The sequence below is a fragment of the Hemicordylus capensis genome, chromosome 1 (assembly GCF_027244095.1).
Source record: "Hemicordylus capensis ecotype Gifberg chromosome 1, rHemCap1.1.pri, whole genome shotgun sequence".
Taxonomy (NCBI): domain Eukaryota; kingdom Metazoa; phylum Chordata; class Lepidosauria; order Squamata; family Cordylidae; genus Hemicordylus; species Hemicordylus capensis.
Genome location: NC_069657.1, coordinates 72,977,065 through 73,430,494, shown reverse-complemented (window position 1 = coordinate 73,430,494; position 453,430 = coordinate 72,977,065). Strand labels below are relative to the sequence as shown.

Below are 453,430 nucleotides of genomic sequence, written 5' to 3'. Positions count from 1 at the left end.
CTCCCAGCAAAAAGGGGTGCTGTAGGTTATGGGGCATCTGGGTGCCTCCGATGTCCTCCGCCCACCAGGCAGTTGCCTGAGCACCCGCTCACTCACCCGGGCACCTCCTTTCTCTCAGCAGCAACTCTTTTGGCTGCCAGACCTGCCCTCCCAGCAGGAAAAGGAGACTAGTTGGTCTGCTACATTCTTGATTTGCTTCCTGGTCACTCCACATTTGAACGTGTGTGCGTGGGAAGCCAGGAGGAGCTGAATGGGAATGTGGCAGACTAGCTGAATTTGTCTTCCTCAACTTCAAGGAAAGTTTTAAGAAACCCAATTCTTATTTGTTTGGTGTGTGTGTGTGTGTGTGTGTGTGTGTGTGTGTGTGTGTGTGTGTGTTTTGTTCCCCTTGCTTAAGCCACTGTGTTCCCCACCCTATGAACTGTGTGTGTGAGAGAGAGAAGTTGCACCCCAACTTGAAAATCTACATCGTTGTGTGTATGTATTTCTTCCCTCCCAGTTTGAAAACTTGTATGTGCCTGTGTGATTTGAAAGCCAGTTCGCTTGTGTGTGTTCTCCTTCCCCACTTCCCTCCTTGGTTTGGAACTCCTGCATGTGTATGTGAGAGAGAAATCCCCACCACACACATACATGTTGCTGAAGCCTCATTTTGTGTCCATGTGTTTCTTCCTGTGTGTGATTTACCATGTAATGGCTGGTGTTGGATTTACTTTGAAGACACCAAACTGCTTATAACTCTAATCTGGTGGACTATTTATTTCCCCTTGTGTCTTTGCCTTATATTTATTATTAAAAGTATTTATATACTGCTTTTTAGCAACAAAGTTTCAAAATGGCTTAAATAGCAAAATAGATGAGAAAATGGTTCTTTCGCAATATGCTTCTCCATATAAGAAATATTTTATTTTGTTTTGTGCTAAGAGTAGCTCATCTATAAATAACTTACACATTGTCTTTTAAATATGCTTGTAATGGACTAAAATGTTCCAACTTCTTGAAAGTGACTTCACAAATTGCTAAAATGAACATTAAGCATTTTCCCCTCCCATAAGAATCTATTTTTATACACTTGATTTAACACAGGAAACCCATTTTAAAAGCCCGTGAAATGCTTTCTTGCCTTTGAATCCTAATAAATCGGGGTATCTCCAAACAGTATCTGACATTATGCTGTCCTGTGAAATAAAATTGGTAGCTTTTCCTTCTGTAGTGGATAGACATACACTATAGTTGTATATGCATATGCTTTTATTATATATTTATTTTTTACATTTCTATCCAGCTCTTCCTCCAAAGAGCCCAGAGCAGTGTACATGGTTATGTACAACAACCTTGTGTGGTAGGTTGGGCTGAGAGATACATGACTGGCCTCCTCTCTCTCTCCCCCCACTTACTTCCTGAGTTAAAATATCTTGTTCATCTTGTTTCCTCTAATTCACACAGTGACAGCCTCCTTCTCCTTAAGGGGCTCTTTTCTCCCTCAAGTCCCCTCGCTTCCCAGACCCCTGCCAATCCGCTGGGTGCCGGGACGCTTTCCACCCATCAGGATGGGAACGTCTATGAGGATTAAATATATAGATACTAACTGGGCCGGGCGCAGAGCATCTGTGCCTCTGCCGGCCTGCCCAGCATGCTTCTCCCCACCCCACCCCACCCGCTGCTGCCTCCTCATTCTGGCGGCCAGGCCAGCTCACTGCCACCTCCTCATCCTGGCAGGCCGAGCCGGGCCGCTGCCACCTCCTCATCCCAGCGGCCATTTTCTCCCCGTCAGTGTCACTAGTCCGGCAGCTGCTTGCAAACTCTTGCGAGAGCTGCCACACATGGGATATATATATGGACTCCTGTTTCTTTTATTAATTTACATTTAGACCATCTTTTGGTAGAATATTTTTTTAAAGTTCTCAAAATGAAATTGCTCAAATAGCTAAGGAATAAAATAAATGCCAAGCCAACAGAGGAGTGGGGGAAAGGAACATACACAAAATCTGCTTGAATAACTGGAGACATTAATTTAAAATACAAGAATAAATACTATACAAAATACAAAGAAGCAGCAGTAGAGACAATCATATAAAAGCCTGGGTTAAAAGCCAAGATTTAACACGCTTTCTAAAAACTGTGATGGAGACTGAGGAACGAATAACCATCGGGAGAGCATTCCAGAGTCTGTGGGCAGCAACAGAGAAGGCCCTGTGCTGCATGCACGACAACCGAGCCTCCCTCATTGTCGGCACCTGGAGCAGAGCCTCCTCAGATGGCCTCGTCAAGTGAGCAGCAACTCTTGGGAGCAGGCGGTCCCTCAGGTATCCCAGGCCCAAACCATAATGGGGTTTTAAAAGTCAAAATGAGCGCCTTGAATTGGACCCCAAAACAAACTGGTAGCCAGTGCAGGTCTTTCAAAATGGGTGTGATGTGATCCCAAAACTTCCAAAAGGCAGCTCCAGATAAAACCCTAGCTGCCGCATTTTGTACTAGCTGCAGTTTCTGGATATTTTTCAAGGGCAGCCCCATGTAAAGCACGTTACAGAAATCCAGCCATGATGTGACTAAGGCCACATCTGTGGCCAGATCTGCCTTCTCAAGAAAGGGACACAGCTGGCACACTAGCCAAAGCCATGCAAAGGCACCCCTAGCCACTGCCTCCACTTGAGCTTCCAAAAGTCGAGCCAGGTCCAGTAATACCCCCAAGCTGTGTACATGCTCTTTCAAGGGGAGTGCAACCCTATCCATAACCAGTAAAATCTCCTCATCCCAACTGGCTCTCCTACTGACCAACATTACCTCCATCTTGTCTGGATTCAGTCTCAGTTTATTAGCCTACATCCAGCCCATCACAGCCTCCAATCCCCGATTCAGGACATATACTGCCTCCCTAGAATCAAGTGACAAGGAGAGATAGAGCTGAGTGTCATCTGCATATTGCTGACAACTCAGTCCAAGTCCCCGGATGACCTCTCCCAGCGGTTTCATATAGACGTTAAACAGCATGGGGGACAAAACCGAACCTGCGGGACCCTACATGCCAATGGCCACGAGCTGAGCAGTAGTCCCTCAGCACCACCTTTTGGACCCTCCCCCTCAAGAAATGACTGGAGCTACTCCAACGCAGTACCTCCAATTCCCATACTCAAGAGGCGGTCCAGAAGGATACCATGGTTGATGCTATCGAACGCTGCTGAGAGGTCCAGCAGAACCAACAGGGATGCACTCCCCTTGTCTAGTTCCTGGCGTAGGTCATCCACTAGAGCAACCAAGGCAGTTTCAGTCCCATATCCAGGGCAGAAGCCAGATTGAGAAGAGTCCAGATAATCTGTATCATCCAAGCTGGGATACCACCACACGCTCTATCACCTTGCCCAAAAAGGGAAGGTTAGAGACAGGTCTATAGTTGTCCGGGGTGGAGAGATCAAGGGAGGGTTTTTGTCATAATGGTCTTACCATTGCCTCCTTGAGGCACGATGACATCCTGCCCTACCTTAATGAGGCATTAATAATCACCTCCAACCATCTGCCTGTACCCTCCCTGGCAGCTTTTATTAGCCATGAAGGGCAAGGGTCAAGAGCACACGATGTCCCCCGCACACTGCCCAGGATCTTGTCCACATCCTCAGGCTGCACCAACTGAAAAGAATCCAACTTGTTGTAAACTGCCCTGAGCCATTTTGGAAGGCGGTATATAAATCAAACAAACCAACAAACCAAACACAATAGGACCAGATGGTACAAGAGGCACGTCTGCTGGAACTGCCAAAACTCTGGAGTCCAAATCAGAATGGATGCAAGCTTCTTTATCTGCAAAATGACACACAAACTGATTACAACGGGCTGTAGATGATTCCTCCCCCATTACCTGGAGGGATGTGTGGAGCAATGTCTTTGCTACACGAAACAGCTCCCCCGGTCTGCACTGAGCAGATGCAATGGAGGTGAAGAAAAGCATTTCTTCGCTCCCCCCCCCCCACGGAGTAGTCTCTAAAATGGGCTCTAGTCTGTGTTCGGTTGGATTCGTCACGACTCTTCCTCCAGCGTCGTTCCAGCCGTCACCCTAGTTGTTTCATCACCCTAAGCTCAGAGGAAAACCAAGGGGCAGAACAGGCTCCACCAAACAGCAGAGGGCATTTAAGAGCATCTGCGTCAACAGCCCGTGCTGTCTCTCCTTTCCAGAGATTCACCAGGGCCTCAACAGGATCACCAGCTCTGGACACTGGAAACTCCTTGAGGGCCATCTAGAAACCAAGCAGACCCAGAAGCCTCTGGGGGTGGACCATTCTAATCAGTCCACCACCACTGCAGAGGGCAGATGGAGCAATCAAACTAAACCCCACTAGATGATGATCTGTCTATGACAAGGGGGTTATCTCAAACTCCCCCACCTCCAGATCATTTATTCCCTGGTCAGCAAAAACCAGATCCAGAGTATGTCCTGCCATGTGGGTAGGGCCTGATACCAGCTGAGACAGGCCCATGGTTGCCATGGAGGCCATGAAATCCTGAGCTGCACCTACCAGGGAGGCCTCTGAGTGGACATTGAAATCCCCCAAGACAACAAGTTTGGGGGAACCTAAGGCCACCTCCGAGACCACCCCCGCCAGTTCAGGTAGGGAGACTGAAGTGCAGCAGGGTGGTCGGTACACCAGCAGAATCCCCAGCCTATCTCAGAGGCCAACTCTCAAGGACAAACACTCGGAATTCTGAGATTGCCTGACCGGGGACCTGGAAATGGGAAAGATCTCTCAATAGATGGCTGCAATGCCCCCTCCCTTACCCTCTAGGTGGGGCTTCTGCATGATCAGGAAACCTGGAGGACAGAGCTGAGAGAGACCAACCCCACCCAGCTCATCCAACTAGGTCTCTGTCACGCATAGCAGGTCAGCATGCTCATCCACAATCAAATGGTGGATGAGAGATGTTTTAGTGTTGACTGACCTGGCATTCAACAGCAACACCCTAATCCTTGAGGAAGTGTTCTCAGAGCTCCCAAGGGCCACAGGGTTGGGAAAGGATCTGCAGAAAGCAACAGGCCTCAATTGCCTGAACTGTTTCCCCCGTAACGGCCTGCCCAACTCCCATCACCATACCTCCCTCTGCCCGCTACCTGTGATATTGCTGGCCCCACACCATCCCCACTTTTCTGCTCTCCCAGACACAGCTCCTCAGCCCAAGCAACCACAGCAACTCTGTTTGATAAAAACCAGGTCTAGGACTCGTGCAGTCAAACTCCTGTCCTGGCTTCTAAATGGAAAGATGAGGCCCCAGGCAGCCCGCCCCACAGCTGAGAGCCAGAAGGACAAGAGCCCTTGGCCCAGCCTGTTCTTTTAACAGGAGCAGCAGCAGCCCCACAGATTACACACACCTGGAGCCAAGTGGGGCAGAGGCAAACACCAGAGTCAGTGCCCCGCCCAAGCTGTTCTCTCTTCCTGATGCAAAGGTACGTCCGCAGGAGACACAAACTCATTTAATAGCAGAAGTTGCTCTGATTGCATTAGGGTGTGGCCTGTTCTATGTCCTGGACCCCCGTTTACTCTGTATGGAGATTAAGCCTCATCCAAAATGCAGAAGGATGGGGTGCAGCCCTGCTCTTCCCAGGTTCAAAGTACAGCACTGAGCCTAAATGACTCACTTCTTTGCCATTCATGGAGGCCAGCCCTCCTGGCAAAAGTGTTAAAGTCTGTGTAGCAGCCTCGCTCAAGATGGAGGTTAAATTCCCATACTGGTGGTCGGGGGCAGGAAATGCTTGGCAACACCATCTTGTCTTCCCCTTTCTGTAGACTGCATGCGGAAGTGCTTCAACCCCCGGACCTTGGGGCCTCAGCCCGTGGCCTCCAAGGCCCGGGGGCCCTCCCACTGCCGCGAGCCCTCCTCCCTGATATTCCAGCTGCCCATGTGTGCGGGTGGGGGATGAGGTGAACAGGCTTGCATCACAGGCTTGCAACACTAGATTCTAACTGCGCAGGTGCACCGGAGCACCTTACAGTTCTCAGAGGCTGCTGAGCTGGATGGCCAAGCTTAGCGGCCATTCCTGCTCTGCCCTCTGCTGCCCCGCTGCCACCATGGATGGAAGGAGGCCTGCTCGCCTCACCCCCCACCCACCTGGCTGCTTACATGGGCATCTGGAATATCAGAGAGGAGGGCTTGTGGCAGCAGTGGGGGGCTTTGTGGCAGGGGCAGTTTGGGCACCCAGTTTGCCTAGGTGCACCACTGACTGCATGTATTCACTTATTACTCTCCTCCAAGATTATGCTTTCTAATTTTGTCATCAGCATAATTTTTCTTCATGGATTAGCTGCAGTGATAGAGCAACCAGAAACATTGCCGAGTACTACATCATCTGATCACTGCAAAATAAAAGGAAATGAAATGGGATTTCCTAGATGCTGTTATGCTTCTGTTTCTTAATGCTTGTTGGAATAACATTTCCTGTTGTGCAACAGCATCATGTCCAAATAGTTTGACTCATGTTTGTCAAGAGCCATAGCCCCAAGTTGATCTTACCAATTATCATCCATTTTTCCTATTTGGATTTGAGGGATACACATGTATCCCTTACACATGTATCCCAAGTCCTTACTTTTGTGGGGGCGAGGAGAGATTAAGAAGAAACATAGATGACACATATAACTGCTTGTTCAAACATTTAAATCTTTGTAAGGTGTGCAACGGTGCAATGGACATAAAATGACTGCCTACAAATGAAATGTTTTTTTAATAGCAGTTTTGGTATAGGGACCCATGCTCCAGAAAAATTAAACTCCTGCTGGACTGATTTGGACAAGATATCCAAGCCAGCATGATAGGAACATAAACAAACAAGCCTCACTCACAGGAGAGGAGAGCTGGTCTTGTGGTAGCAAGCATGACTTGTCCCCTTAGTTAAGCAGGGTCTACGCTGGATGCATTTGAATGGGAGGCTTGATATGTGAATACTGTAAGAGATTCCCCTTGGGGGTGGAGCCACTCTGGGAAGAGCAGAAGGTTCCAAGTTCCCTCCCTGGCATCTCCAAGGTAGGGCTGAGAGAGATCCCTGCCTGTAACCTTGGAGAAGCCGCTGCCAGTCTGTGTAGACAATACTGAGCGAGATGTCCCTATGGTCTGACTCAGTATACGGCAGCTTCCTGTGTTGCTATGTTCCACTCATCTTCCTGACTTGTGATCCCCTTCTCCTTATGGTGTGGAGAGAACACAATTCTGAACAGCCCTTCTCATTTGCCATATAAATACCTTATTGAAATAGTGTTTAGATTGTGTGTTGCGGGGGAGTCAGAACAACTCTCCCGCACCTGCAATTAGGTAAAGGGGAAAGACACACCAGGGTGATTTCTGGACTACGAGCTTAAGTGTGGGAGGAAGTGATGTAAGATCACACGGCTTTGTACGATCATATGCAAATTGTAAATATAAGGAAATAAACTGATAGTTGCATAGTTCAGAGTAAAGCTGGTGTCATTCATATTCCCATGTGCTATGAAGTTTAGCCACAGGTTCTTACAGTTTTTCCAAGCAGGCGCTATTCATATGGCATGCTCTCCCTGCCCCGCCACTGCCCCATTTTTTGCCAATAGGGTTGCAGAAGGTCACCTTTGGGCAGGTAGCAAAGGATGAGGCTTTACTCCCACACGAAATAAATAAATCTCAGTGAATTTGCACAAGATCACCAGTAGGGGGAGCTTACACTTCTTCTTCTGTCAGGTTTGCCACAAGCTTTACAATTATCTTGCTGTGATTTCTTCTCCTCTATTAAAAAGTCCCTCGGTTCTTACAAAGGGTGAGAGAAAATTGGCTGGGCATTGTCCCTGGTAGGATGCCAGAAGCCATTGTAGGATTTACCATAATGTTTTTTGGGGGCCAACTAGGGGGTCCCATTTTGGACTGGCTGCTTTTTTTAAAAGGTGCTGGATAGGAGTCAAAAGGCAATTTTGACAGCATGGAGAGGATCACTAGAAACCATACGGTGCGCTTGAACCCAACCAGTGATGCAGCTGCAAATTCAGAAGTGCAGGTGCTCTCCATGCATGCCCACCCCAACAGCTAGAGAAGCTGAGAAGTACCAGTGCTCCGTCCCTGTGCGTCCCACCTCCACTACACCCCTGAACCCAACCCATAGCTGAAATCATGACCATTGAAGTTCAACTCATGCCTTGCAGGCAGTGTTTTGCTCATTGAAAAAAATGTATTTTGCATTTAAACACATAAAGATATATTCTTTTTAAAAACACATCAAGCAGTTGGTCGGTTCTTTCACCTACTAGGCAGTGGATAATTAACGAGGGATATATGGCACCATGGCAAAGATCCCAACCATTGGGAGAACTTTGGCGGTGGCGGCGGCAGCAGCCCCCTGCCCCCAAATTGTTACCCACTTAATGCCACCCACCCCGTTTGATTGAGTGAGTGAGTGCCGTCAAGTTGGTATTGACTCTTAGCGACCACATAGATAGATTCTCTCCAGGATGATCTGTCTTCAACTTGGCCTTTAAGTTCTCTCAGTGGTGCATCCACCCTGTTTACGGTCCTAATTCTGGAGTGCTGATTCTGTATTTTGTTCTCCCATCATTCTTGTGCAAGCGCACACACCCCTTGCTGAACCTGGCAGTGGAACTGTTTTCTTTTTCTTTCCTTGTAATTTCCCAAACTGTGGCTCGGGCAAAAAGTGGTCTCTGCAGCCCAAAGTGTTAGTGGTCACAGCATAGGAAACTGCTTGAGGGTCATTGTGCTGATAAAAGGGAAATCACAGCACGTACTGGGGAGAAAATGGAGATGTCTAGCCATCGTCTATCTGCAACATCCAGCAGGTAGTGGGGTGTGTGTGTGTGTGTGAGAGAGAGAGAGAGAGAGCGAGAGAGAGCGCTCACACACACACACACACACACACACGTATCAACTCAAAGCTATAATGAAACTTTGCAAGACAACTTTATTAATCAGATGCTGGAATTAAATATATCCAAAGTAAATCATAAATGAAAGAGGCACATTAGCAAAGGGGGTTGGATACACACACGTTTCAAAAAAGGGTTCAGAATTAAAACGTAATGCTTAAATCACTAAAGGAGAAGACAGGGGTTCCCAACCTGTGGTACTCCAGATGTTGCTGAACTACAACTCCCATCATCCCCAGCTACAGTTTATTGTGGCTGAGGATTATGAGAGTTCATCCACTTCTGGAGTAGCACAGGTTGGGAACCTCTGCAATAGAGCAAAGACCATTAAAAAATAGGCTTGAAGCCAAGACAGTTGATGAACATCAGAGAGGGAGGAGAAAAGCACAAAACCTGCTTAAACAAATAAAGATATGAATATCTGATGCTGCCTTATGGAAACCCTAATCATTGGTCCATCAAGCACAGGACTCTGACTGGCAGTAGCTCTCAGAGAGCTTTTCCAGCCTTGTTTCCTGAGATCCTTTTAATTTGAGCCAACAGAGATGCCAAATTCTTGTCAACATACATCACTGTTTGATTGAAAAAATGAAAGAACATTATAGAATGAAAGAACATCATCTGCACAACTTGCACAGAAACACAATTTGCTACAACTAGGAATCTTATAGATATTGTCTCTTGTCATATTTCATACAAACTATTATGTCTCTTCTCACAACAACCCTGTGAGGTAGGCTAGGCTGATTGATAAGTGACTGGCCCATAGGATGTTTGCATGCAATCAGATGGCAATCTGAGTTCCCTGCCAGGTAATTGAAGGGGTGTGGAGGGTTCTGCTACACAACCGTAAAGGGGCAGTCAATGAAAAGTTTGTCTGCCCCCCTCCCAGTTCAGTCTGCAATTCTAAAGACTTGAACATGCCTCATTCCGCCCAAGTATCACAAAATACACTCCGAGCTGAATTCTAAATTAGCTTTCCCTGCAAGATACCTCTTTTTTCATTAGTTGCACATCTATAAGAAATCTGTCATTTACTTGGTGACTGGTTGGCAGTATGTAATGGAATCAAAACCACTAGCTGTGCATGGTGCGGGGGGCGGCGGGGGGGACCAATTTTATGCGAGTGGCTGAAGTTGGTCCCAGAGGCCCCACTCCTCTTCACAGCTCATTCAGGGAAAGTGTGTTCTTGGCGTTCCTTGAACTCTCTTCTTAACCTTCCTTGCAGTGTTTTGCAAGGCTGGTTGCAATTCATCCAATGCAATCCATCCTTAAAGCGCTGCAGCAGACTTCAAAGTGTTCTTTGGGGGCGGGAAGGAACCAAAAAGAAATGAAGTACTACCCCAAAATCAAATGGGGGGAAAGTAACTGGCCCCCTGCAATCCTGAAGTGCCTATGTGCAAAAGTTCATAGCTATCGGATCAGACATTGTGGGATTATGATTTTTTTTTTCTATTGCCAGCCCATCTTAATGTACTGAGGAAGAGAGTGCATTCCCATGGACCTCTAAGGCAAAATGCCATGTTGCTGGGATGTTACATATGTACAATTAAATTAAGGAGATTCAAAAGGCTATGACAGTGGTTAGAGTGTTGGACTAGGGCCGGGAAGACCCGAGTTCGAATCCCCATTCAACCATGAAACTCTCTGGTTGACTCTGGGCCAAGTCATGTATCTCTCAGCCTAACTTATCTCACAGGGTTGTTGTGAGGATAAAAATAAGCATGCATACCTCTCTGAGCTCCTCGGAGGAAGAGCGGGTTATAAATGTAAAAATAAATTTAAAAGATGGGCAGATATGCATGGGTTGTCCACCTCTGGAATGGAATTTGGGAGAATACCAGCAACATAATAACTTCAAAGCACTCTACCATTTACAGGCAGTTTAAAGGCGCAACATCTCTCCTCTATACAGTGAGCATAAGAACATCCCTTCTGGATAAGGCCCAAGGCCTGTCTAATCTAGTCCAACATCCTGTTTCCCACAGTGGCCCACCAGATGCAGGCAAGAGCTGAGGGCACACCCTCTCTCCTGATGTTGCCCCTCTATAGCTGGTATTTAGAGGTATCGTGCCTCTGAGGTCTATAGTCACCACCCTAGTATCCACTGTGGAGCTTGTGCAGTTTTCAGCCCCTGCTGGATCCAGGATCCAGATATGGTTCCTCTCCTGTAAGAGGTGTGGGTGGGGTGATTGTATGCGCTCTCATTCCTGAGCAACTCTGCAAGATATTTGTGAGGCTGAAACTCCACCCCCCGCAAGGCTGGGGGAAAATGAAAAGCAACTTATGGGAAACTCCTATATCAGGCAGCAGTGATATAGGAAGGTCTGAAAAGCATCATCTCATACTGCATGGGAGATGGCAATGGTAAACCCCTCCTGTATTCTACCAAGAAAACCACATGGCTCTGTGGTCACCAGGAGTTGACACTGACTTGACCAAATTTTCCTTTCCTTTTCATTAAGGAACAAGTTGTGGTGGGCCAAAACCACTACTGCTATCTATAACAAAGACAGTTTACAGGGGGACCATTAAGTCTTAGAATTACAAAATAAGCTTGCATAAATAGCAGGCTAAATTGAAAGGGTTGGCCAGAAAAGTGTGGAGATACCTCCAGGATGGCAGACCTAAAGGAAAACTGTTTAACAGAGACTAACCTTTGAAACAAATACAAATGCGTGGAAGTTACATTCGTAAATCTAACCACCTCCAGTTGTAAGTGAGCTTAACAAAATTCAGAAGCTGAGCCAGGGCACAGGAAGCAAATATTGTCATTCCCAAAGCCACACCATCATCTCCATGCAGAGAAAACAGAAGGTAACGCTTCAAATGAAATAGTACATGTGTGTGTTTTAGACTGGCTGGAAAATAACAGAGAGAAAAGAGGCAGAAAGCCGAAAGGGAAACAAAACAAGTTCCTCCCTAGTCTCTACCAATAAAAGCAATAAAATTACAAGACAGAATTCCCCTCACTCTCTCCTAAGGAGATACAAATCAAAAGGAAGGGAAGTGTTTTTAAATGGGAGTACCTACCAAAGCCGGTACTTTTGCACACAGCTGCTGGTGGCCCGGGACCTTTTAAAAAGATACCCATTTCAAAAATGCTTCAGAAGAATTTTTTTTAAAAAATGGGAGTCCATACCAAAGCTCGTACATTTGCCCAAAGCCACTGAGGGGGAATTATTTACCAAAAAGGTAAGTGGCCATCTGAATGATCAAAACCACATCACTGCAAATAAAGGAAATCAAATCACATAAATCAGACTGATAAAAAGAAAGTTCAGCACTTCTTCCCCTCTCAGCTCAATCCACAATTCAAAAGAGCACAATAGAAGTGAGTTTTGGAGGGAGGGCACTAATAATGTGAGGTAATTCTATCTCTGTGAGGGGCTGAAGCTGGTACCAGAGTCTGCATCTTCCTGACTTAGCTTGCAGGGTTGTTTTGGGGAAGGAGGGCATGGTGAAACATGGGATCATGGCAAGGAAATGTTTTGGGGCACAAAATCAGCTGTCCCGAGGCACAAAATCTGTGCGAATGACTGATCACAGTGAATGCAGCTACCTTGGTTTCAGCCTGTCACCTTGTTAGAATTATTGATTACTAATATTCCTCAGTAGCCAAGTTGAAGCTATGAGGTTATTGGGTCCTGAACAGCTGCTTGCCCACTGCCCAGAAAATAAAGCACACACTCCAGAAATCAAGTTAACATTTTATTTATTACATTTAAAATAATTTGGAAAAGCTGATCCTAAAAAGTCCAAACATATTCAGTAGGCATCTCACCACTCCAGATAGCCTGCAAATCAGCCTCAGCAGCAACACAAAGGATCGAACCTTAAACAGGAGACAATGCAAAATTAAAAGCAAAATCGCACAAAAACTACAGCCAGAGCTTCAAGCTCAAGTTCAAAAAGGAGGAGGGAAATCTGCAAAAGGGGGAGAAAAGTCCCACAATCTGAAAAATCAGAGAAATACTCTGAGGTTTTTTCCCCACACACAGGAAAGAAGATGTCCAGCTTCTTCACATCACTGCAGTAAAGAATTAGACAACTCATCTCTGCTCTGTTGGTTGCACACCACATGGGAGGCTACAACCATCATTTGGAGAGGTGTGGCCTACTACCTGTTCTCTTGACCCTTGCCCGACCCACTATCTGGTAGGGAGGTTGTTGTAGAAGGTCTAGTAGAGATCATAAATGCTTCTCTGAGGGAGGGCAGGATGCCTCCTTGCTTTTATTTAATTATTTAATAATTAAGGCAATTATTAAACCACTTCCGAAGAAGCCTGTCTTGGATTCCTCAGAGTTGAGCAACTATAGGGCTGTCTCCAACCTTCCGTGGCTGGGCAAGGTAATTGAGAGGGTGGTGGCCTCCCAACTCCAGGCAGTCTTGGATGAAACTGATTATCTAGACCCATTTTAGACCGGCTTTCGGGTGGGCTGTGGGGTTGAGACTGCCTTGGTCGGTCTGATGGATGATCTCCAATGGGAACTGATAGAGGAAGTGTGACTCTGTTGGTCCTTTTGGACCTCTCAGCAGATTTCGATATTATCATCCATAGTGTCTGAGGGAGTTGGGGGGTGGGAGACACTGCTTTGCAGTAGTTCCACTCTTACCTCTCGGGAAGAATCCAGATGGTGTCCCTCGGGAACTGTTGTTCTTCAAAACTGCACTTCAGTATAGCATCCCTCAGGGCTCCGTATTGTTTCCAATGTTGTTTAACATCTACATGAAACTGCTGGGAGAGATCATCAGGAGATTTGTTGCAAGGTGTTATCAGTATGCTGATGACACCCAAATTTATTTTTCCATGTCAACATCATCAGGAGAAGGCATAACCTCCCTAAATGCCTGCCTGGTGGCAGTGATGGCTGGATAAGAGATAACAAGCTGAGGCTGAATCCAGATAAGACGGAGGTACTTATTGTGCAGGGTTGGAACTCAGGAGATGATTTTGATCTGCCCATTCTGGATGGGGTCACACTTCCCCAGAAGGAACAGGTATGCAGTCTGTGGGTGCTTCTGGACACAAACCTCTCCCTGGTGTCCCAGGTTGAGGCATTAGCCAGAGGTGCCTTTTATCAGCTTTGGATGATATGCCAGCTGCATCCATTTCTTGAGATAAATGACCTCAGAACAGTAGTAAATCTGCTGGTCACCTCCAGACTTGATTACTGTAATGTGCTCTATGTGGGACTGCCTTTCTACATAGTCCAGAAACTGCAGTTGGTCCAGAATGCGGCAGCCAGGTTGGTCTCTGGGTCATCTCGGAGAGACCATAGCACTCCTATCTTAAAATATCTATGCTGGTTGCTGATAAGTTTCCGGGCAAAATACAAGGTTTGGGTTATAACCTATAAAGCGCGAAACAGCTTGGGCCCTGGGTATTTAAGAGAACACTTTCTTTGCTATGAACCACACTGCCCATTGAGATCATCTGAAGAGGTTCATCTGCAGTTGCCAACAGCTCGTCTGGTAGCTACTCAGGGACAACCTTCCCCATTGCTGCCCCGAGGCTTTGGAACACTCTTCCTGCTGAAATAAGAACCTCCCCATCTCTTACAACTTTTTAAAAGGGCAGTCAAGATGCATTTATTCACCTAGGCTTTTAATTAGATATTGTTTTAATTGTGTTTTTAATAGTTTTAATGTTTTAGATTTTAATTGTTGTAATGTTTTAATCTTTTTATCCGTTGTTTTTATTGTTTTGTTGTAAACCACCCAGAGACTTGTGTTTTGGGCATTATACAGATGTGTTAAATAAATAAAATTATAAATAAATTAAAGCAAATAAAAAAGCAATTACAAATGGAATGGAAAAGGAGGTAAATGAAAGAAAGCAGATGTAAAAATTAAAATAAAGTTTAAAAATAAAATAAATGAGAAGTTTGAAAGAACGGATGTCCACAGAGGACTTCATTCTATAAGCAGTGCTCCTCCACATGCCTCCAAGGAAAAACTAGAGCCGTCCAGCAAACTGTTCTCAATACAAGGGAAACCAGCTACTATTTTCTGACCCACATACACCGCTGTAACCCTGAAATGACAAGATAAGATCCGAATACAGACTGCGGCTGTGCCAATGGCACCTTGCTGTTCCTATATGCAAGCTGGTGTCAAAACACAGCTTGTACCAGAGCCAGCTTATATGAATGTATACCAAGCCAATATGCAACAAACCAAGTGTAAGTTGCCATCTGGAAAGGCCTTTGTTGTGCAACAACATCATGTCCAAATACTTTGACTAATGTTTGACAAAGGGTAAGACCCTAAAGAGGTCTTACCAGTCATCACCCATTTTTCCTATTTGGATTTGAGGTGGTGGGGAGATTAAGAAGAAACATAGATGACACATATAACTGCTTGTACAAACATTTACATCTTTGTATGGTGTGCAATGAACACAAAATGACTGTCTACAAATTAAATGTGTCTTTAATAGCAGTTTTTGTATAGGGGCCCATGCTCCAGAAGAATTAAATTCCTACTGGACTGAATTGGGCAAGATGTCCAAGCCAGCATGATTAGGATCATAAACAAACAAGTCTCACTCATCCTTCTGACGTGTGTTTCCCTTCTCCTTATTGTATGGGGAGAACACAATTCTAAACAGCCCTTCTCACTTGTAATATAAATACTGTACAAATGCTTGACTAACAAGCAGAAGTTGTCGGTTTGATCCCCGCTGGTACTATATTGGGCAGCAGTGATATAGGAAGATGCTGAAAAGCATCAGCTCATACTGCGCAGGAGGAGGCAATGGAAAACCTCTCCTGTCTTCTACCAAAGAAAACCACAGAGCTCTGGGGGCTCCAGGACTCAGGGCCGGATTAACATAGTAGCACATGTAGCATTTGCTACGGGCCCCGTGTTTTCTAGGGCCCCGCACGCCTGGCTTGAACGTCTGCCCCTTCTTTCTGCTCTCTATTTGGTGCTCTCTGCTGACTCTCCTAATTGCCTGCTGCTGCCCATTCTCATCTCCACATTGCTAGAGGCGTTTAAGCAAGGTCTTCCTGGCACCATGGTGTTGATTGGGTTATCTATTATGTTAAGCAGCACGGGAGGGAGTAGTAAGAACAACAATAGGAACAGATAGCTTGCAAAGGGGTCTCAAAGATAACTTAATTGCCAGGGAGTTGGCCCTTATTTGTTTAAACTGTAAAGTTTTAAAAAACATACACACAGAGAGAGTAAAAGAAATAAAAGTAGTTTAGATTAAAAAAACAACCATTAATGCCGGGTGGAAGAAAGGAAGCTAAGGAAGATGCTAGTTGAATGTTGCCAGCGTTTTCCAACTGACTGGGAGAGGGCAAAGATAAACAATGAGAACGAATACCTTTAAGAGGAAAAAGAAAGCCGGAAGTAACTCAGATTCACGGCAAGAGGAGTCTCAAAGTTTAGTGGATCAATTGAGGGGAGCTTATATCACAGTCTTGTTGGGTAAGGTCACTTATATCCTCCTTTAGTATCTGTTGGGAGGGAATTTGTGATCATTGCTTTTCAAGGAACTGCCAAATTTAAGGTGAGCTCCTTTCCTCTCCTCTAGAACTAAAATAACTACCGCTGCGTTGCCAACTTCATTAGCTTTACATTGGGATGCCCGTTGAAATTGTCCAAAGATAAATGGAGGCTGCAAACCTAAACATGCTTACTAGAGAGTAAGGCTCATTTAGTTCCGTGGGACTTACTTCTGAATAAACATGCTTAGGGTTGCACTAAATGATTTGTGCATTTCCTCTTTTTAATATTAAGCATGTTAGTGTAATTTAGTTTGAAAGAGGCTGTGCCTCCTGCAAAAGATTGTCTTTTGGATACTTCTGTTTTCATATAAGTTGCTAATGCACCTCATCATAATCACATTCATTTGCAATGCATCAACTATTTTAAATATGCATCTGCTTTCCTGTCAGGCTTGCACATATATTCTTATATATATATATCTTCTTAATATTGTCAAATGGCCCTTTTAATGTGATGGCTGCTGGGATCCAATATATTCTGCACACATTGGAATCAAACATCCACTGTTGTGTGCCAAAATTGCTAATAGGTTCAGATTTCTCAAAGTACAGAATTCCTGAGAACTTTTTAATTTAAACATTCAGAGTTTTGTTCCCCACCCCCTTCCTCTTTGTGAAAATAACTCCAAAGAAGAACCCATGGTCAGGAGTCACAAAAGTGTGTGTGTGGGTGTGTGGGTGTGTTTTGCAAAGTTTGTTGACTGGCTGGCTCAGCTGAGTGGAGGCATGGGGCGGTTGGTGGGGGCGCACTAGGCAAATGAAAAAATTGAATTACTTTACTATGCAAGTAAATAATTTATGTTTCAATATTTATGTGCTTTTTTTTTTAATTTGGGGCCCCTTCTTAACATATGCTACAGGCCCCACACTAGCTTAATCTGGCCCTGCCAGGACTCGAAATACTTGAAGGCACACTCTACCTTTTACCATATTAAAATAGTGTTTAGATTATGTGTGAGGGGGTGGTTGGAGCAACTCTCCCATACCTGCAATTAGGAAAAGGGGAAATCCACACCAGGAGGGCCAATGGGATGCGCTCATGCATAGTCCTAATGTGCGCGGTAGGAGAGCTAGCGCAGACATATTGCCTGAACCAGCCTGTTAATTTTTTTTATTATTATTTTGCAATCAAATGAACATGCTTCTTTATTGCTGGGTAGGACACACACTGTTTTATAACCTGAAAAGAGCAAGACATAGAAGTCCAAGGGTCAAAGGTGGAGTATTCCTCCAGCCCATAACAGAATGGTCTAATATTTAATTCTTTAAAGGATGTGTCATTGCATTAGTGTTAACAGACACTCATCCTCAAGCGTTCATCTCATCAGCTTTTCCCATTTCATTTTTGTGAAAGTGTTGCATTCTCTGCAAACTTTCATGGGAGCTGAAGGGGAAATGCCCCTTTCCTTCCAAATGCCGAATGAGCGACACTTGCTTTATATGATTCCAGGCATTCTTCTCAAGCTCCTCATGCTGCACTTAATTTACTTTTGGGTTGAGGACTGTGGTGGCAGCCCCTCCCCCACCTTCCCAGGAGTACTGAAAGACCTTTTGTGCATTGAGAGGAAGGCCAGAAAAGAGGTCCCCAGCTCTTGTCCTCAGCTCCTGAAAAGACCAACAGCATGAGACATTTTTATTAATCTTATGTAATTTGCTTGTTGTAATATTGTAAACTGCTTTGGGTGCCTTTGTCAAGGCAGAAAGGCAGTATAAAAATGTAACAAACAAATAAATATATCAAATCATTGACACACTGGGAAGAACTTATTTTTACTGACTATTTTTAAGAAGTCAAGTACTTTACTTCAACAGGAGTATGATGTGCACAAAAGGAAGTAGTTCTTCAGGGTTTTTCCTGGGGAAATGTAATTCCAGCTGCCACTGCCATTCTAGGATTCCTGTCAGAGTTTGAATATGTTAAGCAACCATTGTGTGATTTGTTATCTATGCATGTTATTCTATGAAGTCAATGGTTAATATTCACAACAAAATCCCATTGAAATTAATGTAATTTAAGTCTCATTTTTAAAAAAAGTTTGTCATGACTACATGTCTTATTAATTTCAATGGTGCTTAGTCATGACAAACTAGTCCGGATGTTGCCCAGTGATAATATCCTGTGGCACTGTGTAGGGTTGCATATATCTTGAATTCTTTGTATTGCAAAATGGATTTTTAAAAAATTTTTGTTCATTTTTACACTTATATCCTGCTCCTCCTCTGAGGAACTCAGTACATGGTTATTTTTATCCTCACAACAACCCTGTGAGATAGGTTAGGCTGAGAGAGACATGACTGGCCCAAAGTTATCCAGTGAGTTTCATGGTTGAACGGGGATTCAAACTCAGGTCTTCCCGGTCCTAGTCCAACACGCTAACCACTACAATACGCAACACAGTATCAGTCAAAGTGGTCCGCATTGCAACTGAAATAGAGGCCTCATTAGCATATGGATCTGTTTGTCTCAATTTGCTAGTGTATCAGGCGATTTCCCGTCCAGGTGCAGTCTCAGACCTGCTCAGCATCAGCACAATTGCTGCATCCTGTGACCTCAGACCATGCTCTGGGAACATATGCCTTAATGTCCTATTGGATTAGTTGCACCGCATGCTACAATGATGACAAAGAATATTTAAATATCACCATTGGTGGCTCTTACCTGAGGGCAGAGTGGGTAGCGCCCACTTGAAAATACCTGAAAATATTTGTCAGCCATGCATCTTGCTGCATAGCTGCAGCAAGCATTATTGAAAAACCTGTCATTTTTCTATTATTCATGTACGCATGTTTTTAAGCAGGCAGGCACAGCTGTCCTTGTCACTTCAGAATGCATTTGTTGTCCATTTTTGTAGCTGGCCTCTGCTTTACCTGTGGCTTATATAATAAAATAATAATAAACTTAATAAAATAAAATAATAATTATAAAATAAAATAATAATTATAAACTTTGTTAGCTGCCCCATAACAAATTGTTCACAATTTTCTAACAATTTTCTAACTATCTGTTAGAAAATAAATCTTAACTAGCTGATCCGGCACAGAGCATCTGCACCCCTAGTTCTCCCTGTGTCTTCATCCCCCCCCCCTTCAGCCCTAGTCCATTCTTCTCCCCCCCCACTTCAGCCCCAATCCGTTCTCCTTTCCACTCCCTCCCTTCAGCCCTAGTCCATTCTCCGCTGCCCCAGCTGGCGCTTTCCTTTCCCTCTGCCCCACCAGCGGCAGTTTTCCTTGCGGCCGGCCTGGCCGGCACTTTCCTTTTCCTCTCTGCTTGCCAGTGGCAGTTTTCTTCACCAGCAGGCCACAACTGCTATTTTCTTCCTTCCCACCCATGGCTATCCTGCAGCTCTCTGAACTCTCGCAAGAGCTGCCACGCAAGGGATTAGCCACGGGTATGCCTTAGAGAATTAAATATATAGCTATATTGGTTCATTTGCTTTTACATGTATAGCTTGTGCTTCCTCGAAGAAGTCCAGAGTGGTGCAAATGGTTACATTTATCCTCCCAAAAGCCCTATGAGGAAGTTATGCTGCGAGATAAGTGACTGTCCCAGAGTCACCCAGTGATTTTCATAGCTGAATGGGGATCTGAACTTGGACTTCCCCAGTCTAGGCCAAAAATTATGCTTTTAGACTAGAGATAAAAGGCATTTCCCATGTCCATTTTGTTTTCAGCAGCCATTTTTAATTTTTTTTAAATTTTACAAAATGGCATCCCCCTTCAAGTGGCGCCCGGGGCACATGCCCTGCCTGCCCCACCCTAGATATGCCTCTGCTGGCCAACATGACAGGCAGCGGAGCTCTCCATTGACATTAGGGAGCCGTTGAGGCTGCCTTTCAAGTTGTGCAGCAGCCCTGGTGAGTCCCTACCTTTGACAGAGCACTGCTTATTACATCAGCCACCGTCTCCAAGAAATATGTCTTGCAGTGGCTGCATCACTCAAAGGACAATTTTGCTGCATTTCCAAGAACAAGGCTCTTATTTGCATTGTTCTTTTATTCTCTGGCCTCCTTAGTTGCTGAAGAGATGAGAACTACTCTCTTCTGGTCTCTGCATAACCTGTGGCTTATAAAATAAAATAAAATAAAATAAAATAAAATAAAATAAAATAATATAAAATATAAAATATAAAATAAAATTATAAAATAAAAAATAAAAAATAAAAAATAAAATATAAAATAAAATAAAAAATAAAATAAAAAATAAAATAAAATAAAAAACTTTGTTAGCTGCCCCATAACAAATTGTTCACAATTTTCTAATAATCTGCTTTCTAATAAGCGACTGCCTTTTTTGATACAACAGCTTCATAAAAATTCAAATATTAGAATAAGACCTCATTCTAAAGGAGTTTTATTTCAGCCAATTTCTACCTGTAAAGGAGTCAGACAAGGGTGCATTTTAGCTCCTACGCTTTTTAATATTTTTATTAATGATCTTGCCCCTTGTTTACAGGACTCTAGTTTTCACTCTCCATCTATTGTAGGAGTAAGTATGCCTCTACTATTATATGCGGATGATGCTGCCATTATGGCTAGATCGCCAGTTGGCCTCAGTAGAGCCTTGAAACGTCTGGCTCTTTATTGTAGAACTAACCAGCTCTCCATTAACTATCAGAAGTTGAAGGTTATGATATTTGCAAAAAGATCCAGACTATTACGTTGGTCGATAGATAATCATCTGCTTGAGCAGGTTTATACCTATAAATATCTGTGAGTAGTTTTGCATGCCAGAGGGACCTGGAAGGCTCACATAGAATATGTTACATTGATGGCTCAGAGAAGTTCTCCGGCTATACGGAGGGGTTTTTTATACTGGAGAAGGGGAGATCATACTGGCAGCTCTCAAGCTGTTTGCGGCCAAAGCTAGGAGTCAGTTACTGTAGGGCACGCAGTTAAGCCCCTATCCTTCTTATAAACCCCTGAAAGCTGTGCAAAATAAATTTACTAGAGCAACACTAAGAGCACCAAGATGTGCTTCTTCTGTGACGTTGAGATTTGATTTGGGTGTTCTGAGAATTGAGGCTAGAGCCTGGATGTTGATCCTAGCATTTTGGCTTAGGATAAACTTCTTTCCTCAGGGATGGATTTTGGTGATTTTGGCTGATAGTTTTCAATCTTCTTGGGCCCAGGTAATCCATGCTAAAATTCTTTCATTGGGATTCTCCATGGATTATCTGGTTTTGTTGAGCTATAATCAAGCTCTACATGCTCTGAAGCAGAGAATCCTGGATATTGAAAATCAACACAAGCTTTCCATGATCCCTGAATGTTCAAGAAGGAGGCTGGGTTTATGCATTGCTGTCAGGGGTCCCACTACTTATCTGTATACCCTAGAGAACCCGCGCTATCTGAGGGCTTTCTTTAGAGCAAGGTATTACATGCTCCTGTCGGCTGTGCTGGCGAGGAGAATAAAGAGTATACCTAGGGAAGACAGAATCTGCCCTTGTGGTTATAAGGAGATTGAAACCATCCAACATGTATTGCTATGTTGCCTGTTTTACAGAGAGTTAAGATGCTCCCTGATATCTCCTTGTCTGGCACCCTTTCCAGGATGCTCAGAAGATTTTTGTGTTTCTTATCTTTTGGCAGATCAATCTCCATCTATTACATATAAGGTGGCAAAGTTTTGCTCTAATGCAAAACTTTTTTATTTCATAAAAGGAGAGGAGAGCTGGTCTTGTGGTAGCAAGCATGACTTGTCCCCATAGCTAAGCAGGGTCTGCCCTGGTTGCATATGAATGGGAGACTTGATGTGTGAGCACTGCAAGATATTCCCCTCAGGGGATGAAGCCGCTCTGGGAAGAGCAGTAGGTTTCAAGTTCCCTCCCTGGCTTTTCCAAGATAGGACAAGATTTTTTATTGAACCAACAAACAACCAAAGCATACAGTACGATAGGCTGAGAGAGATTCCTGCCTGCAACCTTGGAGAAGCCGCTGCCAGTCTGTGAAGACAATACTGAGCTAGATAGACCAATGGTCTGACTCAGTATATGGCAGTTTCCTATGTTCCTATGTTTCCTATGCATATGTTCTTCCTGAATTTTTAGTTTATATTTATATTTTATTGTTAGCAATTGCTAGTTAAGTCTTCGATTGGTACTGTATGACTGATGTTTTGTTATTTCCTAGCAACTGTTAACCCCTTTTGGATTCCTTTTATTCTACCATTTCTAGCTGATTTGTAAGCTGACCATGGGTCGTAAATAAATATATCTATCTATCTATCCATCTATCTATCTATGTTAGAAAATAAATCCAAATATATTGATTCATTTACTTTTACATGTATAGCCTGTGCTTCCTCCAAGAAGCCCAGAGTGGTGCACATGATTACATTTATCCACCCAAAAGCCCTATGAGGAATGTTATGCTGAGAGATAAGTCCCAACCCTAATAGGTTGGCACTAATAGCATGATACATGAAAGTCATGAGAATGCCTAAAAATGTGTGGCCTCCTTACCCTCTTTTGCAATCTGTTCCTAACATATGAGTCAGGATCATGACTGGGTTTTTTTCTTAATTATGTGTAATAAATGAGGAGCAAAGGGTTCTATTCAGAGCAACAGTGAAGAAAGAAAGGGTTTCTGGGAATCCTGTTTAGTCAAGCAAACTGTCTGTCAGACATGATGAATATCCATGAAATGTCAACACATCCCTCGTTGTATTTATTCGCTCTAATGCAATATTGGGATTGGTATGTATGATATGTAACCTACTGCTGAATAAACACTTTGTAACTTCATAGACAAGTTGAACAGAAAGGAAATTGCCCAAACACCAGAGGCACAAAAGACCAGCTGCTGATTGACAAAATGATTTTAGAAAATTGCAAAAGAAGAAAAACAAATCTAACTGTTGCATGGATTGACTATAAGAAGGCCTTGAACTCATTGCCTCATACATGGATACTAAAATGTTTAGAAACAACTGGTGTCAGCAAAAACATTCAGATATTTATATTTTTTTAAAAAGCAATGAGCATGTGGAGTACACAGTTAACAATCAATGATGAGACACTTGAGCAAGTTAGCATCAGAAAAGGTATTTTCCAAGGGGTTTTGCTATCCCCTCTGTTGTTTGTAATCGCCATGACTCTACTTTCACAAATACTCAACAAAACAGGCCTTGAATACCAAACATCTAAAACATCAAGTAAAATAAACCATCTGCTGTACATGGACGATTTGAAGTTGTATGGAAAGTCCCAATCAGAAATCTAATCTCTGCTAAACACTGTCTGCATTTTCAGTAGCGATATATCAATGGAGTTTGGACTAGATAAGTGTGTCGTATAAATAATGAACAGAGGACAAATAAGAAAAACAGAAGGAAAAGAACTGCCCAATGGAAACAACACCAATAACTTGAAAGAGAAAGAACATTACAAATACTTGGGCATTCTTCAGGCTGATAACTTCGCACACACTGAAGTTAAAAGAAAAATGGGAAGTGAATACATCAGGAGAGTTAGAAAAACCCTAAAGTACAAACTCAATGGTGGGAACACCATACAAGCCATAAACACCTGGGCTATACCTGTTATCAGATACACTGCAGGAATAATAGACTGGACCCAGCAGAGCTAGAGATGCTAGATTGCAAGACCAGAAAAATAATGGCCATCAATCATGCTCTGGCAGAGCATGATTGATGGTCATTATTTTCCTGGTCTTACAATCTAGCATCTCTAGCTCTGCCTGGGTCCAGTCTATTATTCCTGCCAGAACCTCAGGGGTATACTCGTGAGTCAAATGGGCCGTAACCCAAAATTTGGCTTTAAAAAATCCAAATCTGGCAACAGAGCTCTGCACCCCCGCAGTGAGGTAGATAGACTAAACCTCCCTCGCTGCTTAGGTGGAAGAGGAAAGCTGCAAGTCCATCAAACAGTAGAGGAGGAGAAAAGAGGTCTTGTAGAATATATAAAAGACAGTGAAGGAGATGCACTTAAAATGGTCAACAATGAGAAATTATTAAACACCAATGAAAGAAAGCAGGCCTACAAGAAAAAACAAGTCAAGAACCTAGCAAAAAAATGGAAAAACAAACCACTGCATGGTCAATATTTGCACAATATAACCGGAAAATCAAACATCACCAAGACCTGGCAGTGGCTCAAGACAGGCAACTTGAAGAAAGAAACAGAGGGTTTAATACTGGCTGCAAAAGAACAGGCATAGGCGTAACGATAGGGGGGGCGGGGGGGGCACGTGCCCCGGGCGCCACCTTCTAGGGGGCGCCAAAATGTGCCCCCGCCGTCCCCGAAAATTCTCAAAAAAAAAAATTCTTGTTTGAATTGCCGCCGCCAACATAGACTGACCGAGCAGCCAACCACACCAGCCGCCTCTAGAGAAGCCCGGCGGGCGGCGGCCGCGAGCAGCAGGAAGCGGGGGAAAGGGAGGGCGCCGGGCGGCTCTGCGCGGCTGGATTGGGTTGTTTGCCTTCGCCTCCTCCCTCTGCCTTCCCTCTCGCCCTGCCCACCTCTCTGAGGGTGCCCCGTGCAGGCAGCCGCTCAGAGCCAGGCGCCGCGCCTGAGCGCTTCAGCCCGGCGGAGAAGGAGCCGCATAGAAGCCAGCCAGAGTCCAGAGCGGGCAGCTTCCCCGGGAAGCCAAGGAAACCCGCCACCCACCCTGTGAGCCCAGCCCAGAAGCAACAGCCGAGCGCGAACGGATGCTGCCGCCCGAGGTAACTTTTGTTACTGTCCTCCCGCAGCCAGGCTTAAAGCCGCCCCAGCAGTCCGGGCAAGAGAGTTTGTTGGGGTTGCTGCTGGAGGCAATGAGCAGTTCAAGCATCTTTGCGTTTTAGATAGGCGGACCCCTTCTTTACAAGCTTAGCCTTAAGGTAGCCTGTCCTCTAGCTGCTCTTTTGCAGCAGGAAGCAAAGAAAACTCACAAGAAAAACTCCTCCCTTCCCGGAGCGCCGCTTGGGCTACAGCACTGCAGCAGCAGCAGCAGCCCGTATTGGTCTTCTCTTTTCTGTTCTGTTCAAGGCTAAGCGCCATTAATTTTTTGGAAGTAAGCGTTTATACATAAGAATGATGAGAATCAAACCCGTATATGTGATAATCACACAGGGCTCCGTTTCGTTTTGTGCAGGACAAAGCCAATGTGCTCCTTTGGCTTTTTAGAGTAGGTGCCCTGCAAGTTCGCGGAGCAAAAATCTGTGCATGTACGATCAGTTTGGAATTCTGAAGCTTGCAATCCTTTGCATAGCTCCTCAGAAGTTCATTCCACTGCATGCGATGGGGTTCCTCCCTAGTCAGGTTGTGCAGGACTGTAGCGTAGCCATAAAGTACGCCCTCATCTCGGTTCCTTCTGGAATCCTGCAGAAAACCAGAGCCCCTTAACCCGATTATCTCCTCCCCGCTCCGTGTCCGTGTGTTTACATTGGAAGGCAATCTAGCAGCCCGTTATAAAAGTTGTACATAGCTGGCTGTGTTTGTGTGAGGAGGAGAAGGGTGGGGTGGCTTCTGGAGCTTGCGTGGGCAGAGGAAGGTGCGGGGCCGCCATCTGGCAAGGAGAGCCACCGGAGTTCGGGCCGGGAACAAGCTGCAGCTCTGCTTCCACCATGGGTGTGTATCTCCGCTTTTTTCTGGCTGTGTGGGGCCCCTCCTCCCTGTGTTTTCTCTTGCCTCCCTAGCCGCTTTCTGTTGCCGATAACAAGCTATTTCTCCTCCGTTACTTTCGGGCGGGGGAGAGAGATGTTTCCACTTTTCTCCCTTTTCAGACTTTTATTTATCAGGTGTGCGTTAGGAGTATCCACACGCCCATGAGTCTCTGCTTCCCAGAGCTTGCCGCTTTGTATGTGTTATCTTCTGCACGTCCTCATCATCTGGTGGGTGGTGTAAGCCTGTGCTCCTTAATTTCTTCTAGCTCTTTGTTTCGTGGTTCCACTTCAGAGCTTATATATTTTAAAAATCTCTGTGCCGCCTCTTTCTTCCATTTTATTTTTAGTGCCCTGCATACTTCCCGGCAGGAGCGTAACAACGATAGGGCAGGGGGAGACAGTTGTCTGGGGGCCCCACTGCCTTGGGAGGCCCCCCAGAGGCACCTCACGTGACTCCCCATTGCCCCCTGCCCAGCCCTAAGGCCCCTCAGCCACTTGCCCTGTTCCCCATCTCTCCAGCTTGTTCTCCTGGCCGGCAATCGAGCAGCAGACAAGCTGCAAAGAGCTGCTTTTCTCCCGCCTCTCAGCTGATCGGCGGGTGGGCGGGGCTTCCACGGAGAGCCTGGTGTAGGCCTCTGTGAAGCCTGAACTGCAGTAGGGCCCAAGCCAGCCAGGAAGGAGGAGGCAGCCAGACTGGCCACCACTGTTCTCTGCAGCAGAAGACCCCTTGCTGCCAGGTAGAGTGTGAACTCCTTTTTGTGGTTACCCCCCTCCCCCCCCCATATATAGGCATCTGCTTGCCACAGGGCTTTGATATGGGGGGGTGGGAGGGACTGAGAAGTCTCTGAATATTTATTTTTAAACAGCTTGGAAAATTTGTTGGCTTTAAAAAAACTATCTAAAAAGTCCTATAAGTGGCTTGTTTCACGGCAAAAAATTACAAAAACTTCTGGAAGAAACAGTATTTATTTTATTCATTCATTCATTCATAAATGCACTTATGTTCAAGTTGTTTTGCAACCCAGAAGGTCTGAGTGAGAACTGTGAAGCATGTCTTGTGCTTTTATTTTATTTTATTTTTCTTGTGTGTGAACTGCTCCCCAATAACTTGCAGGGACTTCAGGGTAAATCTCGCCAACATGTGAATGCAGCACCTCTATTCCAGAGGAGATGTGTGTTAAAGGGCTTTAAAAGCCTCCTGTGAAAAACCTCCTGGAATCAAACTTGACTGAATTTGTTCAGAATTCTGAGAAAACAAACATAGGCTCACCCTGCATGGTTGAAAGTCTCCTTTGCTAATCTGCAGCGAGGGGGCCATTTTAATCATTCATCTTTCTAGTGTGTTCTAGGCATTAAAAGTAAAACAAATGTATAGTACTCAATGTATATCACTATATATTGTGATGTGTGCGTGTGTGTATTCAGTGAAATGTATTTCCAGGCAGCATACTTATTTTGGAATATCAGACTTAAATCCTTGGGGGCCTGGGGTGTGCGGAGGCCCTGGACTTTGAGTGTGGGGGGGCCCATTTTAAAATCTCGTCTCTGGGCCCACTCCAACCTTGCTACGCCCCTGCTTCCCGGTGTGTTTATCTTTGCAATATTGGGGCATTCAGAAACAAATAAGCTCCCTAGAAGCTCTGTGGCTGATGCATGTCAGACTCACAACTGGTATTTCAGTGTTGAAAACGTGCATCTTTGAATGCAGTCTCACATGCTGCTGTGCTAACTTTTTTCCTCATTGTGATTGTGTGCAGAGATTAAGCAAGGCATAATCTCCAGACTGTGAAACGTTGGGGAAGGTGGACTTGTCTGGGCAGAAAATATACCTGAGTTAAACTGGATCTAAATGACTGATTCTGTGCACACTTAGTAATAAGCATCTTTGAACTCAGTGGGACTTGTTTTTTTAGTAAACATGCATAGGATTGCATGTAGGCAAAATGGATGCAGCATTTAGTTTGTATGTGGGTGGGTAGGGTATAAACCAGTGTTTTTCCTCATTATAATTAGTAATCTCTTGCCTGTCCTTTCTTCAAGAAAGTTACATGGTTCCCGCCTCCCATTTTATTCTTTGAGCAGCTTGTGAGGTAGGTTAGGTTGTGGAGATAACTGGCCCAGGGTCACCTAGTGGGCTTTGCAGCTGAGTAGCGTTTTGAATTCAAGTCTCTGGGAGAGCTGGAGAGGAGAGCTGGTCTTGTGGTAGCAAGCATGACTTGTCCCCTTAGCTAAGCAGGTTGCATCTGAATGGGAGACTTGATGTGTGAGCACTATAAGACATTCCCCTTAGGGAATGGAGCTGCTCTGGGAAGAGCAGAAGGTTTCAAGTTCACTCCCTGGCTTCTCCAACATAGGGCTAAGAGAGATTCCTGCCTGCAACCTTGGAGGAGCCGCTGTCAGTCTGTGAAGACAATACTGAGCTAGATAGACCAGTGGTATATTTCAGACCAGTGGTGTATTTCAGACCAGTGGTATATTTATTGCATTTTTGGTTATTTATTGCATTTTGAAATTTTTGGTAATTTTTGTAATTTTTAAAATTTTTAAAATAAAAGTCTTCTGAAACATGTGTGTCAGTCAGATGTATGCTGGGGGCGGCGGCGGGGGGGCGGCGGCGGCAGGGGGGCGCAATTTCAGTGCTTGCCCCGGGCGCCATTTTCCCTAGTTACGCCTCTGAGAACAGGCACTAAGAACAAATGCAATAAGAGCAAGTTGAAAAATCAACAACAAATAGCAAGTGTCGCCTCTGTAAAGAAGCAGATGAAACAGTGGACTACCTAATCAGCTGTTGTAAAAGGATTGCACAGACTGACTACAAACAAAGGCATGACAAGGTAGCAGGGATGATACACTGGAACATCTGCAAAAAATATAAGCTACTGTACCTGTAGCCAAAATTGGTGGGACCACAAAATTGAAAAAGTTGTAGAAAATGAAGATGTAAAAAATATTATGAGACTTCCAACTACAAACAGACAAACATCTGCCACACAATACACCAGATATAACTGTAGTCAAGAAGAAAGAAAAACAAGTCAAAATAATCGACATAGCAATACCAGGTGATAGCAGAATAGAAGAAAAAGAAACATAAAAAATACCAAAATACAAAGTTCTACAAATCAAAATTGAAAGACTGTGGCAGAAGTCGGACCTCTGAAAAGTATAAGCATGCATATGTATTCAGTACTTGGTTTGGGCCCCTTTTGCAGCAATTACTGCCTCAATGCGGCGTGGCATGGTTGCTATCAGCCTGTGGCACTGATGAGGTATTATGGAAGACCAGGATGCTTCATTAGCGGCCTTCAGCAATTTTGCATTATTTGGTCTTATGTCTCTCATCCTTCTCTTGGCAATGCCCCATAGATTCTCTATGGGGTCAGGTCAGGCGAGTTTGCTGGCCAATCAAGCACAGTACACTGTATACTTTTCAGAGGTCTGATATTGTTCTATTCTTCAATCCTTGTCTTCTTGGTTCCATGTAATATTCTAATTTTCTGAGATTGTGGATTTGGGGTTTTCATGAGCTGTACGCCATGATCATCACAATTATAACAAATTAAGGCTTGACTTATCTCGCTTTGCATGTAATGCGCCTGTCTCATATATCAGTTTCACCTTTTAATTTGCATTACTGAAATTAATGGACTTTTGCACAATATTCTAATTTTCCGAGTTTCACCTGTATATCATTCTGTGTGAAACATAACTGGACCTGACTGAGTACAGGTAGAGGGTGTGAATTAGGGTCCGTTCTGAGAACAATAGAGACAGCTAGACAATAGATCTGAATGAGTTCAGGTCAAGAGCACAGATTGGGGTTGATCAGAAGAGTGAGAGAACAGAGGCAGTCTCAGTCGGGTAAAATCCAAACAAGATCAGGAACAGGGAGGTGACAGGATCAGTCAAGAGGTCCAGAGAAAGAGTGTAGAGAAGGACAAGACAGACCTGAGTGGGTTTGGGTAAAGATGGAGGGAAGCGTTGGTCCAAAATAACTGGCAGAAGAACGGGAGAGAGCAAAAGACAAGCCTGACTGAGTTCAGGAAAAGGTTGGTTAAAATGCCCAACAAGAAAGTGAGGACAAGAGCAAAAGGCACCCAGGCGAGTTTAAGTGATGAGAAAGGGAAGGATCAGTCTAGTCTTGGGCAGTGTTTCTCAACCACCAGTCCGCAGACTGGTGCCAGTCCATGAGGTGCTGGTTACCGGCCCGTGAGGCATCACTAATAAAAATCACTACCACCACCCAAAAAAAATTTGGGGCTGGTGGGGGCCGCCACTGGGAGCTCTCTGAAGCTCATTTCCAAGCAAGAAATGTTCATTTTGTGGAAACGGAATGAACATTATCCAGCAGCAAGGGCTGCCTGCCTAGAAATGAACTCTAGAGAGCTTGCCTGAGCTCGTGGACCCTGCCCCCCCCTGCACATGACATCACTGGGGATAGGGATAGCAGCAAGGGGGGTGACCCCTTTACTAACTGCTGGTCCAGGAAACTGCACACAAAGAATGTACTGGTCCATGACTCCAAAATCGTTGAGAAACACTGGTCTAGGGGACTGGAAAAATAGCTGGAGAGGCAAGAGTTTGAATAAAGGAAGAAGGATGGCACCTCCTGGAGGACCAGGCAAGCATGAAACGGGAGAAGCAGAAGGAAAGGGTTGAACCTGCAAAAGGAGTGAGGGAGGGAAATTGACCAAAAGGGAAATGGCTTCCTTGACTGAGGAGGAAAGTGGCTGCCCACTCTCCAGTGCAAAGCATTTCTGGGCTGAACTTGTGCTTGAATTAGTTGGCTGAGAACCAAGGAGTGTAAGTGGAGAAAGAAGCCACTCCCTATGTCAGTGGAAGCTGCCAAGAATGAGGCTGAACAGAGTTTGAAGTTTGCTAGAGTCCAGTGGAACAGAAAAAACAAAAAGGTTGCTGTGAGCAAGCTTGGCGGGGATACCCAATGGATGGCCCTCCATGGCTGGTGGATTTAGCTAGAGGCAACTTTCTTTTCCTTTTTGCCCTAGGCTGGGTAAAAGGTGACACATAATAGACACTCAAATAGTCCTCTGTTGCTGATTACCTGAAGTGCTTCCTGTGGAAGACAGCGGAAAAATGGGATGGAAAAAGGGAGAAGTGGAATCAAAATGCACTAGACATGGAGGCAAGCTTATCTAAGTGATCAAAACTGGTTTTTGAAAGATGGACTGATTTTTATAATTAGAACTGGTATCAGGGGGGCATCCTGTTGCCTCTGTGTGCTTAGAGATCCAGGAAGGAGGACTTATCAAGACTATCAAAGGTTTTAACACCTATGTGAAGAGTGCAGATGAATTTTCAGTTGGTGCGGCCTGAGGATGTGGACAAGATCCTGGGCAGTGTGCGGGCAACTTCGTGCGCTCTTGACCCTTGCCCTTCATGGCTAATAAAAGCTGCCAGGGAGGGGACAGGCAGATGGCTGGAGGTGATCATTAATGCTTCGTTAAGGGAGGGCAGGATGCCATCGTGCCTCAAGGAGGCGGTGGTAAGACCACTATTAAAAAAGCCCTCCCTTGATCCCTCCAACCTGGACAATTATAGACCTGTGTCTAACCTTCCCTTCTTGGGCAAGGTGATGGAGCGTGTGGTGGCGTCCCAGCTGCAGAGGGTCTTGGATGATACGGATTATCTGGACCCTTTTCAATCTGGCTTCCGCCCCGGGTATGGGACTGAGACTGCCTTGGTCACTCTAGTGGATGACCTACGCCGGGAACTAGACAGGGGGAGTGCGTCCCTGTTGGTTCTGCTGGACCTCTCGGCGGCGTTCGATACCATCGACCATGGTATCCTTCTGGGCCGCCTCTCGAGTATGGGAATCGGAGGCACTGCGTTGCAGTGGTTCCAGTCCTTTCTTGAGGGGAGGGTCCAGAAGGTGGTGCTGGGGGACTACTGCTCGGCCCCGTGGCCGTTGGCCTGTGGGGTCCCACAGGGTTCGGTCTTGTCCCCCATGCTGTTTAACATCTACATGAAGCCGCTGGGAGAGGTCATCCAGGGATTTGGACTGAGTTGTCAGCAATATGCGGATGACAATCAGCTCTATCTCTCCTTGTCATCTGATCCTAGGGAGGCGGTGGATGCCCTGAATCGGGGGCTGGAGGCCGTGATGGGGTGGATGTGGGCTAACAAACTGAAATTGAATCCGGATAAGACGGAGGTACTGTTGGTCAGTAGGAGAGCCAATCGGGATGAGGAGATTTTACCGGTTCTGGAAGGGGTTGCACTCCCCTTGAAGGAGCAAGTACGCAGCTTGGGGGTACTACTGGACCCAGCTCTGCTTTTGGAAGCTCAGGTGGAGGCGGTGGCCAGGGGTGCCTTTGCACGGCTTTGGCTGGTGCGCCAGCTGCGTCCCTTTCTCGAGAAGGCAGATCTGGCCACAGTTACCCACGCCTTAGTCACGTCGCGGTTGGATTACTGTAACGTGCTCTACGTGGGGCTGCCCTTGAAGAATATCCGGAAACTGCAGCTAGTGCAAAACGCGGCAGCGAGGGTGTTATCTGGAGCTGCCCGTTGGGAACATATCACCCCCATTTTGAAAGACCTGCACTGGCTGCCGGTTCGTTTCCGGGTCCAATTCAAGGTGCTGGTTTTGACCTTTAAAGCCCTTAACGGTTTGGGCCTGGGGTATTTGAGGGACCGCCTGCTCCCAAGGGTTGCTGCCCGCTTGACAAGGACATTTGAGGGGGCCCTGCTCCGGGTGCTGACAATGAGGGAGGCCCGGCTTTCGTGCACTCGGGACAGGGCCTTCTCTGTTGCTGCCCCTAGACTCTGGAATGCTCTCCCGGTGGCCATTCGTTCTTCAGACTCCATCACGGCTTTTAGAAAGCTTTTAAAGACTTGGCTTTTTACCCAGGCTTTTACATGATCATTTTTACTGCGGCTTCTCTGTTTTTCTCTATCTGTTGTCATGTTTTTATGCTTGTTTATATGTTTTTAGCTTGATGTTTTTATTGCTTGATGTTTTTACTGCTTTTATTGTATGTTTTAATTTTTGTAAACCGCCTTGGGGCTTTCTTTTAACGAAAGGCGGTATAGAAATGTAAAAATAAAATAAAACAAACAAATAAATAAATAAATAAATAAATAAATGTGCTGTGAAAGATAAACATGTCTTGGGCGCCTGGTATGGAAATGCACAGAAAAACTCTGGAATGGCCATGCAGGACATCTGGATTTTTAGAATGTCAGGGGCACTTTTACAGACCGCCACAATAGCCAAACCCTTTCCCAGACAGCAGGCTTTACCGTGGGATTAAGAAGGATGAAGTACTGTGAGTTACAGGACATATTTAATATTTTGAATTTTAAAACTGATGCAAAAAAAGTGGAATTTTTTACCCCAGACATAAATCAGGCTAAGCTCCAATGCACAATGAAAACCCCAAGCCATGAATGGAGTGCTCCTGGATAGCTCGCAGGTATTTCAACGTAAATCTGGATGATATGTGAATGCACACCTGCCCTTCAAAGTAAAATCGCCATGTGGGAACGGCCCAGGCTTCCTCCCTCCCTGATTCCCTAGGTTATTTTCAGTTTACATAACAAGCACTGTGTCTTCTGGACTTCCTAAACACAGGTCAAACCAGGCTAAGCATCTCCTGGATTCAGGCTCGGACTGGCAAACAGGGCAACAGGGCTTATTCCCAGTGTGCCCTACCCACGGGGCACCCCTGCACCCCGACTCCCACCCTTAATTACCCATTCTGCTCAAAATTTGGTGCCCTCCCCACATACATCCCACCACCCTCTCAGTGCCCCCAGTCCGGCCCTGCCTGTAGGAGTGCCGGGGATGCAGAGATTCACCTAGGTAATTTTGGAGCCTGGACCTAAAGGCCTGTGGAGGCCACCACAAGTTAAGCATCATTTTTTAACATGTAAGTTCTGTACGGCACAAACCACACCACCCAGGACAGACTAAAAAGGATTTGGGGGCCCCCAGGAGGTGTGGAGGCCCTAGACTTTGGCCCCAAAGTCCAGCGGTAAGAGCACCTCTGCAGGGGTGTACAGAGAGTCCAAAAATGAGACCCTGTAACAAACTGAAACATTAAAAATGAATAAATGAACTGGAACATAAATGTAATAGTTTGACTCCTGCAGCTGCTCCTAAAATGTAGTGTAGTGGTTAGAGTGCTGGACTAGGACCACGGAGACCTGAGTTCAAATCCCCATTCAGCCATAAAACTAGCTGGGTGACGCTGGGCCAGTCACTTCTCTCTCAGTCTAACCTACTTCACAGGGTTGTTGTGAAAGAGAAACTCAAGTATGTAGTACACCACTCTAGGCTCCTTGGAGGAAGAGCAGGATATAAATGTAAAAATAAATAATTAAAAATGAATAAAGGCACTAAAACTATATGCTGGAGAGAACCACATAGTTCTCGACAACGTATATATTGTATATGTTGTGAAATCTTCTCGGATCCTCTTGTCTGATCATGTATGTACAGTTTGAGCTCTGAGCACTAAATCTTTCTTCATCTGTAAGATGGGAATAATGGCAATCATCTATTTCATAATATTGTGCAAGGCAAAATTAGTTGAAATTATTGTAACCTGGGGTGTGACATTCAGCAGCAATGTTAAAACAATATGCCTTATATACTAGCTTTATGTTAAATCCCATAAAATCCAATGGACTCCTAGGAAACTGTGTATATGATATTAGCCTTCGAGCTGGCATATCCAATAGTAGTCTTAAACACCTTAATCCTGCTCAGTAATTATTGTACAGTGTGTGAAGGTACAGCATGGGTGCAGATTCCCCCTAGACATTTGTGTCCCCCCTCATTTTACTGAACCCCCCCCAACCTAGTAAACCCATATTTTATCTTCAAAAAATGTCTTTCCCCCCTCACCAAACTTATCTCTCCCCCCAAACATGTATTTCATCTCCCCCCCACCCAAAACCTAAGAGGCAGAAGCATATCGGCTAGCCCCTTCCTGTGTCATCATGCTCTGTAGTCACATCTCCAGCTCTCCTCAAGCACAGCACTTGTCTGTAGAAACAAACAGTGTACCCAAGGAGAATTTCTCCCCATGATCTGAAATGCTGTGCAAGGTTAGTTTCCTGGAGAATTCCAGAACTGTATTTTTTTTAAAATTGTTTGCTGACATCCAGACTTAATGATGAAAATGAAAATCACCTCTTTTTTGTTGCACATGTGAAACTCTGTTCCATACCACAGTGCATCGTCCATGAGAGGGGTATGTGCCCACACGGCTTCCACAGCTGCCGACAACCAAGGGCTGCTGCGGACATGCTAAATGGTGTGTCATCATTCCTGCGCCATGCCTACCATTATTCTCATTGGGTGCATCCCTTTTGTATGGGTGATGTACTGTGCAGTATGTAAGCCTGTATATTACTTACTTATTCCACTTTTCAACAAAAAAATTCTCAGAGTGAAAATCAAAATATATCAAAAGAATATCCTATCAAAAGAAATGAACAAATTGTTTCATATCCCAGGGGCTCACAATCTAAAAAGAAACATAAAGGTGACACCAGCAGCAGCACTGCAAAAACTATACTATAAACTATAGGGTTTGAACAAGGAAAATATCTCTGCTAAATATGAGAATATGAGAATATTTAGATTGTGAGCCCTTTGGGGACAGGGAGCCATTTAATTAATTTATTAGTTTATGTATGTATGTATGTATGTACGTAACTTCGTATGTAACTTTGTATGTATGGAACTTTGGTTGAAAAGTGGTATATAAATATTCATTGTATTGTATTGTATTGTACCATTGCTTCAAAGTTGTCTCTTTGCTCAGTTAGTAGGAACAAAGCACTCCTTAAAGACTTAAAGAGATTGTCATGTGTGACTAAACCAACTAACTTCCATGAAATTTATAAGTGACTAGGTGCAGGATAGCAGCCTGTCTTTGAACTGACCTGATGAATTTCACCAGGGACCAATTCTCACTTGACAGCAATTAGATAATCATTTAGCAATGCAAAAACCACACTCCTGGCTGTCACCTGGCTGTTTCATTCCCCATCACTGCAATGTTGAATGCAAATTGCTAGAGGGAACCAATTGCTCAATGGGATTGTGCTGGGACAAAGAGTTTCAGGATTGCAGGCAAAGCACCTTCTTAAGTAATTACCTTTCAGGTTCTACACCCTCCCACTATACATATAATCGTGTTAGGGCATCTGTTTGCTACATTACACACATTTTGGAAGCTTCCCCAGTCTGTATCACTTTAACCCAGCTGGAATAATCATAGACATCAATATGGCAGTCCCTTCTTTGTGTTTGCTTCATAATAATAAAGTAACTTACAAAAATATATATATATACAGGAAGCTGCCCTATACTGAGTCAGACCATGGTCCGTCTAGTTCAATACTGCCTACACTGACTGGCAGTGGCTCTCCAAGGTTTTAAGAGGAACCTTTCCCAGTACTATCTGGAGATCCCAGGCACTGAACCTGGGACCTTCTGCATGCAAAGTAGATACTCTGCCACTGAACTATGGCCTCATCTACAGTGTTGTTGATTTAAAGGATGTGTAGTTCTAAACAAGTGCATTTAGGATTGCAGCTTTAGCGGCTAACTAGTTACGTGAGAATTAGAGGCCTGATACTCATTTTTTGTTTTAGGAAAACAGCTTTGTAGGGGGTGATTGAGAATTGAGAAGCAGCGGAGGGGGGCGGTCACAAGGCTTTCCCCACCTGCCATTTCCCTCCTCTACATGCCTTGCCCCAAGCAGCCTCCCCCATGTGGGATTTAAACTGTGCTTTTAAAAAAACTTTTTGAAAAGGGTTACTTTCATAACAATAGCTCTTTCCAGACAAGCTGCTTCCTCCTATTTTTCAGTGATTTCCCACTCCTTCTGTTGTGTACTCTCTTGTTCAGTCTTTAACAAACAGCTCCAGAATTGTAAATTATATTAAGGTCTTTAATAAGTTACATTTAACTTAACATATTGATGAAACTTTTTTGATTCCTACCAATCACTGAAGCTCTTCTCACAATCAGTGAGAAGAGCTTCTTCCAGGTCTGCGGGGAGAGCGGGCTTATCCCGCTCTTCTCGCAGATGATCCAAAGGCACCCCTGGGTGGCCGGATCAGCTGCCCACACGACTGCTGGATCCATCATGGAGCCAGTGGGGATCGGGGGCTGCATGGCCCTGGAAGTTCCAGGATGCTCTGTGCGAGTGTATGGGGCATCCTGGAGAGACCCCCAAGCCCGGGTGGCTGCATGCAGCCTCCCAGTCAGGGGTCTACTCATGTGTTGCCGCATGCCGCGGCAACACACGAGCAAAATGATGAGGTTAACGGAGCGCTCACTCCATTAACCTCATTTAAGGGGAGGGGTATTTATGGCGGCTAGCTTCCGGGAGCTGCGCGGCTCTTGTTGCTGCACACGATCACCCAAAAGCAGGCTAGGCTCCCTTAGCCCACTTTTGGGCAATCATAAGAATAGCCTCATTGTCTCTGAGGCTCTGTTTAAGCTGCTACTTCCTATCTCACTACTTCCACCAGCAGTGCTCTTTGGACTGGATGTCTGGGACGAAGTCCAGCCCTCAGCACCAGGTGGGGGCCTCCAAATGTCTGGGGGGAGGGGCCTCCCCATCAGCCCCTGCCCTGCCCCCACCCTACCCCGCCCCTCCACCATGATGATTTTTCCCATTTTTGACACCATATACACTGCTGGGGGGGAGGAGTCGTGGGCCCCTTCCCCCATGACAGTGGCAGTGGCTGGTGGGCCTGTCTGGGCCTGAGCACAGGTGAGCTGCTCCCGCACACCTGCACAGTGCGAGTCTCGAGTGTTGCAAGTCCATGACATCACAGGCTCACAACACTCAAGACATGCACGGCACAGATGCACAGAAGCATCTTGCCTGTGTTCAGGCCCAGACAGGCCCACCACCTGCCTCCACCATGGGAGAGGCCCGTTCAGTTCTCACCCTCACCCCCTGGGCATGCACGTGGTGGCAAAAATGGGAAATATTGTTGCGGCAGCAGGGGGCACAGTGGGGGACTGCTGGAGAGGTCCACCAGGACAGCTGGAGGCCCCCAGGGGCGGGCAACCAGTTTATGCACACCACACAAAATGCTGTTTCTCTCCCACCACCACCACCACCTTCCCTAAAGTGGGGGTGGGATTTGCAGGGGAGCCTTCCAAGTTGGATCCCTCTGAAGCCCTTTAAATGCCTAGGTGTACCACTGGCTGCCACTTCCTGTTTCCATAGACTACTGCAGGAAATTCTTTAAGCAGCTAAACTATACCTCCTAATGTCCCTTATGCCCTACCCCATTCCTGATGGTCTCCTGACTGGTTTGGGGAAGTTACAAAGGGCTGTTGTGGGGAAGAGGAAACATGGGATACTTAGGATCCAACTCATAGTAATAAATGCAGTTGGCTGTAATCCTGAAATTACAGTAAATTGCATGTAAGTCTGTTCCACCACAATTCCCTTCAGATATTTTTCTAATTGCACTTCAGAAAGAAGAAATATGAAATGTTGAACAGATTAAGACAACAGCAGTTCAAAGACTTAGAACTGAGACTTCCCTAGTTCAAATTTCGCCTTTGCCAGGTACTGAAGGCCAAGCCACTCCCTCCCTGCCTTAGCCAAGCCACTTCCTCTCAGCCTCAGATTCCCAGCTGCATTGTGGGGATAATAATACTTACCATAAAGGGATCTTGTGCAGATGACAAGATAATACATGTGAAGTACTTTGTGCATGCAAAATGTGCTATGCAAATGTATATCATCATCATCAATCATCATCATCATCATATAAATGAGGGTTCCTATTTCATATATTTACAAGATTCAAATTAAAGGTTTATAATATTGTATCTGTGAATCTCACTGTTTGGAGAGAGAAAAAACATTATAATGGTTATGGGAAAGAATTGTATTGGGAAAGGAATGCTCCCTGATCTCCCAGTTAACCCCATCCCAGGGGTGGAGCAACCATTGGGCAAATGGGTTCAAAGAACCCAGGCCGCCGCCAATCAAGGGCCACATCTCACGGCCCCAACACGCCCCCCCCCCCCCGGGTCTAGCATAAGACATGAAGGCGTTATTTCACTTCCAAACAGGGCCGTGCAGCCCCGTTTGGGAACAAAATCTCCCTCCCAAACAGAGCCCAAAAATCCCTCCCAAAATCTTCCTCCCAAATGGAGCCGTGTGGCCCCTGTTTGGGAGGGAGATTGGCCCATGCTACATTGGCAGCATGGCCAGAATGGCTCTCCCTGCCTTTAAAGGGAGCGAGTTGGGCAAAGATCCCTGCTTTTAAAGACAGGGAGAGTCGCTCCGGCCAGCACTTCCCAATGCAGCATGGGCTGATCTGCCGTCCAAATGGGGCCACATGGCCCCATTTGGGAGGGTGACCACGCCCCCCGCATCTGACATCTGATGTGGTGGCATGGCTAGCCAGGCCCCTGCATCTGATGTCAGATGTGGAGGCGGAGCCAGTGGCTGTGGTGGCGGCCAAACACAAGCCACCACCAGCCTCGCTCTGCAGCTGCCCAGTCCAGTTGCTTTTTGCCCTGTGAGCAGGACTTTTGTAAACCACCTTGGGGTTGTCTTTTAACGAAAGGCGGTATATAAATGCAACAATAAACAAATAAATAAACAAATAAATAAAATAAAATAAAATAGACACATACCCACATGCTACCTGAAAAACGTCGCACCACAAGGTAAATAGCAACTTTAGCAAGTGGGGTTTTAATTTAAAGCATACAAGAGCAAAAGATGAACATCTTCCCCTCAGTATCATGGTCCTGATCCTATCTGAGTCCCTGGCAGCTAAATTAGTTTGGTGGGTTTTTTTAGTGCAGAAAATCCTCTAGTTTGGCCTTTAGAGGACTTTCTACATGCAACTAATGAAAAAGATGACAGAAATAAATGGAAAATTCCCAGACTGTCAGTTTGGGACAATTGTACAGGAAATTCACAGATGAATGTCAGTTTCAGTTATTGAAGAAGCTGCTGTTTCAGTGAATGGATGGGCAACATCCAGTCAGATTTTGGATTCTCTTGGAAATAATCCAAGCTACTTCTCAAAACCCACACCCAGCAAAAAACAACATGCAAGTAGTTTGGATTATTGTGGGCGGGCGGGTCCAAATTTAATTCTGTTCGTTTTCAAAATGTTTGAATTCTGGTCCAAAGGTTAAACAGTTTCAGCTGGCATGCCAGGGAAGAACAAATGTTTGGCTGATGCTTTTTGTCTTCCTTATCTGGTGCTTGTTGTCAGTTAGAAATATAAAACTATGGCTACGAGATTAGCTTCAACACAAAATAAGAAGTTAGGGAAATATTTTTCCAAATCTAACTAGATCCATCTTGACATGTAAATTAATGGATAATATCTGAAACATGTTCAAGTTATAAAGAAGCCTACTGATTTGGCAGTGCTCGGGTTTTTTTAGACATGAAAGAAGATAGATTGGAAATATCTCCATCACACTTTTTAATTCTGGTAATCTTTTTGTAAAGTAGATTAAATTCTCCATGTCCTCAGGCAAGATTAATGGCAACAGGTTCTATAGCAGGTATAAATTGTTGTTTCTTTATCAAATAAATGACTGTATATTTAACATCCAAAGGCTGCCCTTTATTGGCTTTATTATTCACAATGGCTGATGTCCAAATGGCATCATGATGTCTGAGGGCTATAGGCCACCTCAAGCCTAAGAGGCAAGATGCCACTGGATATCAGTTACAGGGGAGCAACAGGAAGAGAGTGGGCATGCCCTCTTCTTAAAGGCATCCGGTGGGCCACTATGTGGAACAGGATGCTGGACTAGATAGGCCTTGGGTCTGATCCAGCAAGGCTCAACCCTTCCTAAAATATGTCCCTGGGAGTTGTGCATCCCCAAATTGCTCCTCTGGATGTGAGCCATTAATTTTAGAATATAGGTTAGGCTGCTCATGTGCAGCATCAAATTGGGGCAGATCCTGGCACTGGGGCCACTCCTAGCCCTACTTTTAACCCCAGCCTTTAGTAACGTGATGTAACGTAAAGTAACGTGATATAATGTGGGGCTCCAAAATTATACAGCAGGTTAAAATTGTGAGAGTTCAATGGCTCACATTTTGTGCAGCTTAACGTGGGTGTTGCCCATCCACCCATACTGCTGAGGGCTCACCTTGTATCCACCCACATATCAGTGACGTATTTTCAATTTAACTACTGCTTCTGGAGTATGCAGGCAGGCACTTATTGAAGTATTGTCTTTTGGGGTTTATTGGTCACCTCTCCCCCCACCCAGGAAAACATGATGGGGAGTTAGGTTCCTAAATGCCCAGGTGGGAAACCTCCCTTTGTTCCCCCAAAGGTGCCTTAAGCTGGGGTGCAGGGAGAAGCGTGCCTGAAAGCTGGGGTGCTACTGGGTGGGGCTGGGTAGCTGCTGGTGGAGGATCTGGTGCCTCTGCTTCATCCTCTGAGTCTGAGGACAAGGGTAGGGGAGTGTTGAGAGGGTCTGCAGGTGTGGTGGACACTGGTGCTGGAGGTGGAGGACCCTAGAAACCTCCGCCCTCCTCCTCCTCCTGGTCTTGTGGTAGCAAGCATGACTTGTCCCCTTAGTTGAGCAGGGTGTTTGCATATGACTGGGAGACTAGAAGTATGAGCACTGCAAGATATTCCCCTCAGGGGATGGAGCAGCTCTGGGAAGAGCAGAAGGTTCCAAGTTCCCTCCTGGGCTTCTCCAAGATAGGGCTGAGAGAGATTCCTGCCTGCAACCTTGGAGAAGCCGCTGCCAGTCTGTGAAGACAATACTGAGCTAGATAGACCAATGGTCTGACTCAGTATGTGGCAGATTCCTATGTCCCTATGTTCCTCCTCCAACACCTCCTCGTCCTCTGAGTCTGACCCTGGCTGCTGGGGGGCAGGTTCAGGACTAATGACTTCCTCCTCCACTGACTCTGACCAAGGTAGCAAGGGGTAAGACTTGGGGTTCATGACAGCCAGCGGGTGGGGTGGGGGAGCATGGAGCTCCTACCCAGGAAAGGTGCTTGGCTGAAGGTCAGAAACCATGGAGGCCTTGTCTACCTCTCCTTGGTCCCCCAAACATCAAGCCCAGGGGCCAGGAGCTGGAACATAGGAAGCTGCCATATACCGAGTCAGACCATTAGTCCATCTAACTCAGTATTGTTTACACAAACTGGTGGCAGCTTCTCCAAGGTTGCAGGCAGGAGTCTCTCTCAGCCTTATCTTGGAGATGCCAGGGAGAGAACTTGGAGCCTTCTGCATGCAAGCGCTCTGCCCAGAGCAGCCCCATCCTCTGAAGGGAGTATCTTACAGTGCTCATAATGTAGTCTACCATTCATATGCAACCAGGGTGGGCCCTGCTTAGCAAAGGGGACGAGTCATGCTTTCTACTGCAAAACCAGTTCTCCTCTCATGAGGTGTGCAAGTTGGCTTGGCAAAGGGAAGAACCATGGAACTCCTACCCAGAAAATGGGCCTGGCTGCCAGGGGCAGAGAATCTGGATGCCAGGTCAACCTCCCCCTGATTTCCCTTCCCAAGCAGGGAGTGGTGAATTAAGCCCAAGAAGGCAGTTGGGTGGGGGAGTGGGAAATTAAGCACAGGAAGATGGTTAGGGAGGGTGGTGCCAGAAAAAAGAACCACATTCTATCCACATTGCCTGAAAAGAGCAGGAAGGCTAGGTCTACTGGCCAGGTGGAGGCCAGGTCTACCCATGGCAGCTGGCCAGGGGTAGACCTGGCCTCCAGTGTGGACTTGAGCATAAAGGCCAGGTCTACCAGCCAGGTAGAAGCCTGGCCATAGTCCTGAGACTAACTTAGGGCTGCTCAACTTTGGCCCTCCTGCAGATGTTGGCCAACAATTCCCATAATCCCTGGCTATTGGCCACAGTGGCTGGGATCATGGAAGCTGTAGTCCAAAAACAGTTGGGAGGCCTAAGCTGAGCAGGTTTGCTCTAAATCCTCATTTAACTCTCTTTAAGTTCCTTAATTTGCTCTTTGAAAGTACTATTTTTGGTGGCAAGTAAATCTCTAAACAATTCTGTTTCTCACAATTAAGCTTGGCATTGGCCCCTTTACCAAGAGAGCCATTGCCTTCGCTAATTCAACACTTAAAACCTTCTCACATTCCAAGCAAACATACACCAAGCTAGACTCAGACAATAACTTTCTCCTTTCAGTCCACAAGACAGTCTCCTTACTGACCATAATGCCAAATTTAGTCCAGTCACTATGACTACCAATGCAACTAGTAAACCAAAAAGACCAAACTCATTCTAGACAGACATTAGTGTGTGAAACACCCAAGCTTTAACATCAAAGCAACTTCCTTGTAGAAGCCACAGGAACCGCCTGTGGCTTCCATCTCCTCTCTGGAGACAGCAGACCACACACCATAGAAACTAGAAACCATACTCATGAAGGTTTCAACTGTGACCATGTATCTTGCAAACATGGCTAGCAGGTCAATCTTGAGCCAAGTGGAAAGGGCCATAAGGGAGCTTCCACAGATCTGCACATAGACAAGGCATGAGTCCGGGATACTGGTTCTGGTTCTGCCATGCACTCAGGTGTATTAAACCTCAAGAGGTGGTCAATGGATAGGGAGTCCAATTAGGGGCACACTTGTTCATATCTGTGCAGCAGTAGGGTTGGCTTTCCTGGTACTATGCAACAAACAAGAAATTCTCTGCCGCCTCCGCAACTTATGCAGCAAGGAGATTAAGTCCCAAGTGAGAGTTTTCCTCCTCCCAAACTGTGAGGCTCAGTTTACCAAACTACTGGGGCATAGCATGTGCTGGTCTAATGGCTTTGCAAACACAGCATGTATTTGGAGGCTGTGCGTAGCACTTCTCTAACGAAGTCTGCAAACTAGGGCTCTAATGGTGAGGGGAACAACCCTTGCCAATACACATACAAATTTTAAAGCAACTTAGGGACAGTGCAAAAGTTTTAAGGGACAGCTCATCTAGTTAAACTCTTTGAACCCAATAACCCAGAGTTCTATGCTAACTCCTCATTCTCCATCATGTGAGGCAGGAGGGTTAGTATCCCTCCAATAGGTGGGAGAGACAGAGAGAGAAATCAAGAAGGAAAAATCAGACTTTCCCAGACCAAGGTTTGTCTTGCCAATTTTTGGATCTTGGAATGTTTTAACAAGTGTGCCTCCCGGTCCTCGAGCCAGCCATTAACACTTCTGTTAAAGAGAGAGATGAACCTACTACCTCTTATCTTATTCCTTCCTGTGAAGGTGATAAGCTTGAGCTGATCCAATGTGCCAACACAGAGGGGAACATTTGGCTATTTTTTTTTAGAAGAATAGTGCTCAATTAACTCTACTTCAGGTTCCTCACTTGGGTTGCAATCAGAGAGGAGAGCAGAGGAATAGTCCTCTTATAGTGATGAATTAAATTTGACCTGGAGCCACCTTTCCCGTGCTACTTGCCAAGTAGGGTTGCCAACACTGTGTTGGCAGAAATCGGGGGCGGGGACATGGCCACCTGGGGCGGGGATTTTTGAGCATTTAAAGCTGCCGTTGAGCAGTGGTGGAGCGATAGCTCCCAAACTGTGAAGGAAATGGCTGCAAAGGCCAGGGCTGGCCTGGATGGGTGGCGTGCTGGTGAGCTGCTGCTGGAAGCAAGCCTGGATTCTCAGAGAGCACTCACCGCTGCAGCCGTGAGTGCTCCTTCTTCCAGTCATACTAAGTATGTCTGGAAGAGCCAGGAGGGAGGGCGAAAAGCTCCCTTCCTCGGCCCTGTCTGCCTCCAAATGAGGCAGACAGGCCGATTTCAGGCTTCTGCACGCACAGAAGGTTTAGACCTGTCTGGTTGGAAAACACCCCTAGGAGACAATGGATGCTGGTACAGGATGCATTCAAGTGCCACAGAATGCCATCCATAAAATCAAAACTATACTAACCTCGAAATAATCCCGGCGGGGATGACAAGCCAGTTGCAGGTCATGGATGTGAGCTGCAATCAGCCCTTCAAGCAGCTATTGTGGAAGAAATGCGTGGAGTGGATGTACGTTGGGCCAAGGGCACTCACCCCATCAGGCTGTCAGTAATGTTCTGTTATTGTCTGGTGGATCAAAGAGGCGTGAGAGGCAATAGATCTTGCCATTATATGGCAGGGGTTCAAGAAATGCCGCCTAACGAATGGGATGGGAGAGAGATTCTGAAGAAGGTAGCCTTTAGGCAATGTTTGAACCCACTGATTCAAAGATGTAATTTGAAGGTTTTGCCAAAGATGACGGAAATGGGAATCCCAGTGAGTCATCCAACAATGAAGCCCTCGCCTCACTGTCAGCTCTAAGCCCAGAGGCTGCCCCCTAGATCTCTGAAAACAATCAGGTTCATGATTAAATATGTTCATAACTGAAGTTCTTGATGTTACCTACTCTCTGGTTTCAACCACTACAAGCTTACTCCCTGTCACAGAAGTCATAGAAACATAGGCAGCTCCCTCATGTCCATGTAGTGCATCTGATTCATGTGGGCATTTTAGAATCGGGGGTGTGTGTGTGGTATTTGCGCTTTTGTGCAAAAGCACAAGACCGCTGTCACTGTGCTAGGAACCTGCAGCACTGCAATGGATCCAAAGTAAGGCTGTAGCCAGTGCAGGCGGATGGGCACCAACCACGTTATGTGGTGCAACAGGTGGGTCATTTTAAACTGAATTCAAGAATGGCCCACTTATAGGGGTGTGTGAGCCGGCCCGATTCGAACCACGGTTCGAATCAAACCAGCCCAGTTCAGCCAGTCTGAGGTTGAACTGGACTGGCCCCCCAGTGGGGGATGGGTGCCAGGTTAAAACCAGACTGGCCTTATTTCTAAGAAACAATTTGTGGGCTGGTATGGGGGTACTTGAGGATTCCCCTATACAAGTAAAAGGGGCATTCCCTAATCCCTATTCCTAAAGGCATGGGGGGAGTGAGCAAAAGGGTCCTTATTAACTTCAATTTTCAGGCAGCAACAGCAGACAGTCTCCAAAGACATTGGAGGCTACGGGGGACAGCAGTGGGTGCTCCTCCAAGCCCCCCTCCAGCCTCTCAAATGACCATCTGAGTCAGCTGTGGCCCGATTCAGGCCTCTGCAGCATACACGGAGACCATTTGCATCACCACACAAATGACAGCCAGCCTGGACTGGTCATTTGGGAGACCCACTGCTGTCCCCCAACACCTTCAATATCTTTGGAGACTTGCCACCACCTGAAAATTGAAGGTAATAAGGAATCTTTTGTTTTCCCCTGCCCATTGTGGCCTTTAGGATTAGGGATTAGAGAATGCCCCCTTTGCAAGTATCCCTGAACCAGTTTGTGAACTGGTTCGGCCCAGTTCAATGGCTGAACTGGGCCAGACCCAGTTCGGTTGAGCCCAAAGCCAGGGTGGTTCATCTCCAGTATGGATTCGAAATGAACTGGCAGCATTCTTACCCACTTAGTTAATGTGGCCTATATTGAATTTGTAACCATCTTTAACATTTGTGATAACATCACACAAGGTAAATATCAAATGATTTGCTTTAGCAAATGCACTTCTGAGAATATTATATCTCTTCCTAGCTTTTCAGCCAGGACAAGTTCCCAAAGCAAAATTTAAATACTAATACTGGTAAAATGCAATAATTTAAGCAGAGATGGTTATGAGAGTCTAGCTCCAGATGGATTCAAGAGCTGACTGATGTTAAAGAGGAATACTTATTCATGAGTACAGACCAATTATTCTCTTCTGTGTAATCTCTGGAACACAGATTTCTCTAGTTTCATTTCCACAGTGACCATACATAGAAAAACCCAATTTCCTTGCAACAGACCTGTACACGGTGTAAATTAAGTGGGTGGGGATTGTTTGGGCTTTTGAAATCCCATAGGGGTGGAGCTCTGACTCAATTTATATTACCTGCTGAACATCTTTCACAATTTCATAATCTTTTGTTTTCCCCTGCCCATTGTGGCCTTTAGGATTAGGGATTAGAGAATGCCCCCTTTGCAAGTATCCCTGAACCAGTTTGTGAACTGGTTCGGCCCAGTTCAATGGCTGAACTGGGCCAGACCCAGTTCGGTTGAGCCCAAAGCCAGGGTGGTTCATCTCCAGTATGGATTTGAAATGAACTGGCAGCATTCTTACCCACTTAGTTAATGTGGCCTATATTGAATTTGTAACCATCTTTAACATTTGTGATAACATCACACAAGGTAAATATCAAATGATTTGCTTTAGCAAATGCACTTCTGAGAATATTATATCTCTTCCTAGCTTTTCAGCCAGGACAAGTTCCCAAAGCAAAATTTAAATACTAATACTGGTAAAATGCAATAATTTAAGCAGAGATGGTTATGAGAGTCTAGCTCCAGATGGATTCAAGAGCTGACTGATGTTAAAGAGGAATACTTATTCATGAGTACAGACCAATTATTCTCTTCTGTGTAATCTCTGGAACACAGATTTCTCTAGTTTCATTTCCACAGTGACCATACATAGAAAAACCCAATTTCCTTGCAACAGACCTGTACACGGTGTAAATTAAGTGGGTGGGGATTGTTTGGGCTTTTGAAATCCCATAGGGGTGGAGCTCTGACTCAATTTATATTACCTGCTGAACATCTTTCACAATTTCATAATCAGTGTAGATAGGTTTTACGAGCTGCTGCCACGTTCTGGTTCTTGTAGTAGCACATGACTGGAATTCACTGGAGTCCGCAATGGAATCACCTACTTTTTTCCTTCAGGTAAGCAGCATATAACTGAACAGTTGCTTTGGGGGTTCTAATTGTACTGCACTTCTTGGAATGCATGCTGTTTCCTTCTTTTCTTTAGGTAGATAAGCCTCTAAGGAAACTGGATTGCTGATCTTGAGAGATCAAAAGTCCTATTTAGGCATTATGTTATATAAGTGTACAGAAGTACCTGTTAAGGAAGCCATAAGAAGACTTCCTTCCAAAATTGGAAGGCCTGTCCAAATGAAGAGAACAGAAAGGAACACAAACTCTGGCAAAAGAAATGCAAGGCAACAATAAGGGAGGCAAAAAAAGAGTTTGAGGAACATTAAGCTAAAAGCATCAAGGGGAATAACAAAAACTTCTTTAAATACGTCAGAAGCAGGACACCTGCCAGGGAGGCGGTTGGACCATTAGACAATGAAGGAGTGAAAGGGATTATTAAGGAAGATATGGAAGTTGCAGAGAAGCTAAATGAGTTCTTTGTATCCATCTTCACGGCAGAGGATACTGAGCATATACTTGTACTTGAACCAGGCTTTTCGGGGATGGAGGCTAAAGAAATGAGTCAGATAGAAGTGATGAGAGATGATGTTCTAAACTGTCTGGAAAAACTGAAAACTTATCAAGAGTCCTCAAAACTCAAATGTGAAATTGCCGACCTCCTTGCTAAACTATATAACTTATCCCTGCAATTGGGCTCTGTACCGGAGGACTGGAGAGTAGCAAATGTAACACCGATTTTTTAAAAGGGATCCAAGGGTGATCCAGGAAATTACAGGTCGGTTACCTTAACATCCATTCCAGGCAAATTGATGCAAAGCATCCTCAAGGATAAAATTGTAAAGCACATAGAAGAACAGGCCTTGCTGGGAATGAATCTGGGCACCCCTCAAACACATGGTACAGATGGAAGTTTACTGCTGAATTTGTGTTCAGTGTGATGTGTGCATAAAAGTACCTGTGTACACTGTACACTCATTGTACAAATGTCTGAAAAGGGCTTATGAAGCCACTGCTTCTACTCACACATGCTGCTCAGTTCCCTTGTTCCAAGGCTCAGCCTTTCTGTAAATTGCCTCAATTCCTTCCTTGCTTCCCCAGTACTCAGGCAATGGACCAGGAAGGCTGTCTGGTGCGAACAGGTGGAACTTGTCAAGCCATGTGAGAAGGGAAAACAGCTTTTACAACAATGAAATACAAATGAAATGCCCTTTAAAAGAAAACATGTGAGATGCTGTGAATAAAACAAGCACTTGTTTTATAGCTGCTACACACACACATGGAAATCTTAGGTAGATTTAACAAAGGTTTATTCAGCAAGAACTCCATTTTCTCCCTCTCCTTTCTATCCCTTTTCCTTTTTTTGACTCCTTCCACACACACTCTACTAGATCCCCCTTGGGACAAATGTCCAAACAAACAAACTGAAAAAGACAACTGGGTAGGAAACAACAGCACTTTAAACGGTCCTTTATTGAAAATGATCCTACATTAAAAATGAGGTGAGGCTGCATAGGTACTGCTGCTGTTCTAGCTGCCGTAGAGATCAGGAAGTTGCCGTAGAGATCAGGAAGTTGCCATAGGGATCAGGTCCTTCACTGAAAATGAGGTGAGGCTACATAGGTATTACCTCTGTTCTAGTTGCCATAGGGATCAGGAAGTGCAGAAGGTTTGGTAACAGCAAGCAGAAAAGCCATAGTACATAGAATCGGGGCCTTTGAGCTGCGATCAAAATTACACAGAAATATGCTTCAGTGATGAACAAAAAAAGTACTTTGGAGAGGGCTGCCTGAGACCAACTATCATCTGGCTCCTCCCTCTTAGATTCAGCAGCAGCCATTCTACCAGGTTGCAGCAAAGAGAGAAGTCAGAGAGCTAGGTCCCTCCACTGGTCTGCCTAAGACTAACTGTTGTCTTCAAGGATGTCTCCACCTGTAGCCATTCCAATTGAGGAATGGAGCCAGCCACCCTCCATCAGACGTTGATGGAAGTTTTTGTGTTTTTATTGCTCTTCTTTAAACTAATATTATAACCCACTTTGGGAGCTTCAGTTGGAAAGTGGGATAAAAATCTAAATAAATAAATTAAATAAATAGTTGGGTGGGGGCATCTTTGGGGATGTGTCTGTTTGCTCATTTTCTAATGGCTGATATTGTTTTTTATCAGCCCAAATTTTGGTACCATCATGCTGCAGAAACACTCATCTGAACCACATGCAATCTGTAACTCAACACACATTCCTCAGTGGGGGGATTATGGAAATACAAGTCAATTTTAAAATGTATTGGGAAGAATGACAATATATTTTTCAGGACTGCAGTTGCTCTTCTCCACCCCACCAACAGGTTCCAAACAGCAAAACAAATCTATTGGGAGCCCTAGATGCACCATGGTTGCACCTGCATGATGTTCATCAGGATGCTGAATGTGAGGTACTGTATCTGGAGAAGAATATTAACAAAAGTGATTTAATTAAGGGTTTGTCTTTGTTTTCAGGATGAGGCATATCAAGTGTTTGATCACACACATGGCAATCTCTCTAGATACTTATTTAGCAGCTGGCATAATTTCACTGGTGGCATGTCATCAGCATAAATAATAACTTTATCATTTTACCAGCATTAATTATGTTGTTGCACAGAGAGTGTATATTTGACTGCTGAAGGCGTGGAAGTCTGTTTACATGCACATTTTGCCCTTTCAGGATCAGGACTAATGCATTTATCCTTATATTTTCACAAACACACACACACACACACACACACAGATTACAGCAAAAGTAGATGAACATCTCTTAGCTTCAAATATTGTTAAAGGCCTATTGAGTTTTAGTGCTCCTGCCTATATTAAAGTGGAGATTAAGGGCCTTTTCTGCCTTGACCCTATTAATGACATGATGAAGAAATTTACTCTGAGTAGTCCTGTTGAAATTAAAAGGACAAGTTAGGAACAAGACAGATGGATATAATCAGGGTTGATTCATAGATTATAGTCTTCAGGTGGAAGTTATTGGAGACCTCCACATGATTATGTAGTAGATGGAGATACATGGAGATACACACTAGAGATGTGCGGTTTGGTTCGGATTCGGCGGTTCGTTCCCGGACCGAATCGGGCCCTTTTGGGACCGATCCGGACCGATTCCGGGCCGGTTCGGGAGTGCCAGAGGCTTCAATGGAGTGTCCTGAGTGTCTCTGTGAAGTTAGAAGTGTGTCCTCCATTTTGTGGCTCATTCCTGAAATTTTTGCTCCTGGCATCCATTTTGTGATGCTATTTTCAGGCATTGTATTGGCTGCACTATTGATCCTTTGATTGGCCAGAATGAGTCCTTTGGTCTGGTAGGCTGCTTGGCTGTTGCACTGTTGAGAGCTGGCACCCTGTTGGCAGTGGGGGGGGGGTGCAAAGGTGGGGGCTTCCAAAGGAGGGAATTTCAAACCTATATAAACCCAAGCCTCTTGCCTAGAAACTTCTCTTGGCTGCAGTTGTGGGATCATCTCTGAGACCTTGCTCTTTTGCTGCTGGTGTCTGCTGTGAGTCCCTGACTGTGTGTCATATTAGTGTGTGTCTGTCTCTCTGCTCTCTCTGTGTGTTGTTGTGTGCCACCTTTTGTCCATCTGCCCTCTGTGTCTGTCTCATCTGTCCAAAGTTACCTCTTTACTTTTCCCTTAACTTTTCCCAACTTTTCCTGTTGTGTTTTCTTCTGTTCTCTTCTCCCTTTACCCTTTCTCTCTCTCCCTCACTCATTCCTCCCAAAGTTTTGGCTTGCCCTCCCCACCCCCACCCCCACCCCCACCCATCTTCTCTGCATTGCTTTGCTGTTTTTGTGCCTTCTTGCCTGACTTTTGTTCCACTTTTTGACTTTCATTCAATTTGATTGTTTATTGCTTCTGTGTAAATTTATATATTTGCTGCTTTTGGTTTTTAATTAATAACTTGTGCCATTGTTATTGCTGGCTGCTTGAGTTCTGTTTCTGAGGATTTAGTTTATATTATTGCTGCAATTGATTCCTTGGGTTCTGATTTTGATTGTTAATTTGTTCCCCTCTGGCCCTCTGCTCCTAGCTTCCCTCCTTCCTCCCTCCCACCCAGATAAGATTGTTTCCCTCCTCCCTGGTGCTGCTGCCTGTTGAGTCTTGCATTCCTTTGGATTTTGTTGTGGAATTAGGTTCTTCTGGTTTTGGTTTTGCTCGCTGTGTGTGTCCCACCCACTCCCCAGTCCCTCCCTGGTAGTTGTCCCCCACCCCCGAGACTTTCTGACTGCCTTTTTCCAAGGTTTCCTTTTTTTACTTTGCATATAGATTGTTTTGATTCAAATTTTTGATTGTTCCCCTCTGTGTGTGGTCCTGCTCCTAGCTTCCCTCCTCCCTCCCCTCCAGAAACCCACTCCCCCCACCACCGCCACCTCCTCCACTCCTGCCCTGCCCCCTCCCACCCAGACTGAGTGTGCTGCTGCCTGTTGAGTCCTGTCTTCCTTTGGATTTTGTTGTGAGATTAGCTTCTTCTTTTGGTTCTGGTTTTGCTGTGTGTATATCCCACTCCCTGTCCCTTCCTCCCTGCTGGTTGTTGTTGGTTCCTCCCCCACCCCACCCCAGACTTTCTGCCCAGTTTGGTCCCAGGTTTTCTTTTTTGGACTTTTTTTCATTATTGATTGGTTTGGTTTCATTGATTGTTCTCCTCTGTGTGGTCCTCTGCTCCTAGCTTCCCTCCTCCCTCCCCTCCAGAAACCCACTCCCCCCACTGCCACCTCCTCCACTCCTGCCCTGCCCCCTCCCACTCAGTTTCTGCCCCCTTGACGCACACTAATCCCCCCCAAAACACACCCTGCCCTCTGGTCTCTCCCCTCTTGCCCCCCCCGACTCCCTGCTACATACCCCAGACCCCCTGAAACACCCCCCACCCCCGACTCCCTGCTACTTACCCCAGACCCCCCTGAAACACACCCCACCCCCCAAACACCCTCTGGTCTCTCCTCCTCTTGCCCCCCCGACTCCCTGCTACATACCCCAGACCCCCTGAAACACCCCCACCCCCCAAACACCCTCTGGTCTCTCCTCCTCTTGCCCCCCTGACTCCCTGCTACATACCCCAGACCCCCTGAAACACACCCCACACCCCAAACACCCTCTGGTCTCTCCTCTTGGGACCGCTGCTGCTGCTGTCCTCCCACACCCCAATCCCCCCCTGCTGCTACATTACAGCTCCTCCTCTCTTCTTCCCCTCTCTCTCTCTTTCTCTCTCCTCATCCTTCCCTTCACTTCTTCTTCCTCCCACAGCTGCAGCCACACAGTAGCCTACCTCCGACCTCACCTGGAGGTCCCCGCCATTGGGTTTTTTTCTTTTAAAAGTTTTTCATTTAATTTGTCTCTGCTTGGGGGTGAGTTGAGCGACACAAATAGTGTTGTCTGTCTCCTCACTTCTGCCCCTCCATCATTGACCTACCCCGGCTGCCTGTGCCTCGTGCGGCCGCCCTGTTGTGTCCCAGCCCAGGGGTGGCTGGCTGGCAGCGGCGTATCCATGAGCGGCAGGAGAAGGACCGGAAGAAGAGGGGTTAGTGCGTGTGCAATTGTGCACCTTTTGTTGCCCCCTTTCCCTGCCTAGTTGGCGGTTTTAAATAGGGACACACCTATTTTGAAATGCATTTGGGTGTGGGGAGGAGGGAGGGACCCTTGGAGAGGAGATGTACTGTTGTAACTTGTGTCTTTTTGCTCAATGAAGAAATTGCTGCTGTGTGCTGCGTTGCATTGCATGCGTCTTGCAGTTGGTCTTTGAACAGGTGCCTTCCAGAGTGTTTCCTGGCCTCTGGGTGGGGCAGAGTGGGGTCATGGGTTCCGATGCTGCCACTACATGCTGTGTGCCAATGCCATGCCAGAGAGTTTCCTGGCCTCTGGGTGGGGCAGAGTGGGGTCATGGGTTCCGATGCTGCCACTACATGCTGTGTGCCAATGCCATGCCAGAGAGTTTCCTGGCCTCTGGGTGGAGCAGAGTGGGGTCATGGGTTCCGATGCTGCCACTACATGCTGTGTGCCAATGCCATGCCAGAGAGTTTCCTGGCCTCTGGGTGGGGCAGAGTGGGGTCATGGGTTCTGCTCTGATGCTTGCTGCTACTACATGGCTGCTGTGCCAATACACATATATGATGATGATGTTCCATCCATGCTGCCATCAAGTGTTTGCTGCTGCTTGCTTGCCATGGTGGGCAGAGTCACAGTGTGGGTGGGTTCAACTTCTGTGCAGGTGCGACTGGGTTCTGGTTTTGGTTGTGTGCAATTTAAAGTCACTAAATAGGCTGCATTGAGGTTGATGCTCCCCCCATAGGAGCATTACTTGAAAACCACCCCCCAGAACCATACCACACTGTGTGTTTCAGTTCACTAAATAAGGGTTTCCTCCTTTGATCTGCAGGTGCCCAAGCTTTGACTGCATCCCTCCCTCCCCAGTAGGTGCTGTGCCCTTCCCCCATCCACTCTCCCCCCCCCAAAAAAAAACTTGCCACCCACACCACAACTACTCCACCCAACTGCCCGTGGTCCACCCTTTAATCCCCAATTTTTAAAAAAACCTCCCAGTCCCATCTCCCCAATTGGCTTGACTCACAAATTTTAAAAGGACACCCTCTCCCCCTCAATTCAATTGGCTTCCCCCCCATATCAAAAAGTCTTCCTCCCCCCCCAATTGGCTTAATTTTTCAAAAACAAACTCCCCCCCCCGCCAGCTCCAAATCAATTGGCTTTTTTTTTGGCCCCTCACAACCCCCTCCAAATTATTTTTTTGACCCTTTCTGGCCTTCCTCTTAAAGTCTTCCTCCTTGTATGTCTGAGCGCCATGTGGCGGGCAGGGCTCGCTCAAGGTTAGCAAACAGAGGTGGGAGAGGCCAGGTGCGGGGTGTGCCTGCGGCACGGAGAGAGAGAGGACGCGGGGAGCCCGAGGACACCCCGCTCCTCCCCATTGGGCAAATCTACGCCCCAGCTCCTCCATCTTTGGTGCGCAGGATCACTTTCCCCCTGCCTGCTGCCGGCAATCGCGGCAGAGGCAGAGGTGTTGTTAGGGCTGTGGCGGGTCCCTCCTCGGCGGCACCAGGTGCTGCTGAGGTACCGCCAGTTGTTGTGGTGGAGGAGACTGTGGAGGTGGAAGAGCAGGTAGAGGGTGGGGAGGATGTAGCCAGGTTCTCCCTCCCTCTGGGGCCCCTTCCACCTATCCTTTCCCCGCTCAGTGGGGCCCCCCCTCATGAAGCCCGACACTCTGGTGGGGAGCGGTCTGGCGATGTGGTGGAGGAGAGGCCTGCCTCTCCGATGCCAGTGGAGCCGGGCCCTTCCTCTGGTGTGGAGGGCGGAAGGGGCAGGTTGGGTGGCAGCAGTGGGCAGGCAGCGGCAGCGGCCCCCCCCCCCCCGGACTGCAGCCACCCAGAGAAAAATGGCCTAGGACGGCGCCCAGGGCGCAGGAGGCCAAGGGCAGTGGTGCATGGGTGCATTTTGAGGTCCCTCAAGATGCCCCATTCCATGCCCGCTGTGTACACTGCAGGATGCTTGTCAGCCGTGGAAGGGACCCTGCGCACCTGGGTACGGCGCCTATGTGGAGACACATAGAGCGTCACCACCCAGGTCTCAGGGGACAGGCTGGCAGCGCTAGTGCGCCTTGTGCATCTGCCACTAGGGCGGGCAGCGGCAGTGTGCCAGCCAGCAGGCAGGATACACTGCCTGTCCAGCGGTGGACACAGTCCTCGGGCAGCCAGCGTATTGTTCGCGTGGACCATCATCACCTCACCCGCCTCATAGGGGAGATTATTTCCACCAATGACCAGCCGTTTCAGGTGGTCGAGAACAACGGCTTCCGCCGGATTCTCCAATACCTGGTGCCCGAATACGTTGTCCCCTCAAGGACCACGTTCAGCCGGAAAGTGGTCCCCTCCCTGTACCGCCAGTGCAGGGAGCTCGTGTCAGCCGAGCTGCGTGCAGCTCCGGCGGGCACCAGCGTGCATTTCACGACTGATCTCTGGACCAGTTTCAGTGGGATGCACGCTGCTTTCCTGGCCCTCACTGCCCACTGGTGGGGACCGGAGAGTGAAGGGACCTCCTCGGGCGATGCTTCCAGGTCCGGCGCAGCTCCCGCTGCACTACGGCACAGGTGGGCTGTCCTGCACGTGGAGACGATGGACACGAGGCACACCGGGGAGGAGGTGGCGGCCGTACTCGACCGCCAGATAGAGGAGTGGATTGGCGGGTGTCCACACCTCTCCCGCGGTTTAATTGTCACCGACAATGGAGCCAACGTTACCGCTGCTGTCGAGACGTTCATGGACTGTGTGAACATACGGTGTATGGCACACACGCTCCATCTGACCGTCAGGGACGCCCTTGGCCTTAAGGAGCTGAAGGCGTCCCAGGAGAGGGGGGGGCCGCCCCGTCCCAGTTGCTGTTGTTGCCACGGCCATGCTTGTGGATAAGTCCCACAAGCTGGCCGCCCACTTCCACCGCAGCGAGAAGTCCAGGAGACTGCTTCGCCACAAGCAGGATGACCTTGGGCTTCCTCGCCATCTCATCCCTTCGGATGTTGAGACGTGGTGGAACTCCACCTTCCTCCTGTTCCAGCACCTGTTGGAGCAGGAGAGAGCCCTTGTCGCCCTGGCGAGGGACGAGTCCTTGGATGTCTGCGACCTCTCGAATGCAGAGTGGAAGCAGATGTCCGAGGCGGTGTCAGCACTCCAGCCCTTCCAATTTGCCACGAAGGGCTTGTGTGCCGACACCACTCCCTTGAGCCAGGCACTGCCCACAGCTATGGGTCTGGATAAGCTGATGGGTGAACTCCAGATTTCTCTGACCACGCCAGAGGGTCGTGCTCTGGCTGGGAGGCTGAAGTCTGAGGTTGACAGGCGGCTCATTGGGGTGCTGGGAGAGAGGGAGGAGTATGTCCTCGCTTGTCTCTGTCACCCAGCCCTCAAGGGCAATGCTGTGAGTGCCGATGAATTGCCCAGGTGGAGGGGCATCCTGGTAGAGAAGGTTAGGGAGGAGGAGGCCGCTAGGGCCCGCAGAGACCAGGATGTTGGTAGTGGTGCGGGGGCAGCCACCCAACCCGCACCCAGCAGCAGCATGGGCGGCCAGCCAGCATCAGCTTCCCCTTCCTCTTCCCAGTCCAGCAGCGCAGCATCCCAGGCGGCGCCATCGCAGCAGCCACTTGCTACCAACTCAAGATCCGCCCAGTGGTTTTAGCGGTTCTGCTATGGCGCCATGCCTGGTATGCGGGAGGCTCGACCTGCCAGGCCCCCCTCCAGTGCTGAGCAATGTGTTGTGCAGTACTTGGAGGAGCCTGTGGAGGAAGACGGCATGGACTGCGCACAGTTCTGGGTGAGCCGCCGCCAAGTCTGGCCGGACCTGGCGGTGGTGGCTGTGCGCCTCCTCTCCTGCCCCCCAACCAGTGTCCAGAGCGAGCGGGTGTTTTCACGTGCCGGGGACGTGGTGACACCCTCTCGCTCCCGCTTGGACCCTGGTCTGGTGGAGCAGCTGGTCTTCCTTAAGGTGAACCTCCCCCTGTTGGGCTACCCCAAGCCAGAGTTTGAGCTGGGCGAGTGATTACCGTGGGTTGCCCTATGGTTGGTCACCTGCCTGGCTCGACCTCTGTGCTTATCCCTCCCCTCCCCACATCCAGCTCTAGCTGAGCTGACGTGCCAGATGCTGAGCCGTGCCAGCCAGTCGCAGCGTGTAGTGTGCCACACAGAGATGCATTGATAGTAGTAGTTGTAGTGCTGCGACTGGCCAGACGTTTACAATGCCCACGCCCACCTAAAAAGAAACCCAATGCTGACCAGCACAGGCCCTTATCTCTCCACCTGTCAGCATTTAGGGACCTGGCGTGGGCACGGCCTACACCCCAAAAGTAGCACAGCCCAAATGGTACTAGACTCAGCAGCAGCGGCGGGTATACGTTCTAATGCAGTGTAAATATTGTAAATACTTGTATGTAAATAAACATGTAAATAATTTTTTCTGTAAAACCCCATGTTAAAACCAACCCTCAAAATTATGCAAAAGGGGAAAAAAAGAGATAACAAAGGGAGAAGAAAATGATTGATGAATGCTAAATGAATTGATTTTATTGAAAATGTTACCAGAAATCATGTGTTTGGGGGGCTTGGTTTACATGGAGAAAATAATTTGATGATTTTTTATAATGAAACAAATGAATTATTATCTTATGTTCATCTTGATTGTGGTCACTGTTGATGTTGGCTGATGGCAAAAAAACCCCACCCAAAAACCATCAGAATAGCAATGAACTGGCTGCCAACACAACATATTGATTGATAGCTATGCAGGGAGGGAATTGGGTCTGTGTGTGTGTTTGTGTGTGTGTGTGTGTGTGGTGCAGGCTCAGTCTGTCTCTTCCTGTTGTGTGTCTGTCTGTCTGTGTGAATGGATGCGTAGCACTGTCTCTGTGTGTGGGTGCTTTCTGTGTAGTGTGCTGTCTTCTGTGTCTGTGCTGTGTGTCTGTCTACCTTTTTTTTTCCTCCCCCCCCATGCCTCCCTCCATCCCTCCCCTCATCCTCCCCCCTTCCTCTTCACCACCCTCCATCCTCCCTTCCAGCCCACCACCACCTCACCTGCCCCCAAACCCCGGCCTGGCAGATGATGAGAATCTGGTCTCCCACCGAAGCACACACATGATCACGTGTGTGCATAATATGTGGCTGACCCAACTCTGAGCCGGACCCTCCTCCCCCTTCAATCCCCTCTGCCACATCCCTCTCCCCCTCCCCCCTCCTATCTAAGCAGCGCACACATACACACACAAAACACCTGTGGTGGCAAACACCACCAGCACACATGCACTCACACTGGTGCCACCACCTGCCTTGGGCCTCTCTGTGTCCTTGAGCAAATATGTGGTGGTGAACCAGAGAAGCATTTCTTTCAAGTAAGGCAAAAGGCATGCACTCACTGCACAAACACACACACACGAAGAAGAGGTGAAAAGACGAGAAGAGGCAACTTCTAGAACCAGCAGCAGCAGGTAAGTGCTGTGTAATTGTGTTGCTTCCTTCCCAATGCCACTGCCCATGCTCAATGCTCAGTCTGCTGAAACTAAACTAGCTACTATCATCCTCACACGCAGCTCAGCTGAGCTGCTGCGTGCTGCACAGCACTCACTAACTAGACAATACAGCTGGTGGTGGTAGAAAAGAAGAAGATGTCCTGTCCTGGTGGATTTTAAACTTTCAAATCTCTGTGCTAGGATTGCCTCGCCTCCTCCTCCTGCCTGTAATTGCGCCCTCTCCCCTTGCAGTTGCGTCGTGATGGGTTGGTGTGCGTGCGCCATCTACTTAGGTCTCCTCCTCATGTTGGCTTGGCTTGCTAGGCACTGGCTGGCAGCAGCTGCTGGCTGTGTGCTAGGCTCAGGCTGTGGCGCGCGTGACTGGAATGAGAATGTTAGTGTAGCAGCAACACTGGATGTGGTGGTAGCAGTAGTAGTAGTTGTTGTTGTTGTTGCTGGGCTGGTGGCTGCTGGCCTGTGCTGACTCTGCGCACTTGGTCTGGTTTGGATGCGGATGTAGGTTGTGTGTGCATCATCCATGGGGAGCAGCAGAGCAGAGCAGGTTGGCTGGCTTCTGTCTGTCGGGCCTAGTCAGTGGCAGGCACTGAGTGAGGCGGTGGTTTCTTTGGGCATCACATCACCCATCATGCAGAGCAGCAGGTCTGCTGCTCTGCTGCTCCGCCTCCTGCTTCTTCTCTGAGTGTGTGCTGTTGTGCTTAGTGTGCTGCTCCACTGCTGCTGCTGTGCTGGCAGGCAGCAACAGCAGTGGCCTTTTTGTTAGATCAGAGAGTTGGTGTTGTCTCTCTGAGTGTCCTCTTAGTTGCTTGGATAGGTGTGGTGGTAGTAGGATTAAGGTGGACTGACTGGGTGTTACGTGTTAGGGCGCCCAGAGAAAGGGGCAAAAAAGCTGGGGTGGCAATTGTTGGGTTGCCCATAGTATTATTGGTGAATTTTTGAAAATAAAAAATTTCCCATTGGCTAGAATGGGGGTTTGGGGCTGCCCCAGACCCGCCTCTGTGGGGTGGCAGCGCCCCCAAAGTGGGTCCGGGGCCATGGCAAAAATGGCCTGAGTCCCTCCCAGCAATCCCCGGAGAGATAGGAGTGATGGTTTTTTTATTAGGATTTCCTAAGGCATTAAATGAATAACTGTCTCTCTATGTGGCTTTTTATCACCTTTCACCCAGTGACACACATTCTATTCTTTCCAATTAGATATTATTTAATGCCTTAGAAAATCTTAATTTTAAAAAAACCATCACTCCTATCTCTCCGGGGATTGCTGGGAAGGACTGAGGCCATTTTTGCCATGGCCCCGGACCCACTTTGGGGGTGCTGCCGCCCCACAGAGGCAGGTCTGGGGCAGCCCCAAACCCCCATTCTAGCCAATGGGAAATTTTTTATTTCCAAAAATTCACCAATAATACTAGGAGCAACCAATTGCCTTGGGATTTTGGGGGTGGGGGACACCCATGGGTGGCTACCACCCACCCCAGCTTCTTGCCCCTAAGTGCTCCACATTGGGAGTTATGGGCAAAAATTGAATTTTTTTTAAAAAAATTGTAAAAAATCAGAGGAAGGTCCAATCGACCTGAAATTTGGGTGGCAGGTAGAACACAAGGTCCCCTTCAAAACCAGCTACTTTCTGAAATCTGAACCATTTGGTTCGGATCCGAACCGGACCGGGGTGGTGGTCTGGCAAAACCAAAACCGAACCACCCCGGTCCGGTTCGGATCCGAACCAAACGGGGAGAACCGGTTTTATGCACCTCCCTAATACATACACACACACACACACACACACACACACACACACACACACACACCACCTTTGGGAACTTTTATTGAAAAGTAGTATATAAATATTAGTTGTAGTTGCAGGAGGCTTGACATGTATCGGTACCAACAGGCGTGATTCCCTATGATAAAAATAATGCTTCTTGGACATGTATGTATGACTGGAAAAGGTCATTTAGGTTGCCATTTTGGACTTTATTCTTAATCATTTATCAATGCTAGTCAGGGTTTTAGCACTGACTCTGTTTTAGCCAATATGATTACATGAACAGGATAACTGTGATTCAGATAGATAAAATTTCTCATTGTTATTCCAAGGATTTGAACATAACAAGTCAGTAAGTATAAAATGCTGATAAATTACAAGGGCTTGCAGAACAGTATGAGTGGGCGGGGGGGAGACAGATTGTGATTCCCTATGGCTATCCAAACTTATGTTGAACTCCCATGCCAGAAAAATCTATGTTCCAGATAGTTGGGTTAACTATTTGGTTAGTTATTTAGTTGAGAACAAGCCCCCATTACAACTGAGTGAACCACCTCAATTCCTGGATGTTGCTATTGCTGCCAATCCAGTTGCCCCTTCAGCCTTGTGCTTAAAAAATCCATAAAGCAAACAAAAAGGAGTCTTGTGGGCTTAAGTGACTCAGTGTTATGCTGTGCCATTTGGGAAACAAGGAAGAATGATGATCCAGTCATTTCAGAGTATTGACTTGTTGGAACGTTACTTGGATCCTGAAAGGTAATCACTAGTTAGAAATGTAGTTGTGGGGAAAAGCCCACTTCATGAGATGTGTTTGGCAGAGAGTTTCTAAATGTTGTATTATTTCATGTTCATGTACACTCTCCTATTTAGACAATCAGTTTTTTTATTATAAATCATAGACAGTACAATTAGCACTTAGAAGGCTCATTTGTGTTCTTTTGTCTTGTTTTGCAGAGAGAAGAATCACCTTGCTATATGCTGACAGTAAGAATCATACGAATGCGAAATTTCCATAGACAAGATCTTTGTGAGTATTTTGATCTTTTGTTATAGTCCCTCATAAATTTATTGAATATGTCTTAGCAATAATTTTAACCAATACCCTAGGTATCTTTATTAACAGCATTTCATGGGTGAAATTCATTATTATTTATTATTTGATTGATTGATTTGATTTGATTTGATTTGATTTCTATACCGCCCTTCTCAAAAATGGCTCAGGGTGGTTTACGCAGAGAATAATAATTATATTATAATTCATGTCACTGAAATTTGACATCGCTTTCTAAAGATAATCTGTACGCTGATTGCTTTCTAAAAAATATATGATTGGCCACATGCGCACATCACATGGAACCACAGGTCCAATGGACCTGCAGTTTGGCTCTCCCCACCCCCATCCCACTATCCTGTCTGCATTCAGACAATGGAGAGTGCATCCTCTCTGCAGTCAGCGAGACTGCAGAGAGGGCTGGTTGTGTGGGCTTCCTTCTTGCTTGAAGGATAGCCCACACAGCCAATTAGGGAGGGAGGGAGAGAGGAGCTTCCTCCCTCAACTCCAGTCCAGCCAAATGCTGAACGCAACCTTGGGTCTAAACCTCTGGATAAAACAGATGGAAACAAAACATAATTTTTAAATCCAAAAACCAAAAAAAGGTTAGCAAGAAAAAGAAGAGCAATACCAAAATGTGGTGTTGGTAGTTGATAAACCAACATTGTGTGAATAAAACAGATTTAACTTTCTGTTGTGAAGAAAAACAGGTGCCAAGCAAATGTTTGAATTCTTTTGATTTGAATTTGAATTTTTTTATTGGCATTTAGGAGAGCCCCAAAGACCTCCCTGTTCGGCCTGGCCTTCCAGGATTTTAAAAATGTTTTAAAGGGTTTTCAATGGTATCGCGTTTTTATAAGGTTTTGAATTATTTTATTTTTAGCTGTTTTATTGTGTATTAACATTTTTATTCCCGATCACTGATTGATTTTAACTGTTTTATGATATTTGTGAACCACCCTGAGCTATTTTGTAAGGGCGGTCTAAAAATAGAACAAATAAATAAATAAAAAATAAAAAAATGTTCCAATGAACATCATTCAGAGGCTGGTAACTGACTCACCTTAAGTGGCGCAGTGGGGAAATGCTTGACTAACAAGCAGAAGGTTGCCGGTTCGAATCCTCACTGGTACTATATCTGATAGCAGCGATATAGGAAGATGCTGAAAGGCATCATCTCATACTGCGCAGGAGGAGGCAATAGTAAATAGTGATGTGTGCGAACCTGTTCAAAGGCCCTTTTATGGGCCTCTGAACAGGTTCAAACACCAGGGAGGTTAGAAGTTCGAGGTTGGGGGGGTGCTACTTTAAGGGTGGGGGAAAGTGCACTTACCCCTCCCGCCGCTTTCCCCCCACTGGCACTCGTTGCCAGTAAAAGCCTTCGGGACGGGCCAGTAAAAGCCTTCATATCTCCCTGCCACCCCTTCCCCCTCCTCGGTTGGAAGTGGCTGGAAGTACCCGGTGCGCATGTGCACGTCATGTGCACGCGCACCTGTCTGACATGCATGCACATGCACGTGATGAGAGGGAGGTACACTGCTGCCCCGAAGGCTTTTTACTGGAAATGAGCACTGGCAGGGGACTACCCAACAACTATGTGGGACAGAAAATAATATCAAGAAAGACTGGGAGGCTTTTAGCACATATTGAGGCTATTCTCACGATTGGCCAAAATCGGGCTAAGGGAGCCTAGCCCGATTTTGGCAGAACGTGAGAACCACTGGGCTTGCAGGCGAGCCCGGTCTCTCCAAAGCGGGTAACCCGCTAACTTACCCCTCCCCTTAAATGAGGTTAGCTGGGCGAGCGCTCCGCTAACCCCATCTTTTTAATCGTGTATTGCTGTGGCACAGCTCTGCGCCGTGGTAACACACGCGGAGACCCCCACCGGGAGGCTGAAACAAGACTCCCAGCCCTGGAGGTCTGTCCAGGATGCCCCGTGCACTTGCGCAGGGTATCCTGGAACTTCCGGGGGCCATGCAGCCCCAAATCCCCGCCGATGTGGGAGGCTGATCCGGCTGCCCAGGGCTGCAGCCAGGATCATCTGCGGGGAGAGCGGGCCAAGGATTAGGTTGGTTGGTGGTTTTATTAATGGAACTGCCCCAGGGTGATTGGTAACCCCCACAATAATTGGTAACCTCCCAAAAAATTGTGTTGGGACTTTGTGTGGGGAAACTAGCTCTGGGTAGGACAGTTCCACGTCAGATAAAATTTACACAAAGTTGTGGACCCAGGAAATAACTGGACTTGAGGCAAGGTTGAAATTTCAAAAATCAAAAAAGGGGTTTATTGAAGGGAGGAGTTCAGTGGAAAGAAATGTGTGGTTAAAACAATCCTATTAAAAGTATGTTCAACTGCAAAGAGGTGTTTTAGCTTAAGTCCTAATTGTGTGAATTCCCAGGTGGGCAAGAGAAAGTTTTTAGAGAAGGAGGCAGCAGGATTTAAGAAAGAGGAGTAGGTATAGAGATGGGCCCAGCGAGGGGCAAATGTTCGTATCACCTGATCTGGGCGAAGAGACCTCAGTGCTCCTGGAACAATTGAAGGACCTCATTCCTCAGGGACAGCTCGGTCATAAGCGGGGGTGAGAAGACCAGAGAGGTTAGATGATAGAGGTGAATCCACAAGGCTGCCTCCTCCATGGAACCAGCTTCCTATGTTGGGAAAGAAGACTGGGCAGATCAGGTTAGGCAAGAAAGCTGAGCAGCACAAAGAACTGGACACAGCCTGGCGTGATGGTCTGTGAACAGTAAATCGCCCTAGCAGCTGGTGACTCCAAGTTAGATGGTATGCTAAGAGCACAGTTGATCATGGAATTGGGGCTTGATATACCCAAGAACACATCCTGGAGGCAACGTTCCTGTTGCCCCTCTTTGCTGGGTAGAACCTGCAAGGTTCCTGTATGAAAGGTGGTATATAAATGTAGTAGTAGTAGTAGTAGTAGTAGTAGTAAATAATTTGAGATGGAGGAGCTTGCATTATTGTATTAATTATTATTATTATTATACAATTATGCAACTTCCTGCATCTCAAATTATTATTATGCTATTTACACATAGTCTACCAGACGTTATTGACTGGATTTGGTACTTTGATTATCAGGCCCTTTCCAGGATAACTAAAGAAAATTTAAAAATGTTGTCATAGTATTCATGCTGTCCCAAGTAGTGCAGCCTTCTGTAGTTGATGTGTTGTAATTTTATTGATGCCCAAGGTGTCAAGATGGTGTTCAAGTTCTTTTGTTACTGCACCGAGGGCACCAACAACTATTGGCACCACTACTGTTTTCTTTTCCCAGAGCCACTCAATTTCAGTCTGAAGGTTCTTGTATTTAGATATTTTCTCCAGTTGTTTTTTGTTGACTTGTCTATCTCCTGGGATTGCAATATCAATTATCAGAACTCGATTCTTCTCAATGACTGTCAGATCAGGCATATTGTGCACTGAATGCCCTATCAGTTTGTATTCAAGAAGCCCAAAGGATTTTTGCCTCTTCATTTTCTGTAACCTTCTCAATTGGATGGTTCCACCAATTCTTGCTTGCTGGCAACTTGTAATTGTTGCAAAAGTTCCGGTGGATCATTGCAGCAACTTTGTTGTGTCTTTCCTTATAATCAGTCTGTGCGATTTTCTTACAACAACATACAGTTCCTCAACCGTCTCATCTGCTTCCTTGCATAATCAGCACCTACTGTCTTTCTGTGTCTTATCAATTTTTGCTTTTATAACATTTGTTCATAGTGATTGTTCCTGGGCTTCAAAAATGAGACCTTCTGTTTCTTTCTTTAACCCTTCCTTAACCACTGCCATGTTGTGCTATTGTTGACTTTTGATTGTATGTCATTAAAGAACTGACTGTGCAATGTTTTTTAATGCCATTTTTCTTGTCGATTCCTCATCTGCTATTTTTTGTATTCATCCTTCGATTCTTTTATTTTCAGCAGTCCTGTCTTACTCACTTCCTGTAGCATTTCTTCTTGGCTTTCATTGATGTATTCCGCCAATGCTCATTTTTCCTCTTCAACAGACTGTCTGACTTGCAACATTTCACGTCTACCTTCATTTCTTGGCAGGTACAGCCTATCAACATCACTTCTTGGGTGCAGGGCATGATTGATGGTCATTATTTTCCTGGTTTTCCTATACAGTGCATACAATTCTGCTTGTGTCCAATCAATAATACTTGCTGTATTTTGGATTACAGGTATTGCCCATGTGTTGATTGCTTTGATAGTGTTACCACCATTGATTTTGGATTTCAGTGTCTGTCTTACTCTCCTGATATATTCCTTACTAACTTTGGTCTTCACTTCAGCATGCTTGATCTTTGGAGAATGCCCAAACACTTATAACCTTCCTCAGGTGGCAGACTCTTTATGTTGTTTCCATTTGGGATCTCAATTCCTTCACTAGTTGTCATTTTCCCTCAGTTTATTGCCAATATAGCACATTTGTCCAATCCAAACTTAATTGCGATGTCACAGCTATAAATTCTAACTGTATTGAGTAATGACTCGGTTTCAGATAGTGACTTTCCGTAAAGCTTTAGATTGTCTATGTAAAGAAAGTGGGGAAGCTTAACTGATGTTTTTGAAGTTTGGTATCCATGGTTTGGTTTGTTCAAAATAATGGATAGCAGAATTAGGGAGATTACAAAAAGTAAAGGCGACAATGAGTCTCCTTGAAATATTCCTCTCCAGATGTTAACTTCTCCCACTTCTTCTCTGATGACTAGCAAATGAGTCTTTCATGTGTTCATTGCCTTTTTAAACAAAGTTTTTAATGATATCATTCACTCCAGTCATATCCAGGCATTTTAAAATCCAGTTATGTGGTAATGAGTCAAATGCTTTCTTATAGTCAATCCAAGCTACATTTAGATTTGTCTTCCTTAGTTTTCAATTTTCCAAAATCATGTTATCAATAAGAAGCTGATCTTTTGTGCCTCTTGTTTTCTGACGTTTTTCCTTCTGTTCCATTGGTAACAAACTGTTCCTTTCTAGATGGTCTTGCATGGCGTCTGCTACAATTTCTGTTATGAGCAATTTTTGAAAGCAAGTTATTGCCCTATAATTTTGAAAGCAAGTTATTGCCCTATATTGCTTTGGCACTGTGCCTTTTTCATAGTCTTTCAGAAGTAGACAAGTGTTGCCAGCTGTCATCCATTCATCAAGTTCTCCACCTTCGAGTATATCATTCAATTGCTCAGCTAATCTTTTATGTAAGCTGATCAGATGTTTGAGCCAGAAGCCATGTACTTCATCCATTCCCAGTGCTGTCCAATTCTTAATCTTTTTTGCTCAGTATTCAACCAGTTGGGACGTTATTATCAAGTCATCCATTTTGGTTGACTTGATTGACTTTGATTATTATGGTTGGATGATGATGATATTTGAGATGCAAAAACTTGCATAATTGTATAATAATAATAAAATATGTGGGGCCAGCCACATTGGAGAGAATGCCACCTTCAACCAGTAGTAAAAGGTGGTAATTCACATCTACATACTTGTGACTACCAATTCCAATCTTAGCACTGTATTAGAGATGCATCTAGGGGCTTGCATAATTGATCTTAAAAACTTGGATTGTACCATCCCTACCAGGGCAAGGTTAGAGTAAGGACCGAATTGTGCATTGTATAGTAACTGTGCCACTACTATTGCCTCAAATATTTTCAGGATCACAGAGACAAATCACCCTCCTTTGGTATGATAGTAGGATAAAATAGCCGAAGCACTCCTCTGTGCTACTTGTGAGGCATAATCTAAATGTGCATCTCTCTGACCAGATGAATGGAAGGTTATTCCTAAATAATTAATACAATATGCCTGGTCTATTTTATTGCTATTAATAAACCAACTATTCTCCTTGACCCTCCTGGCAAAGGTCATTACTTTCATCTATTTGTAACTTATCAGCAACTTTTCATCCTCACAAAATATCGTACAAGATCTTAGGCCTCTTCTTAGTCCTATAGCAGATCACGAAAGGATGACTATATTGTTGGTGTACAGAAGCAGTGAGCTATGCCTATCAGCTAATTTGGAGAGATGGAATTCTTTTTTATCAAGATGTTGTACCACTGAACATATATAATAATTAAATAATAAGGGGGCAAGCACACACCCTTGTTTGATTCCTCATACTGAAGAGATTGAATCAGTTGATTGACATTGTATGCCACATCTGACTCTCAGCTTGGTATTTCTATGTAACTTATATATCATCAATAGAAGTCTTTTCTCAATATTAGTTGCCAATAATTTCTTTCATAGCCTCTCTTAGGGATAGTCCATCAAAACTGGACTTTAGGTCTACAAAGGCCGTGTGAACTGGGATCTTGAAACCGTATGCATACTTCTCCACTAGATGTTGCAAAATAATTGCTTGATCTATAGTAGCTCTTCCTGGCCTGAACACTGCTTGTTCTTCAGCTAGAATATTATCTTCTATCCAATCTTAAAAGTTTCTAAACAGATGCTTTGTGTAAAGCTTGCTGACTACATTCAAAAGGTTGATCAGGCGATAGTTGGCAGGATCTTTCCTTTGCCCTTTCTTATAGATTGGGACAATAATTGCCCTATCCCAGTCTTCTGGGGTATGGGTGGATTTATCTATATATGTAAAAAGTGCTGTCAGTACTGGTGCCCACCAGTCAATCTTAGATTGGAATACCTCAGCAAGAATAAAATCACAACCAGGGCTTTGTTCCTTTTCAGTTGTCCAATTAGTTGCTTCATCTCTCCAATAGATACAGATGGTCAGTTTGGTAGTGTCTGCATGGATAGCTCTATCTCTAGGGACATATAGTCCATTGCATCACTTTGTTGTACATATATTGAACAAAAGTGAGCTTCCCAGCCAGCTGCGGATATATGGCATTCCAAATTACTACCTGATCTTTGTGTCACACTAAGCCAGAAAGTGTGAGAATCTTTCGATGTTACCACCTCTATCAGTTGCTGTCAACTTTCTTTGGTTGCCTTCATTTTTAATCTAAGCGTAATTGTTTATATTGGCCTTTTTTTTTAACAACAAGTCTTGTATATTTGTGGCATCTACCTTTTCTCTATAATGCCTCTGTGAAGGATCCAAGGGAATGGAGGCAGAGGGCAGGGAGGAGCAGTTGGCCATCTGTGGTGAAGAGCAGCCACTTACCCAAGCCTTGGGTGGTGATTGCAGCGCTCCCGCCCATGGCCTCGCTAATCAGCCCAAACAAGGGATGAGGGAGACCTGGCAAGGTCTTGCAGGATCGTCCAAGTGTCTCATGAAAGCTCGGAGGGATCTCACAAGACTTCAGGTTGAATTCTCGTCCCAGGCTGAGATCTTGCAAGGATTGCCCTGATTGTTAGGGGCTTTATAAGGATCAGTTGGCCCATGGTGCAGGGCCAGACAAGGAGGAGGGCTTGGAGCTTACAGAGCCTTATGATTCCTGTTGGAGCTTTTGGGCAGTAAATGGCCAAAGGTGGGACTTGTGACAGAACAAGCCCTGTCCGAAAAGGGCAGAACCATGGACTTTTCTGTATGGGGCGTTATATAAATGTACTAAGTAAAATAAATAAATAAAGAACGTTCAGACTTAGACAATAGGCCAGCTAAGCCAGGCAAAATCCAACAAAATTTGAGACATTATCCTTAAACTGACATTTTGGTTGGATGTTCACTTCACATAGATCAGGAAAACAGCAGTAGTATCATGCATATAGAGCCATACCATCAGATCCCTTTCTGGCATTAACATCTCCCCCAATTAGCACATATACTGTAGGAAGTTCAATTAGCATACTGCCAATATATTTTTGTAAGTTGTGCCAGTTACTCTTACATCGAGCTTTTTAACCACTGAGGGGAAATCGACATTAATAGTAGACTGCTAGTATCATAATGAACAAGAATAGCCATTGCCTCTTGATCATATCCTGGAAGAGTCTGTATTGCAGCACGTAGAGATGTAGATACCATTATACCCAGCCTCCTACTAGCTCTACCTCCCTTTGACTTGGTGTAGCATTTACACAGAGGTGTATCTTGGGAAAATATCTCCTAGGGCAAGCACTGAAATTGTGCCCCCTGTCCAACCTTCTGACACCCATCTTTCAGATAACTTTACCATAGTATCAGCTGAAAAATACATGTCAAGCTCGTTAATCTTTTAATATTGCAAAAACTATTTAGCAGGGAACATAGCCAGGCCAAAAACTGCTGGAAAACTACAAATTTCAGTATACTGGGGCTCATGAAATACCCAAATACTTTGTGGAGCTGTACTTGGAAAACTAAAGAGAAGTGCCTGTCTAATTCTCTACTATGCATTGTAGCATCACTATTACATGAGTTTTAAAAATAAATGGAGAATTTGACTTTTCCCAGATACTCTGAAAATAATTAAGGGCTATGCAGAGTAAACTGTGTCACTGCTTGGAATATATTCTAGTATTTCAGAAAGACAGTTAAAACGAGAGAAAGAGAACAAGAAACTCCCAGTGGGCCTTAATACTAAGGATTTCACACTGATTCAAAGACAAACTCACCATTAATAGCCATCTTATTAAGACATCACATTTAACTCACTTATCACAAGAAGCAAAGTAAGAGCAAATGAATACAATCCTAGCTCATAAGCTTCATCTCAGTATTCACAAGCCCTGATTCTCTGTACATAGTGCCAAACTGAATATGTGTACAGTGACTTATATTATATTAATTAAAAAAAAAAAATTACCTGTAGCCCCTTCAGGGGGCTTCCTAAAGGCCATGAGGGAGGGGGGTCTTCAAAGGTTCCCCCTTCCCCCCACAGGCCTCTTAATTCATCGCTGCAGCCCATCCCAGGCTGATTTTCAGGCCTGTTCGGGCCTGCAAAGATTGGTGTGGTGGCCATTTTAGAGGCTGCCACACATGCTCAAATGGCTTCTGTGAGGCCTGGCAAGGCCTAGGGCCTCGCAGGGACCATCTGAGCATGTGCAGTGGCCATTTTTAAAAAAAATTATTTTTTAAAAAATGACCACCAAAAACAAAATGGCCACTGTGCATGCTCAAATGGCCTCTGTGAGGCCTGGCATGGCTGAGGGCCTTGCAGAGGCCATTTTAGCATGCATGGTGGCCAATTTGTTTTTGGCAGCCATTTTTTTTAAAAAAAATCATTTTAAAAATGGCACCCCCCTTCAAGTGGCACCTGAGGCACATGCCCTGCCTGCCCTACCCTAGATACGCCCCTGCATTTACTGTAAATGTATTGAACCCATGGCAATCAATATCCTCTGTCGCCTTATACCAGTTGCAGAGGAGCAACAGCAGGAGAGAGGGCATGCACATATCTCTTGCCTGTGGGCTCCCCAGAGGCATCTGGTGGGCCACTGTGTGGGCCACTGTGTGAAACAGGATGCTGTATTAGATGGGACTTGTGCCATCTAGCAGGGCTGTTCCTATGTCATCCAAGTTTCTTGCAACAGTCATACTTGGTTAACTAAGTTATGTCATACTTATTTAAGATATCACTTCTTAGCCAAACCAGCAATATGCCAGGAGATAAGCAATAAGGGGTGCTGAGGTGTAGAATGTCAATCCAGTGAAAGGGGAGAATTTTAGCAGGTCTGCTCCACAGGCATGGTATCAACATCAGTATCAGGAGAGAAATTAGGCATTACTGTCCCCTTGCTATCTAAATTGGTACAGATCTGTGGAGTGACATCTCCTTTAAGCTGTCATACCTCTAAGATTTGTAAAAGGTGTGAAGAAGTCAAGCCCCCTGGGCTTCTTGGTTAGCCCAGAAGCTGTTACCAGAGAAACTGGGGGCTCCTCACTTGGTATAACTGGGGAGTTATTCGAGGCAGGGGAGGAAGCAACCACCAAATGAGTCAAAAGCTGTTTCCTATGGATCTGGCCAGGTCACATCCACCACTTGCCTGTTGCCTGGCAAGGGTTTCAGATGTGTTAGGTCAAGCTGCACAGTATCATCCTTTGTTTTGTGATATTCCTTCGAGAGGTTGTCCCTATCACTCTGCCAAGCTAAGGTCATGAGTGATTTATTCCACCATCATCCCCAGTACGCTTGGCTCCCGAGTCACACCAGAATCAAAGCCCTCCATAGTATCTGTAGTCAGATCCAGCTGATTCAATGCCTCTACTCAAGCCTCTGAGCTCTCTCTCATGGCAGCTGTCGAGGTAGACAGTCAGCTTTCTGGTAGCTGGCATGCATGGTGTCAAATGCCTTCTCCTTAGATAACTGGCCAGACAATGGACATTATACTAACAGTTTAGCTATGTCCCTTGTTGCGTATGTGCAGACAGTGGTTCTTTCAAGTCCAGGAATCTTTCAAGTCCTTAATACTTTCACTAATTTTCTGTTGTTCAACCATTTGCAAATCAAACAAAGTTAACTTCCATGCCTTCAGGAGTTTCAAAGAGGAGTTTCCTTTGCTTATCAGTTAAATTATGCATGTTTGAATTTCCACTCCTTCAAGGCCATTGTTGCAAGGGCCTGGTCTCTCAAAATAGTTTCTTTCTCCGCAGCTTTTTCTTTTGGTTCATTAACTCTTTCTGGTATCAATGGCCGAGGTGGACCATCAGAGAATACACATGTAACTTGGATCTCAAAGGTCCTAAGAAGTGGATATAATTTAGTGGTCTGAGAGAAAGTCAGAAGGACCCTCTTAATGCCAGATTTCCCAGGAAGATATTGAGGCTCTACACATGAGTGGTGTGTAGAGTCTTACTGGGCTCTGTGGGAAGAGTGGGCTTAGCCCACTCTCCCTGCAGACTATCACCACTGCAGCCCTGGGTGGCAGGATTGGCCACCCACATGACTACCGGCTCCGTCACAGAGCTGGTGGGGGCTGCAGGGATCAGGGGCTGCTCGGCCCCTAGAAGTCCCAGGATGCCCTGCATGAGTGTGTAGGGCATTCTGGGGGGACCCCCGAGCCTGGGAGACTGCTTGTAGCCTCCCGGTTAGGGGTCTACTTGTGTGTCGCCACATGCTGCGGCAGTACACAAGCAAAAAAACAAGGGAGTACTCGCTCTGTTAACCTCATTTAAGGGGAGGGGAATTTAGGTAGGTTAGCTGCCTTGGAAGCACCGGGCTCACCTGCGAGCCCCATGGTTCCAGTTCCAATGATCACTGGAAAGTGGGCTAAGGGAGCTTGTATGTTAGTGAGGGCTAGGGAAAGCACTTGACATTGGAGCAATTGAGACAGAGAAAGAGTTATTAGATAATGATCATTCCATCTCCATCAGTTTCTCAAATTTTGAGAAAAGAAAAACATGGCAGTCCAAAGAGTCCAAGATATTCATGGACATCAAATATCCAGGAGAAAAAACAATCCAATTCACTCAAGGCTAATTAAAAAACTTTTTCAGCACACAATTTGGCCATAAGAGGATGAAGAAAAAACAGGAGCTCTCTGACGAAGCTGTTACTCTGTCGCCATGTTGGCTCCACCCCACCCATGCATAGATGGAATGATGTGCCAAGTTGATGAGGGAAATATATGTGCACATGAAACTCCCCGTATGATTGGGTGGCCAGTTGGAGAGTATTGACCCAAGTAGCCCTTTGGGATTATGAACCTGAGTCTACATTTGTAGATAGAAACTGAGCAGTCTTGATTTCTTCATTGAGGTGCAGTACTCTCATATCTAAAAAGTGTTGAGAACTGGTTTTACTTCTGTTGCTGAAAATATACTTGAATTGGGAAAGGGAGAATATAATAAAGTGTTTCTGCTAGGGCTTTTATAAATGTTACGCCTGTTATTGCGTGCCTATTCATTGAGTTGCATCTACTGGAGAGCTGCTGAGCCCCTTGGCTCAGGGAGGCATTTGGCACTTACTGAGGCACTTCACACAATCAAAGTGAAGCGCCTCAAGGTGGTGTGCAGGGAGAGCGGGCTTAGTCTGCTCTCCCCGCACACAAGCAGACTGTTCATTCTGGGTGGCCAGATTGGCCGCCCACATGACTACCGGCTCCGTCGTTTTGGGGTTGTGGGGATCGGGGGCCGCCTGGCCACTGGAAGTCCCAGGATGCCCCAACACAAGTGTGTGGGGTATTCTGGAGAGACCCCCGTGCTGGGAGGCTGCTTGTTGCCTCCTGGTCGGGGGTCTACTTGTGTGTCTCCGTGGCACAGAGCCTCACCACAGCAGCACATGATCAGCCAAATGGGGTTAGTGGAGAACTCAGTCCGCTAACCTCATTTAAGGGGGAGAACTTAAGTGGACTAACTTAAGCGGCCTCGCAGCTCCCACGACTACAGGAAAGCAGGCTGGGTTCCTTTAGCCCTCTTTTCTGCGTTTGTGAGAATAGCCTCACTAAGTGAGATTGCAACATGAGAACTTGCTATGATGTCATGGCACAAAGATGCAAATATTGTGACACAAATAATGTTGCAACAGTGTAATAATAATAATAATAATTACAGCTCCTATTTAGTAAACAAAAGTTAAGCACATTGGTTCTAATGACATGCTTAATGTAACATGTAATTTCCCTCTGAGCTAAAGGTTGCAGAAGAGCAACTCTATTTATTTCCAGCTGTGACACTGAACACATTCTCTTTATGTTTCTATCTTGGAAGTTCACCAGTCCAATACAAAACATTTTGGAGCAGCCTCTTTGTCCTCAAATTACTAACCAATTACCTTGGGTGAGAGTTCCTATCACATTGAAATGTAATTCTAGAAAGGAAACATATGTATAGTTTAAAAAAATACAACAATTATTTTTTTCAAAGGACATCATGCCCTGGGGATCACCTGGGTTTTATGAAAATGTACAGTGGGTGGCCTGTCTGGAGGTTTTACTTGAAGCTGTGTCCGGAACATAGGAGAACCCATGAGGCACAAGGTAGCATCTGTGAGTGTGAGGTCAGAAAGGCAGGGCAGAGTTGCAGAACCTCAGAGAACATTCAATGAACAACTTGTGCCAATAAGATCTGGAGACAGCCTGAGGCCTTACTTTCCCTAGGCCCGGACTAATCTTCCCAAGCTCAATTTCAGTGCTAGAAGTCTGCATTTTAAGAGACTGCATTTTGCGATTCCTGGAGGCTGGGCCTCATTTTCCCTCCAGAGATCTGTGTTGCTCAGAGCAGTGTGGATTGTGTGGGCATGCAAGTCATGCGCCTACACAAAGAGCCGGATCATTTGGGGATAAGGTACCCATATCCTCCCTGCCAGGCTGCAATGGTGGTGCAAACAACCTTACTGTCCTCTAGCCCGGAGTCGCAATGCGTCCTGTTGCCACACTGGCACTTTTCTCCCAGCTTTTTCTGTTATTAGAGTCAGACTTGGGGTGGGGGGTGGGGAGTTTGGGCATCCAATGGTGGGGAGGGGAGGTGCAGGAGATGGTGTGTTTACTCCCTTCATTCCAATGGCCCTTTGGATATTAAAATGGGACCCTCCTACTCCTCACTTTACCCTTAAATGGAGCAGACATGGGATTAAACAAGTGTGGCCATCACGTGTAATTTATGCCTTAGACTTCACACCCAATCATTTAACCACATTCCTGAGAATGTTGGTATAGTCAAATAGGACTGATGTGATTACCAGTGCATACAGCCAGTGTGGTTGTTATTAACAATTTACTAATTGTTAAAATTATTGTTGTTAATAAAGCACCATAGTGTAAATCAGGCCTGCTCAACTTAGGCCTCTCAGCTGTTTTTGAACTACAACTCACATAAACCCCAGCCACGGTGGCCAATAGCCAGGGATTATGGGAGTTGTAGGCCAACATCGGCAGAAGGTAATATGGAGTTACATAGGCTAAATAGAGAGGCATTGCCCTCAACAAGCTTACAATCTAAAATTCAATCTAAAATTGACAATGAGGGGTTTTTTTGTTTTTTGTTTTTTTTAAGAGGGAGCGGAGGGATAAGCAATGGAAGGCATATCACACAGATGTTGTCAGGATATTTACATTTATTTAAAACTTGGTTACAGTTGGTTTCAGGGCTGTCCCTAGAGAGATGCAGGGCTGGGGACGAATCCGCATGTGCGGAGGCTTCTTAGCATTTCATATCATTACAGAATCATACTGATTGATGACTTTTTGCCCCAACCTTTAGCCAGGGTTTAAGAGCACAAATGTACCCTCAACCCTGGGGTCAGGGTAGTGTGTGTGCTCAGGATGCACGCAGCCCGAGCACACCCACAGGCCCCTAGAGCGCCCTACTCATGGGGACTTTCCCCAATGCACGGTGCTTGTCATGCAGTGCATTGTGGGATATCTGGAGGACAGGATGCATTTTCCCAGCCTCCAGAATGCCGTGCCACTAGGAGCAGCGCAGCTCGTGTGGGCACCCGATTCACACATCCCACACATGCCTGGTGATTGTCTGGGAGGAAGGTAAGTTTTCCCCACCACATCCTCCCTGTCTACCGCGAATCGTTGTGTGCACAACCTCAGTGAGAGCAGCTAGGAATTAAAGGATAAAGTTAGGTCAAGGGAGGGTTGTAGGCCTTTGTTTTTAGAATGCAAAAGGCATTCTTAGAATGCACAAGGCAGTGATATGTTTAATACAATGGGGAAGCAGCCAAGGAGAGTGATAGGTTGATGATATGGTGAAAGCGAGATAATAGCAGGAATGTAAGGAGGGAATAAGATCAAGGGGACATTTGGAGGGGACAGAAGAGAACCGCAGAGTGGCCATCTCATCAAGAGATACTGTAGAGAAGAAGGAAGGCCTGAGAGAGGTGGAGGAGGTGTGGAGAGGAGTGATAAAATGGAGAGGGAGCTAGAAGGATTGTGGCATATGACTTCATGTTACTGAAGAATGGGGCAAGTTCCTGGATGGAAAGTGGGAAGCCAAAGGTGTGGTCTTAACAGAACAGCAAAAGCAGAGAAGAGACTCCATGGGTTGTTAGAATGGGTGTGGATCAGGTGGTGCAGTAAAAGTGCTTACCCAGATAAATAGCAGAGGAGAAGCAAGGCTGCATGGTTTTAAAGTGATAAAAAGAAGCCAGGTCTTTTGTTTCCTCCAAAAGTGCTCAGCAGCTTGAGAGTATGAGTGGAGAAAAACTGAGGATTAGTAGTGCAAATAGTGTGGTGGGGCAGTAGGGCAAACCAACCAAGCTGAGGATAGGAAGGAGTTGAAGATGGAAACCAGTGTCTAGGGAGTGGTTGGAAGTGACCAAAGTGAGGAGGGGAACAAAACCTCATAGAAAGCCACCATGTTGATAGACTGGAAGGATTAAGGATCATGGAAGGATCAAGAAGAAGAAAAGATGAAGAAAGATGGAGAGTGTACAGTACTGAAAGTGATGACCAGAGAAAGGGATTTCCATAGCAGAGAGATTCAACACAAAGCAGTTATTCAAGAACACAAGATCAAGAGTGTGATCCTGGGGCCATTCACATGACCTACCAGGTGGGCAGAAGGCTTCCCAAACCTCTTCCCTCCAGATGATTGTTTGTTGCTTGGTGGGAGCACAGAGCATGCTCCCACATAACCAGCCTTGCTCCATGCAGAGTGGAGCAGGTCAGATCGATCTGAGGTCGAGACTATTTGTCCTGGTCTCTGTGAATCTCACAGTGCATCATGTGACACAAATGATGCATTGGGGGATTCCCCAAAAGACAGGCACCCATCTCTGTGTGCAGCTGGGCTGGAACATGGGCTGGGTGGTGCTGGCCCACCGGGATTGGGCCCGATACCAGCGGTTCTCATGTGCAGCCTAACCCAGGCTGGGCGTCCCTAGCCTGGGTTAGGCTGTGTGTGAGAACAGCCTCCCTGACAGTAAATGGGGGAGGCAAACCAAAACTGCAGGTCAGGAAATTAGAGAAATAAATTAGAGAAAGGCAGCTGGATCAGTGAGGTTGTCAACACAAATACTGAAATAACCATGAAGCAAAGTAGGAACACGGACAGAGAAAAAGAAGACAAGACAAGCATCAGGGTCAGATGAGAAAATTGGAAGGAGGCCTCAAGGGACAACAACACACACCTGCAATGCAGTGTAGAAACATAAGCAATGAACAACAAAGCTCAAAACTGAGAAGGAGGAGCAATCAGATTCTTGAAGTGGCAGGGTATGGTAAGAGAAGAACCAGTTTCAGCATCACAGCTATCAAGGCAGAGCATGTGGAAGAAAGGGAGGTCTTCAGTGAGAGGGCAGCAGCGGTGGCAGTATTAGGGGATTTGATGAGAGCAAAGAGATAGAGAAAATGAGAGAGGAAGTGGTCATGGAATAGTATTGCTTTCTGAATGAGGGAGCAACAGTTCCAGAGGAGTAGCAGGAGATTCAGCAAATGGAAAAGAGAAGCAAAGCGATTGTCCTGCATGCTGTGTGGGTGAGATGTGGCAAGACACAGAGAGCCTTTCCATGCAAAGGTTTCAGTGTGGATTCAGCCAAGGCATGCTTCTGTGGCTAATGTAATTATCTTAAAAGAAGAAATAAAATAAAGGAGGATCTTGTTACTTGTGGAAGTTCTGTTCTTCACCTACTACTGTGAGTAATGGAACCGTAACAAGGCATTATATCTATGGGGAAAGAGGAGGTTAAGTTCCAGGCTGGAAGGAAAATGGCAAAAAAATTGTGGGGGGCGGGGGGCGGGACTTAATTTGGTGTATTCTGCAACATCCCCATGTGCCCAGGAATGCCTCCAAAAGGATGCAATGCCCCCCAAACTGCAGAGAATCACAGAGTAAGTCCATTTTAAAAAGAAATGAGCCACAAAATGGCTCCTCCTGTCTCCTCCTGGGCTCCTGCAGACAAAATGGCAGGTGAAAGTGACTTCTGTGGTAACTTCCAGCCCTCCAGGAACCAGGGATATGTGGGTTTCAGCCCTTTCGTATCTGCAGATACTGGAAATGAGTGTCTATTAGTCACCCTGTGGATACATAGAACCGCAAATAGTAGCGGTTCTGTGAATAACAAGTCCTATTGATAGTATTTGGCCAACTGCAACCACATATGGAACCATGGAGTCAAAACAAACCATGGAGTTAAAATGAGACCTTAACATTTCAATATTTTACATTTGTTGATGTTCTCATGTACTTTGATCAAGTGATCTGCAAGAATGCTTGTGATCTTGGCCAATAAAGATAAGGATCAAAACACTCGTTGGGCAGCCACTATGAGAGGTAACTCCCTAGAACAGGTGTTCCCACCTTGGGTCTCTTATGTTGTTGGACTATACCTCCCATCAGACCCGGCCACAATGGCCTTTGGGAACCTTTGGCTAAGAACTTCTATCTATAGTGGTGCCTGTAAGCAATTCTAAGTTCATCTTTTAAGTTCTAAGTTTACCCCAGAAATTCTATTCTCTAAGTCTCTAAGGGTAACTTTTAGGTTCTAAGCTTCTTTCTTATTCCTTACATGTGGTATTAATATCACTTTAGATCCTTGATTCTGATGTCTTTGATTAAAATATCCAAGAATCCTTGATTCTTTGATATTTGGTTAGAAATATGCTGGGAAATGGGCTGAGTTTTCAAGGCATGAACTTGAGCTTAGAAAAGGAGAAGCCTATCTGAGGCCAAAGGTTCCCTCTGATGAGCTGGGTGATGAACACCAACCAGATTTAGCAACCACCTTGGCTGGTAAGGGTCTGAGGAAGCCAAAGCAGCAGCCACACCTCTTAGTCCAAACAGCAGCCAGATCTTGATGGGAGGCAAGCCAGCAGGGTGGAAAGCAGAGCACACCTACTTGAAGTCCTTTGCCTACTTGGCTTTAAAAGGGGGGGGGGGCGGCGGCTGATGAAGCCAAAGATGCTGCCACACCCTTTAGTTGAAAGAAGCAGCTAGAAGACCTCAATAGGGTGCAAGTGGGAGTAGAAAGTAGAGCACGCCTACCTGGGAAATTATTTGTTTCTTGACTAGAAAAGCAGGCACTGCTGCTGCTGTTCCTCTGATTACTACAGAGATAATACAATCTCATATTCTTAAAACCTTTTGTGTGGGGCTAGATTGGAGTAAATAGCTACAGCTGCCATCCTCTGCACTTTCTTGAAAACAAGCCCCATTCAACTCAGTGGGACTTACTTCCATGTAAACATGCATAGGATTGGGCTGCACAACATACACAGTGAAGCCTTTCACATAATGGAAAACTGGGTAGGACAAGTGTCCTATTCAGGTTTGGGAGCTCTGTGTGCTCTCAATATTTGGTTGTGTGGGAGCAAACAACTAGGTAGGAGGAGGGAAAAGTGATTGTGTGGAATCAAGTTAGGAGGGAAAGCTGAGTAGGACTATCCTGCCCAGCTTTCCCTCCTACCTTGATTCCACACAATCACTTTTCCCTCCTCCTACCTAGTTGTTTGCTCCCACACAACCAAAAATTGGGAGCATACACAGCTCCCAGTTTTCGGTTGTGTGAATGACCTCATAATGTAGCCTGAAGTCTTGAAAGCTTTACTCTAAAGCTTCTCTCTAGAAATCAGATAATTAAATGAGACTATTCACCTTAAGTGGTGCAGCAGGGAAATGCTTGACTAACAAGCAGAAGGTTGCCAGTTTGAATCCCTGCTGGTACTATATAGGGCAGCAGTGGTATATAGGGAAGATGCTGATATAGGTCAAACTGTGTGGGAGGAGGCAATAGTAACTCATCTGTATTCTACAAAGAAAACAGGCGCTCTGTGGGTGCCAGGAGTCAAAAGGCTCTGTGGGTGCAGAGTCTAATCGACTTGACGACTTTACGATTCTAGCACTGAGAAAATCCACAGGTTTTAGAAAGCAGTATCTGCAAAGTATGTATGTGCATCTCTGGTGTTCTTCCTCTCCTCTCCCCACTCTCTTTTGTTTGTTTGCCTTTGATCAGGGTCATCACACCAGAACAAGACAGTTAGGGTTGTTTGGGTATGTTTATGCATCTTTATTGCAATACTTATGGCTATGTTCTCATAACCAAGGTGAGCACAGTTAAAAAATTAACCATGATCACTGAGCCCCATACACTTCCATGGAGTGTGACATGAAAGCCCAGAATTTCTGGGCAATTCCGGTTTAACTGCAGTAGTTTGACCTCAATTGCCTGGAAATTCAAAATTCTCACATCATGCTCAGTGGGAGCATGAAAGGCTTGGAGACCACAATTAACTCTAACTGCCGTTGTTGTGAGATTGCAGCCTAAATTATTAAAATTAGCATCAAACATTTTTTCAACTGCCACTGCATGGCTGGGAAGGATGCTGCGCTGCAGGGACAAGGGTGGTCGGCAGAGCTCTCGAGGGGAGACCAAGGTGGAGGTGGGAGGTGGCTATGGCCATAATGATGATATAACTTATTGAGCAAGAAGTGAAGTTGAAGTGGGATTAGAAATAATCCTATTGGTCAATGAGAGAAGGGATGAACCTCAGCATTCCATACTGGCTTCCACTACCTGCACAAATCCATTTAAGTAACAGTTCATTATCAGGAGTATGCACTCTTCTCATGCAACAGCTGTAACAGTGTTAGGTATTTCCAAGGCAATCAAGGAAAATGTGCTTCGAAATTCATTTTAATCTTTACCTGCTAGTCCACCAAGCATGTTTGTCAGATGCTACCATTTCCCCATCTCACTGTAGTGCTGACTTATAGAAAGCTGAAACAGCCCTTGGAGGTTTTACACACAGGGCTTTTACTTTGAATCTCCTCCGGAATGGAGTGGGCCAGTCCACATATTAGCTGCATTTACCCCGAAATAGCTGCAGGCTATCAGGGGCCAGTATAGACAAGACTGCTTCCCCCAGAATCGAGGCTGCGCATTCTGGCTTAGCCTACAGTATGTCCAGCTTTAAAAAATCCTCTAGTTTCATCGGCTTTGAGGGGGAAAATCTGAGGCTTCTGTTATGCCCCGCCGCTTCTCCTTGATGTGTAGAGTGGCCATGCCAGTAATTCACAGTTTTTCAGAACTCAATGAAGGGGAGTCTACATAGGCTTTAGATATGCAGAATGGATGTTACCTGAGCCTTTTTGTCTGTGCTCATTCCATTAGCCTGCAATTTTCTTCATGACAGAGAGAAAGCTCTGATTTCTGCTTTAAACTTCCCTGCCTCTTAAATCATCTGTGATGTGTGTGGGCAGGTGGGTGAACATGAGGTGATTAAAGCAGTCACTCACAAAGGCAAGGGTTGAGCGTTATGCTGTTTGATCGAGCTTTTGGCCACTTGTCATGCCGGTCTCCCACTCCTCTGTAGCTCAAACTAACAACAACAAAAAAGCTCTCTCTTCTCCTCTCCGTGATGTGATTTGTGATTGGTTGGAGAAAAAAACCCAGAGTAAGTCATTCGGAACACACAGGAAAAAGATCTGCCAGGGATTGCGGAGAGGAGCCAACCCTATGTGAACTGTCCATTTAATCTCCCGAATTAAACATCTTGTGGATCTTGCAAATCTTGGAAAGGAGAGCTGGTCTTGTGGTAGCAAGCATGACTTGTCCCCTTAGCTAAGCAGGGTCCACTCTGGTTGCATTTGAATAGGAGACCACATGTGAACACTGTAAGATATTCCTCTCAGGGGATGGAACCGCTCTGGGAAAAGCAGAAGGTTTCAAGTTCCCTCCCTGGTTTCTCCAAGATAGGGCTGAGAAAGATTCGTGCCTGCAACCTTAGTGAAGCCACTGCCAGTCTGTGTGTAGACAATACTGAGCTAGATAGACCAATGGTCTGACTCAGTATATGGCAGCTTCCTATGTTCAGATACCCAGGAAGGCATGTGTGAATAACTCCCTGGTGAATCAGATGGACCTGCCTTTCTTTGTGATTCACCAGTGTCTGCTTCTGTTTCTGCTACCCAGAGATCAACACTATCATGCTGTGAGAAAGCAGTAAAATCGCCAGGTATACCCTCAAGTTACAATTCAAAGATTGTCATGCAGTATCCAGTTAATGTGAAATGAATGGGAGGACTGGTGGACTGCTGTTCAGCTCTTAAAAGAAAAAGAGATTGCTTGTCTGGGTATCCTAGTGATGCACATTTATTGACTTTTAGAAGCTGAGGGAGGAGACATAAAGAACAAATAAAGCTGATGACTTCTGATCTGACCCAAGGAGATTGCCTGTGCCTTTAATAGATGTGCATGCATGGACCATTTTTGTTTCACCCATAAGTTAAGGGTTAAACTAAGCTTGCTTTATGTTCACCTGCCATTCACCTATTAAAGATTTGAATGTTAAATGATCCCTCCAAATCCATGCGCTGACAAATAATTTTAAAATAACCAAACATGTATATAAGGCTTCCAAAGAATTATCACCTTACAATACCTGAGAGAAGAAAGATGTATAATACCCACAAAATATTGGATCTGCTGCTTCTACAGGATTAAACTAAATATTCAGACTACTACAGCATGCTGACCTTAAATAAAATTACCAATTATTACCAATTGCTCTTTTTTCCCCCTACAGTAAGTGAATCGGATTGCTATGTAAGCTTGTGGCTGCCTACTTCATCACCTGAAAAGTTTCGGACTAAAATGATTCCAAACTGCAAAGATCCAGTGTGGAATGAAATATTCTACTTCAGGATCCAAAGTCAGGTTAAGGTAAGATAAAAAATGGTATGTATTCTGGTAGAGGAGGCAGAATAACGATCTTCAGGCCTTTACTGATTATTTCTGCTTCTTGCATTCATTTATTATTTATTTATTTACACAGTCAGACAGGTGTTATTGACTGGTTTGTTTTATCCAGAGATCGAGTCCTTCCCAAGGACCTGGGATGCCAGAATTTTATTATCAGTGTTGTTGCTGTTAGAGATATCGTCTCAAAATATAGGCTGTTTCCAGTAAAGTTGCTTTTTGTAATTGGCTGATGGTGATTTCTGTGTCCCCTATGGTGTTGAGGTGCTCTTCAAGGTCTTTTGGAACTGCACCCAGGGTGCCAATTACCACTGCGATTATTTTAGTCTTTTTCTGCCACAGACTTTCAATTTCAATTTGTAGATCTTTGTATTTTGTTATTTTTTCTATTTCTATTTCTTCTATTCTGCTATCCCCTGGTATTGCTATGTTGATTATTTTCACTTGTTTTTCTTTCTTCTCGACTACAGTGATATCTGGTGTATTGTGTGGCAGATGTTTGTCTGTTTGTAGTCGGAAGTCCCATAATATTTTTACATCTTCATTTTCTTCAACCTTTTCAATTTTATGGTCCCACCAATTTTTGGCTAAGGTAGCTTGTATTTTTTGCAGATATTCAATTGCATCATCCCTGCTACCTTGTCATGCCTTTGTTTGTAGTCAGTCTGTGCGATCTTTTTACAACAGCTGATTAGGTGGTCCACTGTTTCATCTGCTTCTTTACAAAGGCGGCACTTGCTGTTTGTGGTTGATTTTTCGACTTTTGCTCTTATTGCATTTGTTCTTAGTGCCTGTTCTTGTGCAGCCAGTATTCAACCCTCTGTTTCTTCAAGTTGCCATTCTTAAGCCATTGCTAGGTCTTGCTGATGTCTGATTTTCCACTTATATTGTGCAAATATTGACCATGCAGGGGCTTATTTTTCCATTTTTCTGCTCAGTTCTTGACTTGTTCTTTCTTGTAGGCCTGCTTTGTTTCATTGGTGTTGAATAGTTTCGCATTATTGACCATTTTAAGTGCATCTTCTTCACTGTCCTTGATATATTCTTCAAGGCCTCTTTTCTCCTCCTCTACTGTTTGATGGACTTGCAGCATTCCTCTTCCACCTGAGCTGCGAGGGAGGTAGAGCCTATCGACATCACTGCGGGGGTGCAGAGCATGATTGATGGTCATGATTTTCCTGGTCTTACGATCTAGCGTCTCTTGCTCTGCCTGGGTCCAGTCTATTTTTCCTGCAGTGTATCTGATAACAGGTATAGCCCAGGTGTTTATGGCTTGTATGGTGTTCCCGCCATTGAGTTTGGACTTGAGGATTTTTCTAACTCTCCTGATGTATTCACTTCCAATTTTTCTTTTAACTTCAGCGTGTGCAATGTTACCAGCCTGGAGAATGCCCAAGTATTTGTAATGTTCTTTCTCTTCCAGGTTCTTGATCTTGCTTCCATTGGGCAGTTCTATTCCTTCTGTTTTTGTTATTTTTCCTCTGTTCATTATTAATGCAGCATACTTGTCTAGTCCAAACTCCATTGCTATATAGCTACGGAATATACGGACAGTGTTTAGCAGTGATTCGATTTCTGACTGGGTCTTTCCATACAACTTCAGATCGTCCATGTACAGCAGATGGTTGATTTTACTGGATGTTTTAGATGTTTGGTATCCGAGGCCTGTTTTGTTTAGTATTTGTGAAAGTGGGGTCATGGCGATTACAAACAACAGAGGGGATAGTGAGTCCCCTTGGAAAATGCCTCTTCTAATGCTAACCTGTCCAATTGTCTCGCCATTGATTGTTAACTGTGTATTCCACATGCTCATTGCTTTTTAAATAAATATCTGAATGTTTTTGCTGACACCAGTTGTTTCTAAACATTTTAGTATCCATGTGTGAGGCAATGAGTCAAAGGCTTTCTTGTAGTCAATCCATGCAACACTTAGATTGGTTTTTCTTCTCTTGCAATTTTCTAAAATCATTTTGTCAATCAGCAGCTGGTCTTTTGTGCCTCTGGTGTTCAGGCAATTTCCTTTCTGTTCAACTGGAAGCTGTTTGTTAGTTAATAAGTGTTGCATCACTTCATCTATTATTCCAGTTAATAATTTGAATATGGTTGGCAGGCAGGTTATCGGTCTATAATTACTTGGAACTGCACCTTTTGCTGGGTCTTTCATGAGGAGATGAGCTTTCCCAGTTGTTAGCCATTGTTCAATATCACCTCCTTGCAAAATGTGATTGAACTGTTTTGATAGTTGTTTATGAAGGCTTATTAGGTGTTTAAGCCAAAAGCCATGCAGTTCATTGTCGCCTAGAGCAGTCCAATTTTTAATTTTCTTTGCTCTTTCACTTATTAATTCTGGTGTTATTATTAGATCTTGCATTTGTTGGTTACATTTTTTTGACCTCTTTCATCCAGCCTGCTTTTTTATTATAATCTATTGGATTGTCCCATAATTTCCCCCAGAAGTGCACTGTTTCTTCTTTATTTGGTGTTTCTACGTTTCTTGCAGTTTCTCCTTCTATGCTTTGGTAGAAACGTCTCTGATTAAACTGGTATTGGAGATTCTGACTGTGTTGTGTAATTCTGGCTTCGTATCTGCTAATCTTCTTTGACACTGCTGTTATTTGCTGCTTTATTATTTCTAGGACTTCTCTAATTTTCCTTGAATCTAGGTGGTATTTTTGGATCAGATACTGTTTGGTGTTTTCATTCTTCAGCTTCTTGTCTTTCATATCTTTCAATTCACTAGCATCTGATCTAAGCCTGGAGATTTTATTTTCTAATCGAATCTTCCATTTAGGTGATGTACTACTTCCTTTTTTTACAGGTCCACTGATCTTATATCCGAGCTCTTGTGTTGTTATTGTTGCTGCACTGTACATTAGTTGGTATGTTTCTTGCAAATTATTCGTTGTTATTTCTGCAAGTGCAGCATTGACATCTTTTAATGCCGGAGCAAGTTGTTTTTTGGCAACTGTTTTTAGAGCTGGAAGTCGAACCCTGGTGGTTGTTTGGTTCATGTGCTCAGTTATTTTTTGCTTTAGTTCTTGTTGATTTTCTGTTAAATGGCATTCAGGTTTTTGAGGTGAAGGCAAAGGGGAGGTTGCCTGGTTTTGATTTTGAAACGGTTCAGCAACAGTGGCATCCTCTATTTCCAACACCTCCTCCTCATTATTATTATTATTATTTATCATCTAACCCTATTCTTTTCAGTCTCACACAACATCCTCAACCATTTCTTTCCTGATGGAGTTGCATTTTATCTTTCCCTGTGGTGCCTTCCTTTGCTCTGCTGGCACCATTATACAGGGTCCATTTAGCCCAGTAGTATCTGCTCTGATTGGCATAAACTCTCTAGAAGTCTGAAACAGAGGTCTTTCCCAGCCCTGCTACCTGAGAACCTTTTTACTAGAGGTTGAACCTGCAACCTCTGCAGGCAGAGCAAACACTCTACCACTGAAGTACTGGCCCTCCTAGTAGGCATACTATAGTATGCAATGGTCTGGGGGTGTGCATGGAACCCATTTGGCCAAACCGGTTTCAGTTCAGTTCAACCACCAAACCAGGCCGAACTGGTTCAGGGGACATACTTATTTTATCTATCTACCTAACTACCTAACAAATTTGTTCACTGCCCCAAACCTCCATCTCTGGGCAGTTTACAACAATATAAAACAAGTTAAAACACAAAAAATAAAAACCTTTAAACAATTTAAAACCACAGTCAAATTAAAAAGCTTGGGTGAAGAGATAAGTCTTCAAGTACCTTTTAAAAATTGTCAGAGAAGGGAAGGCTCTTATTTCATCAGGGAGTGCATTCCAGAGTCTTGGGGGCAGCAACTGAGAAGGCCCGTCCCTGTGTGGCCACCGGATGAGCCGGTGGGAACTGCAGACAAGCCTCTCTGGATGATCTCAATGGATGGTGGGGCTCATGGTGAAGAAAATGTTCTCTTAAATAATGGGCCTAAGCCGTTTAGGGCTTTATAGGTTATAATCAGCACTTTGTATTTTACCCAGACGCTTATTGGCAGCCAGTGTAGTTCTTTTTGTATAGGAGTAATATAGTCTCAACAAGATGACCCAGAGACCAACCTGGCTGCCTCATTCTGTACCAACTGCAGTTTCTGGACTATGTACAAAGGCACTCCAAAATAGAGTGCATTGCAGCAGTCAAGCCTGGAGATTACAAGCATATGTACCACTGTTTGGAGGTCGTTCATCTCAAGAAATGGATGTACCTGCCGTATCAGCCGACACTGATCCAGATTGGTCTCTGGGTCATCTTGAAGAGACCATTTTTATTTTATTTTATTTTATTTTATTTTATTTATTTTATTTTACTTATATACCACCCAAACTTTGATCTCTGGGCGGTTAGCAGTGACATAAAAACAATTAATACAAATATAAAAGGTTAAAACAGTTTAACAATTTTAAAACAGCATAAAATAAAAACCTAGAAATTTAAAAAGCTGAAAAAGCTTGGGTGAAGAGATGGGTCTTCAAATGTTTTTTAAAAATAGTTAGAGATGGGGAGGATCGTATATCAGCAGGGAGCGCATTCCACAATCTCGGGGCAGCAATCGAGAAGGCCCATCTCCGTGTGGCCACCAGATGAGCTGGCGGTAACTGGAGACAGACCTCCTCAAGTGACCTCAATGGGCGGTGTGGATATTACTTTTATACCTCTGGCCACTGACTCAACCTGAGATACAGAAGCACTCCCAGACTGTGTACCTGTTCTTTCTGGGAAAGTGTGACTCCATCTAGAACCGGCAGATTAAAATAGTCTCTGGAGTTCCAACCCCGCACAATAAGTACCTCCATCTTATCTGGTGAGGATTTCCCTTTACAAGTAAAGGGGCATTCCCTAGGCAGTGGGTGGGGGAAGAGAAAGAGTACCTGCTGGTGGGGATGGCAGTGGCGATGACAATTACATTTGTGATGGGTGGAGGCTCCTCCAAATCCCCCGCCAGCCTCCTAATGACCAGCCCAGGGTACACAGTGGCCAGAACCAAGCTACTACTGAGCTGGTGGCTTGGTAAAGGGGAGGAGCATGGTGCTTGGGGCCATGCTAGGTAAGCGGCAGAGAGCAGCAGGGCTGGTAAGAGATTTTTACCTCTCTCGCCACCCCCACCCAGCCACCCCTTACAATCCTGAACTGGTTTGCCTGACTGAACCTCCAAACCAGCCGCAGTTCAAGGCAAACTGGTTTGGGATGAACCATTTTTGCACATCCCTACAATGGTCAAGATTGGTCCTCCTGTTTGGTGCAAGGTTGTACTAAAGGAATTTTTTGCTCACTTTCAGCTTGATAATGCTGGACTTCCATAATTCATTTGTTTCTGTTTCCAGAATGTCTTGGAATTGACTGTCTGTGATGAAGACTTCATTCAAGATGATGACAATCGTATCATTTTATTTGACATAGCTAACGTCCCTTTAGGAAAACCATTTTTAAAGAAATTTGAATTGAATCCGCAGGTGAGCATATACCACCATCAATCCTCTGTATTAAATCTGTGAAATTTCCATCTCCTGTGCTGATTTCCTACCCCGCTCCCCTCAAAAATGAAATGAAAAAAAATATTGATACTGTGAAAGACATTCACAAAAATCTGTTTTGCCAGGACATTTTGACGTCAGTTTTCAATTTGCAATTTTTATTTCTACAAGATTTAACAATTGATTCTTCTTGTTTTCATTTACCTCTTCCATGCCTGAGAGAGAAATCTTTACATGACTGATAAGGCCAAGGTCCTTGGAAAAGTTATTTGTAAATAGGGATGTGCAAATTAATTCAGGTACAAATCAATTTGTACCTGAATCTAGCTGATTCGGGAGAGTTGGAGAAAAAACAAATCACCTCTGTGGTCCATTGGCTAGATTTGGGTCTAAATCGAATTGTACCTAATTCGATTTGAATCTATTTGAGATTCGGATCCCTCCCATTAATTTCCCCAGATTCTCAGCTTTCACTTTTTAAAAAAGCAAAGCTTTAGCCCTTGTAGAAGTGGAGTTATGGAGCAAAATGTGTGGTCACTATTTTTTAAGTGTTTGGATTCTTTAGTGTATAATAACTTTTCCTCAATGAATTCCTATGAGGATTCATTACACACCTTCATTTCTTCTATTCATTTTGATTGTCTTTTCGACAGTGTCAAATGTCAACTGCCATGTGCCAACTACACCCCCCTCCCACCCGCAAGGCAATGGGGGTACTACTCAGTTTATGTTCTAGGAATTTTTTCAAGTGTTTAGGCTCTTTGGTGTCTAATAACCTTTCCTCAGAATGAATGCCTATGAGGACTCATTGCACACCAAAGAGTCTAAACACCTCAAAAATTCCTAAAATATAAACTGAGTACCCAGTGGCTTGTGGTTTTGGGGGTAATTGGAACATGAGATGCCACTAATTCCCCACCCCCACCTGCAAAGCAGTGGGGTCAAAATGAACAGAAGAAATGAAGGTGTGTGATGAAGACTCCAAAGAATCTAAAAACTTCAAAAATTCATTAAAAAAATAAACTGAGTACCCCAGTGCGCGCGCGTGCGCGTGTGTGTGTGTAGGGGGTAGTTGACACATGGCAGTTGACAGTTGGCACTGTCCAATGACAATCAAAATGAACAGAAGAAATGAAAGGCGTATAATGAATCCTCACAGGGATTCATTGTGGGGAAAGGTTATTAGACACCAGATAATCTAAACACTTCAATATTCCTAAAAATAAAATGAGTACCCCACTGCCTTGCAGGTGGTGTGTGTGTGTGTGTGTGTGTGTGTGTGTGTGTGTGTGTGTGTGTAGTTGGCACATGGCAGTTGACAGTTGGCACTGTCCAATGACAGTCAAAATGAAGAAATGAAGGTGTGCAATGCATCCTCATAAGGTTTCATTATGGGGGGAAATTATTATACGCCAAAGAATCCAAACACTTGAAAAATAATGACCGCACATTTTGCTCCTTAACTCCACTTCTACAAAGGCTAGAGCTTAGCTTTTTTTAAAAAACATGAAAGCTGGGGATCCATATTTAGGGTTGGGATAGGGCAACTTCGAATCCCCATTATTTCCTATGGCGGAAATATGCAGAATCTAAAGAAAACTAAAAAATAAAAAATAAAGAAATGCATTAAAAATCAACCAAGTGCCCCACCACCTTGAAATATGGGTGGTTGGTGGAACCCATGGGGACCTACCCACCATCCAAATATGGTGCCCCTAGGACCTTGTTAAGTGGTCCAAACTGATCCGAATCCAAATAAAATACAAATCAAATCTGGGGGTGATTTGGTGGGGGTAGATTTGGACACAAAACAAATCAGGGATGGTTTGTTTGGGGCACAAATCAAATAAAAAATCAATTTGTGCACATCCCTATTTGTAAAGTTATTTCATTTGTGTTACATTTTCATTTTCAGAAACAAGAAGAACTGGATGTTGAATTTACACTGGAGAGTATGTGAGTTAACCAAGCACCGCAGAAACAAATGATTATAGAATTGATAGAAGCTGCAGATCACAGGATACTCAATCAACGATAAGATCCTTATATTCACTTGTCTCTTGTTGCCTGCTGAAACTCATAATTCAAATTAGTTACCCTACCCATATTCACTCCTTGGAATGAACAAGTAAGGCAGTTAAAAAGTTATTAAAGGATGAAGTTTTCCTGTCTTTCAACACGTGTATGAGTAGTGATTTTAAAAAATCCACTTTAGTGTTCTTTCAGATGTCAGTTTTGCCAGTGATGGCTGCCACAAACCTGCAAGCAAAACAGGAAGTACCTGGTATCAGTATCCATCATTATAAGGAATTCAGTTACTGTTGCTGGTTTCCTATGATGGGTGCTGTTCCTTCTGAGCTGATCTTGCTGGTGCATTTGAACTAGGAAAGGTCAGCATTACCTCCATCAAAACATACATCTGCACTAATTTCCTCAGCTGATGTCTGTTTTCCAGGTGTCTAGCACACTGGCATGTTAAAGTGTTGGTCTCCCACAGAAATGCTACAATCCTTAGAGAAAGCTGATACTGGCATATTGCACCAGGAAACCCCCCCCCCCCCTCCAACACCACCTGCCCGGGCTAAAACAGCATGATTGGAATCTTTCCTTAGGTTGCTTTTTTGTAAGGAAGAAGAGTATTTAAAATGGATTAGCAATACAATTTGGAAATCGTTGGCCAGTGTCAGTTAAAAGGGTTAAGCAGTTGCCTATTCCAGACAAAGGTAATGGGTCACACTGTTCCAGAGATGTGAATTTCCTTCTCCTGTGAATTTATCAAGAAACAACAAACAGTGTGTTGTTTCACACAACCTGTAGAAGCAAAATAGGAAGTGTTGGGCATGGGAAAGTATAGTATGGAGAGAACTGTGGTGATCAGGCAGAACATTTGACACAGATTTCAAATACACAAGCACTGAATGTTCTAGTCTTGCAAAATCTTGCCATCTTGCATAAACATAATATGCTGTTCTGTTCATATCTTGTCCTGAGCATCCTCTTCACATTGCCTTAATTTCTCCACTCCCTCATTATTGCTTGGCTTTGGATCTTCAGAAATATTCATAAACAAAATAGCCCTCCTTTTTCTGTGAAAAAGGTTCAACATGACTCTTGCCATCTCCACTGCCACGATCCCTTTCACAAGTACTTCCTTGCCATCTGGTTAAAACTGAACATTTCCTTTTGCTGAGCAGGCAGAATTTGGGTCTCCACCTTCAAAGTCAACATTTCTAGTAATGACTAGATAGCAAACAAGGCCAAAGGAAATGGCAACAGGCTACACTATTGCACTTGTGGAAATACTATGCTTTTGAAAGCTGCTCAGGGTGTACAGTGTAGTAGCTGTAACATTTTTGTTTGTTTCCTAGATGGGGAAGTGAAACAATAACTACTAATGGAGCAATAGTGGTAACTATTTCTTACTTCTTTTGTATTGTACAATTATTCATACTGCATGAATTAAATAAATAAAATAATTAGATTTATAGTTTTAATACTTTTTAAATATTGGATTTTAAATGTTGTCAATGATTTTAATTGTTGATTGATTTGAAGTTGTAAATGATTTCAATGTAAACTGCCCTTTGCATCCGAAAAAACTGCATCTTTTCAATTGTAAGATGCAAGTTTGGGGCGGTATAGAAATATTTTAAATAAATAAAAATAATAAAATAAAAGTTTAATAGATGTTACATATAATACTGCCAGGTGTAGAGAATCTGTAAGCAATTCTATAGCTATAATTCTTGCACATTGTGTATGAGGCTGGTGGGGTTGATAATTAATCAGGGCCATTTATGAATTTCATAAGGCCCAGGAACAAACAATTTGCAGAGCTCCCCTACAAAGCAATTCTGTATGTTCTTCTAGCTTATTTCAGTCGGTCTTGATGACATTTGGATATCAAAAACCACAACAAAAGTCATATAGAATAATAGAATTTTAGAGTTGGAAAGGACCTTGGAGGCGTCACATCTAACCCCCTGTTCAGTGCAGATGTATCTTATATGGATTGTGTCCAGAGCAAAAAGCAAATCAAAAAATATAATAGTTGTGGAACTTGTGCAGGATGTAAGCTTGACCAGTTGTTCAAAACTTAATATTACACTCTTCAGAGGTATACTGCCGCTGAATATGGAGGGCCCACTTCTCCTCCTCCTCCATGAATTTGTCTAATTCACTTTAAAAGGCATCTAAGATATTGGTCAACATCATATTTTGTGGCAGTGAATTCAAGAAGTTAGTTCTGTAATCATATGAAGGACTTCCTTTAGTCCGTTCTGAATCTCCTGCCCATCAATTTTGTTGCATGACTCAAACTTCTAGGCTTATGGGAGCCAGGGGTGTCCTTAGGGCAGGGCAAGCAGAGTGACTGCCCCAGGCCCCACTCTTTTAACCCCACCCATGAAAATTAATTGGAAGTGGGGGGGTGCATTGGCTGATTTGCCCCAGACCCCGCTCCCTGCCAGTGCTCTCTAAGGACAGCCCTGATGAGAGCGGAAGAAAAAGGAGCCCCTGGTGGCGCAGTGGTAAAACTGCCGCCCTGTTACCAGAAGGTTACAAGTTCGATCCTGACCAGGGGCTCAAGGTTGACTCAGCCTTCCATCCTTCCGAGGTCGGTAAAATGAGTACCCAGAATGCTGGGGGCAATATGCTATATCATTGTAAACCGCTTAGAGAGCTCCGGCTATAGAGCGGTATATAAATGTAAGTGCTATTGCTAAGTACACGTTCTCCACACTGAGCGGGGGGGAAAGAAGTACACGTTCTCCACACTGTACTTCATCTTAGATACCTATATCATCATCATATAGACATTCCTTCATGCATAGCACAGAGGAGGCTTAAAGGAATGTGTCACCTCCATGTGCAAAGGCCACCTTTGGGTTTTGTGAAAGACAGGGCAGGGCTGTGGAAACAGTCACTCCCCCAGCCTACCATGTGAAGGAGCCCTCCATTGGAAAAAGAGAAGAGGGGGGTTCTTTCCTTGCCTCCTAATTCCCTCAATGGAGAGCTGCAGGCTGACAGCTCGGGCTATTATTTTTGCTTTGCCTCTTGCTCTTGACTCAGGATGGACAAGTGCTCCTTTGCCCGCCCATCCATTCTAGACCTACAGCTTGACACTCTATTTATTTATTTGTTACATTTATATCCCGCTCTTCCTCCGAGGAGCTCAGAGTGGTGTACATGGTTATTTTTATCCTCACAATAACCCTGTGAGGTCAGTTAGGCTGAGAGATACATGACTGGCCCAGAGTCACCCAGTGAGTTTCCTTTCACTTTGCAGTTAATACCAGCTGCCAGTCCTTCTGGCAGCATCTTGCTTGTGCAGTTTTCTAGGAGACCAACAGCAGCCCAGATCAAGTCCAGCCACATTCCCAGGGGTGGGGCAGCTTTTGTGCCTGCCATGGCCACTGCTGAAGTGGAGCTGGTGAAAGGGCCAGGGCAGATGTGGCCCTGGTAAGACCAGGTGTGGTTTCAGAAGGAAAGCTGCAGAGGTAGATGAAAGGAGAGGCCCTTGGAGGAGCAAAGTGCCCCTGCAATGAAAAGAAGTCACCTGGGAGGGATCCCTTGGCTGGGGCTGCTGGGGCTGAGCCCTCCTCTTGGGGGATCCATCATCCTACCATCTGGCTGTTTAAATCAAACTGACACTTGCAAATGTTGACAGTGGCCTCTTTGTGAGTTCCGCTGCGGCCTGCAGTGTGGGACCCCCTTAAGTGTGGGGCCCAAAGTGGTGGCCCTTAAAGATGGCTTTGTGGACAACCATTTGTGAACTGCCAGTGTTCAGTGGGGCCATCAAGGCCAGCCCTAGAACAAATGGCTCCTCTGGCAAAGAGCACTATGGTCCAGTTTTATAGCTGCTTCCCTCATACACACAAGGAAATCTTCTGTAGATTTAACTAAAGGTTTATTCAGCAACAACTCCATTTTATCCTTCCCCTATCCCTCCTAACTCCTCCCCCCACCACTCCTCTACAGGTTAATTACCATATATTCTTTCCAGAATTGAGCTTTTCAGGTTTAGCAGCTGAGGAACTGGGCCAATTTGAGGTGACAAGGGAAGATGTTCTCGAAAACTGTCTCGAAAAACTAAAAAGTAACAAATCGCCAGGGCAAAATGGCATCCACCCAAGAGTTCTGAAGGAACTCAAATGTGAAATTGCCAATCTCCTAGCAAAAATATATAACTTGTCCCTGCAATCAGGCTCTGTACCAGAGGACTGGAAAGTAGCCATTGTGACTCCAATTTTCAAGAACGGATCCAGGGAGGATCCTGGAAATTACAGGCCAGTCAGCTTAACTTTGGTGCCAGGTAAATTTATGGAAAGCATACCTAAGGACAACATTGTTAAGCATATAGAAGAACAGGCCATGTTGAAGGAGAACCAGCATGGCAGCTGTGAAAAAGGCTAATTCCATGCTAGGAATAATTAGGAAGGAGATTGAAAATAAAAATGCTAATATTATAATACCCTTATATAAATCAATGGTGCGGCCACATATGGAGTACTGCTTACAGCTTTGGTCACTATATCTTAAGGATATTGTAGAACTGGAAAAGGTGCAGAAGAGGGCAACCAAAATGATCAGGGGCCTGGAGCACCTTCCTTATGAGGCTAGGCTACAGAAACTAGGGCTCTTTACCTTAGAAAAGAGGCAACTAAGGGGAGACATGATTGAGGTATATAAAATTATGCATGGAGTGGAGAGGGTGGACAGAGAGAAATTTTTCTCCCTCTCACAACACTAGAACCAGGGATCAGCCCATGAAACTGAAAGATGGGAAATTTAGGACCGACAAGAGGAAGTACTTTCTCACACAGCACATAATTAATCAATGGAATTCTTTGCCACAGGATGTGGTGATGGCCACCAGCTTGGATGGCTTTAAAGGGGGCTTAGACAGATTCATGGTGGACAGTTCTATCAATGGCTACTACTCTGGTGGCTGTGGGCCATCTCCATCCTCAGAGGCATGATGATTCCCAATGCCAGTTGCAGGGGAGCAACAGCAGGAGAGCGGGCATGAACATACCTCTTGCCTGTGGGCTCCCCAGAGGCATCTGGTGGGCCACTGTGTGAAACAGGATGCTGGACTAGATGGGCCTTGTGCCTGATCCAGCAGGGCTGTTCTTATGTTCTTATCCCCCTTGGGACAAATGTCCAAACAAACAAATTGCAGAAGATTACTGAATAGAATACACCATCCAGCTTTTGAACACCTAATTTTTTTAATTGCATGTCTATCCCCTTTCACAGCTTTGACACACAATCGTCATGTATGATTTATCCCACCACCACCCCTCAACTACCTTCCACTGTACACAACTGTTGGTTGCCCTTTCCACTATGCTTGACAGTTAGATTGCTACTGAGCAGGAGTCCCTCCCTGGGTTCCTATAGAAAGAGAAGGGACAGAGACAGAGGAAATGGGGGAAAGGTGCTTGGCTTTCTGTCTCCCCTTTTCCATTACAATCATACATATTTGGTTTAGCCCCAGGGGAACATGTTTGTTGTGTGCACAATCCTCTCAGAATGAACTGTGAGATGAAAATATTGGTTATTCACTGTTTTATGGGTTGTTTCTGCTGCAGTGCCGTGAACTTTCCTGCTTGGAGGTTCAGATAAATCGGAAGAAAAGGAGGAAGATGAAGAAAACACATTCTAAACGTGAGGTTATTGTTTCATTAAATGCTTCTTCCCAATTACCATCTTTTAGGCTGAAAAAGAGAAGCTTTGGTTGGACTTCAAATGTTAAGTAGGGGTGTGCAAACTTATTTTAGACTCAAATATGGCTTGGCTGTCATGCACTCGGGACAGGGCCTTCTCTGTTGCTGCCCCCAGACTTTGGAATGTTCTCCCAGTGGCCATTCGCTCCTTGGACTCCATCACAGTTTTTAGAAAGCTTGTTAAATCTTGGCTTTTTATCCAGGCTTTTACATGATTGTTTTTATTGATGCTTCTATGTGTGTTTACCCATGTATAGTTTTTTATGCTTGTATTTCATAGATTTTAATTTTGGTTTGTTTTTATATTTTTAGCTTAATATTTTTATTGTCATTTTATTGTATGTTTTTTTTAACTTTTGTAAACTGCCTTGAGATTGTTTTTAATGAAAGGTGGTATATAAATTCAACAATAAATAAATAGATGAATAAATAGATAAATAAATAAAAAAAATTTGAATTGCATCACCCCTTAAAAGGACAATTTGATTCACATTTGAATAGAAATTTCAACATTCAATTCAAATTCAATTTGAGAGACATTTGATACCTTTTAAAAACCATTCAGGCCCCTGATTGGTTTTAAAAGGTGCCAAAAAGGGGTTGAATTGATTCAAATTTGAGTCAAATTGAATTTTCAGACCAGATTTGAATTTTTGAAATTTTTGAAATTTGATTTAAATTTGAAACAAATCAATAAATTTGTTTCATGCAAATCTCTAGTGTTAAGTCCAGATTGGATTGAGTACAATTGCTGGAGAAACTGTAGTAATGGAACAGAAATTTGTCCCAAGTTAAATTCAGGGAGCATTCCACTGTTCCTCTAAAGAGAAGGTGACATTTGAAGAGAATATCCTGGTTTCTTCCAAGGAGAAGCTTTGGAGAATTGTCCTGGATGGTTTCTCCACATCCTTGGCATTTGATGACATGAGTTGCAGATTAGATTGTAAACCTATTCTCTCCAAAATCCCAAGACAATGGATGTGTTTCCCTGGAGCCGGCAGGGGCTGGGGAGTTCGGGGGGCACATGGCCCCTGGAAGCCATACTGGGGAGACCCCCGAGCTGGGAGGCTGCTTTTAAGCCTCCCGGTCGGGGGTCTACTCATGAGTAGCTGCACCACGGAGCTACGCCACGGCCACTCACGAGCACCCGCTCCGCAAACCCGGGCTAAGGGGCGGGCTACAGGAGTGGGTTAGCCATTCCAGAACCACTGGGCTCGGCTGCAAGCCCGGTAGTTCTGACGATCCTCAAAAATCAGGCTAGGCTTTCCTAGCCCAATTTTTGTGATTGTCAGAATAGCCCCATTGTCTGACTGAGGGAATAAATTGGGGAGCTGTGTGGGGAAGGAACAGATCTTTGCATTCTGCCTTCGCCAAAAAATAATAATGAGAGGTCAGATGAATCTCCACCTATCCTCCCACCCCAAGCCTTTCTTTCAAATCTAGAGCCATGGATAGCATATGTACTCTACCTACAGCTTGTCTGAAGAAGGTTTGTTTACTGTGATGTTAATTTGAGAGGAAGCAAAACAACTGCCCACAATCATTTAGAAAAGAGAAGAAGTTGGCCAAGCCTGCTTATTCATCTGATTGCTCTTCCCAAAACAATTGAGAATGTTTGAGCTCATTATCCTGCATCCTTAGGCAACAGTGGTTTTCTTGGGTTCAGAAAAGTGTGTCCTGCCATTTCCTTTTCTGAAGTCCAAGCCATGTCCATGTTATCAACTCCCAGTACAGACCCACAAATACTTCCTTTCTGCGAAGGAGGAGAGATGGCAAGAACCTTTGCTTCCAGCTAACACCTCACCCTTCCCATGTACTCCAGTGGGCAATGAATCTCATTGGATTCCACACCATAACGATCCAGAAGAAAGTGGTCCTGTGTTATCCCAGAGTACTGTTAATTGCTAAAATAAATGGATTTGTTTCATTGGCAAACCTTTCCTCAGCATGTTAGTGAGGGTAGTTATGGACAATTTAGGGCTCAAGATTCTACTTCCTTCTGAACTGATACTTTTGTTTCTAAGAGGGTTTTTTTAGTACTGCTGTTAACACTTTTTCATGTGTCCTCTTGCTTTAGATGTTAAATGTACATTGAAAGGATCCTTTGAAGAAACCCAAAACATTTCAGTCAGCTGTGCCTCCAGCTTGCATTTCACCGATCCTACCCCTTTCTACTATGCCAAATATAAGCAAGCAGAACTGGATGTTCTACTCCTAAGGAAGAGGTCACTTCCCTCCTTTGTATGTCATAACTGAGCATGGTAGTAACTTGAATAATTTTAGCTAGCAACATCTTTTATTGGGAGAGTCGTTACAGAAAGCAATCCTATTTTCACAAAATAATCTTATTTATTTCCAGTGTTCTTGTATGTCATGTGGACGAGAGGTATACAGAAACAAGAATCTGACCCTGCCTGTGAATACATTTCCTGAGGATCAAGAAGTAATAAAGGAAGTAAGTACTACCAAACTTTCAGGATAAAATTGAATGAAATTGAAAATATTACTATTGCAATAGTCCAGGATTCTAAATGCATATTCCTGGGCGCTGCTGAGGCTGTAGGGAAAGACTCTAGTGCAGTTAAACTCCAGTTTGTTTGCATCTCCTTGGGGCTACTTCTGTTTTTGTACCCTGCAGAGAATATCAGCCATTAAAAATTCATGACACAAGTACAAACACCTAAGATTAAGGGACAGGGGCAAGCTTGATATGGAGCTGCTGCTTTCAATGGCAGCCATTGTCTAGTGTGCCTAAACATTAGGTGACAGGGGGCCGCTTTTTTCACTGGCAACCCTGTGTCAAGTGTAAGACCACTCACAGCATATAAGACCACTCACAGCATGTGGAACCAGCAAGGTGCTGAGAGATACAGGTGCTCCTAAGGAATAGCTGCAATCTGAAACTCATGAAGGATGTCCTAACCCCACACTCCTTAAATGGCACACCAGTCCTTGAACTACAGTTGCATTTTCCAAACAAGGTTGGAGGCACCCTAAAAGTCTAAGATTGCTAGGGTCGCAGGCTGCAGAACTGCAACTAGAATTGTCTACATATGGCTATGAATGCTAGAAACTGGGAACGGTCACTTTCCACCAGAAAGGCTATTCAGTCTCCAGTTGCTGACATTCAAAACAGCATAAAGACACCTGTCAGAGAACAGGTAACATCTTTTATCTGTCTTGGAGGAAGGCTAGAAAGATTTTTAATAATGCTGCAGCATTTGTGATATTTATATTCTTGATTTACAGGACAGAGAATTTAATTTACTCTTCAAAACAAAGGACTGGTAAGATAGACACATGTATTCCTTTGCTCTTTAGATACTTCTGCTATATCCATTGTAAAGGACAGAGGCGTAACTATAGGGGGGCAGGGGGGCACGTGCCCCGGGCGCCATCTTTTCTGGTCATGTGGGGGGCGCCGCCATGACAAAAAAATTTTTTTTTAATTTTTTTAATTTTTTTGTTTATACAAATGTTTCCTGCTCAGTGCAGCAGCGCTGCAGCAGTCAAGGGAGGGTGTCGGCACCCCCTCCCCCATGAGCGGTCCCTTCCGCGCCGCCCGTGCCCCCCCATTGCTTTGCTGGTGCCTGGCGGCCAGTCAGTGGCCTGGCTTGGCGGCGGCAGGCGCTTGTGAGGAAAAACCTAAGTATAATGTAGTATGTTGGGGGGGTGGGGGGGGCGCGGGGGGCACAATTTCAGTGCTTGCCCCGGGCGCCGTTTTCCCTAGTTACGCCTCTGGTAAAGGATGTGCCTAAAATATCTTTCTGCATCTTTTCCAAATAAAATAATTTGGCATTGTGATTCTCAAAACCAAATGTCAGGTCCTGCATTCCAGGCTGAGCAAATTCATCTGACATTTGCTTGTGATTTTTTTGACCTGTGAGTTTGAAAAACCTCTGGCTGTCATAACTCAAAAGTAAATATAGGATCACAGTGTGAATGAATATCTCTGGCCTTAAACTCTAGTTTTCAATGCCTTTTATTTCTGAATTAGTTCCTTTTGCACAGCATCCAGACTAGTGCTGCCTTCATGTTAGAATGTTTTGCACACACCAGGGGCATAGCAAGGTTGGAGGCAGCCCTGCAGCAAGGTTTAAGGATGGCTCCCCCTGCCCCACCACCTAGCTTCACCACAGACACCCATCTGCCCACACTGCTGCTGCCCACTGGCTGAATTCACCACAGCCACACACTGGCCCAGCCTACCTATAGCTACCATGGTCTGATGTCATGGGCTACACAGGTGCCAGTGAAAACAGGCCTGCCTTAAAGGGCCCACCTGCTTTCTCAGATTAGGGCAACTCTGCATGCCTCAATGGTATTGGAGAGCAGCCAGTGGAGTACCCAGTGCAGAGGGTGGGGGTGGGGTGGCAGCTAGAAGTCCCCAGAGATCCACAGCCCCAGGACACACACACACCCCATTTGATTGTACCTTTGCACCTGGCACACACAACTACTTTCGTTCCTGCCCCTAATGTATATCTCTGAGGGTCTCCCAGCCCTCAGGGACATGTTTTCAAAGGGCTTCAGGACATCAGAGGAGAGGTTGGCAAAATTGTTGGGAGTGAAATGGGGATGTGATTGTAGCTCAGTGGTGTTAATGTTAATGTTAAACATTCTAACATGAAGGCAGCTTTTGCTCAGCTTTGCTGCCTTTTTGTTTTTACTGGGGTTTCTGCAAAATCACTGAATTGAAGATTGTAGTATTCTGCCAATACTGTACTCTCCTTTTTATGCTGTTTGCTATTATAGACAAGGAGGGAGTCTTACTAGATTTCATGTTCAGGTTTTTGTGCCCTTGAGACTAGGATTTGAGTTGTGTTTTTCCTGTATGTGCATGTGGGAGCTGGTTAGCACAATACTGTAATGGTTCAGCTTCATGTATAGTTTGGATCAGAATCCATTATTGCCCAGTTGAGTTGTATCACACAAGACAGGTACAGGTGGACCTCCGTTATCCACCGGGGTTGTGTTCTGGCCTACAACTGTGGATAACAAGACCTTGAGTCAATGGGAATTGGGAGGGTTAGGTTCCTTAAGGTTAAAAAGGGCTTAAAGATTCAAAAAGAGGCAGAAATAAGTGAAATACTCTCCAGGTCTCCAGCTGTCCAACAATGCCCACCCCCCCAATTCCTCTGATGTTCTGTGAAAAATCACAGGAACCTTTTTTTTTTTTTTAAAGGAAGAGCTGCAAAATGGCTCTATCCTGCAAAATGATGGCTGGAAATAACATCAGAAGTCATTTCTGGCCAGATAGGAACCACAGATAGGCAAATTTTACTTGTTTTTAGAACCAAGGATAATGAGGTCAGGTTTCCATTGCCTGGACATGGATATGTGAAGCCGTGGGTCCTGGAACCACGGATAATGAGGGTCACCTGTATACGCTTTTGAGGAGTATACACTGTATACACTTTTGAGGAGCATTGGATCTCCTCAATTTCAACTGGATGCCAAACGTATGGTACCTCTCACATCTTACAGCTGCATGAAGTAGGGTGCTGCATAAAATGTGCGCATCATCACAGTCAAAAGACAAAGCTGCAGTTCCTGCTGTGCCCCATGGAAGGCTGGACACAGTTTTGTTTTTTGTTCTGTTTTGCTGAGGTCGTGGTCTACTTATTCATTACACATCACCAGTGTTCCCTCTAACAGGGATTCCCAGATGTTGTTGACTACAACTCCCATAATCTCCAGCCAAAGGCCATTGCAGATGGGGATGCTGGGAGTTCTAGTGAACAACATCCGGAAATCCCTGTTAGAAGGAACAGTGCACACCATGGTCATCTGCAAGTTGTGATGCACAATATATAAATTTGTGTTTCAGCACATCAGGTTTAGATGTACGTTTGGGATTTGATCTCTGTACAGAAGAGCAAGAATTCCTGCAGAAACGGAAGAAAGTGGTTGCCACTGCTTTGAAACGGGTACTTCAGCTTGAGGAAGATCTGCAGGATGATGAGGTGTGGGAGGCCATATCAATACTTCTTTCTGTGACCCTTCAGTCTATTGGGAAGCAAATGTTGAATTTTTACTCTATGCCAGTTTTTCTCAGACTTTATGATATTCTGCTCAGCACCAATGGTAATGGAGGATTCCTACAGTCTTCCTCCCCTGCCTGTAACCCTGCACTGCTTCAGTAGTAGGCTGCAGTGTTGCCAGCTGTTGCATCCTACCCTGTGCAACTTCTGTCCCCAACTCATATACACTTTTTCATACATCTCCAAGTCTAAGGTATAGGTCCTGCTGCAATTAGGGACTCGTGACCCCATTCCCTCCCTTCAATGTTCTGGTTAGGTTGCAAGCCACAGTCTGGGAAACCCTGAAGTTTGATTCTTTAGAGCCCTTTTAAGAACAAGACAGAAAATCATTTATGCCATCTACACATCAAGCTCAGTGTTGTCTACTCTGATTAGTTGCAGCTCTGCAAGATTTCAGGAAGGTTTTTTCTCAACCCTAGCTGGAGATGCCAAGTATTGAATCTGGGGTCTTCTCCGTGCAAAGCAGGTGCTCTTCTACTGAGCTATGGCACCTCTCTTTCTGTTACAGGCAGAAATACTGTACATAAACATACTTTGGGAAACACTGCTCTAGAAATGTGTATGTATCCACAGACTTATATAGAATCACATATAATCTTATAAGATTATAATAATATAATCTTATATACCGTGTTTCCCCGAAAATAAGACAGTGTCTTATATTAATTTTAGCCCAAAAAAATGCACTAGGGCATATTAGCGGTACATCAGAAATTACTGCTAGGTCTTACTTTTGGGGTAGGTCTTACTTTTGGGGAAACATAATATTAAAAATAATATTATAAAAATAATATTATAAGATTAAATAAGAGCCCCTGGTGGCGCAGTGGTAAAAACTGCCGCCCTGTAACCAGAAGGTTACAAGTTTGATCCTGACCAGGGGCTCAAGGTTGACTCAGCCTTCCATCCTTCCGAGGTCGGTAAAATGAGTACCCAGAATGTTGGGGGCAATATGCTAAATCATTGTAAACCGCTTAGAGAGCTCCGGCTATAGAGCGGTATATAAATGTAAGTGCTATTGCTATCCACAGAGTTACATAGTCATTTAAAAATGTATCACATGTTGGTTCCTTCCCGCCTTAAGATAGCCTTTTATTATTTATGTCAGAAATGAATTTGACCTAATCCTGTATTTTTATGTTGGTATCTTGGATTATATTTTTCTTTTCCCAGCTGAATTCAGTAATGATGTTTCTTTTCAAATAAGCGTCTGTGATTTGGCTCAGTTTCCAGCATGGAAATGGCCTTGTGTTCCCTGGTGATGGATGGGCAGCCCTGATGGGGGTGAAGTACCTTACCACCACCACCACCACTACCATTGTCTGTGGAGGCTGTCAGTCTGAGAAAATGAGTTCCCCTAACTTCAAGACAGGAGATGTGTCTGAGCTGGGGGCGGGGGAGAGAGGAGTTAGTGCTTTTAGTCCTTCTTGTCAAGGAGACTCTAGCAGTGTGCTAGGAAAGTCAGCTGGGATAGTGCTGTTTCCTCAGGCTAGCTAGAATATCTGTGCCATACACTCCAGAGGCAAGGACTGGAAAGCTGCTTTTCATCCCTTCTGTCTTTCTTTGGCTTTCATTCATAGAGCTGCTTTCATCTCCATGAGTTCAACACCACTCCAGCTGGTTTGCTCTCCTATAAGGTCCCTGCTGGGAACCTGAGTAAGGGTCCAGGAAACAAGGGTTGACATCCAGTCTCACGTTGTGCATGAGCATACAGTGGAGGATGGGGTGGGATTTTCACCAATCCCCCCTCCGTTTGCAGCCCTCTGTGCCTCCAACAAATATGACCCTGAGAGTTGCAGGATCCCCGGGGACATATTTTCAGGCAGCACAGAGGGCTGAAGAAAGAAGAGGGGGTCAAGAATAATTACCTTTCTCCCTTTGTGCATGCAAAACATTATTTTGTGTGCACGGTGGTACTCTAGATGTCAGCCAGGGCCTTCATTTGAAATGCTATGACTGTTGCTTGCCAGTGATTCAGCAGTAATAAAAGTTTAATTCAACAGCAATTTCCATCTTTCTGTTTTAATTAAAAGACAACCAAATAAAGCTCTTCATCCTGTTAAATGCTTTTCTTTTCTTGGTATGTTCAACAGGTGCCAGTGGTGGCAATAATGACAACAGGTGGTGGGATGAGAGCACTGACAGCATTGTATGCCCAGCTGTTGACTATGCAGCAGTTGGGTATTTTGGACTGTGTAACTTATTTAACTGGCTTATCTGGCACAACATGGTAAGGATATGTGAGAAAGAGAGTCAAGTAATCAGTTTTTGTTCAGGATACAATGAAATGCACTAATACTTAGATGGTTCTTGGTCTTCATATGGATATGAGGTGGTGGATGAAGCCAACTTGTGAACCATTATGGATCCCTTCAAAGAAAAACGTAAGTGGATGGATTTCACTCCACTTCTTAAGTCACCATGTTTGGGATCAGAAAGGTACTTTGCACAGATCAGACTGCCAAGTGATCTCTCCAGGTTGTCTTCCTTTTCCCTGCAGATGAGTTGACTTTGCTTAGTCACCCTGTGCTATTAGTTCTGCAGGCTCTTTGAAGTATGCACACATGGCACTCACTATTGGTCTGGCATTTATGAGTTAATCTGTGGAAATTGATATTGGGAGGATTCCTCCTTGCAGCAAAAAATTGGCTTTGATAAAAACACTCTAGACTAAGTCTGTCATTACTAAGTCTCACTTCTAAGCAACACAAAAAGGAACACTATAATGTAAAGTTTTAGGCATGCACATATGTCACTTCTAGAAAGCCCCTTTAAACAAACTTCATAAATAATTTTTATTTAACAAAGAATATTGTAAGGATAATCCTGTTGGATCAGATCAAAGGTCTAAGTCATTCTGCTTCCATCAGTAGCCATACTGCTGCCTTTATGAAGGTAACAAGCTGCAATTGAAGGCAATATTTCTTTCCCACTGTTGTTTCCCACTGCTTCTGAACTTGGAGATTCCATTTAAGTTTCAGGTAGCCATTACAACTAATAGCCACTGTGAAACTTGTCCTCTACAAATTTGTCTAATTTCCCCTTGTCACATCCTCAAGGCAGCACACAACCAAGCAGCAGTGTTGTTCCATACTGGAAACCGAAATTGCCTTCCAAAGGCCCAGAAATTCATGATTTGCCTTTGAAATTCCCTGCAGGAATTCCTTTTTTGCCTTTGAAATTCCCTGCAGGAATTCCTTTTTTGCCTTTGAAATTCCCTGCAGGAAATAAAAATTATATATGCAATAGACAGGAAATTGATCCTTTATTTCTTTCATATATATGGTTTTCACTCAATTAGTTGATATATTAGTTGATTAGGTGATGCAATATGCATGTTGGATCTGCTACAAAACTTCTCTCCAGACCTTTTTTATTGTGTAAGTTAAAACATAAAAAGGGAACTGCAACAAAGAACAGACATTTTGACGTCAGCTTCAGAGTTCTATGTCCCACTGTTTAAAATCCACACACTTATATCCACAACTTTCCCCATCTAATTAAGCACCTGGTTAATACTAACAGTAGGGGCATAGCAAGATTGGAGTGAGCCCAGAGACAATATTTTAAAATGCCCCCCGACACCCCCCCCCCTCACTGAAGCTCAGCTCATGAAGACATGCTGTTCTGGTAGCTTCAGGTCTTAACACTCACATCAATTTTGGAGGACGAATACAACTAAAGGAAGCCTGGGCGGGTGCGCGGCTGGGGGAGTCAGTCATGTGACTTGCCTCTGGGGACACCCCCCCAGGCAGTGGGCCCCCAGACAACTGTCTTCCCTTGCCCTATTATAGTTATGCCCCTGTAATAGAAAGGGGAGTAGAGAGGAAGATTGATGACACAGCTATGCCAGTTTATTGCTGACGCTGGGAGAGAAAAAACCTGGGAGAGGGAGGGTATGAAACATAAATGTTACTTGCACCCTTTAATGGCCTATGTCCTTTAAGATTTCCTTCATTTCTTCTTTGCTGTTGACCTCAGGCCATAGTTTATCCAAACATAATGCTTCCCTTATCTTTCTTTTCAGTGTACACTGTTCAGATTCCAAAATGTTTACTTTAAGAGGCATTGTTATTCCATTTCATATGTATCGACCATGGTTTTTCCCTGTTTATGTATTTAGAAATTGCTAGGTGTTCTTTGAATCTGATGACCAGATGTCTTCTTGTCTCCCCTATGTAATTTTCACCACACAAGTGATTCTATAGACAACCTCTTACTGCTTGCAATTGTCTTCTCCATTTTCAGAGACTGGGCAGGCTTTAGTTTCACAATTTTTGTTGTATAATCTGGATCTTACTAGCTGCTGCTTCAAGGTTTTAGTGGCTGAGAACACTACATTAGCCTTGATCCCATAGAACACTGAAGCTGACGTATATACATCAAAACGTCTGTTCTTTGTTGCAGTTCCCTTTTTATGTTTTAACTTACAGAATAAAAAAGGTCTGGAGAGAAGATTTTTACTCAGCAAAAAGCTGAATAATGAAGCTGCATTCTTATGCTTTGCAGTTTTAGCATGTTTTCAAAATCACTTTTCCCACATTTTATTATATCACATGCTCTGCACAATGCTGTAGTATTACTTTCCCCACTAAACTGAGGCAGTTCCAACCACTCTTTTCTAAACTTCTTAACAAATGGCTTTCTTTTTTCTTCTTTTGTCAGTTCACCTCAAATTAGTCTTGTTTTTTGAGGGGGTAGAAGGACCTTCATTTCCAGAATTTGTATCCTTCATTCTTTGCACTACAAAATAAAATTCACCATGATTACAGAAAAAAAAATGTTATGCTGATAAAAACTCTCATGTGAGGTAGTTGCTTATTATGCACACTTATTCCAGTACAACTCTTTCTGGCTATTCCCTTCATAAAGAGACTATTGAATTCCTTTGTTATACGTAGTCTACTCACCCAAATGCAACACAAACCAGATACGTGGAAATGCAATCATATGATGCTTACTCATGTCTCATGAGTTTGAAACTCAAAGTAGTGAAACCACAACAGGGAAAGGAACTTTATCTAATATGCCCTGCATCGCCTGATTTTTTCCCTGCATTTCACCTCCAATTACCCCTTGCATGACCCAGGACACACAGAGGCCCATTACACAGGAGCGGCGGCCTCCAAAATGGCCACCTCATGGGGGCCAAAGAATGGCCAAATGGGCCAGTTCTGGGTGAGGCCGGAAGGGGGAGGGGGAACCTCCGTGGACCCCACTGCCACCTCAGAGAATCACCAGTCCCAAGGGGGTAAGTTTAAAAAAAATTAGTTTAGTTTTGAAAAAGCTCGAGACCAAAACCGAACCAGGGGGAGGTCAAGGGGGAGCCGGACCAAACTGGCCCGGTCCAGTTCAGACTCGGACTGGACCAGCCGGTTCCATGCATACCCCTGCATTACACCCCTTTAATGTCATCTGAGGTAGTGGCCCTCACCACATTCAAATACAATTGTGCCTTCAACAACATCTCTTATCTGTCAAAAGTATAATGACAAGATTAAAGCAGATTTATCTTCACTACACCTTTAGCAATAGCAATAGCAATAGCACTTACATTTATATACCGCTCTATAGCTGGAAGCTCTCTAAGCGGTTTACAATGACTTAGCATATTGCCCCCCAACATTCTGGGTACTCATTTTACCAACCTCGGAAGGATGGAAGGCTGAGTCAACCTTGAGCCCCTGGTCAGGACCAAACTTGTAACCTTCTGGTTACAGGGCAGCAGTTTTACCACTGCGCCACCAGGGGCTCATTTGGAGGTAATTTATCCATTAGAGTTTCCAGAATGTTCACAGGTAGTACAGTATGCATTCAAACTGCTGAAAGAAAAACCACATTGGATTTTAATTTTAGAACTCTCATTTCCGCAGTTCTTAATCAAAACTGAATGATCCCCTTTGGCTAATAGGGACGAATCATAGAATCACAATTGGAAAAAGCATTGTAGATCATATACTACAGCCTCCTGCTCAATGCAGGAATCCAGAGCTAGAGCATCTGCAACAGATGACTGTCCAGCCTCTGTTTGAGGACCACCAGCAAGGGAGAACCCACCCCACTCCCTAGGAAATTGGTTCTACTATCAAGAACTTTCTCCTAATTTAGGAGAAATGTCATATAATGAGGTTCAGTCTGGACTGAATCATTTCAGTGGGTATCTGTGAGAACCCAGTGCTCTCAGCAGATTTCAGATAGACCCCAAACATAGAACCTGAAGTGTGAAGTCTCAATGAAGTAAACAAATGATGGCAATGTTTCAAAAATATATACAATTCTTGTTATTTCTATTCTGAATAATCCAAAGTGGTCTGTATTGTTTTTCTTTCCAGGACAATGTCAGATCTATACAATGATCCTAACTGGTCACAGAATGATCTAGGGGAGCCGCTTATTCATGTCCAAAAACATATGGAAAAAAACAAGTTCCTGGCCAGTTTTGCTCCAGAACGCTTGAAATACTATGTAGAGGAGCTATGGCAGCGCCACAAAGAAGGGCATTATATATCTTTTACAGATCTATGGGGACTCATCATTGAAGCCATGTTATGTGATGGGGTACTATATCATTGTGTCTTTTTCAAATTCCTATTTTTCCAGTTAATAGTTAACTCTGTTTAAAGCAGGCCTGCACAACATGCGGCCTGGGGGCCGGATGCGGCCCGCGAGGCCTTTTTCCTGGCCCCCAGGCTATTTCCTCTTCCTCCCCCTGCTGCTTACAAAACACCTCCTCAAAAAAAATTCCAGCCACTGCACGGCCGAGGAGATGGCTGCGGGGGTGCGGGTGTTCTTCCTTACCCTCCCCCACAGCAGCAGTGGCGCACAGCGACAGAAACCAGAGCAACACTCGGGCCTGTCATTTGGTGCGGTGTTGCTTCCCAACTGCGAGGCGCGCCTGCACAGTTAAGTCTCTTAAGTCTCTCTCTCTCTCTCCCCCACCAAGACTGCGCCATATTATCTCTCTCTCTCTCTCCCACCCCCACCAAGACTACTCCATTCTCTCTCTCTCTCCCTTCCACCGACTGCTCCATTCTCTCTCTCTCTCTCCTTCCCACCAAGACTGCTCCATTCTCTCTCTCTCCCCCACCATGACTGCTCCATTCTCTTTCTCTCTCTCTCCCCCACCATGACTGCTCCATTCTCTTTCTCTCTCTCCCTCTCACCCACCATGACTGCTCCATTCTCTTTCTCTCTCTCCCTCTCACCCACCATGACTGCTCCATTCTCTTTCTCTCTCTCTCTCTCACCCACCATGACTGCTCCATTCTCTTTCTCTCTCTCTCTCTCTCTCACCCACCATGACTGCTCCATTCTCTTTCTCTCTCTCCCTCTCACCCACCCTGACTGCTCCATTCTCTTTCTCTCTCTCTCTCGCACCCACCATGACTGCTCCACTCTCTCTCTCCCCCCCCCCACCAAGACTGCTCCATATTCTCTCTCTCTCTCTCTCCAAGACTGCTCCATTCTCTCTCTCAGGCCAAGCCTCCTGCTACATCCTTTCCATCTTTCTTTCCCCTCCTCCATTCTTTTCCAAAATTATGAGAAGAGGTTCTCTTCCCCCCCACCCTTAAAAGTGTTCCATGTTTTGTGTGATGATTTGGCAGAGGTGGAAAGGAAGAACAATGCATTTTATTATGTATTTTGTACAGATTGTATAATATTTATATTATTAGAATGAATTTTAATTCAACTTATTTCATGTTAATTTAAATCAGTCTTGGCCTGCCAGAACATCAAAAGTTAAATATTGAGTAAATTCATTTTAAATTCATTTTTAATTCATTTCACTTTAATTCAGTTGATTGGTTGATATTAAGTGTTACTTTAATAATCAGCACCCTAGGAATTGACCTCGGCCCCCATGAACCAAGTCACGGTTGGTTTCGGCCCGCCAGGTCATTTGAGTTGTGCAGGCCTGGTTTAAAGGCATAATCCAGCAACAAAGTGCATAAATCCCTGAGGTTCATTGTTATATCTGGAGTACAATATCAATAAAAAAGATATGTGCATTGACCATATTTTGATGCTCACGATAGAGACTCACCACAGATGTAATACATACAGTTATTCCTCAGAGTGCTCCGATTGCAACTATCTCAAGCATCTAAAAACTTTATTTGTATGGAAACTTTGAGCAACATGATACTAATAATTTGTAAACACCTTGGAATCATCAGATGAAAATTGCTAGATTAAGCTGAAATGATACATAATTGTGTCCATGGTATCATTGTGAAGATGTAAACATTGACAATTTACACCTTTCACAAGCCATTTTTCTCTGCAGAAAACCTGCAACTGCTTTTTAACAAAACAAAACCTCTTTGAATTAGGCCTGACTGAGTTTAAGTATATTTATTGAGTGCCAGCTCCAGGTTCTGGGATGCCCTTGGTTCTTGGAAGTTCTTGCTGGTTCCATTCCTTGCAGGGGCCCAACTCTTCCTTGTAGGGATGTGCACAAACCAGCTCAGCAGCCGCGGGTGGGGCAGGAATAATTTCCTTTTAAAAGGAGGGATGCAGGTGCTTACCTGCTCCTCTGCTCTCCCAATGCTCATTCAGGACCAGAGCTGGTGTGTAAGACTGTGTGCGGCTGCTTACCTGTTCCCAGCAGCCTGTGCGTGGCATTGGCATGCACATGGCCACTGCGCATGCTGGGAACAGGGAAGCAGCCGCACGCAGTCTTTTGCACACCAGTGCAAGTCCTGGATTAGCAGTGGGGTGGCAGAGGAGCTGGTCACCACTAGATCACTCAAAGTGAGGCAGATCAATGGGCAAAGACAGCAAGGAGAACCAGGAGCAGTAGGGCCAGAGTCCTTCAGGAGTTGGCAGTGGGCTCTCTTCTGAGGCATGAGCTTTGGCAGGTGCCCAATTATTATCTCAAAAGCCAGCCCTGTATTTATCCTGCTTGTTTAGAATGGACAAATGCAGTAGAGCCTGCACTTCTATTCAGAGACTCTGGCTAAAATATTAATTCCAGATCTTAGAACAGTTTATTACGTCTTTTGCAATTACATTATCTGTTTTTCTACTTTCACAAATAGAAGAATCACAACAAACTCACAGATCAGCAGCGAGCATTGACACATGGCCAGAACCCTCTGCCTATTTACCTTTGTCTCAATGTGAAGGAGAAAATGAGTAATCGGGGTTTCAGAGGTAATAATTATGTTCTAGTCTTATGACTCCATTTAAAATTCAAAGGATATTATTGAAAGCTACAGTCTGATTCATAGAACATAAATATTTAAAGCTATCAATTTAAAAATATATTTGAATTTGACACCTCTAATCTCCATGTTTTTGATGGGACCAAGAGACTGAGAGCAGATTATATTACTATAGAATACATAACCACCCCCACACCTTGATATCCCTTGTGCCTTGGCTGTAAAGCCATGCATTATACATGCCTATTACTAAAGTTCAGTAGAAGATTATACACAGATAATTATCCAACTTTGATTTAACAGAGGGCGGTTTGGGACAATACATCTAAGATGACCCCACCACACGTGGACCCTGCCTTGCTCACACATCCACTGAGTCAGCCTGGCTTACCTACAACTCCACTCCACACAATGGTCCTGTCCTTCCATTTACTCCTGCTGACCCTGCTAAATGAGCAAAGAGGCACCATTTAAAGTGGCAATTATTTATTTATTTCCCTATATAAACTGCTTGGAGAACTTTGGTTGTAAAGTGGTATATAAATATTTGTAGTGGTGGTGGTAGCAGTGTTCCCCCTTCCAGTGCATCATTTCCCTTCTCCTAATCATGTAGCGGGGTGGGTTCACCCATCCACCCCCTCATGTACAATTTAAATTTTACTTCACATTTGTATTTAGATCAGTCAAAAGGGATGGTTTGCCCCTCCCCCCTGCACACACGATTATTAAAACTAGAACAGAGCACTGGAGGGGGAGTGGCCCAGTATTGATCTTACCTGTGAAACATTGTGCCGTTTCTCTCTTGTGGCCTCCTTCACAGAATGGTTGGATTTCACACCCTATGAAGTGGGATTCCAAAAATATGGAGCCTACATTCGTGCTGAGCATTTTGGTAGTGAATTCTTCATGGGTCATTTGATGAAGAAAAAACAAGAATCACGGATCTGCTTCTTGGAAGGTAATTTAATACAATATTTATTATCATGTGCACGTACACTGACAATGCCACTAGCCTCATGAGTGCAGCAATCAATTACAGTAACTTTCTCCACAGATGCAGAAATATGTGGCAAATTACTTAGTTTCAACTCAGGATTGAAACTTTGGACTGTTATTGTGAGTAGGCACTATGCTGCCTGACAAGCATCTCCAGCAATTCAATTATTGTTCTTAAACAAAATGTTTTTATTAGTGACCCACAAGAAGCGGATCACTTCTCATTGAAAAGGTTTTTAAAGCTTTACAAAAAAAACTCCTGTTTAATTGCCTATTGTGGCTCTTTACCAGCTGGTCAAGATGTGGTTAATCTGACAGAATTTCAGAAGCAGATATGATTGGTGATTCTTAGAATTAGGTGTCTGTGGTTTTCTTGTTCTTTGATTACTTGTTCAAATCACTCTATCTTTTTTCTGTTTTAAAGAACGTTGTCCACTGCCTTGAGGCTTTTTGTGTGTGAAAGGCAGTATATAAATAAATTATTTTTCATTTGTCACAGGAATCTGGAGTAGTGTATTTTCCGTGAATCTTATGGATGCCTGGTTTATGTCCGTTAGTTCAGAAGATTTTTGGGTGAAATGGGCACGAGACAGAGTAACTGACTTAGGCAAGTTATTGTTACGTTGTTGTTTTTCTTATTACTGTGGACAGTAGAAGTGTATACTCCCCCTATATGTCTTGATTGATATGGATATTTTGCAATTTATTTGAAGTATTACTATTATATTAATATTCTTCCACCCCATTCTTCAGAAGGACTCCTGAAGTGATACTACAAAGAAATGCTTCACACACAATTGTTAGTATCCTATACAAAATAATCCTAAAATGTGTTTCTAAAATAAATTACATAGCAGCAAACCCAAACAAATATAGACTCCAGGCAGCTGCAGCCTAATAAGGCTCACTGGAGGTATGATAAATATGTATCCAAATAATATTTATTTTATGTACATATTATATTAAGTGTATACTTTAACAAAAATAGATGTTTTCCTTAAAAAAACATAATGGCTTACCTGTTCTGTTGTGTTAAATGGGCCGAATAGGGGCTGCGCAACCCACAGGGGCATGTTCCTGGCAGCCAAGTAGCACTTTTAGAAGGAGAGGAGATCAGCAAAAATGTTCCCCTCCCACTCTGTGCTGCTTGGCAACGCTCTGGCTGAGCTCCAAAGCAGCCTTTTGCAAGGATGGAGCGCCTGTTCTGCCCTTCTAATGTTGTGGGAACATGTCAGCCAGTGTATATGGAATGACCCATTGACTGCCTTTTCACAACGTACCTTGAAGAATCTACAAGCTAGCTCCTGAACCTTGATGAACTTTGTCTCCTTCTGCAAAATGTGAAATGGTGTTCCTAGAAACCAAGACCATAATGATAGCACACAGCATGCATTAATTTTTGGAAGGGAAGGCACCTAACTCAAAAATTTATGGAAAAGGTGATGTTTTATCCTATTAGTACCCCAGCACTGACAATTCATACAAGCATGGGGGCACAAAGACTTTGGGGCTGTTCCAATTCAAAGGGTTTGAATAGGACAGATATGTTTGAATCAGATTAGCACCAAACAAGAGCACATACAAATGGTTGCCTCCTGTAGTGATGGTAGCATATTTGCAAGTGACAGATGTGCTGAATCAGTGCACCTGACACTTTCAATATTGACAGGGTATATGCCGGCCCCCGTGAGGGTTGCTGCTAGTCCTAATGGACTAGCACAATCAGCAATAATGGCAGAAGAAATGCTATACCTACATAGCAATGGCCATTGTTATAGTTGTTACATCTTCTGTGACATATTTATGGTATGGTGTGAGGCTGGTGTGGAAACATTCTACCTGGTGCAAAAAAACCCAAAATGATACAATGCACTGTGTTGCACACACATAATGGCAGCAGTGGCATGAAGGAACCATCAGGTGGAGTTTGCTTCCATCTTCCTCCACATGATAATGTGTAGACCAGCCCTGAGACAGTGCTGTGAGATTTTAGCAGACTAGTGAAAAAAGTAAACTTGTAAGAAGCCTAGATGGAATGAGAAAAGGAAACTTTTGGCAATTCCAAGAATCACAAAACATGGCGTTGTCACTACAAACATTAAAAAATTGTGTATTTAATATGTGTTTTTTCTCCTGCAGATGAGTCTGTTCAAAATACATGGACACATAAACTACCAACTCGTGTGCAATATCCTCCGGATAGCCTTGCCAGTGTTTTTCAAGATATTGTTATGTGGCGGCCAGCGGTTACAGTGGTCCCCAATTTTCTAAAAGGCTGCTCAATGCACAACAACTACCTAGAGAGTGAATTTTCAAAGTGGAAAGGTATGAGAGTTCCCTTTTTAATGAAGAATCTCTTGGAATAACTTATATGAGCAATACCTGAATCCAGAGGTGTTGCTAGGTACTTAAACTATCTGAGGCCTGGGCCCACAGTGCCCTTTTTTGATAATTAAACACAATCACACCCCTCCCCCAAGAATAATTCTGCATTTAAAAAATTCTCTAATATTATAATGCAGCACCTATGAAGGTGGAAGCAGCAGAGAGCTAGGTGATGCTAGAAGCTCTATCCTGTGCTCTGTGCGGGTGTCTCTATGGTTGCACTTCCATTCCGGAAAAGGTCATCGAGGAGAGAGGTAGCTGATGAGATTCGGGGCTTTGAGCAATTCACTGGGGGCCTGTGCCCCATGGGTTACTCCTTAATGACACTCCTGCCTGAAGCCATGGTATGGCAGAAAGTCTTTAAAGGGCAACAATATGGTGTAGTGGTTAGCATGTCAAATCTCCAGCCCACTCAGCTATGAAACTATGGGTAACCTTCAGCCTGTCATTGTCAGCTTAGAGTACAAGGCTAAAATGGTGGGGGAGAACTATAGAAGCCATGCTAAGCTTCTTTGGAGAGATTATAAATGTGTTAATAATTATTCAAAGACTGAATGTTTGCTCTACTTTCAGAGGGTAGACAGAAGGAATTATCTTCTCTACCCACTTACCAGAATACTATTATTTGTGGGGTGGAGAGAGAACACCTGTTTAAATGCTTTATGAATATAGTGTAGGAGAAGGGGAGCTGCATTTGCATTATGTTTTTTGTTTCTCCCCCCCCCCCCCGCAAGCATCAGCATTACCTACTTTTGACCCCAAAAAATCAATTATTTTAGACTGTGATCTTGACAGTTTTCCAAACCAGCTGACGGGTGCTGAAGATCATCTCTTTCTAGTAGATAATGCATTCGCCTTTGATAGCAGCTACCCACCGCTCATGAGGCCTCAGAGAAAAGTGGATGCCATCATACATTTAAATTACAGCTCAGGATCCCAGATTGCGGTGAGAAAATGCAAACAGCTCCCCTCCCCACCCCACCCCCCAGTAAAGACTGTTTATACAATTTACTGGCTTTTAACAGCAAAGAGGAAGTTGATGGTCAGAACCCATGGCCTTCTCTTCCGCTGGAATCTTCTTGCAGCTGCTTCCTCCTCTTCTGTCAGCAACTCCAAAGCAATGAAAGGGGAAAATGACAAATGCTACCTTCCCTGTTAGATGAAAGTGAGATAAGAACGGTGTAAAATGATGAGTGAAATAGTCTGCAATCTCCATGCATCTCTTTTCATGGCTTCTCTGGAAGCAATTTGTTCTACCAAATCACTTTTTTTGAGTTTAACACCTTGATCTTATTGCCGGGGCGGATTAAGCTTTTTACCGTCTGAAGGCAGCCAAAGTTTTGCCACCCCTCCCTCTCACAGGCTCACATGCTGCCTTTTGTACCCCCCTCTCTGACACTCTTCCCTCTACTAAAGTTCTGCAGCTGTTGCACACATCGACAGGGTTCACCTTGGCTGCGGACCAGCTTCCAAGGAGGCAGGTAGTAGCTCAGCAGGCAGGAGCGAGCAGTATTGAGCAGGGGGTGTTCCCAAAAAGCTTCCAACAAGCTTTTGATAAAGTCCCCCACCAAAGGCTCTTGAGTAAACTTAGCAGTCATGGAATAAGAGGACAGCTTCATATGTGGATTGGTAACTGGTTGAAGGGCAGTAAACAGAGAGTAGGAATAAATGGACATTTTCACAATAGAGGTAGGTAGAAAGTGGGGTCCCCCAGGATCAGTACTGGGACCAGTGCTCTTTAACTTGTCCATAAACAATCTAGAAGTTGGGGTGACCAGCGAAGTCAAATTTGTAGATGACACTAAACTATTTAGGGTAGTGAAATCCACAACAGATTGTGAGGAACTCCAAAAAGATCTCTCCGGACTGGGGGACAAAATGGCAAATGCAGTTCAGTATAAGCAAGTATGAAGTGATGCACATTGAGGCAAAAAACACCAACCTCATATATACACTGATGGGATCTGAACTGTTGGTGACTGACCAGGAGAGATCTTGGGGTTGTGGTGGACAGCTCATTGAAAGTGTCATCTCAGTGCATGGCAGCTATGAAAAAGGCTAATTCCATTCTAGGAATCACTAGGAAGGAGATTGAAAATAAAAATGCTAAAATTATAATGTCCTTATACAAATCTATGGTGCGGCCAAGGCCACATCTGGAGTATTGCTTACAGCTTTGGTCACTGTATCTTAAGAAGGATATTGTAGAATTGGAAAAGGTGCAGAAGAGAGCAACCAAAATGATCAGGGGCCTGGACCCCCTTCCTTGTGAGGCTAGGCTACAGCATCTGGGGCTCTTTACCTTAGAAAAGAGGCAACTAAGGGGAGACATGATCGAGGTATATAAAATTAGGCATGGAGTGGAGAGGGTGAACAGAGAGAAATTTGTCTCCCTCTCTCACAACACTAGAACCAGGGGACACCCCATGAAACTGAAGTTTGGGAAATTTAGGACTGACAAGAGGAAGTACTTTTTCACACAGTGCATAATTTAATATATGGAATTCTTTGCCATGGGATGTGGTGATGGCCACCAGCTTGGATGGCTTTAAAAGGGGCTTAGACAGATTCATGGAGAACAGTTCTATCAATGGCTAGTAGTCTGCTGGCTGTGGGCCATCTCCAGCCTCAGAGGCACGTTGCCTCTGAACACCAGTTGCAGGGGAGCAACAGCAGGAGAGAGGGCATGTCCTTTCTTCTTGGCTGTGGACTTCCCAGAGGCATCTGGTGGGCCACTGTGTGAAACAGGATGCTGGACTAGATGGGCCTTGTGCCTGATCCAGCAGGGCTGTTCTTATGTTATATGTTATGTCCCACAAAAGGGTGTTTGAACAAAAGGCAGGCAGCTGTGTGGGCAGGAAGGAGCTTGCAGTTGTAGCTGGCTTCTTTATCATACAAGGCAGGAAGTGTTCTGCTGATGTTGACGTCCCCTCAGTGTTGCATGACAGGTAGAGGGGGAAGAGTGAGAAGTGCTGGGCAGGCCGGTGGCAAGCAAGACGGTGCTCTTCCTCCTCAGAGAGAAGAGGAGAGTTGCCAAGCATTTGGTCACCTTGCCCTTAATCAAAACAAAACATCTTTAAATTTAAGATCTCTGCAGTGTGATCCTCCTCCCCCGCCTCCATGGTTTCCTCCGAAGTAAGTCCCAACTAATCTCTGTGGGGCGGGGGTCAAAAATTTGCTGCCCCTCAAAATTTGCCACTGTAGGCAAGTGCCTACTTTGCCAATGCATTAATCCACTCTTGCAGATTTGCAATAACAGAGTTCTGCAGATTTGTTTGTGCAGAAAGACTCCACCATTCATATGGAAGTATGCTTGGATATTATTTCTGGTTGCACATATCAGAGGTGATCTCATCCCCTACAGATGGGATGTATGCTCTCAGATCTCTTTGCAAGAACAATATAAGACAGGCGGAGTACAGCAAATACATGTATAAATTCAGTTCAATTGTCTTTATCAAGGACCTTATTTGGATTTTCCCCCCTGTGATTACACAGCCTCTGACCAAAGCCTCAGAGTATTTCTCAGAATTAGAAATCCCATTTCCAAAGATTATCCCAAGCAAAGAAGAAGAAAACAATGTAAAGGAGTGCTACCTGATTGGAGATAAAGAAAGCCCTGAAACTCCTATAGTGGTTCATTTTGCCTTAGTTAATGACACCTTCAGGGAGTACAAAGCACCTGGTAAGTATGTATGTGCACTCTTTGCTCTTTGTGTTTCACTCTGACTTTGTTCTTTGACTGGCCAAGGGGAAAATCTGAAGGAGTTAGTTCAAATAAAAGTGAAATAGGAATTCCAACTTGGGATTGTTGGAACAAGTTGAGTACTGGACGGTAAGCTATTGAGAGAAGAGACGAGGATCAGTCAGGGAAAATGCTGAAGCAGGAAGAGAAAAATATTCATGCTCAGGACATTCTGCTACCCAAAACAGCTGTGCTCTATATCAGAAGATCTACCCCAGGATTACCTGCAGTGCTGCACAGGATACGGGGCTATATGTCTCAAATCATATGCTGCTTCATTGGTGCCCCTAAAAATATTACCATCCCAAGCAAACCATTTGAGAATTGCTTCTGACATTCTACTGATTCTTGGGAGATGGAGGTGGCATAGGTTTTTTACATACACTAGTGATCGAGTTCTGCCTCAGTAGCTGGATAAAAGCATTGATTTTGGAGCAAGCATGACTCACTATATATATATATTATTGAGATTGGACTGGAGCACCAGTTTTAAATCCTATCTCAGACATAAATTAACAAAGCAGTCTTGGGCAAAATATCTCTCTCTCTCTGCTTCAGTTTCGCTTCACTTTCTTTTCTATCAACAGGGTAGTTTTCAGAATGAAAGGGCTAAATATTGTCATGCATTTTGATTAAAAGCAATAACTATGCCTTGGCTACAATTAGTCCATAAATCTCATTTGTCCTCACCAAGAAGACATCTCTATTTCCTGATGTTAGATATAGCTTTAGATGTGTAGCTGGATGTAGAACTACATTAGACAACTTAGTCATTTTTAGTTCATGTATTTGCACAACAAATGTTTTGCACATGGGGAAACGGCACAGAACAATGTAAAAGGGAATATGCTGAGTTGCACAGGAAAGTAGCAATGCATAATGAAACTGAATTTGGGATTCCTGAGGTCCATAATTTGACCTTCAATTGCCATTCCTGTTATGGTTTCTCATTATGGATTGGTGCTTCAATTGTTTTCAGTGGAGGATATACTTGTTCCCTCCCTTAACCAAATCACCAAGCTAGCAGTATGTGTATATACTAGATGAGGGAGAAGAAACTGAATCTGAATCCAAGCAAGACATCCAAGCAACCTCCCATTGTGGGAGGTTGAGACAGGAAGTGCATTAGATTTGCCTGTTCTGGATGGGATTGCATTCCCCCGGAAACAGCAAGTATGTAGTCTGGGAGTACTTCTGGACCCAAACCTCTCCTTGATTTCTCAGGCCGAGACAGTGGTCAGGAGTGCTTTCTGTCAGCTTCAACTGATTTGCCAGCTACATCCATTTCTGGAGATAAACAGCCTTAAAACAGTGGTGCATATGCTGGTAACATCCAGACTTGACTGGTGCAACGTGCTCTATGTTGGGCTGCCTTTGTATGTAGTGCGGAAACTGCAGTTAGTACAGAATGCAGCAGCCAAGTTGGTCTCCGGGGTTGCCAGAAGAGATCATATTATACCCATTTTAAAAGAACTACTCTGGCTGCCAATTAGTTTCCGGGAGAAATACAAAGTGCTGATCATTACCTATAAATCCCTAAATGGCTTGGGTCCAATGTATTTAAGAGAACACCTTCTTCATCAAACCTGCTGCCTATTAAGATCATCTGAGGAGGTCTGGTTGGGGTTGCCACGGTTGCCTTTTCTAGAGTTGCCCTGGGACTCTGGAATGCACTTCCTAACAAAATTAGAGTTTCCCCTTCTCTGAATTTTTAAAAGAAGGACCTGAAAACATACCTGTTCAGCCAGGCTTTTAGTTTATAGTTTTAAAGCTTCAGGTTTTAGCTGTTTTTAGTTTTAAAATTGTTTTAATTGTGTCACTGTTTTAATGTTTTTTAGATTGTGAACTGCCCAAGGACTTTTTTTGATAGAAATGTAATAAATATATAAATAAATGTGTGCGTGCATATATGTATATATAGAGAGATGGGGGTGAGGTGGGGGGGGGGGACAAGAACACCAAATAAAAATTCAGATTCATAGGGTTCCACAAGAGAGAAAATTTGTCAAGTTTTGGTATAGAACTCAAGAACATAATTATGGTTCAATAACAATCAGCTGTTGCCCCCCCTTTTTTTAATCACAGGTATAAAGCGTAGTCCTGAGGAGATGGAAGATGGAGAGGTGGATCTTATAAGTACCTGTAGCCCTTACAATATAAATGCTTTGAGATATTCAGAAAAGGATTTTGACAAACTTGTAAAAATGAGTCAGTACAACATGCAGAATAACAAAGATATGCTTATTAAAGCGTTACGTTTAGTCGTGGAAAGGAAAAGGATACATAAAAAGGGTCAAAAAGCTTGATCAAATTTAAGTCTTTTAGCAAAGTGAGAGATTCAAATGTTTTACATACTGTCCAGCCCTATAGAATAGAAGCATGATTTCATTCCGGGGGCAGTGGGGGACGGGACAAGACATCATGCAGAAAGTAATCAATCAAAGGAATACTAAAGACACTATTCAACCTGTTCTGGGGGCTAGGGAGGACTGCCTTTTAGGAAATGAATCAATCATAAAAGCAGAAGTAACTTTTAAAATAAACAAATGGGGGGGGGGGTTTGCAAACAACTGTGATGGACTGACCAAACCATGCATAGACAGGTCAATCTATTTTGAAACTACTTGGATGTACTCTAAATAAGTAGAATTCCACTGTGAATAAATTGGTTTTAGCTTGCAGTACTGCTCTATTTATTTTATGCATAAAATCTCAACTTTTCCAAAAGATATGAGCTTTTAAAATGTATTGTTTCATAGTTTCTGGGCAAATGATGAATGAACAAGAGTTTCAGTTATGCCCTTAGTTTTGGAATGCCCTCCTGGATGAGCTTCATCATGCTCCCTCCCTCAGAGTTTTTAAGAAACACTTTAAAGTTCATCTTTTTAAAGAGGCTTTTTAGTTTTTATCTTCTGTCTGCTCCAGTGGGTTTTTAAAACATGTAAATCTGGTTTTAACTGAGTCTAGTTTTTAACTGAATTATATTAATTTTATATTTTATTATTCTGTTGTCTTTCTGAGTCTCCCCAAGCAGTATTGCACTGGAGGAGCAAGCTACAAATAGCTTTAAATAAATAAATAAATAAATTGCATTAAAATTGTTTTGCTGCAATACAAGGGGTGCTATGAATTATTTATTTCAAATAAATAAATAGATCCTGTTAGCTAAATCACTATTTTAATCAAGGAAAGTCCTTACATGCAGGAGCATGCTGTACACATTGCTGTGTAAGAGAACCTTCATAGAACCTAACACTTATTGTGGGGAAGCATGTGAGTCTGGGTTCACCATCACCATCAGGCACAAGTCACCAAAATTATCAGAGACCATAATGTTAATCATATTCTTATGCTGCCTCGCTTGCCCTACTTCCCCAAGCAACGCTACTTGGATTCTGGTTTCTCTTAGAAGGATGTCACTACAGACTTACGGTGTCTTCATGTTTGGTTTATTTACACACTCGCACATATAAAGGCTGAGCATTGGATGAAGTTGAAAGACTACAGATCATTCCTAAAAGTTAGCAATAGGTTATATCAGATAGCCCAAAACTCTGCATCTTAAGATGCCTCTGCTTGACACGTGCCTCTTTTAGGCTCTTTAAAAAGCTTTTCTGCCTTTGCTAGAAATGCCTATTTTTTTTCACTGACTCACAAGTACCTTACACCTTCCCATGAGCATCTGCTATGCAGTGGGAGAAATGTGCCACTTGCAAGCTTCCGGGGGGGCGGGGGGAGCTGCCTTCAGAGATGACAGTAGCTGTTCAGGAACATCATCTAAGTCATCAGGCAGTGATTAACAAGCCACCATTTTGTAACAATATATTTGGTGACTGTGGGTGGAGTTCAAGGAATCCTTACACATGAGAGTGTAAAATGGGAATACTGAGTACAATTCTGGTCACCACATCTAAAGAAGGACATTGAAGAGCTGGAAAAGGTGCAGAAGAGGGCAACCAAGATGATCAGGGGCCTAGACCACCTTTCTTATGAGGCAAGGCTACAACACTTGAGGCTATTTAGTTTAGAAAAAAGACTGCAGAGAGACATAATAGAGGTCTATACAATCATGCATGGTGTGGAGTTAAGTGGATAAAGAGAAATTCTTCTCCCTCTCACATACCACTAGAACCAGGGGTCATCTTATGAAATTGATTGCTAGGAAATTTAGGACCAATATATAGAAGTACTTTTTACATAACGCATAATCCACTTGTGGAATTCTTTGCCCTACCGAGGCTGTGGCGGGATCAGAGAGTGTGCTTTGCATTGTGGCACATTTATGGATGGCAGCCCCTGTAGCCACAGCTTTCTATTGTTTCCAGGCCTGCTGCTTACTGAACAGGTGAGTGGATACTCACGACAGTAGTTCGAGAGCTCTCCTCTCCTACTACCTTGATTATGAGCAAGTTTTAAAAAGTGGGCTACCCTGCTTTGAGCAATCTTGATTGGAGAGATTTTCGTGAGTTCACACAGCCATTCAAGCCAGGGTACACAGCCTCCTATCTTGATTCTGATGGTTGTGTGAACATGCCTAATATATATTTTAGTCCTTTTAAAGGAACTTTCACACATATATAGGGGTCACCATAAAATACTTTGCCATTCACCTTAGGGTGTTAAGTATAAGTTTTTGTTTTTAAATAGACTTACGACATACAAATTTCACCCAACTATTATTGGCTTGCATTATCTTGCAATATTACATTATTGCATTATTATGGAACCTTCCACTGTGGCTTTTTTCCCCCTTAGTAAATTTTTCTGTCTGAGTTCCAGCACTGCAGCCACCCTCTTCTCTACTGCATGAAATTAGTGCTATGTATATTTCACTGTTTTATCAAAAGCAAATAAGTGAAACTGGCATAAATCTCAATCCCTATTGTAAAAGGAAGGTTTAAAAAACAACAACAGCCCAGTGAAAAACACCACAATAGGAAGAGCTGTGAAATAGTAGAGACATTGCTATGGGTAGAGGAGACCAGTTCATCTTGCTGTTACTTACCCCTTTGCTAGTTGTGTATATGTAATTTAAACATACACACAATAATACTGACCAGTGTAATAGTGCAATGGTCAGCCTCTAAAAAATAAAATAAATGTTTTGCATATTGCAAGTTGTTGCAGGAATACATGGAGTTAATCGGTAGGGTATCAAATACTAAAAAATCCTGCCAAATAATCCAATGGGTCAAATGTTAGAAAGTGAAGAGTATTGCCCTCACTTATGACACTGCTGTGTGTCTTGCTTCTAACTAGCTTTCCTTTACAAAAGGGAGCTTGCAGCCAAAGGCAGCAGCCTTCCCTGTGTGGATGCTATCTGTCTGGCCCAACCGCAGAGGGAGGCCAGCAGCAGCCTGGGTTCTGCTGCCATTGTCCCCCTAGCTTCGCCCCCTGCATCTGACATCAGACGCAGGGAACGTTTAGTCATGCTTTAGGGCACCATCCGCAATGCAAATGCAGCACTGGCTGATTTAGCTCAAAAATGGGGCTGCGCAACCCCATTTGGGAGCTAAATCACGACCCCCACATCTGACATCAGATGTGGGGGGGTGTCTGGGGTGTGAGGCCCAGCCTCTGAGGGGTGGCAACCTGGGTTCTTTGAACCCATCCACTCAGTGGTGGCTCCATCCCTGGTCTGGCCCCTACCTTGCTTGGACAAGCTTAATGAATCTTTGATTCCTCCACTTTAAAATTGGGCTGTTGACGAGACATGTAACCAGCGGGGCTATGCTTTTATTTTAGCTACTAATGACGCAGTGGTGAAGTAACTTGCCTAGAGAGCAAGAGGTTGCTGGTTCGAATCCCCACTGGTATGTTTCCACCTATATCAGGCAGCAGCGATATCGGAAGATACTGAAAGGCATCCTCTCATACTGCGTGGGAGATAGCAATGGTAAACCCCTCCTGTATTCTAACAAAGACAACCACAGGGCTCTGTGGTCACCAGGAGTCAACACCGACTCGATGGCACAACTTTACCTTACTCCTGGAACAGTGTGTTAATCTTAAGATCTAGGAAGAAAGGTCCTTAGCAAGACCTGTGAATTTTCCCTGCTTTCAAGAGTGTTCTAGATGGGGGGGGGGGGCGGGGAGGACAGATGGAAATCACACAATACTTTCTCCAAAATGAGGCACAGGGAAGTGAGAGCACTATCTCTTCCAAATCTTATTTTAAAGTGATCTGTGAATTACACACCTGTCATGTAGAAAATCAAACAGGAAAAAGTAGCTATTGAGCTAGTATCACAGCCCTGAAAATTCAATCTATATAGACAGGTCAGATGAAAGAGAAAAGCAAAGGATGTGAGATGAGATAATGCAGAATTAGGTGACAGAGTTGGCACCTGGCCCACAAAAGCAAGATGTGAGACCTCTATGAGGCATGATGAGTTGGATTTAATAAATGAATGAATGAAATTGGTTGTTAATGACTTTAGTCAAGTTTTACAGAAAGGATGGGATGGGGAAATGCCAAGCTGGTCCAAAGATAACTCCTGCTCAGAGTGTATATCAAACACTGAACATTATACCAATAGGCAGGGCTGTAGAAATCCACTAGTCTGTGTTGAGTTAAAAAATGATGCCTGACGAGTGAAAAAAAGTCATGCTAAACAATGTACCAACATAGCTTGACAAGTAAAATATTTTCTGTGGCTGATAAACTGAGCAAACATTTCTTCACCTCTGCCAATAGGAAAAGTGCAAGGGGGGGGGAAACTGTTCTAAGAGAGGAGTCAATAAATCAGAAAAGTAAAAACACTCAACAACTCAAGGAAATTATACTTGAACTAGCTGGCCCGGGTGCAGATCATCTACGCCTCTAGTTCTCCCTCTCCTTCTCCCCTCCCTCTCGGCTCTCACCCCATTCTCACACACATACCCAGCTGCCTCTGCTTTCTCTCCTGCCGCACCACCGCTGTTTTCTCCCACCACCAGCCACTGCCACCATTTTCTTTCCCCCACCCCGCCGTTTTATCTGTCCAACGCTGTTTTCCTCTCCTCCCAGCAACTTGCTCGCAAACTCTCGCGAGAGCTGCCACACATGGGATTAGCGACAGGTACGTCTTAGAAAATCATATATAGAGATAAGAAATCAAATTTGAGAACTTATGTACATTGTTGGAGGAAATATCTAAGGAAGAAAAGAGGCCAGTGACAGAGAAAGAAACAAAATGCAGAGTTACTAGATTCTGCTAACAAAAATATCTGCTGAATCTCTATCTTCCGTGCCTGATGTATGGAGGCAGATAAATAACAGTCTTAAAATCAAAAAGCTATATTCAGTCATAGAGTCAGATAAATATGTACATTTTGGCTGAAATCTGGTAGAGGCTGAGCATTAGTACTGGTATGTCATAAACTGGTCACTGTTGGTTACCTATAATCTAAAGATATGCTCTCTCTCAGATTGAACACCAACTGACTGTATTATGTACATCTTTGATTCACTTACCACTGCTGACATTAAATGTGTGGATACTAATTCTTTAACTATAAACATGTTCATACTGCAGTCCCTTTTAAGGGCTAAGAAACAGCTAGCTTTGTGTATTATAAAAATAATGAGTTTCTATAGTCGAAATCTGTCTTGTAAGAATCCGGCCCCATCTTTATCCATGCTAAAAGGAAATTCAAGGTGCATTCAGACTCATGAATGTCAAGATAAACAAGATAAGACTATAAGTTAATTTTGGATACACAACATAATGATATGAACATAAAGGATAACTTAAATGTAAAGTTGTGTTGTCAAATTGGTGCCGACTCCTGGTGAACACAGAGCCACATGGTTTTCTTGATAGGATACAGGAGGAGTTTACCACTGTCAGCCACCTTAAGTGGCACAGCGGGGAAATACTTAACTAACAAGCAGAAGGTTGCCGGTTCAAATCCCTGTTGATATTATATTGGGCAGCAGCAACATAGGAAGATGCTGAAAGGCATCATCTCATACTGTGCGGGAGGAAGCAATGGTAAAGCCCTCCTGTATTCTACCAAAGAAAACCACAGGGCTCTGTGGGCGCAAGGAGTCGAAATCAATGTGACAGAACAGTTTACCTTTACCTTACCATTGCCATCTCCCTCACAGTATGAGATGATGCCTTTCAGAATCTTCCTATATCACTGCTGCCCGATATAGGTGTTTCCTATAGTCTGGGAAACATATCAGCGGAGATTCGAACCAGCAACCTCTTGCTTCCTAGGCAAGTTACTTCCCTGCCTTACTTCTGAAAATATTCTTTTAGATATTTTTACACTCTGGCATTGCAGGTTCAGGATGATATAATAGTGAGATTCACAAGTTTGTAAAAAAAACCCTGATGTACATCAAGATGAAGCCACCTAATGGCGCAGCGGGGAAATGCTTGACTAACAAGCAGAAGGTTGCCCATTCGAAACCCTGCTGGTACTATATCGGGCAGCAGTGATATAGGAAGATGCTGAAAGGCATCTTCTCATACTATGTGGGAGGAGGCAATGGTAAACACCTCCTGTATTCTACCAAAGAAAACCACAGAACTCTGTGGGCGCCAAGAGTCGAAATCAAATTGACAGAACAGTTTACCTTTACATCAAGATGGGAAATGGTTGAACTTGGCTGAAGGAACATGAGGATTTGATTATAGCAATAGCAATAGCACTTACATTTATATACCGCTCTATAGCCGGAGCTCTCTAAGCAGTTTACAATGATTTAGCATATTGCCCCCAACATTCTGGGTACTCATTTGACTGACCTCGGAAGGATGGAAGGCTGAGTCAACCTTGAGCCCCTGGTCAGGATCGAACTTGTAACCTTCTGGTTACAGGGTGGCAGTTTTACCACTGCACCACCAGGGGCTCCATTTACCACTGCGCCACCATTATCAATTAACATTATCAATTATTTAATATTGATAAAGTTAAATAAGACTGTGTGTAAGATATGGTAGTGCTTCTGGGCAAACAATTCCAATGGACAGTATGCCAACAAAGGAGCTAGCTCTTCTGATCTCTCTAAAGCTGACCGCTTTGGGGGAAACTAGTGGTGGTTTTTCTAGTGGAAGTTAATTGACTGCCAAGAAAGACTGAACAGAGCAACAGACAAACTTGACTGTTCCTCCCCTTATCCTATAAAATTTGACATGTTCCTTCCTTGCATGCTATGCGATATCAAAATGAAATTGGAACTCTTGACTTACCAATTAATCAGGACGATTAAAGGCAGCTGATTTCATATGTTCACCAGAAAAGTTGAATGTTTGGAAAATACATTCTTCCACGAATAAAATCATTTAATCTATATGGGTTTAATAACCCTATTAAAAGACACAGATTTAGATTGCATGGGCTAAAGAACATCCTGATATCTTATTTATCCAAGAGATGAACATAAAACATATCCATAAGAAATAATTGAAGATACTATTTAGAGGAAAGCTTCTGAGAAAGAAGGGGTGAAGATAGTTTTCCATAGGAAGCTTTCATTTCAGTTTATAGATTACTGAAAAATTCAGATGGAATGTTTATCTTCCTGAAAAATCTGTGGAACAGAAAGAAAGGCACACTTGGCCTACTCTCCTAAAACAACTCATGTCCAATTCTATGATAATATGGTTAAGCAATTGGAGTCATGGATAGAGAAAAATTTTATTCTGGCAAGATATCTTAATGCAATATTCTGACAAGATTTAGATACATCAATAAGGGATGTATGACAGAATAATCCCTGGTATTAAGATAAAGGCTGGAATATAATAAATATTTGTAAATATTTTTAGTGTACTCAGAAGGGATTATACCTTCTGTTCCAAGGCACTTGGAGTCAGTAATGGGCTGGATGAAGGCAAATTAACTAAAGTTTAATCCAGATGAAATGGAGCTAGTGGTTTGTCTGATTTAGGTGGTGCTGTTATTCTGCTCTGGATGGGGCTGTCCCCCTTAAAATGCAAGTAAGTGGCTTAGGGTTACTGTTAGATCCAGTGTTGACTTTAAATGGCCAGGTGGTATCTATGGCACAAAGCACTTTTTGCTTGCTATGGTTTGTGTGCCAGCTGCAACACCTCCTGGGTGGTTTCCAGATAGCAAGCCTTACAATGCAAAAAAGTGGTGTAAACTGCAATGTTTTGTGTGCTGAATTCAAACCGCAGTTGAAATCCATTGTTAAGCTACAATGGGAAAATACAGCTATTTTTCTGTGACGCATATGCAACATTATAGAGCTTCAACACGGCAACAAAATCCAAACGAAGGCATCAGAAATGTGAACAGCATCTTGCTTATAGTGCAGCGACCGCGCTGGCAGTGCGGAATCACACTTAAGGGATACGTTATGACACTAAGTTGGCATGCAATCAGGAAAGCACCCTGGACAGAGATAATCTGGTCTCATTTATCCATGCCGTGGCAGCATCCAGGTTGGATTACTGCAATGCTTTCAGATGAGACTCTGGAACAACTAGTTTGAGGGAGTTAAGGGGTGGCAAAGAACATTATTAGGGAAGTGAGGCTACATTAAACACATATAAAGGTAAGGTAGTTAATGTTATAAGTTTATTTGCCTTGTTAGTGAAACTGAATACGCCTGTTTGTTGTGACAAGCAAATTGGTCTACAACTTTCTTCAGATCAAGGAAGATCTGAAGGCCAAACCTTTCAGTCTGCTTGCTAGGCTAGTTTCCTCTTCCTATTCAAGACCATGTGGCAGCAAAGAGAGAGTAGAGGTATAGAGAGAGATCAGTACCAGAGTAGCTGAAATCTGCACTGGAGATGACCCTGTACCCCCACCCCTGCACCCAGTCCAGTACCGGGCCACCACGTACTTCCGCTCCGACAAGGTGACAGGGAAGTACACTGCCACCTGGCTGGACCGGTTTACAATGGAATACCAGTGAGGGGAAGCAGCGGGGTGGGGGGAGCAGCGAGGGGGGAAAGCAGCAGGAGGGGGGTGGAAGCAGCGAGAGGGATAACTGTACCCTCCCCCCCTTAAAGTCATCCCCCCCCTTCAAACTTTCCTCGCACCAGTTCTGTGCACATCCCTACCAACAGCCTCCTGCTCTCTAGGCATGTTGCTTCCCCGCTGCACCATTAGGTGGCTTACACATCACTAGTCCCATTGAAATTTACAGGATAAGTTTAACTTAATGATTAAATTGTCCATTATGTTTTCAGTGGGTCTATTCATGAGTAAGTCATCTTAAGTGGCACAGCGGGGAAATTCTTGATTAGCAGCAGAAGGTTGCCGGTTCAAATCTCTGCTAGTACTACCGGTATATCATGCAGCAGTGATATAGGAAGATGCTGAAAGGCATCATCTCATACTGCATGGGAGGAGGCAATGGTAAACCCCTCCTGAATTCTAACAAAAGAAAGCCACAAGGCATTGTGGGCACCAGGTGTCAAAATCAACTTAAGGCACTCTTTACCTTACTCATGAGTAACTTAGTTTGGCTCTCAGACATGGTCTTTTGTGTGGCTCTTTTGGAGTTTTTATTTTTCTATTTTTCTGATTTTAATATGAGTTTGCATTAAATACTTTTAATGAAGTGTTTATGCTTCGTTTGGAAGCCACTTTGAAAATATTTTAAAACGTTCAATTAAAAAGTATTAAAAATGGTCCCATCTAGTGTTCAGTTCTCATAATGAGGTGTACAATTCCAGCACATTTGAAAAATTCGCTCTTCAATAAAACGTGGGATTTTGAGTTGGCTGGGGTCTCTGAGCAGTGGGTAAACTAATGGTGAACTGTAAAAGGTAAAAGAGGCAGGGACACAGACTTACTGGGAGCGACCCTTCGGGTTTCACTCCGATGTGCGAGAACACAATTGTGGCTCCTCAGTGGCGACTAGGGTGTCAATTCTGACGGAAGGCATTCTTAAAAGATCTTTCTCCAGTATTTTTCATATGAGATGGAGGCAGATTCCCTTGGAGATTTAAGGGTCCGAGGAAAAGAATCTCTGCAGAAGATCAAAAGGCAGTCTTTTCTTGCTGTGCTGTACTGCACATGCTCCAGAGCTGCTCCCCGACATTAAGAACACGTTTCTGCGGCTGAGCTGTTGCCACCAGGCTCCACTCTCCTTTTTCTTCACGTTTCCCAACTTCCAACCAGTTGGTACCCAAAGCAGGCTTCCAGGCGAAGGTTTCCAGGGTCCTCGAAATGCCCGTCGGGCTGCCTGCAGCAGGAACACTCGCTCTGTCTGCAGCGCTTCCAGCTTCCGCCGAGAGTCCGGGGCGTCACCGCTGCTGCTGCTGCTGCTGCAGTCGACCGAGTGAGGAAGGGAACGAAGGAAGGGCGGGGCTCTTCGTCTGCCGGCTCGGCCTTTCAGTCTGGGTGGCGACAGCGCGCCGGAGAGGCAAACGAGTGGCCGGGCATTGGGCGTTGGGCTGGCGGTCGAGATGTTTAGCTGGCAGGGCAAGCGCCATCGGCCTGGGGACGGCGAAGACGTGGTGGACACGGTGACCGGCGGCCTGAAGGCGCTTTACTCGAAGAAGCTGCTGCCGCTGGAGGAGTATTACCGCTTCCATGAGTTCCACTCGCCGGCCCTGGAGGACGCCGACTTCGAGAACAAGCCCATGGTGCTTCTCGTGGGCCAGTACAGCACGGGCAAGACCACCTTCATCAGGTGAGATGCCCGCCCGCTCGCTTGTGCCTCGTGGAGACGCCGCCTCCTCCGACCCGCCGTGGAGGGGAGCGCGCGTCGCCCGGCACCACGTACGTCTCCCTTCCGCCTCTCTAGGCAGAGGTGGACCCTTATCTCGCCTTCCACCCCAGGTGTAGAGCACATGCTGCTCTGCCGCTAGGGTTGCCCTCCCTTTTCGTTTCCTGGCTGGGCTACTGCAGGCATAAAATCAACAGTTCGACTTTTCCGTCTCCACGCCGGGGCAAAAATGTCGTCTGATCGGTTGCGGCTTACCCAGTGCTTAGAGACAGGGGTTGTAGCCTATAATTGAGCTGATGGGTCCAAAGAATTCCGGGCTCCTGAGGGCCTCCCAGGTCCACCCCTCCCTGTTTTCTTCATTATCTCCCTCGCTCTGAGGGGCCTCTGGGGAGAGGGGTGAACATGGCCTCCTCCTCCCCTAGCTACACCCCTGCTTAGAGGCACAAGAATCATACTGGGCTAAAAAGTGCCCCAATAACACTTTTGTGCTGCCCCACCCAAGTAATTAAATACTGATGATCTCCTGAAAAAATAGCTTATGATCTTTAAAGGTAAAGTGTGCTGTAGAGACGGTTTCGACTCCTGGTGCCCACAGAGCCCTGTGGTTTTCTTTGGTAGAATACAGGAGGGGTTTACCATTGCCTCCTCCCGCATAGTGTAAGATGATGGCTTTCAGCATCTTCCTATATCATGCTGCCCGATATAGTTACCCAGTAGATAATATATTCCAAGTTGATTCATCTTGGAGCCTACCCCATCTCCACGGGTAAAGAGTGCTTTTTGTTAAACTGTAAACCAGGGTGGATTTGATTTAAATCAAACTGATTTAAATCACTAGCAGGGTGGATAAAAATCAATGATTTTTTTTTTAATCAAAAAAATCAGATTTTTTTGATTTAAATCAGATTTTTTGGATTTAAATCAGATTTTTTGGATTTAAAAAAAAATCATTGATTTTTATCCACCCTGCTAGTGATTTAAATCGTGATTTAAATCAGTTTGATTTAAATCAAATCCACCCTGCTATAAACTAGACCCGTACCTATCCTCGCTATCCTGGACTAGTTGAACGAGCTGAATTTAGATCTATATAATATAATATAATATAATATATAAAAATGGAGTCCATAAGATGATCAGGACTGATTTAGACTTTACCAGTAGTAGCATATATATGGGTGAGCTATGGGATTGTGTGCATTCGTCACTACACACAGAAAGTAATGTGTGATGCAAGAGGCCTAACCATTGCATACAGACTGTTGTTGTGAGAGTGAGTATGTAAATTGGCCCTAAGACTTGGAGACCTGTCAAGTCTCTGGGGATGAGCATTTTGTAGCCGAGGGCTGAACAATGTGAGAAGGCCTCCGCATGCCCTGGTCAGCTGTAACTTGGCACACAGGCTTAAAAGGCATTTCTCTCCCACCCTCACACCTTTATTAAGAATGTGTGAGTATTTGCTTTTGGGGCAGTGGCTTGGACTGGATGACCTTCAGTTCCATCTAGTTCTGTGATGAGGGATATGTCTGTGATGAGGGATACTGAACCAGTATCCTCCTTCCTGGGCAAATACCTAAAGACAGACCAGTAGTATTTTAATGCTTTTTAAGGTTTACAGTGGGTATTGAAAAGAATCACCCCCTTCGATAGACCTTAAATTCTGGTTCCCTTACATCCTGAAATGAAAACACAAAGAAAATTCCCTTCACCAGCTGTACTTATCCAATGCAACCTATAACATCCAACTGAAAAACATCACAATTACAATCCAGAAAAAGTGTCAGAAATAAAAAACAAGAATTACTGAGACTGAAAAAGGATCAACCCCCCCCCAAATGTCAATATTTTGTTGAACCACCTTTTGCTTTAATAACAGCCTTGAGTCTGTTGGGATACTTCTCTATCAACCTTGCACATCTAGGCGGAGCAATATTTGCCCACTCCTCCATACAGAACTGTTCAAGTTCGGTCACATTGGATGGTAGGTGTTGGTGGACTGCTATCTTCAAATCTCCCCACAGATTTTCTATGGGATTTAGGTCTGGGCTCTGACTGGGCCACATGAGGACGTTCACTTTTCCCCCCTTCAGCCACTGTGTGGTCAATTTTGCTGTGTGCTTCGGATCGTTGTCATGTTGAAAGGTGAATCTTCTGCCCATCCTCAACTGTCTGGCAGAGGGTAGCAGGTTTTCTTCCAGAATCTGACGGTATTTTGCCCCATCCATTTTCTCTTCTACCCTAACGAGAGCCCCAGTCCCTGAGGCAGAGAAACACCCCCACAACAGGATGCTGCCACCTCCATGCTTCACTGTAGGTATGGTGTGTTGTGGAAAAAATGTGGCTTGTTCGGGAGGGTCGCAAGGAGAAAGCCACTTCTCAAGAAAGGCCACATTAAAGCTCATTTGAGTTTTGCCAGAAGGCACCTTGAAGATTCTGATGCCAAATGGAAAAAGGTCTTATGGTCAGATGAGACCAAGATTGAACTATTTGGCCTCAACACCAAACAGTACACCTGGTGTAAATCCAACTCAGCTCACCATCCACAACAAACCATACCTACAGTGAAGCATGGAGGTGGCAGCATCCTGTTGTGGGGGTGTTTCTCTGCCTCAGGGACTGGGGCTCTCATTAGAGCAGAAGGAAAAATGGATGGGGCAAAATACCGTCAGATTCTGGAAGAAAACCTGCTACCCTCTGCCAGACAGTTGAGGATGGGCAGAAGATTCACCTTTCAACATGAGCACGATCCAAAGCACACAGCAAAATTGACCACACAGTGGCTGAAGGATAAAAAAGGGAACGTCCTCATGTGGCCCAGTGAGAGCCCAGACCTAAATCCCATAGAAAATCTGTGGGGAGATTTGAAGATAGCAGTCCACCAACACCTACCATCCAATGTGACCGAACTTGAACAGTTCTGTATGGAGGAGTGGGCAAATATTGCTCCGCCTAGATGTGCAAGGTTGATAGAGAAGTATCCCAACAGACTCAAGGCTGTTATTAAAGCAAAAGGTGGTTCAACAAAATATTGACATGGGGGGGGGGTGATCCTTTTTCAATCTCAATAATTCTTGTTTTTTATTTCTGACACTTTTTCTGGACTGTCATTGTGATGTTTTTCAGTTGGGTGTTATAGGTTGCATTGGATAAGTACAGCTGGTGAAGGGAATTTTCTTTGTATTTTCATTTCAGGATGTAAGGGAACCAGAATTTAAGGTCTATCGAAGGGGGTGATTCTTTTCAATACCCACTGTATATTGTTCTTCTTTCCAAGTAGCCTGTAACTAAGTCCTTTAATGTTCTCATTTTGCAGACTGAGAGCTAGGGCCATGAAAGCTTGACTTGACTAGAGTTGGATGGGCTAAACCAGAACTCATTATAGTGGCAATAGTACCCATACACTTTTAATCCAATACATGCCACCTTGTACACTGGGCAAACTTTCTTACACCTACTGTCTAGTTTCTTTCTTTCTTTATAATGCCAGTGTTCTTACTGGCATTATAACTTAATCTGGCTTGCGTAAATAAATATACACAGCACCAGTCCCTTTTATCTTATGCTTGTAATGTAATGGAAAGATTCTGGAACCAAACTACAGTAGTAGTTCCACCACAGTCCACAGATGCATAATAAATAACCTGTCACTCTTTCTGTATATCTTTTTATAACTCCTGCATTCTCTTTCTTCCCTGTGTATCTCTATTACCCATGTTTAGCACTCTCATGTACTGAACATTCACCCTCCAGCAGTCCCTCAGAAATATCATTAGCTTATTGGTTAGTAGAAAAGCCACCTAATGGCACAGCAGGGAAGTAACTTGCCCAGGGAGCAAGAGGTTGCTGGTTCTAATCCCCACTGGTATGTTCCCCAGACTATGGGAAACACCTATATCGAGCAGCAGCAATATAGGAAGATGCTGAAAGGCATACTCTCATACTGTGTGGGAGAAGGCAAAGGTAAACCCCTCCTGTATTCTACCAAAGACAACCATATGGCTCTGTGGTCACCAGAAGTGAACACTGACTCGATGGCACAACTTCATTTTACTTTATTGGTTAGTAGACTAGTATACTTTTTTCCACAATTTGCCTTTCTGACAACTCATCGTCCAGTTATCCTGAGCTTAATATTTGCTGTCACAAGGTCAGCTGTACACCCAATAGCTACATAATCCCACCAGCTTTATATATGCCTACAAGATAACATTTGCAAACATTTAAGGGCAATCTTGTTATCTTGGGAGTAGAGATGTTGCAGGAAAGTGGAGAGATTTTTCCATAAGGAGCACAATGACCTTGAGAGCTGATCCTGACTGAGTCACTTGTTTCGTTTCTGTTGTGAAGAACATAATGCGGGGTGCCTTGTGTGATTTAGAAAGGGTGTGCAGTATGTATGATTGAAATTATGTAACATAACTTTTAATAAAATTCTGCACTTTAAAAGTTAGCAAAAGCATAATCGTAGGCTGCAGAAAATTATGCATTTTAATACATTCTAGAGGAACTGCTTTCTTGACTTCAGACCACAAAGTCTATTCTGCCCATGTGTTTTTCTGCTAAAAAGAAATTATTCTCCATTATTTTCTTAAAAGCTTTTCAAAATGATTATCAAATTGTATTTAGACTTTGGGCCCAAAGCTTAATGCCCAATTCTCTTCTGCATTCACCATAGATAGCTCTTATGGAAAACATACATTTATTTAAATAAAGCTCTCCTTTTTAGTTTGCTTGTAGAGGAAAAATGCAACCAATTTTTTTCTATGCTATACATAATACAAATAATATATAGCAAAACTGAATGACATTGATGTTTGTTTTGTCATTTTTTACATTATGATAAACTTTGTTTGGCAGACATACAGTACTTATAAGTTTGCTACCAAGCCCATGTAACAAATTCCAACCCTACAATATTGCAATCTTATTTCACTATTTAAAAAATTGCATTGACATTCAAAATGTTCACTTTAACACAAGAGTTCACAAATGTGAGTCCCCAGATGTTGTTGGACTACAAGTCTCATAATCTATTCCATAGCCAAGTTTGAGAACCCCCTTTGCAATTAACATATTACAAAGATAATTGTATGTGTTAATAGACTACAGTATAACTTTGACCGGTTAATTTTTAATAATGATTTGCATACAAGTTGGGGTTTTTTTGTCTTCACAAACCTCTCATCTTTCTTTACCCAATAGTGAGAAAAAATGAGAGGAACAGGGTTGTTTTTTTAATGAAGTGTTTGTATATGTGTGTTAACAGACTCTTGTATTGCCAAACAAAAGTCATCCGAACCTCCAGTATCAGGTGGACTACGTTGGGTCTCTTCTACCAACATTCTCTGCCCAACTTCAAATGTTGGCTACAAATGTTGTCAATGGAGGGGAATCCAATAAAGGAATGCCTTTCTAAACAAGCCTTAACAGATTAAATCAGTCATTTTCATCAAAATGTGAAAGAAATACATAATACACTTGTCTGAAAACTGGCCAAAAAAGGAACAGTGTGTCAGTTTTCAGCACTTTTTAACTTGCTGTGCCTGTGGCCATTTTTATCAGATCACTTTGAAATTAGGCATATTTGTCGACTTTGCCTAATAGATCATGCACGCCAAGTTTCAAGTTAGTAGCTCAACAGGTGTCATATTTATAAGCAATATGATTTTGAGGCTTATAATGTTAGAAACCACCCCCCTTTTGTTTACTTTAACTAAAGAGGTGCTCACATGCCCCTTTAAGAGCTAGCATTTTGAAATGTGTCATAGATTAACTGAAAAAGTGGAGAGTTGGATGTCATCATCATACTGATGAACACCTTGCTCCAAACTCCCGAATGACCTTTTCCAGTGGTTTCATGTACATGACAAAAGAGACTCTATGGATTCTTGCAGAATCTCACAGTATAAATGCCATATGTTAGAATAGTTCTCTCCCAGTATCATCTTCTGAAACTGATCACCAGGTTAAGAATGAAACCACTGAATTACATCCCAGATGGACATTCCATAAGGATCTGGACCCTAGCCGGGTAAGTTCATGTTGTGGGGGCTGGACTGGACATTGACATTAAGAACAAATCTACACAGTATCAGTCCACAAGCACCTTTAATGTGGCACACATAAGATTGTAGTGTCATTCTGCCAGCATCGCATTAGCTAGGCCCCGGTTGCTTGTTTCATGGCCAGCAACACACTGAAGCATGGCTCTTACAGGGAAGTCCAATGTCCCGCATCCTGGTCGTAATCTCACCTTGAAAGTCTGAAGTCTCCAAGCAATGTGCCCCTGCAGCTGCTTGGTCATCTCAATTAGTTTTGGGATCTCCCACGTTCTTTGACTATAAAGAAGGTGTAACATACTTGTGATGAGATTTAATTCTAACCATGTTATTTGGTGTGTTTTTAAAATTTTGAACAATCAGCTTGCAAGGTCTTTAAAATGGTACTGTTGTGAGGTTTGTTTGTTTGTTTGTTTGTTTTTTAATTGCATGCGACAGTGAGTTCTTGCCTCAGGCCTCTTTCCTTCCCCCTGTAAAAGTAGGTAAGTGCCTTATGCTAGCTAGATATGTATTTCTTGCCCCATGCTCCAAGATATGGAACAGAAACAAGATAGAGAGAGGAGATCTGGTCTTGTGGTAGCAAGCATGACATGTCCCCTTAGCTAAGCAGGGTCCACCCTGGTTGCATTTAAATGGGAGACTACGTGTGAGCACTGTAAGATATTCCCCTGAGGGGATGGAGCCACTCTGGGAAAAGCAGAAGGTTCCAAGTTCCCTCCCTGGCATCTCCAAGATAGGGCTGAGAGAGATTCCTGCCTGCAACCTTGGAGAAGCCGCTGCCAGTCTGTGTAGACAATACTGAGCGAGATGGACCTATGGTCTGACTCAGTATATGGCAGCTTTCTATGTTAAATGAGAAATTTCTCATTTTATTTGTGGCGGGGATATATAATCTCTTTATGGTGGGGCCCATTTTTTTGCTTTTGAGTCCAGAGTCTGTCAGATCTGTAGTGTGTTTCCAGTTCCACAAACAGATAGGAACAAGAATGCAAAGAGGAAGGATGAAGTTGCATCTCTATATTGTAGGTCTATGTGTCCTACAGCTCCGAGTACTATGAAAATTTGCACTTCTCATCTGTTAAATTGCACAGGGGTGGAGGGGGGTTAGACTGTCTTGCATTGTTCTTTTATCTACTCCTGCTGCTCTGTAGTCGGATGTGTTAACGGCTAGGTCTCCCTTCTCCATTCCCCCCACCAGACATCTTTTATTTATTTTTGAAAAGGTTATATGTCCCTGTAGGTGAGCATTTCTCCTTATAAAACCATGGATACTTTCTCTGGGCAGATTTACATTGCCAAATCTTTCCATGTCATTGCATTCATGTCTGAATGGGTAACATGCAAAAAGGTTAGTATGCAAAGCAAACAATACATCGGTGAGCCAGTAGCAGTCTGTGACAGATACAGTTCCTTTGCCAGCAGCCATAGTCGCAAAAATGCTTGCCAGTTCATTGTGGGTTCTGCTGTCAGTTGTGCACCTACGTATGTGAACATATAAATTCATGAGTGTGAACCACCTTTCTAACGTTGATGTTTCATTCTGATTTTTGAGACAGAGCAGTGGGCCCCTCTTCACCACTGAAACTGCCAAGCTTTCCAGTACTTGTGCTGAGATTTCTTGCTCTTTTTAATCTCATGGCTTCATAAACATGGGACTTCCTCCTTACTGGTTTCACATGTCAAGAATTTTATCACAAACAGGATTCCCACCCTTCACAGGATTCCCACCCTTCCTTATGCTTGTAAGGTAAAAATAGTTTTCAACCTGGAGTGCTCTTAAGAGAGGAAAGAGATCTTCCCTGCTTGTTGTGTGTCTGTCCATCAGAACATTTGCTGAGGTGGCCTTGCTTCATCCTCCGAACCAATTCATTTAGGCCAGCACAGGGTTTCAACACTATTGAAGATAGTATGTTTCAGATCAGCAGCTTCCCGACCTTCAGATAAATGTTTATTTGTTCATTTTTCTTCTCATAGGTCTGCCATGGAACCTCAGTGCATTACAGACTTTCTGGTTTTATCTGAATGGAGCTTCAGTCAGTCTTAGCTCAGGTGGAGCTCTAGCCAGGCTTGCTGGACCTTATCATTGTTTTCCCTGGAAAATATTCGACATTTGTCTTTGATAGTGCATTGCAGGAGATCAATAATTATAGGCAAGTTCAGCCAGCATTGCCAGTTTGTCCCATTGAGAGAACTCCTGGTGAGCTTACAAGGAACCCCAGGGCTCCCTAGAACACAGTTTAAAAATGAGCCTGGGATAACTTTTGCCTCTGCAGTAATTTTATTTAGGAATATTGTGACAAACTTGCTCTGTTCAATGGCAAGAAGAGCAGAAAGCTTGGATGACAGCAGGTGACAAATAATCAGCCTTTTAACATCTGCAGGATGTATGGTGTGTAAACTATCTTGCAACTTGCAAATAGACGACAGTATCTTAAAATAGTCTTCCTGTATGGCATGCTGTTCCTTTAAACTCCTGCTCTTGCAGTGTCTGCTGGCCTCATAAATATATGCTTTTCCTGTGCTACTATTATAGAATGAAGAAAGCATAAGAATTGGCCTTTCCCCACTTTAGTTGGTTCTGTAATTTGCCTTCATTTATGTGCCTGGCTGAGGCATTTGTAAGTTGAGAGGAAAGAAGGTAAAATATATACATAATCGTTAAAGCACTAGTTCTATCTGCATTGTAAGGTTAATGACCTCAAGCAAGTTAGTACTGCCTGAAATGCTGATTTGCAGTACCATAGGAATTTAGGAGTAAAGTTCGAGACTTTTTGAAAGAGAGAACATGGAGCAAAAATATAAAGTGAAGAGACTATTTAAAGTAACTCTCTTCAGGATGCTTTCCAGACTAGAGCCCGCAATGGGGTCGTGGCACATCTCTGAAGTGTGCTTCCACACTTCCTGTGCCGTTCATATGTCAGATGCCTTGTTTCAAATGTAATCACTGCAACTTAGTGCTATGACATCATTTATCCGGTGTTAAGAAGGTGTTGTTTTTTTGGGTTGTTGGTTTTCACAAGACTGCTCCCCCTTCAGGTTTTACGTTTTGAAAGTGATTTGCCTGAACGGAGCATTTTGCGGCTTTTGAGCGGCTAGTCTGGAAAGTGCCCAGGTTTACAATTCTACACCCAGTTTTATGTGCTCAAGTTCCATTAAAGTCAGCAGAGGGACTCAAGTATAAGACCATAAGAACTTACTAACTCAGACCAAGAGATCTAGTCCACTTTTCTGTTCCCCATAGATGACCATTGATATGCTTTGGGAGGTAGCACATGATGATGTAGCTGTGTCCTATTTGCCCCAAGGTGTTGGGGGTGTACTGACTGATATCCTGATTAAATTTACTCAAGGAAGTCCCATTTAAATTAAATGGACCAGTTTGGCATGCCTTACTTGTCCATTTAATTTCAATTGAACTTCCTCGAACAAATTTAGTAGGATGTCAGCCACTGCTTGTAATCATGGATTTCCACCCGCCTTAGAGAGGAGAGCTGGTCTTGTGGTAGCAAGCATGTTACCAGGGTCTGCCCTGGATTGCATTTGAATGGGAGACTGCATGGGAGCACTGTAAGATATTCCTCTTAGGGGATGGGGCCGCTATTGGAAGAGCATCTCTGCATGCTTGCATGCAAAAGGTTCCAAATTCCCTCCCTGGCATCTGCAAGATAGGGCTGAGAAAGACTCCTGCTTGCAACCTTGGAGAAGCTGCTGCCTGTCTATGTGGACAATACTGAGCTAGATGGACAAAGGGTCTGACTTGGTAGAAGGCAGCTTCCTATGTAGGTTCCATTTGGTTCCATATCAAATGAAAGATGGCTTTTTAAAAGGATTAGAAAATTCTAAGTAGCCATTGCCACATGTTGTGGTAATAATTCATACCCTAAGTTAATTATGTTTTTGCAATGAAGAAAATACTTAGTGTTTCCTAGCTATTCCTTGTACATGTTGCTCCTGAATGCTCAGGTGGTTGCTGTAGCCAGCAGTGCCTTTGCCCATTAAATCAGGTGCACAATCTGCATCCAGTCCTGGAAAAAGCACACTTCTCCTAGGTTATCAAAGCACTAGTCCTATTTCTGAATGTTCTGTACATGGGGCTGCCTTTGAAAATAATATGGAAACTGCAGTCGATGCAAAATGTCTCTGCTAAACTGAGGGGTCAGTTCTCAGGAGCATGTTATTCCATTATTATTATTATTATTAATTATTTATTACTATTATTAATTGGATTTCTATACTGCCCTTCCAAAAATGGCTCAGGGCAGTTTACACAGAGAAATAACAAACAAATAAGATGGAACTCTGTCCCCAAAGGGCTCACATTCTAAAAAGAAACATAAGATAGGCACCAGCAACAGTCACTGGAAGTACTGTGGTGGGGGTGGATAGGGCCAGTTACTCTCCCCCTGCTAAATAAAGAGAATCACCACGGTAAAAGGTGCCTCTTTGCCAAGTTAGCAGGGGTTATACCAACTTCATGGACTCCTGGTCCATTTTTAGGTGCAATTCAAAGTGTTGGTCATAACCCTTAAAGCCCTAAATGACTTAGGATCAGGATACCTATAGGACAGGGCTGCTCAACTTCAGCCCTCCCTGTTTGTTATCTGTCCCCCAGGACTGGCTGCTATGTTGAGGTTAGTCCTTGCAGGATTGGGGCCGAGGAGGAAGGTGACTTGGCAGTTTCCTGCATCCCATCTGCCTAGAGCTGCCTGCTCAGGGCTATATAGGCTTCTGCCAGTGGCGGCAGGGTCGCCACCGAAGGGGCGACACCAAAGGGGGTTGCCCCCTTGGGGGAGTCACTTCGGGGGACAGTGAGGGTGAGGGCCAGGTCTCTTGGCCTAGGTATTGGGGGGGGCATTTAATAGTGGAGCTTCTATTTTAATTTGTCCTGGGTGAGACAATCTTAGAATGTGTCTGGGCTTAACTGGAGATGGGGAGACGGGGCGTGTCCACTGACTGTGGGGCGGCCATTCCAGTCGTGGTGGGGAACAGAAGAAGTAACATTGGCAGGTCAGCTGGCTGTTATGTATGGGGGAAGGGGACTTGGAAATCTAATAGGTGTTTCCCCTTCTGGCTGTCCTGCCAGCCCTTTGACCTTGGGGAGCAGTGCCGATCAGCCTTGGAACCTCACCTTGCTCCTCTGTAATGCCAGGTCGGTCCAGAACAAATCAGAAACCATCCATGATTTGATTCTGGATGAAGGTGCCGACCTGGTATGTATTACAGAGACCAGGGGCCCAGTGTGGTCCCAGCTTCTTCCTCCAGGCTACTCTGTTGAGGAGCGGGTGAGGGACTGTGGGCAGGAAGGTGGACTGGCTGTGGTGTATAAGAATAACCTTTCCCTCACCAGGATCCCTGTTAGAGTGTCAGACCATATTGAATGTGTGTACTTAAGTCTGGGGACCAGGGATAGACTGGGACTTCTGTTGGTGTACCGATCGCCCTGCTGCTCAACAGAGTCCCTAACTGAGCTGGCGGACTTGGTCTCGGACTTGGTGTTGGAGTCCCCCAGGCTTGTGGTGCTGGGGGACTTCAATGTTCACTTTGGGACCAATTTGTCCGGGGCGGCTCAGGAGTTCATAGCGGCCATGACGACTATGGGCCTATCCCAAGTGGTCTCGGGGCCGACGCACATTGCTGGTCACATGCTTGATTTGGTCTTTCACTCTGATCAGGGTGGTGTTCTGTGGGTGGGAAAGCCCTGAGGCTTTGGAATACGCTCCCTAGTGAAATAAGAGCCTCCCCATCTCTGACAGCTTTTAAAAAGTCTTTAAAAACACATCTCTTCACCCAGGCTTTTGATTAATGTTGTTTTAATTGGTTTTAATGCTGTTTTAAAATATTATTTTAAATTTTTAAATTGTTGTAATGTGTGTGTGTGTGTCCCCCATTTTTGTCTTAATGAATGTTTTATTTTGTTTTTATTTTGTTGTAAACCACCCAGAGACGTAAGTTTTGGGCAGTATAGAAATGTTTTAATAAATAATAAATACATAAAAAGATGCTAGCCTACAATTCCCATAATCCCTGGCTATTGGCCACTGTTCTGGGGATCATGAGCATTGTAGTCCAAAAACAGCTGGGGGACCTATGTTGAGCAGGGCTGCTATAGGACTACCTCCTGCGCCACCACCATATGAATCTGCCCATGCATTAAGTACTGTGCTAGGGAAGACCTCTTGAGTGTTCTCCCCCACTTCCTAGAATTCAGTTGGTGGTAACACATGAGAGACCTCTCTTCTGTAGGGCCCCCATGAGTTTTCTAAGACAGCAGGCTTCACTGTGAGTTTACTGCAAGGCTTTACTGCGAGTTCAGGGGATATTGGATACTCCCATGCAAAAAGTGGATTTTTTTTACCCTGGACATAAATCAGACTAGGCTCCAATGAAAGTGAAAGTGTGCCATTGAGTCGGTGTCGATGCCTGGCAACTACAGAGCCCTGTGGTTGTCTTTGTCCAATACACAGGGGAAAACCCGAATCATGTATGGAGTGCCCTCTGATATGTTGCATGACTTCAGGGTAAATCTGGCTGATATGTGGACACACACCCTCCATTCTGGTGGAGATGTAAGCCAAAAGCCCCGTCTTGGAATGCTCCAGGTGATCTGCCTTGCAGCCAGCTTGCCTACTCTTCAACAGTTATTGAAGACCTGGCTTTTTCCACCAAGCCTTTAATTAACCATGCTTTTTTTGTTTTTTCTGCTGGTCTTCGTCCTCAAGATTGAAAGATAGTACATTTTGTATTGTACATTTCTTTTGTCTTTTTGCTTTTAAACTTTGTTGTGGGCTGCCTTGAACTTTCATAGGATTGGAAAGATAGGATATACAGTTTCTTAAATATATACATCTCTCTCTTGTTGCCTTTTTTCTAATCTAGAGAGGCTCTTCATCTTTAGCCTTTCTGCATATAGAAGATATTCCAGCCATGTAATATTTTTAGCCCCCCCCCCCTTTTTGGTACCTTCTCCAGTTCTGATATTCATTTTGAACTGGGGTGACACAATTCTTCTACATATGGCCACACAATAGATTGGTATGATGCTTGTGATTTGAAATTAAATTCCTTTTGCAATAATTCAGAAGATTGGATCCACATTACCTAAGCTGCAGCAAACTGAGCTGACTGTAGTGAATTATTCGTTAGTGTGGATAATATCTATGGCTGATCATCATATGGATGCCAGTGTGCATGTCTGTGATTTAAAAATGAAAAAAAATTGTATGAAGTTACTTGGGTCAGTTACAGGATTAAGATCTAGACTGGTGGCTTTTTGAACTGAATATTTTCCTAGAAGTGCGCGAACACACACACACACACACACACACACACACCCCACACACAAGCCTCCCGCACAGCAAGCCCTAACTGCCGCTCACTTCCTCTGCGGTGGCTGCTCCCCCTCACTGCCTTTCCCCATCGCCACTTACCTCCGCCTCCCACGCCCTCTGGGCTCTTGTGAAGGAGGGAATCGTCTCCCTCCAAGACCCACTTACTGCCACTTGGGATCTAGCAGCGATTGGGGAGAGGCAGAGTGGGTGAGTGGGAAGGGAGGCATTCTCCAGGATGGAAGCACCCTGTGGAACCTTGTTAGGAAAAGGGGTGAAGTTGCATGCTCTCCTGAGTTTTTCTCTCTCTTTCCACCCCCTGAATCATTGTGGCTGTAGTTGGCAAAGGAGCAATCCAGGGCAGTGGGTGCGGGGAGGTGAAAGGTTACGCAGGAGATTTCACGCAAAGGTGAAGGAGGCAGAGGCTGCAAGCCTGCTAAGCAAGTCCACACAGAGCTGGTCTGCTGGGAAGGTGGGGGTGGGGGTGGGGAGAGAGACCTGTGGCACAAGATCCCTGGACACAAATGCAGTGCTCAAAGGCAGGAGAAGATAGCATGAGATTGTACTTTTTTCCTCTCTCCTCCATATGGGGGTGGGGGGGGAGTGAGTGACAGCTGCCAGGCAGGGCCAGATCCTGCCCACCAGAAGGTAGGGGGATTTATGCTTCAGCCTGCGATGGGTAGCATCAAAGTTCCTGATCAGTTCTCGTTCAAGCGAATGTGCCTGGTGTGTGTGAGTCAATAGAACATTTTTGTGCTGTGCTCTTCCGACTTAGGTTGTGCCTTGCCTCAACAGTAAGGCTTTTGTGTATTGATCACCTCTGTTTTTTAAAATTCCACTTTTTCTCTTTGAGGAGCTCAGGGTGGCAAGTGTCTGGTGGGGGCCACAGTTGGACTTCCTGTTTCTGAGAAGACACCCTGGGCTTTTCAGCCCAACAGATAGCGTTTGGGCATTTTAATGTCTTAAATTGCAACCATCCTGTCTGTTCTCCAAAGAGAAATCCCTGTCCATAGCATTGGGTATGTCAAGACCCTTGGAAATCATAGAGTTCAGCTTTGTTCTGGGGTGCTTCCCCCACCCCCAGATTTAGAAACACCCACTGCTTGATCCCACATGGGATCAGCTATGCTGGCCTTGGGCCGAAATAAACAACAACAACAACAACAACACATGGGATCAGCAGTAAATGGGACTTGGAGGGAGACGATCCCCTCCTTCACAAAAACAGAAATGGCAGGAGGAGGAGGGAGGGGGATGGGCAGGGGCAGCTCCCCCCACAGCTCAAGCAGATTGGTAGAATGTCTAGCTGGGGGCGGGGGAGATCTAAAAAAAATTGTGCGGTGTGTGTGTGTGTGTGTGTGTGTGTGTGTGTGTGTGTGTGTGTGTGTGACACACAGAGAGAGATGTGCACATTGCCTTGATACTGCTGACCAGAACGAAACTCTTTCCACTCACTAATAATAAAAATTAGAGGGAAAACAAGCTATAGGGATGTAGAACATGCCTGCAAAATTTAATTTAATAAAATCTATATTTATCCCAGGCAACCCTGTTTCTGTTCTAAGTACTTGTAAAGGGGTTAAAGAGAAACTTCTCTACTACAGTGTCCATCATTAAGTTCAGTAATCCTGTCAAGTGTCCATTATCTGGCTGCTAAATTTTCATGCTGGCTCCTAGATCTAAATAAAATTTGTCAAGGCCTGAGGTAACCCAATAAACTGCTGCTAGGTGAATGTTTAGAAATATTTACAGTAGAGAGGAAATTGTTGTCATGTGGACTTATTTGAAAAGAGATGAAAAATAATGTTGTTTGACGTTCCAGAGGCGAACAACTGTGCTTATTTTAGAAATATGAATAGGATTGGTTCTGTTTATCCACAGCAGGAATTAACGAACTTAGTCATTTTTGTGAGTGAATGTTTTCATTGGCAAGAAGTGTTTTGTTGGTTTCATTTCGTTCTTGAAAGTTGACATACCTCTCAGTTGATTGGTCATATATTATTAACCACCTATTATTCGTCAACAGACATGCATTCCATGAAGTTGAGTGCCATTTTGTTAGTGGCCACTTTTGAATACATTATGGTGTCACTTGTTAGCAAGGGCAGTAGTGAGATCCTCTTGCCAGCACCTCCTCCGGCTGCATCAGCCAAGGGAAAACCTAGAAGCATGGTAAAAACATCTACAGTACCCTCCTAGAAAGCCTCACAATTTAGTTATGATGAATTGTTGACTTTGCTGATTGTTTCCCCACCACACTTAGGTACCTGTTGGAGCAGGACTTTCCAGGGATGAGGATTGGTCCAGAGCCAACTACAGATTCTTTCATTGCTGTGATGTATGGAGAAACTGAAGGAAGTACTCCTGGGAATGCTCTTGTGGTGGACCCTAAGAAGCCATTCCGCAAGCTCAGCCGTTTTGGCAATGCATTTTTGAATAGGTAAGGAAAGGCTACACACTACCTTATTTAAAATATACTTGCTTCATCCTTCTTGCTGCTTGCACTCCTATTCTCTGCTATTGAGACTGTGCATTAAATCAATACTACAAGATGGAGTGTTGGGCTGTTGTGTGGGCTGTGCATCGCCTAATTATGTGGAACTTTCCAGGTTTTTCCCGCTTGCACAAAATAGAAAAATTTAAAAAATCTCTTTGAATTCAGTTTTTAAAAATCAGTTTTTGTTACAAGCTATAGAGTTAGGGTAAGGTAAAGTGTGCCGTCAAGTCAATTTCGACTCCTGGCACCCACAGAACCCTGTGATTTTCTTTGGTAGAATACTGGAGGGGTTTACCATTGCCTCCTCCCATGCAGTATGAGATGATGCCTTTCAGCATCTTCCTGTATTGTTGCTGCCCGATATAGTACCACCGGGGATTCGAACTGGCAACCTTCTGCTTGTTAGTCAAGCATTCCCCTGCTGTGACTCTAGGGTTAGGGTAGTGGGGCTTAAATATGCTTCAGGTTTGCTTGACTGTACTGTTTGGCATCATGAGAGATACATAAGCCCTGCTTTCTTAAACAGTAATAAACATCTGCCAGGGTAGGGAGCTGCAGCTATGTGTTTTGTTTCCAGTTTTCCTATATGCTTAATGGAAGATGCTCAAAATAGATTTTATAATTCTATAAGGTCATTCACATGATTGCTGGGGCTGGGGGGAAAGCAGAGACTTACCTACTTTCCCCCACTGACCTCTGCTGCTCCTGGGCTGAAACCAGAAGCATTTTTTTCCCCAGGGAGGGGGGCATAAGAGGTATACTGGCTTATCTTTTGACTGATAATGTCTCAGGCTGGACTGATAACGAGTCTCATGCTGTGAAACAGAGTAAGAAATATTAGATTAAATTCCATAGCAATGCTCTGGGTTTTGTAGGGTGCATAGGTGCTTTTTTTAAAAGTTTCCCAGATATCACACTGGATGCCTAAACTACTAAATAAGTATTAAAATATCTCTGTAGCACTTCACTCCTAACCATTCATTCCCATTGAACCCCAGTTGAGATGCTTCAGTATTAAATCTAGGATAGAGCTCCATCCTTTTCTCAGTGATAACAGTTTGAAGGGTAAACCTGAATTAATAAAGCATATTAAGCAATGGCAGCTGGTGGTTCCTGGGACTGGGGAGGGAGGGCACTAGGCCTGGCAGGTGATGGGTGGAACAACAGGTAGTGAGAAGTGGAGCCAATTGTGGGCAGTGCAGGAGGCAAAGCCAATTGCAGAGGTTGAACCAGACCTAGGAGAGTGCCTTAGCAAGAACTGGTGAAGAGTAGATTTGTAGCTGTGGGATCAAAATACAAGCACACACACAAGCACACAAATCTCAATTGCTCACCAGCAGGGATACAGAGAAATATGGAAAACTTCAACTTTATAGTGCTTAACAGGACTACAGTAGTATATAGATTTGTAGCTAACACAATGGGATCAAAACACAAACACACACACACAGGAAAAGAACTGTACAAACCACAAGTAAATAACAGACCAGCTACAAAAGGCAATGAACACTACTACTAATAAAGAACAAGAAAGAACTCTGCGCCAGAATTTCACTAGACTTGGATTTCCCCAGTCTAGTGTGCTAGATTAGACTGGGAGAATCCAAGTTCAAATCCCCATTCAGCCATGAAACTCACTGGGTGACTCTGGGACAGTCACTTATCTCTCAGCATAACCTTCCTCATAGGGCTGTTGGGAGGAAGTGCACCACTCTGGGCTTCTTAGAGGAAGCACATGTAAAAGTAAGTAAAACTATATAAGCTACAGATAAAGCAGAGACCAGCTACACAAATGGAGAACAAATGCGTTCTGAAGTTACAAGGGCAGCTCTGTCGGCCTATTTAAAAAAATGCATACACAAATAATAGAAAAATCTTAGAGGACACCATGGGAAGTTAAGATGCATGGGGATATCTTCCATGCCTGTTGGACAGCTTGGTGTCGCTCTCTACCCACCTTGGGTGCCCATCACATAGCCTGTGTGTCCATCCTAGCAAGCAATAAATGTTTTGGTTTTTTAAAAGAGATCACTTCCTTGATCCTTGCCTAATGAACCATAACTGCCAGTGGACATATCAATGTTACCGATACTGGCCACAATCCAGAGAAAAACCTGGTTAGCTCTCTGCATAGCAAATGGGTTTTAAAATTATTTTCCTTCCAACAGAATCCATTCCTTATCTACACACCACATGGAAAGCCACTTGGTGCAATTGTTTGAAAAGAGGTTTGGACTCAGAAATCCATGAATATGCCCTAAAAGAACTTTCTGGCTTCTTATGCCAGTTTCTATTCTAATTAGTCCATGCTTACAGTGTGTTGTTTCTTGCAGTGTTTTGTGGCATGCCTTTTGGGAATGGGCCATAATGCTTTGCATACAAATCAGATCAGAGAACAAGGGAGAGAAGGGAGAGGTTGCATCCCCCCCAAACAGACACAAAGAAACCAGCAAAAAATCAGACTTACCAACAGCCAGCCAGCCTGCCTACTCTCCAACCAAAATGGTGATTGGATTATTCTGAGTAGCTAAAATAAAAAGACTTCCCTCACCCTCTGGGCACTCTGATTGGCTGCCTGAGGAGTCATTCAGCCTGATCTCCTTCTGATTGGCTTATAGGGCAGTCCTAGGACTGCACACTTTGCAAAAACAAAAGTGATCATGCTTTTTGACTCCTGCCTTATTAATATTTTTAAAAGATCTAGGGCTTTTCATTTGCTCTTTACTACTGTCACCCACCTTTCAACTCTTGCAAGGCAGCTTCAGGCAAAAGCAGCAGGGAACAACAGAGGGAGGCAGTAGGCATACAAGATAAACGCAGAGACAACATAGGTGACAGAAATTTAAGGTGAGCGCCGCCCACTTTGCCCATAGTTAAGATCCACTTCTGATATTACGTAAAAACACTGGTTCCATTGGCACTAGTATTTCTGTGACTTCTTATAAGCTACTGTCTGTTTTTTAAGCAGGGTTGTTAGCCTGTATTATTAGTACCGTATTATTGAGTATTGCATTATCTATGGCCTGGCTGTGGGTTCATAACATACTGCAAGCTCAGTGATCAAAGAGAATATGATAGATGTCTGAGCGTTTCTGGCTGAATGCACAAAGTAATCTAACTTGGCTTTTCTGCTTGATTACTGCATCTTGTGTCCCGGCCTTGCTTCAGGTTGACAGAGTGATTTAACTTATGAAATACATGAGATGGCATCCAGGGTAAAAGTTGCACACGCAGAGCACTTTGCTTGCTCAGTGGGGGGATGGGTAACTTCCAGCAACTTCCCCTTCCCTCTGCAGTGCCCTGCAGCCCTCCAATATATGTTCCCGAAAGCCTCCAAACATATTTTCAGGGGGCTGCAGAAGGAAGGGGAATTGCCAAAATTTGCCCCCCTCCTCCCTGCATGAGCAGAAGCATTTTGCAAGCTCCAGCTCTGCTGCTATAGCAAGAGCAAAAGGAAGCTGCTAAGGTTGGCCCCAGCTTCTGTCTTCACTAGTCTTGCTTTGCTACTCTGTTCACACACCATCGCTTCTGTCACTCTTGCCCCGAACCAGCTTCTAAACACCTGCTTTTGTAGACAAAAGGAAAGGCATGGGGTGCCTGAACCCAGACACACCTATTCTGTAGCTTTTCGTGGTTTTTAAAACTATTTTTCTCTCTGTGTGGTTTTTCCCTAGAAACAAACTTCAAATCCTGATTTGCCTAGCCTTTTTCTCACCAGCTCATTTTAAAAGAAATGTTAATTCACATGGGGTAGTGCTTGTTGCCCAGTACCAATACCAACTTCTGTGTCTATACTCCTTCCTCTTTTTAATATATTTTTAAATGAAATGCTATGAACAATTTGAGATGGCTTGCCATTTTTATAGACGTAAAAATTACTTTTTCTTCTTTTTCTGATTGTCCTTGTTCCATGTCTACTAATAGCTCTTGTGTATCCGTGCTGTCTCCATACATAACTGCTGCTCTTGTTTTTCCTGTCAAACCTGCTGCTCCTATGACACTTGGCTTCTGGAAAATGTTAAACACTGTGTCATTGTTTAGCTAGAAAAAGGAACTGTCTTCTCTGAAAACTGACTTATCCAGTACTAAGCCAGTCAGACAGTTTGCAGAAAATGAGATGGTGTGAAATAAGGATGTAAATATCATTTTAAAATATTCCTGTACAAGTTATTAAATTTATATTGTTCAATCATTAAGCTTGCAACTCTGATTAGAAAATATTAATGAAGAAGAAAAGAGGTAGGGCTGATCAGCTGACCTCTGTCCTGTTCCCCCAAGGGGTTGCCACCTGGCGTTGATGACAATATTAATCTCATTTGTCTTGATTATTAAAAATGGTGGAGAAGAAAGGAGTCTGCAATCCACTTTTAAAAAACCATTTTATTAAAAACAAACCCACTTCTCTCATACTTATCACAAGCGACTAGGCCACAACTTCTCTTCCTCAGTGCCTGCTTCATTCTCCATCTTTTCTAGGCAGTGCTACTGACAATGGCAGGGTTAGGTGAGGCTGGCCCAAATATGATTTATGCTTATTGGTTAACCATTTTAATATTTTACATCCCTTGAATGAAAGTGCATGAACAGGAGAATGCTGGGCATTAAAATAATTTTCCCCCAGTTAAAACTTCTTGTGGTTTTGTAAACTGGTGGAAAAGACTGCAGTCAAAACCACATCAAATGTTAGTACCAAATAGAGATGTGCAAATTGATTTGAGCTCGAATCAGATCGTTTCAAGCTCAAAACAAAACACCCTTAAAATAAAAGGCCTGTTTTGAGTTCAAAATGAAATATCCCCATTTCTACTTGAAATGTTTTGTGTGTTTTGAGCACCATTTTGAGGCCTGTTTTTCCGGGGAAAGCTAGTCTACCAGTTGGGGTCAGTGTGCAGACCAGTCCTCCGAGGTGGGCCAGTGAGCTAAGTCCAGAGGGCTAGTCTACCCAACAACCCCAATTGGTAAACCAGATCTCTCCGGAAAAGCAGCCCTGATTTTCTGGGGAGGACTGGTCAACCAATTGGGGTTGGTAGGTAGACTAGCCCTCTGCCCCGGACTTAGCCTGTTGGCCCACCTCTGAGGACTGGACCAGTCCTCCGAGGTGGGCCAACACACTAAGTCTGGGCAAAGGGCTGGTCTACCTGCCGCATGAGGTGGGTAAACCAGGTCTCCGGGTGGACTTAGCACATAGGCCCACCTCAAAGGACTGTTCTGCCTGCCGACCCCAATTGGTAGATCAGCTCTCCCCAGAAAAACGTTTTGTTTGACCATTTGAGTGCCTCAAATGGCACTCAAAACGTTTCAAATGCTTCAAGGTTGATTTGTTGAAACAGCCAGGTTTGGCTGCTGTTTCGATGAATCGATTTGAAGATTTTGCTATTCATTTTGAGCTTGAAACAAACCATAAAATCAGTTTCATGCACATCCCTATTACCAAAAGTTAGGGATGTGCATGGTCCGGAGTAGTCCGGACCAGCACCGAAGGGGGGCCTTTCTTTTAGGGCGGGAGGGCTTGCTTACCCCTCCCACCTCTTTGCCCCCGCCAGAGGCCGTATTGTACCTCGTAAATGGGGCGCTGGAAATCAGCCGCCCCCGCCTCCCCCTCCACCCGCGAGCGGATTAGGGCCAAAAATTAGTAAAGTACTGCCGCCGTCCCGCCCCCCCCCCCCGTGTGCTCACCGCATTGTTTCCAAAAAAAGAGAGGAGCTTGCGAACAGAGCTCCTCTCTCGGCAAAGTCTGTGGCCCAACTGGGGCCTGGGGCGCGCACGCGATATGACGTCTAAATGAACTTCCGCCGGAGGCCTGGTCTACCCGGCCTCGTCCCGCCGGGTAGACCGGGCCTCCGGCAGAAGTTCCTTTAGACGTCGTATTGCGCACGCGCACGCCCCAGGCCCCAGTTGGGCCACAGACTTTGCCGAGAGAGGAGCTCTGTTCGCGAGCTCCTCTCTTTTTTTGGAAACAATGCGGTGAGCACTCGGGGGGATGGAGGGAGGGACGGCGGCAGTACTTTACTAATTTTTGGCCCTAATCCGCTCGCGGGGGGGGCAGGGGCGGCTGGTTTCCAGCACCCCATTTACGAGGTACAATACGGTAGGGGTGAGTCCGAACCGGTCCGGCGGCCATTCTAAGGAATGGCCGAACTGCCGGACCGGTTCGGCCCTTGCTGGTTCGGGTCCGGGTGGGGGGTATAACCTTAAGGGCGGGAGGGCTTTCTTACCCCTCCCGCCTCTTCACCCCCTCCAGCGCCCGTATTTAACTGAATAACGGGGCGCTGGAAACCAGCCGCCGCCGCCCCCCCTGAGCAGATTCACATACAAAAGTGCCCATGCCCCTGCCGCCGTCGCCCGCCCGCCCTCCAGCCAGCCAGCCCTCCCTCCCTCCCAGCTTCCCGCCCGCCCGAGTCCTTACCCAAAGCTGCAGGAGAAAACGAGAGTTGCTCCCGGACAGAGCTCCTCTCGTTAGAAAGGCCTGCTGCAGAATGAAGGCGCTTTGCGCGCGCGTGCATGCGCACGCCACAAAGGACGCCGGAGGCCCGGTCTACCCGCCGGGAAAAGGCCGGGTAGACCGGGCCTCCGATCGCCGGAGGCCCAGTCTACCCGGCCTTTTCCCAGCGGGTAGACCGGGCCTCCGGCATCCTTTGTGGTGCGCGCATGCGCGCGCGCGCGCAAAGCGCCTTCATTCTGCACCAGGCCTTTCTAACGAGAGGAGCTCTGTCCGGGAGCTCCTCTCGTTTTCTCCTGCAGTTTTGGGTAAGGACTCGGGCGGGCGGGCAGCTGGGAGGGAGGGAGGGAGGGCGGGCGGGCGGCGGCAGGGGCATGGGCACTTCTGTATGTGAATCTGCTCAGGGGGGGCGGGGGCGGCTGGTTTCCAGCGCCCCGTTATTCAGTTAAATACGGGCGCTGGAGGGGGTGAAGAGGCGGGAGGGGTAAGAAAGCCCTCCCGCCCTAAAAGAAAGGGCCCCCCTTCGGTGCCGGTCCGGACTGGTCCGGACCGTGCACATCTCTACAATACGGCCTCTGGCGGGGGCAAAGAGGCGGGAGGGGTAAGCAAGCCCTCCCGCCCTTAAAGGAAGACCCCCCCCACCCGGACCCGGACCGGCCAGGTCCGAACTGGTCCAGCAGTTCGGAGGCCTTTAGAATGGCCTCCAGACCGGTTCGGACACACCTCTACCAAAAGTATATGGAAAACACTGTAAATGCTTAAGTTACTCTGATTCTTAATCAGAAACTTACGTTCTCTTAACTTTGACTCAACATAATGAATGTGTTTATTTAGTATTTGGATTAGAATTTGGTGAAAATGATAGACTTTTCTCATTATCTAATCATCTGGGTTACTCTTACTAGAATAAAGACGGCCTACTTGTACGTTGGTGGAGCTGGCTCAGATGTGCAATCTGAACCAGTCCCAGGCCCTTCAAAAACAAATACAACTTCCTGATGAATTTGTAACATTTGAGTAATGGCATTAAGAACTTTTCCTGTTTTTTGTAGCTGAGAAACCTAGTTTCAGATCCCTTTCAGCTATTGATCAATCTTTATGGCCTACCTTTCATGATCTCAGGTTTATTGTGTAGTTCAAACAACTCTAAACTTCATTTAACTCAAGATTCAGCTCTAATACGTGCTCTTCCTGCAGCATGTTCCATACTACATCAGCATACGTTATCTGTTTCTACTAAGTAGTTGCCATGGGAAATCCAAGAAATGTTTAGATAATGTTCACAGGAAAGCAATTTGTCACTCTCTACTTACCTGCCTATATGTGTTAATCACTAGGCATGTGCCCGAAATGTTTCGGAGGCCATTGTAAAGGCCTCCGAAACATTTCGGATTTGGGGCCGTTTCGGCGCCGGCGGGGGTAGCGCTTTAAGGCCGGGGGAGGGTGTACTCACCCGTCCCGCCGCATTTCCCCCGCCGGTGTGCTGTCGGATTTAAGCCCCTCGGGGTGGCAGCATTCCTCCCTGCCGCCCTGTTTCTGCCATCGGCCGGAAGTGGCCAGAAGTCACGAGTGCGTGTGCGCCCGTCGTGCAAGCGCACAACGGGCACACGTGCACTCGCGATTTCCGGCCACTTCCGGCCGATGGCAGAAACGGGGCGGCAGGGAGGAATGCTGCTGCCCCGAGGGGCTTAAATCCGACAGCGCGCCGGCGGGGGAAATGCGGCGGGAGGGGTAAGTACACCCTCCCCCGCTCTTAAAGCGCTACCCCCGCCGGCGCCGAAGATCTCCGTACACATCCCTATTAATCACTAGTTATATTGAAGAACAAAATGTCTATTATTAAGTGATACTCTTCATATTTCTTCTTGATACAGAGTTGTATAAACACTTTTTTAAAGTATGAAAATTGGTGTAATGAAAGTATCGTCATTTTACATAATTTTGTGTGTTTTATCCAGATTGGGGGGTGTGTGTGTGTGAGAGAGAGAGAGAGAGAAAGAGAAAGCATTTGTTTCCCTGTAGGCCTAAACAAAATTTGTTAAAATAACCACCACTTTCTTCCTATTCTTAATAGATTCATGTGTTCTCAGTTACCTAATCAGGTTCTGAAGAGTATCAGCATCATAGATAGTCCTGGCATTCTTTCAGGAGAGAAACAGCGTATCAGTAGAGGTAAGTTGCATGTTCAAAAACAGTTGCAGGCATGAGTGACCTGTTTTGTTGTGTAGACTAATCCAGCTAATCTTTATAGAGCTTGCTCTAGTGGCTTGGCAACAGCATAGTCCAGCCATATTCCAGGATGCCTCTGTTTGCTGTGTTGTAAGCCTCTGTCTGCTGGACAGATGGTGCCAGGCTAATTAAATCAATGTTTCATGCTCTGTAGTAATTGTCTGGATTAGTATTGCTAAGGTGAAAAAAACCAAAAAAAACCTTAAGCCTGCAGCTCATTTTAAAGATACACCATAATATGAATCTGCCTTATAAGGATTCAGACGACAGGGCCATCTAGATCAATATTTTTGTGTCTACACTGACTGGCAGTATATTTCTATACCACCTGATATGTACATTTCTAGGCGGTGTACAAAATTTAAAACATGTAAAAGTCACAAATTAAAATATATGTCACATGACAACAAAAACAGCAAAATAAAATAGGAGTCTTGAGGTTCTTCCTGAAAAACAAACAAAGTATTTCAGTAGGGAGCATATTCCAAAATCCTGGGGCAGCCACAGAGAAAGCCCGGTCGTGGGTCACCACCAAACGAGCTGGTGGCATCCATAACCAGACCTCTCCAGAAGATCATAACAGGTGGCAGGGTTTATGACAAAGAAGGTGCTCTCTTACATAGCCTGGACCTAAGCTGTTAAGGGCTTAATTGGTAAAAACCAGCACTTTGTATTTCACCCAGAAGCATATTGGCAGCCAGGGTAGTGCTTTCAAAACTGGTGTTATGTGGTCCCTTTTTGTTGTCCCAGAGACCATTCTGGAAATAACCTCCAGGGCTTAGTCATAAATCTTTCCCAGCCCTACCTGGAGGTGCCAAGAATGGAACTTGGGACCCTCTGCATTTCAATCCTATTCTCTAACACTGAGCTAGACTTCACCCTCCTTGTGAAGCCTAGAAGCAGGAAAATTCCCTCCCCCTCTCTGCAGAGGCTGCTTCATAAAACGATGGCTACTCACAATGTAAAGCCAGCTGCTGTGCTTTCTGCAGCTCCCTTGCAGCCCTCCGGGCCTGCTGGTTCTCCCTTCTGCATCTGGGGTTGCTGTGCTCACACTTCCCCAAACACAGAGCCCAATCCTCCCTGGGTAGCTGAGGCTCTGCTGCCTGAGGGTGCTGTGTGCTGAAACCAGCCCTGATGGTAGTGCTGGAAATGCCATACTACCACATTCTTGATTCTTGTTTTCATTTTTTCAACAGGAATGTGTCCGTGTTCTCATATTGCTTTAAAACCATTAAACAAGGTTTTTTGTTATTTTACTAGCCTAAGGCCTATCTAGTCCAGTATCCTGTTTCACACAGTGGCCTACCAGATGCCTCTGGGAAGCCCACAGGCAAGAGGTGAGCACATGCCCTCTCTTTCTTGCTGCTGCTCCCCTGCAACTGGTATTTAGAGGCATCTTGCCTCTGAGGCTGGAGGTGGCCCATAGCCACCAGACTAGTAGCCATTGATAGACCTGTCCTCCATGAATTTGTCTAAGCGCCTTTTAAAGCCATCCAAGCTAGTGGCCACATCCTGTGGCAGAGAATTCCATAGACTAATTATATGCTGTGTGAAAAAATTACTTATTTTTGTTGGTCCTAAATTTCCTGGCCTTCAATTTCATGGGATGACACCTAGGTGAAAGTGATTACATATTACATACAGACTTACGTTTTGAGCGATATACAAATATGTTAGATTAATTAAAATTTCAGGATGCTAAATCCACCAGTAAATGGAGAGCAAGTAATGACTGTGGAATTTATCCTAAATTCCAGAAGAATTAATGGAAGCATAACAGTTGATTGCACTGTTAATGTCTAGTATACCCCTTTGGTGCTTATCAGTAATAAAACCTATGTGTGTAATATCTGCTTAGTAATGTGCACACGGAGAATCTGTTTGAATAATATTGTTGAATGTGTTCTAATATATTCATAAACATTCACTTGAATATTGGGAATTGAAGGACTTGTTTTGCCCTTTCGCGCTATACTTAACTGCTTCTTGGAAAAGAAGTGATGTCATTAATAATATTGTAACCTATATAGAAGTTTTTAACTTCAGTTTATGGGGAGCAAATCTCTCCTTTTGGAAACCTGTCAATTTTTGCACAACAGAAATCTAGGAATTCTTTTCTGGCTACTTCCATAATCTGTTTGATAAGCAAGTCTACTCTTTGAGCTGTTGTTATTCTTAAATACCGCTTTTTGATAAATTTATCAAAGCGTTTTACACAAAAGAATAATAATATTATGGTCCACTATTCCCAAAGGACTCACAAGCTGAAAAACAAAACAAAAAGGTAGACACCAGCAATAGTCACTAAAGGGATACGATGAATATTTGAAGGGGTGTTCTGCTAGGGTTGAATGGGGTCAGTTGCCCTCCCCCTGCTAAATATAAAGAGAATCACCATTTTGAAAGGTGTCTCCATGCCCAGTTAGCAGGGCCATGTAATACCACATATGCTGTTGGATACATCCTCTCAGAAGTGTTCATTGTAGTAGAAAGTTGGCTCAAAGAGTCCACCTAAAGCAACACATTTGGGGATCTGGCAAACTGACCTGGGGAGAGAAAGGTTCCAGTGCTGCCGTACCCGTGTAGGAAAAACTCTGTCCCTGATTCCTGCCAATTGAATTTGTGTCAAAGGCTATCTTGCAAGGCCGATTGTAACGCCTGGGTAGGTTCATGTTGGTAAAGGCAGTCCTTAGATAAACCAGCATCAGGCTATATAGGTCTTAAAGATTAATACCAACTCTTTTTTAACTGGGCCAGCAATACCAACCAGCAACCAGTGCAACTGAAACAAAATTGGTGTCATGCTATCATGCTGTTGAGGTCCACAAGCATCTTTGTGGTTGAGTTTTTGCATCTGTTTCTAAACTGTCTTCAAAGGCAACTCAATGTAAAGCACATTACAGAAGTCGATCCTGGATGTGGCCAATGCATGTGTGACCAAGGCCAAATTCACCTTCTCTAGACAGATTTACTCACCAGTCAAAACAGGCAGTATTTGTGTAAGTTTATAGACAGATAGTGTGTTGCCCGACAACAGTCCTTTACTGATCCATATCATATCTCTGGGTAGAGACTGTTCTGCTCTTGCATGCTGTTCATGGGATTACACTGATCAATTCTGAGGGTATTGCATGTATATATATGCTGCTTCCTGGAGATTTCAGATTTCAAGAGACTTCCATATTATTTGCTTGCTGGGGTTTGTTCCTCATAGTGCATGGAGTAGAATATAGTATTAACTGATAACAAACTCGTTCCCCTTCCTGTGGTTTAAATGTGTCATTTTCAAAGTTGGTCATCTGCTTCTGTGTGTGTTTTGCTTTGTTTGATACTTGTTTTGAAGGAAGAGGCCGTAGTTCAGTGTTGGAACTCCATGCTTTGTAAGGTCAATCCCTGCTTCTCCAGTTAAAAAGTATAGGTAGCATAACTGCGAATACCCTCTGCCTGAAACCTTGGGGAGCCAGTGCTAGTTGGAGTAAGTGCTGGGCTAAATGAACCAATTGTGACACTGTATGAAAATCAAACCAGATGTGAACTTCATAGTCATTTGGGCTTGTGATTTTCCCCCCTTAATTACAAAACAGTAGTAACTGCAGGGGGTCCCAGTTAGCTTCAGGACCATGATGCACAGGGAGGTATGCTTAACTGTCTCCCCTCATGCTGCAGTCCCAACAAAAATACGCTCCCCATCCCAAACTACTACAAGCCTCGGGAGGGAAGCTTTTTTGTTCATATGACACTCCGTATACATTTGGAGTCCATGAAGAGCAGCTACTGTGTACTCTAAGGGACTTGAAACATGTCCCTACTGCAATAATGGAATATCTTATTCTTTCAAGAACTGGATGGTCACATTCAGACTAGAACTGATCTGAAATAACCCTTCCACGTCGTCCACCAAATTCTCAGGTTAAAACAAAATAGGGGCCAATTCTGCAGCTTTTCTCATCAATTTCTCAATTTGCTGGCAACTTCCATTTTCCTACAGAAAGTCCCTTAGAATGTTGTTAGAATTATCTAATAACCTCTTATTGTTTGCTGTCTCCCTTTCAGGCTATGACTTCTGTCAAGTACTGCAATGGTTTGCTGAGCGGGTGGATCGCATCATCCTCTTATTCGATGCTCATAAACTAGATATTTCTGATGAGTTCTCAGAAGCGATCAAGTCGTTCCGGGGACAGGATGACAAGATCCGGGTGGTGTTGAATAAGGCAGACCAAGTGGACACACAGCAGTTGATGAGAGTCTATGGCGCGCTTATGTGGTCCCTAGGAAAAGTGATTAACACTCCAGAGGTTTTGCGGGTCTACATTGGTTCATTTTGGGCTCAGCCTCTGCAAAACACAGAGAACCGAAGACTGTTTGAAGTGGAAGCACAAGATCTGTTCCTGGACATCCAGAGCCTACCGCAAAGGGCAACAGTGAGGAAACTTAATGATCTTATCAAGAGATCACGACTTGCAAAGGTAAAATGGTAGAAGGGTGAAACTTAGCTTCCGGCCAAAATGGCTGAGTTGCTTTCTTGGCTTCTTGACCTGTTATGCAGCAATAGATAGTGTGGAATGATCTAACTGCTCTACTACTGTTACGAATATTTATATGCCGCTTTTCAACAAAAGTTTCCAAAATGGTTTATATAGAGAGAAATAAAAATAAATAAATAAAGATGGCTCCCTGTCCCCAATGGACTCACAATCTTAAAATAAACATAAGATAGACACTAGCAACAGCCACTGGATGGATGCTGTGCTGGGGTTGGATAGGGCCAGTTGCTCTCCCCGTGCTCAATAAAGAAAATCACCACTTTAAAAAGGTGCCTCTTTGCTCAGTTAGCAGCAATAAGCTCTTCAATGTGAGCTTATTCCTCCCCCCTAAAACTAATGCTAAAAATGCACAGTTCCAACAACTTGCCCATCCCCAACCTAGTTTACTTCTTTTTAAAAAAACAGTTTCTGTGTAGTTACTTATTACATAGACTGAGGCAAAGATGGAGGAGTCGCCTTCATCACTGACTTTGTAGGGTAGCGGGGTTTACTCCAACAAAGATTCTGGCTGACATGATACACAGTATTTCTGGATCCTGCCAATGCAGCAGGGCCACTAGAGAACCAGTGGTAGCGCTCTGAGTATTATTGTATTTATTCCCATTCACAAAAATAGGAAGAACTATGGTAGCACTACAAGCGTTACCACTGTTTTCCCCATTCTTTGAATGGGAATAAAAATAGTAATGCTTGTTGCATTATTACCAGTTCCCCCAGCAGCCATGCTGCTTCCAGGTCTTCAGTAGCAGCAGTGCTAATGTCTTCTGGACCCATATGTACCACACATCATGTCGGCCACCATCTTATTGGTGCATAGTGGTCTCTATACATATTTAGATTGTTCCTGCCTTTAAAGTATTGCTCATCCTAAATAACATCCCACAGTCCCCAAAAGGAGGGAGTCCATAAGAAAGCTCTTAAGAGGAGAAGTTTGAACATTATATAAAATCTGTGCAGATCTTAACAGATTTGCTACTAATTTTGCAAATACTGTAATATGAAATTGTTTTTCAGTGTACGATATTAAAACATCCACTGAAAGTGCTTACATAACTCATGCAAATGCTGTTTATGGCGACACAGTTTTAGATGCGTCCAAAGTTATTATATGAACAGAGAATAGACATTTGAAATCTATTTTTCCTACCTGTTAGAAGTTTGAAAAGTGGAAAGCGATGGAGTGGTTAAGCAGAATTCTTTATAATACACTTAGAATTTAGAAATAAAGTGCATAAAGATATGGGGCTCCTATCATGGAAGGAATGGGAAGCAACTTATCCTTAGAACACAAACAGCTGTTAATTGTTGAAACTGCAGTTCCAGTGTGGTAGGTAAACTTAAAATAAGTTCAGTTATTTGTAAATTCAGTTAAATAAGCCAGTTTAGAAGATTATGTAATTAAGTCTGGATAGTCTTTTCTTAAGCAGAACCATTATGTAGTTTCCTACTTACCCTTTCCTTCACCTCCTAAGTTACGCCAAACATCCCTGTCACATCAGAATAATAAGGCAAGCAAACTGCCAACTCCCTGTCAACTGCTCCCTGTGAACTGCAGTTCTTATCACCCGCTGCCTTCCTGTAGTGCTTCAGCCCCGCGTGATACTTGTGTCATATTTAAATGCTCTGAAGGCTGAAAGCATTCTTATCTGTTGAAACGCACAGGGCATTTGAAGGAATGTAATCTGTTCAGTAGGACCAGGAAAGTACTGAGGAAGGCATTCAACATTTAATATGTCCCATGTCTTTCATAAAAGTGTGTCACCCTATTAGTGGTTGGCATTTATTGTGTATTAAAAATGTGATGTAAACGGGGCAGCAGATTTGACAGCAAGTGACGTATAGAAAGTATGTTTCTTGACATACTGCATAAGGTGTTGCACAAGCATATCAAACATCGATATTGTAGGGAGTTCTCAGCTTGGTTATAATTAGCCTGACTAACAAGTACCTCCTAAAAGATTAATCATTAAATACTATATGTGTAAACTAAGAATGGTGCTTGTAGGTGTATCTCTTTAATGACTTTTGAACAAGCTACTTTCTTCAGTGTTGTTTAACGACATATAATATAAACTGAGTCTGACATGCCCTATTAATAGCATTTGAATGGGAGACTACATTTGTGAGCACTGTAAGATATTCCCCTTAGGGAATGGGGCCACTACGGGAAGAGCATCTGCATACTTGCATAAAGAAGGTTCCAAGTTCCCTCCCTGGCATCTCCAAGGTAGGGCTGAGAGAGACTCCTGCCTGTAACCTTAGAGAAGCTGCTGCTAGTCCGTGAAGACAATACTGAGCTAGATGGACCTGTGGTCTGATTCTGTATAAGGCAGCTTCCTATGTTCCTGAGTTGGGTGACTATTGTGTTTCTCCAAGTAGATCAAGTGTAATAGTATAATATTGGTATTTTTAACCTAGTGGATTTAAATGTATTGTATTTATAGCCTTCCTTCTCTTTTTTTAATCCAAAAAAATCCAAGGCGCTAACAAGAAATATAAAATGCAAATGAGGCAGAGCAGGCCAGTGGAAGAGGCCTTACTGTTTCTCCCTCTTCTGCAAAGTGACACATTGCTGATGGAGTCTGGAGGGTAGGGGCTGGGGGTCACCAGGGCACTTAAGGCAAGCGCAATGGTTGATGCTTCTCTCTGCTTCGATGCTGTAGAGTGGCTAGAAAAAGTCTAGGATAGTCTCAACAAGAGCAACGTTGTATGTTTGGTATGCTGAACTAGTGTCTCTTGTTGTACTTTGCTTCAAAGAGAAGAGTTTAAATGGGTGGCATTTATATAGGATGCTCACAAGCTGTATTTCTCCAGGACTTAAATTTTCTCTAACTGCCTACATCCCCAACTTCCATGTTATATCTTCTATCCAGGCCTCTAACTGCAAGCCTCTTTCAACACCCCTTTCTCTGTTCAGCTTCAGCAACACTTTGAATAGAGAAGGCTAGGACTTTATGATGTGGCTATTTTGATTCTGATTGCAAAGGAATTTAAAGCAAAGGTGGGAAAGTTTCAACACTATTTAGCGCTTAGCTTACTTTTGGCTAAGAGCTAAATAGTGTTGAAACCTTCCCACCCTTTAGCTCTTAGCTTGCTTTTATGTGAGTGTGTACGTGTTTCTTCAGGTCATTTCTTCTTCAGTCTCAGAAGAAGAAAATGCTTACAATTTGGTACTGAAGATTCAAGCTTTTCCAGTTGAAACACGGTGTTATTCAGTTCCCCTTTTTGTAATTATTATTGTTACATTTCTATCCCAGCCTTCCTTCAAGTTCAGGGTGCTGTGCATGGTTCTTCCCTCACTTGTGTTATTTTATCATTGCAACAACTCTATAAGGGAGGTAGGCTGAGAGAGAGTATCTGGTTTAAGGTCGCCCAGTGGGTTTCATGGCTAAATGGAGATTTGAATCTAGGTCGTAACACTCCTAGTCCTACTCTAACCACTATACTACACTGGCCTCATGAGTGATAGACCCTGGTCAAGTTAATGTTCCCTAACAAACTGCTAATGTTAAGAGCACATAGACTTCATTTAGCAAATCTGAGCCATCCCAGAGCTTTCCACCCTGTATAACATGGACTGGTCATGTTCACCACCCTTTAAAATGCATCAGTTTTTATTCAGCAAGGTAATAGCTTCTGGGAATTTACTGATTCAGGATGATAGCGTTTATATATAAAATGCCTACACTAAAATAATTTTACAATCAGATTAAGTACAATAAATGACAAATATTTTAATTTCTCTTAGTACTTTAATAGCAAGCGGGAACTGGTATGCTTTCGTTCTTACATTTCTTAATGGCACTCAAGCAATGCTGTAATTACAGCATGACATAAATTGTCACTTCTTCATGACTGTTATAAATACAGAAGTTACAGATCCCGTTTCTATATATGACACACATTCCAGGTTTTCTTATGTTCCTTCAAGTCACCATAGCACCTGACTGCCTCAAGATTGAGAAAATCTGTAATTTGCTTTCCTGCAAATTGGCATAGGTAAATTGTATTAATAACTGAGCAAAGAATATGCATTCCCTTAAGAAGGCCACAACCTTCCTTAACTTGGCATTATTTGCCTACCAAGTCCCCCTGTCGTTCCACTAAATTCTGCAAGGTCACGTGCCTGTGGTTTTCTTGGCCACTGAATGGGAAGAGGCCCTTTTGCATAGCTTGCAAAACTAGAACCTTGTTTCTTTCACTTTCCCTGAGGAATATGCCCCTTTTCCTTTCTTCAGATTTTATGAATGGCTAAAGGTAAAGTGTGTCGTTGAGTCGATTTTGAATCCTGGCGCCCACAGAGCCCTGTGGTTGTCTTTGGTAGAATACAGGAGGGGTTTACCATTGACTCCTCCCAAGCAGTATGAGATGATGCCTTTCAGCATCTTCCTATATCGCTGCTGCCCGATATAAAGGGCTACTTATTTATTTTTTAATTTTATTTTTACATTTATATCCCACTCTTTCTCCGAGCAGCTCAGCACATGATAATAATCAGCACATGATTATTTTTATCCTCACAACAACACTGCGAGGTAGGTTAGGCTGAGAGATAACATGACTGACCCAGAGTCACCTCTGAAAGAAGTATGTCAGTAATATCTGAAGCTTAACTTTATCTTTAGATATGTGCACTTTTCCTATTCTACTAAATATAATAAGTTATATCTCTTCAGGCTTCTTCCCTCCTAAATATAAAAAGAGAATAAACTTCTATTGTCATTGTTCTGTTTTAGGTGCATGCTTATATCATTAGCCATCTGAAGAAGGAAATGCCTGCTGTGTTTGGAAAAGAAAATAAGAAGAAAGAGCTGATCAGCAAACTGCCTGAGATTTATGCTGAGTTGCAACGAGAGTACCATATCTCAGCAGGAGACTTCCCAGAAGTCAAGAAAATGCAGGTACAGTGCCTTAATAGGTTGTTTACTTGCACTTTGATTCTGTCTATCTAACAGTAGCTTCACGGCATGTCATGTCATGCTGCAAGCAAGTTTCCTTCAAGGGTTGGTTTTTGGGGGTTTGGTTTTAGTTTTGTTATTGCTTTCGCAAAATGCAGTCACTGAGACTCCAATATGAAATGGAAGACTGGCACACAGGGAAGAGAGGGGTTAACCTTTCCCTTCCAATGGTTTTTCTGCTGAAATTTGCCCTCTCCTCCCAAGCTGCAGATGTCCACATGATTTGCAATAGGGGAAGGATTTTTAACAGAAAAACCATCAAAAGATTCAAAACATACTCCTTGCATAAGTCTTCTGTTTTGGATTGCAGCCTCGGTGGATGCATTTTGTGAGGGGTGGAAAAAAAACCTTGGGGACATCACTTGCTGTCATGAGTAGTTTGGCCTTCAGAAGCTATGCAACTAGTGAAAATGACACCAGAAACTTAATAATATATGTCTTTGTTACTGTTTGGGTCTGTCAGAACCCTTGTGAAACAGAGAACAGAAAAGACAAATAAATGAGTCCTTAATGTATGATACACTTATTTATTACTGTATTGAGTTTTTAGAGTGACTGCTTCCATTAGCCATACCACTTAAGACTAGATAAATATGTGTTTCATGGTGAAGGCTGGCCTGGCCTGATGGAGTGGAATTCTCCCACCATTTCTTTATTGCAATTTTGGAAGGGGAAAAAATGGCAACACTTTGAAAAGTGTGTTTATAAATTTCACAAGTTTGTGCCACTAGGCCAGAATTCATGGAAGCAACTTATAGTGACTTTGACAGGCCTATTATTTTATAGCAGTTCGTCCTTTTGAAGTGGCAAATAGTTAAGTAGGGCTACCATACACAATAGTAGTTAGATTACTGTTTAAGTGTTTGTTAAGCACAAGTTCTGCCTTTATGGACACTTCATGTTCACACTTCAAGAGTTTTCATTTCGTTTTGAAGCTTTCATTTCTAAAGTTCAGTGAAAAAAGAAATGTTAGACAATTTTTAGTTTTCTTATCGTCACATCTATGTTTTATTTCACAGGAATTGCTGGAGAACTACGACTTCACCAAATTCCATTCTCTGAAACCAAAGCTGATTGAAGCTGTAGATAACATGTTGGCCAATAAAGTTGCCTACCTGATGAATCTGATTACCCAGGAAGAGCGTTCCATGCCTATGCAGAAGGTTCAAGGTGGGGCATTTGATGGCACCACAGCAGGGCCATTTAACCATGGCTATGGGGAAGGTATCAAGGAAGGAGCCAATGAAGAGGAGTGGGTTGTTGCCAAAGATAAACCTGCATATGATGAGATCTTTTACACACTCTCTCCAATCAATGGCAGAATCTCTGGGGCCAGTGCAAAGAAGGAAATGTTGACCTCCAAACTGCCAAACAGTGTCCTGGGGAAAATATGGAAACTTGCTGACTATGATAATGATGGCATGCTGGATGAGGAGGAATTTGCATTAGCAAAACATCTAATCAAGATAAAACTAGAAGGATATGAACTCCCCAGTAGCTTACCCAGCCATCTGATACCTCCATCACACAGAAAATCTTTGAATGGGTGATAAACATGTTTCTGAAAATGTTTAAATTCAAAGAGGTAGGATCCTGTTACAGCAAAGCCCATCTATCGATTTTTTTAAAAACTTGGAATTAGGGTTATTGGCAAGCCTTTTCAAGGTCATTTCTAACATTCAACCTTTCCTGTACAAATACCATGCTTGTGTAGGAAGAAGCATGAAAACTATTGTGTGTTGGGTCTGATTCATTGCACACGTACATATGTGTACTTGAAAGCTTTTATTGTAGCGTGTGTGTGTGTCCACACACACACACACAACATTCGTAATAGATAAGCAGGGTATAAATTTTTAATATAGAAATAAACATTTTATATACACAGTAAAATAAACACATCTACCGCACATATCATGATATCTTTTATGTCATGAATGGAAACACTTTCTGGTATTTGAAATGGCGGCCCTAAATTGGATGTTATGTTCCATGCAAGTTACGGGAACCAGAAATGTTGTGTGGAATGAGCATGTTAATAGTTCTAAAAGCACTCTACTAAAAAAAAAAAAAGTTTCAAGTGCCTTTCAAATTACTACAGTAGGGTTTTTTGGTTTTTGTGAGTAGGAAGAAAATTCATATTTGCCATTTTTTAAAACCATGTTTACAGTCACAATGCTGAAATGAAATGCGGTAGCTATAAAATCATTTCAGCTATACCAGTGATTTATACTTTGATTATACAATGTGAAACTCCCCTAGGTTTTCAAAAGGATCTCTAAAAATGTTATAGTTATCCTCTTTTGGAAGGCATCTATCCTTCACTAACGATACTTGAAATATCGTCATGACTATCGGAATCTACCTATACACCTGGAATTCCATCTGCTCTTTTAAGTATTTTAAGTTCAGCTTTATTACTTTAGGCAAACATTAAACATACTAAAACTTGTACTAGTTTAAAAATTTATGCTTACTTTGAGAAAAAGAAGAGGACAATATGCTCGGAAGGATCTTTTGTATGAATCAAATTCAGAAAAATCATGGAATGATTAAAATGTCAATTTAAATATATACAATTTAATTACAAAGTGTACTATCATCTGTAGTGACTATGGTGGCTACTTCTTTTGCCTCTTTATATGTAGAACATATAAAAAGAGACCTGCTGAATCAGACCAATGGTCCCTCTAGTTTCAAAGGAAGCCTAAAAGTAGGGCATGAAGTCAGTAGTCCTCCCAGTATCTGACAGCCAAAGATATATTACTTTTAAACATGCAGGCTCCATTTAGCTGTCATGGCTGATAGTTTTAAAATTAGATGAACATATCACTTGTCTAAGCCAGCAGCCTCATCACCACATTTGCAGCAGTTAATTCCATAGATTAATTGTGTGTTGTGTGACGAAGTCCTTTAGAGCACTGTGAAGTACCTAGCAGCATACATGAAAAGCAACAAGAAAAATGTGGTGTTGCTTTGCACCTTTTAAATGTGCGGTACATACAAAAGTCAGCGCTTTTATTTAATCCATCCACTGTAGTATGGTTTAGAAAGGTATCCAATTGAAGAGCTTAATCCCATAGAGGCATAGCTTTAAAAAGAAGATGACACATGCATTTTATACAGCTGCCTTGTAGGTATATAGTGAGGCTATTCACACACGCGTGCAAAACCGGGTCAAGGGAGCCCAGCCCGGTTTTGCACGCATGTGTGAACCACTGGATTGGGCCCGATCCCAGCGGCTACACGGCGGCAAACCCGCCTAAGTAGCCTCCCTTTTAAATGAGGTTAAGGGAGCAAGTGCTCCCTTAACCCCATTTATTTGCTCATGTGTCAGCCATGGCTGGCACATTCGGGGGGGGGGTGTTCCCAACAATGCACCATGCGCTTGTGCGGTGCATTATTGGAGCTCCAGGGAGTGGGGTGACATGCGGCGGTGCATCCTGGCACCCTAAACCCTCAAGAGCTGCAGGGAGTAGCTGCCAATCATCTGGGTGAGCAATCCGCCCGCCAGCGAAGCAAGGATGATTGTCTCTGGGGAGGGTGAGTGTAACCTGCTCTCCCCGCAGACCGTCCCAGAACTCTTCTCACTGTTTGTGAGAAGAGCTCCATTTTGTGTCAGTCAAGGGTGTTCTAACTTAAAGTAGCTAATAGCATTTTGTACAGGGCAAATTGGTTTGGTCATAATTGTAGGTCTCTTCTTGACATGCACAGCAGATTTTCTGGCATCTTCAAGCCTTCAATGCATTCCTTTTCAGCTATTTCATTTATGGGTAATCAGGGGCGTAACAAGGCTGGAGTGGGCCCAGAGACAAAATTTTAAAATGGGCCCCTCGCTGATACACACACACACTTGACAATATATAGTCATGTGACTTGCCTCGGGGGGGCCCTCGAGGCGTGGGGGGCCCCAGGCAGCCACCTCCCCTTGCCTAATAGTGGTTACGCCCCTGTGGGTAATGTTGACGCTGTCAGGACTTGTGGCATCAGACCTGTTTAGTGAATACCCAAAGGTAGGGTAGAACAGTCAAGTCAAAAAGGCTGTGGGCTTTGGGTGTAAGGATCCTCTCATGAGGCACAGCAAACATAGCAAGCACACAAGATCAGTCATTCCTGCTGCATCACCAAACCACATTTCTTTGGCCTGTTCTCTTCTGCTACCACCTGTGGATTCAGTCTGATCAGTGAGAAGTTATGGTATTTAGGGAATAATCTCCAGAACCTCCACACTTTGTATGAAGCTGCCTTACAGGCAGGCCATTGATCCAGCTATCTTCATATTATGTGCTCTGACTAGAAGTGTCACTGCCAGGCAATCAGGCAGGTGTCTTTTTCAGCCCTGTACCCAAAACACATTTATCTGCAATGCCAGGGATTAAATCCTGGACCTTCTATATGCAAAGCATGTGTTCTGTCACTGAGCTATGGTCCTTATCTGTTTGTGTCTTTGTGTGCTGTTATTCTGTGTCTCTGATTGCAGCTATGTGTTGCATTCATCTTAAGATCAGCTCATAGGCTGCATGGCGGCTGAGAACCTGGAACTGATGAATTTATTTTAATGCACTTTTTAGTATTGGTTCACTAGGAAATCAAATAATGAAGGCCACATCTGGTATACGCCAGCAGCCCTACCCCTAATCTTGTTAACAGGCTTGAGTATATCCTCTTTGCTTGCATGGACATATGTAAGTATAAATAATTCAAATTAAGCCAACTCAGTATAATTTTTATTTCCAAGGTTCAGATTTTCCATGGATTTTGTCATGTTTTAGCAAGGATTGTGATAGCACAGGGGAAAGAATGCGGGGGTGGGTGGGGAGTAATTTTGCACAGCAAGTGCAAGAATGTAGATAACAGCTATGGAAGGAGATGGACAGATTGGGAAAAGGCTGACTATTGGAAGATGTTTTTCTCTAATTCCTCACTTGCATCTTTAGCAGCTGCTGCTCATTCATTTCAAGACTCTCTTCTGAAATTATGAAGAGTGGAAATTTCAAAAACATGTTCCTAGGATGCTAAATAATGTCATGACATATCAAATTCTGTCTGAAATCACATAGCTTTATAGCTAAGAAATTCAATTACATTCATTGTTAGTTGACTCACTCTATGAAGACTCATGTCTATTGTGATGAGGTCACACTCAGTTTTTATTTTAAACGAATAGGTAAAAATTTTCCAGGTATCTTTTTTTCCTTTGCAGGGAGGTGTGTGTGTGTGATGAAATGACTGTCCCATTATTTCCTTTTTTATTCTACAAGGCTTTTAAATGGCTTGTTAAGTGTCACTGTTTCTTTCTCCTCTTGGACACTTTGGCACACCTTAAGTTGCCAACCACAATTGTTCCAATTTTTTAGTGTCTTCAGAAATAGTGGAGGCATGTCCTTAAGCTCTTTTTTGATGCTACAAATGATAAATGTAGTTTTGTGTTCAGCTAATGTCATGATCCTTATGCTTTCAACAGCTGAGGACTTATAACAAACATCCTAAGATTCTCAGGGTGATTTCAGACATGAAAGAAGACACATGAGGGACGTGTGTATCTTCCTGTGTTTCTAGGGCCTTGGGCAAAGAGCCACTCAGACATTTTCCCTATAGGAAGATATATGAGCTTTACTCACATTGGTGGTATACACATAGTTTCCTAGGGAGGTGTGGCGTGTCATCTCATAATAACAAAGCCATTGCAGTTATGTAATATAGCCAAATGCTTTGTGAAACAGGCAGCAGAACATGACCACTTCAGATCCCTCTTAATTTTTTTCTGAATCTTGTGAATACCCAAAGGATGCTGAATATTGCTTTCATCCAAAGTGACCCTGGTGCCTGCAGAAGGGAACCTTCTTACACAACAGGGGTTTTGATTTCTGTTGAGTCCTTCCCCATGCTGCATTGCAAGTGTTCAGGAGGGTCTCCTGACTCTCAGGGGCAGTTTTTCAACAGTCTCAAGGGACTGCAGCAGGAAGGAGTGTGTGGAAAAGACCCTTGGCAAGGCAAAACTCCATAAACCGGAAAGAATCGAGCCTGTAAATTGTTAAAAGTAAACTTGTGTGTCTGACTTGGAGAACAGACATGTGTGATGTTTCCACAAGCAGGGCTTGGTGCTGAATTGAAAACCTCCAGTTCACAAATGATATGCCCATTGATTGTGTAGGAGGTACTGTGATCTGAAAGCTTGGCGAAGTTGATGAATCCGGATTTTGAAGAATTCCCAACCTCTCTTCTCCCACCATCCCCACCTTGTATATGAACCATATGTCAAACCAGAGTGAAACTAAATTTTGATTGCCATAAACTTGGCCCATGCCATATTAAGTATGTTGTTTAATGCCTTTGTGTTCTTTTCACAATCTAATAGCTTTAAACGGAAAGTTGGGATATTCAGTTTTAGATAAGTAAACAGATGTCCTCAAAGTGGACCTTGTAACTTAATCAAAGCATTTAGGACACCATTTCTATTCAGTTACTGTAACCTCTTTAGCACAGAGAACCAGGGGGCTTTGCTTTTTCTAATTTATACACTGATTGGCCAGTCCCACTATTTAAATATTTCAGGTAAAATCTGAAGATTGTATTATTTACCTTACTTTCATTAAAGCTCAAATAACACACTTGATGCACATACTAATCTGAAGGGTTAAGTTCATTAGTGTTGCACTTTGGTTATCTGAACAGAACATTATGGATACTGTAAATTTTTATGCATACCATATGCTTTTTAATCATTATTTTGTCATGGTGATAAGAATATTGCTGTACAATAAATTTAGAATGCATATTTGTGGCTGGTATTTTTCTATCTGAAAATGAAAATCAATTCCTGTGGAAAGCTGCCACCCAGTGGCTAAGAGTGCCTTAATCATAGTGCCCGAACTACCTGTATATACAAATTTTAAAGCTAAAACATATGTTTTAGCTTTAAAATTTGTATATACAGGTAGTTCAGAGGGAAATTCTGCAGCAGAATTCTCCAGCAGAAATTACCAGAGGGAAATTCTCCAGCATACTCTTCTAACTGGAATATTTCCCCCCAAGATATTAAATGATGGAGACTGTTGCATGAGGGGTGGGGTGGGGTGGTTAAAGTACCAAATATTGCATGTTACTGCTTGACATTGCCATTTCTCCCCCAGGCTAAGTTTTGGAAATATGGTACAGATTTAGAATGCAAACTGGAAAATGTTCAAAGTTGGGGGGGAAATTCAATTCTTGCAGTGTGTTTGTAAATATTTAGTCTAGTCTGCTTAACAGTGTGCTTTAGTTCTATGATGCTCTGGGTGTTTTAAAGTGCAGTGATACAAGGCATTTAGTGTCCAAGACTGTGAGGAAATATTGTTGATGCCAGTCCTAGACTGTGTGTCCCCCTCCCCAACAAAAAGAGGATTTAAGATCTGCAACAGGGAAATGACTTGCCTAGCAAGCAAGAGGTTGCTGGTTCAAATCCCCGCTGGTATGTTTCCTAGAATATGGGAAACACCTATATCGGGCAGCAACAATATAGGAAGGTGCTGAAAGGCATCATCTCACACTGCGCGGGAGGAAGCAATAGTAAACCCCTCTTGTATTCTACCAAAGAAAATCACATGGCTCTGTAGTCGCCAGGAGTCAATATCAACTTGAGGGCACAACTTTACCTTAGAAGTATCAGTAATTGTTGTTCCCACACTTATCACATTATTGTTCCCACACTTATCCCACTGGCAATTTTTAAAAAGGCACTGAGGACATATTTATTCACCCAGGCTTTTACTTAGATTGATAGTTTTAATACTTTTAATGTTGGGTTTTTTAAAGTTTTTAATGTTTAATTAATTTTAATTGTTTAAATGATTTTAATTGTAAACAACCCAGAGATGCAAGTTTTGGGCAGTATAGAAATATGCTAAATAAAATAAAATAAAAACATTGTCTCTCTTAACAGGTCTTACAGGCTTTTGCAGCACTTCAGAAGTCTGCAAAAACTTTCATCAGGGACAACAGTGGGACAAAACTGAGTATTCATTCTTTCACTCACTCACTCACTGTGAGATTTTTCTTTCTTTCAGTGTGGAGGAGCATTTTTAAAAATGGTATGCCCACTTGCAGCCTCAGCAGTTATGGTCCATTTTGCCACCTCACCTGCTAAATGTGCAGATCTTGCCATTTATCACTGCAACAAATTCTGAGGCATGTTCTAAGGTGCAGATTGAGTCCATGACCAGATGTTTTGTGCCTCGTACCCTGTGTCACCAGAATGTGTGCCTGGGTACACATCCTTGTAGTTGTGTGGTGCAGTTGAAGATCAGCTAGGTGGGCAAGCTGTCTTGAAATTTATTGCCTTTGTTGATCACATGAAGGAATCCCAGTTAAGCTTTCAAAGAACCATTGGGCTTCCCCTGAAATTGGAACACAATTTTTCACCCAGAGCTTGTGCCCACATATAAGAAATTAGGAAATTGGCTGTAATAGCAATTCCTGTGCCACTGAGGCAATGTCAGAAGAGGTCCTTTAGATCAGGGATTCTCAACGTTGGGTCCCCAGATGTTACTGGATTTCAGTTCCAATAATCCCCAGCCTCAGTGGCATTTGGTTGGGGATTATGGGAGTTGAAGTCCAATAACATCTGGGGACCCAACGTTGAGAATCCCTGCTTTAGATTGGTTCAGATATAGGCCAAGAGAAGGATGGACCCTCACAGAATTCTTAGAGCCACTTGGGTTGACACAAGAGGGGATAATTTGTGACTATTTGCAGGCTCTGAGTTCAGGGAGTATCAGTAACTCAAATTCTAAAAGCTGCACTGATCTGGTAGATAAAGAATTGGGCTGGGACCTGAGGACTTATTTATTTGATTTATATAACACCCTTCCCAAAGTGGCCCAGGGCAGTTTACACTAATGTTCCCATATCTGCCATAGACTCATAGGGTGGCCTTATTTGCTCTGAAAAACCCAATGTAAAGGTGATTTCGTGATTCCTACATAAAGATCTGTGAATAAGACCGTGCAATGCAATCTTTGACATGTTTGTTTTATTGATTGATTGGTTGCTCTCCTGTGGGCCGCCCATGCCTCACTTGACTGCTGCGAGGGTTGGGCTCAGGGAAGCACCGTTGAGTGGTGTCCTACCCCCCAGAGCCCAAATAATGCACTGCGCAAGTGCATGGTGTGTTGTTGGGAGCCCCCCCCCAGTGGGGGGATAAAAAAATAAGACTAAAGGAGCAGTTACTCCCTTAACCTCATATGAGGGTGGCTATTTAGGTGGGCTTGCCACCGTGGAGTAGCAATGTGCAAACTGGTTTGAATTCAAACCGGTTCGGTTCAATGATTTGAATGCGAACCGAATCAGCCATTAGGTTCGAGCTGCAGGTTCGAATTTGAACCAAACTGGGGGGGGGGGTGATTAGAACAGGTTTGAACTGGTTCAAACCTCACAAAGTAGATGGGGTGGTAGGGTCAACCCCCAAAGCAATCGGACACGCATACAATTTTTTAATGAATTTTTGAAACTTTCTCTTTTTATAGGGTATAATGGAACTGGAACCAGCCCATTATTTCCTATTGTATAATGGGTATAGGGTATAATGGAACTGGAACCAGCCCATTATTCCCTATTGTGGAGCACCCATGGGTGCCAACTACCACCCAAACCCCGAAGCAATTGGACACCTATGATTTTTAAATGAACTTCTGAAATAAAAATTTTAATTATTTTTCTCATAGGGCATAATGAGACTCAAACCAGCCCATTATCTCCTATTGTGGAGCACCTAGGGGCACAAAAGTGGGGTGGGTGGTGGGCACCCAGGGGTGCCTACCACCCGCCAAACCCCAAGACAATCGGACATGCCTCCGATCTTTGGTGAAATTTTAAAGTATTTTTGAATTCCCCACAGGGAATAATGAGGATTCCAGCAAATGTATAGCTTCACATCGGGGGGAAAGGGGTGGCCTAGAGTGGAATGTGGTAGGTGGTAGTGCCCAAGGGGGCAAGGGAGCTACCAGAATTATTTCAAAGGAATTGGGCAAAGGGCTGATTTTTAAGTGATTTTTGAAGCAAGTGGTGGTGTAGTGCACAGAGGGTGCACCCTCTGTGCACTACACCACCACTCGCTCTGGGCCACCCCAGTGCTCGCCAAGTGCAGTTATGGGGCTACTTGAACCTCCATTCTTCCCTATGGAGAAAAACCTTAAAGACGCGTAAACTTCAAAAATCACTTAAAAATCCTTTGAAATAATTCTGGTAGCTTCTTTGCCCCCCTTGGGTACTATCACCCACTTTGGGAGTTTCAAAATGGTTCAAAACAGTTCAAATTCGAACTGAACCAGTGGGGGTTTGAGCAAAACCAAAACCAAACCTCCCCCTCCCGGTTCGAACCTGGTTAGAATTCGAACCAAACCGGTTTTGTGCACATCCCTACCATGGAGCCACTGGTCTCACCCTCAAGTCCAGTGGTTCTCACAAGCGTGCAAAACCAGGCTGGACTCCCTTGGCCCGGTTATGCACGCTCATGAGAATAGCCTCATTCTCTCTGTGCATGATAGCAAACCAATGCCAGAACACCACTTACCACGTTGAAATCTTCATATGGATGATTTTGTATCTGAGCAGTACTTAGATGCTAGCAAGGTGATTATTGGGTGACCCACTGGCCACAACCCTACATGGACTTGGCCAGTCATGAAATCAGGCTTCGGCAAAGCTGAAGCAAAAAAAAAGGAGGAAGAAATGGAGATAAATCCATCTGAACACAAACCTAGCAGAAGAGTGCCACCTGCTGGCAGAACACACACATTTTAGAGAAGGCTTGATGACAGGGGGAAAGGTCGATGTGTTTGGTTTGGTGAGTTGCTAGTTTAGCAGAAGTTGCTATTCTCCACCCCCACCCCCCCACCGCCCAAATAAGTTCTTTAAACTTAGTTTCACAAATGAAAAGTTTCAAAGACACATAATTCAGCAGGAAGTGTGCTACATGCTAATAGGGATGTACACGAAGCTGTTCAGCGTTCTATTCTTAGAACGCTAAACAGGTTTGGAATCTGGAATCCCCATGTTTGAACTGGTTCAAATGCAGGGGTGTGGGTGGCTTTAAGGACAGGGGAGGGTGCACTTACCCCCCCCCACACACAAATGCTCCCCCCTCTGGCACTCAAATAGTACAAATAGTCGGGCGGGGTAGCAGTGTACCTCCTTGCTGCCCCATTTCCATGACCGGAGGTGCCGAGTATGTGTGGGTAAGTGCACCCTCCCCTTGTCCTTAAAGCCACCCCCGCCCCACCATCAGCTCAAAATGAGCCAGTAACATGCACATCCCTACCAGCTAACAAAAATGATTTAATTTTTTTGCCACAGGCTTTATGGGGTGGGCGGGGGGGAAATGCGATATGGTTGGTGTTGTAAGTCGTTGGCCTAGCAGAAGGCTCCCTAAAAATAAGTCTTTAAAAAAAGGAAATTGAAAAGAATTTTAATGGGCTGAAATGGAAATTTTTAGAAAGGCACACCAAGCATGCATAATGGGGGGGGGGGGGATGCGTGGCATCCCGCCTCCTCTAGAAAGCCATTGGCCAGAAGGGACCAGAGCAAGCTGTATGAATGGTGCATGGGGAAAATTAGGAAGGAACCGAGAGGAACCCTATAAAAGTAGGCCTATGAGAACGGACTCCAGGTTTCTTTGGACTGTTTTTATTGTATTCATATGTGACTAATATCTGCCTTCATAATGCTCTACTTTACCCCACTGAATCCCACGATGAAGCTGGCCATCTGGAAAAGGCCCTAATGAATGTACAGATCTGACCATTCTGGGCCATGTTCTAAGGTGCATACTGAGTTAATGCAGGGCACTGACCAGACAGTTTGTGCTTCATTGTTTCCCTGTGTGAACTGAGTGTGTCACTTCTTGTGGATGTGTGTTGCAGTTGAAGATCAGTAACAGTGGGGAAGTCGTCATTTTTAAAAAAAATTATCGCCATTGCTGATCTTACTAGGGAATCAGTAAGCTTTCAAAGAACCCTCTGACTACTCCACAAGTTGGGGCATAATCTTTTGACCACATTCAATAAATTAGGAGATGGAAAGGAGGTAATAACTCTTACTCATTGTGCCTGCAAATACTGGTTATTCTCTTTGTCATTTGGGAGGAGTGGAGGAGAAAGATTATTATAACAGAAAAAGAGCTACCAAAAAGTAGTCATGTATTCATTCATTAGAAAATTATTAACTCCCAGGTATCAAGGAGCTATAGTTATTTGCTATCTGTTACGATATAGCGGCCACTACAACACTTGATAATATCAGGGCCACAGTGATAATGTGTCCACCCCCACATCACTAAAGGATGTGCTGATGCAATTTCAGCATGCCCCTTAATTGCATGAGGGGGTGTTCATCAGAATTGTCCCTCTACACACAGCACAAAATTGTTTAAACAGCGTTGGAAGGCATGCAAACAGGGTTTTGAAGTGTGTGTAGAGGGGCAATTCCAATGAAACCCCCTCATGTCCTTAAATGATGTGCTGAGATTGCCTTGGCATGTCCTTTAGTGACATCAGGACAGTTAACATTTTCACCGTGGTCCCAATGTTATTTCATGCAGCAGTGTGGTATAATGGTTGGACTAGGACCAGGGAGATGCGAGTTCAAATCCTCATTCAGCCATGACACACACTGGGTGTCTCTGGGCCAGGCACTTCTCTCTCAGCCTAACCTATCTTACAGGGTGGTTGTGAGAATAAACATAACCATGAACACGCTCTGGGCTCCATGGAGGGAGAGCAGGATATCAATGTAAGTAAAATAAAAATTTAAAAAGTAAGTAAAAGCCCAATTTCACAGAAGGCAGTATATGTGGTTGGTGCCAAAGATTTTGCCGGAAGCAGTGAGTCACAGAAGATAACGTTTTGTTTTATTATGGAGCTATAAACAGATTGATGATAACATCACTCCAATTCTTGGAAATGGGAAGGGCAGTCCTTCCAGTTCAAGTATAAAAGGATCCCACTCCAAAAAGGAGTTTCTTGAGCAAGTATGATAAGGGCTATTTGTTCATCACTCCCAGATTCACATGAATGAGTGTGTAACTGAAGGAATAATAGTCATTGCTCAGTTTGGTATTGGAGCCACTCCACTTCCTTCACTGTTCCAGTATGTCACAAACCCAAAACACACAGCTCTTTTCGATGTTAATGTTGCTTTCAAGCAGCCCCATGCTTGTGTGGAACTGGGAAGTAGTCATGTTATCATTTCCTCCCATATTACCATATACTTCCAGTGTAACCAGAGGCGCAGGAGCAGGAGACCTATTGACAGCAGCTCGCATATCACTGAGGCAATGTCAGAAGCCGTCCTTTAGGGTGGCTCTGAGCTAGGCCAGAAGGATGCATCTTTACAGAATTTCTTGGTCCTGCTTGGGTACTTGAGAGGGGATGATCTGTGACTGTTTGCAGGCCCTGGCCTCAGTCGTATCATTAACTTGAATTCTAAAAGAATTCAAGAATACTAAAGGATTCTAAACTTGAATTCTGGTGAGCCAGCATGGTAGAGTGGTTAGAGTGCTAGACTTGTACCGTGGAGACCCGAGTTCAAATCCCCATTCAGCCATGATACTAGCTGGGTGACTCTGGGCCAGTCACTTCTCTCTCAGCCTAGCCTACTTCACAGGGTTGTTGTGAAAGAGAAACTTAAGTCTGCAGTACACCGCTCTGGGCTCCTTGGAGGAAGAGCGGGATATAAATGTAATAATAATAATAATTAATAAAAGCTACCCAAAGAGTTGGGCTTGGACCTGAGGAATAATTCCCATATTTGCCATAGACTCATAGGGTGGCCTAAGGCATGTGGCTCTGAAGCACTTCCAAAGTAATGATTCCATGAGCTCTACATATGGACCTGTGAAGAAGATTGTTCAATGCAATCCTTGGCATGTTTAAAGGTAAAGTGTGCCATCGAGTCCGTGTCGACTCCTGGTGATGACAGAGCCCTGTGGTTGTCTTTGGTAGAATACAGGAGGGGTTTACCATTGCCTCCTCCTGCGCAGTATGATATTATGCCTTTCAGCATCTTCCTATATCGCTGCTTCCCAATATAGGTGTTTCCCGTAATCTGGGGAACATACCAGCGGGGATTCGAACTGGCAGCCTCTGGCTTGCTAGACAAGCTACTATGTTCATTGGAGCTTATGCCCAGGCAAATATCAATGGGATTGCAGCCTTAGGCATGGACGGCTCAATTCATGGGACCATCCTGAGAGTGATGAGAAGATAATCTTATGAGAATGACATAAGATAATCAGTCGTAATATAACATTTCCTTTTCCAAAAAAGCTGATCTTTGGGCATAAAATGTGTCCCAGTGACCTTCACACTCCATTTTCCATCTGTAAAGGGGGAAATTTGGATTTGCACAAGAGTATGAGAACAAATAAAGACAGTAAACACTTTTATAGAAACACGTGCCATAAATGAAATAATTGAATTCAGACCAAGACCCAATCTCACTGTGAAGAGGAGAAGGAGATGGGCAGAATAGAAACACAGGAAGCCACCTAATAGCGGGTCAGACCATTGGTCCTTGTAACTCAGTATTGTCTACACTGACTGGCAACAGCTCTCCAATGTTTGAGGCAGGAGTCTTTCCCAGTCCTATCTGGGCGCTTTCCAGTTTAGCTGCTCAACAGCAGCACAATGCTCCCATACAGGCAAATTGCTTTCAAAACGTAAACAGCAGGGGGAGCAATCTCATGGAAACTAACAACCCGAAAAAGCAGCAACTTTTTTACACCAGATACACAACGCCATAGCACTATATCGCAGTGATTAAATTCGAAACAAGGCATCAGAAATGTGAATGGCACCCTGCTGTCCGTGGAGGGACTGCGGTATCACAACACAGGAAGTGTGGAAGCACACTTCCAAGCTCCACCATGACGCCGTTGCAGGGTGTAATCTGGAAAGCACCTTGGAGAAGTTAGGGAGTAAACCTGGGACTTTCTGCATGCAAAGCAGATGTTCTACCACTGAATAGAATGACTGTCTAGCTTGCTTTCTGCTACCCACAAACAGCTAATTATGAACACCCAGGGTTCTATGTTTCTTCCAGGAACAGGAATTCTTTCTGCACCGAAGGCAAGACACTCATGGAGGAAGACTTGTACCGGGATTATCAACAATACTATGAGGTTGGTTTTTTGCTGTGTACAAATATCAACCATATCCCAGAGAAACTGATTATGTTTTACTCATGTCATCCTGAGGAGGTCACATTACTTTGGCAGGTCAGTCACAGCTATAGCCCAATGTTATAAACAGGCTCGTTTAAATTGTGTCTTTCTAAATCCAACATCTGAAACTATTTTTACACTCGAATCATTCCATGACCTTTAACCATTGCAAAGATGTACAATGAGTCTTGCGAACCCTATGTGCTTACGCTGTGTGGGAGGGACATGCATGCTTGATTTACCATGACAGCACCGGAACCCACCTTCCTATTATAGTACATTATACAGCTTTATAACTTCTGCAAATGTGCCATTAGGAATAACCACACTGCCAAGAACCTTTACCCCCACATACTAATGAGCTGATCAGCTCTCTGATCAGGTGTAGTGTTTTCATATAGACTATAAATTCTTGCTATCTAGGCTTTCAAAGGTCACTTTAAGCGTACAAATAGGACAGACGTTTTGGATCTAAAGTTTCTGCATTCCGTTGTAAATTTGCCTTCCGTTGAATGGTTGCCTTCCATTGAATTGTTGCCAGAATTTTAAGGACAACTTAAGGCTCAGTGAGTAGATTTTACAAGATTGCTTTCTATAATGGGTCAAGTGAGGGTGTGGTGTGCTATGACTGTTTTCAGTACTGCTGGAAGTGAAATTGCATTTTAATATTAAAATTTGTTCCAGCCTATGAACATTGTTCTGACCAATAAGACATGGGATGTTCTGCAAAAGAACGTCACATGATACAGTACTGGATGTGCAGGAAAATAGACTTGTTTCAGTAATCAAAGATAAGTGAACAACTGACAGTCGATGAAAAGCATGAACATTTGTAACTAACTGTTCTGGTTAACTTAGGATGACCTAGCCATTTTTCTGGGGCTGTATCCTTTTCAGAAATACAGGTATGGAGACCCTACAAAGTGTGTGTGTGTGTGTGTGTGTGTGAACTATAGGGGGAAACCTGAGGTAGAACCAGAGATTTAAGAACATGATCATTTGTAGCTAACAGTTCTGGTTAACTTAGCCATTTAACTTAACTTCTGCTTAACCTAGCCATTTTCCTGTTAGGGGTGTGCACAAACTGTTTGGTACCGAACCAGCTTGCCCTGAACTGGGCTGGTTCAGTGGCTCAAACGTGAACCGAACCAGTGGAGTCCCTCTTTAGCAAGCCACCCATGGGGCGGCAGTGTAGTTTTGACCTCCGTGCAACTGTGGAGGCTGGAACTGCAGTGCCACTGTGTAAGCAGCTTGCTAAAGAGGGATCGCCGCATGCTTGGGCTGTGCCGGCAGGGGGTGAGCCATACCAGCCGGTAAGCACTTTAAACTACTTTTCTCACCACTACCCACCCCCACCCCCAGCCATCCTTTAGTGAATTCCCCCACCCCTCTAATTGTAAAGGGACTTCCTTACCGGATTCCCCTTTACAAGTATAGCCGTTCAAACTGGCAAACCAGTTTGGTCAAAAGGACCAGACCAGCCAGTCAGTTCGACTGAACCCATTCAGCAACACGTGGTTCAGTTCAAATTCGATTTGAATTCGATTTGAAGTTTTGGTTTGTGCACACCCCTATTTCCTGGGACTATATCCTCTTCAGAAATACAAGGTTGGAGGTCCTACAATATTTGTGGGGGTGTGAACTATAGGGGAAAACTAGAGTTAGAACCAGCAGTTTTTAACTCCTCCCAATATTTTTATGCAAGTCTAGGGGTTCTCTACCATTGTTAGACAGCCTCTTCTGCTCTGCCCACCCCCTTCCCCAACTCCCAATGCATTTGTAGTCAACTCAGTTTACTTATATAAGGATAGTAAAGGCCAACTAGTTTAGGACTGAATCTTACAGGAAAGCCTTTCTTACAATGAGAAAAGTGGTGTTTTTTACATTGAATAACTTGCTTCAGAAATTTAGACGTAGAGGCTTCCTCCTTTGGCAGCATTCTAAAATAGTGCATCCTTCACCAGTGCAGGAATTGGGTCACAGAACCCTTTTAACAAAGTCAGTCTTTTAACTTGGGAGTCCTGCATGTGAACTAAAACCTGGGTCCCCATCATGTTATCAAACTGCAACCGTCCCTTCAAAAGTCCAGCACCATGGTGTGTATTAGGTCTGACTGGGATCTGGCTTTGGCTTGGCACATCCACTACATCTGCTTTTTATTACAGATGGATTGGTTATTCTATTAACATTTAATCTAGTACTTCTTTAAAATTTTACAGACAGACATCATAGTTATTATAGCTGCGGGTTATCAATGCAATAATGGCTAGGCAGTGACATCCCCTTCCAATTGGCAAGAAACACATTACAGAATGTGCAAAACTTGCTGTATCTGGAAAGGAACTGAAAGGAAAGAATGTAGGGCTGTCAGATTTGAGATACAGTGTGAAGATGAATGTGTTGGGCTAACATTCTGTGATTCTAAGAAGTACGAACAAACCACTCAAGAATGCAAGCAAACTGACAGCAAAGCATGGTTGATTTTGAAGGAGTCATGTTGGAATCTCATATTCTTAGGTTACCATGGATGAGGAATATGTTCAAGGACAATTCAAGAAGCTGCAAGATCAGCGTATGTCCATGCAGAAGAAAACATTCACCAACTGGATCAACAATGTTTTCTACAAGCGCAATGTAGGTACTTCTTTCAGATCTCCTTCAGATATGATCAGCTTAGAGACTTCCTTGATGAAATAGAAGACCCCTCAGTGAAGGGTCTCAGAAAATATGATGGATCCCTACAACTTCATGAAGTTTGAACTACAACAGCTCAAATAGTATACAGTACTGCACTTTGAGCTTAATAGTGCATCTAAAGTGACTTCATTCAATATGACTGGAAGCCAGGCACAGATAAGGGCAAAGCAGAAGTAATATACCTGTGTTCTTTGACCATCAGTGTGATTTCATATTACATATGTATTTTTGTTAATTCGTAACAGATTAAACATGCAGTACAGATAGAATTTTCACATCTCAGACACAATATTTTTCTGTTCACCCATTGAACCAGTGATCTTCACTATTTTTCAAGCAGGGGCCACTTTGACAAAAACAAAGAACAAAACACACACACACACACACACACCCTTCAGTGTGAGGACCATTTCTCACTGTGGTGACCTCCATTCATCAGGGGTGGAGCCACCATTGGGTGAACGGGTTCAAAGAACCCAGGCTGCCACCAATAAGGGGCCATGCTGCGTGGCCCCAACACAGCCCTTGCGTCTGACGTCAGATGCAGGGAGCGTTATCTCACTACCAAATGGGGCTGCGTGGTCCCATCTGGGAACAAAACCGGCCCACACTGCATTGGTAGCGCAGGCTGGAGCGACTCACCCTGCCTTTAAAGGCAGGGAGAGCTGCTCCTGGCCTCACTGGCCATACAGTGGGGCCAATCTCCCTCCCAAACGGAGCTATGCGGCCCCGTTTGGGAGGGAAATTGGCCCATGCTGCATGCAGCACAGCCAGAATGGCTCTCCCTGCCTTTAAAGGCAGGGAGAGTCACTCCGGCCTGTGCTGCCCAATGCAGCACAGGCCGATCTGCCTTCCAAACAGGGCCGCATGGCCCCTTTTGGGAGGGAGACCACGCCCCCACATCTGACATCAGACACAAGAGTGGGGCCAGGAGCCACAGTGGTGGCTGAACACAGACCGCCGCCAGCCTCGCTCTGTGGCTGCCACTCAGTAATATGTTATTCTCATTGCTGGGAGGACCCTTTAAGAGAGAAGGAGCTCTCTCTTAAGGGCTCTATGGAGAATAGCAATAGCAATAGCACTTACATTTATATACCGCTTTATAGCCGGAGCTCTCTAAGCGGTTTACAATGATTTAGCATATTGCCCCCCAACATTCTGGGTACTCATTTTACCGACCTCGGAAGGATGGAAGGCTGAGTCAACCTTGAGCCCCTGGTCAGGATCGAACTTGTAACCTTCTGGTTACAGGGCGGCAGTTTTACCACTGCGCCACCAGGGGCTTCCCAGCACTTTGTGCACACCTTCCAAGATAGTGCACGGGTTCAAGAGGTCTCTATTTCCCTTAAAGGAGCACCACCAGCACAGGGCAAAGTGCAGCACTGCACAGTGAGAATGGTCATCTCCACATGGCGCTAGAGGGACTGTGCAGAGTATTCAGCTTTGGTCAAAGGTTCACACAGGCCCAATAAATGATTCAGGAACCACATTTAGGGCTGATCGGGGCCACCACTGGCCCCTGGGCCTGACAATGAAGAACACTGCACTGAGCTGTTACCCATCAAATTATCAAGAAACAACTCTAGGCATACAACTGTTCAATGGACATACTTTCTGTGTACAGAGTACACACAGGCAGTTATTCATACATTATGTTCAAATTAGTGCACATACAGTTGTACATTTTCTGTCTGTAACCTGCATTGAAGGGGCCTGTACTCAGATTCACTTTTAAAGTGAATGCATGTATAGTCATTCACACAAAAACATTTACATGTGTACACAGACACCTGCATGCACACAAAATGTAATGTTTGTATATAGGTATATAGGCATGTCTAATCGGCCTTTATGCTTGGTACTTTATGGGAAGTGAAAGGTCTAACATTATTTTACACTGATTTCAAACCATTATTATTATTATTATTATTATTATTATTATTATTTTATTTATTGCCTTATTTAAAAGAAAATCTTATTTTTTGCCACTCTGGAAAATAGAAACCATTAACACTGTAGTAAATAAAAAGAAGATTTTATTATCTGGATTTAGAAACAGTCTCCTCTTCATACTGGATAATGTCAACATTATCCAGCAACAGAAAGAACTATGCAAACACCTTCAGTATCTGTTTACCAGGAGGCTTTACAGACAGGGCTGTTACCCTAAATCTCCTTCGGAAGAGAGTGTGTGCATTCACACACCAGCCAAACTTATCCCAAAGTCCCTTTGAGATCTTTGGACCCACTCCACACACAAATCGGGCTTTGTCTTGCAAATTCTAGCTTATTTCGGTGTATTTCCGGGGTTTTAACATGCTGGTTTTAAGCTACTTTTGTCTGAAAATACCAGAGCAAATAGGGAGAGGCACTGACATAGAATCATTAGCATGATAAGAGGGATACTCTCTTTAGAACTGCAGATATAGCTCTTTAGAAAGCTCTCTTTCCCCCCACCCCATTGGCTAGAAGGAAAACACAGAGGCATGCCATGTGAACTTACATCAAAACAAAACCTGAGAGCTGAGGGGTGGGGCTGCTTCCCTCAATGCCACGAGTGTGATTCGAAGTGGCTTCACTCAACACTTACCCCGCAGCATGATGCCATGTGCGAATAACTCCCAGGTGACAGTGAAATGAGACTTGTATCTCAAGTCTTCATCCCTCTTATGGCCAAAGTTACATGTGCACTGTGGCCCCCAGATTGCTTTCAACTGTCTGGAAAACAAACAAGTGTCTACGTCCACCTTAAGAGATCACAGACTTGAGTACCATTTACAGGAATTGTACTTGCCTAATACTGTAGATTGTTTTGAGTTTTGTACTGTTATTAGGAAGGGGTTTTTGGAAAGAAAGAGCAGCTAAAACATTTTAGAACCTAATAATAATAATAATAATAATAATAATAATAATAATAATAATAATAATAAGGACTCGATGTCTGGATAAAACAAACCAGTCAATAACACCTGTCTGACTGTGTAAATAAATAAATAATATAAATACACTTTATTTGTTAGTCTCTCCATAACAAATTGTTCTCTGGGTGGCTCACAACAGAGGATTAAAACATATAATAAAAACACATAACACATTAAATCATAACAGACAAGAAAAGGTGAAAAGAAAACGCAAAATACAATACAAAGCATCTTAAAAAATCATTTTAAAATTAGTTAAAAATTCAAATCAAATCTGAAAAACCCAAATCTAAAAGGCCTGGGTGAACAAAAAAGTCTTTTCCTGGCATCTAAAAGAGCAAAGTGATGAAGCCAGGCGTACTTCACTGGGAAGGCTGTTCCATAAACGGGGTGCATCTACCAAAAAAGCCCTCACTCTGGTAGCTACCCACCTCACCTTGTTTGGCAGGGGCACCCAGAGGAGAGCCTCTGAAGAAGATCTTAAAGTATGGGTAGGGACATATGGGGCAAGGAGCTCTCTCAGGTAACCCAGTCCCAAGCCAATTAGGGCTTTAAAGATTAAAACCAGCACTTTCCTTAGACATTACATTCATTATTCTAAAATGGAAAATAATTCATAAAGGGTGGTGGTTCTTAACATCTGCCAATTTACCAGTTTTCTGTTAATATTGAATGCTGTAGAAGACCCAGCAGGCTTTTCTCTGGGTTCCCCCACCCCTACCCCCTGCTATATTCACAGTGTAACAGCAATTACAGAATTTGATTCTCTTTGAAGATGTTCTTGATCAGCTTCAATATATTGAAAGGTTGGATTTATTTCTGGATTTTTCCTTTTCAGGTGAATATCATAATTCAAGATCTCTACACTGAACTGAAAGATGGCATTGCCCTCCTACAGCTGCTGGAACTGCTATCTGCTGAGCAGTTGCCCAGGCCAAACAGGGGACAGATGAGGGTTCATTTTTTGGAGAACAACAGCAAAGCTATCCAGTTCCTCAAATCAAAAGTGAGAACTTGAGGTCATGATATAAATTTGTCCAGTTCCTGAACTGTGTGGGGAGAGATGAATTCAAGCATTTGAAGGAGGACCCATTCAAAGTCACATAATCCATAATATCTTGCTTAGTGCTGATCCAAGATGTTTTACATTGCTTTATGAACAATTGAGGGACTGATTGGAGGTCAGTCAGAATCTGAGTTAAACTAATCTCCATAGAATGCAGGTTTACAGGACCTGAGTGTCTATTAGAGATGTATTAAGTCTTTCCCCCATGGACTGTCTTAGGTAGATAGGGGAGGTGCCTTATACTGATGGTCCATTGGTCCTTCCAGCTCAACAGATGGTGGCAGATCTCCAGAGTTCAGACAGGGGTCTTTCCCAACCCTACCTAGAGATGCAAAGGATTGATCCTGGAACCTTCTGCTTGCAAAGCAGAAGCTCGACCACGGAGCAACAGTGATCATCCTTGGAGATGTCCCCCCCACACACACACGCCTTCGAACCGGCTGAACCGCCAGTTTGTGCACATCCCTAATACCAGTTGCAGGGGAGTAACAGCAGGAGAGAGGGCATGTCTCAACTCCTGCCTGTAGGCTTCCAGTGGCATCTGGTGGTTCACTGTGTGAAGCAGGATGCTGGACTAGATGGGCCTTGGGCCTGATCCAGCAGGGCTGTTCTTATGTTCTAACAGCTCCACCTCCATCATCCTAATTTTTGAGGGCTTTTTTTTTGGCATTCAACAGGAAAGTAGGGATGTGTGAACTGGTTTGAATTCGATCCAGTTTGAATTCAAACTGGGGTGGTTCGAAGGTTCGAATTTGAACCGAACCAGCCATCAGGTTCAAGTTGCAGGTTCAAATTTGAACCGAGGGGGGGGTTGATTCGAACAGTTTGAACTGGTTCAGACCTCCAAAAGTGGGTGTGGTGGTAGCTGGCACCCATGGCTACCTACCACCCAAACCCCAAAGCAATTGGACACTCGTACGATTTTTTATGAATATTTGAAAAATATTTTTATTTTTTCTCATAGAGTATAATGGGACCTGAACCAGCCCATATCCCTTATTTTGGAGCACCTAGGGGCACAAAAGTGTGGTGGATGGTAGACAGACAGGGGTTGCTACCACCCACAAAACCCCAAGGCAATTGGACACTCCTCTGATTATTGGTGAATTTTTAAAGTATTTTTGAATTCCTCATAGGGAATAATTTGGATTGCAGCAAATGTATAGCTTCACGTCAGGGGGAAAAGGGTGTCCTAGAGTGGAGTGTTGTGGATGGTAGTTCCCAAGGTGGGCAAGGAAGCTATCAGAATTATTTGAAAGGAATTGGGCAAAAGGCTGATTTTTAAGTGATTTTTGAAGTTTGTTTTTCTCCATAAAGAAGCATGGAGGTGTCAGCAAATGTATAGCTTCATGTCAGGGGCAAAGGGGTGTCCAAGAGCAGAGTGTGGTGGGTGGTAGTGCCCAAGTGGGGCAAGGAAGCTATCAGAATTATTTGAAAGGAATTGAGCAAAGGGCTGGTTTTTAAGTGATTTTTGAAGTTTATGTGTCTTTAAGGTTAGCCATGAGAGTGGATTCATGGTTTGTCATTGAAAATCTAATATGTTACCAAAGAATCTACACTCAGAACACCTCAGAAAACAAAAACCCAGTACCCCATGGGTTAGCAACCTATGGGGGTGGTTGGCACCCTCTTTGCACTAGACCACCACTAACTCTAGGCCACCCCAGCACCCCACAAGAGGCTTTAAGGTTTTTCTCCATAGGGAAGAATGGAGGTTTCAGAAGCCCCATAACTGCATTTGGGGGGTGCTGGGGTGGCCCAGAGCGAGGGTGCCAACCACCCCCATGGGTTGCTAACCCATGGGGTACTGGGTTTTGTTGTTTCTGAGGTGTTCTGAGTGTAGATTCTTTGGTAGCATATAAGATTTTCAATGACAACCATGAATCCACTCTTATGGCTAACCTTAAAGACATATAAACTTCAAAAATCACTTAAAAATCAGCCCTTTGCCCAATTCCTTTCAAATAATTCTGATAGCTTCCTGGCCCCTCTTGGGCACTACCACCCACCACACTCTGCTCTTGGACACCCCTTTCCCCCCAACATGAAGCTATACATTTGCTGACACCTCCATGCTTCTTTATGGAGAAAAACCTTAAAGTCACGTAAACTTCAAAAATCACTTAAAAATCAGCCTTTTGCCCAATTCCTTTCAAATAATTCTGATAGCTTCCTTGCCCACCTTGGGAACTACCACCCACCACACTCCACTCTAGGACACCCCTTTCTCCCTGACATGAAGCTATACATTTGCTGCAATCCTCATTATTCTCTATGAGGAATTCCAAAATACTTTTAAAATTCACCAATAATCAGAGGAGTGTCTGATTGCCTTGGAACTTTGTGGGTGGTAGGCACTCCTGGGTGTCTACCACCCACCCCACTTTTGTGCCCCTAGGTGCTCCACAATAGGGGATATGGGCTGGTTTGGGTCCCATTATACCCTATGAGAAAAATAATTAAAAATATTTCAAATATTCATAAAAAATCATAGGGGTGTCTGATTTCTTCAGGGTTTGCATGGTTTTTGGCACCCATGGGTGCCCCACAATAGGAAATAATGGTCTGGTTCTAGTCCCATTATACCCTATGAGAAAAAAGTATAAATAATTTTCAAAAATTCATTTTAAAAAATCGTACGAGTGTCCGATTGCTTTGGGGTTTGTGTGGTAGGTACCCCTGGGTGCCAGCTACCACCCTACCCATTTTTGGATGTCTGAACTAGTTCAAACTGGTTCAAAATGGATCAAATTCAAACCGAACCAGGGGGAGGTTCGAGCAAAACCAAAACCAAACCACCCCCTACTGGTTCGAACTTGGTTCGAATTCGAACCGAACCAGGCAAACCGGTTTTGTGCACATCCCTACAGGAAAGTCCAGAAAAATCAAATGGGTGAAATGTACTTTCCTCTTCCCTGCCAGTGCCCCTCCTACAACAAAAAGAAAAGAGAGAGAGAAAGCAAGCATATCCTTTACCTTTGAGAAGGCAAAGGAGGTAACTGGTGGTATTTGAACTTGATGCACTGAGGGCATCATCAAAAGGACTTGGTTGCCACCCAGAATGTCTCCACTCATTCACTTGTTCAGCTGTTTAATTTTTCCTGAACTTTACAGACCAATTCATTCTTTAAGCCTCAAAGGTTTTTGTAATTAATCTAATGAGGATAATTTCTGAAAGGCATCAATTTTGCATTTTCAGGTAGACGTGAAGGTAATTGGACCTGAGAACATTGTAGATGGAGACCGAACCCTCATCCTGGGGTTAATGTGGATAATTATCCTCAGATTTCAAATTGCATCCATCAGTCTCGATAAGGTAAATTAGTACATCAAAAGGTGTGGGTCCTTTTTGCATCCTGAGTATGGTCAGTGGCCTCCATTTGTTGTTACAAAACTTCTTTGTTTCCAGCCTAGTCATCCCTTCCTAAGCTGGAATGTGATTAAATTTCTGTATTTCAAAATAGCAACTTTAGTAATTTAATAACTTTGATAGCCTATCATGCTCAAAGAACTTATAATGTATTATGTAATTGTTTAGAATGTAATGTATTTAAAATGATAAAAGAGAGTAATCCTTGTTACCTTTCAGGCTAGTTCAGAGAGGGAGTTTTGTTGTTGTTGTTGCTCATTCTAACTCAAAAATAGCTCAGCGGTAGAGAGAGAAATATCTTTATGATTGGACTGTAGCTCCATTCTTTTTGTTATGTTTCGTCCAAAGACAAGAGAGACTGACATTTCTATATTGATTTGAAAAATGTTCGAATCAATGGCTTTGGGCCTTTAATGGCTCTGTAATTTTTACAACTAATATTGGCCATATCATCATTCCTTATTTCTGCCTCTACTAATTATGAAGTCCTTTAAAAATAATTTGGTTTTTAATGATGCTTGTTAATGGATCAAACATACATTTATATTAGGATTTCAATTATAGGAATAATCATAGCTTTTCTTGTGTTATATCTAGGAGGAGTTTGGGCCCAGAGCTGATGCCCTCTCTGCCAATGATGCCCTGCTGATCTGGTGTCAGTGTAAGACCGCCAGTTACTCCAATGTAAATGTGAAAGACTTCTCCAAAAGTTGGTCTGATGGGCTAGCCTTCAATGCACTTATTCATGCTCACAGGTAAAGAGGGGATCCTGCAGTAGTACCTCAGACTTTCAAATTGTTCTGAATTCTCTTGTGGGAAAGGAGGTGACAATATTTGACATGTTGAATACACATCCATTCAGATCAATGCCCGCCCCTTTTAAAGAATGGAAATAATTTAGCAATGAGCACAGAAAAATCACTGCTCCAATTTTGGGGCTTCCTCCCATTTCTTTTAATTTACAGACTACAGTACTATTTTTTTGGCATTTACCTAGGGAATCCCCCAAGTATGCAAAAATCCTTACCCTGCCTGTGGGTAGCCCTATTTAATTGCGCTACTAAAAGGCATGGGACCATCAAGTTCAGTATTAGATTCAGTACTTGCTTGCTTCACACAAACAGAGGGTGTTTTGGAAATATAAAACACTTACCGTTAAAACACTGTGTAAGCATGTTCCTTTAGCTGGAGGTGTTTTTTCTACCATTGCAAGGATCTGATGGTGATACTTAAAAGTTTGATGATGTTGTTTCTTATAAGAACAAGCAATCTAAATTCATAGCTTGCCAAGCAAATTCTACTATTGCTGCATAAAGAAAGTGTGTTAATCTAAAATCAGATCAGTTTGAATAAAACAGTTTATGGAATAGTGTTATTCCATGTCAAACCACTGAAGGGAAGCTGTGCATGTGTATTCAATAGTTCTGTACAGAGAAGCAGGACAGCATCTTTCCAAGATATCCTTTACTGTTCCTTCCTAAGCTTCAGGAATGTGATGTTTTGGTTAACCCATTCCTTGATCCAGGCCAGATTTTCAATGGTGCTTTAGTTAGTTTTTAGTCCAGTCCTGGAGGAGAGGCAGGGGTAAGAAACAACCAGCTGCAGGATCTTTGAAAGCAGTCTACTACACTTGCCTCTCTGTAAATAAAAACTATTTCAGTGAACCATTAATATTTCTGATTCTACTCCACTGTCTTGTCTTTGCGTGCCACAACCCTTTCCTCTGGCTTCTACAAAAATCCATTAAATAAGTTTTGAATGTATTAAAGCATCTGCTTGCACAGTTGATTAGGGCACATTTGTGCTACAAACTTAAAAGAAAATGCAAGGTCTTGGCTTTCTGCAAGGAACTCTGAGAACTGTAGTTTTGTGGCAGTGTTCTGAAAATCCCTGTCCACACAAAGGACACCCAGGACCAGTTCAGATGATAAGTGTAGCCCGCCACATCTTGTGGAGGAGTAGCACAGGCGCATGTCTTCCCACTACTCCTTGTGCTGTCCTGCCACCAAATAATTGCATTGTGGCAGCTGTTCTTCTGAATGTTCTGAATGAGAGCCAGCGTGGTGTAGTGGTTAGAGTGCTGGACTAGGACCAGGGAGACCCAAGTTCAAATCCCCATTCAGCCATGATACTAGCTGGGTGACTCTGGGCCAGTCACTTCTTTCTCAGCCTAACCTATTTCACAGGGTAGTTGTGAAAGAGAAACTTAAGTATGTAGTACACCGCTCTGGGCTCCTTGGAGGAAGAGCGGGATATAAATGTAAAAATAATAATGATGATGATGATGATGATGTTCGCTATGTAATAATGCAATGACAGGATGCACGTCACATGGGGCAGAGAAATGCACTTACATTCCTCTTCCATGTGATGCAAAGGGGTCAGTAGACATATCATTCGAACCGCCACACAGATTGTGTTACTGATATGGCATGGCATGTTCCTAATATCCTCTAATGGACAGCATAGATGCTTGAAGCTTATTGGGATTTGATACAGTTGATTAAACCAACTTGACACCCATTTATCTACATTTTTGTGAACACTCATAGAAATACAGTTGGTTTTGCTAGTGGTGGTGGCAACAGTGGCTCTTAATATACTTTGAACTTATGTAGATATGCCCAAATACAAAACTTTCCCATGGTATCTTTAAAAGTTTGATGCTGTCACTTCAAGAGTGGATGACTTACTGGACTCCAGCTGAAAATGGCCAGCCAATGGAAATACTTAATAACAAATATGCTTATGGCAATGATATCCCCCTGGACCTCTTTCATACAGAGGGATCTCTTCTTTCATTTCTATAGACAGATGTGATTCACACAAGAATGGAAATGATCAGAGCTTCAAGGGCCAAGAGGTGGTACATACTGAATGAATGAACTGACATATGGCCTGGTTTTCTGCTTTGAAATGAATGAGGAAGATGTGTATCTTCCTTATCCAGTGGCTTGCCCAAAACCATCCATGGAGCCACGTGGCTAAGTAAGGGATTGAACCTTAAGTCTTCTAGGTCCAAACCCAATATGCTGTGACTTGCTCCTTACTTTCCTTGCCTCTTATAATGGTGTCAGTACTGAAATGTCCTTTCACATATGGGGGAAGTTTAACGTATGTAGCTTATGGGGAAGGTAGGAGAAAGTTGATGTTTGAATGGCTTGGTGTCGATTTTGTTGCGTTTTTGAAAGACAGCCTTCCTTAGCTTTTCCCACCCTCTTTTGTTTCTCCAGACCTGATCTAATCCAGTACAGCTCCTTGAGGCATGACAAGCCCATCGATAATCTCAATAACGCTTTCACTGTGGCAGAGAAGCAGCTGGGAATCGGCAAACTGCTGGATGCAGAGGATGTGGCGGTGCCATTTCCAGATGAGAGATCTATCATGACCTACGTGTCATGCTACTATCACTACTTTTCCAGGCTGAAGCAGGGCCAGACTGTGCAGAAAAGGCTAGCTAAAGTCAGTACACTTCTTCTTAGTACTTTCTGTCTCTGGTGTTTGTTAGTTAAATTACCTCCACAGGTGAAACAAGATGTAGAATTCCTTCCATTCTACATATATATGTGATCAATGTTATGTGACTTCCAGGAGTTTTTATCAGAAAAAAAGTACTAACCTTTATATTCCTGCCTAAAGAGGAACTTTATGATGGCCAATACAATTACTTAGCAAGATAAGGATTTGTTAGGATTGAGTTGACACCACAATCCCATAATCTCTCTTTCTTTCTTTCTCTCTTTCTTTCTTTCTTTTGCTGCTTCTCACAAATGTTTAATTTCAAGGGGGTCATAGAGTCACCAAACAAGTCTAAGGCAATAGGCCAATTCTGCAGTCTTGGCTAAAAGAATTGTGCAGTTCCTACTCAGTGCTAAAGGAACCATGTTTAGCTTAGCGGAGGTCTAGTGGCATTATATGCCATTGCCTGATAAGAGGGACAGAAGCTTTGGAGAAGACTACCAGAAGACTTCAGCCCTCTTCAGACATGCAAAAAAAGTGGGAGGGGGATGCTGTAATGTACAGTGTCCTGAGAGTGCACCCAGAAGTCCTGCCCTGGCACTGACACACCAAGAAGCATCACCCTCCCTGTGCTCTCCACACAGGGCATTTGTTTGAAAAGGCAAATGCCATAAGTGTGATGACAGTTGCTTCATGCTTATGGCTGCCAAATGCCATAAGTGTGATGGCAACTATAAGCAGGAAGCAACCGCCAACACATTTTGCTTCTTCAGACAAATGCCATAAGTGTGGAGAGCATGGCAGCATGAGGCTTCTCAGCATATCAGTGCCAGTGTGGGGCTTGGGTTGTGTGTGTGTGTGTGTGTGTGTTTTAAGGAAGAGAGCTTTAGTTGCAGCAATGCTAAGCACAGGATTATGTTAGCTTACTTGTCTTCAGTGGAATACAGAAGCACAGGAGGCTACCTTATAGCAAGTCAGACCACTGGTCCATCTAGCTTAGTATTGTCTACACTGATTGGCAGTGGCTCTCCAAAGTTTTAGGCAGCAGCCTTTCTGAGCCATACCTGGATATGCCAAGGAGTGAAGCTGGGGCCTTCTTTCTGCATGCAAAGCAGATGCTCTTCCATTGAGCTACAGCCCTATTCCCAGGAGCTGGAACCAGTAGACCTGAAGAACAGGGGCTGTATCTAGGGTATCTAGGGTAGGGGCGTATCTAGGGTAGGGCAGGCAGGGCACGTGCCCTGGGTGCCACTTGAAGGGGGGCGCCATTTTAAAAAATAATTAATTTTTTAAAAATGGCCACTGAAAACAAAATGGCCACCGTGCATGCTCAAATGGCCTCTGTGAGGCCCTAGGCCATGCCAGGCCTCACAGAGGCCATTTGAGCATGCACGGTGGCCATTTTGTTTTCAGCAGCCATTTTTTTGAAAAATAATTATTTTTTAAAATGGCCACCGCACATGCTCAAATGGTGCCTGCGAGGCCCTAGAGGCCAGAGGGGGGAGGGGGAACCTTTGCAGACCACCCACGGCCTTTAGGAAGCCCCCCGAGGGGGCTACAGTTAAAAATATTTTTTTAATTTAATATAATATAAGTCACTGCACACATATTCAGTTTGGCACTATACAATATACAGAGAATCAGCATTCCCTGTCCAGCATCTTTTGGTCTGGCTATGTCCACTGCTAAATAGTTTTTGAAATATTAAAAGATTAATGAGCTTGACTTGCATTTTTAAAGCTGATATTATGGTAAAGTTATCTGAAAGATGGGCGTCAGATGTTTGGACAGGGGGCACAATTTCAGTGCTTGCCCTAGGCGCTATTTTCCCTAGATACGCCTCTGCTGAAGAATGATGTGTAAAGTGTCAGGACAACTCAGAGTTCTCTATGAGGAAAGATCACCAAGAAGCAGCTGCAGAACCAAATGAGTACTATCTATCTATCTATCTATCTATCTATCTATCTATCTATCTATCTATCTATCTCTATCACATTTATAAACCGCCCCATCCAGAGGCTCTGGGCAGTGTACAACAACTTTTAAAAGACATAAAAACACACAATTCGAAACACAGTGCTAAAAACAATATAAAAACAATTCAAAAACAATTAAAACCATTTAAAACCAATTAAAATGCTTTTAAAACACCAATATTTTACAAGCCTTGGAAGGCCAGGCCAAACAAATAAGTTTTTAGGGCTGTCTTAAAAGCCAACAGCGAGCCTAAATGGCGGATATCTGCCAGGAGTGCATTCCATAAACCAGGAGCAGCTACAGAAAAGGCCTAGTTCCAAGTCGCCACCAGACGTACCAGTGGTAACTGGAGACGGACCTCTCCATATGACCTCAACGAGCGATGGGGATCATACCGAAGAAGGCACTCTCTAAGTCCTGTCTGGGATCTTCTCCCAGTATTGTGAGGCAATGCTTGACGAATACATAAGATGAAGTTGTTGAACTACAATGCTTTTGTAAAGCTAGCCATTTGGTGCAGTTGTAAGAATACCAAATATATCAGGCAGAGTGCAAAGTCTGTACCATATTTCTTTACAATTTAATTTCTGATTTTCTGCTGTTTGCTTCCCTCTTTAATCGTATTTCTTCCCACTATAATTACCCATTCCCCCCAGTCGTCTTTTCCCTAAATCTGCTGTCCTTTTCCCTATATGTTTCCCTCCTCCTTCTTTGGAGACACAAACAGACACGGGGAGACATGATAATCTGTTCATGACCTCAGTCACCCTCGATAGGCAGCTCTGAGTCCTCTAATAGGATTGCATCAGAGAAGCTTCCCTTGTGTCAAGGCAGCCAAAGCACTAAGCTAAGTGGGTGACTGGGAATGCAAAGGGAATCCATGCAGAGAGGTAAATCTCCCTTCCCCCACCCGTGCCAGTGACCATGCATTTGTTGGGATCCTTCAGCGAGAACTGGGTGCGATGGCAAAACATCCAGAAGGGAGTCCTGATGCCTCAGACTGCTTTTCCTGCACTGAAGGTTGGTGCTCCTGTTTCACTCTTTTTCCTGCTGTGGGCCATGTTTTCTTTGTTAGGTGTGTACTCCAAAACAGATACAAGGAGATTAGCACATGCAGCTCATAGGTATTTATTTGATTTCAGCACCTTCCTTATTAACTTATCTGTCTGCCTCTCAGTGGGGAAACAGTTGGGAGCTGAGGCACCACTAAGAGCAGCTGGAAAGGCACAGAATGTTGCTCTGCATTACCTGTTATTCCACACGGATACGTTTTCTGCAGCCTGGACTGGTGTCCATGGGCATTTCAGCTTTTTTCTTTCTTTTTCAAAGTGAAGATTAAAAGATAGAAAGGAAAAATAACAAATGGATGGGAAATAAAGTTGGAGACAAGTATCTTCTCCCCACCGCTAGCAATTTGTTTCTCTCCAAGGATGCTTCTGTAGAAAGGTTTGTGTCTGGAGATGAATCAGCCTGTTTGAAATTCACAGTCCACTCAGGGATTGTTCAGTCCCCCATGCTTATTGCTGAGAATTCAAACTGACTAACAGGATCAGTTATGGTTTGCATAGTGCATCCTTGCTTACTGTTAGCTTAAGTTTTGGGGGTCTTTGGGCAAGATGCCTTCTGTGGGCTTCACACCCTGAGTGGACCCATCTCCTCCTCAGCACTGTCATTGCTGCCCATTCACTTGCCCTCTCCCTCTCCCTCTAGGCCCAGTCTTCCTCACTGTCCAAAGGGAGAGTTGAGTGGGAGCTGTCCCTCCTCTTCCTCAGCCTTGTCATTGCTTGCATGCATAGAGAGAACAGGTAAAAAGGTAGCAACAGCAAAGCACGGTAGGGCCAGGTGTCTCAAGAGGGACAGCAGTGAGCCTTGGCAGCTGCATGTTGATGCCAATCCCTGCTGCCGGCCCTGCTCCAGTAGCACCAAACCTGATTCTAGAAAGGACCAAATTGCAGAGGTATCTACCTCTTCCCATTTTATTTTTGATGATACCAATATTAGTGATGGGAAGCATCCACTTGGAATCACATGAAGGTTCTGGCTTAACTTGAATGAGTTCAGGGGCTTCAGTGAAGTTCTGGACTGGTGACTATTTATCATCAGCAGAAAAGCGCATGCAAGTTGGATTGTTTGCAAATCTTTGTTCAGACAAGGCTAAAATACAAAAACAAAATGCTCAGCATTTGAACAGCGGAAGGCAATTGGGTGCTTTAGGCAAAACACGATGTGAGAGCCTTGCATCTTACATGCCCAGATGTTGCCAGCTTCTCTAGTAGTGATGATAATCCTCTAGTACTAGGGATGGTGCCAAAACTCAATGATAGATCACCTGCTTTGGATGCATAAAGGACCAGGTTCAGTCCCTGGCATCTCCAGGTAGGGCTGAAAAAGACTTCAGTCTGAAACTGAGGGGCTGCTGCCAGTCAGTGTAGAGTAGACAATATTGTACTAGATGGAGCCATGTCTGACTCAGAATAAGCCAGCTGCATGTGACTAATGAGCATTATTCTCACTCTCTTGTATAAGTCTTAAAACCAAGAGATTTACTGTCGTTTGGATATCACTAGTTACTTGGTATTTAATCCATGCTGTTTTAGATTCAAAATAAAGGGTTGATTCACACAATGCCAATTTAAGGAGGTAGAATTTAGTTTGATATGTATCCAAACTGAATTTGTAGTATGGTAAAGTGATCACTGGGTGGCTCTCTGAGCATCTAGATTTCCAGACGGCATATAATAATCTGTCTTACTCACCAAAAGTTCACATCATGACCAAGACAACAACTGAATGTAAGATTGCATTGAAGTCAATTTGGGTTTATTTTAATCCATATTCTGCTAGGACAATGGGTGACTGAAAATGATCATTTATCAGGTGCTTGAAGCTACTTGGTAAACCAGGTGTTGGGTATCATTCTGCCAAGTGGTAAGAAGAACCTTGTCATGTATCCAGTGCAGATGTATGATAAAATCTGTGGTAAAATGGTTATTTTTATCCACTAAACAGGACTATGCAGTCAGAGCTCTTGCTGAAGTGAAGGGGGGGGGGTACTACCTGCTGTCTTAAAGAAACAATATGTTATTTGTTCTATGGGCGACTCAATTGCATTGCAACCTGATTGCCACTCTGCAAGTCTGTTTGCTTCACCCTTCATGATTAACAGCAGCTCTTGAGAGAGCTATTTGGATCGAGGCTGTGGCATCTGGATAAATAGTTGGCCCTCCCCCATACACCATTGGCAAATACAAATTGAAGGCCTTCATGGCTGCTTTTATAAGAAAAATGTATATTGGGAGATGCATCCATGGATCTCCCATGTAGCGTATCATTTGACCCACAAACATGTTGGATGCCAGCCTAGTTTTACTGAAGTCAATGATAGTTTCATTCATTTTTGTTTATTTTGCCTTTCTGCAGATTGTGTTCTTCCTGAAGGAGACAGATGACTTGAAGTGCCAGTATGAACAAATGGTCTCTGAACTCTTGAAATGGATTAGGCTCAAAGTGGCAGAACTGGATGATCACTTCTTTCCTAACACTCTAGAGGAGATGCGCCTTCTCATGGGCAACTTTAAGATCTTCCGCACTGTGGAGAAACCTCCCAAATATCAGGAGAAGGGGATAATTGAAGCCAATTTCTTTCACATCAGAACCAAACAGCAAGCCAACAACCAGCGCCCTTATCTGCCACCTGAGGGAAGGACACTGAGAGATTTGGAAAAGGAATGGGGCATTTTGGAAACAGCAGAGCACAACCGAGGAAAAGCAATTCAGCAGGAGCTGCTGAGAATGGAGAGAGTAGAGCAACTGGTCCAGAGATTCCTGAAGAAAGCAGCTGTTCGTGTGGCATACTTGGAGGACATGAGGGAAACTGTGAAGAAACAGGATGTTTGGCAACCTGATAGCGTGGGGCAGCTTGAAGCTGCCATGAGGACACTGGAAACCATCGAGGCAGACATGCTTCCCAGAGACCAGCGCTTCAAAGCGCTGGCTAAGATGGCAGCAGAAATCAAGCATGAGAACTATCATAATAAGGTCCAAATCATGAAGAAGTGAGTTCATGAGAAGTAACATAAACATTAAAAATCGCTTTTTCATTTTTCTAAAAAAGCAGAAATTGCTTTAAGGCAGCATTAGATGAATATGAGGGGATATATCTGTTGGTCTTGACTAGCCGTGAACTAATGCAACTCCAATGTTCAGAAACAGTATGTTTCTGACTAGTGATGATAGAGATTAACAGTGGCAGATGGTATTTCACCATAAGGCTCAACTGTTGCACATAAGTGCATTTGGAATAAAGTGTGATCTGTTTGTTTAAACGTTTCTGATTTATAAAATGGTATATTTTCAAATGAGAATATAAGAACAGATAACTAGATTTTTGCATTCTTATCTATTGTAAACTGCCTTGGCGATCTGAAGGACTATCACCTGAGGCTGCCCAGCTACTATAATCATCGGAGGCCCTATTTTATAACCCTCCATCTGTGGCTTGGAGGGTGACAGATGGAGGGTGACAATAACCATAGGAGGCAAATAAAAATATCTTTGCCTGGTAACAAAAATACATCATTGCCTTCCAAGGGATGCCAACAATGATGTCTTTTTGTTACCAGGCAAAGATATTTTTATTTGCCCAGGCCTTTGGATGGACACCCCACCCCCAACGCCATTGACTGTGATATTTTAGTACACTGCTGTTCTGTTTTGCTTTTTTGCTGTTTTATATTTATTTTTATTGTATTTTTAATTTCTGTAAGTCACCCTGAGAGAATTGCCAGAACAGCAGCTTAGAAATTTCTTAAATAAATAAAAACATGATTGAAAGGTGGTATATAAATCTTCAAAATAAATAAAATATCTTTATCAGATCAGATTACCTGTATTTAGAGCTGATAAATGTTAACTATACATTATGTTTTTGTAGGACTTTAATAATCACTATATTTTATTCATGCTCAACCGGATTGTGTCACTTTGCGAGCTAGCATGTGCTCCTAATCAAAAGTCTGAACTGTACATTGCAAAGAATACAGGGTTAGCACTGGATGTTAGCACATCCCCCTCTGTAATGTCTAGTTCAACTTACCCCAGGCTTGTGCTGAAGTTATTATAGCATGAGGTTCCCTATCTTCACTAGTGGCAGCCAATAATGTTGAGAGACAGCATAGAATCTACATCATAATGACATCAGGACATGGGTAAGTTGGTCTAGCCGTTATGATGAGGGATTTGGGGAGGATTGTAGCTCAGTGGGAAAGCATCTGCTTTGCATTCAGAAGGTCCCAGGTTCAATCCTTGGCATCTCCAGTCCAGACTGGGATGAGAAATACCCATCTGAAACCCAGGAGAACCACTGCCAGTGTAGACAGTACTAGATGAACCAGTGGTCTGACGTAGTATAAGGCAGCTACTGAGGTAACTCAACAAGGGACTGCCATTTTTGGTGGCAGCTTCATGTTCTTATAACATGTAGTAGTGGCCTCAGTCTTGTGATGAATAACCTTTTTCTTTTTTGTTCCTTTCACCACCAGGCAAAAGGACATTGCGCAGCAATGGCAAGATCTTTTGAGCCAGCTCCAAAGACAAAAGCACTCTCTGGGAGTGATGCAGGAAGTGCTTGTCCTTCTGAGGGACATTGATACCATCATGGAGGAACTTAAAGAACTGCAGGTCTTTTATACATGTCACATGTTAATATACATGGACCCATTTTAGTGACAACTAAGGAGTGCAATTGCTATGCTGTGATGAGAGAGAACAAATTACATTGTATCTGGAGCTTTGAAAAAGTTGGGATAATAGAAAATTCATACAGCAGGTTTCAGTAAAAAGGCCCATGTCCTCCTATGAAAGCCAGCAATGTAGAGACAGAAAGTTGTTATGCAAACAGAATTCTATTTCTGAAAGGCCATTGGCTGGCATCCAGACTAACCCAGTGCTGAAATGCCAGTGGGGATTGGGGTGAGAGGGGAGCGGTGATTTTAAACACATCTTCCCTCTTTCTGAAGTTGCCTGTGCCTCCTGAAACTATGACCCTGAGAACTGAGGGACGCTCAGGGAGACAATTGTAGGAGGTGACTGCAGAGGGAACTTCCCCTCCCCGCTCACATGGTGGTAAACCTTGAGCGGGTTTACCACCTTGGTGCAGAGTATATCTGGATGTCAGTCGATGCACTCAGTTCTGTATGCAATTCTCCCCCCCCCCAAGTTTAATATGACCCTAGGCTCTCTAGGACTTAGTCATGGGTTCTATTTCCAGTTATAGAAGTGAGCATCTTTGCCTTTCCTTGTCATAACCCATTTAGTCCCACATGCCTGGGATCAAGTGAAAGGATTCAGACCAAAGGGCATGACTTCTGGCAGTCTTGAATCCAGGCACCCTTCCTTGTATACATTAAGCTCTGTGCTTATCATCTTATCTCTATCTGCCATGTGCTTTCTAGCATACTATTTGCATCCTTCTGTTGACTTCAGTGGGCTTTAGATTCAGATTATTGATTCCTAGCCAACACTGGGTGAACATCAGTGCTGATTTCTGATGTGTCACCTTAACATTAGTACTTGTTAACTACTTAGTGAACTGGATATTGGTTACATCCTGCCAGGTGGCAAGGATAGTGTTACCACTCCTCTGCTTCCTCAGATTTCTGACCAAATGGGAATTGATGGTAAAATTCTCCGCATGTTGTACAAGACGACTGGTTTAGAACATAGTTAAACAGAAACCATACTAAGCTACCACTCGGTAAATTCAACAAGTGGCTGAAGATGAATACACATTCTTTGTCTCTCATTCTGTTTTCAGGTTCTAGTGAGTTCCCAGGATTGTGGTAAACAGCTCTTGGAAGCAGTAGATTTATTGCAGAAGCACAAATTGGCTGCCTCCCAGATTTCTTCCATTGGGGAGCAGCAGATCTGGCATATAACTGAAAGAGCAGAAGCAATTATCAAAGGTAAATCAGTCAAATCAGATGTGCTTCAAGCCAAAGTTCGGGTGCTCCATCAGATGAATCAGAACCTTGGGGATCTCTGCAAAACACGGTAAATTTCTTATGAGTATGAGTCTGTTTATTCTGAGTAGACTGATGAATGCTTTTGCAGGAGTAAAAGGCCCTTATTGTAGAACTTCAAAGTGGTAATTCACATATATTTCACAAAATAATTAGAACTCTAGCTTGTAAGAGTATGTAAAACAAGTGTCACAGTTTAGCTATCATGGATATAGTCTAGTCACACTACCTGACAGACATGATCTTTCTGCCTGACAGTAGAAATCTTGGAAATCTGATAAGTGGAAATGTGATAACAAGTCCTTGATTATCCCTTAGTCTGGTCAAGTTAAAATTATTCTAAGTTATTCCATTACTTTTGTTTTAAAGCACTAATTTTGTTTTTTAAAATATACAAATCAGTGATTTGGAGCATCCCTTTATGAAACAAGTTAGTGGTTTTTGGGATTAGACGAGGAGCTAATCCATATCGTCAGTAGGCTTGTTCACACATAAGAACATAAGAACATAAGAATAGCCCTGCTGGATCAGGCCCAAGGCCCATCTAGTCCAGCATCCTGTTTCACACAGTGGCCCACCAGATGCTGCTGGAAGCCACAAACAGGAGTTGAGGGCGTGCCCTCTCCTGCCATTACTCCCCTGCAACTGGTACTCAGAGGCACCCTGCCTTTGAGGCTGGAGGTGGCCCACAGCCCTCTGACTAGTAGCCATTGATAGACCTCTCCTCCATGAAGTCATCCAAACCCCTCTTAAAGCCATCCAGGTTGTTGGCTGTCACCACATCCTGTGGCAGAGAGATCCACAAGTGGATCACCCATTGTGTGAAAAAGTACTTCCGTTTGTTGGTCCTAGACCTCCTGGCAATCAATTTCATGGAGTGACCCCTGGTTCTAGTGTTGTGTGAGAGGGAAAAGAATCTCTCTCTCTCCACTTTCTCCACGCCATGCATGATTTTATAGACCTCTATCATGTCTCCCCGCAGTCGTCTTTTTTCTAAACTAAAAAGCCCCAGGTGTTGTAGTCTTGCCTCATAAGAAAGGTGCTCTAGGCCCCTGATCATCTTGGTTGCCCTCTTCTGTACCTTCTCCAGTTCAACAATGTCCTTTTTAAGATGTGGTTACCAGAATTGTACGCAGTACTCCAAGTGTGGTCGCACCATAGTTTTGTATAAGGGCATTATAATGTTAGCCATTTTATTTTCAATCCCCTTTCTAATGATCCCTAGCATGGAATTTGCCTTTTTCACAGCTGCTGCACATTGAGTCGACACTTTCAACGAGCTGTCAACCACAACCCCAAGATCCCTCTCCTGGTCCGTCACTGACAGCTCGGATCCCATCAGCATATACTTGAAGTTAGGGTTTTTCGTCCCAATGTGCATCACTTTACACTTGCTAACATTGAACCGCATTTGCCATTTTGTCGCCCACTCCCCCAGTTTGGAGAGATCCTTTTGGAGCTGCTCACAATCCGTTTTGGATTTCACTACCCGGAAGAGTTTGGTATCATCTGCAAATTTGGCCACATCGCTGCTTACCCCTGCTTCTAGATCATTTATAAATAAATTAAAAAGCACCGGTCCCAGTACAGATCCCTGGGGGACCCCACTTCTTACTTCCCTCCATTGTGAAAACTCTCCATTTATACCTACCCTCTGTTTCCTGTCTTTCAACCAGTTAGCAATCCACACATGTACTTGTCCCTTTATCCCATGACAGCTAAGTTTCCTCAGGAGTCTTTGATGAGGAACTTTGTCAAAAGCTTTTTGGAAGTCCAGGTAGACCGTGTCAACTGGATCACCTTGATCCACATACTCGTTGACACTCTCAAAGAAGTCCAAAAGGTTGGTGAGGCAAGATTTACTTTTGCGGAAGCCATGCTGGCTCACTCCCAGCAGGGCCTGTTCTTCTAGGTGCTTTACATCAAAATTGTCTTCACATAATTTATTTATGTATTTTATTCAATTTATACCACCTTTCATATGGCATCCCAAGGTGATTTACAAAAGTTAAAATACAATAAAACTCCATAAAAATAACATTTAAAACCCTAAAATCAGTTAAACAGTAAAAATCATAAAACACAAAACAACAACAACAAAAACCACCCAACAACTGTTTAAAAAGACAAACAGAAGCAGGAGAGCTGAGAGACCTGGCAGCCCCTAAGGGGTAAAATCCTGAACAAATAAAAAGGTCTTTAGTTGTTTTTTTTAAACAAGTTTAACAAGCAGCCACAGTTGTCAAAGAGCAGACACTCACTGGGAGAGCATTCCAGAGCCTTGGGGGTAACAACAGAGAAGGCCCTATCCCCCACACATGACAATTTAGTCTCTCTCAATGTTGGCACACAGAGCAAAGGCCCCTACCTTGTTGGGCAAGCAGAAACCCTTGGGAGCAGGCAGGGGCGTACCTATTCTGGGGCAGGCAGGGCACATGCCCTGGGCGCCATTTGAGGGGGGGGCACCATTTTTTATTTTATTTTTTTTTAAGGCGACCGAAAACAAAATGGTCACCACGCATGCTCAAATGGCCTCTGTCAGGCCCTAGGCCATGCCAGGCCTCGCAGAGGCCATTTGAGCATGCGTGGCCATTTTATTTTTGGTGGCCATTTAAAAAAAATATTATTTTTAAAAATGGCCACCGCACATGCTCAAATGGTCCCTGTGAGGGTTTAGGCTTTGCCAGGCCTCACAGAGGCCATTTGAGCATGCGTGACAGCCTCCAAAATGGTCACCACACCTATCTTTGCAGGCCTAAACAGGCCCAAAAATCAGCCCGCGGTGGGCTGCAGCAGTGAATTGCCAGTGAGGAGAGGGGGAACCTTTGCAGACACCCCCCCCACTGCCTTTAGGAAGCCCCCTGAAGGGGCTGCAGGTTAAAAAAAGTTTTAATATAATATAATATAATATAATATAATATAATGATGTTTTTAATTATTAATCATTGTTTTATGCTTTAATTTTTGTTTTAATTATTAACTGATTTTAATGGTGTTTTAATGTAAACCACCCTGAGCCTTTTGGAAGGGTGGTATAAAAGTTTTAATAATTATAATATAATATAATATAATATAATATAATATAATATAATATAATATAAGTCACTGTACACATATTCAGTTTGGCACTATGTACAGGGGATCAGGGCTTGTGAATACTGAGCTGAAGCTTATGAGCTAGGATTGTATTCATTTGCTCTTTGCTTCTTGTGATAAGTGAGTTAAATGTGATGCCTTAATAATATGGCTATTAATGGTGAGTTTGTCTTTGATCAGTGTGAAATCCTTAGTATTAAGGCCACTACTGAGTTTCTTGCTCTCTTTCTCTGATTTTAACTGTCTTTCTGAAAGACTAGAATATATTCCAAGCAGTGACACAGTTTACTCTGCATATCCTTTAATGATTTTCAGAGTATCTGGGAAAAGCCAAATTCTCCATTTATTTTTAAAACTTATGTAATAGCTGTGCTACAATGCATAGTAGAGAATTAGACAGGCACTTCTGTTTAGTTTTCCAAGTTCACTTCCACATAGTATTTGGGTATTTAATGAGCCCCAGCATACTGAAATTTGTTGTTTTCCAGCATTTTTTGGTCTGGCTACATCCACTGCTAAATAGTTTTTGAAATATTAAAAGATTAATGAGCTTGACTTGTATTTTTGAGCTGATATTTTGGTAAAGTTATCTGAAAGATGGGTGTCAGATGTTTGGACAGGGGGCACAATTTCATTGCTTGCCCTAGGTGCTATTTCCCCTATATACGCCTCTGGGAGCAAGTAGTCCTTCAGGTATCCAGGGCCCAAACTGCTAAAGCTTTAAAGGTAATTACCAGCACCTTGAATTGGATCCAGAAACAAATTGGCAACCTGTGCAGCTCTTTCAATATGCTCCAAGCAAGCAGTTCCAGAGAGAACCCTGGCAGCTGCATTCTGCATCAACTGAAGTTTCCAAATTCCTTCAAGGGCAGCCCTACGTAAAGTGTATTGCAGTAATCCAGCCGTTACATGACTAAGGCATGGATAACCATGGCTATACCTGCCTTCTTGAGAAAGGGACGCAGCTGGTACACTAGTTGAAGCTCTGCAAAGGCACCCCTGGCCACCCCCTCTATATGAGCAAAGGCAGAGCCATTCAAAAACAGAGCCAGATCCAACAATACCCCCAAGCTGCACACTTGCTCTTTCAAGGGGAGTACAACCCCATCCAGAACTGGTTGAATTACCCTTTTCGGACTGGATTTTCTACTGATTAGCAGCACCTCAGTCTTGTCTGGATTTAATGTTGTCTGGATGTGGCTAGCCCACATCTAGCCCATCTGGATTTGATGTCAGTGAATAGTAGAGCTGAGTGTCATCTGCATATTGATGGCATTTCACTCCTGATGCCCTCAGGAGTATCCGTGCACAGGTGTGTCGGATACTTCTGGTTGTATCTGGTAAACAGGGTAAATGGGGGTAACAGGGCGGCAGGGAGGTACGCTGCTGCCCCAATGAACTTGAGAAAAAAGGAGTGCTGGCGAGGGAAGAGCGGAGGGAGGGGTAAGTGCACTCTCCCCCATTCTTGAAGCAGCACACCCCCCCCCCGCCATCAAACCAGCAGAACCGGCCATCTTTCAAATCGGTTCAGAGCACATCCCTAGAAATTTATTCACCACTTCCTCCTTGAAAAAAATTCTATGAATAACATTTGCTTTGAAACAAGGACAAATCTTTGTTTTGATACAGTATGGAACCATACTATATGAGAATTTGGGGGGGGGGCAATCCTAGCACTTGACTGAAATGCACCATCTTTTACTCTGAATTAGACAATCCCAGCTAGAAGGGGCTCTGAAGCTTTTTGAGTTTTTCCATGAATGCAAAGAAGAAGAGTTGTGGCTATCTGACAAGTGGAAGTTGATGAAAACAGCAGTCTTTGGGCGTGATCTCAGTCACATTGTTGCCTCTCTCCAGAGCCACAAAGTTCGTACTTTATTTTTTATTTATTGTATTATATATGCATATTGGTGGTGTTTTTCATATATTTATTTATTTAAAAATATTTATACTCGTTACTATGAAGATGTCAATTCTTCTTGACCATTCAAGCTGCTTCTAGCCTTTCCAAAGAAAACCCTACCCTTATATCATTGGGAAGCCTTCACAATTATATATATATATATATATATATATATATATATATATATATATATATATGTACACACACACAAAAATATACCTACTAATTATGATGTCTCTTTCCCCAGTATTTTTTCCAATATTTCCCATAATTCCATCAAAATCTCAGGATTGCTTTTCTGTCTTTCCTGGATATTTATGCCAATTCCTTGAGAGTCCAGACTGATCCTGCAGGGCTGGCAACCCCAACTATAGTATGTGTCCAAAAGGCCTTTAGTGTTTCTACAAAGAGACACAACATGTGCAAAATTACAGAACTGGTAGTGAAGGAATAGATCAGATTTGAGCAATCTTGTGCTGGCAGTTAAATGCTAATCTGGACTTCTCTACTTTCTTACTCTAAAATGTTGTTTGCCAGCTTAGTGATGAAGGGCGCTATATTGGATGGATGGGGCTTGTTGAGAATACTATTTAATTTGTTTGAATGTTTGAAATATGGAAGTTTCTTCCCCCCCCCGCCCTTCTATTCTGTTATTTGAAATGTGTAAACTTAAAAAAAAAGGTTTTCACAATAAAATAAATAAATTGAACTTTAAGTTTGCTTAATTAAAGCATATAAGAATTACCTATATGCCATAAGCTTTTGAATGATACCTTTCTTCTTTCTTGTATGATACCTGAAGGCTTTTAATGAAAATACACATATAGTGCTTATTGTGTATGTATGATAGTTGCTTAATAATGAATTATCTGTCATTTTTGGTGGCTTGTTGAATGTTGGTAGATGGTCTAATGCTATTTTATCACATCGGATTTCATCAGAGAAGACTCATGACTGGTGCTAACAGAATGGTGAAAGGAAATGTTCCCCATAGCAATCAATAGTGAAATAATGAGGAGGATGAGAAAAGGAAAATTCCGTGTTAGTGTTGGTTTCCTGTTAGTATCCTGTAACTGTCTGTCTACCTGGCATTCATTAATTCTCTCTGGCAGGCTTTACAAGCTGAATGTGAATCCCACCAAGCAATTTGTTCTAAGATCGTGCGTAGGGGCTGGGAGCTAAGTCAGAAAAACCCTTCAATCCAAAAGGAACTCCAGAAGCAGACGGACCATCTCCAGAAATTGTGGCAGCAGCTTCAAGATGAAGTGGTCAAGCGTAAAATGCACTTAGAGGCAGCTGCTCTCATCAAACAGGTACTTTGGTTTGCAATTATATTTGGCAAGGGGAAAGATTTGGTCTATCTCCATCCCAAGGCTGCCCTAAGGCTCTCCTAGGTGACCCGAAAGTTGCTGCTTCCCTGCCTTACATCCTATATCCTAATCAGCATAAGAAATAGCACATACAGTTATAAGATACTATTTTCTTATTTTTACCTTATGTTTGTCACATGTTTACTTCCTGTCCTTTACAAATGTGCCTAGCCTCCCCGCCACCACATGGCCAATGGAAATCAGAAGGCTCTCAGTTGTGTCCTCTGGAATGCAAGTGATATCACACTGTCCACAGGCTGCTAAAGTGCCTCTATAAGCTAAATAGTAGGTTGCAGCTCCTTATCTCAGATAGTTACATATCTGAGGCAGGAACCTTTGGCATTTTGGCACCACAGGTAGTTGCCTCACCCCTTGTGGTTTGGTCTACCCTATTTCATCTCTCTGTATTCCTCAGGCAGTTGTTGGTACTTGTTCCCCAAAGTATAGTAACTGAGTAACTAGGATAGGTTGCTAGTAATGGTAGAGTAGTAGAAGAATGGGAACAGGTGGGGAAAATGCAATTTGCCTGGTGTTCATTGCTAATTCTGACGCAAAACTATCAACACTGTCTATGACACATCTGTAGCCACATTTCATACATCAGAGGTGGCCAACCTGAAGTTGCCCAGCAATTGCTGGACTAGAACTCCCATCATCCTCAACCACCAATTTATTTGGGCTAGAGATGTTAGGAGTTGTAGTCCAACAACAGCTGGACAGCCTCAGGTTGGCTACCCCTGCCATACATCAATCACATTTATATTTTATGTGCTATGTATATTAGCCACCTAATGCCGCAACGGGGGAATGACTTGAGTAGCAAGCCAGAGGTTGCCGGTTCAAATCCCTGCTGGTATGTTTCCCAGACTATGGGAAGTATGTTTCCCAGACTATGGGAAACACCTATATTGGACAGCAGCGATATAGGAAGACGTTGAAAGGCATCATCTCATACTGCACAGGGGATGGCAATGGTAAACCCCACCAAAGAAAAACCACAGGGCTCTGTGGTCGCCAGGAGTCAACACTGACTCAAAGGCACACTTTACCTTTATATGTTATATTAATGTGTACATTACCCCAGGCTTCCTTCTCTGGATGGTTTACAGCAACATAAAATATTAAAACAGAAATTAAAACCTTAGTACAATTTAAGACCACATGTCTAGTTAAAATGTTTGGATAAATAAATGTGTATTTAAAGACTTTTTTAAAAAGAGATGGAGAGGCTCTTATTTCAGCAGGGAGCACATTCCAGAGATTCGGTGCAGCAACAGAGAAGGCCCATCCCCGCAGAGCCACCAGACAAGCTGGTGCACCCACAGACTAACTTTCCAGATGATCTTAATGGGTGGTGGGGCATGTGGCGAAGAAGCTGTTCTCTTAAATACCCTGGGCCTAAGCTGTTTAGGGCTTTTTAGGTTATAACCTGCATCTTTTATTTTGGCCGGAAACTTATTGGAAGCCAGTGTAGATCTTTTTATATAGGAGTAATATGGTCTCTCCGAGATGATCCAGAGACTAATCTTGAGCTTTTTCAGATGGCCGCTTTACTGTGACTTTACTTTGGGTGGGTAGGTGTGTGCTCACATATCGGCCAGATTTACCCTGAAGTGTGTGTGATATTTCAGAGAGCACTTCAAACATGATTTGGGCTTTTCTTTCCATATTGGAACCTAGCCTGATGCGTCTGAGTATCTGTTATGCCCTGAACTTACAGTAAAGCCTTGCAGTATACCCATGGTAATGCCTGCTGTCTGAAAAAGCTCCTGTCTGCTGCATTCTGTACCAACTGTGCTGCAGTTTCCAGACTATGTACAAAGGCCCTACAGAGCACATTGTCGAATCTAAAGTTTACCATCATATGTTCCACTGTTCTGAGGTTGTTTATCTCAAGAAATGGATGCAGCTGGAATATTGGCCAAAGCAGATAGAAAGCACCTCTGGCCACTGCCTCAACCTGAGACACCAGGGAGAGGTTTGTATCCAGAAGCACTCCCAGAATCTGAATCATCTGGAATCTCCCTGAGAGGTAGGAGTGGAAACCACTGCCTCCCACTCCCAATCCCCTCAGACACTCCAGAAGGATACTATGTATTGATGCAGAAGTATCAAAAGTGACAGAGCGATCCAAAAGGACCAACAGAGTCACACTCTGTATGTCAATTTCCTATTAGAGATCATCCATCAGGCCAGCCAAGGCAGTCTCCATCCCACAGCCTGCCCCAATTTCAGTTTGAAATTGGTCTAGATGATCAATTTCCTCCAAGACTGCCTGGAACTGGGAGGCCACCACCCTCTCAATTACCTTGCCCAGCCATGGAAGGCTGGAAACAGGACTATAGTTGTTTAATTCTGAGGGATCCAATGCAGGCTTCTTCAGAAGAGGTCTAATGTTTGCCTCCTTAAGGCAAGGAGGCATCCTACCCTCCCTCAGAAAAGCATTTATAATATCTACCAGGTTCTACAATAATTCCCCTGCCAGACAGTATAAGCCATGTTGGACAGGGGTCAGGGGAACAGGTGGTAGGCCGCACCGCTCCAAGCAGGAGGGCCAATACCAAAGGGCCAATTTAGAAGCCAGTCAAAAAGGCCACTTAGGAGCGATCATGTCTACTGCTCTTGTGAGTTTGCTGTTCCAGTTCTCCACCAGGGCATCAACAGAATCACCGGCAAAGCCAACACTAAATCCTTCCAAGGCTTCTTGGAATCCTGTTGGATCCAATAACCTTCTCGGGTGGACCATCCTATTAGGTCCCTCACCCCTGCAAAGATGGGACATGATTGTGAGTCCAACCTTAACCAGAAAGTGGCCCATCCATGACAATGGGGAAATCACAGTAGTCCCCACCCATGGAACACCACCCTTATCAGAGTAAGACCAGATCAGGCATGTGTCCAGCATCATGTGTTGGTCCCGAGACCACTTGGGATAGGCCTATAGTTGTCATGGCTTCTATAAGCTCCTGAACTGCCCCGGACCAGTTGGTCTTGAAGTGAATATTGAAGTCCCACACCACCATAGGCCTGGGAGACTCCAGCACCAAACTGGAGACCAAGTCCGTCAGCTCAGTTAGGGAGTTATGTTGGTGTACCAATTACCCCGCTGCCCAACAAAGTCTCAGTCTATCCCTGGTCCCCAAATTTAAGTACACACATTCGATTCAGCTAGACAATATGGATTTTGTTTGATATGGATCCCAGCCTCTCCATAACATTAGCAGTTAACATAGTCTTTGATAGATGTGTCATGCTTTCTCAGATACAAAATATATCACTTTGCGTGCTTTAGAATGAGATTTCCCTGCAACAGAAATGCAGTCTTGAGGGAGGGCATGACTACTAAGTATAATAAATAATAAATTTGTCTGTTTACCATGTCATAAACTGAACAAAAGAACAGCCCTGCTGGATCGGGCCCAAGGCCTGTCTAGTCCAGCATCCTGTTTCCCACAGTAACGCAGCAGATGCTTTAGAGCAGCCCACAGGCGTGAGGGCATGCCCTCTCTCCTGCTGTTGCTCCCCTGCTTTTTGCTTCTGAGGATGGAGGTGGCCCATAGCTCAGACTATGGGCTATGTCTCAGCCCATGTCTCAGACTACTAGACATTTAATAGACCTGTCCTCCATGTCCTCCATGAATTTGTCTAAACCTCTTTTAAATCCATTCAAGCTAGTGGCCATAACCACAACCCGTGGCAAAGAATTCCATAGATTAATTATGCACTCTGTGAAAAAGCTGTTTATTTATCTATCATATTTATATACCGGGACACCTTATATGTGTATCTCTAGGTAGTGCACACAAACAATTTAAAACACAACAAATATAAAACAGATTAAAAACAATTAAAACAATTTCACATAATAAGTTAAAACAATTTCATGGGATAAAAACAATTATACAGTTTAAAATTAATTTCAGTTAAAAGCCTGAGAAAACAGGTGTGTCTTGAAGGTCTTCCTAAAAACAAACAGAGAAGGAGAGGCTCTTATTTCAACAGGGAGCATATTTCAAAGCCCCGGGGCAGCCACAGAGAAGGTCCAGTCCTGGGTTGCCACCAAATGAGCCACTGGCAACTGTAACCGGACCTCTCCAGATGATCTTAATAGGTGACTGGGTTCATGACAAAGAAGGCACTCTCTTAAGTACCTAGACCCAAGCCTTTGAGGGCTTTATAGCACTTTATATTGCGCTTGGAAATATGTCGGCAGCCAGTGCAATTTTTTTAAAATCGGTGTTGCATTATCTCTTTGGGTTGTCATGGAGACCAGTTTGGCTGCTGCATTCTGTACCAATTGTAGTTTCTGGTCTACATACAAAGGCTTCCCCATGTAGAATGCATTGCAATAGTTGAGCCTGGAGGTTAGCAGCATATGTACCTCTGTTTTAAGGCCATTTACCTCCAGAAATGGGCATATAGTAGCTGGTGTATCAGCCAAAGCTGATTTTTTTTTAAAAAAAAAAAAGCTCCTGGCCACTTCCTCAGGTTGAGAGGGCTTTGGATCCAGGAGCACTCCCAAGTTATGTACCTGATATTTCGGGGGGGGGGGTGTAACCCTATACAGAACAGGCAGATCTAAACCATCCCTCAGGTCCTGTCTCCCCACAATCAGTACCTCCATCTTATTTGGATTCAACTTCAGTTTTGTTATCCCTCATCCAGCCCATTACCTCCATCAGGCAGGCATTTAGGGAAGTTATGCCATTTCCTGATGAAGTTGGTATGGAAAAATAGATCTGGGTGTCATCCGCATATTGATAAAGTATTGCACCAGACCTCCTGTTGATCTCTCACAGCGGTTTCATGTAGATGTTAATAAAGAGCATTGGAGACAGTATGGAGCCTTGTGGAACTCCATACTTTAGTTCTCACTTTGCAAAGCAGCAGTCTCCAAGTAACACCATCTGGAATCTACCAGAGAGGTAGGAATGGAACCACAGTGCCACCCAATCCCACCTCCCACAGGCAATCTAGAAGGATACCATGGTCGATGGTATTGAAAACTGCCAAGATACCCAAAAGGACCAGCAGAGTCACACTCCCTCTGTCAATAGCCAATTGGAGATAATCCATCAGGCTGACAAAGGCAGTCTCAACCCCATAGCCCGCTCAGCCTTGAAAACTGAGAGGCCACCACCCACTCAATCACTTTGTCCAACCATGGAAGATTGGAAAGGGTTCTGCAATTAGCTAACTCTGAGGGATCCGATGCAGGTTTCTCCAAATAAGGTCTAATAATAGCCTCCTTAAGACCAGGAGGCATCCTGCACTCCCTTAGAGAAGTATTTATAATATTTACCAGACCCACTGGTGATACAATTACCAGATGAAATAAGCCAAGTTGGGCAAGGGTCAAAAGAACAGGTTGTAGGATGCACCATCCAAAGAAATTTGTCCACATCTTCAGCAAACTGAAATTGTTCCAATCTAATCCTATAAGAGGAGTTGCTGGACACTTCCACATTAGACTCTACAGTAACTATGGAATCCAGTTCAGCCCGAATACAAGGGATTTTATTGACAAAAAAGTTATTGAAGACATTGCAGCAAGTGACTGATGGTTCTAAGTTCAAATTCAAGGAGCAGGGGGTACATACTAGGCCCCTCACAACCCTAAGCAACTGAACTGGATGTGAATATGTAGAAGCAATGCAGGCAGAAAAGAATGGCTTCTTAGCTGCCCGCACTGCCAGAGCATAGATCTTCTCTGAGTTGTGATCTGTCGGATTCACACCAAGTCTTCCTCCACTTGTGCTCTGGTCATTTACCTCACTGCTTCAGCTCCCGTAGTTCTTCCAAATACCACAGGGCTAATTTTGAAGCATGTTGGAGAGGACACATAGGAGCAATTGTGTCTACTGGGCTCAGACTCTGAGGGGTGTGTTAGATCTTCCTGTGCGGGATGGGGTTACACTCCCCCAGAAGGGGCAGGTGTGCAGCTTGGGAGTACTCCTGGACCCAGGCCTCACCCTGGTATCTCAGGTGGAAGCCATGGCCAGGAGTGCTTTCTATCAGCTTCGACAGCTGCACCCATTCCTTGAAGAGGATGACCTCAAAACAGTGGTGCGTCAGCTGGTAACCTCCCGGCTTGACTATTGCAATGCGCTCTACGTGGGGCTGCCTTTGTACGTAGTCAGGAAACTTCAGTTAGTTCAGAATGCGGCAGCCAGATTGCTGGGGCAACCCGGAGAGACCATATACAAAGTGCTGGTTGTTACCTTTAAAGCCCTGAACAGCTTGGGTCCGAGTTATCTTAGAGAGCGCCGTCTTCTACATGATCCCCACCTCACGTTAAAGTCATCTGAGGAGGTCTGTCTCCAGTTACCACTGGTTCATTTGGTGGCAACTCAGAGGCAGGCCTTCTCTGTAGCTGCTCCTGGGCTGTGGAATGTACTCCCAGAAGAAATCTGCAATCTTAATTCTTTATTAACTTTCAAGAGAACCCTTAAAACCTATCTGTTTGGCCTGGCTTTCCAGGGTTTTTAATTAGTTTTAATTGTTTTAATGCTGTAACCTGGTTTTCCGGGTTTTAGTTGTTCTGATTGTTTAATTGTTTTTCAAGATATTTTAATTGTTAATTGGTGTTTATATTTATATTTCTGTTTTAATTGTTATTGGTTTTTATGGTTTCTGTTTTAATTGTAAACCACCCTGAGCTATTTTGGAAGCGCGGTATAAAAATTGAATGAATGAATGAATGAATGAATGAATGAATGAATACTACTCCAGTGATTTTATTATTTCATATTTGCACCGGAGCATTGACAGAATCACTTCCTTTTCTTAGTCCTAAATTTCCTGACAATCAGTTTCATGGGGTGACCCCTGGTTCTAGTGTTGTGAGAGAGGGATAAAAATTTCCCTCTGTCCACTCTCTCTACCTCTATTATGTCTCCACGTAGTTGCCTCTTTCCCAAACTAAAAAGCCCCAGGTACTGTAGCCTTGCCTCATAAGGAAAGTGCTCTTGGCCCCTTCATGTCAACAGGTGCAGTTTTTCCAATTTTTCTGAGGGACAATTCATTCTGGCAATTGTCATTTATACTTCCTAGCTTCCCCATATCAGGAATACTAGATGTAAATTTTTGAAACAATTTGTGACCTTTTTTTGGACATAACAAATACCCAGTACTGGTAGAAATTTAGAAAGCATCAGTCTCCAAACAAGACTAAACAAAAGTATATTCAGAGGCATATCTAGGGAAAATAGCGCCTAGGGCAAACACTGAAATTGCGCCCCCTGTCCAAGCATTTGACACCCATCTTTCAGATAACTTTACCATAATATCAGCTGAAAAATACAAGTCAAGCTCATTAATCTTTTAATATTTCAAAAACTATTTAGCAGTGGACTTAGCCAGACAAAAAAATGCTGGAAAATTACAAATTTCAGTATGCTGGGGCTCATGAAATACCCAAATACTATGCGGAGATGTACTTGGAAAACTAAACAGAAGTGCCTGTCTAATTCTCTACTATGCATTGTAGCATCACCATTACATAAGTTTTAAAAATCAATGGAGAATTTGACTTTTCACAGATACTCTGTAAATAATTAAAGGATATGCAGAGTAAACTGTGTCACTGCTTGGAATATATTCTAGTCTTTCAGAAAGACAGTTAAAATGAGAGAAAGAGAGCAAGAAACTCCCAGTGGGCCTTAATATTAAGGGTTTCACACTGATTCAAAGACAAACTCACCATTAATAGCCATATTAGCAAGACATCACATTTAACTCACTTATCACAAGAAGCAAAGTAAGAGCAAATGAATACAATCCTAGCTCTTAAGCGTCAGCTCAGTATTCACAAGCCCTGATTCTCTGTACATAGTGCCAATCTGAATATGTGTACAGTGTCTTATATTATATTTTTATTATTATTATTTTTACCCGTAGCCCCTTTGGGGGGCTTCCTAAAGGCTGGGGGGGTTGCAAAGATTCCCCCTCACCCCGCTGGCCTCTAGGGCCTCGCAGGGACCATTTGAGCATGTGGAGTGGCCGTTTTTAAAAATAATCTTTTTTTTTTAAAAAAAAAAAGGCCACTGAAAACAAAATGGCCACCGCGCATGCTCGAATGGCCTCTGCAAAGCCTGGCATGACCTAGAGCCTCACAGAGGCCATTTGAGCATGCACAGTGGCCATTTTGTTTTTGGCAGCCATTTAAAAAAAATTAATTTCTCAAAATTGCGCCCCCCTTCAAGTGGTGCCCGGGGCATGTGCCCTGCCTGCCCTACCCCTAGATATGCTCCTGAGTATATTAACACCTTCGATTCTTGTAGATCATGCATGGGGTCAGCAATGGTAACAGTAATGCTTAAATATGACCAACCTTTCCTCTCTGTGGTTTTGGGGAAAATATTGTCTTCCTTTTGATTGGTTACTTTCTTAATAGATTGTCAGTTCCTCACAAGGAGAAAGGATAATACTGTTTCTCTGTGTACGATTTTCCCCCTTCAGTACTTCGCTGATATTGATGAGGTGGACTCCTGGCTACGAGAACAGCAAACCCTCCTAGCCAGCACAGATTATGGGAAGGATGAATCCAGTGCAGAAGCTTTGTTGCATCGCCATTTCTGTCTGGAGAGAGAAATTGCAGCGTATTCTTCAGAAATAAGTCGCTTAGAAGAGCAAGCTCATTCCGTGACACAGAAGGCTGCATCTGTGGTATTTAACTTCTATCTGATCTTTTCCCCTCCTTATAGCTTTAGTTATGAGTCTGATCCAGATATATTTGCTATCACTTGCTGATACAGCCAAATAAAACCTGATTCATACACTGTTATATCCCTAGTCCTCATACCATGCCTTGATTGAACCAAATTATCTTCTCTTTTTCACCTTCAGTGCATGTGATCTCTCTCTGGTAATATCCACACCCCCCCAAAAATCACTTTTTTTTCTTCCATCTTTCATTCGAGCTATACGGCAGTCTTACATTTGTGTCTTCAATCCTCATGCCTACATATTTAATCAACACCCTACAATTGTCAGATGCTAATTTGTTGTTTGTTATTATCCTATAACACCTAGTCCTTAATTTGTAAAAAGAGAGGTGCTCCCATATAAACAGACCTGAAGTCCTTACCCATGATGGGATAGGCTGAATCGAGAAAGAAAGTCTTTTCAAACATTATTAAGGATCCCTTCTCTCCAGTCAACCTGCAAGTGTAGGAAAATGTCTTCGCTAATCAACACTATGAGAGAGGAGAAGCTTGTATATCCAGCTTTGTCGGGGGAGCTGATACATCCAAATTCATTGTTAGATACAATTAAACACTGATAATTCCTGCTATTTTTAAATGATTTTATCATACATTATTATGGTTGCAGTGAGAAAAAAAGAGGTCCAATTCTTATACAATCTCATTTGAACTTCAGCAACCTTCAAACTATTCAGTCTGAAAATAGCTGAAGATTACCATGGTTTGTATCAGCACATGCTTCTTCCAAATATCTATGTTTCAAAATATTATTCCTATAACCACTGGAATTACTCTTTAAGCAACAGAACAATACTTTCGTTCCAAGAATGTGAGACCAGTTTTGTAACACTCTCAAGTGTTGTTCTTACTTTGCTTTTGGAAAAAATGAGTGACATTTATAAATGAATCATACATGCAACCCTTTTCTTATGTATTCATAACTACAGGAAGCCCTCTTTATTCACGAGAGTTCCCTCCCTGCCTATTTCCACGGATAATAAAACCACAAATAAAGAGACCTTAACCCTATGAGGATTGGAGAGTTAGGTTCCTAAGCACATTGAAGTGTACTAAAAATCACAAGAAAAAGCAGAGGGGAGCAGAAATAAGCACAGTGCCTTGCTCTCCAGCTCCCCAGCAATGCCCTCCAACTTTCCAAATCCTCCATTTAAAAAAAAAAATATTTTTAGGTTTTTATTTAATTTTAGAAAAGAGACACAAAATTGCTCAGCACTACAAAATGGCATCATGAAATGACATCAGAAGTCATTTCCAACCACTCAAGTACCACAGATAAGCCAAAATTAGCCACATTTTCATCATGCGAATAAAGAAACTGGGCCCCTATGACACAACCGCAGGTATATGAAACCGTGGGTGCCAGGACTATGGATAATGAGGGCCACCTGTATATGTGTGCCACTGAATTTCTTCTGCAACAAACTGAGAACACATTCTCTCGGGTAAGCCTGCTTACCTGAGAGAAGGCAGAAGAAGGCATGAGTTACCTGGTTTGAGGCAACGGGAACCCATGGTGTCTTCAGTCTTGTTGCAATTTTATAAGTCAAGTATAGAGCAACAGCAAAGAAATAAATATTAAGAGGATAGTGTGGATAATGTAGTGGATAATAGTGGGTTTCTGCCTTGACTGGTACTGAAATGTATGTACATACCGTGTTTCCCCGAAAATAAGACAGTGTCTTATATTAATTTTAGCCCCCAAAAATGCACTAGGGCAATTAGCAGTACATCAGAAATTACTGCTAGGTCTTACTTTCGGGGTAGGTCTTACTTTCAGGGAAACAGGGTATATATATTGAGTTTTTGAGTGATAGAAGTCTGAACAATAAATTTAATCCTGTTGCACTTTCTGTTGTTAGATGGTGTCAGTGCCAAGCACAAGCACAGAGGTCTATGACAGCACAAACCAGAGACTAGCCAAGCCACCAGCAAATCATTCCATGCCACGGACTTCTGCCAAAACTACATTCACTGGTCCATTTGGCTCCGATCCTCACTTTGTTGCAGAAAACATCTGGAAAACCCAGAATAAGATTGGCTTATTATATGAAAAGCTTCAAACAATGACTGAGGTATGATGTTTTTCTCATAGTATCCTGGGCCCATTTTCCCCTCATCCAAGACACCAAGCCACCTGCCAGCCTCTTTGCTAGTCCGGCACCAGGTATGGCAACTTTGTGGAGATTTCACAAATGTTGGGAGAAGCATTACTTTGGCTCTGATAGTATTGAAACTGGTGTTGCTTGCTGATACCCACTTGTGTACTTATATTGAGACCCTTTTATATCTGAACCATGGCAGAGCTGGCCATAGTTACCCATGTGTCTGTCACATCCTTGTTGGATTAATTCAGTGCGCACAATGTAATTTGAACTCTTTTTTGGCTTTTAGCCCTTGAGACCTATCTGTTTGGCCTGGCCTTCCAGAGTTTTTAAAAAAATTTAAAAGGGTTTTATTTATACCTGTTTTCCAGGATTTTTAAACTGTTTTATTGTTTGATAGTTGTTTTATAGTATTTTATAATTTTTAATTATTGATTGATTTTAACTGTCTTTGTTTTATTGTAAACCGCCCAGAGCCAATTCTGGAAGAGTGGTATAAAAATTGAATGAATGAATGAATGAATGAATGAGTAAGTGTGGGGCTGGCCTTGAAAAGTCTTTTAAAATTGTAGGTGGTGCAGAATGTGACAACCAGGTTATTGACTGGGGTTGTTTGCTGTGCACATATATAACGGCCCGCAGGGACTTCTAGTGGTTGCTGATCTGTGTGCAATTCAAAGTGCTGGTTATTACCTAAATATTTTGAGCCCTGTTTCCAGGGGTGTAGCTAGGGAGAAGGGGGCCCGTGTCCCCCACTCTCCACAGAGGCCCCTTAGAGTGAGGGAGATAATAAAGAAAATAGGGAGGGGTGGTTCTGGGGGCCCCTCAGGAGGTTCTTTGAACCCATCTTCTCAATTAGAGCATCACCCCTGCCTGTTTCTTCTCCTCCTGAGTGAATGTACCCTCCTGACGAGATATGCTAGGAGGCTGCTCCATGAGCTGATGTCTGCTGAGGTTTGGCTGTTGTGCATATGAGATAGAACATTCTCTGTGATTGTCCCCAGACTGTGGAAACTTTTCCCCAGAGCAGATTCATTCTGGGCCCTCTTTCCCAGTACTGTATTTTGGAAGCAAAGACCTCCCTGTTTATTCAAGCTTTTGGCCAGCAAGTGTGAGAGCATGGCTTTTTTGATGTGTTTTGATGTGTTTTGATGTGTTTTGTTGTTTTGATGTGTTTATGGTTGCTGGTTTAATTTTTTTAATTGTTCTTTTAAATTGATTCTTTTGTTGTTTGAGATGCTGTGTACTGCTCTGAGCTCACTGACAAAGGGTGGCATAGAAATGTAATAAATAAATTATATTGCTGAAAACCAGGGGCTTTTAAACATATATAATTAAATATGTTGACTGCCCAATTGCAAATTCATGATAGTTAAGAGGTGGAGGTCCCACCTGGCTGTTAATCACTCTCCCTTGCCGGGCGGGCAGCTCACACTTACAACCAGGGATATGCATGAACCGTCTGACCAATGGGCACTTCTGTTTTGACACTGACTGGGATGGCAAGGAGGTACGCTGCTGCCCCACGCAAGCGATTTTGACGAGAGCACCAGTTGGGGGAACATGGCGGGGGGCACCTTCCCAGTCCCTTAAAGGTAACTTCACCACCACCAAACCAGCTGAATGCCGGACCTCTGGACCAGTTCAGCATTCCAGTAAAGGACCGCCGAACCGGCACGGGCACACCCCTATTTACAGCCTTCGTCTGAAGCGGATAGAGCTGTAAGCATGTTGGAGGGTGATTCTGTGAGCAGGAGGCTCGGGTGCTGGAGCCTCTTGCTCACAGAATCACCCTCCCAACATACTTGCAGCCTTCATAGCTTCAGACAAAGGCTGTAAGTGTGAGGCACCCGCCCGGTAAGGGAGAATGATTGACAGCCAGGCAGGACTTCCGCCTCTTTTTCAGAGGCTTTTTTAAACATCTGGGTTAAGTAGCACAGGGCTTGAAGCCAGGACCAGGAGAGTCATGCAGACAGGCAAGAACCAGGGGGCAGGATGTAAGGCAAGAGTCAGGCATACTGACCTGGAAAAGGCAGCAAGCCATAGGTCAAGAATGAAATTCAGGGTCAGTTGGATAGGTAAACTGGAAGCCAGGGGGTAAAGTGGGATGCCAAATGTCAGGAACAAAGCCAAAGGCCAGAAAACCAGATAGCCAAGGCAGAGGAAACAGACACAAAACACCATGGCCAAAAAGACCTTGAAACAGAAGCTAAGCCTGCCTCAGACAAAAAACCTCTTGCACTCTTCCTGCTGCAAAGGAAACCAATGGTTGATTCTCACCTACAGTGTTGGAAGTTGCCATAAGGGACAGTAACAGCATTGTACCTCAGCAACTTAGTGTGTGTGCATAATTGTGGAAACAAGATAATATCAGGTGAAAGAAAGGTTCACAGAGGTAAATTTTGCCGTTTTTTTTTTCTCAGAGTGGCTAAGGGATGGCACAAACCCAGTGTCCTGCTCATGTAGTAGCCTTCCTGGATTAATGCCAGAATTTTGCATGTGCTCTAAAATCTAATGATGCCAAAATGTTGCTCTCTTCAGTTCAAAATGGTTGATTCCCACTAGGAGCAGCAATCTTACTTTCTCCCCCAAAGTTTTGGGTGCTTATTCAAGCAAGGTCCAATTTTCCTCCAAACAGCAAAGGAAAGAAGGGTTAGAGGAAAGAATCCGACTTTACCAGTTCTACAGTTCCTGTGAAGAATTTCAGTCTTGGATAGATGACAAGGAGAAAATTTTCCGGACCATCCAGCCAAAAGCAGATAATGTGGAGACCATGCAGATGAAATACCAGGTGCTACTCCACCCTATGTTTTCCTCAGTGTTCTCACTCAGATCCTCTTTCCATGATCTTCTAAATAACCTCTGGACTTATGTAATTCATTTCTTATTTGCTTTCATGGGGCTAGCATAGATTCAGAGACACCATTTCATATTTCAGTAAAGGGTATGGGCAGGGCAAAGTGATTTCACAGGGAGACAAGATTCATAGAGGTCTTGGATATGGACAAGATTACATTGCAAATAAGTAGTGTATTTTAACATCATTTGTTGTGGTTAGTTTTAATACCTTGTAATACTGTTATGAACACTGTTGCTCTTGTTTTTGAACCAAGGGGGGGTTTGTGGCTTTGGCATAGATACTTACATTCAATTGTTGATTTAGAATAGTCAGTGCACAGTATCAAGTTGTCATAGATATAGGTATGTTTGAGGAATAATTACAGTTGGTCTGAAACTCTAGGGAGGGCAATTATAGTCCCTGCCCTCCCTAAATGACACCTCTGAGTGAATTAGGGGTTCCATTGAGTTAAATCAGCAAATGCTGTAGGGTCAAGTACTTTCGAATCACCTCACTTTCAAACAAAGAACTACAGTAGAACATCTGCAAGCAATGCAGAAGTAAAGTGCTTCAACACTGAAGTCAATGTGGGAGAAAATTATTATTGCTGTTTTGGAAGGCAACTTTAGGATAATAATGCCAAGATGTAAGAATGCAGACCCTATCTGAATTTTGATAGGATAAAGAACCCTTCAGGTTACCAGAGGTCTTTTGCTAATAACTGTACAAGCACAAAGAGCTAAGGCAAATTATATGAAAGAGTGGGCTGATTCTCACAATCGTTTCACAGCTGTAAGTCGAGAGGAGGAGGTGTGCACGCTTCCGCAATGCATGCCAGGACAATCAGGGGAAATGGTGCCGACGTTGGGAGGAGCTTGTGCCAGCCCAGGCTCCTCCATCCGACATCAAATTACAGATTACTGATGCAGAGGTGCACCTACTGTAGGTAATTTTGGAGCCTGGGCCTAAAGGCCTTTGGAACCCGCCTGCCTCTGCAGCAAGATAAGCATCATCCCCTTACACACACACACACACACACACACACACACACACACACACACACACAGAATTTTTAACACATGGGTTCTTGAGGGTACAAACAGCAACTGAACTCACAAGAATGTAAGAAAATAAAACAGGTATATTTATGCCAATATGCATTAGCAGAAACAATTCAACACGCAACTTAATATATTCCCATCCCATGTATTTCTTTCCCCACTCCCCGCTCTGTCTCTACGCCAGCATAGTGTAGTGGTTAGAGCGTTGGACTAGGGCCAGGAAGACCCGAGTTCGAATCCTAATTCAACCATGAAACTCACTGGGTGACTCTGGGCCAGTCATGTATCTCTCAGCCTAACCTACCTCACAGGGTTGTCGTGAGGATAAAAATAAGCATGTACACCGCTCTGAGCTCCTCGGAGGAAGAGCGGGATATAAATATAAAAAATAAAATAAAATAAAATAAATAATAATAATAATGCAGAGGTCACACTCAGCCGCCCAGCGCAGGTCACAGTCATGCTTGGCCTCCCAGCGCAGCATGGGCTGGTGGCACAGCACAGTGACCACACCACTGGACAGGCTAAAGAGGACTTGGGGGGTCCCCAGGGGGTGTGGAGGCCCTGGACTACGGCCCAGACGTCCAGGGGTAAGATCACCTCTGCACCGATGTAGGGAGGAGCTTGGACTGGCACAAGTTCTTCCCTGATATTGGCGCCATTTTCCCTGGTTCTCACAACACACACTGGGGGAGTCCGTGTACACCCCCTCCTACCTCATCCTCCTGACTTTTGGCAGTGAAATGATCATGAGAACTGGCTATCTTTAAAAAAGAAAATTCTTATATACAGTGCATCATAAACACATAGTTTAGGTCTGGTAAACTTGATGGTGACTTTAATGCTTTAATTTACATATCATACTTTCATTTTTTCAGACTTTCCTAATGGAATTAGCTGCTGGAAAGAGCCAACTGGATGAGATCAATTGCTTAGCAGACATGTTCTCTAAGAGCAGCCCTGAAAAGCAGAATGAGATCCAAATCTGCCAGAAAGAGATAAGTATGAGGTAAAATGGATTCAGAGAGAATAAAGAGCTAGCCCTATAGTGTCTAAGAACCAATTCTCGGTTTACATTTTGTACTCTGGAATGGATACCTTACTATAAAATACTGGTACCTCTCATCATTTCTGAAGTATGTGTAACTTCAGAAATGTGTAATTCTTTTTTAAAAAAAACTTGCATGCAGTGACAGGTTAAGTCTCACACCTACAAGTATTTGTCTGGAACAGGGGGTTAATTGTATATGTTTTCATCTATTATATTTAATGGAGGCATGTATATTTTTTTACTTGAGTAAATGTACTTATGTACAAAATGCAAAGTGGAAACTGGACTTTAGTAAGATTGCTATGGGCACACAAAAGTACTCTTAGATACAATACGTCGGCACTCGGCAGGATGTTCTCTGTGATGTGACACAGAATATGTATTATAAAAAGCATGTTTTAAAAAAACATTCTGAAAGGAATAATATGATTAGGGCTTACTTTGAGCTCATCAGGACAAAAGCATGGAAGACGTTTGGGACTCCCATATTTCTCCCCATAGGACTGTCATCCAGATGCAGCAGTGGCTCAGTCAATATACTGTGCTTTTCTACTCTTAGGTGGCAGTGCCTGGAAGCATTAAAGGAAGAGAAGGGCTCAGAGCTCATTGGTGTGGCTGATGTGAAGACTTTCCTTCAAGACTGCCAGAACACTCAAGGGGTGCTACAAGACAAGTTGATCCACCTTGAAGATTCAGGACATAGAAATGTGCCGTATGTTCTAGAGGCAGATAGGCACAAACTCGCAGCCTTTGAGAGAGAAGTCTTAGTCCTGGAGAGAAAAGCTGAATACCTGAAAAGTGTGGCCAAATCGTAAGAAAACTAGCCCTTTACTGCTCTATATTCTGCCCCGGAGCATTTGCAGATGGCACTTTTAGCTTGGAATAGAGGGTGTGTGTTCACATATCGGCCAGATTTGCGCCAAAGTCTGTGTGAGATATTGAAGAGAGCTTCACACACAATTCAGGTTTTTCATTGCACGTTAGAGCCTAGCCTGATTTATGTCCAGGGTAAAATAATCCACTTTTTGTGTCAGTTTTTTTAGACAAATTCAGACTTGCAGTAAACCTGTGGTAAAGCCTGCTGTCTGGGAAAGTTCCTGGAGAATTTGGTTTCAGATTTAAAGTAAGGATTGGGTGATAGTGGCAGTACTTTGACTGACACACATTTTGCTTTAGTTGGAAGTCCTAGGTTGTCCATGTTTGCAATAATGATTGCATTTTACTTTTCAAAAAGGTCTTCTGCCATAGACTGAATTGTTGGGGATTTTGATCTATTTCGATGGATTTTTAATCCACAGTACCCATTTTTAATTACCAGAGCCTAGTTTTCAAAGGATCTCAGCTACTCTTCTTTGTAAGCCCAATCAATTCACATTCAAATTGAATCAAATTCGAATCAACCCAGATTCAGTGGCAGCAGATTCAAGCTCGAATCGAATCAGGCTGATTCGATTCAAACTCAAATCAAATTGCAAAAATTGATTCATGCACATCCCCAATAAAAAGATCCAATCTAACATCAAGAATGTGTTCGGCTTCATTATGCAGTATCAAGGATACCAATCCTGCAGAAAGCAAGGTAATAAAGGAGCAGGTAGAAGACATGGAGGAGCTTCTGTTGACACTAAAATCAAAGGCAGATGAGAAGGAGACAGCTTTGCAGGCAGCACAAGATCAACACGCCTTTCTTCAAGACAGCCGTAGACTCCTGTTGTGGGCAGATGGTATGAGAGAGAAGCTGGCTAGTGAGGAGATGGGTGTCGATGTGGTCTCTGCGGAGCAATTGTTAAAAACACACCAGGACTTGCTGAAGGAGATACGTAGCCAGAGCAACAGGTAAAGTATACTGCACCAATTAGAATTGCCATGTGGATGTAATTTTTTGTGGGAGAGGTATAGTGACTTAAAAGAGATGTGGCAAGTGGAAAACCCTGGCCTCTACAAGTTTGGCACCCAAATATTCTACTGGTGTTCACTTACATTTAGATCTGCAGGTGGTACTGTTCTAGCAGGAAGGAAACCACACCAGATAATACATTAGGTTATCCCTCCTTACCAAACTGCTTTTCTGTAGGTTAAAAAAAATTAAACCACATTTCAAGAGGTCACTCACTGAGGGGATTCTCATGATCGGGCAAAAGCGGGCTAAGGGAGCCTAGCCCACTTTTACCTGGTCATCTGCTGCCACGGCAGCCATGTGGCTCCCGGCAGCAAACCCTCCTAATTCCCCCTCTCCTTAGACAAGGTTAGTGGAGTGAGTGCTCCACTAACCCCGTCTTTTTGATTATGTGTTGCTGTGGCATGGCTCCGCACTGTGGCAACACACGAGGAGACCCCCGCTGGGAGGCTGAAACTAGCCTCCCGCCCCTGGGGGTCTCTCCAGGATGCCCCGCACGCTAGCATGGGGCATCCTGGAACTCCCGGGGGCCGTGCGGCCCCTGCTCCCCACAGCCCCCTCCAGCTCCATGACAGAGCCGGCAGTCATGTGGGCAGCCGATGCAGCCACTCGGGGCTGCTTTCCTGCTCGTCTGCGGGGAGAGCAGGCTAAGCCCGCTCTCCTCGCAAACCCCTTCCTGGTGAGTCTCACTGATCATGAGACTCACCTCATTGTATAACTAAAGTCTGTGGCTGACATGATGGGCAGTGTTCTGTTGATGTTAGGGACCCACCAGGGCTTCTGTGCAACTTGAAGGGCAGCTCCAACAGGGCTGCTGCTGCAGCACAGTACTTCTTCATTGTTTCCAATGGAAGGATCACTGCAGTGCTGCCTGGAGGCACTTTTAAGTCATTCCGCAGCAACCCCATTGTGCTACACCATCAGGGTTGCCTTTCAAGTTGTGTAACAACCTCAGTGGTCTCTAACACTGACAAAGCACTGCCCATCATGTTGGCCAGACTCATCAATGAAACAGCAAATTAAATACAATACTTATCATATCATTATAATTCAGATACCAGAGCCTTTGTAAACATTGGCTGACATCTTCACTAAGGCAGTGTTGACATGCAGGAAGACGCATCTGCACTTTGGGGAATTTCCCTTCTGCCTGTATGCGTACAGTGGAGGAGGAACGCATTTTGACAATCTGCTGTGCCTCCAGAAGTGCCATGCATCACCTGAAAATATGCCCCGCTGACTGTGTGATCATATCTTAATAGAACTAATTGTTTGTTTGCATTTATGTAATTCTCAGCATAAAAACTGAAAAACTGAGAAAGAAAGAGCGACAACCCAGAAGATCCCTTAAATAGTGTGTTCCTAAGTGTAAAAGTCTTATCTTAATGGAGGAAGAGTTTGAGCTGCCTTGCAAAGATAATCCATATCTTCTTTTCATGGGTCTGTTTGCAGGTTCAGGCATCTGCAAGAACTGGGTCAGAAAATAATGGACAGTCCAACCAGTGTCAAGTCTCTGGATATTTATGAGTCCATGCACAGGCTTACTCAGGAAAGGAATGAGCTGGATGAGATGTGGGCAAAGCAACGAAAGAAGCTTCAGGAGGGTGTAGAACTTCAGAAATTCAATAGAGAAATTGATTGTATTTATGCAGCCCTTTCCAGCCATGAGGCCTTTCTCCAAACTGATAACCTTGGGGTAAGTACTAATAACTACAAATTTGTCATTTCCAAATTTAGAGTGATAGATAAAACATTTCTGCCTATACAAAGTGTAATACTCTGCAGTAGACTCTTTATGCTAATGCCCCATCCCCAGTCCCTTCCCAGTTATTCAGATTGTATACGATTATTGTTCAGGAATCCCTCACCCGTCTCCCCCCCCCACAAGAGCTCACCATTTTGTTAGACAAAAACATAAATTCCTTTGCTAAATGGATGCTTGATTTGTAATGATAACATATCTATACAGGAGTCCCTCCATATTTGTGGGGGTTCCTTTCTCCTCAATTACCACGGATAAGGAAACCATGAATACTAACTAATTGTCTCTATGGGATTATGGGGGTTAGATTCCCAGAGGTTTAAAAAAAGTGCCAGAAATGGGTAAAATTGCCCTAAAATTACAGGGAAAGTGCCCTACCATGCTCAGTTTGTCCCCAGCTGTCCAGCAATCCCCCCCCCCAATACTGCAAATCAGTTTTTTTCCTTTTTTGTTATAAACGAGTGAGAAAATGGCTTCCTTACACAAAATGGCAGATAGAAATGACCTCTGCCCACCTCCAACCCATGGCCTGTCATTTCTGCCCACCTCCGACCCATGGATACATGAAAATTAACCCCTTTTTTGCTGGGTCCCCCCTCCCATATACTGCCAATTACGGCCCACAATTAACGAGGTTCTCCGGTAGTTATAATGAGTAAGAGTAACCACCGCATATTTATTTATTTTACCTATTTAGCATCCCATTCTTCCTCCAATGATCCCAGAGCAGTGTACATGTTTATGTTTATTGCCACAACAATCTTGTGAGGTAGGTTAAACTGGGAAAGAAGTGACTGGTCCCGAGTCACACAGTGAGTTTTATAACCAAATAAGGATTTGAACTTGGGTCTCCTTAGTCCTAGTCCAACACTCTAACCTCTACACCACGCTGGCTATTTTTACAATTTAATCTTGGACATTACCAGGAATGGACCTTTTAAAATCAGCTTTCTCCCCTGACTGCTGAAATCTCTGCTCCCCTTTAGAGAGAACTGAAACAGCATCCTTGGTCTCCTTAGAATAGTGATAGCTGAGAATCTCAGTGGTTTCAAGGTGGAGTTGGATAAACTGAAGGAGGGTACTTTGTTTTTTGTTCTGTTGCCTCAGGTGTAGCCCACGTGGTCGGAGAGGCTTTTTTGGCCATCATTTTAATTGCAATATAGTGGACTTGTATCAGGGACACCTGGTCAAATTGTTGCTCTGACATGAAATTCAATGGGTCATCTTGAGCTAGTCACTAACTTTCAGTTTAAGGTAGCTTACAGAGTTGATGTGAGGAATTGTGATGCTTTTTGGCTGTATCTTGAAGCAGTAAAATATTTGATTATTGACTAGCTAATCTTAAGAGTGAACTATGGATATATATTGGTCAGTCTACAAAATCTTCAGTTTTCTTCCCCTTCATTGGGTGCATAGAACTGCTAAAACTCAAATCCAGTTTTCAATTTTAAGTACAGTAATCCCTCGACCTACGAACTACTCGACTTACGTTGTTTTCGAGTTACGAGCGACAAAAAAGACCGGAAGTAGTTGCCAGTTTAGATTCAGCTTACTCGACCTACGAATGTTTAGATGCGGCTTCCTCGAATTACGAATGTTTTCAGACTTCCGTGGTGCGCTCCTCGACTTACGAAAATTTCGACCTCCGAACATGCGTTCGGAATGGATTATTTACGTAAGTCGAGGGACCACTGTAAATAAATGAAATAAAATGAATGAATGTATTCAGGCTGTTGGGTGTTTGGACTGACAGCTCATATATGATCTTTTGGAGAGGCAGTGCTTCATTTTGTTTTACAAGAATACAACAAGGATATACTGGAGATAATAGCCCTATTCAAATGTTATGTTCCATGCAGGTACAGATCTGTGTATGTACAGATCTGTATGCAGGTACAGACTCACAAGATACAGTGAACACAGTAGAGCAGTACACTTCCTGTCTGTATCCTGCATTTTGGTGGCAGGGGGACTGTACACAGATTCTTTTAAAATTAATGCAATCACACAATAGTCATTCACCCAAAAAACATGTAATTTGGGTACATACTTGAATGCAGGTATAACAGAATTTCTGAATAGGGCTAATGCCATCTCCCAAACGGCTGTAGGGACATTGCATTTGTGATGTGAGTTCCCACCAAGCTTTCTCTGCACCTCTGCAGGACCACATGGATTCTGTTCGGAGCCTTCTGAAACGGCATGAGGATTTTGAAAAAGTGTTGCTAGTGCTGAAACATCGGGCAGATACAGTCAATGAACATGGGGAGCAGCTGGTAGAGAGGGGCCATTTTGCTTCTGACATGTATGTGTTGAAATTTTCCTTGAATCTGAGAGGGGAAAAGAGTAGGGGCATTAAGAAACACATTTAAGCCTCATTCACATTTGTTGTATGCCATATATGAGTGCTGTTGTTGTTGTTAATTCGATTTCTATACCGCCCTTCCAAAAATGGCTCAGGGCGGTTTACACAGAGAAATAATAAATAAATAAGATGGACCCCTGTTCCCAAAGGGCTCACAATCTAAAAGAAACACAAGCTAGACACCAGCAACAGTCACTGGCGGTCCTGTGCTGGGGGTGAATAAGGCCAGTTACTCTCCCCCTGCTAAATAAAGAGAATCACCACATTAAAAGGTATGGGACAGAGTTCAGAAGAAAAACCCCAGATTCTAGCCAATGTGTTTTTTACATTCGTATTAGGGAGGTGGTTTAAAACAAAGCCAATTTAAGCCTTGCAGGGTGCTTTCTAGATTACCTGCTCAACAGTGGTAAAATGCTTCAGCGTTGGGGAGAGCTCATTGAAACCATAAATAAAGGCTGTTGCACAAAGCCACCAGTAGGGGGAGCAGTCTTGAGAAAACACCACAATGAGGAAATACAGCTATTTATTTGCACCACACACACGACGTTATAAGACTGTAATGTGGCAATAAAATCTGAAGTAAGGCATCGGAAATGTGAATGGCATCTTGCTGTCAGCGCAGGGACTGCGGTGTCACAACACAGGAAGTACGGAAGTACACTTTGCAGATCCGTAGTGACACTGTGGTAAGGGTTAATCTGGAAAGTGCCCAGGTAAAAATGACTTTGTAGACAAGACTTTTGTACTTTTATTATGCAATTCTCTTTGTGATTAGTGAGGGTTGTTTTTTTTAAGCATTTACACCAAATGCAACTATTCTGGTTGCATTCTCATGACCTGAATGATTGCTGTTAAAGAGTTAACTGTGACTGGCCAACCCCATGTGCTTTAGTGTGTTGTGCAAACTGGAATTTCCATGCAATCCTGGTTAAATTGCTGTGGTTTACCAACATTTAAACAGGACCACTAACCAATGTTTATTGCAGGTATAAAGCCAATTTATAAACAAACAATATATAGTATTAGCCATTCTTCCTTTAGTTAGAAAAGCAATCTGTCTTTTTGTATGTTTTCAAACTAGACTTAATTGAGGTGCAAACTGAGCCAGATACTCAGCAAGCATCAATTTCGTGTATATTATTAAAATAGTGCTAATGCATTCTATGAGATTTAGATGAGATAAACATATTGTAGAAACTTAGCACTTGTGAGAAACTGTCTCTTTGCTTCCCCAAGAACACATTTTGAATAAATTGAATCTGCTGCCATTTCCTTTGCAGGATTGAGGAGAGAATGGCTGCCTTACGAGAGAGATGGAAATTGCTAACAAGTAATAATGAAGAGAGAAAGAAGAGGTTGCTAGCTTCTCTTCTATTACAGGTTAGAGAGTAAGATATCAAACTCTACGGATAGCTTGAATCATACTGAGTTGCACATAGTCTCCAGTTAAAAAAAAACCAACTGACTTCAAGTAGCGTCCAATAAAATGAAATGCCATGAAATACCTCTATTTTCTTGCATATCTTATTGTGAAGATAAAATTTAAACTCAGCTCAGCATGATAGAGCTGCCAATCCTTCCACCCAAGATTCCACAAATCTTTTCACCACATGACCAACGGTAAGTACCCTTCCTTTCAGTTCTCCTTGAATTTCAGAGAACTTGGGGGAAGGAAGAAGCTGGTCTACTCTGCAAAACTCCCCCTAGTCATCTGGCATATACAGAGCACTTGAGGAAGAGTCAGAATCTTCTTTCACCTCATGTGTAGGGGTGTGCACGGAGTCAAAAAACGTGGTTTGGTTCATATTCAAATCAATTTGAACTGAATTGTGTTGTGCTGAACCAACCAGTCGGTCTGGTCTGTTTGATCGAACCAGTTTGGCGATTTGGGCAGCTAATATACTTGTAAAGGGGAATCCGGTGAAGATACCCCTTTACAAGTACATAGGTGGCAGAATCCCCTAAAAAGTAAGGGGCAGCTGGGTGGGGGCCATGAGAGAGGTGATAAGATCCTTACTTGGCTGGCACTGCTACTGGTGCTGCTGCTTGCTGCAGCCTGATCTCCCTGGGGTGGCCCCAAGTGTGCTCCTCCCTCTTTTACCCAGCTGCATACTCAGTGGTGGCTCAGTTCTAGCATCTGCACGTTTGCAGAGGCCGGAACCAAGCTGCCGCCGCTGAGCAAACAGGCAGCTTGGTAAAAGAGGGAGGAGGGCACTTGGGATCATGCCAGGGAGGGCAAGCGACAGCACCAGCAGCCACGCTGGCCAGGTAAGGATCTTATTACCTCTCTTGCCACCGCCACCTGGCCACCCAGCTGTGGCCGAACCAGTTCGCCTGAACTGGGTCTGGTTCGGCTCGATCACGGACCAAACCGCCCCTGTGATCAAGCCTCTGAAGCAGCCCGGTTCGAGGCAAACCAGTTTGGCAATGAACCGTTGGTGCACACCCCTACTCATGTGAGTCTCAGAGAGGCAAGAAATGATGCCAGTTACTCTTGTCTGTTTCCCCTTCTCCGGTGCCCGTGGGACTTTTGCAGAAGGCAGAAGTTAATTCTCTCCTACAGCACCCTCACCCCAGAACTATGCTTTCTTTCATATTCTTCTTTTCACCATGATCATGTGTGAAAGCCTCATTTAGAAGCTAATGGCTGATCTACGTATTTAGAAAGAGCATACAGACAGTACAACTCTCCTGGGATGCTGACACTTTAGAATACAGCTGGGAAATCACATATTTGAAAGCCATTCCATTTTGTGGGGTACACAAAGCTACCTCCATGTAGAAAGTAGCGTGTGTGAGAGAAGACTTGGCTAGAATCTGGTTCAGCATAGTGGCTATGGGACTGATCTATGAATCAGGTCTTCCCTGCTTCAGATCTCACCCCTGCCATGAACTTTCTAGGTAGGTAGTCCTAGATACAATAATACATGTATTATACAGCAATCATCTTCTGGTGCACTGTACTTGCCATTGAACCAGAATTTAGCAACATTAAATCATTTACAGCAGAAAAGAGAAAGTTCTGTCCTGGGTGAAGTTTTTTTTTAAAGGGAGAAGTAATTGTGAATGACTCTGTAATAATTGCAAGACAGCAGTACATGCACTATGCCCCTTGACATGTTTGCTTTCCATGGCAGAATGCTTTTGATATGTAAGAGCATCAAGTCGCTCACTAGTGTTCTAACATGCATCTGGAGAGTTTACCTGGGGACCTACCTATATGCCTTTTAAGAAACAGGAATATTCCCTTAAAACATTCTAGGCAGGAACTATGTTATATATGGATATTTGCACTAGCACTAAATAAAAGTTAAATGCTGGTGAAGATTGTTGGAGATTTTAATACATGGTATAACAAAACTATGTTTTAGATTAGCAGTAATATATTTAGCAGTCCAAGTTCTTGCAGTGTTCGCCCAAGATTTGTCTCTTATGCCCACCACACCATACATTTCTGAGCAAGAAAAGTAGGCTTTTAATAGGGGTTCTCCTAACCTGCTCTACAAGGAGCATTTGAGTCAGTGTCCATTTAAGAATTCCAATGTATCATTTATATATTATCCTAGGAATTCAGTCATGACACTGCTGAGCTCTTGATGTGGATGGAGGAGAAATACAAGATAGCATCTGATGAGTCCTATCGTGACCCAACAAATATCTTGCGCAAGCTGAAAAAGCATGAGGCTGCAGAACAGGAAATGATGGCCAATAAGAAGCATTTTGTGGAACTTATGGTGGTAAGGTCTCATAGAGTCATAGTGATGGCCAGCAGAATGGTCATCATTTTATTTATCTTGTTTGAATAGTTCCTTGTTTGATTTAGAACATTTCATAAGTAAATGCAATAATATCATACAAATTGCCAAATATCAAAAGCAGGCAAGCAGACTTAGGACAACATCACCATCATTATTATTTTGTCACTTTTTTTCTTAACAACAGCAACATTCTCAAGGTGGTTTACATAGCACAAAAAGTCATGAGAAAATGTTTACCTAGCCCAAAAGGGCTCACAATTTGGCGGTGGGGGGGACCACAAAAGAGATACCAGCAACAGCCTCTGGAGAGACTCTATTCTGGGCTGAATAGGAACAGCTGCTATCCCTCAACTAAATATAAGAGAACCACCACTTTAAAAGGTGCCTCTTTGATCAGCTTGCAGGACTATATCTGCAATAGACACTGCTGACTGAATCTGGAATTTTGCACAGTAGGGTTCTTGAAACCCTTGACCCTTGCATTGAACCCTTGTTCTTCAATGCAAGTTTCCAATGCTGATTTTGAGGGTGCAGTTTCTTCAGGAGCTTCATACAAGGCTTCCAGTAATCAAAGAATTGCATATCAAATAATACAATGTATAATCTGTTTAACTGTTAATATAATTGATTTGGGGTGTGCACAAAATTGGAAAACTCGGTTCAAGTCAAACCGGACTTGAACCGAACTGGGTACAATCCGGTTTTGTGCACAGTAGAGCTAGGCCTTGTCTGGCTCAAGTCTGAAGTGGCTCGGGCCCAGTTCGGGTGGGATGAAATTTTTTTTTTTTTACAATGACGGACTTCATGGCCAGTCGCTTGGCCACACAGATGGCCAGTGCGCATGTGCAGCAGCCTCCAAAATGGCCACCACTAACACATAAAGGCCCGAAATGGGCCAAAAATTGGCTGAAACAGCCCATATGAGACTTGGGAGAGGCCAGCAGGAGGATGGGAAACCAGAGAAATCCCCCCACAGCAGTACCTCCTGAGGTCCCGCAATGGCAGTAAGTCCACCATTTTTTCCTTTAAAAAACAAAAACAAAACAAACCCCCTAACCAGCCCAGGGAGTTCAGCTTGACCTCGAGCCAAACCAGGCCCAGTCTGGCCCAAGGGTGAGCCCTTGAGCTGGGCCAGTTCAAGTGTGAGCCAGCTTGACCTCAAGCCGGCCCTCACATCCCTATCATTGAGGAGGTGTGTGTGCATGAGAATGTGCATGGGTGCAGACAGAAGGAAAGCTTGAGGAGCAACTCCTCACTTAAATTTTTTGCAGGGAGAAAATGTGTTTTGGAGATTGAGAATATGGGTTATTAGATTTGGTGGAAGGATTTTAATAAAAGTGGGGAGCTCGTTATATACTTCGGGGAGGTAGGTGTGTGTGTGTGTGTGTGTGTGTTGAGTGGGAAATCAAAAACAAATTTTTAGTATAAAGATGGGCTAATAGCAGTAGCAGCTATTCAGCATATTGTGCATGGTTCCTAGGAAGAGTAATCTAGAGGTCGTGTGTGTGTGTGTGTGTGTGTGTGCCCATTGTATACATGATCTAGGACTGTGATGCTTCAGTGACTGTCAGAATAAAACAATGCAAAAAGCACCTGCTGGGATGCAGAATAAAAGTACAGAAGAACTGTACTTTGCCCCCTAAGGTCAGCTTGACCTATAATAATTTGAGCAGGTTTGCTAACACCTGGACATGTTTTTTATGGGAAGTATGGGGAAACAATTACTGACAACCAAACCTTTTTAAGGATATATATTTTACATAATATCAAGCTGAGTGTCACCCAGCCACAACATTTTTATGGATATATAAATATTTTTACAGATTTCACAGATGGGTCTGATTTGGGGTCCCTTTTTTGGGGTCCATGAATTTATGGAAGACTAGGGTGAAGACTAGAGAGACTAGTCTTCTGAGACTAAGGTGAAAAATGTTATCCTTACAGCATTTTTATTCTTCTCAGTAGTTGCTTGGTGATCATGACGTTGCTATGTTAGGAGTAATAGTTTGTGCTATGCAGCATGACTTGGAAAAAAACCTTGACAAGTAATCCAAACTATCAGATTATTATTTGACAAAATGCACTACCTATTTTCAGGCTGGAAATCAACTGGTTCAGGATGACCACTATGCTGCAGATTCCATTCAGGATAAAATGTCAGAGATGAAGAAGAAGTGGGAGAAGCTGTACAGCAAGATGATGGAGCGAGGAGACAAACTGAGGCAGGCTGGACAGCAAGAGCAACTCATGGAACTTCTTGAGGTCCGGGGTTGATGTGTTTCCATTGGGGAGAGGAGACCAGAACTGAGCTGATGCCACTCTTAATTTTTTTAAAAAACCTACTAACAAATAAATCTATGGCATTAAAAGGAGATTAAAAATTATTTAGGTTCTAAAACTAGTAAAGAAAACGAAGACAGCAAACAGAACATTCAGATAGCTGATTTTAAAAACTTAATAAAATAGTTGCTTTAAAAAAATGCAGACTAGCAATCACCTGGGGGTGGGGTGAGTCCTTTCATGAGGCAGGGTGAGGCAGTTGGCAGATTATTGGGGCACCAACAGGGTGGAAAAATGTCCCCGATTTCCCACCCCCTATACACACTATCAGAGCAGTTCTATGGGACTGTTCTTCCTCTTGCGAACTTTGCAAGGAGAGTCTCTCTTCATGTTCCTTGTAAGCTTGTAAGGAGCACAAAAAAAGAAGAGGAGGCTAATAGTAACCTTTCCTCATCCCTGCCCACCATGCCCTTTCAAAGCTTGCAAGAGTTGGTTTTGAAAGGAGGCTGGCCCCCATCAAGGGCATAGGGCAAGGCAGCATTTTACACTTCTTCTCAGGTACCACTTGGGCTACCCCTGCTATCGCCACTAAGAACTTATCACTAATAATACTAATAAGGAGCAGTAGATCAGACTTGGGGATGTGACTGTATTGAAAACACATGAACTAACAGAATCATCAGGCCAGTTTAGGTTTTATTTTTTTTTTAAACCAGGGATGCTGTACCTATATACAGTGTCCCTGAAAACATGCTCTGAAGCCCCACCCCATACTGACATGCTTGGAAACTCCACCCTCCCCACTGTCCCTGGCTGCAGCATTTGTCTTGTTTGACAGAGCTTCTGAGCACATCAGATGCTGTAGATGAGTACACCGAGCCCCACGTTTTTATAACATCTGAACAGGGCTTTTTATAACATCTTTTTTGATATAACATCTGAGCAGGGCTTCTATCTTTGAAGAATCCAGGAATATTGAAATGAATATTTTAATTTTATGAATTCTTGAGAGAGAGAGAGAGAGAGAGAGAGGATGCTATCTAGGTATTTGAAAAGGGGCAGGCTTGGGCAATTGATTCTAGGGATGTTCATGAGCTGTTAGTGTACTCCCTTGCAGGTCAGGGAGGGGTCAGGGGTGCCTTTAGGTAAAGAGCTCCTTACCTGCTCACCCCCCTCCCCGTCAATTTCCCCCCACCGGTGCTCATTTTAGAAACAGCCATGCGGGGCTGTAGCATTCCTTCCTTCCCCCCCATCGTCATCGGCAAGCACATGGCTGGTGCTTGTGTGGGGCATGTGTGTGCCAACACTGATCAGGGCTTTAGGAAGGAACTATGAAGCCCTGTGTGGCTGTTTCTCAAATGGGTGGAAAGGGGTGGTGGTGAGCAGGTAAGGAGCTACTTACCTGTTTTTTAAAGGCACCCCCTGCTGCTCATCAAGCCAGCTTGAACGCCGGCATCCTAACAGGTACAGCGCAAAGGAAAGGAAGCACTGAACCTGTTTGTGAACATGCTTAATTGATTCTTGCTGGATAGAAAAGGATCTGCCGTGTGAAATAAAATCCAGAACAATGTGTTTCAGAATGATTTTTGTTTTTATTAACATTAATTCAATGTATAACTCACTCTTTAGGTCAAGACAGGTCTTTCAAAACAACAAAATATCATAGACATCATTAAAACATTTACAATGTGCAAAAACTAAAAATAATCTCAAGTTGTACTATACATTGTTTTCTCAAAACTAGATGTGATCTCTGTTAATTGATATTGATCAATTGTTTTTTGTTTTTCCCCCCTTCGCATTTTGTTGAAAATGTCAAATAACCCACCCACCCCCAAAGCCACTTGATCCTCTCCAAAGATTCTACCAAATGCATCTCCCTTGGTAGGATATTCTAGAGGTGGAGTTTTATTACAGTAGATTCAATATTTTATTACTTATATGTGTGCTTTCATATCTATCTATCTATCTATCTATCTATCTATCTATCTATCTATCTATCTATCTATCTATCTATCTATCTATCTAAGCTCTTCTGATGATGTCAGGGCACATGAAAAAATATATGGGATCCTGGTGCATAAAAAATCTCTTTACCAAGATGATACATTGTGATGTATGATGGAAGAAATTATTATGACAGAATCAGATCCTAAGATTTGCTGCAGCAGGAAGTAGACACAGATACTAGACACAGATTTTTACTAACTGGCTACATTTTCACCAGCAGAGACCTTGTAGCAGAGGAAGAAGAATAATGCATATTTTATTTGCCCTTTGGTAACACTTCCTCTTTAGGATGCTGAAGACAAGATAGAGAAGATTGAGAAGGTTCTCCATGATGCAAAGATGGGTCATGACTTACATTCTAGTCGTAATTTGCTCAAGGAGCACAATCAGTTAGAAAATGAGGTACAGGGATTGGCTGAGAAAATGAGCTCCATCGTGATCCATGCCAAGAAAATGGCTACAAATCATTTTGACAGTGAGAGGATTTTGGATGAGACGCAAAGGTATTTGGAAAGGTGAGTTGCTGGTGATGTTAAGGCAAAAATGCTGTGTAGGCAATTCCCCTGCCCAGGTCCCTTAGGAGAACCCACCAGAGGGATAGCTGCCTTGAGTGGAAAGGAAGCATGTATGACCAGGCTTTGTTGACACAGAGTTCACAATGACTGGCAAGTGGAGATTCAAAGAATAGAATGTATTAAAGTTTTGCAAGATAGACTAAAGTTACTAACTATTCATACTCACAATGCATACACTTCAGGGAGTGGGGATCAACTCTGAAGATAGTGTGAAGAGTGAAAAGGCCAGGAGTTGGAGATGCGCATCTCTGCCTTGAAGTTTGCCAGTCTGCTCTTGAAGAAGCCATTTGCAGAATAGCCTCTTTTATACTGTTCTTTTTCTGGTCACCACCACCTTGGGTCTGTTGTGCTGCAGCCACTGGTTTCACAGGTTCACACTCTGGGAACTAACACTCTCCCTCAGAGGATTCTATTTTCCTAGGAATGTGCTGATCAACCAACTGCCTTGTGACACAGCACTTTGATGACAAGCTGTACTTTTCCTCCTCCGGACTTCTGCCTTCAGACTATTCTGTATATTCAGGCTTGACGTCTTTCCTGGTCACTCCAGACTCTATGGCCTCCATCTTTGGCCGCCTTCTGGCATGAATGCCCATTCACTCTTTCCACACATGCATTCGCTACATTCTAGAGGGGGACGTTAGTACAATTTGCTTTACTGATAATATATATATATAATTAATCAAGCAGTATATATGCATATAACAGCAATGGATTTCCCCTACAAACAGACTGGTTCACAACAATGGGAACAGGACAAGGACTCTCATTCTCCTATTCATCAGAAGTCAATTCCACCTCAGCTAAGCACAGTCTGTTTGTTGCAGCTCCTCACATAGAAAGAGTGTGCACAAACCGAGGTTCGAGCACTGGTTCGGCGCCAAACCAGTTCAGAAGAGGTCCAAACCAGGGAAGGTAGTGGGAGCTTTAAGAAAGCATCTCCAGCATCCCATGAAGCTTCCTGCTGGGGTGGCGCTTGCCCCAAGTACCTGCTCATGGCACCAGCATGCACATGATGTCCACACATGTGTGGGTGCCATGTGCATGCTGCCATGCGTGGGCATAGGGGACAAGCACTGCCCTAGCAGGAAGTGGCATAGGGAAGTGGAGAGCAAGTAAGGACCTGCTCTCCTCTTTCTTAAAGCTCCTGCTCCCCACTCACCTCCCCATGGCACCGAACCAGTTCTCAAACCTCAGTTCGTGCACACCCTTATTACACAAAACTCTGGAAGAGCAATGAAACATACGTAGAAAGGTAACTCAGAGCCAGTATACTTCAGGAGCAAAGAGACATCAACATAGCACAATAGGGGCAGGAAGAAATATAGGCCAGACTATATGCTCTAACCAGGCCCACAAGCTTTCTCTGCCTTTGCCACTTGTTGTTTATCATAGGTTGGATGTTTTTGTTTGAAAACCTAATTGGTAAGGACACCTACATTTTCAAATGATGTTTTTCAGTCCCTGTGACTTTCATTAAGGCTGCCTTCACCAGTTTATCAGTGATCATCCATGATATTTGTTTGTTTGTTTGTTCGATTTCTATACTGCCCTTCCCAAAATGGCTCAGGGTGGTGGTTATTAATTATATTATTGACTTTTCAGGGTGTGTTTTTTTTACTTTTATAGCAGGATCTTTAGCAAGATACAAAACCTTCCTTATTCTTGATAAGAGCAGAAAAAATGGGATTCCGTTGAGTTATTTAATTCATAGCAATGTGGATGCAGAGAACAAGATAAGTGCACAAGAGAATAGGGGTGTGCAAGTTCTGGAGTCCCTCCCGGTCCGGCATGGGGGGACTGTTACTTTAAGCGGGGTGGTGGTACTCCCCTCCCCCGCTGCTCTTCCCCCTCTGGCGCTGGTCCTTTGAAAAATCTTCTTGAGGTGGCAGAGTTCCTCCCTGCCGCCCCTGGCCCCGTTGTTGTTTCTAAAGGGTTAAAGAGACGAGCGCTAGCGGTGCGCTCATCTCTGTCACGATGTATGCGGCACGCGCGCGGCAGTGTCAGAGACGAGTGCACGCGCCGCGCAGGGCGCATACGCACCACTAGTGCTCGTCTCTTTAACCCTTTAGAAACAACGACGGGGCCAGGGGCAGCAGGGAGGAACTCTGCCGCCCCAAGAAGATTTTTCAAAGGACCAGCGCCGGAGGGGGAAGAGCGGCGGGGGGGGGAGTACCACCACCACCCTGCTTAAAGTAACAGTCCCCCCACCCTCCTGAACCTCCGGACCGCCGGACCTCCGAACCGGTCCGGCGGTCTTTGGAATTATGCCCGGACCGGACCGTGCACACTCCTACAAGAGAACAACAAAAATATATCAGAACTATGAAAATTATGGAGGAAAAGATATTTTACTTGGAAGTAGGTTTTTTTCTTTGTGTGCCCCCCCGCCCCCCCCCCCCCCGCCATCAATCTTCTGATATGTTGCTATAGATGTTTAGTTATTGAGAGGATCCTGTGATTTCTTGAGGTGGATCTGTGAACACAGCACTGATTTATAATCTGGTCTGCAGGTTTGATTCTCTCCAGGAACCTTTTGCTGAAAGAAGCCAGCTGCTGCAGGCAAGAGTAGAACTGTACCAGTTTTACCATTACCATGACATGGAAATGAAATGGATTAATGAACGAATGTCAGTTGCTGACTCTGCAAACCGAGGCAAGACCTTGGATGTGGCTCAAAACTTGTTGCAGAAGCACAAGGTAACTCCTTAGTTCTGAAACCCCTGATATAGGTGGCACTATGAGTTTACAATGAGTCTTCTGTTTCATGTTGAGATTAGTGGATGATTCTCTTTAGCCAGCTGGAAGATTTCATATGAACAAGAGCTGATCCCACCCAAATACTATCTCCTCTCTGAGCAAAATACTTACTATTAGTCCTCCTCTATTAGTCCTCCCCTTTAACATCCTGAATCCGACTTGCCTAGCTCTGCTTCCTTTTCTATGTCCCTGTGAGGGCTGTAGAAGTGAACAAGAGTATTCTCTTGATATCATTGCAACCTACTTGCTTGTTCTTTTGATACTTTCCTGTAGCATGTGTCCTCCAGAATTACTGAGAAAATGAGGTCCATTGGGCAGCACTACAGGCAAAGAACCTGGTGTTGAACTAGAGGGGCAAGCTAACCCTACCCCCCACCTAAAAATGTGGCTAAGTTAATGTTTTTTGTTGTACCACTGCATAATCCCAGAAATGGGATGTCCTAGACCAGAGTTTCTCAACGTGTGGGTCCCCAGATGTTATTGGACTTCAGCTCCCATAATCCCCAGCCCCAGTGGCCTTTGGTTGGGAATTATGGGAGTTGAAGTCCAATTACATCTGGGGACCCACACGTTGAGAACCCCTGTCCTAGACCCATTTGATAACAAGATAGCAACCAGAATGCTTGAATGTTTAAATGTAAACAGCAGGTGCAAGGCTGCTGTTTGCTGTAGGGGGTGGAATGAGAAATAGAACAAAAGTACAACTTGAATATATAAGCTCTATATGTGATAATCGTTCTGCATGGTCATATTGATTGCTACTTTCCCTGTATTGGTGGAATTCCTTTTTCCTGGAAACTCACCAAAGTTTGAGCTAAGAGTTTTCAGTAGTAATGTGCTAAAAGCACAATGCTTCTGAAAGCTCTTAGCTCAAACTTTGGTGAGTTTCCAGGAAAAAGTAATGTGCTTTAAAAAAAAAAAAAGTAATGTGCTAGAAGCACAATGCTTTTGAAAGCTCTTAGCTCAAACTTTGGTGAGTTTCCAGGAAAAAGGAATTTCATAGATGTAGAGAGACTTTCAGTCTATATGCCCCATATACTGATTTTTTTTTTTTTTTTGAAGGGGTATGTGGCTTAGGATTCAGTGCCTGAAGCTATGCTAGGGTTTTGGTAGTTTGGTAGTGCCTTAAATGGTGTTTTACGTCTTTCCCACAAGTTAGCTCTCTCTGCTAAGCATGCAGTGTGGGTGTGTCCACAGTAGTTTTATCTGGGTTCAGGGCTGAACATTGGGTCCTCTCAACAATCATTTAATTTGCAGATGGGCATCATATATACTGTGCTGAAAAACCTACAGTACGTAACTTTTTGCTTGCCCCAACCCAACCACGATCCCTTGAGAAATAAGCCCAGGCACAAGGAAAAAATTGGCATAGTAGATGTGAATTTTAAATGGCTCCAGAGAACTGACATGTTCATGAATGTGTGCTAAGTAAAGTTAAATAGTTTAGTGAGGGCAGTGAACAGAGATTTATGAGCATGGAATGTGCATGGAAACTGACAAATCAACCAATTTTCCAGGACTCAAACTGGTGATATTGCTCAATTTTCCACTAATATTTTTTGTACTGGTGTAATAAATAATGAGGACTTTCCCCCTCCAGGTTGGCGGGGTGGTCTTGAATTGCAGGCATATTTTGGAAATGGCATAAGCAATCTGTTTTTACTTATTTCTCTGGAAAACTGATGTCAGAATAGAACACCTCAGCTCAGCAATATTCAGAATATAAAAGTTTAAACTAGCTCTGGCGTTATGAGTGATAGAAAGCTTTAAAACTTATGCTTCAATGTAACAGCAGTTAAACACTGCACAGTGCTGAAGAGGAAACACAGGACTGCAACCCCCAAGAGTTCAGAAACCATGAGCCAAATTCCAATTAAACTTTTCTGGAGTTTTGTGATGTACAAAAGCCATGTTTAGCACCCTGTGCTAAAGCCATTACAGCAACTGGAAAAACATACATCCTAGCAAGAACTAGGGTAGTAACCATTTTAATTCATTGGGCATTACTCTTCTGGAAATAGTGGGCAGTATCCAAACGGAGTTAGGAATGACTAAGTCCCATCAGCATTAATAGGAGTTAGTATATTGGCTGCCCCCTTTTGCTGAAAGAATCCGAGCCTGTTTTACTGTCATTTGAAAGTTCAGAGCATAAATACACTCCTGTGCTGTTGAATGTAAACTAAAGATGAATGTGTAGGTCCTACACATTTGGAAGCAGAGGTCCCCCTGCAATCTATCAACAGCTGTTAGCCATATACAGCAGCTAAATGTGTTCAGAGAGGCAATACATCTCTGAATACCAGGGGCAACACCAGGAGAGGACAATCACCTTACCGTTCTACTTCTGAGATTCCCAGAGGTGTCTGGCTGGCTGTGTTAGAATACTAGGTGGACTTTAGTCGGACTGAAAAGGAGCATTATATTCTTATGCCACAAACAAAATCTTAACTTTCCACTCTTTTGTTCCACATCTACTGAAAAGATGTTATCCCAATGCAGATCAGTTTCCCTCCCAGATTCTCCAAAATTATTTCCCTTTCCCCCCAAACAAATTATTTCCCACCCAGAACTCCCTCAAATAATCCCCCCCAAAAACATTTTCTATGTGAAATTCCTCCTTCAAAAAAATCCTTCCCACCTTTAGTTCTTGCTTCAAGAAGCTGAGCAAATTGCATCAGAATGAATTTAGACAGCCTGCACTCTTGACTGAAAGGTTCATTTTCTTTCTACATGTTTGGGATTTTACTCCCAAAATAACTCAAGGCATAATCCTTAGGCTTCAAAAAATGTCAGTTTTCATCTTCTCGGTTCTGCTCTATTGCTTCTTTTTCCTCTACTTTAGCCCTCTTTTCCATATTTTCTTGTCAAGTTCTGCATGTCTGACTTTTTCTACTAGGAATTACAGGTGGAGGTAAATGCCCATAAGCAGCAAGTCTTCAGAGTTCTAGAGAAAGGAAGAGCTATGACAGAAGACAATCACATGCCATTCCAGAGAATCAAGGAAAAATGCCAGGAGCTAAATAAAAACTGGATGGAGCTGGAGAAAGCATGTGAGGAAAGAATCAAGCAGCTACAGCATTCTGTTGCCTTCCATCAGGTAGATTTCACGCATATTAATCACTTTCAGGATAGGAAAATGCATGAAATACACAAAGTGCCAACGTCTACAAGGTGCCAAAGATGTTTTTGCTTTTTTGCTTCAGTAGACAAACCAATGTAAATATTCAAAAAAGAAAAATCCCAAACTGCAACTCTACCAATTTTCAAGTGGGGGTGATGATGATGACTTGGTTGCCATCAACACTCATGATGCTCTGTGAACTATGGAAGGACAGGTCCTTGGCCCAGAAGAGCTTACAATCTAAAATTTGAAACAGGGAGGACAACAGTAGGAGAAGGTGGTAGGAGCAAACAAAGAGAGGACACACTCCCCCCACCCCGGTTACATGTACTTAGGCTTAATTACAGTATGCAGGCTAAAGGGGTAGGAGTTGTACAAAAGGGATCACTAGTTTTAATGCTATGTTATGTTTTTAAAAATCTGTGTTTATGGAAAATTAGCACATAAGAAACTAAGGAAAGGCTACAATCCTTTCAACTAATATGTCAGCTTTTCAAGGGGTAGGTGTGTGTGTGGTTTAAAAAAAACATAGAAGAGTATTCATAATAAATGCAGATTCCCATCTTCGTTCGGAAATGGTGCAGTCCCAGAAGGGCCATGCCATCAGCTTTTTTCCTGAACATTTGTATAGGTTCTAACATACCTACATTTTCTAAAATGTAAATTATAGAATGTTATGCTAGGAAGTTAAATCCCTTGACCCAGGTATTAGCCATGTAACATAATGAGAAAGATGGTTTGTCATTAGAATCTACCCTAGCATCTTGGAATCCTATTGCTGGGAGAGACCTAATGGATCACCTAGTTGCAAGGTATCATATATCTGAAATAATGTTCTGGTCGTTGATCGAAATAAAAGCTGGCTGACTGACTGAAATAAGCTTGAAAGCACTCTATCTGACTCCCTTTAGAAAGCCATCGAGGAAGAATCTCAGCTTTTCTTTATTTGAATTAAAGACAAGAGATTCTAGTTCATAGTTATATTCCAACCGCTCTTTTGTGCTTGGCTTATTGCAATGATGGCAATAAATAATTGCTTCACATACCGCTTGGAAGTCTCAGCCAAAAACAAAGAAGCTCCAACAGTTTGGGGTATGCTGAACATCATGCCCCCTGCCATAAATGTAATTCATACAAGTTGTTCTACTTTGTGTTTTTGAGCTGTCTTCAATTTTCATATAGGATCTAGGGGTTAGTTTATAATAAAAGTTTAGAGCTGGAATTTGTGAAGTTTATTTAAAATATTTATATTCAGTGTTTAAATAAGGAGAAAATTACTAACTATTTGGATTTTTTTAATTCATAAAGTTTTTAATAGATGTCTCAGACCTGGAGAGTTGGGTAGGAGAGAAGCTCCCACTGGTAACCAACAAAGACTGTGGTAAAGATGAGGCTGCAACTCTCAAACTCATAAAGAAGCATAAGGTAACACAAAGCTGTAATCCTCTGCCCTGCCCCTCTCAATTTAACAAGTGTTGTGCAGAGGTCTGAGAAGCTTCCTTTTCTATCTGAAGCTGGCCCTCAAGCTGCTTGTCCAATGTTCCACCCACCAGTTGAACTTAAAATGGCTTACTCTTGGTCAGTCAGGGGAACGTAATATTTACCTTCATCTTCATAATAGGCCTATACAACTTGTGATCTATGTTATATTCAGACACAATGAATTAACTTTTCACTGTCTCCTTAAGTACAACTTGACTCTGCACTCCTCCCTTTTTATCTTCCTTTGTTTAGTGGAAATACTGCCAGGAATGTGTGTATATAATACATCATGTTGATAATCATGTTATGATACCAACACCTGTGGAACCTGAAAGAGCAGCTCAAGGTTCAACAGAGACAATGCATGATCCACCAAGCCAAATGCAGCTCACATGCTATAGAGGAGGGGTGATTTTTGTGATCTCCCCTTCCTCTGAAGCCCACTGTGCCTTCCAAAAAATATGTTGCCGAGGGTCCTACAATCCTCGGGGACATATTTTCAGGTGGCACAGTGGGCTTCAGTGGAAATGGGGAACTTGCAAAAATTGCCCATTACAATGCAGTAGCATGTGCAGCATTACTCTAGGTATCAACCAATATTTGTATTTGTTTATAAGCAACAAAAACAGAATTACACATCCATTATATAATTACATAATAAATAAGGCTGCATATCACTTGTAAGAAGCTAGTGCCCATCATCCATGTGTGGCTAGAGGCTTGATGAAACTCCCCATTATGCTTCCTGCCTATGACTGCAAAGACAGGGGATTACACTTCTGCTGCTAGATTGCTGCTTCTAGACTTTCATACCTTTTGCTCCTCCCAAGTTCACTCTTCAGCTCTTGTGTTGCTTTCTTTCAGGCACTGGAGCATGAGATTGACATTTACCAGGGTTTAGTAATGGAACTGGGTGAAACTGCCAAAACTCTTCCCCTCCCGGGCTCCGTTCACTTTGATGAAGTAGATGCGCCTCAAGAACAAGTTCACTCACAGCTTCAGGAGCTGCAGGACCTGTCCATAGAAAGGTATGAAAAGCAACAACCTCAGACAACACTTGCTATTGGTCTTTGATTGGCTTGTGGGTTTCAGCCAAACTATATGAGAGTCAATGGGAAACATTCTCTTCAGGGCACTTTCCAGACTAGATCCTACAACGGGGTCAGGATGTATCTTGGAAGTGTGCTTCCACACTTCCTGTGTTGTGACACCACAATCCCTACACGGACAGCAGGGTACTGTTCACATTTCCAATACCTTGTTTTGAATTTAATTGCTGAGATATAGAGCTAAGACGTCGTATATCTGGCGTGAAAACGTTGCTGTTTTTTCAGGTTAATTGCTGCGAGACTGCTCCCCCTGCTGTTTACGTTTCAAATGAAATTGCCCGAACTGAGGCATTTTGCTGCTGCTGAACAGCTAGTCTGGGAAGCGCCTAGGTGACTAAGATCATGCTCTTTGTATTGTTTTATAGTGCCTATTTGTATATTGTTTTTATAGTGTCTATTCCTTGTGGCACCTCCTTGTGGTGCAGCAGGGAAATGCTTGACTAACAAGCAGAAGGTTGCTGATTTGAATCCCCACTGGTACTATATCGGGCAGCAGAGATATAGGAAGATGCTGAAAGGCATCATCTCATACTGCGCAGAAGGCAATGGTAAACGCCTCCTGTATTCTGCCAAAGAAAACCACAGGGCTCTGTGGGCACTAGGAGTCAAAATCGACTTAACGGCACACTTTACCTTACCTTTATTTGTAAATTGTTTATATGTATGGTTTTTATAGTGCATTATTAGATAATTCCACTTGATGCAGTGGACCAAAAATAATCTAATTCTTGGGAACATAGCTCATCATTTCTCAAAGAACTTCACTGCTCTAGTCCATTTCGGAGCACAATTCGTAGTGCTGGTGTTAGCTCAAGGCATGTCTTCTCCCATGCACTAAGATGCACAGGCTTTCCTCCAGGTGCCCTCCTTCAGAGGCTTTCTTCCGGTTGCCCCTGGTCTCTGAGGTGAGGCAGGTGACAACAAGAGAAAGATTATTTACAGTTGTGATGCCCTGTTTGTGGATGTCCTTCCCCAGCGAAGCTTACGTGGTACCTGTGCTGCTATATTTTCAGTGCCAAGTGAAGGAGACCTTTTTAAATTCTCCCAAGCCATTTAAGGTGTTATTGTTCTCAGCTGCTGGGATCAAGGACATCTTTCTGGGTTATCCTCCTCACATGCTCCTAGGCAGGACTATGGTAATTAGCCAAAAAGAACAGAAGCCTACTAGAGCCTGAGGAGGATAGCCCCGCCCCAGTTCTTTCAGTCCTGCATAACTCCAGACAAACTACTTCCCTTCTCTTCAGAATCAACCTTATTGATTGATTCCTCCTCTTTATCCTTATTCTTACATAAGAATAGCCCTGCTGAATCAGGCCCAAGGCCCATCTAGTCCAGCAGTGGCCCACCAGATGCCGCTGGAAGCCACAGGCAGGAGTTGAGGGCATGCCCTCTCTCCTGCTGTTACTCCCCTGCAACTGGTACTCAGAGGCATCCTGCCTTTGAGGCTGGGGGTGGTCTTTAGCCCTCCAACTAGTAGCCGATGATAGACCTCTTCTCCATGAAGTGATCCAAACCCTTCTTAAAGCCATCCAGGTTGTTGGCTGTCACCGCATATTGTGGCAGAGAATTATTATGCGTTTTGTGAAAAAGTACTTCCGTTCGTTGGTCCTAGATTTCCTGGCAATCAGTTTCATGGGCAATCAATTTCAACACCTGGTTCTAGTGTTATGTGAGAGGGAGAAGAATTTTTCTCTATCCATTTTCTCCACACCATGCATGATTTTACAGACCTCTATCATGTCTCCCTGCAGTCATCTTTTTTCTAAAAGCCCCAGGTGTTGTAGCCTAGCCTCATAAGAAAGGTGCTCTAGGCCCTTGATCATCTTGGTTGCCCTCTTCTGCACCTTTTCCAGTTCTACAATGTCCTTTTTCAGATGTGGTGACCAGAATTGTATGCAGTACTCCAGGTGTGGCCACACCATAGTTTTGTATAAGGGCATTATAATATTAGCCATTTTATTTTCAGACCCCTTCCTAATTATCCCTAGCATAGAACTGGCGTTTTTCACAGCTGCCACACATTGAATCAACACTTTCAACGAGCTGTCCACCATGATCCCAAGATCCCTCTCCTGGTCAGTCACCGACAGCTCGAATCCCATCAGCCCATACTTGAAGTTGGGGTTTTTCATCCCAATGTGCATCACTTTACACTTGCCAACATTCAACCGCATTTGCCACTTTGTCGCCCACTCACCCAATTTGGAGAGATCTTTTTGGAGCTCCTCACAAGGGAACTGCAATCAAATGATTCATCTGATCTTTCAGGTCCAGATTCTGGGGATCCTCATACAGAGAATCCCGGGCCTATTTTTCCTGATATACATCCAATTCTAACAGAGCTTATAATTGATTTAGAAGCTGATTCTGATATGGCAACAGATCGGGGTGATGGGGGAAATCAGGATCCAGATCATAATCCTGACAAAGAGGAGGGAGAGTGTCAGCAGGAGAGGAGCCAGACTCTGGGACTGCTTCACAGTGTTTGTTTGACTGAGGATCTTAATCCACTCATTACAAAAACCATAGCCACTCTTGGGTTACAAACCAGATTAATGCCTGAGTCCTCACAGGCCTCAAAGGGAGACTTGTTCTTTCCGAAACCAAAGCCTAGAGACATTTTTCTTAATCAATGCCTGAACCATTTACTGAAGCAGTTAAGCAGGAATGGCTCCTTCTGGCAATGAATAGGAAGCCAATGGTAGTAGCAAACTGATATTATCCCTTTCAACAGGAACCAGCAGATTTTTTTTAAAATACCTCCCTCCGATGCACCAATAGTTCAGCACATTTCAGTTTCATTGGTACCCAGGGATGCTAAGGCCCCCCTAAAATATCCCTCAGACAAATGGGCAGAATTTGCATTTAGGAGAGTACACAACAACTCTTCTTTACTAACCCGCTCTTCAGCAGCTGCCTCTATGGTCGCCAGGACATCCCTATTATGGGTGGATGATTTGCTTAGTGACCCACCTTCTGACCCAGTCAGGCTGAGACAACAGGTAGTAAAAATACAAAAGGTGCAGGCCTTCATGGCAAATGCCACTTTGGATTCTATCAGATTTTCATATAGAGCGTCAGCCACTGTTGTCGTTGGCAGAAGGTGCCTCTGGCTTAAAAACTGGCAGGTGGTCTCTACATCAAAGACCATTCTGACAACAGTCCTTTATGAAAGCATTAAACTATTAGGTGATGCTGCCCTCAAGGACATTTCAGTTGAGTCTAAGGACAAATGAAAAACGATGCTGTCAGCACCACATGAGCCTGATAGGCCAGTTTTTAAAAAACCTTTTCAGCCCTTTCGAAGCTTTAGGGCCCCCTTCAGGGGCAGGGATAAGGACTTCAGGACACAATGTGGTTCCTGGAATCGCCAGCATTTCCCTTTCAGAAGCTTCGGAAGCAACAGGCAAGTCCTCAACCAACAGACCAAGCAGTCAAAACAGCAGCCCTGACTTGAGTTTTCCCAGGCTGGGAGGTCACCTATCAGCTCACTTCATGCATGGGAAGACTCCAAAACAGACAAGTGGGTCCTCAACATGGTCCAAATGGGGTACAAGACAGAATGGATACCTGACCTTCCCACAGATTTCTCCTAACCCTCGCTCTCGCTCTTTTTCCAAACACATAGAGCTCCAAAATGCCATTCAACATCTTCTGGAAATAGGAGCAGTAGAGCCAGTCCTGCCCTGTCAGGAGGGAAAGGGCATCTATATTTTCTTATTCACCATTCCCCAAAAGGATGGGTTAAAAGGGGCAGTTCTGGATTTGAAGTATTTAAACAGGTGGGTCAAGCACAACAAATTCCAGATTGAATTGCTCCGTTCAGTGATGGAAGCCCTGCACCACCTGGACTTCCTGCCTTCAATAGATCCGAAGGAGACATACCTACATGTAGCAATCTATCACAACAGCCATCACCTCCTCAGGTTCAAATATGTGGGAAAGCATTACCAGTATGCAGCACTGCTGTTCAGCCTGTCATCAACCCCTCGGGTATTTATAAAGGTATTGGCACCACTGATAGCATATCTTCATATCCAGGGGATCTGGATATTCACATATTTGGACGATCTTCTGATCCAATCCCCTTCAAGGCAAACAGCAGAGAACTATCTTCAAAAGCCCCTTCAGATGGTACAAGAACATGGATTCCTGGTGATCATAGCCAAGAGTCAGATGGTCCCCTCTCACAGGCTGCAACATTTAGGGGTGGTGATCGATACAGTTCAGGACCGTCTATTTCTCCTGTGAGACAGGTTTCAGATTCTTACCACAGAGATCAAGGCGGCCCTCTTGACTCCTACAGTTCTATTGCTCACACTAGCAAGGATCTTGGGTCTGTAACCCTGGATGCAGTTCCATGGGCAAGGTTCGACCTCAGAGATCGCCAATTGTTTCTTCTACCTCACCAAGCGGCCATCACCAGAAGAAGGCGCATGCAATGTCGCTAATCGGCAGCTGCTCACAAACTCTCATGAGAGCTGCCATTCATGGGATTAGCAACGAGTACGCCTAGGGGAAATAAATATATAGATAGTTAATAAAACAAGTTTTAAAATTATTAAAAATTAATTATAATTAAAAGCCTGTGAAAACAGGAGAGTCCTGAGGTTCTTCCTGAAAACAAACAGAGAAGGAGATGCTCTTATTTCAGTAGGGAGCATATTCCAAAGACCTGGGGCAGCCACAGAGAAAGGGTCGCCACCAAATGAACCGGTGGCATCCATGACTTCTAACTGACTTCCATCCTGACTTCTCCAGAAGATCATAACAGGCAGCAGGGTTTATGACAAAGGAGGCACTCTCTTAATTAGCCTGGACCTAAGCCATTAAGGGCTTAATTGGTAAGAACCAGCACTTCGTATTTCACCCAGAAATATATTGGCAACCAGTGCAGTTCTTTTAAAACTGGTGTTATGTGGTCCCTTTGTGTTGTACCAGAGACCAATCTGGCTGCTGCATTCTGTACTAATTGTAGTTTTCGGACTACGTACAAAGGCAGCCCTACATAGAGCGCATTACAATAGCTGAGCCTGGCGTTACCAGCATATGTACCACTGTTTCAAGGTCATTCTCCTCTAGAAATTGCCATAGCTGACGTATCAGCCGAAGCTGATAAAAAGCACTCCTGACCACCAGGGGCGTATCTAGGGTAGGGCAGGCAGGGCATGTGCCCCAGGCGCCACTTGAAGGGGGGCGCCATTTTTAAAAATTAAAAAATTGTAAAAAATGGCCACCGAAAACAAAATGGCCACTGAGCATGCTCAAATGGCCTCTGTGAGGCCCTAGGCCATGCCAGGCCTCACAGAGGCTATTTGAGCATGCATGGCAGGTATTTTGTTTTTAGCGGCCATATATACACACACACACACACACACACACACACACACACACACCGCACATGCTCAAATGGTCCCTGCAAAGCCCTAGAGGCCAGCGAGGGGAGGGGGAACCTTTGCAGACCCACTCCACAGCCTTTAGGAAGCCACCGAAGGGGCTACAGATATTTTTTTAAATTTAATATAATATAAGTCACTGTACACATATTTAGTTTGGCACTATGTACAGAGAATCAGGGCTTGTGAATAATGAGCTGAAGCTTATGAGCTAGGATTGCATTCATTTGCTCTTACTTTGCTTCATGTGATAAGTGAGTTAAATGTGATGTCTTAATAATATGGCTATTAATGGTGAATTTGTATTTGAATCAGTGTGAAATCCTTAGTATTAAGGCCCACTGGGAGTTTCTTGCTCTCTTTCTCTCATTTTAACTGTCTTTCTGAAATATTAGACTATATTCCAAGCAGTGACACAGTTTACTCTGCATATCCTTTAATTATTTTCAGAGTACCTGGGAAAAGTCAAATTCTCCATTTATTTATAAAACTTATGTGATGCTACAATGCATAGTAGAGAATTAGACATTAGTTTTCCAAGTACACCTCCACATAGTATTTGGGTATTTCATGAGCCCCAGCATACTGAAATTTGCAGTTTTCCAGCACTTTTTGGTCTGGCTATGTCCACAGCTAAATAGTTCTTGAAATATTAAAAGATTAACGAGCTTGACTTGTATTTTTGAGCTGATTTTTTGGTAAAGTTATCTGAAAGATGAGTGTCAGATGTTTGGACAGGGGGTGCAATTTCAGTGCTTGCCCTAGGTGCTATTTTCCCTAGATACGCCTCTGCTGACCACCACCTCAATCTGAGAAACCAGAGAGAACTTTGGGTCCAGGAGCACTCCCAAGCTACGTACCTGATCTTTCAGGGGGAGTATAACCACGTCTAGGACAGGCTGATCTAAACAATCTCTCGCGCCCTGGCCCCCACAGTCAGTACCTCTGTATTATTTGGATTCAACCTCAGTTTGTTATCCCTCATCCAGCCCCTTACTGTCTCCAGGCAGGCATTTAGGGAAGATATGCCATTTCCTGATGAGGTCTGCATGGAGAAGTAGATCTGGGTGTCATCAGCATATTGATAACACCCAGCACCAGACCTCCTGATGATCTCTCCCAACGGTTTCATGTAAATGTTAAAAAGCATTGGAGACAGTATGGAGCCTTGTAGAACTCCACACTTCAGCTCTCACTTTGCAGAACAACAGTCTCCAAATGACACCATCTGGAATCTGCCAGAGAGGTAGGAGCAGAACCACTGTAAAATAGTGCCACCCAATCGTACCTCTCTCAGGCTGTCCAGAAGGATACCATGTTATTGAAAGCTGCAGAGAGATCCAAAAGGATCAGCAGAGTCACACTCCCTCTGTCAATAGCCAGTTGGAGATCATCCATCAGGCCGACCAAGGCAGTCTCAACCCCATAGCCCACACAAAAGCCAGTTTGAAATGGGTCTAGATAATATGCATCATCCAAGACTGCCTGGAGCTGAGAGGCCACCACCTGCTCAACCACCTTGCCCAACCATGGAAGATTAGATTTTTATCTGTGAGATACCTAAAGAACTTGCTTGAAAGGTGGTATATAAATATTCAGAATAAATAGATGAAATCTCATTCATAACCCATGAATTACTCTTTGGTTTCATATGTCTATATTTGTTGTTCTTAACATTTCTGTTAAGAACACCCTCTCCTGGGGTAGTGTTTTATGTGAAACAACAATTTGAACCCAAGTTGATTTTTAAAGATAAAGAAGGTAGGGTGCTAGCTTTGGAAATCTTAGTTTCCGGAATCAAAACAGTGATAATTGGAATTCATGCACCCAATGAAAAAAAAGTAGAATTTTATAAATATTTAGAACAGAAGATGGCTGAGGTATCGAATGCTAATTTAGTTTTACTGGGAGATTTTAATAGGGTTGTTTCTACATCCTTGGATAGAAAATCTGATATGTCTGAAAGAAATCTGCAAGGCAGGCTACCTAAAGCTTTTTTTGATTTAGTAGAACATATGGATCTCTACGACTTGTGGAGAATCAAAAACTCAAATGCAAAGGAGTATACTTATTTCTCTGAAAGATACAAATCTCATTCAAGGATAGATATGGCCTGGACATCTAAATCTATTACACCATGTATGAAAAGAATTGATATCTTGCCCAGAACCTTTTCAGATCATAATGCAATTTGCTTTACATGGAAGAAGAAGGGAATGGTTTCCTTTCACTGGAGACTGAATGAATACTTGCTGAAAAAAGCAGAAGTTGTGGAGAAAGCCAAAAGGAAGTTAAAGGACTATTTTGAAATGAATTTAAACCAAGTAATGGACAATAAGATAGTTTGGGATGCAGGAAGAGCGTTTATGAGAGGTTTTTTTATACAACAAAATGCATACTTTAAAAAACAAAGGGGATTGAAAAAAGAGGGATTATTGATGGAGATTTCTAAAAAAGAAAGAGAACTTCTGTGGGCTAAGGACAAAAAGAAGATTACTCAAGTCATTAAAGTGCTTCAGCAGCAGCTCTCTATGTTACTATTAAATGAAGTTGAATGGAACTTAAAATATGCGAAGCAAAAGTCATTTGAATTTGCAAACAAACCAGGCAAGTTGCTGGCTTGGAAAATGAGAAGTGAGAAAAAGAATAAGTACATATCCAAGATATCAACAAAAAATGGGCTTTCCTATGATGAAAGGGAAATAAAAAGGGAATTTTTTAGATATTATTCTGAATTATATAAAGGAAATAAAGTAGAAGATATAAAAATCAACAAATTTCTCAAGACACAAAATATTCCAAAACTTTCTAAGGACCATATAGAAATTATGAATGCACTGATATCAATAATGGAAATAACAGAAGTAATAAATCAAAGCAAAGCTAATAAGGTGCCAGGGCCCAATGGGTTACCAGCTTCGTACTACAAATCTTTTAAAGATCAAATATTACAGCCTTTGCAATGGATGATGAATGATATTTTGCAAAGAGGAATTATGCCGGAGTCTTGGAAGTATGCCAAAATTGCAGTAATTCCAAAACCGGATCAAGATTTAACGCAAGTCAAGAACTACAGGCCAATTTTACTCTTAAATAATGATTATAAACTTTTTGCTGCCATTTTGGCAAGGAGAATGAAGGTTGTATTAAGACTTTTTATTCATGAAGATCAAGCAGGTTTTTTGCCAAAACGGCAATTAAGAGATAATGTGAGAACAGTTCTGAATGTATCGTAGTATTATGAAAAACACAAAGATAAACAGATAGCGATGATCTTTCTGGATGCAGAGAAAGCATTTGACAGTGTCTCCTGGCAGTTTATGTGGAGGCTACTGGATGTAATGGGAGCTGGTAATAATTTTATTAGGGCTTTCAAGACAATATATTCGGAGCAATACGCTAAAATTATTATAAATGGGGAATTATCAGATAATTGTAAAATACAAGAAGGAACTAGACAAGGCTGTCCACTTTCCCCATTACTGTTTATATTAGTACTGGAAGTGCTTTGCAGAAATATTAGAGAAGATGATGAAATACAAGGCCCAAAAGTTGGGAAACAAGAGTATAAACTTAGAGCCTTTGTGGATGATGTGGTGTTTTTTCTAGAAAATCCATTAGAGAAGATCGGAAGACTTTTGCAAAAAATACAACAATTTGGCCAATTGGCCGGGTTTTATATAAATAAGACTAAAACGAAGGTGTTGACAAAAAATATGGACCAGAAATCTAATGATAGATTTTTTAAAATAAGTGAACTGAAAGTGGAGAAGAGAATTAAAAACTTGGGCGTCTGGTTGACAAACAAAAATTCTTTGTTGTTTTCAAATAATTATATTAAAATATGGAATACAGTAAAAAGCGACTTGCAAAGATGGACTAGAATGAACTTATCTTTAATGGGAAGAATTTCAGTTATGAAGATGAATGTTTTACCTAAAATGTTGTTTCTCTTTCAGACTATTCCTATAATTAACACATTAACTTGTTTCAAGCAATGGCAAAAGGACGTAACCAAATTTGTTTGGCAAGGGAAAAGACCAAGAATTAAATTTAAAAATTTAACAGATGCTAAAGAAAGAGGTGGTCTTACCCTGCCTGATTTAAGGTTGTATTTTGATGCTGTTTGTTTGACGTGGTGAAAAGAATGGATAACATTAAGAAATCCCAGAATACTTGATCTGGAAGGATTCAATAGAAGGTTTGGATGGCATTCATATCTGTGGTACGATAAAAGTAAAGTGCATAAAGATTTTCTTAATCATTATGTAAGAAGGAGTCTAATGAGAGTGTGGGTAAAATATAAAAAATGGTTGGAATCTAAAACTCCATTATGGCTATCCATGATTGAAGCTTTAGCACATAAAGAGATAAATATACAATCTGAATGGGGTACCTGTAGGGATTTATTATGTTTCCAAGAAAAGGGCTGTAAATTAAAAAACCTAATCGAAGTACAAAATTTGGTTAGTAACTGGTTTCAGTACCATAAGTTAAATGAAATCTATAAGAAGGATCTTAAAGTTGGATTTGAGGATCAAATGTCGAGATTTGAGAAGGAGCTGTGTGAAAACGATGAAAAATTAGTTTCTAAGATGTATAAGTTGTTGCTTTTGGAGGAGACAAGAGATGAAGTGGTTAAAACGACTATGATAAAATGGGCTCAAGATGTGGGTCATAATATAGATATGGCAGCTTGGGAAAAATTATGGAAAATGGATTTAAAGTTCACTGCATGTTATACTTTAAAAGAAAATGATTATAAGATGATGTATAGGTGGTACTTGACACCCAAAAAATTAGCATTAATGTATAAAAATGTTCGAAACAAGTGTTGGAAATGTGGACATTGTAAAGGAACTTTTTTTCATGTGTAGTGGTCTTGTGGGAAGGCAAAGGCCTTTTGGGATAGGATATATAATGAGTTGAAGAAAAATGACATTTCCTAAGAGGCCAGAATCGTTCTTGCTGGGAATAACGCAAGGAGAGTTTTCCAGAAGAAACTTAAACATTTTTTATGTACGCAACCACGGCGGCCAGAATAGTATATGCACAGAAATGGAAGGATAATGAAATGCCCTCAAAAGAAGATTGGTTGATAAAAAATTTGGAATATGCTGGAGATGGCAAAACTTACAGTACTGATAAGGGATGGAAACTTGGAATCTTTTAAAGAAGATTGGAAACCATTCTTACTATACTTAAATAACTATTTTTCTAATATGGACCTTTCAGCAGGGTTTGAAATTTAGTAATAATAGCAGGTTGGGTAGAGCAAAATCGAGTTTGCAATGTGTAGGATATATGTTTTGAATTACTATAGCAATGGTTGACTTGTATAGTTAATGAATTGCGCAGATTGATGAGCGGGAAGTCTATATTTACTTAATTAGATGTAACGGGATTGTTAAGATATTGTAAAAACCAATAAAAAATTTTAAAAGCAAAAAAAAAAAGACACCTTCTCCTCCTCTTATGGCAATTTATCTCTTGTATCTCCCACGAGCATCACTAGAACATAGGAAGCTGCCTTATACTGAGTCAGACTATTGATCCATCTAGCTTATCATTGTCTTCTTTGATTGGCAGTGGCTTCTCCAAGGTTTCAGGCAAGAGTCTTTCCCAGCCCTATCTGCCAATGCCAGAAATTGAACCAGGGACCTCCTACATGCAAAGCAGATGCTCTACCACTGAGCTATGGCCCCATACCCAAGGTGAAATACCTATGTCTCCCATCCAGTCACTGATCACACGCAGACCTCCTTAGCTTCAGCAAGGTAGCTGTATCATGTGCCTTTAGAACATGCTCTGGGACCCATCTTTCAGGTTTTTTTTTCTGTTCCTGACCTACCACTTTAGATTGTTATCCTCATGTCTTCATAATGATCTTGAATGTCTTATTTTGTGACATAAATAATGGTGGTGATATCAAAATTCTTGCATTCTATTTCACTTCTATTTATCGTTTTCTTTCTCCATAAGGGGTAAAAAACTGGAAGAGACTTTTCAATTGCATGAGTTCCTGAGGGAATATGAGGATTTGGAGGACTGGATCAGGCAGCAGAAGCAGGTGGCCAGTTCTTATGGCTATGGCACTGATTACAAACATGTCCTGGTAAGATGTATGAAAAGAAGGCAGGGTCTATAAAACTTCATAATACAGTGATGTAAAATAAGGAATGTAAGTTTACTGAAGCAATTGCATCATATTTAACAAGGTCTTTTGCAAAGCAAAAGCAGTTTTGCAAAGTCCAGATCTTGGGATAGAATAATCTACCAAGGTATGATATCTTAAGGTGTTGGTAGGGGAACATGCAATTGTAATGTAACAACTGAGAATGAATTAATTCTGTCTACTTTTTCAGACTAGTAATTTAGAAACTGTATCTAAAAAACATAACATTCATTGCATAGGTAGTCAAATTTCAGTGAAATTTCAGTGACTCATGCTGTTTTTCCACATCCTTTGTAACCTGTTACTGGAGAAGCTGATGAGGTGATTGCAAGGACATTATCTGCATGTCAAAGGAGATAATCAGAAGGCAGGAAAAGGTAGCTTGAAGGGTAATCCCTAAATGGGTTGGTATTCTCTCTGTACCACTCTTGGGTTGGCAACTAAATGCTATCTTAATCTGGGAAAGCTCATTTGTTGCCTGACTAGAGCACTAATAATTTAGGAAGGGATGATTTACTCATGGCATCTTAAGTGGCTGCCATTCTCATTTGCATAGAAGAGATATCAGTCTCTCAAGCCCCCATATAATATGCACTTTCATCGTTGGATGAGACATCAAAAAGTCTGAGCTATTTTCAAATCCCTAGATGTCTGTTTTCATAGGAAAAAATGCAGAACAACAAAGAATCTTTGGAACACTCAGTCCAATACCACATTTTGATACCACACAAACTAGCATCCGAATCCAGATCCACACTTAAGATGCCATAGGCTAGCTTTTAGGAATTAATTATTCAGATGTATTTGCCACAATTTCAAATACATTTCATGAGTTTCATTCTCTTGCCTGCTCACTTCTTCTTTTCTTTAAAAGCGTCTCTGTGCCAAATATGAAACATTCCAGCACCAGATTGAAGCTGCTGCCAAGAGGGTTGCCACATGTCACCAGCAAGCAGATAATATGTTGGATCATGGCCATTTTGAATCTAGGGAGATTCGGAAGAGGCAAAAACAGTTGCGGTAAGACAGGAGAGACTCTGGCCTTCACTCATTCTGGCCTTTTTCCCCCTCACAAAGAGAGGATCAGAGGGGAAATGAAGCATAAAACCTCTGGAAGAGATCATCAGGAGGTTTGGTGCAGGGTGCTATCAGTATATCTATTTCTCCATGTCAACATCATCAGGAGAAGGCATAACTTCCCGAAATGCCTGCCTGGAGGTGATGATGGGTTGGATGAGGGATAACAAACTGAGACTGAATGCATATAAGACAGAGGTACTTATTATGCAGGGTCGGAACTCAGGAGATTTTTAAATTTATTTATTTATTTATTTATTTATTTATTTATTTATTTATTTATTTATTTGCTTTATATACCACCCTTCCAAAAATGGTTCAGGGCTGTTTACATCAAAATAATGGGTTTGATCTGCCTGTACTGGATGGGGTCCCACTTCCCCAGAAGGAACAGGTACGTAGTCTGGGGGTGCTTCTGGATACAAACCTCTCCCTGGTGTCTCAGACTGAGGTGGTGGCTAGAAGTGCTTTCTATCAGCTTCAGTTGATACACCAGCTGTGTCCATTTCTTGAGATAAATGACCTCAGAACGATGGTAAATCTGCTGGTAACCTCCAGACTTGACTACTGCAATGCACACTGTGTGGGGTTGCCTTTGTACTTAGTCCAGACACTGCAGTTGTTCCAGAATGCAGTGGCCAGGTTGGTCTCTGGGTGATCCTGAAGAGACCACAACATTCCTGTCTTGAAAGAGCTACACTGGTTGCCAATAAATTTCCAGGCAACATACAAGGTTCTGGTTATAACCTATAACCTAGCCCTAAACAGCCTAGACCCTGGATATTTAAGAGAACTTCTTATTCACCATGAGGCCCACTGTCCATTGAGATCATCAGGAGTGGTTCGTCTGTAGTTGCCACTGGCTTGTCTGGTGGCTACTCAGGGACAGGCCTTCTCCATTGCTGCCCCAAGGCTGTGGAATGAGTTCTCTGTTGAATAAGAGCCTCCCCATCTATGACAACTTTTTAAAAGGCAGTCAAGATGCATTTGTTTTGTTCACCCAGGCTTTTAATTAGATACTGTTCTGATAGTTTTGACATTGTTTTAAATTTTAAATTATCGTGAAGTTTTAACCCTTTTATTTATCGTAATCTTTATTGTTTTATCATGAACTGCCCAGAGACTTAGGTTTTGGGCCAAAATAAAATAAAATAAAATAAAATAAAATAAAATAAAATAAAATAAATAAGGGAAGTATGAAATGTTCTCTGCCAAGTCACTAATTGTAGGCCTGTGCAAATTTGATTTTGAAAATTTTGATTTTATCTGAAATTTCCCCAAATCAGTAAAATCTGAATCCAGTCTCCTCCCCCCACAAATGAGATTGGTAAAGTCAAAATTAATTCCAAAATATCAAAATTAATTTTTGGAAATACTTTGGAATTTTGGGATTAGCAAGATTGTGCCATTTCCCCCCTAGAGGTGAATGGAGAAATTGGGAGGGGGGGTTAAAATCACCAGTTGGCCCTAGGGCCTTGAAACCTGCCACACATGTGGTGAAGGAGGTAAGAGCACTGTAGTAAATTTGAAGGGAATTGGTAAATTCCATGATTTTTGGTGAATTTTTGCAATTCTTGTAAAAATGGCTAAAAATGGTGAAATTTGGCTTGTTTCAAGCTAGAACTTTACAAACACTTCTTAAACTGAAGATCCACCTTGGACCATAATTCCGCCAGCATGTGGAGGAATTTGCCATTTGCCTTCATAAAAAGGGGTAACAGCATGCTCCTTTCCCACCCACCCCTTTTATATTTCTGGAATAGATGGGCATACAGTTATGAAATATGACACACATGAAGTACACCTTGGCAGAAACTCTGTGTTGTTATTTTAAGAGCTATGGGTCAATCCAGTTATTTTTGGTGAATTTTTGAAAATAAAATTTAAAATGGCTAAAATGGTGAAATCTGGCTTGGTTCAAGCCAGAACTTTGCAAAAGGTTCTGAATTTGAAGCCCTCCCTAGGACCATCATTCCACCCCCAAGTGGAGGAAAAAAGACTTTTCTTTGATTTTATATTAATTTTTGTCTTCCCCATTGCATTCACATATTCACTAAAAGTGAAAGTACTTCAAATATTTCTGGTTTTGTGGTTAGAAAGAATTTCTCACTTTCCCTTCTAGCCATTTAGGGATTAAAAGGTGTAAAATCCTTTAAATCCCTTTTAAAAGTCCTACCTGTTCCTGCAATGAGGAAGAAAAGAAAAGAAAAGAAATCAAAGGAATGCCTTTTCCCCTCCACATGGGGAAAAATTACTAACAGCAGTAATTAGTGATGATAGTATTGTAGGTTTGCTTTGTTAATTAACACCTGAAGTGGGAAGGGAATAATTGTCTCAATTCAGGCCTAAATAAATAGAATCAAACTTCCTGATGAGTTCTAATTCACCAATTTCTGGAGTCTTCCTTTGAAGTTTCTTGGTTGTAGAATGATGATGTCCAGATTAACTATAGCCGAGTGTCCTGAGAGATTGAAATGTACTTCCACTGGTTTCTATGTTCTTCCACTGGTTTCTATGTTCTTCCTCTGGGTTCTTCCAATTTTTTCATTCTTTATGTCAAATTTGCATCCATTTGTACTTATGCGGAGAGAATGACCTGTTCATTAATCTGACTATCAGAAGAGCATTGTTGGCAGGTGATAGCATATATCACACTGGGAGATGAGCAGATGAATAATTCTCTGACTGATGTATATAATAATGTTCCAATTTTAATAACAGCCTTAGTCCATGGTGCATATAATACATGAAGTTTTACATTTTTGGGAAAGGGTTAGGTGGCATTTTACAATGCCTGCTTCATAGAGCTGTTTCTTTCTTTGCCCTTTGCCCACTCTCTCCTCTCCCACAACTGATGAGCTCAGATCAGCTCTGAATGATTGGACAATCATTCCAGTAAGTGATCAGCCTGCCTCCCCATCTCAGTGTATTGTGCACTATAGGATATATGGGCAAGCAACTCCTAACCCTGCCAGCAAGAAAACTGCTTCCTGCCAAGACAAGTTATAGAATTTGTACTACTAACTAGAAGTCTCTCTTCTTGGCCAGACCACTCAGTGGCAAAGAAAGGGAGAAGAAAACAAGTCCAAGTCTGATGGTGCATATAGCAAATTAGAACAATGATTTCCCTCCATTTTCTAACAAAAGTTAGTATTGTGCACAATACATGGGGGGGCGGGGCGTGTTATAACTGGAAAATTATAGTAGTAGGTCCTGTAATAATGCTGCCTGATGAGCTGGGGACAAAGTTGGAGTCTGGGTTTGTTGCAGGATGTGTTACCTGTGTTTGTCTGTGCTGCCATTATGTGGCCTTTTGTTGCTTGTGTGTAGGAGCCACACAGCTTTTTGTTGTTTACAATCTGAATCTGTTTCCTTCGTCAGGAATTCTTGGGAGGAATTGCTGGAGATGACAAAATTTCAAGGAGAACTACTACAAAATGCTGAGGCAATACACAAGTGTCTGCAAGACCTGACAGAAGCCCTTGGCCACATTGAGGTTAGCATCATGTTGGAAAATAAATGAATTTAGTGTTTCTTCTCTGTCTAGTTTACTCTGTCCGTTGAGGGCCAAATGAAATAAGATGGAGGCGGCTATGTGTATTCATTCATGTGTCTGTCCATCCATGCATGGATAATGCAGGCGATGGGGAGAGGTCTAGTTTTACGCAAAATAGAGTGCATGCATCTTCTTTTGCCTTACCTCACTATGCTCAATTGCTGGAAGCACTTTCCTCCTAGCTTTGATACTGGGTGCAGTGAGGTAAGACGAGGAGGGAGAGACTTTCACATGGCTGTCCCATCCCATCTCACCAGTTTGCCCCTGACTTTCAATATACCTGATTTCAATATACCTGACTATAGCTTTCTTTCAGAACAGAGTCAGGCTAGAGCAGTGATTCTCAAACTTGGGTCCTCAGGTGTTATTGGACTTCAACTCCCATAATCCCCAGACTCAGTGGCCTTTGGTTGGGGATTATGGGAGTTGAAGTCCAATAACACCTGAGGACCCAAGTTTGAGAATCCACTGGGCTAGAGCATTAACAGCAAGCTTTCCCATTTACTCTCTCTAGGAGAAATCTAAGGCCATCCCTGATGACATTGCAAGAGACCTGAGTGGTGTACAGTCCCAGCTACGCAGACATGCAACCCTTGAGCACGAACTGTTTGGGAATGAGCAGCAGGTGAGAGACCTTGTAGTTGTTCATTTACAGATGCCAGCTTGGAAACTCATACACCATTGGTCTGTCATAGTTTAAAAGGCTTCCTTAAAATTCTGCTGGATTCCCCCCTCCCCCAAACTTCATAGCACTTCTTTTATAATCCTATCAATTGGCATTAAAGCTGAAATAAGTTGGGCTGTTTCCACACAAATCCAAATCAGTGCCAGCTCCAGATTTTTGAGGATCCATGGGCAAGAGATCCTCAGGAAGGCCCGCCCCCTTCAAAACCCTCCCCTGCTGGCAGTGGTGATAGCCACTGCTGCTACTCCTAGTGGGACAGGAGTGGGGAGTAGAGAAGGCTGGGCCCCCTAGAAAGAGGAGCAACAGCAGCAGCCACTGCTGCCCTCCCAATTGTTCCTCGCTGCCACCTGGCCATTACCTGTCCAGCAGTAATTTCTCAAACCTGCTTGTTGCTGCTGCCCCTTACCTAGGTGGAGAGGCAAGCTGAGTGAGTCACTGAGTTGCCACAAGGAGGGAGAGCAGCAGCACAGCAAGTGTGCTGGTGAAATTGCTGTGGGATGGGTGAAGAGATAGTGGCAAGGAAGAAAAGGAGGAGGAGGACAACGAATCATAGATATCACGGGTGTAACAGAAACCTGGTGGAATCTTGAGAACCAGTGGGGCACGATTATTCCTGGATATAAACTCTATAGAAGGGACAGGGAGGGTAGAATTGGGGGATGAGTGGCACTGTATATCAAAGAAGGATAGATTCCAACAAGCTAGAAAACCTAGGTGGACTGGAGTCCTCCACAGAATCATTATGGGTAACATTACGGGAATTGAAAGGTAATGTGTTACTAGGGATGTGCTATTGCCCTCTGGATCAAACCGCTGAGAGTGACCTGGAGCAACAAATAAGAGAGGCGTCAAAGTGAGACAGGGCAGTAATAATTGGTGACTTCAGCTACCCACACATAGACTGGATAAATTCACATTGAGGTAATGAAAGAGAGGCCAAATTTCTAGACGTGCTAAATGACTGTGCCTTAGAACAGTTAGTCATGGAACCAACCAGAGAGATGGTGACCTTGGATTTAATCCTGAGTCAGGACCTGGTGCAAGATTAACCCAGGACCTGGTGCGAGATGTCAAAGTTCCAGAATCATTGGGTAACAGTGGCCATAGTGTGGTCCATTTCAGCTTATATGCAAGTGGAGAGTTGTCAAGAAAGTCCAACACAGATGCGTTGGACTTCAGAAGAGGAAACTTCTCAAAAATGAGGGGACTAGTAAGAAGGAAGTTGGAAGGGAAAGTCCGGTGGATCAAATCACTCCAGAAAGCATGGAATTATTTAAAACCACAGTACTAGAAGCACAGTTGGAATGTGTACCAAGAAGGAGGAAATGTACCACCAAGTTCAGGAGGACGCCAGCGTGGCTAACAAGTAGAGTCAGGGAAGCTATAAAAGGAAAGACTTCCTTCAGAAAATGGAAGTCCTGCCCAAATGAAGAGATCAGGAAGGGACATAAACTGGAGAGAGAAAATGCAAGGAGACAATAAGGGATGCAAAGAGAGAGTTTGAGGAGCATATAGCTAGAAATGTCAAGGGGAATAACAAAGACTTCTTTAAATATATCAGAAGTAGAAAACCTGCAAGAGAGGCAGTTGGACCCTTAGATGATGAGAGTGTGAAAGGTATTATTAAGGAGGATAAGGAGACTGCAGAGAAGCTAAATGAGTTATTTGCATCTGTCTTCATGACATAGGATACTGACCATATAACCTCTCCAGAATTTAGTGTTTCAGGTTTAGCAGCTGAAGAACTCTGCCAATTTGAGGTGACAAGGGAAGATGTTCTAAACTGTCTTGAAAAACTAAAAAGTAACAAATTGCCAGGGCCATATGGCATCCACACAAGAGTTCTGAAGGAACTCAAATGTGAAATTGCCAATCTCTTAGCAAAAATATGTTACTTCTCCCTACAATCAGGCTCTGTACCAGAGGACTGGAAAGTAGCCAATGTGACTCCAATTTTGGGGATCCAGGGGGGAATCTGGGAAATTACAGGCTTAACTTCGGTGCCAGGTAAATTGATGGAAAGCATGCTTAAGGACCAAACTGTTAAACATATAGAAGAAAAGGCCTTGCTGAAGGAGAACCAGCATGGCCTCTGCAAGGGAAAGTCTCGCCTCACTAACCTTTTAGAGTTCTTTGAGAGTGTCAACGGGCATGTGAATAAAGGTGATCCAGTTGACATAGTATATTTGGAATTCCAAAAAGCTTTTGATAAAGTTCCCCACCAAAGGCTCTTGAGTAAACTTAGCAGTCATTGAATAAGGGGACAGGTTCTTGTGTGGATCGGTAACTGGTTAAAGGACAGGAAACAGAGTGTAGGAATAAATGGACAGTTTTCACAAAGGAGCGAGGGAGGACGTGGAGTCCCCCAGAGATCGGTAATGGGACCAGTGCTCTTTAACATGTTCATAAATAATCAAGATGTTGGGGTGACCAGTGAATTGGCCAGATTTGCAGTTGACACTAAACTATTTAGCGTAGTGAAATCTTCAACAGACTGTGAGGAGCTGCAAAAAGATCTCTCCAAAATGGGGGACTGGGCAACAAAATGGCAAATGCGGTTCAATGTGATGCACATTGCACCAAAAAACACCAACTTCACATATATGCTGAGGGGATCTGAGCTGTTGGTGACTGACCAGGAAAGAGATCTTGGGGTCATGATGGACAGCTATTTGAAAGTGTCATCTCAGTGTGCAGCAGCTGTGAAAAAGGGTAATTCCATGCTAGGAATAATTAGGAAGGAGGTTGAAAATAAAAATGCTAATATTATAATACCCTTATACAAATCTATGGTGCGGCCACATCTGGAGTATTGCGTACAGCTTTGGTCACCGTATCTTAAGAAGGATATTGTAGAACTGGAAAAGGTGCAGAAGAGGGCAACCAAAATGATCAGGGGCCTGGAGTGCCTTCCTTATAAAGCTAGGCTACAACATCTGGGGCTCTTTATCTTGCAAAAGAGACGGCTAAGGGGAGACATGATCGAGGTGTATAAAATTATGCATGAATTGGAGAGGGTGGACAGAGAGAAATTTTTCTCCCTCTCTCACAACACTAGAACCAGGGGTCACCCCATGAAACTGAAGGTTGGGAAATTTGGGACCGACAAGAGGAAGTACATTTTCACCTAGCATATAATTAATCAATGGAATTCTTTGCCACAGGATGTGGTGATGGCCACCAGCTTGGATGGCTTTAAAAGGGGTCTAGATAAATTCATGGAGGTAGCTATTAGGTGGTTATAGGCCACCTCCAGTCTCAGAGGCATGATGCCTCTAAATACCAGTTGAAGGGGAGCAACAACAGCAGGAGAGAGGGCATGCACCCTTGCCCATGCTTTCCCTTCCTTTACATGCTATATGGCATTCTCTTCACTCTTTGCATGTGGGCTCCTCAGAGGCATCTCGTGGGCCTCTGTGTGAAACAGGATGTTGGACTAGATGGGCCTTGTGTCTGATCCAGCAGGGCTGTTCTTGTGTTCTTATGACTCCTCATTGCCGCTGCTACAGCAGTGACAGACCTAGGATCAGTCATTTATTTGGGGTGGCTGACCCAGTGGGTCCCAGCTGATGTGTGACCATGCCAACTGCTAACTCGGAAACTGATCCAAAATCACTGTCTAGTTTCACATAGAATGGCTTGGATCCAAAGAATCACAAGTCCACTCACACAATGAGTCTTCCTGCCCCTCCTCCCCACTCTGACCCTCAAAATGCCACTCCTGAGAATGGTGTGAAATTTGCTGTGGGGGGCTGCAGTGGAGGAGGAAATTGGTGGAAATCAGGCAAGAGCAGCTACTTGCGTGAGCAACTCCACTCTTATGCTGATGCATGCCTGTAAATATGAACGGAGACCTAATGAGCACAACTGCTATGATGTTTAGCAGACACCAGATGTCACTGCTGTCCAGTATAGTTAAGCTTTTCCAGGTTCTTGAGAATATGATTTGATCAATGCCTCACTATGTTATTTTAGATGGTTAAGTAACTTGCCCATGCTTTCCTTTCCTTTACATGCTATATGGCATTCTCTTCACTCTTTGCAGCTTCAGGAGTTGATTGATGCTGCAGATGGTGTGCTCTGCCAGTGCTCTGTAAGTCAAGCAGAAGAGATACAAGCAAAGCAGCAGGCAGTGGTGGAAAACTGGGAGTCCCTGAGATGTAAAGTGGAGCAATGCAGGGAACAGCTGGAACAAACCTGCAGACTCTACCACTTTCAAACAGAAGTAAGCATTTTGTTGTTCTGCCCTCTTTCATGGAACTATTCCATATTTTTCAGTAACAAAAAGTAATTGCACAAAGTCAAGTACAGATATGCTTGCATTAGGATATAAGATTGTGCATCTGATAGAGAACACGGTGAGGCCCGCAAACATTTAGAATTCTAATATAAATGTTTGCGGGTCTCACCATGTTCTCTATCAGATGCACAATCTTATATCCACACAGAGAAATAATAGATAGATAGATAGATAGATAGATAGATAGATAGAAAGAATTCTATCTATCTATCTATCTATCTATCTATCTATCTATCTATCTATCTATCTATCTATCTATCTATCTATTATTTCTCTGTGTAAACTGCCGTGAGCCATTTTTGGAAGGGTGGTATAGAAATCGAAAGAAAGAAAGAAAGAAAGACAGGCCCCTTCCATTTTCTCCAGTACATTTTCAGGTGAAAAAACTCCAGGGCCAATTTCTGCAATTTTCTGCAGGACACCCCCCACCCCCAGGGGGTGGGTGGGCACTGAGAAGTTCTGATGACCTTTTCAGCCCCTGTTTCCCCCACACAGAAGTTCCCTTGAAATGGTAACACAGCCTGGTTCAGACAAACTGTCAAAGTGGCAGCTCATTCCATGTGGAGATATGAGAGCGCACACCTCTGATATGCCTTGCCCCAATCACATGGGGTCAGAATGTCCAAACTGCCCCCTAAGCATGTAGTTTAAATTGTCCAAATCTGCCCTCTGCCATGCGTATTGCCAGGGGCACGGGGAGCACTTGGGTAGCTGGAGGATGTAGTCCTGCCAGTGGTTTCCCCGCCCCCTGGGACTGTCAAGTGCATGTGTCCCAAGCCACACACCCTGCATCTGACATTAGATCAGGGGGCATGGCCAGTACCAGGGACAGGGCCAGTCGGCCCCTGCAGAGCTTCCTCAGTCAGCTATTCAACAAACCACTGACTGGAGAAACTCTGCAGGGGCTGACTGGCCCTCTCCACATCCCCTGCATTGGATGTCAGACGCAAGGGGTGTGGCCGTAGCCTATGGGAGGAAAAGAATAAGCTACCACCAAACAGCAGGAAGTCCCGTTCCTTGAAACATTACAAGAATTTCTCAAATTTCTCACCCAACTCTGAAATATTTTCTATTTTGTTTCTGCTCTCTTGAACCTTCAAATTTTGTCAAAATTGCTTCTAGGAGAGTTTTCAGATCTAATGCATCTTCTATATTATTAATTCACTTGGCCGCCTATCGTGGGGATGCATGTCTTCGCGGCCGAACTCTCGCGCAGTACTCTCGCAACACGCTGCAAGAGTTCCCGGCATTGGGTGGGAGAACTCCGGCAGTCCAGCAGCAGACTGCCAGGACTGAGGTAGAGGCAGCCAGGGAGAGTGGGCCATGGTAATGGAGGTGGTGGTAATGGAGGCGGGTGGTGATTATTTATTTATTTATTTATTTATTTATTTATTTATTTATTTATTATTTTTTAAAAAATTATACCGCCCTTCCAAAAGGCTCAGGGTGGTTTGCATTAAAACACCATTAAAATCAATTAACAATTAAAACAGAAATTTATAAAACTGCAGAAAACAATAAATAACAATGAAAACATCATAAAACACTAACGAAATAGCCAAAACAATTTAAAAACAAGTTTTAAAAAGCTGAGAAAGCTTGGTTGAAGAGATGTGTTTTCAGAAGATTTTTAAAAAATTGCCAGAGCCTTTTGAACTGTAATGGCAGCAGAAAGCTGACTCTCAGTCTAGGAGAGTGGGCCACAGAAATGGAGGTGGCAGTAATGGCAGCGGAAGGCTGAGAAGACTGGGGCAGAAGGCGGAGGGAGGGCAGAAGAGACTGGGCGTCTGGGGAAGAGGAGGCGCCGGGGGTAGTAGAGCTGCACCTCCAAGAGCAGCCCGCGCCACCAAGAGCAGCCCGGGAATGAAAGTGCTGCCGGCGGGTGGGGACGGAAAACTGAGAAGACTGGGGCAGAAGGTGGGGGGAGGGCAGGAGAGACTGGGGCAGAAGGTTGGGGGGAGCAGGGAACCACTACGCCAAAAAGCACACAGATGTTCTGTGCAGGTTCAGCTAGTATAGATGTTTTCGTGACGGTTCAAGGCCCAGTTTGGGCCTTGTATGAATGCGAGGTCTTGTCTGCAGTAGTTGCTTACTGCTTATACATCTGAGGTATCTGTAAGCCATTTCTGATGTTGAATCTTCTACAGTTCGAAAGGCTAGCCACTGTTCACTATGATGAACTGAACAGTTCTATATTATAATAAACTACTTAGACAGCTTAGTTTATATTGCAGCTGCCAAAAAAGCAATCTTGCAGAAGTATGATTTCTAGGGGTGATGTGACATAGGAATCTACATCATTTTTCATCAGGATTATATCTTTTTCACAGCTCTATTTTTTCCTTAGGCTTGTCTCTCATTAGGAGGGTTTTAAAAAACATTTTACCACCAATTTGTTTTCCTAACAAAGTCACCCCCAGATTGATCCTCCCCACTCCCCCTGCTCCTAGGAATCCTTATTACTATTCTTCACTTCTTGTCCCAGGGCCCACTCCAACTTAGCTATCTCCTTGATCTCCTGAGGAGAGTCTCCTCCATATTGCCTTCGTTCGTATGCTTCCTGTATCCACTCATCCCTCAGGACCCAGTTTGTTTGTTTCCTCACACCCCTTTCTCCATGCTTTCTGGGGCCCCTTCTCATAGTTTTCCTGCCTCCATCTTTCCTACTACAGGCCATACACCCTCTGTGGCGTTTCCCCCCAGCCCTAGTTGCTTATCAGCCTCCACTTTCCTCATCTACATAACTCCTCTGCAATCCAATAAGGCAGTACAATAATGGAAACCAGTTTCCAAGTAATCAGCTATGAAATGGGAGACAGCCCTTTGTCATAGCCAATAAGTGGTAGGCTATGAATGCATATGAAGCTCTGAAACATGGGTAGCTGCTCCGATCCACTAATTCCTTGCAGTCCTATGATAGACATACAGAGCTCCTGCATTTATATTTCCCATTCACTTAAATAAAGAGAAGAGTTCCACAAGCCTCCTGTTTTCATCAACTGAGTTTTTGAAATATTTGTTATTATTTTTATGTAAATAGTATTCCACCTTTCTTCCAATGAGCTCAGAGCAGTGCTTTATTCTCACAACCCTGTAAGGTAGGCTAAGTTAGTGGTTTCCCTGAAGCTACCTAGTGAAACTACTTCAGAGTTTCAACTACTTCAGAGTTGAGCAGGTTTCACTCAAAGGTTTCCACATCGAAATCCAATAGTTCAATTACTATACCACACTGGCTCAGGAAGTCTACTCAGGAACTATAGGAGTCTCTTGAGCACACACACAGTTCAGCATCATAGGCAATTGATTTAGGATGATGTGTCTGCTACTTTCATACACCATAGAATGTTTTTCAAAGTATGCAAAAGTATACTTCTAACACATTAAAAGTCATCCTGTTAATGAGAAATATTCTGTCTGTAAATTACTTTTGCTGCAAAATAAAACTATTGTAATTGTTAGCTTTTAATATTGCCTATCCTGTTTTGCACTGTAATGGTGCTGCTATCCTAATCAACCATCGCATTTGTTTTCCATTGCTGCTTTATTCCCAACTGGGGAGGCACTGTTATGCAATAATGTAACATGGTCAGTGTGTCAGGCACTCAGTCTCATCCATAATGTGCCCCCAACGTCCTCAAAATTGGTGGGAGGAAGAAGATTCCAGCACTGCTCTTTTCCTCTTCTGCCCCTCTTTATTGACTGCTTCCCCCAGTTCCCTCCTCTCCCAGGTCCTAGAACCATCAGCCTGTTGAGTCTCTCCTCCTCCGCCTCCTATCTGCCTTATTAAGTAGTAGCAAGCAGCATTGAGATAAGCACAGCGGCATCTTCTGAGTTGGGGGTCTTGCAAGACTTCCCTGAGAAATGTTCTTAGACACATTGACATGTTGACACAGTTTGTCTTGACTACACTGCAAGAAGTCTCTGCTCATCTGGCCCCTCCTCCTGGCTCCAACCCCAAGTGCTCTCCCTCCTCCAACCTGACTGTGATTACACCATCAGGTAAGTAGCTGACACAACATATGCTATAGTCTTTGGCCTTCATTTTTTGCTTCATCTTCCTTTTCAGGTACGGGACTATTATTCCTGGGCATCAGAGATGACGAGAGAAATGATTACTAAGGAGAATATTCGGAATATATCCACTAGTGGTCTGAAGCTTAATCAACATCAGCAACTGTTGGCAGAGATTGAGGCCCGTGATGAGATGTATAAACGGGTGGTACAGCTGGGGCAAGAGTTACTGCTGGAACAGAAAACCCCAACAAAAGAAGTATGTAATAACAACCATGTCATATCATTCAGACACAGGGTTCATGAGTGCTTCCATAAGCAACATTCCTAGCAAATTAGCCCATATGTGTGTGCCACAATAAAAGAGCAGGGTAGACAAAGGTTTAACATGACAGGGTGTTCCTCAGAGAAAGAATGAGTTCCTAAAACACATTCAGAACTTGTTTATATGTAAAACAGATGTGTTTTCTCTTCTCAGTAAGAACTTTAGCCCTCATGGCATCTAGGAGATCTGTTAACAGCCAGGTCTGTTAAATACCAAGCATCACTCATCCTATCCACAGATGATTATTGATAGTTTTTTAAATGTCTTTGGTCAGATCCAGGACATATTGCAGGCTCTGCTGCAAGAAAAAGACGACGTGTACCGCAAGTGGGCACAGAAGAGGGAATGGCTGGAGAAGATCCATCTCCAGCAAATGTTTTACAGGGATTGTGAACACCTGGACAATATCTCAAATTCTCAAGAGGTCAGTAAACTCTAATAATATGATATGATGGGCTGGGGTAAAGAGCTGGAAGTGGCCAGCCATGCCATGACACACGCACGCATGTGTGCACGTGCACGCGCACACACACACACCACTTGCAGTGTTAGTGTTGTAGCTGACAGACAGCTGCCATCTCCCTACCAGTCTTGTGACTGCTCCTAAGGCTGACTCAGCTCCTTAGCAACATGTGTGATATTTCCCCTCTGCACAGACTTGTACAAGTAAGATCAAGCCCTTGAGGCTGAGGAGGTAGAGCCTCTGGAGTCTTAGAGGATTAAGCAACAGCTGAGGTAGTTCAGGCAATTCCTCCCTCCCTTAAGGTCTAGTGGCAGATGTGGTGCCTGGCTTAGTGGTGCCAGTAGGCACCACTTCCAGCCTCCTAGTGAGAGAGGTCAGAAGTAGCAGCCATGTTTTACCATGCCACTATGGCCAGGTGCATGATCCTTCTTCCTTCCTTTTCTGCAGCTACTCAGTAAAGGCTGTCACATTTTCTGCGTGGAGATTAGGGGACAGGCCCAATGCTTCTCCCTCTTGTGATACACTTTGAAGGGAAGATGTGAAAAAGGTTTTTTGACTTTTCCTTCCCAGGTGGAAACATCAGAATAATTTCCAGGATGCCAAAATAGTTTTGATAAAACTAGCAAAATTTCTCAAGGAATCTTGCATATCCCAGATTAATAAACATGGGATGTTTCATGAAAGGTTCCAAATCTGTAGCACTTTAAGGATGTATAACAGCATTAAATATATATTTGCTCACTGCTGCCCTAATTTTTCCCACTTATTCCAACCCGTTTGTATTTCTGGTGATGCATTTAAGTCTCATGTTGCTGGTGGTATTTTAATATATCCCATCTTGTTACAACTTTTGAGTTGGAAAATCAGTTTGTAGAACATGAATTTAGCACACATGCACTTGAAATATTGTTTGTCCTTTACCTGTACTGAGAGAGAGAAACTGTTAATTCTGTAAGAGAGCACCAGCCCAGAAGATTCAACAGTTGGAGAATCTAAGATGTGACAGGGAAGGGGGCCAAGCAATTAACATCTGATGTGTGAAAATGCTATCACAGAGGAAATGGAAGAATAGCAAGAAGTACTAAGCTCCATGCCCTGACCGTCTTGCTCTCCTCTTTACTCACTGTGCTGTTTTCTTCAGTTTAACCCAGTGTTTGCCTACACAAGTTACAGCATAATTTTTGCAGAAAAAATCATGATCTTCACAGGATATTGAATGCTTCATTTGATAACGAAATCTGTACTTGGACAGTGTGACTGGATAATTGTAGGACACAAGCACTGACCTGGTTATGACATAAGATGGTTATGACATACATACATTATGTGGAGCCAACATTTATTTTATGTTTATTTAACAAACCAGAATTGGTACCCCAGATGATCACCACACTCAGTAAGACTGTGCACATAAGATTGTGCACATGACCAAAAATTCTGGCAGAGCGGAGGGCTGATGGAGGGGCAGCTTCCCCACACATGATCAATTTTTGTTTACAGGCTCTGCTGGTTACGTGGCAGAGCAGGGAGCTGGAGGCAGAAGTCCTCTGGCATCCCTCAGTGCACCGCACCAGGAGCATAGTGCATTTTATTTATTTTTATCTATTGTTCACTTTTTATACCAACTCTCATAAAGCACACCAGGGCAGTTTACAAAAGTTAATATACACTATAACATGGCCACACGGGGATGGGCCTTCTCGGTTGCTGCCCCGAGACTGTGGAATACGCTCCCTACTGAAATACGATCCTCCCCACCTCTGACCATTTTTTAAAAGCACTTGAAAACCCACCTCTTCACTCAAGCTTTTTCAGCTTTTTAAATTTTTAAGTTTTAATCTGGTTTTGATTTTTCTTTCATTCATTCATTTATTGTTTCTTTCATTCAATTTCTATACCGCCCTTCCAAAGATTGCCTAAATTGTTTTAACTTGTTTTATGTTATTGTTAACAGCCCAGAGATGAAAGTTTGGGGCAGTGTACACATCAAATAACTAAATAAATAAATAACAATTAAAACCTTAAAATCAGTTAAACCACAAAACTCCAAAAAACAAAACAACATCAAAAACCCCACCAACTACCATAAAAAAGACAAACAGAGGCAGGAGAGCTGAGAGACCTGGAAAAAGGAGTAAAAGCCTGAAAAAATAAGAAGTTCTTTCGTTGGTTTTTAAAAGCAGCCACAATTGTCAAAGAGCAGACATTTACTGGGAGAGCCTTCCAGAGCCTGGGGGCAACACCAGAGAAGGCCCTTTCCAGCAAGGAAGCTGCTGGTTTTGGTTGTCTCCGTGCTGGCAGAAAGTGGACATATTTTTAAAAGCATTCTGACTGGACAATGTGTAATTCATCATTCTTTTTTTACTGTGGTTTGTTGGTGCTGTTACTCCTCAGCCAACAAAGGCAGCTATATGTGAACAGCTTTCTTTATTGCAGTGAATCCAACCAGAGTCCAGCTGTTCATCATTTTGCAGTTGGGCCATGCTGTGTATACCTTTATATAAAGACTCCTCCAGCAGTGGTGAATAGTAGGCATCCAGCAGCATTCTGAACTAGAACTCTTTCCCATTCGTTCCCTGTGCCAGTGTGACGGGATTGACTCTGTGCCAGCAGCTTAGGTTACAACCAAGTTATTTAAGCCTTCGAAGGATTTCAGCAAGGTTTAGTCTAGGTTTGCTCTATTCTAAAGTAAATAAGAGCACATATGGAGGAAATTAGGCAAACATCTATCTTTTTTATTACTGAGTTCTGGTGTGCCGTTACTTGGAACAGTTGTAGGAAATTCTTCTAAGACCTGTTAAACAGAGATCTTGCTGTACTGTGTGCAGATAGGCAGTGACTGAGAAAGGGGGAAGAGAAGCAAGTACAGCTATTTTGCTTTTAACAGCAGCAATACACATCATGATCTGCTTTCAAGGCAACAGAAGCACTGGTGAGTTAGGAGTGCCATCCTTTTGACCGAAGAAATAGTATTAAGGTCAGCATCCGTCTTTGGATAGCATATCTGGCTCACTTCTTACTTCCGCCTCATCGTTCCCAGTTCAGAGACTCGCGCTCGGTCATTTTTCTGTTTGCCTTCTCATATCATTTTGCAGACAGGATCAGTCATGCTGTTTGCACTGAAGGAATAGCTCTTCTTAACCACTTACAGATTTCATGTGATTTTTTTCCCCCGGAGAAATATTTATTTACTTCTCACCGCTCTTTCACATCAGAGGGAGAATGGAAATTTCCATGGCCAGCAAAAGAAGGATGAAAGATTTGCTTTAAAATCAGAGCATGGGAGATTCTACTGCTTTGGCTTTTTAGAATTTAGGATTAAAACTGCAGGATGTCATGCACGGACCTTCACAGCAAGACTGTAGCCATGCCCATCTACATTTCCACTGTGGAGGTCATGTTATCTTCCACTAGAGTGACCCCACCACCAGCTTCCAAATCAGCTGCCTTGGATAGCTCTTTCCAGAGGATGCCACCTTCAGAAATTCTATCGGACTCAGCCTGGTATTTTCCAGCTCATGTATCATCTACAGGAACCTTGCCAAGAAAAGACATCTCGCCATCTCGTTGTGTATCTTCAGAAGTTTACAGCTCAAGGCTAGATATAGTCTTGGCACAAACAAATGAGGGGAAAGGTTCTGGGAAAGACAACAGTTGTGTTAATCTTCCTGGCATCAGGTCTGCTTGTCCCACTATTAAGAGAGGTCCTCCGTGCAATGGTTATAGCAGTGTTAGTACTCAGTCACCATTCACATCTTGCAAGCAGTGCTTAGAAAGTGACTGGAGTGCTCATCATTCCTCTACTGATACCATTGGTCCCATGCAATTTGCAGCACCTTTCCCTTCTGCTACTGCTTCAAGAGCTTTGCCGTGCTGGAAATCACGCCTGGATGTTGCTCTGTGTGCCATTCCAGGCATTTCATCATCTCAGAGCAAAAATCTGTATACCACGCTGGCACCTTGTAGTTCAGAGTCAACGCGGCATGGCTTCAATCAGTGTAATGCTCAACTATCAGATCTTCATGCATCAGTAAAACTCTATATTTCAACTTACAGTATAGCAATAAAGCCATTCAGAACAGCTTCTCAAGTAGGCAATCAGACTTATTCTAGCCTTTTGTTGCCTCAGTTGAAAAGGATTTCATCTGCATCTTCTGATCGTGCAACAGAATCCCAGATGACCCATCAAGCCATCCCCTCAAGAAGCTCTGCAGATCTTCAGATTACACGATTTCATGTCACATCCACTGGTCTTCCCCATCAAACAGTCTCCAGAGAGATATGGCTGTCTCCAACTACATCGTCTAAAGGAAATAATCCTGTTGGGAAAAGAACAGTAACAAATGCACATTTAGATCCAGATGTGGTTGTCTTTCAGAACAATCATTCATCTGGCAAAGAGTTACGAAGGACTCCAAGCTCTGGAATCATTCCAACACACCACAAGATTTCCAAAATAACCCTTATACTTGCCAATCCTTGGACTTCCTTCCCTATTCAAGTGATAAGAGAATTCAGGAAAAACCAAGCTCCTTCCATCTTTATCAAAACACCAAGTCCAGGTCCAGCTGGTCCAGCTTTCCATCCTGAAGATACCAGATCTGGCTTCTCTCCGTCAATAAACCCTGTTTGCTGCCCTAACCTCCTACCTTCACAACAACAGAGAGCCAGTTCAGAATCAAAACCTTTTCAGAAGCCAGACACACTAAGGAATGCAGATCAAGATACACTGGTGACAAATGTGCAGCTAAATGCAACATCACACAGAACTGGTGAGAATGCATGGTGTCCATCTATCTCTGTAAAAATTACCTCCTTTGGAGCTGGGAGGAGAGTGGTGAAGATTTCCATTCCATTTTAGAAAACTATACAAAGGGGACTTTGCTTTCTTAGGTGAGATTAGTTTTAATCAAGTATAGTATCTGTTCATGTGTTGTTGTGACTGTTCTAATGTTGTTGCTACCAATATTTCTGGTGATGAAGGCCTCCAAAAGTGTTTCTGTTTTGTTTTCCTAAAGTGGAGTTATTTGTTCCTTATTATGTACTGTGGGGACATGGAGCTGGATACACTGGCTGACAGGATGAGGAAAATTACTCAAAGTAGTCCCATGGAAATTAAAAGGACAAGTTGCCCTAACGTCCTTTTAATTGCAATGGGGCTACTTTGGGTAATTTCCCTCATCCTGTCAAATTCTCTTTTCTCTAAGCGAATATGTTTCTGTTTCAGATTTAGAGGCTAACTTTTCTGTTTAAATTATACTTCTTCTAGCTTCTACGTAGCACATATTTGGTTTGTAAAAATGACCCCAAAGGTTACCCTAAATGTGGGGTTCAGTGAAGTCAGGTTGTAGTGACAGATTTTGTTTTTGGTTTTGTGTTGTGATGTGTTTTGGTCAAAACACTACATACATTGCTGAATTTCCCATAAGTTTAACTTAATATATAGTAAGTCTAAAACTGGCTGTTTTGTTAAATACCTCCCACCTATCCCAGGAGTGGGAAAACTTTCTGGGAGTTTCTTCCCTTCCCTTATTTTTTTACCAGAGCCTTGGGAACTACCAGCATGAAATGGTAGATTTGGGAGCCACATCACAAAATGTCAGCTTGTACAAAAATTTACATGTACAGAATAAGGAACTGTAACATTAAAACCTTTTAATTCTGTGAAAATTTTGCTGCAAAGAAGCAAGTCTGATTAGTGGGGAAAGAAGACAGAGAGAAATGAATGGGAGAGAAATTAAAAAGAACCCTAAGGATCCAAAGGGAGATTTAAAATGCCATAGGCATGTCCCACAAAGACAGCCGATCAAATTCGCAATATTGACTTGAGGGGTGTGGGAGAGAGAAGGAAGCCCAAAACACCTGAAGAACTTTGACAGATAAGTCCGGAAGCTACCAGAAGCTCCCGAGCTACCTAGTGCCCTCCCCAGATCTATCTATTGCTGGTGCTGCCAGTCATCCATTAAAAGATCATTTTAAAAAATCTGGGTGGTTTAAGCCAAAGTATTCAGGGAGTTTTATTGTCTTTATGTAAAAATAGCATTGGCCCCATCAGCTAGACTGTTGGAAGGAGTGCTATTTGAAAGCACACTTGTGGGAACTGTTCCATTTATTGTGGAAAGTAATTTAAACCTTCCATGTCCTAACACTAATTTATTTGACAGCAGCCAAGCCACTAAGAAGAAGTAGAAACACACTTCTCTTATGCATGTACATAAGCTTAGCATTTAAGTGGGCCAATCTGGTTTATTTTTCCTCCTTCAGACTGTTAAAAATATCTGTGTGTAAATCTGTACCAGAAGAGGAATTGAAATGTGCCTATTCCTTCTCCAGAGATGGCATGATCTACAGTGAGGGTGGGGCGGATTGGTATTCTTAAGGGTATGCTTATGTGCAGGTCCTTTCTATGTGTAAGGTCTCTTTCCCACTGGCTTATTTCAGATATGCTGGTCTGTTGTTGGCAAATGGGAATGAAAGCTGCACATGCACCGTGCTGGCTGCTGATGTTATGAGGCTTTCCAGTCTACTGGCAATGGAAAGCATGCTAGGAAGGCCTTCAAGGCCTGGAGGACTTATCCATGCTTGCTGCTCCAGATTTCAACAACATCTGGCTTGATTGTGTGTTTCCTGGGTTTGCTGACCCAAACAGAGATTCTGCTTGTTTGCTGCAACGAGGGTAGGATTTCCCCTGTCCTCCAGCCCTGCCTCAAATGACTGTGTGAACAGGCTTAGTATTTTCTAAGCGGAATCTGGCCCATTTTCTGAATAAGTTTGCAAATGCCAAGCAAGCCATTACTGAGGTCATTACTAAGGTAAATAAACTAAAAACATCAAATATTCCCTTTAAGTATTTAACACATAACAAAATCCTCGCTCCCCTAATAATGTTCTTTGCCACCCTTTGCTCACCCTTTGCTCACTAGAGTCACCCCGGTTGAATCTGTGCTTCAACACAGCATAAGCATGTGAATAACTGTATCTGTGCTGGACCTAGCATGTGAATAAGGCTCTATGTGAAACAACTGAGACTTTAGCTGAAATGCTGAAACCTTTAAAAAAAAAAACCCAAGAGCCAAATTGTTTGGGGTATTTCTACTCATCTTTGGTTTATCATGAAATATCAGCACTTTGAGTATATTTGCTTGGAGGGGGGATTCTTTTCTGAAGAGTCACTTGATTCCGCTTAATTTTTACTTCTTTGTTATGTCTTATTAATGAGGTCTGAGAAAGGTGAAGTGTAAAATTTAGTCTTAATCCTGATCCTATAGTGCTGCATATGTTCCACTTCTGAATACCAAGGATCAGGTGCAGGAGCTCTAATAATGCCAGAATGCCATATTTTGTGTAAAAACATTTTTAGTTTTTATGGAAAATGTTTTAAAATAAATATTTTAATAATAATGGAGACATATGACTTGGTGTTTTTCTAAACTAATTTATTTGTTAGTGTCTCTAAAATGTATCACTGAAAGCCTTTTACTATAGTCCTGTGTAGACACATTGGCATGACTTCCTGCATAAAAGCAAAATGCAAGATACAGAGCCCATTCACAAAACGCTTTGGGGGTTGGGGTTGGGGTAAGGAATCCCACTCTACCACCACCCCACTTGTTGATTCACTTTGCATAGTCATCTGCAACAAGTGAGCTTTTGCAGGCACTTCATATATTATAGTTTTCCTGATTGAGATATCATCATGTGGAGATCACCTCCATGAAGAAGAAGTCACACTTACTGTACTGTATGAAGTGCGCTCATGCGGTGCATCATGGGATTTCTAGGGGCCGAGATGACATGTCTCAATCCCTGAACCTCCAGGCTGCCTGTGGTAGCTGCAGATCATCTGGGAGCGTGATTCATGTGCCCAGAAACTCTACAAAGATTGTATGTGAGGAAGGTGAGCTTCTGCTGGCTTCTCTGCTGCCTTCCCTCAAGCCCTGTCACTTGATCGTGAGAAAGGGCGCATAGTATATTATGGTCCTATGGTTTTAATTATTTTTAAAGGCCCGTGTTGTTGAAAGAAGCCTCATTCACTATCTCCTCTAACCTAGAACAAGCAGCAGACCAGTGCAGCTAGGTAAGTGGGAGACTACTCCAACCTCCCAGGAGCCACGCCAACCCCTTAGCTTCCTTCCTGGCTAGGAATTGGGCTGGGTGAGACCATATGTGCAGGGTCATCTCCCCTGTAGATTTCAGCTGGCCCGGTAATGACGTCTTTCCCCACCCCCGACTTTTCTGCCACATGGTCTTTGACAGCAAGTGAAAGCAGCCTGGAAGGTAGACTGGAAGGTTTGGCCTAATCCAAAAAGATAGTGAGGCTGTTCACATGAGCAGCCCTACCCAAGCTTGGGCAGCCCTACCTGGGTAGGGCTGCTCATGTGAAGTGCAGGGATCATGGCTGATTCCAGCACTGCCTCTCCAGGATTTCCCCCCCTGGGCTTTTGTATCCAGGTCCCTGGCTGTGTGTCTGCTAAGGCTGCAGACAACCAGAGCAGATACAGAACCGGGCGTCTAGAGCACCCAGCTTGAGGGGAAATCCCTCAATGGACCGCACTCCTCATGCAGTGCATTTATCTGAAAGCCAGGCTGATTGTTAATACATGCATAGAGATGTTATGTTTGAAGTAGAATGAAAACCTATGTTAATTTTAGTGTTTTTTAGCTACATTCCTTAAGGAAGGTAAATTTATGAGATCACCCAGCTCTGTGTGTGTGTGTGTGTGTGTGTGTGTACGCGCGCGTGCGTGCGCACACACACACACACCCTTTCAACTTCGCAATGCCTTGACCAATATGAACCAAATTGGGTACAGCTGTAGGAACACCTAGGGACAGCTCAATGGCATAGTTTGTGATGATGTCATTCACCCCAATTCATGATAGTGGACGTGTAAATGTTTGAGATGCAAGTGGGCTAACTTGTGGACCATCTAACTTATTTGAACCAAATTTGGTACAGTTCTTGTGAGTGACACATAGGGATCTCAACGGCATGGTTTGTGATGATGTCATCCATCCCAGTTAAAGGTGATGGACATGTGAATGTTTCAGGCACAATTTGGCTACCTTGTTAACGGCCTAAGTAGACTTGACTACTGTAATGCGCTCTACGTGAGGCTGCCTTTGTACATAGCCTGGAAACTACAATTGGTGCAGAATGCAGCAGCCAGATTGGTCTCTAGGACAAAACAAATGGACCATATAACACCAGTTTTGAAAGAACTGCACTGGCTGCCGATATGTTTCTGGTTGGAATAAAAAGTGCTGGTTATTACCTATAACAGCTTGGGACCTGGCTATTTAAGAGTGCACATCCTTTGTCATGAAGACTCCCACCTTTTATGATCTTCTGGAGAGGTCCGGTTATGGTTTCCACCAGCTCATCTGGTGGTGACTCAGGACCGGGCTTTGTCTGTGGCTGCCCCAGGGCTTTGGAATATGCTTCCTACTGAAATAAGAGCACCTCCCTCTCTGTTTGTTTTCAGGAAGACCTCAAGACTTTCCTGATCTCGTAAGCTTTTAATTAGAATCTTCTTTATATATATATTTCTCTTAGGCGTACCTGTTGCTAATCCCATGCATGGCAGATCTCATGAGAGTTTGTAAGCAAGCTGCCACATAGTGATGGGGATGGTGTGCGGGGACTGTGGCAGGCGGCAGAGAGTGTGGTGCAGCCTCTCTCTCCAGCCCACATGCCGGCCCAAAGGAAAAATAGCCTGGCCACCAGGTGGGAGAAGGTGTCGGCGGGTGGGCGGTGGAGAAGGTGGCGCACTCCCTCTCCAGCCCACCTGCTGGCCAAAAGGCAAGAGCGCTGAGGTCAGGAGCACCGGGGGGGAAATGGCAGCAGCAGTGGGCGGGCGGCAGAGAGAGCGGCACAGCCTCCCTCTCTGGCCCACCTGCTGGCCAAAAGGAAGGAAGACTCAGTGGCAGCAGCGGCAGGGGTAGACGCACGGGGGGAACAGCGCCAGCAGGGAGGGAAATGGTGGCAGCAGCAGCAGCGGGGGGACAGAATGGGGGAGAGCTAGAGGCACAGATGTTCTGCACCTGGCCCAGCTAGTTTTAATAATTTGTTTTATATTGTTTTTATTGTGTATTGTCTATTTTAACTTATGATTTTAATGTTGGGATTTGTACACCACCTAGAGATTTACTTATCAGGTGGTATTAAAATACGATAAATAAATAACCATCTGGAGATGTAAGTTTTGAGCAGTATAGAAATTTGTTAAATAATAATAACCAATTTGAACCAAATTTCCTACAGCTGTAGGGACACATAGGGATGCCTCAACAGCATAGTTTGTGATGATGCCATCCACCCAATTCAAGATGGCAGATGCATAAACGATTGAGATGAAATTGGGCTAATTTGTGGACCTAACTGACCTAACACAACTAATTTGTGTCTAACTGATTTAAACCAAATTTGGTACAGTTGTAGTGAGTGACACATAGGGTTACCTCAATGGTGTAGTTTGTGATGATGTCATCCACTCCAATTCAAGAAACAGATGCATGGAGGTTTGAGGTGCAACTGGGCTAATTTGTGAACTGCCTAACTGATCTGGACCAAATTTAGTCTAGTTGTAGGGATAGTGAAAGGAAAGTAGGCAGGTTAGTTCTTACCAGAACTACTTGTCTTCTTTTATGATGCAGATATTCAATACATTTTCAGTGGCAGAGGCATACGTAGACAGGCATACCAACTACTGTCATCAGATTGGTCAGATTATCTTTCCTGAGGCCACAAGCTCACAAGTCCTGCAGTTTTGAGAATACCTCTTATTAATGATGCATAAAAGGGGAGGCAAGTGTTTCTGTCTCCACCCCATTAAACCCCCATAATTGCTGAGGCTTTCAGGTGCCATTTGCCTGTGGTTTAACAGCAAGCAATGGAGGTCTCAAACATTTTATGGACACCAATAAACTTCCATTTAAATTTCATGAGAGGTCGATTCTGTATTTGTCCACTAAACTCTTTTTTAAATATAAAAGGTATTTATTTTAATACATGATAGGGCATGATCATCACCTTCAGGAGGAGGCAGTAAACACAGATATACAGGCTCATGTGGAGCCACAGGTATCCCGCCTACCCATTCTCTGCAAATGTGTGTGCAAACTCTGCAAACATTTGTACCCAGGTCTTAACCAAGGTAGGATGAAAATAGTAGCTGTCCTACCTTGAAGTTTGGTTGTGAGGATACTTGCTGTTTCTTGCTCAGCTGTTTCTGGCAGCTGGATGCCATCTTTATCAGAGAGTTCTGTGGCTAGATGGGCCAAGCAGAGGAGAGCTGCTTGTGCAATGAGGGCTGCCTGTCTACTGGGAGCACAATGCATTGTTGGATACTTGGAGGGCCCAGCTCCTGGTTCGAATGATGGAGCCCACAGCTGCCTCAATCATCTGGGTAAATGGAGGCTCTGCTCATCTGTCTGCACCATGGTAGGACATCTACCGAATAAATAAATAAATAAATAAATAAATAATCCTATACTATAAAAGCCTACAGCGTGCGGCCGTGCTGCCCGTGTCTTTTTGGGCGCGTGTCTTTTTGGGCCGTTCTGGGCATGCGCTCCGCGCATGCCCAGATCGGCCCAAAAAGATACGGCCGCCCAGAGACGGGCGTCCATGTTGGACCAGGCCACCGCCAACGGGAGAAGAGTGCTGGCGAGGCAGCGGTGGCCGTGGCGGGGCGACTGGCCCCGATGGCGGCCGCCACCGCCACGGCAAGAGGGCCGGGAGGAGCAGAAGCGGCGGGCCGAGGAGAAGCGGCCGCCGCCAACGCCAGTAGGAGAGTGCGGCCGAGGCGGCGGCAGAGCTGCGGCCAAGGCGGCGGCGGAGCTGCGGCCTCGGCCAAAGGTGGCGGTGGCCGCGGCGGGGCGACTGGCGAGAGTGCGGGTGAGGCGGTGGCAGCCGCGGCGGGGCGACTGGCCCCGATGGCAGTCGCGGCCTCAGCAAGAGGTGGCGGTAGCCGCGGAGGACTGGGCCCGCTTGCCAGGCGGGGGGGAAACTTTGGGGCCCGGCATGCAGGCTGGCATGAGAAGAAGAAGAGAAGCAGCCGCCGCCGGGCGCAAGGCCTGGACGAAGAGAAGCCCCTCCAGCCCAACACCAACTTGCAGCCACCTATCTGGCTGCTGCTCCTGCGGCTGCTGCTGAGGGTCTCGGGAGGAGAAGGGAAGAGGAGGAAACTAGCACCCCCCTCACTAGAGCCCATTATTTAAACGGGCTGAAAACTACTAGTAATAATAATAATCTTTCACATACACCCATACAGTCATAGGAACAGGTCTACATACTACCAGTGCAAAATACTTTATAACTAAGACTCAGATTGCTGCTGGCAAAGATGAGGAAAAACTGAAGGGCAAGGGTAATTTAGAAAGCAAACACTAATAATAAATTTCTATAATTAAGCAGAAAATGGCATATAGTGGATAGTTGCGTTTAAAATAGGTGTTTTGGATCCTCTTGCTGGCAGTGCACTGCCTGCAAGCCAGAAAGTGATAGTATTGGCAAAGGATCACTATTCACGCCTGTGCTATAGTTTCCATTCTATTTAGCATGACCTTGCTTAAAAAGTGAAGCATTTATACATTTAGCCTAAAAGAAAAATGTAGCTTTCTTCTTAATATTCTCTTCACACTACAAAAATCTGCATCAACAACCACAAGCTTCAGTTTGTCCACGTTCTGTTTCCTACAGTGGCCAACCAGGTGTCTCTGGGAAGCCCACAACCAGGATATGAAGGCAGTAGCTCTCCTTGGCTGTAGGAGAGTCACCCACACACACACCCCAGCAAGTAGCATTCACAGGTATACTGCCTCTGAACACAGAGGTTCCACATAGCCATCACCACTAATAGCTAGTGAATTAGTGGTGAATTTGTCCTCCATGAATTTGTCTAATCCCCTTAAAGTCATTTAAGCTAATGGCTATTGCAATCTCTGTGAATAACCTGCTGGAGGGGGAAAGGCCCCGCAAAGATGCCTTTGTTGGTGATTCCACTTTGTTGGTGGAAGGAGGGCATCAGACCCAACCACCCCCAGAGGTCTCAAGCAGTTTTTTGGCTCCTGAGGTGAGAATGGCACTGATTTCAAAAGATTTCCAGAAAACAGGCAAGCCTTCAGGGTTCTTCTTCTGCTCATTCCTTCTTTATTCCTTCTTAGCTGTCGTAGAAGATAGTAATTGTTACATGTGTATTTGCATGCTTCTTTTTCAAGTTCAAGTATAATATCCAGTCATTAAGTCTCAAGTTATTCTTTGTTCCCCAAATTGGGTGGGATTTCCTCTGAAAGACTCTTAAAACCTTGTTAATTGACATAGTAATGCCTCAGGAGCAGGGGAGGAGATGACCTACTCTGGGTGCCTGTCTTTCACCTACAAGAAGCAACCTTCTTAGTGAGAACCAATGTTTCTTTTTTGGTGGCAGCACCTCAAGTTTGGAAGTCCTTCCCCATCCCCACTGAAAATCCAACTGGCTGCCTCTTTGCCTATTTTAAAACTTTCCTTATTGCAAGGCCATTTAAATTGTTTTTAATGCACAAAAGTTACAAAACATCCTCTTTAATGCACAAAAACAATGTTAAAACAAACTTACAAACATGGAAACAAAGCAAACCTTTCTATGTACTATCATCAGTGCTCTTTTCAGCATATCAGCTGGTAACACTTCAAGCCTTAAATATGGTAGCCAAACGGAAAGCAGAAATGACTGAGAATGGAGAGAAGAAAACAAGCAAATGAGCAAACTTTTTAACCCTTTCAGTGACTATTATATCTCATGGCTTCTTCCATCTCTTGCTTTACATTAATAGTGGTTGGCAACTGTTCTATAAACATTCCTTCTTTAATCTTACATCTCATTAAATTCCCATAAACCCAGCATTGACACTTTTATTTGTGTTACTTCTCCTTAATGTTTTTCTGTCATGTGCATCACCCATGGTTTAGTTCAGTTTTTATTGTACTGCATATCAGCCAAATGTTCTTTATATATTTTCGTGAATGGCCTTCTTGTTTCCTCATTATAAAATGCTGCACATTCCACACATTATATCTTATTCATTTTCCCCTTCACCTTACACCACCCCTCATTCTCCTCACATATGGAACAATCCTTACCTTTACATTTATTATTATATAGGCAGGACTTAGCTAGATGTTGTTTCAATGTCTTAGGTGCTGTGCATACAACATTAGTCTCAACACAGGATTTCCTGTACCTGCCATGCAAATCTCAGTTACAAATGGAATTTTTAAAGCAGGCAGTCCTTTTTCAAACTTTACCCTCCTACTCCAATGGATGTTTATACCCATTATACCCATTAATTCGAATAAACTCCAACAATTTTATAGAGAGGAGGTGTATTGATCAGGATATAGCATTGTACAGAATAGCATTGTATAACAATTGTATAGCATTGGCGATATCCTGATTATTACTAGGGCTAAAGATCAAGCTGATGAAAAGTTTGGGGAACTTAATAGAATAGGGAGTAACAAGGGAACAACTGCATGAACAAGGGAAGTTATCATTTTTAGCTACAGAATTCCGGATTAGTGGTGGTTCTCTTGAAACCAGATGTTATAGAAAGCACATGAAAAAGGAGATCTGAATGAAAAGGAACTCTGCACACCCTTGGATAGTAAATGAGCAGGTTGTTAAGAATGTAATTCAGAGCGCTATAGGAGTGTCATCTAGGGAGCATATTGAGACATCTAGAAAAAAGGCTGAAGAGTTGATTCAAATCAATGGGTATAAACTTCCATTGTGTAGGGTGAAGTTTGAAAAAGGATTGCCCTTAAAAGGTTTTCTTCTCTCCCTTCTCGGTCATTTCTACTTTTGGTTTAACTACTGTATTTAAGGCTTGAAGTGTTACCAGCTAGTATGCCAAAAAGAGCACTGATGGTGGTGTTTTCCACCGAAACGTTTGTCTTGCTTTTGCATATCTATAAGTTTGTAAGTTTATTTTAACATCCTGTTTTTGGACATTAAAGAGGTCATTTTGTAACTTTTGTGAAGTATTGTCATGTACATTTCATCACCATTATATTGTTTTATCCAATGTTTTTAATCAGTAAACTTGTGCTTTGGTTTTATTGGGTGGGTGGTCACTTGTTACTTTTATCTCTTGCTTTTAGTGTGATTTTCTTGTTATATTTTAACATAAGAACAGCCCTGCTGGATCAGGTTCAAGGCCCATCTAGTCCAGCATCCTGTTTCACACAGTGGCCCACCAGATGCCGCTGGAAGCCACAGGCAGGAGTTGAGGGCGTGCCCTCTCTCCTGCCATTACTCCCCTGCAACTGGTACTCAGAGGCACCCTGCCCTTGAGGCTGGAGGTGGCCCACAGCCCTCTGACTAGTAGCCATTGATAGACCTCTCCTCCATGAAGTCATCCAAACCCCTCTTAAAGCCATCCAGGTTGTTGGCTGTCACCACATCCTGTGGCAGAGAGTTCCACAAGTGGATCACGCGTTGTGTGAAAAAGTACTTCCGCTTGTTGGTCCTAGACCTCCTGGCAATCAATTTCATGGAGTGACCCCTGGTTCTAGTGTTGTGTGAGAGGGAAAAGAATCTCTCTCTCTCCACTTTCTCCACACCATGCATGATTTTATAGACCTCTATCATGTCTCCCCGCAGTCGTCTTTTTTTCTAAACTGAAAAGCCCCAAGTGTTGTAGTCTTGCCTCATAAGAAAGGTGCTCTAGGCCCCTGATCATCTTGGTTGCCCTCTTCTGTGTTTCTTGTATGGCTTTAGATTAGTTGAAATTGACAGGAAAGGATATAAATCCAAGAATAAATGAAAACAAATCAATATTCTGCAGCATATATTTTTGAAGTGTTATGCTTAGTAACTTAGTAATGGATTGTGTTTCAAAAGTTTTTTTGTAAGTTGGATGTTCATAACTCGGAACACATATCCTTCCCAGGAGCAACAACTTGTTTGTACTGTATGTGCAGGTTGGCATGTCTAAGTTGGGGACTTATTTAATGTAATATGCTATCAAGCTTTGTTTGTATATACAGATGTTTGTAAGTCGGATGTCTGTAACTCAGGGAGTGCCTGTACACATCTCTGTGTCAGCGCTTCATTGAGAAATGAGAAACATTTCTTACTTCCAGTTTTTAATGTATAATGAAAAGATTTTCAGAGGAGTATGTAGATGTCTCTCCATGGATCAGACCAGATTTCCAGACCTATACAACAGAATGTGTATCCTTTTAAGAAAATCTATCACGCAAAGGTACTGTAATTCTTTGAAAATCTATTCTTCACTGTCTCATGTTCAAGTCAGTAATAAACAAGACTCAATAACCTCATGATCTTTGTTATAACAGTCCTGACCTGAAATGATTCCAATTTTTCATAGATGTATTTGAAAAGCAGTGACTTTGGGAACACAGTGGAGGAGGTAGAGAAGCAGATCAGGAAACATGAAGCTTTTGAAAAGCTTCTGGTCTCCCAGGAAAAAAAGGTAAAATGATATGTGTAATATAAAGGGAGGGGTTTATGTTACGGGCAAACACCCAGTTTCTGAAAACTGGTCAATATAGAACAAGCTGAATTCACTGAGAGATGTGATGTGTTAAGCAAGTGAAATAAAAAATCTTGAATTATTTTTGGACTAAATCAAGCACACAGCTATATCTTGGCCATGCTATGCTGCAGCCAGGACAGCTGATTCATACAACTATTTTAGGGATTTATTTTTCAATCAATTTTTGAATTCCTCAGCTGGCAAAATAACTGAGGAATTCTGAGGAAAGACAAAAGGCTGGAGACAATTCTGCTGGGTGGGATTGTGCCACACATTCCTTCTTGACATTAAATGTCACCTAAAGCAGAATTTGAAGAATATTTGCAGGTTCCCACTTAGGCAAAACATCTAGAAATGTGGAGGGAAAGCCAAAAAAGTTTCAGGGATTTACACGTTGCATAACCCCAACAAGCCAGAATATGTTGTCTGGTTTTCAATGGTGCAACAGCCAGGATAGTTGAAGACAATCTCACATTTACATCATTTCTGAACCCCCTCAAATTGCATTCCCATTTTTGAATTCCAAAGAATAAATATTTTATCTGTGGTTGAATGCATGAAGGTTGATTGATTTCAAGATCTTTAAATTCACATTTTTCGCACAAGCACAAGCATTGTGCTGCCCCAGGCAGGGTTAGGATGGTTGTGAGAAGTGGTGGGCTCCTCATGGATCCCTCTGCTCCCCACCTGCCTAACCCCATTAATCAACCTGGCTGATAGCCGAGGTTAAGAGTGCTCTCTCACCATTAATCCGGTTACCAGGTATGGTGTGATTCCTCAAGATGTGTGCAGCCTGAGGATTCTCACAGATGGGTGCATAGAGTGCCCGTCTGAGTGAGGAATCCTCAATGCAATGCATGTGCCGTGTGTTGCATTGAGGGATGCCTGGAGGCCGGAACAACAAGTTACAGCCCCGGGGACTTCTCCCTGCTCCATGCTTCAAGGAGTAGGGCTGCCCATGTGGGCACATGGGAGGAGTGCCAAAGAGGATCTGCGTCATCATCTGGAGAGAAGGTAAAGTGAAGGCAGCCTTGCCTTCCCTCCCCGCCCACCAGGCCAATTGTGTGGATAGCCTCATTATTTCAAGGGCAGAATAGAAAGCCTTATTCACTGTGTATGTAAAAGGAACACAACTGTGATTTTAGATTTGTTTGCCTCTCAGGAATTGTCTCTTCAGGAACAGGCAAGGAGGCTGCAGCAGGATCATGAGCTGGAAAGAATGCAGATCCAGCACAAGCTCAAAATTGTGTTAGAAAGGAGGAAATGCATCAAAGATCTCTCTCAATACAGGCAAGAAAAACTGCAAATAGCTCTTCTGCTGGCTCTCTTCTACCAGAATCTAGCAGAGGTGAGGCTTAGTTTTACTATAGTGGGGAAGTTAAAATTGTCAATGAGGTCATTCACATGGCCAGGCAGGGCAGTTGGTGGGTGGTGGGGGTGGGAGGGGTGGCACAGCGCTCAGGTCTGGAGGCCAGGGCAACGCATCCCAGCCCTCCGGGGATCCCACAATGCCCCACACAACATGTGCACTGCATTTGGGGATTCCCCCAGGAGACGGGTGCTCTAGCTGCTCGTCTCTGTGTTTGGCCAGGCTGGAAGCAGCCCGAGCTCGCACACAAGCACAAAGCCTGGATTAAGGGAGCACTTTCTCCCTTTACCTGGCCTAATAGCTAAAAAGGCCTGCCCCCGGCAGTTCTCACACACAGCCTAACCCAGGCTTGGCTCAGCCTGTGTTAGGCTGCACAGCAGAACAGCCTCATTCTCTTTGGAGGTAGCCAGAGGTGGTTGCTGTCATTCCTATTGGGGTGTGGTCGTAAAATGAGCCAGCATCCAAGCTACCAAAATTATTGATTATGTATTAATTTATCATATTTTATACCACCTGATATGTACGGCACATCCCTAGCACCATATCAGTCATGCACTCGGGCACCGTTACCAGCACTATATATTTGCACCTAGAAGGGTTTTTTTTGAGGCCACGCGTTCCAGTCTTAATAATGTGTTTTAGCCACCAAAGTTGAAAGAATGAGGTGCTCTGTATACATTACAGGAATGCTGTGAGAATCCCTTTTTGTTGGATTCATCCCATGACATTCCTGTATTCAAGAGCCACAGCCATGGCTGCAGGGTCAATCATGTGGGTTTCAATCACAGAATTGTTGCCCAACCGTGAGTGGAAACACAACTGGCTCTGCCCACATGGTTGCAGCCCCTTAATCGTCACAAAAATGCCATGAAATGCCATGATACACTGACTGACAGCAGCTCACCAGGTTTTGACAGGGTGGTTGTTGGCTTTTTTAACCAGCCCTACCTGGAAATGCTTTAGACTGAACCTAAGTACTTCTGCATGCAAAGTAGTGGTTTTACCATTGAGCTATGAGCCCTACCCAAGTTGAAGAATACTGGAAAATCTGGCCTGTTAGTTGTTGTTGTTGTTGTTGTTATTTCGATTTCTATACCGCCCTTCCAAAAATAGTTCAGGGCGGTTTACAGAGTTACCAATATAACTGCCACATTGAATACAGTAACAATATTGTCTGTACTGATAACTATAGCAGTGATGTTGCATACGGTACCTCTGAAACCACTTACCTGATAACATTCAGTTCTACTTTTGACGAGCTTGATGTCAGAAGAAATTTGCTGCCTAAAGGTAGAAGGCTAAAGGTAGTTTCACAGCACACCCCTCATTGTTGCTACATTTGCTGATAGAATGGGAAAGACAGGTTGCCACATGAAGTAATTATTTCAGTACTCTGAGGAGACTATAAGTACAAGGGAACAAGAGTGTGCTGTTCTTAAGGCACTTGTACTTTTGTCAATAGAGCCACCTAATGGCGCAGCGGGGAAATGACTTGACTAGCAAGCCAGAGGTTGCCAGTTCGAATCCCCGCTGGTATGTTTCCCAGACTTATGGGAAACACCTATATTGGGCAGCAGCAATATAGGAAGGTGCTGAAAGGCATCATCACATACTGCACGGGATGAGGCAATGATAAACCCCTCCTGTATTCTACCAAGGGTTCTGTGGTCGTCACCAGGAGTTGACACCAACTTAATTGCACACTTTACCTTTCCTTTTGTCAATATATGTAAGGTCGAATTCACAAATTCGTTTTTTCATGACAAAAAATCTTTTAAAAAGCACAGCAGTTTCGGCAGTGATTACTGGTACTTGATTTGGCCGTGCCCTCAGAAGAACAGAGCTGGCATTCCAATGCCAGAATTATCCCTAGTGTACCTTGGTTTACTCTGGCATGGATAATACCAGCTGCCGCAATGTGAAGAGAGATCAGTTTTGCTGGTAACTCTGTCCTTCAGACACGTTTTGATTTATAGGAAAATATTGTGCGTATGTCTGTTCAAGTGTGTGTGTCTGGTTTAGGACAGAAGGATATCTGTGTTAAGTAGAGGGGAGAAATACAAGTGGTACTAATTATACTGTTTTTCTGATGACAGGCAGAGAGCTGGATTGATGAGTGCATGAAAAAGCTGGAAGATTCTTCTTTTCAAAACCTCAGCAACTTGAGTGAAAAAATGAAACTTCTGCAGAAGCATCAAGTCTTTGAGGCTGAGATTCTGGCTCACAAAGATTTAATTGGAACTGTAAACATGGTAACCTTGAGTGCTTCTGCTGTGATCTTTAGTTACAGCATGCAGTAAACATTGCCAATAAGAGTAACTTGTATACCCACTTTTTGCTGCCAAAGGTACATTGGCCATCATCCTGACTAACTTGCTTATGGAAGGACATTGCACAAGTGCGAAGCTGTTGTGCTAGCTAATTGGACCATGTTAACAGTCTGGATAAGAACATAAGAACAGCCCTGCTGGATCAGGCCCAAGGCCCATCTAGTCCAGCATTCTGTTTCACACAGTGGCCCACCAGATGCCGCTAGAAGCCTACAGGCAGGAGTTGAGGGCATGCCCTCTCTCCTGCTGTTACTCCCCTCCAACTGGTACTCAGAGGCATCCTGCCTTTGAGGCTGGAAGTGGCCTGCAGCCCTCCAACTAGTAGCCATTGATAGACCTCTCCTCCATGAAGTTATCCAAACCCCTCTGAAAGCCATTCAGATTGTTGGCTGTCACAACATCTTGTGGCAGAGAATTCCACAAGTTTATTGTGTGTTGTGTGAAAAAGGACTTTCATTTGCTGGTCCTAAATTTCCTGGCAATCAATTTCATGGGATGACCCCTGGTTCTAGTGTTATGTGAGAGGGAGAAGTATTTCTCTCTATCCACTTTCTCCACACCGCGCATGATTTTATAGACCTCTATGATGTCTCCCCGCAGTCTTCTTTTTTCTAAACTAAATAGCCCCAGATATTGTAGCCTTGCCTCATAAGGAAGGTGCTTTAGGCCCCTGATCATCTTGGATTATCTGGATCTTACATTCCAGACTATAGTTGTGCTACCATAAGTATGCTTGCACTTGTACAACAGCTGCACAACCTGCAGCATGTTTAAAGGGACTTTTTAGCAAGAGCATGATAGTTTTTATTAAATAAATAAATAAATAAATAAATAAATAGTGCAAGAGTGAAGTTCTACAAATCACTGTTTTTAGTACAACTAGGTTTGCACAACTTTGGTTGTTTTGCATGCACTTCCAGGGTGTAGCTATAATTGAGCAGATGGGTTCAGAGAACGCGGGCCTCCAGCTCTACCCCTCCCTATTTTCTTCATTATCTCTCTCACTCCAAGTGGCCACCAGGGAGAGGGCAAACACAGCCCCCACTTTCCCCTAGTTACACCTCTGTGCACTTCATTAGTCAGGATGTCAGCCACTACGTTTGCTGAAGCTGAGTTTTCTTAGAAGGAGCATGGAAGCATTGTGTTAAGAAATCTTCCCTCAGTTACTTGCTTATTCATTACATGAAGAGGGAAGAAGTCCTTGTGCTGGGGTTTTATTGGAGGCAGCACAAAAATATTGTAGTAACGGCATTGTTTCCTTTATTAATCCCCTTGGAAATAACATGAAGAGAGCAGATGCCCTATTGCACCAGAATCATCCTAAATCAGGGGAGATCTGCCGTAAGACTCGCTTGCTTCAAGAACGATGGGAGAAGCTGAAATGGGCTGTTGCTGCTCGTGGAAAGATGCTTGAAGACAGTAGAGATTTTCTGGAATTTCTGCAAAAGGTGGACCATGTAGAGGCCTGGATCAGAGACAAGGTCAGGGAACTTGGTTGGTTGGTTGGTTGGTTGGTTACATCCAACAAATAAGTGTTACCATTCAAAGGATATCTCTTTAACCATGAACATTTGAAAATGTGAATATTATATGGGACATATTGATCTGTGGGTAAGAAACTCTAAAAATGCCATTTTGCCTCTAATGTATTCAGGAGGAGTTGTTTTTGAACTTGTGAATATGATTAATGGATAATAGTTCAAATGATAAAATTCACCTATTTTAATTTCAGTGGTTGGATACATGTGCATTTTCCTGTTCTTCTAAACAGACAGAGTGTTAGATATACATTATTAAATGCTAACCTCTGGCTGACATTTCCCAGTTCTGAAGAGTCTGCACTGCTGTGGACAGTTGCATTGCATTGGGAATCCATTGCATTGGGAATGATGCAAGTTGCATTAAAACATGCAATTGCTCAATGGTAAGTAGTAACAGGACAACTCTCTTGCAGAGCAACGTAGGCACATGTTTTAGATGGCAACAGCAGCACAGGCAGTTCACTACCACACTCTGGGACACATCAGCTGATACCTTTACACTGAGAATCGCTGTGTGAGGTTCTCCTGCAAGGAAGTTGGTCTTCTCTGCACTTGAAAATAGAGAGTGAGATAAGATTCCAAAATGAATATTTTCAACATTCAAAATAGTGGTCAGTGTGAAATGTTATCACTAATATGTGTTGAATTTCTTTAATTAGGCACTTTCTAATGAAAATGGTCACTATTTTCCTTCTCTGAATTTCTCATGCATATTCCTACTGGTTTTTTTTTTAAGCCTTTTCCCTACAGCTATAGAAATCTATTTTCATTCTGCATCATGGCATTGCCTAATTTTGTGAATGCAGTGTGTGCACAGAGAACAATATTCATCAGGCAAAGAGCCTTAATAAATAACGGGGACTAAGTGAAGCTATAAATTAGATAAGGGGTGTCATTGGACAGTAATATCCACTTGTCACTGACTACAGGAAAGTTCAGATGAGGTAAATGAAAAGGTGGGATTATAGGCCTTGTAAGCTAAGATGTCAGGTTTAATGCATTAAAATATCAGAGAAACTTGCAAAATAGCTGCCCAACATGCCCAATGAACATGCTGTATTTATTGGGAGTGGGGGGAAGAATGCAAAATAACTTGGTGTCTTCCAACTAAAAATTCTGTTGTTTGGGCTCATGGACAGAATGCTATTTTTAAGAAGTGGAAATACAATTGTTATCTTTGTATTAGCTACTGGAAACAATAAACTCTGCAAATACATAGCCAGGCTGTTTCATCATCCGATTGTTCTATAATAAATATTTTAGAAGCCAATAACTACTCTCAAAACCATATTTAGTTCCAGGATGCAGAGTGAAAAAATACCTCCCAGGGAAATAGTCAGGGATTGTGTGTGTTGGCATTCTGAATCTGGACCATTCTGGCACTCAGCTATTATTGGAATCCCAATTTTACTGTTTTTCTTTTCCACAGGCAGTGATGATTAATATTGGTGATGTGGGAAATGACTACGAACACTGCCTGCAACTCATGAAAAAGCTGTATGAATTTCGAGGAGCAGTGGGGGTAGGAGAGACATTTCCAGCTCTAATTTCACCTACCGTAGTTCTGATGACTGGATAATAGCTGTCTTTTTCAGTACATACATACCTTGGACAAATTTGCCTAAGGAAAGTGCAACAGGCTAGTACAATGTGAAAATTGTTGGCATTCTTATTTCCCCCCTTACATGAGCTTATTTCCCCCCTTACATGAGTGCACTTTGGTGGCTGGACATGCATGAGATGAAGTCCTATGCAAACATCATGTTCATGCATAGGACTGATCCACACTAACTGAAACCCTGATCAACTCCGTACGCATGTTGGGTCCCTTTCTCATGGACACCAAACATCATGAGTCCATGCTGCTAGGGGACATGGCTGGCAGACACAATTCCACTCCCCTCTTATGCATTCATTGAACAGGGGGTTATATGAACACCCCTATTGTCAGCTTGATAACTAAACTATACTACCCAGAGCCTTTCGATGGATAGAGCAGTATAGAAAATAAATAAGCAAGCAAGCAAGCCAAGCAAAACTGCCACCCAGATCCCCACATACTTTCTACAAGATAATTAAACATCTAGGATCATGTGGTCACTTTTAGGATCAGCATTTAACAGGTGTCAAACTGCTGGCCCATGGCCGAATCTGGCCCCTGAAACTCCATTTTCCAACCCCCGAGCAGCTGAGTATCAACCTCTGCTACTGTGCTTCCTTTCCCCTGACCCGCATTGCACCAAAGTGGAAGCATTGCACCCCACTTACTGCAGCTGGCTGATTGATTCATTTGTTCCTTCCTTTCTTCCTGCCAACTGCTGCCACAGCATTTTCCTCTCCCCTCCACCCCATGCTTGGAAGGAATAATTTCTCCTTCCTCCTGCACTGCCATCTTTCTCCCTTCTTCATCCTTGTGGCTCTTCAGCACACAGAGACAGAAGGAGTGAGTGGAGAGCAAGGGAGGGAGGAAGAGAAGAAGAAAGGAAGAGAGTGAAAGAAAGAGTGGGGAGGAGGAGGAAGATGAAGACAGAAGAAAGAGGGTGGAGAAGAAAGAGGGACTGAAGGAGGATAGAATCAGAATCAAGCTTTATTACAGTCAGAGACCAGGAAGGAGGATAGAGACAGAAGAAGTGAGTGGAAGGCAAAGGAGGGGGGAAGAGGGAGGAAGAAAGGAAAAGAGTGAGAGAAAGAGGAAGACAAAGACAGAAGGTGGGGAGAGGCACCTTCCTCTACACGAATGAGAGGAAGGCAATGGAGGGGGGAGGGAGGGAAAGAAAGAGGAAGACAGAATGGGTGTGAGAAGGTGGCACGAGGCAGGTGCAGCCCCTGCAAGGGTGCATTGGAATAAAATTCAGCCTATCACCCAATTAGGGTTGCCAACTGTCCCTCATTAAGCAGGAAGTTCCTCATTTCAGGGATGAATGTTGGTCCCTATAGGGACAGCATTTGTTCCTCATTTATTCAACAGCATATTATTCAATTACATATATGTCAATGATATTCAGGCTCTTTGATAACCACTGCATAAACTGCCCTGAGCCATTTTGGAAGGGCGGTATATAAACCAAACAAACAAACAAATAAAATACACCTCCCAGCGCCCCCAGCCAGCCCCCACAAACTTGTGTCCCTCATTCTGGAACTTGTGTCCATCATTCTGGCAATGAAATGTTGGCAATCCTACCCACAACTGAGATTTACACCCCTGATCTAGGAGAACCTGATGGTTGACAACTTGATGTGTAATATACAGTGTCCATAGAAGTTGTATTATTCTAATAGATATTGACTATCCTCCAGTAAAATCTAGACAAGTTCCCCTTCAGGACCGATGACTCTGAAGGTCATCCTTCACTTGGAAGCCAAAGGACCTTTCTCCTTCCTAAGGCTTTCCTTGCCTTTGGTGAGGTCCCCCCCCCCCAAAACATGAAAGTCAATATGGTTAGCTGTGGATTCGTGTGTGCAGAAATTATTATTATTACTATTGTTATTAAACATATAAATGCTACTTTTCAAGTTGTCTCAGTTCTGTGAAATTGATCTACCTTAGGCAGATTGTCAGTCACTTCGCATACTAAGAGCTGAAATGCACAATCAGTAGCTGCACACAATATATGTGCTGTTGAAGTGTACCACTGCAGGCTACAAGTGAAGAACTGAATGTTTGAATGCTCCCCATTAGAAAAGAACCTTCCTGACAAATATGTCAGGAAGAAGGGTAGTATAGAACACTTTCCCCTGACATATTAATTTTCTATGTTCAGTGAGTGCCACTGACCTTTTGTTGTTTTTGTACAGAAGTTCATCAGTCCTCCATACATGTTTGCTATGAGAGATACTGGTGTAACATCAGTTAACAAAGTGTAGGGTTGCCCTGTAGCAGAACAGAACAGCTCAGGCTCTAATTGACCAAACTTTAATCAGAAGGTTTATATGCCCACATTAGCAATTGCAGATTGGATTGACAGAAGTCCCTTTCATTTTTTAAAAATGTGATATTTTTCTTTGTTATCCTCTCTAATAAAACGCTTGGTGTCCGTCCGTGGACGGCCACCAAGCGTGTGTTCGTGCCTCCCTGCCCTGTTCTGCGCCTGCGCAAAGCGCAGGCCCAGAACAGGGCAAGGGAGACATGACCGCCAGCACCCGGCGGACATCTTGGACGGCCACAAGCGGCCGCCCTGAAGAAGCCGGAGAAGTGCCGGCGGGGGAAACTGGAAGGCAGAGGCGGCGGCAGCACCAAAACACCCACGGGCGGCATTGCCTTACCGTGCCGCGGAGCTGCCAAGCGGCTGCGGTGGACGCAGAGAGACAGAGGCGGCAGCGGCTCCAGGACAGCCGCCGAGAGTGAAGAGGCGGCACATCAGAAAGATGGAAAACCAGGGCGAATTTGCCCTTAACCCGCCCACCCTCCCAGCTGCCCGAGTCCTCCTCTCCCAGCCCCATGGGCGAAATTGCTGCTGCGGTCGCCAACGACGACGAACACCCGCTCGCCCTCCCAACTGCCGAGTCCTCCATACCCCAGCCCGAGTCAGTCGGGCGATGAAAGTCCTTAGTTTGATAGGGAGAGAGGAGCTCGCAAACAGAGCTCCTCTCTGTGCAAAGGCTCTGCCCGAACTGGCGCTTTGGGCGCAAAGGACGCCTATTGCGTCCTTTGCGTCCAAAGCGCCAGTTCAGGAAGAGGCTTTGCAGAGAGAGGAGCTCTGCTTGCGAGCTCCTCTCTCCCTATCAAATTAAGGACTTTCATCGCCCGACTGACTCGGGCCGGGGATGAGGACTCGGCAGTTGGGAGGGCGGGCGGGCGGGCGGCGGCGGTGGCCGCAGCGTGCATTTACATGGGCCGATTTGGCCCTTAATCATGGGGGGGGGTCGCCATTCTGGAGAGCCCAGAGCCATTCTGTGTCGCACACAAGCACCCCCCCCCAAACAACGTCCCCCAGGGGGGAAAAAACCACAGAGGGAAGGGAAAATTAGAACAGGGTGGAGGAAAACAAAGACAGAGAGAAAAAGAGAGAGAGACAGAGAGAGAGACAACAAGAAAAACAGACAGCAAAAGACAAAACAAGGAATGCGGGAGGGAGACAGAACCATAGAGAAAAGAAAAGAGATAAAGAAGGAAAAAGAGAGAAGAGAGAGATAGGAAAGAAAAGAACAAAATAAACAAAGAGGAAGGAAAAAGAAGAGAGGTAAAAGTGAAGAAAAAAGGTGGGGGGGAAAGATAGAAAAAGAGAAAAAGGAAAACACACACACACACAAACCCCCAACAAACATGCCCATAATAGAAAGAAGAGAGAAAAAGATAACGTAGAGAATAAAACATATTTTTTTAAAAAAGGAAAAGGAAAGCAAGAAAAGGAAGGAAAGAAAAGAAAGGAAGAGAGACAGGGACACACACACACAAAAAGGGCAAAAGATATGAAGAAAGCTTAAAGGGGGAAAAGACAGCTAGCGCCCGTTATTAAAACGGGCTTAAAAATACTAGTATGTTATATGATGTTATAAAATACCGCAGACCTGGGAAGATTAGCTTACAAAACACTGTAAGCATTTATGAATACATAGTAACACTTTGGGCAAAGGCAGCATGATATCACAGCTGCTTGTTTCATCTTTCTCTGCAGTGACCTCTCTGGTTCTTCCTCTGCAGTGGTGAGTCATTACCACTGATTTTTCAGCTCAGTGTGGCATGCTAACTTGGGTGCTGAAATTTTTGAGCGCTTGTGACCAGATTCTATTTTGTGAGAGTGGTATATTAAATGACTAATTCCATTTTGTTTGTGCTGCAGTTTTATCGACATTACACTCTACAGCATGCCCTAAGCAAGGTGCACTCATTTTGGCGTAAACAAATAGATTAAGAAAGGGGATCTATGTTCCTGCCGGCTGCACTTGGAAACATATGGACAGTTTGAAGCTGGGCATGTCTGTTGGACATGTCTGTTCCATTACGTACAGCTTTTCTCAAGTTTTCCTTTGCCCTTCTTGTTTTCCTTTGCCCTTCCTTATACAGAAAGCAAAGGATGCTGTAATGCTGACATTGTTTAGTTGTAGTTTTTATTTGTGGAGGGAGATATTTTGATTTTTCAAATGGCAAATTGTTGTATTGGTTGTTGGGTTTTATGCCAGTAAGCTGCTTTAAAAATCTAGCCCTTATTTGGAGTTTATAAAGTAGTTTCCGAGTAACAGTGTTTCTTCCAACATCCTGACTAACACTGCACTTGCGACTTGAACAAAGTTGTGGTGTGCAAGCAAATCATGTGCCTGTGCAAAATGACTGGGATGCTTGAAGTTTCACCCTTGTGAAAAGCTTCCCTGTAAAACATGAGACGTGCCACAAGTTAGGTATCTTCTTACATAATTGCAAACATGTTTGAGTTAGTGCAACACGCATCTGGAATGCAAGCTCCAAACATAGTGCAGCTAGCCAGAGCAACCACTTTGCCCTAACAAATGTCCTTGAGCATATGAGCAGGCTCAGTGTTTGTTAGGATGTTTTATTATTTTTTATTTAATTTTTACATTTCTATCAGTAGCGTAGGGAGGCTGACGGCGGCCCATAAGAGGCTGCTGCTGCGGCTGCCTTGCCCTGACCCCCACATCTGACATCAGACACAGGGGTCCGGCTAGCCATGCCCCCACGTCTGACATCACATGTGGGCCCCGTTTGGAAGGGAGATTGGCCCATGCTGCATTGGGCAGTGTGGGCCAGAGCGACTCTTCCTGCCTTAAAGGCCCCATTTGGGAGGGAGATCGATCAGCCCTGCTACGCTGGCAGTGAGACCAAGAGGGGCTCTCCCTGCCTTTAAGGCAGGGAGAGTCACTCCGGCTGTGCTGCCAATGCAGAGCGGGCCAATTTCAGTTCCATACGGGGCCACAAGGCCCCATTTGGGATCAAAATAACTCACCCTGCATCTGATGTCAAATGCGGGGGGCGTGTCTGGGGCCAAGCTTGCGGCCCCTGATTGGTGGGTTCTTTGAATCCATTTGCCCCGTGGTGGCTCCGCCCCTGATTTCTAGTCTGCTCTTTCTCCAAGGAGCCCATGGTGTACATGTTTGTGAGGCTGTTCTCATGACCAACCTAATCCAGCCTGGGGGAGCCCAGCCTAACTTCCAGCCCATCTAACCCTCCTAAATAACCCAGCTGTTAGCCGATGTTAAGGGTGAGGAGAGTGAGAGACGGGTGCATAGAGCACCTGTCTGACGGGGAAATGCCCCAATGCAGCATAAGAACATAAGAACAGCCCTGCTGGATCAGGCCCACGGCCCATCTAGTCCAGCATCCTGTTTCACACAGTGGCCCACCAGATGCCGCTGGAAGCCACAGGCAGGAGTTGAGGGCGTGCCCTCTCTCCTGCCATTACTCCCCTGCAACTGGTACTCAGAGGCACCCTGCCCTTGAGGCTGGAGGTGGCCCACAGCCCTCTGACTAGTAGCCATTGATAGACCTCTCCTCCATGAAGTCATCCAAACCCCTCTTAAAGCCATCCAGGTTGTTGGCTGTCACCACATCCTGTGGCAGAGAGTTCCACAAGTGGATCACGCGTTGTGTGAAAAAGTACTTCTGTTTGTTGGTCCTAGACCTCCTGGCAATCAATTTCATGGAGTGACCCCTGGTTCTAGTGTTGTGTGAGAGGGAAAAGAATCTCTCTCTCTCCACTTTCTCCACACCATGCATGATTTTATAGACCTCTATCATGTCTCCCCGCAGTCGTCTTTTTTTCTAAACTGAAAAGCCCCAAGTGTTGTAGTCTTGCCTCATAAGAAAGGTGCTCTAGACCCCTGGTCATCTTGGTTGCCCTCTTCTGTACCTTCTCCAGTTCAACAATGTCCTTTTTAAGATGTGGTGACCAGAATTGTACGCAGTACTCCAAGTGTGGTCGCACCATAGTTTTGTATAAGGGCATTATAATGTTAGCCGTTTTATTTTCAGTCCCCTTTCTAATGATCCCTAGCATGGAATTTGCCGTTTTCACAGCTGCCGCACATTGAGTCGACACTTTCAATGAGCTGCCAACCACAACCCCAAGATCCCTCTCCTGGTCCGTCATATGTGCTGTGCAGTGCATTGTAGGATGCCTGGAAACCAGAAAAACAAGTTCCACCCCCGGATTCCTCCATCCTACTCCATGCTTCATGGAGCGTGCTTCCACCACTTTGTTTATCTAGGGGGAAGGTTTGGTTTACCCTGCCTTCCCTGCCCCTGACTGCCCGTGCACCCTGACAATCGTGAGAATTGATCATGAAAATTGTCTTAATTGTTCAGGTTTAGATTAATGTCTTCTGAATATAATAATAATGTTGTTGTTTAATAACTCCCACTTTTGATTTAAGAAGATCCCAACAGCTGTTCTAAGACAGCTTAGAAATGACTAAAACAACTAAAGTAACACAATAAAATAATATAAAATAAACAGCAGTACAATTTGCATGACATATAAAAGCAGCAGGAAAGTACAATAGCTTTTATTTACTCTGATGCTTTTACTCAGCATCAGAGTAAAAGCAGTATACCAGCATATAAAATATATGTGAATTATACTTTGAAAATGTGAATTATATTTTGTATAAAGTGCTTTTAGTTAATTTTCTTTTCAGCTGTAAAATTAAAAATGGATATATCATAAAATGCATAGGAAATAAATAATTTCTTAACAGATCCCCTAGTTTCCCATGGCAGTAGCTCTGCTAATACAATGATTAAAGTTTCCCAGCTTCTTGTGTAGAGTACTGGAGACTACAAAGTAAAATGTTTGAGTTCTGAAATGGAACTATACTTTTGGCTGCTGATTATGCTCTAGGAAAATATGTGCATCACAGTGTAGTCTGTGTTTCTATGAGTTATAAGCAATATGCTCATTTCCCGTGTATGTTGTCATCTACTGAAATAGACAGAAGATGGTGGTTTCCGAGACAAAGTGTTATGGACTGCTAGGACCTTGTCTATTTTTCACTATTTTGACATTAAAATTTCTTGTGATTTCAGTCCGCAATAACCCGTAAAGACGGTGTGGTACGTGGATGGTTGCCGTATTTTCAAAGGTGTACCATTTGCTCATATTTGCATATTCACTAGCATATCCTGATAAACCACAGCAGTCATCTTGGTCTGATAACCCTTATTAGCATTCTTTATATGCCAATAGTAAGAGATGATGGGCTGAGATAACTTTCATTTTTCTTCACTTCTTACCAGCATCTGCTAATGATACAGGTCCCCTAGGACTGATTTGTAGTGCTCCAAATGACATGTTAATGGAGCTTAAGATGACTTAATTCTGTTTTATGCTGCAGTGCAGTGTGAACTGATTTAGTTCCTTTTGCTGGGTAGCTCCCATTTGCTCTCCATTATCTTTGTCAGGGGCTCATTCAGCAATGTTAATAGGGAGAGAGAGCTTGTATTTTTACCTAATATCTGTTTATGTGAGAAACCTGTTCCTGTTTGGCTTGATCTTGTAGGAAGTGACTGTGGATGATGCACACATCATAGCCATAAATGCCCTTGCTGCAAGACTGGAGAGACAGAACAAGGAAGAGATGAAAACAATATACCAGCGCCGAAAACAGCTAAATGAGAGGTAGTTGTGCAAATCAATATTGAGGTTCAAATGAATGAAACAAAGTCCAATGAATACTAATTGACTTCATGGTTGGAGAGAGATGGGTAACCTGTACTGATCCACACAAAGGACAGAGCTAATTTTTGCATATATATTATTTCCATAATTGCTCTCTCCTGTAAACATTCTTTCATAGAATCATAGGCATTTATTGTGAACCACCTCATCTTCAAGGACTTGAACCACACACACACACCCTGGGGAGGGGGAAGTCCAAAAGGAGGGAATTTCAAAATGTATTCAAAGGACTGGGAGGCAGAGAGGGCCCTTATAGTGTGCCTCTCTTGAAGATGATACATCAGGAGAGGAGGAAGGTAGGTTTGATTTTATGGTTTTCTTTTCTCAGCAGTAAGTATAATAGGTTCTGCTATTTCTGTTATAGCTGTCTTGTTTTGCTAGATCTCAGTTTGACAGGCAGAAGTCGGGTGCCTGCCTTCCTTGAGTTGTGGTTTGTTTTGTTTTTGTGATACTGTTGTGGTGAGAAATGGACAGTGGCAGCCGTGTGTGTGCACGTAATATTTCTTGGTGATTGCTGTGATGAGCTCCATGTCTGACCTTGAGACTAACTTGTGCTTCATTCACTGCTCTGGTCTGCTCTGCAATCTGCATTGCAAGGTGTACTCAGTCAAAATGTGGCTGAAGTTGCTCTAGCTGAGCTTATGGCTATGCTTGCTGCTAAGTAAGGGTGCTGCTGTGGCAGCTGTTGCAATGCTAGGAATGTATGTAAGGAGTCATAATTGTGTGCAAGAAAACAATTTGTGCCAATGATGTTACAGCAGCAAGGCACATTCTTTTTTGGCCATTTTTGGACTGTGTTTGAAATGTGTGTTCTGTGTTGGGAGGGACAGATTCCCTTTTGCTGTGTGTTTTGTTTTGAGCACAAAACAAAATGCAAAATCTGTTTTGTGCACATCCCTACTGGATATAGGAGTATTGTATTAAGTAGAAGTAGTAACTCTATACTACAAGGAGGCAAACTGTACCCAAAAGAAAAGACAAAAATATCAATCTACAGAGCATCTCCATGTACAAACACCTTTAGCTGCTTTTTTTTTTTTGCCACGTCTTTCCAAGATGTCCTTGGTTAGGACATACCTATTGAGGCTCTCCACACGAGTAGTGTGGAGAGCCTGAAGGGCTTTCCCCACACATGATCAAACACCTAGCTCTAGGTGGCCAGATCGGCCGCCCACTGTCATGGCCCAGACCTCTGAGTCAGAAGTGTCAGAGGAGGAGTGGGATGATTTGGTTGGGAGAGCAGGCTCAGAAGCACAGCAGGAGGATTTGGCTGTGAGAACAAACTCTGAAGCTGAGGTGGAACGGCAGCAGACACGGGAATCTGAACAGCTGGCAGAGATGAGGGCTAAGGAGACTGATCAGGAGGAAGCTGGAATTTCACCTGTGTTAAGAAGACGTCTCAAGAGAAAGGCTCAGTGGGAGACACGCAGGCACAAGATCTCACAGGAAAGGCAATAGAAATGCTGAGTCAGGAAAGCCTGATTGGCTGCCGGTTATCTCGAGCCCTCTATCAAGCAAATGCTGTTCCTGAGATGGTACTGTCAGCAGCGTTGCCTACAGCAGACAGTGTTCCTCGTGCTTATAATTGTTCAACCTTTCTTGTTTCAGCCTGTCCTTATTCTGTTCCTTTCTTGCTCCTTGATTTCAGTTATTGCTCAGATATCGTAGAGGGGGATGCCTAGTTTAGTTTCAAGGGGACTTTATTTGTTTCTACTACTTTATCTTTGAGAGTCATCCTTCGCTTTCGTCCGTGCAGCTAAGCTGCTACTTTCTTATCTACAGAATTTCTATTTTGACTCACAGAAGTGGATCTGGAGGGACCATAAATCCTGTTGGGTCAGCCGTGCCAACATATTTACAACACCCACAAGACTACTGCCTCCGTCACGGAGCCAGTAGGGGCTGCTGGAATCCGGGGCTGCCTGACCCCCGGAAGTCCCAGGATGCCCCGTGTGAGTGCACGGGGCATCCTGGGGAGACCCCCCAAACCAAGAGGCATGTTTTAGCCTCCCAGCAGGGATCTCCTCATAAGTCGCCGTGGCGCGGAGCCATGCCATGGTGACTCACAATCTCCAGAATGAGGTTAGCGGAGCACTCGCTCCACTAACCTCATTTAAAATGAGGGCTACTTTGGCAGACTAGCCATCAGAGAACCACCCAGGCTCGCCCTGTAAAGCACTGGGGTTTGCTTTATTTCATTTCCAACACTATTTTACAGTACCCTCCTGTGCTGCTAGCCCAACCCCAAATGTTTTATCTTATTCTTTTCTTTTTGCATTTCTGACACTCTTGTCAGGGGTGCTGTTAGTCACAAACCTGGGGGCCTGGGTCCATGTGCCCACTCTGCTAGAGGGCCCCGTGATTTTCCTTAAGGAAAAAGATCCTTTTTATATTTCCAGAATGGCTTGGCCTAGATTTCTGAAATTTGGCACAGATGTAGGACAGGTTATCAAAACTCTGTGTATTGATTTTGAAGCAGATCAGTCAAGTCCTATTCCAAAAAAAGCTTGTTTCATGGCAGAATATCACAAAAATAATTTCTGGAACTGAAGCACACACACCCCGACCATCTTTCCACCCCTTTGTAGTGAAATCTGCTCATTGCCTTCATAAAAAAGAACAAACATCACCCTCTCTTCACCCCTCTTATATTTCTGGAATGGCTTGGCCTAGAGTTCTGAAATTGGGCTCTTATGTAGGACAGGTTAGCAGAACACTGTGTTTTGTTTTTGAAGTAGATTAGTCAATCCACTGATTTTTTAAAATTCATTCATTCATTCATTCATTCATTCATTCGATTTCTATACCGCCCTTCCAAAAATGGCTCAGGGCGGTTTACACAGAGAAATAACAAATAAATAAGATGGATCCCTGTCCCCAAAGGGCTCACAATCTTTTAAAAAACAACAACATAAGATAGACACCAGTAACAGTCACTGGAGGTACTGTGCTGGGGGTGACTTTTTAAAAAATGACTTTTTTATTTTTAGAAAAAACTTCAAAAAAAGTCAAAGTCTTATAAGTGGCTGTTTCATGGCAGGAAATAACAAAATCTTCTGGAACTGGACCATCATTCTGCCCTCATGTGAAGGAATCTGCACTTTGCCTTCATTTAAAAAGATCAACATCCCCCCTCCCCACCCTCCATTGCACAACCCTTTACATTTCCAGAATAGCTGGACTTAGAGTTCTGAAATTAGGCACACATGTAGTCTAAGACTGTGTTTTTATTTCAAGGAAATTGGTCAATCCTGTTGTTTTTAATGATTTTTCCCTACTGCAGTAAAGGTGCCAGAAAGAGTTATCTCTATCCATAAAGTACTTCACATCTAGTAAAAGTGGGACTAACTGTTACATCTGAATAAACAACAACAAAAATTTAACAAATGCACTATGCTCAAGTTGGTTTGTGATCCAAAAGGTCTGCAGGAGAACTGTGAAGCAAGGGGCATGTGTTGTGGCTTTGTTTTCCTTATGAATGCACTCTATGTCCAAGTTAGTGTGTTTGGACTGTTGAACAAAGGACATGTGTTGTGACCCAGTTAGTTTGTGAATGGTCAGGAAGCTGTGTGAATCCATTGAGGCTTGCATAGGTGTTTTTTGGTTGTTGTTTTTTGGTTTGTTTGTTTTGGCAGGTGTACACTGAACCTTGATCTATGAATGATCAAGATGGTGTATGGATACTTTGGGGTTATGTAGTCACCCTCCCACCCCTACAAATGCACTCTGGTCCAGACCTGTAGGTTTGTTGTGGAATGTGTATGGATAGATAGATAGATAGATAGATAGATAGATAGATAGATAGGATGCATATTTTGCATCCCCCACCCCCAGCAATAAGCTCATTAGGTCCAGGGTCCAAAATTACATAGCTGCACCTCTGCTTCTTGTCCTATGTAGCGTTTCCCCACCTGACCTGAACCCAGATATTATGAAGGAAAGCTACCTCTGTGCTATTTTCTCCATATCATTAACTCAGTTACTCCTCTTTACCTTGCAACCAATCAGCATGCTGAAATTAGTGATATCTGTGCTAAATCAGACCCATCTAGCTCAGGGCCGTCAAACTTGGCAGAAGGAAGTGTAGCTTGCAACAAAAAGCAATTAAATGATGTGTTTAGGAACACAGATCAGTAGGTTCCATACTTTCCTAGCCATGTTGGTTATCTTGGGGTACATCTGAGCTTTCTGTGTTTGCAGCTGACTGGCTGCCAGTCATGTGCTGGGATCCATTAATGCAACACTATGGTTAGTACAGTATTATAATTTTGTAGCTTGGAACAAAGTTTGCAGGATCCTCAGATAATCCATACTATGGGGAAAAGTAGTTCTGGGGCTAGAATGGCAATATGCACTCCACAAATCATTCCATATGTGATGCCTTGGGTTTTTTTTAGATGTCCTTTAGTTCTGCTTGCTTACACTCATACAACATAAGGCTGGGCATATTTGAATGAGGGGACTGATAAACCCAAATCTAAGTTTTGAAATCAGCCTGGGGTTGACTAAACAATGTGATCTGCTCCAATAATATGTTTTGTTTCTACAACAGATGGAACAGTTTCCATGGTGATCTGAAAGCATATAGGAGGAAGTTAGAAGGAGCTCTGGAGATTCATGCCTTGATCAGAGAAATTGATGACACCATAGAGAGAATCAGTGAGAAGGTGATTCACGTTGTTATAACTCCCCATTCTCATTATCCCCTTGATTAGTTCCTCAAAATGAATGAAATGCTGTCAGTCAAAATAAATATGCAGGGATTATCTTTTTTTAAAAAATAGTAATACATGAAAAAGAGAGAAGGTAGGGAGAACCTTCCTTAATGTCATTAAATAGGTGCAGCCATTCTTTCTGTATTTGCAATTTTCCACAAAACATATTTCCAGTGTTGTGGTGTTTATAAAAAGTAGAGGTTAATCTAAAAGATATCTGATCAGTTGTCCATTCTAGTCAAAAGAAAACCACACAAGTGACTTTGAAATATTTGTTAACATCCCCCTTAGTAGGCAACCTTCTAGGCAGTAAAGGGGAAAGGAGGAGGAAGATGCAGCAAGAGACTGGTTTGTAGGACAGTCTGAGTTTTGATGTATGTGTTCCCAACTTTTGCAAAATGTTTCTGCAGTAGTGTATAAAGTGATTTCAAATCATTTTTAAAGTGACCAGACCAAAGGGATTTAAGGGGAAATACGGCGGAAGTGCTGTTTTAAAAGAACTGAGCTGTATTTCTTTTTTATCCTCGTATTTTCCCAAGAGTTCATTGATGCAAGCACTGGATTATGGGAAAGATGTGGAAAGTGTAGAAAACCTAATCCGGAAACATGAAGATGTTGAGAGAGAAACTGGCATAATTCAATCCAAGATGGAGGTAAAATACTGGAAGTAGTTGTTACCTAAGATGGGAATGGTAATCACTATAGCTACCTAATGGCGCAGCAGGGAAATGACTTGATTAGCAAGCCAGAGGTTGCCGGTTCGAATCCCCGCTAGTAAGTTTCCCAGACTATGAATGAATCCCTGCTAGTATGCTTCCCAGACTATGGGAAACACCTATATCGGGCAGCAGTGATATAGGAAGATGCTGAAAGGCATCATCTCATACTGCACGGGAGATGGCAGTGGTAAACCCCTCTTAGATTCTACCAAAAACAGCCGCAGGGCTCTGTGGTTGCCAGGAGTCAACACCAACTCAACGGCACACTTTGTCTTTACAATCCACTGGAAATTTGTCCTGCATAGGGACCATTTTAAGCCAATGAACTAATTCCATTAATATCATACCAGTTCTCCAGTGGATCATTCCAACTGGAAGTTTGAAATATATAAATTATTAACTGCAGTGTAGACACAAAATAGTAGGGATAGGGATATAGAAGATAAAAACAAAACTACAGACGAAAGTTCCCTTTTGATGCACCACGAACATCAAAAACTGAAATGGTTCTAGGCCAGTGATTCTCAAACTTGGGTCTTCAGGTGTTATTGGACTTCAACTCCCATAATCCCCAACCAAAGGCCACTGAGGCTGGGGATTATGGGAGCTGAAGTCCAATAACACCTGAGGACCCAAGTTTGAGAATCCCTGTTCTAGGCTAAACATTTTCTTTCACTAACTGGACATTGTGTGTGTGTGTGTGTGTGTGTGTGTGTGTGTGTGTGTGTGTGTGTGTGTGTGTGAATGTCCAAGCCAGCAATGATACTTGTCCCTAGCAATACTAGCAATGATATTGTCCCTCCCAAGTCATCATAAATTCATAATTTTACTTACACTGTGTAACAACAAGGAACTTATTATTGGCTAGCAATGCAGCCAATAGTTTTTGCTCACTGAAAAAATTATATATAGCCATCACACTCATATGCTTAAATTTTTAACTTAACTTGTTGTACACCGACCAGAGCCTTCTGATGGGGTGGTTTATAAGTGTGATAGATAGATAGATAGATAGATAGATATGAGATATGGGTTTTCAGTGAGCAAAAAGCCTGTGTGTCTAAATTCGAATTATCACTCAATTAAAGAAATTTGTCAGTTAAGCATACACATTTTCATATCAATTAAATTTGCACAATAGTTGAGAAGTGGCGGGGGTCGGGGGAGCATTCTTCATTTCATGCACATTTCACAGCAGACTCCACCTTAGGGGAGGCATTTCTTCCCCTGTAAGAAGAATGCTTCTCTTAAGATGGTGTCTGTCCCTCCCCCCAGTTTTTATGACTATTAGAATTAAAACTAATTAACCTTTTAAAAAATCTGTTCCTTAATTTAGTTGTGGCGCCCTTTTAGTCTATCAAAAGCTTATACACAGATCCATCTTTTTCATTGACTAAACCTACAACCTTTTAGTTAAGTCTAAAGATATGTGATGTCATATAAGCTTATTGATGTTTTTCTTTCCTTGTGTATTTGGAATATATGGGCACACTGTACACTATGGCTAATTATTTGCCCACATGTGTGTATTTTGGACTGGTGTTCCTGCTCTTTAAGCTCACACATAGCTGTTCCAAGTAACAGCTTGGTCAGACAAAATTGTTTCAGTCATCTCGTCTACATGTATGGAAAATGTGAGTTCACAACATCCCAACTCACTACATGGGAGAAATGTGTTTATGACACTTAAAGGTGACATTTTTAAATACTGAAAAATTGTTCCCCTGCCTTCAGAAATTCAGCCTTCCATTGCACATATTGTTAAGGCAAGGGATGATGCGGGCAGTTGTTTTCTAAGGGTGAATATGTAAATTTATTTGAATATTGATGCCTACATTGCTGCTGGTGGTGCTATAAGGACATTTTTATATGCAGCCACATCTTATTACTTGTTTTCAAGCTTGTATGAATAAGAGAGTAATTTTAAAACAAACCATACAATAACTATATAGTGAGTGCTTGTGCTCCTTTCAGTCCTTGGAGCTGCAGTCGTGCTCCCTTTACAAGACGACTCCATCCTCCATAAATGATAAACTTACTATGAAGCAAAAGGAGATGAAAGACCTTTGGCTACGACTTCAGGGCCAGGCCAAGCAAAGGTAAAAATGTTTACAAGACTGACATCTTGAACCTGAAGACAGACCACCATTTTGTAGCCCTGCTGCTGATTACTTTGACTCTACCAAAACGCATTGTTGTAAATACAGTTGCAGATGGGTAAAATATGCACACCAAGGTGTGATTACAAAATGCTGGCCTTGGTTATGAATAGGCATTCACCTTTTGGGAAGACATAAGGTTTCTCAATTTTTAGCCTATTGCTGACAATTATACTTTGGCTGAGTTGGGTTGGCCACCATGCAAAGAAAGCTACAAAGTATGGGCGGCAAGAGGGTACACTGCCACCCCACACCAGCAATTTTGGGCACAGCGCCGGTGGGGGAAACGGGGGTGGTGGTAAGAGCATCCTCCCTGCTTCTTAGAGTTAACCCCTCACTGCCACTGAACCGGCCATCTGCCAGTCCATGCACTAGAGGTGTGCACGGAACCATCTGGTCCAGTTTGGTTCAAGTCCAAACTGGACCCGAACTGGGCCAGTTCAGTCCGGCACCCCCTTGAACCCCTTCCCCCGGTTCGATTCAGTCCATGGGGTGGTTCATGCGGTTTAAAAAAGCACAAACAAATAATATTTTACACTTACCCCTCTGGGGGAGTTGTTCGAGGCGGCAGAGGTTCCCTCTCCCTCCGCCAGCCTCCCTTATGTAAGAAATTGGTGCAGTGACCATTTTGGAGGCCACCACACCTGCACAATGGGCCTCTTAGAAGACATGAGCGTAGTGGATATGATCTAGATTAAAATAAAGTTTTGAATAACAGTAACCAGCCAAAATGAGATAAATATGGTTCACACCACAAATATTTTAGTGATGGAATGTCAGGAATGGATAGGTGTAGGTAGATGTATCTGTTTTCATATTTGCTTGCTTCTCTGTGGGAATGCTGCCAGAGGAAAAAGGTTATTTATAGGAAAGCAGCATGCAAGGCCCCTCAGATATGGCTATGTAGATGTTCTTGGGGCTGCACTGAGTTAAGTAAAAGTGCAGTTTTTTGCCTCACCCCCACAACAAACCAGGTTTCTTACAGCAAAAAAATCTGTAACCGTATCAGGAGAAGTGGCAATTCAAGGAGAGTCAATAGATAGATGTGGTCATCACTGGTTCTAAACTGTTCTATGTGTGACAGGAGAGAGAAGTTGTCAGCGGCTTACCAGATGCAGAAGTTTAACTCTGAGATGAAGGAGCTTCTGGACTGGATTCAAGAAGTCAAAGGCCAAATGGAGGCTGGGGGTCTTCCGAAAAGTCTAGCTGAAGCAGAAAGTATGATTGAAAAGCATCATGAAATAAAGGCAAGCATGATTATTTATGAATTATTATAAGGCACTGTTGTCTTGCAATCCATCGTTCGCATATACATCACTCAGTTTCATAACTATGGTGCGGCCACACCTGGAGTACTGCGTACAATTCTGGTCACCACATCTTAAAAAGGACATTGTAGAACTGGAAAAGGTGCAGAAGAGGGCAAGCAAGATGATCAGGGGCCTAGCGCACCTTCCTTATGAGGCAAGGCTACAACACCTGGGGCTATTTAGTTTCAGAAAAAAGATGACTGCGGGGAGACATGATAGAGGCAGTGGCGGAGCCTGAGTGCCAGCGGCCTGTGTGCAGGCACGGCAGCAGCCCCGCTCACCCCGCCCCCTGTGTCTGACATCAGATGCAGGGACTAGCCACGCCCCCACAACTGACGTCAGATGCGGGGGCGTGGCCTGGCTCCCAAACTGAGCCCTGCAGCTCCGTTCGGGAGTGAGTCAGGCCAGCATAGGGCTGGCCGTTCAACTCCTGAAGGGGCCACACTTCGGGAGCTAGACTTGGGCTGACGCTGTGTTTGCGGCCCAGAGGAGATCTTCCCTGCAGCGAAGAGCCGCTCCAGGCCGCACCGCAAATGCAGCGCCAGCCATTTAACTCCCAAAGGGGCCACGCAGCCCCTTTGGGACTTAAGCTTCTGCTGGTGTTGTGTATGCAGCGCAGCCAGGAGCGGCTCTTCCCTGCAGGGAAGAGCCAGTCCTGGCTGCACCGCGAACACAGCAGCCTTTTAACTCTCGAACGGAGACCGTGCAGCCCCTGCTTGGGAGCCAAACCAGCACCCCCGTGTCTGACGTCAGATGTGGGGGGGTGCCGGGGCAGCGAAATGCAGCCTCTGATTGGGCGTGGCCCGGTTTCTTTGAAACCATTGGCCCAATAGTAGCTCCGCCCCTGGATAGAGGTCTATAAAATCATGCATGGTGTGGAGAAAGTGGGTAGAGAGAAATTCTTCTCCCTCTCACATAAGACTAGAACCAGGGGTCATCCCATGAAATTGATTGCCAGGAAATTGAGGACCAACAAACGTAAGTACTTTTTCATACAACACATAGTCAACTTGTGGAATTCTCTGCCACAAGATGTGGTGACAGCCAACAACCTGGATGGCTTTAAAAGGGGGTTGGATAACTTCATGGAGGAGAGGTCTATCAATGGCTACTAGTCGGAGGGCTATAGGCCACTTCCATCCTCAAAAGCAGGATGCCTCTGAGTACCAGTTCCAGGGAACTATCAGCAGGAGAGAAGGCATGCCCTCAACTCCTGCCTTTGCCTTCCAGTGGCATCTGGTGGGCATCTGTGTGAAACAGGATGCTGCACTAGATAGGCCTTGGGCCTGATCCAGCAGGGCTGTTCTTATGTTCTTATAAGAATCTCTAAAGAGTGTCCATCCTTATCAGTTGTCAGTTACCAAGGATGTAGTATGTATAGTGGCAAGTCTTCCTTCATTGATAGTTGCATCCAAACTCTTTATCTTCTGTATCTTAATTTTGAATTGAAGAGTCTTCCTCCAAGCCCAATTTTCCATCCTTGGCCTTCCTTCTTGGTGTAAGTTATTCAGGATAGCCTCGTGAGGTGGAAATATTTGTCCCTTGACACTCAGGAGCAGCTTTTGAAGAGACTTGGTTGGGAAATTTTGTCAGTTCAAATTTCCTTTTAGGAACATAGGAACATAGGAAACTGCCATATACTGAGTCAGACCATTGGTCTATCTAGCTCAGTATTGTCTTCACAGACTGGCAGTGGCTTCTCTAAGGTTGCAGGCAGAAATCTCTCTCAGCCCTATCTTGGAGAAGCCAGGGAGGGAACTTGAAACCTTCTGCTCTTCCCAGAGCGGCTTCATTCCCTGAGGGGAATATCTTGCAGTGCTCACACATCAAGTCTCCCATTCATTTATTTATTTATTCTTTATCTATGTAAACCGCCCTGAGCCATTTTGGGAAGGGCGGTATAGAAATCGAATTATTATTATTATTAGCAACCAGGGCAGACCCTGCTTAGCTAAGGGGACAAGTCATGCTTGCTACCACAAGACCAGCTCTCCTCTCCCATTTGCATATGGTTGTTAGGCAAATATGTCCCTGAGCATCACACGACCCTCAGGGACATAGTTTTGGGTACCAGAGAGATTTCTAGGGCAAGGAGAGGTTGTTGAAATTCCCCTACACACACATTAGCACAATGTAGTGTTACACCAGTGCAAATTGCACAGCAGCACCCGATACTATATTTTTTGAATTGCAATGGACTGTATCAAACTCCATCTGATGACTGTTTATATGCTTTTCCATGTTGCTGAAGATGTCACAAAATTTGCTTTTTATTGAATCTGGTGATATGCTATATATGGAAATGCTGAGGTGGGAGGAGAGCAGTGATGTGATTGAGATCTCTGCTTGAAGCTAATCCAAGCTTGCTGCAGTTGGTTCATCTCTCATCCACTCACAGTCCTTGCAGGGAGAGATGTATATTTGTATATTACAGGGTGTCTGAGGCAAAATTCTACCCTTCTGTGAGTGACTCTTTATGGAGAATTGGGAAGGTACTGTTTGATAGGCTTGTGCATTTCGATTCGGGTACAAAACCGTTTTGTGCCTGAAAATGGCAATTTCGGCGGTTTTGTAACCAAAACAAAATCAAGAATTAAAAAACAGATATTTCTGTTTCCAAATCGAAATGACTGTGTTTCGGACAGAATGCTTTGTTCTTTGGAAAAGAATTGCAATTGAAATTGACTTCTCTGACTCTCTCCACTCCAGCTGAGGCACTGAGTGATTTGCAGAAGATAAGATATGCAAAATGTTTTTGAGCTTGAATGGTTTAGTTAAGTATGTGTTGTATTCAGTGTGATTGAAATGCAAACTGACCTTGCAAAGGGATTTGGAAGACAGCATTTTGAGACAGAAATACCCAAATATCTTTGGGAGCTCAATGCAATTCCAAAGCTCTTGCTAAAAGCCATGGTATAAATTGTGTGGAGAAGCTTTTCGAGAAGCTGGTTAGGAAAGTTCTGAAATTACACAGGTTTTTCTTTGCAAAGGTTTAGAAAGAATCTCTTGACTTGTTCAGGGCTCTTTTGAAGAGCTATTTTGTTTTTCTTCTGATTTTTATGAGTTATAGTGGTGTCTAAATTTTGTTGCCCACGTTGAGCAGTCTAATGTAATTTAGGCCACAATGTAATTTGGTGGGACATGATGTCTAAGCCAGGGGTTCACAACTTTTGCCATTGCAGGGACAGGTCATCCACATGGGACTACAGGAGACAACAGGAGTGGGGTGGGGAACACACCTGTCAATCTATTGACAGCCCCAGGAATCTTAGTTGCTTTTCTCTTTCTTGTAACCATGTTCCATGGTTTTGCACTTTCTTAAATGCAGTGATGATAAATCTCAACAATTCTGAACAGTAGGCTGATTTGTTTGGGCTACAGCTCACTCCAGTTCAAGTAAATGAACATTTGAAGCTGTTCCATAGTACCAAGGCAGTTTTATTTTATTATTATTATTATTTTGCATTTTATACCCCGCTCTTCCTCCAAGGAGCCCAGAGCGGTGTACTACATACTTAGGTTTCTCCTCACAACAACCCTGTGAAGTAGGTTAGGCTGAGAGAAGTGACTGGCCCAGAGTCACCCAGCTAGTATCATGGCTGAATGGGGATTTGAACTCGAGTCTCCCTGGTCCTAGTCCAGCACTCTAACCACTACACCACGCTGGCTCATTGGTCTATCTTGCTATCTCAAATGACCTGTGGTCATTGTTCCATGGAGAGGGAGTGTTTTTATTGAAAGATTGCTTGAATCCACAAATGGGTTGTGCTGCTGTGCTAGTGCCACAGGGACAGGTCACACCCACTGCAAAATTCTCAAAGAACTGTGCCAAAAAATTAAGTGTCGTTGTTGTTCATCATTCTCTTCACTCTTTCAACTTGTTTATGTGGGGCTTAAGGGGCAGAACAGTGGGTTGGGTGGCAGTGCCCCAAGGGTGGTGCACCCAGATTACAAATAGGGCAAAGGACTGATTTCTTGGGAATTTTTGAGGTTTTCGTGTCTTTAAGATTTTTCGTCATAGGGAATAAGGGAGGTTTCAGCAGCCCCATAACTCCACCTGGGGGGCACTGGGATGGCCCAAAGCGAGTGGTGGTGTAGTGCACAGAGGGTGCCAACCACCCCCCTGGATTGCTAACCCATTGGGGTACTGGGCTTTGTTGTTTCTGAGGTGTTGAGTTTAGATTCTCTGGTAGCAAATGAGATTTTTAATGAAAAGCCATGAAACCACTCTCATACACTACTAGAGAATCTACTCTTAGAACACCTCTAGAACAACAAAACCCTGTATTTCATGGGTTGGCAACCCATGTGGGTGGTTGGCACCCTATGTGCACTACACCGCCACTTGCTCTGGGCCACCCCAGTGCCTCTCAAGTGGAGTTAGGGGACTGCAGAAACCTCCATTATACCCTGCGAGGAAAATATGAAAGACGCGTAACTTCATTAATTCTTTAAAAATCAGCCCTTTGCCAAATTCCTCTGAAAAAAAATGTGGTAGCTTCCTTGTATCAACTGGGCACTACCACCAACTACAATACACTCTGGGCCACCACCACCCCGCGTGAAACTATACTTTTCCTGAAACCTCCATCATACCCTATGGGGGAAATCTGAAAGACGCGCAAGCTTCAAAAATTCACCAAAAATCATCCATTTTTCCAATTCCTTTGAAATTTTTGTGGTAGCTTCCACTCATTGGGCACTATAACCCCCACCCACTCTTTTGACCATGTGACCCATTTTTCAGTCTGAGTTAATTTGGATTCAGATTCGGATTAATTCGGATACAAAACAAAACAGGTGATTCGGAAGGCTTAATTTCAGACAAAATACAAAATGGGTTTATTTCCGATCTGGTACAAATCAAAACAGAAAAAATACAATATGCGCAACCCTACTGATTGCCAAGAGAACTTACAATTGAATATGGTTGACCTCATCTGAATATATATATATTCAGAGCAGAAGTGTGAAAAGGAGGGGAGGTTTTTGTACTTCTCTGAAACGCTGGCACTTCTGCATGAAATTAGAATTGTATCAAGCCCTAACCAGAGTCCACCATCAACTCCAACAAAGGTCTGCTGTGTCTGAAGATTTTCATCCCATTCTGACTTACAATAATATATTTAACTAGCTGACCTGGCACAGAGCATCTGCGCCCCTAGTTCTCCCTGTCTCTCCTCCCCCATCTTTAATTCTTTCTCCCCCCTCCAGCCCCATTTCTTTCCCCCCCTCACACACACACCCAATTTCGTTCTCCCACACAAACACACAGCCCGTTCTCCCTCGGCCAGGCTGCTTTTCCTCAGCAACCAGCTGCTGCTTCTCCTCGGCCAGCCATCTGACAGCCTGGCAGTGGCCACCTACCAGCTTGGCAGCGGCCGCTTTTCCTCGGCCAGCCATTTGCCGGCCTGGCAGCCGCTGCCTAGCCACGGCTGCTTCTCCTTGGCTGGCTGCTTCCCCTGCGCAGCCACCTGCCGTCCTGGCTGCCACCGCTTCTCCTCCACACCCGCTTCTCCTCCCATCCCTGTCGCTAATCCGCAGCTCTCTCATGAGAACTGCTGAACATGGGATTAGTGATTGGTATGCTTAGGAGAAATAAATATATAGTTTTAGCATTGTTTCCTATAGGTCATTATGTCCTATAGGACAATGCGTTGACCCAGTAATGATGCACTGAACGATTTGATTTGGACTGGTACAATTATCCATGCACAGCCACTGTTCCCTGTAACAGGGATTCCCAGATGTTGTTGATTACAACTCCCAGCATTCCCAGCAGCAATGGCCTTTGCTTGGGGTTTATGGGAAGTTGTAGTCAACAACATCTGGGTATCCCTGTTACAGGGAACACTGTGCACAGCCCTATCAATTAGTTATTTATCAATCAATCAATCTGTTCTGTGCTCATCAAAGAACTAGTCTATGGAAGGAGAGCTGGTCATGTGGTTAGCAAGCATAAATTGCCCCCTTTACTAAGCAGGGTCCGCCCTGGTTTGCATTTGAATGGGAGATTACATGTGAGCACTGTAAGATATTCCCCTTAGGGGATGGGGCTGAGCTGGGATGAGCAGAAGGTTCCAAGTTCCCTCCCTGGCATCTCCAAGATAGGGCTTAGAGAGACTCCTGCTTGTAACCTTGGAGAAGCCACTGCCAATCTGTGTAGACAATACTGAGCTAGATGGACCAATGGGTCTGACTTGTTATAAGGCGGCTTCCTGTGTTCCTATGATTAAGAAGGATTGCACTCTGGTGGGTTTCCTTAGGGAGAGTTTTGCATAGCTGGAGCAGTACCTTTGTGTTGTCCCAGAAACAGTGTTCCCTGCAACAGGGATTTGCAGATGTTGTTATTACAACTCCCACAATCCTCAGCCAAAGGCCACTACAGCTAGGGATAATGGAAATTGTAGTCAACAACATCTGGGAATTCCTTTTGCTGAGAAGCACTGCCCAGAAGATAGAACTTCTCAGGCAGATCCAGTGCAGAACCTTCCACAAAGATCTTAACTGGCAGGAGTGTTCATATAGAAGAAAGGAAAAGGTTACTCCACAAAAGTGCAGTAGTAAAGTTCTGAATATAATGAAGAAGGCTGGAATCTATTTGGTGAAAGGGGGGAAAGGAGACAAAGGCTGTGCAGCCTCCCTCTTTTTCCACCCTCTTTTTCTTTTTCTTTTTTTAAGTAATCGTATTTAAAACCTCTGACACTTACTGCTAACATTTCCCGAATAAATCCGTTTTTACTTGGAGAAGGATCAGCCTTTGCTGGCGTCATAAAAAGGATTATTTGTTTTTTGTACTTCTTAGAGTTTTCTGTGCTGTTCCAAGGACAGCCCAAGGACTAATGACTTTTCATTTAAATGTTAGTATTGGAAGGTTAATATATAAAGTCTGTTTTTGTCCCCTAAAGACCTTTATCTTGGATAGTAGGTTCTGCATGAACATTTGACATCAATCTTTCCAACATGTTTCAGGCAGAGATTGAAGCACGAGGGGGAAGGTTCACTGCACTCAGCAACCACAGTCAAAAACTCACCAGCTCTGGTCATTATGCAGCCCCTGAGATTCACCATTCCCTCATCAGACTACAACAGGCGTTCACTGAAATGATCCAGATCTGGCAAGAACAAAATCTAAAACTGCTTCAAGCCAAAAACTTACAGGTAAGTGAAGAAATGGTCTGGAGCAACTAACCAGGATTAGAGCAAGGTCTCTTTGGAAGCATCCTTAAGCCAGTGACTCCCAGCCTGTTTGTGCCCGAGGCACATCTAGAACATCCAAAAAGGGTTAGGGCACACACCTTTCCCCCCAGTTTTGTGGTGGAAAAGCTGCCATAGACCATTTATTTAATTATGTATTGACTGACCCACTACTTTTAAGCACCATGAAGAAGGAATCCCCTCCCCTGAGCATCACACACGTTTTTTAACTAAACTTGTGGTTTTAAATTGTTTTAAGGTTTTGATTTCTGTTTTAATTTGTTTATGTTGCTGTAAACTACCCAGAGATGGAAGTTTGAGGTGGTATACAAATATATTATAAATAGATAAAATAAAGGAGCAATTCAGCTGCAAACAGGGATTTTAAACCCCACATTTGTAGCTGGCTGACTACTTTATATACTGGTAAAGGAGCATTCGGAAGCAAACATGATGATTTGAAGTTGAATCTCTCCTTTAAAGGAGAAGTGGAGTCTGCTCCAAGCACAGGGAGTTTAAACACTGGCCAGCCAGGCTCACAGTGAAGTTTAATGTGCTTGAAGTGTGAGGAGTTTACATCCCTCTTATTGGAGCAGAAGACAAGAAGCCAAGTGTATCATGGGGCACTAAACCACTTGGGACTGATGACCACATCCCACCTCTGCAAAGGTGGGGGCCCCATTAGGATGGTCTGCCCAAGAAGGTTATTGGATCCAATAGGATTCCGAGAAACCTTCGAGGCATTTAGTGTTGGCTCTGTTGGTGACCCTGTCGACAGTCTGGTGGAGAATTGGAATAATCAACTCACCAGGGCAGTGGACACAATCACTCCTAAGCATCATCTCCGACCCACTTCAGAACTGGCCCCTGGATATACAGAAGAACTATGGGGGCTGAAGCGGTGAGGTAGAGGACTAGAGTGCAAGTGAAGAAAGACTCGACTCAAATCCAACAGATTACTACATAGAGAGCATTTGAATCAGTTTGAAGACTACTCTGTGAAGAGCAGACACATCTTGGGGAGGTGAGCAAGCTTTTCTAAGCATCTAGCCCTTCCCCCTTTCAAACCAACTAACAGGAGGAGGGGAGATTTTCAGAGGCTGGTTTCTCTTTAAGGGATAAGTCCTAGTCTCTGTGTGTGTGTTTGTAATTGCAAGGGTTAGAATTTGAAAGGGTTAGCTAACTCCAGTGTTTGATGTTTGTCCCTACAACAGTTAGAATTTGCAAAGGTTAGCTAACTCCAGTGTTTGGTGATTGTCCCTGCCTGGAGCGGGTGGAGTCAGCTAGGGCTGGGGGAGGCCCCACATTCCTTTGACATGTGTCAGTTGGAAGACTACTCTCTACATAAGAGATTTAGGGCCGAGAGCATAGCGAACAGAGCATAGGAGTTTTGCAGGAGTTTAGCGGGAAGTGTGCAGGGGAGCCTGGAACAAGCCCCAGTGATCACAAGGAGACTGGTAGAGAAGAGAACGTAAGTACAAATCCCTTCTTCTTATTCTTGGGAAAGGATTTTTGGACAGTAAATACCTGGCCATTACAGCTGAGACCTATCCTTCTAAAAAGCTATCTCTAAATACTGTAAACAGCCAACAAAAACAGTATGAAGATAGAAGACCAGCAAGGGAGGAGACACTTCCCAGTGTATTGCACATAGTGCCACATGTATGACTATTTGCCCCATGGGCAGAAGTCATGGTTGTGTGCTCGGTGCAAGGAGCTCCTGGCTCTCAGGGAGCAAGTTCGTTCCCTTGAGACCAAGTTGGCAGATCTGGAGAAGCTCAGAGAGACAGAGAGGCATGTGGACGAGACCTTCAGGGACGTGATAGAGACATCCCACTACAGGGCTGATAGCTCCTCTGCTGTCAGGGAGAATGAGGGTCTCGGGCAAGGAGGACATCGGTCTGAGGAAGAGGGAAATGCTCCTTTAGAAGGGACCCCTTCCATGGATGATGAGCCCATATCCTCTCGCACAGGGGATATTCCTCTGGGGGGTGAGGGCCTCCTTGTAGTGGGTGAGAGCTGAGGGGTTTCTATGCGTGGATGAGACGTTGGTGCCAGGAGGAGGGGTTTAGATTTGTTAGGCACTGGGATACATTTTGAGGTAAGCAAGGCCTGTACAAAAGGGATGGGCTGCACTTGAACCAAGATGGAACCAGACTGCTGGTGCTTAAAATCAAAAAGGTTGCAGAGCAGCTTTTAAAATGATGCCTGGGGAACAGGCTGTGGGTGACAATACAAGGCCTGAAAGGGGACGTGCTACTGGGGACGTGCTATCGCCCTCTTGATCAAAATGCTGACAGTGACTGGGAGTTGCAGCAGGAAATCAGGGAGGCGTCAAGGAGAGACCAGGCTGTAATCATGGGTGACTTCAATTACACACACATACTGGGTAAATTCACAGTCAGGTAATTGAAGTCACCCATGATTACATTCAAGTCAGAACAAAGAGGTCAAATTTCTAAATACGCTAAATGACTGTGCCCTAGAACAGTTGGTCACGGAACCAACCAGAGAGAAGGCAACCTTGGATCTAATTCTGAGTGACACCCAGGACCTGGTGTGTGACGTCAGTGTCATCGACCCTTTAGGGAACAGTGACCACAGTGCCATCAAATTCAGCATACATGCGGGGAGAGAATCACCAAGGATGTCTAACACAGACATTTTGAATTTCAGAAGAGGAAACTTCTCCAAAATGAGGAGTATGGTGAAAAGAAAGCTGAGGGGAGAAATCAGAAGAGTCACTTGGCTCCAGAGTGCATGGAGTTTACTCAAAGCCACGATACTAGAAGCCCAGTTAGACTGTATACTCAAAAAGAGGAAAGGTACCACTAAGTCCAGGAGGATGCCAGCATGGCTAACGGGTACCGTCAAGGAAGCCATAAAAGGGAAGAAGACTTCCTTCCGAAATTGGAAGGCCTGTCCAAACGAAGAGAACAGAAAGGAACACAAACTCTGGCAAAAGAAATGCAAGGTGACAATAAGGGAGCCAAAAAGAGAGTTTGAGGAACATTTAGCTAAAAGCATCAAGGGGAATAACAAAAACTTCTTTAAATACATCAGAAGCAGGAAACCTGCCAGGGAGGCGGTTGGACCATTAGACAATGAGGGAGTGAAAGGGATTATTAAGGAGGATATGGAGGTTGCAGAGAAGCTAAATGAGTTCTTTGCGTCCGTCTTCACGGCAGAGGATACTGAGCATATACCTGTTCCTGAACCAGGCTTTTCGGGGATGGCGGCTAAAGAACTGAGCCAGATAGAAGTGACGAGAGAGGATGTTCTAAACTGTATGGAAAAACTGAAAACTAACAAATCACCAGGGCCAGATGGCATCCATCCTAGAGTCCTCAAATAACTCAAATGTGAAATTGTTGACCTCCTTGCTAAAATATATAACTTATCCCTGCAATGAGTCCTGTACCAGAGGACTGGAGAGTAGCAAATGTAACACCAATTTTCAAAAAGGGATCCTGGGGTGATCCGGGAAATTACAGGCCAGTTAGCTTAACATCCGTTCCAGGCATATTGATGGAAAGCATCCTCAAGGATAAAATTGTAAAGCACCTAGAAGAACAAGCCCTGCTGGGAGTGAACCAGAATGGGTTCCACAAAGATAAATCTTGCCTCACCAACCTTTTGGGGTTCTTTGAGAGTGTCAACTAGTGTGTGGATCAAGGTGATCCAGTTGACATAGTATACCTGGACTTCCAAAAAGCTTTTGACAAAGTTCCTCATCAACGACTCCTGAGGAAACTTGACGGTCATGGGATAAGGGGACAAGTACATGTGTGGATAGCTAACTGGTTGAAAGACAGGAAACAGAGGGTAGGTATAAATGGAGAGTTCTCGCAATGGAGGGAAGAAAGAAGTGGGGTCCCCCAGGGATCTGTACTGGGACTGGTGCTTTTTAATTTATTCATAAACGATCTAGAAGCAGGAGTAAGCAGCGAGGTGGCCAGATTTGCAGATGATACCAAACTCTTTCGGGTAGTGAAATCCATAACTGATTGTGAAGAGCTCCAAAAGGATCTCTCCAAACTGGGTGAGTGGGCGACAAAGTGGCAAATTCAGTTCAATGTTGGCAAGCGAAAGTGGTGAACATTGAGACAAAGAACCTCAACTGGTGGACAGCTCGTTGAAAGTGTCGACTCAATGTGTGGCAGCTGTAAAAAAAAAAAAAAAAGGCCAATTCCATGCTAGGGATCATTAGGAAGGGGATTGAAAATAAAACGGCTAATATGCTAATGTCCTTATAAAAAACTATGGTGTGGCCACAGCTGGAGTACTGCGTACAATTCTGGTCACCACATCTAAAAAAGGACATTGTAGAACTGGAAAAGGTGCAGAAGAGGGCAACCAAGATGATCAAGGGCCTAGAGCACCTTTCTTATGAGGCTAGGCTACAACACCTGGGGCTATTTAGTTTAGAAAAAAAGACGACTGCGAGGAGACATGATAGAAATCTGTAAAATCATGCATGATGTAGAGAAAGTGGATAGAGAGAAATTCTTCTCCCTCTCACATAACACTAGAACCAGGGGTCATCCCATGAAATTGATTGCCAGGAAATCTAGGACCAACAAACGGAAGCACTTTTTCACACAACGCATAATCAACTTGTGGAATTCTCTGCCACGAGACGTGGTGACAGCCAACAACCTGGATGGCTTTAAGAGGGGTTTGGATAACTTCATGGAGGAGAGGTCTATTGACGGCTACTAGTCGGAGGGCTGTAGGCCACCTCCAGCCTCGGGGGTGGGTTGCCTCTGGGTACCAGTTGCGGGGGAGTAACAGCAGAAGAGAGGGCCTGCCCTCAACTCCTGCCTGTGGCTTCCAGCAGCATCTGGTGGGCCACTGTGCGAAACGGGATGCTGGACTAGATGGGCCTTGGGCCTGATCCAGCAGGGCTATTCTTATGTTCTTATACCCTGGTGGCGCAGTGGTAAAACTGCCGCCCTGTAACCAGAAGGTTACAAGTTCAATCCTGACCAGGGGCTCAAGGTTGACTCAGCCTTCCATCCTTCCGAGGTCGGTAAAATGAGTACCCAGAATGTTGGGGGCAATATGCTAAATCATTGTAAACCGCTTAGAGAGCTCCGGCTATAGAGCGGTATATAAATGTAAGTGCTATTGCTATTGCTATTGCTATTGCTATTGCTTATGTTCTTATGAAGATCTATGCTCAGGGGATATGTGTGACAAAGAAGCTATTCTTTTCCTCCCATTTTGCCTTCACAACTTCACACCTTGTGGAGTTGTTCAGGGTTGTGAAGGGGCTAATGTGTGCCCCTTCCCACTTGAATCGGTATTGGAACCAACAATTACTCACTATGGCATTTTTAATGAGTTCCTTGTGGACAAAATCTCTCGTATTCAGGGTGACTTAGATTCAAACTCCACAATTGTTAGAGTCTGATGCCAAGGTGTCCAGCAGCTCCCCTTACGTGATGACCCTGGATCAATTTCAGTAGGTGACTCCTGAGGATGTGGACAAGTTGCTCAGAATGGTGCAGCCTACCACCTGCCCACTTGATCCTTGTCCGACATGGCTTATACTACCTGGCAGGGAGGCTGTTGTAGAGGGCCTGGTAGAGATTATAAATGCTTCTCTGAGGGAGGGCAGGATGTCTTCTTGTCTGAAGGAGTCACTCATTAGACTGCTTCTGAAGAAGCCTGCCTTGGATCCATGAGTTAAGAAATTGCAGGCCTGTCTCCAACCTTCCATGGCTGGGCAAGTTGATTGAGAAGGTGGTGGCCTCCCAGCTCTTGGCAGCAATGGAAGAAACTGATTATCTAGACCCATTTCAAACTGGCTTTCGGGTGGGCTATTGGAGACTGTCTTGGCTGGCCTGATGGATGATCTCCAAATTGGGAATTGACAGATTGAGTGCGAATTTGTTGGTCCTTTTAGATGTCTCGGTGGCTTTCGATACTATTGCATTACTATCCTTCTGGAACAGGGGATTGGGGTAGGAAAACAGGGGATTGGGAAGGAAATCCCCTGTTCCTTCTGGAACAGGGGATCTCAATACTATTGCATCACTATCCTTCTGGAAAAGGGATTTGGGGATGGGAGGCACTGCTTTGCAGTGGTTCCGCTCCTACCTCAGGGGCATATTCCAGATTGCGTCTCTTGGAGACTGTTATTCTTCAAAATCTGAACTTTGGTATGATGTTCCTCAGGGCTCCATACTGTCTCTGATGTTGTTTAACATCTACATGAAATTTCTGGGAGAGATCATCCAGAGATTTGGTGCAGAGTGTCAGTATGCTGATGAAACCCAAATCTATTTCTCCATGTCAACATCATCAGGAGAAGGCATAACCTCCCTATATGCCTGCCTGGAGGCAGTAATGGGCTGGATGAGGGATAACAAACTGAGGCTGAATCCAGATAAGATGGATGTACTTATTGTGTGGTGTTGGGACTCAGGAGACGATTTTGATCTGCGAATTCTGGATGGGGTCACGCTCCCCCGGAAGGAGCAGGTATGCAGTCTGGGGGTGCTTCTGGATCCAAACTCCCTGATGTCCCAGGTTGAGGTGATGGCCAGAGGTGCTTTTTATCAGCTTCGGCTGATACACCAGCTGCATCCGTTTCTTAAGATGAATGACCTAAAAACTGTGGTACTTATGCTGGTAACCTCTAGGCTGGATTAGTGCAATGCACTCTGTGTGGGGCTACCTTTGTACGTAGTCTGGAGACTGCAGTTGGTACAGAGTGCGTTGGTCAGGTTGGTCTCCGGGTCATCTAGGTGAAACCATATTACTCCATATTGTGTTGAAAGAACTACACTGGCTGCCGATACGTTTCTGGGCAAAATGCAAGGTGCTGGTTATTACCTATAAAGCCCTGAACAGCTTAGGCCCTGGGTAATTAAGAGAATGTCTTCTTCACCGTGAGCCCCATCGCCTCTTAAGATCACCTCCAGAAGTTCATATGCAGTTGCCACCAACTCATTTGACGGCTACTCAGGAATGGGCCATCTCTGTTGCTGCCCCTGACTTTGGAATGTGCTCCCTGTTGAAATAAGAGCCTTTCCATCTCTGTCAACTTTTTAAAAGGCACTGAAGACACACTTATTCCCCCAGGCTTTTAATTAGATTTATGGTTTTAATTTTTAATATTGGTTGTTAATGATTTTAATGTTTGAATGATTTTAATTGTTTCAATGTTTTAAATGATTTTAATCATTTGCCCAGAGATGCAAGTTTTGGGAGTTATAAAAATAAGTGAAACAAACAAACAAACAAACTCCAAGTGTGGGGAGTTTGAACTTCTCGCAGTTTGAGCAAACTTCAGAGAGAGAAAACAGCCCACTGTTTGTGTACAAGAGAGGTGTTTGGCTGCAGACCAAAAGAGGAGCAGCCTGATAAGTTATGTGGCTCACTCAGATTCCCCTCTCTCCTGCATCACTTTCAGTGCAGGTTGGAGCATGTTTGCTTGTAGAAGTTTCCAGGTTCACTCCCTGATATCTCCAGGCAGGGCTGAGAGAAATTCCCACCTGAAGCCTTGAACTGTTGCCAGGCAGCATATACACTATTGAGCTAGATGGTCCAATAGTCTGATTCAGTATAAAACAGCTGCCTGTGTTCCTATGTTCCTAAACCTTTTCACACAAAGGCTGGTTGAAAATTGCTCAGTGGTGGTGACAGGTATTCTGAACATGGTTGGAGAAGATTAATTCACATTTTCCGGACTGAGTGGTAGCATTCAAAATAGATGCTATTAACTCTAAGCTCAGTAGGAGACTGGCTCAAATTAAACTTTTCTCTGTTCCTGTGTGACTAAAATAATGAGTTCCTTCAATTTTACTTAAAGGAAGTAGTTTGGTTTTTGAGAGGCTTTTTATGAACAATTTCATGGAACCGAGTATTATCCTAAAATGCCTTTGTTATGTAATATTATCTAATGTTTCGATGTGAGGCGCTGGAGCTCAGTTTTCTCTGGAAGTCATGCTTATGCCCTCTCCCACTGAAACCATTCCCCACTGAACTTGGAACTATCATTATCCTGACTTTGTTGCCATCTCTTACTCTCTCTTGAGCAGAAATACTTTGGCTATGTGGAGGAGAATGAAAGCTGGATCAGCAGCAAAGAGGCCTTCATAGCAAACAAGGACCTGGGGGTAAGTGAAATGGAGTGTGTGTGTGTGTGTGTGTTTTCAGTTGAAAGGGGGGGAAATGTTGGCAAAAAGGAGAAACTGTAATCTAATCATTCTTAGAAAAACTAGTTTTCAACTTTCTTCACCAAAAGGCCAAGCCGCAGTAGGCCCACTGGATTCCTAAACTGCTGCCTTTGGGCTCCTTTAAAAGTTTCCTGTCCCTGTTTCTTTCTCTCTGGCATCGTCCTGTAGCCATATATTTTTAAGACACAGAAGCACATAAACCAGGGCAGCACTGGGACAGGAAAGTTCTCTTTTTTTGCAGCTGAAAAAATACTGCCCCTTTTAAAAAAAAAATTACAAGTAGGTAACTGCTGCATAGTTTCCTACTTATATTTACTTATTTAGGAAATTTTATCTCACCTTTCCATCTGAAGAAAGCTCAAAATCTCAAACTAAAAAATAAGCCAAAGGCAAGAAAACAATCAAAATGTAGATCAAAAAGCAGCAGAAAAACAAGAAACCAAGTGCTAGCAAATAAATAAAATCAGCTAAGAAAAGGATTGTCAAAATAAGAGCACTTCAGCAGACAACCAAAGGTTGGGAGGCTGAGAGTTAAGCCAGCTCGGCTCCTAAAGCCAGCCCGAGCCTTTGGAACCCAGTGCTTTGTGGTCTCACATTCAAAAAACCCAACACTTTCATACCACTCTGGAAGGCTTTGATAAACAGAGGTAGGCATTTGAATCCTGAATGTGGTGGGTGAAGTAACCAACTAAAAACAACTCCCAATGTTTTAAAATTATATTCAGGATTCTGTGTCCAGTGTGGAAAGCTTGCAGCAAAAACACATGCAGTTTGAAAAAGCCTTGGAAACCCAGCTGGAGAAGATTGATCTGATGGCCTCATTTGCCCAGCAGCTGAGGGACAGCAAGCATTATGACTCAGAGAACATAATGAACAAGTGTCAGGCTGTTCTGAGGAGGTAGCACCTGATCCTTTTCTCGCATTGTTTCTGTGACATCTTATACGCCTTAATCAGGGACCCGCTATTTAAAATGGTTCTTTATCACTTACCATACACCCCGTAGTGTTTCATTCATCAGGTGCACCCACCCTTGGTAGCAGGCATGAATTATCCCCTTTGCTATATGGAGTCTGTCCTTGTTTGCATTTGGATGGGTGACTACATGTGAGCACTGCCTGCTGGAAGATATTCCCCTTAGGAGAGGGGCCACAGCTCGATGGAAGAGCATGTGCTTGGAAGCAGAAGGTCCCAGGATCAATCCCTGGCATCTCGTAAGTAGGGCTTGGAAAGACTCTTACCTGAAGCCCTGATACCTTGGAGAGCCAGCCACTTCCAGTCAGTGTAGACCAGGGATTCTCAACGTTGGGTCCCCAGATGTCATTGGACTTCAACTCCCAAAATCCCCAGACCCAGTGGCCTTTGGCTGGGGATTATGGGAGTTGAAGTCCAATAACATTTGGGGACCCAACGTTGAGAATCCCTGGTGTAGACCATACTGAACTAGACCGACCAATGGTCTGATTTGGTATAAGGCAGCTTCCTATGTTCCTACCCACCCAGCTACCAGTCCCCCCACTTTGGCAAGTCTATTGACACAAGTGCATAGTGCTAAGAAAATATCCAACTGGCAATATGTGCTTCATATATCTTCATTTTTGGAGATGAGGAAGAGAACTGCTAGTGACTTTTTGGTTTTTCTTACTCTTCATCATCTCCTTTCCAGCCATAATGAGAATTCTGTGATTCTTGCATCACAGAGGTTAAAGCATATATTTTAAACTAGCCTGTGAAACCAATACAATGTTAACCCTCTGTGCCATCTTGTCATCAGTATTGTTTTTTACCATTAGAAAGGAGAGACTTCTGGAAATTGCATTGGCTCGCAGGAGACTGCTGGAGGAGTCGTGGCTACTGCAAAAATTTCTGCGTAATTCCTTCGAGGTATAAATATATTTTACTTGATGTGATGAAACATCTTAAAACTTATGAGAGTTTACTATCAATGCTTGAATATGAATACCAGGAGAAGGAAATGGAGCAAAAAGAAGCTTGATGTAGGAAGCCTTAATACTAGAGCATTTATGTCTACAAATATGAATCAGTTAAAGCCATTTTTATGATTATAAAATACCCTAGCCGACATCCAGAACAATGGACCACTTGTGGAAGGATGTACTAGCACTCAATTTTTGTGCTAAGTCTGGAGCGTTAGTAGTGTTGCGCTACCACAATCTTGCTTGCAGTTGTGCAACAATTGTGCAACTGCAACACACCTCATTAATTTTAATGGGATATTTGTGCAAAAGACGCTATAGCACAGTTCAGCAAATCCCCATTTTTACTACAACTAAGCTAACATCTTGTGCTAGTCCAAATTTGCTTGCTCCATCAGTGTGCTGTTACTCTGGGCATCAGCCTCTGAGAAGGAGATACTCTAGGAAGTGAAGATATGCAAGGTTGCTGAGAAAATTAGCCCCCTGGTGGAGTAATATGGCTTAATAAAGAAAGATGTGGAAGAACTTTTGAGATTGTTCTCAATTAGCCTCTTTTTTTATTAAGAGGAAAGGTTGAGAAATGAACTAAAGATTAATTTCCTGCCTGACTTGTGTTTTCCTTTTCCCTAAAGGTGGCTGCCTGGATGAGTGAAAAAAACAGTATCGCTCTTGATGAGAGTTGGAGAGACCTTAGCAACCTTCAGGCCAAACTGCAAAAGCACCAGACTTTCCAGGCAGAGATTGTGGCCAACAGGAACCGCTTAGATAGTATCAAAGCTGTAAGTGAATTCAGCTAGTATTGTATGGAGGGAAGGAGAAGTTGTCTGAAGTGGTGCCGCCAGGAAAATCTGAGCCAAAAACAATTGATTTGTAGCTGATCCTAGCCAGAGTAGAAGTAGGGATTTAAACTTAATTGCAAGTTGCAAGGAAGATAGAATTATTTGAATGTGTTGATATTTAAGGACATAGTTCAGACAAATGTTACATTTTGGGAAAGGAGCCAGCAGGGAGAACTTTGACTTTTCTTCACAGGAAGGAGAGAAGATGCTCCAGGAGGAACATTATGCTCCTGAGGCTATCCAGTCCAGATTGCAAGAAATAGATGAACTTTGGGATCAGCTGCTGGAAAACTGTCATGAAAAGAGAAGAAAGATGCAAGATGCCTACAAGGTAAAGCAAGATATGGGGGAAAGGGACCCTTGCCATCATTTCAAGCAACAGTGGCTCTCACCTGTCTATTTCATGTTTTAAGTGCCAGAGCTAAAGAACCACTGCACACAGTATTGCTTTTGCAACATCAAAATACCACATAGCACAAACCAAAGTCACTGAAGCCCTCTATCTAGGTATAAGAATTACAAATAGTGACTGACATCCTAATTAATGCAGCAAACATGCTGCCCAAAGTAGGATATGCAACAGATGCACTGTCACATCTGGAGCATGAGTGCTTACATGTGGAGGAGAAATTTTTGCCTCCCCCCACCCCCCGCCCAGATGCACTCAGTACAACCTGCAATTATATCCCTGAGGGTCACTCACCCCCTCAGGGACAGAATTGCACATTGCACAGAACACTTCTGGCAAAATTGCTCCACTGCACACAAGCTTCAGACGCAGTCACACCTCTGCTGTATGTGTGGTGTTTTTGGCTTCATGTGTGCAATGTTAAGATCTTGGTCACTGTTATTTACATTACTTGTGCAGTATTAATTACATTACTTTTATGCAAAGCACATGAAAGCCTTGCATGTGTCTAGGGATAAGCACGAATTGGCAGATGGCCGGTTTGGCAGAGGTGGTGGTTATCTTTAAGGAGCAGAAAGGGTGCTCTTCCCCACCCCCTGCCGCCGCTTTTCCCCTGCCAGCACTGTGGCCAAAATCGCTGCTGTGGGGAGGCAGCATACCCACTTGCCGCCCCATCTGCGTCATACTCTGGAAGTGGCTGGTGTACGTGTGTGACATGAGACAGCAAGAGGGTATACTGCCACTCTGCCACCCCATGGGCACAGCACTGGTGGGGAGATGCAGAGGGGGGGAAGAGCACCCTCTCTGCTCCTTAAATGTAACCCCCTGCCAAACCGGTTTGGCAGTCTGAAAAAGAACCGTAGAACTGGTTTGTGCACATCCCTACATGTTTCCCCACTATAACCCTGTGAGCTACTTTACTATGATTCTTATTTGAAGTTGAGCAAATGAATAACTGAGGCTAAAATGAAGTGACTGGTGCCGCCTGGTGACTTTACATCTGAGCAGATTTTTGAACCCAATTCTTCCATAGCCACTTCAAGAGCTGAATTCAAAATCAAAGGTCATTGCTGTGTTCATAATCTTTAGATTAGCAGCAGGGTTTTAATTTTTTTATTTTTTAGCAGTTTTCAATTTCTTCTAGGGTTGTGCATTTTGTATTTTTTCTGTCTTGTTTTTGGCCCAAATCTGAAACCCCCCCATTTTGTTCTTTGTTCAAAATCAGCGAATCTGAAACACACCAATTTTGTTCTTTGTTCAAAATTGCAAAATCCAAATCTGAAATGTTTTGGATTTTTAAAAATGGGGCAGAACTAGTGGTTGGAGGTGGTAGTGCCCAATGGGTGGAAGCTACCACCCAAATTTCGGAGGAATTGGGTAAAGCGCTGATTTTTGGTGAATTTTTGAAGTTTAAATTTTTTCCCATAGGGAATAATGGAGGTTTCAGAAAAAGTATAGTTTAATGTTGTGGGGGGAAGGGTGGCCCAGAGCAGAGTAGGGTGCATGGTAGTGCCCAGTGGGGGCAAGGAAGCTGCCAGAATCTTTTCAAAGGAATTGGGCAGAGGGCTGATTTTGAAAGATTTAATGGAGTTCACGCATCTTTAAAGTTCTTCCCCATAGCGAATGATGGAGGTTTCAGCAGCCCCATAACTGCACTTGTGGGACATTGGGGTGGCCCAGAGCGAGTGGTGGTGTAGAGCACATAGGGTTAGCAACCCGTGGGGTACTGGGTTCTGTTGTTTCTGAGATGTTTTGAGTGTAGATACTATGATAGCATATGAGAGTGGATTCATGGTTTGTTGTTGAAAAGCTCATATGCTACCAGAGAATCTACACTCAGAACACCTCAGAAACAACAGAACCCAGCACCCCATGAGTTAGCAACCCATGGGGATGATTGGCAGCCTATGTGCACTATACCACCACTCACTCCCGGCCACCCCAGTGCCCCCCAGGTGGAGTTATGGGTCTGCTGAAACCTCCATTATTCCTTAGAGGGGAAAACCTTAAAGATGCGTAAACTTAAAGATGCGTAAACAATTCCTAAGAAGCTCGGATTTTTAAATATTAATAACAGAAATTGGATTGCAGATCGATCTGTTATAATCTCAGTTTTCTGCTTAGATAGTGTTCTGAATAACTTCTTAAATTTATTAGAATATAATTTAACCTAAATATTCTTTGGCTTCTTATCTGAATCAGGACATACAGAAACAAATGAAGCGTGTGCATGAACCATTTGATGTTGAACCAGTTCATGTTGAACCAGGGCGGTTTGGCATCTCAATCATGAACCAAACCAAGGCCAGTTCAGTCTGCAATTGAACCAAACCAAATCCAGTTCAAGCGGGCTGGTTCGAGATCGAAGGGTGGCAGGGGAGTTGCAAGAAAGGTAGTCCAAGATTCTTACCAGCCTGGCCTGGCCTGGCATAGATGCCGGTGCCACTGCTCACCTCCCCCACCCCCGTGCAACCTAATTGCTGGATCACTCTTTAAGCAAGCTGCCCGCATGCACGACATCAGCACAGTTCCGGCCTCTGTGGATGTGTGGAGGCCATTTGTGTAATAGGCAAAATCTATCAAATTTTATTCTGCTGCCAATAGATAAGGACCAGGAGTGACATTTACCACTAACTTAATTGTATGTTCAAGATTCTTCTGGTTCCCAATTAACTAGAAGTCAAATTAACAATGTGTTAAATGCATTATTTTTATGCTCTTGCTTTGTGGACAGCTGCACAGACATCAAGTAAAATGGCTGCTGTAATAGCAAGATGGACGTGATAAGTCTACAAAAAGTGCTTATAACTTCTAACGTTTCTTTCCTCTGGCTTCAGGCTCTACATTTCCTACGCATCGTGGATGATGTGGATAATTGGTTGGGAGATCTAGAAAGTGAGATGAAAGCACCAGAAGGCAGAAATAACCTACTTGTTCTAGATGATCTTCTAAAGAAACAAGAAGAATTGGAAGATGATTTTTCCGGCCATAGGGACCAGTTGCAAGGTCTTATCAATACTGTGCAAGAATTCCAACAAGAGAAGCATTTTCTGGCAGATGAGATAGAAGAGAGAGTAGACCATGTAGTACACAGGTGTGTGAACAGTCATGCATTTTTGCTTCACTCTTTTCTTTTCTTTTTCTCTTCTCTTTCTCCTTTCTAATTGTATTTTCCCTGGCTGACATCCTGACTAATGTTGTGCTTGCACAATGAACAAGGTTGCACTAGTGCAAGAAGATTGAGTAGCTATGCTAAATCACGGGTAAGGATGTGCAAAGTGGTTTGAATTTGAACCGGTTCGAATTCAGACCAGTTCGGTTCGATGGTTCAAATTCGAACTGAACCAGCCATCAGGTTCGAGCTTTAGGTTTGAATTCGAACCCAACTGGGGGTGGTTCATTTCGAACCGGTTCAAACCAGTTCGAACCTCCAAAAGTGGGTGGGGTGCCAGCTACCACCCCACCCACTTTTGGAGGTTCAAAACGGTTCAAATTCGAACCAAACTGGGAAGGTTTGAGCAAAATCAAAACTGAACCTCCCCCTCCTGGTTTGAACCCAGTTTGAATTCAAACCAAACTGGGCAAACCGGTTTTGTGCACATCCCTAATCATGGGGATTTTCAGAATTCTTCTCCTGTGCAAAAGCTCCCTGCAAAACATATGAGGTGTGCCACAGGTTGTGTATCTTGTTGCGCCAGTAGAACACAAATTCCAGATTTAGCACAACTAAGCAACAGCCTTGTACTAGCACAACATCCTTGTGCAAACATAGCATTAGGCAAGATGTCAGCCACTTCTTTCTTTTCTCATCCGTCCTCTTTTTATCAGCCTTTCATCTCTGGTCAAGGCACTTGTGTTAAACAGCAGTTTTATTTGACTATATAAATGCCACTCCTGTTTCAATTCCCAGGTACAAGAGTCTTAGGGAGCCATTGCAGGAGAGGCATGGTTGTTTGGAGGCCAGCAGGCTCCAGTACCAATTCCTTCAGGATATCAATGAGGAGTTAACCTGGATTCATGAGAAAATGCCCCTGGCATCATCCAGAGACTTTGGCCAATCTCTTACAACTGTTCAGAGTTTACAGGAAAAACATCAGGTAAGGTTACATTACAATAGCCTTGGGATGAGAACAGTGATAGACATTATCTGCCACTGCTTCTTCCATGTATTTTTGTTGACTGGGTTTAAAAGGATAAACGGGGTTAATGAGCCCTGTAGAGCTGATTGTGAGAACTCAGACAGGCAAGTCTCATGATCAGTGAGAGACGCCTCGAGAGGGTTAGCAGGGGGAGAGGGCTTAGCCCACTCTCCCTGCACACGAGCAGGCTTCAGCCTTGGGTGGCCGGATCAGCCACCCACACGACTGCCGTCTCCATCACAGAGCCGGCAGGGGCTGCGGGGTTCAGTGGCCACGTGGCCCCTGGAAGTTCCAGGATGCCCCGTGCGAGTGCACGATCGTAGAGCCCACGTTCATAGAGCCCAGGTTAGTGGAGCATTCGCTTAGGGGAGGGCTCCATAAGCAGGTTACTGGGCTTAGAGGAGGGCTCCTTAAGCGGGTTACCTGCTTGAGAGCAACCGGGCTCGCCTGCAAGCCCGGTGATTTTCACGGTCTCCAGAAAGCGGGCTAGGCTCCCTTAGCCTGCTTTTTGGTGATCGTGAGAATCACCTCAGAATTTCAGGGCAATCCTGGTCAAACTGCTCCAGTTAACCAGCATTTAACCAGGATAGATAACCTGGATATCCTGGTTATCTATCCTGGTTAAATGCTTCCTTGCACAACTCCACCTGGGCTAGATTTTACATGCATAGCCACGTCGGCAGAAGGAACACACCAGTGTTAGGTTGCACATTATGTCAACCAAAATTTTTAAAATTCATGGAAAATCTTGTTCTCGGATCTGCTGTATCACATCTAGTTTGGTCCTAAATCAGGAACCAAACTTTTCAGTTCTGGACCATCTCTACTGTTTAAAACTATGTTTTATTGTAATGTAAGAAACTGATTGAGTTGCTAATGTTAATAAACAGATTTAGGAAGTGTGTGTGTGTGTGTGTGTGTGTGTGTGTGTGTGTGTGTGTTTTAATATCTCCTGATATGTACATCTCTAGGCAGTATACAAAATTTAAAATAATTAAAAGTCACAGATTACAATACATGACACAATTTAAAAATAGCATAAAATAGTTATTAAAACAAATTATTAAAATTAAAATTGTTTTGTTGTACCTGTCAGAATTTAGAGAACGAGATTAGCAGCCATGATGCTTTAACGAAAGCAGTCATCAGCACTGGACAAAAGCTAGTAAAAGCGGGGCACTTTGCTTCTCATGATATCATGGAACAGGTGAAAGAACTGGAGCTTTCCTTAGAAAGCCTGAAGGATGAGGCTCAAGAAAGAAGAAAGAGGCTCATACAGTCATATGAAGCCCAGCATTTCCTCACTGAGGTACGATGAGGTTGGAAAGCCAGTTCCCATAAATTTGAAGGACCAGAGGTTTCTGTTGGCGCAATCAATATTGTTAGAGCTTGAAGGAAAATTAAAACATCTTTCGTCTATCGAAGGTGTTGCCAAACAACATCAATCGAGCTTAGTTATTCCTGTTTTCATAATGGAAGAAGTCATATCTCATTGCTATTGATATCCAATTTCTACGTTTCATTAATGCCCTTGCTGTGGAATTTTTATGAAGCTCAGCCTCTTTCCACTGTTTGTTTTTTGGATATATTCTTGGCATTGTTTTAAACTTTTGGAATTTCTGTTGTTTTTATAAGCCCTCTTGGTACTCTTCATGAGTACCACTGTGCTCACGGTTACAGCAACCAGTGTTCCCTCGAAGAGGGATTCCCAGATATTGTTGACTACAACTCCCAGCATCCCCAGATGCAGTGGCCTTTGGCTGGGGATTATGGGAGTTGTAATCAACAACATCTGGGAATCCCTGTTAGAAGGAACACTGACAGCAACCAAAGCGGGAAAGAAGTCTCACCCAGGAGCTGTCATTCACCTCCTTGATCTGGGCATTCATGGTTACAGCGCTGTTTGTGGGAAGGGGGAAGCACTGAAACCGTGAAGACTGGTGCTTCAATGAGGAGCAACCTCAAACAATGAGGCTTCCATGAGGTTACTGCTCATGGAAGTGCCGGCCATCATGGTTATGGTTCTTCCCCTTCACACAAACAGTGCCGTAATCGTGAGTGCCCAGCTCAAGGAGTTGAATAACAGCTCCTGAACGGGACTTTCTCCCTGCTCTAGGAGCAGTAACTGTGAGCTCAATGACACTCTCAAACGTCTGAAGAGAGCTCTTGAGTATGATTTATCAGTTATGTATGAATGTCAAAATAGTGTTACCCAGTTTCCAGGTGGCTTAACATTTATTTCCACTCCCCAGAAGGCTCTTCAGAAAGCAGGCTTTACCACGGGTTTACTGCGAGTTTGGGCATAACAGATACTCAGATGCAAATAGAAGATTTCTTTATCCCGGACATGAATCAGTTTAGGTTCCAATATAGAGGGGGAAACCCGAATCATGTATGAAGTGCTCTCTGAAACAGAGCACAGACTTAAGGGAAAATCTGGCCAATATGTGAATGCACACCCACCCTCCCAAAGTAAAATCACAGTAAAGTCGCCATCTGAAAAAGCTCCAGGAAAATCAGGGAATGGTAGTTATCCGAGGGAGGCTAGATAATGGAAAATACTTGATACCTAACCCAATTACACTTCCCAGGTTTCTTTGCAGGGAAACTAGGACACTTATTATGCTGTAAGATCAATATAAGTTTGAAGTTTAGCTACCCTTTTCCCCTTCATGCGGTAGCCTTAGTGAACCATTTCTCTGCTAAATGTAGATGTGTCAGCAGGTTGCAGGTAAAGATCAGGTCTCATTCAAGTTCATTGATCACTGTAGCTTTTGGAAGTGGAATCCTGGATGACGGAGAGGGGGCTTGCCCTGGAAATCACAGATTATGGGAGGAATGAAGAATCTACCCAAGCATTGCTTCGTAAAGTAGAAGCTGCCAAGCTGGACCTAGAGGGATTCAAGCCCCGCATTGAGAAGCTGAGGGAAACAGGAACCTACCTTTTGACCAGTGACAACCCAGAGAGGTAGGCGAGTGAAAAGCTGTAGATTCTTTTCATATGGAAATTTGTCTATAAATCACTCCCATGTACATATATACTGACTAGATATTGATATGCACACTATCTGACTGGTTCCCTGACAGACCCACCAAATGCAAAGCAATAGAAGCAGACTTGCCGTGCATAATTCCGAACCAGCTATTTATTCTCCCTCCTCTCACAACTGATCTGCATGTGTGCTGAATGGGCTCCATTGAATTGAGAATCCCTCTGAAGCAAGCCCCTCAGTGTGTCCATTGTATGTCAAGGCTGCACAACATTTGCCCTAATAGGAACATAGGAAGCTGCCATATACTGAGTCAGACCATTGGTCTATCAAGCTCAGTACTGTCTTCACAGACTGACAGCAGAAGCTTCTCCAAGGTTGCAGGCAGGAATCTCTCTCAGTCCTATCTTGGAGAAGCCATGGAGGGAACTTGAAACCTTCTGCTCTTCCCAGAGCGGCTCCATCCCCTGAGGGGAATATTTTACCATGCTCATACATCAAGTCTCCCTTTCATATGCAACCAGGGCAGACCCTGCTTAGCTAAGGGGACAAGTCATGCTTGTTACCACAAGACCAGCTCTTGTCGATTCATTCTCCAGTGTGAATGGATTGCAACTCTGATCACCCCTGACAGTTGACCATTGTGACTGAGAATGGTGGGAGTTGTAGTCCAACAATAACTGGAGGGCCAAAGTTATGCAGCCCTGTCCCATGTTTTTCATGCATGCATTTCAGTGCATACAAGCACTTCGCCATAATGGCCACTTTTTTTTTCTACTGATGGCGGCATCCTGCTCAAGGAAAACAGGTCATCTCACATACTCACCACAAACAGAAACTGAGGCAAGTCCCACGATCAGTGAGACCTGCCTTAAGGGGGTTTGCTGGGAGAGTGGGCTTAGCCCACGATCACAAGTGCAGCCCTGGGTGGCCGGATTGGCCACCCACATGACTGCCAGCTCCGTCACAGAGCCTGCGGGGGCTACGGGGATCGGGGGCTGTGTGGCCCCCAGAAGTTCCAGGATGCCCCACGCAAGTACACAGGGCATGCTGGAGAGACCCCCGAGCCCAGGAGGCTGCTTGCAGCATCCCGGCCAGGGGTCTCTTTGTGTGTTGCTGTGGCGTGGAGCTGCACCACAGCAATACACAATAGAAAATATGAGGTTAACAGAGCGCTTGCTCCATTAACCTTGGCTAAGGGGAGGGGTACTTTGGGAGATTTGCTGCTGGGAGCTACACGGCTCCTGTTGCAGCACACGATCAGCCAAAATCAGGCTAGGCTCCCTTAGCCGGATTTTGGCCACTCATGAGAATAGCCTCACTGAATTTTGCAAATTGCAACAAGTGTCCTGGATGGGGGTTTAGGCATTCCAATTACCAAGAGCAGACAACAGATCACAGCTGCTCCAGATCACAGTACATGAAACCCTTTTCAAAATAACTGTGTCTATTACTATGGTGTCTGTACTTTCTGTCGCTTTGGGGACTGAGGAAGATAAAACATTTACAAGTGTATTTTTCTTCATAACATTGTAGGGATGGGAAAACGAAATCATTGTTTTGTTTCAGTCCTCTTAAATGACACAAGCTCTGACCTTTTTGGAATATGATCGCCCTTTGTATATAATTCATGCATACAGTCCAGCTGTGCATACGGTAACCTGAGTGACGGTTGTCATCTTGTGTCTGAAAGATATGCTTCACCATTGCTCTGCAGAGAGCTCTGTTAAGAGTTCCTGTTCTTTTAACGCTTTTTTCAGACGCCAGGTTAATTATTGCACTCGAGCAGCCTCTGTAACATTGCCAGGGATCCTGGAGTGCACCTGACAGATAATGCTCATTCCTCAAACCTGCACATTCGTGTACATGCTTACATTGAACTGAAATGGTGGCAGTCTAGGGCAGTACAAACAGTGGCCTCCTTTTTGGCACCTGCTTTTTCTACTGTCCTCACGCCCGCTGCCTGCTCTTGGTGATCAGAATGCCTGAACCCACATGTAAGAACTTTGTTGTGGCTCTCAAAATGTCAGTTTCTGCTTGTAGAGAATGAGTTAGATGACCTGTTTTCCATGCCAGAATAGGTAGAGAAAAAGTGGGGAGGACCTTATCTTAGTAGAAAAGCATCAGTTTTGCATGCAGAATGGCCCAGTTCCAAGCCCTGGCATTTCCAAGTAGGGCTTGGAAATAACCATCTGAAACCCTGGAGAACTGCTGCCAGTCAGCGTAGACAATACTGAGCTAGATATAGACCAATGGTCTGGCTTGTTATAAGGCATCTTCTTATGTAACTTAAGACAGCTTCTTATGTAATCCATTATGGGTCAAAGTGGTTATTTATGCTTCAAAGCATGCATGAATCACATGGAGAGTTTTCACACATGGCTCTATGCCTCGGGATATCTGAAGAGTGAATCTGCTTTGCAGCAGATTCGAGGCATTAGATGGACCATTGGCACCTCCTTCACATTTTTTTCAAAAGTTTTTTTTCCCAAAAAGCTGCTGGAAATAGAGGATTTTTTTACCCCAGACATAACTCGAGCTAAGCCAGAATTCGCAGCCTCCCTTCGGAGAAAAACAAAGCCCTGTCTGTCCTGGTTCCTGATAGCCCGCAGGGAGGTCGGGTTAAATCCAGCAAATATGTGGACTGCCACACTCCAGTCAGGAGTGGATTTGGGGGGGGGGGAAGCCCTGTCTGTAAAACCTCATGGGATTGCATAAAGGACCTGGTGTACACCTATATTAGTTCTGCAATATATGGGCCTGTGTAGGAGCCAGTTATATATACTACTGATGTGGGCATGTGTATTATGAAGCTTCAGTCAACACTGCTATGTTTACTAGTATGGTCAAGGATTTTATCAGTAAATGACTCTGGCTGACATCTTGACTAATGAAGTGTGCATGGTTTGAGGTACTGAGGGGCAAAATGGGAGCCCTCACACAACTCCCCCAGTCCCCCTACTTGAGCACTGGGTTGCTCCCCACACTCCAGAAGGGCTCTACAAGACCAGAAATGCATCTCTGAGGTTCAGCATCATGTTTCTAATCTTCCAGAGCCCATCCAGAGCATGGGGAGCACACCAGACTCTAAGGGGTCTTGGACAACAGCGCACATGCCCGGAACTGGGGAAGCTGTGCAAGGAGAGGAGAGCTGGTCTTGTGGTAGCAAGCATGACTTGCTAAGACCCTTAGCTAAGCAGGGTCTGCCCTGGTTACATATGAATGGGAGACTTGATGTGTGAGCACTGTAAGATATTCCCCTCAGGTGATGGAGCCGCTCTGGGAAGAGCAGGTGGTTTTAAGTTCCCTCTCTGGCTTCTTCAAGATAGGGCTGAGAGAGATTCCTGCCTGCAACCTTGGAGATGCTGCTGCCAGTCTGTGAAGACAGTACTGAGCTAGATAGACCAATGGTCTTACTCAGTATATGGCAGCTTCCTATGTTCTATGACTCCTGTCACACCCTGCAGTCCTTCAAAGTGGGCATGCTTCGTTAGTCAGGATGTCAGCCACTAGGAATCATGTCAGTAGCTGAAATCAATTTCTAAGACTGTTAACCTTTTTTTTTTTTTTAACAGCTTAATTATCCTTCCCAAGCTCAAGACTGTTCTGGGAGAATATACCTCTTTCCTACAGAAAGCAGAGACCCAAAGGAAAGGTCTGCAAGAACAATCCCAGCTGCATCAATTTGAGAGGGAATTGCAGTTGGTAGATGCCTGGCTTTCCAAGAAACAGAGCATGGCTGAATCAGATAACTATGGTCAAGATTTGGAGGATGTTGAGGTAAACCAGATGTGTGCTTTGCAGAGCATGAAGACCTTAGCCATTCCATTTTATATTTTCTGACATTATTGAATAAAGACACATCAGAGACTGGATCACTGAAATATACCTCAGAGATTAACATTGTCACAGAGCTGGAGATAGCGATGGATTGTATATTTTTTATTTTATTTTTATTTTATTCATCAAACTTATATATGGCCCAAACTTTTCATCTCTGGGTGTTTAACATAAAGCAAAACACATATAAAAGTTTAAACAAATCAACAGTTTAAAATCAACCATAAAATTAAAACAAACAATTTTAAAAAGCTGAAAAAGCTTGGGTGAAAAGATAGGTTTTCAGGTGTTTTTTTTAAAAAATTGTCAGAGATGTGGAGGATCATATCAGCATGGAGCGCATTCCACAGTCTTGGGGCAGCGACCGAGAAGGCCCATCTCTGTGTAGCCACCAAACGAGTTGGCGGTAACTGGAGACGGACCTCCTTAGATGACCTCAATGGGCGGTGGGGCTCGTAGTGAAGAAGATGCTCTCTTAAATGCCCAGGGCCTAAGCCGTTTAGGGCTTTATATGTTATAACTAGCACTTTGTATTTTGTCCGGTAACCCATTGGCAGCCAGTGTAGATCCATCAGTAAAGGAGTGATGTGGTCTCTCCGAGATGACCCAGAGACCAACCTGGTTGCCGCATTCTGAACCAACTGAAATTTCTGGACTATATACAAAGGCAGCCCCATGTAGAGCGCATTACAGAAGTCAAGTCTGGGGGTTACCAACAGATGTACCACTGTTTTGAGGTCATTGATCTCGAGAAACGGGAGCAGCAGGCATATCAGTCGGAGCTTTTGGAAATGCAGGAGCTTTCCCAAATGGTGAGTGAACACAGCTTCACTACACTTAGGTAGAGAGGATGTTCATATGAGGGAGCCATTTATAGTGACATAAGGATGGTGACTGAAGGTGCCATCCATACAGCCAATGACATAATTCAGCTCTGCTACTGATGATTCAGTTACTGTGCATTAGATGCATCCTAAAAAAGCAGCACTTTGGTGCAGTGCTCAAAACAGCTTAACTTTAGGCACTTCCCACGGCAATAAAGCTGCCCATCTGGGAAAGCTCCTGGAGCTTCTGAATAACCTAGGGATGTATTTTCATTTCCCATCTTGCAGATTCTGGAGGAAAAATTTGAAGAGTTTGTGAAGGGAATAAGAACTCTGGGCCATGCAAAGGTTCTCATGATAAATGACTTGGCATCCCACCTTCAAAGTGCGTCCCATAGCCAAATACGTGATATCCAGAAGAAGGCCCAACAGATCAATAGCAAATGGGAGAGACTGCAGCAAGCTATCCAGAACAGGGCTGAGGTAAGCCTTCCTGCTGTCCTGCCTGACTCATTAGGGCAATCCCACTGTTTTTACTGGCTGACATCCTGATTAACACTGCGGAGATGCTGTTTGCAAAGCTCCTGCACAATGTTTAGTAATCCAGAGCCCTGTGCCAACCGCACAAGGGGTGGGGTGGGGTGGCATAATTTTCACTCATCTCTCCTTCTCCCAGAAGCACTTTTTAACACGTGAAAAGCTGTTGCTAAGGGTTGAACAGCGAGTGCTTGTTTGGACAAGCTGGTTCACACAATCAGAAACTGTCATTTTGCATTTATCCACATAGTTCTATCCTCATAGATAAGATCATATGGAGATATAGATCATTCACATTGACAGCACAAATGTTCATTCTGTGGCAATTCCTGTGATGGTGTCAGCTCACAAGGAATGCTGATGCAGTTGCAGTGGGTGATGGATGTGACAACTGGTACAGACAGTACATTTCCCCAGTGATCCTGTACATGGCAATGGGGTCACTTGACAAAACATGCTAGTTGGTGACTGTATGGACCAACTCTATGTCCAGTAACTCTATGAGGAGATTCTCACAATCCACCAAAAGTGGGCTAAGGGAGCCTAGCCTGCTTTTGGAGGATTGTGTGCTGCCATGGGAGCTGTGTGGCTCCCGGCAGCAAATCCTCCTAATTCCCCCTCCCCTTAGACAAGGTTAGCAGAGCAAGTGCTCCGCTAACTGGTCTTGTGGCAGCAAGCATGACTTGTCCCCATAGCTAAGCAGGGTCTGCCCTGGTTGCATATGAATGGGAGACTTGATGTGTGAGCACTGCAAGATATTCCCCTCAGGGGATAAAGCTGCTCTGGGAAGAGCAGAAGGTTTCAAGTTCCCTCCCTGGCTTCTCCAAGATAGGGCTGAGAGAGATTCCTGCCTGCAACCTTGGAGAAGCCGCTGCCAGTCTGTGAAGACAATACTGAGCTAGATGGACCTATGGTTCGAGTAATCATATCTTATTTATTTATTTACTTATTTATTATTTATTTATTCAATTTCTATACCACCCTTCCAAAAATGGCTCAGGGCAGTTTACACAGAGAAATAATAAATAAATAAGATGGCTCCCTGTCCCCAAAGGGCTCACAATCTAAAAAGAAACATAGGATAGACACTAGCAACAGTCACTGGAGGTACTGTGCTGGGGCTAGATAGGGCCAGTTACTCTCCCCCTGCTCAGTAAAGAGAATCACCATGTATATGGCAGCTTCCTATGTTCCTATGTATAAAAATGTCTCGGGGGGGGGGGAGACAAAATCCTTCAAAGACCACCCCCCCTTCATATAACCATATATTTAGGGTTGCAGAAAGCATAGCATTTAACTGTGCGAGCCAGTACCCCCATTTTTATGTTTGTGCCATGGTACTTATATTGTGTGACAATGTGGGTAGAGCATCTGCCTTGCATGCAGAAAGTCCCAGGTTCACTCCCTTCTCTCTCCCAGTAGGACTGGGGAAGTCCGCTGCCTGAAACTCTGGAGAGCTGCTGCTGTCAGTAGAGACAATACTGAGCTAGATGAGCCAATGGCCTGACCTGGTATAAGGGAGCTTCCTGCATTCCCGTTTATCACTGGTATATCTTCTCTTTGCATCAGAATCTCAGAGCAGCTCATCACGTTCACCAATATGATCGTGATGTGGATGACCTAAAGGGGTGGATGCAGGAGAAAGAGGCTGTTGTTGACCGAGAAGATTATGGCTATGACCTGCCAGGTGTGCAGACCCTTCTCAGCCAACACGAGGGAGTTGAGGTGAGTGGAGCTGGCCACTTTGCCACAACAATGCATACCCTGTACTGACTGTTACGGGGCTTACTTCAGTCTGCCCATTTCCCCTGTAAGTTTAGGTTGTATGAAGAAAGCTTCATTTACTCCGTGCGTTCTTTATTGTCTTTGCTGCTAGGGAGACACCGTGATCCCCACCCTTTCCCCCTTTTCTGAATCCCCAGCTACACAACAGAGAGCTGACAGCCCTGCTATTGCAGCTGTTTTTGGATTGGTGCAGCTGTAATTAGCGACTTCACTTCTTCCAGTTAAGCTGGTAGATTCTTCACAGGAGGTTTGTCTGGTGATAGTTGGTTGCTTCTTGCCACACTTAATTGCCCTGGAAGTAACAGAAGATTTTTTTGTTTGTTCCTTCTGGAAATGCCATGAAACAATAGGCCATGCCTTTGAAAGTGCCTCTTCTTAAGACCAGTTGTGTGAGGGCTGGTAGTGGGAGGGAAAGATGGTCTGTACCTCTATCCTCAGAGCCATCATTCTGACTGCCCATGTGGAGGTATATGCAACTAAGACACAACTGTAATGCCTTTGCAAGTTTGTTCAATGTGGTAAGAGGTTCATATGAGATTATAAACAACCTAATGCTAATAAATAAACATTAACAATCTCCTGAAGATCCATTTTTCTGATTGGTCAATTCCTGTCTTTGTTCCAGAGGGAACTAGCAGCCATTGTAAGAGAGCTGGAAAGGCTCAGAGGAGAGGCCTGCCGTCTTGGCCATCTGTACCCTCAGCCCAGGGACAACATGATACATAGACTCTCAGAGGTGGATGAGTGCTGGGAGAAACTGCAGAGGAAGTCTGTGGAGAGAAAGCAGAAACTGCAGCAGGCAGAACAAGTCCAGGTCTACTTCAGTAATTGTACAGAATCGATGTACGTATGACTTAGTTTGTTAGAAGTGAGATCTTCTTGTCTTCCTTTTGCAGTAGGAGAATCCTTGGAGGCAGTAAAATAATAAAGATGAAACCTTAACACCATCAAAATTAGTGGCTAAATTTCTGTTGACTTTAGTGGGACCAATATATCAGCCTAATTGTGCAAATATATGGATGTATCTGCTATGGATGTATCTGGTACAATGCAGTAATTTGTGTTTAATACAAGTGTGGATGTATAAACCACTATGTTTCCCCTGCCTGTATTAATGAAATCTTCCATACGTATTCCTGGGGAAATACTGGTGTTCAGTGCCTGCCTTCTGGTTGATTCCTTCAGGGCCTGGGCCAATGAGATGCATGCCTTGATTATAACTGAGGAGTTAGCAAGTGATCTGCTTGGTGCTGAACTGCTTATTAAACGCCATGAGGAGTACAAGCATGACATAGAGAAACAGTGGCTGAAATATGAAGACTTGCAGCAAGTTGGAAACAGCCTAGTGAGGAATGGGCACTTTATGTCCATGGAGGTAAGCTACTGATGGATCAAATGCATGCGAATGAACATAGTAAAAAGCAGGCAGTTAACCAGGAACAGCAATTTTCACTACTGTCAAGGCCTAGAGGTTAGGACACACAATGTGACCAGTGTAGGATCATGCAAGCCTTTTCCAAGTCCCTTCCTTTCCTAGAGCAAATATCCCCCTCTCCCTAATCCCAGTTAAGGGATGCAATAACACTAAGGATGCATTAACCACCGTTAAACCAGGTTCCTCCTTTAACGAAAGTTTGATGCTTGTTAAAATCCTAGTTAGGCAGGAAACCTGGTTAGCCTTAACTGCAGTTAAAGGCTATCCATTGTGCCAATGGATTCCCGTACCTGCCAACACGTCCCTATTTTTCCATTCGTCTCAATGGGAAAATAGGGATATGCTGGCAGGTAAGGATTCCTTAACCTTGTTTGGAGGAAATTGTTATTATTATTATCTCTTGTTTACACAGCCAGACAGGTGTTATTGACTGGTTTGTTTTTATCCAGACATCGAGTCCTTCCCAAGGACCTGGGATGGCTGAATTTTATCATCAATACTGTTGGTTATTATAGATATCGTCGCAAAATATAGGTTGTTCCCAATAAAGTTGCTTTTTGTAATTGGCTGATGGTGATTTCTGTGGCTCCTATGGTGTTGAGGTGCTCTTCAAGTTGTTTTGGAATTGCACCTAGGGTGCCAATTACCACTGGGATTATTTTGGTCTTTTTCTGCCATAGCCTTTCAATTTCAATTTGTAGATCTTTGTATTTTGTGATTTTTTCTATTTCTTTTTCTTCTATTCTGCTATCCCCTGGTATTGCTATGTTGATTATTTTGACTTATTTTTCTTTCTTCTCGACTACAGCTATATCTGGTGTATTGTGTGGCAGATGTTTGTCTGTTTGTAGTCGGAAGTCCCATAATATTTTTACATCTTCATTTTCTACAACTTTTTCAATTGTATGGTCCCACCAATTTTTGGCTACAGATAGTTTGTATTTTTTGCAGATGTTCCAGTGTATCATCCCTGCTAGCTTGTCATGCCTTTGTTTGTAGTCAGTCTGTATGATCTTTTTACAACAACTGATTAGGTGGTCCACTGTTTCATCTGCTTCTTTACAAAGGCGGCACTTGCTGTTTGTTGTTGACTTTTCTACTTTTGCTCTTATTGCATTTGTTCTTAGTAGGGGTGTATCTATGGTAGGGCAGGCAGGGCACGTGCCCCGGGCGCCACTTGAAGGGGGGCGCCATTTTCTAAAATTAAAAAATGGCCACCAAAAACACAATGCCCACCGCACATGCTCAAATGGCCTCTGTGAGGCCCTAGGCCAGGCCAGGCCTCACAGAGGCCATTTGAGCATGCGAAGCGGCCATTTTGTTTTTAGCACCCCTTTTTAAAAAAAACTATTTTTAAAAATGGCCACGACACATGCTCAAATGGTCCCTGCGAGGCCCTAGAGGCCAGTGGGGGGAGGGGGAACCTTTGCATACCCACCCCAGCCTTTAGGAAGCCCCCCGAAGCGGCTACAGGTGAAAAAAAATATAAAATAAAAATGATATGTCACTGTACACATATTTATTTTGGCACTAAGTCCAGAGAATCAGGGCTTGTGAATACTGAGCTGAAGCTTATGAGCTAGGATTGTATTCATTTGCTCTTACTTCTTGTGATAAGTGAGTTAAATCTGATGTCTTAATAATATGGCTATTAATGGTGAGTTTGTCTTTGAATCAGTGTGAAATCCTTAGTATTAAGGCCCACGGGGAGTTTCTTGCTCTCTTTCTCTCATTTTAACTGTCTTTCTGAAATACTAGAATATATTCTAAGCAGTGACACAGTTTACTCTGCATATCCTTTAATTATTTTCAGAGTATCTGGGAAAAGTCAAATTCTCCAATTCTTCTTAAAACTTATATAATAGTGATGCTACAATGCATACTAGAGAATTAGACAGGCACTTCTGTTTAGTTTTCCAAATACACCTTCACATAGTATGTGGGTATTTCATGAGCCCAGGAATACTGAAATTTGTAGTTTTCCAGCATGTTTTGGTCTGGCTATGTCCACTGCTAAATAGTTTTTGAAATATTAAAAGATTAAGGAGCTTGACTTGTATTTTTGAGCTGATATTATGGTAAAGTTATCTGAAAGCTGGGTGTCAGATGTTTGGACAGTGGGCGCAATTTCAGTGCTTGCTCTCGGCGCTGTTTTCCCAAGATACGCCTCTGGTTCTTAGTGCCCTTTCTTGAGCAGCCAGTATTAAACCCTCTGTTTATTTCTTCAAGTTGCCATTCTTAAGCCATTGCCAGGTCTTGGTGATGTCTAATTTTCCACTTATATTGTGCAAATATTGACTATGCAAGGGGCTTATTTCTCCATTTTTCTGCTCGGTTCTTCACTTGTTCTTTCTTGTAGGCCTGCTTTGTTTCATTGGTGTTGAATAGTATCGCATTATTGACCATTTTAAGTGCATCTTCTTCACTGTCCTTTATATATTCTTCAAGGCCTCTTTTCTCCTCCTCTACTGTTTGATGGACTTGCAGCATTCCTCTTCCACCTGAGCTGCAAGGGAGGTATAGCCTATCTACATCACTGCGGGGGTGCAGAGCATGATTGATGGTCATGACTTTCCTGGTCTTACGATCTAGCGTCTCTAGATCTGCCTGGGTCAAGTCTATTATTCCTGCAGTGTATCTGATAACAGGTATAGCCCAGGTGTTTATGGCTTGTATGGTGTTCCCACCATTGAGTTTGGACTTTAGGATTTTTCTAACTCTCCTGATGTATTCACTTCCAATCTTTCTTTTAACTTCAGTGTGTGCGATGTTATCAGCCTGGTGAATGCCCAAGTATTTGTAAGGTTCTTTCTCTTCCAGGTTCTTGATGTTGCTTCCACTGGGCAGTTCTATTCCTTCTGTTTTTCTTATTTTCCCTCTGTTCATTATTAATGCAGCACACTTGTCTAGTCCAAACTCCATTGCTATATTGCTACTGAATATACGGACAGTGTTTAGCAGTGATTCGATTTCTGACTGGGACTTTCCATACAACTTCAGATCGTCCATGTACAGCAGATAGTTGATTTTACTGGATGTTTTAGATGTTTGGTATCTGAGGCCTGTTTTGTTTAGTATTTGTGAAAGTGGGGTCATGGCGATTACAAACAGAGGGGATAGTGAGTCCCCTTGGAAAATGCCTCTTCTAATGCTAACCTGTCCAAGTGTCTCACCATTGATTGTTAACTGTGTATTCCACATGCTCATTGCGTTTTTTATAAATATCTGAATGTTTTTGCTGAAACATGTTTGTTTCTAAACATTTTATTATCCAGGTGTGAGGCAATGAATCGAAGGATTTCTTGTAGTCAATCCATGCAACACTTAGATTTGTTTTTCTTCTCTTGCCATTTTCTAAAATCATTTTGCCAATCAGCAGCTGGTCTTTTGTGTCTCTAGTGTTCGGGCAATTTCCTTTCTGTTCAACTGGAAGCTGTTTGTTAGTTAATAAGTGTTGCATCACTTCATCTGCTATTATTGTTGAAGTGTTGCATCACTTCATCTGCTATTATTCCAGTCAATAATTTGAACATGGTTGGCAGGCAGGTTATCAGTCTATAATTACTTGGAACTGCACCTTTTGCTGGGTCTTTCATTATGAGATGAGTTTTCCCAGTTGTTAGCCATTGTTCAATATTACCGCCTTGCAAAATGTGATTGAACTGTTTTGATAGTTGTTTATGAAGGCTTGTTAAGTGTTTAAGCCAAAAGCCATGCACTTCATCGTCGCCTGGCACAGTAATAATAATAATAATAATAATAATAATAATAATAATAATAATTTACACAGTCAGACAGGTGTTATTGACTGGTTTGTTTTATCCAGACATCGAGTCCTTCCCAAGGCTGAATTTTATTGTTGTTGAATTGATGGCTGAATTTTATTGTCAATGTTGTTGCTGTTGTTATAGATATCGTTGCAGAATATAGGCTGTTCCCAGTAAAGCTGCTTTTTGTAACTGCCTGATGGTGATTTCTGTGGCCCCTATGGTGTTGAGGTGCTCTTCAAGTTGTTTTGGAACTGCACCCAGGGCGCCAATTACCACTGGGATTATTTTGGTCTTTTTCTGCCACAGCCTTTCAATTTCAATTTGTAGATCTTTGTATTTTGTGATTTTTTCTTTCTTTTTCTTCTATTCTGCTATCCCCTGGTATTGCTATGTTGATTATTTTGACTTGTTTTTCTTTCTTCTCAACTACAGTTATATCTGGTGTATTGTGTGGCAGATGTTTGTCTGTTTGTAGTTGGAAGTCTATTTTTTTTTTGCATAATATTTTTGCATCTTCATTTTGACAACTTTTTCAATTTGATCGTCATTATTATTTTTACATTTATATCCCGCTCTTCCTCCAAGGAGCCCAGAGCGGTGTACTACATACTTGAGTTTCTCTTTCACAACCCTGTGAAGTAGGTTAGGCTGAGAGAGAAGTGACTGGCCCAGAGTCACCCAGCTAGTTTTATGGCTGAATGGGGATTTGAACTCGGGTCTCCCCGGTCCTAGTCCAGCACTCTAACCACTACACCATGCTGGCTCTCTGAAATGTATTTCAGGGAAAGCTGGATTCTGACATACTGAGGCCCTAAGCTATGTCAACCTTAAAAGCCTCCATAGCATTACAAATCAGGTCAAAAGTCCCATCCTGGAACGCCAGTCACCCCGCCTCACCATGCTGCTCATCGTTAAAGCAGCATTCTTCTGAAGACCCGCGCCCTTAACCTGGCTGCCAGGATTGTGTGTCAATGTGAGCTGCTTGCAGCTCTCACTGACACAGAGACAGGAGCCTACAGCGCCCGTCCCGTAGGACAGGGATTCTCAACGTTGGGTTCCCAGATGTTATTGGATTTCAACACACATAATCCCCAATCCCACATCTGTGAGCCCAGTGTTGAGAAACACTGCCCATGGGGAATTCCCCAGTGCACTGCGCTTGGTATGTGGTGCAATGTGGGATACCTGGAGGCTGGGATAATGAGTTCTGGCCTCTGTTGAGCCACACTGCCAGGAGCAGCGTGGGACATGTGGGCACATGGCTTGCATGTCTCAGGGGCAAACAGCAATCATCTGGGTGAAGGTAGGTTGAACCCTGCCTTTCCACCCACCCGTGTGAATACCCCAATGTCTTTTAAAAGAATATTTCCCCCTTTCTCCTTCATTTTTCAACCAATTATATAAAACTTGAAGTTTAGTCATGTCTTGGTATTGAGAGGCCTCTCATAACGTCGGGCCCTAAACTATAGCATACACAGCTTGTACTTAAATCCAGCACCGGAGAAAAGAGGAGCCATGGGATTCCCAGAGGCATCTGGTTGGCCACTTTGGGAAACAGAATGCTGGACTAGATAGGCCTTGGGCCTGATCCAGCAAGACTGTTCTTATGAATGGATAGGATGAGTGCCATCTCATCAAATTCAGCACCTCAAAGCAGGAACCTTCACACTTGGAAAAAAATCTACACAGCTCATTTTTTGCAAGGGGAAGGTATTCTGAACAGTTAAACCAATATTTATATGCTCTGAGTACCTTTCAAAGTGAAGGTGCTCAAAACAGCTTACATAAAGGAACCAATTAATCTAAAATACAATCAGAACCATAAAATAACAAATGCTGCAGCTGAAATGTAAAATGGCCAAGACTAAACAAAATCAACCTACATCTCCAGTAAATTAAGGATTACTGGAAAAGAAGCATTTTCAAGTGGTAACAGAATATTGGTAGTGTCGGGGACAAGTGAACCTCCCAGAATAGGAAGTTCATTCTGGGATTCTACAACAGAAAAAGCTGTCTTCACATCACCAGTAACTATACCTCAGGCAATGGGGTATACGAAAGTCAAAAGAGCCTCATGAGATGACCTTAGAGAGCTTATTTCATACACACCCTGATTTTGAATCTAGTTTCTGGATTTTGTTCAATAACTTGACAATTATTGCTCTTGTACATTATTTGTGATAGACTCTAACCTATGGTTTTCTTCCTTCAGAAGATATTCTTCCTCCAGAAGAAAGAGTCTTCATTCAGAGAAAGAATTCCTTGCTCTGGAGCAAGGAGGCCTTTCTTTATTCCTTCCTCTAGAGGAAGAATCTTCTTCTGGAAAAAGGAAACCTTAGGATAGAGCCCAGTGTTTATAGACATACGTTGGACTGGGCAGCCTCAGCAATGCAACCTGAGAGATTGAGAGAGTAGGGTTCCTTCTCAAATATGAAGCTTGAGCATATATCACTATCTGGCAGACTAATTTTCTTCTCATGTTATTGTGAGAAAAAATGTGTATAGTCTAAGTTACCCTGAGTTCATAGGTAGGGAATCAATAAAAACAGAACAAATAAATAGATCCTTTGATCTAAAAGCACAAATTGTGTAGGGTAGGCTAAAAATGCAATATGATATAGAAGAAACAGTTTGGACTAAGGCTCTTACTCGGCATGTAGTTCTTCACAGACTATTATGAAAGTGGAAATAGGAGAGGGATTCATTTGAAAAACTCCCCATGGTCTTGATATCTCTGTAACTTCATACACTGACCTTTGCAATGACACTCGGCTTGCCTTATATATGATTTGTAAGGAGAGCTGCAGATCATGGGGAGTAAAAACGTCATCTTCAGAATTTGTTAAAAGATCTTGTTGCTCTGCTCCTCACTTTGTGTACTTGGAAAAACACACTGGTTTTTCTATAAATTAAATCGCCAGCTTAAAAATAATGGTGGGATGCATCATTGTTGGACAGAGGGCATTTGTTATTGTTGGACAGAGGCACATTGCACACAATAACAAACTGTTTCAGTTCATGTACAGAACTGACACAAGTAGGAAATCACATTTATTTCCATTCAAATAAAAAACCATCCTTCGGAACTAAGACTTCAGCATTCTTAAGGTGTCACCTTAATGTACAGTGCATGTGGGGTTTTCCTTGGCTGAAACTTACTTCATCAGTTGCATGGAATGGCCTAGGAAGTTGGTACATGGTTGGTAACCTACCAACATTGCAGGCCATTTGATGTACCTGCTGCAAAAGGCTCAAGCCACATGTTATGTGTTAGGGCAGGATCCAGACTAAGTTAGTCATGACTAAGGTCCATTGAAACTAATGAGTAACTAACTAAGTCATGGCTAACTTGTTGCACCTATTTCAACAGTACATAGTCATAACTAAGTCTGGATCCTGCCCTACTCTTTAAAGTACCACAAAACTTGACTTTGTTATTTTTTGTTCCAAAAGCCTTATCTACACACACACATTCTAGAATCCATTTTCATGAAGCATTTCTACTGTCAGAATTGTCAAAATATACATTATGAACAGGCCCATAGAAGGCTGGGCTTTCTCAGATGTGGTGCCACAGCTGTGGAACAGCTTGCCTAAGAAGGCCCATCAGGCCATCTCATGACCAAGTCTTAGTGTTGACCTAGTCTAATCAGTGTTGACCTTAGTGTTGACCTTATTACCTAGTCTTAATGTTAAGATCTTTTTATTCTTTTGGACATTCTGATTGGAGCTGTTGCTCCTTTCCTTTCCTTTCCTTTTTTTCTTTCTGCATTTATAAGGACAGATTTTATCTCTCTACTGCATGCTGATGTTTGGTTTGTATATTGTTTTAATGTTTAATTTTTTATTGTACATCACCTTTGGTGCCTTTTAATAGAAAGATGATTAGTCATTTTTATATCATATATCAGTTTTATTGTAGTTAGTTTTATAAAATAAAAAGATACACTCATTGTGCAAAATATAGAATCAAATTTATAAAAATAGAATGGATTCAACAGTTTTTCTAGAGAGGTCACAAAGTCAGTCTGCTTGGCAGAGATTTCAAATGAAATGCTGATCTTTATTTCTCTCTCTCCTCTTTTAATTTAAATCTTGGGTTTTCTTGCTATAGATTGAAGAGAAACTGTCAGAACTATTGGAGTTGATGAGAAAAGTGAGGGAATGCTGGGACATGAGGAAGGGTTTTTATGAAGAAAACTGGGAGATCCAGTTACTGCGAAGGGAGCTGGACCAAGCTGAAGCTTGGCTGACTGCCAGGGAGGGTTTTCTCTCAGATCCTAGCTATGGGGTGAGTAAGGACAGCATAAACTCTAAAACACTTTGCTACATAAGTGGACTGCTTGACCTAATGATTGGCTTGAGTCACGCTATCCCTTACAGCAGGAACACCAAGAAAGACTGTGACAACATATTGTGAAACAGAAGCCCCAGCTAATTTGTATGTTGCATAATATTTAATGAAATGGGCATGAGTGTAACAGTTGCGGCATCTGTGACTGCAGAGAAGGTTTAACCTGAGAGTTGAATTGTTCTATCATATGGCATGAATTTATCTATTTATTTATTTTATTTAACATATTTTATACCACCCCAAACCTAAGTCTCTGGGCAGTTTACAACAAAAAACAACATAAAAGTTAAAACAAATGAATGAGCCCTTATTGCTTCCTCATCATAGTCAAAATCATTATTTAACCTCCTTAATTAGTTGTAGAATGAAACACATTTCAGAAGAAACTTGATTCCCTCAACCAACTTTGAAAAATTTCAGACCTTTCAGATAGTTATATACCCTCATCGATTTCCTGGATTAAGTGATTTTTCTGTACTGATTTCCTTCCTCAGCATTCCATTTCTAATGTTGAGCAACTGCTGAAGAAACATCAAGATTTTGAAAAGGTGCTGGAGGCTCAAGAGGAGAAGTTTCAACAGCTGAACAGAAAGACAAAGGTGATATGAAAAAAACAGATGGAAACGGGTTGGGGCAGGTTGCATTGCTCCACTAGGGGCAAACTGTATCTGTCCCTCCCATTTGCCTTAACAGTGAACATCTCAATTATGTGCTTTCACAGTTATGCTGTTCTTGTTACGCTGAAAAACAATTTCGTCAAAGGCTGTTTTTCACATTGTGTTTAGCCTTCTCTTGGAGCAGGAGTTGGCAGCCTTTCAGAAGTGGTGTGCCAAGTCTTCATTTATCACTCTAATTTAAGGTTTCACATGGCACTAATACATTTTAACATTTATAAGATCTCTCTGTATCTAATTAAACAATTGTATGTAAAGTAAATAATGTTTTTAATAAGCTTGAAATGTAGATCTTAATGGGACTCAGGGCTGTCCCTATGGGGGTGTGAGGGCCAGGGCAAATCAGAGTGTTTGGCGGGAGGCAAGTCCTAGGCTTCACACTGCTGCATCACCACTGCCATAGCCTGCCGTATAGCCGCCTGGCTGCAGAATAGGCATACAACCTTCTGAAGCACAAATACACAAGGCTGGAGGAGGTGGTCATGGCAGTGCCAGCGGCTGCTCCTGCTCCCACCACAGGTAGAGGATGGAGGGAGTGTCCTAGCCACCTCCTATGCTACTGCTCTTCCTTCTCCACCTCTGTCTTCTTTTCCTCCACCACCACCAGCAGGAAGGGAGGATTTATGGAATGGAACAGGGGCTTGAACACTGCCACTCTTGCTGCTATTGGGGAGTTACAGCACATCAGGAGCAGAGGCAAAATGGTTTTGAGTGGCACTTGCATTGCTAGTCCAGTATGAACCAGCAGTGTGAGTACCACTCAAAATCCTTTTGCATGGCACTTCTAGCATGTATTTCATAGGTTGCTGACTCGTGGCTTAGAGGCTAACTAAATGTTCTGTGCTATTGTGTGTATCAGTACTGCAATTATATTTTTTAAGCCGCTTCAGACACAAGAGAGAAAGCAAAGAAATAGTTAGAAGGGAGGATGGGGGCTCTTTAAACCTTTCCCCAGTAGCTGGTTTTCTTCTCAAAGTCATCCCCAAAGTCATCCCTTCCAGAATTCCAGATAAGAAAAAACATAAGCCTGGAACTCTGCAAAAGTAAAAACAGTTTGTGGGCAGGGGTGTAGCTATAATTGAGCGAAAGGGTTCAAACAACCTGAGCCCCCAGCTCCTGAGGTTCCTCCAGCTTGACCACTCTCTATTTTCTTCATTATCTCCCTCAATCTGGAACACAAACACAATCTGGAACACAAACACAGGCCCTGTCTCCCCTAGCTATGCCCCTTTTTGTGGGAATTTGTAGCAGGAAAATGGCTGGCAGGGAAAAGTCTGCTGCTGTTCATGTATATCACAAATAACTATATAAAGCCATGCTGGATTTTTGGTGTGATATGCCTCCCATCCTGCAGAGGGTGCACATGCCTGCGATGCCCAGTGTGGCAGCAGAAAGGTACCCTGAGGCGCGGGGAGAGGGGATACTGTATGCAGGACGGACTAGGATCCATTTCCTCTCCCCAGGATCCCACTCAGCGGTGCAAGTGGCTTTAAGGTGTGAGTAACAGCCCAGAAAGAAAAAAGAGAAACAGCATCGCAAACACAGTGAAACAGTCTCCATACTGGGCCGTCCTCTCTGTCTCTTTTGTAGGAATAGAAGGGGAAAGGTAGGATGGAAGCAGCAGCATTCAGAGCTGGTCTTGTGGTACCAAGCATGAATTGTCCCCCTGGCTAAGCAGGGTCTACCCTGGTTGTATTTGAATGGGTGACCACATGCGAGCACTGGAAGATATTCCCCCTCAGGGGATAGAGCCGCTCTGGGAAGAGCAGGTGGTTTCAAGTTCCTTCTTTGGCTTCTCCAAGATAGGGCTGATTCCTGCCTGCAACCTTGGAGAAGCCGCTGCCAGTCTGTGTAGACAATACTGAGCTAGATAGACCAGTGGTCTGACTCAGTATATCCTATGATAAACTGTTGTGATTCCGTGGTAGAGAAACAAAGTGGCACATTGGAGCTAGGACTGCTGGGTCTGTGCGCTCTCTCTCAGTCACTCTCACTCTCACTCTCTCACTCCCTCTCCCTCTCCCCTACCACAAGGCAGGGATGGGGAGGAGAAAGAGACAACATATGCAATGATGCTCATATGCAGTGGCCATGCACCCTTCCAGAACAGTATATGCCTAGAGTCCAAAATATAGTTTGTCATACTGAAAGGGATCTTACTTGTTTCACATAATAGTCGCAGCCTCCATAGATTGTTCCGTGTTTCTCACACAACTTATTTATTTACCAGCTCCTTTCTTTTCTTTTCTTTCAGAGGGAATTGAAGCTACTGAAACAAATTGATCATCAGGAGAGTGGGCAAAGAGAGGGGGGGAAATTGATCAAGGTCCCCTCCCTAAGAAGACGGCCTTCAGAAAGAAGAAGAGCACTTGCAAGACTGCTAGAACCGAAGAACACTCAACAGTTACCATCTGGATCATCAGCTCTCACCTTGAGAGTTCCCCTGGAACACGTTGCCTCTCCTACCCAAAAGTCCAAAGAGGGTTTGCATCAGTTCGGTTTTGGAGAAGACCCAGGGTTGGCCAGCCCCACTGATGCCAGTGCTTCATCCAATTTTCTTGGCCTACAGGATTCAGCCCCAGAAACTCAGAACACTTTGCCTTCTTCATTACCCCATGATTTGAAAATTCAGCAACCTGCCAGTGATTTGTCAAAACTGCATGCTAATGATTTTGAACCATCACATTCAAAAAATATTAGTGAAAACTCCCTTTTTAATGTGGAAACCAAAGGCGTCACGACTGTGTCTAGCAGAGGATCACTGGACATTTCTCCAACTGTACCACACTCAGATTTACTTCCCAAGAGATCTATAACTGAGGTAAATTGTTACTCATTCCCTGGTAACCCTATGTTAAAGCTACAGCAAGTGTGTGTGTGTGTGTGTGTGTGTGTGTGTGTGTGTGTGTGTGTGTATACACACACTGACATGCTGCACAGTTTACTACAAGCAATTCAGCACTACCTGTGCTGCTGCGAGCATCTAAAACAAAAATGCTCTTGCACAAATATGTAAAATTTCACAGTCATGTTTGCATGGTCCTATTACACCAGTGGAATTGCACAATTTTGTATATTAACACAAGAGTGTTCTTGCACAATAGCACCAGCATTGTTTTAGATGCCCACAGCAGCACAGGCAATACAGAACTGCCCACAGTACAGTGCACAACATGTCAGAGTAAATCATACGCGTCAACATCCCCCACACATATACACTTAAAATAAAGTAAGTGTATAGAATATCACACTGTCAAGAAGGGTGACAGTGAATTTGTTGTTTTAGTATATGATAAACAAGGATGGTCATTCGGCATTTACTAAGGTCAATCCAGAATTTTCACTTGTGGCACAAATGACCAGGCTCAAACTATCATACTTCAGACACTTTTTGTGAAAGCCCAGCTCCCCTGGGAAGTCCATAATGCTGGGAAAAGTTGATGGAAAGAGAAGACGACAACCAGCAGCAAGGTGAATGGACTCGATTAGGACAGCAATGAATGCACCACTGAGAGACGTTAAAGGCCAAGCTGAAGACAGATCATCCTGGAGAGAATCTATCCATGTGGTCGTAAAGAGTCAACATTGACTTGATGGCACTTAATGAATCAATCAATCAATCAAGGTTGTTTACATGACCACAACTGCTGGGGCTGGGGGGAAGGCAGGAGCTTACTTGTCTTCCACCCCCCACATGATCCTTGCCGCTCCTGGCCCTGCCATGTCACATGCCCAGAGTGGCAAGGGGAAATCCGTCGGCATCCTCCAATATCCCACAATGCACTATGCAAGGAGGGTGGTGCATTGGGAGAGTTTCCCGCTGCTGGACACTCCTTCCATCTGTCTGGCTCAATGGAACATTGGATACAAAACCCAGGCTACCCAGCAGAGGAGTGGCAGGTTCGGGATTGATCTCGGCAGTTCTCACAACCAACCCTAGCCAGGCTAGTGCTGCCCTATTGGGTAGCACTGATCATCAGAATGATCTCCCTATCTACTTACCTTGACAGCAAACACTTAACTTCTCTTTGAGCACGCAGTTCCTTTCTGTAAAGCTGAAGCAGTTATACAACATTTTGCACTGCTGTTTATGCCTAGTTACAAATCTTTAGCGTGCATAGACATAGAGGAGAAAAGTATAGTTGCCTTAAACTAAGTTTTATAATTGGTAGCACATGGAGTGGCCATAAACCATAAATGTGAACTTGTGAGCTGCTATGCCCAAGCTTTCATCAAGCTTGCTTAAGCTCTCAACAAGGACTTTATGCATTTCAGGTTTCTCCAACTCACCAGAACATGGAGGGTTTCCTAGAGAAGAGGGACCAGATCCTTCCAGGAAGAAAACAGGTAACAGCTGGTTGAAACAATCTTCATGATATGTAAGGAAAGGGCAAACAGGTTATGGACAACATAGATTCAAAGACAATAATGTTAGACTCAGTTGCTTTCCCATTTTGGGATAACAGAGATTCTGAAAAAGGTAAATTAAGAAAGCACTGATGAAAATGCCAGAAGAGTTTTTCTTGCCAGTCCCCATATAACTACTCCTCTCGATACTTCCTCCTTCCCCCACCCTTTTCCCTAATTTTCTCCAGCTAAACATTCGATTCTTAACTCGTTGCTGGGCCCTAACTTCCCCATCAAGTTTTGGGTTTTTAAAAATATATATATTTTATTCAGATTATATTCCTAAAGCTAACTGCAAAGCAAAAATGATAAGATATTATTACAATGTCATTTTACTTTTCATATTGCTATATTATAAGATTAAAAGATGTTTTGTTTTTGTAAAAATATTTGCAAATCTTTGGTTCATGTTAATTGCAATAGGCAGCATCATATATTAGTGCTCCATCGGCACGCCTTCCATGTGTTCACCATTTTCTTGGGAAACACCTCCCCCTCATCTCCCTGCAGCCACCATGCTGCATCTTACATTGTTGCTGAGGATCCCTCAAACTTCAGCAATGGCTTTTCTAGCAACTCTGGGAACTGCAGCAATGAGGAGCGGGTGGGGACAGAGGAAACAGCTAGCACAACAGGACAGAAGCTGCTCGGATGCTAACTTAATTTATTATTATACTGCATTTATGAAGAAACTGAACTCTTGGAAAGAGCTCTGCCTGAATTGTGTATTTCAGCAGTCTGTACTTGGGATGTGCACGAATTGATATGGACGCATGGGAGGCCATTTGAGTGGATAGCCCGCTGTTTTTTCACTAGAACACTGGTGTTTATGCACAACACCTCTTGTTTTTAAAAGCAGCAGCCACAGGGAGTTGGCAAGTCAGGTCACCATCTGCTCCCCCCCTCCCCGCCCCGGCTTCAGGCTCTGCACAGTAAAGATAATTTCCCATCACCCTGGCGCCTCTTTCTTTAAAATGAAAAAAATGCTGAAAGGAGGCTCTCATCCCCCTTCTCTCCACATACAGGTTGAATTGATTCTGATCTGTTCAAATTGGGTTAATTCGATTTGAATCACTCAAATTGACCAGATCCTAGCCAAATCTATTCAGATTAGAATTGATTTGCACATCCTTATTTTGTACTGCTTATCCTACCAGCCAATAACATGGTTCAGAAGAGCAATCTATTGTACAACACATTTGATGAACCTAATCAGAGCAAAAATGAGCCAGACATCAGAGCCAGCGTGGTGTAGTGGTTAGAGTACTGGACTAGGACCGGGGAGACCCGAGTTCAAATCCCCATTCAGCCATGAAACTAGCTGGGTGACTCTGGGCCAGTCACTTCTCTCTCAGCCCAACCTACTTCACAGGGTTGTTGTGAAAGAGAAACAAGTATGTAGTACACCGCTTTGGGCTCCTTGGAGGAAGAGCGGGATATAAATGTAATAATAATAATAAAAATAAGCAACAATGTGTCAAACCCAAGCAATAGCATGATGCAATGATAATTGACAGATTATCCACCCAAAAGGTTAGACTAGATAGGCTATTGACTTTGTTTTATATGTTTTGTAGCCAAAGACTAGGGCTTGGAACACTTACTATGTTAAATTTGTGGGACAGAAACTTGAATTCTACAGTAATGAAAAGGAAGCAACCCAGGTAATTTTTTTAATAATCATTTCATTCTTCTTTAAGGTGCATTATAAGGTTTTTCCTACTGAAAATTCTATTTCTTTTGAAAGAAATATTGAACAAGAGAAGTCTATAGTCTTGTCTTTTGTAAGGTAGCTGGTCAACATTGTATGCAATCTGACTGGCGAATATATAGGCAGCATGGTGTAGTGGTTAAGACTGGGGAGATATGAGTTCAAATCCCCGGTCAGCCATGAAACTCACTGGGTGGCTCTGAGCCGGTCATGTACACCAGCAAGAAGAAACCTTTACGGTGAGAACTAATGTTCCATTCAAAGAAGCTTGTTAGCCATTTCTGATCTTCTCACTGAGGAATATCTGATATGCTTCCAGGTAATCCCAGTGTTTCCCAAAAGAGAAAAACACTGATCTAGAGAATACAAGGGTTTGAATCTGAGAAATTGGACTGAAAAGCTTTGCTTATAATCTCTCTTTTAAAAAACATTTTTTCAGGATGCAACTCCCATCTTGTCAGTCAGCACTGCTGGAGCCAAGACCGAGAAGCTGACCCACTATTTAAGGAAAGAAAATGCTTTCAGCTTGAAGTAAGTCATATCAGTGACAGTGCAAGCAATATGTATGACAAATGTGTTATGTTTTGCTTAGGATATTCCTGGGGAGGCATAGATGCCTGTTTTGTTTTTTTTAAAGGGGAATGCCACCATCTTCATTGCCACTAGAATCATATTATGAGATTTCGAGTGTTTCAGCCGGTATGCGTATGAAAAAAGTCAAGGTGGCAGCAGCACCCATGAATTGCTCCCCCCCACACACACACACAAAAGTGTTATTTGACAGTGTCCCTATAGTTTAACTTCTGCATCTGTTCTGCACCTTTACACCTTCTCCTTACTATGCTAGGGCAGGTCACTGGTGACTGGAACAATGGAGCCACTATCAGGCCTTTCATTTACTCCAAAATGTTAGCGCCAGTATTAGGACTAATTGGTATAACATTCTCTTTATCCTATCAAAACTTGGAAAAGGGGGTTCTGACTTTAGCCTGATTCAGACATTATGCTGTATGAGTGTACAGATGTCTGTACAGTTGTACATGTGTTTGTGTGACTCACTATACCTGTGTGCATTTTAAAAGTGAGCCTGGATACAGGCCCTTCAAATGCATGGTAGAGACAGGAAGTGTACTTCTGTACCTGAGTTCAGCATAACATGATATGAATGACTATACTGTACACTGTACGAGTGCTGAACATAATCTGTGAATGGATCTTGTGTCTTATTATTATAAGACACAAGATAATAATAATAACTTTTTATTATTTCTAGGTAGTTTTTTCCATTTTGTTTTCAGCACAGACCAAGAAAAAGGGAGTGGGAGGGAAAAGCAAAGGGTCACGGGGGTTGGGGGATGCAGTCTCAGGTCCTCAAGTGAAATCAGAGTTCTGTATGCATATATGTGGGGCATGCCCTTCAATGATTACAGGCATTTACAGAGCAGACTAAATCTCACTATAGATGGCCATACTGCGGCGTTTGTCTCTGTACTTAAAAAGGCATTTTCTTGTGAAGGGTTGATAACGTTGCTTCAATCCATGATTTACAGGCTGAGCAATGGAGCAGAGTATTACTTTGCAGCACCTTCTCCAAAGCTGATGGAGGATTGGCTGCAAGCATTACTGAGTAACATAGGTAAGTTTGCTTGATTCAGTTTTGTGGGGCATGTTTCCCCCTATTCTACCCTGCCTTTTCAGCCAACATGCCCACAAGGTGTCTTGTGGTAGCAAGTATGAATTATCCTCTGTGCTAAGCAGGGTCTACCCTGGTTTGCATTTGAATAGGAGACAACTTGTGAGCACTGTATGTTATTCCCCTTAGGGGATGAGGCCGCTCTGGGATGACCATCTGTATGCTTGCATGCTTGCATGCAGAAGGTTCCAAGTTCCCACCCTGGCATCTCCTTGAGAGGGCTGAGAGACATTCCTGCCTACAACCTTGGAGAAGATGCTGCCAGACTGTGTAGACAATACTGAGCTAGATGGACCAGTGGGTCTGACTCGGTATAAGGGAGCCTCCTGTGTTCCTAGGTGTGTTGTGATTTAATAAATTATGGATATGGAGGTAATTTGGGCAGAATCAAAATTAACATAGAGCAATGCTTCAGAATTTGGCACAGTCCCAGATATTCTACAATCAAAACCTTAATTTTTTTGTTTAAGCATCTTTAAGCACCTTTGTTATTATTATGTCTTGTTTACACAGTCAGGCAAGTGTTATTGGCTGGCTTGTTTTATCCAGACATCGAGTCCTTCTCAAGGACCTGGGATGGCTGAATTTTATTGTCAATATTGTTCTTGTTGTTATAGATATCGTCGCAGAAAATAGGCTGTTCCCAGTAAAGTTGCTTTTTGTAATTTGCTGATGGTGATTTCTGTGGCCCCTATGGTGTTGAGGTGCTCTTCAGGTTGTTTTGGAATTGCACCCAGGGCACCAGTTACCACAGGAATTATTTTGGTCTTTTTCTGCCACAGCCTTTCAATTTCAATTTGTAGATCTTTGTATTTTGTGATTTTTTCTATTTCTTTTTCTTCTATTCTGCTATCCCCTGGTATTGCTATGTCGATTATTTTAACTTGTTTTTCTTTCTTCTCGACTACAGTTATATCTGGTGTATTGTGTGGTAGATGTTTGTCTGTTTGTAGTCGGAAGTCCCATAATATTTTTGCATCTTCATTTTCTTCAACTTTTTCAATTGTATGGTCCCACCAATTTTTGGCTACAGGTAGCTTGTATTTTTTGCAGATGTTCCAGTGTATCATCCCTGCTACCTTGTCATGCCTTTGCTTGTAGTCAGTCTGTATGATCTTTTTACAACAGCTGATTAGGTGGTCCACTGTTTCATCTGCTTCTTTACAAAGGTGGCACTTGCTGTTTGTTGTGGATTTTTCTACTTTTGCTCTTATTGCATTTGTTCTTAGTGCCTGTTCTTGTGCAGCCAGTATTCAACCCTCTGTTTCTTTCTTCAAGTTGCCATTCTTAAGCCATTGCCAGGTCTTGGTGATGTCCGAATTTCCACTTATATTGTGCAAATATTGACCATGCAGGGGCTTATTTCTCCATTTTTCTTCTCAGTTCTTGACTTGTTCTTTCTTGTAGGCCTGCTTTGTTTCATTGGTGTTGAATAGTTTCTCATTATTGACCATTTTAAGGGCATCTTCTTTACTGTCCTTTATGTATTCTGCAAGGCCTCTTTTCTCCTCCTCTACTGTTTGATGGACTTGCAGCATTCCTCTTCCACCCGAGCTGCGAGGGAGGTATAGCCTATCTACATCACTGCATGGGTGCAGAGCATGATTGATGGTCATTAATTTCCTGGTCTTACGATCTAGCGTCTCTAGCTCTGCCTGGATCAAGTCTATTATTCCTGCACTGTATCTAATAACAGGTATAGCCCAGGTGTTTATGGCGTGTATGGTGTTCCCACTATTGAGTTTGGACTTTAGGATTTTTCTAACTCTCCTGATGTATTCACTTCCAATCTTTCTTTTAACTTCAGTGTGTGCGATATTATCAGCCTGGGAATGCCCAAGTATTTGTAAAGTTCTTTCTCTTCCAGGTTCTTGATGTTGCTTCCATTGGGCAGTTCTGTTCCTTCTGTTTTTCTTATTTTCCCTCTGTTCATTATTAATGCAGCACACTTGTCTAGTCCAAACTCCATTGCTATATCGCTACTGAATATATGGACAGTGTTTAGCAGTGATTCGATTTCTGACTGGGACTTTCCATACAACTTCAAATCGTCCACCTACAGCAGATAGTTGATTTTACTTGATGTTTTAGATGTTTGGTATCCGAAGCCTGTTTTGTTTAGTATTTGTGAAAGTGGCGATTACAAACAACAGAGGGGATAGTGAGTCTCCTTGGAAAATACCTCTTCTAATGCTAACCTATCCAAGTGTCTCGCCATTTATTGTAAACTGTGTACTCCACTTGCTCATTGCTTTTTTAAATAAATATCTGAATGTTTTTGCTGACACCAGTTGTTTCTAAACATTTTAGTATCTATATATGGCAATGAGTCGAAGGACTTCTTGTAGTCAATCCACGCAACACTTAGATGTGTTTTTCTTCTCTTGCCATTTTCTAAAATCATTTTGTCAATCAGCAGCTGGTCTTTTGCGCCTCTGGTGTTCAGGCAATTTCCTTTCTGTTCAACTGGAAGCTGCTTATTAGTTAATAAGTGTTGCATTACCAATTTGAACATGGTTGGCAGGCAGGTTATCGGTCTATAATTACTTGGAACTGCACCTTTTGCTGGGTCTTTTATTATGAGATGAATTATGAGATGAATGTGATTATTAATAATAATAATAATAATTTGTTATTATTATTATTAATAATAATAATAATAATAATAATAATAATAATAATAATAATAATAAACCACCCCATCCAGTGGCTCTGGGCGGTGTACAACTTTATAATAATTACCTTCCTTTTCTCCTTATAATTGCTTTTAAAACATGGATTCTATAAGGCCACCATAGCAGCCAGTGCTCTCTGAAGAAGGAGGTTCCAGTCACCACAGTGTCCATGAGCTCTCCGATCAAACCTTGGGTCTTTGCAGAGGAAGGTTCTGTTGAAAGGCAGGTCATGAAAGGTTTCCTTCACAGGTACTCATTGTTTTCTGTACAGCTGCTGAAATTTCCTTTAGAATTCATCTATAGCGTATTACATCCTGCAAAGAGATCCCAGATGGGCTGCCCTTTGTGAGCTGATCATACTCCGACAGTATGCAAATGCTTCAGATCATTGGATGTACAAGCTGTACATCTGCAGCCTCTGAAATAGCAACAGTATGTGGGTAGTCCTGATTGTGCCTGCAGAAATTAAGATCCAGGGTGCCAGTATATTGTTATCAACACTGCTCTCTGTAAAACAATACACCACTGAGATAACATGATCATGAACCAATTTATCCATCTCATTCTGTTCGGATATCCAATTTCTGTCCTTGGTGCTTAATTATGTGTGAAGGACACATTGTCCCTTTTTATGGGGCGTAAAGATATAAAGATACAACGTAAAGATATAAAGATGCACATCAAGATAGTGGGGCTGATGCCTGTGCGTGGCACCCCAGCCTTTGGAATGGAGAGCCAGACTTATGGTAGAAAGCATGAATTGCCTCCTTTGCTTAGCAGGGTTTGCCTTGGTTTGCATTTCAATAGGTGACTACACATGAGCGCACTGTCTGCTGTAAGATATTCCCCTTAGGGGATGGGGTCATAGCTCAGCGGTAGAACGTCTGTTTTGCATGCAGGTCCCAAGGTCCCAAGTTCAAGCCCTGGCATTTCCAGATAGAGTTGGGAAAGACTTCTGCAGAAAGCCCTGGAGAGCTACTGCCAGTCAGTGTAGACCATCCTGCAGATGGCCTACAATTCCCATAACCCCTAGCTATTGGCCACTGTGGGTGGGGATTATGGGAGTTGTCATCCAAAAATCAGCTTGGGGGACTAAGTTGAGCAGGCCCGATGTAGACAGTACTGAGCTAGATGGGTCAATGGTCTGACACTGTATAAGGCAGCTTCTGGTGTTCCTAACTTTCTAGGAGAAAAACATTTTTTTTCTGCAGCAACAAATGAAAATAACGTTATAGACTCAGCATTGCTTTGTCGTACATAACGCTGTGATCAGAAACAGCACTTTGAGAAAAGGAGAAGATGAGCAAAAGAAGAAGAAAGTTGAAAGGTGTAATGTTTGAGATGGGCAAAGTTGTGTCAGACAACAAGCAGAGTAGCCCAGTAGATGCAGAGTAGTAGTGTGGAGAAGTCCAGCAGATTGGGGATAAAGCGTGGGAGGGTGGAAAGGTGCAGAAGTGGGGGGCTAGAAAGCTATAGAACAAAGTAGGGTAGGGGCTCCTGGCTGGCTTCACTGGCGAGGAGGAGCACCGACGAAGCATCACAAGTCCAGAACTGATTTCTCACTTTGAGCAGTAATATAGGTAGAAAAAGACTGCAGTTTGCCAGGAAATGTGTCCCCAAGTTAGGTGTTCAGAATTTTAGGGTTGTGCTAAAATACGTAAGTGTAACCAAAGTTACTGCCACACCAGCTAGTGCATTTTGTGAAGAACCACCACTTGTCATAAAACTAATAATCAGTTCATCACAAAATGCGGGGGCTGGCCAGCAGGGGGCACTGAGAAAAACATGCTAGGATCCTGCTTTCTATATAGACTTCTATATGGAGAGGACCCTCCTTTCCATATAGCATAGATTCCCACCACCTAAGGACTATGAAAGGCTGTTGGTGTGTGAGGAGTGAGAGTCAAAACATGCTGAGGAAAGTGCTGCACCAGTGCTTCTTATTTATTACAATATGGAAATATCCAAAGATTGCTTTTAGTTAATATATACATATCCATCCACCTCAATGGCAGCTGTTTATATGACTGCCTCCTAATGCAATTCATAGTTGAATTTTTCAGTAGAGGGGAACTAATTTCTCCTAATATGCTCATTGACAGGCGAACTCCTTCCTTCAGAGTTGCAAAAGAAAAAGGGTCTGCTGGAAATCTCCAGAAATCAAGCGAAATGGCACATGGCTTTAATATAACTTTTGCTCAGGACTCTGAAGATTCTGGTAATACCGAAACTTTTTTTTTTTTTTTTTTGCTTTCATTAAAAATATCAATAATATCAATATATGCTAAAGGGGGAAATGGTATAAGATAGAAACAAAGGCATGCAATGTAATTACAACTCTCTCTTCCGTGTATTGTACTGCAGCATCCACCTTTTCCACTTATTGTAAATAGGGATGTGCAAAATGTTTTGGCGTCAACACATTTCGACTCAAAATGGGCCATTTTGAGCGTCTCAAGCTTGGAAAAAATGCCCTTTAAATAAAGGGCCTGTTTCAAGCTCGGAACAAAAAGGGCCTGTTTCGAGTACTCTTTTGGAGGCCTGATTTTCCCTTGCTGATTGGTTTTCTGGCACTGATTTCCACTTGGCTTACGATCTCCTTGCTTCTTAGTTGGCTTGTTATTCTACAAATCCAATGCTGTAATGGGCAACTGTGCCCCCATTGGCTGGGGGGAGGGAGGAGGCAGGGAGCCCAAAGGAGTGAGTTGCTCTAGTTGAGTTTATGGCTATGCTTGCTGCTAAGGGTGCTGCTGTGGCAGCTGTTGCAATGCCAGAAAGTAAGGAGTCATAATTGTGTGAGAGAGAGCAACTTATTTTATTTGTTTGTTTGTTTGTTTGTTTGTTACATTTTATATCCCGCTCTTCCTCCACGGAGCCCAGAGCGGTGTACTACATACAACAACCTCACAACAACCCTGTGAAGTAGGTTAGACTGAGAGAGAAATGACTGGCCCAGAGTCACCCAGCAGTATCATGGCTGAATGGGGATTTGAACTTGGGTCTCCCCGGTCCTAGTCCAGCACTCTACCCAGTGCAGGCACTGTGGCTGGCGGTAGATTCTGGGTCAGTGATTCTTTTTTGAACATTTTTGGACAGTGTTTGAAATGTGTGTTCTGTATTGGGAGGGACATGTTCCTACTGCATTGTTTTTTCAAAGCTTCTGCATTGTTTTTTCAAATCAGTTGCAATGCAAAACTTGTGTTCACTCGTGTGAGTGCAGCTGGTGTGGCCATAGGAAACAATGGAGAAACTCGAAAGGCCCCATTGTTCCCTATGGGTATCTCCTAGGGACACCAAAATGGGTTGGGTGGTAGGGCATCCCCATGGGGTTTTGGGGAAAGGTTAAAAAACTGTTAAAAGTTGCCTGCTTGCCCATTTATTTTGTGGGTTGACTGGTAGGTAGCACCCATTGTGCCCTACCACACAACCCACTTTGGAGTCCCTAGGAACTACCCATGGGGATCAGTGTGGTGTTTCAAGTTTTGTTCCATCAGAACAGGTTCGACTGCTGTCTCAACAAAACATTTCAGACATCTGCATTTTGTTTCGAGCTTGAAACCAAATGTAAAATACGTTTCATGCACAGCCCTTATAATAATTGTTTCCTGATATTAGTTTGAGTATTATTGCTTTAGCCATAACAACATAAAACACACATTTGGAGTATAGTCTTACTAGCCAAGTGTTCTGTTTAGTAGATTTTCTACTAACCTTACTAAACTGCTAAGGGCCCTGGGCCCTCAGCAGTTTCTCAACAATGCTGCCTTCTGGCCAGTATTGTGTATGGAACCAGAAATATGTCTGGTGTTCCTTATCTTGCTACTGACCCATTAGAGATTTGTTATTATTGATATTAAAGAAGTTTTGGTTCTTTTAGCTGTTCTGTTGTAACTCACCCAGGAAATGTTTTACATTGAAACATGGGATATAACATTCTCAAAATAAGTAAGTAAATAACTTGTTTCAGATGCTTCTTCTCTGACCTCAGCAGAGTCAGATTCAGCAACTCAATTGACTTCCAGTCTGTCAGATCTCCCTCAAAGCTATTGCAAAACCCATCCTTATCCTAATGGAGAAGAGAATGGAACTCAGGGACAGGAAGCTCAAGGTAATGAAAAAAGGCAAAAAGGGGCCAGGGTGCAATTTTCTAGACAGATACTAGATGCTATTGTGAATTCATAACATCAGCTTGATACCATATATCCTTGGGAAATTGCCATCACAATTGTCATATGCAGGTAAGAGTAATCTGTGTCCCATTATCCTCTGTTCATAAGCAATCTCTCTTTGTTGTTTCCAGAGTTAATGTGGATAATGTATTATTCCATGAAATGTAGGAGCACATGGGGAGAGAATTCAAGGTCAGCCTGGTTATTCGCTGGCAAGGACATCTGGCAATTAGGACTAAAAATGACACACAGTATGATAAATGGGGTGACTGGCCATGAGACTAGCAAACCTGAGGCTCAGTGGCTACAACATATGAATACCAGACAATTCTACAGGAGCTTGGAAGGGATAGCCACGCAGCAAGGGGTAGGCCACAGCTGTAGCAGATGACAAGAACAATGTGGGTCCATTTCGAAACTGCAAGAAACTTGCTCTTAGCTCATAAATCCTCTCAGCACTAGGGATGTGCAAACCAGTCTGGTGGTTCGGTTCGATGGTTCGGGGTCGATCCAAACCCACCCACCCCGGTTCCATCTGGACTGGAACCAAACCCTCTCATGCATCTGCGAATTTTTTTTTAAAAATATTTTTTACCTTTTAGCCCCCTCGCGGGGCTTTGTCTAGGCCACGGGCGACTCCGCGAAGGTTACCCCTCCCCCTGCCCTCCATCATCACCACCGCAGCCTGTCCGTCCACTTTTTCTGGCCCATTCAGGCCTCCGTTTCTTGGCGTGGCAGCCATTTTGGACACCGCTGCACATGGACAAATGGCGTCTGTGAGGCCTGGCATTGCCCAGGGCCTCGCAGAGGCCATTTTCACATGTGTGGTGACCATTTAAATAAAATAAAATAAAATGGCCACTGCACATGTGCAAATGGCCTCTGTGAGGCCCTGGGCAATGCCAGGCCTTACAGAGGCCATTTGCACGTGTGGCAGTTTTCCAAAATGGCCGGATGGGCCACAGAAAAGTGGCTGGACGGGCTGCAGTGGTGATGATGGAGACCGGTGGGGGGAGGGGGAATCTTCGCATCCCCCCCCCGCGGCCTAGATGAAGCCCCCCAAAGGGGCTAAAAATGTTTTTTAAAAGAAAAGAAATTTGCAAAAAAACCCAAACCGGGGGGCAGGTTTCGAGGGGGTGTGAAACTGAACTGGGCTGGTCAGGTTTGAGTCCAGTTCAGCCTTGAATTGAACTGGGCCAGCCGGTTCCATGCACACCCCTACTCAGCACTTTCGGCTTAATGACACCAATGAAATTGCTGTTTAGAATACTGGGAAACCATGCAAAGCTGTAAGAAGGTTTAATCAAAGCCACAGAAAATATAATCGGGAAATGTTGTAGGTCATCCATAATAGCTCATATTGTTTTAAACAAAAAATCCTCCCCTGAGGGATGCCAGTTTTTCTGGGACTTTTACACAAGCAGGCTTTGCAGGGAAGCTTTACTGCAAACTCGAAGTTGTCCCAAAACACTGACACAAATAGTGGATTTTTTTATCCCCGATATAAATCGAGCTACACTCTAACACACTGTGAAAAACCCTAATTATGTGTGAACTGCTCCCCAATAACTCGCAGGGAATTCGGAGTAAATCTGGCTGATATATGAACGCACCCCCTCCATTCTGGAGGAGATGCGAGTTAAAGAGCTTTAAAAGCCCTGTGTGAAAAACTTCCAGGAGGTTTTACAGTCAGGGCTTTCCCCCCGAATCCAGTTCTGATTGGAGTGTGGCAGTCCACATATTCGCTGGATTTAATCCAACTACCCTGCGGGCTATCGGGACAGACAGGACTTTGATTCTCCCCGAATGGAGGCTGCGAATTCTGGCTTAGTCAGAGTTATGTCCAGGGTTAAAAAATCCTCTATTTCCAGCAGCTTTTGGAAAAAAACTCGAGGGCTTCTGCTTTCTCCGAAGATGTTGATGGATGTGCTGATGGCTATGCGAAGGAGGTGCTGATGGCTATGCAAATGGTCCATCTAATCCCTTGAATTAAAATGCCTCAAATCTGCTGTGAAGCAGATTCGCTCTTTCAGATACCCCGAGGCATAGAGCCATTCCTGAAAAAACCTCCTGGTGGACTCCAGGAAAAACTATACAGGGAGGCGGGGGGCGGGGGGGAAGCTAGGAAGAACTGGTTTCATGGAGAACATGTGGGGCAAGGGTAAAACTATGAACCCTGCCCTACCCACACCAGTGCACTTTAAATCATCCACCCACCCTCCACTTTGTGGGGATTCAGCATGATCTGTATCATGCCACCATCACGTCTGCTTTGTCCCTGAGGAAGAATGGAATGTATAAGCCAAGAAATTGGGGAGTTTATATCTACCATGGGAACCGTTTGTAAAAATGTGAAATGGCAAATCAAATGAGAAGCAAGTTTTGCTAGGAAATTGACTGCATTCTTAGGGGGAGCTGGAAAGCTGCCTCCAAATCAGATAGTCTCTGTATAAGTTTCTTCTTGTTCTCATTACAGACTTGGCCTTTCTCTCACAACTTAAATTCCTAAATTGGGGAAATATGTCAAACACAGACAAATCACCAGCCAATCTGCCATAGGATCTGCAATGCATTCACTAAAGCAGTTCTATAAAATGCTATGTCAGTCCCATTAAAAAAAATTCCATTTAAAGACCAATCATTCAGGAGCCAAGTTTATTTAGCAGCTGCTATGGTGCTAGAAATCCCCTCTCCTTCTCACTAGTTCTGTTTCTTCCTTCTTGACCAGTGAGACAAACAATTGTCAGTCCAAGATAATTAGACGTGGGGTTTGTCATGGAAAAACTTATCAGGGACTAGCCAAGTTGCGCAATGGCAGTGTGTCTCTCATGTTGCAGCCGGCTCCTTTCACCCTACCCTCCCTTCAGCAAAGGGGCTTCCCCCTAGCGTGCTCTGCAATAACACAGGGACGGAGGTCCATTCTTCAAGAGGGAGGAGCCACCACATATCTCGTTGCCAATGGTGAATGGTGGGGAAATGTGGTCATTTCTTCATCTTCCCCCACCCTCTGAAGAATTACTACTACTGCATCCTGCCCCCCCCCCCACACACATACACACTTACTGAGAGGAAGGGTAGCAGCAGTCACCTGCTTGCCACTGCCACCCATGTTCCCCTCTTTCTTTTCTTCTCTGTTCAGGTAAGCAGGGGCCAAAGTGCGGAAGAATGCAAAGCATGAAACTGGAGTGTAAATATGATAAAGCTCAATGGCTTTTGACAAGCAATAAATGTCCTGGATCTTAGACATGGGTCTTTCCCATTCCTTCTACTTAGAATCCTTTAATTGCAGATACTGGATATGACCCTTAAATCCCTTAATGCAAAGGACACATCCTAGCACTGAACTGTGGTTATGTCATTCAGCAAAGACAATAATATATGTCAGTATAGAATGAAATACTCAAGAGATATGCATAATCTATGATATAGTGATTGTGCTATAATAAAGACAGAGGTCCACCTTGGTAATTTTGAAGCCTGGACCTATAAGGCCTTTGGAGGCCCTCCTCACCCACACACAGTATTTTTATTTTACAACCACACCACCCGGGACAGACTAAGAAGGATTAGTGGGGGGGGCCTGTGTGTGTGGAGGTCCTGGACTTTGACCCAGAAGTCCAGGGGTAAGAGAGCCACTGAATAAAGAACCATGTTGCTAAGTATTTTTCTGAGGACATTTCTGACACTTCTTTTTTCAGTATTGAAAGCAATAATGCTACTTATTTTTCAGGAGCCAAAGCTGAACCCACAACTGAAATAACAAGGAGCCTGGACAATCTGCAGACTTCAGGGAGAAAAGAACCAGAGATAAATGTCAAGAAAACAAAACAAAAGAAAGAGAAAAATGTATTTAAAAAGCTTTTTACTAAGAAATAAGAGTGGGAAAGGAAAGTGAGTGCTCTAGTTCTCTGGATGGGCTGAGCTCTCCTCTTCACCCTACTGCCTTCAGGTTTAGATAAGAACAGACAGGGTGAGAAGAATGAGTGCAATAGAGATTCGAAACAAAGAACAGTGCCACTGCTAGTCATGAAACACAATTATTTTGGTTCTGTTGATTAGGCCATTGTAAACTGAATATACTTGAAGACCATGAAAGTGCAACAATAACAGTGGCCAGTATTGAAGGATACCATCAGTTTTGGCAGTCTTGCTATTTCATGGCAACTATCAATATAGGCGGAAGGCCTGAAATTGCAACACTAATCATACTTACTGGAGAGAAAATCCAAATAAATTCAGTGGGAGTTGCTCTGTAAGAAAGGCAGACTTAAAGGAAACATTGGGTTGTATCCTAACATTTCTTTCCTTCCACAAGGACTCCTTAGGACACAAGCCACTGTTGGGTTAAAACCTTTAGTTTTAACAAAGTGCCTCTGAATTCTGTGTGCTTTTTAAGAACAAACCTAACATTTACAAATCAAAGTAAATGGTACCATAGCAGAAGACAATAATGAAAATGTCTATGAATCTTTGTGTTAGTTTTTGATAAATATTTTCTTTTTTTACGTTTGAAAACTATTTTCTAAAGGAAATGAGGTTTTAGATCATTCTTGGAATGGAAAGCAGATATTCTGATATTTCCCTACTGTAAACTTTAATTTACAAAAGCATTTTTCATACCTCTCCTAAAATAAAACCAACCACACATAGGCATTTGTCTCTCAGATTTATTGTGAAGTCATAATCAACATACATCCCGCACAGTAAAATTCTGCAATGGTATCCCAACTCGTGTTGCATTTCTGACCAGTAAGGGCATTTCCTCTAAATTTTTCCAAACAGACTTCATTTCTACTCATAGTATGTTTTGGCATGCAGTGATTGAATGTACAGATGCTTTATTTTAAAACAATGTATTAAATGAACATGGCAAGGGGTATGGCATTAGACAAATTCATGGAAAACAGATCCCCACCCCGCCCCCAGCCTTGGTGATAAAACAAAACCTCCATTTTCACAAGCAGTAGAGCTCTGAATCCCTACCACCTAATGGCACAGCGGGGAAATGATTTGATTAGCAAGCCAGAGGTTGCTGGTTCAAATCTCTGCTGGTATGGGAAACACTTATATCGGGAAGCAGTGATATAGGAAGATGCTGAAAGGCATCATCTCATACTGCATGGGAAGAGGCAACGGTAAACCCCTCCTGTATTCTTCCAAAGACAACCACAGGGCTCTGTGGGTACCAGGAGTCAACACCGACTTGACGGCACACTTTACCTTTACTTTTAGAGCTCTGAATACCTGATACCAAGGATAAGGGTTGCTGCTGTTCTATGCTGCTTGCAAACTTCCTCAGGCTGGCTGACGTTGAAAACAATACGATGTACTAATTATGTTTCTTCACATGGGCTATGCTACATTTGAAATAACACTTCAGGGCACTGAACTCTTTCACAAAAACAGGTGCAGGCTGGAGGGGAGGAAAGAACCTATCCGCTTTATACACACATGCACGCACGCGCGATCAGAACCTCTGTTGGGCTCTGCCAATTGCATGCAGACAGAAAGCCGCAGTGGCGTTCTTCAGGGCTACAGCCGGGAGCTGGGAGTCCTCTGGCTTCCCACAATGCACTGTGTGAGCAGCACAGTGCATTGGGAAAGCTCCATGCTGCTTGGCCACACCTTCCCCCTGACTCTATCATGAAGATGGCTGTCGGCAGCACACAACCAAGCGAGTGAGGTAGGAGACGCGAGTGCTTGTCCTCCTACCTCACTTTATTTAACATACTTATATACCGCCCAAAACCTATGTCCTCGGTAGCCAAGCACGGCTACCCAGGGGAGGAACAACAAGACTGAGAGCAATCCTGGAGCTTCACATGACCAGCCCTACCTGAACTAGTCATGTCCTACCCAGGTAGGGCTGGTTGTGAGAATGTTCTATAACAATCTCTTTGTTATATTCAGCCAAATGTCTTTCATTATATTGAGCTATTCTTGGTCAGCAAGCCTTTTGTGCACAAAAGCCCGATTCTAAAAATAATTTTATACCTATTCCTACATGTTACAAGCTGTTGTGCACACTTGGTGATTGCAGCTTCATATGGGCACATAACTTAAAATTTGTGCCCATAGCTTTGAAAGCAGTTAAATCACAGGTCGTTCTGTTGAACTCACTAAACAGTGGATCACATGCTGAACAAGATAATGTGGTGGGTTCTGCACTGCTCGTGACATTGCAGAATTGCCCTGTTGGGACTTTAAGTTGTGCAATCACATCTCACAACTGTGATTCCTGAACTTTAAGTCACAACAGAACGAGGTTGTTCTGTAGCAATGCAGGTAGTGCTGAATCATCCACATTACCCCACACAGCATGTAAGCCAGTAATTTTAGGACTGCAGCCAAATAACCAAGCATGAGTATTTAACTATTTCAGTGCCTAAGAACACAGTAGACCATTTGTCTTCCAGGTACCTGCTTTTGTATTTCAAATGTCCATATAGAGTAGATGAAGAAAACAGACCATTTCTGGGCAGTGTTTGCAATAGGTGATTGCTAAGAAAGATATACAAATACTTTTAGACCAGATCATGGAACAGTTTAAAGCTCAATGATTTCTGAAGTACTAAGACAAGTTGCCCCAAGGAAGATCTGGTTTTAAATGCTTAATGTTATGTGGAAATAAAAATATCTTGACCCTGTGTAGGGTCTTATCATGAACCCTCAGGTTAATGATAAATATTTTCCAGAGCATTCATAAGCAAATGAAATCCAGATTTTACTAGGCATGTTTCTTCTACAGCAATGAAATTGAAGACTTTTCCTGTTTTAACCAACTAATATAACTATTTTCCATTATGTTCCCTAACCTATTGTGCATATGAAGCTAAAGTCACCAGGTGTACACAAGAGCTTGTAACACATGGAGAAGGTATAAAATTACTTACAGAATCAGGCTTTTGTGAACAATAGGCTTCCTGAACATGGATACCTACACACCACAACACAGATTGGGTAGAGGGCATCAAAACAGCCAGCTGTAAAAATTGCACTAGTAGTACCAACCTCATTGTGGCTGGCACAGGTCTCAAACTTGGTTCATGAGGGTCTCAGGCAGAGGCCTGTTGGCACTGAATCTCTCAGCTTCATATATGCAAAATATGCATACAGCTCTCTACCACATAATTACAGCTTCTCCCCAACTTGACAAGTGCAGCAAATGTATCATTCTAAGCACATTAAAATTCTTCAGGCTTCAATGGGGTATCCATTAATTGAGGTATTTTGGCAGCATTCAATTTTGTTGAAAAGAAAGGAAGACATGGATTAGCCTCCATCTGAGCTGCTTTTGTTGTGCCAGATAGGGCCAGCTCCAGTTTCAGTAGGTCCTCAGCAATCTGCTCTCTGTGGTGGACCCTGAGAAAACAACTCTATCGCCATGACACAAAGGCTACAAGCACAGAAGTGGTCTCAGAGAGCAGAGGTACGTCCTCCTGAGGATCCAGAGCAGCTTCTCGACAATGCCAGTGTTGATGCTTGACACCAATTCTCCCAGTATCAGCTTTAGATGTGGATTAAGGCTGAAAATCCTTTTGAGTACTGATGAATATGATCTATTAACTGTAAATCAACATACTACAGAGACAATGTGAGCAAATAAGGAAAACTGGGGGGAAAGCCTCAAATAAATTATAACGTATTTCATGGTGTGGCAATATAACAATACTAGTAGCATTTACAGCTGAAATGTGTCAGTCCTCTTAAAGGATTCCCCTCTCTATAGGGAATGGAAACAGTCATTTTAGAAAGATAACAGGGAGAATATATATCCTTCCACCTAGAGCCTTTGGATAAATTAAATTAATAAATAAAATTAAATAAAACAAAACATATTGGTATGATGTAATTACTCATACCAGACTTGTCAAGAGAGCTTCCTCCTCTCTTTATGCTTTCATTTCAGTGGCTCTGAACTCCAAAATATCTCATTCATTTCTTCTGGAACTCTAGGTCAATTCTGCAAACTACTGGCTGACATACTATAGAATGGTACATTAAGCTAGTTAACTCTGCATGCATGCAAGTTGCACATATGCCACACAAGAGTGACACAGCTGAAAATAAAGAAAAGAGTAACGTAGGTCCGGGTTACCTGAGAGAGCGCCTTTATACACAGGGCTGCTCAACTTCGGACCTCCTGTAGATGTTGGCCTACAACTCCCATAATCCCTGGCTATTGGCCACTGTGTCTGGAGATTATGGGAGTTGTCATCCAAAAACAGCTGCAGGGCCTAAGTTGAGCAGGCCTGCACATGATCCCCACTGCTCATTAAGATCATCTTGAGCGGTTCATCGTCAGGTGCCACCGGGTCATCTGGTGGCAACCTAGGACTGGGCCTTCTCAGTTGTCACCCCTGGGTTGTAGAAAATACTCCTTGTGGATATAAGAGGATTATCTTCCTTGGTGGCCTTCAGAACATCCTTAAAAACCCATCTCTTTAGCCTGGCTTTTACTGAGATCTAATTTTAATGTTAATCTGGTTTAAATGGGGTTTAATTGTTTTATTATGTGTTTTTGACTTTAATGTAAACCACCTTGAGCCAGTTTGTGAAGGGCAGTGTATAAATAAAATAAAAAATAAAGAGTAAACCCATTATTTCCAATAGGTTTTATTAACCTATCAGTAAGGACATGTGCTACAATACATTCATGGCACTATGTTTAATATTGGCTCAAAATAACCTGAGAAAACTGAGTGTCCTCAATACCGCCTCCTGAAACTATTTTTGAGTTCTCCACCAGTTACCAACTAAGTGTGAGCCCAAATTAGGATGGCAGCAGCAAAAAAAGGAAAAAAAGTTAATAAATAAGCATTTGAAAACTACCAACTCAAACTGGGCAGGGTAGGAAGTATGCAAATGTCAGTTACAAACTGCATTACTGTATATAATAAATGATTGCTGTACCTCCAACAATTTTAATTGTTCATAGCTGAATGTTAAAGCCTCCACTCATCTAGGAGACAGAATTATTTTCTAGACTGAACTGGTGTTCAAATTTCTTGGCCGAATGTTTAGCCTCTTCTGCATTGCACGCTGGATGGATTGTAGGATCCGGTCTTTGCTAAAGAGAATATTATAGGTGCTTAGATTTAACAGTCTGTCAAAGTTTTCAGAAGAATAGGTTAGATTCAATGTTTTATATGGAGATTCATGTGGGCCCACATTTACTTCACCTCCACTCATTTGTGAAGGAGTACGTTTCACTCCTGAAAAATAAAGAAAAGAACCACCAGTGAATATGTTTTACTTTGGATTCTCATTCTGGTTTTCAGTTGAAGACTTCAAAGCTTGCTACTTCAAAGCCAACAAATGGGTTCCATATAAAATAGAACTTCTATTCAGACATTGTGCGTTATGTTGCACTAATCTCCCCATAGAGAAGGGCATAGCGTATTTACCCAAACAGAAGGCAACCCTGAATTTAAGATGACCCCCTTAGAAAATATGGGTTTAATATAGGTTATACTATTTACCCAAAAGGAAGAGGATCCTAAATTTAAGACAACCCCCCAATTTCTAACATCAAAGAACTTGGGGGGGGGGGCTAGGATTAGGTAAATACAGTATACATGTACATGTCAGTGTATGAATGACATACAAAACATTTTAAAACTGAACATGAGTACAGACCTCTTGAAATGATGGTTACAGCTAGGATATGTAACCTCTAAGGCTGGAAATGGCCCACAGCCACCAGACTAGTAGCCATTGATAGAACTGTCCACCAAGAATCTATCTAAGCCTAGGTGGCCAGATTTGGCTTTTAAAAAGCCAAATTCTGGTTTACGGCCCATTTGACCCACAAGTATACCCCTTAGGTTCTGGCAACTCTGGAAGCCCCTTTTAAAGCCATCCAAGCTGGTGGCCATCACCACATCCCAGGGCAAAGAATTCCATTGATTAATTATGTGCTATGTGAAAAAGTACTTCCTCTTGTCGGTCCTAAATTTCTCAACCTTCAGTTTTATGGGGTGACCCCTGGTTCTAGCGTTGTGAGAGAGGGAGAAAAATTTCTCTGTCTACCCTGCATAATTGTATACACTTTGATCATGTGTCCCCTTAGTTGCCTCTCTTCCAAGATAAAGAGTCCTAGGTGCTGTAGCCTAGCCTCATAAGGAAGGTGCTCCAGGCCCCTGATCATTTTGGTTGCCCTCTTCTGAACCTTTTCCAGTTCTACAATATCCTTCTTAAGGTACGGTGACCAAAGCTGTATGCAGTACTCCAAATGTGGCCGCACCATAGATTTGTATTAGGGCATTATAATATTAGCATTTTTATTTTCAGTCCCCTTCCTAATGATTCCTAGCATGGAATTTGCCTTTTTCACAGCTGCCGCACACTGAGACGGCACTTTCAATAAGCTGTCCACCACGACCCCGAGATCTCTCTCCTTGTCAGTCACCGACAGCTCAGATCCCATCAGCGTATATATGAAGTTGGTGTCTCTTAACCCCAATGTGCATCGCTTTATACTTGCTTACACTGAACCGCATTTGCCATGCTGTCGCCCAGTCCCCCAGTTTGGAGAGATCTTTTTGGAGTTGCTCACAATCCATTGTGGATTTAACTACCCTAAATAGTTTAGGGTACACAAACACACAAACACCCCATCCATATGGAATATAACATTGTTTGGAAATGTGTGTGTGTGAAATTGTCATCAGTATGCAGGACCAACGTGTAGAATAGAGATATAAGTTGTCCTGAAGAAGAATCACATGTGGTGTGATATTTAAGGGAGGGGAGAAAACTGCTCCTTCACCTATACTAAATAGCACTGCCACACTCCATCCCCAGAAGTACTAAAAAAAGGAATTTGAGTATGACATAGACCAAGTTGTCTGTACTAGTTACTCTAGAAAAGGAGTGAGTGAGTGAGTGAGTGCCATCAAGTTGGTGTCGACTCTTAGTGATCACATAGATTCTATCCAGGATGATCCGTCTTCAACTTGGCCTTTAAAATCTCACAGTGGTGCATTCATTGATGTCATAATCAAGTTCATCTACCTTGCTGCTGGTCGTCCTCTTCTCTTTCCTTCAACTTTTCCCAGCATTATGGACTTCTCAATGGAGCTGGGTTTTTGCATAATGTGTCCAAAGTATGATAGCTTGAGCCTGGTCATTGTGCCTTGAGTGAAAATTCTGGATTGATTTTTTCTATGATCCATGTATTTGTTTTCCTAGCTATCCATGTTATCCTCAAAAGTCTTCAGCACCAGAGTTCAAAAGCATCAATACTTTTTCTGTCCTGCTTCTTCAAAGTCCAGCTTTCACATCCATAGCACTCTTCCATAGCACATAGCACATCCATAGCACTTTTTACAGGAAAAACCATGGTCCTAATGATTTTAATCTTTGTAGGTATAGACATGTCACAGCATCTAAATATCCTTTCCAAGACCTTCATTGCAACCCTACCAAGTGCTAGTCTGAGGTGTATTTCTTGACTGCTGGAGCCTTTACTGTTGATGGTCGATCCTAAGAGGCAGAAGCTATCCACCACTTCAATGTCTTCATTATCAATTCTGAGGCTGATTGCTGTACCCGTTGTCATTAGTTTAGTCTTCTTTACATTTAGCCGTAATCCCATTTTTTCACTGTGCTCCTTGACTTTCATTACTAGAAAGTCATTCACATTCATCATTCACATTCTCAGCTATCAGAGTGGTGTCATCAGCGTAGCACAGGTTATTGATGTTTCTTCCTCCAACTTTGAAACCACACTCATCTTATTCCAATCCAGCTTCTCTCAGTATATGTTATACAGAAAAGTATAGCATAGCAAAGATTTTAATTCTAGAGGACAATGCAAAAGATCCCAGGTTCAATCCCTGGCATCTCCAGGTAGGGCTGGGAAAGAGTTGTCTGAAACCCTAGAGAGCCACTGCCAGCCAGAGTAGACAATGCTGAGCTAGATGGACCAATGATCCGCCTTTGTATAAGGCAATGCATCTGTAACAATGCAGAAGACTCTCTCCAGCACTGTTCTTCCATCCTTGTATAACGAAGGCTATCCTGATAATTAGCTACTGGAATAAAGAACAAGGAACCCTAAACCCCTACATACAGAGAGTCAGATGCTGCTCACTAGTTGCACAAAGCAAGTCACTTTTTCAGCCCCTGAATGGATACATTTCAATGCTTCACTACAGTGAAGCATTAAGAACATATTCAGCATTAATATCTGTCAAATATTCAGCCACAGAAGTATTTCCATAAACATGATTCTAATTATTGTAAGTCTTGAAATAAAAGTCATTAATTGCTTTTCTGAAACTGCAACAAGTTAATTACTCCCCAAATATATAAGCATTGGGTTATTGGTATATAAAAGTTGTTTTATTGTCTATCAATCTAATGTTTGAATGGAGTTTTCTGGTTATTGACCGAAATAAAGAACTACTATATAAGCAGCCAATATATTTTTGTTTATATTGACACTTGGCCAGAATTATATAAGGAATACCTGGAGCATTCCCAGACGGGGCTTTTAGCTCACTTCTCCACTGGAATGGAGGGTGTGCATTCACACATCAGCTGGATTCGTGCCGAAGTCCATGCAAGATAGTGGGGAGAACTTCACACACGACTCAGGTTTTTCATTACACGTTAGAGCCTAGCCTGATTTATGTCTGGAGTAAAAAAATCCACTGGTTGCATTCATTGGGGGGAGGGGCGGGGGGCGCAAATTCAAACTCACAGTAAACTCATGGTAAAGGCTGCTATCTGGGAAAGCTCCTGGCAAGAAACTTTGGCAGCATTAAGGGAGGGTGATTGTGGATCATGGGCTGCTATCAGAGGTGCACCTAGGTAATATTGGAGCCTGTACCTAAAGGCCTTTTGTGGGGCCCCACCCTGCTGCCACCAGATAAGCTGCAATACATTTTCAGGGAAAGCTGGAAACATTTTTTGTTTGTTTTCATTTTTAGAAACGATTCTGAATAAGATACTTCCCACTGACTTGCAGAGAGAGAGAGAGAGAACACATTTTGCATGGACAATCCTGCTACTTAAATTAGCAGGCCGCTCAGCATTTGGAGGACCCCCAGACCAGCATTTTGAAGCCCCCCAGACCTGCAGGAGACTGGACCTCTGCCCAGAAGTCCAGTCCAAAGAGCGCCACTGGCTGCTATGCTAACAAGCATAACTACAAGTCTGAGCACTATAGTCTAGCTCAGGACACAAGGCAGCATGACGTACAACACCGAGGGTGCTGCTGCGCACATGACAGACAGCCCCAATGGGGTTGTGCAAGCAAGTAGTTGCCCAGCTACTTAGCACTGTGCACTGCAGTTGTTCAGAGCGACTTCCACTGGAAACAATGGAGCCTTGGGCTGGGAATGGAATGCCCACAGCAGCTGCATCATGCTCGAAGGGCAGTACATATGTGCAACTTCTCACCATCACTGAGCCACGTTAGGCGTGTGCCTGAATAGCAGGCCATTGCAACCAACGCCCAGGCCTAGTGGTCAGGAAACCAGGCGCCTAGGCTAAGGCCAGTCTTTGTGCATTTATAGGATTGCCAGATTTAAGCAATCTTATAAATTTGGATGTATAAATTTGGCACTTGGGCCATTAAAAAAAAAAGTCTTGAGACCCCCTCCTTGCTGATCACCAGTGCAATATTATTGCCCATTTCCCCCTGGGTTTTCAAAACAGATTTATTATGCCTTTATTGGTGCCCTCCTTGCACATACACATTTTGTGTACTTCTGTGATTCTGTTTGGGAATGTTTTGCTGTGGTGGTGTTTGGTTTTATGCACATGCAGCTCCCGAGCCTGAAGTTTGAAGTAAATGACAAAATGGGGGAAAGGAGCTTCTTAACCTTTTTCCTAGGTGCAATTTTATCACAGAAATGCCATTTACAAAAGGCTTAGCTGAGCCCCAATTAGGTGAGCCAACAAATATGGATAAAGCAAAATATTGAGAAAACAACTCTGGCAATGCTCAACACTGGGAGCTACACAAATCAATGAGCATCAGACTTACCTGGTGCTATATACTCTTTGAAGGTGCAGTTCACCAGTGGGAAATAAACCAGTATTGGAGCTTTGGGATTATCGTCATCTGAGAACACATAGCACTCCTTAGGATTCTTTCTGTCTTCTTCGGTTGGGTCAACTTTTGGAAAAGGGATACCTTGCACTTCACAGTATTTTGCCATCATCTCTATTTGCTGGATAAGACATCAAACAGTACAACGTTGAAACCAGCAGAAAGAGACACAATTTGCTTTCTAGAATTAAGCGTTAGAATTAAGAATTAGAAATAACCGGGGCAAAGCTATAATTGAACAAGGCAAGGGAAAAAATGTTTATTCATTCATTCATTCATTCATTCAACAAATGTCCCTGGGAAGAAGGGGGCCTGCTGCCAGCAGAGCAACAGTTTGCTCTTCAGTGTCCCACTCCCTCCTCTCCAAAGAAGAAGGCTGGCAGGTGAGGGGCTGCACTTTTTGTCCCAGGATCCATTCCAACTTTACTACACCCCTAAGTAACACATACAAAATATCCTGATGGGCCACCTTGAGAGCTCCTAATGGCTGAAAGGTGGAGTTTGAATACAAAAATACAGACATGACTAAACACAACTGAAATCAATGAGAGAAGTTAGTCAAGAGTAACTTTAAAAGATTCCATGCATACGGTCCTGGTGTTGCCATGTCCCTCATAGTTTGTTTCAGACAGCTCCGCCAGTGCCCTACTGCTTTGCTACTTTTAAATGGGATGCTCAAGAACTGAGGCCAGCATGGCCATTGCCCTCTTCAGAGAGTGCTGGGGATGCTACCTTTCCAAAGGTACAGTACATACACCAACCACAACAGACAAAGTACTTCTTCTCACCTTGAAGACTTCACTCATATCATAATCCAAAGCAATGATGACATCCACATTCCTCTCTGGCTTGAGGAGTGGTGGCCCACTATTGTTAACAAAAAATCCTATGTCTATTAAGCAGAGGGATTTTTCAGTTGGTGTCAGCTTGTAAGGAGAAGTATCCAACACAGTATCTGAAAAACATGTTTTAACCGTATTATGACAACAAGAAAATGAATTGCATCAAAGTTACGTGATGTAAGTTATTAACAATTTCTGTCATTCCTAAGATTTTGTACGGTTGCATTGATCTCCTTTAACAATCTGCTTAATTCCCATTAACCGCACCCCCCCACCCCTGGAAAAGGAGTACACTGAAGCATTATCCTTTATATACAGTGGTCCCTCGACTTACAAACTACTCGACATAAGTATTTTTCGAGTTACAAACGGCAGTTTTAGATCCGGTTTTAGATGCGGTTTTTTCGACTTACAAATTTTTAGATGGGGTTTCCTCGACTTACAAATTTTACATGCGGTTTCCTTGACTTGCCTGCCTGTTTACTGCCTGTTTATTCTTGAAAAGAAATGTTCCTGTGCAGTTTGCAAGCCTTACTGGGGGTCTGGGTCTTTTTTCTAGGCTCCGGAACGCATTAATCCGTTCCCAATGCATTCCTATGGGAAACCGCTTTTCGACTTACGAATTTTTCAACTTACAAATGTGCATTCGGAACAGATTAATTTCGTAAGTAGAGGGACCACTGTAAACTTAAATTTATGTAAGCTATATTACAAAAGGTTTTCTCACAGCTTCAAATCTACCTCAGTGAAAGGGGGGAATGCTCCAGAGGTGTAACCGGCCTCCTTGTATTTCTGAAGTCTGAAAACTGGCTGGAGATCTTTTAAATTGATTCGGCCTACAACTTTCAGGGAGTAGTAAATTTTTAATTACCTCTCCAATAAATAAAATCTTTCTGTTCCAAATAATTGTTACAAAAGTCAAGGCTTCTCAGGAAGTTGTGAGTTCCCTCCTTTAAAGGACGATCAGTTAAAATGTCATTAAAAATTTTACAGAATTTTCCAGCACCAGAGGGAGGCTTGTAGATTGTGTATCCATCATAGGAGTTGTTATCCTCACCTGAAACAAAACAAAACAAAAAGGAGGAAAATTAATCTCTGGAAAGTTTTCTTTCCCACCACAACATAACATTTTAGGGTTGGTTGCAAATTTCTTTATGCAACCATTTTCCATGGGAAAAGGTAGGATGAATCTGAGATGCTCCCTGGGAATACAAGAAAAACTTAGTTAACGGACATTTATGCAAGAATAATCATGCTGAAAGAGACTAAAAAAGCACTACATTCAATCCATGCACTCCAGTGCCACAAACCAAGATCATTCACATGTCAGATCCCAAAAGTTCAACACATGCAATCCAGAGACTGTAGAATGGCAGAAATAGGGAGCAAGACCAAGAAAGGGTTCTACAGTAAGCTGCTTGTAGAGCACAAAGCTTCAGATGACCCAATCAAATGAGTCAAGCCATTTGGTACATGGGAAGAGCCAAGGACATGAGAATGTAAGAACTGCCTTGCTAGATCAGACCATTTTGTTTCCCCAAGGGGCTAGCCAGATGCCTCTGGTCCTTTACAAGCATGGCATGAAGTTGATGGCCATCTGTTGTTTACCCTGGCATCTAGCAAGCAGAAATATACTGCTTCGCAAGCTGGAAACTCCAGTAAACTATTTATTCATTTGTTTACCCTTCACTTTTCTATCAAAACATTTCCATACACATCATACAGCAGATAACAATATTAAAAAAAACTTGTAGCCGAATGATAGGAAGGTCAAGGAAAATGCTGGGCAATCACAAAGTTAGAGTCTCTCCACAGCTTTCTGCATTCCTGCTGCTTCTGTCTTTTAGATGTGAGACCAGGGGAAATAATGCTCTTTCAATCAAAACACCAAACTGCTGTCAAACATGCCTGAGGTTAGCATTTCTGACCATTTGAATGCATCATTTCCTCGTGGCTCCATTAGTGCCTGGAAATCTCCATTGGAAACCTCAGTTTGAAGTTAGCTAGGCTGTTAAAAGTGGAGTTTTGCTGACTATGTTGTTCCATTAGAATTCGGTGCACGCTGCAGCCTGGGGTTCATGCTGAAGCTCCTTCCACAGAGGAGAAGGCGCAGACTAGCTCCAAAATACATCCGCTCTCAGCAGCCTGCTTTTCTCCTTGGCTGTTTCTCAGAGGGAATGCTCTACCTTCTGCTTCCTAGCAACCTGCGGCTTGGAATGCCACATTCAGAGACTTCCTTATTTAAAGGCACAGTACCAGAAAAAACCACTGGAGAGGGGGAGTCAAGAGCCACGTCTCTTGCTTTCTTGGAACCTTCTCCAAAATCAACTTTGTAGGATTACCTCTGACTTGTTTACAAATTGGGATGTGCTGAATTAAATCTGCCACCATGCAAAGCATCACTGCCCCTCTTGCCAAAGGGCACCTAAAAGCTAAGAACCTCCCGACCCCCAATAAACCAATATAGAAACACCACACTGGACACAGAATGTAAAAAGGCAAAGGCTCCCCATGCCCCAATCAGAGCAATCGAGGCTGTCATGTGTTTGCACCAAAGGGCTGGTTTTGAATTGGTTAGGTGGACACCCCGCCAGCCCAGTCATTTTGCCTACAACAGGGCCACTTACCACCAGCGACATCGCAGCCTAGCCTCCTGGCAATGAAATCGGCAACTGCCATCCCCAAGGCTGTTGGAAGTGAAGGACTATGCTCTGTCTCTTGTCTCAATGACATAGGACAGACTAGTGAGTCAGAGGGCTAGAGGGTCAAGACATTGGTCATCCCTTCTCTACTGCTCTGACACTATCCCTTTGATATCTAGATTGCTAATCTCAGGGACTTCCTGCCTGCCTGCCTGCCACTTCCTCTTTCCTTTTTCTTTTTCTTCCCTTCCTTCTACCTTGCAACATGCAAGCTCCTATCTCCCTGCACCATGTGTGCAGAGATGCAGAATCCATCTGCATCCAGCTAGATAGATAGATTAGAGATCCTAACTCCTCACTTTCCTATCTAGAATGGAGTTCTCTAATAAATACTCATATTGATTTTGAAACTATGAACTAGCTCCAAGTTATTTTACTCTCAGTATACATGCATGCCTAACCATATTCCGCTGTGTTGTGCCTCTGTGCACTCTGCTATAATGCAAAAGGGTTTCTCTTACCAGAAAGAATTCCCAAGAAATGCTGGGGATGCACCCAGTGAAGTGCGGACAAAGCTCTGGACTGAGGCGGAGACAGAGGTGGACTTAGGGACCTTCCTTCTCCTTTTAAAAAGTCCTGAAGAGTAACACCATGCACCTGAGTATGTCACCAGTCCTGCTCACTAACACAATGATGCTCAAACATTTACCCCACCCAGGACCAGTCTGCCCATTAAAGTCAGCTAAGCGCCCGCTTAGGGCACAAAGCCAGCAGGGAAGGCAGCAGCCAAGGTCCTGTGGAAGCCACATTCGCTGCCCTCCGCCCCTCCCCATGGCTGCCTGTTCACCCACCCTCCTGGCCATGCTCTGCAATATTACACAATCACTAGGGAAAGACGTTCTCGAGGTCAGGGAGGACAGGCACATGCTCCCCAATACCTACCACCTGCTGTGGCCAGAGGGTGCCTGGCTGGGTGACAAGACGGTGGGGGTCGCTGGTCGCCAGCCTTGCCGGCTTTGTGTCCTAATTCTAGCCACCATGTACATCTCCAGGGTTTACTGTATTATCACAGCAAAAGCTATATAAATTATACTAGTATTCCACAGGTAACAGCAATGGCATGGCAGCTGATTTTGTCACTCACATTGATTAAAAGACCAAAAGCAGGAGAGGCAAGATGTTATCTGTCTTCATCTCTCCTTTCAAATGCACAGAACAGCTGTGCAAGGAATAAACTAAGGAATAAAGTCAGTAGTGAAGCTCTTACTCTCTACCATGTCTTTGACCCATCGTTCCCAAAACTCTTCTGGTGATGAGGACCAGTACAAACCATCCAGCAGATTTGGAGAGAAAATATTCGTCCAGATGCCTGCAAGTTCAACCACACAGGGAAAACAACTGTATCAATTCAAATTAATCGAGATAATCTCTCTCCAGTCAAACGTACATGATTCCAAAAGCAATGTACACAAAAACAGCAAACTACTTTAAATATTGACTCATGTCAGCTGACTTATTAAGTATCATGGTTTAAAGAGCAATACTGTGATCTAGCACCAGTTGTCACTGTTGGAAGTGAAGGACTTTGTGCTGTCTCATGTCTCAGTGACAGAGGGGGACAGATTAGTGAGTCAGAGGGCTAGAGGGGTTAAGACACTGGTCACCCCTTCTCTACTGCTCTGACACTATCCCTTTGATATGTAGATTGCTACTCTGAGGGACTTCCTTCCTTCTTGCCTTGCCACTTCCTCTTCCTCTTTTTTTCTCCCTTGCAATATGCAAGCTCATCTCCCCTGCACCATGTGTGCAGAGATGCAGAAACCATCCCTCTGCATCCAGCTACATAGGTAGATTAGAGATCCCATCTCTCCACTTTAATATCTAGAATGGAGTTCACCAATAAAGACTCCTTATATAGATTTGAAACTATGAACTGGCTCCAAGTTTATTTTACTCTCAGCATACATGCATGCCAAGGCTTTCATTATGGTCCGAATCAGTCCAAATCCAAATCGAATCAAAGCAAATACAAAATGAATCTGGGGTGATTTGGAAGGGGTAGATTTGGATACAAAACAAATCAGGGGTGATTTGTTTTGGGCACAAATAGAATTTTAAAAACTCTATTTGTCCACATCCCTATTAAAAACAACATAAGGGATCCTGATATAATTTCATTGCAGCACAGTTTGTGGGGGAAACAAAACCAACAGCCAAGAATCACATAAAAATTGATATTCCCTGTTTTTTCCAATTTACCACATGATTACCTTCCAGAAAACAAATCCGGGATTCTGGGAGCTTCTTCACTATTTTCCCCATGAAGAACTGACTATCAAAATCTTCTGTGCGAATGCTGGTGCCATATTTCAAAAACCCCACTTCATAAGGAGAAAATTCCACCCATTCTGCAAATAAAATGGTATAGAAGATACTATATAGTCTTTATAGAGATATAAAGATTATTAACATAAACACTGAACAAAAAAAGGACCAAGCAGACAGCCCCAACAGATGTCCCAGTTTCACCACAAAAGTTGTATCTGTGTGCAATACCTTCGTAAGAAGAAATAACTAATGGTCAGTGCCCTACTTTGTATAGTACCAAATGTCAAAAACTGAATATCAAAGGTGGTGTGAAAATATCTCTTCTATAATAGCCAGAAAAATATTACGAATTATATCCTGGAGGACAAACCATAGGTAATTTCATGCAATACTGCAATTGTTTCTTAATTCATCTGTAAATTATATCTTACACTTTGAACCACCAGTTTTCATTACAAACGTTAGCAGTGGGCATGGAGACAGACTTGGCTTCTCAATGAAAGGAAGTTGTTTATTTTAAAATAAGTATTAAAGCCATTGGTACAGACAGCATGAAAGCCTTCGACTGACTATAACAGCAACTGTTTAAAATGTACTTCCCATTAGGTTTAAAAAATCAAATTTTTCTTTAAATCAGTGGAGACCCATTTTAATTGGTTGGGCTGCAAATTAAGTATGCACTCATTCATTCTGAGGATATTTCGGTTCTTGCATAATCGGAAATAGAAAAGAAATGTTAGAGATGGCCACTCACTGGCTCACAGACTGTGCAGGGCAACATGAGTGGTTGGAGCACCACCCACACTGCGAATGATTTTCCTCTCCAACATAACATTATTGGGCACCATGTCATACAACTGCATTTGTGCAGCAAAACCATCCTGTTGCACAACACCATTGGCAGTATTTACACAGATGCAGCAGTGCAACATACCCACAAATGTGAGCCACAGTGGAAATACTTTTACTTCTTTCAATATTGCAAAAAACAAACAAACAACCCATTGATATTGAGGTTTTGGTTACATGTGGATTTTTAAAAATTTAATCAATCACTTTGTTAAATGGCAGGCAATTAACTACAACTCTTTGTTTGACACCTCTAATTTAAAAAAAAAATCACTCACAACTACTACTATGTTTTAACATACACTGAGAACCAGTGCAATCTAGAGTTTGGACATATGGTTAGAGTTTGAGACCATGAGTGAAGAAACTCAGATCTGAATCGCACTCAGACATGAAGCTCACTATCTCTCGGTCTAGCCCCATCAAGTTCACCGTGGGGAAAAGGATAAAATGGTGGGGAGAACACTCAGTACACCTAAGTTCCTTGGAAGAAGGATGGGATAGAAATGTAAAATAATTATAATGGCTGACATACTGTGCAAGCGTACATCAGGCTAGTAACATTGTGTCTGCACAATATCAGCCACAGATATTTAGTCCCCTCTGTGTGCTAGGAGCAGCACGTCAACAGTCTTATCTTCTATCTGGAGATTTATGGGCCACATCTGCTTACTGATAAACATTTCTCATGGTACGTTCACTCAGCTAAAATCAACCCATGTCTGGTTTGGCTTGAGGGGAGAGTATAATTTTATATGGCATCTGGCTGCAATGGTAAAATGTGGCAGCCTGATAACTGGAGGATATGGCAACAGATGTGCAAATATCAGTACCAATTTTGTCAACTATATGTAATGTCCATTACCATACTACCCTTTGTTTACAGAATACACTTGGCAAAAACACATTTGCCTAAAAATAGTCATGTGTGGAGCTGGTTTTAGTCATACTAATGTACCCTCATCAACTAATGGACTTTGTCCCAATTTCACAGATTTGGAACTGGGTTGGGGCATATAGAATAAGTAATCTGCTGAATGGCACACTCATTATCTAGCCCACAAGTTGATCCTCCAATACGGGGTGACACTGGTGCGGCTGTACTTCTTGCATGTGAGCTACAGGCAGCCCATCTACCAATGTTGATACTAATACTGGTGCAGGTTGATGAGAATGTGAGACAAAGGGTGGGGGGGCGGGAAGGCTGAAAAAGAAGTCCTATAGCTTAAATACTATAGCAAGCCTTTCTCCTCTGCATCTGCTCCTCTGCACTGTGTTAGTAACTTGAAGTGGTTAAGAGAATATGTGCAAGACCACTCCAAAATGATTGGAACACAGATCTTTTCAGCCAGTGGCACAGTGGCCCTGGTTCACCCTGCTGCCAGTGCCTCCCCAGCCACGCCCCCTGCATCAGGCGCAGGGGATGTGGTTTCGCTCACAAATGGGGCCACATACCCCATTTGCGAGCAAATTTTGGCCAGCGCTGCATTCGCAGTGAGGCCAGGAGTGGCTCTCCCTGCTTTAAAAGACTGGGAGATGTGTTCCTGGCCAGGCTGGGAAGTCGGCGCTGGCTACGCTTCTCAAAAATAGAGCCATGCAGGGAGTGACGCCAGGGGCATGGCTGGGGTGCACAGCGCAACCCCTGAGCGAAGTGGCCTTGGTTATTTGAACCTGTTCATACAATGGTGGCTCTGCCCGTTTTTTCAGCCTTGTTTTAACATTCTGTTCCCTTCCCTTCTCTCTATCTTTAAAATGTTCCCAAATACAATGGGTTTCATTATTTCCATCTAAAGGATTTCATTCAGTGCTTGAGATATTAAAATGTGGAAACAATCTGTTGAGTGTGTGGGATAGATATTAAAAAGGCTATGCCCCAAGTGCTCCCAGAGTACAGCAGTAATAATAATAATAACAGTAACAATGTCACAATAAATATGGGTTACTATGAATACAATAATAAATTATCCAAATTTTAACCCGATGAGAATTACTGGAAGAGTTTAATCAATGGAAACAGAATGGTCTGAGTAGGGTTTTGTTTTGTTTTTTAGGGTGTTTTTTTAAAAAGAAGGAGCACTTATTAAAATAAGATATTACAGGAAAGAAATATGGGCACAAGATGTAGGGCATCACATTAATTTTAAGTGGGAATATACATGGACAGAAAGTCTTGAGTTTTCGTTATATGCCACACCACAAGAGAATTGTATTAAAATTAATACTTATTATTATTATTATTATTATTATTATTATTATTATTATTATTATTATTTTAAAATTTGTTGTAAGTCACCCCATAACAAGTTGTTCTCTGGGCAGCTCACAACATGGGTAATGAGCTACTGGCATAACACACCTCAGAAATTATTTAAAATTGCAGGAACCTATAACAGTTTACAATGGAAATTTAATAGGGAAGTGGGGACATTTTATCATTTGCCATGGACTTGGCAATATACTCAGCAATTTTGGCAGATATTATAAATATGATTTACAGGATTACAAGTTATCTTCTGTTGCACTCAAGCATTTTTTCTATTAAGTTATGCTAAGTACACAGTACACTGAGTAAAACATTTAGATGCAGCAAAATACTGGAAAACAGATGTGGTGCCAGAGATAAGAGCATCAGAAACAAAGTTGCATGACTATGTAGTAATAGTTCAATGTAGTAAACAGAATATATATTCAAAGAAGAGAGGCAAAATAATAATCTTTCTAGAGAAATAGCATTTGCTTATTACATAATGGGGAAATGAAATCCATGTAAACGTTAAATTATGTACATGCTTTTGAACTGTTGGAAATTGTTACAAGAACAAACATTTTAAATAATACTATATGTGCACACACCTACCTCTGAAGTCAAAAGTGCTTACAAGTTTCTCTTTGACATTTATGACTGTGTAGATGGGCAAAGGGTTCTGGCCCCGATTCAAAGCTGCACGTTGTTCTGAAAGTTTATTCTTATTTGCCTAATATCAAATAAATTTGGGGGAAATTTGGAATAAATGTGAAAAGTTACACATTCAAGTGTAATTTTAAAAACACAAGCCCACACGCTCTGCAGCAATATGTACAGCAAGAGACAACACAGAAACTAGTCAATAGAAAAAAGAGTAGGGATGTGCTCAAAGTGTTTCAGCACCTCTATTTCCAGGTGCCGAAATGCTTCGAGAGCCCCAGCCAAATTGTTTCGGCAGGGGGTGAGCAGGCACTTTAAAGGGAGGAAGGCAGATCTTACCTGCCTCTCCGCTGCAGCTCTGCTGCCCCCCCCCCCAGCCTAGAGTGGCGCTGTTTGTATGAAGTGGCTGGGCTCTCTGTTTGCTGGCTGCATGACATCTGAGCATGTGCGGACACCATCTTGAGTGCTCATTGTTGCTGACCATTCAAGATGACATGCTCAGACACCATTTCCTGCTGGGGAACCAGGGAACTTCTTGTCCCTAAGCAAATACAGCCAGCAAACATAGAGACTGGCTGCTTCATACAAACAGCGATGCTCTGGGGAGGCAGAGCTGTAACGGAGAGGCAGGTAAGACTTGCCTTCCTCCTTTTAAAGTGCCCACTCTCCGCTGCTCCGGATGTGCAGAAAACACTTCGTGCACATCCCTAAAAAAGTTGATCATCCCATGAAACTGATTGCCAGGAAATTTAAGGCTGACAAAAGGAAGAATTATTCACATGGTGCATAATTAAGAGATTGCCTCCTTTGCCATTAACCCTGCCACCTATTAAGAACTTTTGGGGAAGTGGGCCTTTTCTATGGCTGCCCCAGGGCTTTGGAATATGCTACCAGTCAAAATAAGAGCTTCTTCATCTCTAATTGCTTTTTAAAAGACCCTTAAGACACATCTGTTCCTCGGGCTTTTAATTAAAATTAATTTTAAACTGTTTGTTTGATTGTTTTATTCTGTGACATTGTTTTGCTTCTGTGAAATTGTTCTGTGAATTTGTTTTTATTCTGTGAAATGGTTTTAATTTAATGTTTCATATTTGCATTTGGATTGTGTACACCGCCTGGAGATACATATAACAGGAGTATATAAACATGATTAATAAAATATTCTACAGAATTCTCTGCCACAGGATATGGTGGTGGGCACTAGCTTGAATTGCCTTAAAAGGGGATTAGACAAATTCATGGAGGACAAGTCTATCAATGGCTACTAGTCTGATGGCTATAGGCCACCTCCAGCCTCAGAGGCAAGATGATCCTAAATACCAGTTGCAGGGAAGCAACAGTAGAAGAGAGGACATGCTCTCACCTCTTGCCTGTGGGCTTCTGAGGCATCTGGTGGGCCACTGTGGGAAACAGGTTGCTGGTCTAGATGGGCCCTGGGCCTGATCAAACAGGTCTGTTCTTATGTTAAACACGTGATACTTGAGTGATATTACAGAAGTGCTCAAACCACTGACTCAGAAGTAGTGGCACTGCCATCTACAGAACTGTCCCATGGTATGTAGTTAATGGTGTTTGCAAACCAGAAGATTGCCAAAAGAAGACGACTTCCCTTGCAAAGAGATAGCTTAATTCAAAGCCCCTTTCTTTTCTGACACAAAACACTCCACACACAAACAGGGCTCCTCAACAGATCAGGGAAATCCTTGTTTATACAGATCTCCATCATAGACCTTAAATGCTCAATAGCCCCTAACTTAGGCTAAACAAGAAGAATAACCTTCCCAAATCACATCAAACATACACCATCATGGAGGACGCCTTCTTGAACGAGGGCCCAGAGACATGTAAAAGATGGAATGTGTCCCATTTCAGCCCGCTCAACCAGCTCTTTGTGATAGTACTTCAACCGTTCAATGGAAATGATGTCCCACTTGCTCTTCAGCATCTGTCTTTTAACTGCTTTGATGGGCTCATCCAGACTTTTATGTGACCAGTCAGGATTTTGGTACAAGTTTGTCATCGTCCTAAATGGGAAGAAATCAATCTTTAGAAAACAAGGACTTGTCTGTTAATAGCATTCACAGAACATTTATTTTTCATATAACATTCTTGTTATTTGTAGAAATGCTACAGAACCAGCCCTTCAAACATGGCTATGAAACTGAGAAGTTAGGGCTACTCAATGCATTATCTTGCAGCCCAGACATCTTTCAAAATGTCAACCTCCTCTCCACCTAGAAACCTCAAAACCAGATGAAAACACATGCCAATTCTCCTGCTGTAACAAACAGCATTAATATAGCCAAAGGAGGAAAACAATAGATAGGTCACAGGCAGACACTACAGAATTTATTAATACAACTGAATTATCCACTGTGTTAGTTATGAAGCTCCTCTCACAGTCAGTGAGAAGAGCTGGCAATGAGGTTAACAGAGCGCTCACTCCGTTAACATCACTTAAGGGGAGGGGGAATTAGGTGGGCTAGCCGCCTTGGAACCACGATGCTCGCCTGCGAGCCCTGTGGTTCTGAGAATCATTAGAAAGCAGGCTAGATTCCCTTAGCCTGCTTTCGCCCCTAATAAAGACAAGTGTTGAAATGTACTGGCATTTCAATTGTATTACTAAATCCTCCTTTGACATTTGCTTGAGATTCACCTTTCTCTTGTTTTTGCTAAAACAGATGGGCAGTGACTCACAGTGGCTGAAACAGAATAAACACAGGTCCCTCAACTTTCTCCACTGCTCCCAGGGGCGTAACTGTAATATGGCAAGGGGAGAGAGTTGTCTGGGGGTCCACTGCCTTGGGGGGCCCCCCAGAGGCAAGTCACATGACTGACTCCCCCAGCCGCACACCCGCCCGGGCTTCCTTCAGTTGTATTAATTCTCCAAAATTGATGTGAGTGTTAAGATCTGGAGTTACCAGAACAGCATGTCTTTCTCTAGTACCATTTAATGACTTGCATTGTCCAGAATTTACAAAATCTTTTAAAAAATAATTTAGGATCATGCTCTATTGTGGCACATAGGTGTTTTATATATATAAATTTTACTATGCTTTTTGTTACCACTATTCAGCCTCATTTAAGATTTCTTTACTTCATGAGCTGAGCTTCAGTGAAGGGGGCGGGTGGCATTTAAAAATCTTGTCTCTGGGCCCACTCCAACCTTGCTGCACCCCTGGGGTTTACATCCTAAAATTCCATTGAATGGGTTGCAATCAATGGAAACTAAGGCTAACATGAGTGCTTAAGTTTTGTTGAATTCAACTTGGCTTCAGCATGCACCATTGTGTCTGAATTATCCACAGGAAAGCTGGGATTCTAATAAAATGTGGGAAACTTTCCTAAATCTTTACCATGTTGATCCAGAAGAAGTGGTGATATAGGAAACACAATCCAAAATGTTCAGTTTTTGGAGACCTAAGAGGTGACCATACAGAGCTGCCATTGCTCGACATCCACCTCCTGTTGCCATAACAGCTACCACCGGGACCTATAAAAATATAAGCAATGTTGCAGGCAGACAAAATATTCTTGAATTCAAAAAGAGAACTCTCAAACATCACAAAATTACCACTCAATAAGCCAAGCACTCCTAAAGTTATTTCATTATATATATAGAAACAATAAAGACAGTGTGCCCCAATGGCTGGATGACTGATGTATAAATAAATGCAATAGTAACTGATCTGTTATTTTAACCCTCCATTTATTTTAACCCTATACACACACACACACACACACACACACACACATATACATATATTTATATACAAATATGTATGTATACTGTATGTGTGTATATGTATGTTTGTGTGTATACACACACACACAACTGGATTTTTAGGCAAAACATCCAACATCAATACTTCCAACAATTGAAACATTTGGCACAATGTAAGCATGCCTGGCACAGAAAGGTTCATGAGATGGAATGGCAAAAGTTATCCAATGCACACTCATCAATGAATGTGTTCCATCAAACTCAGTATGACTTACTTCCAAATAAGCAGAGAGACTGTTACACTGTCAAAGAAACAGAAGTACATTCAAGCCCCACTTCTGACAAGCATTTCCAGCTAAGGCTAGGAAAACACCTGTCTGAACCCTAAAGGTAAACTGTTCTGTCAAGTTGATTTTGACTCCTGGCGCCCACATAGCCCTGTGGTTGTCTTTGGTAGAATACAGGAGGGGTTTACCATTGACTCCTCCCAAGCAGTATGAGATGATGCCTTTCAGCATCTTCCTGTATCGCTGCTACCCGATATAGGTGTTTCACCATCAGGGATTCAAACTGGCAACCTTCTACTTGTTAGTCAAGCATTTCCCTGCTGTGCCACTTAAGGTGATTCGTCTGAACCTTTGGAGGCTGCTATCAGTCAGTGTATATGACACTGAGCTAAATGCACCAATGGTCAGACTTACTTTAAGGCAGCTTTCTGTGTGCCCTACGTATACAGTATACCAAAGCAGAAACCATCATCACAACTGTTGGTTCTGATTTCTCAAATAATGCCATTCACAGCTTCAAACCCTATTTTATGTTGGTCAGTGCTACAGTTTTAAAATGGTTCTAAAAGTTATGTTTTGCATCTTAGAAGCCCCTGAACAGTCCAAAATAATCCTAACCAGTTCATGGCAAAACCTGCCCCTAATTGTAATTACACAAAGGGGCTATTCCCATGATCGGGGAAAATCGGGCTAGGAAAACCTAGCCCGATTTTTCCCGATTGTCAGAACCACTGGGCTCAGCTGTGAGCCCGGTGGTTCTAGACCGGGTAACCCACTCAAAAACCCCTGCCCCCAAACCTGGTTTTCCAGATTGTGAGTAGCTGCGGTGCAGCTTCGCGCAGCGCCTACTCACGAGTAGACCCCCGGAGGGGAGGCAAAAAGCCGCCTCCCAGCTCTGAGGTTCTTGCTAGCATGCCCTGCACGCTCGCGCAGGGCATGCTGGAGCCTGCAGGGGCCAATCAGCCCCCGCTCCCCCCAGCCCCCGCCAGCTCCGTCTCAGAGCCGGCAATCGTTTGGTTGACCGATCCGGCCACCCAGGGCTCCCTCTCCGCTCGCGCGTGGGGAGATGGGGCTTAGCCCGCTCTTCCCGCTCACTGCCACAAACCGGGTCTCAGGGATCATGAGACCCGGCTCAAAGACAAGCAAGTGGGGGAAGGCTCTGTGTATGCTCAAAGGCACTCTCTAGTCTTCTTTGCTACTACCATACTTTACATGTTCCATAGTTTACTCCAAATCTCATGAGAGCAGTTAATAAGAATCAAGTTATACTGATGTTTAAACAATACTTGAATTGTTCTGTTTTGTTTTAAAGCCATGCACTGGTCAGAAAATGAATTATTTTGAGAGTAATGGACTGCTTACAATGAGAGTACATTAAAATAATCAAATCCAGCATACCTATCGGCATCTTTAACTTTTAACTATGTAGATTAATAAATAACCCTACTTTTTTACTTTAATAAATTTTAATAAATTACTTTATTTATTTACTTTAATAAATAACCCTACTTACCCCAACTTTTTTTTTAAAAAAAGGGGTAAAGCAAAATGCAGAATTTTTAAAGTAAAGTCTGCTTACCCCACTAGCATCTTTATATCATTCACTCTGGTAGGCAGAAATACTAAGCCTATTCACAGAAGCAGCCTAACCCAGGCTAGGACAGCCCAGCCTGGGTTAGGCTGTTCATGTGCTGGCACTGCCCACTCACCTAACTCTACTTTTAACCCCACCCTTTAGCCAGGGTCAGGGGCACAAGTGTGTCCTTAACCCCAGTACTGGAATTGTGTGGGTACTGAGGCTGCGTGCCTAGAGCGCCCGACTCCTGGGGAATTCCCACAACACACCACTCTCGTTGCATGGGGATATCCAGAGCATTGTGCATTGTGGGATATCCAGAGACCAGGATGCATTGTCCTAGTCTGCCTCCAGATATCCACTCTGCTCCAAGCAGCATGGATTGTGTGGGAGCGCAATCTGTGCTTCCCACCATCAAGGATAGATCATTGGGGGGTGGGAGGGGAGGTACATTTGGCTCAGCCTTATCCCCCGCCTTCCACCCAGCAGTTGTGTGCATAGCCTCTGCAGAGGAGATGAGACTGCAACATGACGAAGGGCAAGGGGCAGGAGCAGGGGAGGAATAACTAAGATGGAGTTCAGTCTGAAATTGGGTTCAAAACTAGAACTCCATTTACTATGCTACACTGGATTTCATCCAGGGTGTTCAAGGTGCAATATCATATAAAAGTACAGAAGTTTTCTTTTGTGGAAGAGAGCACAGCTGAGTTTGTAAATTTATTGAGGCCCAATAAAATGCAAAGAACAACATTCAGCGGAATCTATGCAGCTTTGATCAAAATGATAGTTTAGATGACTGTAGAATCTCTGTCATCAGGACTTCATATATATATATAATATTTTGGATGTCTTCCAGATCATAAAGAATGTTAGAACACACCTCATCTTCCAATAGGTCTAGTCTCAGATCAAAAAGCTTTTTTAAGGCATCAGCAACTACTCGCTTCCTTTTTTGCAGGAAATCCTGCTCCTCTGCGCACAGTTCATATCCCAAACGCACATCAAGGTCCTGTGGCCTGGAAGAGAGAGAAGCCATGTCATCAGCTAGGCACATACACACTTCTCCCCCCCCCTCCCCCCGTAGGGAAGGTGCATTTTACAGTAGGTGCATTTCACAAACAACAAAGAGTCTTCAGTCATATCTACAACCAGAAAAACCAGCCTCTCAACTGAGTTGCTGATCAGTAGTTTTGATGCCATCGCTTGGTTGTTTTGGTAGTTTTGATGCCATCATTTGGTAGTTTTGATGCCTTGGTTGCTGGTCATTTTGATGCCATTGCTAACCCTAACTCTTGCTAACTGGGCAAAGAAGCACCTTTTAATGTGGTGATTCTCTTTATTTAGCAGGCGGAGAGCAAATGGCCCCATCCACCCCCAGCACAGTACCTCCAGTGACTGTTGCTGATGTCTATCTTGTGTTTCTTTCTAGATTGTGAGCCCTTTGGGGACAGGGATCCATCTTATTTATTTATTATTTCTCTATGTAAACTGCTTTGCAGACTTTTGTTGGAAAATGGTATATAAATATGTTAATGTGTTGTTGGTTGCACAGCAGGTGCTCAGCTGATATGCAACCAGATGATGTACTGAGCAGATTGCAGGAGTGTCTCTGCATACAAATGTGTAACTACAGTTAACCAACAAATGGGTTTGTACTGCAGTTTTGTACTGCAGGGCCAATGCCTGCTTGGATCAGCTAACTGATCACACATGGTATTTGAATGGAATAGGATTACATCCAGTGGACCCACCCCTGGCTGCTCCCTATACACATGGCACTGTTGTGCAAGCAGGTGAAACATCCCTGCTTTGTTCATGCTCCAGAAGCAATCTGGAAGAGAAGAAACATGTCGCTGGTCAAGAAGTGATCTTGAAGAGAGGAAACACAATCATTTCCGGAGCACAGGCAGTGCAGGGGTGTTTTGCCTGCTTGCTTAGCAACGCACATCTAGAGTAAGACGTGGTAAGTTATGAATGAGCTCCAGTCACATCCTTGCAGTCCCTTTCTACAGGACATATATGCTTCAGCAGTGAGGATGTCAGCCAGTTTCATTTGAATGAATCATATTTTTGACAGGGGGCGTAGTTTCACCCATAATGAGAAATCGAAAAAAATCCAAAACCACCAAGAGACATTCACTACTTAGGGGAGAAGTTAGAGAGAGACTGCCCCAGAACAATTAAGTTGCAGGCAGAGGCCTCATTTTATACATAGGTTTAAATCACTAAAATACAGTACATTCTAGGAGTCTTTTTAATGGTTACTTTTTGCCATATTTACCCAAATAGAAGACTCTGAATTTAAGACTACTCCCTTTAAAAATAAATTTAGGTTATACCTGTATTTACACAAAAGGAAGAGGATTCTGAATTTAAGACAACCCTCTGATTTCTAACATCAAGGAACTTGGGGGTGGGGGGAACCTAGTCTTGGATTCAGCTAAACATAGTATATCACATAAGCACTAGAAACACAGCTGCTCCTAAAGAATCCTCACATGTAGTCTGAAACTGCCCTCTCTCACTGCATGCAAACACATGTTGCGAGTCTGAGGCCTGATCTACCCGTGCAGTTCAATGATATGGAAATGGGTGGTAGAATCCTGATATGGTAACTTCTTGGACTACTATATCAATCAGATTGCTGGTGGGAGATTCCAGTTTCAAATGCTCCTTCATATTATATTTTTAAAAATCCTCCCTGCAAGTAGAAAACTAGTGCAGGGAGGGAGAGAAGGAAGAGTGGGAATAGATGCTTTTCCATCTGTGCTCATTTTCTTCTTGCAGGGAGTTTGTGTTTGAAGATTCAGCCTCTGGCTAAAGTGATATAGTTCATTGTAACTCCTTATTCTGTTGCAAACGTAGACCAGGCCTAACACAGGGAACATGGAAAATTGGGTAGATAGATACCAATTTGCTTAGCACCCAAGAGAAGCAACCCAAATACAGCGAACAAACACCAAAGAAAGCATAAGGAAGTTAACCCGCAAAATAGGTGCGGCCCCATTTAGCTGACTATTATTTTACAACAATCTGTTTTTTAAGGAAAGAAGCAAGGAAAAGCTTCCCTTCCCTTCTGCATGTCCTCAAGCTAGTAGTGCCATGCAAGGACACATTAAAGGGAAAGAAAATGCTTACCACCCAGTTACCTGGAGGCACATCTCCAGAGCCCCACCCTGAAACCAAACAATATCCATGTAAAGCCTGCATAATTGGATACAAGGAAAAACACAGTGGATACATAAAAGGACAAATAAAATGTGGATGATGTTCCACTTAGGGCTGGCTTGCGCATTACACATTTCAAACTAGGCCAAAGCATGAAACCAGCATTTTCATCATGTATGACAAGGATATATAGGATCCCCTGCCTCTTTGTGTGTGTGTTGGGCAGCAATGTTTGAGTGATCAGGAGATCATTAGGAGATTAGGTGCAGGGTGTTATCAATATGCCAATGACACCCAAATCTGTTTCTCCATATAACCTCCCTGATATCTTAGGTTGAAGCAATGGTCAGGAATGCTTTTTAGCAGCTTTAGCTGATATGACAGCTGTGTCAGTTTTTTCAGATAAACATCCTTAAAAGAGTGGTGCATATGTTGATAACATCCAAACTTGACTACTGCATTGCCCTCTGTGCTGGGCTGTCTTTGTATGTATTCCAGAAACTTCAACTGGTGTGGAATGCAGCAGCCAGGCTGATCTCTGGGACTACCTGAGAAGACCACATTACTCCTATTTTTAAAAGAACTTCTTCGTTGCAATAGATCCAAAGAGAGTGGCTTTAGATGTTTAACAGGGTCTTGTTTTCATGGTTTTATGTAACAAAGGCCTATGTATCTCCCTGTGGAAAAATTAGGGGAATCCATACTTTTCCCCACAGGGAAGAAGCACCTGCTTTAGCCATCACATAGAAATGCAAAAATAGCATATCTGCTCCTCCACCGCTTGCCGCCACTTCCTGAATCGATGGAACTCCTCCCAGCTATCTTCGCGCACTGGTGGCGTTCTCCCCATCTGCTCTCATGCGACGCCGATACGCAAATGGCTGCCACGCTGCACAGAGGCAATGTGCATGTTGGCATCATGCAAGGGCAGCTGGAGAAGAGCACCGCCAACACTTGAAGATAGCTACGAAGAACGCCACTGATTCAGAAAGTGGCGATGAATGGCAGAGGAGCAGATATGCACCTGCTCTCCTCAATTTTAAAGATGCTGGTTTCAACCCGTACTTCGAATCATGATTTGTACACATCCCATTTGTGCCACTGGCGGGGTTGCCACCGAAGGGGTGACACCAAAGCAGGTCGCCCCTTTGTGGGAGCCACTTTGGGGGATAACGAGTATGAGGGCCTGGCTGTTTGGCTCAGGATTCTCTATGGGTATGTAAAGATGGGTGGGTATTTTAATTCGGCTTCTGTTTGAAATCCTGGGTGAGTTCAGTTTTAATCTGCCTGGGTCTGTCTGGAGATGGGGAGAGAGAGGGCATATCCACTGATTATGGGGCAGTGGTGGTGGGGAACTGAACTATTCCAGTGGTGGTGGGGAACTGAAGTAACATTGACACGTCAGCAGGCCATTGCGGGAGAAGGGAAATCAGAAACCTAATTTACGGGGGCTAAAGCGGTGAGGTAGATGACTAGAGTGCAAGTGGAGAAAGACTCAACTCGAATCTGACAGATTATTACACAGAACGCATTTGAAGATTATGCATGTGGCAAAGCAGCTATTCTTTTCCTCCCGTATCGCGTCTGCAAGTTCACGTCTGGTTGAGCTGTTCGGGGTTGTGAAGGGGCTAATGTGAGCCCCTTCCCACTTGAATCAGTACTTGGAACCAACAATTACTCACTATGACATTTTTAATGAGTTTTTTCTGGACAAAATCTCTCATATTCATGCTGACTTAGTTCAAACTCCACAATTGTTACAGAGTCTGATGCCGAGGTGTCCAGCATCTCCTCTTATGTGATGACCCTGGATCAATTTCAGTTTGTGACTCCTGAGGATGTTGACATGTTGCTCAGAATGGTGCAGCCTACCACCTGCCATCTTGTTCCTTGCCTGACATGGCTTATACTACCTGGCACGGAGGCTGTTGTAGAGGGCCTGGCAGAGATTATAAATGCTTCTCTGAGGGAGGGCAGGATGCCTCCTTGTCTGAAGAAGGCAATCATTAGACCGCTTCTGAAGAAGCCAGCCTCGGATCCCTCAGAGTTAAGCAATTACAGGCCTATCTCCAACCTTCCATGGCTGGACAAAGTGATTGAGAAGGTGGTGGCTCCAGGCAGTCTTGGAGGAAACTGATTATCAAGACCCATTTCAAACTGGCTTTCGGGCAGGCTATGGGGTGGAGACTGCCTTGGTCGGCCTGATGGATGATCTCCTATTGGGAATTGACAGAGGAAGTGTGATGCTGTTGGTTCTTTTGGCTCTTTCAGAGGCCTTTGATACTATTGACCATGGTATCCTTCTGGAACGTCTGAGGGGACTGGAGGTGGGAGGCACTTTGCAGTGGTTCCGTTCCTACCTCACGGGCAGATTCCAGATGGTGTCTCTTGGAGACTGTTCTTCAGAATCTGAACTTTTATGTGGTGTCCCTCAGGGCTCCATATTGTTTCTGAAGTTGTTTAACATCTACATAAAACCACTGGGAGAGATCATCAGGAGATTTGGTTCAGGGTGTTATCAGTATGCTGATGACACCCAAATCTATTTCTCCATGTCAACATCATCGGGAGAAGGCATAATCTCCCTAAATGCCTGCCTGGAGGCAGTGATGGGCTGGATGTGGGATAACAAACTGAAGTTGAATCCAGATAAGACTGAGGTGCTTATTGTGTGGGGTCAGAACTCGGGAGACAATTTTGGTCTGCCAGTTCTGGATGGGATCACGCTTTCCTGGAAGGAACTGGTACGCAGACTGGGGGTGCTTCTGGAGCCGAACCTCTCCCTGGTGTCCCAGGTAGAGGTGGTTACTAGAGGTGCTTTCTATAAGCTTCACCTGGTACACCAGCTGCGTCCATTTCTTGAGATGAACAACCCCATAACAGCGGTACATATGCTGGTAACCTCTGGGCTGGACTACAGCAATGCGCTCTATGTGGGGCTGCCTTTGTGCATAGTCCGGAAACTGCAGTTGGTACAGAATGTGGCAGCCAGGATGGTCTCTGGGACATCTAGTAGAGACCATATTACTCCTGTGTTGAAAGAACTATACTGGCTGCCGATAAGTTTCCAGGCAAAATACAAGGTGCTGGTTATAACCTATAAAGCCCTAAACAGCTTGGGCCCTAGGTATTTAAGAGACCATCTTCTTCACCATGAGCCCCACTGCCTGTTCAGATCATCTGGAGAGGTTCCTCTGCAGTTGCCGCCAACTTTTCTGGTGGCTACTTGGGCACAGGCCTTCGTTGCTGCCCCTGGGCTTTGGAATGTGTTCCCTGTTGGAATTAGGGCCTCTGCATCTCTGGCAAGTTTTAAAAAGGCACTGAAGACATATTTATTCACCCAGGCTTTTAATTAGATTGATAGTTTTAATACTTTTAATGTTGGGTTTTAACTGATTTTAATGTTAAGGATTTTAATGTTTAAATGATTTTAATTGTAAACCACTCTAAGATAAGAGTTTCGGGCAGTACAGAAATATGTTAAATAAATAAATAAATAAATCCCTACTTCATTGTTCTAAGCAACATTTATTATTTATATACCACCTGATATACGTATCTCTAGGTGATGTAAAATGAATTTCATCAGGATGTGTGTCAAGATGTCCTTGAGAATATTGCTGAAACATCCCGGCCTGTTCTCTGCTTCACTGATATACATTTGCCATATAAGATAAATTTTTTTGTCAAACATTCTTCCATCACCATTTTATATATGTCATAACAACAAAGACTTCACCATCTATTTATTACTTCAGTGCACAATGACCCAAGTTATTACCGGACAAGAAACAACAAAAAATTGGACAATACTTCTAAAACCTAATCCAAAACACATCATGGATATTATGCAAATATGTTTACTTTGCAAACTTTATTTTGCACATACATTTTATATGTATTTAATGAACAATGTGGTCTACCCATAGAACCTGGATTTAAAAAACAAAACAAACATAGAGAATTAGTCCACTATCAGGATTTAAGTACCTGGGTAATATTTATGTTTGGTTTATATAAAGCTGAATAAATGTGCTATTCATGTATTGATTGCTTGGGGTGGGGGGGAACAGTTTCATTTTTGTTAAACAAAAAAATAATATTGTGTAATGAAGATCAGGCAGCTTTACAGGTGTCCATCAAGGGTGAAAACTGATTAAAAGAAGCCACACTTGCCTCCTTCACTGGTAAGTCTATGTTGACTTCTTGTCCCTCTGGAAGAAATTTCAAGGGTAGAACTAAAGAATAGCCTGAATCATTCTCCTCCTTGCAAGAAATATTCTGGGGAGTTTAAAAACAACAACCATATAATATCATTGCAACACAAATACTGAAAAACAAACATCTCTAAGACTACATTTATTTTACTTTTTATTTAACCTACCTAATGGCGCAGCGGGGAAATGACTTAATTAGCAAGCCAGAGGTTGCCGGTTCGAATCCCCACTAGTATGTTACCTGCACTATGGGAAACACCTATATCGGGCAGCAGCTGTACAGGAAAGATGCCAAAAAGGCATCATCTCATACTGTGTGGGAGATGGCAAAGGAAAACCCCTCCTGTTTTCTACCAAAGACAACCACAGGGCTCTGTGGTCGCCAGGAGTTGACACTGACTCGATGGCACACTTTACCTTTACCTTGCAGCTACAAAATGGGTGAAGGAAATTTACAGGTACATGCAAAGACAACCTTTGGACTTGCAATGCAACCCAAAGAGAGTTGATCAGCAAGCAATCTGATTCAGAGACATTTCTCAATCTCTTCATTTTGCCCAGTTTTTCTTCACTAAAGTATTTTAAGCAATGCTGTCAGCAAAGTCAGTTTTTTAAGCTTTCAGCCAAATTAGCCATCACTTTAATCACGTTCTTGGACGTGGAATTCTTGTTTTTGTTCTCTCTTTGAGGGGGGCTAGTCACTGTACTACCAGATCCCCTCCACTCAAATACATTATCAACTCCTCTTCTCTCTGCCTTCCTTTTTCTGTCTCAGGTCTCTGACCTTTATTTGACTGAGTACATACTCCCCATCCACCAAGTCCTGCTATGCTGCCTCATCGTGGCAGTGGTGTGTTCCTGGGAGGGATCAGCAAAGTACGCCGGGAGGTATACTCCTAGTAGGGTCACCCAAAGGGCGAAGGTCATCCCAGATGCCCAGCTAAAGCAAGCAGGCACCTATACTGGGCAGCAGCAATATAGGAAGGTGCTGGATGCAGACGATCACTTCTGCCACTTCTGTGACAACGACAAAGGCATCATTTCATAGTGCGTGGGAGGAGGCAATGGTAAACCACTCCTGTATTTTACCAAGAAAACCACATGGATAGACAAAATAGAACGATTGTCGATTGACAATGTAGTGCCGGATGATTGGCCAGCGTGGTGTAATGGTTAGAGTGCTGGACTAGGACCGGGGAGACCCGAGTTCAAATCCCCATTCAGCCATAATACTAGCTGGGTGACTCTGGGCCAGTCACTTCTCTCTCAGCCTAACCTACTTCACAGGGTTGTTGTGAAAGAGAAACTCAAGTATGTAGTATGTAGGCTCCTTGGCTGAAGAGCGGGATATAAAAGTTAATAATAATAATAATAACAACAATAATAATAATAATAATAATAATAATAATAATACTGAGGAAGAGCTTAGGATCTCTCAGAGTACTGATGGTGTTTATGACGTGATTACATTAAAGCCTTTTGGACATCTAGCAGCTGATGTTGCCATGCAGGAAAAGAAAATCCAAAGCTGCAAAGACAGGATTACAATGGGAACGTGGAACGTAAGAAACATGAATATGGGAAAGCTCGACACAGTGAAAGATGAAATGAATCGACTACAGATTGACATCTTGGGCATCAATGAATTCAAGTGGACTGGAATAGGGCACTTTCAGTCAGAAAATCATACCGTTTACTACTCGGGACATGATAAACAAAGAAGGAATGGTGATGCTTTCATAATCAGGAAGGATATAGCAATGACAGTACTTGGGTACAATGCGGTCAATGACAGACTAATATCAATTAGATTTCGTGGACAACCCTTTAACATGGTAATTCTTCAAGTCTATGCCCAAACAACTGATGCAGAAGAAGAGGAAGTTGATGAGTTTTATGCTCAAGTCCAGTCTGAAACTGACAGAACATGCAAGCAAGATGCTGGTGGTTGGAGACTGTAATGCCAAAGTTGGAAAAGATAAGGAAAACACAGTCGGCCTATATGGCCTAGGAAACAGAAATGAAGCAGGAGAACAACTTATTAGTTTTTGTCAAGCCAATGATCTCTTCATTGCTAACACATTCTTCATACAACCAAAGCGGCGCCTATACACATAGACATCACCAGATGGAGTACACAGAAATCAAATTGATTACATTATTGGTGCAAGGAGGTGGAAGAGCTCAGTTATAACAGCAAAAACATGGTCGGGGGCCAATTGTGGAACAGATCACGAACTGCTCATATGCAAGTTCCAAGTCAAGATAAGGGGAGAAAGAAAGCTATCCAGCTTCCACGATATGATCTTCCATGATATGACCCACCATTTTCAAGGAAAACATCAGGAACCACTTTGAAGTTCTGAACCTCTTTGATAGGAAAGCAGAGGAACTGTGGAATGAAATCAAAGAAGCTGTTAAGGATGGATGTGAAAAGAGACTGCCAAAGACCAAGAAACAGAAGAAAGCAAAATGGATGTCAGAACAGACAGTGGAAATTGCCAAGAAGAAAAGCCAAAGTCAAGAAAGAGAGAGACCTCAAGAAGGAACTTAATAGGGAATTTCAGAAAGCTGTTAGAAGAGACAAGGAGCAGCTTTACAATGACATCTGTAAAAACAGACATGGAAAAAACCATGAAAGTTCTATTCCAAATGATACCTGTAATTAATACTTTGACCTGTTTTAAATGCTGGCAAAAAGATATCTTAACTTTATTTGGCAAGGGAAAAGACCCAGAATCAATTTTAAAAACTTAACTGATGCTAAAGAAAGAGGAGGTTTTGCCCTTCCAAATTTAAGATTGTATTTTGATGCAGCATGTTTGGTATAGATGAAAGAATGGATAGTCTTAAGAAACCCAAGGATTTTTGATCTGGAGGGCTACGATAGAAGATTTGGTTGGCATGCGTATTTATTTTATGATAAGACCAAAGTACATAGGGACTTTATTAATCATTACATTAGAAGAAGTTTGATAATAGTTTGGGAAAGAAATAAGAAATACTTAGAAAACAAGGTACCTCTGTGGTTATCCCCACTAGAAGCAGTTATGTGTAAAGAAGTGAATATGAAAACCAGATGGCCAACATATAATGAAGTGTTGAATAAGTGTGATAATAAATGGGAACTGAAAAAGGAGGAAGAACTAAAAGATAGAGTGACCAACTGGTTTCAATATTAACAGTTAAATAAGGTTTTTTAAAAAGATTCAAAAATAGGCTTTGAAGAGCAGAGATCAAAATTTGAAATAGAGTTATGTGAAAGTGATATAAAACTAATTACCAAAATGTACAATTTGTTTTTATGTGAAGAAACAAGAGATGAAGTGGTAAAACCAACAATGGTAACATGGGCACAAGATGTAGGTCATAATATTAACTTAGAGGCCTGGGAGAAGCTATGGAACAAAGATCTTAAATTTACAGTGTGTTATAATTTAAAAGAAAATTTAATAAAAATGATGTACAGGTGGTATTTAACACCTAAGAAACTAGCTTTAATGTGTAAAAATGTATCTAATAAGTGCTGGAAATGTAAAGATAGCGAGGGGTCCTTCTATAACATGTGGTGGTCCTGCAGAGAGGTAAAGAGGTTTTGGGATATGATTTATGATGAACTTTAAAAGATTTTTAAATGTGTATTTCATAAGAGACCTGAATCCTTTCTTTTGGGCATAATTAATGAAGAAATCTCGAAAGAAAATAGAAATTTATTCCTGTATCTTACGACGGCGGCTAGAATGGATCTTGCTCAGAAATGGAGATCTGCGGAAATTCCAGCAAAAGAAGAATGACTGATGAAGGCATATGAATATGCAGAAATGGCAAAACATACTATATTAGTAAGAGATAGTCATATAGAAAACTTCGTAGAAGATTGGAAACCCTTTTTGCAGTATATGAAATACAATATGAATTATTAACGGGGGTTGAAATGTAAAAATAACAGTTGGGGAATTTGTTATATTAATGAAACTAATAGCTTACTATGGTGATGAAAACAAGGATTAGGACATAATAACCAGATATATAAATACGAAGAAAATGTTTACATGAGAGCAAATATGGATGTTGCAGTATAACTGTGTTGAAAGATGAATGGGAAGTCACATTGATATGTAGAAAACTAATAAATATAAAGTGCAAAAAGAGAGAGAGAGAGAAAACAATGAAAGTTTTCCAAAAGATCTTTGAACTCAGAAGGAGTTCCAACCACGAATTGGTATGTTAAGGGATTCCAAATGACAGATAGTAACTGATTCAGAGAAGATCAAACAGAGATGGAAGGAGTATATTCAACATCTGTACAGCAGGGACGTCAACATCCAAGATTCTCTAGAAGATATCTCCTACTTGCACGAACCTCTAGTATGGGAAGATGAAGTTAGATTAGCACTCCGGCCATTACCAAGTCAGAAGGCGAAAGGAATGGATGGAACAGCTGCAGAAATATGGCAAGCTTCAGAAGAAGAATCAGTCGAGGCTCTAACTAGTGTATGCCAGCAAATTTGGAGAACGACACAGTGTCCGACAGATTGGAAGAGGTCAGTCTACATACCCATGCCAAAGAAAGGAGACTTAAGAGATTGCGCAAACCATCACACAATATCCTTAATTTCACATGCTAGCAAAATAATGCTCAGGATCATCCAACGTATATTAGAGCCCTACGTGGAAAGGGAAATGCTGGATATTCAAGCTGGTTTCAGAAAAGGACGAGGAACAAGAGACATCATTGCTGATGCACGCTGGATAATTGAGAAAGCCAAAGAATACCAGAAGGAAGTCAATATGAGCTTTATTGACTACAGAAAAGCCTTTGATTGCGTCACATGTCAAGTTGTGGAATATCCTTAGGAAAATGAGCATCCCAGAACATCTCATTGTTCTTATGAGAAACCTATAAACAGGACAGGAAGCCACAGTCCAGATGGAACATGGTTCAACACACTGGTTCCAGATAGCAAAGGAGTAAGGCAAGGCTGTCTTCCAAAAATATGTCCCTGTGAGATACACAGAGGGCTGCAGAGGGAATGGGAGGGGGCTCAGCAAAATCCACCTCTCCCCCATTTGCATTATAGAAAACACACTTTCGCCAGCATGAAGTTAGTCTGGATGTTGGCCAATGACTGTTACCTGAAGCTTGACTTTTAGTACTGGTCCCCAGATCTTTATGCAGTGAAAACAGAAGGAGTTTAAATCTTTGGTTGTCTTCTGTGTTCCTTCATAAGACTCTTGCACAGTAAGCACTACATTTTTCTTTGCTAAAAGGGGGGGAAAGGTAATATTTCAGTTATAAGTTACATATTTGTGCTCCTGAAAGGCAGTGAAAAATATCCTAGTCCACAGAGTTTTCCCTCAGATCTTTCTCCCTCTGCTAATTACTTTAAATTGCTGTTTTATGTTTTCATGGCAGTGATTACTCTATAATGTTTTATTTATTTTTATTTATTTATTTAAAATATTTCTACCCTGCCCCTTCTGTACACTGCTTCTCAGGGCAGCTCACAACAATAAAATAGATACCATGTAAAATAAAACTAACAAAATGAATCAAATTAAGTAAACAAACCTAGTCCCCACTATGCGGATCTCTGGTAGTGATGGGGCCATGAGCATGGCCTGAGAAGATGAGTGGAGGATCCTGGCAGGTTCATATGGGCAAATGTGGTCCAACGGTTACCCTGGCCCCAAGCCATGCAGAGCTTTAAAGGTCAAGACCAGCACCTTGAATCTAGTTTCAGCTGGTCCAGAAGCTTCAGCTGATCCTGAACAATGCTGCAAGGATGCTCATGGGGCAAGTTGCTTCATGAGTGTTGCACCCGTCCTGTGGAAGCTTCATTGGTTACGAGTCTACTACCCTACTTAATGTTTTATCTGCTGCTTATATCTGGTAAGTTTTTAGTTCTCAGTTCTTAGCTTTCTATTAATAACTTTTAATCTAAAACTTTTAAAAATTGTAATTTTAAATGTGGTTTTAAAAACTTGTTTAACTTTATTATTCTTTTATTTTACATTGTAGCTATTTTATTAATGTTGTGAGCCGCCCCGAGCAGTAGTGTTCTGGAGGAGCGGAGTATAAATATTTTAAATAAATAATAAAATAGTTGTTTTACTGGTGATGCAATATGCATAATAGATCTACATCAAATTCTTCTTTCTAGACCTTTTTATTGTGTAAATTAAAAGAATTTAAAAAAACTGCAAATAAGGAACAGACATTTCAACATACAGACGTCCACCTCAGGGTTCCATGTCTCACTGTTTAAAAATCTGGACTCTTATATCCCAGTTATACCACTCTTATAGCAGGCGATGCTGTGAGTCATCGATTTCCACCTTCCCCTCCTTCCCCCACCCCTTTACATGCTAATCAGGTGCCTGATTGGACTTAGGGAGCGTGTTTGGGATATGAGAGTGTGGATTTTTAAACAGTGAGACATGGAACACTGGGGCTGACGTCTGTCTGTCGAAACATCTGTTCCTTATTTGCAGCTTTTCCCCCCTTTTCTTTTAATTTACACAATAAAAAGGTCTGGAGAGAATAATAATAAAATAAATCACTCACAAATTAGTTGTCAATTGGATGTAAAGAGTAAACAGTTCAATAACAGGCTTGGTAGAACAATCACTGACTACATGCCTAGATGAGAGACCAACCTTTCAAAAGTTTCTCATTCAATTCCTTGTCCACCTTTACATTCAGGATGGAAAGTTCACGGGCCTATGAAAATGAAAAGGACTAAAATCATAAAGCAGGCCCCATTGTATTTGGACATTTGAAGGAAATGCAAAGCATTTCTACAATTAAAGCAATCACAGCATTTATTCAATGGAATAGGTTTTTTTGTTCACATTATATATAATCCCAAAGAGCTGCCTTTCTTAAGGAGAAGATTCTTCAAAATGAAATACAGAATAAGAATCAAGAAAAACTTAAATGCAAGCAAACCTTACCGCAAGCACACAATTGGAAACAAAGTGCTCAACAGGACCTGGACTGAAAAGGGGGAAAAGAAAAGAGAAAAAACAAATAAGTCTGGACCTAGTTAAGGTGTTAACATTTTATTTAAAAAGGCTTTGCAAGTGTCTGGTCAAAAGAAATAGGTTCTCTTTGCTCAAGTCTGGCATAACGGTCAGCCAACTTGGGCATTGGCCAAGGTTTAGGGCCAGAGGGTCCAAAGCTGTACCCCACCTAAATTCATGTGTGGTAGAAATCAACATGGCTGCTGAGAATCACTCTAAGCCTATGTGGTGCCCCGCATCTCCTCTCCCTGCCATCAAAGTAAGCCTTCCATAAATCCAGGTAAGGGGGCCTGCAGCAGCCTGAAGGACTCCTCAGCAGCTGCCATCTTTCTGTCAAATAAAGCCATGCCCCACTCCTTTTGTTAGTTGACTGTAATGCAACAAGGTGAGCTGGGGTCATTGTAATATTGATTAAAAATAGGTGTGTGCACAAAATGCATTTTGCGTTCCGTTCTGCTTTTGGAAGGGAACGCAAAATGCACAAAACATTCTGTCAGAACAACTGGGTAAGCCAGTTATTCTGACAGAACAACGCCATTTTGGCAGACCATTCTGCCCAACATTTTGGATTCAAAAATTGTGGCCGGCAAGTTCCAGTCAAACCCTTTTTTAAAGGGTGTTCTGTTCCAAGCTCAGAACACTCGGAATGCCCCATTTCAAGGCCAAACGTTCCACACACTTCAAGTAAAGAAGATGGTTATCATTAATGCAGCTGCTCCAGGCCTCAACACTGGTGCAGTTCCACTCCAGGCCTCTGCACAACAAGGGAGTATACCCTGGTGATTGGGGAGTAGAATGGAGCATTCTTCAGCAACTGTGCTGGCAACCCGCACCCCGCACCCCACCCCCCGTAATGCAGTGCCCCTGTCCCTGCTGCTGCATGATGTCATGGTCTTGCCCGAAGGCTCCCTCAAAGTGGAGCTAGACTTATCTGGGATGGTCTGTAAATTAGAAATATGAGATATGAAGAAAAAGGCAGGTCACAGAGGTGTTCATGTACTATCATGTGGAGTGGGCAGAAGAAGAAAAAGTACCCTTTTTTGTTTAAAAAGAATACTAGGATGGAAAGATTCAGCTCTCATGGCAAAAGGTTGAGCTATTATCACAAACGTCAACCCCACCTGATGCCTCCGAACAACGAAAAGGAGACTGATTGGTATCTGTCAAATATATATTGACCATGGGAGAGCTATAAAATAGTTTAGCCCATCAAATACATCTAATAAAACATTTAATTTAAAAAAAAATTTCTATCCTGTCAGTTCCCCAAAATCAACAACAATTACTCTTAATTCCTGATCTTAATAATATTCATAATATTCAGTCTACAGAATGAATCAAGGAATGGAAAAATTGAGTTTAGTGCCAGCTCAAGTTTAAAAGCATTTTTAAACTCTCTGGTCCATTTCCAGTTGAGACACTAACTTCAAAATGTGGTTCAGTAGCCAGTTCAGACATTCAGAACTTGCTTTGAACTTGTTTACAATACATTTCACATAGTATAGTAACAAATTATTTTGCTTGCAATGTAAATCTACAAAATGAGTTCAAACTTAACCAATAACATGATAATACATATTTATTTTTAAGCTGCTCATTTCTGAATTTTTAAATATTTGTAAACACAAATAAAATAGGATAAATCTGTAAATATATATATATGTTATTTTTAAAACAAAAAAACAAAAAAAAACTGCCTTACAACACAATTCAGCAGTGTAGCAGAGGGATGTTCATGGAACTGCTGGTCCAGTTCAGTTTGAATCCAAACTGGACCCAGACCGGACCAGTTCAGTCCTGCACCCCCTCAAACCCGCCTCTCCCGTTCGGTCCTGGGGGGATTCGGAAGCTTTTAAAAAAAATCAAACTTATGCCTTCCGGGGGAGTTGTCTGAAGCAGCTGGGGAGGGGGTCTAATGAGGTTCCCCCTGCCCCCACCAGACTCCCTTAGTCAAAAAATTGTGACCCAGGCCACACAAAGGCCCATTGCACAGGTGCGGCAACCTCCAAAATTGCAGATGCGCCGGGGGAAAGGCCAAAAACCAGCTGATTTTTTTTACTAAGGGAGGCCGTCTGGAGGAGGGGGAACCTCCATAGACCCCCTGCCACCTTGGACAACTCCCCCGGAGGGGGTAAGCTTGAAATTTTTTTAAAACAACAACAACAACAACTTGTTGCAAGTCGATCAAACAACAGAGGAGCAGAAAAGAGGCCTTGAAGAATATATAAAGGACAGTGAACAAGATACACTTAAAACGGTCAATAATGAGAAATTATTCAACACCAATAAAACAAAGCAGGCCTACAAGAAAGAACAAGTCAAGAACCAAGAAGAAAAATGGAAAAATAAGCCACTGCATGGTCAATATTTGCACAATATAAGTGGAAAATCAGACATCACCAAGACCTGGCAATGGCTTAAGAATGGCAACTTGAAGAAAGAAACAGAGGGTTTAATACTGGCTGCACAAGAACAGGCACTAAGAACAAATGCAATAAGAGCAAAAGTCGAAAAATCAACAACAAACAGCAAGTGCCACCTTTGTAAAGAAGCAGATGAAAAAGTGGACCACCTAATCAGTTGTTGTAAAAGAATCGCACAGACTGACTACAAACAAAGGCATGACAAGGTAGCAGGGATGATACACTGGAACATCTGCAAAAAATACAAGCTACCTGTAGCCAAAAATTGGTGGGACCATACAATTGAAAAAGTTGTAGAAAATGAAGATGCAAAAATATTATGGGACTTCCGACTACAAACAGACAAACATCTGCCACACAATACACAAGATATAACTGTAGTCGAGAAGAAAGAAAAACAAGTTAAAATAATCAACAGAGCAATGCAGAATAGCAGAATAGCAGAAAAAGAAAGAGAAAAAATCACCAAATACAAAGATCTACAAATTGAAATTGAAAGGCTGTGGCAGAAAAAGACCAAAGTAATCCCAGTGGTAATTGGCGCCCTAGATGCAATTCCAAAACAACTTGAAGAGCACCTCAACACCATAGGGGCCACAGAAATCACCATCAGCCAATTACAAAAAGCAGCTTTACTGGGGACAGCCTATATTCTGTGACGATATCTATAACAACAGCAACAACACTGATAATAAAATTCAGCCATCCCAGGTCCTTGGGAAGGACTCAATGTCTGGATAAAACAAACCAGTCAATAACATCAGTCTAACTGTGTAAACAAGAAATAATAAAAAGCTCACAAACCCTTCGAACTGGCTTGTGGGTTTCGGTCCGGGGTCGGACTGAACAGAAGGTGGTTCAGTTCAACCCTGAACAGACAAACTGAACTAGTTTGACATCAAACACGTTCAATGTCGTACCTCTTTGCACATCCCATGAAAGGCATGAAAGGAAGCACCCAGGCCAGGGGAGAGCATAACAATGGCCCCCATAGAGACCAGATCTGGCCTGTGAGGACTGTTGAGGGAGCCCCTCCCCTTACCCTCCCAGGAGTACTGAAAAACCAGTGTGCCCTGAGAGGAAGGCAAGAAAGGAGGCACCCAGGCCACGGAGCTCTTGTCCTCAGCTCCTGAAAAGACCAACAGCCTGAGACAACATTTTATTAATCTTCTGTAATTTGCTTCTATTAATATTGTAAACCACTTTGGGTGTCTTTGTCAAGGCAGAAACGCGGTATAAAATGTAGAAAATAAATAATAAATAAATAATAAATCCCTAGTTACCATGATGGTTGTTATGTGTAGACAATCAGGAACTGAGATTCTTCCCTAGGTTTTTAAACATTACTTTCCCTGCAAACCTGAACTTAAATAAGCAAGCGATAATCAAGCTTTTGTTGTATTCTATCTAGTACAGAGATGGGCAGTATCTAAAATACAAGTATTTAAAATAAGTATTTTCAATACTTTTGTATTTTGTATCTAAAATTCTTTTCAGGTATTTTGTAGGTACATTGCAATACACAGTACTCCCAGTGTGGCTACACCATAGTGATTCTGAACTTGATTTTGAACTTGAGTAATTTGTTCGAAAAACTTGTATTGCTTAAAGGAAATTGAAACTATTTTGAATATGTAACAAACATCTCAACATTCTTTCCTTTTTTCAGGCATTATATTTTATATTTTAAGTTGTATTTTAAATCCTGTTTTGTATTTTGTATTTTTATTGGTTGTTGAGTCAGTATTTTGTATCTAAAATAAATTTGCACAGGTATTTTGTGTCTAAACACTTTTTAGAAGTATTTTGCCCATCTCTGATCTGTAGGAGCAGAATGGCAGTTCAACTCCTATTAGCAGAGCAGAGCCAGTTTGGGGGGAATTTAGCCATGTGAGAGGTCTTGAGACAGTTCTTTAGTAATGAAGAACTACAAGGATTTATTTAAAGAAGCTAGAAAAGGATATGTGAAATAGCCTGCAATTTAATTTCATCTGTAGTTCATGGCTGAAGAGAGAGACCAAAAACAAACAGCCATCTCTGGAGAGACAAAATGGAGAATAACACTGGAAGATCCAAGAGGGGAGGAGTCTAGCACTTTTAACCATGACCCTAAAACCACCCAGTGGTCACAATGAGACATTGCAGCTAAGAGCTGATGCTGCCAGGGTCCTAACTCCAACATGATCTAGTAGTCCTTTATGTTTTGTTGATAAGAACTTTGTCCCAGTGTGGATCCTGTAGAGAGTTTGCGGGGTGGAGCCAGAAAAAAAAGAGAGGGAAAGGAGAAGGAAATGGAGTTGTTATTGAATAAAGTCTTAGTTAAACAAACATAAAATTACTTTGTATTTATGAGGGAAGCAGCTATAAAACAGCTTTCTTATCTGGGAAGAAATAATCCACTAATATTAGAGTCTTAGTGGTCAGAGGAGAAAAAGCATTAGGTACAGCCTAAAAGGAAGATCCACCTAGGGAAGTCTTCAAGTAAAGTAGTAAAGTGATTATTAATCAAGTGTTCATATCTAATCTATCTCTCCTCCAAACTCATTGGGTCTTAACTTATTCGGAACTAGTTACCACCTTTCTTTCTTCTTCTTCTTTTTTAAGGGTTTCAGCGCCAGCTGAGGTTCAAATCAACACTGAAACTTCAGTTTCCCTGAAAAAACCTCTCCTAAACAGTTTTTGGGTTCAGTTTACTCTCTCCTTCTAATATTATCAGAGTCTCCGCTCCAAATTAAAGCCAGACTGGTTCATGTAAAAACCTTGGGCCTGTTGTTAAGGTTGAAGTAAATGTTTTAAGAACATTATTTAACAATGATATTGACCTATAGAAGGCTGGATCTGAATGATCTTTACCCTCCTAAATGGATGTCTCTAACCAAGATGGCAGTATTCTACTCAAATATTAATATATGAGAATATAGTTTTAATATGAGGCTAATGATATTCAGCCCAAGTCCATCTGAACCTCGAGTTTCAGTGAATCAGTAACTGGTTCATTCTAATGCTAATAATCTGTTAGCTTTGTTCCCTTTCTTAAAATGTCTATCTCAAGTAAATTATTGCTTGCTCTGCCTTATTAACCTCCAGTAAGTCTTCTTTTTCTTTTCTCTAGCTTTTTAAAAAATATTGCAACTCTGTAATTAATTTTAGTACATATTTCTGAATCCTGTAGTTAATTTCCATGATTTATTCGATTTCTGTTGTTGTTCAGCTATGTCACAAATCAGTTTTGCATGATCTGCTTATGTTAATTAATTTGAGTAAACCATGTGAGGAGGAGAACAAACCAGTTCTGAAATTAATAATGTTTTAATAGTTACATGTGTTTCTGTAGAAAAGGAAGTCACTGGTCCAGCTAAATAGGTTACTTGTTATTAGCAGAAGATGCTATGTAAAATGGAATACACACACACACACACACACACACACACACACAGAGACTACTACTACTACTATAAATATTTATATACCGCTCATCAACCAAAGTTCACAAAGCAGTTTACAAAGAAAAATGCATAAATAAAATGGATACAACGATGTAAGGAAGCACCATCTCTAGATTTGGCAAATTACCACATATTATTGAGGGTAGAATCTGGAAAGAAGAATGAATGAATGAATTATGCCCAGAACAATGTATGATTAGTACCCAAAGATGCTCTCCCCACCCACCCCCGGCATAAAATATCTGCTATAGACAGAACTGATAAATTTATTATTTATTTATTTAACATATTTTTATACCGCCCAATACCAAGGTCTCTAGGCAGTTTACAGCAATAAAAACAAACCAAGAAAATTTAACAAAACATATAAAAAGATCAAATTAAAATATCCATTAAAACTACCAGATAGCTAAAAAGCTTGGCTGAAGAGGTGTGTCTTTAGTTGTTTCCTAAAAGCCAAAAGGGATGAGGCAGCAATAATCTCAGCAGAAAGTACATTCCACATCTCTGGGGCAACTACAGAGGAGACTCACCTTTGAGTTGTCACCAGTCAAGCCGGTGGCACCCTTAGACAAATCTCCCCTGAAGATCTTAATAGGTGGCGGGGTTCATAAATGTCATGGAAGGATTATCTGTGAAGTCATATTAAAACCAAGCCCCCCATAACCACTGGACAACAACAACAAAGAGGAACTTTGTTGGTCAGAGACCAAAATAAAGGATTGATTGAACAAAGAGGAACCCTCAAGAAGATTCCAAGAACAAGTATTTATTATTAATTTTCTAACCATTATGTATATAACAATCACTTACAGTTCTGATAATCTGAATTCCACTTCTAGAGAATCATCATTAGAATAATGTTCTTTCTGGTAACATAAAAAGGCAAGTTACTAATTGATCATTTATCTGATCAGCATAAAAATACCAGTAAAATAAAGGGTATGAATCTGTTCCCCGTACAGCCCACACCTTCTTTCCTGGCACATTCTAAGCATACCTGGAGTCCACAGACTACACAATGCATAGTTCACACAAAGAAACTTATATGACTGGTTAGTACCAATGAAACAGCTTCCAGCCAGAAGCTGCAAATCTGTGGCTGGTACCCTGTTTCTGGCAGGAACAGTTGTGATTACTTCTAAAACTTTCAAGTAACGCTTGCAGTTATTCCACAACTTCTGGCTGTATGTTGGTGGACCACAGTGTGTCTGGATTTTGTTAGAATTCAGCTGCTTGTGCTGTTAGAAAGGGTTACATCAGTATAGTGCTGCCAGTTTGTAGATTGTACCCCAAAACTGGAGCACTAGACATATCTAATTAGACGATAAGGCCAACAATATATGGTGACCAAGATCTGTTATGATATCTCCCAGTAAGGTTGTACACACTGCCAAAGTTTCCCAGCCTGGGGAGGGCTGGGGGGGAGGCAGGAGCTGTCCTGCCTTCCCCCACATGACAAGCATCACTCTCAGGCTTTCCAGTGCCACAAGCCCACCCAACTGGTATGTGACGGCTCTGGGAGCAGTGAGCGAGTGCAGAACAGGCTATGGCCTCCCACATCCCACAATGCACCATACAAGAAGTGTGGTGCATTTGGGATTTCACTGCTGCTGGCTGCTCTTGCCACCTGGCTCTATGAACACTCCAGGTAGCCCGAACATTTGTACAACCAGGGAGTGGGGTCATTATAAGCCTGGGTAAAAAGCTGTCACTATAAGCTTGGGTAAAAAAAAACCCCAAGCTTCTCCGTGAAGAGCACCAGAACTGGGCCTGATCCTATCGCTCAAAATGAGCAGCCTTACCCTAGTAGGGCTGCTCATGTGAACAGCCTTTGTCTTTCTTTTCTTTAAAGTAGCCTTGGGAGGCTGCTGATTTGCTTGGGGAAAAGCATGTGGCATGGAAAGATCAAAGTATTGCTCCCATTATCCCTGTCTCAATCAGATTAGCAACTCCCCACAGCTGCTTTGATGTAAAGACAATAACACTGGGAGATTCAACGACAGATTTCCCACATCACATTGTTTGGTCCTAAAAAATGATTTTTTTTTAAAAGGGGTTTTTTTAATGTTTTAAATTCTATTTTTTTTCTGTTTTCTATTGTAATTTGTCTTGTTTTGTGTGTTTTTTACTGTTGTGTTATTGTGCGTCTCCCAGAGAACAAATTGTTATGGGGTGACTAACAAATAAAGTTTATCATTATCAGTATCATTTTTATTATTAAGCCTAATACCAAATTCCCAGGAAAAATGTTGCTACTCTTAACCAACTCTTTTGACTTCCTTCAAAATGTCTTAGACTGAAGTGAATTTAGAACAATGTTCTTCAACATAAGGCCTGGGGGCCTTATGCAGCTTCCGGACTAATTGTCTATTGGACCTGTGTGAACCTTTGGCCAAGGCTGAATACTCTGCACAGTCTCCCTGGCACCATGCAGAGATGGCCATTCTCACAATGCAGTGTTGTGGCTTGCCCAGCCCTCAAGCCCCTGCACCATCTTGGAAGGCATGCACTGAGTGCTGAGAAGTATAGCCCTCCCCAGTGCTTTCCTCCTAGAGCTCTTAAGAGCAGGGCCATCCTTAGGGCTGGGCGACCTGGGCAATCACCCCAAGCCCTGCTCTGGCACAGGCCCCGCTCTTGGAACATTGCAGTGCAGCCAGCCCTCCTCTCTCCCCCAGTCCCAGCAGCTTATCTTTCCCTGCAGCCAATCTTTTGTGTGCCGCTTGAAAGGCTCCTAGACAAACTGCTAAGAGTTCCCTCTCTCCCCGCCTCTCAGCTGTTTGGCGGTTGGGCTGGGCTTCCAAAGAGGCCTCTGTGCAGGCCTCACTGAAGCCTGAAGCTGAGGAAGGCAGGCAGGCAGGCAGGCAGAGAGTGTCCAGCACTAGTGGTGTGCTTGGTTTTGGTCCGGCCCCATTGGAAAGACCGCCGGACCGGTCCGGAGGTCCAGCGGTCCGGCGGGGGGGGGGGGGACACTGTGACTTTAAGCGGGGTGGTGGTGGTAGTACTTACACATACACCCCGCCGCTCTTCCCCCTCCGGCGCTCGTCTGTTGAAAAATCTTCTTGGGGCAGCGGAGCTCCCCCTGCCGCCCCTGCCCCCGTCGTTGTTTGTATTAGGCTGAAAAGAGACGAGCGCCCGCGGCGCGCATGCGCCCTGCGCAGCACGCGCTCATCTCTTTTCAGCCTAATACAAACAACAACGGGGGCAGGGGCAGCAGGGGGAACTCTGCCACCCCAAGAAGATTTTTCAACGGATGAGCGGCGGGGGGGGGGAGTACTACCACCACCCTCCGCTTAAAGTCACAGTCCCCCCCGCCGGACCGGGGGGGACTCCGGAACATGCACACCCCTATCCAGCACCAGAGCTCTCTGCAGACCCTCTGCCCAGCCCAGCCTTAGTAATGGAGGTATGATGTGATTTCCTTTTTGTGGTTATTCCCGCCCCCGTGCATATTTAGGGATTGGCTTGCCATAGGGACTTGGTATTGAGCAGAGAAGCAGGGCCGCATGGGAGGGATATGTATATTTAAATTGAAGTGGATTGGACAAATTGTTGGTTTATTTTTTTTAAAAAAAATTTTTTAAACCCATCCAAAAAGTCCTATAAGTGGCTTGTTTCGTGGCAGAAAATGAACTGAAGCCCCCCCTCCCCCCGCTGCCTTAGACCATCATTCCACCTCCATATGGAAGAATCTGCCCTTTGCCTTCATAAAAAAGGGCAAAACACACCCCTTTCAGGCCCAGCCTTTAAATCACCTGGAATGACTTGGCATGGGGCTTTGGCATTGAGCAGAGATGTAAAGCAGGGTGGGAGGGATATGTATATTTGAATTGAAGTGGATTGGACAAATTGTTGGGTGTTTAAAAAAAAATCATCCAAAAAGTCCTATAGATGGTTTGTTTCATGGCAGAAAATTGCAAAAACTACTGGAACAAAGCGTATATAGTATTTATTTATTTATTTATGAATGCACAATGCTCAAGTTGATTTGCTGCCCAGAAGGTCTGAGAACTGTGAAGCATGTGTTGTGCTTTTTATTTTTATTTCTTTAGAAATGCATTATATTTCCAAGCAGGTTGGACATGTCCAAAAACCTCACTCACACTATTTGTCATCAATCAGTATAGTTCTGAAATGATGTGAAATGTTAAAGAGGCCCCGCACATGCTGATTCGCCCCCAGCCCCATATCCCACTAGGGATGGCCCTGTTTAAAAGAGGGCTCCATCTTTCTTAAAGGGCCCTCCCAGCACTGAGAAAAGTACAGTGTTATGCAGAGGTCAGCAACGTGGGAAATAGCTCTCATGTGCAACATTTTTTGTCAAAGGCACCCGTCCCCCTGCTTGAAAAATAGTGAAGCTAACTTATATAGAGGTTCCTCCTGAGACAAGTTGCAAAACCAAGTAACAACCCACATGTGTACAAGGAACCCACCCCATCCCCCTCAATTCATTTGAGGGAGACTATCTCGGTTTCCCTCAAATTTTTTCAAATGTTTCACTTGAGATGGAACATCCCAAATATGCTTCAGATTTTGCTTTAGGCGAAATTTTAGTGGTAACTGTAATCTGATCAATATTAACAGGAGTTAATTCCAAGTACACTAGATTATTATTATTTTATTTTTTTTACATTTATATCCCGCTCTTCCTCCAAGAAGCCCAGAGCGGTGTACTACATACTTGAGTTTCTCTTTCACAACAACCCTGTGAAGTAGGTTAGGCTGAGAGAGAAGTGACTGGCCCAGAGTCACCCAGCTAGTTTTATGGCTGAATGGGGATTTGAACTCGGGTCTCCCCGGTCCTAGTCCAGCACTCTAACCACTACACCAGGCTGTTTAGGTATGTAAACCTTTTTTTATAAATTCCTATTCATTTGGATAAGCGCCGCTTTGGAATGAAGGTAAACTCAAGAAATGAAGCATTTAGCAAACACAGAGAATATCTACTTATTCAGATGTAAGCTTCAACTTAATATGAAGAACAGAGGCAGATGATAATATCCTTTCTTTCTTTCTTTCTTTTTAACTTTTTGATCCTTACCTCTGGTTTCAAAGAGAATATCTCAAGAATTGTAGCTCCAGGCCAGACTTTTTCCAAGTCAAAAGCAATGGTAAATTGTATGTTATCTTTGGTGACTGGATCAGCATCACAGACCTCCAACTCTAAGATATTCTAAGAACAGGGGGAAAAGCATGTAAGACCTTTATTTTCCTTTAACTCAGACTGCTATCTTAATTACAGTAATTGTGACCATTTTCACTAAAATCCATTATTTCACATTCTGCCACTGGTGTAAATGGGATGTGGACTGTACCAAAAGATCAAGCCCACATACCCAGATTAGGCTTTCCCTCTTGTTGCTAATGGCAGGGAAAAGCAGCCTGTGAACTTACTGACATTCCCAAGCACAAGGACCTTTGGCACTAGGGTATGAATAAATGAAATATTATAACTGGAGCAGAATGTTAACAAATGGGAATAAATGAAGTTGTAGTGTGTGCATGCCCTTGGATAGGAAGTGATTGTATCAGGATGCAATGAGAGCATTGCTCCAGAATGCATGGAGTTTACTCAAAACTACAATACTAGAAGCCCAGTTAGACTGTACACCCAAAAGGAGGAAAAGTACCACTAAGTCCAGGAGGATAACAGCATGGATAACAGGTAAAGTCAAGGAAGCCATAAAAGGGAAGAAGACTTCCTTCTGAAATTGTAAGGCCTGCCCAAATGAGGAGAACAGAAAGGAACACAAACTCTGGCAAAAGAAATGCAAGGTGACAATAAAGGAGGCAAAAAGAGAGTTTGAGGAAAATTTAGCTAAAAGCATCAAGGGGAATAACAAAAACTTATTTAAATACATCAGATGCAGGAAACCTGCCAGAGAGGTGGTTGGACCTTTGGATAATGAGGGAGTGAATTATTAAGGAGGATATGGAGGTTGCAGAGAAGCTAAATGAGTTCTTTGCATCTGTCTTCACGGCAGAGGATACTGAACATATACCTGTTCCTGAAACAGGCTTTTTAGGGATGGAGGCTAAAGAACTAAGTCAGATAGCAGTGACAAGAGATGCTGTTCTAAACTGTCTGGAAAAACTGAAAACTAGCAAATCGCCAGGGCTAAAATGTGAAATTGCCAACCTCCTTGCTAAAATATATAACTTATCCCTGCAATCAGGCTCTATACCGGAGGACTGGAAAGTAGCCAATGTAACACCGAATTTCAAAAAGGGATCCAGGGGTGATCCGGGAAATTACAGGCCAGTTAGCTTAATGTCCATTCCAGGCAAATTAATGGAAAGCATCTTCAAGGATAAAATTGTAAAGCACATAGAAGAACAGGCCCTGCTGGGAGAGAACCAGCATAGCTTCTCCAAAAGTAAATCTTGCCTCATGAACCTTTTGGAGTTCTTTGAGAGTGTCAACAAGTGTGTGGATCAAGGTGATCCAATTGACATAGTATACCTGGACTTCCAAAAGCTTTTGACAAAGTTCCTCATCAAAGACTCCTGAGAAAACCTAGCAGGTATGGGATAAGGGGCGAAGTACATGTGTGGACTGCTGACTGGTTGAAAGACAGGAAACAGAGGGTAGGTATAAATAGAGAGTTTTCACAATGGGGGGGAAGTAAGACATGGGATCCCCCAGGGATCTGTACTGGGACCGGTGCTTTTTAATTTATTCATAAATGATCTAGAAGTAGGGGTAAGCAGCAAGGTGGCCAAATTTGCAGATGATACCAAACTCTTTCGGGTAGTGAAATCCAAAACAGATTGTGAGGAGCTTCAAAAGGATCTCTCCAAACTGGGGGAGTGGGCAACAAAATGGCAAATGCGCTTAAATGTTGGCAAGTGTAAAGTGATTGGGACGAAAAAACCCAACTTCACTTTGGGACAAAAAACCCCAACGTCAAGTATACGTTGATGGGATCGGAGCTGTCAGTGACTGATCAAGAGCAGGATCTTGGGGTCGTGGTGGACAGCTCACTGAAAGTGTTGACTCAATGTGCGGCAGCTGTTAAAAAGGTCAATTCCATGCTAGGGATCATTAGGAAGGGGATTGAAAATAAAACTGCTAATATTCTAATGCCCTTATACAAAACTATGGTGCGGCCACACCTGGAGTACTGTGTACAATTCTAGTCACCACATCTAAAAAAGGGATATTATAGAACTGGAAAAGGTGCAGAAGAGGGCAAACAAGATGATCAGGGGCCTAGAGCACCTTTCTTATGAGGCATGGCTACAACACCAGGGGCTATTTAGTTTAGAAAAAAGGCGACTGCGGGGAGACATGCTAGAGGTCTATAAAATCATGCATGGTGTGGAGAAAGTGGATAGAGAGGAATTCTTCTTCCTCTCACATAACACTAGAACCAGGGGTCATCCCATGAAATTGATTGCCAGGAAATTTAAGACCAGCAAACTGAAGTACTTTTTCACACAACGCATAATCAACTTGTGGAATTCTCTGCCATAAGATGTGGTGACAGCCAACAACCTGGATGGCTTTAAGAGAGGCTTAGATAACTTCAAGGAGGAGAGGTCTATCATCAGCTACTAGTTGGAGGGCCACCTCCAGCCTCAAAGGCCAGATGCCTCTGAGTACCAGTTGCAGGGGAGTAACTAGATGGGCCTTGGGCCTGATCCAGCAGGGCTGTTCTTATATTCTTAGAGCTCAAGCCTTCTCTGAATATTTGTAATTATTTTCTTGTCCCCAAATCTATAATTGTTTCTTTCCCCTGTTGTTCGAGCAACTCTGATCTGCATCTTTTCCCTTACCACTGTTCTCTCTTTTGTCATTCATTATCACATCACCACCATATATTCTTCTTCAGTACATCCAGTTCTGATTAACTCTAGTATCTGCTGTTTAACATAACTTGAGAGAGTGCTGGGATCTGTGTGGATCATGGTGCTCCTGCCTAGCCTAACCCCACTCCTAAGGCCGGTTCTTAGCCGAGGTTAAGGGAGCGAACATTCCCTTAACCCAGCTGCCAGGATTGTCTCTGTTCGGGCTGCATGCAGGATCCCATCAGAATCCTGTGCATTGATGGGAATCCCATCAATACACCGCATTCATGGCACTGTGCATTGTGGGATATCTGGAGGCCAGGACATGTCGTCCCAGTCTCCAGAGCTCCACGCTGTGTGGTACAGCACAGATCATCTAGGAGCATGATCTGTGCTTCCAACAGCATTTTGTTGATCATCTTGGGTGGGGGAGGTGAGTTGGAGCAGCCTTCCTCCACGCCCGCCTACCCAGTCATGTGAATGGCTCCACTATCTCTTTCACTATTTGGTCAGTGTCTCTTCTCTTTGTCCTGCAAATTCAAGGGGCATTACAATGGTAGTGGCAAATGTGTGGGGGCTTCTCTCTTATCTCCTTCAACCTACTTTTATTAGCTCTTGTTTGAAATGCATTCTAGCCCTCTCTCCTTTCTTTTCTGTACATGATGAGAATCTATTCTCTTCCCTGCCTCCTTGTGTAAGACCTATCAGTTCTTTGCCATGTAACTCAAAACACCAGGCTTGCCTCCTTCCTCTCCAACATCTGCCCTCCCCAACGTCTGCCCAGAGCTCTAAGTCTCTGTACTTTGATATTCATATCAACCCTCTGGTGCCTCAAATTCTCACTTTTTAAAAATACTTTTTGTACACTTTATCTACCCCACATGCTTTCCAGAGAAGTGGATGACACTTTAAGAATCTTACCTTACCTTGATCTTAGTTTGGATTCTAAAGTAGAATGTCTCGTTCCAAACTGGATTAGCAGAGTCCTTAATGGCTTGGGTTCTGAATTTCTCAAGTGATGATGTCGGCAGATACAAGGTCACGTAGCAATCAGATGAAGTCACTGTAGCAGGATATGGGAGAACTTCTTAATATTTTTAATCAAAATGTCTTAAAACTTAGAAGCAAAGAGTGAGAGTTTCAGCTGACTTTGGGTAGACATCCTTCCTGACGTTATGTTTGTGATGAAGAGCTCTACTGAAACATACCTATATTATAATGCAGTGAGAGATGTTGTGGTGGCAATTAAGCATTTTGTGGTGGTGATTGGATAAGCTATTATCAATCAATCCATTTATTGTAACAGTAGACCAGGACATTGATAAGCTAATATTATGTCTTGACATATATGCCAACATTCTAACCATTGGAAGAATGTAACTTGAAATATTGAATGCTCACTCACAATCTTCTGTGGCAGTAGTGAGTCAGTTTGGCTGAAGCTAAAACATCACAAGAGCTTTAAGAATGGAAGAAGCTACATGAGTAAAGGAGGGAGACAAACTGAGAAGCTCAGTGGGAAAAGATCCAAGTACCGTATTTTACGGACTATAAGACGCTACGGACTATAAGACGCACCTTAATTTTAATCCAGTTTTTCAGAGTTTTAACATACTAAACTGTTAAAACATATAAGACGCACCTGAATTTTGGCGGATATTTTTCGAGGAAAAAAGTGAGTCTTATAGTCCATAAAATACGGTAGGTAGGGGTGCCAACAAGTGAAGGGAGCTCAAAGACAGGGTGTGTGTGAGGAAATCAGAGCACGAAGTGTACTAAACAACAGGAACCTGAGGGAAGGGTAGATGGAAGAGATAAAGGCCTAAGGTAAAGAAGGAGTGACAAAGAGCTCAGGGACCAATAATGGATAGTGAAAGAGTTGTGGGAGAATCTCATAGTCTAGCAGCAGTATATACTTCACATGTTACATTTGTACATAGCCTAAATCTTCAACAGCCTAACCTGGAACTTATTCTATCTTATTTTATTGTGAACATTTTTGCCCAAAGAAGAATCTCAATCTGAGTGCTAAAAGCATTAGCTCAAAAAAATATATCATTTCACCGATTCTATGTCTCTCTCTTTGTATGAGATCAACGCAACTATCCTGGATTAGATGGCTTTTCCATCCCTTCCATCTATTTATTTATTTATTTACTTACTTACTTACTTATTTAACACAAGTCTCTAGGTGATTCACAACAAAGCAATACAAACAACAAATAAAAAAGTTAAAACATTACAATAATTTTAAATTTAAAACAATGTTAAAACTATTAAAAATCATCAAACTATTAAATCAGTATCTAATTAAAAGCCTGGGTGAACAAACGTGTCTTGACTGCCTTTTTAATAGTGGTAAGAGATGGGGAGGCTTTTATTTCAGCTGGAAGCGTGTTCCAAAGCCTTGGAGCACCAACAGAGAAGGTCCGTCCCCAAGTAGCCACCCGACAAACTGGTGGCAACTGCAGATGAACCTCTCCTGATGATCTCAATGGGAGGTGGGACTCAGAGAGAAGAAGACATTCTCTTAAATACCCAGAGCCTAAACTGTTTAGGGCTTTATAGGTTATAACCAAAACCTTTTTTTTTTGCCCAGAAGCTTATTGGCAGCCAGTGTAGATCTTTTAAGATAGGGGTGATATGGTCTCTCCGAAATGACCCAGAGACCAACCTGGCTGCCGCATTCTGCACCAACTGCAGTTTCCGGACTACATACAAAGGAAGCCCCACTTAGAGCGCATTGCAGTAGTCAAGTCTGGAGGTGACCAACAAATGTACTACTGTTCTGGGGTCATTTATCTCAAGAAACGGAAACAGCTGGCTTATCAATTGAAGCTGATAGAAGGCACTTCTGGCCACTGCCTCAACCTGGGACACCAGGGAGAGTTTTGTGTCCAGAAGCATCCCCAGACTGTATACCTGTTCCTTCTGGGGAAGTGTAATCCTATCCAGAACAGGCAGATCAAAATCATCTCCCGAGTTCCAACGCCGCCCAATAAGTACCTCCATCTTATCTGGATTCATTCTTCGTTTGTTATCCCTCATCCAGCCCATCACCACCATTTAGGGAGGTTATGCCTTCTCCTGATGATGTTGACATGGAGAAAAAGATTTGGGTGTCATCAGCATACTGATAACACCTTGCAACAAATCTCCTGATAATCTCTCCCAGTGGTTTCATGTAAATGTAAAACAACAATATAGAACCTTGAGGGACACAATACCAAAGTTCAGATTTTGAAGAATGGCAGTCCCCGAGGGACACCATCTGGAATCTGCCCAAAAGGGAGTGATGGAACCAGTGCAAAGCAGTGCCTTCCACCCCCAACCCCCTCAGACTCTCCAGAAGGATACTATGGCTGATTGTATCAAAAGCCGCCAAGAGGTCCAAAAGGACCAACAGAATCACACTTCCTCTGTCAATTCCCAATTGGAGATAATCCATCAGGCCGACCAAGGCAGTCTCCACCCCATAGCCTGCCCAAAAGCCAGTATGAAATGGGTCTAGATAATTAGTTTCATCAAAGACTGACTGGAGTTTGGAGGCCAATGCCCTCTCAATTACCTTGCCCAACCATGGAAGTTTGGAGAGAGGTCTATAGTTGCTTAACACAGGCTTCTTCAAAAGAGGTCTAATAATTGCCTCTTTAAGGCAAGGAGGCATCCTGCCCTCCTTCAAAGCATTTTTCATCTCTACTAGACCTTCTACAACAACCTCCCTGACAGATAGTATAAGGCATGTTGGGCGAGGGTCAAGAGAACAGATGCTAACCTGCACCGCTCCAAGCAGCTTGTCCACATCCTCATGAGTGACAAACTGGAACTTATCCAGCCTATCCCAATTACTGCAGTATCTGAATCGGTGGTGTCCTCTTGACACTTCCGATTCAGACACTGCAGTAATTGGGTCTAAATCCCGGCCTGAATACGAGAGATTTTTATCCACAAAAAACTCATTAAACACATCACAGTGGGTAGATGGTTCCAAGTTCTGATTCAAGGGGTGAGGCGCACTTACTAGCCCTCTCACAACTGTGAACAACTCTGCTAGACGTGAACTTGAGGATGCAGTAAGGGCTGAAAAGAATTGCTTCTTTGCCGCCCATATTGCCAGAGCATAGATCTTCAAATGTGTTCTGTGTTGTAATCTGTGCTCTTATGTTGTACGTTGGATTAGAGTTGAGTCTTCCTCCACTTGCCCTCCAGTCATCTACCTTGACTCTTCAGCCCCCATAGTTCTTCTGTAGATCAAGGAGCCACTTTTGAAGTGGGTTAGGGGTGTGCATTTCGTTTCAGATACAAAACGTTTTGTGCCCAAAACAGGCCATTTCGACTGTTTTGTAGCCAAAACAAAACACCCAATGCTCAAAACAGAAAATTTTGTAGCCGAATCAGAACGTCCCTGTTTTGGATACAAAACATTTTGTTTTGGCTGTTTCAGAACTCCATTTTGCAATCATGAAAAGTCTTTCTCCTTCAGTCTCCATTTTGAGTTTAGACATCTGTTTGAATTTCCGGCCCTTCCAGCCTGCAGATTGGCCAGCGAAAGCATGGACTGACTGATCTGCTAGCAATTGCCTGCTTATTCCTTTTAAGAAAATTTAAGGATAAAATTTACTCTCATTAGTCAGTGGGGCAGTGTGCATTTACCCTAATTGGCTAGTGGGGCAGTGTGCATTTCATTTTTGTTGTTTGATGCTGTTGTGTGTAGATCAATTGCATTTCGTGGGGGGGATGTGGATGTGCATGACCTTTGGAAATCTGCCTGGTTCTTTGCAAAGCTCTGCTGTTGTTGATGATGTGTGATGTTGATGTTATTTGGGGTGGATTTGGGGCAGAAAGGGGGCCTGAGGGGCAAAACAGTGGGTTGGGTGGCAGTGCCCCAAGGTGTGCCTGCCACAACCCAGATTCCAAAGGAATAGGGCAAAGGGCTGATTTCTTAGGAATTGTTGAAGTTTATGCATCTTTAAGGTTTTTTTCCCATAGGGAATAATGGAGGTTTCAGCAGTCCCATAACTCCACCTGGGAGGCACTGGGGTGGGCTGGGAGCAAGTGGTGGTGTAGTGCACATAGGGTGCCAAACACCCCCATGGGTTGCTGGGTTCTGTTGTTTCTGAAGTGTTCTGAGTGTAGATTCTCTGGTAGCATATGAGATTTTCAATGATAAACCATGAATCCACTCTCATATGCTGCCAGAGAATCTGCACTCAAAACATTTCAGAAACAACAGAACCCAGTACCCCATGGGTTAGCAACCCATGGGGGTTGTTGGCACCCTATGTGCTCTACACCACCATGCGCTCTGGGTCACCCCAGTGCCCCGCAAGTGCAGTTATGGGGCTGCTGAAACCTCCATCATTTCCTATGGGGAAGAACTTTAAAGAAGTATAAACTCCATTGCATCTTTAAAAATCAGCCCTCTCACCAATTCCTTTGAAATAATTCTGGCAGCTTCCTTGTCCCCACTGGCACTACCACCCACCCAACTCTGCTCTGGGCCACCCCTTTCCTCCCAACGTGAAGATATACTTTCCTGAAACCTCCATTATTCCCTATGGGAAGAATCTTAAATTTCAAAAATTCACCAGAAATCAGCCCTTTGCCCAATTCCTCTGAAATTTGCGTGATAGTTTCCACCAATTGGGCACTATCACCCCCACCCACTAGTTTTGCCCCGGGGCCATTTTTTTTAAAACCCAAAACATTTTGGATTTAGATTTTGCAATTTTGAACAAAGAACAAAATTGGGGTGTTTCGGATTGGCTGATTTTGAATAAAGAACAAAATAGGGGTGTTTCGGATTCGAGCCAAAAACAAAACGCACAACCCTAAAGTGGGTCAGAAAGGATGCTTCGGAGTGATCATGTCTACTGCCCTGATGAGTTTGCTGTTCCAAATCTACACCAGGGGATCAACAGGATCACCAGCCGAGCCACCACCAAATCCCTACAAGGCTTCTTCAGATCCTATTGGATCCAATCACCTTCTCGGGTGGACCGTCCTAATGGGCTCCTCGCCCCTGCGAAGGTGGGGTGTAATTGTGAGTCCAACCTTAACCAGATGGTGGTCCGTCCAGAACAATGAGGAAATTGTAGGGGAGGAATGGCAGTTCAGTCCCCACATAGCAAAGCAAAACCAGTTTGGTGAGAAAGCAGCAAAGCAAGAGATCTTGAGACAGTTAGGAACATAGGAATCTGCCATATACGGAGTCAGACCATTGGTCCAACTAGCTCAGTATTGTCTACACAGACTGGCAGCAGCTTCTCCAAGGTTGCAGGCAGTAGTCTCTCTCAGCCCTGTCTTGGGGATGCCAGGGAGGGAACGTGGAACCTTCTGCTCTTCCCAGAACGGCTCCATCCCCTCAGGGGAATATCTTACAGTGCTCACAAATCAAGTCTCCCATTCGTATGTATTGAAGAACTACAAGGATGTATTTAAAGAAAAGGTTACAAACATATGTGAAAAAGTCTGAAGCTTAATTTCAGCTGTAGCTCATGGCTGAAGAGAGAGACCAAAACAAACAGCCATCTCTGGAGAGAAAAAATGGAGATTAACACTTTTATCCATGACCCTAACTCCCACCCCCTGTGGTCACTATGAGACATTGCAGCTGAGAGCTGATGCTGCAAGGGTCCAAGCTCCAACAAAAATCACAGAAGTCCCCACCCACGGAACATCATCCTGATCAGAGTGAAAGACCAGATCAAGCATGTGACCAGCAACATGCGTCAGTACCGGGACTACCTGGGATAGCCCATAGTTGTCATGGCTGCTATGAGCTCCTGAGCCGCCTGGACAGATTGGTCCCAAAGTGGACATTGAAGTCCCCCAGCACCTCAAGCCTGGGAGTCTCCAATGCCAAACCTGAGACCAAGTCCGTCAGCTCAGTTAGGGACTCTGTTGGGCAATCGGTACACCAACAGAAGTCCCAGTCTATCCATAGTCCCCAAACGTAGGTACACACATTCAGTATGGTCAGACACACATCAGGAACACAAATTGTTCTTATAGACCACAGCCACTCCACCTGCCCACCCATGTCCCCACACCAGCCCTTCAACAAAGTACCCTGGAGGGGGAAGCTGGGACCAGACTGGGCCGCCAGCCTCCCCCAACCAAGACTCTGAGATACATACCAGGTCTGTCCCTTCATCCAGAATTCAAGTCATGGATGGTTTCAAACTTATTCTGGACGGACCTGGCATTACAGAGGAGCAAGGTGATGGTCTGTGGGAGGTTGGCAATGCTCCCCAAGGTCAAAGAGCTGGCAGGACAGCTGGAAGGGGAAACAGCTATTAGATTTCTGATTTCCCTTCCCCTGTAATGGCCCACTGACCTGCCAGTGTTATTTCTTCTATTACTTAGATCCTAAGCATATAGAAAGCATTTTAGGCTGGATCAATATCAGTTTGTGACTCCTGAGGATGTGTACAAGCTGTTTGGAATTGTGTGGTCTACCACCTGTTCTCTTGACCACTGTCCACCGGGGTTATACTTTCAGGCAGCAGGGTTGTTGTAAAAGGCCAAGTAGATATTAAAATGCTTCTCTGAGGGAGGGCAGGATGCCTTCTAATTATTTCCTCCTTGTCTTAAGGAGGAAATAATTAGACCTCTTCAGAAGACGCCTGTGTTGGATCCCTCAGAATTAAGCAACTGCTGGGAAGTATCTCAGTGGTGAAAATGAATGTCTTGCCTAAAATGTTATTTCTCTTTCAGACTATTCCTATAATCAATACTTTAACTTGTTTTAAGCAATGGCAGAAGGATATAACTAAGTTTGTTTGGCAAGGGAAAAGACCAAGAATTAATTTTAAGAATTTAACAGATGCAAAGGAAAGAGGTGGTCTTACTTTACAGGACTTAAGGTTGTGTTTTGATGCTGTTTGTTTAACGTGGCTAAAAGAATGGATAACATTAAGAAACCCTAGAATACCTGATTTGGGAGGATTTGATAGAAGGTTTGGATGGCATTCATATCTGTGGTATGAAAAAAGCAAAATACATAAATATTTTTTGAATCACTATGCGAGAAGAAGTTTGATGAGGGTGTGGCTAAAATATTAAAAATGGTTGGAACCTAAAACTCCATTATAGGTATCTCCGATTGAAGCTTTATCACGTAAAGAAGTAAATATGCAACTGCATTGGGGTACCTATAGGGATTTGTTATATTTTCAGGAAAAGGGCTGTAAGTTAAAAAGTTTAACTGAAGTACAAAATTTGCTTAGAGATTGGTTTCAGTATCATCAGTTAAATGAGATATATAAGAAGGATTTTAAAGTTGGATTTGAAGATCAGATTACAAGCTTTGAGAAGGAATTATGTTAAAATGATGAAAAATTAGTTTCTAAAATGTATAAACTTTTATTTCTGGAGGAGACAAGAGAGGAAGTGGTTAAAACGACCATGATAAAGTGGGCTCAAGATGTGGGGTGTAATATAGAAATGGCAGCCTGGGAAAAATTATGGGGAAATGATTTAAAATTTACTGCATGTTATGCTTTAAAAGAAAATTATTATAAAATGATGTGTCGATGGTACTTGACACCAAAAAAAAATGGCATTAATGTATAAAAATGTCTCAAACAAATGTTGGAAGTGTGGACATTCTGAAGGTACTTTTTTTCATATGTGGTGGACCTGCGGGAAGGCTAAGGCCTATTGGGATATGATATATAATGAGTTAAAGAAAATATTTAAAATGACATTTCCTAAGAAGCCAGAATCCTTCCTGCTGGGAATAACACAAGGTGTAATTTCTACAACTAATTTAACATTTTTAATGTACCCTTCTACGGCGGCCAGAATAATATATGCACAGAAATGGAAGAGTAATGAACTGTCTTCAAAAGAAGATTGGCTGATAAAATTTTTGGAATATGCGGAGACGGCAAAACATACAACATTGATAAGAGACCAAAATTTAGAATGCTTTAAAGAAGATTGGAAACCATTTTTGTTGTATCTAAAGAACTATTTTCATACTATGGACTTTACAGCAGGGTTTGAAATTTAGTAAAAATTGCAGGTTGGGTAGATTAACTGTGTTTGTAAGGGTTTAAATTTATGTTTTGAATTATTATTATAGCAAGGGTAAATTTTATAGCTAATGATTCACGAAGAGATGTGTGTGGGAAGTCCACATTTGTTTATTTGTTAATACTATTATTAAATTCAATAAAAACTGAATTTGGGGGGAAAAAGAATTAAGCAACTGCAGGCCTGTCTCCAACTTTCCATGGTTAGGCAAGGTAATTGAGAAGTTGGTGGCCTTCCACCTCCAAGCAGTCTTGGAGGAAACTGGTTATCTACCCATTTCAAACTAGCTTTCAGGCAGGCTATGGGGTGGAGATTGCCTTGGTCAGCCTGATGGATAATCTCCATTCGGGAATTTGCAGAGGGAGTGTGCCTCTCTTGGTCCTTTTGGAACTCACGGTGGCTTTCAATACTATTGACCATGGTATCCTTCTGGAACATCTGAGGAGGTTGGGGATGGGAGGCACTGCTTTACAGTGGTTCCGCTCCTACCTCTCGGGTAGATTCCAGATGTTGTCTCTTGGAGACTGTTGCTCTTCAAAATCTGAACTTTCATATGATGTCCCTCAGGACTCCATATTGTTTCCAATTTTTTTAAGATCTACATGAAACTTCTGGGAGAGATCATCAGGAGGCTTTACTGTGTTTTTACCGCAAGGTTTTACTGGGCATAACGGATACTCTGACGCAAAAAGGGGATTTTTTTATGCTGGACATAAATTGGGCTAGGCTTCAATACGGAGGGGGAAACCCGAATTGTGTGTTAAGTGCTCTCTGAAATATTGCACTGCTTTCAGGGTAAATCTGGCCGATATGTGAATGCACACCCACCTCCCCAAAGTAAAGTCGCAGTCAAGTTGCCGTCTGAAAAAGCTCCAGGATATTTGGTTCAGGGTGTTATCAGTATGCTGATGACACCCAAATCTATTTCTCCATGTCAACATCATCAGGATAAAGCATAATCCTGAGCTCTCTCAGACCAGCCCCCATCTGGTTTGAGCGCTAACTGGAAGAACGGTGGCAGTACAACTTGAACCAGGTTCAAGCTCAAATCAGTTTGCACACCCCTAGAGGCTGCCCCCACTGCACCTCTGCCATTGTCACTACCATGGGCCCCTAGGGTAGAGAGCCTACCGCCACAGGAGAACACAGGCCACCTGTGTCCCACACACCCCGCCTACACTACTGTTAGTCAGGGGCAGGAAAACACATTGCACAATGACCTCACATCATGCATTGTGCTATAGTAGACACTATGAGCAAAGTAACAGTTGGTGACATGGAGTTGCAGACATTCTGTATCTCTTATAAAATCTAGTATCATCCCCTAGCTGCATTGATACAAATGAACACTTGCACTACTGCATCTAAATGCATCAAGCTGGATCATGAGATCTGCTCCATTCTTGAATAGCATCTTGTATGAGTCACATTCCCATGGAGAAAATGCACAAACAGGACCACTCACCTGGTTCTTTCCCACCTGTTGCATTCCCTTGTAGCAAGGCTGACATCAGGTGGGAAAGACCCTCAGGACTGGACCAGCTGGTGTGGTACAGTTCCCACATATGTGGGTGGCAATGGGAGGATATGAAAGGGACCCAACCCACTGCTATGGTGACTGTGAAGAAAAAAAATACGTGGAATCAGCCTTGCCCACATAGCTGTGATATCCACAAATATTCACACACACTTTCCAGTGATGTATGAGCACACTGCAAGGAAGTACCTCTGACAGCACGGGGAGTGTGTGTTAAGGTGGGATCTGTTTATTTAAAATATTTATGCCCCACCCCTCCAGTACACTAGTGCTCTGATCCATTAAAACCATAGGGGCACATTAGCATCCCTAATCCAAAATATTTTAAGAACATAAGAACAGCCCTGCTGGATCAGGCCCAAGGCCCGTCTAGTCCAGCATCCTGTTTCGGACAGTGGCCCACCAGATGCCGCTGGAAGAAAATATTAATCAAAATTAATTTCTCTATTCATTTTTCTATTTATTCATAAGAAAATAACCAATTCAAATGCAGATTAAGGGGCATGAAACTGTTCAGAGAAAAATATGAAAAGAAAGCTTCAGCTATCAGATGGCAGAAAAACCCTTCAGATCTGTTGATTATTGAAACTAATCCAAGATTAATTGGTAGATTAATTGTTTTTTTAAAGGTTTAAATTTGTGTTTTGTACTTTTATTATAGCAAGGGTAAATTTTATAGTTGGATGTCTCATGAAGAGAGGTGCGCGGGAAGTCCATTTTTGTCTATTATGTTTGTTATGATTACTATTGTTAAAACCAATAAAAATTGAATTTGAAAAAAAGAAAAGAAAGAAACTAATCCAAGATTCCTAACATTAATCCCTGCATTACCATTTTATTTAGCATAGTCTTGTCCTCAAGTATATTTGAACATGTGGTGCAATGAAGGATGTATACAACTTACGTGCATCTCTGGAGGTGAGTATATTGGCTTTTATTATTCTGACAGAGAGCAGGAAAACTGGAAACTCTTGGTTCTGCAATGAAAACAAAGCTTTGTAATATGAGCCAGTTCAGGGATGCTTGCAGGCTCTTTGGTGCCTCTCTTGGAGGGATGCAAGCTAAACATAGGAAGTTATCCCTGGGTGGCATACTGCTCCCATTCCTGTTCTCCTAACATTGTAGGAAACCCTCAGGTTCCATGGAAGCTTTTCAGTGATTAGAAGATCAGTTATGGCAAACCGGTTTCCTTAAAAAACATGTGGGTCATCATCCAGCACTACTGATGTTCCCCTGCAATGCACAGTCACAGAGGAATGCTGGATACTGCTAGTTGCTCTGGCCCAAGAAAAGACAGACAGACAGGCGGAGAACCGGAAATCTGAGACCACAGAAGGAGATCCTGCAGCCCTCTCATTATCGCTTACCCAGATGGTTAGAAGGCAGTAGTAGAACTGGGGGCTCTATCTCAGATAGTGGCATTGGATTGGCCCTCTTTGTGATCTGACCAAGAAGATTCTGAGCTTTTGTCCTGGTCCCAAAAGTGTTTACCTAATCTAAAAAGACACTAGCAACAATGCTGGGAAAATGCTGTGCTTGGGTTGGAGAGGAACAGAAAAGTCTTGTAGCCACGAGCACACTGCCATGTAAAGGTAAAGTGTGCTGTCGAGTCGGTGTCGACTACTGGCAACCACAAAGCCCTGTGGTTGTCTTTGGTAGAATACAGGAAGGGGTTACCATTGCCATCTCCCGTGCAGTCTGAGATGATGCCTTTCAGCATCTTTCTATATCACTGCTGCACGATATAGGTGTTTCCCATAGTCTGGGAAACATACCAGTGGGGATTGAACTAGCAACCTCTAGCTTGCTAGTCAAGTCATTTCCCCGTTGCACCATTAGGTGGCTCTACACTGCCATGTAGCCATGGTTTATTTACATATGGTGACTTTAAAACAAAATGTGCACACCTGGATAGCTATGCAGTTTCATAAGATATGAGGAGCTGGAGACGGTCAAAACAGAGGACAACCTGGAAGAAGTAGGTCAGGCGACATGGCTGGCCTGCTTCACAGTTTAATAGAGCACCATGGGGAAAGAGACAGAACCCTTTCACATGATTAGAAAGGGCCAGGCAGGGGGGAAGGCAGAATCTGACCTACCTCCCCCCACATGATCAGAGCCCCGTCTGGGCTCCGCTGCTTGCATGCCAACATGACCAGCACAGAGCTAGAACCCATAGCTCCAGTGGGAGGGGGCAAACTCACGCTGGGTCCTACAGGAATCCACAATGCAGTGCTCAAGCAGCAGAGTGGCTGCTCTCAGCATTGCAGCCACTCCACTCTGCTCAGCTTCTCTCTCCTCCCGCCCTCACCACACTGCCTGCCTGCCTAAAATGGACGCCGGCCGCAGCAGTCATACACACAATTGCCTACCAAGGTAGGACAACATGAAGTTTCTTTCCTGACTTGGTGGTTTCTGCCTTTCTCTGGGCAAAAGGATTCTGTCCTCCTCTGGGGTACAGAAGCTGGGCTACCCACTTAGGCAGGCACTGAGTAGGAGCGGGTCCCGTGGTTCCATACAAGCCTCTGTACCTTGGTTAATGCACTCCTACCCCACTTTGTCCGGTCGTGAGAATGACTCCAGAGTCTGCTTCTCTTTCAGATTTCATGGAGAAGCCTGGTGTGATAGCTGCCATTTAACTTTAGATTTGTACTTCAGTCTGACCTAGATTTAACCAAGATCAAGCACTGGTGAAATGTACACATGTGCACAATATTTTACTTTTTTAAAAAAAAATGTCATGTAACAGTATACATCCGGCTTACCCAACTTCTGCAGAAGCCTCCCACATAGTTTCTCAAAATCCTCCCCTAACCATGTACACCTGTTTAAACTCCTGTGAAACTTTGCCTAAAATAAAATGTTTGTCCCTCTTAATCAAGTGCTTCCCAAAATTTGGCTTTTTCTTCCTGCCTGAGTGCCTGAAATGACTTGGCTGCGATCCTACACACACCTACCTGGGACCATTAACTCAAGTGGGGGAGAGTGGGGGAGGGACAGAGTGAGAACTGGAAGTGAGCCCGGAGCAAGACCTGGAAGTGAACTCAGGTAAGGAAGTGTTGTGCAGGGCATCTCCTTCAGAGCTAAGAACCCCACACATTACCACTTACATAGATAATCACTCATTTACAGGTTGAGACTGGTATTTTAACAAATTGCCAGACAAGAAAATTATGTGATGTGCTGAACATCATCTGGACATCCTATGACATAGTCTGTAAGAATCAGCAGTGATGTTGGAATAAACCACCATCTGGAGAGCCCCATAGTCATTTTACATCAGGCCTGAGCCTGTCTACCAATGCTAGACAAAAACAGTATCTCTTGTTTCCCACTTATAAACACTTTCCCCCTCAAAGTGCACAGTTGGCAGGGAGTAAGTGCACAGTTAGGGCAGTGACTTCAGTTGTTCTTACTGAACACGTTTAGGTTATTTGACCATGTTCAGTAACCATAGGTAGCAAAATCTGGCAGGAAGATACACTCTGGCATGCCATTGGCTCTTGTAACATTTAACTGCCTGTATGGGTTCTGTCCCAGATATCCTGCTTCTTCAGACTAGGGATGTGCGAACAGGTTCAACATTTGATAAGTTTGACGTCGAGCCTGTTCAGTTCAATGATCCGGGGTCGAACTGAACCATCTCCTGTTTGGTCCAACCCCGGACCAAACACCCCCCGACTGTTTGGGGGGGGGTGTTCACAAACGTTTTCAGTTAAAAAATAATATTTTTTTTTTACCTTACTCCCTTCAGGGGAGTTGCTGGAGGTGGTGGGGGGGCGTTTTGCAGAGGTTCCCCCTTCTCCCACCAGCTTTCTTTTCGGCCACTTTTCGGACGGTTTCTGGCCTTCTCTGCTCCTCCAGCTCCTCCCCCACCACCTCCAGCAACTCCCCCAAAGGAAGTAAAGTTTTTTTTAAAAAATTCATTTTAACCAAAAACGTTTGTGACCCCCCCACACCCGGACCGAACAGAACGGGGGGGGGTGTTCGAGGGAGTACCAGACTGAACTGGCCCAGTAGGGTTCGAGTCCACTCTGGACTCGAACCGAACTGGGCCAGCCAGTTCCATGCACACCCCTACTTCAGACTCCTTGCCCTTACCTTTAAAGCAGGGATTCTCAACGTGTGGGTCCCCAGATGTAATTTGACTTCAACTCCCATAATTCCCAACCCAAGGCCACAGGGGCTGGGGATTATGGGAGTTGAAGTCCGATAACATCTGGGGACCCACACGTTGAGAAACCCTGCAAAAGCCTCCAGAGCTTCACCTTGCCCTCTTTTTCTGCCCCTATTTCCCATTGAATTGCTGCCCAAGACCTTCCAACTCAACCAGCATCTCCACTTTCCCAAAAGTGTCCCCTTAATCACTGCCACCCACCCCCACTTCTGCTCCCTGTGCTTGGAATTCCCTCCCTGAACATTTATGTTTTTCCACTTCTGTCTCTTCCTTCATATCAAAACTCATCTCCCTGCAAAGCAGCTGACTTAACTCTTTAATCCTCATCCTTCACTGCAACCAAACTTAGTCCATGTACAGTAACTGCATTTTCTCACAATTGTCTCTCACAACCTTTGTCTCCTCCCCTCTTTTGTTGTCTTCCTCATTGCCAGTTTTAGATTGTGAGCACTTTGGGACATGGACTTGTCCTTTTTCACTTATGAAACTGTCAATGACCATGAATACTGATGCTGCTATATAAATAAAGATAAGATATCAGCCCATCTTACTGTTCCCTCATCCCAAACCTTTAGGAGTTTAGCACCGTATTTGGCATGCAGTTGCCGAATCTGCATACTTTCATAGTCAGACTGTGCTGATTATTACAAAGTGGAAGTCAGTGTTTGTCATTCACCAATACTTACTTGGCTTCTAGGCCAAGACAAGACAGAGGTCCTGTTGTGAGAGGTTCACCTGATCAAGGTTTGGCCTGCTCCCAGTCAGATTATACTTCCTCAATCAAGTTCACAGCTTGGGAATCCTTGTAGATGCAGACTTGTCTCTACAGGCCCAGTGGCATCCATTACTCAAAGCAACATTTGCCAACTTAATTTGAGATACTAGCTAATTGTTCTTGGATAGGAATGACCTGCTCACAGATATTCACATTATGGTAACATCGATGTTAAACTGCCATAAAAGATTGTAGGTGGAGCTGCCTTTGATACTCAGAAACATCAGTAAGTCCAAAATGTGGTGTTGAGACCATTGAATGGATCACATCACTAACACTATACTTGCTTTGCCAGTCTTGCCAAGGTGCTGGAATTTACCTTGATAGTCCTAAATGGCCTGGGCCCAAGGTATCTAAGGACCACTTCCTCACATACAAGCCTGCCCATTCTCTCAGAACTGCTGTGGAAACCCTTCTTTGGTGACCAAAGATAGGATTTTCCATTGTGGCCCCATGCCTGTGGAATTTCCCTCACCAGGGGAGTCTGCTTGGTGCCTCCATCGTCACTGCCGCCAAATGTAAAACCGGTTTATTTCAGCATGCCTTTGGCTGGTTTTAGCTTTTTTAATTTTTTACATTTATATCCCGCTCTTCCTCCAAGGAGCCCAGAGCGGTGTACTACATACTTGAGTTTCTCTTTCACAACAACCCTGTGAAGTAGGTTAGGCTGAGAGAGAAGTGACTGGCCCAGAGTCACCCAGCTAGTTTCATGGCTGAATGGGGATTTGAACTCGGGTCTCCCCGGTCCTAGTCCAGCACTCTAACCACTACACCACGCTGGCTCTCTCTTTTGCCTCAGTTCCTTTCTATTTAATAATTTTATTGCTGTGTTTTTGTTATATATATATCACTATTTTTATTGTTTTTGTTTTAATTGGGCTGTAAACTGCTTTGGGTATAATTATTTTGGAAAACAGATTATAGTTTTTTTTAACCCAACAAATATAGGTACAGTACTCCACCAGCTGATCACCACCCTATCTGATTTGGAGTTGATGATCTTTAACTATGTGTTCATAAGTGACATGCTCCTGCAGTGTGAACAACAGAGAGGATTGCCTAGGAGGCACCATGGGTCTTGAAGCAAGAGCTCTGTAGATCAGATATCATCTTCTTGAAGGATCAATACCCGTTGAAAGAGGCAACTACAGTCCATTCCAGCCAGGAGTTTGTCACTGCAACCAATGACCCCCCTGAACTTGGAGGTCAGGTGATGCTGGAGGGCCAATCTGATGCTACTGAGAGGTAGAATGATGCACAAGAGCTGCTGGCTTCTGTGGTCTGGACAACTCATGCATTCCACTCCATTACCACCATAAGGATTTTTTTTTTTTTTTTTTTTTTAGCATTCCCGCTGAACGCTCAAAAAGCCCAGCTGGTTGAAGTACAGTTCCTCCTCTCCCCACTACTCCCCCTTTCTGGAAGTGAGCCCTCCCCTTTAGTAAAGAGTTGTTCTTTTTCTTTTGTCCTTTTCTTTTTTTCCTTTTGTTCGTTTTACTGGAGGAATGTCAGGGTGACTCAACTGGAAGAGCTGAGTAGCAGTGGGGGCAGATTGCAAACCCCATTTTGAGTCAGGCCTAGCTCCAGGAACTGCACCCAATTGGATAGGATGCCAGAAATTCTCAGCCTTCATTTCTGTGGAAAGCCCTGTTTAAAAATGTAAGTAAATATCAGAAATATCAGCTACTGATGTGAAGCAGTCTCTCGCTCCTGAATTCTTCTCCCTGCCCACATAACATGCACCTGAAATCCTCAACACTCTTTGGCCACTTCAGGTGTGTATATTTGGCCCATAGAAAGGAATAAAACTTAAGGAGAAAGAGGTATGGGCTCCTCTTGAAAGAGGATTCATATTGCAATTTCTGCTTTGTTTGTGTGCCCATTGACGGAAGAGCATCTGTTTTGCTCACTGAGCAAAAAGGCACCTTTTAAGAGTGGTGATTCTCTTATTTAGCAAGGGGAGAGAAACTGGCCCTATCCATCCCCAGCACAGCATCCCTCCAGTGGCTGTTGCTAGTGCCTATTTTATGTTTGTTATGTCTCCTTTGGAGACAGGGAACCATTTTATTTATTTATTTCTGTCTATGTAAACTGCTTTGGGAACTTTTTGTTGAAAAGCTGTATATAAATATTTGTCATATTTGTATTCCTTTCAAGGTCCCTTATCATCATTACTCATCAATAGGGGAGGTCATGCAGACCTCTCTGTGTGCCTCCAGTGTCCAGACTTCTCACTTTCAACTATTCTGCTTCTGGCCAGTCTGTCTCCAGCCAGTTAGTCTGCCTTCAGCCTGAGGTACTTGCTTTCCTTTTTTCTTTTCCTTACCAGCGTCTTCCAAGGGAAGAATTTAAATAGCATGTATGTGATTGACAGTCTGACCAGCATTTCTGGATCAGAGCTCATTAACTTGGAATACTGAAATACTGGTTTCATATGCCTGTAATTGCATTTACATAACCTTGTTCCAAGAAAAGGATCAACAAAAACAAAGGTACAGTTTATTCTGTTAATTAATATAATTAAAATAAAATAGAATAGAATTAATATAAAATCAAAGAAATGTCCTCTTTCCTCCACATGGGGGTGGAATGATGGTCCTAGGAAGGGCTTGAGATCCAGAACTTTTTGTAAAGTTCTAGCTTGAAACAAGCCAGATTTCACCATTTTAACTATTATTAATTTTCCCCTCAAAACACACCAAAAACCAAAGGAGTGCCCCATAGCTTTGAAAAAAATAACACAGTCCCGCCAATATGCACTTCATGTGTGCCAGATTTCATAAATGTATGTCCATCTATTTCAGAAATATAAAATGGAGGGGGCAAAGAGGGCATGCTGTTACAGTACTCCTTTTCATGAAGGCAAAGGGCAAATTCCTCCACATTGCTAATGGAGTGATGGTCCAAGGAGCATCTTCTGTCTCAGAACGTTTGTAAAGTTCTGTCTTGAAACCAGCCAGATTTCACCAATTTTAGCTATTTTTACACAAATTTCAAAAATTCACCAGAAATCTGGGAATTGGCCAGTTCTATTCAAATGCATGGCAAGAGTTCTTAACCTCCTTCCCCACATGTGTCAAGTTTCAAGGCTCTAGGAACAACCAGTGATTTTATTTTTATTTCCCCATTCACCTCTATGTGGGAAATAGCACAATTTTGCAAATTCTGAAGTATGTCCAAATTAATTTTGATGCAATCATCCCTCGCCAACCGCAGGTTTTCCAATCACGGTTTTACATATCCACAACCAGGAAAGTGTGGCAGGTCTCGCCAACCGCGACCCGAGTATCAGCGGTTTGGTGAGATTTTTGAGTAATGGTGGGGTTGCTATTTCTGGAGGTAAGGGGGTGATTTTCAGGGCTCAGGGGTGATTTTTCCTAATTTTAAACTGTATTTTTCGGTCTTTTTCCAATCGCGATTCCCTCATCCCCCTGTTTCAAATGTATCTCTATTGCTCTCCAACAGCAAATATGCCAACCACGATGTTTTCCCAGAACGGAACCCTCGCAATTGGCGAGGAATGACTGTATTTTGGAGTTAATGCTGACTCTACCGATCCAATTTTTCAAAAAACAGATTCTGATTTTATCAATTTCAGATAAAATCTAAATTTTTGAATCCAAATTTGCACAGGCCTATTAAATATTCCTTAAATATCTCATCTAACAATCAAAAATTTGCACTGCAAATTCCACCACATGCAGCATTGTTACAAACAGAAAGTATTTTAAAAGTCAGAATCTTTGACGCGGGCCCGGTATATAAACAGTCCTCACAGTTTACATACCGTAGCACTTAATCTCTAGAATTATAGTTGATTATACAACAGTATTCACTTATCCTGATATATTTACTGAATGATAATATGATTTAATAAGATAGATCACAATTAGGTGTAGAGCTTTAGTATTAGTTGTACAGGCACTTTTAAAAATTCTAATGTACAAATTTGTCCCAGAATTTACATTTATGTTATTACTTTGTGAAACCTTGCACATACTTCAGTTTCTTGCATATTTTCATTAGCCAATACCTTAGTCTGCACCCCATTTCCTTTTTAATGTTCCTTTTGAGAAATGTTTGACTAATCACTTCTTAACAAAGTTCCTTAAAAGCTCTCCTAAGCAACTTATCACAGCAAGCAATCATTTTGCCTTTTGAAGCTATCAGCATTCCTCTGACTCTCCTTTCCCAACTGTCTAGCTCCCAAAGATTAAAAATAAATTAGAGATCTCATGAGCTGAATGTTATCCAAGAGCTTGCTTATATGAATATGCTATTTCTCATCTTAACTGCTCTCCTTTATTCAAAACTTCTGCTTATTGGTTTTTAAAATATTATTATTATACCCCTGCTATTATTATACCCCTGCTAACTTGGCAAAGAGGCACCTTTTAACTTGGTGGTTCTCTTTATTTAGCAGGGGGAGAGTAACTGGCCCTGTCCACTCCCAGCACAGTACCTTCAGTGACTGTTGCTGATGTCTATCTTGTGTTTCTTTCTAGATTGTGAGCACTTTGGGGACAGGGAGCCATCTTATTTATTTATTATTTATCTGTGTAAACCACCCTGAGCCATTTTTGGAAGGGTGGTATAGAAATCAAATAAATATATCTATATATATACATACATATTCAAGTATATTGAGGGTTATCTCAACTTGTTGGTTTCCCTTTCTTTTCAACTTTTCTGTTTAAAAATAGTATTATGCAGCGTACCTTGACTTCAGTATTGCATTTTACTTAATTCATGCAAAATGCACCAAGCACCCCTAGGTTTACATGGTATATAAAAACTATATTGAGCACAAATTCAGCGAAAGTTACAGATATTTAATTTGCTTTTATTTCAATGGTAGAGTTAAACTAATGCTTAAAGCATTTGATGTTTAAATCAATGGAACTTTAACTTTGACTGAACTGGGCCCATTAATCATTACGATGACTATAATTATTCTACAATCAGAGGAAAGCTAGAACAATTCTCTTGTGCTCAGTTCCATTTACCAACATATTTCGTTAGCCTCTAGCATTAATCTACAGGAAAGGAAATCAGGCAATTTGGCAGCTTATGTAAATTAAATTGCTAATCCTTTCTTCTAGCTACAGGTATTTTCCGTAATACAAGACCACAAGTACATCCATTTTGCTTGGCTAAGATTTTAAAATTGAGAACAGTCAGTATAAATATGCATCTCTGGGACCTGAATTGAACAATTCAGAATACCTACACTGATAATGTCAGAAGTTAGTCACTTTGACAACTACTTTTCATTTGGCTACTTTTGATGAACTGAGTTTTGTTACATTTGTATCACATCTTCCTTGCTTAATGAACTTAAACTGGTGTAGATGAGTTTCCCAGAATCCCAGATAGTCACTTACTGGGCACTAAGGTCATTCTCACGACTGCCTCTACCCACCCACTCTACCTGGGTGGAGCTGGTCGTGAGAAGGGCCGGGATTAGTCCCAATCCCTGTGCTCTGTGAAGGGTAGCCTGGGTTATTTTACTCGGGCTAACAGTTGGGTAAAAGGGCACAAGCATACCCTTCTACCCCACTCCCCATTATGTGAATGCTCAGGCAGCCTGAGCATTCACAAAGCCGAGTGGCAAGAGCACCACTTCTGGAACAGTGCATTGTGGGATGCTGGATCCAGGTTGTTGGCTGCCACCACATCTCGTGGCAGAGAATTCCACAAGTTGAGTATGCATTGTGTGAAAAAGTACTTTTGTTTGTTGGTCCTAGATTTCCTGGCAATCAATTTCATGGGATGACCCCTGGTTCTAATGTTATGTGAGAGGGAGAAGAATTTCTCTGTACCCACTTTCTCCACACCATGCATGATTTTATAGACTGCTATCATGTCTCCCTGCAGTTGTTGTTTTTTCTAAACTAAATAGCCCCAGGTGTTGTAGCCTTGCCTCATAAGAAAGGTGCTCTAGGCCCCTGATCATCTTGGTTGCCCTCTTCTGCACCCTTTCCATTTCTACAATGTCCTTTTTTAGATGTGGTGACCAGAACTGTATGCAGTGCTCCAGGTGTGGCCGCACCATAGTTTTGTATAAGGGCATTATAATATTAGCTGTTTTATTTTCAATCCCCTTCCTAATGATCCCTAGCTTGGAATTTGCCTTTTTCACAGGTGCTGCACATTGAGTCAACACTTTCAACAAGCTGTCCACCACGACCCCAAAATCCCTCTCCTGGTCAGTCACCAACAGCTCAGATCCCATCAGCCTATACGTGAATTTGGGGGTTTTCATCCCAATGTGCATCACTTTACACATGCCAACATTGAACCGCATTTGCCATTTTGTAGCCCACTCACCCAGTTTGGAGAGATCCTTTTGAAGCTCCTCACAATATGTTTTGGATTTCACTACCCGAAAGAGTTTGGTATCATCTGCAAATCTGGCCACCTCGCTGCTTACCCCTGCTTCTCGATCATTTCTGAATAAATTAAAAAGCACAGGTCCCAGTACAGATCCTTGGGGGACCCCACTTCTTACTTCCCTCCATTGCGAAAACTCTCCATTTATACCTACCCTCTGTTTCCTGTCTTTCAACCAGTTGGCAATCCACACATGTACTTGTCCCCTTATCCCATGACTGCTAAGTTTCCTCAGGAGTCTTGATGAGGAACTTTGTCAAAAGCTTTTTGGAAGTCCAGGTATACTATGTCAAGTGGATCACCTTGATCCACACACTTGACACTCTCAAAGAACTCCAAAAGGGTGAGGCAAGATTTACCTGTCAATGTTGTATTTCTGATCTTGCAAAGTGCTTCTGGGGTTCAGGCAGCACTCTGAATTCTAAGGGCACTTGGAACAGTGTATGCAGAAGAGGACTAGAGTGCTGCACAAAGCCTCCCCGCGCATTCCTGTAGTCCCTCAAAATACATGCACTCCATTAGTCAGGAAGTCAGCCACTGACCAGATTTAGACCTGCTTAACTTCAGCTAGGTGGCTGTAATATGTGTTCTCAAACATGCACTGCACATGGAATCATGCCATGGATGAAGCAGAATGGACTAGCTATTTTCAAATGGCATCTGCATCTCACTGATTTGCAAATGTGTTTCATGGCTGTTTATCTATATATGTACGCAGAGTACAGAGTTTCCCAGGGAGCAGTGGCTGCAGCAGCGGGCCCTCCAGGGTTTCAGTGACCCACTGGGCAGGTGTAGGCTTTTTTATGGGCATGGGCCGTTTTGTTGTTGATGCCACCAGATACTGGTTTAGAACATCCACTGGCTCCCTAGGATCTGACTGACATGAGACAAAGCTGAGTAATATTTGCATACTGCATGACCCTAACCCTAACCAAAATCTCTAAATGGCCTCTCCCAGCACTTTCATGTACATATTAAATCATCTGGGATGGAGGGGAGACAAGGCAGAACCATCTGGGGGAAGGGGGTTGGACAAGCCATGGGGAATACATCCCCATGGGCAACCAGCAGCATAGTATCTCCCAGTTCCAACCCAATGAGGTTGAACGCTAACAGACACTGCTTTGAACAACAACTAAGTCTGGGATATTGAATTAAGAGGAATCTAAATGTAAATGAATTTGAGCAGTCCCACTATTCTGAAGCCATTTTCTCCATTGTGCAGTGATGTGCCTATTCCTCTCCAGGTAAAACTTATAGAAATCGGTCCTGCCACTTAGCAGAAAATTCTGGCACCTTACTGATGTCGACAACATCACAAACCCAATTCTCCCACTTTCTTCCCCAACTAAGCAGTTTTGCAACATTTTTTCTCTTCTTTTCTTTTTAAAATTAAACAATAAAAAATGTTTTAAAGCATTCATGTAGTGCTTAGACAACAAATCAAGGTGAACACAGCCTTCCTGATATATTGGAAAGATAAGCGAGATGGATCATGTTCCAAGCAACATTCAAATCAGTGATAGGGTACATCATGTGAGGCAATGTGAAGGAAGGTAAAGCCAAGCTCACTCTGTGCAGGAAAAAGAATAAGTCAGCAAGGTATGTACAATTGTCTCTGCTTGAAAGGAACTGTACACACCCTAAGAGTTCACACAGTCTTTTCTAGGCAATCATTTGTTTATTTATCATATTTCTGTTCCACCTGACATGTGCATCCCTAGGCAGTATACAAAAACTTAATACAAAAATATAAAGACAAGATAAAATGATTGACAACAATGGTATTAAACCAATTAAAATTAATTAAAATCCTGTATATACTTGTAAATGACTATGTACTAGGAGTAGGAGTTGTTGGTCCAAACACTGTTGTTTAACCAAAGCAACAGTGATCCAAGTGATAAAGTGAAGTGGATTGCAATCTGTAGATGTCAAGAGTTACTACTACTAGGAATGTAGGAAGCTGCCATATACTGAGTCAGACCATTGGTCTATCTAGCTCAGTATTGTCTTCACACTGGCAGCGGCTTCTCCAAGGTTGCGGGCAGGAGTCTCTCTCAAC

General features: G+C 43.3%; 4 protein-coding genes and 1 long non-coding RNA gene across 17 annotated transcripts; 3 read left to right on the top strand and 2 right to left on the bottom strand.

The window, feature by feature from the left end:
• Positions 1 to 24,846: 24,846 nt before the first annotated feature.
• LOC128340805 (cytosolic phospholipase A2 epsilon-like) lies at positions 24,847 to 121,729 on the top strand. Of its 12 annotated transcripts, none has more exons than XM_053286514.1 (21): positions 24,847 to 25,079; positions 50,046 to 50,132; positions 61,457 to 61,529; positions 82,877 to 83,013; positions 88,396 to 88,524; positions 90,461 to 90,501; positions 91,914 to 91,953; positions 96,141 to 96,216; positions 98,353 to 98,516; positions 98,635 to 98,730; positions 99,525 to 99,562; positions 102,106 to 102,241; positions 104,413 to 104,549; positions 108,652 to 108,877; positions 111,361 to 111,475; positions 112,307 to 112,444; positions 112,982 to 113,089; positions 114,622 to 114,807; positions 115,647 to 115,813; positions 118,330 to 118,552; positions 120,698 to 121,729. In XM_053286514.1, the coding sequence occupies exons 1-21, from the start codon at positions 25,065 to 25,067 to the stop codon at positions 120,916 to 120,918; spliced, it is 2,553 nt and encodes an 850-aa protein (XP_053142489.1). In that variant the 5' UTR covers positions 24,847 to 25,064; the 3' UTR covers positions 120,919 to 121,729. The 12 variants fall into 12 exon arrangements, 11 of the variants coding, with proteins under 11 accessions (XP_053142489.1, XP_053142493.1, XP_053142498.1 ...); XM_053286519.1 differs by lacking the exon at positions 24,847 to 25,079 and adding an exon at positions 26,626 to 26,737; XM_053286513.1 differs by lacking the exon at positions 24,847 to 25,079 and adding an exon at positions 47,614 to 47,709.
• LOC128340808 (uncharacterized) lies at positions 106,750 to 114,700 on the bottom strand. Its single transcript, XR_008313990.1, has 3 exons — positions 112,263 to 114,700; positions 111,878 to 111,933; positions 106,750 to 107,062 (listed from the first exon to the last, which is right to left on the bottom strand). It is a non-coding gene; the product is annotated as an uncharacterized LOC128340808 (long non-coding RNA).
• Positions 121,730 to 130,989: 9,260 nt separating the features above from the next.
• On the top strand, positions 130,990 to 172,081 carry EHD4 (EH domain containing 4). 2 transcript variants are annotated; one of them, XM_053286528.1, is made up of 6 exons: positions 130,990 to 131,216; positions 146,900 to 147,076; positions 155,647 to 155,744; positions 159,855 to 160,267; positions 165,082 to 165,246; positions 166,323 to 172,081. In XM_053286528.1, exons 1-6 carry the CDS (start codon positions 130,990 to 130,992, stop codon positions 166,851 to 166,853), a joined length of 1,611 nt encoding a protein of 536 aa, XP_053142503.1. In that variant the 3' UTR covers positions 166,854 to 172,081. The 2 variants fall into 2 exon arrangements, with proteins under 2 accessions (XP_053142503.1, XP_053142504.1); XM_053286529.1 differs by lacking the exon at positions 130,990 to 131,216 and adding an exon at positions 146,215 to 146,808.
• Positions 172,082 to 178,345: 6,264 nt separating this feature from the next.
• SPTBN5 (spectrin beta, non-erythrocytic 5) lies at positions 178,346 to 376,802 on the top strand. The gene is made up of 72 exons (XM_053313122.1): positions 178,346 to 178,425; positions 180,379 to 180,553; positions 183,017 to 183,133; positions 186,956 to 187,123; positions 190,383 to 190,499; positions 191,151 to 191,308; positions 193,787 to 194,015; positions 199,410 to 200,044; positions 201,530 to 201,668; positions 202,804 to 203,039; positions 207,817 to 207,970; positions 209,120 to 209,320; positions 217,838 to 218,044; positions 219,963 to 220,175; positions 222,844 to 222,996; positions 224,984 to 225,114; positions 225,716 to 225,967; positions 226,705 to 226,992; positions 228,506 to 228,749; positions 230,981 to 231,120; positions 232,461 to 232,560; positions 234,747 to 234,917; positions 237,036 to 237,200; positions 239,517 to 239,743; positions 242,317 to 242,503; positions 245,460 to 245,660; positions 246,993 to 247,109; positions 248,031 to 248,194; positions 259,654 to 259,786; positions 260,721 to 260,866; positions 264,305 to 264,419; positions 264,994 to 265,104; positions 269,210 to 269,389; positions 271,133 to 271,381; positions 273,531 to 273,734; positions 274,075 to 274,224; positions 290,638 to 290,742; positions 291,968 to 292,153; positions 294,271 to 294,426; positions 295,794 to 295,985; positions 297,475 to 297,567; positions 305,499 to 305,617; positions 310,230 to 310,344; positions 310,932 to 311,045; positions 313,086 to 313,210; positions 314,355 to 314,517; positions 321,553 to 321,741; positions 329,829 to 329,906; positions 330,692 to 330,864; positions 331,758 to 331,848; positions 332,534 to 332,680; positions 332,934 to 333,071; positions 335,987 to 336,243; positions 337,060 to 337,246; positions 338,385 to 338,597; positions 340,060 to 340,256; positions 343,854 to 344,058; positions 345,231 to 345,425; positions 347,049 to 347,204; positions 347,890 to 348,107; positions 348,450 to 348,639; positions 356,584 to 356,760; positions 357,318 to 357,422; positions 359,752 to 360,318; positions 361,773 to 361,844; positions 363,482 to 363,568; positions 364,055 to 364,146; positions 365,166 to 365,251; positions 368,097 to 368,232; positions 370,086 to 370,201; positions 371,951 to 372,091; positions 375,883 to 376,802. The coding sequence occupies exons 1-72, from the start codon at positions 178,346 to 178,348 to the stop codon at positions 376,026 to 376,028; spliced, it is 12,384 nt and encodes a 4,127-aa protein (XP_053169097.1). The 3' UTR covers positions 376,029 to 376,802.
• Positions 376,803 to 380,752: 3,950 nt separating this feature from the next.
• Positions 380,753 to 444,814, bottom strand: LOC128352414 (cytosolic phospholipase A2 beta-like). Its single transcript, XM_053313015.1, has 22 exons — positions 444,749 to 444,814; positions 443,761 to 443,847; positions 440,925 to 440,997; positions 430,368 to 430,504; positions 426,692 to 426,823; positions 423,108 to 423,120; positions 422,464 to 422,512; positions 415,713 to 415,755; positions 415,416 to 415,479; positions 413,892 to 414,019; positions 408,669 to 408,819; positions 403,122 to 403,134; positions 402,251 to 402,386; positions 399,140 to 399,276; positions 397,585 to 397,807; positions 395,736 to 395,853; positions 391,972 to 392,109; positions 390,969 to 391,070; positions 387,931 to 388,116; positions 387,006 to 387,172; positions 386,152 to 386,338; positions 380,753 to 381,367 (listed from the first exon to the last, which is right to left on the bottom strand). Exons 1-22 carry the CDS (start codon positions 444,812 to 444,814, stop codon positions 381,135 to 381,137), a joined length of 2,583 nt encoding a protein of 860 aa, XP_053168990.1. The 3' UTR covers positions 380,753 to 381,134.
• Positions 444,815 to 453,430: the final 8,616 nt, after the last annotated feature.

Bases quoted from the DNA above. Each gene is read 5' to 3' on its own strand.
- LOC128340805 (XM_053286513.1), top strand. From the start codon at position 47,683: ATGGAATCACCTACTTTTTTCCTTCAG. The intron at 90,502-91,913 runs GTGAGTTAACCA...TTTGTTTCCTAG, and splicing joins GAATTTACACTGGAGAGTAT to ATGGGGAAGTGAAACAATAA. The intron at 112,445-112,981 runs GTAATTTAATAC...CATTTGTCACAG, and splicing joins ACGGATCTGCTTCTTGGAAG to GAATCTGGAGTAGTGTATTT.
- EHD4 (XM_053286528.1), top strand. From the start codon at position 130,990: ATGTTTAGCTGGCAGGGCAAGCGCCATCGGCCTGGGGACGGCGAAGAC. The intron at 131,217-146,899 runs GTGAGATGCCCG...CACCACACTTAG, and splicing joins GGCAAGACCACCTTCATCAG to GTACCTGTTGGAGCAGGACT. The intron at 160,268-165,081 runs GTAAAATGGTAG...GTTCTGTTTTAG, and splicing joins AGAGATCACGACTTGCAAAG to GTGCATGCTTATATCATTAG.
- SPTBN5 (XM_053313122.1), top strand. From the start codon at position 178,346: ATGAATGAGTGTGTAACTGAAGGAATAATAGTCATTGCTCAGTTTGGT. The intron at 259,787-260,720 runs GTAAGATGTATG...TTTCTTTAAAAG, and splicing joins CTGATTACAAACATGTCCTG to CGTCTCTGTGCCAAATATGA. The intron at 297,568-305,498 runs GTAGGAGAGACA...TTGATCTTGTAG, and splicing joins AATTTCGAGGAGCAGTGGGG to GAAGTGACTGTGGATGATGC.
- LOC128352414 (XM_053313015.1), bottom strand. From the start codon at position 444,814: ATGCAGATTCGGCAACTGCATGCCAAATACGGTGCTAAACTCCTAAAG. The intron at 440,998-443,760 runs GTAAAAAAAAAA...TTTTCATTGCAG, and splicing joins ACTCCCCTGAAGGGAGTAAG to AACCAAGAGTTTCCAGTTTT. The intron at 381,368-386,151 runs GTAAGTCTGATG...TTTATTTTTCAG, and splicing joins CAAAGAGTATATAGCACCAG to GAGTGAAACGTACTCCTTCA.